At 45.5% G+C, this 568,521-nt stretch overlaps 2 protein-coding genes across 12 annotated transcripts; both read right to left on the bottom strand.

The window, feature by feature from the left end:
• Window positions 1-5,101: 5,101 nt before the first annotated feature.
• Window positions 5,102-42,828, bottom strand: THUMPD2 (THUMP domain 2 tRNA and snRNA guanosine methyltransferase). 4 transcript variants are annotated; one of them, XM_090052769.1, is made up of 9 exons: window positions 37,323-42,828; window positions 27,170-27,566; window positions 21,062-21,139; window positions 17,644-17,696; window positions 17,166-17,253; window positions 16,030-16,101; window positions 14,322-14,436; window positions 10,946-11,063; window positions 5,107-6,783 (listed from the first exon to the last, which is right to left on the bottom strand). In XM_090052769.1, exons 1-9 carry the CDS (start codon window positions 37,874-37,876, stop codon window positions 6,432-6,434), a joined length of 1,827 nt encoding a protein of 608 aa, XP_089908895.1. In that variant the 5' UTR covers window positions 37,877-42,828; the 3' UTR covers window positions 5,107-6,431. The 4 variants fall into 4 exon arrangements, with proteins under 4 accessions (XP_089908912.1, XP_089908895.1, XP_089908903.1 ...); XM_090052777.1 differs by having other exon boundaries at window positions 27,170-27,570; window positions 37,323-37,674; XM_090052794.1 differs by lacking the exon at window positions 37,323-42,828 and adding an exon at window positions 37,076-37,247 and having other exon boundaries at window positions 27,170-27,570.
• Window positions 42,829-96,630: 53,802 nt separating this feature from the next.
• On the bottom strand, window positions 96,631-438,816 carry SLC8A1 (solute carrier family 8 member A1). 8 transcript variants are annotated; one of them, XM_090052634.1, is made up of 11 exons: window positions 438,718-438,816; window positions 384,992-386,825; window positions 155,555-155,661; window positions 150,968-150,988; window positions 148,670-148,687; window positions 148,524-148,538; window positions 144,785-144,853; window positions 137,332-137,462; window positions 133,837-133,936; window positions 112,035-112,310; window positions 96,631-100,502 (listed from the first exon to the last, which is right to left on the bottom strand). In XM_090052634.1, exons 2-11 carry the CDS (start codon window positions 386,785-386,787, stop codon window positions 100,126-100,128), a joined length of 2,910 nt encoding a protein of 969 aa, XP_089908760.1. In that variant the 5' UTR covers window positions 386,788-386,825; window positions 438,718-438,816; the 3' UTR covers window positions 96,631-100,125. The 8 variants fall into 8 exon arrangements, with proteins under 8 accessions (XP_089908760.1, XP_089908753.1, XP_089908769.1 ...); XM_090052627.1 differs by lacking the exon at window positions 438,718-438,816 and adding an exon at window positions 405,511-406,665; XM_090052643.1 differs by lacking the exons at window positions 148,524-148,538; window positions 438,718-438,816 and adding an exon at window positions 405,511-406,665.
• Between the last annotated feature and the right edge of the window lie 129,705 nt (window positions 438,817-568,521).

Raw genomic sequence — 568,521 nt, 5'->3', positions numbered from 1 at the left:
TCTTTCCTTCATGCTGCCTTTTAAAAGCAGGAGGTGCATTATATTCAGGGATGCAATATATGCAGGTATATAGGGTATTACATAAGTTCTGTCCAATCAGTCTTCACCACCTACCAGCAAAATAACTATGGCTGCTTGGCAATATTCAAATTTTTCACACACTTACACATGCTTGGTGCTTTGACATAAAGACATGGAGTGTTTATACACATCAGGGGGTGGGGGGAAAAGAGGTGGGCGTGGGCTTGAATGTGCTTTAGATAAAGCACCCCCACTGCCATTTTGATGCATATGGACATTGATGCACAAAGCATGGGAGGCTGCAAAGCCATAGTAATTGCCACACTCTAGCAGACTGAATTAATAGAGTCTGCTGCGACACAATCAAATTATTGTGCATTGGAGCAGCCTCTTTCCTTGTGTGTATAGGCACCCATGGTGACTTCAAAAGTACATCATGTTTTACTGTCAACTAGCCACAGCTTTTCCTATGTGCCTATGTGAATGTTCTTTGTCACAACAACGGTTCTGCTCGGTTCTATTTCTTACTTGAATTTAAGCTCATAGTTTCTAATTTTTTCATTGTTAATATAGATCAGAGATCCACTGTCACATAGGTATGAGATCATGAAATACCGAGGGCCTGTAACAGATGAGAGGAGGGGATTGGAATATGAAGTGCAATGGGGAGAAACAAACATTTCAGTCACTACAGGAACAAGTTTTCCAGTGAAATATCTATTGCCTTATTCAGTTAACACAAGTGAAGAAAGCAAAGCACAAAAGTCTTTGCTGCCCTGGGTCTAGTAGTAGTGTTTTTACACAATCTTATCCCCAGGTTCTACCCCAACCCTGGGCAGAGTGGCCAAGGAGAGGGTTTGGGAGAAGTAAGCAACTGATCTTACAACCCCTAGAAAGAGGGAGAGGTAGCTATAGAGGGAGATAGGCTTGTTAGAAATAGAGTACACATTGATGGAGGAAGAGTGAGGAATAAAAGCAACACAGTAATTAGATTAGATAGTATGAGATGAATGGGTACAGAGGGATGATTATGGAAAGCAGGTGGAGAACGTACATACTGGACGCAGACTGTGTGGGATGACTGGGAAACAGATGGTGGAGGAGAAGCAAAAAGAAGATAGATTTTACAAGAATAACAGCTTGGGGAAAGGGGAAAATGAAGAGAAACATAATGGAGCAGAGGATAGGAATAGTGAGCACCATGGGGAGTCTGCTTAGTGCAGTAAAGCAAAAAAAAATTAAGTCACAGATTAAGCAGATAAGCAGAACTGCAGATTGAGTAGGCAGAGCAGGAAATACTTGGCAGCCAGGCACAGTAGTAGTTCACAGGTAAAGATATGGCACAACAGCAAGCTGAGGCAAAATGCCTTTAGTAGCAGAGCAAGATTATACCTATCACTGCCTCCCCCACCCAATTCTTTTTTTCCTAACACAGGACCAATAAGAGACAATAGTGCTCCCCAATAGTCTTTTCAAGTACTGCTAGCATCTGTAATGATTGCCCTTTCAATTATGACTCCTTATTTGGTCTCCTATACACATGCAGTTACAAATAGCTAATTGTTGTAATGTTTGGATTCCCAGGGCAGCCACGACACTCCCGATGGCCATGCAACCCTTACCCTGCTCTAGCTCTGGGGTGCCTGCCCTCCCTTTCAGTTGCCATGCCTTGATGCATTTGATCAAAAGGAAGGCTGTTTAAGGTTCCTAGAGCAAGTCCCAGTTCTACTGGCTCCTCCCAGGCCTTGCTGTACTCCATTCTACCCCTCTCAGGCCAAGTGGGCCTTCCTGACCTGTCTGTGGTCCCCAGGACATCTATAGCCCTAAGGGCTATTTACAGCCTCTGACCTCCCATACAACCATGCCATGCCTTGCAGGTGTTACTGTACAATCACTCCCTTGTCCCTTTTCTCCAGTTAGGTATTTTAGTCCAGGCCCATTGTGCTAGACATGCTTTCTGGGCACCAGTTCCTATCTCAATTTACTTCAGTCCTAGGCCCCTGGCCTCAGCCCTGCTTTAGGTACTGGACTCCTTGGCCCAATCTGGCTTGAATTGCACTCAGCTATAGTCCTTCCATAGGCTACCACCCTATACAGCTCAAGCCCTGTCTATGTCTCAAGCCCCAGCAGGGCTGAAGACACTCTTGGGACCTCTGATAGTCCCAAACCCAAACTGCTGTAAAGAAATAAGCCCTCCAGCTATAATAAACTAAACCAGGTCCAAACATTAACAGGAACCTACTGTAGAAGCAGTGAGACTTGTCCTTGCCCTGGGTTATATCCCCCCCAGTAGCAGCCTCCAGTGCCTTACTTGCATCCTGAAGGCAGCCTGAGTCAGCAGAGCCCCTTCCTGCACATGCAGCCAGGAGCTCTTCCCATTGCAGCTTGCTTGGCCAGACTGTTTGACCTGGCCCAGGCCCAGGCCCTAGGCTTATATGCTGCCTCAGCCCTGCCCCTTTTGGTCAGGTGGTCCTGCAGCCCCACAGGGGTTTATCATTAGGGCCCCAAGGCTGGTTGCCATGGGAGCTGGTGATGGCTGTCCCAGAAGCCTCCCTGCTCAATGAGCTATAGGCTCTGCCCTAGTGGCCTGTTTCCTTAGCTGCCTAGCCCCTTGCAAGCCAACTCTCTCCAGGCAGAGTTCTCACCAGCTGCAGGTACACCCTTTTATGCTAAGGGGCAGTTCTCTACCTAGGCAGCCAGTGCCGTAGCAATGAAGTTAGGCACCCAGGGGAAAGCCTGCAGCAGCAGCCTGCCCCCTTCCCCCCCTACCAAATCTACGGGGGACATATGCCCCCATGTTTGCCCGGAAGTGCACACAGTGGCAGAAGCCGCCCTTCCTCCATCCCCACACCTGCCAAAACAAGCTGCTCGTGGTCCATCCTGTGCCTTGCCCTGGCTGGAAGTGCCTGTTGGCACCTGGGGTGCTTGCCCTACTCCCCGCCCCACCTTGCTATGGCACTGTAGGCAGCAGTGTTTCTTTGCTGCCTGCTTCCTTGTGACTAGCCCCTGCTCTGCTGTCAGCTCTGTCTGCTGCCATTTCTCTCCTTAAAAGAACCCAAGTCTCCATGCCACACCAGTGGAACAACTTTATTCAGGCACTTCCTATGATCATGTCTTATCGCTAATTATGACAACTTCCTCTTATGGTTTCTCGAGACCCACCTGTCACAAGTACTGTAAGAACCCAAATTAATGAACTATGACTGGTTTAACAGGATATACCTCTTGCCCTCAAGCCTGTTGTTTTCTCTGGTCTTGCATGAGAAGCTCTTTGGGGCAGAAAAATAGCCTACATCTGGGTTTGCATAGCACAAGATTTCAATCCTCACTAAAACTGCCGGACACTAGAACAACAGATATTTGATATAGTAATCTTTAATCCAGCATTTCGTACAGACAAGATATTGTGAAAAAAACCAGAATTCTTTGCAGCACCTCCAGGACTGTGTTGCAGATAGAAAGACCTTGAAACAAAGCAAGCAAGCAATCCATAAAGCCAAGCTCTCTCTTAAGTAATCTTAATTAAATGTAATTTAGCCAGAAAAAATCCAGGGCCACAGTATCTTTCAAGATCAGGAAAATGATAGGCCAAATGTATGATTGTAAATCCCTGGCCCCCAGCACATGGCATGCTCAGCCATACTGCAGAAAATTCAGTCCCAAGCTAACAAAGTTGCCAAGTGTTCATTAGAAATGTCATTCAGTCAGAACCAATGTGCAATAATTCACATATGAACACTTTTGAAAGTGCAGCAAAAGCCTGTTACCAATGATTTTGTCTATGTAAACTCAGTTTGCACCATTTCTTAACTTCATAGAACAATTTTTACATTACATATTTATAGACTAGAGCATTAGTTCTCACTCTTTAGACTCCAGGCACTCCTCTGTAACATTAGGAATTTAGTAGCAACTTGTTAAAAAAAATAATTTATTACAGTGCTCACCTCCTTGCACATGATTCTGGAAGGAACAAGCTTGTCTCCTTGCCCCTTATGACAACCTTAAGAGGATCTCATAACATCCTGGTTGAGAATCACAAGGCTGGAGTGACCTTTCTTCCACTTTTCATCCATTTTGAAGAATCTATATTATTTACGTTAGTGAAATAACCAATGTAAACAAGTGTTGTTTTCAACTGAGATGCTACTCTTCAAATTCGTAATAAAAAAAACACTTATTGAACACTTAAAAACAAAAAAAAATGCAAAGATTGCAAAGAACTAATGCAAACAGAGTTTATTCTCCAGTCTGAAGACTAAAATACTGCAATTCCAAACTCCCCAGTAAACTGCTATTTACAGGAGTGGCATTAAAATGTAGGCTGAAAATAATGTAAACAGCACTGAATGGGTCTCATAATAGAACTATATTTGTTTAGACATTTAAAAAAATCTCCTTACATAAAATCCATTAACATTTAATAATTTAAATTTTTTTCTTATGCCTTTGCTACATAAACTACTTAGAGCCACTTTAAAAGATTTCTGATCCATTTCAGTTTACTTTTTTTCTACTCAAATTTGGAAACATTTAAGAAAGTAAAAAAAATTAGCCTATCAAAATGTCTCCCTTTTCAACAGCAAATTCAATTGTACAGATTATTTCTTCAACAAGTAGGGACTAAATTAGGAGACCTTTATCTTGGAGTTTTTACTCTAGCTCTGGCCCATTATGCCACATCTCACCCACGAAGCTTCCCATTGGTCCAGAAATTTGGGGCAAGGAAGGAGTGTAGCCAAATTTCAAGACAGAGAGAGCCCTGGGCCCTACATGCTGTATCAGATGCCGAGTCCCAGCATGCGGTAGGCAGGAGGGGTGCCCCTGGGATGATGCCTGATCCAGCTCACAGACAGGCTCCACGCCACTCACCTGGCCTACAGGGCCGGAAGATTGAGCACCACTGCCCTAACAACTTTCGTTAAAAAATTGTGGAAAGGCCCCTTGCCACCCAGGCCCCAGGACAGCCACACACCCGCCAGCTGTGCCAGGTCCCAGGCAACAGCTGCAAGAGGCTCTGGCTGCCCCCATCCCCCTGCACTCCCCACTCCTGCCCTGCCGCCCACACCCCCCCAACCCCATGATCACCCCCAGCACCACTCCAGGACACACACAAAGGTCAAACAGTACAAACTTTATTAATACAACAAAACACCCCATCCCTCTTCCCTCAGTGAACACAACCCCCTCCCACAGAGTGCCCCTCCACCACCCTCCCCACAGACACTAAAAACCCTGTTCCCCAAATTTCACAGACCCTTGACATACCTGACCCTGTCCCTGAGTCCATCTGTAAGGGGCTGACGGGTGGGGCCACCCAGGGCGGAGAGCCCAACAGCAGGCAGCCAGTACCCCAGCTGTAGAGAGTTTCCCTATGGGTCCAGGGGCTGTGGCAAAAACTGGGGATGCCTGTGGCCTGCAGGCAATGCAGGACCTGCTTTAGGATGCTGCCAGGGGCCTGCTGCGGGGCAGTGGGCAGGACCCACAGGTCCTGTGGGGCCAGAGTGGGGGGCCAAACAGAGTGAGGCATGGGCACAGCCTCTGCTGGGCAGCCAGCTGCTGCTTCAGAAGCTCCACGTGCTGCTGCTCCAGGGCTGCCAGCTCAGCCCAGTGAGCTTGGCATGCCCACAGCTGCACCTCCTCTTGGGCAGCCTCCCAGACGAAGTCCTCTGCCCACCATGCACACTGGTCTGCCACCCAGCTCTCCACTGCGACCACCAGCTACCGGAGCAGGTGGGTCCCATCCTGGCTGTGCCACTGGTGCAGCCGGCACCTCCAGGCAGCTCTACTGGGGGCATACAGGGCCTGCTGGTGTGTTGCAGCCACAGGCAGCTCCTGCCAGCTCCCTTGAGTGCATGCCCCAAGGCACAAAATGGCTGCAGGCTTTTATACCCTGCAGCTAGAGGCTGCCAGAGAGCAGCCAAGCCCAGCAGCAGACAGGGCTAGGCAGGAGTCCTGGAGCTGGGCTTCAGCTGACCCCAGTGGCTGGGCAGCCCCAGTTGGGAAGCTCCTGCATTACTGCGCAGTAAGGCATCTACATGTGTTACTGTGCAGTAACTAATCGGGCATAAATTTGCTACATGGATCATGCAGGTATCAAATTTATGCACAAGTCAATGTAAGCCGCCATAGTTACTACGCAGTACGGGCATGCACATGTAGATATGTGCCCATACTGTGCAGTATTTTTTGGTTACTGCTCAATAAATGTGCATATGTAGACACACCCACTGTGTCCAAATGTAGGATTATTTAGCAAGTAAAGCAGCAGAGGGAAAAGGAATGATTTAACACTTAAAGCAATATCTGCTTATAATAAACATACAGTTTGCCAAAATTAAGAATAACAGGGTTCATAAGTTTCAGTACAATTATACTTTCAAATGTATCAAACCAAATTCCTTCAAGCATTATTTAAGAATGCTGTTGACCTCAGATGTAGGCATTTTCTTATATTTACATATGAAAGCATTTGTTTTTCCAAGACTAACTCCATGGGAGTCTACAAGTACCAAAGACCCAAAACACTTCATTTTATTGTCATGGGGTTCCCTTTCCATGTTTTTATTTGAAGAAATGCTCTGTGGGCTCCCATTTTCCTCCCTGGGATTTGAGTCAGTTGCTGTAACAGTTTTATTTGTGCCATCAGAAGTGATATTAACTGATGCATCATTTTCAACATAATTAGCAATAGGTCCATCGACGTACTTGTGAGGGTCCTGGCTAAGCAACAAGACCACAGTCCCTCCAACATGAAGCACTCTGTCAGTAACAAGACACATGGTTAATCATACATCCTTGCCAAATTCCTCGTTTTATCTAAACTTCTCAAATGGATCAAAGACTACAAAAAATCTGACATTTTATATGGCAAGGCCTTAAGTGTTTAATTGAATTAATATAATTTAACTGCAAATGTTAAATCCAACTATTTGTAAAAGTTTTCCTAAGTGGAAAAGCTGGACCCTTATTACCTCATCAGTATTTCTGACCTCAGCCAATGAAAAGGATTAATAAAATAATAATAGTAATAATAACACATTAACTTAATTTTTAAAACTGTCCAATACACCAGTGAGAATACCATCTTCCTCAAACAATTTTTCTAGGTCTGACTAATGGAGGCAGAGGCTTTGAGTTGTTTTCTTTTTCCCTAGAAGCTCTAAACTACACCACAAATGAAACACTACCTTCTGCAGAATGGCATACAGCTTTGCAGGGACATCAGGCAGTTTTTAGTTGACTGTTGCCTTAGGACAAGTCAAGAATCATTTTAGAATTCATCATTGATTCTTACAGATGTTTCATCAAAGGCAGAGGTTGTCAGCCAGGAGTAAGCACACCCCTAGAAGTATTTGGGAAGGCCCCAGGGGATACGTGGCAGTGGTGTGGAGAAGCACTTCTTGCATGTCCTCCCCACCTTGTCCATCAGCCGCCAGGGGACCCCCCCCCCCCCCAACTCCTGCTCATTGACTGGCTGGAGGACTCCCTCCTTCTTAACCGGCCACTGGGAGTACATCAGACAAAAAAGGTTGAAAATCCCTGATCTAAAGAAAGGAGTCATGTTCAGTGTTTTCCAACCCATGAGTCACAACACAAAAGTGGGTCACAAGAATATATGAAAGGGTCACAAACAATCGTGGAAAAATGTGGAAAATAATGGATTGTCTCCTTTACAGGAGAAAAACCATGTGAAACCATGGGTTTCCACTTGTAGGCTGGCAGAGTGCCATGGGGTTGCAGCCTGGCCAACCAGCATAGGCAAGAGCCACCTCTGGGACCCAGAGCAGAGCACTGAGACCCGCTGCTGCTATTGCTGCCAGGACCCCAGCACCAGCCACACCAGCAGCAGCCTGAGGAGTAACAGCTGGGGGCAGGGTGGGGACAAATGCCTCTATTGCCCTCACCTCCTCCCACCGCCACTGCTCCTCTCAGGCCACGCCTCTACCCTGGAGGGGAGGTGAAGTGGTGGGTAGCACTGGCAGCCTGAGGGGACCAGTGGCAGCCAGACCATGGCAGCAAGGTAGAGCTGCAGCCTGGCACACAAGCAGCTAACAACAGGAGGAGGGGAGGGCAGCACAGCTGCCCCCCCCCGTGCTTTACTCCTCTTGCTGCTGGTGGTGTGGCTGGTGCAGGGGCCCTGGTGACATTGTTAGCTACAGCAGCAAAACATTTTGATGCCCTGCTTTGGGTCCCATCGGCCGGGCCACAGTGACAGCTTCTCCCCATGCTGGTCTGGGCAGGCTGCAGCCCTGTGCTCACTGCAGGCACACCCCCCTCCCCTGCCGCACACTCCCACCCCACACAGTGGGGGGGCTAGGGCCTGGGTATAGGGAGGCACCCAGTCAGGAGCAAGGGACATCAGCAGGGCTGAGGGGGGTGTGGGGGTGTGGAGGACTCTGGGTTGGGACTGAAGGGCACTGGCTTGGCCAGGGGGCTGTGAGTCAGGATTGAGGGGCATCAGCACTTTGCATTGTGCAAAATGAACAATGATGAATGTCACCTGGGAGTAATGGAGGACCACATGCTGATATTGCTGTTACTGTTTTCCTATAGATGTTGACTTCTGTCTTTAAAATTAAGGCTGTTGAGCTGCTTTAAACTTGTGTCCAATACAAGTATTTTGAGCCCAAAAATACTTGTGTAATTTCTACTTAAACTATTTACTGGTCAGGACTGCCCATGGATGTTTACAAATGGGTCCTGATTAGAGCTGTCAATTAATTGTGGTTAACACATGATTAATGTGTTAATTGTTGTTCATATTAATTTTTGTAATGTGTTAATAGTGCACATGGTTTTGGAGCCCATGCCTGGGCTCCGCTCTGCCATCATCACCACCACCTCTGGGCTGCCCTGTGGGGCAGTGGTGGCAGCACAGAGGACTGCAGGGCAGCCCAGATGCAGACTCCAGATGGCTGCAGTGTGTGTGTAGGGGGGTCCATAGACGCACAGCCTGTAGGCGGCCAGGAACGCAGCCCTGCGGCATGTGGAGCAGTGCCCAGCAGGCAAGCGTGTGAAGGGGAAGGGGTGTGGGGGGAGGGAAGTGGCATGCGGGGGGCAGGTTGAGGCCCCTATGGTGACGGAGCAAGTGAGACAGAGGCAGAACCAGGGGTAGGGGCTGGAGTGAATGGGGCTCTGGGGCCAGGGAAGGTCATGGGATAGAGCCATGAGCACGGGGGACTCCCGCTTCTGCACACACCCTGGGACAGGTATTTGGGGGGCATGCCCTCTGGATTTGTACACAGGATAGAGACAGGCTGCCACTGCAGCCTGGGGCTCTGTGCCTCACTGCCTTTGCTCCAGGAGCCATGCACTTGCTGCAGTATGTCCCCTGCCTGCCCAGTGGTGGGAAGCACAGCATAGCATTGTGTGGCTCCCAGGGCAATGGCAGCATGGTGCAGAGACCAGCACACAGTGGCAGCCCTCCCAGGGTACGTGTAGCAGCAAGGGCCATGCCCCCCCTCCCCGCGCCCACTGACAGTTCCTTCCACTTTGCTCACCCCTGCAGCCCCGGGAGCAGCCGATACCACCTGCTTGTGCCCCTCTACCCACCCCTCCCCTAGCCCCAGCCTCGCTCCCTCCCTCACCACTGTGGGAATGTATCCCTATTTTTTAACTTATAAATTGGGTTCCCTTTTTGCGAATTCGAGTTATGCACAGTTTTCTGGGAGTGCATGTACCACATAAAATGAGGGAAACAGGTACAAAAAGGATAAGAACCACTGACCTACTTAGCCTTAGTATCAATTCACTTCTAAGAAGCCAGTGAAGCAAGAACCACTCTAAGTCTGAACCTAAGTGTGGGAGGAATGGGGGGAAGCCACACAAAACCTCCATCCAAAGCCACTATCTTTACTCTGCTCACAGTGAACAAGTAAAACAGAAGGGAACAGCTAACTAGTACTAGTGGGTCTTCTCAGGCAGCTACTACTTTCTTGTTCACAAGAAAATCCCTTGCTCAGAAGGATCCACGAAGAAAGGGAAAACAAAACCCCAAAGAATTTCAAACAAAGCCAAGGCCAAGTACTGAATAAGTATAAGTTGTTACTCTACTGGTCTAACAAAAGTAAAGTCTAATAAAATGGCTCAACCTTTTCCTCCCTCCTTCCTAAACCATAAAGAAAGGGAGGATGCCAATAGCTTGAAATTTGTTCTGTTTGTAAAACCCATGCTAAGAACCTGTGATTTAATGAAAGAGACCTGGATTAAAAAACAAACAACCGCCCCCAAACCTTACAAGTTTATCCCATGGTCTAAATCTACTTTCAAATGCATCCACACTTGAAAAAACGAGTCCCCCCTTTTCCACCAAAATAATACCATCAAAATAGAACTGGAATACAGTTACTGCTGCTCTTATTCAAAATATTTTAAGTCTTTTCCAGTATCACTGGGCATGAGCATCAAATATGGATATCTCACTTAGAGAGCCATAAGCTTCTTGGACTCCACCACAGAAATCCCAGCCAGCAGCACAAAAGGTCAAGACAAAAATTTGTCTGAAAAGACAAAATACCAGTAAGCTATACCCACATATGAAGAGAGAGAAACAGACCTATACTCGTTAAGAGCAGGAAGAGGGGGAAGTTCTGTCACCACAGACTAGGAAGAAAAGACTCTCAGTTCATGAACATCTATCAAGCATGCATACCAGGGATGTTCCCTGACAGCTCTCATGGTTGTCAGAGCGTCCATGGTTTGCCAGGGGAGATATGCAGCCCCTTCAGTGACAGTCTGCAGAAGCAGTTTTATGAGAAGTAAAATAAGCAACATGGACAGGATTTCTGTGAATACGTTTTTAGGTCCAGACCACAGGATACAGATCATTGAGAATAAATAAAACTCTCCCTCTTTCTATTTATTTTCTTTTTAATGATCAAGATCATATGACCTTCAAAAGTGTTTCAAATATTACACATACCTTTCCATTTCTTGAAGAATGTCTGGTACAAGTTTTATGTCTTTTGTTATCGTGAACTTTTTCCCAAAAGGAACATCCGAAATGACAACATCAATGCTTTCTGAAGGGAATGGCAATGCTGCAGAATAAAAAGTCAAATTCTTATGTTTACTTAGAAAAGAAGGCAATTAACTAGTAGCTGTAGTTCAAGTACATTGAAAATAAAGATCCTCTCTCAGATAGCATTTAATTCTTCAATATTATGAGTCTGGTGGGCCAGCACATACACTTCTTTGCACAAAATGAACTATTCCAACCAGATCTATCTTACAACACCTTCAGCTCTCCTGTGAAATATGGAAATTCATTTCCACATAGGAGAAATATTATAATCTTTGCATTTTCCTATGCCTGAAGGGTGAATGCACCCAAAAGCTTGCAAATAAAGACATTTTTAAAAAAAATATCTAGTTGGTCTAATAAAAGATATCACCTCTGCCATGAGTTTGGGTTTCTTTTGTCTGTAGACTAATGTAACCTGTATACCTTTCACAGACTGAACACTTAGACCTGATCACAAAAGGAGTCTTGAACCCTGCTCTAACCCAAATGTCTTTCATCTCAAAGAGAATGTGCACCACAGACTGAAAAGGTGTCAATGACAGAGAGAAGTATTATGATTATGAAGTCAATCTCCATATGGACCTATAGAAAATCACAGAATCACAGAAAATTAAGGTTGGAAGAGACCTCAGGTGATCTAGTCCAACACCCTGCTGAAAGCAGGACCATCCCGAACTAAATCATCCCAGCCAAGTCTTTGTCTAGGTGGGTCTTGAAAACCTACAGGGATGGATATTCTAAAACCTCTCTGGGTAGCCTGTTCCTGTGTTTTACCACTCTTCTCATAAGAAAGTTTTTCCTAATGTCTAAACTTCTTTTGCTGCAACTTGAGACCACTGGTCCTTGTTCTCTCGTCTGCCACCACTGAGAAGTGTGGCCCCATCCTCTTTGGAACCAGCCTTCAGGTAGTTGAAGGTTGCTATTAAATCTCTCAGTCTTTGATACCTCTATGGTGAGGGAGGGACTGGGGCAGTGGCAGGATCTGCCCAGCTGGGGTGGGGCATAGGCCGGAGCTATAGCTGGCTCAGTGGGGGTGGGGGTGGGGGCGGCTCCTGCTGCTGTGTGCACTCCTGGGGAAGGCATAGGGGGCATATGCCCCCCAGATTTATGCGTGTGGGGTGAACCGGAGGCTACGCTGGCCTCTTCCCAGCATGGGGGGAGGGGGGCTGGGGCAGGGCTGCGCTCGGGGCAGGCAGCAGTGCTAGAAGGCGGGGGCTACAGGGTGGCCTACAACCACCCTAAAATTCGCTGTAGCCTCCGCTTCCCAGAGCTGCCCCCACCCGCCCACAGCGCAGCCCCGGGACAGCCCCCACCCCCAGGAAGAGGCCAGCACAGCCCCTGGCCCTAAGCATGCAGTAGGCAGCCCACACTTGCCCCACACACAAATGAGAGTGTGGGGGGGGGGCACATGCCCCCCATGCCTTCTCAGGTGCACGCAGTGGCTGAGATCCATCCCCACCCCTACCCTCCCATGCCCTCCAGATAAGCCGCCTGTGGCTCCATCCTGCACCCTGCCCTGGCTGGGCAGTGCCTGCCCCAACGCCATTCCTTCCCTCACCGTGGGGGCCTCTATCTGCACCCCATGCCTCTTCCCCCAGACTTACTGGCTGGACGATACTCTCCAAGCTGCTGGGTTGCATTCCTGGCCATGTGCATGCTGCATCTGTACACATGCACATAGTATTTAATCAGTGACATTATTGGCCAAAAAGGCTGATTGCCGATAATAGCAATTTTACTTTCTTGGTGCCAATATGATATGAACCAATATATTGGCGCACCTCTATTCATAACGTTTGCAAAATTGTGTGGTATCCAATTTGAAAAATGAGAGTATGTATTATAGTGCTTTCCTCCTAGCAAAGGGGCTGGGCAGTGGGGTAGGGGATTGGCCAGGCAGGGGATGTGAGCTTGCACTTATATCCTCATGACATTCTTTGGAAGATCTAACAGCACCCCAGGGTTGAGAATCTGCATTAAACATCCAAGTCAACCATCCAGCAGCAGGTCATCAGAATGTGTTCCTAACACCTTCAAACACTTTTCACAGCTGCAAGACGCATCTAAAACAGCTATTCACAGGCAATAAAATGGTATGGTGTCTGTTGATAGATCCAGATACAAACTCCAAACCCTAGCATGGACACATTCTCTTTCATTAGAAAGAAACTGATGCAAACATGTTAATGGAAAGTGACATGTTAAATTTTTAATAAAATCTGGTTGCAGGTAGGCCTGGCTATTGCCAATTCATTATTTGGGCTGCTGTGTTTGAATTTTCCCCAACTGCTTGAGTTTTCTATGCCAGCTCTGTGAATTACTATTTTTCCATGCACCTGAGCTATCTGAGAAGGTCAATCTCTTGCGAATGGCTTTAGCTGTTTCCCAGAATGTCCTTGGGTCCAGAGTTAAAGTAAACCACTTCACTGCAACTGAAATAGACAGCTATGCAATCTTTCTCAAAAAAGCATAGTATTTACATATCATGACCAATGACTAAAGATATAAAACACAAGGCATTGACTACTTGCTCAACAGAGGGATGTTTGAGATCAGACTACTTCTATACACCACGCCAAGTTAAGAGCTCTAAAGCCAATCAGGTATGAAATAGGTTTTACAAGTAAAGAATAAATATCTATCCTCCATCTTCAATGTACAAAAAGCTGAAGGTATCAGACAAAGGGGGGAAGGATTATGCTATCTGCTGTAATATGGGGATAGTCTTTCAGAAGGATAGTTCAGGGCCAGGTTTGGAGGGTTTGTCCAGATTGTCAAAGCAATTACCTTCTCTTGAAATAAGCCCATAAACTGAAAACAAACTGACACCATCTTCCAGAAAAAAAACTAAGGCCATTAAAAATATATTAACTGCCAAAGAGAATAATTCACCATGTAATTTAACAAGTTATTATGGCAGTTTCTTTGCTAAAAGCTCTGTTACAAGCTGCATTCATAGCACCTTTTTCTGCTGTTATGATAGTGTCTAGAACTTTTACCTAATGCACCAATATCTTTTTTAAATTTGAAATATCACATTAAGGTACAGAATTAATGTTTACATTGCCCTATATTCAGCTAGTTTATTTTTACCACAGCACAAAGGGGAGAGAACAGAAAAAGATAGCATGTCACAACCATTAAGGGAAGTCCCCAGTTACAAATGGAAAATCTTGGTTTTACTGTACTGTAATTCTCAGCATTAACTATAATTTCTGGAACTGCTACAATCCTTAATATCTGCTTTATGATTTCCAGTATTTCCAAACATTACCTATCACAGAAGCTTTAAGTAACTCAATTTTATCCATCAAGTCTGCAGCCTTAACGTTCTCACATGCACCTTGGAGCTGTGAATCACATACATCAGTACCCAAGTAATGTACATTCTGTAGAAAGAGATAAGACAGATAAGGTGGAGAGGATAAACAAAACATTTACTCCATTGAAACAAACCCCCTCCTTCTCCAAAGAAAACCAAACCCAAGCAAACATATTCCTTTTTACACATTATTAATTACCTATTAATTTTACACATTTAATGGCACAGGTTCAAAATTAGGGCTTTAGGCAAGATTCAGTCATGCAGCTCTTAGAACCACATGTAACTTAAAATCCCAGAGACGTATGTGGGGAGAGGGAGGAGATTCGTAGATTGTAAGGGGCTGGAAGGGACCTCGCAAGATCATCAGGTCCAGCCCCCCTGCACTAGGCAGGAAAGACAACGGGGTCCAGATGACCCCAGCAAGGTGACTGTCCAGTCTCCTCTTGAAGATTTCCAGGGTAGGTGACTGCACCACCTCTGGAGGGAGTTTATTCCACAGTCTGGACAGCTTAACTGTCAAAAAGTTTCTCCTAGTGTTAAGCCTGAAATGGTCTTCCAGGAGCTTGTGGCCATTACACTTGGTTTTCCCCAAGGGTGAGCCCTTGATGTATTCCCCTGGCATAGCGGTAAGCTACTACCAAGTCCCCTCTCAGCTTTCTCTTTTTTAGGCTGAAGAGGCCCAAGTCCCTCAGCCTTTCCTTGTATGGCTTGCCTTGCAAGTCTCTGATCATATGGGTGGCTCTTCTCTGGACTCTCTCAAGCTTTTCCACATCCTTGCTGAAGTGCAGTGTCCAAAACTGGACACAGTACTTCAGCTGCAGTCTCACCAATGCTAAGTAAAGTGGAAGAATCACTTCCTTGGTTTTGCTTGAGATGCATCGGTTGATGCATGCCCAAGTATGGTTTGCCTAGCTGGTTACAGCACTGCACTCACAGCTCATGTTCATACGTTGTTCTATTATTACCCCTAGGTTCCCTTCAGTCATGGTCCTAGTCTGTTTGGCACCACCAAGCCTGGAAGTATGTTGAGGATTGTTCGTCCCCGGATGGAGCACTTTACACTTTTGTGCCATAGTTGTGCCCTTCCAGTTCTGGGTTGGTCCGGCCACTGGAAGGGGGGCGGAAATTCTGACTTACAAGAGCACATTCCTAGTTACTTATGGAACTAAACTGCTTATGGTTCTTGTAATACACTGTGCTGTGGCACTATCCCAGAAGTAACCTCTACTCTGGCAAGCATAAGCATCTTTTGAATACAGCCTGCAGCTGTATGTCTCTGCTCCTGCACTGAGGGAATTCTCCCCTATTTAGGTACAAGTCTTTAAGAGTCTTATCACCCTGCTAAGACCCCTTCACCTGGATAAAAACACTAGAGCAGGTGAAAGAATCTCAATGTAAACTAAGATTCTCCAATAGCTTGCAATGGCTGTGGGGACAGTATATAGGACTGAGCTCTTTATATATTTTGGAAATATTTTTGAACTAAAAAAACTTACCTATAAAACCCCAAAGAAACCTGCAAGTTTTTGTAAATAAACCTGGCTCCAATTTTCCAGCAAGAACACACACTTAAATTACAAGTCACATTCTTAAAATAAACATACACTAGAACTGCACTGCCATCTTATTAACATCTTATTAGGACCTTAGAACTTACAGGCCATTCTTTTGCAGCTTCCAAGAGTATTGTTCCCAACCCACACATGGGGTCTAACACAAATGCACCAGCCTGGAAACAAAAATAAGAAGGATATTATACACAAAGCAAGACAACATCAGTTTGTCTTCTGATTCAACAAGCCCACTCTGATGATGGGCTGAATACCCAGAAATTCCCATTGGGAAAAAAAAAAAAGGTTGACAATAAACAGCAAAATTACAAGATCAAATTCAGTATAACACAACATAATGAAAAGAATCAGTAAAGACAGTATCACATGAAACATGGCACATGTTTCCACACAGTCTTTGAGGTAAAGTTTATTTTTAGATATTAATGGAATGTATCCACTATATAAATTTATGTGGGAAAAGCTCAAAATATTTAGCTTTTCTGAAACAACGAATACCATATTTATTCAAATCTAAGACAAGGTCCCCTCCCCCCCGATCAGCATGGGGGGGGGCTCATCTACAATTTATGTACAATGGGGGGGGGCAGGTGGCTGCTATGGATCCTGGTTCAGGGCCAGAGTCAGACCCACAGCAGCCATTCCCTCCCCCTTCCACTTGCCTTTTGCAGCTTCTAGCCCTCTCTTGCTTCCTTCCCCTGACCTTACTTTCACATGCAGCTCAGCTCTGGCTTGGGCTCGGGCTAGATTCCCTCCCTGGCATGAAGCACATGGAAACTCCGTCTCCTGTTCCACCACTGCTGCATGGCCTGGCAAGGGCTACACTTCCACATGCTGTGCTCCATGATCCAGGAAGGAACAGAGCCTGAGCAGTCTGATAGTAACAGGATAGGGAGAAAGAGACTGTGGGGAGTTGAGGGGGGAGGGAGAGAGAGAAAGAGAGAGACTGTGAGGAACTTCAGGTCGGGGGGTCCAGGTTGCTTTCATCAGACCATCTCTGAGACCTTCAAATGTTTTCTGAAATCCAGATTTAATACTGCTGTGCTGCCTAGAGGGCCAGTGGTGGAAAACTATATCCAATTTTTCCTAACAGATTTCCATCAGATTACCACTATTCCCACTAGCTGAGCCACAAAATCCTCAGCACTCAGACAAACACCACTCTTTTTATGCAGGACCCTATATTGCTAGTTAGTGCTAATCTGTATTAATGTTTGCTTACACTGATTTCAGCAAGAGATGCCATAGCCCAAGCTATAGTAGAGCGCAGTCCTGCAGTTTTGATGTACTCTCTATTTGACAGTGGAAGTCTGCAAACAATAACCAAGGTGAGATACCAAGCTGAGATAGTCCACATAAAAAGGAAATCCTAAAGAAATTATCTTCTTAGGCCTGTGTCTTGTCATACATAAATTCCTTAATGTAGTCATATTCATTGAAACTCAAACAAAAGGAAAAGTCAGTGGATACTGTACTTTTGAAAAAAAGACCACTGGATTTAACTGCCTATTTAAGGCTGTTATTTCAGAAAACTTTGGCTGAGATATTCACATGAACACTAGATAAATTATATGATCTAAATTTATGATAGTCCAAGTGATACTAATTAAGTAAAAATAAATTACAGCAGCCAACTTGATCCTCTCATTTATTAAAAAATGAAATGTCCAATGTACATGCTATGGGACAAGAATATCTACCTGAAGACAGGAATCCCCACCACAGAATACTCATCATTTAAATGGACAAAAATCTGAAACAATAATAAAAACAAAAGTTACAAAATAAAGATTTCATTTTAAAAGTTAATATGGTAGCCATTTTAGACCATTTAAACAAGACAAAATGCCATTTCTTTAACCTTCAAAAAAGCCTAAACCTATTAAAGACACCACACTATTAGAAATTAGGTAGGAACAGTAGGTTACCCAAATTTAAATAGTTTTAAAATAGTAAGTTAAGCAAGTCCTATAGACATTATATGTCAAGTAGGAGTTTATCACTAGACATACATGTCTTTGAGACTTCCATCTCAAGTAATCAAGTAATGCACCCTTTTTTTCCTTTTTTACTCTCTGTAGCAGTAAACAACATACTGAATATACCTTTCAGAATATAAAGATCCCTTGCATATTCTCTTAATATTAAGCAAGTTTTACAAAGGCCCATAAGAAGTATTTGGGAGAGAAAATTGGGCCAGGGATGGAATCTTTCCAAAACTCTGACCAAAAAAAAGATACCCCAAAAGGAAACGGTTCAAGGGAACAAGAGAGTATGGGCGACTCAACAGGTTTTGCAGGGCTAGAATTACTCCAAAGCCACCAAAATCCAAGTCACTTATGTGCACTGGAAAAAGACACACAAAACCCCCCCAAATCAAAATCCAAGGAAATTCATGCTCCTAAGTCATTCACACAATTTGAAAAAGCCCATTCCCAGAGTGCCTGTGATGAAGAACACAACTGCCTTTCCCACGTACACATCAGCGGCTCAAGCAAGCATTCCTAAAGTCAGTAATAGAAGCTCTTCTGCCCCAGCGAGCATAAGCTGTGACATGATCCAAGAGCTGGCCAGCCATAAATAGCAATAAGAGATGGAACCTAACCGCTATTTGGGCAATGTCTACACCAGGGGCGGGCAATTATTTTGGGTGGAAGGCCGCTTACTGAGTTTTGGCAAGCCATTGAGGGCCACATGACAGGCAGCCAAGGGCAGATTAATATTAATTTTCTAAATTTTTTAGGGGCCCTGCAGGCTGGATAAAATGGCCTGGCAGGCTGCATTTTGCCCACCCCTGGTCTACACAGTCTCCCTGCCCACTCACTCAGTGCAAGCCAAAACCCACAGATTAGGCAGTGGTCCCAATTTAAGCACAGTTGTAAGCACTTGCCAAGATGCACACTCAAGATGTCCTTACGTATTTTCACAGCTGTGCTAAAACAGGCACGCTGCTTATTTTCCAGACTTTGGTGCATTCTGAACAAAGGTGAAAGGGCTTGTTAGCAGTAGTTCATGGTTCAGCAGAGGCTGTACACACAAGGCCTTAGATGCTGTTGAACTGGTGATCAAAAGAGGGTGGACTGAAGTCTTTAGTCAGGAGGGATATGGACAACATGGAGAGGGTCCAGAGGAGGGCCACTCGCATGATGGGGGAAAGCAGGGCAGGTCCTACGGGGAGAGGCTATGGGACCTGAACCTGTTCAGCCTCCACAAGAGAAGGCTGAGGAGGGATCTAGTGGCCATTTACGAACTAGTCAGAGGGGACCAGCAGGCACTGGGGGAGTCCCTGTTCCCCCAAGCACTATCAGGAGTGACAAGAAATAACCGTCACAAGCTGGCAGAGGGTAGATTCAGACCAGACGTTAGGAGGCACTACTTCACTGTCAGGGCAGCTAGGATCTGGAACCAACTTCCAAGTGAAGTGGTGCTGGCTCCTACCCTGGGGGTCTTTAAGAGGAGGCTGAATAAACACCTCGCCAGGGTCATTTGATCCCAGTACTCTTTCCTGCCACGGCAGGGGGTCGGACTTGACGATCTGTTCAGGTCCCTTCCGACCCTACAAACTATGAAAAGAGAAGCTTAAGGATATTTTGATATAATGCTTATAGAAGACAACTCTACCAAGTAGGGCTCATGAATATGAAAAGAAGATGAACAGAGCCAAAGGCAGAGAGAGTCTTGGGTAAGCCAACAGCAGTAGTTTGTAAACATCTAGTGAAATTGGATAATATGCAAGGACCTGAAGCTCAAGCATTCCACCTGAAACTGAGCTCATAAATGTCTCAAAAAAGTTTTCAGGACAAAGCTAGCTCCTCTTTATAGTAACTTCTGGAAGACGCATGGGGAATGCAATAGAAATAAAAGTGCATCTAGACCAGGGTGGACAAAATGGCAAATCCAGCCGGCAGCCAAACACCATTTCCTAGTAGTCCGTGCCCACGTTCCTGCAGCCAGTTTCCACAGAGGCCCCAGCAGCCATGGGGCTGTGACAGCCCTCGGGCCAGGGCATCTATGGAGCACTGGCAGGGCCCGTGGCTGGGTGGCGAGCTGCTCCAGGGCTGGAGTTGGGATCTTGCAACAGAGTGGTCTACTCCCTGCATATCCCAGGGCCGGATGTCACCACCACAAGATCTCAGCCCTGGTCCCAGAGCAGCTCCCTGCCCGGCCATGCACACCCTGCCAGTGCTGCTGGAGCCAGTTTCCTTGGAAACCCTGGCCCTGCACTGTCACAGCCCCGCCACTGCTGGGGTCTCCATGGAAACCAGTCACAGCAACACGGGCTGGGGCTGCTGGGAAACAGAGCCTGCTCCAGCTCACAGGCCAGACTTTGCCCATCCCCAATCAAGACCTACCTGACCCTAGTGACTAAAGGTGCGGACAATGGTCTGCACTTCCAGTCATTCCTGGCAGGCTGAAAGAGTTGCTGGACATGACATTCTGAGTTAAAGACCTCGGCAAAGCAGAGTCCAACTGCTTGTGTGTAGCACTCAGAAGGGTCTGAGTGGGTTCGTTTCCAATACACTGTAGCCCCAGAATGTACAGAATGATTGCCCCACTGTATGCCAGAATGATTATGTATACCTACATGGTATACCTACGTGGAGACAAAACGCTTGCCAAACTTAATCCTGACAGAAGCCAAGGCAGCAAGAACTTGGACTTTGATACAGGAAGGCGCCCTGATTTTGAGTGACCACTGAACAGACTTTTAATTTGATAAGGCTGCTCACTACTGATGCGGAGCAAGGCTGAAAACCCACCATTCAGTCCAACCTAAGGCTATGAGTGAAAGCAAACCTTTGGTCACTTCTATGCTGGATTATAGCACCATGATTTCTAATTGTGGAGGTTAAGGTATAGCAGTGGCTCCTTCTCCAGCTCTTAGTGATAACTTTTTTCTGCAAGAAAACCAGCACTTCCTTATTCAGGTCAGTAGTGGAGTAGGGAGAGAGGTCCAGTTGTAGGACAAAGTAGCAGGCCTGTGCTGGTATATTTCACAGATAAAAGCATTCCATCCTCCGAAACCAAAAAACAAGTAATGAAAGGAGAGAAAAAACCTATGCGGACAATGTCATTTTAAAACCATTAAGAAATAATTCAGTAAACAAGCTTATTTACCTCTAGATCAGGGTTTCTCAGATCAGCTTTCCAGCCAAATTGTTTTAGAAGAGTGACACCAATCATTCTTCCAACCTCCTAGAGAAAAAAAAAAAAATATTGAGAGCCACTAAGAAGAAAAGAAACCTGAAATTTATAGGTGGCACAGATACAGAGAGGATATATAGTGCAGTATGATAATAGTGATGCCATACAAGATTACAGATGTTCAGGTATGGTCTGACAAGAAACAGGTTTCATTTGAAAAATGGCATTTTGTTGAAACCAAAACTTTTGGTGGGAACATACACAACACTTCAACCAGGAAAAGGAGTTCTCAGCTTCAGGCTCTGTGATGGCATTCTTGGTCAAAACCAAGAGAAGATCCATATGGCCCAAAAGACCCTATTGCCCTAACAACCATTGGAGGTTCTCTTGCGATTGGGAAACCAAATTTAAAAATCCCTGATCTGCCTGCCTAAGCAAGAGACTCATCTCCCACATTCTGGGTGCATGTCCCCACATCTCCCTCTCACTCTCTGTGGACCAATAAATAATTTATGCAATGGGCAAGAGGTACAAGGGTGGGAAGCTGAAGTTCAAATCCTGCCCAATTCAGACCTGAAACTCCAATTTCAGTCTCCTACTTTCCAAGCAAACCTTCCAACCGTCTTCCATTCCTGGATTATCCCCAGCTGTAGCTGTTCCTTCATGCCCTCAGTGCCCTGTCTGGCATGCTGGACTTTTCACAGTGTTGGAGAAGTCCATTTTGACCAAGAATGACATCACAGAGCCTAAAGCTGAGAACTCCTTGTCCTGGTTGAAGTGTTGTGTAGGTACCTACCAAAAGTTCTGGTTTCAACAAAATGCCGTTTTTCAAATGAAACCTGTGTCAGACCATTCCTAAACATCTGTAATCTTATATGGCATTGCTATCATCATACTGCACTATATATTCTTGCTGTATCTGTGCCACAGTTCAGTGTAATTATCCAAGTGCACTGAGGACAACATTTTCCCCAAACCTTCAGCCTGTTAACATCTGTACTATGAAACAAATTAAATTATTGTTCTTATCACTCACCTAAAAGAAATTCTGTGGGAAAAATAAGATCCCAAGCAAGGATGCTAAAAAGTCATTCTTTTGTTTTAGAAATGTTACATGTTTCAGAGACATTTCTTTCATCTAAAATACGGAATGCCAGTTGAACTTAAATGAAATGTGCTCACTGCAGTGTTTGTACAAACTCCCAGTGCTTTCAGCAGCCCATACAACTGCACATTATCAATACATTTGTTCTATAAATGATATTCAGTTCCACGGAGGAATAAAATCCATCTCTCTCTTATGTTAGCAGTGCAAAACTCATTTCTGTTAATGAAGAAAGAGGTCTTAAATTCCACAGGTAGAACATAGCTATCAAAATGAACGCTTTCATTACCCATCCATGAAGCATCAAAGCACTCACTACATGTTCCCAATATGGTCTGTGCCAGAGATAAGAACATTTAAGCTTTTACTAGTCTGTAGTTCTTTAAGCAAGGAAAAGCCTCCATGCTTAGAACACATTAATTCAGCTAGTCACTACTATCAGCATTACTACTGTGGGTAGCTTAAAAGAAAATTATGCATGATAGACAGATTGTGAGACATGACTACAACATGTTCCCCATGCATTCTAGGAAGATATCTGTCAGTAGCAGCCATGTAACATGTACCTCAGCTACACAAGTTTGCCTTTTTACAGGAGCAAAGCCACTAACTTCATCCTGCCCAACTGGCTGCTCTCTAGGAGGGTCGAATAAGTGTGTCACAAGGCCAAGAACTCCAACCCCAATTGGGGGTGGGAGGAAAAGGTAGGCTTGTCTTCAAAAGTTAGCCTGAGGTAGAAAATACCTGCACCCCCAAAACCTCAAGAGGATGGGAAAGGCCAAGGGTTTCTTTGTTTGGTTGTTTTTAAAAATATAAATAACATTTTTTTAAAATGGTCTTGGGTATGATCGTAAACTGCATCCTACTAGGGGGCCTGGTGGCAACATGGTAGGGCTACTCATGGCAGGGTAGCTTCTAAAAAAACCACAATGTTGCAGCCTCCAGAGCAAAGGTGAGCATAGGGCACCTCAAAACCCTAGCCACCATTGCCTTGTGGGTACACTTTGCTTAGAGAAAAGCTAAGGAACATTGCCCTGACAAAAACCTGCCTTTGCTGAGGTGTTAGGCAACCAGCAACAGTTCTTATCTGTTGCTGGCTGGCAGAAGCTACAACCATCGAGGGACTGAACATCTGGACTCAGTCTAGCCTTTGGATTCAGTCTCAGTGGTCTAAAGGGGAGATGGTAAGTCTTTAGCAGCCTCCATACTCTTGCCTAGGTGCACACCTCAAAGTTCTTGGTGTGATGGGCACAGGACTCCATACAAGTGGATTCATCAAGCACCTGACTAGACCTCTTACATGTACACCATAATCCAGAGGATTGATGGTTGCCAACTGGATACATATTTAATAGTATATGTAATATAATTGCCTGTAAAAACTATAATACAGGGTAAGAATGAAGGTCCATCTGGCCCAGTATCCTCTCTCTGACAATAGCAAGTAGTGGATACTTAAGACGATAAGAAACAGGTAGATGCAGTTGAGGGCACATTACTACTGTTGAAACTCCTACAGAAAGATCATCTGACCCAAGAAACCCTGAGGATTGCAATTATTTTTTCCTTACAATATTACTCTGAAGTGCAGCCAAGATCTACAGATTTCTGGGTATTTTATCCCTGGAAAAGCTGCGAAATGCTTTTGACGCAGAGAGCCTGAAGGTGCATAGTTTCATAGTTTCATAGTAGCTAGAGTCAGAAGGGACCTAGGTAGATCATCTAGTCCGACCCCCTGCCTTGGCAGGAAAGAGCACCAGGGTCAGATGACCCCGGCAAGGTGCTCATCTAACTTCCTTTTAAAAATCCCCAGGCTAGGAGTCTGCACCACTTCCCCTGGAAGCTGGTTCCAGGCCCTAGCCGCCCTGACTGTGAAGTAGCGCCTCCTAATATCTAATCTAAACTTACCCTCCGCCAGCTCGTGACCGTTATTCCTGGTCACTCCTGGCAGCGCACGGGGGAACAGGGACTCCCCCAATACCTGCTGATCCCCCCTGACCAGTTTGTAGCAGGCCACAAGGTCCCCCCTTAACCTTCTCTTGTGGAGGCTAAACAGGTTCAGGTCCCGTAGCCTCTCCTCATAAGGCCTGCCCTGCTGACCCCTGATCATACGAGTGGCCCTCCTCTGAACTCTTTCCATATCGTCCACATCCCTCTTGAAGTGTGGCGCCCAGAACTGGAAGCAGTACTCCAGCTGCGGCCTGACCAGTGCCGCATAGAGGGGGAGGATCACCTCCCTGGACCTGCTCGAGATGCATCTGTGGATGCATGACAGGGTACGGTTGGCCTTCTTGACTGCCTCCCCACACTGCCGGCCCATGTTCATCGTGGAGTCAATGACGACTCCAAGATCCTTTTCCGTCTCCGTGCTGGCAAGAGGGGAGTTCCCCAACCTGTAAGTGTGGTGCCGGTTCTTCCTCCCCATGTGCAACACCTTGCACTTATCAGTGTTAAACCCCATCCTATTCTCATCCGCCCACCGTTGCAACCTGTCAAGGTCAGCTTGTAGCCTATTGCACCCTTCTAGTGCACCCACATCCCCCCACATCTTAGTGTCATCAGCAAACTTGGAACAGGGTGCTTTCTACCCCCTCATCCAAGTCACTGATGAAGATGTTGAACAGTGCGGGCCCGAGGACCGAGCCCTGCGGAACCCCACTGCCCACATCCTTCCAGGTCGAGAAGAACCCATCCACTACCACCCTCTGGGTGCGGCCCTCCAACCAGTTGGCGACCCATTTGACCGTGTGGGCATCGACACCACAGTCTCCCAGCTTTTTGATGAGGACAGGGTGAGAGACAGTGTCGAAAGCCTTCCGGAAGTCCAAAAAGACTACATCCACAGCAACCCCTGCGTCTAATGATTTGGTGACCTGATCGTAAAAGGCCACCAGGTTGGTCTGACAAGACCTGCCACTGATGAACCCGTGTTGGTTGCCCCTGAGCATGCATTCCCCAGCAAGGCCCTCCTGGATGTGTGCCAGGATAATTTTTTCAAAGAGCTTACCCGGGATTGAGGTAAGACTAACTGGCCTGTAATTTCCCGGGTCCTCTTTTTTTCCCTTTTTGAAGATAGGGACCACATTGGCCCTCTTCCAGTCCTCCGGCACCTCACCAGAGCACCACGAGTGCTCATAGAGCCGTGCCAGGGGTCCCGCAATGACCTCGGCCAGTTCCTGTAGAACCCTAGGGTGAAGATCGTCTGGACCAGCGGACTTGAACACGTCCAGCCTCTCCAGAAGTACCCTAACTCCTCGCTAACCCCTGGCCCAGGCGTGTCTCTCCCGGGGCCCGAGGGGGGCCCAGCAGGGAGGTGGCTGAACTGGTCCCTACTTAGGAAGACAGAGGCAAAGAAATCGTTAAATATGTTAGCTTTGTCATCTGGCGTGATGACTAAGTTGCCCATCGTGTCCTGCAGGGGCCCCACATTACCCGGGACCCTCTTTTTACCCCCTATGTATTTGAAGAAGGACTTCTTATTGTCCTTAATCTGGGAAGCTAGTCCTATCTCCATCTCTGCCTTGGCCCTCCTGACTGCCCCCCTACATCCTCGGGTGACTGTAACATAGTCCTTCTTGGTGATGACCCCATCTCTCCATTGGGTGTATGCCTCCCTTTTAGCAAGGAGACATTCCCGGATGCTCTTAGTGAGCCATGGGGGTTTATGTGCCCTCCTGCTCCCTTTGACCCTTGTTGGGATTACCTCCCTTTGGGCATGGAGGATCGTCTCCTTAAGGAGCAACCACTCACCTTGGACATCTGGCTCCCTTCCCCTCTGGGTCCTCAGCGCTTCCCCAACGATCCTCCTTAGCTTGTTGAAGTCAGCCCTCCTAAAGTCTAGGGCTGTTGCCTTGCTGCAGCCCTTTGCCACCTTATGCTGGATGGTGAATTCCAGCAAGCGATGATCACTGTCTCCCAGGTGGCCCATCACCCGCAGCCCCCTCACCAGGTCATCACCCGTGGCCAGCACCAGGTCCAACATGGCATCTCCCCTGGTGGGGCTGTGCACCTCCTGGGTTAGATGGAGGTCCTGCACTCTGGCTAAGAACCGACATGAGCGATCAGACTTGGCTGACTGCTCCTCCCAGCAGATGTCTGGGAAGTTCAGGTCCCCCATGATGACCACATCCTTAGCCCTCACTGCCTCTGTGAGCTGACCTAAGAATTCCTGGTCGAGTTCTTCTCCCTGGTTGGGAGGTCTATAGTAGACTCCCACCGTTAAGTCTCTCTCCCCTGGACTGCCTTTTACTCTAACCCAGAGCACCTCAGAGTGCCCCCCCTCTGCCCCCTTGCTAATTAACAAGGAAGTATATTCCTCCTTGATGTAGAGTGCTACTCCTCCACCTTTCCTTCCTATCCTGTCCCTCCTGTATAGCCTATAGCCCTTGACACTCACCGCCCAGTCATGCGATGAGTCCCACCACGTTTCTGTGATCCCTACTATGTCAGGGCTGGTGACAGCTAGGAGGAGGGCGAGTTCCTCCTGCTTCTTCCCCATACTTCGAGCATTCGTGTAGAGGCATTTGAGGCCTCCAACGGTTGTGCCCACTGAAGTTAATGGTCACTGACTTCACTGGAAAATTTCAAAAAGCTAACTTTTGCCAATCTTCAAATAAAATTAACAGAACTTGAATTGCAGTTCTGATGATCTTTTTGCATACCTGATGTCAAAACTTACTGCTACCTCATAAATACAGTATACCCTCAACAGGAGCTACTCATTTGAAAAATATTTAGGGTAAAATGATGCTCTGAAACAAAACAACAACACTTGTATTTCTGCTCCAGCACACATTTAACAGTGAAAGGAACAGATATATTCTTTTAAAAAAAATCAGAAATAGATAGATCTGTTTGTTAGCCTAGTACATGCAATTTAATTTTATGGTATTGTTAATTATTAGACACTTCAATTTAACATTATAAGCTACAATTCATTATATCATTATAGTCAGCAATTTTGCTTTTCAGTATACCTGTGACGTAAATACTTTTGAAACTGCTCCACTACAGCGACAAGAAACTCTGAAAGTGAAGCTGTGATTACTACTTTCAACTGATTTATCTTTACTAGTTTCAGGTGCATCTTCTAGGAAAATCTTTCTTCCAGTCAGAGAGTCCTCATCATTGTTTCCCTCTGGCACCACACATTTCGTTTGCTCTTCCATTTGATATTCCTCAGAATCTGCCTCTATCAATTTTTCTCTCTTCTGTTTTTTAGCTGTAATATTTATCTCCTCTTCTGATCTTCTCTTTTGAGGTACAAGGTTTTCTTTTTTTATCTCATTGCCATGAAGATTTTTCCAACTAGAAACTGTTTCCAGCCATGAACTAGGTTCCTCAATTACAAGTTGTTGAATTTCATGGACCATTCTTCCTAAAAGCAACAAGAACAACTTACACACACATACGCTGTTAAGTCACTTAGCATTAATAAATTATATATAATAAAATATTTACAGTAGTTAACAATCAGAGTGAATGTCTAAGAATATTACAACACACAGTCTAGAACTTTATAAAAATGTTTACTATATTAAAAAGACCATGTCATATATTCATTTTATTTTTTCCCCCCAAAACTATGAATGTATGTCAAAAAAAAAAATCAATATAGGTAGGAACAGAATCACTAATTCCATCTTAATTTTCTGTAACAAAGTTTCAAAATATTTTGGACAGAAGGCATTCCAGGTGAAAGGGGTTAAAAAAGAACATAATTAGATTCTATGAATTTCTGAATGCACGAGGCACCTGTGAGAAACAAGCTAAGCACCTCTCCTTGTCCAAGTGAACTGCTCAGGCCAGCATGTTAATTTATCTGATTAATAGTTCCATGGTACTATGGACATGTTTATAAGGCAAATTCAGCACCCACAAACTTACTGTGCTACTCTGGATGCGATGCTTCATAGATCAGAATTAATATCCATATCGTGCTATGGACCAGCTAAGTACCAGTGGGGTAGGCTGTCATTTTCATTCAGTGGTGCCAATTAGCCTGACTGAAGTTCTATATATACACCATATTTACTTGAATAGAAATTGACCCTGATTTTAAGATGACCCCTGCCCCCAGTAATAAAATTCTATATATGGAAAATTCATAAATTTGATATAGTTTTCCAGCTACAGAATTCAATTCTTGGAGGTTTGTCTTGAACTTGTCAACCCCACACTGCTACAGCAGGAAAAATATATTTGGGGGCGGGGGGGGGCAGGTAGCCCTTCTGCGCCCCTCCCCAACAACATCTTCTCGTTGAAGCCATTTCCTCACTTTTTACTATCCAACCCTCCTCTCCTTGGGCATAAGCAAGGGACATATTTGAAAAAAAAACATCCTTGAAAGAAACACAACTACAGCAATTTGCATATAGTATCCACAGACATTGTTCACCCAGAAATGATGCATTTTTCTTTTTTTGGAACTGCTGCAAGTTTTAAGTAGTCCATAAAAAACATTTTTCAGTAGCAGTTTAGCACCTATTTAGAAAAAGTACAAACTATGCCTGTTATTAGTCCAAAGCCAGCAGGCTGGTGATTTACCATATACTTCCACAGAATTATAGTTTCACAGTTGGTGGGGTCAGAAGGGACCTGAGCAGATCATCAAGTCCGACCCCCTGCCATGGCAGGAAAGAGTATTGGGGTCAAACAACCCCAGCAAGGTGATTGTCAAGCCTTGTCTTAAAGACCCCCAGGGTAGAAGCCAGCACCACTTCTCTTGGAAGCTGGTTCCAGATCCTAGCCGCCCTGACCGTGAAGTAGCGCCTCCTGATGTCTAGTCTGAATTTACCCTCTGCCAGCTTGTGACCGTTATTCCTTGTCACTCCTGGCAGTGCTCGGGGGAACAGGGACTCCCCAATGCCTGCTGGTCCCTCTGACTAGTTTGTAGCAGGCCGCTAGATCCCCCCTCAGCCTTCTCTTTTGGAGGCTGAACAGGTTCAGGTCCCGTAGCCTCTCCTCATAGGACCTGCCCGGCTGCCCCCTGATCATGCGAGTGGCCCTTCTCTGGACCCTCTCCATGCTGTCCACATCCCTCTTGAAGTGCGGCACCCAGAACTGGACACAGTACTCCAGCTGCGGCCTGACCAGTGCCGCATAGAGGGGGAGGATCACCTCCTTGGATCTGCCTGAGATGCATCTGCGGCTGCATGACAAGGTACGACTGGCCTTCCCCACACTGCCGGCCCATGTTCATCTTGGCATCAATGATGACTCCAAGACCTTTTTCTGCCTCTGTACGGACGAGAAGGGAGTTCCCCAGCCTGTAGGTATGGTGCTGGTTCTTCCTCCCCAGGTGCATCACCTTGCACTTGTCAGTGTTGAATCCTATCCTGTTCTCATCCGGCCACCTCGTAACCTGTCTAGGTCCGATTGTAGCCTATTCCTCCTGTCTAGAGTGCCCACATCCCCCCACATCTTTGTGTCATCAGAAAATTTGAACAGGATGCTTTTTACACCCTCGTCCAAGTCACTGATGAAGATGTTGAACAGCGCAGGCCCGAGGACCGAGCCCTGGGGGACCCCACTGCCCACATCCCTCCATGTTGAAAATAACCCATCCACCACCACTCTCTGGGTGCAGCCCTCCAGCTAGCTGGTGACCCATCTGACTGTGTGGGTGTCGACACCACGGTCCCCCAGTTTCTTAATGAGAACGGGGTGAGAGACAGCGTCAAAAGCCTTCCTAAAGTCCAGAAAGACTACGTCCACTGCTACCCCTGCATCTAAGGATTTGGTGACCTGGTCGTAGAAGGCCACCAGGTTAGTCTGACAGGACCTGCCTCTAATGAACCCGTGTTGGTTGCCCCTAAGCCTAACTTCCCCTGCTGGCTCCTTGTGGACATGCGCCAGAATAATTCTCTCAAAAAATCTTGCCCAGGATTGAGGTACGACTAACTGGCCTATAGTTCCCCAGGTCCTCCTTCCTCCCCTTTCTGAAGACGGGAACCACATTGGTCCTCTTCCAGTCCTCTGGCACCACACCAGAGCACCACGAGTCCACGTAAAGCTGTGCCGGGGTCCTGCAATGACCTCAGCTAATTCCCTCAACACTCTGGGGCGAGATCATCCAGACCAGCTGACCTGAATACATCCAGTCCCTCCAGAAGTTCCCCAACTAGATCCTCCTTGACCATTGGCCTAGGTGCACCTCCCCTGGGGCCTGAGGGGGGGCCCGGTGGAGGGGCTGATCCGGTCCCTGCTCAGGAAAATGGAGGCAAAGAAGTTGTTAAATAGGCTAGCTTTGTCATCTGGTGTGACAACCAGATTTTCTAGCGTGTCTCGCAGGGGTCCCACATTACCCGTATCCTTCTTTTTGCCCCCTATGTATTTAAAAAAGGACTTCTTGTTGTCCTTGATCCAGGTAGCTAGTCTCAGTTCCAGCTCCGCTTTGGCCTTTCTGATCGCCCCCCTGCAGCCCTGAGCAACCGCAGTATAGTCCTCCCTGGTGATGGCCCCTCCCTTCCATTGGGTGTGCGCCTCCTTTTTAGCCATTCCCTCATCTCTTCCTTTAACAGCATTTCAAGCCATGACCACAGCTCAGCACTGCTCAGTATGTGTATGTACTCCAGACAGAGCTGTCCCTAGTGGGGAGGGCAAATCGGGGCAACTGCCCCAGGCCCTGAGCTTTGGGGGGCCCTGTGGACAGTGCTGTACAGGCCTTGCCGTGGCTGCCATGCACTGCCAGCTCCCCTGTGGCTGCCACATGCTGCCAGCTCCACACTTTTGCTAATCACCCCCCCACACACCCCCACCCGTGCTCTTGCCACTCGCCACTCCCCCATGCCAATATGCCCCAGGCCCCGCACACCCCTAGGGATGGCTCTGACTCTACATACCACCCTTCCTTCCACCCCGAAAGGATCCATGTGCTAAATTAGGCCCCCACTCATGACTGGAACGGGGGGGTTCTTGTCATGAGTCCTGGGATCCTAAAAACTTATATGCAGATGAAGCACAGGGCAGCTTGGTCTGGCTTTACCTAATCATATCTGGGACCACACTAGTTATATGCAACAAGCTGAGAGAGGGAATGACAGAGAGATTCTGGGTGAATTGTTTGGGACCCCATTTGGTGATATTTGCCAGATAGTTAAGGCTGGTGAAGAAACAGGAATAATTGGAAAAGGGGAAGAAATACATGTCAGCTGTGGGAGTGAAGAGGAAGGTGAAATGCAAGCAATGCTGTAGCTCACAATGACTTTAAAAAGAATTGGCATTGAGGGAGACTGTACTCAATGGCCATTACCATATATCTTACTGAAATGTGTTGTACTAACCTATCCTTGTGATAGGGTCCCATCAGCATGTTTGCCCTGTATGGGCCAGGTATTTTAGAGTCATGCTCAGTGTTGGCTCCATTTAATCAACTTCATAGTTTTCCATTACTGAGCAGTCATCCAAAGATAGGCAATACATTTAATGCAGCTTCCTTGTATGCACATGTATGATGAGAGGCTTCCACCTCCACCCCCCCATACTGACTGGGAAAAAACTTCAAACTATAGTCAAGTAAATATAATACTATTTCCAATTTAGAAGACAGCACTGGAAGCAAAAGGCCCTTCTTCCATTCCCTCATCTCTTTTTTTTTTTGTACCTTATGAAAACCATAGGAAATTAAATGAAAAATTAATAAGATGTTATGGGCATGCAGTTCATCCCATTAAGTCATTATTAAGTTTGAATAAAGAACTTTAATGTGAAATAGTTTTACATATTAAATATAAACATATACCAGTTTTCAAATACAATACTAGAATAGCCTTAATTATGCCATCATGGTCCTAAGAAACAAGCTCCTAAGATTGTAGAGAATATGCTATATTTTATTTGAAAAATTCTGTACCATGATCACAATTAAGTCTGCCAGAACAGACCTATGTCAGGATGATGAGGAGAAACGAAATGCTACTCCATAATCATAGTTCTGCATGTAAACTCAGCTTTATAACTGAATAGCTCTTAACACTGGGTTGTCATACTCCAAGACCTGGACCCAAATACTAAGAGAGCAGATCTTTCCACTACCTTCCAGAAAAGAGGCAAGGAGAAAGTCACCTACCTCTGTGACAAAATCCCCATATTCCTGTCACTGTGGGAGAGCAATGGGCAGGGCCAAGGACAAAATTCGACCAGAATTACCATTACAAACACATTAATGGATAGCACAGTCCAATTATATCAGAGGCAGGAAAAATACAGCCATTTTATCTGGCCCACGGGGCACCTAAAAATTTAGAAAATTAATATTTATCTACCCCTGGCTGCCTCCTGCTCCATAGAGCTCCTGGCAACCTGGACTCCACGCTGCTGCTGCCCCACTCTGAGCCCTGCCAGTGCTGGCCCCGGTGCACCAGCATGTGCCCTGTGCTCCCGCCCAGCTGTTGCTGCACTCCGTGTGCCTGCTCGCTGACCCTTCCCCCCACCTACTGCCCCCCACCTACTGCAGCCATTTCCCTGCTCCACCCCAGCTGGCCAGCAGCTCTGGCACCATGTGGGTCCCAGCTGTAGTGCTGGGACCACAGGAGCAGCTAGGATGTGGTGCCAGAGTGGTGAGCAGGGGACGAGGGACAGGGAAGCATTGAGAAGGGCAGCAGTGGCAGATGGGAGGGGAGGGGATGTGGTAGCAAGCAGGAGCACAGGGCCCAGGTCAGTGCCCTGGAGCCAGGAGCATGGACCCTGGGCTTACAAAAGCACTGGTGGGGGCTCTGCCTGCCACGTGGGGGCAGGGCCTGGCTGTGGGCAAACCTCTACCTCCACACAAGCCAAAACCCTTCCCAGCCACCTCCCCCACCCACAGTCACAGTTCCCCACAAAACACATACCCACTCACACTACACACACCCCTATTCACCCCCCCCACAAATCACACACACACCCTCCACCACACCCCACATACCCACAAACCTATACCCACTCAAGCATACCCTCCCACAATATAAAAGAATAAGACTTCATTTTAAGCTATTATACTATCACCTCGATGCACACTACACAAACACAAGTAAATCAGGACAAAAATATTTTTAAATGAAATTAATGAATGTTGTAGATGTTTGATTTTTAGAATATCATTTGGTATTTTTCTGGTTTGTAGATGGCAAACTGCCTTCCTGAAAGGAGTACTTCCAGGGGGCAAAGGAACTGACTTCTGGTGGCAAAGGTCAGGGGTTAGGGGGTGGGACTTCTGGTCCCAAGATGGCAACCAGGGGACAAGGCGCCTGTCAAGGGGCCTGGTTACCCACGCCACCCTTGATGGCTTGCCAAAACTCAGTAAGCCACCTGCTGCTCTGCCCAAAATTATTGCCCACCCCTGACTTGTACAGCATTTAAGATTGCTCCCAAAGTTGGCATATTTTTTTTCCAGAGTGGTTTATTACTTGCAGTACGAGTGCTGCAAGGTGACTTGGATCCTTACTTTCTATGCTACCAATACCAGTTTTATGTCTCAAGTAAATTCACTTAAAATCTTTGCAACTTATGCCCCTGGCAGATATTACATTTGTTGCACATTACATGCAAGTATCACATGACAAGCTGTAACGTGTTACACATTAAACCAGTTCATCCACAGCCAAAAGTTGCAGATCAGTCACAAAGAAGCTGCTCACTGAAACAGCAACTTCCTTGTAGCATGGAAGCATCCCACAATAATTTTAACAAGGAACCCAGTACTGGCATGTTACTATTTCTCATGAGATACTCATTTAGCATCAGCCACAGGGGCCTATAGTTGATCCTAACTAACAGAAGAGCAAGATAATGCATAATTAGCTCAGTATGGCACTTTGAAATGCTTGCCTCTAAAAAATCAATTTCTAAAAGTCACATCCATTGGCAAATCTAGAAATTTGAAAGGGGGGAGGGGGAAGATGGTGAGGTACTTTATCACATATAAAATGACACATATTTATCTCCAGTTAAAAATAGAGTAGAAGCTTTACTAATAAGCTAGGGGCCTGGGACTGTATTATTCAGTTTAGATTGTTTTTAACTCATTCTGGTGAAGTAATGTTTGTTTTTACTGCAATTCCAGGGCAGTGAAGTAGAAGCCTCATTATCAGGAAACAGCTAACAGAGCAGAATTGCAGAACGGAGGGTAGCTTGACTGGTGGAATATCAAGACCATTAGAAAGAAGAGAGGGTTGTTAAGAGCTGTGGATGGAAGAGTTTAGAAGGGATCAGGTAGACAATGAGCCATGAAGTAAACTGACTCCCCCATCACTGTCAGATAAGAAATACTGCTGCCACTGCCAGGCATTTGGTTTTACTCTTTGGTGTTGGAGCAGAAATCAGAGGAGGACTGCAAGTGCACTCCTCCCAGATCCATGCCTGATAAAATGAGTCCTGTATGGAGTCAGATAAATTGGTACCTGCTAACATTCATTCATTTGTTTTTTGAAGAAAAATTTTACTCTTACAGATGTGCTGGCTCTGCACCACCAGCAGAAGAGGAAACTGGAACCTCTTTATGCTTGTGTGTATCAACAGAACTGTTGATTTAAGTTCCAAAAGCAAGGCCAAATTATGACCATAGTGAAATTAAGGTAAAAGAATTTCCAGAGGTGTTGGAGGGCAGAATTTGGCCTGCAAAACCTTTAATGCTAGATGCTGAGTGAAAGAAAGAAAAAAAGAACCTTTTTCTTAGATCTCAGAGAAACTAAAAGGCTGCTAAAAACAACAAAAAAATTTTTTTAAACAGAACAAATTCAGTCTGGAATTAGAGAGCAAGAGCTTCTGCTATGACAGAAGACATCTGAACATTCAAAACTGTAACTCCTTTAAGTAGAAGCCAAAATGATTCCCTTTTATAAGAACAGAAGAAAATGTAGTTATGTTATTAGCCAAGTTCCCTCAATTCTGGAAAGGCTTTATTTTAGGGACATGAATAGTCCTTTTGACTTCCCTGGACAAAAAACAAATTGAAAAATTGAACCTTAAAGGACAAAATGAAGGTAGATATTACCTTGGTTTTTATTGGTTTATGCATGAAAATAGCTTTAGTTATTTCTATTTATTTCATTTTTTAAACTTCAGGTTCACTGATAATTTGATCCTACAAAATAATTAGCAGTTTCAAGACCCCAATAAAAGTCTAGAAACAGTACTTTTAACTCATTCTAATCTCCACAATTCAGAGTCTCATCCTAACACTGAAACCTCGTGATCACAAGTGAACTGCCCCAAATTTAGCAGATATCTGAAAGAAAGATGCACAGTATAGTTTACAATTTCCTATTTTTAAAAGGACATCTGAATTCACTTAGATCTGAATGATGATTAGATTAGAATAATCTCATTCAGCATGATGCACCAAAACAGAATTTAACAGAAATTCAAGAAGTCTGTCTAATGTATTAATACACATGAATAATTGGACACAGTGCAGCTAGTCTGAGTAACAAATGAGACAGGGACCTAGGAGAAAAATCAATCACATAACCATACAATGGAAGATTACTACAAGCCACCTGCAAGGGGACTGAGTTCAATTAGTTGAGTATGTTGCATTAATAAAGACTGTGAAATGGCTTTTTCAGAGCACTAGCAGATTCCGACCTCAACTGGACAGGAGAGGAGTGACATGCATGTTCTAGTGGCAAGGAAATAGCAAGATAGATTAGTTTTAGCAAATAAACAATTCTGAAAATGTCAGTACACACAAGCAAGCTTTATCTTTCTTTAAAAAAATGCTTATAAATCTGCTAAGTCAAAATTGATTTCCTCCAGGCCACTTACAGGAACATCTCCGAGTCAGGGACCATCCCAAGTCACAAGGCTTTTACAGCTATTTAAACAAGAGCCAGCCCAATGGTTTGTATGCATTAATGCACATGTCTGTAGAGTTTAGATGATGGTTTGCATGGGATGGTTTGGACAGGGATGATCCTGCCTCAGGCAAGTGGTTGTACTAGATGACCTCTGGAGGTCCCTTCCAGCCCTACTGATCTCTGGTTCAATGCCCTGCCCACTTGGTAATGCAATATCAGCACTGCTTTTCCAGAGGTTCAACTGAAGCAGGAGAAACCCCAAGATAGGGGTGGGCAATTGTTTAGTAGGGGGTGCAGACTTTTTTGGCCAATACTGATGGCCAATTATTAACCAGCCATATTAGCTGATACCAATCTGATAGCCGACATGCAGGCCAGTCACCACTACTTTAAAGCTTCTCCCACTTCAGCAGAACCCCTGCCCAGCCCCGAGCCTGCAGCAGGCAGCCTGCCCTCACCCTGCGCACAAATCCAGCAGGCACATACCACTCCACTCCTGGTACAGTCACATTTGCCACCCTGGCTGGGCAGCGCCTGCTCCTGCCCCAGTCCCTCCCTCACCACAGGGGCCTCTCTGTATTCCCTTTTTCCCCACCCCCGACAGCGTGCCATGGCTTAGTTTGTTAGAGCACCAGTCTCCTAAACAGGAGGTCTAGTTTTTCATCTTCAAGACGAGGCTGGACAGATACTTGGTTGGGGTGTTATGACCCCGGCACCTGTTCCTGCCTGAGGCAGGGGGTCGGACCTGATGATCTGTTTAGGTCCCTTCCAACCCTAAGCACTATGACACTATGAGTTACTGGCTGGACGCTGCTCTTCAAGCTGCCCAACTGCACTCCTAGCTGTGTGCACACACATAGCATTTACTGGCAACAGTATTGGCTACACCCACCCCAAAAAAAGCCGATTGCTGATAATATTCATTTTCCTGTTATCGGTGCCAATCTGATATGCCACTGATTTATCGGTGCAGTGCTACTATTCAGGCCACTTTCAGAGTTTTTCCAAGTTGCTGCAGGCCGGATCGACATCGCCCTTCCACTACTGCCTCCAACAGCTCACCCAACCTCCCCGAGCGGCGCTTCAACCCAAGCAAATGCCCACCTGCTGGCCAGGGGGCCTGCTCTTCTCCCCCACCCGCTCAGGCCGCGAGGAGCCAGCTGTGCCACCGGGCCACGTGCCCGTCACTCGGGCGGCGGCAGGGGGAGGGGCGCACACGCATAACTAGCGGCGTTTAGCTCCCTCCCCCCCGATCCCGGTGCTACCGCGCACCCGTCTGCCACTCCGGGCCACGTGGACGACACCTGCCCGGCCCAGCCGTATGGCAGGGACCCGGGCGGGGCGTGGATACCTGTGGACCGCGGGGCCGGCAGCGGCGGGCGTCTGCGCAGCAGCAGGAAGAGGCGCTCGGCGGCCCGCAGCGCGCGCAGGTCCCGGAGGCGCGCGCGGGCGGTGAAGAAGACCTTGCCTCGCGCCTGCTCCACCTGCGCCGCGCCCAGCCGGGCCCGCGCCTCCCGCGCCACGAAGGGCTCCAGGCCGCGGCCCGCCGTGCAGAAGTAGCGGGCGGGCCGCCCTGGCGCCGCCATGCCGCCCCGCCCGGCCCGGCCCTGGAGGCGGGACTCGCGCCCGGCGCTGCCCGGCCCGCCCCGCCCCGGGAGCCGGAGGGCCTGTCACTGCCCCGCCAGGCGACGGGCAGGCCTGGCTCTTCGGGCAGACGTGACCTCTGTCCTCGGCAAAGTCGCTCTTTGCAAGCCTGCGGGCACACAGGCATCGGGAGAGCCTGCTGCGCTGATCTGCTCTCTGAGGTAGAAAAGAAGCGAAAGTAACAAGAGACCTGCGAAATGTTTGGGAGACAACGAGTAGAGACAGGAGGGGAGAGGCAGGCTTCTGGTTGCACTTTAGCATCTCTTCCACCCTGGCGAACACAACAGCAACATGGTCACCCGCTGCCTGAAGAAGGGTGTTTGTGCCGAAAGCTTGCAAAGAACTTTCCCCAACCGTTCAGTTGGTCTCATACAAGATACTGGATGTACCCAGAGAACCTGAGGCCCCTTCCAAGCCTAACATCTATGAACCTTGCCTGCCTGTGTCCTCAGAGCAGCAGTTCCCAACCCCGGGTCGCCACCCAAATGAGGGTCACAGGGCAGTGCTGGCGGTACTGCACAGAAAAGAGGAGCCGTGCCACGTGCCAGGAGCTCCACCACCAGTGCAGCGGGGTGCAGGAAAAAAAGGTTGGGAATCGCTGCCTTAGATCAACACGGCTACAACCATGACTCCTCGGTGACAGTCTCCTGCCAGCTCGCCCCCCACCCCGGCTTCGCTCCCCTCACCTGAGCACTCCCACACTGGACTGTCTCCTTACCTGTTCTCCAGTCCCCAGCTCCATGATTTTCCCAGCAGCGTCTTTTCTGAGTAAGGGACACTGATGATCTTGCAGGTCCCTTCCCGTCCTTCAGTTCTACGACTGCACAGCAGAAACTCCTTTGTCAGCACAGTCCCAACCTGCTTGAGACTCAGGCCTCCCCTGGGATCTCAGCCCTGTGCTGCTTCCCGAGATGAGGTCCTATCTGCACCATATTCATTTGAAATCCCTGACTCCAGCATTGCAACTTAACTGGAAAATTTCTCCTTGCACAGCCATCCTGTGTCTGAGACCCCTCCCACATAATCTCCCTTGTATAGCTTTCCACACTATTCCCACAACCAAACACCCTCCTGCCTGGAAGCCTTTAACCCAAAACTACCACCTCCCTTTTGAGGGTCCTCACCAGAGGCCACCAACCCCAGAGTTACCCACAGGACCATATTACCTTCCACTGCACATTCTCCTGCATGGAAGGACTCCTGACAATGCTGCTAATCTTCTCAGCCAGGCACAGCACCTTAGGTGACACCTATTTTCTTGTTCTGGCAGATCAGATGGTTGTGTGCTCAAACTACAACCATTTTCTCTCCTATTACTTTTTTGGTGTGGTTGAATATATATATCTATATATATATGCGCTCAGACATCTGGGACCAGGAAAGAAGGAATCCTATTTGGGGATTTAGTTTAGTATGATATTTTGTCAAATTGCTCCATTTAGCCAAAAGAGGAAGGTTTTCTTACTTTCTTACTCACTTGCTTTATGCTTAAAAAAACCAGCTATTTATTTAGGAAGTTTTAACAGGTTTACAAATCATCATTCTGTAAAGATCAGAAACAAATGATAATCTTTACAACAGCTTTATTCCTTGCTTGTTTAGTATAACATCATGCAGTAATATCATCAAATCTCAGTTTAACAGGGTGTTAGAGTATTACTGAGTGAGCCTTTTAACACTGTCAAGAATCTGTTGTGCCTGAAAACTTCATTAAGTGGTGTAAAACTGCATATTGTACTTATATGCATCAAAGCAAACAGTACCAAACCTCAAATATTCAAAAGCAGGTATGTTTTTATTGAGACAAAAACACTTTGAGTACTGATAGGTAATCAACTTTCTATTTTCTGTAACAGTCATTCCCCACACCCCTTTTTTTAGGTGATACCTTTTATTTTGGAAAATTTTTCCCCTATAAGAGACCATCAGTTGTCAATTGGGTACTACTATATGTGATATTATTATATTAATCCTTCTTTCTTGTGACATGACAGTTTCCACAAAGCAGCCCAGGAAGCCCAAAGGGTCATTTTCTAAAAAAGACCCAGTAGTTTGTAATATTTGTATTTCACATGAGCTTCATTCCAATATTTTCTTACAGGTGGACGTACCATATATGCATGCAATTTACTCCATCCCTGATGTCTCCCAAGATTTATTCCTATAATAGCTATCTAATTTGATTGGTGCATTGAAACAATATCTTCAAAGAAAATGTCTTTTTTCATGCTACAGGTGAAAGCTGTAAAGCTAAAAGGGAAGCGTACACCCAGTGGAAGGCAGGGGCATCACCAAAGAGGATTACATCCCCATTGCTCGAGATTGTAGTGGGGCTGTTAGGAAGGCCAAGGCGGACACAGAACTGGGACTAGCGACTCAGATCAAAGACAACAAGAAGCTTTTTAAATACATAGGGAGTAAAAAGAAGGCCCCGGGTAACATGGGGCCCCTGAAGGACACGCTTGGCAATCTGGTGGTTGCACCAGATGATAAAGCTGACCTCTTTAACAAATTCTTTGCCTCCATATTTCTGAGCAGGGACCGGGACATCCTCCCCACCCCCCACCGGAATCCCAGATGAACTCAGGAGGGGCACAGGTGGGCCCAGGGTCAGAGAGGACCTGGTCAGGGAACTTCTGGTGCAACTGGACATCTTCAAATCGGCAGGTCCAGGTGATCTCCACCCAAGAGTTCTGAGGGAATTGGCAGAGGACATTGCGGGACCCCTGGCTCAGCTCTACGAGCACTCATGGTGCTCTGGTCAGGTGCCAGAGGATTGGAAAAGGGCCAACATGGTTCCCATCTTCAGAAAAAAGGAGGAAGGAGGACCCAGGAAACTATAGGCCAGTTAGTCTTACCTCGGTCCTGGGGAAGCTCTTTGAGATAATTATCCAGGAGCACATCTGTGAGCATGTCTGTGAGGGGCCAGCGGGGGACAACCAACATGGGTTCATTAGAGGCAGGTCCTGTCAGACCAACTTAGTGGCCTTCTACAACCAGGTCCCAAAATCCTTGACACAGGTGTCGCGGTGAATGTAGTCTTTCTGGACTTTAGAAAGGCCTTTGACACCGTCTCTCACAACAGCCTCAACAAAAAATTAGGTGACTGTGGAGTTGATGCCTGCACATTCAGATGAGTTGCTAATTGGCTGGAGGGCCGCACCCAGAGAGTGGTGGTGGACGGATTGTTTTCGACCTGGAGGGACATGGGCAGTGGGGTTCCCCAGGGCTCGGTCCTTGGGCCCGCACTGTTCAACATCTTCATCAGCGACTTGGATGAGGGGGTGAAAAGCACCCTGTTCAAGTTCGTGGATGACACTAAGATGTGGGGAAAAGTGGGCGTGCTAGAAGGGAGGGACCGGCTACAACTAGATCTGGACAGGTTACAGTGGTGGGTGGATGAGAATAGAATGGGTTTCAACACTGAAAAGTGCAGGGTGATGCACCTGGAGAGGAAGACCCAGCAGCATACCTACAGGATGGGGAACTCCCTTTTTGTCAGCACACAAACAGAAAAGGATCTTGGAGTCATCATTGATTCCAAGATGAACATGGGCCAAGCAGGTCCAAGGAGGTGATCCTCCCCCTCTATGCGACACTGGTCAGGCCGCAGCTGGAGTACTGCGTCCAGTTCTGGGTGCCGCACTTCAGGAGGGATGTGGATAGCATTGAGAGGGTTCAGAGGAGGGCCACCTGCATGGTCAGGAGGCAGCAGGGCAGGCCCTATGAGGAGAGGCTACGGGACCTGAACCTGTTCAGCCTCCACAAGAGAAGTCTGAGAGGAGATCTGGTGGCCATCTATAAACTTACCAAGGGGGACCAGTGGGGAATGGGAGAGACCCTGTTCCCCTGAGCGCTACCAGTAGTAACTAGGAATAATGGCCATAAGTTGACTGAGAGTAGATTCAGGCTAGACATACAGGAAGCACTACTTCACAGTCAGGGCGGCTAAGATCTGGAACCAGCTTCCAAGGGAAGTGATGTTTGCTCCTACCCTGGGGGTCTTCAAAAGGAGGCTGGATAATCACCTAGCCGGGGTCATTTGACCCCAGTACTCTTTCCTGCCATGGCAGGGGGTTGGACTTGATGATCTGCTGAGGTCCCTTCTGACCCTACCAACTATGAAACTATAGACTAAGGTTCTTTTAGTCTTCTTTCCCTGATCAAAGCATCTCCTTTGGGAGAATTCATCCATCCATCCAAATCCTTTTCTCAGTATGTTGTATATGGATCTTTCTTTGTCAGAGAAGTTATTTGAAAAGATTAATATAACTTATAACCAGAAGCCATTGCTTTTATTAAAAGTAGACTTCTGTATTGAACAACTTTTCTTGAAACCTGATAATACTTGTTAGAACTATTATTTAACATATGCATGTATAAATCACCTAGTCTGGATGAAAAGTATTGTGCCCTTTGATAGCACAGTTGGGGTGCAATCATCTGAAGAGTACATAAATAGGTATGTACAGCCCTTGGTTCAACTGAACTGGGAAGGAGTAATTTCTTCTGTGTATTCTAATGAGAAAAACATGACAACTTGTAAACCCTTGGTAGAACATGATAGCAAGTATTCAAAACAGCACATACTAAGGAGGAGACTAAGAAAGGACTGATATACTGAAAGCACTAATGTAATGTACAGTCAGCATTAATAATTTCAGCCTCAAGAAATTGATTTTGCCTAACAACCACTGGTTTCAAGAAGGGAGAGTTAAACACCGGACTGGGACACTAGCGATCAGAATTCAGTTCTTGTTTGACAGTGATTTTCTATTCTTATTCTGTGGTTGGTCAGCACCCAGCAAAATGGGGCCCTGACTCAAAATGGAGCCTGTAGGTGCTACCATAAAGCAAAATAAAAGGCCCAACAATGCATTCTACCATAGATCAGCAAGGCTAGGATTTTCAGAGGTGTTCAGCATTCAGCTAACTCCACTTCCATTGAAATTAATAGTAAAATCAACTTCAGTTTCAGAAGTCAGATCAGTGCTGAACAGCTTTGAAAAGGCCACCGTAGCAACTACTGAAATCTCACGTGCATGTATGTCTATACACGTGCGCACACATGCACGTGCGCATGCACACACAAGCCTGGAATACTCATTATTGAAGCATTGGTAAAGTATTACTTTTTAATGGAGAGAAAACCAGAACCTTCTCTGGTCCTGTCAAGACTGTTGCCTGGCATGAATTCCTGAGAAAGAAGATTGTCATGAGAACTCTCAAATTTAATTAAAATGAATTATGATTATGAATTATTTGTATTGTTGTAGTGCCTCTAGTCCTACCTACAGAATACTGATAAACAGGACAGATGCAACCTCTGTCAGACCCTCCACATGTAAGCACTTTGACATAATGAAGCCCCAGCTTACCATCTGTAGCTTGCAAACAGTCAGGAGAGTACATGCAACTCTTATGTCTTTTGCAGGTCACTTGGTAATTTGCCATTACTCCCAGTTATTCCCAGAGGAACAGATTCATCAGCTTCATGGTCCTTTATGCCACTGGGGAGGTGTAATGGGGTTCCATCACAAGGGAGGATTAAACACTACATTAGCCTTGTACCCAAAAAAAAGTCCCGGGAGCCCCTCAGAATCTTGTATCTGAAGAGGCCTCTCACAAAATACTGTAGGGTCTGGGTAAGAGAACAATGTGTGTATGCGTGTGCATGCATGCGTGTTTGACAATTTTGTAGTGAATTTTGGAAAATCTGATGAGGCCAGGAAGGCCCTGTGGTATCTAAGTTATTTTCCCCAGGAAGAGAGTGATTGGTATGAGGAAAGCTGGGGAGTCAGGCCCTGGAGTGGGAACAGAATTCACCTTTTATTCTTCTGCTAAGTGGTGTCTGCCACCCTTAGGAATTTCTCACACCCTCCCTTCCACTACTGTTCTTTACTATGCTGTGCCTGGCATGCTCTAATCAGACCTAAGGAAGAATGTCTTGCATTAAAAAACCTGTCTAGCTCTATTCCAAATACATAGTTGGTCCAAGAAAAAATATCACCCTAAGAAATCCTTGCCTCACATTTGCTTGGAAAACAAATTTCCCTTTGCCGTTCCTAAGTAGTATCATTCATTATTTTTCCCTGTGATGGTAGTCCTGTGAGGTTACTTACACCACTATTTTAAGGGCAGATTCAAAAAGGGACTCAGGGAGGATGGTGCTAAGTATTCCTTGCTCCTGGAATGGGATTCACAAATCCAAGTGAAGTGCCTCTGTTCCCTGTAATGGTGCATGAGGAGTCACAGTGCTCGACACTCTGAAGGGGGATACATAAGGCAGCCAATAGGACATGCTGATGAAAAGAGGGTGTCTGAAGCCCTACCTCTCTTCTTGACAGACACCCTACCTGGAGCTCTGACTCAGACACCTATAGAAGACTGGGGTCCAACACCTGAAAACCATGCCTATACTTAGGTGGCCAAGTCATTTCTTTGTATAAGTGATTGGCTTAGTTTTTTCTTTTCAGATCACAATGACAGTGGTGACTTTTTGACTACAAGCTAACAATGTTTATTCATTTTATCCAAAGGCTGCTTAATGAAAAATGCATAGTCAGCCTCTGGAGAAGGGGAAAGAACCCAGCAGTCTCAGGATAGTAGCTTCATCAGTGCTGCAGGTAAGCTCTGTTTTGCTTGCTTTCCTTCATGCCTTGAATATTGTGTACCTTTCTACACTCTCTCTCTCCCTCTGTGTGTGTGTGTGTGTGTGTGTGTGTGTGTGTGTCCTGACCCCAGCCTAGCTACAGGACACTGTCCTGAGAAGTGGAATACTTTGGAACCCTCTTGGGCTAAAGAGGAAAGAGAACCCAAGTCTCTTCCTTTGTGGGTGAGTGCTCTGAAGAGCAAGCTACTGTTCGAAACACCATCAGCTGAAGTCCATTCAAATGAAAGCAGCCTTGGGTACTGCATTCTTTGTGTGATAATTGTGTTTGGAGTATGTCCACTGAATTGGGACCATTCCTGGATCCGTGCATACAGACACCTAATTTATAAATCCCAAATAGTCTTTAGGGGGAGACAGGTACCTAAATGCTCAGTTCAACCAGGATGGTGGCAGTTCTGGTCATATTCAGTAGCAGAATTGTGAGGGAGTGGGGCCTAGGAGTGGCCGTGAACTCCCTAGTGCCCCCTACCGTCACTCAAGGCTGTAGTCAGCACCCTCGGATTCTCGCCCGCCACGACTTTGATGATAAATAATTTTAGATGGGAGGCTGCCTTTATCCCCCCAGTGAACCGTACGTATGTTCCTGCCCCTACTCCGTATGGGACACCTCTGTGCACCCCTGCCTTAAGGGCTATGCGTGCCTCCAAACCTCCCCTTAGCACGCCCCAAGCCTTGCAGCTGTTTGTGGACGATATCGGGTCCTTGTGTTCCTATGCCCTGTCTCCCCACCAGCGCCCCTAGCCTGGCGCCCCTGGGCTTGCCTCGCCCCCTCAGGGCCTTTCACCCACCTCTGGGCTTTCTCGCCCCTCTCGGGGTCTCTGCCGCACCTCTAGCGCCTCTCGCCCGTCTCGGGGTGTTTTGCCACGCCTCTAGCGCCTCTCGGGGTCCTTTGCCGCACTCACCGCGCTTGTTGCCCACTCTGGGGCCTCTCTCGCCCCTCTCAGGGTCTTTGGCCGTGCTCACTGCGCTTGCTGCCCCTCTCGGGGTCTTTGGCCACACTCACCACGCCTGCCGCCCACTCTGGGGCCTCGCCCACTCTGGGGACTATACAGCGCCTCTCGCGCTTCGCCCCCTCTGGGGCCTCGCCCACTCTGGGGCCTATACCGCGCCTCTCGCGCCACGCATTTCCCGCTCTTGGGGCTCAGGTGGCCGTAGCCGTAGCTGTGTCTGGCCCCTTGACCCTTTCTTGGGTCGTTTGCCCCACTGGGCAAACTGCCGCCCTCATGGGCTGGGGTCCAAACCCCCGTACACCGCGCCGCTCCGGTGCAAACAGTTGTGCCCCACTGGCACTGTGCCCCTACTGGGCACCGGGAACCCCCAAGTTACTGGGGAGCCCCCGTGAGGCCTCCTCACACCCCTACAGCCTCACCCAGTCCTCTGGTTTAACCATAACACCAGCCGAGCCCAAGCGGCTGTAACGAAACCAACAAAGAGCCTTCTCGCTCGTAATGTAAACTCCGAGCCCCTCTAGGGCTCCCAACCATACCTCCCTTTAGGGTGCTCTCATCCCCAGCATCATCGCAGCCGGTCAGCAAGGTAAGGCTGCAACCACCAACTCAGGCCGCTCAGCTCAGCCACAGAGGTCTTGCTCCTGCAGCTGCCAAAAGGGAACTGCTTTCTGGCACAGGCCTGGGCAGTTTATAAGGCCCGGCCCTGCCCCCTTCTGGTCACCTGACCTATCTGGTTGCTGCAGCAACCAGCACCTGAGCTGCCTCTGGTGATTGGCAGCTCCTTAACCCTCCATTAGTCACAGGACATCTCCTTGATCCTGTGACAAGAATGTTAAGTGCTAAACACTGATAAGGGGATCAACACTGTGCAGTGTTGCTAAACACTGTTAAGGGATCAACACTGTGCAGTGGCTCCTTTAATCTTGCCCTTTTCACCATGTGCTTCCCCCTGCCCTTCCACTGCTGATTGGCCAAGGGACTCCAGCAGATCCACCACTTGCCACCTGCTCCTGATTGGCCCAGAGGCAAAAATGGGGGTTTTAAATATGCTGCAGTTTTTGCCTCCTGGCTGATTAGCAGCAAATGGCGTGGTCATCAGGGTCCCTCCAATCAGTGGCAAGAGGCAAAAACCACAGCATATTTAAAATCATGGCTTTTAACTCACAGCCAATCAGGAGCTAGTGGCAATCGATGGAGCTGCCAGGGCCCCTCTTCCAATCAGCGACAAGGGGGTACAAAGTGAAAAGAGCAAGATTAAAGGAGATGCTGCACAGCACGCTTCCTGTGTGATTTAGGTAGATCCTTAGCTATAGGTTCCTATGGGCTCTCAGACGAGGTACAGAAGTTGCACTTATCACGTGGCAGGCATGCGAGAGCGCTCTACAGACTTAACCAAGCAGAATGTTAGGGCATATAGAGCACTGTAAAAATGACGCATCCTAGTCTAAGATAACCCTGGATGGATGAGGTTTCAGACTTCAGCGGTGTAGGTTTTAGTGCCATAATGAACATTTGTACCAGTTCCCATCATGACTCACATTAAGTTGCATTCTGCCAGCAACCCATGGGGCTTTGTGGCATGCTGCTCACCCGCCACTCCCAGGGCAGCACTCTAGCCTCAGTCAGAGCTCGTGTTGTCTGCCCAAGCACTGGGCCAGCCCCACCCCTGGGTTCTCAGTGACCCTAGGCAGTGAAGCCCCTGTTTCCAACTCCTCTGCCCCTTGTTCTCTCCAGCCAGTTATGAGCAACTCTCTGGTATTATCAGTTACTGTGCAGATTTCATTTTCCCTGTCTGGACATTTGTGATGATTGCAGCTTCGATTAAGTGCTGTGCTGTTTGTTGGAGACTGCATTCACAAGGGGGGGGGTGTCCAAGATGTTCATCTTGTACAGTGTCGTTCTGAAACTTCCATATCCAGATCTCAGTCCATTCAGCTTGACCCACACTTCTCTGTCAAAGTCGTGCGAAAACTTTTGCACCATACAGGAGCGCTGTTACCTGCTGGGGCGTATACTATTATAAGTGTGGTGGTTCTGAGCACTTAATAATTGGCACCCCATCTCATGATGGTTAAACATCTTAAGGCAGCTACTCATGCAGAGACTTTACTGCTGACCTTCTCAATGTGATGTTTATAGATGAGGGAACAGTCTAATGTGACTCCTTGGTAGCTTGGGTTATGCTCATAGGGAAGGATATAGTTGCCTACTCTGATATGCAGCACGCTCTTTGCTTGGTAACTGTCCACATAGAAGAGTGATGATACTGATTTACTGATGCTCCCCACTGACCTTGTGCCTTTCAGACACTCCCAACCAACATGCCACTGGCCTGGAATGAAGTGGAGGCACCAGGCCTGGTACCCCCTACAGCTGTTGAGGGATTATCAGTCTGTGTTATACTGAGTGGGACCTTAAATCTGGATAATTGTGAACAGACCACCCCATCCATCAAGATCATGTTGCTTTCCTGAGACAGGCCAGTATGCTTACACAGATCCACCTAACACAAACCCATACCCAAACACACCCCAAAAGACACTGAAACTTTTTTCAAGCCCCACAGCCAAGGTTTTACAACAATTGCAATTTGGGGTTTCATTGGCGTGCCTCTGGCCACTGTTCAGCAGAGCACCTATTTATGAGCACTGCTGCAAGTAAGGTACAGTGGAAAATGTGAATTCTCCCTAAGAAGCGCCCCTACTCCCTGCCCTGCCCCTACTCCCTCCCGCTCCTCCCAGAGGACCAGAGAAGGCTCACCGCTGTTGCCCTGGATGCTTGGTTTCCCAGGTCTCCTGGATCCCATGGCAGGGAGATGGAACCCAGGCATCTGGGTTTTCACAGCTGGGAGGTAGAACGCAGGCATTTCACTGTGTGGTCAGTGACAGGTTGCAACCAGCTATGGGACTTCCGGCCCAGGGTGAGGGAAAGCATCTGAACAGAGGACTCACCATAGGTCCCCTGGTATCTCCTTTGTCTGCAGACTCTGCATTTGTGTGCGAGAGGCTCAGTCGTGGAGACTGAGATGCTGGATCCAGGATGGTCACCCAGACACCTGCAGAGTACTAGATGTGTATGGATGGTGCCAGGGACTTGAAGACCAAATGGGACCTTTGATGTGGTGGGTGGGAATGAAGAGGTTGGACACTACTTGTACATGCGCTGCCCCAGCACTTGAATGAGCTACCCAGGCCCAGGAACATGCTGTGAAGGTCCAATAACAAGGTCTGTGGACGGCGACCTGCTGTCTGAGGGAGGCTGCATGCACTTCTATGGAGCTGAGAGAATTGCAGCACCAGGATAACAAGATTATATGCAGGGTCAAAGACCTCCTGGGATCCAGCTATGACATCCCTGAATGGTGGCAGTGCTGCCTCCCACTGGGAGACTGTTGACCTCCTGGGCAGAAGTGGTGCAGCAGGCTGCCACCTACCCCTACCCAGCATGGAAAGCCCCACTCCAGGGACTCTTCCGTGGGGCGACATGCCTGAGAGTCCCATTCAGGGGTGCAGCCCTGGATGAGAGTGGTAGGGAAATGTTCCACACTGTGCATTGACTGGGAAATCCTGGGGTGCAGGGGACCTCCAGAACAGGAAATCTAGCATGTGGGAGTCCCTGGTCCGTGGTCCAAGGAGCCAGGAATGCATCTGGTGGGGTCTGCTCCAAGGAACAGACTGGTGGAGGGGAGGGGGACCAGGCTTTCCAAGACCCACTGCCAGGGCCAGCATTAACTCAGCCCACTTTCCAGGGTCAACTCACTACCCTGACCACTGGTGATCACCATGTAGGCACAGAGCCCCAAAGAGGTTCCAGACCAGTCTCGGAAAGGTGCAGAAGTGTTCAGAATGGGGGTGGGGAAGGAGAGAGCACACAGCCCACCAACTCACCAGGCCAGGCCACACTGAGCCCTGGTCCCAATGCAGGGGAGGAGCACAGCCCCTGTGAGGATAGACAGTCCCCTGGGCTTGGGTCTAAGTTCCAGAGTGGACAACATTCCACAGGTTTTCTTTATCAGGCACCTGCAAAGTTTGGCAGCTGCAACATTTAATTAAACTGAGAAGCAGCAGTTTTGTGTATGGCATTCCCTCTGCTGCCCCAAGGTTTTGTGTTCGTTAAGCTGAGCTCCCATGGCTGCCCACCCCCTCTTCCCCTCAATGTCATGCCTGGCCAGTGCAGCCAGGGTCTTTCCCCACTCTCAAAATGTTAATGGAGAAGAGGGTTCCAAGTTCCTGAGCAGGCAACGATCCATAGGTTTTGTTTAATAAATAGACTAACAGTTTGGCAGCTTCAGCATTTGATTAAAATGAGGCATGTCTCTTCCTCAAGATGCATTTCCCTGCAGGAGGGGTTGGGACGGAGAGGGGAGGGCAGACAGTACTTGGGCAAGGGGAATGCGGACGGTACCTGGGCAGCCTGGGTTGTAAGCAGTAGTGCCTGGGACACAGGGCCAAAGGAGCCTGAGGCTGGAGATCCATGACCTTGCAAAAGCCCTCCGGCCCTACTCAGTCAGGGCAGGCTCCCAGACCATGTGGGTCGGGAGCTACTTGGCCAGGGCTTTGTAGATCCAGGCAGCCTGCTGCTGCACAGGGCTGGGGCCACCAGCATCAGTGTGGGGAGTGAAGGATTATAGGCACCCAGGACACACACATACGCATGCAGACAAACACATACACAGGACCCAAGCATCTTGGACACACATAGGCAGTAGAAGGCCAGGGCTAATGGGACTTAGCCCCCCCAAACTGGGCCAGCAGCAGTGGCTCAAGTGCCACTGTTGCTGCAGCACTGCACCCAGTGCCCCCGCTATGCACTCCTCCACTGCCGTGTGCACAGCACCAACCAGTGCATGCTGGCTCAGGAACAGCCCTGAGGGAGGGAGGAGTGGGGTCAGGCAGGCATGCTCTGCACACCCAGCCCCCACAGAAATTTTTTTCTAGTGCTGTTTATGGGGACACACCATGCATACATCAAGCCCAGGCATCTGGGACACATACACACACACACATACACACACGCGCGCAACTCAGTCATCCTGGGCACATATACATGCACACACATATGCACACAGGCATAGAACCCAGCTGCCTGAGGCATGCATATACACGTGCATATGCATTGCGCATGCGCATGCGCTTGCGCGCACACACACACACACACACACACACACACACACACACACACACGGCAGATGTAGGGTGCAGTGGATGGGTATGAATGAAACGGCTCACTGGTGGTTTGTGGCCAGGAGGGTGCATGCCATGATGAGCGGCTGTGATGTCCCTGCCAGCCAATCGGGTGGCTCAGCTATTCCATTCTGCTTGTGAGTCTTTGGCAGCCTTGGGAACTTGTGGGGCATGCTGGGGGGCATGCGAGAGCCCCCCTACTTGCTGGGTTCAGTCAGTGCAGGTAGATTATGAGCCCCACCCCCAGAGTCTAATGTATGGTCTTCTTGCTCCCAATGTAACTTTGGGTGATTAGAATAAAGCTCAAAAGTTAGAGTGCTTCTGCCTCGGGCTTCTTGAAGTCCTGTACTTAGCCTTAAGTGCCAAAGAGATTTGGCAGGGATTTTGTGGATTGCTATATTGGATTTAAGTGCCTAAACTCCTCCTAAGTTGTTCCTTAGGCAATTATTTGAAATCTGGCCCTAGTCCACCAGTACATTTTGCCTTCTGTCTCCTGAAAACAGCCTGGAGTTCTAGTCCCAGCTTGGTCACAGACACTGTCACGGATTTGAGCCAAGTCCTTGTAGCAGGGACCTGGCTCAGTCCCACATTCACTAGGGTGATGATTGCTGGGATGCTTCATAGCTCATGGGATCCCAAGCCATCCCAGTGTTAGGTGATAATCCCATGAGTAGACTGTGCACTCTCCCCTCCCCCCCGCATGCTTCCCCCTGGAAGTGGTAGGTGATGCAGTTTCCATGTGCCTGTCTCCCGGGCAGAGCTGGGAGAAGGAAGCTGGGTTCCATATGGCCCCGGAGCCCAGCTGAGATCAGGAGCAAGTGGCCAGCATGCTTGGCACCATCTAGAGCCAGGAGGCTGTAGCTGCAGCCAATGAAGAGCCCTGCCTGCAGGGGCTCTCAGCACCTGGCAGCAGCTGGAGAGGACATGGGGGAGCCAAGGGTACGGGTTGGCTCAGATCAGCCTGGAACATCCCCAAAGAGCAGGGCCAGCCCCAGGGTAAGGTATAGGCACCAGCTCACGCTGTTATCCCACCACAGAAGTGAAGGATGCCTTGTCCAAAACCAGCCGGGAACTGGCTCCCACAGCAGGAGGACAACTCTGTGGACACTGAACTATAGTACCTGCAAAGGCCTTATGGAGGTTTATAGTGCCCCTGGCCCCAGACTAGCTGCAGGGGTTGGTCTGATACAGGTGCACTCTGTGAACCAGGTTCATGACTGGGAGGTGAACTCTGAAGAGCCTAGCTGCCCAAGGAGAAGGCAGACATAAACTGTAAGGCTGAAGCTCAGCTCATAAAAAGACAGTGGACACCCTTATTTATGTTGTATTCCTCTATTAATGTTGATGCAATATGGATATCACTAGCAGTAGACACTCACCAAAGTAAGAGGGCTTGGTCAGCCCATGTCTGTCTCAGACCCTTCTGTTTTTCTTTCTGAGCTGGACCTTTTCTTCCATTACACGAAGGCAGGTGCCTAGGGGAGCAGATGCTTATCCTGATCACAGCACAGAAACACCCGTGTGGAAAGGAGTGGGGTGTAGGGGAGGCAGAGCCCCACAGAAGACATTCATACACCAAGACCTGTAACCTTCTCAATGATCCCTACTACAGCTAGGTATCACCTCCTTATATCCTTTTCATTTAACATCAAGTTGTGGCAGGAAGTTATATAAAAACAAGGGGCCAAAAACACCTGTTGAGAATATGGCACCTGGGCCCTAGTCTGGTGCAGCTCTTTAGCCCAGGTCCCACACATCCCTTCATTCAGTTAAATCCTTTGGTAGAAGGACAAGATTATTCACTCAGATCACAATAAATAAAGCTTCTGTTACTTGGCAATGTTATTGCATTAATTTGTGCGTAGCATGATTAAAATTTCCAAACACAACTTTGGTAGTCAAGGATCTGTCTCATTGAATCTATTACCTATAGGAAAGTTATATTTGAGGAGATAATACATATGTAAGCGTAACAATGATCTAACCACTAGATGGCAGTGTCAGCATTAGAATGATAGATTAAGATCTAGTTATTTTAGAATGAAAAGCTCTGCCTAAGCAAGCTTGAAAGAAAAAAAATATGTATTATTACAATATCATTAGGCTCATCAATTCCATATCAGAACTTGTGATTATATTTATTAGACTCAATCATGACTATTAGCACTGCACCATAAAATGGTTCTGGGGTGTTCTGGGTTCCTAATTCTTCTGAATTATCATTGCATTTGCTGCTTGCTGAAAGAAATAATGAGGAAAGCTGCATGTGTGTTTTAGCATTTCAGGTCATGCTTTCAGCTCAGTTAGCCAGTACAATGTGTTTATATCCCTTCTGACCTTTTAATATTAATGAACCCTCAGCTTCCTTTTTTTACATTTGCCTGACATTGAATTGCTAATATTTCAGAGGTCCCCAGTGTGTAGTAAGAATCTTCCTTTACTTGGAAACTGAAACTAATCTGAACCTCCAACAGAGGCTAATTGCAAGAAATGACAGCTTCCATACTACAAAGCCCTGAATATATGGGCAAAGTAGAGTGAGACTGTTTCAGGTAAGATTTTGAAAGTAATTTGAATAGCCTGATTTTCAGAAATGATGAGCATTCATAATTTCCACCAAAGTCAATGGGAAATTATGCTGCTGAGTACCCTGTACTAATATATCCTGAAATATCAACATGATACTGCATGTTGGTGTCAGGATATGGCCCCCCCAGGGATGGCCGTGGTGTCCCTAGAGGACTGTGACCATGCCAGCTCCACCCTATGGGCGCCTACTAATCTTGTCTGCTACATCTTGCTGATATAAATGATGAATTGGGAGGCTGCCCTCAAGCTGCTGCTTGGTCACAGTCCTGACAGACTCCTCTAAACCCTGTGGGTTGTTGGACCTCTTTATTGGATCCCACACTCAGGAGGTGCCTTACAATACCCCCAAGCCTTATGGGTTAGACGCGTGACTCCAAAACCACCCCTTTATCATGCCCTATGCCTTGCAGATGGTACATAGATGTTGTCTTCTTGTGTTGAGGCCTCAGTTTAGTCCAGCCTCAGTCACTGCACCCTCTGGCCCTGGGGTCTGCTCACCCCCTGTCACCGCACCCTCTCTGGAGCTGGGCTCTTTGCAGCCTGTGCCTGTCACTGCGCCTTCTGGTGCTGGGGTCTGCTCACCCTCCCTGTCTCCACGCCCTCTCTGGCTCTGGAGTGTCTACACTGTAGTGTACCCCAACGAGGCCTCCTCCTCCCCAGTAGCCTCAGCCTGGTCCACTGGTTTAAATAACAACAGAAAGCACAAGCCCCTGGGCTACAACACAACAATAACATAGGGTCCACACTCTATCCCTTTGCAAGAAGGCAAGCTTCTCTCTCAGTTTAATGGGCCTCCTCCCCACCAGCAATTATGAGGTTCGATAGCCTCTTAATCCTACCAGAAGCAGAACAGGCAGTCAAGCATCTCCAAGTAGCTTCCTTTATAAGCTCCTTCCTCCTTGTCTGCTGCCAGAGAACTAGCCCTCTAGTCCCAACCCTGGGGTTTATATATGCCCAGGGCCCTGCCTTCTTCTGGTCAGCTGACCAGGAACAGGTGAAGGCTAATTCCCTCATTAGCCTGCTGCCACAGTACCCTGCACCTGTGGAGTTTATTCCTGGCTACTATGGCCCTTCCTCTAGGCAGTTTTTGCCCTTAAAGGAACTGGCACCTTAGTGCCCTGCAACAGGCGGTATATAGGGACCACATTCTGATCACCATATATACTGCAGTTTACTGTTTAAGTCACCGGAGCCAAACAGGGCAGGGTGGGCTTCACTGCAGCTGCAGGCCGGGGCCAGGAGCCATGCCAGGCTATCCTGGGGAAGGGGGCTGTGGCGTGCTGTGCTCAGGGTGGGTGGTGGTGGCAATGGGAGGGGGTTATGCGGGGGCTATGGCAAAATTTGGGGTGACTGCAGCCCCCGCCCTGTAGCCCTCTTCCCAGTGCACACAGGGGCATTTATCAACCAAATTATCGGCCACATCAGGCCTATTTCCAATATAGTCAATTTTCTTTATATTGGTGCCAATCTGATATCAGACCAATGTATTGGTGCACCTCTACTTACAGTATATGGCATGGCTTTATGTGGACAAAGTAAAGAATGCCCTAACCTTTTGACTATGACCTTCTGATCATAAACATGTTTTCATTTCTCCAGTGAGATTTTTCTCAGTTTGACTTCTGTATTTTCTGATAATCTTTCCCTCACTGGTCAGAAAAAATCATGGGTGCACAAGGAAGCACATGAGGTGCAGTATACATACATAAATGTCAAGGAATGTTAAGCGGTCTGGGGGAATTCCCTATTCTCCTGACCATATTAGTCAGCTACTTAAAAATTTGTATGGGCAGTATATCTTACTGTGCTGTACTCAGTAACTGAAAGGAAAGAAATCTATTTTACAGAAATGACTGAAGTTCCAGATCCCTCTGAATACATCTTCCCCCCACCCCCATTATGGATTTATATTGTCAACTATAACCTCCATTTTTAATCTATGGCAATCAACCGTTACCAAAATACACATGAGCAGCACTTATCAACCATCTTATCAAATAAGAATCAGCAGCACAAAAGCAATAGTTACAATGCACATGTAAGCAAGCTTAACAACATCCATCTGTATTTTGAGTGCTAGGGGGTCTAGCAGACCTGATGGAATAGTTTGTGTTACTCAGTTTGCACTTGCAAATTAAGCTGAGCTGATTCTGAAAGCTGCAAATCTGTCATAGGAACACAGTAATTTCTAGTTCATGTTCCATCTCCTCCAGTATGCTGTTACTGCCAGCAGCCTGTGCCAGATGCTCCAGAGAACAGGATAATAAATTACACAGTGGGAAACCTGTGCAAAGGGGACATTGTGCCCTAAGTCCCTGTCAATTTATAATCAGCATAACTTGCTGCCCCAGAAATACAGGAGTTTATACCCCTTTAGCCTTTATTCTATTTAACTTAATAGAACATGTGCTCATTATCCTTGTGAGTATCTAATCATTCCTTGAATCCCACCTTTCTGGTATTAGTAGCTGGTAAATGATGCATTTTTCAGATAAATATTTCTTCTGATCAATTTTATGTTCAATTTTTTTTATTTAATTAAATATCTTTTTATCCTTATTCTGTAGTATCATGAAGGTCACAAAAGGTTCCCCTAGCCTAGTGGTGCCCACCCCTTGGCTCCACAAGTGTGGGATCAATCTACGGGCTGGATCCCATGCAGTGTTAGTATGTAAGAGTCGTCTGTTGGTCACATGCTGGTGCAATTCTATACCAGCCAGATCCACCTATGTGCCATCACAATCTGGCTGTGCACTGATCCAACCCTGTGCTGGCCAGAACTGGTCACGTGCTGGCATGATCTGGCTGCAGGGCCACATTATCCAGCCTGCAGAGCTCCTCATGGCTAGGGACAGACATTCAAAAAGCCTGAGCCTGACTTGATTCAATCTTTGCAGGTTAATCTAATCTGCAAAGCTTGAACCAACTTGGAGGTGGATAGATATTCCCTTTTCATTCCAGAAATGCAGGCACATTCCTGCAGTGTCTCAGGCTAGAACCCAGGGGGTGCTAGAACAGCCCTCCCTTCCCTTTCACAGTACTGAGCTGAGGGGGGCAAGGGGTATGGCCAGGCCCTGTCAGGGTGCTCTGATTAGGGAGGGGTGTAAACCCCCCACCCTGCCTGCACCTTCTTAGGCTTTTCCCTGATGGCTGTTTAAGGAGTGGGAGTGTTGCCAGACCCCAGCTCCGGGCTAGCATTCTGAGTGGCAGGGTGCAGTGCATACATTTGTCAGTGATACTGAGCTTTTCAATCTCTCTCTCCATGTCTTCAAACCTGTCTGCAAACCTGACAGGGCTGCAGATCAGCCAGGGGGCTGACAAAACCACAGTATTATCAGCCATCAGCAAAACAAACCTCTCTCATTAGTTCAAGCTCTTCTTAAACAACTTTTTCCAAGGAAGGAATGGAGGGACATTACCTGCTGACCTGTTGATTAGCTCCAGAAAGCCCTACACTGATCCTGTTCTGTCTGCCTGCCCCAGTGAAATTGGAGAGACACATATACAGACACCTCTCGGCATTAACTAGCTGTGATCTCTAGGGCCTTACGTGCTGCACGTCTGTCTGGTGAGTAGCCCTGTCCCTCAACTTTCCTGCCACGACTTTGATCTTAAACTGTCAAGAGAGGGGGGTTCAGTGGAGATCTTCCTGGGAGGGCCTCCTGACAAATGGCAGTACTCACAATTATTTGGCGTGATGTTCCATGGGGCTCTGCCTTCCCTACACCCCGTCCACTCACCAACCGGATGGATGTTCGTAGAGTAGAGATTTTGGCCCTGCGGGGTTGCCCGCAGCTTGCTTCAGGTGGGGTCCCATGTTGAAGTGAACACAGATGGCTCTCCTCCCTCTGGCCTCGAAGCACGGCCCACCTTCTCTAGGCTCCTTGATTTCCCCTTTTTCTTTTTTTGGGTTCTCCTTTTTTTTTTTTTAGAAGAAATACTTCCCTGAGGAGGAGAGGGCTGTGGAGCTGCTTCCTTGACCCCAGCCTCCTTCAGGGGACTCAAATGCTTCCTCTGCCCTGCTCCCTACAGGGAGCTTAAATGCTTCCCTTAGGTTGCCTTCAGCAGGGAGCTGGAGGGCTTCCCCTGCTCTGCCTCCTGCAGGGGGCTCAGAAGTTTCCCCTGCATGGCCTGCGGAAGCTGTGCAGGCTGTGCCACTCCTTCTCCATGGTGGAGCCTCAGAGCATCTAACGTGCTGCCCACCAGCGCTCTCTCTCCCTGGCTCACCTCTCGCCCTGGTTCCGGCAGGGCTTTTCAACAGCTGCCGCAATTGGTCCAGCTGTTCCCCACGCAGGAAACAGCTGATTAAACAGCCGGCATAACGCTGGCTCATGCAGCTGCGTCCGCGGTCCCAGCTCCTGTTCTGGCTTCCCAGCAGGAGGTAAGTCATCCCTGCCAGGGGTCTCTTTCTGGGGTCTGGGGCCTGTGGAGATTACCCTCTCCCCTTTGGGAGCCTGTGGTGGTGCGTCACTGCCACACTAGCATACCACATGCCAAAGGTCCGTGGGGCTGGGGTCCATGCTGTGCGAGATGGCAGGGAGGGAGGGAGTGGGGAATCCCTGCTTGAGCAGCGAGCAGTGCAGGAAGGCAGGCAGACCCTGCTGTGCCTTCAGTCTCTGCCAGAGCTCAGGCTAGGGAGGAGAAGGGTGGGGCCAGCCTGTTTTCTGGATCAGAGAGCACAGCCTAGCCAAGCCCAGCCCTGCCCAGCCCAGCCAAGGATCTGGGATGCTGGGGACTCTGGTTTAACTTAACCCAGGAAGGGGTATGGGACAGACATTGCATAAACCAGTTTGAGCCAAATCAGTTAAGTCTGATACTACATTCAACCAGATTTATCTTAAACCAGTTTCAGCCATTTTGAGACTGGTTTATGTGCACTGAATCTATGTTCTGTTACAGGTTTGAACCAATTTCTGATCACTTAAACTGGTTTATGTGTAATGTCTGTCCCTAGCCCCTGGGTCTGGAAATTTGACAGCAGGGGAATGGCAATTAAACACTACCACTGATCCCTTGCCTCTGGGTTCCTGACTGAGCAGTATTTAGCCAGCAGGTTCATTCCAATATCTTGTATTCTGCTTACAGCACTCCAGCAAGCATAGCCAGACATCTCCAGACATCACAAGCAGAGCTGCTAGCTACTGTATGTTCAGGTTACTCATCGATTCTGTCCCCTTACCCCAGTTTAAATGCTGTTAATATTTGGATAATATATTTTAAATATTTAGCTGAAATGAATAACTGGATAAACATGGGGTTTTTGTGGTGATTATTCAAATGAAGGATACTGGAAGATTTAATTACTAGTTTTTCAGTCAAAGAGTGCGCAAACTGTTTCTTTTGCCTCTCCCAGCCCCAAAAGAGAAAACTTACCTTTACATAGGGAACAAAAGGAAAAATCAGGGCTTAAAGAATATAATGGATCCTGTAATATTAGTTTATCTGCAGAATGTTACTGTAATCTCCAGTATGCTACAAAGGCAACACTGTTGTTAATAGGTATATCGCTAGCATGCTGTCTGAACCTAGGGGAGTTTTCACAATAAAATCGTGATCACATCCTCTTACTCCTCTGGGCCATATTGGTATTCCTGAGAGAGGCTGCCTGACTGGAAATAATATGGCAGTACCCCACAAAACTTTTGCTTTTTTACAGGACACGGCAGACATGGTGCTAACTGGAACAAACTTACCCTGCTTTAGCTCATGTGTGGGACGTGGTGTATGAACCCGAATTATGCATGCAAAGAAATGAAAAAGCTGTTGGCGCCTTTCCTTCAGTGTCTTCTAATAAGGTAGCTTTCTGACTGTGCATGTTTGGAGCAAATACTTTCAGCAATAAAAGCAGGAGAGCCTGAATTTATACCAGACATTGAGAAATTTGGGATTAAAAATGAGGGAGTTTGAGAGAGGAGTAAAGCAGATGTGCACTGAGACAAGCAAGCAGGGGAAATACAGCTTGCAAAACAAACCTATAGCAGTCAAGGACCACAACCAGTACTCTGCACCCAACAACTTTACAGAGGTTTGTCACATAGGAGATCCATTGTTCTTTGCTTTTTAAAAGCAACTCCAAAAGCATTAAAAAGTCATGACAGGCCCCAGGATATCAAGAAATGCACATAATAACCACAGACTTGTTCTTTTATTTTTTTTTAAGAAAGAGGGGAATTTTTTTTCTTCTATTTTTTCTTAAATGTTGGTATACATTTTTCAAACTTCTCTCCATAATCACAAGGGCTAGAAACTTACAAATGAAAGCTAAAGTCCAGAAGTCTTGGAACTGTGGTATTAAGAAGACCAAATCAAATCATAAAACTTAGCAACAATGAGTGTACTAGGTCTTTGTAATGGAACAATGCTCTAATTTTCCATGCAAAAGTTATTCATACAGGCAACTATTTTTATATGGGTGACATTAAGCTTCCTCATATTGTTCTTGATCATCAAGGGTCATAGTAACAATCTTCACCCTTCTCCATGCTGGACTGGCCTTATGATTTCTTGTCTTTACCACTACATTTAATACATAACAAGGTGCATCACAGTTGCCATTCTTTCTCCAGTCAGTGAATCTATTTCCTTTCCACAGGGGTCTCCCATTGCTCTGGAGAAATCATCAACTACAAACACATCTTTATCATGGAGTAGGAAGAGCACATATTACTTTACAGCTGGCTGTTGCAACTGTACTAGCATTCTTGGCAACCTGATCAATCCTCCAGCTGTTGGCACGTCTTACAGAGATTCAGGAGGTGTGACATAGCTATTCCCTCTGCCAATCACATACAAAGGAAGTGTTTTTGCCTGTGAATCCCAGTGAACATGGGCATGTCTACACTGTCACTGGCCTGCGCTCAAGAGAACTAAAGGAAAGTACAATACATTTGCAACATGTCCACTCTGAACCTGGAAAGAACAGAGTCATCTTAGAGCAGAGTTGGGTGATGCCAGAAAACACACCAAGGAGCTCCCTGGAGGATGGTCAGTGCCATATTGATTCAATCAAACCACGATTGGGTGGTTTAATTGAATCTATTTTGGAGTTGTGCTCCTGTGGAGCAGATGTACCAGGCTACTGCAGCCTCAGATGCCCCTCTCTGCATAGTTCCATTCAGCAGCACAGAGGGCATTAGATGTGCAGCCATACGCTAAACCCTCACTTCCTCTTCTCCCTGTATCATTGCTGATAAGCAGGGATCCTGGTTTTCTCTGGAAATCCCCAATTTTCAGATTTAAAGAAGTAACCCAAAATCCACATTTTTCCATGATTAAAATGAAATGCCACTAATATATATTATATTGCATTTCCACTTCTGCCACTAATTTCTGACATGACCTTTGCTAAGCTGATTGATCTCTCTCTGCTGCTCTTCCCTCTGTAAAATGGAAAAAAGTAATATTTTCCTTCTCCCATCCTCTTCTTTCTTAGCTATATGGATGTGTGGCATTTAGTACAACGTAACCCGGATCTCAGGTTGACGATCTAGATACTACTGTAATGCAAATAACAAAAAGTGCAGTGATATCAGTTTTACTGGTAATGTACTAAACCAAATACCTGCTCTTACCTTCCAGATCAGTAAACCTTGTTTGCACAAACTGGCATTTGAACTATGACTAACTTTTTGCATCATGGTTTATGAAGTCAGTGCATCACCTATGTACTTTACCTTTGCACAGCATGTTGTCTTTATTAAATACAACATTTACTTCTCTTGTGCTCTGCTTGACCTCTCCAAGGATGCTGTCATGCTTGGCGTTATCAGCTGTAGCAATAATCATGTCACTTGCAATGACATATGTTCCCAGAATACCCCCAAATCTCTCATTATTCCTCTGTAATATTTCTCTGGCACATTTAATCCTTAGTAGTAATCTCCAAAATCAGAACCGTCTCTGTGGCTATTAAATGGACATGACAGGGAAGTCTCCTCACATGATTTACAACGTCCATACTCATCCTTCTGGTCTGCTATTGTAAAACTCTGTGGTTGGTTGTGCACATCCTTTGGGGTGACTCTTAAGTAATGGTGCTAGCAGTGACAGCTGCTTTTACCACCCTGGGGATCTACAGTTAACTGACATCAAAGTGCCCAAAGGAGCAACATTGCATTAAATGGGAATTTGACATATGCATACACTTAAAGATTAATTTTTTGTTATAACCAAACTGCTGACTCGGGGTTTAGGGATACTTATTTTTCTAATAATTCCTGTCTTTGTAAATTAAGAATGCTTTATGTTTCCAAGGTGCTGTGTGTTTCTACCTTCACATACATAGAGTACAATTGTATCTATATAAATATGTAGTGTTTTCTGGGTTCAGGCCAATTTTTTTAGGCACATCACAATAACTTGCTATTTTTTCCTTTTAATTACTCTATTGATTCAACAGTGCTGGAGATAGCTCATCAATGGTTGCCAAAAAGCTCTCTATTAATTCATCAGTGACTGCCTTTTTCTCCTGAAGTCATTTATCTTTCTTGTCACTCAAGGTACTCTGGTACATTTCCCAAACAGGGTAGTAGGAGCTCATGGATTGGAACAGAATGAGACTGCATGTCCTCTGGCTGGTGCTTCACACTTCCTTATCTACTTTGTCCCAGCTATGCAACCATCCAAGTCAGCCCTCATACTTCAGTGACTGAACCAGGAATACTTCCTCTGAAAAGTGATGTTCTTCCTTGTATTCAGATGTTCCCCAAACATCTTCCGTAGAATTTCTAAGGTGGGATCTTCATTTTCTTCAGAGAAAATTTATTACAAACTCCTCTTCTGCTCCTTTGGCCAGAATGGAAGCTGACTTTGCAAAGGTTTACAGGGATGCAGGATATACAAAGGCATGCAGGATATACAAAGGACAAATTGTAACTGAGCGTGTCTACACATGTATTTACTGTGCAGTAAGTTACTGTGCAGTAAGTGTTTTTTAGACTGGTGTCTATATGTGTAGGGGTTACAGCACGGTAACACTGTGTGTGCAACAACTTGGGAGTAAAGTTACTCCCAGGTCAGTCTACACAGGGTTACTACACAGTAAAGCATCTACACATGCTGTACTGAGCAGTAACTACTCAGGAGTAAGTACTCAGGGGCATCATGCAGGTAGCAAATTTACTCCTAAGTCAGTGTAAGTCACCATAGTTACTGCACCATATGGGCACGCACATGTAGACGCATGCCAGTATTGCTCAGTAATTTTTAGTTACTGCACATTAACCAAAGTTACTGCTCAGTAACAGTGCATGTGTACACATGCCCACTGTGTCCCTGAGAGCTGGGACTGCTTGGCTTTTGGTTCTTGGAGGGAGTCAGTCACCTGAAAGGGAGTGGGGTCGCAGCCCTGCTCCTCACTGCTCCAGTAGCATGCAGATCCAGGCTAGTAATTTCACTGTTCTTACAGGACAACCTCTCCCAAGATTCCACCAGTCTCCCCTGGCATATCATACAGTTCAGGCCACCATTTACAGGGTGGTGGCTAATTGCACATCTCTGGTCAGTCTGGGCATGTCCTTTAGGTATGGAGTCTATGTACCATCACCAGCAGTGTGTTTTCCCCCCCACAACTCATTCTGTTACCAGTTACTTTCACTCTTCTTCACCCTCTGGTCAGGATTCATTTCTGACACCTTCTGGTTTGAGTGAGTAAACTTAGAGTCAATACACCTTGACTTGTACAAAAGACACAGGACAGCTGAGAAAACTAACTAGAATTTTATTGAGAAGCACAAGGGAAGCCTGAAGCCTGCCAGCACCAGCAAGAAGTTTTCTGTGACCAGGACTCCTAAAGAAAGATCTCTAACCCAGTTTCTGCACCTCAGCTTGCTCTAGGAATTTGCTTTCCAGTACATTAGTTTCCACGGTTACAAAGAAAAAAGAAAAAAAAGAAAAACCCCTCACCATCATTTTACATTACACAGAAAGGCTGTGACAGAATTGTCAAATCCAGCTGATCAGAAAAAATAGATATAGGATCTTTTTCTACCATGATATGGTTTGTATTCTTGAAACATTTATGTTGCCTGTATTGCAGGATGATGTGACATTTGTACAGTGAATCAGTGATTATGGCTGATTATTACAAGAAGCTGATTTTTTTAATGCATCCATGCTGAATAACCATATTTTAACTGGCACGTTTGGAATGGGGGGAGGGGGTATGTGCTGTTACCTATACAGCAGTAACCTGGTGTGCTTTAAATGGGAAAAATAAAAATAAAATTCACCAATATTGAAATATTTAAGCACTTGTTTTTCCACATATTATATGTTATTTATGTAAGCACAATTAAAAAATAAATCTGGTTTTTAGTGGAAAAAGAGACAACATTTTACAACACATTTTTGATGTTTATGTAGCAAAGACATGAATTAAAAAAAGGGTCTTAATAATTGTGGGTGTCCAATTTGTAATGTTTTAAAGAAGTTCATTTTTCAGAAAATAGGTACTGGGGACTGTCTGAAAAACAGACTCCTTTGTGGTATCTCAGGTCAGTCACCTGACAGATCCACCTGCTTTTGGAAATGTAAACCAAGGAGCCTATTAAGTCTGGCCCAGACTTCTAACAGACACTGCAGCCAAGTATTTTCAAAAGTGACCTCCATAACACATGCTTGTCTAGTTTTAATACACATCATCTTGGTTTAATGGAGGGTTTGATTTGTGAGCGGGTTCTGATGTATGGCCATTTGGCAGTTTGTCCTAATGAAATGTCATGGGGGAGTTGAGCAGGCACTGATATACTTTATTAAAAGAGGATAATACTTAGCTAATATCCCCTCTATGCATTTGCATAAAACCAAAGGTGAGGAGGTGCTGGTATGCTGTTCCCAGTGTGAGATGTAGAAGTCTGTCTGAGTGCTGTGCTGCATTTATCTGGGGCAGCTCTGGACGTGATCTGTGCCGGGCCCCTTGACATGCCTAGAGCACCTCTCAATGCTGCTCAGCATTTGAAATGCTTGAAACTGGCATGAGCTGTCAGAGGCTGTGGCCATGAGAAGCACCTAAGGTAGAATGGGGAGTACCTCCAAGAGACAGGAACACTTTATAAATGTATGGAAGAGGTACGATCTGTGCAGCCGGGTAGAAACCTGGGGTCCCAAGTTCAGCTGAAAAAAACTGTAATTCAGGTTTCAGAACTACTTCCAGAATGAAAGCCTATCCCATGGCAATCAATGTGATTTTGTTATTGACTTCAGTGGGTCTGAGCTTTGATCCATTGCATATGTTGGTGTAACCGATATTAAAACAAACTGTCTTACAACATCTCTGGTAACTTTTCTTTGGGGCAACTACCAAACAAACCAATGACAAAATATTCTCCCAAGGTACTTCTTGGTTCATATTCCTTTTGTAAAAGAACTTAAATCATAAATATTCTGAAAGAGAAGAGGTGATTTGATCATGGTTTATAGCAGTGGTTTTCAACCTTTTTTTGTACCAGGACCCATTTGTAAACATCAATGGCAAGTCTCTGCCCAGTGCCCCTCACTCCTGGCCCACTATCCCCTGCCCCCAAGCCCCAGCCCTGCAGTGTGTGGGGCAGGAGGGCTCCAAGCAGCTCCTCACAGGCTGGAACTCTGCCAGCCTGCAAGGGAAAAGCCACTGTTTTCCACATGTTCCTCCTTTAAAGGAGAATCCAGTTTTAAAGCTTATTGATCCATTTTTTAAGTTTGTTCATAGCCCTTTCATATATTCTTGTGACCCACTTTTGGGTCGTGATCCATGTGTTGAGAAACGCTGATCTATAGGTACATATCTGGGGAGCAGACAGCTGACAGAAGGCATTTGACTCTGGCAAATATAGATGATCCAGCAGCTAGAAGTTAAAGCTAGAAAAATTAAAACTAGAAATGCAATGCAGTGTTTAACCATGAGGGCTCTTTGCCACTGGAACAATTTCTGTAGGGATGTGGTGGATTCCCCATCATCTGAAGCCTTTGGTCAAGATATGATGTCTTTCTGAAAGATGTCTTTCTGAAAGAAAGTGGCTGGTTTAACAACCTTCCACTCAGTTTAATGAAGAACTGCACGATAACCATAGGCAATCAAGCAATGATCAGAATAGTCTCTTCTGGTCCTAAAACCTCTGCATCTTAAATCTTTCATCTCCACATGTGGAAAAAGAGAACATTGTCTACTGTTAACACACATGATCTGAGAATATTCATGCTGTACAACACAATACCATATGGCAAACACCAGAGCTTACTCTAAGCAGGCTGGAGCAACAGGCATAGATCAGCTGTGTCAGTGCAGTCATCCATTTAAGCTAATTTACCTGCCTCTCCTAATGTAGCTATACTCCTACTGTCACTTGAGCTAGTTCAAGTAGCTCTGCTCAGGTATTTATTTGGCACTGCATTGTGCTGTGTAGCCATACCCTGAGAATCAAAGCACTGTGTTTTCTTCTTGTCTTTCATGGTAGCTTGCTGTGTGACATTAGACACATAACTTTCAACCATAGTTTCCCAAAATATAAAATAGGGATAACATGTCCCAGGGTTGCCTTAGATGAACAGTACTATAGAAATGAAACATATGTTTTATTACTAAGTGTTATTGCTATTGTTTATTCTGTTTGCTGGAGATAATATTGCAGTTGATCTGAAAATAGCAGCAATCAGATTCTTTCCTAATTCCAACTGTGTTGGCTGAAACTTGGTCCATCAGATCTGTGAAGGAACAAAAATGCAATTTAGCTCAAATTGAAAATTGCATGGAAGGCTGCCTCCCTCTCTATTCCTTTGAGGGAATAAAAATCTTCATTTGTAATACATAAAAGGAGACAAAATGAATGAAGAATTTACAAACATCTATATTTTAGTGTTAGGAAATGTGGTAAGATTAGGAAAACAACTGAAGACACTGATTTATACAACTCTGACTGTATCAGGCAATGAGAGATTTACATATTACAGTTTAACAAGATAAAAGATCTCTCACAAGGTACACATATGACAGACAACTCATCTGAATTTGATGTAACACAGCATCAAATACACATGTAATGTGATGGAACAATGTCAGGTCATTTCCCAGTTATGTAACATACAACCTTTTTGCACAAGGCAATTCAAATATAACTCTTAGTTTCAAATCACAAGATACCTCAGGCAGCATGCAGGGAAAAGTCATTTATTTTGTACATTTGAATGACACACCTTGCAACAAGTTTCTGTTTTATGTAATCAGATCAAGATGATATAAACCAGTCAAATAATATATATTTTTAAATAAGCAGTTGTATTTGCTGGAATAAGGATCATAAGTTTTGGTAAAAATAAACTTTGAATTCACTCATTAACAAAATGCACAGTGATCATAAATCCAATTCTTCTTACAACCATCTTTCACCATTATTTTTCATTTCTCTGTGATACAGCAGCTGTGCAATTCTGGTTTCAGAGAGCTGATTGTACATAGTACTAGGAATTCATTTTCATGTAGTTCCCATGGCTACAAAAGTTGCTAATTATTTTAAATCACATAGTATAACAACAAAGCTATACAAACATCACATTCAACAGATGTCCAGCTTCGTAACTGAAGACAGTATTATTTTAGTGTACTAATACTGAGCCAATTTTGTATGGACTGGCTCAGGCCGCTCAAACATACAGACCTTAGAATTTAGAAAATGCATTTTATATATTAGTTACCTAGCCCATGGCCCAATAAAGCACTTAAACATGTGCTTAGCCTTCCATTTGTTTAAACTTAAGCACACACTTAAGTGATTAATTGAATCGGAGCCCTATTTTACTGCTGATTATTTTTCATGGTGTTGTTTTATAGCTTAAACCACTAAGAAACTATAAATTTATTCAGAAAGAAACCAGAAGTAACGATGTGTTGTTTTGAATGGAAATGGCAGAGAGTATGATTTCAAGGAAACAAATCTAAAAATCACAAAAGATAAGCTAAGCTAAATTCTTTCAAGTATTATAAAATTCTTCAGCCAAAAGTAACAGGGGAATCAGATTTTCTCTACATAATAACTGATGTGTTGCTTCTTGACAGAGTATTTCAGCCAGAATCTCTCTGATAAAAGGTTACCCTGGTCCATTCCAATTGCTTACACTTGTTCATAAAGTGACTAACCTGTTTCATAGGTAGACAAGGTTCTTTGGGAATATATGGTATCCTTTTATTAGTCTAAATAAATGATATCAGACTAATAAAAGAGATCAGATTTACCAAAAGAACCTTGTCTGCTTATGTCCATAGACCAACACAGCTACAACCTAAACTTCTTCATAGCACATGATGTTACATTCGGGGTCAAATCCTTCTCACCTTTTCCCCAGTGTAGTCAATGAGAAGGATTCAATTGGCATCAGTGAAACAGCTTTTGACTTAAGGGAGAAGTCTGTGGATCGAGTGCTTACACCAGGGCTGTCCAACTGGTAGTGTCCCAGCATGGACCTAAACTGTGGTCCCCAGGCTCCTGCCTGGCCACCGCTTTCTCCATTGCTCTGGCTGCAATAGGAGCCAAAGGCTCAGGCTTCCCCTCCCTCCTCCAACTGCTGCTTCCTGCCTCACCCCTAGGAGACAAGGCAGCATGACAGTGCAGGAAGCTGAGGGTGAGGCTGGGACACGCAGTGGCAGGGCACCCATGCAGGTATGGTGAGAAGGATTTGATGGCCTGTACCAAAGCCCATCCATCCAAGTTATAGGGAAGATTCCCATTTACTACTACAGTGAACTTTGCACCAGGCCATTGCTTCCTCATGTTCCAGTTCAACAGAACATTTAATTATGGACTTACCTTCAAACACACTGATGTGTCTGGCTGTACCGAGGCCTAACTCTTTACTCAAGCTGACTTAAATTCTTGAAAAAGCATAGTGCTTTTAATATTTTTTTGAAAGTGCCAATTGTGTTTCCTCAATGTCTGTGAACTTCAGTGGGAACACTTAGAGCCCACCAAGAAGTGATCAGAACTTTGCAAAACTGGCACAACACGGATAAAAGAGAAAAATGCTGAGCACCTCCACTTTAGCCAAAGGCATGGCTGTAATGGCCTTGGTCTTGCAAGTGGTCAGTGAGATTACTCATTTAAGTAAACACACACCATGGCGTACGTATTCACAGGATCAGGGTCAAAGCTGATGCCTTTAATTCTGTAGAATAATTCCAGGTTTTAAACTATAATCTGCTGGTATTACAAGAGAATCTAGCAGATTAAAAATATTCACCATGATTTCATGTTCCATTTTATTATAAAAAAAAATGTAAAAAAAATGTACCTCAGGTCTCCCAACCATTTTGATTACTGCTTCTGTAAAATAAAATTGCTGGCATGGATATTTGCCCTGAAGTATACAAAATAGTGAACTCCAAAAGGTAGTGAGAGAAAGGATAGCTGTGCCTTCACAATAACATTCATAGCAAAAGAGAAACTACACATTACAGATCTTTAGAGAATGATCTTTGGCAGAATATTTTGAATAAATTATTATTACAAATATCTTCTGCTTTTGTATATTTTGAATATTTCACTCTTTTATTTCAGCTATATTGTTACTTGTTCACTACTCTATATTAATAGGAAAACACCACAAATATAAAAATATATGAGCTTAGCACACTTTTTTCAGATAACACAACTGTCTTCAATGATTTCAAAATTTGTAGGTTAATACCACAGCAAATATTAAATAGGTGTTTCTAACAGTTTCGAAGATCACAGGTTTTACAATGTATTCAGAAAGACTGTACTTGGTCTTTTTCACAGAATTAGCACTGAAACAAGTTGAATGAGTTAAATATTTGGATTTATTATCTACCATTGCTGTACATAATATTTTTAATCAGGTGATAATTTAATCTTTCCTCATAACTGTAAGGCTTATAGATTTTGCATTCAGTGGCATACCCAGGTTTTCTGTTCAAGGGAAGGTAAGAAAGGGGTTAAATGCAAGGCTTGGTGTACTAATTGCTTCTAAAGACAAAGACAGTATATTTTATTTTGGGGAAAACTGACTCTCTCTCCCATTAAGTTCTTTGCTTCCCTTCTCTGCTGGATGCTCAGAAGTCAAACCATTTGCTAAGGATACCATTGTATCACATAGTGTACATGGAATAGGCTTTTGTCCATCTTTTTTTCTATGTGATTTTATTTTATTTTTTCCAAGCCCCATTCTGAGCTTTTTTCAACCAATCAACTCTGGGAAGATTTTGTGTGCAACCTTCATGCATTGTCACAAGTCCTTGAAAACTACTTATTACTGTTCCACTGGCTTGTGATGAGATTGACAAAATATATGCAGTTTCACAATGACTGACCAAGTAAGTGTTTTACTATCAATGGGGGTTCCATTTCGAAAAGGCAAGACTCAATCTTATGCTTTAGGAAATGGGGATTACCCCCATTTCAAGCAAACAAACCCCTCTGATCTTCTCTTCAGCATACACCACTGAGTACATTAAACATTTAAAGGGTTTCTTTTTATACAGCATGTACAGAATATACAGCATTACATAATTATTTCCCAGTAAACTATAAGTGTCTCTCAAGTGTGACCTCTTTTATCAACAAATATATATATATAGTTGAAACATGGGAGATTTCCCATTAGAATAATAGTTTTACCAACAAATATTATGGCTTTTCCAATAGTGTAGTTGCATTGTGCCATTGAACTTATAAAATAATCATGAAAGACATTAGGAAGGTTGAATTGGCTAAAAGGAAAAATGTCATCTTTAAAAACCAACAAAACACTGGGAGGTTACTTACTTCTGTTCATCTTGTAGCTCTATGTACAAAGCTAAACCAAACAGGAAGGGGAAATAAGCTCAATTCAAGTGTTTGAGACCCACTCAATGATTTCAATCCACATGAATTAAGTCTTTTCTTCAATATCTCTAATTGTGGCAGCCTTTAATTGGAAGAATCTGTATGAAACACCATTTTTTGTAGCCTAGTTTACTATGGTAGTGTAACAGGTGCAGGGATTTGACTTTTACAGGACACGAACAGAAAAAACGAAAACCGCACACATGGGAGCACAGATTAATGAATTACCATGTCTAACGGAGACAGCAAATGGAACACTTGATGGACTGGGTTGTTTAGATGAATTCTCAACACCCTTCACCAGACTCTCCTCATTTTCTTAACTGGGGTATGAAATTGCTCCTTTAACCATCCTGAGCAGAGGAAGAGTGGCAGCTGCAGTGGGCAGATGAAGCAGGGAATCAGGAGAATACAACCTTATCCTTCTTCCCTTGGCGATTCACAAACAAAATGTTGAAACTATTCAAAATGACCCTTCAAAAGCAGATGGTTCGTTTGCCAGGCACTTTACCGATGGAGATGTATTACAGAATGTCACAGGGCAGAGGGTAATATTGACTTCATAGCACTAGGACTATTCGTGTTTGTTTCCCAAGCAAATTGACAAGTCACTATACTGCTCCTGCACCTTCTCTCTTATCTTTGCTGCCTCCTATGCCCACGAAGTACTGTAAAATCCTGTCCTCCAAAATCTTGTCTACAATTTCACACAGCTAAGGACAACTATCACCACACTTAATGGTTTAAGATTTGTATGCCTGCTTTCTTTCTGGCTCAAAGGTATGGAAGGGGTTATCTCATAGTTGGCAAGGGGTCTTACACTGAGAAAAGTTGTCAACAGCTGCAGTAACTTCAAACATCACCTTTCTGTCAGCCCATATCCTGCTCCTTTCTTGACACCTTCTATGAAATTATGATTTGTAACAATACTTTTTATCCCTCCTCTAGCGCCTGAATCTGGTCCCTTCTGAGTCAGTGGGGGAATTAAAATAACTGATTTTAATGCTGCAGTTTATACCTCACCCAATGTGCATACCTGTTTGCTTCCTCCATTAGCTATGACGTTTAGAGCAATAGATCCTGAAAACTTCTTGCTACCAAAATGAAAGAAATGAAATGAATAAGAAAATTACAGTAGCCTAGGGCAGTGGGCAGGACACTGGTCAGCATTTTTATTCCAGTGCAAACTTTGCAACTGTACTGCAATGTGAATTTATGCAAATTCTTTCACCTTCTTCTTCAGCCTTTGTTTTCCCTTCCCAGCTGCTGTCCAAGACTAAGCACTTTGGGGCAGGGACTGACTTGTTTTACCAGCACTTTGTACAATGCCTGGCATAATGGGGCCTTCAGAGTAGTCCTACCTACCAGAGCACTGTAGCAATATAAACAAAAATAATAAGAATAACAGTAACATTTAATTAATTCACCCTCCAAGGTAAATGCCAATAGTAGTGTATTATCCTGTAGAGAATAATTATCAGGTGTTTTTTAGAGTAGGGAGGTATCATAGAGTCATAGAGAAGTAGGGTTGAAAGGGACCTCTGGAGGTCATCCAGTCCAATCCGCTTCCTGAAGCAGGATGATCCCTATCCAAATCAGGCCAAGCAAATCCTTGTCAAACCTGTTACTAAAACTACGCAATCAACTCTGTCACACACCTACAAGTCATAGCACACTAACTTGCCACAGGTAAAGCAGGGGGATAAAAGCTGTCAGTGTCCTGTGGCGACAAGGGACACTTTAGAGAGATCCAATGAAGAAACCTACCACCCTAGTAAAGAGGAAGCAAAAAACTTGCACAGCCCATACTTACCTTAACATGGGGTAAAGTTCCTTCCTGACCCCAAACATGGCAATTGGTCTGACCCTGAGTGGAGGGGTCAGAGCCTTTAGCCAGGAACCTCCAGGTTTTAGTCTCAGCAGGAGCTTTGGAATACCTCGGTCAGCATTTTTACCCTTGGCTGCAGCCGCCACCTTTCTGCTTTTGAGGAAGGCAGAAAAAAGTACCAACAGGTGGGGAAAAAATTCCTTCCCACCCCATGTGGCAAGCAGCTAAGCAGAGAAGCATCCTTAACCAATGCTTTTCCAATTTCTTCTTGAACACCTCCATTGATAAAGATTTCACAGCTTCCCTAGGCAGCCCGTGCCACTGACTCACTGTCCTAACAGCAAAGACATTTTTTCTGATATCCAACTGAAACCTGCTTTGCTGGAACTTCAAGCCATTGGTCTCTGTCTTGCTCTCTGCAGTAAGAAAGAAAAGGTGTTCCTCTTTTTCTTTATGGCAGACATTTAGGTACTTAAAGCCTGCTATTATGTCCTTTTTAAAGTACCTTTTCCTCAAGCTGTACATGCCTAGCTCCTTCAGCCTCTCCTGGTATGGCTTGCCTTCCAAGTCCTTTATCGTTTTTATCATTTCTGGACCCTCTCTAACTTCTCCACATCCTTTTTAAAATGTGAAGCCCAAACTGCACACAATAGTCTAGGTGAAACCTAACCAGTGCCAAGTAAAGAGACACTGTTAATGTCTACATGAGAAGCTGACAGCACGGTTGTCACTGAGCAGTCATTTAGTATTTGTATAAACACTAGTACTAAATGACTGCACAGTGACCAAAGTTACTGCACAGTCATGTCAAGGAAAGGCTTCTTTGTGATGATAACTGTGCAGTATCTCATGACTACTGTGCAGCAGCATTGCATCACGCTTCCTGTCACGTGACGCTACTGTGCAGTAGTCATGGGCTACTGCATAGTCGGTGTCTTGTGTAAATGCGGCTGCTATTACCTCCTGTGTCTTGCATTTAATGTTCCTACTGATGCAGCCCAAAATCACATCTGCCGTTTGAGCAGCTGAATCACACCGCAGACTCATACTGAATCTGTGATCCACCAAAGCTTCCACATCCTTTTCCATGGAGCTGCCATCCAGCCAGTTGTCTTCCATTTTGTATTTGTGTTTTTGATTATTCTTCCCAAGGTGTAGCACATTGCATCTGTCAGCACTGAGTTTCATCCTGTTAGCTCCAGCTCAATTTTCCAATCTGTCAAGATCCTTCAGAGTTGCACTTCTGTCTTCCAGTGTATTCACAATCATTCTCAGTTTCATGACATCTGCAGATTTGCTCAAGCAGCTCTCTATTCCAGAATCCATATCATTAATAAGCACACTGAACAGCAGCTAGCCCAGGACAGACCCCTGTGGGACTCCATTTGAAACCTCCTGACATTCTGACATGGAGGCATTTAGAATTACCCTTTGCTTGTGGCTATTGAGCCTGTGTTTATCCACCTTGCTGTACTTCTGTCTAGTGAACATTTTTCTAATTTCTTAATGAAAAGATCTTGTGGAACACTGGGAAAAGAGCTTACCCAGGCTATTTAACAGTGGACCCACAGCGTCTTTCTTTTCTGGCTGACTTATTTATAGAAGTTCTTATTGTTGGCTTTAATTTCTCTCACCAGGTGACGCTCATTTTTCACCTTTGCCTTCCTGATTTTGTCCCTGGAAGTTCTTGCTATTTTCTGATATGCTTGTTGGTGACCTATCCATCTTTCCATTGCCTGTATGCTTTCCTTTTGCATTTGAGGCATCCTAGAAACTCCTTACTGGTGTGGTCACATTGGTCTGGTGCCATTCCTCTTGTGCTTCCATTGTGTTGGAATGCCTCTTGTTCCAATATTATGCCCTCTAAAAGCTTATGGCTCTCCTGGGCAATTTTATACTTCAGTTTGTCTTCCCATGGCACCCTGCCTACAACCCCTTTTGTTGAAATCCACCTTTTTGAAATCTGGCGTCCTAGCTTTGCTGACATAATGCTTTCCTCATCTCAGGATTGTGAATTCGATCATATTGTTGCAATCATTTCCTCTCAAGTTGCCTGTCCCCCTTCACATCCTCCACCAGTTTTTCCCTATTGGTTAGGACAAGATTCAAGACAGATAATCCCCTAATTTAATTCTCAACTTTCTGAAACAGAAAGTTGTACTCCATACAAGTTAGGGATTTGCTCAACATTTTATGTGTGGTTATATTATTCTTCTAACAGATGTCCAGAAAATTGTGCTGGTGGGTAATCTGAAAAATGGCAAATTAAACGATAGAGAATTCTCCTATCACAAATTAACCAGTGTTCCTTTTGGTATTGTGAATCTAGCAGTCTAAGGACTATTGTGCAGTCTCAGTATGGCCCTGGCAGTGGGCAACATGTACTATGCTAATTCAGGGCTGGGCCTGGAACCCGAGATAGCTTCAGGACAGTGAAGATACAGAAGATTTCAAGAAGGAACAATGATTGCCAAAGCTAATGTATTTAAGGACATTCTTGCCCATAGGTTGGATCCTGCACAATCCTGAGCATTCTCAAGTCCTGTTCATTTCAGCAAGAGTTGAAGGGGTTCAGCACTTGGTGACATCAGACTCCAAGAAAGGAAATAAGTTCCCTGCCCTTTTTAAAGACCCATTGGACAGATCCTTAACTGGTGGTATCCCTAGCTCCCATGGAACTGTGAGAATTTACACTGCCCAGGAAACATGAAAGAGATGGTGAACTGAAACCAGGATGAAGCTTGAGTGAAAGCTTTGCAGATCAGGGACAATGGATTATTTCTTTGTTTGCACAGAACTACATTTGTGTTATGAAAACCTCACCTGGAGTACTAAATTCACTTTTGGGCCCCACACTTCAAGAAGGACATGGACAGTTTGGAAAGAGTCCAGAGCAGAGCAACAAAAATCATTAGGGACCTGGGCAGGAGACAAGATCTATGAAGAAAGTCTGAAAGACCTAGGGTTATTTAGCCTGAAGAAGAGAAGACTGAGTGGAGATTTGATAACAGTTTTCAAATACCTGAAAGGTGATTATAGAGAGAATGGAAATGCTTTTCTCTGTAGCTATAGGGGACAGGGCTAGAAGCAATGGACACAAGCTGCAGCAGGGAAATTTAGATTAGAGATTAGGAGGAACTTTCTGATTATGAAGGTGGTCAGGCTTTGGAACAGGCTACCTACAGAAGCTGTGGAATCTCCATCCTTGAAAACTTTCAATAGCAGGTTAGACAGACACTTGGCTGGGATGGTTTGGTTGGGGATGATCCTTCCTTGAGCAGGGGTTGGACTAGATGACCTTCTGGCCCTTCTTTCCTATGATCTTATGCTTAAGAAATAACAGTTAGTAAGTCAGCTCTACCTGATGCACTGTCCCAAACTTTCAGGCTCCAAACCACATGTTGGGGGGAGCAGTTTCTTTTTGTATGTTTGAAAAGGCACCCGAAAGTTCAGTAGCCTCTCTCAAAAGTAGGTAGGTTCTTTAACAATTTGCCATTCAGCAGTAGTGCAAATACTTGAGGAATGTTATCAGTTTATTAGAAGCAAAACTGCGAAGTGCAGGAGAAGTAACTCAAGCCTCATGATTAGCTAAAGCATTTGTTTGAGGAATTTTTAAGTTTCAACAATTAACAAAACTATTAACCAATTTGATTTTCAATGCAAATCTCTGCTTTGTGACTGATTCATCAGAAATCTTGTTTTCCCCCTTGACTTTGTTTCTCCCCTGTAGAATATTATGGTCAGACTAGGCAGCCCTTACTTAGATAAATATGTCCACTGGAGTCATCGATCCTGTTCATGTGAACAGAGGCTGCAAGTTCTGCCCCTTAGTGTGACCCTAGCCTGGCAGATCTCTGACCAGATCTCCTAGGTTCTGGAGCAATACAAATAAATGAGAACAACAATTAGAAAACCTATATCAAACAGCTTGTTGCACTTTATGCATCATAGCCATTGTGGAGAGGTCTCATAATTTGGATGAAAATGTTTAGATCCTACATAACAACAGAGATATTACTGACTTCTTTCAGTGATTATCAACATTTTTGTGGTAAATACCAGATTAAGGAAAGCATAGCAAAGTTCAGTATTATTCCTCAGTCAAAAACCCATGGCATTCACCTCTACAGTTTTCAATTTCTATTCAACAATTTTCCTTTTAAATCAAGGTTTTAAGTTCTCTGGTTCTTACTTTATGGGATCTCCCTTTTGCAAAACTAAGTGAAGTGCAGATGGGAATATCAACTAGAATCTTGAATTTTGTGAAATTTTATTAATTAATATCAATACTTAAGGCTTGTGTAAGCAGAAAAAAAATGAATTTAAGATGCTTACTTTTCATTCAGGAAAGCAGTTAAACTCATAAACTTAATGTTCCTCTCCAACCACAAATAAATGGTGAATCAACCTCTTATTGCATTAGTCCCCCAAAGGATGATTCTGACAGCTTCTATGTTTATTTTCAGGGCTTAATCTTCTACTTAATTGTCAAATGCTATAATTATTAAGAACCCTCCAAGTGTTTTCTGAAGTTAAACTGTCGTCAGGGAAAAATAAATAGAGCTTTCCTTCTTGCTAACGTAACCAGTGTCATGTACATGGTATTATTGCATCTTTTGTTCTTTTGAGCTTCTAAAATTAGCGCACGCTTCCTGATTAAGACCAAGACAAGCAGTTCTCCTACATAGTCCCGTCTTGTGTGTTTCTTCTCTTGCAAGTTTAACACACACAGAATCAACATGAAGAAAACAGATGGAACAATGATGCTCAATTAATTTTAGTCTTTTCCTGGAAGATTAAATTGTAGGGATTTTCCATGACATTTAATTACATCTCCATGTCTCTTTGATTGATAGTCTGGTGTGGGTCAATGAACCAGGCATGATTTGGGAGGAAAGGCTAAAGGAGCAAGCTATGTGTTATAATAAGAAGGAGGAAAGGCTAAGCTAAATTATGCGTACCATGCTTTAAATAAGTAAGGACTTGTCAGTCCCAGAGGAAACAATACTGCACTTGGCAGCAGAAAAATATTAGTTATGCTAGGTTTTCGAAAGTTTACTTGTTGGTTTTGCCTTTCTTTAAGCAAAATAAGGATGGAGGCAGAAAGCTTTCTTCAATCAAATTCAATAAGATCATCAGATCCTCCCACTGTCAAATCTATGGATACTTCATTTACAAAAAAAATCATATGCAGCAAAATTGGCTGACGCAGGAAAAAAGCTAAAGCAATTCTGTACAATGGGGACGAGAATTTTCTGCCATTCCCTCAAAGTTTACTACACTTAGTTTATAATTTGCAGTTCTCATGAAAAAACTAGGTTCCTACATATCAGCAATAATAAATATATATACATATACTTTGCACATTTGAATCCCCCCACCTTGTTTAACCATCAGGTACTTACACTCTTCCTTGCTTTACAGAATCCTTAGCAGGATCTTGATACCTGCTTGTCTCAGAGAATTAAAAATTCTCCACTCTAGAGGCCAGTTTCACTCTATTACCTCTTGGTGCCTCTGGAGAGGCTCCAGGTCCAGTGAAATACTGTGGTCAAAATTTTCAAGTGTGGGTGCCTCATTTTAGGCTTCAAACCCCCAGTGTTGGCATTATTGTATTTTTCTTGTGTGCCACATGCCCCCAAGATAAAACACGCACCTTGTTTTGGGAAGGCAGAACGAAGAAAAAAGCTTGTTCCAGAGTCAGGACTAGATTCTGACCACATGCGTAATCCTGACCATTGCTACTAAGGCAAAAGCTACAGTTTTAATCTGCTCACAGCAACTGCCTCCTTGGCAGTAACTTTTGGCTGCTCAGCCCAAAATTACTGTCAATATGAAGTGGCTAGAAGAGAGTTTAACCTATTTGTGATGCTAAATTGTGCAGTCCATCCCCCTCTCCCTGGGTGGGAAAGGACAGCCCTGACAACTATTTCTGTGTCACTCTGCTTCAATTCTGGAAAAGAAACTGGCCTTCCCATTTGAGGCACACAACCCAACTTTGGAGGGCTGGTTTCAGGGGGGAAAAGCTGAAGGTGGTATGTATGTGAGTAATAGGCTGTTATGCAATTTTCAGAAGTGTTGAGCACTTAGCCTCCCCCCTAAAAGTCACTGATAACAGCTGGGAACTTCTTGGGAAAAACCAAGCCACTTTGGATGGCTAAATCTAGACCTACTATCTCTGTAGGCATATCTATACATGCATTAATGTGCTTTTCCTAATGCTCATTAAATTTAGTACCTCTAATGTGAGGGACTAAATAAATGAGCATTAGGCTGCCCTAATGCGCGGTACTGAAAACACACATTTTTAAAGTGATACTTAATGCACAGTAGACTGCACATTAGAGTAATTGCATGTTTTTGTACCTGGCGCTTTAATGTGCAGTAAAATAGGTTATTGCACATTTAAGCGCACATGTAGAGATGTCCTGTGTCTACTAAGTCATTCCAGATGAAGCTAACCAGAATAATCACTGAAATCTCTTTCTTCCTTCCTTTCCATTCTAGAGGAGCCTGGAGGTTCCGCTGTGGAGGGTGTTTGTGCCAGTCCACAAGCAAGGGCAGGGCATCCTTCCTTCCCCACTTAAAAGCCAAAGATCCAGTTCTTGCTTGGTGGCAGAACTGGACACTCGTCATGGCTTGACACAGGACAGTGTTGTGCTGAGAGGGCAGGGACAGTCTGAAAGGGTCTCCTTCCCTTTGTGCAGTGCTTTGGAAGTGCCCTTAGATCTAGTCTCAGGCTGCAGGAGTAGGTACAGACTGCCTTCTTTCCTAACAAGTGGCTAGGCTGAAGATAGACCATTGCTCCACCCTCATTGCCCCTGCAGTACTTTCCAGCAATCTTATAAGCTGTTGGGCATGGACAAATTGGAGTTTGGGTGACCTTATTTTAGTCCTGGGCAACAGCTGGCCAATTTCTCCTCAGCAAATGCACAAGGACAGCTAGTGGTGGGGTGCATGCCACGTTAACAGTCTTTATGCATTTTAATTCAGTTCATAACCTTCGTAACCTACATCAAAAAGCAACTGGAACCATTGGAAAATGCAGGCTTTAGAGAGGCAGAGTAATGTTGGGGTTCCTCTGACTGACTTCAGCTGGCTTAGCACTGAGGATAATATCAGTCCTTTTGAGCTCCCTTCTCCTCTGCTTGTTGCTCTTCTGCTTCAAAATAGAGGGAGGAAAATCATTCCAGTCTATATGGGTCAAAATGGTAGAGAGAACAAGTGAAGTAGAAAGACTTGTTTTGGCTTTGACCATTGTGCAAAGCTCTGATGTTTCATGTGCTTCAACTGCGGATAAAAGAAAGATTTTTCCAATCTAAAGGGCTTAATAAAGGAATGACATTTTCTCCTGCCCCCCAGTCCCATGTCTGCTACACTTCCTCTTGTCAGCATAAAGCAGAAGTACTTGGCTCCTTCCAATCTGTACCATCTTAGAAAACCATTGCAGATAGGTAAATACATTGTAGAATATTTGAAAGGGTTTTAGCATATAGAACTCACAATGCATTGTGAGAAAGGAGTTGAGATTGGCTTCAAAGTAGTTAACTTGCTGCATAGACAGAGAGCCCAGGACACAGACAAGTTAACGAGATCAAGTGTGGAGCCTGTTAATTGGGGAAATGGAGCAAAAATGTTTGACTCTGAAAAACCAAATTCATAATGAATTAGATGCCTGCAATTAAAGGGTTTTATAAGAATCCCTCTGGAAGCAGCACTAAGTTGCTTGAACTAGCACAGTGTGCGAAACCCATGTTCTGTTCATGTACTGTGATAGCTGCAAGGTCATTTCTTCATTTCTACAGTCATGAGAGAACTCTTGGTCTGACTGAGCAAGATAGCTAATTTCTGCAAGATACAGGCAGAATCAACGAGCCAGGAATCATTGATTACCCGACCCGCCAAAGAATGGAGAGTGGTCTGTAATAGAAGCACTGTTCAGCTCTGGAAATGTATGACATATTGAAACAGGCTAATGAATGTCAACTTCATGATGCAAGAAGAAATCTGGCCTCTAGCTGTAAGGGAATACCATTCAGAAAGACTCACCCTCTCTAAGGTTTGAGAAAGGGCTCATTGAAGAAGACCATACTAAGCTGACAATGGCTAAGTATCATTGTGGAAATATAGGCTTTGCAGTCAAATCATTTACCATACAGTCCGCTAGCAAGTACTGCTTGGCATTGAGCCCCACAAGGAAACAGGGAAAAGTAATGTGCTGATGGGATTATTAAAATGAAGAAATGGTAGCTCAAAAGCAAACCCTTAGAAGGAGGGCCTTGAGATAAGTGCTAACTCCTTGGATAACTTTGCATTTATATTGTTGGCAAAGCAGAAACCATTTCTCAAGAAAGAAACAGCAGGAGGACGAACGTAATTTTGAATGGAATAATTAGCTTTAATTTCCTTTAATACTTACATTAAAGACAAATGTTCAGAATTCTGATCTTCTGTTTGTCAGTTTTCCTTTTCGTTACCATTTCCAGCTGGATTTGCATTCAAACCGAAGCATTGTTCTAGCAGTGTGGATTCATTTAGGATCACGGTATGAACACTAATCACTTCCAAAGGGAAGTTATCTTAGCTTCAGACTGGAGAGAAAGTAATTGTTTTAAATAAATTATTGTCAGCTATATTGTGTCTCTTTCTGGATAATTTTTCCCAGTGCTAACAATCTGCATTTCAGTGTGACAGAATACATTGAACTGAATCACTTTGTTAACTGTAGTCAAACAAAACAATATCTTTGGCACTAAGATTTTAGACCTTCCTAAGAAGGGAATCTCAAAGAATGAGAGATTTTGGCACTTGCAGTCAGCCATGGGAACAGTTTATAGCTACCAGTGATATAAACTCTCTCATTTTCTCCCAGTTCAGGCTGGAGCAACATTAGAGGAGAATGTTAAGAGATGGGGATGAAGTTTTCACGCAGTCTAGTGCATTTGAGAAATTCTTTCTTTGTTCACTCACTTCCTTTAGCCAGCTGCCGATATATCTAATGTGCCAAGTGGCCTTTGGATCAGGCCCTTGCCACTGTCCTTTGAAGCACATGCACCATAGGATGCATAATGGTGGAACTCTGCCTGGCATTTAAGATCCGATCAGGCCCTGGAGAGAAAAAACAGCTAATAGGTTGAGAATAAATAGCTGTGTCTCATGAGCAATACCTTGAATGGAAATGTCCTGGTGCCAGTTAAAACTGCTCCTTGGGTTTGTAATGTTCTAGGCACTTTGCTTGCAAAACAGGTCAACTTGCTGCTTTGAATCAAATAGATAAAAATTCTGAATGATGCTTGGTCCTTTGCCCAGAGGCACCCAAAAAGCAGCTCCCTGTAGCTAGTTCTTTATGCAGGCTATCTGTGTCTTTATTAGTGCTACACAGTCATGACACTGGCAAGTTAGAGCAGCAATTAATATGGTATATATTGTGAACATGTCTACCTGGTCTTACCTGCTTATCGGTCATTTGTTGAAATTTTTACTCAGGAATAGGTGACATGTGAATGATCTTTATTAAGTTTGGAATTTGCTCTTGAAGAGTGGCGATGAGCCAGAAGGGGGAACTGGCATCTCATCAGTTGTATGCTTAAAACAGTGTTTCTCATGGTTCTGGCTACTGGGTATCCAGAAGCAGCAAGGAGTTCAGCAGGGCACTGACTCTGGACTGTTTCACAGGTCTGAGGGCAGGCTGTCTCAGGCCAGGATGATATGACAGAAGTAGTGATTTCTTCCAAGTGATTCCTTCTTTCTAAGCTTCTGCTTCTGGGGCATTTGCTGATCTCAGTCAAAACCTGGAAAACTGAACTTGTGCTTTGTGTACCGGATATGAAAGTGCTATGGACCTGAGGGTACCCTGCGTACTGCTGGCATTTTAGACCATTATGCATTATTGTTATCCTCTCATTAGGGTATGCCTACACTGCAACCAGGGATATGAGTGTAGCTTTAATCTTGGTAGCCAGTGAAGCCACAGCCTCACTTCTCAAGACTTGACAGACTTGACTCCAAAGCAGATACTCAAGGACCCAACAGGTTGCTGCATCTTCACTGCCATTGGTACTCAGGCCGTCTAGATACTAGCTAGCCAGTATATGTATACACACACGTGTGTGCGCGCGCGCGCACATGTGTGTGTATGTGTGGGCCTTGAATATGGTGGCCATCATAGAGGACAGTCCAGCAGTCCAGTTATCCTCTGTCCTCTATTGATACAAAACTGGATGCCTTTATGTCCCCTCTTTTTCTCTTGAAGGGGACATAAAGGCATTGGGTTTTGTAACAATAGAGGACAGAGTAGCAGAAAACCAGAATGTCCTCTATGATGGCCACCCCAGCCTTGAAGAGCCCATAAATGTCTCCATGCATGCTCAACAACCTTTGGGGCATCTCTGGAACAGATGGGCACAGTTCCATGGTGGCCCTGAGAGGAGCTACCCAGCTGACTGATTTAGTAATAGGAGATTTGCATGATACAGCAAATCCTGAGGGTATTATGATTTCTCCTGTTCTAAAAGGAAGAAGCAGTTTTCTCTGCTAAAATGGGTAATCCCGCTTTTCTGCATCCTTCTTTACTGCTCAGAAATGTGCTTTAATATACTGGTGCCTGCAACATCAAAGGGAAAGGGACAAGTCCTCAGGAGCTTTGAAGTCCTGTTTATATTTATCGTAGTGTCAGCAGCATTTTGCGAGTATACAGTTGACCACTAGCACTTCCCTGTGGAAGTAAATTTTACCAGGGTAAAACAACTTTTCTGCAAGTTAATGACACATTGTCACACAACACCTAGTCAGAGAAGACAGAGTCATGATTTTATTTTTAAGTTCTGTCACCAAATCTGTTGTGTCTTGAGAATTTCTCTTCTTGGCATAATTCTTCCTAGCACTCAGTTTGCCTTCCCCTCCCTCCCTCCCTCCCCCGCTTCTCCCTCTGAAACTTTGGAGGCAGGATCACACCTGTCTCTTGTGGTTGTACCTCAGCTCTGCCCCTTCTGGAAAATGCTGAGACCTTTCTTTTTAGGTACTTACATGGACCCCTCACTGCTGTATCTGTGTGCCACCCAAGCATTTAAAAATAGACATAACAATAACACGCACACTGCCTCTGTTTCCTCCCAGCCTGTAGCAGAAATAGATAGATTCATTTAGATAGTATTTCCAGCACTGTAACCTACTCAAGAAATGTTCCCAATTTAATGTTTCAAAGACTATTTTTAAAAAAGGAAATGAAAAAATCTCTAAAGAGATAAAAGTGGAAACAAAAAAGAAAGAATGGGGAAAAAAACCTCTCGGCAATCTCCCACCCACCTGAAGCAGAAGCAAGTTGCTAAGACTGAAATACTTAGCCAGGGGGCTGGAAGGTTGGATAGCAAACCTGGTTATAAGTTCTTATCCAAAGGGCAAATGTTTCCTTCTCTGCCACAAATAACATGCAAGCTGGAGAAGTCAGGGGACGCTGGGAGGCACTAGATGAGTGTGTCTGGATTGTGGGGTACATGGTTATAGTTTTGCCTTTTGAGAGCCTTGCATTGTTATATTTTGATTGTCAGTGCATCTAAAGAACTTAAGTGCATTTAGAGAAATTACAGGAATTTAAACATAACCTGCAGGGGAGGAACTATGACCTGAACTAATAACACAAAGCATTCACTGAATCCCTGGGCAGGTATCAATTTACTGAGGCCAGAAAGCAGGCCATACTTTTGGGGTGAGGGGTATCAGTCAAACACTGATGTTTCACTATCCTGTACCTAGTGTGAAATGAGGGTTGTCTGCAGTCCCTTGATGAGAAGATGACAGTCTTCCAGTAAACAGGCAAGTAATTGGTGAATCTGTAGATGACCGATGAGGCCAATCCAAGTTCTACACGTTCAACTGCAAACACAGTAAACAGATCAGGGACAAAGGAGTAGGTCCTGGTGATGTTGGGTTACAGCTTTTCCCCTTTGTTTCTCTCAGATATCTGCCTCCCTAATGAAGTAAGTTTGCTTGAAGTGATCAATGCTTTGTTGTATGCCATGGCTTCATTAGGGATGATTCAGGACTTGAGTCTCCCAGGTATTGATGTTGATATTGGGTGTTTTCAGATTGGCCTTCCAGGTGTCCTTGAATGTTTTCTTTTGCCCACCTCTAGGGCAGTGACCATCAGTAAGTTGGGAGTATAGGCGCTGTTTTTGGAGCCAGTTCTCAGGTATTCTTATAATGTGTCTTGTACAAAAGAGCTGGTACTGTATAAGCACAGCTTCAATATTGGTGGTGTTTGCTTGAGGCACAAGGCTGGCACTTGTTCTTCTGTCCTTTCAATTGATATAGAGGATTTTCCAAAGACATTTCTGATAATGTTCCAAAGCTTCAGGTGTTTCTGATATGTCGTCCAAGTTCCACACTGATACAACAAGGTAGGGATGACAACAGCTTGACATGCAAGAAGTTTGTTTTGGGTCCGGATGTCATGATCGTTGAAGACATGATTTTGGAGATGTCCAAAGGAAACACTAGCAGATTTCATCCAATGCTGAGTATCATTGTCTGTGCTTACTTTCTGAGAAATGTGACTACTAAGGTATGGGAAATGCTCAGCATTCTCCAAGGATTGACCTCTAACTGTAATATGTGAAGGAACAACTTGTTGGTTTGGGGTAGGTTGTAAAGTATCTTGGTTTTTGTAAAATTGAGAGTAAGTTCAAGTATTTTATACAATTCATAGAAGCAGTCAAGAGTAACCTGAAGCTCTTTAATTGAAAGGGTGCACACAAAACAATTTTCAGATTATTAAAGATCAGTTATGGAAGCATTGGTTATGTTGATTTTGGAACATAACCAGTTTATGTCAGAGAGATATAGGATACTGTGATATTGGATCCTGACTCCAGATGGAAGTCTGTCAGTAATGAGATGTGGAATAACTGCAATATAGATTAAAAAAAGCATTGGGACAGCAACACATCCTTGGTTGGCTCCAATTCTAATAGTGAAGGGTCCATATCTGAGCCATTTATTAGGACTGTTACTGTCATGTCATCATGAAGAAGTCAGATAATGGTAACAAATTTTAGTAGGCATCTAAATCTCATCAGGATCTTCCACAGGGCCTTGGCCAGAATGTTGCCAAGGGGAGTGAGTCCTTTCACCAGTCATAGCTCTGGTGATACGGATGTCATGATAGTCCCAGGCATGTACTATGATATAGTCAACTAGGTGCCAGTATTTTGAGTTGGGGTGCATCCATGATGCTTTCTATTTGTTACGATGGTGAAATAAATCGTTCATGATGATGATATTCTGAACGCTTCCTCAGGAGAAGAGTTCCATTTGAATTGGCTTTCTGCATCCCTTCCTTTCCAAGCGTTCCTTTCCATAACTCAGAGTCCCTACCCACTCTAGTATTGAAACTGCCTAAAAGAATTATCTTCTTTGGAGGCAAATAGTAGAATTTGATTGAGTTTAGAATATAATGCCTCTTTTGTTTCATCATCTGCATCAAGGGTCAGGGCATATGTATTGATAACCGTTGGATGTTGTCTGTTGACCAGCTGAAAATAAAGGATCATGAGACACTCATTGATGCCAACCAGACATTCTAGCATATGGGTAATAATCTTAGTCTTGATAGCAAAACCAGTGCTGTGGATGTGTCTTTTTTTTGGCTTTACCTTCTCAAAAAAAGGTATAGCCACCACAATCCCTTCTGCCTCTCCTGCACATCTGCTCTCTTTCTGTATCATGCAAGTCCTCTGGCTCCCAGTACTGTTCTTCTTTCTGGTTGGTCATTGTTCGGGTAGGCCATCAGGGTACAGGTGTTCCAAGCTGCAAACTTCATTACTTGATTTGAACTGCAAATTGAATGATCCCGCTCGGTGAAGTAAAAGTAAAACACTACTTAAAGGGAAAGGCAGCATTTACACTCTTTTGGGCAGCTGTAAAGAGAATTCAGCCCCAACTCTGCAGTGTTTCTAGCAGCATGGATGGTTGTTCATTATATCCCTTAACTCTTTTGCTTGTAGAAGGTGAAGGATTTCTCAGCCCAAGACCTGCACACATCAGCAACAACAAGGCCTTTGCTTTGATAGATTCAGTGAAGTCCTGCTCCAGACAGCTGGCAACAGATGGTCCTTTCTCCATACTGCTTCATGATGGAAGGTTGAGAGGGAGAAGTCTCAAAAGACTTGCTCTACTGATGCAAAAGCATGTAGTTCATCAGCTAATGCTGTTCTTTCCCCACATAAAGTACATTAGGAAGGGTAACTTCCTGTCAGGGTGCTGTGTTCAAAATAAAGTGGAGGCTGAATCCACTCTAAGGACAACCTCCCAGACACAGAATCTGCTTTATTATGACTGGAAGAACGAAGTGCCCAGCTTCCTTACTGGGATGTTGATGGCTAGAAAGGATAATGGGAGTGGGGGTATCAAATGGAGGCTTCATAAAGCCTTCAGTGATCAGTCTGAACTCCCAGGACAAACAAACCTGGTGTACTTTCTGGGTGGGGTTTGTGGGTGATATTTTTTCAGGGATCCAGCAAGAGGAAACTGAAGCCCTTATCGCACTAATAAGGCAAACTGTTTCAAAGAAGATGGAATATATGGGAGATTTTGCCTGGGTTGGTTGTGATATTCTAGACTTCATTCCAGGTCTTGAACTTCAGCCACATTCTGAAATATTCTCCCTCTCTCTAGAGCTTTTTGGTGAGGCGAGGATGATGGAGTCCATTTAGCCTCAAATACAAGATGATGACTTGTGGCAGTAGTTCTGGCATGAGGATGAAAGAAGAGTACCCCACTAACTTGAGAACTCCGAGAACTGTGAAGGCCTCTGCCAAGAGAGATACGCCAGAGGGAGGGAGTCCTCTTAATCTCCAGGATGGTTAAACATAAGAGACTGGGTGAAAGTACAGGCGGGAGAGAAGTCCATTGATTAGAAGTAGGCAAATGCCTCCAGAGCGGGATGTTGATGTATGAAGGGTGTTCTGCTAGTCTGAGAGCTCTGGGAAGGGAACCAGGAGCTGGATGGAGAGGGGAGGATCCCACTATCGTAGAGTGAATGAATGTTCAGCATTTTTTCCCTTCATTGCGGAGGCTGCATGTGGAAGTGAGGAGTTTCTTTGATATTTTGGGTCCGAAATGAGTGAAAGAGAGCATCCTCCTTTTGTGTCTCACATAAGGTGTGGCCATGAATGATACATATAAAATACCATCCTCTCAATTGACTTGACATGAGCTATAAAACCCCCTTCCCTCCCCATGGACAAAGTAATTCTCCTGTTGTGCCAGATGATGCTCCTGAGGCTTTCTTGAGGGATCATGGAGTTTGATGCCATATAGCTCATGCAAAAAGTTTCTCATCTCAAAATTGGCAGCATGGAATCACTGTTCTCCCCCTTTCTGAGCTGGAATGTCCAGGGATTAGAGGCTACTGGAAGAGAAAGGAAAGGTCTGTGCAATGCATGAAGGCCACAGGACAGAAGAGGCTGAGGTAGGAGACAGATTCCCTTGGCAGGTGCTAAGCACTCTTGGAGGGGAAAGCAGATTGTTGACTGGGCACAACCTTTCAGCACTGTGGGTTGTTCTTTTTTTGTCTGTGGATTGCTTGCCAACATGACTTGGCAATGTGCTTCTTCTTGGTAACTGCTAAATGGATGATGCAAAGCTCTAAATAAGGGACAGGGTGGACCTGTCTTGCCCCTGGAAGACTAGGCAGGCTACTCCTTCTCAGCCTTTTGCTGCACTAGGTCTATTCTATAGCTTTTGTACCTCATGTGCTCTGGGTGAATGTGCAGCAGCTGGAATGGAGGCAGCAGGGAGCACACAAGGACAATCCTCTACCTTCTGTAGAGCTACAAAAGGATCAGTCATATTACAACCTTTCATACAAGGAAAGGCCATCAGCTGGGTTGGATGTAACCTGTCTTTTCCTGTTGCATCTTCTTGCCCATGTCATGTGACTGCCTGACTGTCTAAATAATTATTATGACCAAATCAAGTTACTGAGCTCAAGATTCTCTTGAGGAAAGATAGGAGGAGGTTGGGATATTGGGAAGTGTTAGATCTATGGCACCAAGTAATTTTTAGCTTTTTCCCCAGACACCAGAGTCCAGCCTTGGTTGTGCCATCACTACTGGAAGAAGTGAGGCTTGTCTAATGGTGAGACCAGGCTCAGATTTCAACCATCCTATCAGCACATTTACACAGAAGAATTACCTCAGCCTTACTGGGGTCCCTTGACCCCAGTTGTCTTTTCCTGCCTGGTGCAGGGGCACTGGACTGGATGATCTACAAGGTCCCTTCCAGCCCCTAACAATCAATGAATCTATTTATATGTTATGTGGGCGTCCCATTCCAGTCCATGTCTGGCTTATTTCATTACCCTAGGGCCAGGAGCTTTGTTCATTCTTCTTAGTTACACCTAGTGCAGCCCCGTGCTCTTATTTGTGTTATTTAGTAGGTATGTCTACACTGCAGTGGCTGCTGTTTGGGTAAGCATTCCCAAGTGTGCCTGGAGCTCAGCATGGGTTGGGCAGTCAGCCTGCACCAGCAGCATAACTAGGGGAGTGTGAGTGGGGCACCTGCCCTGGCATGTCAACTAGGGATGCCCCTGCTGGAAGTTTTTGCTGTGACAATGGCAGCCCTGCGCTGCCCAGTCATAGGAGCTGGGCAGGGCAGTATCGCACCCAGCAGTACACCTGGGGACCAGGAGAACAAGTGGAGCAAGAGGACTGATGCTTACCTGCCCCACCCCCACCTCACCCCAGGGATTCTTTGCAAGAGAAGGCACAGCCCTGCACCTTACATGTATGTATGGGGGGTGGGAGGGAGGGAGGGAACGGGTCTCTAGCTGGGTTGCTCAGTGAGTTTGCTACACCTCTGGCTTGCATTGAGGGCCACACTGCTGCAGCTGCAGTTACAGCAGTGAATACAGAGGCCCAAAACCACAAAAGCATCCTGGGAGAGGAACTATAGACCCTGGGAGGTCTGTAGGGATAAGAATGCCCACAGGGGAGGTATTCTGGGAAAGGTGTTGCTTTTGAGGTGCCTCCTCTCCCATACAACTTCCTATGTGGATTTGCTGTTCTCCTGGTTTCTACTACCCCTCCCCATTTACCAGTCCTCTTTCCAACCAGTTAGCCTGGGGCAAGGGTTATGGATTTATTATATATACATGCAGCCCCAAGCATGGATAGGATCCCCAGCCCTGCTTGGCATCTCTACATGCTACTGAACTGCTATGATTGATACTCATCATGGTGTGGAGAGGCTTGTGTTACGTGAAGTGGGGAGTGTGAAGTCAGCTCTCTGAGCACTGGCCTGGGGAACATGTTTATGGGTCCTGCCCCTCTGTGTTAATCAGTCATTATTCTATTTGTAACTGCCTTCACTCCATGGACAAGCCAGACACTGATGAAATGAGCAAGGGGCTTGCTGAAGTGATGTTTGGCTTCTCCTGGGAAATGGAGGAAGGGAAACAGAAGACCTTCCTTCAAGCAATGAGGTCGGGGAACACCCTTTCCACCTGAGTACTGGATACAAGGTGGAACTTGAAAAGGGCCAGGAGATGCACAGCATGGATAAGAGGGGACTGGACTCGAAGACATGGGAGGCCCTTTTTGGTCCTAAAATTTCCCATGAACAGTAAGGAGCATATTTTTGTTGGTTCTTGTATTTGATGTCAATGGGCTGGTGTATGACGGAGTCATGGACAGAACAAAAGCCTGGCATTGAGCCTGAGCGCAGTAAGCTTAACACCTGTCAGCAATGGCAAACAGACTCAGTGGTGCTGTCAATGATGTGTGTTACGGAGATTTTCCTCTGATATTTTTTTTCCCTTTTTGTTACAGACCAGCTGTTACTTTGCATTCATAGGATGGGTACAAATAGCAGCACTGATTGCCTCCCAATGAATCAATTTTCTTAGTAACCCAGGTTCATTTTAAGTATGCACTTTTCAGCAAAAGTGACCTGTAGGATGGGGACAGCCGTGCACAGCTTGCCATGGAAAAGATGGCCCATTTAACTGACAGAATTAGGAACAGGATCATTTTGACTGCACCTAATAAAAAGTGGACTGAGATGCCCTGAACTTCTTATGACTAATCTCTTCCTCCTGTTGTTCCTCCTTTCCTGTAGTGCTATCACTTAATTTATAGCCCTTAAACAGTCAGTAAGCTACTTTGATTGTAGGCAGTTTTTAAGCAGGGAGAGTTTTTTTGTTCTGTCTTAACACCGTCCCCAGCACTGAGGTGTCCTGTTCCACGTCTAAGGCTCTGTGGTGCTAGTGCCATAGGCCTAATACTTCTTTCCATCCAAATTCCCTGTAATATGAAGTGACTGTTGGAGGGGGTGGGATTTGAAATTAATTTTGTTTGTGTGTTCTTATGAGCAGAAATTCCTTTCCTGGGCAAGCACAAAAAGGGAACATGTTGCCACTGCCAGGGCTAACTGACATGTGCTTCTTATTTTGCCTGGTGCTTGTGAATGGTGTTTCCCATTCATGTATAGGGCTGTGCTGTGGGGGGCTGGAGGATGCCCATGTGCTGCACAGCAAGGGTGGTGCATTGTACACTGGGTTTTCCAAAGGTGCTCAGCATTGGGTCAAACTCCCATTGACGCGGAAGGGAATTACACTACTGCCTTCAATGAAGACAGCTGGGACAACAGTGAACACCTTATAACATGTCACTCCTGGTGCTTTCTTGTATCGCATCTTTTTGGGGAATGGTTTGTGATAGTGGGGCTGGGATGCTTTTCTGCTGTTGATGAGGAATCCTGTGTCCCCCGTCCCTGGGTCAGTGCCCTGCAGTGTTTGACAGAGTGCCCACCAGAAGCTCATTGTGAGGACTGGGCGGCACATAATTTCCTCATTGCCAGAGAGCAGCTGGCCCCTGAGTTTGGAGCCCAGCTTCAATCTAAGCATAAAATACGAGTGGGTCCTGATCAAGAAGACTGTCTGGGCTCAGAACCACTGCCAGGAAAATCAAGTCCTAAAACATCTTTCTGAAAGGGAGAGTCTAATACTGAAATACCTCAGGCTACAGGTACTATGCAGGAGTCTCCAGGCCTCTTCCCACAGCTGAGATGTAAGCAATCTGTGGTGTCCCTACAGTCAAGTGTGTGATACCCTTGTTCAGGACTGCAGACCTAGGATCGCATGGCTTCTACCTGTCTTGTCAGGACCACAGATAAAGCTGAGGTCAAAGCAATGCCAGATTAGAGCCAAGGCAGGAGTGAAGCCAGTCTTCCTTCTCAAAAGGATGCAGAGAAGTCTAAAGGTCACAAACAGGGCCACACCAGAAGAGGGGAGGAGATGGATAGCAGAGAAGCATGAATTGTGAATTCTTACCCTCCTACTAGCTCTGGGGATGGCACAAAGTCCTCCTACAGCTGTGTGATGGCTTGAACAAGGGGGGATGGCTCCAGAAGGGCACTACTGCTGCCCAGTACTGACAACGGAGCTGCAGCTTCTGGGTAAGGGGTGGTTGGTGCAGTCCAAGCCAGAGCGTGAAGGAGTCTTACAGGGTGTGGGATGGCCTAGCTGGAGATGTGCTGCTGGAAGGCTGCTTGGTACAGGGCTGAAGTTGTCAGGAAACAGCTGTGCTGGATGGCACATTCCCCTCTCCCAGCAGAGGAAGAGATGCTAGGGGAGGAAAACATAATGCATCACGTAAGACCATGCCCTGTCACCAGCCAGGGCAACACAGCGTGGAAAACAGTTAGTGTTTCAAGGGCAGGGAATCTGGCCAGCACCCATGGGGAAAAGGGTCTCTTTGCCTCTTTAGTGCTCCCCACAGCCTCCACAGAGCTTCCGGGCTATGCCCCTACGCATTATCTGGTCATCACCTGGCCTTTCCTTGCAGGTGCTAGAGCCATCCTATGGCTGGATGAAAGCTGCTTTATTTAGATCAGGGGAGTAGCAGGCTTTTCAGTACAATTGCTGCTCTGGATATTTCTGCACTGGGGCACGGGGACCAAAGAGTGCTAGAAATTGGGGTCAGAATAACTTATTGCTAATGGGCACATACTGTGCATTTAGCACCAGGCAATCCCAGGGCTTTGCTGGGGCAGAGGAGGAAATCTAGGAATGTGTGAAAGTAGTGAGAATGGTTCTGCCTTCCATGTCCCCCCCACACACTTATGGGCTGGTCAAGGAGGCTGCAGGCATGTGCACTGCAGGCCAAAACCTGACTGATCTGCTACTTCTCTAGCTTATGCCTACATCTACTTGGACAGCTTCACAATGTGGTGCCTGCCTGTGGCTCACTTTTAAAGTGATACAGCTCATTCGTGACCTTCAGGCATTTTGTTTAATGGTCCCCAAAATATCAAAGGGCCGTTTTTATTAACGGTGGCAAAGATTATGCAGATGCACCTGCAAAGCATCATTTTAAGATGGAACTGCAAGAGTATGAGACCAGCTTCTACAAATCTTCTGGAGGCTGGGAATACTTTTCAGACTGGAAACTGGTGAGGTGCACCCTCCAGTCAAAATAACTAGCACTACTGTAAAGACTGTCAGCTATTTTTTTTGATTCACTAGACAATCCATTTGCCAGGCAGCATTTCAAACTTTTAATAGGCTTAGGGAAGTGGCTACTAAATAAATCGTTAGCAAAGGGATAAGGATCTTTGTTGTTATATTTCTCAGGTGTATGTCACACTACGAAAGCATCATTCCATAATTCCCTCTTGGTTGATCTTTGAACAGAGCTGTTATTTACTGCTTGTTTAATTGAGATGATAGGTAAGTCCCCTCTGATTTGTTAATAACTTTGGCTAAACAACAATTCATTCTAAAGCAGCAAATAATGATGATATTGAAATAACAACATCACCTTTTGAAAAATGTAATTACCAAGTCATTAAGCTGCATTGCTTTCAGGATTCATTGCCTGGAAAAACCCAGAACTTACTGTCTGCTTTTTCAGATGGCCTAATAAATTCTGGAAAATAACCCTGAGCAATCTGGCAAGGGAGGAAGCGTCTTGTCCTGATGGGTACTGAGTACCTGCTGCCAACTGCAGACTTTTGGAGGACTGGGTGGGATTAGAGCAGCTGATCAAAAGCTCTTGGCACCTTGCAGGATTGAGCCCTAAGAGAGAAGTCCGTTTTCTTTCAGAACAGATTGGCAAACACATCAAAACATGCGAGTGCAGCATTGCATTTGTTATCCGTTTTGTCACACGTAATGCTGGGGAATTCAGCCATCAGGGCTGTAGGGAGAAGTCATGCTCGCTCACTGGGCATCTTAATGCATCTATGTTACTGCAGACAAATGTTGGGTAGCAGAAAAATCCAGTTGCATTCTTATACTTTCTATCCTTTTCAGTCCGGCATTTTAATCCCCTTCAGAGTGAACGCTGGCCTCTGATGGGGATACCTGCCTACTTTATTACATATTTCAAGATGCTGATTCTGCAAACATACAGGTAAGTGACTTTGTACAAGGGAGTGATCCTACTGGGACTAACAATGACCAGGATACAATTTACACACCTAAGTGTTTGCATGAAAGTAGAAGACCTGGAGGTAAGAACTCTTGTCTTCTGAGGGGGTCTCTACCTGACTGGGACCAGCAGTATCAACAGTGGCTTAAGCATGGGCTGAGATTTCCTAGACTAGGGATGAGCAAACAAGCTGAGGCAGGAATCTTGTTTGTATATGCTGTGTCATAATGACCCCCTCATTTCCCCCCAGGTACACTGCCTATGCTGGAAGAGATCTATCTGGAGGCACCTGAAGACTCATGGAAGGTGACCGTAGGAAGGGCAGCACTGGGCTAAATCTGGTTAAGTGAGAGAGTGTCAAAGGTACAGCTGGGAGTTAGGCACTCAGTGGCTCTAAATGGGCCATTTATGCCTTTTAAAATTGCCCAGGGGGCTGCCTAAATCAGCTTCCCACAGGCTGGGTTTACAACAGCATGGGACTTGCTGTCATTTAGGAATGGAGGAATGGCTGGATCAGAGCTGAAGTCCCTCTGGTCCAGGGTCCTGTCTCTGACAATGTCCAGCACGCATTTTCACACTGAAATCTACGGAGTTCAAGGCTGGTTGAGGCCCTGTCATGTGAAAATCATTAACCCCTCTGTGATGTTTGTTGCCATTAATGACTCCTGAAGTTCTTGCCACATGCTGGCTGATCGGAAAAAATAGAGCATATTGTTGAATACATTATATTAAAAAATACATTTAAATTTTTTTCAGGTTTTCCCCACAAACTCTTTTAGCCTATTCTAATCATAGGGGGACAGATTCTGATCTTACTTATCAATGCAAATTCAGAGTAATTCACTGGCTTCAGTGGAGCTGCTTTGGATTTACACCAGAGTGAGAGGCAAGCTCTAGACCAAGGCACCAAAAGGCCTCTCTTGTAGCTTACAGATGATTAGCTTATTTGGATTCTTGGTCTTTTCTTGATCACTGAGGTATATCACTGGAATGCCAATAGGACTAATGAGTGTTGCCTTTGAGGAAAGGTAACATTCATGTCAACCCACTCTGGTGAGGTTAAATATTCTTTACATATATCTTTCTAATTTCATTTGGAACTAGACATGTGCACATACACGCACACACACATGCACACACAAAATGGACTCTCACTGGAGTTTGAGAAACAAAGATAAAGGTTGCCCCTTTTGCAAAATGCTGCACAAAGGGCTTCTGAGCTGAGTTATTCTGAGAAGTGCTTGTTCATATGAAGGAGTCTCAGAAGGGTTTAAATCTACACTAATGTGGAGCATCCCATTAAAAAGAAGCATTTGAGCAGATTACCTATGAGAGTAATTAACACCATCTAAGTGCTAATTTAGGCCTTTGCAGTAATGGATGCAATGGAACACTTGAGTGAAGCAAGCTAGATGAGGCCTAGGGTGAGCCAAGCTGTAGTTCTGCTTAGAAGAAAGGCAGAAATTTTCAGTGGCAGCTTAATGCACAGAGGAATTACAGATCAGCCAGAACTGAAGGGTAGGAGCTAAGTGCATGTTTTACCTGTGACTTGCATGGTCACATTAGAAACTAAATTTCTTGCTGCTGGGGTGCTACCAGAAAACATGAATCTTCATATGGTGTGAGTGAATATCCATCAGGAAGTGTTTTATGTTTTGGGGAAGGAAGAAAAATCCCAGCTATTGAGAAGGAAGCTTTCCTGGTCCTGATCTTGGAACCTTACATTTGGACTGAACTGTCCATTCCAAACCTTTGGCTAAATGGTGGAGCAAAAATGAATCTGTAGGGTAGTATGGGCCAGACGTCTTTGGCAAGTGTGCCACAAATTAGCCCAGCACCCTCTGTATCTGTCACACTGATTCTCTCTCCCTGCCTGATCTGTTGTTCTGCTTCTTGCCTTGCTGCTGGGTTGTCTGTCCCCTCCTTGATCTGCTATTTGCCACCTGCACTGGATACCTGTGCTACTTGTGGCATCCATGCCACAGGCTGGCCACTCCTGCCATAAGATATGAAATAGGCTTTTGCAAGTGGATGACATTCTGCCTTTGCTATTCTTTTAGGGCCAGATCCAGGTTCAGCACAATTAATGGGGATCTATTGGATGTGTCCACTGGCAAACAACTCAGGTAAGCTTAATGCCTTCTCCCTCCTTTATTTTTTTGCTTATAACTTACAGGCAGTTCTGCTATTCATACACATTGCTACCAAATGAAACACTTGCTCTCACCTGTGTGCTACTGCCAAACATATTAGAAACTTTGGGCTGTTTAATGATGACACTGGAAGATAAATGCCTGTAAGGAGCCAGTGCTTTTAGTATAGTCAGTGAATGACAAAACCTCTCTAGGATATCAGAGGGCTTCAGAGAGGGCTTTTTTGCTGGAGAATGATGCCCAAGAGGGAATTGTGGCTTCAGTGGCAGCCCTGAAAGCATTCCCTGTGGACTGAGTGCACCCCCACTGATTGACCTGCCATATGGTGTACGTTCAGGACAGTGCTCACAGAAGTCATGGGAGGACAGGGTGCTGGATCAGACTGGAATGCTCATAAGGTCTTTGGTTCCAGCCCTCTAATGAAACAACATTGTGAAGTGAAGTGCAGGGCCAGTTTCATGAGCTCCCAAGGACAGAGCAGTGTCTACCTTGATGATTCAGGTTGCTCAAACCCTTTGCTCCTCAAGAGTACATACCTTTACAAGCAATTCAGATTGCTAAAGCAACAGCTAGGACCTACATGCTGGACTGGGCCACATCAGGTAGTTGTCACAAGCCTGCAGCTGCCTGCCAACATGCATGTGGCAGGTCATGCGCACGTTTGTGGGTGAATTCTATTGTGGGTGCATATGTAGAAATGAAGACCAGAGCAGCAGATGTGGTCCCACATTAGTAAAATTCACTATTATATTGCCAATTGTGAGCTACTGTCCTAATCTTATGCCTCACTCAGATCAACACAGGACTTCAAATGAGAACAGAAGCCCTAAATAAGTAACAGGTGTCAAGACTCAGGGCCATATAATGCCTCTGAGGCACAAAGAAATAACTGGCAGTGTTGGGAGAGTTGATGCAGATCAAAGACCAGTTATGCCACAAAAGGTCTAGTCATTTCTCTCTTCTTAGGATGTCTCCATGTGTCAGTTTGACTAGTGCTATCTCCTTGCATATCCGAGAGAAAAGATGTTTCCAAGTGAGCATGAATCAGGGCACAGAGCTGGAAGTGTGATGAAGCAATGAGGATGGAATATGGAGAGCTAAAGGGATGAGCTAGGGGCAGAAAATGGAAAAGTACCGCAGTAGAAGTGATACAATGTGAGGTTCAGCATGGGGGGAAGCCTGGCACATAAAGGGGTTCTGTCCTGCAGTGTTAAAATGGGAGAGTTTATGTCTCTGTGCCTGACATTTGCAACTCAGTCTTTCAAGATGCCCCTTGTTTCTGCCTGGTCAATTAATGATCCATAATGTAGGCAAATCAATGAATCACAAAGAATGAGAAGAGACAATGGAGAGAGAGATGAGACGGTCCACAGAGGATATGGAACAGAACTACGGTATGAATCAGGAATCAATAGAAACTTTATTTTTCGGTGTGGCTGTGTACCATAGATATGGATCATCACAATTAGTGTACTCACTGACTATGGTTGTGGACAATACACACAAATAAAAATCAATGAAGGCAAACAAATGAAAATGAAATCATTGTACACAAATGCAATAATAACCCTGAACACCCTGAATCAGTCTTTTCATTTTTACCCAAGAAAGAACAATAAAAGGAACAAAAACCCTTTAAAGTGAAAATCATGTCTACAAGAACAAAAAAAGTTCATTATATTCTTAAATGAAAACTTACAACAGGATAATTAAAGTCTTCCACAGATTGTTCAAAACAAGTGCAAAATACCCCAGCCAATTGTTACAGAAATGTCAGACACAACCTCCAGCTAGATCAGAAGAAACTACCAAGTGATGTGCTGGGTGTGATTTAGGCTAGCTTGGGTTACAAGCAAGGCCAAGAAAAGAATGCAAATGAAAGAGACATCTAGGAGGACAGATGCATAATTTTATCCTTGAAGTTTCTCTGGTGAATATTTCTTTTGCAATATTTAGGGCCAGATTTTCAATGGGTTTACAAACTGGCATCTCTCTCTGTTGAAGTTGACTGAGTGATGCTGATGAATGTCAGTTGAGGATATAGCTTTATAATATATATATGTGTGTACACATATATGTGCATATACTTTTTATACACACACACACACATATGTATATACGTATACATGCACACACAGACACATACAGACAAACACACATGAGCCTCTGATTGGTACTCAGATTTTCCATGGACTTTAAATGTGAAATTCTCTTTACTGCGTTGATTTTAGGGGAGTCACAAGGGAGGCAGAAGAGATGCTAGGAACCACTGTGTTGTGACCCTGAAGCCTGTCTTCTCATTTACTTTGGCAAGGATGATCCATTAGGGTCCAGTTCTACCACCCCTCAAGGCTCCTTGAGAGATAATGGGATGACTCACAGCAAGTGACCCCCAATCGTAAGTGGCAGGATTGGGCCCTAATCTTCCCTTAAACTGCCATCTGATTTGTGCAAGGTGTTCGTGCTGGCCCTCAAATGCAGCATGTGTGTGCACCTGGTTATAGGAGCTGGGACTGTGTCTGCCTGTACATCTGCATGCCTATAGCTGTCCATCAGACAGATAACAGTTGGAAAGCGGGGGTAGGGGGGTGGGCAGGGAGGTGTGGTCCAAGTAGATGGGCTTGGCAGCCCCCTGTGAAGCTAATGCATTTGGTGGGTGCAGGAATCCTGACCACTTTACAACTGCTTTAAGGCTCTTGAGCCCTGGTTTAGCTCAGGAATCCCACTTCCTTCTCTAGAGCTGCAGCCTTGATTCCCTACTCTAATTTTTTTTCCTAAAGGTCATTCTGTGTTGCTCTGCACATGTGGAACCCCAGGCCAAACCTTCTCCTGGTTCAAATCCCTCCTCCTGAGCTACTGCTTTATAAAGAACACGCACAAAAAAAGCAAATAGCTAGGGGGAGCTCTTTCCTTTTCACTGGTTGATGTCTGTTATCTAGAAAACAAGCTCTCCAGAGCAGGGATTATCTTGACATCTGTGCACTATATAGTATCGAGCGAGCGCATTGTTGGTGTGCAGTGAATAATAAATAATAATCCCCAGTGATAAATGCATTCGCTGCTGGACAATGCACAATCTGCGCTTCTCTGTTAAGAACATTGCAATGGCAGAACCAAGAGCACCGGAGAGCTTGGAAACAATGATATTCCTCTAAACCTGACACTGAACTGTTCAGTCTTCAAGTGACCCTTGAAGAGATACAGTTTTAAAGACCCACCAATTGCTCATGGCTTAATGTTTGCTCACAGGGCTGTAGCTGAACGTCAGTGACGGGTGCACATGACACTAGGAATGGAAAGCAGGGATTCTACAACCACTGTTCACTAATAATGATATCTGCTATTGGTGGTAGACAGAGAAGATGTACATGTGTTCTGGGAAAAAAACGGTGCGGTGAAGCCCAGGCATGTTTTGCTTATAGAGGGAGGCCGATGCTGCCACTCTTCATCAGGCTGAGTAGGACTTTGCCCCATTGATTTCTAAAGGACCAATTGTAGAACCAAGTTCTATGACCCAAGAGCAAAGGAGGCAGGATGCAGCCCTAAAGACAGTATGCCAGTCTTTGTGGGCCTGTGCTAAAACTTCCTGAAGTCAGTGACATGCTGCACGTGGACTTCAGTGAGTTGTGGACCAGACTACCTTGGTGGAAACCCTGGCACCACTGAAGGCAATGGGAGTTTCACAACTGCTTTCAGTGGATCCACTGTTTCACTCTGGAAGCCTTTTATGGTGTTTTTTGCACAGATTCTTCCCCTTCACATCCACAGTCACATAGTTCTTCATTATTGCTTCTTAGAAACCCATGCACAGAGCAACGAAGGATAAACTGTTTCCCTCCCATTATCCCACCAAAACTAAAGGAAAAAAACGAATAAAACTGGGTGAAAAGAAAACTCACTCATGTCTTCAACGTTCAGTCCACATTGCTGGGTGGACTATCACTATTCGATGCTATATACATATATGGTTTGCTTCATTCATGCAAAGTGTTACAAGTACCGCAACAGCATTCCCAAACAGGAGCATGAGACAGGAGCAATGCACTGCACCGGGCAGGGAGCAGATGGCTGATGAAAGAAAAGCCCACAAGATTCTTTTGGAACTGAAACTGAGACTTGGACGAAGGATTTGGACACACGTCTACAGAGCACAGACAGGAGGAAAGGGAGAGCTTGCTGATTTTGTGGGTGGGTCTTTGGAGGGTCATATGCTGATCATAAGACAGCCCAAAATAAATAAGGAAAAAGATCGCCCTGTTTTTTCAAACCCCAGTGTTCTAATGACTGGCTAATCAACGGGGCATCAAAACAAGAATGGCAGCAGGCTTTACGGTATATTCTTAGAAAGCTCTCACACTCCTGACCTTCCTTGTTCAGTCCAGACTCTTGCTTTTCTCCAATGGGGACAGATATGCATGGTCTCAAGTCACGAAGGCAAATAGATTTTTGTAAGAAAGTCATGAGCTACCTTATTTCTCTCTTTCCCTGGTTCACCACTCAGTTTCTTAATGGCTAGTCTGGCCTCTACCTTATCAAAAAAAAAAGCCCACATTGCATTCAGGCCAATCCTCCCAGGGGAGGGAAAAAAATAACAAAGGACTCAGTCGTTACCGTACACTCTTGCAGGCAGCGTTGCAAAGATGGCCTTGTATCCATGCCTCCTTTAATAGGATGTTGCCCCTGGTTAAGAATCTTGCTGAATTCCTACTTAGGAACTCCTATTTAGTACAAAGAATGCTCCAAAGCTGCATTCCATCAGCAGGTAAGTGAACATGGCAAAGGCCTTTTCTTCTTTCTCTGTTCTTTAGACATGTTATATCTATATCTATATCTATATATTTCTCTATATAGATACATATAGATATATATAGATATATTTACTATCTCTGATTGTTCCTTTAGAAGCCCTTTATGTGGCAGTAGGCTTCCAGAGATGAGAAGAATATGTACAAGAGCCAAAGGAGCACAAAGAGGCTGGATGTCAGAAGCTTGGCAGTCCGCGGCCCACCCAGCTCACCTCCAATTTCAGGTCTCCGGCGGTAGAGCAGCACACCCACACTGATAAAAGCAAAAATGGTGAAGAGGGTGACGGAGAAAGCCAAGTTGCCAGGGGAGACACGGAATGTTTCCCCGTGGGCTGCATGGTAGATGGCAGCGATGGACCAGGCCACCCCAATCCCCAGGAAGACATTCACAGCATTGCTCCCCGTGACGTTCCCGATTGAGGCGTCTGCATATTGATCCTGTGTAGCAGCCACTTTGCTGGCGAACGTGTCTGCAAGGGAAAATGGGAAATGTCCAATCAGTCAGTGATGCACCAATACATGTGTAGTTCCTAAACTACGAATACCCCTTGGGTTTATACTTCCCCCTAACTTCTAGCCACATTCCCCATACGGTGCTGCTTCACAGGCTGCCCCCTGAATGAGATGTGGTCCTGCCCAGTGATGCAAGCACCCATAAGGCAGCAGAGTCATAATTCCGCCTGCAAGTTTCACATTATAATTTCCTGATGTTTGAGGGCTGCAGTTTTCAACCTTAACTTTAATTTAAGGAAAGTTTTGCGGTTTGAGTTTAAAAGACACTGCCTGGTTTCTCTTTACTCCTATCCCTTTTGTTTTCATATTTCTTTTCATTGTTTTTATATTTCTTTTCATGAAATACTGAAATGTTTGGCTGGCAATGTTGACAATTTCACATAGAGAAACTTGTCCCATTTTTTTGGCCTGCTCTGCTTGCTTTTGCTAAAGCCACTCCTTTGCCTTGCTTTCTTCTAAAGATTCAAGCACATGCCACTGTGGTACAGTCTCTTCCCCTATCACTAGCCACCAATATAACTGGGATTTCAAAATGCCTGATGGGAAAGGCTTTAGCACAGGGGTGGGCAATTATTTTGGCTCGAGGGCTGCTTAACAAATTTTGGTGAGCTGTTGAGGGCTACAAGGGTAACTCCACTCCTTGACAGGTGCCTTGCTCCCTGGTCACCATCTTGGGACCGGAAGTCCTGCCCCCCTAACCTTTGCCACTGGATGTCCCTCCCCTTGCCTAGGAAGTACTCCTTTTGGGGAGGGGGTTTGCCAACTTGGAACCAGAAAAAAAAAAAAAAAATTGTATACTAAAAATCAAACATCCACAATAACATATTTTAATTTTATTTTAAAAAGATATTTTTGTCCTGATTTGTGCGTGTTTGCTTTGTGTAAATAAAGGCAACTGCATAGTAGTTCAAAATGAAGTCTTACTCTTGCATATTGTGGGGAGTGTGGGAGGGTATGAGTGGGTGGTTATGGGGTTTGTGGGGTGTGTGGAGGGGGAGGGGGAGTTGGGATGTGTGTGTGTGTGTGTGTGTGTGGTGGGATGTATATGGTCAGCAGTGAGCAGGGCTCCTCCCAGAGGCCCATGGGTGTGTGGGGGGAGGTGCATATGGGGGGGGCAGTGGTTGTGGGGTGTGTGATTGTGTGTGGGGGCGGGTGTGATTGTGGCGTGTGCAGGGGAGAGTTTGTGGATATAGTGGGGTGTGCATGGGAACCTCTGTGCATGCTCCCAAGCCAGTCAGCCCTCGCCCCTGCCCTGCAACAGCCCAGAGCCCACATGCTCTGCAGTGCCTCCCCACCGCTGCCAGCAGCGTGCAGCCCCTGTGCCACGAGCCTGCCCCAGACTCACCCCTGCTGGAGCAGGTCAGACAGACTATGCGTACAGCCCTGACCTGGCCCCTGAGCCTGCTCAGTACCACCCACCCGGGGCATGTCCCGATGCCCCCTGGGCACACAGTGGGGCTGTAGTGGCTCCTTGCTGGACTGCCTTTCTAGACAGCCTCTGGTCCCAGCCCCACAATAATGGCGAGGACCCATCGGCAATCCCAACCTGACCCACCCCATGCCTCGTGCAGACTCGTCTGCTCATGCTGAACAGCTGCAGCAATAGCAGTGTCAGTGGGGCAGAAGTGTGCTCAGTGTGGGGGGAAAAGTAGCCCCTCCTCCTCACCATTGGCCTGCACTTCCTACAGCAGTTTGGCACAGCCCATGCTGGTCTGCCCTGTGGCTTTACCAGTGTCACTGCCATCTCTGCGCTGCCCAGTGGGGCAGCGGTGGCAGCACAGAGCATTCATAGATTGTATGGCTGGAAGGGACCTTGGAAGATCATTGGGTCCAGCCCCCTGCACCAAGCAGGAAAGGTAACTGGGGTCAGGTGACCCCAGGAAGGTGACTGTCTAGTCTTCTCTTGAAGATTTCCAGAGTAGGTGATTGCACCACCTCTGAAGGGAACTTATTCCACAGTCTGGACACCCTGACTGTGAAGAAGCTTTTCTTAATGTTGAGCCTGAATCGGTCTTCTAGGAGTTTGTGGCCATTACTCCTAGTTTTCCTCTAGGGTGTCCTGGTGAACAGTTGCTCACTGAGCCCTTGATGTACTCCCCTAGTATAGCAGCAAGCTGCTACCAGGTCCCGTCTCAGCCTTCTTTTCTTCAAGCTGAAGAGTCCCAGATCCCTCAGCCTTTCCTCATAAGGCTCACCGTGTGAGGCTCTGATCATATGGGTGGCCCTTCTTCGGACTCTCTCAAGTTTGTCCACGTCCTAGTTAAAGTGTGGTGCCCAGAACTGGATGCAGTACTCCAGCTGCGGTCTCACCAGTGCTGAGTAGAGCAGAAGAATCACCTCCTTGGTCTTGCTGGAGATGCATTGATTGATGCATGCCAGAATATTATTTGCATGGGCACAGGAGATGCAGGGCAGCCCAGCATGAGCTCTGCATGGCTGCTGTAGGCAGCACAGGCAGCAGTGAGGGGGAGGGGATGCTTTTCCCCTGCGCTGAGCACACTTCTGCCCTGCTGGCACTGCTGTTGCTGCAGCTGTTCAGCATGAGCTGGTGAGTGCACAGCAGACACAGGGTTGGTCAGGGCTGCACATGGGTCCCTGCCATTATTGTGGGGCTGGGGCCAGGGCAGTGGTAGCCGGATGCAGCTGCCACTGCCTAGGCTGCCTAGAAAGGCAGTCCAGCTGCAGAGTTGCCTCAGCCCTACTGCCTGCCCAGGGGGGCGGCAGGACGCGCCATGGCTGATGGTGCCTGGACTAGGCAGGACCAAGGGGCCCACTGTAGGTTAAACAAAGCCCCTCTGTGGGCCAGATCTGGCCTGTGGGCCATATTTTGCCCACCCCTGCTTTAACATATCAAAAAGATGAAGAATGGAGTTTACTACAGAGGGTAAGTACCTTCAGGAGGACAGAAGTTTGGATAATTACAGGCTCTTTAAATGAATTGGGAAACACCTGAAATAAATGGCGATACCCAGTGGCTGAAAGCTGAAGCCAGACAAGTTCAAATTAGAAATCAGGTAGAGCATTTTAACAATGAGGGGTATGTAACTTTGGGGGAAAAAATGCCAGAAGAAGTGACGGATTCTACCAGTTTTGGCACTTTCAGCTCAAGTATGGACACCTCATAGGAAGATGAGCTTTTTTCAAACAGAATTTTCACTGAAGGCCAATGCAAGACAGGAAAAGCTGGAGAAAACTAAAATACCTGTCACATTCAGGGGGTCAGCCCATATGATCTAACAGTCCCTTTTCTCCTCAAGTTCTATGCCTCTACTTAGCTTGCCTATTAGGCTTGAGGGAGGGGATTTATGAGATGCTGGTCTGAAAATCCAAATTAATGATATTATGTCCATTTTACCCTTTTGACACTTTTGCTGACTTCCTCAAAAAAGTCTAATGGGTAGGAGAGGCTTTATAAAAGCCATGGTAGATTGCGCCTGTCATGTCATGTTTCTTTCAGCTTTTCATACTTACAGCTTTAATTATATTTTCAATTAATTTGCCTCATTAATTATTCATATGTTTTGTTCAGGCTGGGAAGCTTCAGTAATAAACAAACACTCATATTTCATACCTATTATGGTGAAAATAGTTTCAGTGAAAGACTGTCCCCAATATATAATTGGATCTATTGTGTATTAAAGCTTATAGGCAAATTAGGGACTTTTTATTTCATGTGAACACCACCAATGAAAGACAATGCCAGGAACTGTTCAGGAATATGACTACTTAATGCATTTCTTTGCTCTCAGGTCACCTTGTGTAAAATAAGGTGCAGGACAGCTTGGAAAAAGTGATTATTTATAATTTCATTTTTTATTTTTACTCGCTGAGAGTTTCTCCTGAGCATGCTCTCTCCATGGGGTTTGAAGTTGGAATTATGAAGTTACATCTGGCAGGAAGCATCGCTTTCCATGTAAATGGAAACCCAAGTTCCAATAAATATAATACAAAGTTTAATTTACAGTAAAAATCAAAAGATTACTTTACTCCTCAAAGCACCAAGGTGGAAATTTATATAATTTCTGCTCTTTCCCCACCCCCCCAGCAATATTCCTGCATTATCATTGGAGCGTCTCAAATTAATAATTATAGTTTATAAGTGATGTAAAAATTATTCTAAGCTTCTCCATGCCTAGCTGTGCTGCAGTCACATGAGTGCCTGTTTGATGCTCCATTACAATCATTCTGCATGAAGGGGGAATGGTATAAAACATGCTCAGGCTGCCTGATTGATTAGAAGTATGAGGAAAAGGAGATGGCTCAAACCTTCAGAGGATAGCTGTTTTCCTTTGTCCTTAGAATCTGGTGTGTACATTGCATTATTGCAGCACAGACCAAGGAATCCCTCAGGTTGTGAAGTAGTGGGGTCTGCACTTTGTAACAACGCTATACTGAAATCAGTGGGCATCAGGTTATCATGTACTTTCACACTCTCTATGTACTCTCTATGTGTCGGTCTACATCCTTAGGTATCCAAGTACCTTCCAAAATCTATTCAGGACTTTCAGGCTGTCTGTATCTGAGCCAAGATTTCAACCTAAGTAGGTCTCCTTGGCCCCAGCCCAACCCACCTGAAGCCTACTGCTTATGAAAGTTTATGCAATGCATCTCTGATTTAGACAGCCTAGAAAGGTGCAAATCTATTCTGCCTTCTGGCTAACCTTAGACTAACACAGCTAACTACCTCTCTCTCCACAGCCCAAAGCCATAATCCCAGGACCAGGCTTCCTCTTCATTACCTCTGTTTTCCTCCTAAAATTTAGGAATTAAATTTTGGGTAGGAAATGCTATGTCACATCTTGGTTGCAGAACCATGGTTTTGGCTTACATAACCATGTTTTTGGCTTCTGGTTAGACGGTCAGTGTGGCAGTGCTGAGGCTTATTCTCCCCTCTCCCTTGAAGTTGTTTGGTACATGATACCAGTAGCTCCCGATCAAGCTGTCCTTACAGGGGAGGCATGTTGATGCAGAAGTCCTCAGCCAGCTGCACTGCTTGGGAGTGCTATTCTGGGTGACTCCCCAGCAAAGGAGCAGGCAGTGAGTAAGTATCCAATCCAATGGTGCAGGCAAACCCCTGCTTACCTTTCAGAACATGAATAATTTACTCATTATTAAATTCCAGGAAGGAGGTGAAAAGCCCTGGCTGGATCTGAGCCTACAGGTTTAGCATTACCTTGTTTTCCCAGGATGTTGCAGGGGAGCATCCCCTCATCCTTGTCAGTTCCTCCCCAAAAAAGATGGGCATGGGAGAATGCCATACACTGTAAGTGTCAAAGATATAGCCTGCAGAACCATATCGCTTAGCCTCTGGGTCTTGGAGTTGCCCCACAAGCAGCATACCAGGCATGCCACAGGGCCACATGCACCGTCACAGTGCCTGGTCCAGTTTGTGTCCCAGAGCGATGGAGCAGCCGCCATGTGCAGCACAGCCTTGGAGTGATCAAAGCAGAACTGAACTGCTTGTGGCACCTACTCCAAGACACATGTTGGATCCAAGATATAGGGTTGGTCCAGGGGTCCAATCTGCAGGGTGGATGAGTTTGACATCCCTGCCATACACAGATGTGTGCCATCTCTTCACAGTAGAAAATGTTTAGAGTTCACACGATGCTGTTGTGAAGCAGGCTGCAGCTACCAAGAGTCCTGTGTTCTCTTCCCCCTTCCAAAGTACCTAAACTAGAAGACACCGGAGTCTTGCAATAGCTTGGTCTCTCTATGTGCGGTTTCAAAGTGATGGGTAATCTGTGTTACATCAGGTGATCCTTTCAAGTATGGAGGGAAGTGACCATCTCCAAAATGCCTAATTTGAAATGGCATGACAAGGGACAAGCACTATCTTTTTTAGTTACTCCTTCTGCATGTTTAGCTGGGAATTAACAAGTGACTGGGGGCCCAATAGAATGAGATCACGGAACTGGATTTAGCACCTTTGGCCAACACCATTCTCAAAGGCGGCCATATGCTTGCAATTAGGAATTAACATAATTGTGCATTCTTGTAGATATTCCATTGTTGTTTTTAATAGATGGAACATAATTAGCCCAGATATTATATACTTCAGTTTTTGCCTCTTGGTAAGGGAAGATGGTTAAAAAAAAAAGGCTTAAGTTTTCATTGTACGGGCTCTGAATCAGACAGAACTCTTCAGCTGAACTCCTCCCCTCGTGTAATTTATGCGCCGGATTACTTTTTCCAGTGCCAAGTTGAATAGGATCAGAGACAGGCAATCTCACTGTATAAATCTGATTCTAACTGGGAAGGGGGTCTGATTTTCTTCCATAAGTACAAATTCTGTTTTTTGATTCATGCATGAAAACTTTAATGAGTTCAGTTAGTTTGTTGAGAATTCCTAATTCAGCTAATATGGCCCAAAGGCTTTGTCTGTGTATGCTATCAGAGGCTTTCTGGAAGTCTGTGAATAGAACATGTACACTTTGATTATATTTCCATTTTTTCCTCAACTATTTGTCTTACTGAAAAGATATGGTCTGTTATCAACCTAATCTTCTGGAATCCACATTGGTTTTCTCTCAGAATTGTTCTTCCCATATCTCTGGTCATCTTACTGAAAAAAACTGTTTTTCTTGAAGGGCCATCTCCTGGAGTCAGGTGATTGTGGACTATTTTTATTTAAAATAGACAGGAGGTATGCCATTAAAGAAAAATCAAAACATTTAACACCTAAAGCTTCTAAAACCAGGAGGCACCTACAGAAAATGCCCTGATTTAATATTTTGTTTAGTTTCATGAGATTTAAGGCAACCACAAGACTTTTTGGGGCCTGATGCTTGATATGTCACTGCTCAGAGTTGGCACTATTGTACACAATCCACGTGAAGCTTGGTTGGGCTGCCTCTGATCACGTTCTTCTGGGACATTACTATGCTTCGTGCACAAGCACTCTACTATATCCCATCCTGTGAAGGACAGTGAAAAGCTTTGAAGTATGGAAGAGCAGGGGTATTTGTGTCACCCCTTGAACTTACTGCAAAACAAGGGATTAGCAATAGAAAGCACAGGCTCCTTTTGTGCCTCCCCTCAACCTCCTTTTCAGTCTCCACTAATCAACACAGCTTTTGAGGCTATCTAGTAATTCAGCCAGGGACATGTCTCCAAACAACTGGTATCAGAAAACATTTTAGCTGTCCCACTGGAAGCAATTCCAGCAGCTACTCAAAGTCTGCAAACTCATTTTGACATGTATGGATCAAAGTCAAAGCCAGTCTCATCAAAGGGGTGGAACAAGAGAACCATAAGTGTACAAAAATGTGTAAGAGATCTAAGAGATAAGATTAAAGAAGCAGAAGTTCAGAAAGAAAACAAGGGCTTCAAGCCAGGCAGTGATTTTATTATTACATGGAAAAACTCCAAAATCTACAGCAATATTAAGTATTCTGAAACTTTTGGGAGAGAGAAAGGGTACCTGAAATCATTTTTAGGTACCAAATTCCAATTATCCACACCTTAGATATTTTTTAAATATTTTGTACGTCTTTTAAACCTACTTTTGTTTAATCGATGTCTGCTTTATCTGCCAACAATGTTGGCTGCATTGGCTCTAGCACTGCCATGTGGCTGATATGTGTATTCTGACTCCAGCATGGAGGGGGGGAAAATGTACTACTTATAGATAAAATAATATTAGTTTTTTCCCAGTGCCAGAAGAAGCACAGTGTGAAAGAACCTTTTGTCTCTAGAGTTCCATGTTTTTCTTATGGTTTCCAGCAAAATTCAAGTTTCCTCAAGATTCTTAAAAGATTTTTTTTTTTAAATAAAATGAGTAAGATGCAATTTTTTTTAACCAACACAATTAAGTCAAGAAGACACTGACTGAAATGGAAATTCTCCCCCATGAGGATGTGGAAGATAATTCTTTGCTATCTGATTGCAAGAGGCTGCTGGATTTTAACTCTCTCCTTTTCTTTCCCAATTTTTATTTACATGTTGGCTATCAAACTGGTGAAGTATCTGGCTGTTACTTTCTAGGCCTAGTTGTCACAGGCCCAGTTCAGATCACCTTGGGGAATGGACAAATAAACAAGTTGTAGCAAATTAAAACTGTGCCTACTTTTACCCCCTGGTGGCTTAGCCATATTTTGCTGAGGGGGTAATTTCCTTAGTTCATTCAGCATTCACTTACCCTGGGCCAGAGCAGGCATATGGATTGTTATTGGACACTAGTACACATGACAAAAATTGCCCATTTTTGTATTTTAATTGCTTCACACTTTACACATATGAGTTTTTTTTTGCAAATTAAATGGGTTTGTTACATTGCAAACTAAACCACATCCCCATGTAGTTTAGTTTGCAATGTAGCTACTTGTTATGTTGCAGCCTTTAATCTGACAGGTCACCTCCTGGCTACCAGACAGCCAGGCTGAAGGGAGAAGTGGCAAGGGGCCTGATCCTTTTTTATTCCCCACCCCCCCGCACAAAGCCTGCCCACCTCTCCTGCAGCTGGGGGGCAAGCTGCCAGTGGGCTGAATGGTCCCTGAGCTGCAGGGGGCCCCGGTTCTTCCCTCTGTGGTGGTGGCACCCCCCTGGGGCTGCCTGGGTGGGCTGCTAGCAGGCCAGATGCTGCCCCAGCTTGGAGGCAGCACCCACCAGATCCAACTGTTCCTTGAGCCTGCCAGGGCTTCCAGAGCACTGTGTACTGTCCTCACTGCCTTCCCACTGCCTGGGACCACCTGGGAATGGGCTGACTTGCCCCTGGGGCAGCAGGAGGAAGTGGCAGGAGGGTGGCTGGGTGTGATGGTGGCTGAAGAAGGTGGTAAGGATGATGCACAGGTGCTGAAAGCCCCAGTGGGCTCAGGGAGGTTTGGGCTTGGTCGGCATTCAGCGCGCTGTGCATCGTCCCCACCGCCTTCTCTGGCCACCAGCACACTCAGCCACCCTCCTGTTGCTTTCCCGCGCTGCCTTAGGGATAGGCTCCATTGGGGAAAAAAAAAAGTATCGAGAAGCCTGATTCCGCCCCCTCTGGAGCCTGCTTGTGGCCATGAGGTGAGCTGCCAGGGGCCCTAGTCCTTCCCTCCACAGTGGTGGCACCCCCTGGGGCCATCTGTGCAAGCTGCTAGCAGGCTGGGGGCTGCCCCTGCTCAGGGAGCATTTGGATGGGGCTGACCCACTGGCATCTTGGCCCCCAGCTGCCAGCAGTCTTTGTGAAAAAAGGATCAGGCCCTTCGCTGTAACAGCGATGGAAGCCCCTAAATTGAAATGGTAGGCTTTTAATCATCACAATTAAAAACCTACCATTTCAATTTAGGGGACTAAACCCCTGTCATGTGTACAAGCGCCCATCATGTCCTGATTGCTATATAGCAAAACTAAAATCCTATATGCAGCATTTTACCAGAGACAGGGCCTGACCTCAACCTTAGAGATGAGACTCTCGATACTCTTGGTTTAGAAAAATTTAAACCCAGCTATGTTTTTGCAAAACCATCCCTTACCCCAAACTCTTTTTGATGCTGAAAGAAAAACTTTATCCAACCTGCATGTTCCTCCACTTGAGGACCAACGCTTTTTGATGCTGAAAGAAAAACTTTATCCAACCCGCATGTTCCTCCACTTGAGGATTTTGAAAAATACATACTTCAGGTCTGATCCAGGCCTGCTTGCAGTATAGGAAACACAAAATCTGAACAGGGAGGTTTGGCAAAAAACACAGGGTCCTTGGTCCATTTTTAATTAGCACAAAGCATAATTTGCAGAAACTCAGACCTGCCTCTGCCTGCCATTTACTCCCTTTGACAAAGAATGCCAGCACTGCCCATTTTCGGCCATCGGGAGGCAGGGAACATGGTGTATGATTCTCAGACATCCTAGGATTGGGAGTAGGAGGTGTTCCTTGAGGAGACTGATGGCTCACTGAGCCCTGGGACTGGGTGATACCATGATCTGATCTGCAGTAAGCCTGCACACCTCTTTACTTCACTGAGTGTGACCTGGAGTTTTGAGGGGAACCCATGAGCTCAGGGATGGCTTTTCCCTGATAACCTACTGTGACAATGGAACTGCCTTCCCCCAAATCTTAAACAACAGCTGGTACCAGGCACTCCCCTCCTTCTCTCTGCTCCCTGGAGGACATATCAAGATGACAAGGCAGCAGGTGACCCATAGCTGGAGTGGGAGGCGTCTCAACTCTTCTCCTCAGCAAACCAACAGCAGCCACTCTCCTTCAGGATACAACCTGAGAATGGGAGCAGCAGGGCAGGGAGTCCAAGACAGTTGCGACAAAGAGACATGCCTGGTCTGGAGAAGCTGAGAGCGCAGGGGCTCCTGCTATCCTTTTTCTGCAGTATTAATGGTTCTGCTTCCCTCTGTCCGGTACCCCCCTCATCTGTCTTGTCTCCAAGCCCCTTCTACCCTGCTCAGTGGGAAGATGAGCAGCAAGACAGATGAAGGCACACTGCTGATTTGCACAATAGTGTGACACGGACGTTGGGTTTTACTTTCTAGCCCATCCTTTATAACTTTCAGCTTTCTTTTTTTTAACTGCAACAGATGTTTAGCGATGGCTACAGACCATGAAAAAGGACCCGCAAAAGGAACCTGATACTGCAAGCTTTCTATCCCTGGATTCTAGCTGCTGTAGAAGAGACGGGGGTGAAGTATCTGGTGACACCCTGCATTTTTTTGATGGACATCTGGCTGCCAGCTAAGTAGCAGGAATGTGGCAGAAGAATAGGAATTGCTGTCCAATGCAAATCCAGATCTATCCATTCTTAATGTATAGTAGGAGAGTGGAGAACATGGCTTGGATCTATCATCAGTAGCAGCAAGGAGTGAAAATGATACTAAGAACAACAAGACCCAAAAGTCCCTTCTTCCAATTCCACTGATTTTCTATTTATTCATATACCAGTATTAACTGGACAAAGAGAATCCTCTGGGAAAAGGAAAAATGGGATAAAAATGTGAAAGTCTTGCCAAGCAAAGGGACTACACCCGGAATGAATTAAGGACATTCTCCGTTTTAAGGGGACTTAAAAAAACCCTCCCAAGACACTCTAAGTGCAGTTAATTTCATACCTCTTTCAGGTGTGGAAAATATATACTGGTATATATAGACAGAGGAGAAAGGAAAAGCAGCGATCCATCCTCCTTCAGCACTATATGCAGCACATGAACTTTCCTCTCTCAGGAAGAAAATGTGGATTGGCTGCTGTTTCCACTGCTACTATCAGTTACTCATGGTAAAAAAGCCTTTAGGAAAATACTGTTTTCAAAATATGCCAAGCATGGAAGGCCGGGGAATCCCAAGGTGAAGCTATATTTTAGGTAACCCACTGTCAATAAACACTGTAAAGGACAGAAGCACACTGCTATGATTTCCCATATGGTGGTCATGTTACAAGCTCAGTTGCTCTTCATGGAGACCAGGGCAGTTACCCATCCCCTGCTAGTGCTGCACCCCCCTCCCAAGACGCAGCACAGGGGAAGGACAGGAAAGGTCCTGGCAGGGAATTAATTATTTTTTTTTTTACCTGGTACTGAAGTTCCAAGTGCAACAAACACAACTGCAGTCACAGAATCCTTCAGGCCGATGGTGCAGCCAAAATGGGATGCCAGGTCCCCAATGAAAGCCGTCAGGAGGCCAATCATCAAGATGGAGACGACAAAGCAGGCCCAACCATTCCAGTAGTCTGTGGGGGGCACAAAGGCAAAAAGGACCTTCCAGAAGACGGTCAAAAAGTGCATCACATAATCGAAACAGGAGGGCAGCTTCTCTTCCCCACATTCATCATCATCGTCATCTTCTCCTGGAAAAACAAACACCATAGTCCAATCAAGTCCAGTACTTTAACAATATGATCATGCTTCTTTCCCACTGCTAACATGAGGATGGCTAGGACCACCACACCTTAATAAAATATAACAGTTAATATTGTTTCTTGGACTAAGTACTGATTAAGTACTTGACATCCACTGCTGCCAGGGGAAAAGCTTTCTGGTTTGAACTGATATAGCCCTGTGAGAGAAAGGTGGTAGTAGGACACCAGGCATCTGTTGGGACCTGAGGCATGCAGGTATTGCTGTTGTACTATCGCCACATTTTCTCTGTAGTTCACAAATTCACTGTATCAGCAGGTGCCAAATGAGACTCTGCTTTGTGTCAATCACGATTGGGCGAACCCAATAAACAGATATGTCTCTCATAAAGATAAACACGACCAAATGCTTTTCATAGATCAGGATTATTATTTACTAGTCTTTGACTGAATTCAGGGCTGGTCATTGGATTCAGGGAGTGAAGAGGCTGCCAGGGGCACTGATTTACTACCATGTTTACCCAAATATAAAATTACCCTGAATTTAAGACAACCTCCCAATAATTAGGTTCTGTACATGGAAAATTTATAAATTTCTTACAACTTTCCATGTATGAGATCTAATCATTGGAGGATCATCTTAAATTTGCAGGCAGGGGGTGAGGGGAGAGGTAATGGGGGGCAGTAATGAGACAGGAGATGGCAAGTAGAGAGACACTGGGAAAATCAGTAAGGGGTACATGGTAGGGCAGATGTTGGGGGGGCAGTAATGGGGCAGGCAGTGGGGGTGGTAGGGAACAGGCAGTAGGGGGGCAAGTGGTAAGGTAGTTGGTAGGGTCCTCTCCTGAAGCCTCAGGCTGCCCCAATTCTCCTTCCCCTGTGCCCCCCTTCCCCTTTCCCCCTTCATACTGCTTCTGCCCCCTGCAGGCTCAGGTCCCCATCCCGCCCTTCCGCCTGCCTTCCCCCCGCTCCAGAGTCTCTCCCCCCTGCCTGTCCCTCCATCCCCACCCCACTTACCTTTGCTCCATGCCAGCAGGCTGTCCCTGCTGTAGCCTGGGACACAGAGCATGGCTCCAGCCCAGCCCCACAGCAGTGGCACAGAGCTGGCACTGCAATTACAGGGCTTGGCAGGAGCATTTGCTCCGTGCTCCAGGTTTCAGCGAGGACAGAGTCTGCTGGAGTGGAGCAAAGGTAAGGAGGAATATGGGAGAGGAGGAGAGAGGGGGGAGAAGTGCCAAAGGGGAGGACTGGAGACTACAGGGGAGAAGTGGCTGGGAGTGCAAAGGCAGTGTGGGGTAGGTAGCAGCTGTGGTTCTGGCTCCAGCTTTAACCCCTACTCCTTGATGCCTTGTGCTCAATTGTAAGGCAAGAGGCTTTTTCCCCCAGATTAAATAGGTAGTAAACTTCATCTTCTAATTGAGTAAATATGGTACATCTAGCCTTTCACTAGCTCAGAATATATAACTGCAAGTATCTGAGTGCCCATGAAATGCTGCAGTGCTTAATAATTGGTGTCTTAATTAGGTTGGAGGCTGCCCATTCCCTGCCCCGATGACAGAGGGCACTATCTGTGGCTCTGAAAACCTCCCCTACACCACAGCCCATGCCTTGCAGATGGCATCCACATGATATAATCATAACCTACCCCATGACTGGTGCTCCAGGGTCTCACAGGGACTCTCCCTCCCTCCCTGGAGCAGCAGGTCATTGTGCTTAACCTCTGGGTCTTTCTTTTGACTCACTCAGCCGCCTTGTGATGGAGGACTTACTGGGGTCAGGACTCACCCCTAACTCTCTGACTGAGGCCCTGCACTTGTCCTCTGGCCCAACTACAGCCTCAGGCATCCATGAACATGCGTTGGCCTATTCCCCACTCCTGGGGTTCCTACTATGCTCACTCTGCAGCCTCTATACCATGCCCCACCCTGAGATCTTCTCAGCATCTTCACAATCAGCTACTCACAGAGCTGGCCCTGGCACTGTCCTTCAGGCTTACTCCCAATTTGGTCCTACTCAACACACCCCTGGGACTACCTTTTAGGCCTAGTCCCTGTTCAGCCCTACTCAGCCCCCATCATGCACAGCCCTTCAGGCCTACTCCCCTTCAACCTTACTCTGTGTGGGGTCCCCTCCATCCCTGCCCTCTCAGGGTGTTCACAACGGGTCTCTTCCCTAGGGCCTCACTACACTGCCTTGTCTCAGGGCATTGGGGTCAACCACCCCGCGTAGGCTCAGGTGGCTCTCCACTTGCCATGCCTGGCCCACCACATTCACTCCCTAGGGTCTTGCACCCCCTCACAGGCTCAGGTGGCCACAACCATGCCTGGCCCCACTACTGCCTCCAAAGCCCACCCAAAGATGGAGGCTGGGGTTAAGGTGCCCCTTCTTGCCTTTCACTGGGGAACTAACTGGCATGGCATTTCCTGGGGGCTCCCATATCACCAGGAGCCCCACCAGGACACCCTTCCTCAGTAGGGCGCAGTTTTAGGTTATGGCCCAGGACCAAGAGCCTCCTGCTCTTACTTTCTAGACTGCAGCTCAGTGAGGAAATGTTTCTGCCTGCACTGGCAGCAGCAAACTGCAGCCTCTTTATACCTGGTTCCCCAAAATGACTGCCACCATCAGGCACCTGGTAGTTGCCTGACTCTGCCCTTAAGGTGCCCTGCCACACTAAAGGACCAGGACCTCTTCAGCCTCTGCAAGAGAAGACTGAGAGGTGATCTTGTGACTGCCTACAAATTCATTGGGGGGGAGGGGGAGGGGCAGCAAGGAATAGGAGATGTTGTTTACCAGGACACCCCTTGGAATAACCAGAAACAATGGCCACAAACTGACAGAGAGCAGATTTAGGTTACACATCAGGAAGAATGTCTTCACGGTAAGGGTACCAGAATCTGGAATGGGCTTCCAAGGGAGGTGGTGCTCTCCCCTACCTTGGGGGGTCTTTTAAGAGGAGACTGGACAAGCACCTAGCTGGGGTCATCTGACCCCAGTGCTCTTTCCTGCCCAGAGAAAGGGGTTGGACTCAATGATCTACTGAGATCCCTTCTGACCCTAACAACTATGAAACTATAAGACAATTGTAAGGAACTCCTAAGCTTCTTTATAGAAGCAGGTAATGGAAACAGCAGAAGCAGCACTCAGAACACTGGCATAAGATGAGGCTGGAGTAGAAATGGTGTAGTGTGGGTTACGGGCTTCCCTTGGGACAGATATAGCAAATTTAGAGCCTGGGGCACTGGTTGAACTGGGACTGCACTCGTGCCAAATGTTAGTGGGAAAAACAGCAGAAAGACAAGAGAAGTAGAGAGAGAAGGCAGCAGAGTCAGACTAGGTGCTTGTCCAGTCTTCTCTTAAAAGATCCCCAAGGTAGGGAAGAACACCACCTCCCTTGGAAGCCCGTTCTAGTCAGACAGCCCAATTTTATGGAAAACTGAAAAGCATGTGGTTATATCAGGGTCACTCCTCACTACAGAGTAATTACCTTACAGAGGCAGGAATTGTACACTGGTAAACACCACAGTAGATTCCATCATTCGTTTGCTTGCCTCCTTAAACCTTTGCTTAAAGAAAGATGCATTTGGTGTAATTTCTTTAACAGTACATATCAGTACTAGTATGATTTCATGGGCAGGTGACCGGAATATGTTACAGGTTCTCAAAACACCTTTTTGGGTCTAAGAGTGAAGTGAGCCATCAATTTTAAATCCAGAAAAAAGTGTGTCCCATGCATCAAAAGATAGGAAACACTAGCTTAGAAGGTTATAAGCTTCCCTTATGTTATTCTCATTTCTCCTCTCTGCAGCTTCTCTAGTTCTGTGGTATTAGTTTTGAGCTTGGGCAACCAGTCCTGTACACCATTTCCAGATGAGACATCATCCCTAATTTGTATAAAGCAGGGGCGTCAAAGATCTGCCCTGGATCTAGAGTTGACCCACATGCTGCATGCATACACTGACTTCCAGATCCCTCTCTTGGGTTGATACAGTAAATTCAGAACCCTGAGACGGTTTTTACCCATCCAATGTGCACTGCATATATTCATCAATACCAAACTTCCTTCACCATCGCACAGCTCATATCCCCAGTGCATGCCTCCTGGTGAACCTAGATAACTCTACCTCATCTGCAAAGGTTGCTACTTAACTGCTCCTGCTCCTTTCAAAATCATTTGTAAATACACTCACCACTGCTTAGAGTGGCAGGTTAGACCCCTGCCCCAGCCCTGGCACAATCTGTGGGCAAGGCAAGAGCCCCCAAGGGGACACTTGCCTGCCTGTACACTAATGCCAGGAGCCTGGGCAACAAGCAGGAGGAGCTCATCCTCCTGCTCAGTGCAAAGAATTATGACGTCATTGGGATAACGGAGACCTGGTGGGACTCCACCCATGACTGGACCACGGGTATAGAGGGCTATACCCTGTACAGGAGGGATCGTGTTGACAAAAGGGGCGGGGTTGTAGCTCTCTATGTGAAGGAAAGCTACATGTCCCTGCAAGCTGATGTTGGCGACCGGCATGGACAGCTAGAGACCCTCTGGGTAAAAATTCTTGGGGCATATGGCACAGGGGACACAATGGTGGGAGTCTACTACCGACCTCCCACTCAAAGTCCTGAGCTTGACCAGGAGTTTGCCCAGGAACTGACTGAGGCCGCTTGCTCCAGGACCTTGGTTGTCATGGGTGACTTCAATTACCCAGACATCTCGTGGGAAGATCACTCAGCAAAATCCGAGCGGTTGCAAAGCTTTCTCTCGTGCGTGGATGACCTCTACCTGACTCAAGAAGTCTATGGGCCAACGAGAGGCAAAGCGCTGCTCGACCTGGTACTGGCTACGGGGGACAACCTAATCGGTGACCTAGCGATCGATGGGAAGCTGGGTGACAGCAACCATGAGCTGTCACCTTCACCATCCGCCATAAAGCTGGCAAGTCAGTCAGCAACACAGAAGTCCTTGACTTCAGAAAAGCCGACTTTGACAAGCTCAAGAGGCTTGTCCATCAGGCCCTCAGGGACCATGACCCCAGGGAGATGGGAGCTGAAGAAGAGTGGTTGCTTCTCAAGGAAGTGATCCTCAATGCACAAGATTCCAACACAGAGGAAAGGCAGCAAGAAGGCAAAGCAGCCCCCCTGGCTCTCCAGGGACCTAGCAGACCTCCTGCGGCTAAAAAGGAAAGCCTACAAAGGATGGAGGATGGGATTCACCTCCAAGGAGGATTATTCTGCACTGGTCCGGTCCTGCAGGGAGCAAACCAGGAAACCCAAGGCTGCAACTGAACTCCAACTAGCTTCCAGAATCAAGGACAACAAAAAGTCCTTTTTCAGATACGTGGGGAGCCGGAGGAAAAGCAAGGGCAACGTTGGACCCCTGCTAAACCAGATGGGTCAACTGGCAACTGACGCCCAGGAAAAAGCCAACCTATTAAATAGGTACTTTGCGTCAGTCTTTCATCAGTCCCATGGGACGCCCATGCCTGCTACGGGACAGGGAGATCCGGGTGATGGGGATCCCCTACCCTCCATAAATGCTGACCTCGTGAAGGAACACCTTGAGAAGCTGGATACCTTCAAGTCAGCTGGCCCTGACAATCTGCACCCCAGGGTACTCAAGGAGCTGGCGAGTGTCATAGCCCAGCCCCTGGCACGGATCTTTGAAAACTCCTGGCACTCTGGTGTAGTGCCCGAAGACCGGAAGAAGGCCAATGTGGTGCCGATCTTCAAGAAAGGGAGGAGAGTGGATCCGGCTAACTACAGGCCCATTAGCCTGACTTCTATCCTGGGGAAGATCTTAGAAAAGTTTATTAAGGAGGCCATCCTTGAGGGACTGGCCCAGGCTAACATCCTAAGGGACAGCCAGCACGGGTTTGTTGCGGGTAGGTCTTGTTTGACCAATCTCATTTCCTTCTATGACCAGGTGACCTATCACCTGGACAAGGGAGAAGAGATTGATGTCATATATCTTGACTTCAAAAAAGCTTTTGATCTGGTATCCCATGATCACCTCTTGGCCAGACTGCCCAGTTGTGGCCTTGGCTCCTCCACGATCCGCTGGCTGGGAAATTGGCTTCGTGGTCGGACCCAGAGGGTTGTGATTGATGGCAGTCACTCATCGTGGTGCCCTGTGACCAGTGGGGTCCCTCAAGGCTCTGTCCTGGGACCCATCCTGTTCAACATCTTCATTAACGATGTGGACACTGGAGTCAGGAGTGGACTGGCCAAGTTCGCTGATGACACCAAACTTTGGGGCAAAGCATCCATGCCAGAAGATAGGCGGGCGATCCAGGCTGACCTGGACAAGCTCAGCAAATGGGCAGATGAGAACCTCATGGTGTTTAACACCGAAAAATGCAAAGTTCTCCACCTTGGGAGGAAAAACCTGCAGCATCCTTATAGGCTCGGCAGTGCTACGTTGGATAGCACTACAGAAGAAAGAGACTTGGGGATCATCACTGACCACAAGATGAACATGAGCCTGCAATGCTATGCTGTGGCTAATAAAGCGACCAAAATGCTGGCTTGCATCCATAGATGCTTCTCGAGCAAATCCCGGGACGTCATTCTCCCCTTGTACTCGGCCTTGTTGAGGCCGCAGCTGGAGTACTGCGTCCAGTTTTGGACTCCACAATTCAAAAAGGATGTGGAGAAGCTTGAGAGAGTCCAGAGGAGAGCCACGCGCATGATCAGAGGTCAGGAAAACAGATCTTACGACGATAGGCTGAGAGACATGGGACTCTTTAGCCTGGAAAAGTGTAGGCTCAGGGGTGATCTGATGGCCACCTATAAGTTTATCAGGGGTGACCACCAGGATCTGGGGGAACATCTGTTCACCAGAGCGCCTCAAGGGATGACGAGGTCGAACGGTCACAAACTCCTGCAAGACCGTTTCAGGCTGGACATAAGGAAGAATTTCTTTACTGTCTGAGCCCCCAAGGTCTGGAACAGTCTGCCAGCGGAGGTGGTTCAAGCACCTACATTGAACACCTTCAAGCGTAAATTGGATGCTTATCTTGCTGGGATCCTATGACCTCAGCTGACTTCCTGCCCTTTGGGCAGGGGGCTGGACTTGATGATCTCCCGAGGTCCCTTCCAGCCCTGATGCCTATGTCTATGTCTATTTGCCTGCTGCATGAGGCAGAGAGTAGTACATTTCAAATATTAGCTGGACATTCAGCTTGCCCCAAATCACCACTAAGCAAAGTAATACATTAATATATAAAAAAATTAAACAGATGAATAAAATGTAACTTGTAACATTCCAAGTGCTGTTTGTAACTGCTCTTGCTTGTTTCCAGCAATGAACATTTGCACTGCCTTTTTCTGGCAGTCTTGTTTAAAGAGCTACTGAAATTGTTCCCTAAGAGGTGCAAGCAAATGGCTGATAGAATCTGCTGGGGTGTTTACCAGTGTACAACCCCTGCCTCTGTAAGGTAATTACTCTGTAGTGAGGAGTGAACCTGATATAACCACATGTGTTGCAGTTTTCCATAAAATAGGGCTGTCTGACTTCCAAGCAGCTGGGGGCCAAGAGCCCTGTGGGTTGCACCAGCAGGGGCTGCACAACTGCAGACAACACTAGGACTAGCCATGTGCTGCATGCACACACTCCTGCTGCACCACACATCAGCAGCCCCCCATGTTCCCCCTCTATCACCACTACATTGCATACCTGTGCAGCCCCAGACTCACCCTCAGCTCCCCTGGCCACACTGTGCTGCGCTGTCCCATGCCACGGGGTGGGGGCAGGAAGCAAAAGCCAGAGGACGAAGGGGAAACCTGGAGATTCTGGCTCCAAGAGCAGCTGAAGTGATAGGACAAGCAGTGGCCAGGCAGGAGACTGAGGGTTACAGCTTGACCCTTTGTGGGCTATATGTGTCCTGTGGGCCACTAGTTGGATAGCCCCAGTATAAAAGATGCTTTTGTCACTGAAATCTATGGGGTGGCAAATGGCTAACATGATAGAAATAGGTGCCTGCATGGGCTGTGGTAAGGACTGTATATTAAACAATTTCTAATTTCTAATATGGAATCTGGAGAAACCCTGGGTCACATCTTATTCTGCCTATTAGGTGTACTTGGGTACCTAAGGCCATTTTTTTTCCATCCTGTTCATGTCCTTGCAACCCCATAATGCATTTAATGTAAAACATGATCACTGGACGCTTAAAACTGAAACAAGGGTTTGCCGGGTGATATCGTTTACTGGTCCAGCTGTATGGCTGAGAAAGTTATTAGACAAGCTTTCAGGTAGAAAGTGCCCTTCCTCAGGCCTGGGAAAGCACTGTATAATCTGCATTCTTTTTTCTTTATGTTGTGGGATTTCCACTGTTACATGATGACTTTCAGTATCATGCCATAGTAGGACTGTAGTGCTGTTGTAACCACAATGATTTAGGAAATATGCAAGAAACAAGGGCTTTTTGCTGGTATCTTTTACTGGACCGATTGTGTACTTTCTTTTTGCACATTTCCTGGACCATCATCACATCTACAACACTCCAACCTAAAGACTGAATCACAAAAAAGCAGAGAGGAGGACCACTTCCCCATCTTTTGCATTTACAGTTTTTCATGCCTTCGAGTTGGGTGGATTAAAATTGCACTGAGGTGCCTGAGTCCACTTATGTACCTAATGGGTGCAACAGATACTGGCCTTTACTGTAAAGCTTTTTTCAAGAGGAGACTGTTCCACCCTCATCTTTGCTATCTATCTCCAAGCCAGGTCTATGACCAAACTTAACCTCTCTCTGCCTTGCTCAGAGACTGCTGGGAAATCACTTCCTCTTTGCCAGCCTCTAGTCCCATGCCTGTTTTTCTCCTGTTTTGATTGTAGACTCCCCTGGAGGGGCCTGCCTCTTGCTTGCATGTGTGTATGACATCTTGTGTAATTAACTCTGGCCTCAGCGGGGACCACTAAATGCTATTGTAATACAAAGACTAATGTAATATAATTTTGGTCAGCTCCCTTATCCTCTATGGGGTGTGCCCTTTGAAACCTCTTAATTAGCTGCCACTGAATTATCATGTGTCTACTGCTGAGGTGAAAAGGTGTAGCAATTGTGTCAGTACTGTTTTTTCAATTATTCTGATTTGTTGGTGTGCCTCTCCTGATAACAGAATGACTTGCCTCCTGCCTCCCTTGCAGGAACTTGTAAGGGTGATGAACCTCCTCATGGTGGAGACAACCCGCTGCTGCTTACAAAGCAAGTTTGGGGGATGGGTTTTGCAGAACAGTAGTACATATGCTCCTTCCTCCTGACTACATGCGAAGAGACAGAATGCAGATAAAATGCAAAAATAATCCTTCCCCATTCCCCCTGCTCAGCAACTAGAGTCTACTGCACACTTAATTTCCCTTTGATTTGTCCAAAGCACTAGTTTAATGGAATCTGAGACAACACTTAAACCACTAAATTAAGCTGGGCAGGCCCGTTGAAATTCAGGCCCACTCTACATCCTAGTGCTAGAGACTTCAGCTTCAAGTGTGTCACTCAAAATAGTCACTTGACATCCTGTCTCCATGGACTCCCTGACAGTGTGCTGACATCTTTGATGAAGGCTTTGACATACTGATTCACTCAATGTGGCTCCAACAGGATGTCTTGTCTGCCCCACAGCCAGAAACTTTCCTCAATATCGAATCTGCATTTCCACTGCAGTAAAAAAACTTGCAGGCATTGGAGCTGAGCTAGCTCTTCTAAGGTGTCACTGCATAAGCACTGTATGCTGAAGGACCATCTTGTGGTTATGGCACTGGTCTGAGATACTGGAGACCCGGATTTAAGCCCCAACTTGTTATAGATTTCCTGCATGACCTTGCTCATGACACTTAATGACTCTGTTCCCTAGCTGTAAAGTGATGATAATATTGTTTCCTTTGTCTTCCATGTCTAGACTGCAAGGTCTTTGGGGCAGAATTTTTCATATTCTCTGGAGACACACAGAGCATAGCACACTGATGCTGTGGCTTTGCTTGGGGTCTCTTGTTCCCCCTAGCATGCTAGGTGCTACATTTGTGCTTACAAGTCAAAGCTTCCTCTGAGGTAGTAACCTAGATTTCCAGGAGTGACTACTGATTTGTGGGCCCTTGTGTTTTGGGTGCCTAACCTGTACCTGGTGCCTGTTCTGGCCAGGCTGGAACCCCCACTGCACATATGCACACACACTGTGGCCAGTCCAGAACACATTTTGCATGTGATATTCCTCCTCCCTGGAGGCTCCAAGGCGGGCACTGCATGCAGTGTGGGTCGTGGACTGCGTGGAGTGGGAGCTGCATGTGGGGCACATACCAAACCAATTCTGCATGGGCACTGCATGTGGGGGTGGTCCCGGAGCAAGCGCTGCATTTGGTAGATCCTGGCACGTGGAGCACAGGACATGCTTGTGGGCCTGAAACAGCCCACATGGTCAGTTATGTGCTATTCATTCAGCCCATCAACAGGCCTTGCACCACTATTCTAGTTAGCAGGCCCAGATGCTTTTGCCACCCCTGCCTTAGAGCTTCTTGGAGAAAATGGTGATACACATACTGGAGACAGAGGTGCACCACATGGAGCACCACAGAGGTGGGGTAGCAATGCCTTCAGGCTCCCCAGAAGGACAGTTCCAGACTGTGTAAGAGAGCAGGAAGCTCATTTCACTCTTGGGGTAGAAAGAAGATTTTGAAAGGCTGAGTGCTGCCTTTTGTAGCAGAGGATGCAGCCAGAGCAGCAGATGCCTTAGGAATAAGTCTTTATAAGGCATTAGAAAGCAGAGCTGACTTCTGCCTAGTCTTGTGGCCTTTTAAACCAATGACCACCCTCCGGCTACCTCCTCTGGATGGATGCTCTTGTCCTAACAGATCACATACAACTAATTTAAAAGAATAATCTGCCCTAGCCCCTAGTTTTCAAAAAGCTCTTTCATTTGGAGAGCTGGGATAATTGCCTTTTTGTTGTTGGGAAGGTTACAATCGCCATATTAACTGCATGCAATTTTCTTAAGCTTTGCTGCTGGCCTGCATGAGCTTTTTCCTTTCCACATCTCTTTATGCAGTGATGACACTTTTTAGTTTAATTGAAAAGAAAAATGTTTAAAGTCTCCAGCAGGGAGAACAAAATAATCTCACTGTACATTGTGTATCAATGTAAGTGCCAACCTACACTGCATTCAAACAATGGTTGTACAACATAACAAAAGACTAATGAGGAGTCACGTCTGGCTGATTACTTGCTCTGCTGCCATTCATTATGACTGCAGCCTCCCTGCCCTGCTTGCTTGTGCTGGTCTGAAGGGTTGTTTGACTATTGCAGTAGGTCTTTCACAACATTTGGAGGAAAAAAACTTACACCATAAATGACAAATGCACTCCAAGACAGACCCCTGTACTCTCCAGTGTCATACACATTCTCTTTTTCAGCCTGTCTGGTAGCTGCCATGTATTGCAAGTTCTTTTTTATGGATTACTCTCCTTAACCATATTACTTCCCTGAGAATCTCTAAATACAGCAATAGCCAGCAGGCTAGAGACATTCCTCCCTTGCTAGTTTCACTTCCAGCCAGCTTTCTCCAAACTTTGTGGGTCCAAACGTGTCTTGCAATTCCCTTAAATTTGACCCTTTATGGTTTTGCTATTTTGCACCAAAGCTGTGGCAGACATTGCCTGGCAACGTTAGTGGTGAACAGAATAGTAAAGAGGGCAAGTTATACACTGGCAACACTACACTTAGGTGAACGTGGCACCCACATATATAAGGTGTGGAGCAATATTCCATTCAACATGCATCTTATAGTGCTACATTTAATATGGCAGGTATTGTAGATAATGGTAGAAAAATCAAAACAGAAACCTTTTATATGTTGGAGACTCCTCAGAGAATATATTTAAATCTGAGACCTGAACTGCTCTCAGCTTACTCCACAAAGACCAGGGTGACTAGACACATCTCTGCTGACACATCTCTGTTTTAAAAATCAACAGAGCTGTGTGGCAGGGGTTGGCTGGGACCACAAAATCTTTAGGGAGATGATTAGAAAGTGAATGTGAGTACAACTGTCCTGATACTCCGCTAAATCTGTGTGGATGACGAGCTGCTCCTAGCAGGAATGAGCCCCATCTGGAGGTGAGGCTACACTAGGATCACCTCTCTTCAAACTCTTGGGAAGTATACAGAGGAGGGGAAAGCAGCAGGATCCAGACTGTTGCAGAGAAGCCTTGGGAAACAGTGAAAAGGAGTTCTTACGGATCATGGGGAAAGGGCAGAGCCACATGCCCTGGCTGCAGAGCAGGGATGGAAAAGGAGGCAGCTCAGCTTCTATCACATGCTACCTATAGGGGCCAGGGAACCACAGTGATGCTGGTGTGGGGCCAGGCTGGGATATAGACAAGCATGGAACTAGCACCAAGAAAGGTGGCAGGAGGGCTGTCAGAGGGACTGGTTCTTGCATTCCTCCCTTTTGTTGAAAGAGACTTGTCTTTGGCCCCTTAACTGATAAGCCCCGAGAATGGTGCCAGATCCTCCTCTCCAGTCCTGTATAGCTCTTTTTTAAATTGAGCCTGTGCTCTGTTCAATCAACAGTACTGTAACTGAAGGGGTGTGACTGGGGCAGCAGCCCCAGGTGCCACCTCTGGGAAGGGTGAGAGGGGCACAGAAAATAGCTGCTGCCACAGTGGCAGCTGATGGTGCCCTTGCAATAGCATGATGGCAGCTCCAGGCATCTGTGGCTGACTTGGGTGCTGAGTGCTGGCCTGTTACACTTCTATCAATCAATAACTCATTTAGCTTGCACTAGCTGCTTTCTGGGGTTTGTATACTGACTATGAAGTGGCAATTTAGACTTTGCTCTCTCAGTCTACATAGTTCACTCTGCGGAGAAACCTTACCCGTTTCAAATGCCTTTCTGTGAGCTGCAAGGGAAACTATGACTATTGACAACAGCCTCTGATGCATCTTAATTCCCATGATGTGAAACTACCAAGAACTATTTCAGCTCTAGGCAGCTCATCCTGGGATATCAAAGTCATAACCCCCATCATTAACATCCATCATCTTTTTTTAAACATCCATCAATCACCTTCCTTGAGCAAATGATGAACATTTATTCAAGTAGTTAATACAGATTAGTTCTCTATCTACAGGTGTACATTCACATTCCATACCTTGTTTGTCACAGTAATAAAGCCTGCACACTTGTGGCTGTCCTAGCTATGACACAGGATGTGATGAAGCCACTGTTTCTGGCATGGATAATTCTGACTGTAAACTCTGGGGTAGGGACTGTGTTCTTTCCATTTCTATGCTGCATACAGCAGCACCGGCCCTGATTTCAACTGGAGTTTCCAAGAGCTACTCAACTATACATAATAAAAACTAAGGAGTTTGATGAGAAGGAATCCTTTAAAGAGAGTCATATTTTGCAGATTCTAACCTCAGAGGCAAATGACAGACAATACAGCTTCTCATTTTGATTACATTATAAAGGAAAGTTAATTTGCACATTTTGTATATGGAGTGATCAAGTTCTCTGTTTAATCTGCAGGTAAAGGTGCACCTGCCATCATGGTACCAATAAAACAGACCATTTCTAAAAGAAAGGGAGATTCACAGAGAGGGGAGGGGGGACTGTCAAATAATACCTGTCATTTCTTGCTAGGAAGCTGAGCCATAGCCTAGCAGACAATTTGACCATTATGGTTGTTGCAGTCTGAACTGTTAATAAATATCTTTAAAGTTCCCACTTACTTGAAGCATGGAAAAAAATGTGCTCATGACTTGTTTGTGGTTAACTTCATAATGAAATGCAAACCAGATAGCTCTGCTTAGGACAGAGGCAAATAACCTTGTTACAACAGCTCACAGACATCTCTGTATTTATTCGTACACTGCATGTCCCTGAATAAGATATGCACCTCATTTTGGCAAGGCAGAAGAAAGAAAAGATTTTTCCAGGGTCTCACCCACCACTGCATAGTCTCACTATGGCTGAACACTGGCTGCATGCAGCAGGGGTAGGTCTGCTCATCAGCACCACTTCCCTTCCCCTTTCTGCTTAGCCAAAACCTAGCAGCACAATCCTCTCACAGCCACTGCTGAATTGGAAGCAGTTTTTTGGCTGAGTTGGGAGTGGCTGTGAATGCTGCTTTTGGCTAGAAGGGGGAATGACAATGATGAGTGAATTCTGCTCCTGCTCAATGCACAGCACCTGGCAGCCATTCCAGCATCCCTATGCCTCCATTCCAATGCAGAAATCCCCAATTTTGGAAGGCTAATTGTCAAGAAAAAGGTGTGTGTGACATGCAAATCAATGCAGTATATTTTGAACTCAGAAGTAAGAACTGTTTGAATTCTCTTCCATGTATAAAACAAAATGAGAGACTTTACCAAGCTTTCAGTAATATTTCATGAAAGCTCAGATAAAGGGCAAATTAAATTCTAGCTAAGGGCATCACTGCTCATGGTGAGCTTATTACTATGAACTAGAAACCTGATGGGTGGGATTGGGGCAGACCCACTAATTTTCAAATTAATCTGTGTTCTGAAAATATCAGTTGACAAATTTGTAATTGTTAGTGGTAGCTGAAGGACAGAACAAGGATGGCATCTTCTCTGGGCTTCCTAACAGCTCCAACAAAGCCACCGGCATGAATCACTTTTTAAAGGTCTAACTATTAATATTATCTGTGGATCCCAAAATCCTATGCTTATTCCAAAGATCCATTTCTATAACACTAACAGATCATCCTTACACCACTTCCTGCAAAACAAAATGGGCACGTGTACATGAGATGCTAACTGTGCAGCAGCCTTAATATTGCACAGCAGCAAATCACAGCAGAAACAGTGCTAATACCCTACTGTGCAGTACTATTAGGTTACTGGGCAGTAGTGTCACTAAAAAGGTGTGTGTGCAGTAGTGCTGGTTACTGTGTGTTAATTTAGTACTTGATTATACAAGAACTAAATTTAATGCATGGTAACCATTGCACATTAATGAATGTGTAGATGCACCCACTATTTTATTTGCTGCACCACTCAGTCACACAGAGAAACTGGCAAGATTTACAGAAACTTAGATACACGTAGTAGAGACCAAATAGTGACTCTCATAACTGTCCAACCTTTTCAGTTCTGTTCTGAACAAGAGACTCTCTGTCAACAGATCATGAGATGAGGAAATGCATGGGACTGATAAATGTCTACTGACACTTAGTCCCTTACAACTTTTTGCCTCATCATTAACAACTAATGTATTCATTTTTCAGCAGAGAAGCAGCAGTCTATTTCTGTTACAGAACCAAGTAAGGGAAAATATTTCCCTAGGGGTGGGCACCCCAGGGATGGTAGGGTTTAGGGACTGATTATGGCTTAGAAGGCAGCTAGTTGGATGCACTCTGATCTCTCTACCATACAGTGCTTAGTACTCTGACATCCTGATCCAGGACTGGCACTTCCAGCTGTTGATATCTTAGCTACCACCACTTCCCTTCTCACTGAACTCAGTGTCTAGAATTACTGTTAATCAGTCTCATAAGTTATGTCCTGAGCCTGGCTGGGTCCTACTGATTAAGGTCTTGTACACACCCCAAGCAAGGGGCATTTTGGGGATGAAACTATGGAGACAAAGGTCAGGAAAGAAAACAATTAAAGCAGTTCATGTAGAAGTACAGGAAGTGAACTCACCTCACATCTCCCAGCTCAAGGCCTGGATGTGGGAGTCACTCTGCCACCTTACCAGCACTCATCTCTGTGGGGTTGCCTTATCCCAGCAATGTTGCCAGGCCCTGCCTTCCTATCTGTGAGCTTGGTTGGGTTGTTACAGATGCATTCTCCATTTGGACATAGCTTTTTGCAGAGCCCAGCTACCAGCCAGCCTGACCCCTCTGCATTGCTTTTGTGGCTCTGGGCTTTCTTTTGACTGCAACACTGGTGTCCAAAAAGTAGCCATGAAGTCAAACAATGGGTGCTCTCACTTTGCTTGGAATCTAGTTAGCATTACAATACCTAGCAGCTCCTGACAGCGAGGAGATTGTTCAGCATGGCTCTACCCCTTCCCAGGAGCACAGTTGTATTGGCATCTCTCTTGAGAGATGGAGACTTGCAGCAGACTCGGCTTTCCCTCGCCAGACAAGCACTAAGATTTCTGCACAATGGTTGATCTCCTTGCAGTGAAGCAACACTGACAGAGCAAGTGCCTTGGTCATTGCCTCTCCATGGCAGCATTCTCCCTAGCAGCCACCCTGCTGCTCCAGCCACCACAGATTCCTATTGAGTTGGGAGGCCCTCTGGGGGACCCGCAGTCCAGCAGGGATCAACCTTTTTTGATCACAAATTCGCCCTGCACCCTCCCTGAATGCCACTCCAATGCTGCTCTGCTTTCTCCTCCCTGCACCATATGCCACTGTGCTGTCTAGTCTGTCCTTTCACTAATCTGTTGCATGCCACACACAGGTTGCCTGTGCCATTTATAATGCCTGTGCTGTAGTTTGGCCACCCCGATGTAGTCTAACCCTCTGCTGCAGGACCTGCCCTGCCTAAACCATTCTAGCCCTGTGTTTATCTAGTCTGCAGTAAAGGTTTCCCAGGGTAGGGACAGATATTACACATACACTGGTTTAAGTGATCAGACACTGGTTTAAACTTGTAACATAACAGTCATTCAGTGCACAGAAACTAGTTTAAAAATGGCTGAAACAGGTTTGAGATAAATCAGGTTGAATGTAGCATCAGACTTCACTGATTTGGCTCAAACTGTTTTATGCAATGTCTGTCCCAGACATCTTGCTGGTTTAACTTAAACCAGAGTCCCCCAGCATCCCAGATGCTTTGCAGCTCTGGGCTGGGCTCTAAGCTCCACAGCAGGGGTGGCCCGACCCCTCTGCTTCCTGGCTGGAGCTCCCGCAGAGACTTGCGGGCACAGCAGGGTCTGCCTGGCTTCCCCCTTCCCCATCCCCTGCTTCTCACCACTTGCTGCTCAAGCAGGGATCCTCCCTCCCTCCCCTCTCCCACAGCACAGACTGTAGCCAGTATGTGGTATGCTAGCTAATGCTGAGAGGTGTCTTTGTAAGGCAGACAAAACAAAGACAGAGCAATGTTGGTTTAGGGTTTTTTGAAGCTAATCAATAGGTAACTGGTAATGTCCCTTCATTCCTTCCTTGGAAAAAGTTGTTTAAGAAGAGCTTGAACTAATGAAAGAGGCTTTTGTTTTGCTGATGTGCTGATAAATGCTGTGTAACTCCCTGCTGTACAAGTAAATGCTGTGTAACTCCCTGCTGGCTCTCTCACTGGTCAGGAGCAGCTATGTGGGGGGAACCCCTCCCTAATCAGACCCGCCTGTTGGGGCCTGGCCATGCCTCCCCCCTGCCAGCTCAGCACTTTCAGAGGGAAGCGAGGGCTGCTCTAGTGCCCCCTGGCTTCTAGCCTGAGCCACTGCATGCATGTACCTACATTTTTTTCAGTCCAGAGGCGATGTCTGTTCGGTTACAAACCAGTCCAGCCTATCCAGGTTAAACTAACCTGCAAAGATTGAATCAATTCAGGCTCATCCTTTTTGAATGTCTGTCCCTAGCCCCAGTGACAGACTTTGCAGCTTCTCTAAGTAATCTATTCCAGTGCTTAACTACCTTCAGAATTAGAAAGTTCTTCCTAATTCCTAGCCTAAATCTCACTTATTGCCATTTAAGACTATTTTTCCTTATCCTTTTTCCTGGGGGAACAAAGAGCAATTGAACACTATCCCATTTCTGTATTTGAAGACTCTTATCAAATACCCTCTTTGCTTTCTCTTCTCCAGAAGAAATAATTCTGCATCTTCCAACCTTTCCTCATGTTTTCTAGACCCTAATACTTTTTGTTGATCTCCTCTGGACTCTGTCCAATTTGTCTGCATCTTTCTTAAGCTGCAATACCTGAAACTTGACCCAAGAGTCCTAGTGAAGCCTCAGTGCCTAAGACATTCCTGCTAATACACAGAATGCTAGTTGCCTTTTTGCAACAATGCTGCCCTGTTACTCATGCTTGCTATATAATCTACTATAACCTGTAGATTCTTTCCTGCAGTAGTATAGCCCATCCAGTCATCCCTGCTACTGCATTTAAATAGTCCTCCCTGAGTATTATTCTTTGCCCTTGTTCTTAGTGAATTTCACCCTATTCATTCTAGACCACTTTTCCAATCTATCTAGGTCATTTGCAATCCTAATCCTGCACAGTCCTTCCCAGCCACTGAACAGAGAACTCTATAACAGAGCTGTAAATGCACAGAGCTCAACTCTTAGCCCAGTCCCATAGCCAGGTTTTCTTCAAAGGACTTGCTATTTCCTAATGTGAGGGCCTTGATCCTTCCACAGAGCTGTCAACAAGCAGCTTCTGTGCTTCACTTGGAAATTCATGGCAGCTCTCAGCCTGCCACTGCAGGGCCCCGGAGTGAAATTCTAACTAGTTGCTATTCCTGGCAGCTCCAAAGGTCTACTTGGGGCAAGAAGGATGGAGCAATGGTTAGAACACTGGCATGGGATGTGGGAGAGTTATGTTCACTTCCCTTCCCTGGCACAGACCTCTGAATAATCTTGGGTAAATCCTTTAACTCTTATGTGCTTCATTACCCCATCTTTACACAGGGGATAAAAGCATGGCTAGGCACTCAGATACTATTGCAAAAAGGAGCCAGATGAAGTGCTAAAATAATCCTAACTCTGCATATGGATCATGTCTTGTTATCTGGCTTTTGCTTCCCTCCTCGAGCCACCCTCCCATACTGAGCATGGCAGAAAAATCAAGTGTGGGTGATGGCACTTCTCCAGCCTGCTGATGGGAAAGCTCTCTGAGCTTCTGGATAGATTTTCCCTTTGGTGCCCAGCACATCCCATGTCAATATGTCACTCAAGGCATGTCTGTGCTGGAGCAGCCTCAGCCACAATCTCTATACCAGTGTAGCTGTGCCAGCAGAGAGCCCCATAACAGAAACAGCACATGCTGTCAGAAGGGTTTTTTTTCTGACAGGATGGCTGCACCACCTCCATGAATAGCTAATAAGCTAGTGGCATAGCTGCAAGCTGACAACAGAGGCTTTGAGGGTGCATTTTCTTCTACATTCCTAGTCTATCAAGCTCTTCTGGTAATACTCCCTAGAGCAAACCTGGCCTTGGATCATCTGGAGTGAAGCCTGGTGGATAGCCAGTGCACAATACAGCAAGCTGCCATTCCTGTGACATGAGGAGAGATTCAAGTGCAATGGAAATAATTAGGGTTCCAGATAAGAAAGACTAAACTTGAAATAACTTTCTATATCAGGCACCTGAATATAGAAATGATGCAACAGAGTGCTCTACTTATAGTGATCTCTTCCCCATACTCTGCAGAAGTATTTTTCAACCCTCTCCCCCATTCTTCCAAACTAGTGTTTTTCAACCTATGGTCCATGGACCCCTGGGAGTCTGCAGACTGTCTCAGGGGTCTGTGAAAGAAGACTATGGTTAATCAAAAGTATGTGAATACCCACACTTACAATTCAAAGGGGGCTGCACCTCCATTTAAAACTTTTTCAGGGTTCACAAATTAAAAAAGGTTGAAAGCCGCTGTTCTACACACTCCCCTTTTTGAGTCCCTCTTCAAGGAAAAATCTACTTCTGACACAAAAGCATCTCAACTCAAGCACTCTCCACTGATTGCCCTGCCTCTCCATTATATACCCTATTGGCACCTAGGCTTGGCCCCTGATTGGCTGCCTAAAATGCCTGGATTGCTTCTGGTCCCTAAGATGCCTTGGGTTTTTGTTGTCTTTGTCACATGGGGCCTGCAAACCCTGTCATGTGCCCATTACCCTCCTGCCTGAGAATCTCAACATCGCCAATATATTTACCTTCACAGCAGACTGGGTAGGCAGAGATGTGCATTTGTTCTCATTTTACTGAGGGTCTAAGGGCAAGATTACCAAGGTAGAAATGGCCTTTAGGTCCCAAATTCTGCTGAATTTTGGTGGGGAGATGAACCCGTTGCTGCCCCTGTGCCTTTGAAAATCCCCCTAAAGTGACTTGTCAAGGAACACCAGAGGAGTGTGTGGCACAGTGGTGAACTGACTTTACTTGTGTCAAATCCCTCCTGACTACCCTGGCCATTGAAATGCCCTTTCTCCCTGAATTCCCTTTCTTTATTCCCTATTTTCCAAGGAGAAGCAGCATTCTGTGCACATAGCTTTAGAAACATGGCGGCAAAATAAAATAAAATGCAAAATAAAATAAGGAGCTTCTTGAGAAAATCACTTGCATCCTTTGTTGGGCTGGACAATGAAACTTTCTACACATACACAGGGGGTAACCAACAGCAGGTTCCAGAGATGGAAATCCCTCCACTTTGAAGGGGGATTCTGCTGCCCTCAACTGAATTGTGTTTTTTCCAGCTTCATTGCCATGGGTTCTGCAGTTTCCCCAGATGGAACCTGGATGAAAGACTCAGAGCAGCTCCCTTCAGAGTAGCCCTGAGCAGAATGAAATTCTCCAGCCCCCAAGGCAGATGCTTCTAGCTGGGACAGTGGTTTTGACTGATGCCCAACACCTGCCTGGGGAAGTTTCTAACCCTTGCTTGATTTGTGCACTTGGTTGCTCTTGGAACAAATGTTGCAGAGCGGTAGAAGATTAAGCCCTGTGCTTGGATTTTATCTCTCCCTTATATCTAGGGTCATCTGATCTTGAAGCTATTCTTTTATCTAGTTGCATCTAGCCTTGCAAGAATTTAAACATGTTTAAAGGGGTCTCCAGCACAGGGTATGAGGATACAAGGATAGAGAGCACCTACCTTGTGCCTGTAGCAGGATCACTTTGCCCCACTCTGCAGCTACTACAGATGAGGAAAGATCTACCGTCTATGGCCCCCTGGCCATTATGCAGTGCTAGCCTGTGGCTTGAAGCAAGTTCCTTTATAAAGCAGTAAGGCAGAATATGAGACCCCCCCACATCCCTTACATCCTTGTTGGCTGGATCCAGACACGCAGGCACGTGTGGTTTGTAGTACTGCAAATCTCTTTCCAGCGCCACAAACTGCACAAGTTGCACAATAACTTTCCGACTGGTTCTGTTCTTTGGGTCAGGTGACTGATACAGAAGCCTTTGCTACAGGTGAGGCCAGAAGGGACTACCCAGTCTAAATGGGGCAGAGATTATGGAGAATGAGCCTGGGACACTACCTGTGTACACATCTGGGAATATGGCCTCCATCACTCTGACTTTGACACCAAATAAACAACTTGCAAAGAATTTCCTAATGGCTGAACTAGCCTTTCTCTACCACATTTTATAAAAATCAGGATTTTTTTTCTACTAGACTGTACAGATATGCTTATTATAGGAGATTTCCTGTATATCAGATGAGGTGATCTCATTAAACATTCTAATCAAATGATTTATGTAGATGCTTTGAATAACTTTCTTATCTGTTTTGCCTCAGCTGTAATCTCCTGCCATGCTATTGTGGAAGTGTTATTGATATAGCAAAACTAAGACAGGAGAGCAGCTTATCATAATTCACTACATGAAGAGATAGGAACTTACCAGCACTGACAGTGATAGCTTCAATAAACTGTTCTCTCCAGCTGTTTGTTCCAACCACAAGGGCTAAGTTTGTCTTCTTAATGAGTTTGTCCACAGTATTCTGCAGGGGTAGACAAAGGAGACAGAGCTAAGCAAGATGACATGGGCAGAAATCAAAAAATTTGTGTATTCAGAATGACCGAATTTTATCAAAGGCAGCAGATGTCAAGCTCAGAACAACAGTGCTAGTAGCACAAGCAGCTGTAAATATGCACACATATTCACAAAATCCTATTTTGTATGAAAAGGGCCCCCCATTTTGAATTACATGTACAACAGAAGATTGCTAATATCAGTGTTACCTAGCCTGAATAAAAAATTAGCAGTTTCTCCAAAATCTCAATAGAGATTAAATAGCAGCCAAGGACTTGTGTTGCTACTAGTTTTTCTTTGTTAAATGGTATGTATTGGTGAATTTTTATCAGTATATTCTGAAGCACTATAAATAATTCAAACTAAACAAGCGACATATTTTTGGAGCTAGGCTTCCTGCGTTTTTACTACGTCATAAATTTCAGTCCCAAGTTCAAAGTTTTCATTGAAGGTCTGATGTAAATAACCGGAAATTCTCATGGGCAGTTAATCCCAGATCTCTTCGTAATATAATGAAGCTCAGGAAATGATGGGCATCAGGGAACATGGAGGGGAAACACTTCCATTTCCATAGAAATGGGGGGGTATTATATTTAACTGATTTTTTTTTTCAAAGAGGCAAAGAAATTGTAAGGCTTAGGCCCTGATCTTTCAAATACTGAGGTCCATGTTTCACTCCACAAGTGCAAATCAAGACAAGAAGACCATTTGCATTTGTGAAATTAAGCCTATGCAGAACTGTTTGCAGCATCAGAACTTGTAGATGAGTGTCTGCAGGATCAGGGTCTTAGCTTCTCTCAAAGCTTAATGTTAACTGAGACATTTTGCAACCAGCTGAAGATAGGGCTCATGACACTTTTCTGCTCTGCAATATATATCTACAGTATGTAATCATTAGAAAAATGATGTAATTGCCTTCATTTTTTCCTATGCAGCTGCTGTCAATAGCAATGGGAGAACATCTTGTGCATTGTGATGAACGAATGGTTACTGTTGTACTGTAATTTTTTAAATGCCAGTTTCCATTAGCACATGCACTCCAGTGTCTCATCGCCAACGCATTTCCATCTATTTTACAGCTAATGGGTTTCCTGCCCCTTGGGTTGCAAGATGCTTTCAAACATTTGGTTCCCTACAATTAACATTCTGGTTTTCTAAATAACAGTTAACGTTACAGCAGCAGCAGTGATAGCTGAGTGGTCACAAGTGGGCTGAATAGCAGAGGCATAGCAGGTGCTGCTGTGTATCACCACAAGTCCTGAGCTGGTAGTTATTTCCTCTGGTGACTGCTAGTGAGTAGCAAGTGTCAAGACTGTGAAAGGGACACAGTCAGTTGACTTAAGCTCCAAGTTCAGCCTTCGTGAAAATATTAACAAATCCAAGGCAACTGTGCCAAGGCCAAGGAGGTCTCGTAGTTCCTGTGACATATGAGCTTGCTTCTGGGAGAAGCAAGTATATAGCATCACCTCATCCCCTTTTCAGACACCCTGTGCTTCTTGAGGTAGTCTGGGGACTAATTTCTCTCTCCCTCAGAAACTATGTGGATACCTCAAGATACTTTGCTCTTACGAGGTCTCTCATGTAGCACATGTGTGTGTATGTGTGTGGTGTGTGTAGAGGGGGTGTAGAGCTTAATAGTATAACCACCACCTCTTGTAACCTCCACTGTGGCCCTGCGGGCCCTACACTGGAATTCAGAAAAGCTGGGCTCATCTTGGGTCTGCCACGAATTTGCTGTATGACTTTAGTAAAGTGTCTTCTCCGCTTTGTGCCTGAGTTGGCCCATCTCTAAAATGGGGATAATAACAATGACCTCCCTTGAGATCTGCTGATGCACAGAGCCAGGCATAGTTGTTAATATAAACCATTCACTGTGCTAGGAGGTTTTGCATAACTGCTAGCCACATTCGGAGTTTTAAAGTCATTATTACTTGAGTTGGTGACTGACTTTGTTGAAAGAATGCTAACCTTGAGGAATGGATATTTAGGGTGGCTCCTGGTGACTCCCCTTGCAGCTATTTTCCTACATATTCCACATTTTGGGTCTAATTTCTATCTCAGAGGGATCGTCCTTTTTTATGTCATGAGCTCATGCCATCCCAAGGAGTCTGAGATTTTTGTCTCATTCTTTTTCGCCATCAGAACATCACACTTTTTAGCTTTAGGGACAGCTCTGATGCTGGTTTTATAATATTGCCTAAGTGCAAACACACCCTGAAAGATAATGGGCTAGATTGTCTACTGGTGTAACGAGATGTCTGTTCACTGACCGCAGCAGTGCGGTCAGTTCCAGGCATGACAGGTATGCCTGGAATAATAAGCATGACTCTGTTTACACCAGCAGAGAAGCTGGCCCACTGTTTCTACATAAAAACCAACGTCTGGCCTCCTGGGGATGTCTGGGTTTTGTGGTCTGGTTCATTCAGGAAGACAGGTGGGAAACCTTGCTCTTCCCACAAAACAGGTTTGGATGCACTATCCACAGCGGTTCTTGTAGCATGAATTGACAGAGCCCTGTTTCATTTGTGTTTGGCATACAGCTAGGTTTCACAGACAGCATATAATCCATGCTGGATCATGGGCTCAGCTGCTGAAATACTATATCCTGTTTGAGGGGGTGGGCAGGGAATGTGGGATGGACACAATAGATAGCCCAATAGCCTATTGGGGTTGATTTGGATGTACAAAAGCTGTATGTTCCACAAGAGTATGACCATGCTCTACCTTTGGTGAATATTTTAATACCACTGTTTCTGCTTGTCTCTGTAGCACAGGAGACCCAGCCTCTCAACCCTACTTAATTCCAATTGTCCTGAATGACAACAGTCACTCATTCCTCTACTGATTCAGGCAGTTTTGCCCCATCCAGCCAAGCATTTAGGTACATACCTGAATTTCACTGGAATCAATGAAACATAAGGTCAAGAGTTCTCCTGAGCCTCAGAGCCCATTGGATTAACACAGTTCAGCCCCTCTGGTTCCTGCAGTCATCAGCACTCAAAGAAGTGAGGTGACCAGCATCATGTCTAGCTGCTTCTACCTCCCCAGCCTGAATGCCCAGGTGCCCATTTACAGCTGAGCCACCATTGAGTGGCCTTTGGTATGTGTTCATGTCCCTTGCTGAACAGGGGTGTACTGAAGCACGTGTTTATAGATTTACATGCCGTTGTTGAATGAGGGTCCAAAGCATTATATACACTTGCCTTGCAAATGTGACTTTAACAAATGTGCATATGTGCATATCCAGGTATTGAGAAGCGATAAGCCCCTACTCAGAGCATCCCAGTAAAGGAGAGCTGTGAATATGAATGGATACCAGGGAAGGCATACTCTGTGGTAATTTGGGTTAGACAAGTACCATACCTTGAACTCATAGGACTCTTCAATAATGATTTCTAACTTAGTATGCTCTCCCAGGACTGGACGCCCAAGCTCTGCAATGCGCCGCTCTTCCTCCTCTTTGCTTGTCAGCGGCTGCTTCTCTTCATTCTCATCTGAAAATAAAAGGGCCAATTCTTGAGCCAAGTGCAATCTTTCTGCCACTGGCTTCTGTCAAAAGAAGCCTTGAACTACTCTTTAATCTGAAATCTCTGGAGCTAAGGCATAAGTGACAGACAGCAGTTAAGAGAAAGGCAGAGGCCATTCAGCAATAGACAAGTGCCTGTCCTGAAAGACTGCCTTAAAGCAATAGCAAACAAGGTCACTGGCTTGAAACTCCTCTGAATTTCAAATGCCTTCTAAACCCACCAGGTCCTCTTAAATATATCCAGTGTCACTGGGAAACATTTGCAGTCTCATTCCCAGTCAGCTCTATATTCTCTTCTGTAGCTGCCAGGAGGAACTGTAGGTGAGGCTGGGTGAGAAGTGGTTTTGACATCCTGCAAAGTTTTGAAATTTCAAAAATGTTTCTCTTTTGCACTGGGATGAAATCAAGCAAAGTATTAAAAGGAACCCCCCCCCAAAAGCCCCATCAAAGTAGTATCCCAAAACAATGAAAAGTTCTGAGAGCTCATCCGAGAGCAAACAGGGTTATACTCTTTGCTCTCCCTGATCCAGGTCAGACTGTGGCCCTGGTTCTGGCATATCCCAGATGAACATCCTAGCCACCATGCTGTTCTGTGGTGGCTCACATTCAGGCTCTTGTTGGAGCTGTTTTGTTCTGTGTAAATAATTACTGTTTTATTGGAGCAAGGACTTGAACCCAATCCTTTGCATCCCCAGGTGAGTTCTGGCTCCATGAGTCTGGGCAGGCAGCACTGCCCTACCTTACCTCATGCTCTCTGGAAGTTTTGTGGAAACTGATCTGTTCCCAAGAGTGTCAGTATTAGCACTTACAGGAGAAAAAAAACATTTAGGCAAGAAACTCCTGGCCAGTTCTACTTTTAGGGAAATAAATGCAGTGAGGGATTTTTCAAGGCACACAACATTGACCTATATCTGCTCCCAAAGCACCAACAGGGAAACTGTTTTTTTGACTTCAGTGTAGACCAACTGAGGCCTGGACTGTGAGCTCTTGAAGATACATCCTGTATACCCAAGCAAAACTAGGTGGTGCATGTGGAAGGATTCAAGCTCCTCACTGCTCTACCTGTGTGTGACTAAAAATGAGGCACAGGCCTGGGAAATGGGCACTAGATGAGACAGGGATTCTGGGGGTAAATGGTCTGAAATCCTATCATTAAAGAACAGATTATATGGTTGTATGAACACTGGGGGGATTTTGGCAGAATTTCTGAGCTTGCAATGTCATCAATAAAACAAAGAAAAATCGCATAGGCCGTAGTAGGTGCATGTACATGAGATGCTGACTGTGCAGTAGCTTGATACTAATGCACAGTAGCGTTGCATGGCAAAATAGTGTAATTTAAAAGGTGTTTGCTGGCGCTACTGTACAGTAACTCTGATTAGTGTGCATTTATTTATTACCTGCTTATACAAGTACTAAATAAATGTGCACTAGTAGCCACTGCCCAATAGTGTCTCATGTAGACATGCCCACTGTGATCGGTTAGCTGCACCAGTGTAAATCAGGGGTACATCTGGGATAGTCCCACTGTAGCCAGGTTTGGACTCTGACACCCTCTGAATTGTGGTGCTCTTAAGCATTTAGTGTCAGATTCTCTTCCATCTATTAGGCATGTAAGCAGACATGATGTGTAAGCGTGATTCTATTCTACCTTTTTGGGTCCTGGAAAAACAGTTAATGTAAAAGGTGAGTGAGTCCTCTTCCTTCTCACTGCTTTTTTGTGACTCAATCTTAAGTGTCAGATGACTGTGCGTCACAAAAGTAGCTGCAGTAATGGCTTCTCAGGACTCAGAACAGCCACCTCCCTGCTGGGCCCCCCTCGGGCCCCAGGGAAGGCACACCTGGGCCAAAGGTTAGCGTGGAACTAGTTAGGGGGCTTCTGGAGGGGCTGGACGTGTTTAAGTCAGCTGGCCTGGACGATCTCCACCCTAGAGTCCTTAAGAAATTGGCCGAGGTCATTGCAGGACCCCTGGCACGGCTCTATGAGCACTCATGGTGCTCTGGTGTGGTGCCAGAGGACTGGAAGAGGGCCAACGTGGTTCCCATCTTCAAAAAGGGGAGGAAGGAGGACCCAGGAAACTATAGGCCAGTCAGTCTTACCTCGATCCTGGGCAAGCTGTTTGAGAGAATTATGCTGGCACACATCCATGAGGGGCCAGCAGGGGACTGCATGCTTAGGGGCAACCAACACGGGTTCATCAGTGGCAGGTCCTGTCAGACCAACCTGGTGGCCTTCTACGATCAGGTTACTCGATCATTAGATGCAGGGGTAGCAGTGGACATAGTCTTCCTGGACTTCCGGAAGGCTTTTGACACTGTCTCTCACCCTGTTGTCATTAAGAAACTGGGGGACTGTGCTGTTGATGCCCACACAGTCAATTGGGTCGCCAACTGGCTGGAGGGCCGCACCCAGAGGGTGGTGGTGGATGGGTCCTTCTCAACCTGGAAGGATGTGGGCAGTGGGGTCCCCCAGGGCTCGGTCCTTGGGCCTGCACTGTTCAACATCTTCATCAGCAACTTGGACAAGGAGGTAAAAAGCACCCTGTTCAAATTTGCTGGTGACACTAAGATGTGGGGGGACGTGGGCACACTGGAAGGAAGCAACAGGCTACAATCAGACCTAGACAGGTTACAAGGGTGGGCGGATGAGAATAGGATGGGATTCAACACAGACAAGTGCAAGGTGATGCACTTGGGGAGGAAAAACCGGCACCATATCTACAGGTTGGGGAACTCCCCTCTTGTCAGCACGGAGGCAGAAAAGGATCTTGGAGTCATCACTGACTCCAAGATGAACACGGGCCGGCAGTGTGGGGAGGCAGTCAGGAAGGCCAACCGCACCTTGTCATACATCCACAGATGCATCTCGAGCAGGTCCAAGGAGGTGATCCTCCCCCTCTATGCAACACTGGTCAGGCTGCAGCTGGAGTACTGCATCCAGTTCTGGGCGCTGCACTTCAGGAGGGATGTGGACAGCATCGAGAGGGTCCAGAGGAGGGCCACTCACATGATCAGAGGACAACAGGGCAGGCCCTATGAGGAGAGGCTATGGGACCTGAACCTGTTCAGCCTCCACAAGAGAAGGCTGAGGGGGGATCTAGTGGCATGTTATAAACTAGTCAGGGGTACCAGAAGGCATTGGGGGAGTTACTGTTCCCCCAAGCACCACCAGGAGTGACCAGGAATAATGGTCACAAGCTGGCAGGGGGGAGGTTTAGGCTAGGTATCAGGAAGCGCTACTTCACGGTCAGGGGGCTAGGATCTGGAACCAACTTCCAAGAGAGGTGGTCCTGGTTCCTACCCTGGGGGTTTTTAAGAGGAGGTTAGATGAACATCTTGCTGGGGTTGTTTGACCCCAGTACTCTTTCCTGCCATGGCAGGGGGTCGGACTTCATGATCTGTTCAGGTCCCTTCCGACCCTAGAAACTATGAAACTATGACTTGAGCAGGGTGGAAGGGAACCATGTTTAGGTGTCTAAGACCACTTTGATGCCCAGTACGTGGAATGGAAACTGGCCCTTAATTTTCTAAAAAATTCTTGTTTACCATGCAACTATGACAGAACGCTTGTGACAACCAGCAGCACGTGTCACAGGCATTCGGAACTAAGAACCAGGTAGAAGGGAGGTTGTGCTTTGAGTGTGTTGCTCCTGGTATGGCTCAGAGAAGAGAAATGAGCTGTAGGCCAAGGCTCTTGTATTCTGGGTGCTTTGTGGTCGCTGTTTGGGCAGCAAATCAGGACACTAACAAGGCAGATTTTAGTGAAGATGAAATAGCAGAGCAGGCAGACTTCATGCCTGTTTTGTGACATGGGATCATGGTAACTTTCCTAAAGTGCAAGTAACAGGTAAGTTCATTGCCAGGAGTTTTACTGGGTTAAACTCCAAAATTCATATCTGACCCTCAGCCAGAGAGCTGAATCCCTTTAGGCATGTGTCCTTTGCATATGAACCTCACCTTCCCAATCTCTCACACAATGGTTGCTCCTCCCATTGGGCACTGGATACTGTCTGCATTTGGGACTTCCCCTGCTACTCATGCCCTAGGCAGCCCAACACTACAGAAACACCTGATGGAGGGATGGCCATCAGCCTGTGGCTCCCTTTATTTCCTTGTTTCTCCCTCTCAATCTCTTGAATTTCTCTTTTCTCCTCTTAATTCCCTTTATCCTTTGTTCAGGAGTTGCAAGGGCTATTGACAGGTGTGAAAATACAACCAAAAAAGTTGCTAATGTGTCTGATACCAAAGGAAAAGGAAAAGGAAAAGGAAAAGGAAGAAGAACAATTCTAATTCCACAGAAACTCTCCATCTTTTTGCAAATAGAAGGTTTTCTGCAGTAATGCATCTTAGCTGGTATTGGTCATAACCTGCTTGAAAAGCACTGGCAAGTCAAATAAAGCTCTTGCATGCTGTATCATCGTGTCATAATGATGTGACATTATGATATCACATTGTTTTCTTATTCTGTTTCTGCACTGCATATCAGATGAGTCCATGCCACGTTATTACCATGCCAACACGAGCAATATCCTGACAACACATATTCTCCCTGAACAGGAAGATGTAGCAACATATTGTATTCACTTGCATACCAGACATACTTTCCCCCAAAAAATTTGCCCTCCAAAATTGGGGTGAGTTTTTTAAGCCAGGAAGCTGATTCCTGCACTGGAATGGAGGCATGGGAATGCTCAAATGGTTGCCAGGGCCTGTGCTGGGTTCTATGCTCCATGGTGGAAAGGTGGAGCCCACTCATTGAAGTCATTTAGCTTCCAGCTGTAACTCAAAAAGCTTCAAGTTTAACCCCATCACAAGCCCTGTTGAATTGGCAGTAGTTTTTGGCTGCTCCGTCAGAAGCTGCTGCCAATTCAGCAATGGCTATGACCTGAAGCTTTTCATGCTGCAGCTGGTGAGTGACATTAAGTCAGGAGTGTTCAGCCATGTGAGTCTGTGCTGTGGCACTTAATATCCCGGAACAATCTTTTTTTCTTTCTTTTCATTCTGCCTTCCCAAAACAAGGTGCATGCCTTATTTGGGGGATATGTGGGATGCAGGTAAAGATGGCCCATTTTTTAAAGTAACCACTAAAGGAAGGCGAGTTGCCTCCTTTCTTCACTTACTCTGTCTCTTGGGACATAATGTGGAAGTCAATAGGGATGCTGGATGTGTGAATTTGTCTCTGTGTGACAGACTCGCACAGCGTGAGAATGCAACACATATGAGGAGAGAATCTGCTAGTCTGCCCACACAGTCAGCTGGCAAAGCAATAAAACTCCAGGGATTCCTTGAGGAAGGCAGGAGCACTTGACACCTCATCAGAAGTTCAGAAGCAGAATATGATTAACGCATGCAGTGCCTGTAACTTAATTATCTACACAGTCCAAAAAACTACATATTTCAGAGCACTGTCAGCACTGGAAAACACAAGCTTTGCAAGTGTCTAAGACAGGTCTGTCAGCATTGCTGCACAGCAGGTGGGAGTTTCCATTGTTTGCATCACATTTGCTTGGAGCAAGGCTTCCCCTTGGGGCCACTCTACATCCAGTGCAGTGGAAGTGTGGACAGAAAGCAACTGGCTGTGCCATGGATTTCACCCTGCCACAAAGGCTGGTGGCAGTAGAGTTGCTCTATTGCAATTGCCTTCTGTGGCATGGTTCCTTAGCAGCTTCTCTTGCTGCAAAAAAACAGAGTGCTTTCATGCAATACCCATTTTGTATCATGTGGACAAAACATACCCAATTTCAAACACCAAAAAACCCACAGCTTTCTGCAGATTATACACAGAAAAGAGAAAAGCCCAGCATTTACAGAATGGGTTGCTATTCTCAATTATCTCTACAGCAGAAACCCCTGGTAGGTCTGCAGAGAGGAGGTACCTGCTATATGCTAGTGCTTCAGTGACTGAATGTGTTGCAAGGGCAAACATTTACCCAGCTGTCTGGTGTGGTCATGTTGCCCAGTTACAAGAGAGCTGTCGCCATAAACAACTGCAATGCATGGAGGCACAGCTGTCCGTGGCAGACAGCAATTCAAATTTTACCAGTGCCGGGGAGGTAACATATGGTTCAACTGTAAGGTGCTCTCCAGAGTGTACCCGGTATCAACCAAGTACTGGGAGGACTCTTGGGAGGGAAACAGCTTGGTTAAACTCAGTGGAAACTGAGGAGTGCACCAAGCAGGTGGCATGTCAGAATCAAGAGGGGTCTATCAACCAAAGCACAGGGCACAAGTCACCATGAAGAATATAGGCATATACGAATCCACTCAGAAATAAGAACCCAGTTTGTGGAGGGCTTTGCTAGGAATGGGCATGGACAGGAGTGGGCCTGTGCAAGAGAGGCAAAACAAATCTCACAGCACCTGACAGGCAGGGCATGTTTACCCTGCCCAGTGCTGCAGAGAAAGATGAGCTGGCTTGTGCACTGAAACCAGTACAGCCATGTTCCCATGGCATGTGGTACAGGCTTATTTGTCCTCAGAACATTTCCTGCAGTTACACTGCTGCTGCCTTAATGGATGCAAAGGTTGGTGGGAAACCAGATGCAATGCAAGAAGGTCTGTCTGGAAGGAGGGAAAACCTGCTCAAGGCATGAGGGATCTGGGATTAGGTGGGCAAGGAAGGAGCACTGTAAGGATACAGGAGGATGTGTAAAAAGGAATAAGGTCCATTCTTGCACTGCCTGCAAAATCCTTCAGTCTCTGATCAGTAAAAGCTAAAGGAAATTCACAGGCAAACAACAATGTTGGCTTGGTGCTGGAGCTGAAAGGATCTCTTACTTGCTTGAGTCAAAAACTATTGAGAGAGCAGAGGTAACTCCATCGGGAAAGTAGGTGAGTAACCACAGAGCAAAAAAACAAGGGACAAGGTGGGGAATTCATCTTTTGAAATCTTCATATCAAGACCAGATGCCTTCTTGGAAGAACTGCCAGAGTCAAACACAGGTAATCAGCCCTAATACGTAAGTAACAGGATGGACTTCTCTGGCCTCTGTTATACAGGTCAAATGAGATGACCTGACTTTAAAGTCTATTAATCTATGATCCTTGCTTAGTGTATTAGTGAAATGAAGATTCTGAAGTCACTTTGGTCTTGATCCTGCAAGGAACTTCACACAAATCAGGGCTGTACCTCAGCAGAAAACTCTGTTGGCTTTAATATGGAAGATAAGATCATATAAAAGAGATGTGAGTTAAAGCCTATAGATCTTATGTCAGTACACAAACACTTCAAAGCCGTTAAGTTTGCATTAATTAAACTGTTGTCCTGGATAATCATCAACAAGTGAATACCTTGAATGCTGATTACAGTTGAAGGAAATGGATGTTCTCTGGCTTGGACTTTCCTGAAGACGGGTTTGCCTAGTGAACCAATCAGCAAATAATGAGTGGAATGTATCATACTGACTTGGTGAGAAACCACCCCCGCAGTGTTAGTAAATTCTATTTCTATGTCACACATGGTTATTTTTTTCCCGAGGCCCCAAGTGCAGACTCTCTTAATGTCAGCTCCCCTTCATTTATGGGATCAAGTGGAGCTACGGATGAAGTCCTTGTCATGTGAGTGTTCCAAGCAATCAGCTTCAGAGCCCACATGGCAACCTATGGAAATCAATTTCCAGTACAATCATCCAATTTTGGACTCAGTGAAGTTGGAATAAGATTAACTGGCTGGAGATAAAATTGAACAGTCTATGTCATCTTTTAATTTAATTTAACTGCCCCAATTTTCCATTGGCTCCTCAGAGGAATGGTATGAGTCTGATTGTGCTTTGCAGACAACATGCTGGAGTGATAAGTGGTACGTGAAGTACCTTACCAGTTTAAAAAATAGTCTCCACAGCTCAGAGTTTAAGCTCAACAGGCAGTGCTCCAGTCAATTCTCCCTTAACACTCATTGCTGTTAAGAGGGAGATTGTACTAGTAGATCAGTTTTCCCTCAGCAGCATTCTGAGAGTGTGTACTAAGCAGCCAAAAACAACCAAAGCGCAACCATAATGATTAGGGGCACAGAACAAGCTGCCATAGCAGGCAAAATTAAAAAGGCTAGGACTTCAGTCTGGAAAGAAGGCTGAGGGGGATATAATAGAGGTCTATAAAATCATGAAGGGTATGGACAAAGTGAACAGGGAACTTGCTCATCAAGTCCCAGAACTAGACAGCACCCGCTGAAATCAGTAGGTGATAGGCTTAAAATTAAAAAGAGAAAGTACTTTTTTATACAACACATAACTAGTGGAATTCATTGCCACAGGAGGTGTTGGAGGCAGACAGCATATCCAGGTTCAAAAAAGAACCAGATACATTTGCAGATGATAGATTATTAATGGCTAATGAACAGAATGGTTGGAGATGTTTCCCCTGGTATTGCTTAAACAATAATGGTGTATGCCAGGGAAAGTACTGAATAAGGGATAGATCACTTTAGAGCAGGGGTTGGACAAAATTTGGCCTGTAGGCTGGATCCAGCCCACCAAGGGATTTTATTCAGGCTGTGGCAGTACCCTCAGCCCTGAGTAGTCCAGTGTGGCTAGGGTGACAAGGTGGCTGGACTCAGCTCCCTGGCAGCCCCATCTCCTTCCAGCTGCCACTGCTGGACCCAGTCCCACTACCTGGGCACCCTGGCTTGTCTGCCCCACACCCTCCACCAGGGGTGCTAGATGGAGCAAGTGGGTGGGGTCTTCATGGAGACCAGCCCAGGACCCCTGCAGGCAGGGTGTATTTGGCTGGGTGGATGGGATGGGACCAAGGGTGGGCAGGGAATGGCATCCAGGAGCAGGACGGGTGGGTGGGGCCAGGATCATGGGGTGGTGACAGTGCAGAGCCGTGTGGGGAAAGGATCGTGGTTCTGCCCTTGGCCCACACTGTCACCACCTTGCAATCCTGGGTCTGGCCTCAGCTGCTCATCCTGCTCCCAGCCACCACTCCCTGCCCACCCATGGCCCTATTCCATCTGTCCGGTTGAGTGTGCCCTGCCTGTGGGGGTCTCTGCCTGGTCTCCATGTAGACCCGGGTCACCTGCTTTGTCTGGTACCCCTGGACCAGTCTAGTAATCTGTCACTTAGGGAGCTTTGGTGAACTGTTGCAGGCTGGGGGAAGGGAGGGGAGGAGGAGTGCTGAACTGGCCCATAACAGCTCACCAAAACTCCCTAAGTGGCCATCCAGCCCAAATAATTACCCAGCCCTGCTGTAGAGATATCTGGTTCAATTATCTCCCTCCATAGCATTTGTTTCTGTCCCACTGGAGAGAGGATATTGGGCAGTACCTTGGACAGCTCAGAATACAGAGGGGGTGGATGGCAAAGGTGGCATGAATCAGCAAAGAATGTATCTGAAAATGCTCTCATACTTGGATGATGTCTCCAATGGGATAACAATCACCCAGACAATCTGCACAATGAGAAATTTAAAAAGTCTATAACCTACTCCCTTCTCTGTCTCCTCCCTACTGTAACATGCAGCAGCTCTGGCTGTGCCCAGCAATGACCCAGGAGGAATCCTTTCTTCTCTTTTATAGCCAGTCTCTGAAGAGAGAGCCAGTATCCATAACATTAGATAAAGGGCTGATTTCTCAGGCAACCTTGCTGGACAGTATTCTGCAGTTAGCTCTACTCTTCAGGGATATGTTCTTGGCTGCATATCACTCTGTAGCTGTATTTCTCAGTCAGCTGTCTCCCCCCCATCATTGACTGCTGAAAGATTTGACATCAGTAATTACAAGAGATGATTCGCAGTTTCTCACTAATCTCTATCTAATAATAAAGAAGAAAACCATGCTAACTATTCTTGCTGATGAAAAAAAGCAGTGACAACACTGTTTCCCAGCATATGGGGACACAGATCAAAACACTTGTCTTCTGTAGAGCCTGGACAGGTCTGGGCAGGAACTGGCTTTGCTGGTGACTCTGGTGTGCCACTCACCATGTCTCCACTTAGGAGCAGCAATGCCAGAAAATTTATTTTCTCCAACAATAACAATTGATGAATGGAGTGGCAGTGGGGGCCAGGGGTGCAGGGGCTCTAAATGAGGAGAGATCCTCCCTGCTTCATATAAGGGAAAGATAGGGTTCCCAGGGTTGACTTTCCAAATGATATGGGAGTCTACCACCAGGATTCCCACAGGCTTCCAGGATCATCAAGAGGCCACAGCAACTAGAACACAGGCCCTATGCCTCCTATTACTGCTGCTTTCCCAGCACAGCCCCTCTTCCTGGGCAGCACTGCAGCTCCAGGGAAACTGTGGTGTTCCAAGGTAGTTCCTTTGAGAGGGTTCCCCAGTGTGGGCAAGGACTGCAAATGTGTAACACAGCTGAAGACCTGAATCTGGGGAAAAATCCTGCTTGGGAAGGGCAGACACCACTCTGGGGGAGACCACAGCATGGAGAAGATACAATCAGGTTCCATATATCTGGGGATGACCCTAGCTCAAACACCTCCTGCCCCCAAGCCTTAATCCAGACTGATTTTATACTCACCCTCCCTACAGTCCATAAGGTCATTAGTAGGTGGGATTTCTAACCTTCCCTGTGCCTGCTAGAAACCCCAGGTGCTGGTGTGCTCAAGCACAGGAGCTGTAAAACTTTCTAGCAGATTGGGAGAGTGTTTTCCTATGGTAGGTATTACCAAACAACATCCCTCCAATAGCCAGTCCTGTGTAGGTCCCCAGAAGCTGGCCTGAGGGCCCACAGTACACAGAGTGATAGCACTTGGCATCTGCTGCACCCAGAAGCCATGTGGGACAGGCTGTACTAAGACCTAATCAATGCAGTGGTGGTCCCACTTTTGGCTGCCTCCCTCAGGGCAGGGGAGAATCGAGCTGTCCTTCCACAAGGTGCAGCATTCCCCACACACGTGATGTCATTCCACCCACTCTGCCAGTGCTACAAGCTCCACACACCCGTGAAGTTACATGTGTGAGAAGGACACAGCACTCTCTGTTAGACAAGGTGATGTTAGCACGAGCTGCTCAGTGAGTGATGTAGATGTCAACAATCTGGGTAGGTTGCCAGGGAATCTGGCAGCCCTTTCTTACCATTCAAAAGTTTCCCTCCATTAAATACCAATCAAACATACAGATAAATAGGAAATAAAGAGAAAAGAAAGGAGTGAGCACACAGCTGATAACCCTCTCAGAGAGGAGCAGGGGGAAGGGGGAGGGGGGGAATTAGAAATCCATACCTGTTATTGTGAAGCCACCTGAATGAATCACAAAACAAAAAGAGAGAGAAAGAGAGAAAGAGCAGATTAGCATCCTTTCCGCATTGCAGTGACCTGTACATCACAGTCACCTCCCTCCCCAGGGGGACCCGGTGCTCCCATAATGGGGTGATCAGAAGGGGTAGCTAACCACTACTGTACCAGTCTCCTGTGGCTGGCTGGGACTACTCCCTGTGTGGAGGGGCCCTCACGGTGGAGTGTCTGTAACACCGCTGTTCTTTCCACCCATGCTGCCACGCCTTGTGTTTTTTGGGCTCAGATGTCTGTTTTCTCTGAAAAGGGAGGCTGGACAGTCCTGGCCCTGAAATCAGCAAGCCCTCAGGGTGTGTGCATGTTAGACCCTGCAGCAGAAAAAACAGTGCTTCCTGGCACTATATTCTCTTTGCTGTCAAGCCAGCATTTTGGGGTGCACCAAGGCCAGAGGACTCTCCCTCCCTCCACACCTGGCTCTATGGCTCACTCCCTGCCCAAAAAGCTCCAGGATCAGTCTCTGAGTGCTCCGAAGGAGGCCAAAGCCACCAGGGCATATATCTAATCTGCAGGTGCTCAGACTCTAGAAATCTCTGGTATTCATGGGAGCTAGGTTACTAGGCCTAGCTAGAGCTGCCCCTGTTGGGATGAAGCATGATAGCTCTCCTGAATGAAAACAGAGGCTCTACTGAAAAGGTAACACAGTTCTGGCCATCTCTTAACAGAGCCGAGTGTGCATTATGAGGAGCACACACGTATGTATGAGTGTATATGTGTTCTCCCTCCCCATCCCTGTATCAAACACATGTAGCCAGACTTCCCCACTCCTAGCACAGGTCATGGTCTAGTGAAGTGCCTTTGGCAACATCCAGGTGGACAGCAGGGTTAGGGTTGTGGAGATGGCTTGCCCTACTCATGCCCGTGGAAGGCCCTCTCTGAGCATAGACTGGGGTGGTGATAGGACACTCCTAACCCTGGTTACTTTCCCACTTGGTACTGTCTGACTAGTTCTACTGGGGCAAGGACTACCTGTCGTGCAGTTTGGAAAATGTCAAGGATGTTAAGAGTCAGTGCAGAAACTGAGCTGTGAAAAGTATTCACGGTCCTACCAGTCAAGTAGAAGAGGGATGGTGTTTCTTTGGGAGGCAGTGGGCATAGCTAGAATTACACTGATCAAGCTCTTAGCTTGCTTAGGCCCAGGGTGTGCCGCAGACCCACAGGGAATGTGCCTGGAAACTACTGGCACTGGGAATGATGGAGCTTCCTCTTTTTAGTCTCAGATCTTCTCCCTAGGACCTCACTTGTTTTAATCTTTGCCCAGTATGAGAAATTTCCAAAAATAAGAATGGCAGGGGAGTGAGATGAACCGCAAAATCTATGCCAAGTGTGGGGAATTTGGGGACTAAAGGGAGGGAATAATTTTGGGGAGGGTTGGCTGGAGAAGATGGTTTTCTCTACCTCCTTTACCTCAAAGCCTAGGCATGCTTAGACAGCCATGGGAACATGGCTGCTTTACCCACAGCAACATGCAGAGATTTACCAGCATTGTTACCACTGCCCTGAGTAACATTTTCTACAATCACCTGGAACTTCGGCCAGTGTCCACTGAAGTCCGCAAGGGCCAGATTCTATTTCTATATCTCTGATTACAATGGATATTTTATTTCTTATGATTATATCATGGGACATGGATTAATTTGAACAGCTCAGTAACAGTGTAAATCTTGGAGACTCCAAGTACACTTTACTATGAATGGGAGCACCTTCCTCATTGAAAACTTTCAGAATGTCAGCTGGAAATCAAATAAATCAACTGTACTGAATATGGCCAGACAGCTAGGTTCTGACACCTCACTCAGGCTTAGGGCTGCCCAGTTCCCCAGCTAGTCCCAATGTTCTCAGTGGTGTTACTTGCCAAGTAAGGTAATACTTGCTGCAAGTAAGGGTGACAGAATCAGACTCCATATGTGTGTGCTGGTTGACTCGAATTTCCCCAGGAAGCATGCTCCCAAATTTCCCTAAAATTCCTTGCTGTTAAGTAATGCCATTTTGAGAGACATTTTCAGCCCTGAGAACTACCATTCCTTTAACACAAGTGTTTGTTTCTGTAATGGTCTTTGGAGCATATACTCAACATAAGAATGCAATATGAATTACCTGAGCTTATTAACAACTGTAAAAGAGAATATTATGAGCAAAAAGAAAAGTCAAACAAAATAATCACTGTCTGACAATACAAAGATGAACTGCAAAAAAATGGAAAAGAAATACAAGAAATGCAGCGCTTACCAAGCTCATTCAACAACAGGGCTGTGAAGACAGACAGAGACAAACACAGAAGAAGAAAAGTAAATGAATAATGAAATTAAAAGCAACATCCACAGAAAGACTCCAGATCCCATGGCAGATAATTCATATCTGTAAAGTTGCAGGACAACATTAGTACCAAGAAACAGTGCCAAAAAATAAAGAACAGAAACATTTCATGGGTATAGATTGTGAGTTAAAAAAAACCCCAACATGGTGATATGGCATAAAAAACACACTTAAAAATTCATTCTCCCCTTTGGGCCACAAACCCATGGAACTTCCATGGACATCAATGATAGTTCTGCCACAGATTGAGGAAAGAATATGACCCAAGAGATGTATGCAAGGGTACTCTGCTATATTCTGTGACTTCCTTTAGCAGTCTAAATGTAAAACAACAACTGCTAAGATGGCCTGATTTTTATGGGAAGTGGAGAATGAAAGAAGTACAGTTTGTGCTGGGGCTTCACTCAAATAAAGTACAGCATTTTTTCTGTCACTTAAAAAAATGACAGTTGACGATCTGTTAAAAAAATAACTCTGTTAGCACTCATGTAGCTTTTTGGATCCTTCAAGCACTCAACACATTTTAGCTAATTGATTCTCACAACACTCCGTTTGTTAGAGGCTGGGAGCTATTTATTAGAGTGGTTTTAAAGAGAGGAGGACTGAAGTAGAAAGGGGAGCAGATTGCTATTTTCAAAAATGATTTTAGGCTCTTCCATTTTGAGGACACTGAGGCTTGATTCCAGAAGTGCTAAGCCTACAGTGGTGCCAACTCCAAGTGTTTAATGAGCATAAAAACAATGGCATCTGAAAAATACACATACAGGAGGTTTTAATTCCTTTTTCTTTGTCTCTGATAGCAAAATCTTGAAGGTTACACATTTGTGAATGGGTTAGTCTCTAAGATGACACCCTGACCAGACTTCTTTCCATTTTCAAGATTTTCTTGGTAACTGCAAGAGCTAAATACATTGTTTTTAATGGGAAGTTAATAGTCTCTTATTACTGCCTGACTCCAGCAGCTGGAACTTTAAGATAAACATGCCAGATACTGCAAGATTCATGAGAAATTCAAAAGACTTGGTAACACTCAACCTATGCAGCTCCCCAGGCAGCCAATGGACACAGTATCAATAACCACCAGTGTCCATGGCTCATTTTGTCTTGGCATCACTGTACTATTCCCATAGGACATGTCCCATTTGCTGGTATGGCAGTGCTTTCCACTACTGTGTCAGACTGAGGTGACTCTTCCACTAGCTCAACCTAGGCAATCACATAAGATACCTGCAAACTTTATGTACAGGAGAGTTAAAACACTCTCACCAGGGAAATGCAGCATTGCTGAAGTGTCCTTTTGGTGCTTCACAAAATTGGCTGTTTTGTGTGTTAGGGTGGAAAGGGCTGGTCCTAGACAAGAGGCAACCCTGGTCCCTGAGTGAAAGGGGAATGTACAGGAGGCAAGAAGCTTGCTGGGATGGTCAGCAGAACTGGATTTCACCACCACATTTCTCTGGGAGGACTGGAAATGTAGCCATTGTTTACACAAAGTATGCCAGGAGGTAGGCACACCTTTTCCAAAGGCTGCTTGTGAGCCAAGTCTGTGCTCTCCTCTGTCCTGGTCTGTTTATGCCTAGCTGGCACGAAGTGGTGGCAAGGTCATTGGGAAATACTGCCCAGAAGGTATAAAGGTGGCCAAGCTAACTATCTCTCACTCCACTGGTTTAACCAGGGAAGCTCAGCGCAGTCACTCCTGGGCCCTATCTCTTCTATGGAGAGCTCAGTGCCAGGGTGCATCCCTTTCTTCCTTAGCATTCAGGCCCTGTACCTTCTGGCACTTGGCAGTGCAAATGTAACTAGCTAGTTAAGAATATTTGTCTTAGGCAGGGCAGAATTGTTTGGGATCATCTTTGTGCTCTAAAGTTGCTTGCTGAATGTTTTTTTTTCTCCCGAAGACAGAACTGTTTGTAGCCAAAAAAAAGGTGTGTTTTACTTGCCACTCTGGAGAGGATGCCTTGTCTGAGTCAGGTATTAAACCAGGCTATATTATCTTCCTCTTTGATTCTTTGTTCATTGGTGCAATTAATTATTGCTTTATAATATGGTAGCTACAAATGAAGAAACATTTCTTAGGCATTTGGATTTTTTCCCCGGTAATAGGCTATTTTTTACATACTAGGGAAAAAAGAACTAAAAAAATTGCATTATGCTTCAGCCTCTGTACATCAACACTGCATAGACATAAAGTGAGTTTTAGCTCCATTGCCCTCCAGTAATCAACATGCTGCAAATTTGAGCATGCAAGCAGCCCTAGGGAATGGAATTATTCATGTGCTTGAAGTGATACACAGGGCCCTGATTCAGGCCAGTATGTCAACATGTGCTTGAGTCCATTCTGGTTCAGGACAGCACTTAAATGCAGACTTTAAGCAGATGCCCTAGGGTTGTTGTAAATAGGGTTGTTTTCCTGGACTGGTCACAGGTGGGAGGAATGTCCAGTATTTTTAAGTTAATTTCTCAGAGTAAAACCAGTTTAGAAAAGTAAGTATCCCTTTTCTTTCCAAGAATGCGCTTCCAGTTGCTTTAGAGACGTGGTTCTGTTCTGTGGGACGAAAGTGGAAATTGATTTAATTTCCCTTTTGAAGAGATATATAGAGCAGGATTCTGTAGTCTGTGCCTCATGGGCCAGATCCTGCCCATGAAGAGACTGGATCTGGCCCTTGGCTGAATGTTCCAGCCACGGGAAAGGAGAAGGTGCCACCAGGGTCCTAATTGCCTGCTCTTTCCTATCTATTCCCTTTGCAAGTGACTGTGGCCCACAGTGGGGACCGGGTCACAAGCAGCGGCCCATTGTGTCAAAAGGTGAGCAACCCCTGGTTTAGAAATATGTCTCTTTAACTGGACCTTCCATGCAGGTTACTTCTTTGCCTCCAGGTACTTTGACTACAATTTTGACCACAGAAGCCCTACTGGAATAATTTGTAGGGGCTATGATTTTGAGCTACTTTGAGTTCTTTATACCTGTGTCAAATAGGTTAAAAGTATAACTTTCAGAATGTGATTTTATTTGAATTTGCTAATCTCCCAATCAAAAGTGAGCAACATCATTTTTTTCACTGGGAAAGGCTGGATTTTGTTAGATTAAACCCAAGTGCACATATCCAATTATACTGCAGCATTTTGAAATGTCTTCAGCTTTTGATATGGTTTTAATGTCAATATCCTGTGTTCTTCAACATGGCTATGTGCTGCACTGCGTCCTATTGGGTGGAAAGTGAGATGTAGGACACTTCTAGTGGCTAGATGCTGATAGATAGCCTTTGTCAAAAGCATCCCAGCAATATGGATGAAAGAGTTGATCTTCTCTGTCCATTGCAGGTTTTAGCAGGTGTGAACCATAATGATTTATTCTTAGGAGTGCTTTAATTCATTGCCTCATGAGTGTGAGCTTTTCACAGCTGATTGCTCAACAGCTTACCACAAGATGAGTATTTATTTAATGCCAACCTTGATTGAGTGGGGTCTAATCAGTGGGAATATCATTATAAAAAAGGAACAAATAAATAAATAAACAACAACAAAAAAAGGAAAGTTGCTAAGCTTTAGAGGAGATATGGCAAAATACTTGGAAGCCAAAGTGCGAGGAGAGAGCAAGTGTGAGAGTAGGGAGACACAGAGAAAGCAGACTACAATTTCTCGAGGTTTGGTCTGGTTTTACTCTCACACCTTTCATTCCTCTTCGTAGCCATATTGGTTCCTCAAGCACAAGGAAGAAACTGCACTCTTTCTCATATTCCTCACGGTCAAGTATTTTAAGGGTAATGAATTTCCTGTGGGAACACAAGACAAAGGCAAAACAAATGGTTGGCTTCACACACTCATGCGTTAAATTCAACCAGGCGAGACAGTTATTGAGATGATGTGAAGGGAGAAGGCAGCAACACATCCTGCCTCAGTGATGTATGTAAAGGAGCAAAAAGCCTGTCACTGAGCTTTGGTGACTTTGTGATGAAAATGAGCCTCTCAACAGACTGAACTCTAAAATGATGTAACTTGGTTTACATTGCTCTAAGTAATAGTTCACACAATACATAGTACTGCACGGAAAAAGAAATTAGGCCATCAGAGTGGGGGCTGGTTGGGTATCTCAGCCAATTTGCTTCTGGATTATATTCTTCAATAACAAATAGCTTAATAATAAATATCTTTGATGCAGCAGGAAGTGGGTTGCACAGCACCATTTCAGTACCACATACTAAGGACAGCTTCTCAGCTGACATCAACAGGTGCAGTGCCACTGAAGTCAGAGTTAGGGAGATCTATGCCAGGAAACAATCTGGCTCATATTTTCAGTATTCAACTACAGGACCTCACATCCACATTCAAAGTGTAATGGCATGGTTTTGTTCAGCTCAAGGCCCTGGTGACTTGGCTCCTGCCCTTTTACATAGACAGAGGAATGTGTGCATCAGAGTCTACGTATTGCCAAGTGTCAGGCATCCATGAGTGATGAGGACAGGCACACGCAGGCTGGGCTCAGCCTCAGAGCAGATCCCCCACCTTTCTTCTCACTCATCTCCACCAGACGTGGCTCCCCAATCTCAAGGTAGAAGGTCTTGTTTTTCTCATACTCCTCATCATCAATTATTTTGACTGATATTGTTTTGCTGAAACAGAGAAGAAGAACAGAAATTGAAGAGTAAGGGGGGAAAAGGAAAATAAAGGAGAAGGAGAAACAGGAAAGAGGACAGAAATGTCAAAAGGTTAATTTGGGAGGAGAACCATCTAGCAATTATCTCAGGGGGTCAGTTAATTTTCATGCACCCACAGCATTCTGCAGTACGGTTCATGTATAATAGCTATGTGCATGTTAGAAAGGGAGGCCTCGCTTTCGACTGGGATAAGCATAAGCCACTCTGCTGTGAATTATGCATCTAGCCCCTCTGGCCCCACAGCTGCCTTTGGCCTGTATTTTTCATAGGCTGTGCCTCTGGGCCTTCTTTACATTATGCAACTTATGTATGGCCTCCATGGAGGGGGCCTGAGGGAAGGTGAAATGGACCCCTCTGTTGAGTCCCTGGGGCCTTCCTGTCAAGGAGATATAGAGAACATGGAAGAGAACTGGCCTTCTGGCAAGGTAGCCTGTCCCAGACCAAAGAGGGGATAGAGGAAAACCAGCAGCAGGCTCATCAGTGCTAGAGAGGGAAAAGCAGAGGTGCTGGGAAAAGAAGAGTAAAACAGATATTTTCTAAGAAATCCATGATCTGGGCTCTACTGTATAGAATGTAAGTGTGTGTGTGCATGCATGTATGTGTGTGTGTAAACACATATGTATACACACACAGAACTTGCACACGTGGTACTAAAGTTCCAGCCATGTCACCGTGTCTGCATAGTCAAGGAATCAAAACAAAGGCCAGGCCTGATACCTGCCTGAAGCTCCAGCCCTTCTTTCTTGCACAGGCCATGGCAAAAGCAGACAGGTTCTGTTCGTCTTATACTCTGGACACCTGAGGGCCCAGCTCCACGATGTGCCTTGTCATCTTTACACTTTGTACCAGACAGAGGTGTCTCTCCAAACACTGATACATGCCCCATTCTCATGTGACCAGTGGAGCCTGCCCAATTAGATCCTTCTTTTGACACTACAGGCTGGCTAGGGTCACAGAGAGTGCTGGTAGGTCCTCTGGTATCTGCTGTTGCCAGGTCATGCTGATCACCACTGGGCCACGTGAAATCCTTAAGCTCCTCTCAAACAATGGAAGTTTTGCCTGTGTATGGACTGAGGAGAAACTGAAGATCCCATTTTACCCACATTGTTGGCCCCATCATCCCCAGCTGATCCTTTGAGGGGACGAGTTCTACCTCTGCAGCATACTCAATATGCCCCTCAAGCCTGGACATACTCAGTTATAGCGGAGGGCTGTGAACCAGCTGGATTCCTACTTCTGGGGAACATACTGAAAGGCTGCATTAAGCTTATGAAAGTATTGTGTTGTAGTCCCTGAAACATAGCTTATTATCAGGGTCTGGAGGAGTCAAAACCCCCTGCCAACCTCAGGCCCATAGGGACTCAAGCATACCCTTCACAAAATACAGCAAAGCAGGGCTAGAAAACATCTCAGGAGGTCATCTAGTCTACGCCTGCTCAAGGCAGGATTATCCTGAGTAAACCATCCTAGACAAGTTGTCTAACCTTTTCATAAGAAAAACGTCATGAACAACCCTCACACACAACTACCAGGCAGAATGCCTGAAACATCAAAAACACCCTAACTTGTCACAGGTAAAGCACGGGGATGAGGGTGTCAATATCCTGCCACTGCAAGAACAGGAAGCTGGTATTAAAATATGCTCAATAGAGCCAAGGAAGAGGAACATACCCCTGCTACAAAGGAAGGCAAAAACTTCCACAGGTCATGCCAGTCTGACCGTGGGGTAAAATTTTCCTGAACTCAAATGTTCCTAAGCGGAGGAGTAAGAGTAAGACCCTCCAGCGAGAAACCTTTGTTTTGTTTTGTTTTTTAATCCTAGCAAGAGCATCAGCACACCTTAGTCAAAGTCCCCAGCCTTGGCTGCAGCCAACACCCAATGCTTCTGAGGAAGGCTAAATAAAACCCGGAGGGGATTTGTACAGTAGGGGAGTGAAGTGAAGAGGACTGGAAAAGGGCCAATGTGGTTTCCATTTTCAAAAAAGGGAGGAAGGAGGACCCAGGAAACTATAGGCCAGTTAGTCTTACTTTGATCCTGGGCAAGCTTTTTGAGAGAATTATCCTGGTGCATGTCCACGAGGAGCCAGCAGGGGAAGTTAGGCTTAGGGGCAACCAACACGGGTTCCTGTCAGACCAACCTGGTGGCCTTCTATGACCAGGTCACCAAATCCGTAGATGCAGGGGTAGCAGTGGACATAGTCTTCCTGGACTTTCGGAAGGCCTTTGACACTGTCTCTCACCCCGTTCTCATTAAGAAACTCGGGGACTGTGGTGTTGACACCTACACAGGCAGATGGGTCACCAACTAGCTGGAGGGTCGCACCCAGACAGTGGTGGTGGATGGGTCATTTTCGACTTGGAGAGATGTGGGCACTGGGGCCCCCAGGGCTTGGTCCTCGGGCCCGCACTGTTCAACATCTTCATCAGCAACTTGGACAAGGGGGTAAAAAGCACACTGTTCAAATTCACAGATGACACTAAAATGTCGGGAGACGTGGGCAAGCTAGAAGGGAGGAATAGGCTGCAATCGGACCTAGACAGGTTACAAGGGTGGGCAGATGAGAATAGGATGGGATTCAACACTGACAAGTGCAAAGTGATGCACCTGGGGAGGAAGAACCAGCACCATACCTATAGGCTGGGGAACTCCCTTCTCGTCAGCGCAGAGGCAGAAAAGGGTCTTGGAGTCATTGATGCCAAGATGAACATGGGTCGGCGGTGTGAGGACACGGTCAGGAAGGCCAACCGCACCTTGTCATGCATCCACAGATGCATCTCGAGCAGGTCCAAGGAGGTGATCCACCCCTCTATGTGGCACTGGTCAGGCCACAGCTGGAGTACTGCGTCCACTTCTGGGTGCCGCACTTCAAGAGGGATGTGGACAACATGGGGAGGGTCCAGAGGAGGGCCACTCACATGATCAGGGGGCAGCAGGGCAGGCCCTATGAGGAGAGGCTACGGGACCTGAACCTGTTCAGCCTCCACAAGAGAAGGCTGAGGGGGGATCTAGTGGCCATTTACAAACTAGTTAGGAGGGATCAGCAGGCACTGGGGGAGTCCCTGTTCCCCTGAGCACTGGGGGAACAAGGAATAACGGTCACAAGCTGGCAGAGGGTAAATTCAGATTAGATATCAGGAGGCGCTACTTCACTGTCAGGGCGGCTAGGATCTGGAACCAACTTCCAAGAGAAGTGGTGCTGGCTCCTACCCTGGGGGTCTTTAAGGGAGGCTGGATGAACACCTTGCTGGGGCTGTTTGACCCCAGTACTCTTCCTGCTATGGCAGTGAGTTGCACTTGATGATCTGCTCAGGCCCCTTCTGACCCTACCAACTATGAAACCATGAAGCACTCGAAAGCAAACCTTATCCTTTGCTAGACATATTTGGAAAAAAGTTCCTCACCAGCTGAGGTTCATCAAGTTTCATCTCCTTTAGGCAGAGGAGAGGGCAGCAGGGTGGATTTGATTTAAATCAAATTGATTTAAAACATGATTTAAATTATGATTTAAACTACTGGTCAGGAAGCCTCAATTTAATCATTGTTTTCTACAAAAAGTACATTCTTGTTGTTTGGTATCCTTTATTCATTTAACTTCTTGAAACTTTGTATTTTTAGAGAGAGGTAAGGGCTTGACTGTCTACACAAACTTGCAGAGACAAGAGAGCTGATGCACAGGTAATCAGATCTGTTATCTCTCATCTCCATATACTGCTGTTAATAAGGATATTATCTCTGGAGACACACATCTACAGTTTGAGAACTGAAACTAAGCATCACAGAGATGCTTAACGGGGTCTTCAAGACCAGTGGTTCTCAACGTTTTTTGTATCAGGACCCTTTTATAAACATCAGTGGCCAGTCCCAACTCAGTGCCCCTCATTCCCAACCTGCTGTCCTCCACCCCCAGGTCCCAGTCCCCCAGTGTGTGGGGCACGGGGTGGGTGTCTGGGGCAGGGCAGACCCAAGCAGCCCCTTGCAGGCTGGAAGTCTGCCAGCTTGCCAGGGAAAAGCCACAGCTCTGCTGTTTTTCTCCTTTAAAGGAGTATCCATTTTTAAAGTTTGTTTTTGACTCTTTCATCTAGTCTTGCAACCCACTTTTGGGTTGTGACCAATGGGTTGAGAAATGCTGTTCTAGACTGGCTACTGAGTCCCATTGGGTAGAGTGATTTTCTTTAATCTTTATTCATCTAGACAGGAGCCTCTGGGAACCCCATAAGATTGGACCCCTAATATAATCCATGGCCTGTTGTGACCTATTTATAAAACTTTTATAAAAAGGTTACATGAATATGTTTTCTCAAATCGTATATAATTAGAAGTTATAATCCCTATTCCATGATGATATCTTTGAGCTGTGACATATCTTAAATTAAAACTATCTTTATATAGGTTTATTTTTTTTTAAACCATCTTAATAAAAAAATCCGATTAAATTAAAAAAAACATTGATTTAAATAAAAAAATCTGATTAAAATTTTTTTGTGCTGATTTTTATCCACCCTGGAGGGCAGAACTGTAAGTGAAGACTGCGATTTGGCCCAGTGTATATGACCTAGTGTGAAACATGGACCATTATTTCTCTAGCTTCTTCTCTATCTCTTTAAATACGGCTCTTGGGAAGGGTTTGTCACTCTGTCACGATAAGAGGCCATGACAGTCACACCAAATTCACTCCAAACAACTCTTCCTAGGAATGGCTGAGGATCTGGGTGCAACATCGTTCACAGATGCCTAAAACCACTGTCAGCAGCAGGCAAGTACCTAGAAAGGTACAAAAATTACCTGCAAAACATACCCTCAGTTCCTCAACACCCTTTGGTGCTGCCTAATGCCTGGTGACCTCTCAGGTTGGCACTGGTTAGCATAAGTTATTACTTATTAGAGCCTTTGCTAGCACAAAGATTCTTGGCATCTGTTCACCCATTATATTTTTCTGTGGCTTCCATATTTCATTGACATTTTAAAATGGAGAGCTTAGATCTGCTTCTGGCCTCTTAGTAGTGATAGAAGCTAGATAAAATCCACAGGTTCTGGGTGACACTCCAATATTTGAAAAAAATAAATAAACCAAGCTCCTGAAGCTAAAGTTTAAAGCTAAAGTGTGATGTTTAACCTAAGCAATGAAACAGGCAGGTTCTGACAAATCCATATATGAGATGATGGTCAGTCCCTTAGTTCAGATTTTGAAGTTATCAGTTTTATAAGCCCACATGTAATGCTACACTTACAACTTTTAGGGTTGCACCAATTTATCAGTTGGCTATCGGATTGGCACCAATAAAAGGAGAAAGGATGTTATTGGCTAGCGTTATTTTTTGGTCGTTGTATGCATTTCCTTGAGCAAAAGTGGTCATAAATAGCATGTGGGAATTTCCCTCTGTATCCCTTTCTTTGCCTGGTTACCACGACGTAATTGTGCCTCAAGAACTGACTTTCATTGGTGATTAAGACAGAGATTAAACTCCTTCACTGCTTGCAACAGCAACCTAAAGACATCAAAATTATTAAACTGCACATTGCCCACATACTGAGAAAAAGTGCTATCTGGCGGTTCCTGCTATAAAAGTGTTAATGAGTCCTTTCCCTATCCATTTTTTCCTAATTTGCACCGTATTACAAATTTCTCCTCTAAGAAGTGGCCAAGGCCACATGTTTTTGCCAGTTCATGGTTTTTATTTTTATTCTTGTGCCCTTTGCATGTTCTAAGCCTTCAGACTCCTTAAAGCAGTAATATTAGACAAGCTGTCTTAAGTGGCAAGTCTAGATAAGAAGGTAGAAGTATAGGTCAAGTTTCCACAGTAGTACTCTTCAGATAGCTGAAAAATAATATTACTTATATTACTGCTTTCAAAAAATATCCTGTAGTCATTGCTACTTTTCTCCACTTCACTCCACTTAATCTTCAGAAAGAATCCATCTCCTTTAAATTCCCAGAGCATGCAAAGTTGTTAGGGGTGCACCAATAAAGATTTTTTTGGTTGATACCGATAGCCGATGATTAACCAACCATATCAGCTGATGCCGAACAGATAACTGATATTTAATAATAGCAAGGCATTTTAAACTACTGAGATAAATAAACCTTTTTTCTTTGTTTTGCATTTATAACACACACTTCTCCCCCCCTGCCCATGGCTCCTATCCACAGCCCATGCCAGATAGGCAGGGTGGACCCTCGTGCAGACAGCAGTGCCAGGCAAATTTGGAGCTCCAGAGCATGCCGCTGCCTCAGCACCGGTGGGCCCCACACAGGTGAGCTTCTGCGGCCGCAGGGAAGAAGCTGCTTTTGTAAAGGTGCTCAGTGCCTGATGGAGTGGAATGTCCCTCTCGTGGCACCTTACCCCGCCTGCATGCAGCCCAAAGTCTCTGTGGCAGTCCCAGTGCTCAGGCGCCTGCTGCATGTATAGCATTGCCATGGAAGCAGCAACAGCAGCAGGAACAGGAGCTGGTAACTGTCCCTTTATTGCTGAGCGTGGTGCCTTGTGACCGCTTCCTGGTGCCCCCTCTGGCCAGCCCAGCCCTGCCCCACCTCCAGCCCCCCCAAACTGGAAGCCTCTGTCTGTCCCAGCTTTCACTGCTTCCCTGCACACCTCTCCAGCACCACATGGCGCTGAGCTGCATCACCAGACCGTGGGACCACAGGGCTGCTGGTACCTTGGGGCCAGGAATGGGGGTGTTTGTGTGTGTGCACATGTGTCTGCCCACATGCGCATGCAGTGACAGAGGGGGAGAAAGACAGAAAGCAATGAGGGAAGGAGTGAAAGAGAGAGAGAAAGAGTGTGTGTCTGTGTGTGTGTATGCAATGAGGGAGGGAGGGATAGTGTGTGTGTTCATAAGGCGAGTCCCACAAGCACCTCACCCATACACATGCACCCACCCCCCCACACTGCCATACATGCAGACCCCCACACCCACACCCTCTCATACACCCCAGCCACCCTCTCCCCCACAAACCTCATACCCACCCACACCTCACATATCCACATACACCCAAATCCTCCCTCCACACACCTATCCACCCCCACAAACCACCCACACACACCCACAGCCCCCCACAAATCTATACCCACCCTCCATACTCCCCATGCCCCTACAGTTTACAAGAGTAAGACTTCATTTTAAGCTATTGTGTGATTACCTCTATGTACACTACACAAATGCATGTAAATCAGGACAAAAATATTTTTTGAAATGAAATTAATGAGTGTTGTAGATGTTTGATTCTTAGAATATGATCTATTTTTTTTCTGGTTCTGAGATGGCAAAACACCTTGCTGAAAGGAGTATTTCCAGGAGCAAAGGGAGGAGCTTCTTGTGGCAAAGGTCAGGGGTTAGAGGGAGGGATTTCATGGCAACCAGGGGTAAGGCACCTGTCAAGGGGCGGGGTTACCCATGCGGCCCTCGACAGCTTGCCAAAACTCAGTAAGCGGCCCTCCGCCTGAAATAACTGCCCTCCCCTGGCATAGATATAGTGTAAATAAATCAGTTACAGTAAAAGAAAAATCCAGACTCCATGACATTGATTTATCTTCCAATTTAAAATGGATCTAAAAGCCCTGTTATTTGGTACCACTCAGAAAAGGGGTGGCTCTATAAGATTTTAGAAAGCACTAACAGGTTGATTTCGCAAACACCACCCTAAAAATAAAAGACTAATTTTGTATTACAGGGAGATATTCATTCTCAAGATGTTCCCAGCCTCCTCTGCTCCCCAGTTGAAACCCAGCTTTTGTCCCTAGCCAGGAAAGTATGGCATTTTGTTTCGAGCAATAATTCTATAATCTAAAATTTAAACTGCCAATCATGTCTTTAACTTAACAATGGTTCAAAATGGATTACAATAAAATGATCTGAAAATTAAACCAACACAAAATAATAATGTTATGCAGCCAGAGATTCCCTGTTTACTACCTACTCCAGAATTATATAATTTTTAATCTACCACAGGCAGTTGCCATGGATTGATGAGCTCCTTTTGGACTTTGGTGGCTAACCTGGCATTTCAGATGCTCATCATGTGTTTTTTCCTTCCTTTGAAAAAATATCTATTTCCATTCTTCACCTCTCCATAAGCAGCCAAGTACAGGTTGGCTAAAGCAACTCTCAGGCTGCTCTTAAGGGTGAAGTTACAAGTTACACTTAGAGCATACAAAGAGTGCTGAAAACATGGGCACCCACACATTAAAGCTTGTTAACTCATGTTAAGTGCCCTTGGAGAGTCTCAAAATTATGCCACTTCAGGTGAGGGTTAACTGTGGGCTGTGATATGTAGCTTATGTTAGAGTAACTTCAGTTTGCTCTATGGGATAAAACAAGCAATCTGCAGTCCTCCAGCATCCAAAAATGCATTGCTCCCAGCCCTTCACCCTCCACCCAGAGCAGGGACAGAACCTGGTTTCTAGCCAAGTCCCTGGCCTGCCAGCCCTCTAGTGGCAAGTCAGAGCTATGAATGCAAGAAATGGCATTAACCCTTAACATGTGATCACCCACATCATGTTCAAATTTTGACACCACTTAACATTCCCAGATTCCATATGGTCTAAATGTAACATGTAACTTCACCCATTCAGCAGGTCCCAGAATTGAAGTACTATAAACATGGCATAAACTGCATCTCAGATCCATGGCTGGTTACGGAAATTAGGGCCACACCTGCAATCAGTCATGGAGTAGTACTTTCTTCCCCAGTTTTAAATTTCTGAATTGCTATCTAAATCCTCTTTGTTAAACTGACTAGATTAAATTTGCTTTTGCAATTTAGAGTAAACACCAAGAAGCACTAAGCAGAACAACAGATATGATTTTTGTGGTGTTTCATATGAATCAAATATCTACAAAGGCTGTCCATGCATAAAATGGAATAATGTACACTGAGTGAATGATGGCTGTGAAAAAGTATAATAATGCAACATGGCTTCACAATAATTGTATTTTAATGAATATCCATGATAACTTGTTCTAATTATTTCTGCAATAGTCTTCTAATGGTTACCAACTAGACCTCTTGGCATTGCTGGGGTAAGTGAACTTGTTTTAGAATCTGATGGAAAGTATGAGAATGCTCTCTGCAAAACCTTAAGAAAAGAAAAGAAAAGAAAAACATAACTGTGATGGAATTAACATGACAGCACACTTGCAAAAATCATTAGGAATGAAATTAATAATTTCCCTGACAACACCCATTAAAATGTAAAGAGTCCTCTCTGTCTGCGTAAAATGCTACTATTTGGGTGCATCTAAACATGTAATTAATGTTATGCAATAAACTCTGGAGGAGTTTGAGCAGGATTAAACTGCTCCTGAGTGCATCATCTACATGTGCGCTCAGGACAGCAGCAGTTTGACCCAGGGTGGAGCAGCCCCAGGCTGGCAGCAGGCCTGGGGGGTCAGCCGTGGGCTCTGAGTGACAGCATTGGGCAGCAGAGGGGCTAGCTGGGGGATGAGAGTGCTGAAACTGCAGAGCTGTATAGTTGACCCTTCCCCCCCACCCTGAGCCTGCAGCCAGTCTGGGCTGCCCCACCCCAGCTCAAAGTGCTGCTGTCCCAGTCACTGTCCACATGTGCACTGCAGTGCAGTAAATGACTGCTATAAGTTAGTAGACAGTACTATCTTATGGTGGAGTTAATTTACTGTGCCCTGATACCAGTGTATGTGTAGATGGTGACACTATACTGGGAAGCTAACTACTCTACTCCACCAGTAAAGCACATGTGTAGATTCACCCTTTGGAAACTTAATTAAAAGGCTTCAATCAATTTCAGGTGTAGCACACAAGCCAGCACAGGAAACCCCAACCTGTACACACACATCACAGAAGAAGAAAAAACTCAGAGGTTTTGAGGCCCAGAGTTTGGAAGGACTTGCAGTATTGACTGATTTCAACACTCCTGAAAATCAGACCCAACCAATGTGAAAATGCAAATTCTTACTCACAAAGGCATTTCTTGTGACTTATTTATACAGCATGATTTTGCACAAATTCAAAGTGCCAATGTAAGATGGAGCAGACCCTTGCATTAATCTGCCTGGTAAATCAGCTGGCTACTAGCAGTGAGTCTGTTACCAGTTTATACATCAGGGTCTTTACAATGATGCACATCTTAGACTAGAAATAGATGTTGCCAGATGAAGAGGATCAGCTGTGCCGCAATGTGGTGTGGCACAGCTGATCGACTTTACTGGGTGAAACAAATTGCCCCCTGTCGTGTAGACCCTTGATGGTATGGGACAAGGGAAAGCTCTCCATTTTCCCTGCTCAGCCAGACTCAGAACAGAAAAAACCTGACAGAGAAAATAGATGCCTGCTGCAATAAAGGGCAGAGTTTATTACCACCTTAAGCTGTGCCACTAATTTTCATGTCATGTTTGACATTATTGTGTCAAAGGATATTGACATCCTCAGCATTTGTACCACCATAAGAAATTTTATGGTGGGACAAATGAGACATCAGGTGATAACTGTTTGCACCCTGAAGTAAATCCTTTAATTTATAGGACCTAATGTCTCTTTTTAAAAGTATGCATTGTGGAGATATTATTTTCATGGCCACAAACAGCTCATGAACAAACTATGATTTAATGGCTGGAATCAGATTCTGAGAGTCATGAGGAATGGATCAGGCCTTGAGAATGACTTGATTTGTGATGCTAAGCAGGTCACTAAACCTTTTGTTTCCTCTGTCTCTCTACCTATAGAAAGAACACATTAGGATAAAGTGCTTTTAGATCCTTAGATAATATATGCTCCCCAAGATAAAAGCACTAATATTACAACCAGGCAGTGTGATTTCCAGAGTGGATGATTAGTTAAGTTTACTCATTTAAACCAGACACTGACAGCTCTGAGATTTCTTCAGCATATTGTGCAACATCCCTTATTTAAAGTGAAAGGGAAACTGACAATGTGTAATGCTCATATATCACATGGATACTGCAGCCAGGAGAGAAAAGGTATCTATAAGAAAGCATAGAACACCAAACACTTCCCTATCAGCAGAATTACAGAGACACAGTGCTGAAGTAGGTTTCTAGGCAACTGTTGACTGTTAATTAGAAACCCAGTGAGGAAGCTCCTGGTAGTATTTCTATAGCTCTTTCTGATTTTTTGGAAGCATATATTTATTAATATGTGTTAAGAGGGAATAAACCTCAATCTTCCTAAGCATTAAAATATCCTTTCAGGTAAAAAAAGATAGGAAAAATTAACTACAGTATATGAAAATATTCAGCATACAAACTGTCTTTAATATCTCACCACTTACCTTCCTTCAATACTTGGTGATACTTCACACTACACACTCCAGGTGATAATGACCCTCCTCCCTTTTGATAGGTCTTGATCTCCTAGTCATCCAACTTCTTTTCTTCTGCTAATTGTTTGTTTGCTACCCCTGGGAATTTCTCCCTTCTCCAGGCTACCCACTGTTCTTAATCATCCTGAGTGTACTTCTCTCCTCAGACCTGATGGAAAATGCCTTGCATTTGAAACTTTGTCTAACTTTATCTCAACCATGCAGTTGGTCCAATAGAAGATATCACCTTGTCACTCATCAGTGCTAATCATAATCAGCCTGTCCACAGTACCATGCAGATGTGACTACATGGCTTCTAGTTTAGGAGGAAGCACATGCAGAGCAGCACAGTGTAGGCCCCATTGTTCAGTGCACTAAGTTATTTGCCTAGATATGGCCTGGGTTCCACACTGGTTTTACTGAAAAACACTGCTTGCTAGGAATCTTTGTGCTCTGAGCAGAGATGTGCATCAGCTATGGGTTACATACTACATAATAATGCTAAAGTAGTCAATAAAGAAGGCAGGTTTTATTTCACAGGGGCCATTTTTTACTTAAGTCCTGCTGCCTCTCAGCTGCCTAAGATGAAAGTACCACCTAGGGGCCCAGCCCCAGAGAAATAACAAGTGGGCAACATCTCCCAGAGAAATGAAGTTACTGGGGACACACACGCACACACACAGAGATGGACAGATATGATAAGAAAAAAGCCACAAGGCAAACACAGCTGGCTTAATGTGTTTCAGGGTACATCTTCTATTCCCATTTGCTCTTAAGTTCAAGCTCTCAAACTGGTGCAGATACAATTTGCTGCCCCAAAAATGTAGGTAAAACCCTAGGAAAATGTACTAGCACTTCCTCTCATCCTGCTCCAGGAAGATGCTGCAAACATAAATGATCAAAAGCTTTCTTCTGATCACCCAGACAAAATGATTACACAACAAAGATATAAACTTTACAAATCTGAGTGTTAAAAAATCATTAACTGGGCTACAAAATGATGAGTATATAACAACCACTACAACTACAGTAGCCCCTGTGATCTTTTTCTTTGCCTTCTGGTTTTTGAGCCCTTGGGCTACACTCGAATCTTATTTTCATACTTCCCTCCTAAATCAGAAGTGGTAGAAACCCACTTTACTTTTTAAATGGAAGCTGTCAAGATTCTCCCCCCAGTTGTGTGCCTCCAGGAGCTGGGGCTTTGAGCATGATGCCAAATATTGTGAGGGCCAACAACATTGAGACCCTGCACCCCTCAGGAATGAACATGTTGCTGATAGTCTCTTAGATGAAGGTGGTTTGCTAATTTTGGTCAAGCACCACATGTAAGAGAGACCTAACACTTCACTCCACTTTAAATCCCAAACACTGCACTGTTTTGATGGGTTCTGGGGCAGGTGACTTGGTGTATTTGTATGCGCCTGCCACAAGAACCAGACTGTGTGAGGCCCCAGGTGACTGCAATACCAATCTGCTCTCAGATCCCTCTCACACTTTATTATATTAAGGTTCATTGCCCTGGCAATCCATGCAATGCAAGGTGTACATGCTAATGAAGCAGTATAGGCTACATATATTGCAGGACTTGCGAGTCATTTTTTTCCTATTAGGCATTTTTTGGCTCTGATATGTGGTTGGGGTCAGAAGGGATGTTCTTGTGCTCCCTTCTGGACAGATGTTTATGGCAGGGGTGCCTGTGTTGTATGAAGACTGGACTCAATGGTTAGGAGGTCTCTTCAAGGCTTGGAGCCTGCGGAGGGGTTTTCTCAGGCACTCTTGTGCTTGGGGTGAATCTGAGGTTGGGACCCACCATGCCTGTCTGCTTCCTAGTTCTCTGGGTGGCTCTCAAGACTAGCTGACCCTTTGGCTAAGGCCCTGGTAATGAGCAGGTGTGTGGTGCAGGGAGCTAAGCACCCTTTGGGAGGCTCCTCTGAGCCTTCCTCTTGGGTTGCCACATCCCAGGTCCTCTGAGGACATATTTTGAGTTGGGGGCTGAGCTAGAAGGTGACCCCAGGGAAAGCAGCTGGCAGAGTAGTTCAGTCTATGATGTGCTTGTGTATACATACATGCATGTCCACTGAAAAGTTTTCTTCAGCCCCTGTGCTAGGTTACCTCTCAGATGATCCGTAAACATATATGACTAAAACAGACTATTCTAGCTGCAAATCAGCACCTCCACACCCAGGACACCTTGGAATAGGGGGCACGGGATGTCTCCTCAGCCAGCACACCATGTTATGATACTAACTGGCAGGAAAACAACAATGAAGGCATCCTGCAAGTGACACTGCCAGAGTGGGAGGATGTGAACCAATGCAGGCCTGAACTATACTCCAGAGATGGCGACAGGCATTGGCTAAGTGCTGACTTTACATGCAGGGCGCAGATCTGTAAAGCCCGCATCTGACAGGCAGGCAGCGTGCAATCCCTATTTACTGGCTGCTTGGCATGTGATGAATTTCACCCACGGATCTAGTTTTGCTTTTGAACTAACAGTAAAAAAAAATAATTTGTGGAGCAGATGGCAGCGTTCAGCGCTCCACTTCTAGCAGACCAGGAGGAAGCGCTCTTCCAGCAAGAGGCTGCTTCACAAAACTCCGTCTAATCGCTTAGAAAACATTTGCACTGGCCCAGCTGTTAAGTGCAGTCCCAACGGTCATCTGCTCCACTTGCCCCTGAATCCAGTTCAGCATGTCCTCATTTCACTCCAGTAAATGTTGACTTTACCCTCCCATCTGCTGTCCTGCTGCTACTGCCCAGAAGAGCAAAAATCAAAGCAGTTTGCACCCTGTCAGCACAAGGAAGTTTTTTAATGTGGATACAATATTCTTTGCATTGCAGCCATGTAAGTTGAATGTCTTCCATTGGTTTTACAACAACAGTAGACCCAGAGCTTTTATCTCATGATCTAAGAGCAGTGCTAAGTAATTATTTTAAGTGACTCAGCAAGGCAAAGTTACTGTATAACTGTATAGGTTTATTAGATCTTCCTTCACAGAAGCCTGGATGTAGTTTAAAAGTGTGCTGTTAAAAATAAGTAGGAAGGCCACACAATGGCACTAAGAAGAAAAAGTTCCTGGACACACTTGAAGGACAGCATGGAAATCTTTTAGCTCTGAGGTCTCCAATGAAGTTCCAAACCGTATTTTGCTGATGCCAAGAAAAAACAGATAAACAGCAGCAATCAATAAACAAAAAGGGCTTAAAGCTATGCTCCTTGATGCAAAGGGAGGAAGAAAGTGTGTGCAAATTAACAAAATAGCTTATGCTGCCCCAAATCCAGTGAATTCAAAGGGTTTATAGGAAACAAACTACCAGGATGACCATTTGGAAGAGACATGTCGTACTCTAGACCTATCCCATCTTGGAGAGCCCCTCCTCCCCCCAACCCCCACTTGGTAGTCAACTATCAGTTTAGTTTACTTATTGCTTTAAGACCTGTTCCTTTGCAATGCTTTTGTCCTCAGTATCAGATGCTTGGTCACTGAGGGTGCTGACAGACATGTAACTCCCTGCTTTAACTCATGGCACTTCATAGAAAGTATCACAAATTAGAGCAGAGGTTCCCAACCCCCGGGTCGTGGCCTGGTACTGGGCTTTGAAGGGTTGGCTGCTGGTTTGCAGGACAGCTGGCTGCTGGACCAGAAATTCAGAAGTGACCAGCATACTGCGGAGTGGCAGTCAACCCTTTTTTATGCTAAGTATAAAAAAGGATTGGCTGCCATTCTGCTGGTCACTTCCGGACTGCAGTTTGCCGGTCTGCAGTTTGCCGGTCCGCGGCCCAGTCTGCGGTCACTTTCGGTCTGTGGTTTGCTGTGTGCTTCTGTCAAGGCATGGCTGTAGAGCTTTTTCAGGGGGCCAACTGCACAACCAGTGTCACTTCCATCAGCACAATGAATGTCATCAGTGTAGCTCTTAGAGGGTCCTGAATAGCAGCTACTGAACCTGAGTCAGGCTTGCTGAGGTAATCATGGCTAGAGGCTGGAGACTGCAGCCTGAGACCTGCAGAGTAATTCCATCCCAAAAGAGCTGCTGGCCAGAGATAGGAGAAGGGCCTGTGCTTGAAGAGAAGGGTCAGAACACAGGCACTGTGACCGCTCTCCTTTTTAAAGGCTGGGCTAAGTTTGTGCAGGCAGATTTTCTGATGAGGCAGAGGTCCAACTTCTATTGCAATGAAGTGGGAAAAAAACTGATTACAGCCATGGTTCTCAACCTTTTTGGAACTGAAGTACCCTGCGTTGGACTCAAGGCACCCCTGGGAAAATGCCAGCTCTTATTTTTCACTAATTTTTTGGAAGAGAGAAATTCTCCTTTTGCAAAGAACTCAGAAAGACCACTACAGGGCAGAATGATTTAACAGGATTTATTATTTGAAATCTTTGGGTTTATTTAATAGACTTTGTACGGTTACCATATGTCTGGATTTTCCCGAACATGTCCTCTTTTTTGGACCCCTGTGCTGTGTCCAGGTGGGTTTTTAAAATAAGAGTAAATGTCTGGGTTTTCTGCTATCCCAGGCTGGCTGCTTGGGGCTGGGAGCAGTGGGCAAGGTGATTGGCTGTAGGGGGTCAGGTGCTCCCCACATGGGCTTCAGCAAACCAATTAAACATGAGAGATAGAGAGAGAGAGAGAGTGCGCGTGGGAGTGCGTGCAATGTAGGAGCTGCTCGCATAATGGCTGGGGGGGCAGGAGTCTATAGGTTGGGAGTGAGGAGCACTAGCAGGGCTGGAGGCCAGAGGCTGTGGGTCCAGAGTGCAGGACACTGGCAGCACTGGGGGGTAGGGGTTGTGGGTAGGGAGTGAGGGGTACCACCAGGGCTGGGAGGGGCCCAGGGAGCTGCAGATCAGGAGTGAGGGCACAGAGGATGGGACAGGTGACTATGGGTTGGGTGTGCAGAGCAGTGGCAACACCACGGGGCTGTGGCTTGAGAGTGAGGGGTGCCAGCAAGGGGTGGAGGGCATGGTACTGCTGTTTGGGAGTGAGGGGCACTGGCAGGATTGGGGTCAGTGGGTCTGGAGTGAGATGCAGCAAAAGGGCTGGGGAGCGTGTCTTGTCAGTGACATCAACAGAATGGGCAGGGGCAGGGCATAAGCATGTCACTGCCCCCCCCACCATTATATTCCCTCTGCCCCCTCTCCCCGCAACTCCCCACAGGTGTCCTCTTTTTTTGTACCTGGAAATATGGTAACCCTAGGCTGGAAGGGACCTCGTAAGATCATCGGGTCCAGGCCCTGCCCAAAGGGCAGGAAGTCAGTTGGGGTCAGATGACCCCAGCAAGATAATTATCCAAACGCTTTGTGAATGTATCCAGAGTAGGTGCTTACACCATTTCTGGGGGGAGTCTATTCCAGACTCTGGAGACTCTGACAGTAAAAAGGTTTTTCCTTATGTCCAGTTTAAAATGGTCTTCCAGCAGTTTGTGACTACTGGACCTTGTCTTCCCTTGGGGTTTCATAGTTAGTAGGGTCAGAAGGGACCTGAGCAGATCATGAAGTCCAACCCCCTGCCATGGCAGGAAAGAGTACTGGGGTCAAACGATCCCAGCAAGGTGTTCATCTAGCCTCCTCTTAAAGACCCCCAGGGTAGGAGCCTGCACCACTTCGCTTGGAAGTCGGTTCCAGATCCTAGCCGCCCTGACCATGAAGTAGCGCCTCCTGATGTCTAATCTGAATTTACCCTCTGCCAGCTTGTGACCATTATTTCTAGTCACTCCTGGGAGTGCTCGGGGGAACAGGGACTCCCCCAATGCCTGCTGGTCTCTTTGACTGTGTAGGTGTCGATACCACAGTCCCAGAGCTTTTTAATGAGAATGGGGTGAGAGACAGTGTCAAAGGCCTTCCTAAAGACCAGAAAGACTACGTCCACTGCAACCCCTGCATCTAAGGATTTGGTGACCTGGTCGTAGAAGGCCACCAGGTTGGTCTGACAGGACCCACCTCTAATGAACCCGTGGGACCTCAGTGCCTCCTTGACTATTCTGTTCACCAGGGGAGCCCTGGTGAACAGACATTGTCCCAGATCCTGATGCACACCCCTGATACAGGATGCCACCAAGTCTCCCCTGAGCCTACGCTTTTTGCAAACTGAAGAGTCCCATGCCTCTCCTCATAAGGCCTGCTCTCTTGACCTCTGATCATGGACGTGGCTCTCCTCTGGACTCTTTAGACTTTATCTTGTGAATCATGTTTGTACATCTAACTGTGGTACTCCATGGCACCCTTGTAAGGCTTTCAAGACACCCCAGGGTGCTGTGGTACCTTGGCTTAGAATTCCTGGATTAGAACTCTTCAAATAGCCATGGGCTCTTGTACAGGACCATGGAGTCCTGCACAGACAGTCCCTGCTTTCACACCCATTCAAAGTCTTACTGCCTATGAAGATACAGCAGACATGCAAAAAATGACAACACATGGTACAGAGGGGAGAGAGAGGGGAGATTTTCAAGGGCAGGCTGGGTGTCTGCTTGTCATTGGCTTTCAGTGCAATTTGAGCACCTAACTGCCCATTTGTGTCTTTGGAACTTCCCCCTGTATCGTACAAACAGAGCAGATATGTAATCCAATGCAAACTGTCATATAAATCAATCTAGTTAGGAGAATTATTGTTCTAAGCCAGTGATATCATCCACAGGCAAGGATCAACCCTCAAAATCAAGAACCTTCCCACATAACCTGTACCTAAGCTTTTTCATAAGACTTCCTATAGTTACAGCAAAGCAAACCCTGTAAATAGGTTTTGCAATCTTCCTTACAAGCCATCAGAATTGGGAGTCTGTCTAACTGTGACAGTAAACAGATTCCAGAGCCTCAATGTAAGTCAGCAAGTTTGAAAAGCTAAGCTGATCTCAGCCTTCTGACAGAGAGACGAAGATGGAGGTAGAATCCCAGTTACACAGGGATCAACTTTTCTTTGCACTGATGGCTCAAACAGCAATATGATCTACACACTCCCAGCAGTGTCAGCCAAACAGGCAAGCATGGCTCCAAAGCTTATTTGGAGTCTTGGGACTCAAACGTTGAAGCCCTTTCCCTTGGCACCACCATTTAACTGAGGGTGGTTAGAAGTGGTGTCTGGGGAGGAAAAGCCTGCCCTTGATTACTTATCCTTAAATTGCTGTCTCATTTCAGGAACTGATATGGGAAGAAAGCAAACCCAAGCAAAGCCCCTTGAAGAACAGCGGTGGCACAGAGCATGGGACAGCCCTGCATTTTGAGCTCCCTGTTACAAATCCAAGTATGGGCAGGGGTCGGTCTCCCTCTGGGTACACTGTGGTTCTCCTGTTTGGTTTGCACTCCCAAGGAGCTTTTGCACATCACCTTCTGTTCGTCTTTTTAACACAAAACAGTCCTGCAGAGACTCTGCTGAGTGGTTGCAGCATGGCAGTAGGTTCCAAGGGCAGGGGCCAGCACAGCTGCTGGAACACCTGGACTTGAATGGCAACACACAGGCATTTTTAAAGAAGATTATTACACCACTCACCATCTAATTCTTGGAGGGCAGAGCACCAACATCCTAATGGCTCCACCTGAGCTCTCCAAAGCCAGTTACTGTCCAGAGCAGCTCTCAGTGGGACCTGACAGAAGAGCTGCAGGCCATGGGCCCCACTGCAGCAACAAATAGCAGAGCAATGCAATTAAAGCGAAAGGAAGCATTCTGACATGCTTCTGCCCAGAGTTTTACTGCAGGGGAGCCCCCCTTGGAGACTGTACCCTGAGATGGAGGAGAACAAAGGAGACTCCTCTGTGTGCTGGTGTCCACTGGAATCTGGCCCGGATGGCTGGTGCTGAAAAGCTGATGACACTCTCTCCCCTTGCATGAGGCCTAAGGATGGGGAGAGGGTGTGGTCAGAGGAGAAAGGGGCATCCATAAACCATTTAGACAACTCTTGAATTAGGAATCACAATCTTGAATGGGGTCATGAGCCCCAGAGATATTTTATTACCCTGGGTGGGCTTGGCCCAGAAGTAGGGTTGCATGCAGTTGTGAGTTGACAGGAAGTGGAGGTTGGAGCCCTGGAAAAGCATTGCTGCCCCAAGAATATGAGGGCTATTGATTAGGCCATACCAAATCTGAACAAGGGTGTCAGGCTTTCAGCTGAGCACCTGGTCCCCCTGACCTCAGGGTAGCTGTGCTGATACATCCCAACTAGGAATCTAGCCATAGTAAGTAATTTATGTGTTGTAAATGTTTCTTTTTCTTTTAACGTTCAGTTAGAAAGGATTTATTTGCTAATCTAGATGAAGTAAAAGATTTTGTAGCTGAGATCCCAGAAAATTCCAAATTATGGCAAAACTACCAGTTAAACTGCTCTCACCTCACGGAATGATACCATACTGCGTTTTTTTAACCTTTAAACCAAGCATATTTCAAGGGAAAAAGGGATCCTTAATTTCTGATTTCCTGGCTTTTGCATGTTTGTCTTGGATCCTTAACATTATATGTAAGAGAGAGAGAGAGAGAGAGAGAGAGTGAGCGTGCATGTTGAGTGTAAATTTAAGGTTCCTGGGACAAAGCAGTAACATGTTGTTTGTAGGTCAGCCTCTCAGCTGGTGTGAATTAACAGCTCTGCAGAAGTCAACAGAGGTATGCTGATTTATGCTAATCTAACCCCATATATTTACACACACAAACACACACACACACACACACACAAGCACACCTCCTATATATTACAAATCTGATCCTTCTGGAGCTGTTTTTGACATAGAGTTCCATACCTACCAAAGCCTCAAAAGTCATGGGGGCCCTTTTTCTGTATTGGATAAATAAAGCTATTTCAATGCTACTTAGCTGTTGTATAGCATCTTTCTTCAGTTTTCAAGTGTTTGCAATTCTTCCCTTCTAGTGAGCAGGGCAGTGCAGGTGACAGAACAACTGACAGACCCTGTGACTGTGGTAGGGAATAAACCACAGGTCCCCATGTATTAAATGGGATCCAAAGGACTCATGTTCAGCCACCGCAGCATCTTCAGCGTCTGTTTGAGAAAGGATGCAGGCTAATGTGAAGCACCTATCATGGTCATTGCCACAGAGACAGCAAGTCTATCATAAGCCAAATGTTTTTCAGAAGACACTAATAGGGGGCCATGTGCTGAATATCAGTGGGACCTGTGCACAAACACCAAGGTCAGCCTTTACCTGAGGTGGTGCAGGGTCACTTGGAAGAACTGGATGCCTTTAAGTCGGCAGGCCCGGATGAGCTCCATCCGAGGGTACTGAAGGCACTGGCCGACATCATTGCAGAGCCACTGGCGGGAATATTTGAACGCTCGTGGCGCACGGGTCAAGGACTGGAAAAGGGCCAATGTGGTTCCCATTTTCAAGAAGGGGAGGAAGGAGGACCCGGGCAACTATAGGCCAGTTAGTCTCACCTCCATCCTTGGCAAAGTCTTTGAAAAAATTATCAAGGCTCACATTTGTGAGAGCCCGGCAGGGCAAGTTATGCTGAGGGGAAACCAGCATGGGTTCGTGGCAGGCAGATCGTGCCTGACCAATCTAGTCTCTTTTTATGACCAGGTTACAAAATGCCTCAACGCAGGAGGAGGGGTGGATGTCGTATACTTGGACTTCAGGAAGGCCTTTGATATGGTATCCCACCCCATACTGGTGAACAAGTTAAGGGGCTGTGACTTGGATGACTGCACAGTCCGGTGGGTGGAGAATTGGCTGGAGGGTCGCACCCAGAGAGTCGTGGTGGATGGGTCGGTTTCGACCTGGAAGGGTGTGGGCAGTGGGGTCCCGCAGGGCTCGGTCCTTGGACCGATACTCTTTAATGTCTTCATCAGCGACTTGGATGAGGGAGTGAAATGTACTCTGTCCAAGTTTGCAGATGACACTAAGCTATGGGGCGAAGTGGACACGCCGGAGGGCAGGGAGCAGCTGCAAGCAGACCTGGACAGGTTAGACAAGTGGGCAGAAAACAACAGAATGCAGTTCAACAAGGAGAAACGCAAAGTGCTGCATCTAGGGAGGAAAAATGTCCAGCACACCTACAGCCTAGGAAATGACCTGCTGGGTGGCACGGAAGTGGAAAGGGATCTTGGAGTCCTAGTGGACTCCAAGATGAACATGAGTCGGCAGTGTGACGAAACCATCAGAAAAGCCAATGGCACTTTATCGTGCATCAGCAGATGCATGACAAATAGGTCCAAGGAGGTGATACTTCCCCTCTATCGGGCGCTGGTCAGACCGCAGCTGGAGTACTGCGTGCAATTCTGGGCGCCGCACTTCACGAAGGATGCGGATAATCTGGAGAGGGTCCAGAGAAGGGCCACTCGTATGGTTAAGGGCGTGCAGGCCAAGCCCTACAAGGAGAGACTAGAGAAACTGGACCTTTTCAGCCTCCGCAAGAGAAGGTTGAGAGGCGACCTGGTGGCTGCCTATAAGTTCATCAGGGGGGCACAGAAGGGAATTGGTGAGTATTTATTCACCAAGGCCCCCCCGGGGGTTACAAGAAATAATGGCCACAAGCTAGAAGAGAGCAGATTTAGATTGGATATTAGGAGGAACTTCTTCACAGTTCGAGTGGCCAAGGTCTGGAACGGGCTCCCAAGGGAGGTGGTGCTCTCCCCTACCCTGGGGGTCTTCAAGCGAAGACTAGATGTGTATCTAGCTGGGGTAATGTAGGCCCAGCACTCTTTCCTGCTTATGCAGGGGGTCGGACTCGATGATCTATTGAGGTCCCTTCCGACCCTAGCATCTATGAATCTATGGATTACCTGGAAACAGATTCTGCTCTTCATGCAGAGCCCAGGGCAGTAAAATGAGAGGAGGGTGCCTGTAGGACCCAATGGTCCCAATCCTGCAAATGCCCTCTATCCTACACAGCTAGGCTGCTACAAGGAGTCCTCCTGCATCAGATTCTGGCTGTCACTCATGTTGAGTAGGAGGTCATCCTGCAAGGAACCCTCTGTGGGCTAGACTAGACCTTTACAGCATGGTCCAGAGCAAAGCACTGCCAGAAATTTTCCCCAATCAGCCTAGTGTACAGCAGAGGAGAGCCCATGCTGTCACAGCCCTCTGCAAGGTGGAGCTTGCCACCAGGGCTGAATCCATCCTGCCCTGGGCTCACATGGAGTAGGCAGGGATACTTCTTCCCTGCCCTTGGGGAGCTCCACTGTAGACAGGGGCTACAATTCAGCTTGGCTTTTACACCGTTCATTCCACAAAGTTACAGAAAACGTGGCTTGTGCCTTTTTTCCAGCCCGCTGCCCATTTCTTTGGGGAACTTGTGCAACAGAGCTGGGCAAAGTGTGGTCAATGGAAACCAGAGGAGCTATTTGGGAAGGAAAGTAGTATTTGGCAGGAGGAAAAGCAGCAGTGCTTGGCTCACTGTTTGCAAGATCCAGCCCCCTGTTTCTCATCCTGAACTATAGTACAGTGTTATGCCCTCGATTCAAATGTCCCAGGACGTGTTAAGGCAGCCAGTGTTCATTCAACATCACAGAAAGCTACTAGCAGGCACATATGTTTTTAAATACAGCAATGGTGTTTCTTAAGAGGTGGGTAGAAATTAACTCCTCGTGAACCTGGAAGGCTTCTACTACATCCAATCATTTTCCTTCTCTCTGATTAAATCTGAGTACTGTCACAGAGAACATATACACAGACCCTGAGCAGATCTCAGAACCATGGCAACCTCCCTGAGTACCATAAAACACTAAGCACTGTTCTTGCTTTGATGAAATCCATCCTGCCAGAAGCCTCCCTACTGGGCAGATGTTTGTTGCTGCAAAAGCCTCACCAATTAATCATATGCCATAACGAAATCGGTGTTAAGACCATGCAGAAGCAATATTCCTTCTATTTAGGTGTAGTGACAGCTGCAGGCCCACAGTAACTTGCATGTACTCTAGCTCTTAAATGTATCAGAAGGTCCCTTTGTTGGTGGAAGTGGTCAGAGCTCCATGCCAATTAATGAATGAAGCTGCCCACTGACATTAGTGGAGGGACAACAGTTTACACTAACTGAAGATCAAGATCACCATTGTTCATTATGTGCCCCATCCAGTGGGATTTTTTCCACTGACTTCAGGGCACATCCTGCCATATCTGAGAGCTGTGCAAGTAGCTGCTGTTATGGCTGATTTCCCTTCCTGAACCATACCCACAGATAAACAAGAGGAGATGGATGAGCTGGAACTGCATTTCTGCATCTTTTATTTTTTCATGACAAATTGAATGGAAATGAAATGAAGTTGTTTAGATTAAACTCTAAGGGCACCTATACATGCGCTTGATGTCTGCTCCAGATGGAGCAGACTTGACTGAGTCTGCAGGTGTGTGCTAATTGGCATGCTCCACCAGCCAACATGTCATATGTATTCAGGGTCCCCACGCTTCAAAATGGTGGCAGGGATACTTTAACTAAAGCTTGTTGAATGAGCTTTAGTTAAAGTACCCATGTTGCCACTCTGAAGTGCGGGGTGCTGAATATATGTGACACTGTGGGCACTTTAATTAGAGCAGCTCTTGGAGCTGCTCTAATTAAAGCACCTTTCCCCACTCCCATGTCCACCCTGGAGCACATGTATAGATGCCCTAAGTGCTTTTCCTGAGCCCATTTCCTAACTGCAGGCTTAATAAAGAACAATTTAGGGTAGAGAAATGCAGAGTAAAATATAGGTGGTCCAGATTCACCTGGAGTTACTCCAGTTCCAGGCTGATGTATGGTTATTGAAATCAGAAGCTAGGCAGCAGGGCATCAGACCTGGTAACCATGGAAGAAAAGACACCAGCTGCAGTAAAAAAATATGGGATTTTCATGAACATGGAATCCAATTATCCACCACAATTTCAAATCGTATGTCTCCTGTTACGATTCACTCCATATGTGGCTTTACGAAAAAATGATATTCCAATTGATACATAAGGGTTTTTAAAGTGGAAGAATGCAAATGGACAGCTAAGATTAACAAATTCAATAGAAAGCTCCTTTCACATTACATCACCTCTCTGCATTGCACTGGACAATCATCATACTGGAGAAAGTGATTTGACCGAGAACCAGAGAAGACAAATGCTGGCTTGAGTGGAAGGGGACAGCCATCACTCTCAGGATGCTATGCTTCTCTAGGAGCGATTATAGCTTTCCTTGGACCTCCCTCCTTCACCAGGTTCCAGGGAAACTTATCTAAAAGAAAGCTATGGGTTGGGGGCTTCCTCTGCCCACAGCTTCACACCAAGGCTGGTACTATGCACCAGGGCATGAGTGGTCTGGCCCAGTGGTTAGACACCTGAAACATAAGTGTAGTCCAGATCCATTCTCAGAGAGCTGGAGGCCCAGACAGATCTGATGTCAGAACTGTATTAGGAATTTGGGGCTGAAGTCAGGATAGGCTGGGGTCAGAAGTCAAAGCCAGAGACAAAGGTCAAGCCAGAATCAAGAGGAAAGAATCTGAGTCAGGGGATGCCAAGAATCTTGTCAGGATCAGAAGCTGAAGTAGGAGATGGATGTCAAAACCAGGAAACAAGCAAGGAAGCACACAGAGAGTCAGGACCAAGAGTTTTCACCTTTGTCTAGACAAGGAGACTGCAGGCTGGGCCTGGCTTTTACGGGCTGGAGCAGACAGAGGGCCTGTTGCTTCAGGGGTTTAGCTGCCCTGATTTCCTCACTCAATTTAGATGGGACCAGGATGCAGCACTGGGTTTGCTGCAGATGGTGCTTGTTCAGGACAGCCCAATCCTGATTGGGATGGGCTGGGTCCAGGATTCTGGCCTGGTCTTATTATGGTCTGAACCTGTGACCCCCTCATCTTTGGCGGCCCAGAGCCTCATTCTTCTCTCTTGTGTTCCTGGGGCATCAGCTCACACTGTTTCTGCTGTTCTCTTTATCTAGTTTACCTCTTCCACCCCACTCCCTTTCTTCTGTCCTTCCTCTTTACCTCCATATGCTCCCCTCCCTACCTGCTCTCCTGCCTTCCACTTCTTGCTGTCCTTCCCACAACCTCCACAATGCATTTTCCCAGAAAGTCTGGGAGATGAAGATAGATCTGGCATCATATTTGGTGTCAACAGGCCATCTGCCTGTTTGTGAGAAGCTGGCACCTTGCCCTCCGATAAGGATGTATCAACAATCTTTTGGTAATAATAGACTATGACTCCCATCCTTCCAGCAGTGTAGGGCACAGGTCCAACATTCAGGCTGAAGCTCCCTGTGGCTTTGAAAATGTTAGCAAACGAGGCTGGTGGAACATAGCCAGAAGAGTGACTTACAGGGATCACCCTGGGTGAAACAAATTTTGCCATCTTCCCCCTAACATTCATATAACTGGTCACAATGCCTGATCACAAGCTGCTGCTCACTTACCAGCTCTAGAAATGCCACCGGCCATTTTTTCTGACCTGGGTTGTCTCTGAGACAGGCCAGCCCCAGGATCTTGCCCCTGCCTGATGGAGAACTTATGATTCAGTTTATGCTTCCTTTTTTTAATAAATTTTTTTTTTTTGCATTATCAGTGGATGTAGGATCACCAGTCCTGGATCAGGACTGTGTGGTGTCAGGTGCTGTGCCTGCAGAGAATAAAAAGACTCTCCCTACCCTAGAGAGCTTCCAATCTAAGTATCAGGCAAGAAGCAGGAGGTGGGTGCAGACTGGAGGAGCACAAGGAAACAACCCTGGTCAGCAGGAAGGGAGTTGACCCAAACATCCACAGCTTTGCTGATGACAAATTTTCTGTAGGCATCACAGAAAGTAAGAGTTTCAAGGAAGATTTTGAAAAAGGATAAGGAGTTAAGCTTCATACATGTTTACAAGGACATAGGAAGCAGGCTGGGAGAAAGCATGGACATGCTTCCTTGTAACAAAACAAGCAGACAAGCATGGCTGGCATCCTGGGCTGATGGGATGTAAAAGGCAATGCCTTGATCCTGAATGAGAGATGCTGAGGGAGATAGGAAGAGGCCATGAGTGGGTTGAGAAGTAAAGGCAAGCTGCTGATGTTGGCTGGTAGGGAGCTGGGGAGAGATGAAAAGAGAAGGGAGAAGTGCTCAGAGACACAGGATGGGAGGGTGACTTTTGAAGAAACCTTTTGCAGGGAGAAATGTGGAGCGTGACTGCCTTTGTCTCAGCCAGAGGAAAGGATGCTGCAGTGATACAGTTCCAGCTGTGTGGGTGGATGGTTTTCTTGTTATCAATCAAAATTATATTAAGAGATAACTGTTGCATGCCCCACAAATCAAATCTTAGTGAATTTTAAAAGTGAACTGGAAAGTAATCCGTGATAAGACAGACATTCAGTCAAATTTTGTGATGGATGCCAAACTCAGGAGATGAGACTCAGGAGAGAGAGTGCATGATGTATACCATGTTTAACATCTAACTTCTTTGTTTAAACATGGTATACATCACACTCTGTCTTTCTTTGCAAGCTAAGTTCTGCTCTCTTCTCTTGCCTGATTGTTATAGTTAAATATTAAGGAGATGTCTGTCTTCAGCTGTAAATGAAAATAATATCAAGCATGATGGCTTAGTAGAAAAGAGGAGAAAGCAAGTAAGAAAAGCTAATATGTTCTGCAGTAACTACCAACAGAAGATGGCACCTCTATGAGATACATCATGCATGAGTAGGAAAATATGTATGTGAGGAACTGCAGAAATTTGGCACACTGGAGCAGGAGAGAGGGAAAAGCGGAAACATGTTTCGTTGCCAATATTAATTTGAAGTCACAAGGACATTTTGCAAATCTGTCTTTCTCTGGCACTTACCACCAAGCTCCTCAAACACATTAATGAATCAATCAGCTTTTTCTAGAAGTACAGAAATCACTATCCCCATTTTACAGGTGGGAAACTCAAGTACAGATCTTATCCAATGAACTGACCAGAGTCATAAAGGAAGTCTGTCACAGAGTTGCTGCTCTTCTAGGAGAAACCACTAGTGTACAGATGTTCAGGCTTTTTCTCACAGGGTAAAACTGGCTGATCTAGGAGAAAAATAACCTGGGAACATCCAGGGTTAAATCATTCCCAGGAGAATTTTTCCTGGGAAAGTGAACGTCTGTACATGCTGTGGTTTCTCACAGAAGAGAACATAGTCATCCAGCATCCCCCCCCACAAGGATACAGTCTTACTCGCTGGATTATGATGCTCCAGAAGGAAGCAGAACATGCCCCCTTCAAAATTCCCACCTTGTGCTTCAGAGGAACACAGGCTGGGTAGTCTGAGTCAGCCAATGAGGGCTGCCCTATGCACTGCTGCCATTTGTCACCAGGAAGAATAAGGAAGTCTGCAGAGCATGCGGAGATGTGTGTACAGACACTCCCCGCAACTGCACACTGTCAGCACTGCAAGCTCTCCATTCTTCAGGGTTTCAGCATTCAAATATCTGTACATGCTCTGGGTAAGTTTCTCTACCAGGGAAACAAACCTGGGAGAATTCTTCCAGATTATTTGAATGTGTGTACGCAGCCTTAGACAAGTGTTTGTCTAACCCAGTGGTTTTCAACCTTTTCAGACTTAAGGTACCCTCATCAGGCTCCAGCACCCCTCTATAACATTTTTGAATTGAGCAGCTATGCATTAAAAAAACTTATTCATTACAGGGCTTGTCTCTTTGCAGAGGGGACAGACAGTGAGGGAAGGGGAGGAGCAGCTAGGTAGGAAAACCCTCAGCTTGCCCTTACCTGCTTATCTCTTCACACTTGAAACCCGAGCCTGCCTTTATCTGCTTCTCCTCATACTTCCTGCATCACCCTTCAAAGGATCTTGTGGTACCACACAGTGCCCAGGCACCCTGGCTGAAAATCACTGGTCTAACCTGTTCCTAAAAACTCAGCAAACAAACCTATCATACAACTACCAGGCACAATGCCTTAAGTATAAAAAATACCCTTTAACTTTCCACAGGTAAAGCAGAGGAAGAAGAGCACTGACAATGTCTTCTGGGACAGTAAGCAGCTATTAAATATGTTCAAGAGATGCAAGAAAAAAGACAGGCCCCACTCCTCCTCCCCCCTGCTCCTCCCACTACAGGGGAATACAACCCCCCTCACCCTGCAACTGATCATGCCAGTCTGATCACAGGATTCCTTTCTGATTCCACAGGTACAATACCATGTGCCGTAGGTAACTAACCAGCCTAGCATGCAACATACATGATTGCTATTTCCAGTTTACCAGCATCTGCTAACACAAGCTTATACCCTGAAGAAATCTAGGAATAATCTGAGGCAAGAAATTCTGGTCAGTCCCTCTGCAAAAATTGCCATGTGCCTGACTCATTGTGTACTGTTTGCTCAGCTCTAATTTGGAGAACATGGCGATTTTTACAGCTGTGCAATGCTCAGATTTCTGTCACCAGGTAACTCTGTGACCTCTGTGAACCTGCTCTGGGGATCATTGCTCACAACAGAAAACAAGCAATCTTTACTAAAGGGCTGAATCCACTGCCCACTGAAGTCAACAGTGGTTGACTTCAATGGAGATAGACTGGACCTTCACAGTTGGTGTTTCTGCATACACACACAGTCTCTGTGCACTTGGTGAATCTTTTGCTGTCAGGCACAACTGCAGTCATGGGGTACCCAGAGAGCCTGGCTGCTACTTGTGGGGCAGAAGGGGCAATAAGAAGTATGCTGCATAGCTTGCTCTGCTACCAAGAATGGGGATTAGCAGTTTATTTCCTTTGTGTGCTAAAGGTGGACTTCCTTCCAAAACACCTCCCAAGGGGCATGTGTTAGTGCTGTGCTTCCCCCATAGCAGGTGCTGGAGTTGGGGCTGTGGTGCAACACAGCTTCCACATTAACATCCTGCCTTTCCAAACTCTGCTTTCAGCCCCATGAGTATAAAATGCCAGGCTGGTTAGAAGGCTGACTGAGAAGCCACTTATTCACCCACTCTGCACAATCCCAAGGTCAAATATCTTAGGAACTATGTGTTAAAATGGATAAAGGCATGATGCAACCAGTAGCAAACAAAAAGAAGTGCTCTAGCTACTCTGGCAACAGACTAGAAGGCTAATAAGGAGCTAGCTCCCAGATCCTATATGCCCGATGGGATCATGGCTTTCTTCTGCTGCACAGACAGACATTTATCCCAAAATCACTGGAATCAATGCTATGTTTATACAGAATGTCAACAATTCAGCTCCCATCCATTTCCCAAGAGAGCTGCAGGAATAGCTTGGAGGAGTTTCAACTAACGATTCATAATTATAGCATCTGGAGTAAACAAATGGGACTAGAACCCAATCTTATTAACCTCTTCTGTGCCTGCACCCAGCATTTCCTTGGGCTGGAGGGTTAAAGTGAGAGCAACTAGTAAACAAGTGAATGATGTGTGTCTTTTAGATGACATTTTTAAAAACATTTGTTGACACTCCTCTTTCTAGCACATTCTCATACTCCTGTGGAAACAGCTGAATTGATTTTTCATACATCTGGTAGTCTGCAAGCCTGCTAATGAGCTATTGCTAGATCTTCACGTGGGTGTCTGGTGTCTGCACATAAGGCAGAAGCTTCATGCTTCGCATGGTCTGTGGTAGAGCTGGGCAGTACTCAACACCTACACTGAGAGAAGAACCAGGTTGGCTCCTAACTGCTTCTTCAGGGGGACAGGAGCTGTCCCCAGTGGGAGTGAGGAGGTGTAGTGAATAGGCAGAACCCTGGCTGAGGCAAGTGTTTGCTGCAGGAAAGGGAATAGTTGTATGCAAGCTACCCCTGTACCAGACTTTGGTCTGTCTTATCCAGTGTCCCCGTTCTCATGACTGCAGGAAGAGATGTGGAAAGGAAGAATGGAGAGCAGCAGAGTGAGGTCCCTGGACTTCAAAAAGCAGACTTCGACTCACTCAGGGAACTCATGGGCATGATCCTCTGGGAAGGCAGACTGAGGGGGAGAGGAGTCCAGGAGAGCTGGCTGTACTTAAAGAAATCATACTGAGAGTTCAGGAACAAACCATCCCAATGTCTACGTGTATGGTAGAGACATAAAGGCATCCAGTTTTGTATCAATAGAGGACAAAGGACAACCGGGCTGTCCTCTGTGATGGCCACCCTACTGCAGAGCCACTGGCCATCATCTTTGAAAACGCATGGTGACTGGGAGAGGTCCTGGATGATTGGAAAAGGGCAAATATAGTGCCCCTATTTAAGAAAAGGAAGACTGAAGATCCAGGGGACTATAGACCAGTCAGCCTCACCTTAGTCCCTGGAAAAAGCATGAAGCAGATCCTACAGGAATCCATTTCTAAGCACTTGAAGGACACAAAGGTAATTAGGAACAGTCAGCATGGATTCACCAGGGGCAAGTCATGCCTGACCAACCTGATTGCCCTCTATGACAAGGCGACTGGCTCTATGATACCGTCTCCCACAGCATTCTCGCAGGCAAGCTTAAGAAGTATGGGCTGGATGAATGGATTGTAAGGTGGATAGAAAACTGGCTGGAGCATTGGGCTTAGAGAGTAGTAATCAATGGCTTGATGTCTAGTTGGCAGCTGGTATCAAGTGGAGTGTCCTGGGGGTTGGTCCTGAGGCCAGTTTTGTTCCATGTCTTCACTAATGACCTAAAAGATGGCATAGAGTGCACCCTCAGCAAGTCTGCAGATGACACCAAGCTGAGGGGAGTAGTATGTATGCTGGAGGGTAGGGCTAGGATTCAGAGTGACCTAGACAAATTGGAGGATTGGGCCAAAAGGAATCTCATGAGGTTCAACAAGGACAAGGGCAAAGTCCTGCACTTAGGACAGAACAATCCCATGCACTGGTACAGGCTGGGGGCTGACTGGCGGTGCAGAAAAGGACCTGGGGGTTATAGTAGACAATAAGCTAAATATGAGCCAGCAGTGTACCTTTGTTGTCAAGAAGGCTAATGGGATATTGGGCTGCATTTATAGGTTTGTTGCCAGTAGGGCATGGGAAATGATTCTTTCTCTCTATTCAGCACTGGTGAGGACACATCTGGAGTAATAGTCAGTTTTGGGCCCTGTACTACAGAAAAGATGTGGACAAATTGGAAAGTCCAGTGGAGGGTAACAAAAATGGCGAGGGGGCTGGAGAACATGACTTATGAAGAAAGGCAGGGAACTGGGCTTATTTAGTGCAGAGAAGAGGAAACTGAGAGGGGATTTAATAGCAGCCTTCAACTACCTGAAGGAGGGTTTGAAAGAGGATAGAGCTAGACTGTTCTCAGTGGCGGCAGATGACAGAAGAAGGAGCAACGGTCTCAAGTTTCAGCAAGGGAAGTTTAGGTTAGATATTAGGAAGAATTTTCTCACTAGGAGGGTAGTAAAACACTGAAGCAGGTTACCCAGAAAGGTGGTGGAATCTACATCCTTGGAGGTTTTCAAAACCCAGATAGACAAAGCTTTGGCTGGGATGATCTAGTTGGGCATGGTCCTGCTTTGAGCAGGGGGTTGGACTAGATAATCTCCTGAGGTCCCTTCCAACCTTAACTTTCTTTGATTCTATGATTATATGAGCTCAGGACAAGTTTCCCGGACTCCCAGTAACTAGTTGCTAACAGGAGGCCTGCTGCAGGAATGTTAGTCTCCCTTGTACATCCTTCTAATGCCATGGTAGCTCTGGATGTTCCTGTTACCCACAGACATGCCTGAACCTTGGGGAATCCTGCTCACTCTTGACTACAGTGCAGCCTTGTAGCCATGAATCCTACCTGCCAGCTGTGCACTGTGGAAAAAATGCTTCCCTTTAGTATTCTGTGACCTTTCCATTTCTCAGTGTCACTAAATGCTCCCTGGTTCCTGTGAAGGAAGGCAAGTTAATAGAAATTACTACTATACCTTCTCCAGGGTTTCATACACCCTACCTGTGGCCACTCTGGCCTATCATTTCTCTGAGGTTAGCAGTTTGTGAGACTAGAGCACATGTACACATGCTTTTCTCAGTCCAAGCTTCTGCCTTGGGCAGGATAATTATGGTCTTCCTAAAAGAACAAAGAAGATTTAAGTGAAAAGCTGGGTCACTGCCACACCACAATGGAGTCTGGGGACAGAGCATTGTTGGCTTCTTGCTCTGGAGGCACAAATTCAAGTCCTACTCTGGTTCTGTATGAAGGGCTCCCTCCAGCTGTGATCAATCAAGCTGAGAAGTCAAGGGTGACTGGATATGATGCTACCCCTTTGCTCCCTGGTGTGCTGTTGGCAATAAAAACTGGTGTACCAAAACCAAGTCTGGGCTGCCTTTGACCACCATTCTTACTCGTATCCTTGTCTTTATCATCCTTATTCTAAGTTACCTGAGGAGAAAGGTACAACAGAGGCAGAGCTGATTAGCTGTACTGATGGTCCTTGGGCACGTCTACATGTTCTATTAAGGTGAAGCAATAAACTCCAGTGCTTATTGTATCAGAGTTTATTGCTCCTGGGTGCTGTGTTTACATGTGCATCTGGGCCCGCAGCATGTTGAGCTGGATTGGAGCAGCCTGGCTGGCAGGAGGCTGTGGGCCCAGCTTGCCAGTATGGGGCTGCTCCGACCTAGCTCAATGAGCTGCAGAGGGACTGGCTGGAGCACGAGGGTACTCCATTGCAGGACTAGTCAGCAGGCAGCCTCCACAGGGAAGTATTCTTATGCCCCAGCCAGCTCTATTAGTGTCTACACATGCAGTGCTGTGGAGTAAAAAACTCCACAGCAAGATAATATTTGTATTTACAAGTACTAACTTGCAGCAGAGTTAGTTTCATGTGGCCTAATAGGGCTGCATGTGTAGCTGCAAGATGTTTACTGCAGAGCTAATTAGTCTACGCTGCAGTAAACATGCTCTGTAGATGTGCCCCTTAAGCAGAATTCTAAGATCACAGGCATCACAGGAGGAAAAGATCTACTAAATCATTCCATTACTCTAAAAGCACTGTGATCTTAGCTTTGGCATATCCTAGAGGACAAGAACTACTTTCTTAAGGATAAACACAATGGCATATAAAATATTCAAAACACTAGGTATGCTAAATAAATCTAGCTGGGAATATTTCAACCAAAAGGCTTTTTGTAAAATATTGATTTTGTCCAAATTGAAAATACTCACTGGAAAGGATGAGCTTCCTCTTTCAAAAAAACATGGATAAAAACTGTTTCAAACTGTCAAAATATTCCATTTAAAAATGTTTAAGTCCTGAGAAGCATAACAGGGCAGTAGAAGACATTTCCACCCCCAGATCTCTCCCCACCATCAGAGAGAGACATAAAGAGAAGAGCGTACCAAGCATACATGACCGCCATCCTGGACATTTGCAGGCAGCTTTGTGAGAACACATTCAGAACCCATTAAACTTGTTGCTTACTGTTAAATCTTCACTCAGCCTTGAAAATCTTATTTCAATTAATGTATTACTTAGTTTATTTTGTTTAATTTTAAATTCCATTTATTTTTTATTTTATTTTTTATTTAATCTTGATTACTTCATCTTAAATATTTTCTTCTTTACCTTAGAACTCTCTTGTCTCTTTGATATATACAGGTAATGGCAACGTTTTTGGCTTATCTGTGGCCAATTGCAGATAATCTGGTAATAAAAGATGCACTGAAAAATTCCTATTGTTTGTAAAGGAACCAACTGAACCAACAGAATGCCAACTGAGCAATAGCACTCCATATTTTGTGTTCTCATGAAAACACAAATCTTCTTGGGGACTTACATAGTACAGCTCTTCTTTTAAAATGTATGGCCCAAGAGCCTGATCCAAAGTTTACTTCCCCTGAAGCAAGTCTCACTGACTTCAACACAAGTTTTGCCTGAATAAAGACTTCAAAACAATAAATAAATAATATAAATAAACTGTGTCCATGCTAACTGTAGCTGTAGAGACAGATCTGCAGATGTGAGTGGTGCAGATAACATGTTTGCATAGAAACGAGTCACTGGACTCATGCGCATGGATTCATAGCTTCACACTTGGGCATCTTCAGAGAATAAGAATTTGCCCTTAATGCAGAGGCCATATTTATTTTCCTTAGGAAAGGAAAACTAGAATACTACTTGGAAGGTATTCTGCTCTTCCCCACTGATTTGCAACATATCTCTCTGTGCCACAGAATCTATCTGTTGAGTTTATGTGACTTATATAATACAAACGAACTACCTAGGATGGCAGTCCCAATCTTCAGTTGTTAAAGGAGACACTGTTACTAGTTTAGGGCACAAGAATAAACAGATCTTTCTACAGACCCTGAACATTTATGCAGTCAGTGGCTATAGAAAACAGGATGCAGCAATGCATATGTTGGTATTTAAAGTATCTTGCAGATCAAAAGTTGGTTAGTACCTTAGGGTGCCTGTACATGAGTGCAGAGGCTGTTCTGATGTGCTGCAATTGCTACACTCCAGCAGCCTCCCATGTCTCATGTATCAGCATCTTGGTGCATCAAAATGCTGACACAGGCACTTGAACTAAAGCATGTCAAACAAGCTTTATTTAGTTCAAGCGCCCCTGCTTTCATTTTGAAGTGTGGGGATGTTGATTCATGAGATCCTGCGGCGCTTTAATAACAGTGGCTCTCAGAGCCACTAATAAAAGCGCCACCTTACCCCAGCACCAGAGCATGTGTAAAAATGCTCTTAGACCCTACCTACATTATTAGATGTGCCATACAGGGCAAGAGTTTGCTGTGGCCAAAACAAAAGAAAAGAGAAAAAAAGCATGGTTACTTATTTGAATTTCTCTACAGCACAAAACTTTCAAATCCTGGCACTAGGAATTGCTTTTCTGCACTTAGTGGCTTAATTTTTCAAATTTCTGACAGCTACTAAAGGAGGGGAAGTCATTTTTGCTGGGAAGGAAAATGAACAGACTGGCTTTCTCCTAACCAGCTGACAACCAAATCATACCTGATCGTAGTGAACTGACAGCCTAATGTGAAAATATAAGCCCAGGTCTGTAATGTAACTGTTAGTCATTGCTGTGGGTGACACATGCGTGGTTTGTGACATTCAAAGAGAGGAATAAAATAGTCCATTAAGCCATTTTACAGGCACACTTTCCAGTGAGATAAAAGTGGCAGGGAAATGGAACATGATGTACAAATGAGCTGGGTCAGACACCTTTAATGTCACCTAACGAGCCTTTGAAAATCAAGAGGGTTCTGTAGGCTTTACATGTCTTCCAAGAAGGTTTACTGCTGATTGAAGCCTTCCATGGTGTCCTTGGGGGCAGTGGAATATTCCACACCTTGCGTGAAATTCTGGCCTACCTGAAGCTCATGAGAAAATAAATACACATTTCAGTGGCTACAGGGCTTCACCTCCTGATCCTCATCTTTCCAAACCTCTCCAGCCACTCTTCAAGTTGCTATTTAAACGTGCCAGTAAGTCATTCTTATTTGGGCTAGAGACAGAAGTTACACACAAATTGGTTTAAGTGATCAGAAACTGGTTTAAACCTGTAACAGAACAGGTCAGTGCACATAAACCAGTTTCAAAATGGCCGAAACTGGTTTAAGATAAACCTGGTTGAATGTAGTATCAGTCTTAACTGACTCAGGGGGGTGATGTGACACCGCTTCCTGTGAGGTCTTTGAATATGGTTCGCTGGCCCACTGGGTGATAAAAAGTTCATGATCTAGCCCCACATTCAAAAAGGTTGGACACCCCTGGTTTATCTAATACTACCCATGGATTAATAGGAGTGGGCCTTTCAGCTCAAGTAGAAGCTTGTGCTTTCAGGTCCAAAGGTCTCAGGTTCAGTCTCTGCAAACTACCCGGCAGAGGACACTACATAGGAATTATTTAGGCACTAGGTTGTTTCAGTTGAAAGACAAACCAGGGGCAGCCTGGGAGCTTTGAAAGAACCTGCACTCCCAGTGTTGCTGTGTCTTCTGGGGGCCCTGGTAGGTTCAGCTGACCAGGGGCTGGTTTTGAGCAGGCAGGGCAAAGTTCTGTCTCATCAGCTGGTCCCTGCTTCCCTAGAGCAGGCTACCTCCTTTTATTTTCCTCCCTCCAGCCCGCACCCTGGTTGCAGATACAGCAGAGCTAGCTTAGAGGCTGTCTTTAAGGCCTTCTTTATCACCCTGCTCTATCATAGACTGTATAGGAGTGAAGTGCCTGAACCTCATTGAGTTTCCATGGGTGTCAGGTGTCTTATCTCCTGTTGGCACCTCTGAAAATCCCAGTGCTGGTGAAAGGTGCAGGAATTTTTGCCCCATGATACCAGCATGGCAGGGGCAGTATTGGTGCCAGATCTGCCTGAGGTCAGGGTAACCGTCACATAGCCTCTCTCCTACTTCTGACAAAGTTGGAGCTGGAAGACACTTGCAGAGATGTGCTGTGCTGCTAGATTCTGCCTTGCAGCTCTACAGCAGGTCAGCAGCAGCAAGATTTCTAGTTTAGCACAGGGAGTGTATGAGGTCTGAGGGGCCCAGACCCTGGATGGGCAACAGAACATACGTCTGATCTGTTTCTCCCTTTATGGCCTTATTTATTTTCTTGTCAGCATTCATCAATAACTCCTTCAAGCCTACCCTCCTCTGCTTAGCAGAGCTTGAGGAGCCAGGACACACTCACACCCACCCATGGTGTGGGCAGCTGCCACACCTGGGCAACAGAGCTACTCATTCCCTGTGGGCCTCTCAGTCCTTCTGCTGAGACTGCTTGTCAGGGTGCCAATTACTGCCAATTGCTGTGATAGGTTTTGTAATGGAGACACTTGTGCACTGGAAGCTGCACTGTGACTGCTCACTCGTCACAAACAGGCCAGGGGAAACTCATTTCTTTGACATCTGTCTGAATATGATTGCTTGAAAACCAAAAAGGCAGAGCCAAGTCTCCACATCCCAACATCACTGTCCTGAGTCATTTGGTCCCTGCTAACAGTTTGTTTTAACAAGAGACTGGCAGAAGCATTCTGTCACTGTTTGCCGGGTTCCTGTTATCCTAATTACAGCATGTATTTTTTTATTCACTAGGGCATAGCCTTATTGTCAAGAACGAGGCTCCGATGTCTGGAAAACAGGCTGAAGTCCTCGAACTTAGTTCCAGGAATGCCTCCAAAGCAGCAGGAAAAAAAAAAAGGGAAATCAGAGTATGCTTTGTTTTAATAAAACATCTGGTTTCATGGGGCATAAATTGGAAGAACTATACTTAAAGCAAACACCCCTGGAATGTTCATGACCTACAAATTACTTTGATTGTAAGGTCTTTGGCACAAAGACCACCTTTTCACCATGTGTGTAAAGTGTTAGCAAAAATGGTGTTGAGGTTTTGTATGGAAAGCAACTGACTTGCTCTTTTAGCAGGACCTCATTGTACCTGGTGCTATATGTACACATACTAAGAGACAGACAGATCTTTAAACATGCAATCTAAACAGCTGAGCCTGGCAATACAGAAACTAAAGTGACTTGCCAATGGTCACATAGCACATCAGTAGCAGAGCTGGGAACAGAACCCAGATCTTCTGTTTTCTACTTGAACACCCTGATTACTGAGCTATGTTTAACCACCTGAGCTAGATTTACCAGTCATAGACAGGCTAGGTACCACAACTTCACTAGATGCTTAGGAGATGGGTGCAAAGAGAAAAAAAGCACCCCTTACTCCTTCCCGGATTTCCTGTTGCCATATCCTTGTTCATGCACCAACTTTGCTGGACTGGACATTGTGTGAATATGTCTGACTCTCAACTCACAAAACACGTGCTCTACTCTCGTCTAAGTAAGGACCTGAGATCTTGCAGTGGCTAGTGGAAATGTTACAAGGGCCCACTGAAGAAATACCTCAAAAAAATGGATGCTGACATCAAGAGCTCGGAGGAGTTGGCTACCAATTGACCCCAATGGCACGGCAACCTCAACCAAGCAGCAGCCTATTCTGAGGTAAAGCATCTTGCTCTCAAAGCAGAGGAGAGAGAGCAGAGGAAGGAAAAGAAGAGGAATCCTAGCCTGCAGCCTGTTCTCCCCTGCTGAAAGACCAGCAACTTCTGTGGACATATCTGTGGCTCAAGGACTGGACTCTTAAGTCATCCCAAGACCCATCAATGAGTTGTGGTAGAGTTGTGATCATAGTTGAATCGAGGGATTGCCAATGATGATGACGACAATATTTGTTTGTCTGAGAAATCCTAGTCCAATAATTAGTTGCTGTAATGCCAGCACATGGTCTGAGTAACAGGATTTCTTTTAACTGCATCTTGGAACGTTTATATTTCTGTGGCATTGCTTTCTTTTAATGAACAAAAAAACTGAGGTCTGAACATCAGAATATATTGAGTTCAAATTCCAGAACACAGCTTGAGTCCTTATTTGGGCCTCAGTATGACAGTGTATTGTCCAGTGACACCCTGGGATGATGCACACTTTGGGGTTCTCATCTCTCAGCTTTTCCTCTTGGGAGAATAGTTGGTTCAACTTTGGTTTACTGATGTATAGTTTCCTAACCTCAAGTAAGGGAACTCTTGAAATGGCCAACTCAATCATATAAAGCAAAAGCAATAGATGCATAGTTTATCTTTGATAAGAAAAGAAAAAAATGACAGAAACACAGGAGTCACACAGATATTCTTCTTTTTCTTCTACATCAGCACAATTCCACAAGATTCCTGATGGGCCTGAGGCAAAACCAGTATGGGTTTTTCTACTGACTTCACTGAGCTTTGAACCAGAACCCATTACATGCAGAGACTAGCTGTCACACTTGGAGACTTATGTTAGACTATCATAGAATCATAGAAAATTAGAGTTGGAAGGACCTCAGGAGGCCACATCTAGTCCCACCCCCTGCTCAAAACAGGACCATCTCTGATTATAATATCCCAGCCAAGGCCTTGCCTAGCCAGGTCTTAAAAACTTCCAAGGATGGAGACTCCACAATCTCTCTGGGTAACCTGTTCCAGTGCTCTACTACCCTCCTCATTAGGAAGTTTTTCCTAATTTCTAACCTAAACTTCCCTTACTCACATCTGGAACCTGATTCAGCACCTGTGGTACCCATTTGGGTATATAAATGCCACTGGAGAACTTTTGTGTGGAGTCAGGTTTTCTAACTTCAAAACTGCACTGGAAATGTTGGCTGTGTCAAAAAGTCCTTTTGCAGTTTGCCACTCTGTCCTTCCAAGCAGCAGCAAGAGCATATTCACGTGACCATGCACACCAAGTGATCAGTGAATGCCAACCACTTGGTGTTCACTTCTCAGCCCCCCTCTATCTGAACTGTTCCCAGTTCAGCCCCCAACCTATCTTCTTACTGACCTGAATGACCTGAACAATGGACGTGTCAATCTGTAACAAATCCTTGGATTGTGTGATTCTCACCAAACCTCTAGAGGAGGGTACTGCTCTTGGTACTAGCCTACCAGCTCTCTTTTCCCTGCAGATAGAGGGAAAGGAGCTTAGAGCCACAGGAAACCAAAGCTATGATCTGTTGGGTGTCACTAAGCCTCCTTCCCCACTTCCCCTGTCACATCCACAGTGAAGTCCTTGTGGATTATAAGCATGGCCAGCCTTGGATTTTCTATCTCTTCATCAACTGAGCCAGATCCTCAACTAGTGTAAACTGAAGTAATTCCACTGGCTTCACTGGAGATTGTCTAAGCAAATGTACTGCCATATTCCAGCCATCTTTGTTGGCCATGATCAGAGACTACCATTCCAGCGCTGTCCTCCAGCACCATGCTATGGCAGTCAGGCACAGCTCTCTTCAAATCCCTGCTTCTTTGCAATATCCAAGCTTGGTGAGCCTCTTCAGGTTTGAGGTATAGCTCCACCTTCCTGACCCTTTTGATTAATGGCTGAGGACAGGATAGAGATTGGCCATGGAGGGGATGAATATTTTTGACTTAAACCTTTGTCTAAGAATGTCTTGCCACCTTATAACTCTGCATTGATGTTACCACGCACAAGGACTTGTTGTCTGTTTTCTGGATAGCCACGCATTGAAATACAATCTCCACCTCTACAATAAATTCCACCTCTCACCTTAACCCACCACAATAAATGAAGCAGCATTTAGGAGCTCTAATAAAGCAAGTATTGTACTGAGACTTCTTTGGGTTTTATTACAAGCCTTCAGTTAACCTCCTCCTTTTCACCCCATTGCAAACCACTGTGTGGGAAAAAAAAGTAAATCCAGCATCGTTCACAAACCCTGCAGTTGTCTGCACTGACCTGCCCGGAGAGATGGCTCTAAACATATTAGTAGGCTTATTGCTATGCCACAGACTTTGCTGCTGTCAGACGGTGAATCAATCTTAAGAACTCAGAATCTAATAACTTTATAATAATCTAATAATTTTAAACCTCCAGTTGAAATCAATGGAACTACTTGTTTGCTTAAAGTTAAGCACGACTTAAATACTTTGTTGAATCATGACCTAGAGTTGTCATTACATTATTAAATTGCACTGAGAAGTCTAGACTTAAAGTCGTGGGATTTGCTGTTCTTTGGTGGGCCCATCAAGGGTGATAGCATTGCTGAACTGAAACTAGAGTGTGTGCTACTATGGTTCCATATCGGAATGGTATCTTTGTGTAGATATATGGTCACTCTTCATAGTTTCATAGTAGCTAGGGTCAGCAAAACCTGAATAGATCATCTAGCCTGACCCCCTGCCACAGGCAGGAATGAATGCTGGGTTCACAAGACCCCAGACAAGTGATCATCTAACCTCCTCCTGAATTTGCCCAAGGCAGGGGCAAGGACCACTTCCTTGGGAAGTTGGTTCCAGATTTTGGCCACCCTAACTGTAAAATATTGCCTCCTGATCTCTAACTTAAACCTATTCTCCATCAGCTTATTACCATTGTTCCTCATCACCCCAGGTGGTGCTGGGGAGAAAAGGGCTCTACCTATTTGCTGTTGATCTCCCCTGATGAGTTTGTAGGCAGCCACCAGGTCCCCCCTCAGCCTCCTCTTGCTGAGGCTGAACAGGTTCAGGTCCCTCAGTCTCTCCTCATAGGGCCTGTCCTGCTGCCCTCTCACCAAGTGGGTGGCCCTCCTCTGAATCCTCTCCAGGTTGGCCACATCCTTTTAAAAGTGCGGCGCCCATTACTGTACGCAGTAGTCCAACTGCAATCTGACCAAAGTCGCATAGAGCGGGAGTATCACCTCTCTGGACCGGCCTGAGATGCATCTTTGGATGCATAACAAGGTCTGGCTGGCCTTGCTGCCTGCGGTCTGGCATTGGCGGCTTATATTCATCTTGGACTCAATAATGACTCCAAGATCTCATTCTGCCTCTGTGCTTTCAAGGAGGGAACTCCTCAGCCTGTACGTATGCTGTGGATTCCTTCTCCCAAGGTACAGCAACCTGCATTTGTCTATGTTGAACCCCATCCTATTCTCATTTGCCCACTTCTGTAGTCTGTCTAAATCTAGTTGCAGCCTCTCTCTCCCCTTCAAGTGTGTCCACCTCACCCCACATCTTAGTGTCATCAGCAAATTTGGACAGCGTGCTTTCCACCCCCTTGTCCATGTTGCTGATGAAGATGTTAAACAGTGCGGGCCCAAGGACTGAGCCCTGGGGTACCCCACTGCTCACATCTTGCCAGGTTGAGTACAACCTGTCCATCACTACTCTCTGGGTGTGCCCTGTCAGCCAATTTTTTTACCCATCAACTGTGTAGGCATCAATGTCAGAGTTGCTTAATTTACTGACGAGGATGGGGTGAGAGACAGTGTCAAAGGCCTTCTTAAAATCTAGAAAGACTATGTCCACAGTGACACCATCATCCAAGCATTTAGTTACTTGGTCATAAAAGGCAATCAGGTTGGTCAGGCAGGACCTGCCTTTGATGAGCCCATGCTGGTTGCTCCTGAGCATGATCTCCCCTGCAGGCCCCCCACAGATGTGCTCCTTGATGATTCTCTCCAAGATCTTCCCGAGCACTGAGGTGAGGCTTACACGCCTATAGTTACCTGGGTCCTTCCTCCTCCCTTTCTTGAAAATTGGGACCACATTAGCCCGTTTCCAGTCCCCTGGCACCTGGCCAGATGACCACGAATGCTCATATAGTCGGGCAAGGGCTCTGCGATCACCCCTGCCAGCTCCCTCAACACCCTTGGGTGGAGGGCATCTGGACCTGCAGATTTAAATACGTCCAGCCCTTCTAGAAAATCCCTAACAACATCTGCACTGACTGAAGGCCTGACAGAGCTATCCCTGAGATTGTCCCTACCTCTGGTAGGTGGGATGTCCCGGTCCCTGTTCAAGAAAACAGAGGCAAAGAAACTGTTAAAAATATCAGCTTTCTTGTCTGGTGGAGCCACAAGATTACCATTTGTGTCTTGCAGGGGCCCTACATTGCCTGGTGCCCTCTTCTTGCTCCCAACGTACTTGAAAAAGAACTTTTTGTTTTCCTTAATCCTGGATGCTAGCCTGAGCTCCATCTCTGCCTCGGCCTTCTTAATAGCCCTCCTACACTCACGGGCTGAGGAGGAGTACTCCTCCTTGGTGATAGCTCTTCCCTTCCACTGGTTGTACGCCCCTCTTTTAGTCCTCCGGCATTGCTGTCTTCCTACAGTGATCCTCTCTAGTGATGAATTTATCCTCTGTATGGCAAGGTAGGTCTATTATCTTCATAGTACAGATGGGTAACTGAGGCAGAGAAGTGAAATGACATGAGGAAACTGACAGAGCAGAACACTGACACTGAACATTAAGCAAGCGTCCTAATCACTGGGCCTCCTTCCTCTATGAAAGCTATTTTCAAGAAACGCTTGGATGTTTATCTTGCTGGGATCCTTTGACTCTAGCTGACTTCCTGCCTCTTGGGAGTAGGGGGCTGGACCCAATGATCTTATGAGGTCCCTTCTAGCTTTAATGTCTATGAAATCTCTTTAGGTAGCCAGACAGTGCTCAGCAACCAGTTGAAAAAATTCTATCAAGAGTCTTCCTTTGGACAAAAAATGGCAATTTCAAGAAAATGGTATTAATCTAGCCCTTTTTAAAGAGAAAATAATCAGCCAACATCAGGTGCTGAGCACTTGGACTGGGAGGAAATAATTCCAGGAGTTTAGTGTGTCCAAGTGTAATGGAGTTTGTGTGTGCATGCATGCTCCCTGCAAGAGATGTCCCTAAAGGAACAGCTGGCTTTTTCAGACTGCAGGACGACACGGTTGGACAAAATTTTGCTCTGATCCTTACTTATCCAACCATCTTTCCACCACCACTCCTGTCAGCCTGCTGATTGACTCCTTTCCCCGTTAGGGTGCTAAAATGGTGTTTATATTTAGCTGAGCAGGCCATCTTGCCAGGCCTATCACTGCATCAAAACACTTTTTAGAAACAATAATTTCCCTATAAAATGTTTTAAAGTGCTAAATAGTATGTTTCTTGATTTCTTTTTTATTAAGGCCAGATCGGCTGGGACTTGTCATATCAAAAAGGGACTTCAACAGTTTTAGCTCTAACCAGTGCTTTTCTGCACTTTATTACTTCATTACCCCTCTGGAGTCACGTTATTTAAGGACTGAGCAGGAAGATGCAGGAGCAGAGATGCATGAGAATTTTTTCCCGTGTAACCTTATTTTATTTGATCTAGGGGAAACATTTTTGAAGTGCCAAAGGGTCTTAGGAGCTCAAAATCCATTATCTAAAGTGATTGAGAAGCCTCAGGCCCAACTAGGGGATTAGAGTGCTCATACCTAAAAATGTGCTGTTTTAAACTAGACTGGTATAATTAAGGTAGCAAATTCAACCACCACCATTAATGTGGGTGCAGGGAATCCAGTAGAGAAGTGCTTTTAGCAGGATAGCTTTTTCTGGGACCGAAACCAAAACAAGTTACGCCAGTACATAGCACCTTTACATTAGTGCGTATGCATCTATATCAGGACTTTTCCTTGTACAACTATGTTGGCAAACAGACTTCACTTAATTGGCAGATTTCCAACAGTAAGGGCAGTGATAGACATGGGAAAAAAAAGCGCTTTACCAGAAGAAGCAGTGTGTGTGTTTGACCTGGCTCTGTAGCACCTGTATAGACTGGACACTTCAGCACGGCTTTTTCGCACTTTTATCTAAAGCTGATACAATCAGCTATTAGGTGAAAGAACCAAAAAAGCCCCACTAAAGTGCCTGAGCTAAACACATGTTAGCGAGCTGGGTCCAACTAATGCACTGCCTCTTCTGGGCATTCACTTGGCTCAGCGTGGAGGCATGCAAAGTTTAAAGTAAAGTGCCTTTTGGCAGGTTTTTTTAATGTCTGTAAGTGTTCTAAATTTTTAAATGTAGATCAGGAAGACATTATTTTTGGAAATGTGAACTACATGCTTCTGGAACATCCAAAACATCTGCTGATCCATATTTTACCTCTTTTTACAGGTGGCCTGTTTCTCGTTGGTATTAAATACAACTGCTTTTCTAGAATGCTGCTTTAAGTCACATTTGTAAGATACCTCCTGTATCCTGCGCCCTTTACAGCATATGAGCTGTAGTATTTCAGTATTAATTATTCAAAGAAAACACTGCCGTGACTAGATCCCACACACAGCATTTCACTTGCATTCTGCCTCATAGGATTTTTCTGACTTGCTTGGCATTTTGCTAACTTGCTTAGTCAGCTTTCTTTGATTATTTAGAAGGTAATGAAGAAAACCATTTTTTATTTAAAAATATTATTTTTTAATGCTCTCTTCAAGATTTTGCCCCAGTTTTCATTAAGCTGCACAGGCTTGCAGACAGTAGACTCACGTGGTGACTTGAAAATGGAGAGACTGAGTGTACATTAAGATCCCCTTTGCTCAATACTCAGAAAAAAATATCCTTAACACTACACACTGAGGGAATTAGGAATTACGCATCTATTGAATAACATCAGGAGCTGTGTTATGGGCAATTTCTTTTTATTTTGTGCCAAAGAGTATGTGGACTGGCTGTGGAACATAGATCACGACAACCTGTAATCACAGGGCCCTGGTAAGATCAGTTATATTGTCCCTGATGTAGGCAAGAGTACCATTAGTATGACATTTCAGAGGTATCATTCTAAAATGAGTGAGTATTTCCTACAGGGCCTGCAAGAAAGCCCTCAGGAGGGGGCTGGTACGGTAGAAACTGTGGTGAGAGGGCCTGAGATTCACCCTGTCCAGGTCCAGGATTTGTTACTGGGCAGTCTTTGCAGTCCCTGCTCACAGGCAAGGTTGTCCTGGGGGCATAATGGGAAAGTTTATAGGAGAGCATATGTTCATGGGGGAATGGTGTAATAGGCATGAACTGTCCCTTAGGGCTTTGGTCTCAGCTGTACTCTGTTCTAGACATGGACAGGAATTGGTTCCCCCATCTTGTGAACATTTAACATTTCAGAATCAGGAAAAAAAAGAGAGATCAAGAGAGAGACCAGGCTCACTGACAGCCCAGGGCTGGGCACTTCCCTAGAAAGCTGGAAACCAATTCCAGGTTCCCCAGGTGAGTACCTAGGCTACTGCTCACTCTGCTCATCTGGTGTCCTGTGCTATCTCACGGTTCCTTCTTGGAACTGCAGAAAGCTTTAGTTCTGATGAACCTGTGTATTCATATGAAAAGCAGTTTTGCTGAAAAATTCCTAAGCAGCTGTAGTCTGCTCCAGCATTTCTTGGGTGCTGGGCATACAAATGGTAGAATGAAGCACTAGCACCTGGAGGCTGCCTTAAAGCAGTTCCACATAACCACAAACAGATAATGCAGCTGCATTTGCAGAATATCCTTTTCTGCTACAATTAATTCTAGTCTGAACACCAGTTTATAAAATAAATCTATTTTGTAACCTAATAGTTAGCATTTATTTTGTGTAAATATTTCCCTCCAGGAAAGGCTCACACCCATCCATGAGTGGTACTAAAACTCATACGTTTGAGCCCTGTTTTAAGCATTTCTTTGCAAACATTTGGCTTAGATAATCAATGCATTTTTAGTGGAAATCCTGATTACACAACTCAAGAAACTAGGGTTTTAAGAGAAACACCAATTATTCTGTGTCATGGAAAAAATCATGAATTGGCAACACTGAATGTTATCTTTTTTATTTTGTTTTGTTTTCGTTTCTGGACACTCAGTCTGCACCCATCCTAAGCTGCACTGAGGACTAGGTACTATCTAAAGTGCTTTATTTATTTGTGGTAACATACAGTGGACTGTAGTCATTCTCCTCCTTAATACTCTGCATTGGGTTGGCAGGATACAATGCACCATTTTGACCTAAATGGCCAGGTTCCTTGAGGGGATCGACGGGAGCCACTTCCATGTAGTGATTCCTGGTAATGTTGCCAAGAGCTCCCGAATCAACAAAAATGCCAAAGCACACAAAGATAAAGATACGGACACCATTTCTGTCATATGAAAGAAGAAGGGCTTGCCATGACTTCTTTGTTCACTTGCAATACATTATTCAGGCAACAGATGTCTCTGAAGACTCTATTGTTTTCCAGGCTGATTGAGGTTCCTGGTAAACAGGAAAAACAGGACTGGGACTTGATTTCTGAGGAAGTATGAGCATTGCCAGTGTCTTGTAGTTGTATTTTTTTAATAACTGTCCTGTTTAAGATGGGTTGTGATTCCGTGCAGCACATCAGGTGATGTCTTCAGAGGTGCAGCTGGCAACAGTTGGCTAGATAGCCCTTGTGTTTCATATGTGACAAGATGACAATTCTGTATTCACCATAGAAACTTGTTAGGTGTATTTGGACTAGGGAACAGCCCTGGTCCTCCCTCCCACCCACCTTTTCCTCTTCAAATTATTCTTATAAACATCTTTCAGGGAAAAAAACATAACTCACACAATTGCTTCTTCACTTCTGTGCAACTAAATACGCATTCTGCTTTTATTTGTAACTAGATTTACCTTTACAATAATAATTGCTGTAACCTTTCAAATAAATATGAGTTTACCCTATCCACATGCACCTGTCATGGTTGTCATGACAACACTTCTCAAATATGAAATATCATTCTATTATTGAAATGGTTTTGTCACTCCCAAAATTAATTTTAATGAACGAGTGCCAAACAAGGAGAAATTTATGGAGGCTTGTAAATTATTTAGCAAAGTTTGCCAAGTTAAAGCTGAATAAACTGCACAGCAAGAACCTACATCTGAAAAATAACATTATCATTAAATGTCAAGAATCTGGAGTGTAGGGAAGTCTAAAACACATTTGTTCTTGAATGGTGGCAGTTGATCCAATGTTAAAGCTGCAACTGAGTTTCCATTATAACACTGATTTTACTTCCCCCTCCAAAAAGGCAGAAGTCCTCTCAAAAGTCACTGCAAGCTCTTAAGGCTGCTAGATTTTAGGTGGGTCCAGGAAAGAATTTTTCTATCAGTGCTGGAAGGGACTGGCCAAGTAAGTCTTGCATGACCGCAGCCTAAATCCAACTGTTCAGACTTCAGAACCCTTTCATTGGGAAGTGAGAATGGCTCATCACTCTATAAGAGCTGCCCCTAACTGAGAGCACAATATAATGTTCATTTAGATTGTAATTCCCTTCCCCTACTTGGGAGTCAGCAGTGGAAATGGAACCAGAGGTCCCACCTCATCCTACATTTCTATGATTTCTGAGACATCAATTTCAGAGTCTTAAGGCCCAACCCTTGTCTGGTACATCTCCCCTGAAGTCAGTAAAATTATGTCCATGGAGAATGTAATCCTTTATTTTAAAACAATTACAGGCTAAAAGCTGATTGTATATATAAACAGAGGCCAAACCACCAATTAGCACAACTGTTTTGCATCTTCAAGACCCAGTTTGCTCCCTGGCTCCCTGGGGTGCAGTCTGATTCCCATGCCATTTATTAGGTAAATGAGCTATGAAAAGCAAGGTAGTTTTTCCTACAGCCAAAGTACTTTACACTGCAAATGTGCAAACCAGGCAGGGTCCATGGGTCCATGGGATGGAGGATAGCAGTGATGGGGTGCAGCCACGATGGTATACATGCAGTGAAGAATGCTCATGTGCATGTGCCACACAGCCAAAGGGGATGTAACTGCAGCCCCACATTGTGATCCTGGATGCCAGTGAGTAGAGCTTTTTTGCCTCTGGAGTCTGCTGCTATTCATCCTTCCTCTCCCTCCCCCTCCTTTCACAGCAGTAGGGAAAGGAGGGGAAAAGAGGTGGCACACATCCCATGGGCTCCATGAAAGTAGAGACGGAGCCTCTGTTGCTGCCACTTGTCTCCTCCATTCTCCTGCTGCTGACTTGGGTGGGAGGGCGGAAGGGAAAAGCAAACAGCAGCAGGCTGCTGAGCTGCTTGAAAGCAGAAACTCTAGTCTAGGCATACCTTGTATGGACTTGTCAAGCTCCCAGCACATGTGGAGCTCCCAGCAGGAGCTCTGCTGATATGCTGGTGAGCTCTGAGGGGTCCATCCACCTGCTCTGGATCTGCCCCTTCCATGGGTCCAATGTGATCATAATGGCACCCCTACATGTTCACACTGCCTCCATGAAACAAAAGCACCTGTTACTTTTTGTGTATTCACTGTACCTCCCACTGGAATGAAGCCTGCAGCTAGTTCCACTGTGCAAAGTGGCTTAACATATGAATAGAAAAGTGCCAGGAGGACACAGGTGAGTGTATTATGAAAGCACAATGGACTGTTCAAAATCAGCATGTCATCTAGAGAGAAACATCAATATTGCATGTGGAGAATCCATCTCAGTGGTTATACTTTTCTGGTTTTATTCTGCCATGTGTCCATGTGGGCATATATCTGTACTCATTCCCTTTATTCATGTATCAGCAGTGAGAAGCCCTCTCCCTCCTCCTGAATAAGAACTGCCCTTCTGCTCTATAAGTGAGGAACACATGTATTTTCTCACAATAAAAATCTTTCCTTTCATAGATAACAGAACTTTGTCACTCATTACTGTTTTACATAAAGTGGTTCACTCACTTTCCATCAGCAACAACAATACTTACAAAAGCTTCCAGCTGGAGACTGTGGCTGTTTCTCTCCCTCTAATGGCTGGTCCAGACTAGACATTAGTGAGTCTACTACAGAAGTTAATGCTTTAGGCTCAAGCACTAAGCCCAAGTTGATGATAACACCCAGTTGTGGCCCTTGCTGCTGCTAGGTGGGCAGAGAGTGTTTTGCCAGGGCAGCGGGGGCTTGCAGCAGCAAGGAGTTTCCCCACCCGGCCCCACTCTATGCTGCTGTGCCAGGTCCTGCCTGCTGGTCCATGGAGCCCAGAGGGAGGGTAGCAGGGCAGGAAGACCCAAGCCTTCAATGGGCAGCTCGCCCCTGCCCCCACCCTGCCCCATAGCTCTGCTCTGGCTGTGCTGCTCCTGAGAGAGAGGGAGCTGGGCTTTGCACTCTGCTCCACCGCAGCAGCTGCCACTGCCTCCCATAGGCAGCAGCTCAGGCTCGGGCACTACTGGTGGTGTGGGCAGGGTGCTGCAGACCCTTGGCCCCGTAGCTTTAGCAGCTGGGGGGCCCCTCCAGCAGGGCTGGGGGGATGTGGTGGAGAGTGAGGAGCACCAGCAGGGCTGGTGGGGGTGGGGAACTCTATGGCTTGGGGGTGAGAGTTCTGGACCTGCACCCTGGTGAGCAAAGGGGGCAGGGAGAGCTCTGATTTTCCATGATAAAAAACCCCCAAAAATCAAACACCAAAATGTATAGCTATTTAGAATTTATTTTATTATAGTGATTGAGGCACTGGTAGGCTTCCAAACTGTTTTAAAATTGTAAATATATCAATAAAACATCATGTTCATTTGATACCTATATATAGAGTGGCATTTCATTTTAATTGCAGATTTTGGGGTTTTTATCAGAGAATTTGCAATTTTTAAACAGAGAAAACCAGGATTCCAATCAGTTTTGAATAAATTATTGTATCTAAGTGCAAACAACTGACTTTACCATTTGCAAGGTTTCAGTGGTCCAACATGGTATGCTATGTTTTCCTCATACAAAATAACAGCATGCCTTTTGTGTCTACAATATTTTTATCCCAGTTTAAGCAAAACACTAGTTTCCAAGCGAGATCACCCACACAGACACTGGGCATGTCTACATGTGCATTAATGCATCATGGTTACATTGAATTACGTTAAGTACCTGTAATAACAGGTACAGTACTAATGAAATGTGCAGTAACCAGTGCTACTGTGCAATAGCACCAGTGCATGCTTTTAAAATTATGCCAATGCACAGTAAACTAATTCTACTGCGCATTAGCACCTTAGCATGGCTTTTGTAGTGACGCGCCCACTAACATTCTGCACTTGGACTGATGTGCACAATAGCAGATGCTTCTGTAGGAACTGGGGTTGGGAGGGGCGAAAGGGGGATGCCTCTGGTTTGTATTTGAAAATTCAGTACACAGATTCCAGAATGACATCTCTTTTCAGTAGAAGGCAGGGTAGATTTGCACTTTACAGACTAACTAAATTAGAGATATATACAGCAGAGATCAGTGTATATAATAGAGAGAGTGATTTGAATACAAAAGCAAAAAGGGAGAGGGAGGTGGTCAATGCTAGAAGAGTTAACAAGTGAAGAAACTATAAGAACAAAGTTATCTTAAAAAGCAATCCAGGAAATTTGAGCACTGCCCACTTTCCTAATCCCTTTATATTCAAATCACCCTCTCAATTTTATACATTGGCCTGTGCATGTCCTTTCACAGCATCTATGAAGTAAGCTCCAGCTCAGGAAAGCTTGTGTGCACGCGCTCTCTCTCTCTCTCTCTCTATATATATATATATATAACTTAATCTATAAGGTACAAATCTGCCCTGCCTTCTGCTTGACTTCAGACTACCATGACTAACTACCTCTCTATTTTCAGTACCATAGTTCCCTATGGGGTGTACTCCTGGGGAGCTTGTTGATGTTAATGGACTCCACAGCTATGTCACAGTTCTTTGATCTTTTACAAGCTTGCCATCATTTATCAGACTGAGCTTATATTATGAGAAGTTGTAAGTAAACTGTTGTCAAGGCAGTTTCAAATATAATAATCCCACAGACTGAATTTAAATATAGTTTCATAGTTTCATAGTTTGTAGGGTCGGAAGGGACCTGAGCAGATCATCTAGTCCGACCCCCTGCCATGGCAGGAAAGAGTACTGGGGTCAAATGACCCCAGCAAGATGTTCATCTAACCTCCTCTTAAACACCCCCAGGGTAGGAGCCTGCACCACTTCTCCTGGAAGCTGGTTCCAGACCCTAGCCGCCCTGACCGTGAAGTAGCGCCTCCTGATATCTAACCTAAATCCACCCTCTGCCAGCTTGTGACCGTTATTCCTGGTCACTCCTGGCGGTGCTCGGGGAAACAGTGACTTCCCCAATGCCTGCTGATCCCCCCTGACTAGTTTATAACAGGCCACAAGATCCCCCCTTACTGGCTACAGAGTTCACTTCTGGTCCAAATTCACTTCAAATCCTAGAAACCAACTCCCCAAATTGTCTGTGCCAGAGTCCTGTCTTCCTTTATGCAAGTCATGAAAACTTAGAGGCAACAAGTTCTTTTAGAAGACTGAAACATCAAGGACACTCATTTCAGAGGACCGTAGATCCTCCAGGCCACCGGAGAGTAAAGCTCTGAATACCAGTTCTGCTGTCTGAAAATTACATGTTGCCTCCCCAGAGAGCAGGCTGAACTGCCCAGCATACCCAATGCACCCACCCAGGAAATGAGCATGCTTTTCACTTTGAAGATTTGAGGCATTGCTGAGTCATTTTACATAATGTCAAAAGTACCAGAAATAGTATTTAATACATGATGTGAAATTTGGCTCATTGTTTATCAATTTTAGCACATGGAACTGCTCATCAATACATGGGGATAAGATCATATCAGCATAAAAATGCTGGTGATGGGTATACAGTGGCACTTCCTAGCATCATTAGAGCACCAGCAAAGCAGCCACAGCTGATTTTCAACAAATTAGCTCAGTGGATACCAGCCTTTGGCCACTGTGTAGAAGCAAAAACAGGCGTAGGCACCAGGAGCAGAGGCTTAAACCAGACATATGGATGTGAACACAGCGGAGCACTGGGGAAATTCAGCCTGGGATTGAATGTTGTGTCTTGAGGTTACCCAGAGCTTTCAGTAAGAGAAAGCAGATCTTCAGTTCTCAGGAGTCCTGAGACTCCCTTATGTTTTAGGATGTTTTTTCTTTCTTTTTTTTTTTTTTTTTTTTGCTTTAAAAGAGTGGGGAATGCCAGCAAGAAAACAGAAGTGCCAGCTGCACTGTTCATTACATGTACATGGGGGATTTTGAGCATTTTCAAACACCTCCGGTCTTCTGCGAGCTGCCACTGGACCCTGCCAGCCTGCTGCTGGGGAAGTCACATTTCTCTTTTAAGAAAGGGTTTGCCAACCTTGGCCTTGACCCAGCTGTTCAGTGTATGCAGATCATCTCTGCTGAAGGGCGGGAACCAGGGCCTCTCTAGCCACCAGCCAAGAATTAGGTTCAGTGGTGACAGTGAAACTGGTAAGCCAAAATCCAGTGGAGTCCTTACATGGGGAAAACATCTGGCCCTAACATGTGTGCGGGCCCTTGTAGAGATTCACTGGATATAGGGATCAGCCAGAGGCTACCCTTGCTCTCTTGGCCCTCACAAAACGGGGCTAGGGCACTGTGTGTGTGTGTGTGTGTGTGTGTGTGTGTGTGTGTGTGTGTGCGTGCATGCATGTGCAGGGGGGCACTCTATTGCACTGTGCCCTTTGCAGTGCGCAGACAGCCAGCTAATGCTCGGGGCTATTTTGGGCAAGCAGAAGATTACTGAGGTGCTACTTTGTGCTTCCCCTTGGGCAGAGCAGCTCTTTGTCTTATTTTACCCACAGAGGCCCTTGGATGCCTGGGAGTAAGGCCACTAGGTGCTAATGGAAGCTGTGTGAGAGAGCTCCTTCCCCCTCCTAACTTTTGGGAACTATCTACTGTTTTAAGTCACCCCAGCACTGTAAAACACGGGCTTCAAACAGAAAGGGATGTCAGGGACAAACTCTCTTCTCTGTTTACAGGCTTCATCACTAAAAATGCACTGGATAGTGTTCTATAAAGAACAAAACATACACAATTTTTATTTCAGGTTATTTAGTACAGTGTCAGGCACAAAAGCAGCCAGACTGCCAAATACCATGTATTAGCCTAACAGATAGGAGGCATCATAGCATCTCCTGAAAAACCTTTTCCACTGATGTTACAAATGTATCCAAGCAACCTCTTCTCTTCGCCTTCTACGTCCTTTATGAGGTATTTCATATCTGTTTGTCTTAGAGCTGAAGAGCAGCAGTGTGTACAAGGAGCTAACAGGTTGATATGACACGTTTTTTTGCTGTTATATAGATATGAGGTCAAAGTAACAGCATGCAGGGTATTACAAAAGCTACTGTTAAAGAAATATGAATGGCTTATTGTATATTTACCATAAAATGAAGTAAACAACTAAAAATGAATACTGTCAATCTAAATTCTAAATAAAATCCTTTCTTTTAAAAAGACATCACTGATTAATTAATCCCTCTATGAAAACCCTAACATGATTTTCAAATATGTATGAAAAGTGGAAAGCAAACTAATATTTGTTTATCAGTGAATTGTAGACTAAAGGCTCTTCTTTGTACTGTGGATGCTGATTTTGAGATAAGGAGGAAATCAAACCTGCTAGCCAAATGGCAGGAAAAAAAAAGCCCACTTCTTCCTTTTGTTACCAAGGAGACTCTTTAAACAGAGCTAAACAAAAAGGAACAGACTGGATGAAAATAATGTGAATATGAAAAACCAGTTGAGTACTTTGTTCAAGAGAGGAGCTGAGGGAGGGATCCTTTTTAACTATATCACCTTGGCCACTGCAAGATGAGACTAAACTTTGCCACTCATGTAGTAGACTGGAGAGATCCAAAGAAACCCCCCCAAGGAAACTGGAAGAGGTTAAAGGGAGATGGGCTCCTCAGTATTTTGGGCAGGTAGAACATCCTATCCTGAATTTCCCAGTGCTCCTCTGATAGTTTGGTATGTACTGGAAAGACCTCAAGGGATAGGGACTCTCAGGAAAGAAGAGATGTTTGCAAGAGCTAGGTACTTTGAATCCCATCTGCCTAGCAGCCTACAGGAATAATGACAGTCTTTTGTGAGGACAGGGTGGGGACTGGGTCCCAAAACTCACAAAGAAAGCATGGAAAACATGGATGTGAGCTCAGCAGTGAATAAGGTGGGTATAACAGTAGGGCAGCCACCATTCACAGGTTGCATTGGGTTGTGATAGTAAGTAATAGGGTATGCACAATACAGCAGTGTTGAGGCATGCACTAATACCAGAACATTTACAACAGACAGAGGCCTAGTAAAGAACCCAGAGCCAGAGGGTGTGTTACCTTTGTGAGGATCCACAAACAACCCGTGTGCCTCAACTGTCACAATGAGCTTTGGAAGGAAGCTAGGTGCACCACCTTACCCTATGGGCCTGGTGCATACATGTGAGCTGCCTCACAACATCCTGCCTGGCACTCACCACCCTCTTGAGTGCATGGGGTTGGGAGGGAAAAACAAAGATAAAGACTGTGGGCAACACAGGGGTACCATGATGCTGAGTGCTGTAATGCAAGCATGTGTTACTACATCATCATCCTTTCCATAGCAATGCCCAGGCACATTTTGTGTGTGCAACACAGGCCTAAGACTGGTCTCCCTTGGCTTTTGAGATGGAGGTAGATTGAGGACTGGGTACATGAGTTAAGGAAAGATGGCTTATTCTTACTTTGGAGGGATAGTAATTTGCTCATATTTTTTGTCATATGTGCACTTAGAGCCGGGGAAAGCAATTATTTTGGGTGGAGGGCTGCTTAATTAGTTTTGGTGAGCTGTTGAGGGCCACAAGGGTAGTCCCATCCCTTGATAGGTGCCCTGCTCCCTGGTCACTTTCTTGGGACCAGAAGTCCTGGGCCCTAACCCCTGACCTTTGCCACCAGAAGTCCCTCCCTTTGCCCCCAAAAGTACTCCTGTTGTGAAGGGGGTCTGCCATCTTTGAACTGAACCCCCACCCAAATTATATATTAAAATCAAACATTGACAATAACATATTTTAATTTTATTAAAAAAATATTTTGTCCTGATTTGTGTGTGATTGTGTGGTGTATATAGAAGTGGTTGCATAATAGCGCAAAATGAAGTCTTACTCTTGTATATTGTAAGGGAGTGTGGAGGGCTGTGTATGGGGTTTGTGGGGGGCTCTGTGTGTGTGTGTGTGTGTGTGTGTGTGTATGTATGTGTATGTGGAGCATGGGGGAGGGTGTGGGGTATGTGTGGATGTGGGTGTGTGGGTACGGGTAGCAAATTAGCTTAGGGGTCATGCCCAGAAAGTGGTGGTGGACGGGTCGGTATTAACCTGGACAAATGTGGGCAGTGGGGTCCCAAAAGCCTCAGTCCTTGAACCAGTGCTGTTCAATATCTTCATCAGTGACTTGGATGAGGGTATGGAGAGCACTCTGTCCAAATTCCCAGACGATACCAAATTGTGGGGTAAAATTAAAACACTAGAGGGTAGGGAAGAAATTCAGGAGGATCTAGACAGGTAGGAAAAGTGGGCAGAACAGAACAGGATGCAGTTCGACAAAGACAAGTGCAAAGTGCTGCACGTAGGGAGAAGGGAGGCTGGGGGAGGTCCTTTTCAGCAGCAAAGCAGTGGAAAGGGATCTCAGAGTCATAGCTGACCCCAAGATGAACATGAGACATCAGTGTGATGAAGTGACCAGTAAAGCTAACAGCACTTTATCATGCATTACCAGGTGCATGACAAATAGGTCCAGGGAGGTGATACTTCCCCTCTATGCAGCACTGGTCAGGCTGCAGTTGGAGTACTGTGTCTAGTTTTGGATGCCGTACTGTAAGAGGGATGTGGACAACCTCGACAGGGTTCAGAAGAGGGCCACCCATATGGTTAGGGGCCTGCAGGCAAAGACCTATGAGGAGAGATTGAGGGACCTGAATCTCTGCAAGAGAAGGCTGAGAGGGGATCTTATGGCCATCTACATATTCATTAGTGGAGCGAGGGGCCGATAGCAAGGAATAGGAGATGCTCTGTTTACCAGGGTGCCTTTTGGAGTAACTAGGAACAATGCCCACAAACCAATGGGGAACAGATTTAAGTCAGACATCAGGAAAAACTTCTTTACAGTAAGGGTTGCCAGAATCTGCAACAGGCTTCCAAGGGAGGTGGTGTGCTCCCCTACCTTGGGGATCTTTAAGAGGAGGCTAGACATGCACCTGGCTGGGGTCATGTTCCCCAGTGCTCTTTCCTGCCCAGGGCAGGGGGTTGGGCTTGATGATCTACTGAGATCCCTTCCAACCCAAACATCTATGTGGAGGTATCCCAGCTGGAACCTAGGCACAGCACTGCCTAGGCCCTCCCCACACCTGCTTTGTACCACCCTTCCATGGCACATCTTGCCATGCCCTGGGCATGCAGCAGGGCTGGGGCAGCTCCGCAGCTGGACTGCCTTTCTAGGCAGCCTTGGTGGCAGCTGCTCCTTCTGGCTGCTGCCACCACTGGCGCCAGCCCTGTGGTACCCGCAGTGACCTGTGCTGCACAGCCCAACCCCGCACTCCCTAAACCTCCTCCAGGCTTGTCCACCCAGGCTCAGCAGCAGCAGCAGCAGCAGCAGCAGCAGCAGCAGCAGCAGCAGCAGCAGTGCAGTAGTGCGGGACAGAAGCTGTTGCTCAGCCCAGGGCAAAAGCAGCTCCTCCCCCTCCCGCTGCTGACTGTCCCTGCTGCAGCTGCCTGGAGCCTGCGCTGCACTGCCCTTCCTCTATGCCGGCATCACTGCCACCTCCAGGTTGCCCAGCAGGGCAGTGGTGGCAGCATAGAGGAGCTGCAAGGCAGCCCAGCATGGGCTCTAGGTGGCTGCAGCAGGGAACAGCCAGCAGTAGGAGGGGGAGAAGCTGCTTTTCCCACCTGCTGAGCAACAGCTTCTGTCCTATGCTGCCTCTGCTCAGAACGGGCAGCCAAGGCTGGAGCAGGCGCAGGGTACATGGGGTTGGAGCTGTGCAGCATGGAACCCCACTGGTACCATGGGGCTGGGGCTAGCAGCAGGGGGAGCTGGAAGGAGCAGCTGCCACCTGGGATGCCTAGAAAGGCAGTCCAGCTATGGACCAACCCCAGCCCCCTGTATGCCCAGGGGGTGGGAGGACGCGCTGTAGGAGTGCGGTGCCTGGGCCAGATGGGACCAAGAGACCTGACTGGGGCAGACAAAGACTGCCATTGGGCTGGATTCAGCTTGCGGGCTGTATTTTGCCTAACCCTAACCTACAGAAACAGGACAGGAATACTTTAAAAAGCCACTTGTATAAATGCATCCTGCCAGCAAAGTGCTTGTCCTAGTTTAAGATCCATATAAGGCAAGCACTGCAGTAAAGGCCATCATTTGGTGCCCTGACTGTAAGTTATCTGTATTTGTAAAGGTCATCAGAGAAGACTTCTTTACATATATAAGTACATGCTAAATCTAGTTAGCTCCGCTGCTAAAAATTATTTTCATTTGTGGTCAGCTCAGTGAATTTAGCCTGCATCTCTGAGCTCTGAGAACCCAATGATGTCTAAAACCATAGCTCCAAAATCATATTCGGTCCTGTGGTGACTCAAAAATAGGACAACCCCTGACAGTTTTGGTTCAGGAACAAAGTCTATGGTACTCTAATGCTGAGAGAAAGCTTCATGGATTTATCATTTAATGTCCTGCTTAGATGGGCATGCTCCTTGCCTGGGCCTTATACCATAACTTACAGGTTATTACCATATTCAACTCAGACTCTGCAGCCTACATTTTCCAAAAGAACTTATGATTTGAGTTCTTATTTCTGTACATGCTTCTAGACTGCTTTTGTTTCAAACTGTTCCTCCTTTCCATAAAAAAGAAGACCCTGGCTCAGTAATATCTTGAAGGCTTTTAATTATTAGTAGTGTCTATATTGATAACTATGATTATGGTTTTGAAAAGCTTTCTATCATAAGACCTTGTTTTCAGTTATAACTTTGCCAAACTTTCCAGGAGTTTTTCCATGCTGGCTGTCTGCCCCAGGCTGAATTTTTCAAAAAGTTCTAGCTAAGTGGTTCAACCATGGGAAGAACAAGATAAGTAAAATAGGCTGTTTTTGTCCATGTTAAAAACACTCTTTCAAGCACAAAGAAGAGGCCTGGAATCCCCAGGCTTTGCAGCTCAGACTGAAACTTAGCAGGTTTGCTCCATTGCCTGAGATATTCTTTACAACATTCCTATGTAACCACGCTAAAAGTGGATCAACTTATGAGCCTCTGGTAGCATGTACTTCTATAGCATTGCAATGTCTCCAGTGATTGTACCTGCTTGGGGTATGCTCTGCTCACCACTCTTGGCAGTGACAAAACTGTGTACGTGCTACCTTCACAGGGTGTCAGGGGCTGAGCTGGATTTTCCCTGTAATGACTCAGTTCTGGGCACCAGAAGACAAAACATGGTGCCTGTCTTTTCAGGGCTCTCTGTGCTTCCTCTGCTGACACCTAGACAGCATGGATGGGTGGGAAGAATATGCCTGACTCTAGTGCAGAAGAGTGAGAGACAGGGTGAAGGGAAAAAAGGGAGGAAAGGTATCTGTAGGGAATCCCTTCCAGCACCCTTTCCCTACATAGCCTTAAAAACACTATTAAGTTTTCAAAGTCAAGTCCTTAAGAAGTTAGGAAAGCCCTGACTGAGACTGTCCATTCACCTTTCTTTGGATACATGTCACTAATAGGGCTGCCTCAAGGGAGGCAGCTGCAGTGATGTTCTCCTCAGGAGTCTGGGGGAGACATGGGGGATAGGAAGAGCTCTTCCAAGACAAGCTAAGCTATTTGCGACCAGGGAGGCCCTGGCACACTCCCTGTTGACTGAGGAAGCTGGAAGTCCCTCAGAGATGAGGAAACTTTGGTATGGATGGGGAGATTTTTGAGGACTTCCAGGGCCAGTCTCAGGGGCTTCTCCAAAGTCATTGAAGGCCTAAGAAACACTCCAGCTGGACTTCAGATCAGCTCCCGCCTTGTCCTAGTGCAGGTCACATAGTTGTCTGATGGCCAGGATCTTACCTTCTTGGCAGCCCTTTGATTTGTCACAGGTGAGGGGAGGAAACAAGGACAAAGTCCACTCCCACCATCTCTCTCCAGGCAGTCTTTCCTCCCCCACCATCACAGGGTGGGAGGGTGACTTCTTGGCTGTAGGGAGGCAAAGAAGGGGGCTGGGGCAGGATAATGAATGAACCCTGCTAGTAATATGTTCAAGGGAAATGATAGATGAAAAAGTGACCCTCCTATTGGAATAAATCATACCACCCCATTTATGGCTCTTCATTCCTGTCAATCTCTCTGCTGTAAACTTCTGTTGGCCTATGGAATTGCTCTGAGAATGACAGGCTTTTTTACTAAAATACATCATTCCTCATCACTCACATTGATTATGTGTGTGCTAATGAAAGGATGGGGTGAGAATATTTGAGGACTGTACTCCAGTGTATCACATGCACATGTTTAGACATACCAAAGCAATAAACTGAGAGAACAATGGAACCAGTAATGTCCTTGTGACCATTCAGGTCTCCACCACTGAGTTAGAAGTGCTTTTTTTGGAAGAATTGGTCCTGATGACAGCACCCTTGGGAAGGTGGTTGTTAGCAGGTCATGAATTTACACTCTCTGGTCCTAAAATCTTCGTTAGGTGACAGGCTCAATAGCCCAGTCCAATTCTAAGAGGAGACAGAGGTGCCAAGCTGGATCAGAACTAATTAAATATCCCTCACTGACTCTGCTAACTGGCGGCTCTGACCACAAATCCCCGTCTTCTTGGCCAGCCCAAGTTGTATGCACCAGCAGCTTGTGCTAGTTTTACAGTCGCAGGCTTGGTGCGGATGGCAGGCAAAGCTCCCAGTGGCACAACGGCAGTAAGTAGGTAGGGCCTATACAGGTACCAGGGACTCCCTGTGAACTGTATTCACAGAACTGGGGCCAAACCAGAAACTGGCATCAGGTGTCCAAACCTACATCAACACTGGGAGCCTTAGAGCTAGCATATTGCTTCAGTTCATTCCCATGTTCTCATCCAGACTACATGCTAGAGCAGTGATTCTCAATAGGATGTTGCAGCACTCTAGGCTGTTTTAAGTTCTTTTCAGGGTGTTTTGGGGTGCCACACAATGTTAGGTGCAAACATGATTCACAAGATAAACTCAGAGATTTTAAACAGGAATCCATAGTGTTAAAATATCCTGACCTACTGTGGTCTTTCTGAGTTCTTTGCAACAGAAATACTGTTCTATTATTTTCCTGTAGTCAAAAAAATGAGTGAAAATTAAGAGATGGCATTTTCTGAGGGGTGCCTTGAGTCTAACCTCAAGCCTAAAAAAGATTGCAAACCACTGTCCTAGTGTCAGAGGTTGATAGGGCAGCTATACACATGCTCTGGGGTCGGAGGCGTTTTAATTAGAGCAGCTTTAAAACACACGTATCTCATGTATTCAGTGTCTTGCATTTCAAAATGGTGGGGGTGCTTTAACTACATAAAGCTTCTTCAACAAGCTTTACTTAAAGTGCCCTGCATGGGAGACTGAATACACGAGATGCTGCAGCACTTTGGAGCACTCTGATTAGAATGCTTCCAGCAAATGGGATTCATTGAGTCTGCTCCAACCCGTACTAATCAGAACACATTGGAGCACATGTAGAAGTGCCCACAGTTTGGGGCAGGAACCTTTGGCACTCAAATTGAAACATTTGGGAAGGTGGACTGAGATGCTAACCCCCTGGCACCCCTCCAACTCCATAGGGGGTGGACTATATCAGCTTTTCCCAGTGTCGTGGCAGACTGGTGTGCCACCGGGCATGTCCAGGTATGCCACAGAATCTTGGGGCAACAAGCAGGATGTGCTCAAGAAATGTGTTCCTGAACTAGAACTCCATACACGTACATTGATTTCTCAAGCTACGAACTCTGGAAGTTGTTGCATTCTTCCCTACCTTACTTTCTCAAGCTGCCTGGTTTTATATGTTTGAATACCAAGGGTTCTATTAAACTAACCATTCTCTGGCATTCCTACTGCACACTCCAGAGTTCACATTAACTCATCATTACAGAGACACCAATCTAAAATTAAAAGAATGATTGAAAAGTATAGCAGCTGCTTATCTAGGTAAGCAATTTTTGTGTTTTTCTTCTTTTAATTCCCTTCCCCTTTTGCTGAGTGAAGGAGCCACATGAACAGAACTGGAAACTGACTATTTAAATGACTGCACAGGAGAAGTAATGAAAATGATTATGCAGAAATTCCCCTGCAATTCACAAAATGGGGGAAGGGAGGAAGCGAAACAAAACTTTTTAAATTGCTTTCAGGTCTAGTAATATAAGGTGTTAATGGTAACTATCGTGCTCAGAAAGAAATGAGATTTTTAGTAAGATGCCAAACATTATTGTCTATTCATGAAAACAAAATGTCCAAAGCAACTAATCAGGAAACAAATGCTTCCTTTTGTATTCTGCTGCTATCCATTTTCAAGACTCATTAGCTTTCCCTGGAGCATTGGCACATGCTGCTGTGGGAATAAAGGAATCTTCCAGAAGAGAGTAAAATCTCCTCAGGCCACTCTGTCCAGAGTCACAGCTTAGTCTCTACTAAGACATGCTTAGATACAATTTACAAACTTCCCCAGCCACAACCAGAGATCAAATGCAAATGAAAGCAATTATGTCCAGCTTACTACTAATGCCTATTATAAGATTAAATATCACTACTTAAAAAGGTAAAATTATTTTCTGCACATATACTTACTATAATAATCTAATCTTCCTTTAATAAATACGAACAGCTGCTGTTTTATCTTCCTGGTAAGAGAGTGCTTCTGTTAATGAATTCAGGAACATAAGACACACTGACAAATCATATTATTATTACCACTACTACTAATAATAATAATTACAACTACAACAATAATAATAATTATATAAATATAAAATAACCTCCAAACATACAGATTCACTCCCTGTCCCAAATCCGATAACATGGGAACTATCACAGAAGGAAGGTTACCAAACCATGGTCACACATTGCATAAACACTTACAAAGGCAACTTAACTAAGGCAACTTAACTAAGTTAATTTCAGTTAAACCATTCCGGAGCATACACATGTACAGCTCCTTGACATGGTGGCAGCCAACTTGTGAGTGAAATTGACTTAACTAATGCAACTCAAGTAATACACCTTGGAGGTGTATTATTTTGCATTGCATTTAAATCAACTCTGCTCCACATATGTGTGCATGCATTGACAGTTAAGTTGACTTAAAAAAGTTAAGCTGGCTTAACTGTCAGAAAGTTAGTACATGGTTATGTATTCACATTTATTTGGTTGATACACATATGCAACAACACAGTCCTCAGCCTGTCTCACCTCTCTCAGCCCAGTGAAGGAAGCGTCTTTTCAGATGAAAGGGTCCCCCAGGTACAACTTCCCTACCCCCATGACCCAACCCTCCCTCCCACCTGCCCCACACTGTAATTCCCTTTATCCACTATCTGACCTCCCCACGCACCACCTAACGATCTTTCTCTGCTTTATCCCGTTCCTTCAACAGCTAGGCCCTCTCCATTCTTTCTGGACATAGTACTCCCAGGCAGGCTTCCCTGCAGATACCCCACACCCCGCCAGGTGGTTCACCATCCCTACTTTACTCCTGACTCCCAGGGCTGTGAAAGCTCCTTCTGTTCCCTGCCCTTGCTCCTTCACTCAGACAAGCTATCTGATGGAAGGTCAGTATGAGATCTGCATTTTCTGGTACTCCAGCCCTTCTGGCTATGGCTGGTGCAGTTTCTGGTTCTTAAGGACAAGGCCTGCATATGTGAGATGGAGAAAGGTGGCTGGCTGGTGCAGAGCCTTGGAGGAGGCACTTACCATTGTGTCCAGGACCCAGGTTGGGGTACAGGCAAGGCAGAGGGGCTCGTCTTAACTGAGCTATTCTCCCCTTCCCACCTATTAGTGCACCAGATCTAGCATATGCTTCCCCTGCTCTTGGATTTTTTTACCCTGGCAGAGTGCTGTCTCAGGCCCTTGGCATCCCCCCATGCTGCTCCCTGTCAGACACGCCTATAGAAGCTGTGCTGTGGCAGCTATTATAAAGACCTGGAGGACGCAGCCATCAGCCAGTGAGCCCCCCCATTGCTTAGAGCAGCTGCTTGCTGTGTCAGAGTACAAAAATTTGTTAGCTCTAGTCAGGAAGGAGCTGCTTTTTGGTTTTCAGCCCTTTCTTCTGTAGGGTTATTGACCTTGCCAGTCACTTGAGTTGACACAGTAATCTCATGAGGCCTGTGAGGCTAACTCTAACCTCAGAAAGGGAACTGTGTCTTCAGACAGCAACATATGGGTCTTTGTGGCTGCCTTTATTCTGACATGGACTATGAATAATGTTACCTCAGTACAAATCTGAAGACCCTTATGCTGACAGAACTACCTATGTCCAGCCACCCTCCTACTAAACTTAATGAAAAGGCTCCTATTGACTTCCCTGGGCTTAATGTTAGGCATCCATCATGGTGTTCATAACTCTTGTGACCTTATTGTGAATCTCAACATATTTGGGGGTTTTCCTGAAGCCTTAGCATCTGGAATTAGAAACTCATGTTCTATTAAAAACATTAAGTTAGTTCCTAGCTTTGTTGGTTGTGGAAAAAAAGCCAGAAAACCTGATCCCCTAATGACTTACAACCCAGAAGGCAAATACATAAAACAAATGCAATGTTTATTATGTGTAAAGTCTTCGGATTCTTTAGGGCAATACTGCCACCAAAGTGATGAGTTAACATCAGTTAAGGATACCGGGGTGGGTTCTGGGTAGCACCTTCAGGGCAGAAACAATGTTGGCTGTCTGAGGGATTCTTGACACTGTCTTCCCTTCATCCTTCTTCACAGTATAAATAACACAGCACTACTGCATTTGCAATCCTGTCTACATTTTCTCTGCAGTTAACATTTCTGAATCAAAACTGCAGTGTAGCTCAGAGACTCTAGGAAAACAGCCAGAACAACCTGCCATTGCTTGGGACCAGACTCCATATACCAGCTGCTAGCCCCACCACTCCTAAAGCCAACAGTCAACCATCAATCAATCAATCAATCAATCAAGCTGACCAAACTTGATTGTCTCTTGTTTATTCCTGGACTCCTTGCTTCTATTATTTTGTTGCTGTTGTTGTTTTTAGTCAATTATGATTGGAAGTATTTCACCCATACCTGTTCTTTAGAGACAGAGAGAAATGACCATAGGTGGAAAGATTTCCTGAGATGCCATGGAAAATCCTTCCTTTGAAGAGTACAAGAGAGATAGCTGCATCACATATTTAAGAGGACATCAGCCACGAGAAGATATAACTTGGATGTGGAGAGAATTGATTGCTCACTCATCCCTATGGGATTTTCTTTCAGAAACCTGATCCACCAGTATTCAGCAAACAACCCAAGGCATGGCCATTTTTCATCTCCTTTCTAATGCTCTTCTCATTCCCCTTATTGTTACCACCAGGCAATTCCTTGCCTTTGGGAACAATGCATGGGAACAGGCCTTTTCCATCCCTGTGACTGATCCCCACTGGGTGCCTTCCTCTGCCTTTGTACCTTTCATCAGAGCTCAGAAGTTTGCTTTCCTTGTTGGCAGCTGATATGGTTCCTCCAAAAATGGACTCATTCCAAAAGTGTCTTTAATGAAGTGATGTATATTGGACAGTCATTGTAAACTTCCCTTGCTGTAACTTGAGACTGTTGCTCCTTGTTGTGTCATCTGCCACCACTGAGAACAGTCTAGCTCCATCCTCTTTTGAACCCCATTTCAGGTAGCTGAAGGTTGCTATTAAATCCATCTCTCAGTCTTCTCTTCTCTGGACTAAATAAGCTCAGTTCCCTCAGTCTTTCCTCATTAGTCACACCCCCCAGCTCACTCCCCATTTTTGTTGCCTTCCACTGGACCCTCTCCAATTTGTCCACATCCTTTCTGTAGTGGAGGGCCCCAAACTGAACACAGTACTCCACATGTGGCCTCACCAGTGCTGAATAGAGGGGAATAATCACTTCCTTTGACTTACTGGCAACACACCTACCAATGCAGCCCAGTATTCCATTAGCCTTCTTAGCAACAAGGGTACAACTGCTGGCTCATATTCAGCCTACTTTCCAATGTAACCTCCAGGTCCTTTTCTGCAGAGCTGCTGCCCAGCCAGCCAGCCCGTAGCCTGTCCTGGTACATGGGATTCTTCCGTCCTAAGTGCAGGACTTTGCACTTGTCCTTATTCAACTTCATGAGATTTCTTTTGGCCGAATCCTCCAATTTGTCTAGGTCACTCTGAATCCTAGCCCTACCCTCCAGCATATCTAGTACTCTGCCCAGCTTGGTGTCATCTGCAGACTTGCCGAGGGTGCACTCTATGCCATCTTCAAGGTTATTGATGAAGACATTGAACAGAACTGGCCCCAGGACCGACACCTGGGGCACTCCACTTGATACTGGCTGCCAGCTAGACATTGAGCCATTGATTACTACCCTCTGAGCCCAATGCTCCAGCCAATTTTCTATCCACCTTATAGTCCATTCATCCAGCCCATAATTTCTTAGCTTGCCTGCGAGAATGCTGTGGGAGACAGTATCAAAAGCCTTGCTAAAATCAAGGTACTTCACATCCACTGATCTCCCCACATTCAGAGCCAGTCACCAACATCATAGAAGGCAATCAGGTTGGTCCTGGTGAATCCAAGCTGATTATTCCTAATCACCTTTTTTCCCCCTCAAGTGCTTAGAAATGGATTCCTTGAGGATCTGTTCCATGATTTTTCCAGGGACTGAGGTGAGCCTGACTGGTCTGTAAGTCTGAAGTCCTTTTAGGCCAGCAACAAAATACCATGAGAGCAGTCTTCAGTGCAGTATCCAGTGCCTTCACTCTTGAAAAAGACTCCAGCACTTCAGAAGTGCATAAAATTGAAAGGGGCATCCTCGCTTTGGATCTGCATTGAGCTTTAGGTGGAGGTTTGGTGGGGTTATTTCATACAAATGAGATTTTCCAGCTGCTCTTTCTATCACATTTTAATTGATTTCAAGAGCTTCATATGAGAACAGGCCTCAGCCATCAGGTCAAGGCAAAGTAAGCTGGAGCTCTGTGGCAAAGATGGAACAAGGGTGGATCATAAGAGAAGGATAAAATGAATGGAGAGCAGTGCCTCCTTTCCTATGCAGAAGCAGGATGTTCTGATGTTTGAAAACACTTGCTGCATGAACTGGGACCTTTCCATGGAGATGAATTTTTATTTATTGTTGAGCCTTTCCCCTCAGGAGTCTTCCAAAAGTGCATTAAAAAGAAGCATATTAGCATTGCCAATGGCACCTCAGTGAACTTGTCAAGCCAGATAAAAAAGGAAAAATGTTTCCTAATATTTAGTGTTGTTCTGCATGCATAACTAAAAGAAAATTTTAATTTGCTTATGCTTTTTAACAAAGCTACATGATGCATTCAAGGTTTTATATAGAAAAGCCTGTAGCACTGGATGTTACCGTTACTAATTCAGAGCTACCCATGAGCCCAGAGCAGTATTTTGCATAGAATTTTAAATGATGCAGCATGTTACTCAGTGGATGCCTTGCTTCTTCTACTGACTGTTGAAGGAAAACTCTAGAGTGATTTGTGAATAAAGAATCTCAGTGCTTCTGCTGTGCATAAGCCATTTCATGTTTAACACCTAGCACATGGGCACTTTAAGATTTCTACATACAAACAGAGATGTCCCAGGTACAATTAAAGCACATGGTGATTTGCTTGTGAAACCCCCTGTAAAACAGAGAATAAGAACTAGATCAAATTTAAGAGCAGAAGTGGATTTAGAGCCATAACATTTCTGCATGTAACACATTATGTTCTGACTTAGCAAAATTAAACTAGCTGCCTTCAGTTGTTTCAATGCCTCTAAGCATGTAATTACGTGGTCAGCCTAAGGTCACATAAGGGGCAGAGCTGAGAACTGAACATAAGACTTGTGAGTCCCAATTCTGGGCTTCATCAAGAACATCCTTCTTCACTGACATACTGACGTGCATGCTCACCCAAGGTAGGACTTTTGTGACTGCAAAGTGTGCTTTCACCTGATAAAGAACATCAGACCCCAGTACAAAGTGGGACCAAGCAAGTTCCTCAGTTTTTGTACAACCTCTTAGACAGAAGGTGTCAAGCAAGCATCTGGTAATTAATTTGTCTGTCATCATTTCAGAGTTCATCCTGATTGCTGGAGGTTTTGACAGGAGAAAGTACACTATCACTGATGACCAATAATGCACAAATCACATGGTTTAATCAGCAGTCTTTCCAACAAGCTATCAAGGCACTTAGTCGACCTCCTGTTTCTGGCTTCTTGCAGGCTCTAACAACGGGGAATGTGAATTTTTTTTGACCATTCTTTTGCTGATGGTTAAATCCCAATCCAGTTAGGGTCAGCTGTTGGGCACTTAGTTAATCTTATTGCATTTTTGGCTCTTGGCCTTCTTGTGACATACAATGCAGATTTTGTTCAATGCCTTACTGGAGGGACTGATAACTGTAAAGCGCCTTCTCGACCATGGAAAAAGAAATGCCTTTTGAGGCACAGTACTGTATGCAGGCAGAGTGAAGTGAAGGGGCTGCATACACAGCAAATATAAGGTGGCTAGTGTCGCTGACTTCATGGGAATGCAGGAAGAGTCAGACTGGATCAGAACCAGGGGCTATCCAGGAGGGAGGAAGAATTCTGCAGCAGGCAGGTGTAGAGTTTTGAGCCACCCCCACTGCTTCTCATCCTGATTTCTAACAGAGACTGGCATTAAACCTCAAAGCACAAGGTTTAACTTCCCTTCCCAATATTTATCATTAATCACAACTCGGGACAGTTTGTTACTTGTATAAATGCCCAGACTCACCTAGAATCTGGCCGAGTTCTCAGTTTCAGTGACTGTCCATGCCAGCATATTCCCCAGCCTAGCATGAAAAAGTATTTCCTTGCGTCAGTTTTCAATTTATCTCCTTTTAGGCTCCTCAAATGCCCACTTGTTCTTGAGGTATCAGACAGGGTAAACAGATGCTCCTGATCTGAGGGGAGGCATATTCCTAACCCTGGAGTGCTGGACAGCTTTGATCAAGGCTTTTAAAGACCTTATTTCTGTGTTGTTTCACAGCCCAGTTCTGTGGCTGTTCTCAAGGGAAGCTTGTGCTTGTCCTCTGCTCAGAGTACACACACAGAATGTCTCTGATGAGTGAAGTCATGGATCTCTGAGCATTTGTTTCAATTTGTGTGTGGCAAGACTTTGTCTCAGGATTGTGTGTTGTGTCAGTTCCTGAAGGACTCTGTTTTAACTCTAAGGCTGTATAAGTAGAGACTGTCTGCCCCTTACTCTCCTCTCCAGAGCTGAGGACCTTGATTTCTCTGTACAGAAGAAATGTGGTTCATGCCCATATGTTTTCAGTTCATCTGACAACATCTTTCCATCCTTCCTAAGTATTTCAGGAGCACCCAAAGGCCCCAACCAAGGATTGAGACCCATGGTTCACATACATGGGAAGGTTAAATGACTTCCTCAAGATCACACAGGGAACCTGTGGCAGGGTTATGCATAAAACCCCTAATCCCCTTTTATGTCAGTGTGCAGGTAGCAGGAAGTTTCAGATATATCAACACTTTCTGTTGCTGAATCTAGGCAAGGCAGAGTCCTCTTTCACAGGCTCTAGCAGACAGATCTTCATAACCTTGTTTATACTGAGCTTTTACTTAAATTCTCCCACAACCACTCTCCCACTGGAGGGAGCAACTAAGGTAAAGCAAGTGTAAATGAGAACCACAGTGTGCAGTGCTGGACACCCATCTCCAGAACTAACATGGTGCAGAGACAGACAGGAATGAAAAGATGCTCAGACAAAGATGCTCAGACAAAGGGAAATTGAAAGGATGGGGAGACCTCACGTAAGAGACAAGCTGAGAAAGAAGGGACATGATCCACTTGTCTAAAATAATGATCCCAGGATGCCTCTTGGGGTGTAAGCCTGTCAGGGGCCTGAGGAGAAGGCATTAGATTTTTCAGGCTCTAAACAGTCAAAATGTGGGCACTGTATGATCTGTTCTCACACCAGTGTTGTAATCACACTTCAAGCTTGCATAGGCTATCATAAAAAGCTTTCAGTCAGGACTCTGAACAGGAATCATCACTGCTGTTTTGAGAAGCACTCCTGCTTTGAGCACTTCTGGAGAGGCAGGTTTTACGCACTGATGATCCCTGTGACAGAAAGCCCTGCTGTCAGAAACACAGTGGGAAAATAAAGGGTGTGTGCAAAAAAGGTCACCGCTGGGTCAGCTGTTTGCTGGCAACTGCTCTCAAGGCAGGGTGTGCTCAGAGCCCTTGGAGCATCTATCAGTAAGCAACTAATGCATTTCTAGTGACTGGACAGAGGCTTCAGAACGAAGGGAAAAAAAGCCTATTTCCCCCCTCTTCTTTGGGAAACCTGGTGGCAGTAACCAAATCCTGCACACCTGATACAAACGTCAGGATACATAATTTGAATAGTATTAGCATAGGAAATCGTCAGCACTAGCCCTTTTAGCAGAGAGGGAACTCCTGATTTCTCACAGACATGAGAGATGGTGCATACACATGTAACAGGGCCTCGACCCCGGCCCCATTACTGAAGAAGAGAGGGAGTCCAAGATTAGCTGCCTGGCCCCAGCCCCTGGAACAGTCTTGCAATGGCACAGGGGCCTTAAATAAAACGGCTGCCTGCCTCAGGTGCAGACAGTAACTGACAGGCCTGGGGTGAAAGTACAGGGTCAGGTGACCCAAAGAGAGAATCAAGCCCCAGGCTTGGGCTGCTCATGGGAGAAGGATTCTGTGCCACAAGAAGTGGGAAGAATCCCTGTACCTCAAGCAGCAACAGGTAAGTGCCTCAAGTCTTTGTGGTAGTGCTACTATTTGGCAAGATTGGAGCAAATGCTCATGCTTTTGTGATTTGCGTTCACACTGGAGGACCGGGTGTGGCTGTAAGAGAACTGCAAGCCACTGGTGTATTCCAGGGGCACCCAGCACAGAGCTCTTCCAAGGATGGAAGCCTGATGGGTTGCACGGAGGAAAAACCCATGCACTTCTGAAGGTGTACTTTTGCCTGTTGGAAGACTGAGTATCTGGCAGCAGAGATTGAGGGGGCATAACCCCAGAGCTCTTGAGGGGTGAGAACCAGGGGGCTGAGGGGCCCAGAGCCCACGAGGGGCAAGCTGGGGCCTGGGAGCCTGGGATTTTGATGCAGTAGACCTTGGGCAGAAAAAACCAGCTAAAGTGGGCCAAGGCCAGAGGGATGCCTCAACCCAGACAACGGTCTACCCCAAAATCCACTTCTGCTTCCTAGGGGCAGCCTCTCTGTGAAACTATAACATCAAGGTGTGGCAAGTCTGATAACAGTGAAGACAAACCCTGAGAGGCCAGAGCAGGTAACAAGATAGGGTTTAGGTGGAGGTCAGGGGAAGAGACCCTGTCGCTCCAATGCCAGTAGCATTACAACACATTTACTTGATATGGCCAAGGGGAAAAACTCCTTCCTCTCTCTCATTAGGAATGGCAAGATTCTGCCTTTAAGAGGGAAGAAAGACATAGTGCGCATGCCTACACATGCACATTTAATGCTCAGTAACCAAAATTACTGTGCAGAACGGGCATGTATCTACACTTGTATGTCTGTACTACACAGTAAATATGGCAATTTATGCCAATTTGAGCATAAATTTGATACCTGTATCATGCAAGTATCAAATTTACACCTGATTAATTACTACACAGTAACTCACATATAGACACTTTACTGCACAGTAACACTGTATATGTCGGCTGACTTGGGACTAACTTTAGTCCCAAGTCAATCCACACATAGAGTTAAATGCACTTTAAAGCCTGCACATGTAGATGCTGACCTATTCCCACTTACTGTGCAGTAACTTTAAGCAGGTGTAAATGCACGTGTAGACATGCCCAGTCAGTACTAACATGTCAACTCAGATACTCCCTTAGTATAGATACACACAGCGTCCCACACCCACATATGCGCATGCACACATACAGTGATGCAACTGTGGCAGCCTCACGGCATTCAGATACAATATAAAACTACCATGTTTACAACCACTTACAACCTTGAGACTGATTATATTAGGTTACATTGTCTTTCATAACAGAAAACCAGAACTGATCGTATTTCTCTCCCATTACATCTGATCCTGATTATCAACCAGCCATACTTGGGGCTTTATTCTGCACTTGCTACATACATGAAATGCCCAGGAACATAAGGAGGCTCATGCTGTCTACAGCTATCAGACACTCCACTAAACACAAACTACTACCGTGATAAACAAAACTGGTCAATCTAAGAGATGCGAGTATGTTATTCACTTTGAGTTTTGACCTTGACTAGGCCAGCAAAACATTCATGATCCCATTTTGATTTGCTTGCTCATTATACAAATCTGCTGATTAGCTTGGATGAATAATTATCAGGTGATTGGTTTTCAGGAACCATTCACTTTGACTCAGTGTTATTTGTCTTCTGCAGCCAGTTTCCAAAGTTATGCAGTATTGTTTCTATCCCTTGCCTAGATAGCTGAAATATTTTGAATACGCAAATGGCAAATGAAGAGTGGCATATGCACATGTGTGCACACATGCAGACACATGGTGTATATGAGATACCAAGTGTAACAATTTTAATTGAGTATCTGCATTAAATACCATATTTCTCTTCCCTCAAAGGGAACAACTTACTATTAGGAAAAGAAAAGGCTTTGATGCTTGGAGAGCCTTTTCTCTAATGCATTTTACTTAATTTCCCTTGAGAAAAATCTCACTTTATTCTAAAAAAACAAAGTGACAATTGTTTTTCAGTTAATTCCATCATTAACTTAACCCCACCTGCCAGCATTAATCTTCTCATTCTGTAGTGTTTCCTTTCACCCACTGACCATGTGTTTGAACCAACCCAATGGGTTTCTCTTTCTTTCCATCACAGGCCTCTACTGGAGAAACAACAATTGCTCATGGTACAGGACACTCTGGCTTAAAGTGCCCCCAAGCATCTAGCTCTGCTTTTCTTTTTTCAAAAGCCTGGATTTAATACCTACATTCCAAGCCAATGCAGATTGACATCAAATGAAAAAAAAGCCTCCTGCTACCATTTTCTTCCGAAGAAAATCCAAAAATATAGTCCAGCAGATATTCTGTGGGTTTAGCCTTCAGAGAAGAAGGGGGGAGGTGGCTGCCAGCTACCTTCCTGTTTCCCCAGTATTGGGTCAATGCCCATAGGGCAGCCCTCAACATTGGAGGGTGGGGAGAACAGCAGAGTCCTCCCCACCCTTCAACTACATCCTCCCCTCCCATCAAAAGAGTCCTTACTTGATATTCTGGGGCTACCCTATATGCTGCCTCCAGAGCTGGGGCTGAGGACTTATCTCTTCTCTTCCAAGAGCTTTCTTTCCCAACTGCTCTTCAGACTCCCTGAGCCCTGGCTGGGAGCAGCCACGGTTTTCCCCTCTTCATGACTCTTCCTGTCTCAGTGTTGTTATTCAGATCAGAAGCCTGCAGTTTACCCAGAGTTTACACTAAAAAAATCTGATCCCAATCTGTGCTACCCACCCAGGTATTTATCCCAGATGCATACACTGCATGTTATGTGACACAGGAAGGACATCTCGGAGCATAGGTACTCTGGGTGCTATTCAGGTCCCACTGATGCCAGTTTCAGAACTCCCATTCACTAGGGTTCTGCAGTCAGCAATAAAACATTAGACAGATCCAGTCAACTCAAGATCAGGTGTGATGTCATTGGATTTGGATAGGAAAAATCTGACCAGCCTCCAGGGCTTTCTTTTTCCAACATGTTGATGGCTACAGGAAACTAACACTTTTTAAAGTTTTCACAACTGGTTTTTGGAAGGACTCATCATCCTTATTAAATATAATATTTCACTGTGCAAGCCTTTATTTATTTATTTATCTTGGCTTCACTCTTTCTACCAGGCTGTTCAAAAGCAATAAAATGTGCTCCATAGAACATCTGACTTGAGTAACACTATAGCTTTGTGGCCCAGTGTGAAAACTATGTCATTATTCATGATGATTTTCTTTAACTACTGCTGTAATCAAAATGTGGAAAAACTTTGTGAAAATCGCTTTATGTTATAGACTACATCTGTGTGCATGAGTGTTTAGTCATGTTATTTTTACTTCCAAAAGTCAGCCAACACAGGTCCCTAAGTGTCAAATGTTGTTCCAGGTGGACAGTGGTCACTGGTAAACAAGAGAAACAAGGCTGGAACTCAAGTTAAGTGGAAGCGTATTTACGTCAGTGTAATTTGTTTATCTCGTAAAGATCTCCCATATATGACTGACTACTATTACCACTAAAATAGATCCAGCTCTGTTACTATCTTCTGGTGGTTGTAAGTTCCCACAGATAACATCTATGATGCTCCTAGCTTTCATACTGAAACACTTACATGCTGCACAAAAAACAAAATCAGCATAGATCTGAGTTGCCTCTGCAAACCAGTGATTTACATTGATTTACATATGATTTGCGTTTCATCAGTAACCACTACATAAATGTGTGGAAAACAACATTTTAATCAGCTAAATGTGTGTAAACAATGCAATTTCTCAGTCTGAAACTGATGTTGATTTGGATTACAACCTCAAGTGGTCTAAATACACTCAAAAATACCCAGGCCTTTTCCAAGGCAGTCCAGGCTGCCAAATTGGGTTCCAAGGCCATCTATACATGTGCTCCAGGGTGTGTGTGTGTGTGGGGGGGAGGGGCACTTTAATTACAGCAACTATCACAGTTGCTCTAATTTCAAGTGTCTGTAATATCATGTATATTCAGTATCTAGGGTTGTCATCATACAGGACAGTCTGGTTGTCCTCTATTGATACATAACCCAATGCCTTTATGCCCTCTATTTTTCTCTTGAATAGAAAAATAGAGGGCATAAAGGCATCGGATTTCATATCAATAGAGGACAGAGTAGCAGAAAACCAGAATGTCCTCTATGATGACCACCCTATCAGTGTACGGTGCTTGAAAATGGCAGCAGGGGTGCTTTAACTAAAGCTCATTTATTTGAGCTTTAGTTAAATCACCCTTGCTGCCATTTTGAAATGCAGGGATGCTGAATACATGTGATGTGGAGGTTGCTGAAGTGTGCGATTAATCAAGTCTGTTCTGACTTGATTAGCATATTTTGGAGCAGAGCTCCATCTTGTATATGGGTGTCCCAAGATTCATACATAGTGTCACTCACTAAGACGTCTGCTACCCCAGGTTACCCAATTAAAAACCCATTTCAGGGTATTTTGGACCTTCCATAAGCCAGTCAAAGCCCAAGAGGCAGGAGAGCCTGCAAACACATGGTGGAGACGTAGGATGGGGAAACAGTCAAAATATTTGATTTGGGTGTGGTGTAAATGGATCCTTCTTATATTAAGACACATGCAGAGGGAGAGGCAAGCCATGGAAGAGGGGAGCTCTACATTGGTGAACAATCTATGTTGCCTATACCCCCCCAACCATCACAAGCAGTTTCTTGTCAAGTTTCTCCCAAGTGTAGTTTGACCCTCCTAGCCTTGGTGGAAGGATGGGTAGGAAATGCCTTAAATTCCCTCTTTGCTCTCACTTTTGTGACCAGCTCCTGTCAAGGGAAGGCTAGGATTCTTCATTCTTACTGTTCTTATTATGACTGTTTCTATTACAGCAGCAGCTGTAAGTCCACACTGTGAATCTATACCACATTTCCAGGAAAAAGACAGTTCCTGCTCTGAGGAATTTAAAATATAAACAGAAAAGACCAGAAAAAGCACCGCTGATCCTGCTTTACAGAGGGTGAATGGAGGTAGGGAGAGGTGAAGTGACCTCCCCAAGGTCACCCAGGAAACTGGGGGTCACCAAAGGGAAGTGAACCCCAGTCTCCTGAATTCGGTTCTAATGTTTTCAACATGAGATCATCTATTAATTCATCTCCCAAATAAGGCTGAACATAACAATAGCTAGCACAGCCTGAGACAAGTAGCACTTTATCATCTGATCAGATTTAGATAAATTACCTAGGCCTGGAAATCATAGTGTAAAAATGCTGCACCTGCAGAATACTGCAGGTGGGTCAGATGCAGCTGTCTTGGTGTCAATCCAGAGCAACTCCATTTACATCAGCCATGCCCCTCTGGATTTATGATGGCATGCCCTGGCTGTGCCAGTCACAATGGCAGCTTTGGCTTTTCTGCACCCCACTGTGCAGGCTGGTGCTAAGGTGACCTGACCCCACTTCACCAGTGTCACATTTCTGGACCCCCAGCAGGTTGGTGGGTGGTCACAAAAACAAGCAGTTCCTGTACTCCTAGGAGACCCCAGGCTCTTGTGCAAGGTGGGAGGGGAGCTTTGAGGTTTCATGTAGCCGAGCAGGGGTCACCTATGATACAGGTCACAGGGTGAATTTTTTCCCCCCCCCCCCTCCCTAGGATAGCAAAGGTGGCTGTAAAAATGGCTTCCCTGTGCCACCCCATTCCAACATAGTACGTTCTCTGAAGTCTGCAACTTATCATTTGATGCAGGTATTTTACAGGAACATTAAAAGCATGAGTACTGACCCTTCAGGGACCCCACTTAATACTTGTCTCTAATTTTACACAGCTGTTCTTTCAAGTACTTGCTCTTCTCTCTCCAACCTGTTATTTTTCCATATACAAGCATTTCCCTGGCTCCCTGCTTTTTGCAATTTGGATGGCATTATGAAGGATGACATCATAAAGCCTGGAGAGCTTGTAAGGAGTGCTGCCATTTTACAGGATGAAAAAGGAAGAGACCCTTTAATAAAAAGCTATAATCAGAAAGCTCAAGAGAAGATAAAGAACCACACTAATCAGCTAGGGGACAGGGGGAGGGCTATGATTTCAAAAGCAATAGCTGGGTCTGCGTGTCTCACTGCAGAGTCTATTAATATGATGCATGTGCCCACTATAAAACCAGTCACCTCTCAGACCTACCCAGGTCCTAATCCATGACTCCAACTGTTAATCCACTGCTGGACCCCTCTCTTTAGCACCAACTCGGGGACTGGAATTTTTAAGGGGACTGAGCACTCAACTCTGAATGTCACTGACATCACAAACACCGATCATGTAGGGACTACCACTCTCCCTTGAGTGAACAAATGTCAGAATCCCAAAAGCCCAGAAGGGAGAGCTTGAGCACTACACCCCTGAAACGTACTGATCCTTCTCTTTATAATCATTGCATGCACAGCTTTTCCACACATAACTGTTATCACTTAAAATATCCCTTTAATATTCCTTTAAAAATACACCTGGGAAATACTTGAAGAAAATCTATATGACCAAGGGTTTCTGAATATAATTGTATATCACTGTGTTTCATAAAAAATAGGTAAAATAGGCAAGTTTACTGAGCATTGAGTTGGGAACTGACATATTCTAATCAATAATTTTGATTCATATTATGACTTCCTGTGTGAGGTCTCTGGAAAGCTAGTCAGGCCAGCATGTTCAGGTCTGAGTAACTGAAGGTAGGCACTTTAATGCATATTTAGGTACCTCCAGTAAAAATTAATGTTGAGTTTTCCCCAGCACTAATAGTTGCTGCTGTGTGTGCTCAGCTCCTATGAAAACATGGCCATTTTCAGTCCTTTAAGTTTACGCATCCATGTATGAAAATCTGACTAAAACTTCAAAAAAATTCTAGGTTGAGTCCACTTGGATGTTAACTGACAGCTGCTTCTGGCATTCTTAGCTGGCGCAATGTTATTCCACTAGCTTAAGAATGCCATACTGATCTGAATGGGGAATCCTCCTTAAATACATGTGGCACAATATGACACAATACCATCTCAGATCTGTAACGACTTTCTAATGTTCCCCTTACAGCTCTTTACACATCCACTGACTGGCCGTGTCTACATGAGATGCAACTGCACAGTTGTTACTGCGCATTCATTTAATACTTGTGAATGCACAGTAACCTGAGTGACTGCACAGTAGCCTTTTCTGTGATGCTACTGCACAGTCACCTAATACTACTGTGTGGCAGTCACAGTTTTTGCCATGTGACGTTACTGTGCAGTAGTATCAAGCTAGTGCGCAGTCAGCATCCCATGTGCACACAAAACTAGTCCTCTTCTACTGCAGGTGGTCCTAATATATGATCCTTTGAAAAAATGTATCAAGCTCCATCTGTAACTTGGATATTTTGCCCCTGTACTCTGCTTGGAAGGATGTCCTAGAATGTCATTGTTCTGAGGCTGTCTTCTCATTTCCAGCCTAAACTTATCCCTAACTATTTTTCCTTGTGTCCACACTATCCTTCCAGAGCTCTTCTCTCTGAGTGGTGCACATCCCCCCAGTGGGTGGCTAAAGAGCAGTCATGTCTTCTCCTAGTTTCCATTTTGTGAGGCTAAATAAGTCAAGCTGTTTGAGTCTCTTCTCATATGACAGGCTTAGTGTATTCTTGATCACACATACCACTGCAGCCCTTTTCTGCACCAGGTCCAGTTTAAAGCCATCTTTCTTGAATACTAGCAACTTGACTTATACATAGGACCAGTCACACACCAGTGGCTTCCCTATCAGTACTGAGGTATCTGCCTTATCACAGATGCATCACATTAGTGCCTCAATTAATACATACTGGTCTTTCTCCTCTTCAGTTGTTCCCAGCTCCCAGCTGAGTTCTTGTTATTAGTCTATAATTATATGACCTTCCACTATGTTCTCTAGACTTTAATTTCATTTCTAGAACTCCAGTTCTCAAGGCTGCCTAGTTTTTCTGTATGTAATCCTGATTCTCCCCTATTTTGATGAAGCCTCTTGACTTTGTGTCATCAGCAAATTTCACTGATGGGCTTCTACTTTCTGCATCAAAGTCATTCATGAAAATATTAATGAGATCAGTCCCAAGACTAATTTTTAAAGAGCTCCACTAGTAGCTGAACACTGAAGTTCAGTTTAGTGTTAGCAATACAATTCACAGACTCTGTGACCAGGCAGGACCATTATGATCACCATCATCTAGTCTGACCTCCAAAAGGGGTCACTCATCATGAAGTACAATGCAGAAGGAAGGGCCAGAAAAATCTGTCTGAAAAGGGAGAGGTGGTATAGGAATCCTGGATGATTCCAGATGGGCTCACAGTGACCAGAGCTTCAGGTGACGGTTCAGGATGAGCCCAGGTGCCCAGGGGCTGCCTCAGGCTCCTATATGAAGCTGCAGGCAGCAAAGGAGGCTGAGTCACTGGGAGACCCTACCCAGAGTGGGAGAGATAAGAATGCTGGGACTGACCCTTGTTTGGCACAGGATGCTCTGCTGCCTCTGGGAACACCCATGAAGCACGGCTCCCTAGGAGGGGCAGGGGTTTGGACAAAGCAAGCCAGTCTACAGCAGACAGGGAGGCCAGCAGTTGTTACTTGGTGATGCCCTAGCATTAACCATGGCTCTGTGCTGGTTAGTGCAGTTCCTTCTCAAAGCTACCCTAACTCAATTCCCATTGTGTCCCAGCAGGATTGCAAGGCTTTTCATGTTGCAGTTCCCTACCTACAAGCTTTGAGCTAGAGGACCGCCTATAGTACCGCCAGTGCTTCCTGCAAGCAGGTGACATAGAGAGCCTACAATATGCACCACAATCTCACAGAGCTTTTAACTGTTTCAGCTAAATAGAAAACTGCTCCTTCTTATAAAAAGTAATGTTAAAGTTGTGCAACTAAAGAACAGCAAAGGGATAGAGAAGAAATGCTTTGCTGGGAAGCCTCCTTTTTGTTGTTCTTTTCTAAAAAGCTGCAATAAACCACAGGGAAATCATTTGTTCCATTGTTGTGTTTGCTGGCTTGTGGAGAGTAGAATAACATTGTAGTTCACCTGGGCACGGTTATGCATCTTGGTAACAAGACTGTCGTTCTTGCTAGCACTCGGGGGAAGAGGATGGTAAACTTAGCCATTACAGGCTGAGGAATACCTCTGCTAGGGGGTTCCTATTCAGAAAAGGTTCCTTGGGGAATTTGTTTGGAAAGCAAATATCTCTTCTGAGAACTGTCAGGGCCTAACTCTTCTGATATTAGCACCTTTCCAAAAATATTCTTTGCACTGAAAAAATATATTAGAATGAATGTCAATGTCTTTGCTCTGTTATTCTTCAGTCTCACGGCGTCTATTTTTTCAGCCTATTCAACATTGTAAAAAAATAAGAGTAACTTTACACAGCTAAATAACAGCTCCTTTTCATGCAGTATTGGAAAAAGTGCCTGAGTTTTGTCCAACTTCAAAGAATTAAGTACCAGGAGGCTACAAAATCCTCCCTCAGTAGTAGCAGATACAGTCTGGTGAGCTTCTGTTATGAATTCAGCTTTGACCTCCACTTGGCTGCACCAGCTGTACAGGGGGACCTGGCCATTAGATTGGGAGCCAAAGGTACCCCTTGGACCTGTAAGCTCAGGTGAACTCCTGGCCTTAACCCTACAGGCTATTTCTGTTTTATATCCTCTCACTCCCACCCAATTGCTCAGATTTCAACTGAACATTTAAGATGCTGACAGATCTGAGTTAATGTTACCCGACCACCTTCTTTCACTGACAGAGAAGGCACATGTGTGACACGGGCATGGGCACTGCTGTGTCCCATAACCCCCCATTGGGGCAGGGTTGCGTAGTGTACCCTCAGGCCTGAGTTCTCCTTTGGACAGCATGCATTTCTCCCCAGAAAAGACTGGAGCATCAATCATGCTTCAGAGTGCCTACCTAGCCATTTCCTTGATTAAAGCATTCTATTATTCATTCTGTTATTGACGTACTGCACAATGCCATTCGTCAGGTGTAATTAAATCAAAAAAGCCTGATGGGACAGGGAAACCTCCATTATCTAAATTAAAAGTCTACCTATCCCGAACACATGCATCTTTACCCTTGTGAGATCCTCAGCAGCATTTCAGTGAGAGCCCCTGGAAGGCAGTAGAATTAAATACTGGAAATTTAGCACTGGAATAAGGCACTGTTCACATGAACCATGCAGAGATCTGGGGTGCTTTAAGAGACTCTTTGTGTACTGCAGGTGAAGTAATTTGCTCAATGGCACAGTTCCCAGGGGTGCAAAGGACATCATATACCCATCAGTCCTGCTCCTGTTCTCACTGTATTAGTGATAGTCCCACTGGCGTTTGGGAAAAGATGCTCAGACCAATGACACCCCATTGATGTGAAGCTGAGAAAAGTGTTACTTGGAAGTCTGCTGTGGGAAGTTATCTTGGGCAGGGATTCTGTGGAGGGCAGCAGCAAGCTGCTGAGGGACTGGAATGGAAAGAAAGGGTCAGGACTTGGAGTGGAGTGACATGTCTTTCTTTGTATAATCCCCCCACTATGGAGGGGGAATGTAATTTGTGGATGCTGGATTTTATTTGGTAATGGATCAAGACAAGAGCCCCTCACAATGTTTTCCTCTCATTGCCATAAAATAACAGAGGGTGACTGAAGCCAAGTTGGATTTACAGGTGACCAACAGGCTTGTAACACCCCTTATCGTCTGAAAGGCAGTGAGAGAGAAAGAAAGAGAGAAAATGTTTGTGTGTGTGTGTGCCTGTGTGTACAGGGATGAGAGAGAGGACACATGATGAAATAGCATCAAGGTTTTTACTGGCACAAGCTCAGTGCATTCCCCAGCAGGCAAGCCATGGCTGAGTCACTGAGCCATGCCAGCCACTCCAAGGAGCAGTAGTAAAATCTTTATGGCTCTAACATGTTCTGGAAGTGCCGTGCACACTCGCAGAGCAGGCTCGAGGATTGTTTCACATTCTGAAAAGGTTTTATTGAGCCTGTTTTGCCAAATTCTCCACTTGTAAAGCTGAGTGACTGCAGTTCACATAAATCCAACTTAACAGCCATCAATGGAAAAATAAAACCCAGTTACAACAAATACGCTTTAGAAACCTCAGAAAAAAAATCTAGGGGATCTCCCACAAGAGAGGAGAGCCAGAGGAAAGTATAGCAGAAGACAAATGACCTCACTAGCCTAGTGCTCAAGGGAAATCTACCTAACGCATTTAAAAGGTGAGCTTAGGAACAAAAATTCATACGATGGCTGGATTCCAAGAATTTAGGACTAAACATTGATATTAGGGTTATGGAACATTATATTTTACTCAATTGCTGAATTATTTCCACACAAGAAAGATCCTTCTCATTTTGATAGGCCTTGATCTTCCAGTCATCAGTTTTTTTTTTCTTCTGCTAACTGTAGGTGCAGACAGAAGTGACAATTTTCACTCTATCTGGCCCCTGAACGCACTCCATAGCTATGACCAAACACAAGTTCATGGCTGCAGGGCACTTTAAAAGAGTGCAATCTGAACCCTCATTGCATGAGGGTTCAGATGAAGATGCTACAAAATAGAGCGCCTTCATTAATCTCTGTCTGTGTGCACCAAAATCAGGGCTGGGCTGACAGCTTAGCCCTGCTCCTGGCTCTGTCTTCAGAATGGGAACAGGGAAAGGGAACGGAGGGAGTTCAGTCTGGGGGGGTTTTCAGCCAGTGCTGGAGGGTGAGGTGGGTGGATTTCCCCCAATCCCTGGAGGTGGGGTGGGGGGCTCCAATCCACTCTCCCCCTCCCTGTTCTCTTCTCATTCTTAAGATAGCCAGGACTGGGAGGGGTGGGGCTAGGGGAGAGTGCTGCAGACTTGCAGCTGCTCCAAATTTCGGCTGAATCCTCGAAACCCTGGGACCCAACAGTGAATGTCTGTTGGATCCGGGGGATTGGTGTAACTCATGGTGCACTGGGAAGCTGCATTTCTGTCTTTTCACTAAGCTGTGCCTGGATTCCTATGATCACAGACCTGACTGAAGAATGTCTTGCATTTGAAAGCTTGTCTAACTTTATCCCAAGTACATAGTTGGGCTGTTAAAAGACATCACCCTAAGAAATCCTTGCCTTTCACAGAAGACAAAAGCATACACTGGCCAAAAGGAAGAGAGACTCTGCAGGCAGCACCCACTTGCAAAATTACCACTTCAGGGCTGCAGGGGTATAGCCCTGGCAGATTTAAAGAGCATACCTTGCTGTGAAAAGGGCTCCTGGTAAGTAAGAAATGAGAAAGTCACCATGGAACTGGCAAAGGATCTGCTTCTGTGCTACAGTTATTAAATCTATCTGGGTGGGGAGTTTTAGTTCTCTAATTTAAAAAATGGTCAGTGTCTGTCCATTGCTATCAGTGTCAGCATTTCTTTGGCCCTTACTCATCTTGTATCTTAGCAGCTAGAACTTCCTTCTTATCCCCAAGTCTCTGTCCCTACCCACAGAGCAGTCAGTGGCAGAGCTGAGAACTGGACCCAAGAGTCCTAACTCCTTGTCCAAACTTCTTGCCACTAGAAGACCCTGCCTCCTGGAATACCAGCCTGCACTGAGGCATGCCAGTATAGAAAGGGCCACTGCTCATTCTAGTTCGGGGAGTTGAATTGCTTATTCTGCTAGAAGTTAGGTCTTAGCTCTCAATACAGTGAGGTACAGAGGCAACTTTTAATTACTAGATGGATATTGGATTATGCTGGAATCAGCACAACAGCATTCTCTCTCAGATCATTGCTAATTCTGATGCACTGAAGCAAACCAAACCAGGACAAAAAGCATGTGGCAAAGTTCCCAGGTGCTACTTTCACTTAAGTGAATATTCTTTGAGAGTATGTTGGTGGAAACAGAATTAGAAGACCATTTTTTCCTTTTAAAGTCCAGTTACTTTAGCTGCCACAGATTGCCAAAGACAGTATTATGATCTGTAATTATTAGCTGGCAGCATTCCCAGCATTAAAAAAAATACTGTGTGATTTGATGAAGCTGCCAATACAACTGTAGTACAGGGTTCTAACTAAGCCCAGAGATGCCGTGAGTCGAAACCTCCTGCAAAAAGTACTTTGTTCAGGACAGCTGACACTAAGGGCAGTGGCATTCAAGAGAGATGAAGATATGTTGTTCCAGGTGATGAAACTGTAGCTGAGGGCTCCCAGTGCTCTGGGGTCCTGTGGCTGAATCTAAAAGTGCCCTTTAATTTTGCCTCTGCTTTTGGAAAAAACACATGTAATCAAATACAAAATGGGGAACACCTGGCTGGGCAACAATACTGCAGGACAGGAAGTTATAGTAGATCACAGACTGAATAGGAGTCCACAGTGGGATGCTTTTGCAAAGAAGGCAAATGTCATTCTAGTACAGAAGAGGATGGGAAGGGGGGTGTACTATTTTTCAAACACAGGAGGTTATTAGTTCATTTTCGTCAGCACTAGGAGCATGGGTGGCAGAGCAGTGATAGTTTTTTGCTATGGCCCCAGTGGCATGAATTCAAACTTTGCTCCTCACTCGTGATGAGGGCTGATCCAGCTATAAGCAGGCACGTGGTCATTTGGGCTGGGGAATAACAAGGCAGTCAGAGCTAATATACCACTCTCTTTTGTGCTACAGGCAACAGAAACTAGTGAGCTTTAACCATGCTTGCCTTGAGGTGCTAGTACGCTCATGTGGACTTAGACTGGGTGCTGCTGGTGCAAAGTCATCTAAGGTACAGCACTCAGCTTGGGGCACCACATTTCAAGAAGGATGTATATTAATTGGAGAGAGTGCACAAGACAGGCACAAGAAATTTAGAAAACATAACTGACAGCGGGCATGACTACAGTCTTCAATGTACAAGTTCTTATAAAGAAAATGGTGATCAATTGTTTTCTGTGTCACTGGTAGTGGGACAAGAGATAAATGTCTCAGTTTGTAGCAAGAGAGACTTAAGTTAGACAGCTGGACAAACCTGCTGGCTGCAAGATTCAGCACTCCCACCCAAACTTCCTATGATTTCTATGCATATTTGGAGATAGGCAAAACTAGGAAGACAAACATAAGTGTGAATGAGTCTTAGCTAGAATTTTAGCCAACTGAGGACAACCTAGAGTTATTGCCCATTTCTCTAAACTTACATTTCTCCCAGCAAGTGGACTTCCCAGTGAAGTGTATAACATCTCAACTTCAGAGAAATTCTCCCCTTTAGCATAAGTACAACTTGATCTACAAATAGATTCTCGCCACAACATTTCAAAGGCAAGTCACTGTGAAAATGCACTGGGTCCCCTTTTATACAGAATACCAGCAGTTACAAGTGCTAACATTTGTTGCAGCAGGAAGACTGCTCATGATATGGGTAACAGGAACTGTATTCATACCCCTTTAAGCACTGCACTTTCTGAGTGAGCTCCAGGAGAGAGCACTTGTGCTTTTCCTAATGCTGCTTTGAAATTCTACAGTGATAGTTCATTTGTTTTGCCTTATTTAAAATACCAGGGGGACATCTGCCCTTTGGTGGCAACAGAGAATGAATGATCTTCAAGCAAATCCTACACTGACAGCTACCTTATGCCTCACCAGGGAAATAAGTGAAGCCATATGGGTCATAAATCAGTGCAGAGTTTGGCCATGACACTGAAAAAGCCCTTCAGATCTGGGCAGTGAGAGTGAAAGCACATTTCAGGGCATGCCTACAAAATAGGAGAGTTTTTCCTCATTAAAAATAGCATACCATGGAACCTAGGGCCAGATGCTGGATGGACTTGTCAGCACCTCCACTTGGGCCTTGAAGTACCTCAGACATGGGCAAGTGCCCTTCCCCAGGAATCAATGGAGGGAAGGACCTGGACTCCCTGAAAAGCCAGTGAAGAGATGTGCCTCTGAAGGGTGACCCAGAGCACCTAGGTCAGTGATTTTCAACCAGGGTAATGCAGCACTCCAGGGTGTCTTGAGATCCTTTCAAGATTGTTACAAGGTACCATGTAATGTTAGCACTGTTAGGTGCAAGCCTGATTCACGAGATAAACCCAGAGATTCTGACCTATTGTTATCTTTCAGAGTTCTTTGGAACAGAAGAATTAGTTTTTCTCTATAGTCAAAAAGCAAGTGAAAAGCAAGAGATGGCATTTACTGAAGGGTGCCTTGAGTCTATTGAGGGGTGCCTTGTCTTTAAAAAACCCCTGAAAAACAATGGCAGAAGCTCTCAGCAGGGAGGTGCCTTGGACTCAGCCAATAGGGAACAGGAAGCAGAGGTATGTCTAGACTTCTATCCCTTTCCAGAACTTAAGCATCTGATTCAAGCCAGATGTAAGTGCTTCTGTAAGGCTCCCAGGTGATTAGCGGAGGCAGCAGTGCTATCTACTGTGCAGCCTTGTGGTTGGTGCACTCACCCTGGAGTAAGGAGAGCTATGTTTTAGGTCTTTCTCAGACTGTGAGGATTCGAACCCACATCTCCCAGGCTGTAGGAGAACTGGGTGGTGACACGCTCCTCTCCTCTTGTTGGAGAAACTGGGCCAAGGAGGCAGTACAAAATGCATGAGTCTTGGGTCCAGGACAAGAACATGGCAGAGGGAGCCTAACTGGTTCACTAATAAGGGCATTCAGGTCCTTCTGGCCAAGTACCTGAAAAAGCATGACTGTGCACCACACTGCACTGAAAGAAATCCTACGGGTGTGCTTTGTGGCTGCCTAACAGACTGGGAGATTAGGCTGACACCAGGTGCCTCCTTGGCTCTGATCTGGATTGCACCAAAGTTAGGCAAGCATTAGATACCTCACTGGTCACACTAGATTACCTCTGAGCAAGTTGAGGAGCCTAAGTCTAGGCATCTGTCCAAGTGCCTAAGGATCTTCTGAGGCACAAAATGGAGGCACTGAAGGAACTCAGGAGCCTACATGGCTTTGGTGGAGTCAGTCTGAATTGCTTTTTGTGGCTCAGGCACCAAATTTGAACTAAAGCTTGTTAAGAGGCCTTGTTAATGGTTTGAATTAGGCTACTGCTGACTAGCTTAGCTCAAGGACTATTTAGTCCAGCCAGAGGCATCTATTTTGGTGCCCTAGGCAGAGCCAGAGGGGTGAGGGGGGTCTGTGCCCAAGGGGGTGAGGGCATAGGAGTGCAGGCAGAGTCTTACCCGCTATGGCATAGGCTCACAGAACTCTGCCTGTTGTTGCAACAGTGGCTCAGCCTGCAGTTGCAGCATGGGCTCTTCGTAGGCCAGCTGCAGCAGGCCCTGCAGCGTGGGCTCCTATGAACAATTATGGCACTTCCTTTAAATTGGCACCCAGAGCTGGTGCTATGCTCACCCACCCCCAGTTATACTACTGGATCAAGTAACTCATATAGCTGACTTGTTTGTAATAATAAAGGAAAACTGTTTTTACAGCTTTGCTTTGCTTTACTTTTTTGTTGGTTGCAAATTCATGCCCCCCAGTAAAACAGCTCTTGCTATGAATGTGGCCTCAGAGTGAACTTGAGGAACAGTTAACATGTAAAGTCACAGATAATCATGCCTTTGAAAATGGATTTTTGCCTTTCCCTACCCACTTCATGGCAGATCTGTATCCACGTGCTTAGTGCTGATTACTTGGGAACAACAACAAAAGGGAGTGGTTACATGTGGGTACATGTGGTAAGAAGCATGTAGCTATTTTCATGACATTTCCCCCCAAAATACCATGTCACCAGACCACCATTCATAAAAGAGATGCAAATAAAAGAGCTCCAATTGTTTCTTGAATCTTTATTTTTTATAAAAGGATTTTACATTTATTTTCCTGTTTATTTCTGTAGTGGAGGCTCATTTGCTCTGTAATGAACTTATATATTCAGTAAGGAACAACAACAACAACAAAAAGTTATGCCCAAGGAAATCTGGCTTTGAGATAGGACCTCTTTTTTTCAGTTTCATGTTTTTGACAGAATGAACAACCCCCTAAAGCCTTCCTAATTTATTATTACCCTGTCCCCATGGCTGGTTGAAATTAGTGTATTACTTAATGGTACAGCCACATAAATTTACAATGGAAAAGTTTCTCTTCCATGAAATATCAAAAGGAAATTTACAAAGGTGACAGTGCAAAACTAAGAAAAGCTACAGCCTCAGTGGAGGGGTTCATTCATGTGAGACATCACTATTGTCAGAAAATTCTTATGCAAGGTTACAGCAGTTAGGAACTTTTGATAGCTTTGATACACTAATCTGCAGCCTTAGAAGTCACCACCGGAAAAACCCTTTATTAAACAATAGCAAGTTCTCTTATTCTAAACCTGAAAGTGGAGAGTTAGTTTTATTTGGCTCTTGCTAGGGGAAAGCAAGAGGATATACAGCGATATTATAGGACTGTTTTAACAGAGGGAATTCACCAGTAGTAGTAAGATGTAAGCTAAAGTTGCCATTTAAATTTTCTTTAGCAAAACTCCATTGCTCTTTACCCATTGCAATTTTAGCCTTTTTTAATCAAGGTCTCTGTTAGGCACTTATTATGACTAGAAATATAACACACAGTGAAATCAGGTCTTTGAGAAACTTCATTTCCTCTCCCTTAGAAATAAGAAAAAAGAAGACAGGCAGCAAATGGCAGAATCTTATCTTACGGGGTGTAGGTTGTAGTCGTGTTGGTCTCAGGACATAGTCAAACAAGGTTCTTTGGGTGAATCTGGTATCTTTTCATAGTTTCATAGTAGCTAGAGTCGGAAGGGACCTAGGTAGATCATCTAGTCCGACCCCCTGCCTTGGCAGGAAAGAGCACCGGGGTCAGATGACCCCGGCAAGGTGCTCATCTAACTTCCTTTTAAAAATCCCCAGGCTAGGAGCCTGCACCACTTCCCCTGGAAGCTGGTTCCAGGCCCTAGCCACCCTGACTGTGAAGTAGCGCCTCCTAATATCTAATCTAAACTTACCCTCCGCCAGCTTGTGACCGTTATTCCTGGTCACTCCTGGCAGCGCACGGGGGAACAGGGACTCCCCCAATACCTGCTGATCCCCCCTGACCAGTTTGTAGCAGGCCACAAGGTCCCCCCTTAGCCTTCTCTTGTGGAGGCTAAACAGGTTCAGGTCCCGTAGCCTCTCCTCATAAGGCCTGCCCTGCTGACCCTTGATCATACGAGTGGCCCTCCTCTGAACTCTTTCCATATCGTCCACGTCCCTCTTGAAGTGTGGCGCCCAGAACTGGACGCAGTACTCCAGCTGCGGCCTGACCAGTGCTGCATAGAGGGGGAGGATCACCTCCCTGGACCTGCTCGAGATGCATCTGTGGATGCATGACAGGGTACGGTTGGCCTTCTTGACTGCCTCCCCACACTGCCGGCCCATGTTCATCGTGGAGTCAATGACGACTCCAAGATCCTTTTCCGTCTCCGTGCTGGCAAGAGGGGAGTTCCCCAACCTGTAAGTGTGGTGACGGTTCTTCCTCCCCATGTGCAACACCTTGCACTTACCAGTGTTAAACCCCATCCTATTCTCATCCGCCCACTGTTGCAACCTGTCAAGGTCAGCTTGTAGCCTATTGCACCCTTCTAGTGCACCCACATCCCCCCACATCTTAGTGTCATCAGCAAACTTGAACAGGGTGCTTTCTACCCCCTCATCCAAGTCACTGATGAAGATGTTGAACAGTGCGGGCCCGAGGACCGAGCCCTGCGGAACCCCACTGCCCACGTCCTTCCAGGTCGAGAAGAACCCATCCACTACCACCCTCTGGGTGCGGCCCTCCAACCAGTTGGCGACCCATTTGACCGTGTGGGCATCGACACCACAGTCTCCCAGCTTTTTGATGAGGACAGGGTGAGAGACAGTGTCGAAAGCCTTCCGGAAGTCCAGAAAGACTACATCCACAGCAACCCCTGCGTCTAATGATTTGGTGACCTGATCGTAAAAGGCCACCAGGTTGGTCTGACAAGACCTGCCACTGATGAACCCGTGTTGGTTGCCCCTGAGCATGCATTCCCCAGCAAGGCCCTCCTGGATGTGTGCCAGGATAATTTTTTCAAAGAGCTTACCCGGGATTGAGGTAAGACTAACTGGCCTGTAATTTCCCGGGTCCTCTTTTTTTCCCTTTTTGAAGATAGGGACCACATTGGCCCTCTTCCAGTCCTCCGGCACCTCGCCAGAGCACCACGAGTGCGCCTGTTTTATATCAGCTGCACCTCCAGAAATGTAATATAGCTCATCCAATACACCAAATGCTCTGATGTAAAATATGTAGGAGAGACCAAGCAACAACTGCGCACCAGAATGAATGCACACCGGAAATCTATCAAAGACAGATACTCAATTAGCTGTGGGGGCACATTGCTCACAAGAAAACCATTCTCTCCCCAGTCTCTCAGTCCTGATCCTCAAAGGAAACTTACAAAACACTTCCCAGAGATAAGCCTATGAACTCCACTTCATCAACCTCCTGGATGCTAAAAATCATGGACTAAATACAGACATTGGATTTATGACACATTATAACCTGCCTGACAGCTGACTCCCCAGGTACTTCTCCACTATTCATCCCCCTTCTCCCCCCCCAGCCTGTCTTTTACCCATTGACTCTTCAATCTACGTTTCCACTGATTGCCAGTCTTGTATGTACACCAACCCAGCCTCTGGCTTCTTTACTTTTCAGTCCATCCAGGAAGGGAACATACCAACTGCTGAAACTTCCTTAGCCTGACGAAGGGTTTTTGAATCCAAAAACTTGCTTAGAAATTGTTCTCTAACTATTTAAGTTGGTCTAATAAAAGATATCAGATTCACCCAAAGAACCCTTATCTTGTAACCTTCATATTTTTAAATGCAACTGTGCTGAAGCAAGTGACCCAGAATTTTGACAGGGGCAGGGAGGCCCATAGATTTATCCTGGAAGGGCCCGTTCTCAGTCCCTGCAGATAGTTCAATTGTGCACCCACCACTGGTTCTAATTCCGAGCTTGGGTCCAGACCAGTTTGATCAGGCCTACTGTTTCCTCTTACAAATAACAATAAAAATGCAGATTCAGGGCCATTAGTGCAGAGCATAGTTCAAAATGTGGCTTGACGAGGTCTGGAAAAGAGAAGGAGTTTCCCTTTTTTGGCCACTTTCTCCATTGCAACATAAGGAATCAGGCAAGATCCTTGTTTTGACACTACTGGGGAACAAAAGGAAACATTTAAACACTTTGCCATGTTTGTGCTCCTTGAAACTCACAAAATAGCTGTCTATGTTGACTATGTAATGTGAGGTCCATTGAGGAACTACACACCAGGATAGTGGTGCTCAACCTATGAGCCCTGTGGGCCACATGAGTGGCACATGGCTGGTCCATGGGTCAGATCCCATGGGCAGGGTTGGTTTGTGGGCCAGATCCAGTGTGGGGTCAGTGTGTGGGGCTGGTGCGTTGATGTGATCCAGCATGGTAGCCCAGCCCCCTGCAATAGATTCAGCTGTGGAGAGACCCCGTGTGCTGGATATGGCTGTGGCCCTAACCCATATGCTGGCCTGACCCTGCTGTCAGTTCTAGAAGCAGAGCAACCCGACATGCTGGTGGACAGAGCTGTGTCATCGAGACCACAGGGCTTTCCATGTGTCTAGAAATTTGGCAGCAGGGCAGTGGGGGCAGTGTTAATTGCTGCGGCTACCAGAGCTGCTTTCAGAGCCACAGTAATTAATGCTGATACCACTCTCCTGCTGCCAAAGGTCCAGACCCATGGGGACCGCCATGGGCCAGATGACAAAGGCCCCTCAGGCTAGACTCAGCCTGCGGGACACAGTGAGTGAGCCAGGACACGGGTGTGGAGAAAACAGCCTCTCTCTGCTCCAGGGATGTTTCTTACCCTTCCAGTTACAAACCAAAGTCCTGACATAGCCAGGAGCTGGGGTGGGGAGGCCCAATGTTTGGGATGCGCTAGCTCTTGTCAGCTGTCTGAATGCAGTGTCTCACTTCAGTGATACTTTGTTACTGACTGACTTCTTGGAATCATTAATAAGCAAGAACCAAAGAAAATCAAAGCCAAAAACTAATAAAAGAACAGATAGAAAGGAAAATAATGTTTTAATTTAACCACTTCCTTTCCTTTAGGGGGCTGCATGTGGCTCATGAGCTGTGGTCTGGCCATCCCTGTTCTATTACATATTGCTGATTATCAAGTGGCCTAGGTAATAATAGGATCTGGCTGCCTAAAGCAGCAGTTCTCAACTGTTTTAAAGTCAAGTTACCCCTTCCTGTATTTAGGACACCCATCTATAACATCTGTGAATTAAGTGGCACCCAATCTGAAAAATTAATTTACATATTAGTGTTTGCTAATTTACACTGGGCCAACAGTGTGGGGATGCAGTCAGGAAGGCCAACCGCACTTTGTCATGCATCCACAGATGCATCTCGAGCAGGTCCAAGGAGGTGATCCTCCCCTCTATGTGGCACTGGTCAGGCCGCAGTTGGAGTACTGCGTCCAGTTCTGGGCGCCGCACTTCAAGAGGGATGTGGACAACATGGAGAGGATCCAGAGGAGGGCCACTCGCATGATCAGGGGGCAGCAGGGCAGGCCCTGTGAGGAGAGACTACGGGACCTGAACCTGTTCAGCCTCCGCAAAAGAAGGCTGAGGGGGGAATCTAATGACTGTTTAGAAACTAGTCAGGGGGGACCAGCAGGCATGGGGGGAGTCCCTAGTCCCCTAAGCACTACCAGGAGTGACAAGAAATAATGGTCACAAGCTGGCAGAGGGTAAATTCAGATTAGACATCAGGAGGTGCTACTTCACTGTCAGGGCAGCTAGGATCGGGAACCAGCTTCCAAGAGAAGTGGTGCTGGCTCCTACCCTAGGGTTCTTTAAGAGGAGGCTAGATGTACACCTTGCTGGGGTCGTTTGACCCCAGTACTCTTTCCTGCCATGGCAGGGGGTCGGACTTGATGATCTGCTCAGGTCCTTCTGACCCTACCAACTATGAAACCATATTACAGTGCTTACCTTCTTGCAGAGGGGCTAGCCAATGGGTGCAGGGGGTTGTTCAGGCAGGGACAAACCTGAGCCTGCATTTATCTACTTAGTTTATCTGCTTATTTCCTCACCCCTCAGGACGCCCTTCTAAGCATCTGGTGCTGGGTGCCTCCCCATCACCCTGGTTGAGAATCACTGGCTTAAAAGTTAGTTGAGAATCACGGGCCTAAAATTGTGGGCTTGTCCATATACATTGCTTTGATTCAGAGTCAGCAAAGAATGTCAGCATGGGTGGTATCAAGTTTTCCCTATATAGTAAAGAGCTCAAGCATATGGTTCACTTCTTAGGACGAGCTTGTGTGCTTCAATGAATCTTTATCATTTAAGTCAGGACCCAAGGGCCACTCGTGACCCTTAATTTTGCAAAAGCATTTTCTATTAGCAGCCACATATTTCAAGCAATGAAACCCTAGTGGAATACCAGTGCCACCCCTCTCCCTCCCCTGCCAATGGAAGACAACTTGACTGTGGACTGTATGCCAATAATACACCTGTGCTATACATGTACCACACTAAAGAATATTTAGCAACGTGTTACAGCAGACTGGAATGGCAAGAGGGTTTGCAATACTCTTTCCACATAGAGGCATCAGTTTACCTTGTCAAAAGTGACTCATTCATCACTTAGGGTGTCTCAGATATTGACGGCAAAACAGAAAACACTCTAAGTCTAAATGGACCTAATTTCCTGAGGAAGGGTGCTCAGCACTTTCTGCATTTCAGGCCCCTTTGAAGGCTTCCAAATAATTAGCTGCTTTTTCCTGTGCTATCTGCTGCTCAAGATGATGAATGCCAAGGGAATAGACCGGTGGGTTATCAACATTCTGCAGGCGGGACACAGAGGCCCAGACCCACAAAGGTGTTTAGGCACCTAACTTCCACTGAGTCAAGTTAAACAACAGGTATTTAAACCCCTTTGAACATATGGGCCAGAGAGATTAGTCTAACATTTGCAGAAGTTCATTAACATATGGTGCTCAACTTCACCACAGTAGGGCCTGATTTTTCTCAGCACTTAGTATTTTTGTAGTATTCAAAGGATTCAGAGCACAACCATACCTACTGGATGGTACATTGTCATCACTGTCTTTCAAGTGGTGAATCTGAGGCAAAAAGGCTTAGGATGGCATTCTACTGCCTTCTTTGTCATCTAAGGGCATGTCCAGATGAACACGCATGTCCAGATGAGCATGCATATGTGGGCTGTGGTGCTGCAGACCCGTCTGTGGCACTGCAAACTACACACGCCACATATGCAGGTGCTTGCTGCACTGCTAATTTGCAGCATGGAGGTTTTTTTTGACACTGGGAGATCCTGGTGTCAAAAAAACCTGCAGCAAAAAAAAACAAACAACAGGGCAGCATGTGGCAAAGTGTGCCGCCCAAAACTGGAGCCTGGCTGTGTAGGGCCACATTCTGGCTGCCAGCTAGGCTCTGTGCACCTGGATCGCTGCTGCTGGAACCCCAGCAGCACGGGGCCATGAGGACCCCAGGTAAGGCTGCTAGGACCAACGCAGGTGTTGGCCCTAGCCTCCCCTACCCTACCCAGGGTCAACTTGACACATGCCAGAGTGCACGTGCATGTGTGTTCCCCAGGAACTAGTAGCAGTGGCACAATTATGTGCGGCTGCTATTTGCTCCCAGGGAAACGCATGTCTGCTCTTGTCTGGATGCCCTAAGTGTTCTGATTTAGAGATCTACATAGCACTTTTGGTTGTCTAAGGGTGGCACTCTATTCTTTCCTGATTGTCTGTGGCCAGATTTGGTCATCTACAAGGTTGCCTAAGGCTGCTTACAGACATTAAAAAAACAGACAAACTGCTCTTTACTTTAAACTTCATGTGCTCTTGTGCCAAGCCCAGCAGATGCCCAGAAGAGGCAGCACATTAGTTGGACCTGGCTCACCCAACATCTGTATAGATTGGGCACTTTAGTGGAGCTTTTTGGCACTTTTATCTAGTAGCTGATTGAATCAGCTTTAGATAAAAGCGCCACAAAGCCATGCTGAACCACCTAATCTATACAGATACTGTGGAGCTGGGTCAAAGTAACATGTTGCTTCTTTTGATAAAGCACGGTTTTGGGTTGTTTTTTTTTAATGTCTGCAAGCAGCCACAGTGCCCAAAGTTCCTCTTGCACATAAGTTGGAATTCTTCTCCTTGCTGTGTAGCCCTGTGCAACTGGGCATATGCACTAGCAACAAAACCAGAGACAGATTTCTCATGTTTTCCTTCCAATAGTTCAGAGGCTTAGGTGCTCACCTGGGAAGCCAAAGGACTGTGGTTCCAGGCCCTTTTCAGCCACAAGAGGGTCGACCCTGAATGACTGACTTTCTACCACAGTACTCTAACCACCACACCACAGGTCAGGTAGTACCCCTTACCCTTTCCAGTGCTCTTTTTGAAGTTGAACCCCTGCACAGAAATGAGCAGGAAATACATGGAACTGGAAGTATACTAGTATCTCAGCTTCAAAAGGAACATCTGGGTTCTAGGTCACCCTTGTCCAAAGTGGGTTTCAACCTACATAATCCTGGCTTTTTAGCACAGCACTCCAATCACTGTGTCACAGGTCAGCCCCAAGCTACTTTGGTGCTTCTTTTAAAGTACTTCCAATTCTGAGCCAAGTCATGGTGCCAAGTGCTGTGAAGAGAATTGGGACAGTCCCTGCTCCCAGGGGCATAGTTGTCTGGGATCATTCTCAGGGGTATTCTCCAACTGTTTTCGTCCCTTCTGCAGAAACATTTTAAATAAACACTCTGTACCAGAAGACCTTAACAAACCTTTACAAGCACAAGACTGTTCCATCTATTAGGTCTTGTGTTACTGCCAAGAGGCTGTGGTAGCCTCAAGCCTCTTGTGATCAGGACTGTGTCCACATGTAACAGAATATGGATGGTCGACCCGGCAGGCAGCAAAGAACCCCAGGGAATCATGAGGGTCATGAATTTTACTTCACTTATACACTGTGCACTCAAGTAAGCTACACAGAACCGCTGTTGGCAAAAATCCCTGCAAACATAAGTATTTGGATTTTATTTCTTTATTTTCTGCCTTCTCATCATTAGAGCTGCAACTGGTTCATTTTTCAACATGCAGATACCCCTTGCACCACATCAAACTTCTGGCTGAATATCCAAGTGCGGGCTCCTTCACCCTCAAAATCACTGGCTCCACTTCTACCCCATGCAGTAAGGATTGCATTCCCAAAGTCAAGGCATTGCTTCCTCCAGGACTCAACTGTTATTTGTAGCACAGAAGGTTCCTTCAGACCCCAAAAGCAACATGAATTAGTGTCACCAATGCAATGGGGTGCCAGGGTGTTAGAAGCTGTACAAACATAAAGCAGGAAACAGAAGAAATATATTGGTGAGCTGCACTAATGGCTGGTAAATTTATGGCTGCAATATCCTGTGCTTGGTTTCTATTTTTAAAGTCTAGGTGTATCTGGGTAGTTCTGTACCTTGGGCAGCAGTAGCATGCATAGCTGCTGGTATACTGCACTCCCTGCAAGTCAGCACCCAGGGCAGGGACCCCAGTTGACCCTCACCCCTTAGTTATATTACTACTTTCCTGGTGTTACAGAGGTAGGACATTGGCAGTGCCCTTGTCTCCCAATCTCTTACGGCACATTACAGGGCATTTTTGGTGTTTCAGGGATTGTGCCTTGCAGCAGCAGGTGAGGGACTGAGATGGCAATTTGGGGGATTCCTTGCTGCCCATATTTGCAAAGGATTGCACTCGATGGCCCAGGAGGCTCCCCATCCTATGTCCCTATAAAGTACACAGCTGACAAACTAGTTAACACAAATGGACTCCAGATACTGCTATGACTGTTACTTTACAAACATGCTACTCTAGCTTTACTTATATAGTGAGCAGCTCTGCACCTCTGGGCACCCTCCCATGTCTGCTCATAGAGTCTGCTGCAGAACTGAGCCTCCAGCTCTAAACAGCCCTGCAGGAGACACAGCAGAAGTCTGCAAGCAAGGAATTATTCCTAAGAGCGGGTTTCACATGAAGGCAATAAGCAGAAAACAATGCACACAATGTGGGGCTGATCAGAGGCTTTCATTACTGCAACACGGCTGCCAAGCTTTGTGGTGCAGCGTGTGACTATTTATGCAGATCATATAATATGCTAATTTGCATAGCAGTGACTAATTTGCATAAAACAGCAACCCAGAGCTAGGAAAAGATTACGGATTCAAAATTCGTGCAGCTCCAGTGAAGGAAGCCCTGTTTATCAAAAGGCTAGCACTAGGGCAAGCTTCCTCCTTGTGCTGACTAGCCAGCAGGCCTTAACCATGGCTTGATCTCTAGAGGCATCTATAAACATGTTCTGGGATGAGGGGGGTGGGGAAATACTTCAATTAGAGCAGTTCTCAGAGCTGCTCTAATTAAAGCGCCCACAGCATCACATGTATTCAGGGTCTTGTGCTTCAAAACGGTGGTGGGGGCACTTTAACTAAAGCTCTTCGATGAGCTTTAAAGTGCCCCCACTGAATACACATGGTGTGGAGGTTGCTGGAGCACACTAATTAGCACAGTCCATCAGACTTGCAGTATACTCAATTAATCAAGTCTGCTCTGATGCGTGTTAATTAGTACAAGTCAGAACACAGCTCCATCACATGTATACGTGTTCTAGGGGCTAAAGCCCTTGACTTATTCAGCCCCCAAGACCCAAGGAGTTTTTGGTGCTCCCTTACACTCCTCCCCACCCATCCCTGACCCCACTGAGCCTGCTAACTAGTGCAAAATGCCCATCATCATTGGCAGTCCCTTGCAGTTGAGGATGATTGTCTTCCACGATTACCTTATCCGTGGGTCTGAAGATGGCTGATGAGGCCAATTTGGGATCAACAAACTATGTTACAGCTCATGCATGTGTTTTAGTGCAGGATGGTTTGCTCCAGGTTCTTGTTTTGGTCCACAACACACTGTTTTTGCCACTCCCGCTTTTCCATCTCCTGTTGTCATTGTAAGGTTTCAAAATACTGAGATTCTTGCAGCAGACTCTTCCTCCATTTGGGGTGGTCCCGAGCAATAGTCTCACACAAGTTGATATCAACATTGCATTTGTTTAAGCTGGACTTCAGAACATCCTTGAAGCACTTTCTCTGCCCTCCTCTTGAACATATGCTTCGACTGAGATGGGAAAATAAAACTTGCTTCAGGAGTCTGGAGTTGGACATTTAGATGACATGGTTGGCCCAGTGAAGTTGATGTTGGATGACCACTGCCTCAATGCTTGTGGTATTTGCTTGCAAAAGGACACTAGTGTTGGTCTTCCCACTGGATTTGAAGGATCTTCTGCAGGCAGCGTTGATGGTACTTCTCCACTGACTTGTGGTGTCTCCTGTATGTTGTCCATATCTCAGTTCTGTACAGTAAGGTGGGAATCACAACTGCTTGATAAACCATGAGCTTGGTTTTGAAGCTGATGTCATGATCTTTGAACACCCATTTCTTCAGGCACCTGGAGTCTGAACTTGACATTTGTGGTGATGTTTGATTTCTTTGTTGATGTCAGCCTTCTGCAAGAGATGGCTTCTGAGGTATGGGAAAGACTCAACATTCTCTCAGATTCACACCATTAACCTGAATTACCAGAACTGGGGATTGATCATTAAAAGCTTGTTGATGGAGGACCTTAGTCTTCTGAATGTTAATCTTCAGTTCCATTTTCTTGTATGCCTCGCTAATGACATCAACGAAGGTCTGTTTCCAAGTAAGCACATACTATAGCAGGGGTGGGCAAAATGCGGCCTGGGCTGGATGCGGCCTGCCAGGCCATTCTATCCGGCCCGTGGGGCCCCTTAAAACTTTAGAAAATTAATATTTATCTGCTCCTGGCTGCCTGTCATGCGGCCCTCGATGGCTTGCCAAAACTCAGTAAGTGGCCCTCCGCCCGAAATAGTTGCCTGCCCCTGTGCTACAGCATTATCAGCGTATTGGAGCTCAGTGATTGAGGCCGGGGTGGTCTTGGTTTTGCCTCAGTCAACTGAGATTAAACAGCTTACCATCCATTTGGTAGTTTAGCTGTACTCTGTCTAGAAGCTTGTTGGTGGTCAGATGTAGTATCATGGTAAGAGTTATTGAGAAGAGTGTTGGAGTGATGACAGTCTTGCTTAACTCCCATCTTAACCTCAAAGGGATCTGTGATAGATCCATTACTGAGACCCACTGCTCATATACCGTCATGGAGCAGACAAAGATGGTGACAAATTTCAGTGGGCATCCATCTTTCAGAAGGTCCTCCACAGTGCTTCTTAGTTAAAAGTCAAAGGCTTTTGTGAGGTCAAAGAAGGCCATGTATAGAGGTTTATGTTGTTCCTGGCATTTTCCCCATAGCTAGCAAACTGTGAAGACCAAGTCAGTTGTGCCTCTTGACATCCTAAACCCACACTGAGATTCAGGGAGGAGCTTTTCAATAAGTGGAAGGAGATGGAGGAAGAAACTGAAAACTGTTGGACTGATCATCAACTCATCCACTAGGTTATGTCACTCAAACTGGCTCCCAAACAATGGCTGCAGCAAAAGCAATGCCAACAAGATCAATGGTGAAATACTCAAGGACCGAATCAAGTGAGGCCTCTTCCATCAGTGCCTCAATGAAAAACTGACAAATTCCAATCAACAAAGAGGGGAGAATGGCAGAAGTGCTTGGAGTGCTTTAAATCTACTATCATCAGCACCTGCACAGAGACACTTGGATTCTCTACCAGGAAACATCAAGACAGGTTTGAGGAGAATGACCTGGAGATCCAAGAACTGACTGACCACAAGCACAAGGCCTTTTGTGCTTGGCAGAATGAAACCAACTCTAAGCAAAATAAATTGACTCACCAATAAGCTAAGGCAGAGGTCCAAAGAGGACCCACAATATGAAAACCAGATGGTGGGAAGACAAGACTAAGGAGATTTAACATCTCACTGACATCCACAACATCCACATTTTTTTCAGTGCCAGCAAAGCAACTTATGGTCCAAGCACTCAGGGATCAGCCCCCTTGCAACCTTAAGGATGGAAGATACTTGATCAAGGAAAAGGGAGCCATTAACACCCATTGGAAGGAGCATTATGAAGACCTTTTCAGTCTAGACTTTTGTTGATGAAGAGTTTTCTCAACTCCATCCAGCAACGCCCAGCTGGAGACAATCTTGGAATCCCTCCAAGCCTTGATGAAGTGAGGAAAGCCATCCAGCAGATGAAGAATGACAAGGCATCTGGAGCTGATGGAATCCCCACCAAAATCTTCAAATGGGGGGGGTGGGGGGGGTGGGGAGGAAGGAACTCACATTATTACTCCATACCCTCATCTTAAGAATTTGGAATGATGAGGAAATCCCAGATGACCTCAGGGATGCCATCATCTTGACAATCTTCAAGACAGGAGACAGGTCTGGTTTTCAACTGGTGCTAAGTTGGATTTGTACCAATTGGCGCAAGGCACCGAGAGGCTTGTTAACAATGCCACAAAGCATCCAATCTCATGGAGGTTTTCACGCAAGACCCAGGAGCAAGATGTTTGTCTTCTGGAAATACAAGTTTGTAAAATCCCACTTGCAGACACAGGGTTCCCCACACCTTACCCATGCACTGCTCTTGATCTCCTTCAACCATGTCCAGCAATTAGTGCTCTGCCCACCGCTATTATCAATGCATAAACATTAAACATTCAATCATAAAGTGTTTTAACAGACCCTCCAATTTCACCTCTAAATATCATGTTTTTCAATACAAAATACTTGGAACAATTATTGCAGGGCTTCACAATAGCTTGTATCTATCCCCACCTCCCTTGCCCCTAGAGAAATCAGTCAAACCTGAACCAACAGCACCAGATGCTTTGATGTCATTTCCTGTATTGCAGTGGTGTCAAACATAAGGCTGCAGGTGCAACCCAGTCCTTGGAACTCTATGATCCGCCTATACCTTGGAGCCTGACTAGCATGTGAAGTTGGTTTGGTGCACAGGCTGGAACGACTGGTGCAGGTACTACACATGGCTCGGGGGGGCGGCAAAGACCATGCGCTGCATGCTACACCCTGCCAGACCAGCCCCAGAGCACTGGCTCCAGAGCCAGTGAGCAGGGCCAGTCTGGCAGGCAGCTATGTGCAATATATGTCCCATGTCAAGCTGTGCTACAGGCAGCATACACAGCCCATTCAGCCCTGCAGGATGCCGGCAGCACATGCCAGCCCTACTCCAGGGCTCGCACTGCAGGTAGCACATGGGGTCACCACAGGACCAAGCTGTATGCTGTGCTCCACCAGACCAGTTTTGTGTGCTGGCTCTGGCATGGGCTGACCTGGACCAACCCCAGAGCCAGGGCTCTAGGGCTGGTCTGGCGGGGCATAGAATGCATCCCTGTGCTGGCACCTGGGGCCACATGCAGTGCCCATGCCACTGGTTTTATCCCATATGCCACTTGCAGTACAAGCCCCGAAGTGGGGCCAACAGGCGCTGCAAGTAGCACTGGGGCTGCCACGGGGAGCGTGCTACACTGCCCTCCACTGGAAGGTCCTCCATGCTGCCTCTGGCAAGGCTGATTAGGCCCACAGATTGAGCGATGCTCATGCCTGCTCTATAGAGAAGCAAGGCTTAACAGAAATTTCAGCTGCCTTATTTAAGTTGCCTCATAGACTAAAATGGGAACGCAGCTTGTAGTAAGCCCTGCTGTATCAAGACTGAAGCATAACCTTTGGCAAACTTGAGTTTTGATAAGTAAAATAAAAAGGCATATGTAAAAAGCGGCACCAACCTTTGCCTTTAAATGTGATACTTTTATCTGCCTGACATCTGTACTGTAGACAGTTTTAGCTCATGGCTTCCAGAAAGGCAATTTTTTTATCTAGGGAATAAGCCATGAAATTTTGGCTCTGATGAGCATTTGCCTTAACTCCTAATTATTCACACTGCTTTCCTTTCATGAGGGATGTTTCTTTGCAACTCAGGCATAGTTATGTATCTTTACTAACTGACTTCACAGTTAATCCAACTGGCTTTCTGATTTATCCACGCCATGTTCCTTTGAAACAGAAAAAGGTGATTTTTGTGGGTCAAAATCTCTAATATGGTTATTTCCCACTACTTATTCTGCAGTTTAGTGTATATTTTTACAACTGACATACCCCAACTCTCAGCCAAAGCAGGCACTTCATTGTTATGGAGCAGACTGTGAAACAAAATGTCCACATTTCCAGCTGCTCTAACTGCAGGGACTGGCTACATGCAAAAAGTGCATCTCATTGTAGAACAGATTTTTCCAGGTGGATACATCAGTTTCAGTGTGTGTTCAGTTTACAAAGGACTGGGCTCATCAGTCCTCAGTAGGAAAATTCAGAATATTCTGAAATTGTAAATTAGGCAAGAACCAGCAGGACTGGCAGTCTGTGCGCCACATAGTAGAATGAAAGTTTCCTAGTCAGATATTATACATGTGCATCTGATTCATAGGTACTTAAACATCTGTATGTTATGATGGTCTCAGAGGCACCATTCTTATGGTTAAGGTCAATGATAGCTTTTTTTGTTGGGTTTGGTCTTTTATTGGGTTTTATTGGGTTTATTTGGTTTGGTCTTGGACCCACTGAAGTTAAAGGCAACCTGTCCTCATGGCCTTTGGTGGCAGAGGATCAAGACCCATAAGCCTGATTTTTTAACCTTACCCCCTTCCTTCCCCATCTTTGTCTAAAAGACAAATTCCCCTTAAACACTTGTAAAGTTGTTTGGGAAAAAAACATAACAGGAGACTTAAAGTGACAGTTTAGAAATTCCTTTTTGGATCATTATACCAACAAAATAGTTCTAAAGGGTAAGGTGAGGACTGTCCTGCTAGGCTTATAAATAAAGTGGAGAGCCAGTGAATTTGGAAGGACTGCAAAGGCCACTAGGTCCCAGCTGTTAGGCTTCTCCTGAAAGGCGAAAGTACCATGTGCTTTGTTCCAGAACCAGGATCTCATCCTCATAGTCAACGCCCTCAAGCCTGACTACCCTCAGGGGTCTCTTTGGTGGTGCCCCTGCCAGAGTTGCAGATGCTTCCACTTCCCAAGATCAGAAGTCCAAGATTCTCTAAGGCTATAGGACAAGGTATAGCTACTAGAGAGAGGTCAGAACAAAAAACCAACAAGTCATCTCTTTCTGTACCATTTTCTCTCCTCCTTGAGCATGCAGCTAAGATTGGGAGTGCATGGCAACCTGCCTTGATCCCAGGCAGCAAAAGAAAAAGATGAGATTGCAACAAAGAAGGGTTCAGGTAAGATATAAGAAAGAATGTACTAATCCCTGAGGGTGCTTCAGCATAGGAACAGATCTGCTAGAGAGGCTGTGAAATTTTTGTCACTGGAAGTATACAAGCATATGACTTGGATGATCATGACTTGAGCAGGCCATTAGATTACAGGACCTCATAAAGTCCCTTCCAGTTCTACTTTTATATGATTACTTGTTATCTATGACTTAAGACACCCATCCATAACTTTTGTGAATTAAGTGGCACCCAATTTGAAAAATGAATTCATATATTTATATAAATCATATTTTAATTATATTGTAGATAGATAATAGGGTGATTGGCTCTTATGGACCCGACCCAAAACTACCTGAAATCCCTGAAACAGCCCCCCCTGGACTTTAACAGGTTCTGGATCCTACCGAGAGGGCACATCTACACCAAGCATTTACTGTGCAGTTGCCTAATTAGCTCTGCAGTAAACATCTCAGTGTCTATACATGTAGTGCTATTAGGCCAGAGGAAACTAATTAACTCAGCAGCAATGCACGTGTAGACACTGATGGAGCTGGCTGGGGCACAAGGGTGCTTCAGTGCAGCAGCTGCAGGGGTTGCCTGCCAGCTAGCCCTCCAATAAAGCACCCTCATGCCCCAGCCAGCCCCCCCCACAGCACGTTGAGCCGAGTCAGTGCACCCTCCTGGGGCCACCTGCCAGCCAGGGCTGCTCTAACCCAGCTCAATGTGCTGTGATCCCAGGAACATATGTAAACATGGCACCTGCGAGCAATAAACTCCAGCATGATATGCACCGGAGTGTATTGCTACACATTAATATGAATGTTTAGATGCACCCAGAGAGTGGTTTATTATGTCAGGGCAGGGTAGTAAAAGATGTGACACCTGTAAGGACAGTATCTGGGTAGGGATCCCGGTCGTATCACATGTTCTTACTCATTCCATCCAGTTAGGAGCTCTCACTGAACCAAATCACTAGCCTAGAGCTTCTTAAATACAAGGTTCAGAACAATGAAGCCAAGTGGCCTCTTCAAGCAAGAACAAAAATGACCAATAATCTCCAAGAGAATTGACTCGTTTGTAAGAAAATGCTATGATTCTTTTTTCACTTGCCTGGTTATAAGTCAAGCAGAAATTCAGAAGTAAGAGTTACATCTTTTATTTCTGTACCCTTGATTTACAAAGGGTGAGCACTAGACTGCTCTAAGAAAGGTCATGGTACTTGAGAAGAATAAGGGATTGAGAATGCAAGTTAGCTGTAGGGTGAAGATAAGATTCATATTATGTATCAAAGGCCACTGACAGACCTTCAAATAAAGGCATGTTGGGGCTCTTATCTTCAGTCCCAACAATCATGCCTCCTGCCATGCCACACATGAATCAGATCCCAATTGTGACCTATTGCTGGTACAAGGGGAGCCCAGAATCATGATCCTGGATTCCTGCTGCACTGGCAAGTAGCAAGCCGGGTGCCTGTTGTGCCCATGGCTCAGTGTCAGTCAGTTGATTGATACTGCTAGCCTCAAGGGCAGCCTTAGTGCATGATGGGAACCTGCCACAAAGTTATTATACCAAGTTATTTTGTGTAATAATTTGTGTCTTATTCCTTGTTTTATCATGCCACTAATTGCCTGAATATATGGCCAGGTTCCTATTTAATGTAGGGCACTTGTGGACTTTAGGCTGTCACTTTCCTGCTGGAAGGAATACTCTTCCCGCAACCAATCTTCCGTTTAAGTACCAGACAGAATTATAAGCCCAATCCTGCCACCACAGAAAAGAGCTTTATTGGGCTAGATAAAGTCAGCAGAACCGCACAGATACACAACAGTCTGGTATCCCAGGGATCACACTGGGTGTTTTGTATAAAGAAAGCCTGAGTGATCAAACCTTGCTGCTCTATGCAGCTATTTCATGCACTGAACCCTGAGCACTTACAAAGTGACTTCCAGATATCTCTTAAGCACAAAGAATAACAAGGCCCTCAGGCTTGTCAGAAGTTTCATAGGGAAGAAGTAAAAAGTGATGCTGGGAAAAGGAGAGGTTCACACAAAGATCTTTCAATTAACTGACCTTAACTAGGAAAGCAAAAGTGGCGTTTAAAAAAAAGTGAACAGCATGTTGTTGCACTTGTATTTGCTGAATAGATAGTCCATGTGATGAGTCTCTTCCTGGCTGTGCCTTAAGCTGTCCTTGAAAAATACTTTTCTGCCTTCAAGTGCTTTAAGAGTTGTTTGTACACTGACTTCTAAATTAGTCAGAATTACTGGACTGCATCAAATTTCCTGTATTTAAGATGTGATTTTTCACAACTGCACAATTAAAAGATCCTTACAAAAAATGTTGCTGGCCCACTAAATGACAAATTAAATTTGCAATTTGTCTTTCCAAATGAAAATGTGCACTGGAGAAAAGTAGAGCTTTCAGTGACTAACGTGTACTTAAACCCAGTATTATTTTCCTTTGCAAACAACAGTAAACCACAAATCTTAATCATAAATTATTTCATTGTGAAATGGGCAGAGGACTCAGTGCTGCAGAAACGTAGCTGCTGCTCAGGGGGAAATTCAAATTCTACAGTTTGAAAATGCAAGCCCCGAAGGAGTCTCTCCAGAGTTTTGGTTAGAAAAAAGCATGTATTCAGCTCTCAGACAGTAGGAAAGTGTTATCTTTAATTTGCTGGCAAATTCCCAGTGTGAAGAGTTTATTATTATTTATATTTCAGTAGACCACAGAGATCTCAAGCAGCACCAGGGATCCACTGTGCCAGGGCTGATGTAAACATAAAGAGATGTGGGATAAAACTGGTTAAAACCTCCAAGTGATTTACAAGCCTAAGTCCTATTGGCGAGTTACACAGCCACGTTAATAGCCTGGGTCATATTAAAGTCAAAGGGACTTAGGATCTGAAGAACCCATCTCATTTGAAAAATCAGACCAAGGCTCCTAAGTCACTAAGGTGCTTTCTGCAAATTTTTCCCATTGTCCAAACCCACATATGTAATCCCTTGTGCCTAGTCCTTCAAGACTGGTTTGCAAGAGTCATGTTTCTCATGTGGAAAATCCCATCAGACTATTCAACAGAAAAGCATATGCCTTGGCTCAGCCCAGCCTTGAGAATGTCTACATTCACACTTCACTCCTTCCTGGAATCTCTGGGGGTACTTTCTAAGCTTGATGTGCCAGGCGACAGCATGTGGTCAGCCTACTCTGGAGAAGAGCAACTGGGACGGGTATAACAGGATGAACCAGGGTTGCAAGATGGGGCCAAGACAGAAGGAGGAGGAGAGAGACAAAGGTCAAGTCTCAACAGCAAAACTACCCTGTGTCATAGCAGCCCCCTCAAGAGCACTGATCCACCTATGCACCCTCCTAATCCAGGAGTGGTTGGGCTCATTAGCACAGAGGTGGGCTAACTGAACCTGTCACTCTGAAGTCTGTTTGTCCTGCCTGGATTCACAGCTTCTGATGTAGGAGAAAGCTCTCCCAGAGCAAGACAGCATGTCTGAGGGCACCCCTTCCACATGAGAACTCGCGAGAACCAGGGAAGGGTGGGAATGAGAAGGGACAGAGTCAGAGGATCTAGGACAGCTGAACCCTGACCCATCACTCTGAGCCACCACATTTGGTTCCAGATGAAAGAACTTACCCCTTGGGCCTGAGATACTCTAGAGCTGCCTGATATGGACCAGGGACCTTCCTTTCTTACAGGTTGATGATCCCCCACCCCAGCCATTTTTCTTCTTTTACTGTTGCTCACCTCAAGAAGCAAGAGCCAGCATCTCTCTGAGTGGCTCTGTACACCTGATTCCCTTGGGCTTGTTTTGCCTGAATCACTGACAATCTCCCCAGAGTAAATGAAAATGCTGCTGCACCCAGGCAAAGGTGCTGGAGCTCTCACTGCAGTAAGAAAGACAACTCTGTTTTGATTGCTGTTAAATAACCCTGGCTCTCTGGCTGGAACACAGAGGCTGTTTGAAGAGTGGCTCGTGACTGTATGGCACTTCATTTAGGAGAAGCATATAAGTTGTGGGAGGTAGGCATGAGCTTCAAAAGGAAATAAATAGCAGGGCAGCCCCCTCTGGACAAAGCTGTTGCCAAGGGGGAAAGAACAACTTTGGGATGATCAAGACATCTGTGGCATGGAAGCGGTGTCTTCTTGACTGCTTACTGGATGTTAGTGGATCCTGTGTATTACCAGAGGGATAACATGAGTGTCAGCCATGGTTGCTAAAATACTCTCCCTCAAACAGTGACTGCCTTCCAACCTCCTTTCCTCATATCCACTCCTACCTTCAGCACCAAGTTAATATTTTAACTCAAAGGAAACACTGCCTTGAATTCCTCAATTCCTGTTTCATGTGCCTGGTTAAGAGATCAGCCTCTGGGAACTGACTGCATCCTTGCTGAGTGATCACAGATATGTCTGAAAAGGAGCATGCACAAGGCTGTCCAAAGCCATTGCTTCCCTTGCCATTACCAACCAGGAAAAAGCCTCATTTCTCCTGATTCAGTACAACATTTCCTTGCGAGCACTACCTCCCAGTGTGCTTCCATACTAGTGTCACTCTGCCCTTTTGAGTGTAAACAATTCGCCAGTTTCTAAATGCTGCTATCCTGCCTTAAGATTAAAGCCTTTATAATTTCACACTGCCCTTCCTGCAGCCTGACAGCAGCATCAAGGATCCAGAAAAAGTGAAAATTCACACTGCACATTCAAATATCCCTAGGCAAAATTAAAGCTGTCCATGTAGCCTCACCTCCCTTTGTAAATATACTTTTCAATATACAAGTTTTTAATCAAATTGTTTGTGCGCTATCCCAAACAATATAACATGCTATATAAAATACAAACTGTTCAGATCATCCAGCTAACATTTTTTGTATGTTGTGAAAATGGTAAAGACCCTGAAAGGAATTTGTGTGCAATGTCATATACCATAAAAGACTTTTATTGCACACTGTTATTATAAGTAATGGTCTGAGTCCTATAGCACAGAAAGGACATCACAAAGATCAAGAGCCACTCTATAAGACAGCATTAAAATGTATCTTACAAGAAATCTCTGCCTTGGAAAGCTTCAAATAGTTAAGACAGATGGATGGTGGAAGGAAGGAAATATTGGACCCATTTTACAGATAGGGAATAGCAAAGATGACCTTTGCAGGGCCCAAGGCAAATTAACCTGTGTGGGGCCCTCCCCTGGACACAAAGAAGCCAGTGGCAGATTCGGCAGCAGGGTGAGCAGGGAACCAAGCAGCCAGACGTGAAGCTGGCAGCATCTGCCCTGCTCCGCGGGGCCCCCTAAAGCACAGGGCCTGGGGCGGTCACCCCTATTTGCCCCATCCCTAGGGACAGCCCTGGGAAACAGAACCATTAGCCCTCTCCCTGTTACAGAGGGTGTCCATGGCAGAAGGAGAAATTAATTTCCGTCCTCCTGAGTCAAGTACAAGGCTGTAACAGCCCAGCCACCTTCCTCAAATAGTGCACAAGAGGACGGAAGTAAAGGGAAAGTCTTCAGGCATCAATTGCCCACTTACACAGATGGGAGGAAGCAGAGGGCAGCTGTGGCCTGAAATGGAAGTTGCCTGCTGCTGGGTGAGATCAGCTGTCTCAGGGCTAATCACAGCATTTAGTAGAGGGACAGTCTAGTCCAAGGGCAGGCAACTATTTTGGGCAGAGGGCTGCTTACTGAGTTTCAGCAAGCCACCAAGGGCTGCATGACAGACAGCTCAGGGTGGATTAATATTAATTTTCTAAATTTTTCAGGGGCCCTGCGGGCCGGATATAATGGCCTGGTGGGCTGCACCTGGCCCTTGGGCCACATTTTGCCCACCCCTGGTCTAGGCTTCCCCAACTTGGGCTGCTGACCTCAGGCCCTAGAAAACAGCGAGCTTTGCTCCCTCTCACAAGAGAGCACAATGCTACCCCTGGCCGCTCCCCTCCCTTCTTCCTAGGTATAAGCCAGCATCAAATCAGCCAGCTTGGCTTCCTTCCCTCCCTCCCAGACAGACAGCAGAAGTCATAATCAGGCAAGAGCCCAAATGCTCAGTTTCTGGACCCTTGCAGATCAGTATTCCACCAGGCCAGTCCCCCATCTTCTCCCCTGCTGCCCTGTGCTTTCTGGGTAATGCAGGCAACCCAGAGCAGGCTGAGAATCAATCTGGCCCATGTATGACATGCAGGTCCTACATTCACGTTGCTTCCCCCAGTCACTGGAACTGGGTTTCCTACAGTGCAATGACAAGTGTTGCTGTTATTCTGTCTAGGCAAATGCCACAGATGTAAGCCCACCTATATGGAAACCTTCCTGGGGGAGCAGTTATGGCCCCCGAGCCAGGCTGATATTTCTGTAGCTCTTTGTTACAATTTGTTTCTGCACTGTCTGCCGTTGGGGCATTATGAAAGATGTCCAGATGCATTACGAATGAACAAAGCTGATTCTTGCTTGGGTGATGGGTCTGCTTTCAAATGAACCAGAACGCTCTTCTTTTTCTTCTTTTAGGACTTTCTAGTCCCAAAAATGCACCTTCAGCATTCTGCCCTCCTTGCCTATCAGCAAGGGACTGATAAGCACAGCCACCTCTATTGGAGTTCTGTGACCCAGGAACACTCTGCATCAAGCAGAGCTCAAGCATTTGCTAATTTGCTCTTAAATAAAACATGACATCAGGGCAGAGCAGGGAAAGAGCTTAGAAACGGCAGTCCTGCTGCACTCAGCCATCGGATTCACTGTCTGTACATCAGGGAGCAGTGGGTGAAATCCTGGGCCATACAATTCCACAATGACTGCAACAGGTTAGGGTGCTAAACAATTAAACAAGTTTGGTTGGTACTCCATTTAGTCAATGAGTAGGCAGCCACCTCCCATGAGGAATGACAGACTAACTCCATCCTGTGAAGGAGCTGCTCTCCTCTGAGCCAGAACAGGCTGGTCCAAAGGTCAGGGCAAAGCTGGGAACAAAACCTGGCATCATATTCCTGCTGTACCCGCCTGGATCAGGCAGCAGCAGAGACGTACGGATAGTGTGACCCCAGGCATCCTGGCCCTTAGCTTGGGAGATGGCAAAGAGCAGCTGCCTTGCAGAATGCAGTAACTACTGACACCTAAGCCAGTAGTTCCCAATTTGTGCTATGTGTACCACCAGTGTTACGGAGACAACCTGTCAGTGGTACATGTTAACAGATTTATTATAATTATTTTATATGACAAAAATTTGCTGGTGGTACTTACAGCTGTATCATTTTAAATTGGTGGTACACAATCTGTCAAAATTCAGGAACCACAGACCTAGGCCATTTGTAGACGTGCTTGGCCTTTTATAAACCGTGTTAACTGATTCGCATCACACAGTTCAAATCAAATTTTAGTTCGAATTAAGGATTAATAGACAATCATTGACCATCAAGGCAGGGGGACCCCTTAACAGCAGTTGGAAGTAATTTGGAGGTGATAATAAGCCTGCTTAAATTCTGCTACATTGTTGCAGTTATCTACAAAGTGCTATTCCAGAAGCCCTAATTGACCAGATACTTAGTAATGGTGAGGTGTTGTTGGCACATTTGATTTTGCAAAGGTGTTACTTTGTGTCTCTGTCCTATTGCAAAAACCCAACTGAGCTTCTTTTACCAGGATTTATATTTGCAATGTTTATCTGCCTTCCTAGGGGCAACTTTTTCTAAAAGTAACACCTTGTGTACATGTTAATTAATACAGTTTAAATTGCCTAATTTGGATTGCCCTAGGCTGCATTAAATTTAATCATCAGTCAATGAGGAATAGGTAATTTGGACTGGAGCCAATTTTAATTCAGACTACAGACATCCATGTATATATAGTGACAGCTATAGTCTGGATTAAACCTTGAAAAATTTAATGTCTGTAAATGGCTGTAGGGTCCACACATTAAGATTTTCATTATTTTTATAGTCAGGTAGAAAACAGTCACTCTTGATACTGCATCCAACCAAGGCAACTACGTGATCAAAATGTGGCAATGTTCCCCTGCCACAGTTTGAAACTCTGCCAGCAGCTAGAGATGTCACAGGCACATCACATGAAAGGGACTACATTTTAAGTGGGTTACAGTTCCCTCCCCGCCTCTGAATGCCTAGCAACATTCCAAAAGTTGGATGTGAAGGCTGGCTTAGCAACTTGCCCCACAGTCTGGGGCAACATCATACAAAATATCATCAGTACTCCTGACCCTTCTACCATACCTTCTCTACAGATGTGGGTCAACTGTGTGCCTGTGCAAGCAGGTGGGTAAATGCCAGATAGCAAGCTGTTGGAAAAGTCCTGCTAGTCAGCTGAAGCGGGGACTTTGGAAAATGCTTCTGTAGGTGTGAGAAGCAGCAGCCATTGGAGAATGCAGTTTGGTGCTGCAGAGATTAATTTGCAGTTTCTTCCTGTACCTAAGTGCTGGCTCAGCCACCAAGGTCTCCTCTTGCTCCAGCAGCTCTCCCCTGTCGAGGCATGGCAGAGCTGATATATATCACAGGTAGAATTAAATACCTAAAAATGGAGGAGTTGCATCTGAGCCTCTGGAGACAGATTTCCCTCTGTGCTGGCCAGGATCTATCTGTGTTCTCATGTATGCCCCATTTAGTGAAGCAGATGGAATGGAGAAGACATTTAGTAGCATTGATCCCAAAAGCCTATTAACAAAAAGTTTTTAAAGCAATATCACTTTTAATAGACACCTGAGAACTGCAGAGGAAACAGCATAAAGCAGATACAGCAATGTGTTGAAGTCCTTTGCTCTCTCCTGCCAGCAGTCATGACACTGGCTCTAATACTGGCCACCAGCAATTCCTAGCCCAGCTCTGGAAAGGCTGCATTCTGCAATACTTCCAGCTGTGAAAAAAATATCCCCCATGAGATGACCCTTGAATTTTTTGCCCTGGCTGTCTGGAAGCTGAATGCCTGTACCCTGGGGTTACCTGTCATGGGACATGAGGCCAGGAAAAAGCTGTAAATGCCATTACAGGAATTCAGGGAACAGGTGAACCTGTCCAAGCCATAGCTGTCTTTCACCTGTGGGGCTGTCACAGTACTGGCAGGTACAGAGTTGCCCTTGCCTCCACTTGTCATCTTTTGGCTGTTGTCATCCAGACTAGCTTGTCTTGCTTTTATTCACATGCTAACAATACTGCACCACAGTCTGTGTCCCAGCCCTGTGGCCTTGCAATATCTCACCCCACCCCCCAAATAACATGTACTCTTTGCAGCCTACCCTGCATGGGGCCCTCAGCTGCAACTGCCTTAAGAAAAGTGCAGGACACTCCACTGCATAAGGCATGCAATATCTTGAAGGATCCCGCCTCTTACCCCTAACTGGAAGAAGCAGGAAGGTTTGGAAAGGAAGAGGGGCTCTAAACCTTGCCAGTGTCCCTTTGGGGACTGACAGGCAGGAGAAGGAAAATGCTGCCTCCCTAGGTAAAGTTCATAAATACACAATGCCCTGATTAACACCAAGTGTACATGAGTCCATTATCTCTTTAGCATTTTGATGAGGGATAGAGTCAAAACAGACTGCCCACCTGCCAGCTCCCAAGCTGATATTTGCTTTGTGCAAAGGGCATCAGGAGCCAATAAATGCAGGTGTCACATGTCCTAATGCCATAAAATAATTCAAGGGACCCGGTCCCTTTTACTTCCACCACAGGCATAAGCCATATGTCACTGAACATCTGTGGATCAAGTGTAAGGATGGCGGCTTGTCAATGTAGTGACCTCTCCTCCTTTCTGAGCCCTGCATTTGAGGTAATGCTTTTTAAAGGAAAATGGTGACAGGAAGAAGCAGCCAGCAATGCCTCCCAGCAATGCACAAGCAGCAGTCTCTTCCTCCATGGGATTTTTCCCTTCATGTTATTTTCCCTGGCATCATGATCGGATAAAGTAAGAGAGAGTAACAGAACAGCAATATTTGCCTCTAGCTCCCACCTCACCCTCCCTCCATTTCCCTGTTAGGAAAGGAATAAATTTTGCTGAATTGCTATGACTTGGACATAACGTAGGATGGAAAGGCTCTCAGGGAGACAGGACCTAGTATGTGGGTTGAGGAGCTGTTAGGGAGGAGCCTCAGGAGAAGGCTTGAGTCTTGGCACCTAGTAACTGCCAGTTTCTTTGCTAACAAGGGCCAGTTTTAAGTCCCCTGCTCAGCTATGCACAAACTGGCATCTTTACTCAGCCCAGCAGAAATGCTAAGCAGTGAATCCCAACTGGGAGGTGAGCAAGGCCTAGGGATAAAAAGCAGTCATGACAGCATCACTGCCACAGGCCTGCTGAATCACCTTTGGTGAGAACCCACACCCTCCATCCATGTGTCAGTGAAAGAAAGCCACTAGGGACCCGATATCACTATGGAACAGGAAAATCCCACAAGGTCATGGGCTTCTGGACTGAGAGGAAGTGCTGAGAATGGGACTACTCCCAGTGCAGCAAATCACTGGTTCTCAGCCCTTGCTGACAACACCCTGCCATCATAAAACAGGGGCTAACAACCTTGGGGGCATAGTACTCCACTGTCCTACAGCATACATAGACATTCAAACCTGGATCACATGAGTGTACAATGCTACTCTAAAAGGATGGTGAGCTATAAGGCTATGGAGTTATTAGGCCCCAGGCATCCTGTTACAACCACAGAAAGAAGGTGCTACTAAAACAGCCCACTAACATTTTACAGTTGCAAAGGGTAGACCCAGGCTGGGAAGCAACAGAGGAACAGTCCCCAAGGAAAGACCTTGCCATCTGAGGTTATGAAAAGGCTTCCAGGTCTCTCTTGAAGAAACAGGAATTTCATGTTTGGCTTTGCCTTAGTTCTTTAACCTGAATCAAGCTGTGCCTTACCTCCTGCCCTGTGCTGTATGTTGGTAAGCAGGTTTCATTCAGAGGTGCATGTTTTCAGGTGTATTTGTGTATTTGGAGTGAGCTTACAGACAGGACTGGAAGGCACGTAGTGCTCTTCCTTCTATGCAAAGTGGCTCCAACACCCAGCTGACTGATTCATAGGGCTTCCGAGGGAGGAAGGAAGGGAAACACAAGGGACCCTCTGGCACGGGAGCCATGGAGCTGACAGACCATCTGCTGAATATTGGGACACTAGTTGTGTTGCTGCCGTGGTACATGGTGAGGCATGAATTTACCACAACACTTTGTGAATGGAAAGCACCAGAGATCCAGCAAGTCAATATTATATATTTCCTTAAGAGGCTACATTCAATAGCAATGCTGGCCAAGTGCCTGCACACCAGTATAAATACACAAGGTCAAACCCAGGGTCAAGGAGTTTACCTGTGGCACCATTTAAAAATTTGTTATTCTTCTAAATTTAGGAAGTATGTGACTGCTAAACATCTTTTCATCTCCTCTCTCTCTCAGTGCCAACACTTTGGATTTCATTGCAAGATTTTGGCAAATGCTGACTCTCTGTGCTCCTCAGAAACAGCCCATGCTTAAAGACAGAACACTGACCTGGGAATCAGGTCCCTTGGGTTTTACTTACACTGACCAGCTAAGAGGCCTCCTGTGTTTCACTTAACCTCTGTATTATCATCTGTACAATGCGGATGATACCCATACAATTCTGAAAAGTACTTTGAGATCTAAGAATAAAAATAGGCAAACTGATGCAGTGCTGAACTACACTCATAGTGAGAAATGTCTTCCTGATATCCAACCTGAAACTCCCTTGCTGCAGTTGAAGACCATTACTTCTTGTTGTTTTCCCTGTGGCCACCGCAAATGATCTATCACCATCCTCTTTATAACTTCCCTTCAGGTATTTAAAGACTGTTATCAAATCACTCTTCAGTCTATTCTTCTCCAGACTAAAGAATACCAGCTCTTCCAACCTTTCCTCATTAAGTCATGTTTTCCAGACTTCTAATCATGTTTGTTGCTCTCCAAGAGACTCTCTAATTTGTCCACATCTTTCTTAAAATGCAGGGCCCAAAACTGTATATACTGCTACAGCTGAGGCCTCACTGTGGTGCTGAACAGAGTGGAAGAATTATTTCCCTTGACTTGCATGCAGTACTCCTATTAATACAGTCCAACTTTTGGCCAGTTTCTAAGGTTCTGAAAATCTCAGTTCTCACAAGATTACAAAAGACTTTGGAGTTTGGCAACTACAGTATCCAAAGGAGTGTATACACAAGATGCTTTACTGAGCAGTAGACTAATATACTGTGCAGTAAAATGTTACTATGTACCTGTATGTAGATATACAGGTAGTGGATTTATTGTACAGTAGCTACACTGCAGAAGTACATGTATAAACAGCTGACCAGGAGTAAATTGCTCCCAGTCATCCCAGGCAGCAGGGGGCCAGGGAACTGCTTCCTAGCCCTTGTTCTGACAGTCCTCTACCCTCACTCTGATCTGCCAATTGGCGCACTAGGCTGGGAGGAAGGCAGCTGTTTGGGACAAGGGACTGTTTCCCAGTCCCTGCCCCTTCTGATCAGGGTGCGAGGCTGGAAGGTAGCTGCCCTGGCGGTGGGGCAGCTTCCCCCTGCTCCCCTGCACCCAGGCCTGACCCCAGTGCTCTCTGCTATCTCTGGGCTGGCACCTGGGGGATCCTGGAGCTCCCCCTGGCTCCTGTAGGGAGGCAGAGCCAGGACAGGAATAGCCCTGCTCTGACCTGCTCCCATTGAGAGCAAATTTGCTCCTGTTGGGGGCATGTGTAGGTACCTTATTTTACTGTACAGTAAGCTTAAAACACATTAATAGTAGTACATGTAGATGCACCCCAAAGGGACTATTGGCACTGAACAAGTGCTCTTCCCATACGGTAACTGAGTAGACTCCATCTGAGGGCTGTAGAAGTTGAGGAAGACTTCCTTGCAATTGTTGCTCTTAGCTGACCGGGGCCCCTGGAATGAGGGGCAACTGCACCAAGTGTGGCAAATGGCTGTGTCCTTAGTTCTTCCTCTGCTGGCAACTGAAACAAGGAGCCAACACCCTGATACACACACAGTGCGAGTGAGTTACTCAAGGGGAAGGGGCTATTGCCTCATATTCCCATTGGCCACACATGCTAATTGCCAATCTATTAAGTTAAATCAAGTTAAGAGACACACATTAGCTATGACTAAGCATATGAATGGAAGACACTCCTGCTGATTTCTATACTGCAAAATAATGTAAAAATGTTTATTTTCCCTTTTTATTTAAAAAAAATAAGAGAAATATGAAGTACCTAGAAAGTCTGAATAATATTGACATACTTAATGTTGCTGCTGCCCCTTGTTTAAGGCAGTGATAAAAGAAGCCAGTTTGGGATTTTTATAAATCAGAGATCATTCCATTAAGTGGTGAAGTCAAAATTTGCTTAGAAGGAAAAGTGGACTGCTTAACACTAGACCTGACTGGACATTTTCACCATTTTTTTTCTTTTTTTTTTGACCAAAAAATGCTGTCTTGTAGAAATTAATAAGCTTTCAGAGCACGTCTATTTTAGCTAAAGCTTCTGCAAAGGTTTTGAACTTAAACTATTTTAACAGCACTGTAGTGTTTTGTTTCAGAAAGCTAAACTTTGTTTTGAATTTAATTTTATGAGCTTGTCCATTTTCCCATCATTTTAGGATATTTCTTTTTGTATGATGCATTACTTCTGATGTGTCATCCAACAATGTAAAAATAATAAAGACAAAATAAGTATAAATAAACATCTGAAACAAATTTTTGCCATTCTGAAAGGAAAATCTAATGAAATTATTGTTTTTAAGTTGTAGCCATTTTTCAGGGGAATTCAAAGACATTTTGTTTCATTACAAATAGGAACACTTGTAAATTCCAAAATGTCAAGATTTCCCATCAAGCAGAAATTTTTAGTTGTGACCTGCTCTGCGAACTATTTATCCAACTGGATACATGGGGCATGGGATCAAATTTCAGCAGAACCAGTTCAAATCCCTGCAAAATGCAGCTTAGAACAACCACAAGTTCTTTCCTTGTTAAAAACAAAATTGTTCCAGAGTACAGTATCTGAGCCGCTCTTGTGTGAACCCCTCACCCCCAGCTGCGTGTACTCACCAGTGTAAAAGGCCAGGCTCACATGCAAGGACAAAGAGGGGCAATGTGTGCTGTAAAAGTCCTATCAGCTTTGGTACCTGCTGACTGGTGATAGTGTTTTGGCAGCAGTTGGAGCTAATTAAAGTCTGTAGCTAATCAAGTATAGAGGGAACAGGCAGCTTGGGATGGTTCAGAGTAAGACAACTTGCCCAGCAAATGAGTAGAAAATAGATTGTGCTTATTAGAGATTAATTTTATAATGAACACTGCAGCTGTCCCGTTAACATTTCCAACATGGGTCTCAGCTTTCAGCCATTTCCACGTGTGGCACTGCTGTTTCCTTGTTCGTGCATGTGTTAGCCTGCAAAGGTTCAGCAGCACCAGATGTTGCTGGGTTTGTTTGCAATAGGAAGCATGCATGTTCTATGTCAGCAACATGGGCTGATGCAATCTCAGAGACATGATTTAACAAGCTGCCCTTCAGTGGAAATGAATGGTCTCCCTGAGCTGCTTGTTGGAAACCTTGAATAAAATATAAAAGGGAGTCTGTGTGACATGTCAGCAAAGACAATGGGATGCTGTGTATGGAAAATGGTGTGGCTATCAGGATCTCAGAAGGCTGGGCTCTGCAGTCCTTGCTAACACCTTGCCTTCTGCAGCCAGTATACTCTGTATTGTGAGACAAGCAGAGAATACTGGCCACGCATGAGGTATTTTGGTCATGTTCAGTGCTGGGGGGGGGGGCAGGGCTCTTGTTTCTTTGCTGGGAATCTGATCAGGTCCACAGTGGTGCAGCGGTAGTTTTAGTGCAATGTTTCTGTTGTTCTTTTAGGTCATCTCTGCCTCCACGGAACAAGGCAGAGATCTTGTGAATTTTTAGGGCTGGGGACTGAAGCTTTAATGTGGAGTAAGCACCAGCTGGGCAAGCTTTCCTTATACCAAAATGCCACTGAGTCTCAACACCAGTTTCCAGAAATAATTTCTCCTGGTGAAGGCATGGTTCAGCCTCTGCACCTATCTGATACTTGGGCACTAAGTTCATATAAATTTGGGCTGGGAGGCAGCTTCAGTACCTGTGTCTTAGCCCCCCTCTTCTGCATTTCTGAGTCATTTCTCAAGACTGCAAACTCTGCTGGTACGGGACACAGGCAAGTCCCAAACCCAGCTCTATGTGAACAACTGCATTGATACTAGGGGGGTCATTTTAGATTAATACCAGTATAACAAAAATCTACATCTGTCTGATTGCCTTCAGTGTCACTAGTAATGCACCCTGTACCTCACCAACCATGAACAATAGGAAGGCCCTGACCTCAACTGGAGCAGAGTTCCAAAATTAAAGGTCTTGTACTTTGTTACTGTTCCTTAGAGACCTCCTCTGCCTACAGCAGCAGTGGCAGGTGATGCAGTTTTGGCACGTTGGTCTTCCTGGCTGGGCCTCATGCTCAGGAGCATCACATCAATCCTTGGACAAGCATCAGATAAGTCCTGAACGTGGCTGGGTAAACCACTTGGAAAGCAAAACCTGAGGTCCTCTGCACATTCTGCACGTGCATCCTCCCATAGTGACGGAGGTGAAGGCAACCACTAACATCCAGCATCCTCATTTAGACAAGCTCTGGATTGCTTCCTACAGCATGCATCCTTGCCCATTAACTTCATCTGTACCATTCCTCCTGTCCTTTTCTAATGGCTTGTATTGGGTTTCATAAATTATGTTTAAGCCAACTTGCAAGCATTAGCTTCAGTCCCAATGGGTCCTTATTTTTTATAGCAGTCCAACACTGCAAGTGTTACATTTTTCAGCAATGATAAAATATTTGGAAGCTGGTCTCCTACGCATGATATGGAACAAGAATGCCTAAAGTTCTCAAAGGCTCTCTCCTCACAGGCCCCTGGCTAAGGTCTATTCCAGAAACAAGTCATGTTGGTAAAAATTATTTTCTTCAAGGATTTTAAGTCAAACAAAAATGGCTATTCTACAAGTTCACTTCACAGAAACATTTTGGCTCTGTATAGATTGGTCTGTTTTTTCAACAAATTCTAGGCAACTTTTAGAACTGCTCTCTGATTTTTCCATTTTTAACTGAAAAACAGGAAAATTTTAATTTAAAAACATTTAATTTCATTTGAGATTTTCTCAGGCAACTATATTTTTCCAGCCAATTCTCAAAAGAAGTACCAGTATGCTTGGCTAGAATACCTTTATAAAGATCAAACTAAAGTCCTCTAAAGTAGAAGCATTCTAGCAGCATGTGCAACTTCAGTGGGGAAACAGAAAACAGTGACAAATATAACAATGGTAAACACCAGTGGATTAAGGCAGCAAGAAGTCTCACAAGAACTAACTTCTCTGTCCTTCATATAACTGATTTTCTTAAAGCAGTGTGATTTCTTCATTGCATGTTTCCTAGTCCTAACTCCATGTGCCCTCAGTCTGCAGCTTCCATATGGGAGGGGGAAGAGGGTGGAACTATATTGAGTAATTGGCAATGGACACAGCATTTATTCTGGACAAGATACACTGGGCCAAGTCATCATCTCTTTAAACTGAAATCCTGTGCAAGAGTTATTCAAGTATATCTGCATTCATTTATCAGAGAAATGGTTCTGTCCTGGAAGAAGACTGCAAATATATGCTCCACAGATTCACAGGTACATTGTGGGGGTGCAGGAATTGCTTTCATAGCCACTCAGAGCATGTCAGGTGCCTTAAAGCACATCTACAGACATGTTTTCCAACCTGAATAGGCTTCATTTTAACAAAAGAAGTGACCCAGTAAGCCAGAGCCAGAAAGAATAGCGCCAAATACTCTCTACAGACCTTATTCCTGAGTCCAGGCTCTCTGTACCATCACTTCCATTGTTGGGATCCTGAAGAGTCTTCTTGCTGGGGTGGGAGAACTAAGCCTGCAATAGGAGGCTTAAGGGAGGAGAATACTGTCCCTCTTCAATGCCACCCCTAGCCAGACTACATGGAATAGGTCCTCGGGTAGCTAGTCATTGGAGTCACGTTGCCAGGGAATTACAAAGGGGGACACCCCAGAGGGCCAGGCCCTGTGAACAGACTGCTTTGAGTCCCAGAAACATTCTTTCAAAGCATACCCATCTCAAAGTTGTCTGCTGGACTAAGGAGGCTATGGAAAGTGAGTGGTCCCTAATGCAGCCCTGCTGAGACACTCCCTCTGCCCCTCTTCCCACCCAGCTCCTGAGATGGGACCCTCCAGGTTTCTCTCCTCTCCTGGAAAGGAGGAGAACTGTGCCTGTTGGGAGGAAGCATACCTCTTCCCCTGGACTATAGCCCACCTGGCGACAGCCGTGATGGATCTAGGCCTGGAGAAACTTGTCCGTACACTTTGTTCCCAAGTTTTGTTATTAATTTGGCTAAATGGTTGCAATTGGCATCAAGTCTGTATGCAGTCTGCGTTGAGTAAGAAACTCTGAGCCACAGGACACATTGATCATCAGCCTCAGCACCCGCCTCCTCCTATAACTGCTCCCCTCTCCTGCAGAGTTTCCCACTGTGCTGTGCCCCCTGCCCCTGGGCTTAACGGAGGGGAGAGTTGAAAGGGGGCAGAAATCTTGGAGTGTACAAGGATTAAACCCAGGTTGAGTTGTGCCATTTGTTACAGCCCTGAGCAAGGTGCCAAGATCATCAGCACTACACCTGGAGAAACATGGTAGTGATCTGCAACATCCTTCAGTTTGCCTACCTTTTTCACTGTGGCTGGAAGGCAGCCATTGAACAATGGCCTGTCACAGCAAATTACAACACTCCCTCATCCCAAAGACAACTCCATTTCACTGGCTGGCAATTAGAGGACTGGAAATAAAGAACCAGACATCCCCCTCAATTCCTTGCTCTGAGTAGGGATGTGGTGACTGCTTGCTTACTTCTGCACAACCTAAGAAGCACACACAGGAGCATACTGTTCAGACTCCCAGTCACAATCCAGACACTGAGGCAGAAGACAACACAGTTGATTTGTCTATAAGAACTTTGCAGGCTTATGATAATACATGAATAATAGTAAATGAGCCATAAATTCCACTGGGGTAAAATGGCAAAGCCTCACTGGCTTCACTGGGGAAGCACTGACTGACACCAGCTGAGGTTCTGGCCCCAAATATTTATCAAGAGATTTTTGTTTTCTTTTAGGAGAAAAAAATACACAGCTGTATCTTGATGTACATGGATCCATCATTGCTGCCACAGGAGAAGCACCCTCCTGCTGGCTGACACCAGCCCGGACATAGTGGGGATTACGGAAACGTGGTGGGATGAAACGCATGATTGGGCAGTCAATGTCAAGGGCAATGTATAGGAGGGACAGGATAGGAAAGAGGGTGGGGGAGTGGCGCTCTATATTAAGGAGGAATACACATCCTCGTTAATAAGCAAGGAGCCAGGGGAGGGGCACTCTGAAGTGCTTTGGGTTAGAGTACAAGGCAGTCGACGTGAAAGGGACTTAATGGTGGGAGTCTACTACAGACCTCCCAACCAGGGAGAACAGCTTGACCAGGAATTCTTGGGTCAGCTCACAGAGGCAGTGAAGGCTAAGGATGTGGTAGTCATGGGGGACCTGAACTTCCCGGACATCTGCTGGGAAGAGCAGTCAGCCAGGTCTGAACGCTCACGTAGGTTCTTGGCCAGAGTGCAGGACCTCCATCTAACCCAGAAGGTGCACAGCCCCACCAGGGGGGATGCCTTGTTGGACCTAGTGCTGGCCACGGGTGATGACCGGGTGAGGGGGCTGCGGGTGCTCGACCACCTGGGCGACAGCGATCATCGCCTGCTGGAATTCACCATCCAGCGCAAGGTGGCAAAGGCATGCAGTAAGACAGCGGCCCTGGATTTTAGGAGGGCAGACTTCAATGAGCTAAGGAGGATAGTTGGAGAAGCGCTGAGGTCCCGGGGGGGGTGGGGAGCCAGGTGTCCAAGGAGAGTGGTCGCTCCTTAAGGAGACGATCCGCCAAGCCCAAAAGAAGGTAATCCCAACAAGGATCAAAGGGAGCAGGAGAGCACACAAGCCTCTGTGGCTCACCAAAAGCATCCGGGAATGTCTCCTTGCTAAAAAGGAGGCTTATACCCAGTGGAAAGAAGGGGTCATCACCAGGGAGGGCTATTTTGTAGTTGCTTGGGGATGTAGGGGGGCAGTTAGGAAGGCCAAGGCAGAGATGGAACTGGGACTGGCTTCCCAGATTAAGGACAATAAGAAGTCTTTTTTTAAATACGTAGGGGGTAAAAAGAAGGTCCTAGGTAATGTGGGGCCCTTGCAGGATGACATGGGTAACGTGGTCGTCACACCAGATGGCAAAGCTAACATGTTTAACGATTTCTTTGCCTCCGTCTTCCTAAGTAGGGACCAAAACAGCCACCTCCCTGCTGGGCCCCCCTCGGGCCCCGGGGGAGGCACACCTGGGCCATGGGTTAGCGAGGATTTAGTTAGGGAGCTTCTGGAGGGATTGGATGTATTCAAGTCAGCCGGCCCGGATGATCTCCACCCTAGAGTTCTAAAGGAACTGGACGAGGTCATTGCAAGACCCCTGGCATGGCTTTACGAGCACTTGTGGTGCTCTGGTGAAGTACCGGAGGACTGGAAGAGGGCCAACGTGGTCCCCATCTTCAAAAAAGGCAGGAAGGAAGACCCGGGAAACTATAGGCCAGTTAGTCTTACCTCGATCCTAGGCAAGCTGTTCGAAAAAATTATGCTGGCACACATCCAGGAGGGGCCAGCAGGAGACTGCATGCTTAGGGGCAACCAACACGGGTTCATCAGTGGCAGGTCCTGTCAGACCAACCTGGTGGCTTTTTACAATCAGATCACCAGATGCAGGGGTAGCAGTGGATATAGTCTTCCTGGACTTCCGGAAGGCTTTTGACACTGTCTCTCACCCCGTTCTCATTAAGAAACTGGGGGGCTGTGGTGTAGACACCCACACAGTCAAATGGGTCGCCAACTGGCTGGAGGGCAGCACCCAGAGGGTGGTGGTGGATGGGTCCTTCTCAACCTGGAAGGACGTGGGCAGTGGGGTTCCGCAGGGCTCGGTCCTCGGGCCTGCGCTGTTCAACATTTTCAACAGCTATTTGGATGAGGGGGTAAAAAGCACCCTGTTCAAATATGCTGATGACACTAAGATGTGGGGGGACGTGGGAACATTGGAAGGATGTAACAGGCTACAATCTGACCTAGACAGGTTACAAGGGTGGGCGGACGAGACTAGGATGGGTTTCAACACAGACAAGTGCAAGGTGATGCACCTCGGGAGGAACAATCGGCACCATACCTACAGGTTGGGGAACTCCCCTCTTGTCAGCACGGAGGCGGAAAGGGATCTGGGAGTGATCATTGACTCCAAGATGAACATGGGCCGGCAGTGTGGAGAGGCAGTAAGGAAGGCCAACCGCACCTTGGCATGCATCCACAGATGCATCTCGAGCAGGTCCAAGGAGGTGATCCTCCCCCTCTATGTGGCATTGGTCAGGCCACAGCTGGAGTACTGCGTCCAGTTCTAGGCGCCTCACTTCAAGAGGGATGTCGACGGCATGGAGAGGGTCCAGAGGAGGGCCACTCGTATGATCAGGGGACAACAGGGCAGGCCCTATGAGGAGAGGCTATGGGACTTGAACCTGTTCAGCCTCCAAAAGAGAAGACTGAGGGGGGATCTTGTGGCCTGTTATAAACTAGTCAGGGGGGATCAGCAGGCATTGGGGAAGTCACTGTTTCCCCGAGCACTGTCAGGAGTGACCAGGAATAATGGTCACAAGCTGGCAGAGGGTAGGTTTAGGTTAGATATCAGAAGGCGCTACTTCACGGTCAGGGCGGCTAGGGTCTGGAACCAGCTTCCAAGAGAAGTGGTGCAGGCTCCTACCCTGGGGGTGTTTAAGAGGAGGTTAGATGAACATCTAGCTGGGGTCATTTGACCCCAGTACTCTTTCCTGCCATGGCAGGGGGTCGGACTAGATGATCTGCTCAGGTCCCTTCCGACCCTACAAACTATGAAACTACCATTTGGAATAGGAATGAAGAGTAAGCAAACTGTATAACTGCAATCTATCTGTGCCTTGCACAGGCTGTGGGCAGGAAGTAAAATCTGTTTGGGTTTGAGGATGCTGGTTGGGAGTCTCATGAAAAAGATTAGTGGAGGAAAGGCATGTTATATCTTTAAGTGAAGTTTCTTCCCACAAAATAAATCATTGGGTTAATTTATACACAACTGTTTCTCAAGGCCATAGTGATTATCACCTCGCTGAGAGATTTTCCAGCTGCAATTCCCAGAGGTCTGGATGGATCAGAACTACACCTTGGTGCTGTGCAGCCTCTGGTATATGTTTACATTGCATCCAGAAATGGAAAAAAGTACTAGAAAGTTTCTTGCAATGAGAACATTTGTCACTTAAATGTTTCATGGAATAAACTCTGGGCACACAACCAAGATAAGTAATTGGACTGGCCACAGTCCATGTTTAAGATACTTAGGCTTAGGCATTCTAAATGTGAAAAGAACATCAGAGTTTTCTTCCAGAGAGACTGAGAAGGAGAAAGGTTGGTGGTGTTTCTTTTGTTTACCCTGTTCTTTATCCTCACACATTATGTAGCTGTTGAATGCACAGTGGTGGAAGGAGACCTTGTAGATTAGCAGGCAGGTCTATGAGAGTAAGAGAAGGGATAAAAGTCACTCGCACAATGTTAAAGAGTTTCTCACTCCTCCTCAAACACCAGAGCATGGGTTTCCACACCTGAGGAGACCAATTTCATTGGAGGCCAAGGAGGTTCCCATGTCTGTAGCCAGGAGCTGGGCATCTCACATGTGGGTATTCACTTCATGAGCATATAAAATGTTTGGTTCCAGTAGTGCAGAGAGGAAGGAGTAGACTTCAGAAGTTAGGTAAATGAACTCTCCCTTCTAATGCACGTTAGATGAGGCTGGAGCCAGTACCTGCCTCCTCCAGAGACAGGTCCAACTATGTCGGTGCCATGAATTCCAGCGTTTTGTTACATCAGAGCAGAGGGCCTGTCTTTCACTGATGTTGGCTGAAATCAAACACCATTTCATGAAAGCGAACAGGGCAATGGTGGTATAAGCTAGATACCAGCCTAGAAGCAGCGAAGCCCTCCCTTGGCAAGAACACTCTGAGAAAGCAGGGTGGAGCTGAGATCACTACGCTGCTTAGTACCCATACCGAATCCACTAGTCATGCCCTCCAGTGGTGTTACTACAGTGCTTCTGGCCATGCATGTCATGCAACAAAGAGTCCTGACACCACAGCTATCTGCAAAGAGCTCATTCAAATGCTGTGGTTTTTTCCACAGGCACATGCACTGGGAGGATGGAGCTGATGTATCATCCATTACTGTCTGGTGTTTTCCTGACATCCCTCTCAGAGTAAGTGGCTAAATACAGGCAGTCCTTGGACTTACAACACAATTGGTTCCTGAAAACTGCTTCTTAAGTTAAAACGTTGTGACCAATTTTCTCATAAGAAACAATGTTATAAATAGGGGATTGGTTCCTGAACCAAGGCCTGATACCCTATTTTCACCAAAAATACCCCAGAATTTTGTACTTGAGCAATTACATGAGTGACCTGTACATGTATTCCCTTTGCCATCATCAACCTTCTCAGTTGGGATATTCTGGCAGTAATTCAGTAAAGGTTGCTTTGGATGATATCTTGCCCCAGGAGCAGCTACAGGAAGCAACATACCTCAAACAGCACCCTGAACAGAACTTCTCTGCTCCTCATTGCAGGGTCAGGGATTTACCATTGCCCTGTTTCAGTAGGCAGTGATGGCACCTCTCATACTGGCCAGACTCCACTCACTTCCCGCTCACTTGCACCAGCAAAGCTCATACAGGGATGTTAACTAAAGTTCATGCTCCCTGCTTGCTCCACCAAGCGGGTTCATATTCCATGCCACAACCTAACCTTTTCCTAGCCTCTTGCTCTGTTCCTCCTGTTACTGAAGAACAGTCCCCTCTCATTATCCCAACCCATAGAGAAATCACACACCTGGCTTTATGACATCACAGTCAGCTGCTATGGAAGTGATGTGATGTCACATGCCCTGCACTGCATGACTTTATAACAGGTTCATTAAAGCTGGAAGCTGAGCTCTTTAAACTTAAAAAAAAATTTATAGCTAGCAAAAGAGGAAAGAGAAGCTATGGAGGAAATTTAATCCATGGGAAGCAGGCTGTAATATATTGGAGAGCTTTTCTTGGCGTTTAATCCTCCCTTAAAGAGATGATTCAGAGAAATCTGAACAATTTGAAAGATGCAGATGAATCATTTTATTGTAGGTGCCAAATTTTGGTCCTGCAATTAATTCAAACCAGCTCTGGTTATTTAACAAATCATGTTGCTGATGGCTCAGAGATAAGCCCAGAGATAGATGAATCAATTAAAAATGTGCTGAATGAGGCAAACATCATCCATAATAAGGGAGTGGAAGGCAGCCAAATAATGCTGTCTGTTAGATTTGAATATCTCCTTTGCCTGACACTTGTGCTGGTTGGTCTCTCTCTAGTGTCTTTCCTCACTCATTCTGCCAGGGGGTGGTGCTCTCTCACTCACACAGAACTGGAGCTAAGAAAAAAGGGTCTGCCAGCCATCAGCACTGTATTTGCAAGACCTGACAGGATCAGTCTGGTCCTTCGCTAGAGAGCAGAGGGAAAAGCAGTAGGAACATCTAGTGCAGCATTTTTCAAAGTGTTTTGTGGTACCCGGTGTTTCTGTGATAGCTTCTCAGGGGTTCTGCAAAGAGATTGCTGGTAATGGTGAAGCAAGCTGGGAAGCAGTGTACTGGCATTGGTGGGCTGTGTGGCGTGAGTCTGCATCAGGTCACATGGCCCACAGAACCAGGAGTAGGGATTTTGCATCCGAAGAATAAATATGAAAGGGAGCCATGATTTGAAGAAGTTTTAAAACCACTGAACTAGTTCTGCCCTGAAACCCTCAGTCCTCCTGCCCTGGGCACATTGGACAATAACTGCTGGCCTTGCCCCTTTCTAGTCAAGGGGCTGGGAGGATGAAGAACTGGTGCCAGGCTCCCCTAGGGTGAAGATCTTGGAGGTGGGTGGCACTGGGCAAAAGATGGAGTTGGGGGTATGACGGTGACCAGCTACTTTTTGTTTCCAAGGTATGATGGGGTCTCTGGACAGACAGTGGGCCTATGCCTTGTCGTTGATGCTCTGTTAGCTTTGATGGAGTGCCTTCAGCACAGCATTTGGCCATCATCTCTGCCTGAATATCAGCCCATTCACACGTCAGTGGCTGAATATGCAACCAAACTTAGCAATGATTTCATCTGGCAGAAACACGAATCAGTTACACGCACCCCCAAACATCAGTTTGGCACTTTTTCCTTAAAACACAGGCGCTTCTATTCCACTTGGGACCTGCACAGTTCTGAGTTAAAGGAAGGGCCAGGATGATTATGTTCACAGGGTCCCCTCCCCACTTCTTTTCTTAATACAATGGCTTCCCCATTTCACTTGTTCTACATGACAGATGATTTTAAGGAACCATCTTAGAAGTATAGCCTGTCCTGAAGAACAGTTCTCTCTCATTACCCCAACAAGAAGCTTGTGCTAAATCTTCCTCCCTGTGTTCTACAGACAGTCCCAAATCCAAGAAACATTCATCTCAGCCGGGAGTTCCAAAAATCAAGAAATATGACCTATGCAGTACATCTAGCCAATTATTGTGAGGAACTAACAACCAAACAGTTGGTTTTTGAAATGCAGAAGCTACATTTTATTTAAACCTAGAAAGCTCTGCAAAGCAATGAGTTGTAGGAATAGCAGTGAAAGAGTTGGTAGAAACACAAAACATGCAGGTGCTGTATGCAGGCGCTGTATGCTATGGATAATTAAGCTATTCCTTAATCACATAGACCGCTGACAAATGTAAGGGGAAAAAAGCGGTGCTTTACCAGAAAACGACCCACATCAGTTCAACCTAGCTCACCCAATATGTGTATTGAATCAGCTATCAGATAAAAGCACCAAAAAACCCCACTGAAGAGTGAGCTATACAGACACCAGGCAAGCCATGTCAATTTGATGTTGCTCCTCTTCTGCACATGCGCTGCACTGTTGCTTCTCTTCTGGGCATGTGCTGCACTTGGTGTGGAAGCGCACTGAGTGCTAATAAAACACCGTCGTCCCCCACATCTATCAGTGGCCATAGTGATCAGGTTTCCAGAGACGAACCTGCACTCCTGGCAGTGGCCTAATCCCTGAGCTGCACAGTAAGTGCTGGAGGAAATTTCAAGCCATCTTTGCATCCACTGAATCCTGAGGGTACCCACCTCTTGGTTTATGCCTTAGCATGAACTTGAGCAGCCCCAGGGCTCCTCTAATGCATATGTCCTGCAGTCAGGGGTGACTGGGGTATGGAGACACCCCAGCCATGTATGTTTTTGCTCTTGGCAGTGTTCCCAGCTGGGAAAGGGGAGAAACAAGGACATGCGGATATACCAGATAGGATTGCGGTCTGAGCTACTATGTTGCATCAGGAGAAGGAAGCTGACAATGGAGGCCGAAGGAATTCTTAATGATGAGCCAATTAGTCTGTACCAACTTGGTGCAGACCTGCAGCATGGCACCCAGGGCAAAGCCAGCACAACAGATTCTGCTCTCTTTGCTCCGTGCCTCAGACACAATGTTGTCTTCTTCCTATCTGGCATTCACTGCAAATCCTGCGGCCCCTCAAGCTGTGCATCAACCCCTGTGACTTCAGGAATTAGCCATGTGAGTTGCATAGAAAGTGAAGGATGACTCAGAAAGAGAAGAGGAAGAGGAAGAGGGGAAACAGAGCAGCTTTTCAGCCTCTGTGACTTTTTATACAGCGTAAAGGTTAGAGACCAGAGGGCAGCTGAGTCAAGATCCTCCGAGCAGTGGAGGGAGAGCCATGCATTGGTGTTGAGACCCTCCCTCACCCTGACTGCTCCATACACTGGCTGGTGATTAGGTAGTGATGGTAACCCTGAGCAGCATTTAGTATACGAGTGACCAGCGCCTCATATTGTCTGCTCTGTGATGGAAGACCTACACATATGAAGGCCATTCCAAAGCAACCCCATCATATGAACATCCTAGGGGCTATCCTTCTCAATTCCATGCATGTTTCAACCACATCAGAAGGATTTGTACTGAGTTCCAGTGTGTGTCACATCCCTTTACATTTTGTCACGTGAGAAAAATGCAAGTGACTGGTCACAGAGGTACCCAGGCTTCGCTCACATTCCAAGCTGCTGATTGTGGTTTCTCTGGGTCTAGATGGCAGCTCCCAAGCCACAGGATCCAACCAAAAAACACCCTCCCAGCTGCTGAACTGCCCTCAGTGAACTGGGAGTCTCCTTTCTGTGCTTCTGTGGGATTTGAGCTCCATTGTTCTCATTCCCAGATACTATGCAATTTCACAGAGAGACAGGTGGCTTCTCATGTAGTTGTGACCTGTAGTATGGCTTGGCATTTTTCAAATACCGTTACTCTGAAAACCGTGTCCTAGCCAAGGATGAAGGAGACTTGGGTTGTCTGCCACAGACTTCCTAGGCAACCCTGGATGAGACTCAGCCTCTCCATGACTCAGCTCCCATCTGTAACATGGGCAACAACTGATGGTAGGAGTTGTGAGTATGCAAGATGCCCAGGTGCTATAGTGATGCATCCAGGGAAATATCTAAAATAGGCAGATTTATACTATAACTCTGTGGATGTCTTGCCAGTATACTGGGAAGAATTGTCATAAATATTTAAAACAATACAACTCTTATCTGTATAAATGAAAAAGGCCTTTCATTCTGTTTTGGTTTTAATTTGTGTGTTTATTCACTTGCTGCTACAGCATTGTACACCTCCGTTAAATCAATAAATAATACATAATTTACAAAACTGGGTAATCTGTGTTGGTTCTCAAAGTTATTAGGAAGCTCAGATGCCAGTTACCAAGACCTGAGTAATGCCTAAGATGGACAGAAAGATTGTTTTGGATGGGGCATGCTGCATAAATATATTAATGACAATCATGTCACGGTTTCCCAGCCATTTTGTATAGAGGCACTTTGCATCCTCTCTGTCCTCCTAGAATTGTGACTTGCTCAGGGGCAAATGTCCCCCATCATGCTTAACCCTGTGTCACTGCAATCAGATTTCTACCTTGAAGCTAAAAGGCTAATTAATATCTTGATAAAATATCTTTACACTCAAGAAGGTGATGGTGAAATCCCAGCCTCAGCAAAGTCAATGCCACAACTCCCACTGACTTCAGTTTTTACCCAGGGAGATCACTTTCATGCCCATGGCAGGGGAAGGCTGTACACACAGGATGGTTAGAAATCCTGTAACTTCCCCACAAGAGCAGTCCCTGATATTGACTTCTAATACAGTACTTCTGGAAAGGGACGTGCCTGCTTTCCAGGCCTTGCTGACTGGCAGGCATCATAAAGCAGCCCACTTCTGAGGTTGTACTCCCCAACCAGACACGGTCAGAGTGAAAGAGGTAAAGGACAGACACAGTGTTCATTCACAGGGAGTTTATTCACAGGATGTCACTGCCCTGGAGCTACAGGGGAAAGAACCAGGGTTTCACCAGATACAAAGCAGAGAGGCAACTAATGTTGAGCAGGTACAATTTTTGTAATGGGTACGTGGATGCAAGGTTTTTGTTACGGGTGTAAGGTTTTGAAAATGGGTTAAGGATTTTAAAGAATCGTATGCTAGATGGGGCATATCCATCTATCTATCTTTTTATATATAAAAACATATATTTTTACCTAAATAAATAAATAAAATTAAAAAATCCGTATTGTTACCACAGGGGAAGAGATCAGGCTGGGCTCTGACAAATGTATAAGCAGAGTGATTACCATCTAATGATAAGGAATCTGTCAGGTGTATCATTTATGGGACGTTACAAATGATAACAGGAGTGAGCTTATATAGACTGCTGAACTGCAGCTCAGCCTGTACTGCTTGCAGGGGGCTTGACCAGTTAGCAGTGTGGGTTTTGTCAGAATTCTGCCCTCATTCATGCCATTTTCTCCAGCATCACAACCTTCTTCCACTTGGCACCAATTTCCTCACAACCTGTCAGCTTTAAACTTGGCTTCACTTAATGCATTTATTTCTACCCCCTGTTGCATGTCCCAGCTCTGTCCTGACTTCTTAGTATCCCATCATCCTGCAAGGCACTGACTAGCTGGTGATTTAAAGAAACAGAGCCTTTTGTTTGGCTCCTTTAGCCAGTGATATTGTTATCCACTAGCATGATCATTGATGATAAATTGAATCTGCACAATCCAGACCTTGGGGGTTTTTTTTGCTCCTGACTCTAGAACAAAGAAAACTCTCTTTGAGAAGTTTTATATAACTAAATGCAGAGATCATTGCACAGGGCATTTACATGCAAACAGTCTCTCAAAAACACATGTAGGAGTAACTCATGTCAGCCTTTTAAGTCTCCTGTGGCTTTTCATCACCAAAGATATGAACTAAGGACCACTGCAGCAGCTGAAAGTAACCCTTACCTTTTGTTTAGAACAATAATACTGAAGTCTGTGCCTGCATATAACTGAAATAAAACAAGAAACTGCTGGCAAAAATTAAAGACAGTGGGATTTCTCCCCATTGTAGATTAATAAAGAATAGAACAAGCACACGCAGAGTAATTTTAACTTCCTTTGAACTCTTAAAGCCTCTATTCCACGCTGAAATAAATTTGCTCTAAAAACAAGGAGAGTTTTTTATGTTATGTGGATAACGGCCAGGTATGCTGAAACATAACTTACCCTGCAGAGATTAAGCATTTTAAGAAACAATTTTCTCTGTTGGGTTTTTTGTTACTGCTGCTAAAGTAGATGCTTATGGGACTGTACAGTGGTTCCCCCATACTACAGTTTGTTGTAACATCTTCTCTAAAGCAGAAACTGAAAACAAGTCTGTTTCAAAAGAATAGGAGCATCTCAATTATTTCCTGTAGCCAAGACAACTAACAGAAGATCCATGATTTACACAACCTTAGTTAAGTTTGCATAATTTCCCATGGGGGGAGACAGGGGAGCTCTGCATGACACTGACATCATAAGGAAGTAGAAGAAATAATTGTACTTTTTATTGCTGCAAAGCAGCGTAAAAATGCCTTCTTGTAAACAAGAATCTAGGCTGAAGGCCTTTGCACTCACATTGCTGCTGCCATTGAGGGTTGAAAACAAGGGTGCAGACAAGCAACAATTTTTGCCTGATCTGGCCACAGAAAGCACTCTGTAGCCATGACCACACATAAGTGCACAGTTGCAGACAACTTAAAAATGGCTGACTGGGCAAAAAATTTGAACCTCCATTGCATGAAGGGTGAGATGAAGACTTTTCAAAACAGAGTGTCTTTTGTAACTTCTCTCTGTGCTGCCTGCCCTCTTGTTGCTGTATGCAGAATGGGAGGGGGGAAAGGGAGTGGAGGGAGTTCAGTCTGGGGTGTTTTCAGCCCTTGCCGGAGGGTGGGGCAGGTGAATTGGAGCCCCCTTCCCCAAGGTGAGGGGCTCCAATTCACCCGCCCCACCCTGCAGCACTGAAGGATCTCTCTCTGCTCCCTTTCCCCTCCTTCCATTCTGAAAGCTTTGTAGCCTTGCAGGGAGGAGGGGCCATTGCTAGGGGAAACCACAAGTGGGCTGGCAGCCAGCTGCTGGAGTCCCCTCCTCCCTGGAACTAACAGTGAACTTCTGTTTGGTTCAGGAGATAGCCGTAACTCAGAACGCTTCCTGCAAAGCATTCTCAATTATAGTGGGGAGCTGCACTTCTGTCTGTGCCCCAAGATACTCTGTTTTCCTTTCGTGAAAAAGAGCTGGACTGGTAACCAACTAACTTCTCAAGAATAGCAGGGAGGAAGCCAGAATGGCTGTAGGCAGGCATACAGTTCTGTAGAGAAATTCCTGCTCAATGCTTCATAAGAATAAACTACCTGGAGATGCAGTGAGCTGGATGGGGTCAAACTAGTGACCAGCATCTCTTATAGTGATGGCTGGGTTCAATAAAACACAGGCATACATGAGTGAGAAGAACTAACTAACAAACTTTAATTGTGGAGCAGTAGACAACCTCTGCAGATACTTTGTCACTGCCTACTTAACTTAGCTGAGGGACCAGCTCTCAATTCCCAAATTCTATAGTCTTCTAAGTAAGAAAGTATTTCTAAATTATAGTGATAGAAGCACTATTCACTAAACTCTTGCAGAGGGTAAGAACACTGCTGTGCAACTGTCCTATTTCTCAGTTAAGGATAGATCATCCTGAAACGTCAACAAGTTTGGATCCAACTCTGTTTAAATGGCTAAGAATCACACTCTTAACTCACACTGGCAACTCCAATGCACACAGAGACTGATTTGGGGCATTCCAGTTGAGGAAACTTTGGGCCTAATTTTTGCAAGAGCTGAGCACATTCAAACCTCACTGAAGTCTACAGGAATCACTGGGGATTGACACCTCTGACAACGAAGCCCTGACACGTCCCAAATTGGGCACCCAAAATTACAGGCATCCCAAATTAAGGGCCTCTCTGGAAAAACAAAACAAAACAAAACAAGCAAATAACCTCCTCCCCCAAAAAACAAACAGTGTGCCCTGCATCATGCTTCACCATGAATTAACTCATACCCTGCCCTGGACACAATCAGAGATCTCTGAAACAGCTAGCTTTCTGCCAAGCACTTTATAATTGATCCTAAGAACTACTACTCCAAGAACTACTGTGATGAGAGGCCTCCTTATTTGGCAAAATCCAACTACATCTCTCATTTGGCAGGAATACTCATGTGAGCTGAAAGTTACAACCCAGGTCAGAAGCTGAAATGCCAGGGTATGACAGGCATACACTATGCTAATCTGCTCTCCCTGACTGCTATCCATCCCTGACAATCCTGATTCTTCAACACATCCCCACAATCATTGGTAAACAAGGACAACTGCTTGACCCTTTTGGCGTGGTATTTCAAGTATACGCAGCTTTCATTATAAAGTAAGCATCATTACTGTCTATTGTAGTGTCTAGAAATTGTTATGGGCCAGGACTTCTCTGTGCTGCTATAAAGCCAAAAATGCTCCTTCCCTATGAAGCTGACCATCTAAATGAAGCATTGCAACCCTGGTAACTCTTGGTCAGCTGGAAACACACCCAGACTCAGGGTTCATGTTGGGGACAGAAGAGAGAAAGAAAGAGAGACAGGACATCCCAAGGATTTTTGGGAAGGTAGGAAAAGCGATAAGCAATACTACATCCACACTGTAAAGGGAGCCAGCATCACTTTTTCTTTCAAGGAGCAGCTGTGAATATAAGAGACATACGGCATAATTCTCATAGCCTCCTAGGTAGAGGCTTCCCAAATGCTTCTCTAATTCAAGGCCAGGCTGTTCCTGCAGAACACCCTGACAGCCTCAGCATGGCTCCAGCAGAAACTGTGTTTGGGAGACGCTCAGTTCTTGTTAGAGCAGCAGGAAGCAAGGTGCCACTTAAAGCTTAGCAGCTGAATTCTGAAAATCTGGATTCCAAGCAGTGGAGAGGTTACAGTGTGTGGTCACTCTACAATGCTGAACTGCTTTAATAAACCCATGATTATACCTCACTTGTATTGGCAGTGTTGTTATTTGGCTTGGGGCCATTGATACATAAAATCCATGTATTGTGGTTCTGTGCCTGAGAATCATCACAAAAGTTGCAGAAGACAAAGCAGCATTATGGATACATACAGAAATGTTCCTGGCTTGTACAAAGGGTTCTTCTCCTTCTCCTTCCATCCCAACCTTACAAAATTTTGTGCTTAAATAGCATCAGAGATTTCCAGGCAGTTCCTAAATAGATTTGCCCAAGATTGTAAATATCACCTCCCTCTCTCCCTCACTGGGTGCTTCAAGGAAAGCACCTGGTTTGTGTTTGCATGGGTGAGATTCATTTTAGTATTTTACCAGGGAATACATATTTCATTTCTAATGTGGTTACCAGACAGCCTGGGAGTCACAGTCTTTATTTTGAAAAGCTTCTTTTGTAACGAAGGCAAAAGGAATGGACCATATAAAAATCCCACAGCAATCAACTGTGATGGAAACCACTGAGGCTTCCCTGAGATGTAACTAAAAATGTTCAGGGCAAGAGCCAGAAAGAACAAACTGAGAGTTTTTATGGGGGATATACAGAGAGCAAGAACTGTGAAAGAGGAGTGAATGAATGCAACAGTTCCCAACCTTTAATCTCTATCCAGACATGTAAGGGGCTTTGCAAGACCAAAAGGATAAGTGACCTCTAAATGTGCTGGCAAACAAATCTAAACAAGGAACCCCAAACCCACAAAAATCAAGGGGATTTTCTACCAGACTGAAGCTCAGCATTGTAAAATAGGGTTGGTTTACAGTGAAGCCTATGCTTTTAAATGGGGCTTTCCACAACTTTCAGGTGTCTAGTATTCATTCCAAAGTAATGCACCTGGAAGCCAAGCGCTGAGCATGGAAGGTGTCTGCAACAATTGGTTGTCTCTTTTGCAATGTTAGCAACTGCTGCCACTTGCCATTTCTATTTCTGTCTCTACCAGGGTTAAACAATCACTATAGCTTTACTCATCAAGTTACCAGGTTCCTCTTATCATCTCAAAAGCAGTTATTTCAAATCGCTTCACTTTTAACCTGTTTTCCTAATCTGGATGTTGATGGGGGAAATGTCGGGCACAGATTTTTGAGTGCTCAAGGAATTCAGTTTGCAGATGCCAGACTTGGGGCTTTCCAATTCACTACTCATGTGTTCAGCCTTGACAACTCATCTTTTGCAGAATTCTATCCTGCTGGGTGCAGAATACTTCCTGCATAGGGCTGAGCACACACTACTCTCACAGCTTTCAGCTACAGCTGAGGCTACTCACCACCCTGCAACATTGGCTCCTAAGTAAATGCTTCCCTGGAGAAGCAACAAGTCAAAGGTTTTGGTGGGACTCAGTACTTGAAATCAATCACCCTTGTTGAAGATCCAGGGAGTTACTACTGGCTCTGTTCATGGCAGGTCTGTAACTACAAAAATTTAACATGGGTTTCTTACTTGTGAAACTTGTTCCAGGGATCAGAATCCACCATGCTTCTCATCTCTCTCCTCTGCAACACTTCAGCAGTACCTTCTGCCAGCTAATCTCCTGGGCCTGTAGGCTGCAAAGCCACAAGATATCTAACTACAACAACATACTTGGCCTTCAGCAAAACAGCCAGTTTTAAGTCTGGGTTGCAGCACTCCGAAGAGCAAAACTGCTTTTATGTCACTTTGATTAAAGAAAGCAAATCCTAAGTAACATTATCTCTCACTCACTCACTCACTCACTTTTGAGGCATGATGCCCATTTCTGGGCTGACCTGTGCTCTTTATTCTGGCAACCTGAATTCAGAGCAATGGTGCTCTTCCAGATTTATGCCAATGTGGCTCTAGACACAATTTGGCCCTTCTGCCTTGGTCTTTTTTGACCTTACTTCCTTCTGCCTTAATCTCTCTAAAGGCAGAAGGAAGTAATGATGGGAGAATGGTTTTATGTTAATTACTTGGGGGCAGCAATTCCAAAAACTGAAAATTGTGGGTGCACTTTCATATATGTAAAAATCCCCATGGAGTTACTATGAATGTACAGGTTTCCCTCGCTTTATGCAGGCTCTGTATGTGCAAATTTGCTCTTATCCTATGACAATTTTTATACCAAAAATTTGTTATATGTGAGGTAAATTCACTTTTATGTGATTGGTGTGATGGAAGCCTGCAGTTAGCTGCTTTGTGCAATGCATTCTGGGAGTGACACGCACCAAAATATAGTCTCCTGTGTGGATCTGTGCTCCTTGCTCGTTGCCTGTGACACATGTTTCTACAGTTGCCATCCCTGTTATGGTAACATTCACCACCACTCTGTGCTTGTGTGTACTGTCTGCTCTTGGTGAGTACCAAAATTGTCTTGTAAAAGTAGTAGAAATGGGTCTGGGGGTCAGTACAGTTGCGGTCTTGGAACACATTCCTACTTGTTACATAGTAAAGTGGGTTCCCTTTATGTAAATTTGAATTATGCGCCGTTTTCCAGGAATGCATATACAGCATAAAGCGAGGGAAACCTGTATGCAAATATTGCACAAGCATAGCTGCAAGCTTGCCTAGTTCAACCAGGCCAAGACTGTCAAAGGGAAGGGACATGCATCTCCTCTTAGTCATTATATTTGAGCATGCACATACCATGCTGCACTTCTACCTGGAATAAAGTGTTAACATCCAGTAGGAATGCCATTGCCTGTCCTTTGGGACATTTATGCATTTCATTCCCCAATATACAGTTTCCTATAAATGGCAAGGTCAAAAGTCCTCCCAAGCTTAGCAGCGCAATATGCATGTTACTTCCTACAGCCAATGATATGCATGGGGGCAATGTAAGAAGCATCACATCCTGATGCTTTGCTGCCCAAGGGAAGACTTGGTGCCTATTTATAACAGGGTCAAGTGGGGCTGTCTCTGGCACAAGACAATAGGGTGAGACCAACACATACTTCTTTGGCTCTGTAGGGAAAGGCCTCCTTCACTGGATACCCCACCCCTTACAAACTGGCAAGGAGCACACTCTACCCATAGTGCAGAAGCAGCTGAAAAATAAGCTGGGAAAGTGATATGAGGTAAATGATGTGACTTAATAATTCATAAGTTGAAATAGAGTTCTACTGTATCATCTACAGCTGATTTGACTTCCCATCTGTTAGGTGCAAAGTGGAGCAAGAGAATGAGCCCAATCAAAACCTTCTTAGTTAATACACAGTACAGACAGGCATAATACTGGCTGTGCATGTAGGATGCCCTTCACAGGACAATGGTTAAACCAAAGTGGTGACAGTATATCAGGGTGTCTCCTGAGTCCTAGGCAAGGCAATGTACGCAGGAAGGAAAAACGCAGCCCATACAGTGCACCCTCGTTGGGGGAGAGAAGGAAGTGGCATCAGGACAATTGCCTAGGGATGACATTCCCTTTCCACAAATTGGGAAAAACAGGTGGGAAATCCCACTCAGACAGGGTGGATCCTGGATGACACAAACAGGCTTCCACAAGCTGATGACCAGGGATCTTGGTTTTCTCTGATTTAAAAAAAAATCCGCAATTTTCAGGTAAAAAAAGTAACCCCAAATCATTTTAATCATTTTTCATGAATAAACTGAAACCATACATATATTATTGGTGTTTCATTTACATCACAGAAAAAGGTGAATTTGCAATTACTTTTTTTTTTTTAACTGAAAATTGGGAATTTTTTTTAAATCAGAGAAAACCAGGATCCCTGCTGATGACTGGTTAGACTGCCCTTCACTGGAAGCAGGGGCAGTCACAGGTACAACAGAGGCAGGGTAGAAAAGCTAATTGGGCAGTCACAAACTTCTTAGTCTCGGGAACAAAGCCATGTCCTTAACAAACAGGGTTACCTCCAACCCATACAGTAAAGGACAGGGAAACCCAGGTCTTGCACAATCACGTCTGACTGTAGGCAACACCCTCATCTTCCTCCAGCAACCAGAACATTCTTTTTTTTCCATATTAACTGTGGATTAAAAAATGGGTTTCACACCCATGGAAGAGTAAGGCTACTAGAGATGACTAGTGCAAATTCAATGCATGAAGGAGCTTGAGTTTGTGCAGTTCTGCCAATTCATTTAAAAATGTAACAACCTCAGGACCTCATTTTCCAGTTGTAATGGATTGTACCAGTCTAGGACTGGGGAGAAGGCCTGACATGGTCAGAACTCCTGCTGTAAGTGACCCAAATCAGCCTGGCATAACCATCCTATCATTGCTGGCAGATCTGACCCCCCTGCAGTCTTGAATGTATATACTGGGGTCAGCAACTCCCAGCACGTGTGCTGAGCACGGCACATGAGGCCATTTTGCTTGGCACACCACTGTCAGTCTGGGCTCTAGGCAGCTGCTGCCAGCCATGAAGCCTGGACTGCTCCCAGCAGGTGGCTGGGAACCTGCAAGCCCTGCTGCAAGCAAACCAGACTCCATAGTTGGCAGCACCTACCCTGAGCCTGGGCCAGTTGCAGCCAGGGCTCCAGCATCAGTTCCATACCAGCAGATGCGCGTGCGCCTTGGAGTGGATGGTATTGGAGGGGCCTGAGGCAGCACAACCCCGGCCTCTTCCCTGCTGCTGGTAGTGAGCTTTGGAGCCCGATGCAGCTGTTTGTAGCCAGCCTGGGGCATCTGCAGCAGGCAGGTGGCAAACAGCTGCACTGAACTCCACAGCCCTGGCATTGGCTCCATGCTGGTGGTGACTACACATGCACCTCAGAGCGGACAGTGGGAGGGCTGTGTTGCCTCAGGGCCTATCCCCATTGTCCGCTCCGAGGAGCACGTGCATCTGCAGGTATGGAACTGATGCCGGAGCCTGGAGCAGCTGGTTGCAGCCTCCCGGCTGCTGCCAGCCCAGGCTCTGGTAGCTGCTGCCAACCATGGAGCCCGGGCTGCTTGCAGCAGGGCTTGCAGCTGAGCCCACCTGACTCCTACTTGTTTCGAGCCCAGCCCTCACCCAGCCCCCCACCAGGATGATGCAGGTGCTACCCCTTGCCATGAGTACTGCACCTTTTGCAGGCTTAGCTGTGCAGGGTGGGTGGGTGGACTGATGGGCAGGCTCCGGGCTAGGGCCTTGGCCAGCTACACTGCAGCCTAGGGGCTGGCTCCTCAGCGAAGCACAGGGGCTCTGGTGGGACCAGGGCATTGTTGGGTAAGACTTTGTCCAGTTGCCTAGGAGCCCAGTTCCATGCGCCTGCACATCTGGCTCTGTCTGTCTGTGTGTGCACACATGTCTGATTCCGGATGTGTGTGTGCATGTGTCTGAGTGTGTTCTGGTTCTCTGTGTTTGTGAATGTGGTTGTCTGTGTACATGTGTCTGGTTCTCTCGCTGCTCTCCTTTTTTTTTTCTCCCCTCTTTCTCCCTATCTCTCCTCTTTCTCTTGTTTGTCTCTTTTCTCTCCCATTACAACATGCTAAACAAAAAAGGAATATACAACAAAAGCAACATTTATGATTATTAAATATTATAATATGCAGCATGTCCTGCCATGTACCCCCCCTTCCCCTGCCCTCATTTTGCTTTTCTGGCATGCCGGCACTCCGGCACCTTCCAAGGTAAACATTATGGGTTTTTGGCACTGGCCAAAAAATGTTGCCTAACCTGGTATATACCCTCCAGCAGCCTAAGGCAGGGCAGTACTAATATCTCCAGGTTACACATGGAAAAACAAGGTACAGACATACCTAAAGCCACACAGGAAGTCTGTGGCAGAGTGGTGGATAAGAAACTGCATCTCCTAATCCACAAACCAATGTCTCCACCTCTGGGTCATCTTTTCCTTTCTGCAGAAGTCAAAATATCATCTTGAAGTCCTACCTCAGAGACCAGATATGACACCAGTTTTTAAGTGTGAAAGGAAGGAAAGAGCAGAGCACTGATATTCTCTCGTCCTCAGATGGAAATTCCAAAGGCCAGAATGGGTAACCTGTTGGGAAGGCGCAAGCCCTGGAGTGGACCTCACTGTTGGAAGGAAAGCCTTGTTGTTTGTACCAAAAACAGGGCTAAATACAGTGAAGTTCTCAAGCACGTGTTTTATGCCTACCTTGCTGGGCCCTATTGCCTGTGAAGGTGGGGCTCCTCACTGTTCCACCCTAGCTAAAGATCCCACAGGTCTGTCTCCTCATTCCCTTCCTCACAAACTCACTTTTTCAATAATTGCCTCTCACCAACAGCTCACACCAGCTTCTGAGTGTTATCAGTCTTTCCCTATCCAGTCATGCCCCTTGGCTGCTTCTCTGACATCTCCTTTTGGATGTCTTGCCAGTGGATTATAAAGGCCAACAGTGACCTCCTAGACCCACTTGGTCTCCCCTCTCCTTAGTCACTCTGGTGCAGCAATCCTTGCAAAACTCAGGTACTCAAAAACAGCTGTTTATATTTAAATGTCATCACTTTAAAATGGTATTATATCAATGTCAGCTGCAGGTGCTCAACACCTCTGAAAATAAAGTGACAGGCAAAAAGAAAGAGACTTACGTGTCTATTTCAAAAATGTCCTCACAACACAAAATGGCACACAGTTCCTTGCTCTTATCAAGTCACTGGGAACTTTTTAACTGACTCAGATGGGACAAAGATCAGGGACCCTTTTGTGTACTGCTGTTTGACGTTCTCCTTAATTAATATTAGGCAATCAAATCTTTACCAGTGGCGATACAGAATGAGATCGCAACAAATTTCACAATGAAAACAAATATAAAATCTGAGATAACTAGCAAGTGATAAATCTACAGATAAAACACAAACTGAGAGGGGTTTCACACCAAATGGGGGAAGGAACATGTGACGTACAGAGATTTTATCCGTCGGACATCTGCCTGGAGTACTTGTCTGCATGAGTCATGTTGCCACAGCATCTCTGCCCTTCCCTTCCTTAACATGTTTATCCTCACAGCCCTGGGAGACAGGGCAGTTCACTCAGATACCATATGTATTATTGTGGTTAAGGCACAAGTGACTCCCACCCACTGCCTTGTCTACTTTGATTGTGAGCTCTATAAGATAAGGTCTGTCTGTTTTTTGTAGGGTGATGCTAGTGGGGTTGGGGTCATCCTATAAGACTGAATAATCAATGAGGCATATTATGAGAAGAAAGAATTAATGGGTTGTTTAGATTGTTTTAACTCATTCTTGCTAATGGCTTTAAAGCTCTCAAGTCAAGCAGCCCTGCTTGTCTGCCAATAAAAGTGATGCAATGTAGAAAAGAAAAAAGAAGGAAGTATGACATATGCCCTTGAGTTACATAATTACAGTGTCTGGGTTCACAGTAGTTCGGGCTTCTGGCCAAAAGGTGAGACAGCATTTTTACCCTATGCATTACTACACCTGGAGTTTCTCCTGGCTCCCATCAGTCAGTTTGAGAATGACTAGCAAAGGCACCAGAGCCACGTCAGCCCTATTAGTATGCAGAGACAATTGATCTTTCCCTGTAAGGAATGCTGAGACAACACTTCTGATGAAGTGTGCTCCTCCTCAGCAGACTGGAAGCCACACTGCTGACCTCCTTTTAATGGGATTCTCTTTTCATACCTGCCTCTGGGCTGCAGCCAGCCCGCCCCAGAGGAAATGTAGTTCTACAGCACTGATAACTAAAGCCCTCGTGACTCGCATAGTAATGACGCTGGTCTGCATTCCAAGCATCCTTCATCTTTAACCAGGGCTCTGCTTGCTAATCTTTGCGTTCAGTGCGTTATAAAGAACACACTGCTTTATCTGCTAAGCTACAGCACAGGCTAAATAAAAGAAGATTGAGAGAAAGCTTCTCCCCTCACTGCTAGGTTAACATGAATCTTATTTTCAGTAGAACATAGCACATGGCATCAGATCACAGCTGTTTAGACAGCCACATGTTTTGGACAGCTGCCAGTTCATAACCCTAAGGATGAAATGGAATTGCTCTTACAAAGAGATGTAACCTTCCATTTCAGTGGCACAAGGGGAGGTTTTCAGCATAGCATATGCACCAAAGCAGAGCTTTTGACCAACCATTTTGTTGATGTATTTGCCTGAGGTTTAACTCATGTCAAATGGCATAAACAATCAACCAACCTTATTAATTGTCATTGCTACTTTTAGCTTAGGATTTGGGGGATGGGAGTGGGGTTGTACTTTAAATATCTTACAAAGCCTCCAGTCACTAATAAGAGCAACTGGATTGCAACATCCTGTCCATTCTGTCTTCTTTCCTGCTGCATTTCCAGATGCATCAGGCGCAAGGGACTCTTGCGAGCTACCTTCTCTATTGCTGCAAGTCAGCAAAGCTCCATGAAAATCAACAGGCTCAGGTCCTCAGCTGAGCAGCTCTAGGGACATCACATAGCCTACATCGACTTACACCACGGGAGACCTTGGTCCTGTTATATCACAGGTGGTTTCTCTAGCTAAAAAGCAAGTTCATGCAAACATTCATTTGACTTCATTATTCTTAATGATTAGCTCCTGCAGACTGGTTTGACCAAGCAGGATAGTAGATACCAGAATGTGCATTGTAAGTTTAAGCATGTGCTGTTCACTAGTGCAGGAAGAATGTTTCCCAACAGCTGTTCAGCAACCTCCAAACCTACCAGCATGCCAACTGCTCAGCCACGCCCCATTTCTGCAACAGCTCTGCAGCTTGTAGTGATGTGACTCAGAGGTTGCCCTGGCACAGCTGCCAGAAGTCAACGCTCTTCCCCTCCTCAACCTGCTTAGGCCAGCTGTGGGAACTGTACTCACCCACCCCACTTGCCTTTGAGTGGAACAGGAAGCACAACACTAATATCTCTCTGCTGCACTACAGGCCCACCCACATCCATGCTGCGGCTGACTCAGAAGCACATCTCCTCAGCCAGTGTAGCAGAATGTTACCACCCAGAAAAGGCCGTCTTAGCAGGCTGGGAATGGAGTAGCAGAAGCATGAGAATTTGGACTTGATGGGAGCAGGGTGCTGAAGGGAGAGGAAGAAAAAGGTCGAGGGAAAGAAGGAGAAAACAGGAGAATGGGCTGGAAACAGGATGCATTATTTGATATTCCCCCCTTCTTTTTCCTCTGCTATTCCAAGCATTTAACTCCTGTAGTTCTTTCTTTCTGTCTAGCTCCCCCAGGCTCTCCTTCTCTGTCTTTCACCCTGGAGAGGAGAACATGGCATAAGAGGTAGGCTTCTCCCCTGTGACTCAAGCAGCACAACCAAGCTGGTTAACAAATAATGAATCACCATCAGGTATGGAACTATGCACTGCCAGAGAAGTGCTGGCAATGTCAAAAGAATACCCACAAACAGGAGCTGTGCTGCAACCTCTCCTTTCCAGGACACATCCAACAGTTGTACCTAGGCCTCACGTTGCCAGTCTGCAATTTAAAGAAAGGCTTGCAACCTCTGAGTTTCTTTGGAACTGGAACCTAGGGCTGCCTCTGCTCATCTGGTGGGAAGCAGGCCTGGGTCCCACCCAGGTCTAGGATCTGCCTCTGAGCATCAGGTAGGGGAGAGCCCCAGGTCCCAGTGGAAACATGTATATGAGAAGTGGGGAGCTTTTCAGTGCCCAGCTGCATGCACCCCAGCCCAGTGCTAGGCTGTGTGCAGCTGGCATCAGGGAGTCCAAGTCCCCAGGTGCACTGCTTCAGACCCAGCATCAGGCTCCACAGCTTGGCTTTAAATAGCTCTGCACAGGGAGTACTCATAAGCACTCCATGTAGGGACACTTAAAGACAACGATGCATTCCACAATTCAAATCAGTGTTATACAAACAAGCCACAAAGATGTTCTATATCTTTGGAACGTCTTTCTGGTTTGTTTGCCACTTTATTGTGCAATAAGACGCCACATGTATGACGTTGCAATTTACAGCACAATTAACATGTCAGTAACACCATAAATGTAACATTGGCCAGGGTCCAAAGAAAAGTAGCCATCTGGGTCCTTGGAGAAAGCTTGAAAACTTGACCAGGGCATAGTGTAAAGGCTCATAAAGGCTGAGAACAAACAAACAAACTCAATGTAAATTGTTATGTTTGTCTTAATTTCTAAACCTTATGAATATGGGGCATAACCCTAATGTTTGAATGGTGGAGGCTGGCAAGCCTAGGGTCCAATAATCCTTCCTATAAGTCTCTGAATTTTCTATTGTCTCTTGTCTCAGCTGATGTGCTGTTTACAAGTGAAGAGCATGGTCAAGAGTTTCTCTGATATTCCACTACCCAACTATAAGGGGCTTTTTAGTTACAGGCAGCCAGAGTTGCTTCATCCTCTTTTTTTTCTCTGCTTTGTGGGTTGACTTCTAGGCCCTGGAGGCCTCTCAATGCAGCATAAAGGAGACAAGGTAGGCAGCACAGATGCTCCTGTCCTTCAGCAATTCCAATGGTGGTGTGAGGGAGACAAGGAGGGGCAAGTGGAGAGTTCTGGGACAGAGGAGAGTGAGGGGGAAGTGAGGAGGGAGAGACCCGCTCACTTTGAGAAGGTGAAGTGATATAACCTATCACCTGGACAAGGGAGATGAGATTGATATCATATATCTTGACTTCAAAAAAGCCTTCGATCTGGTATCCTATGATCACCTCTTGGCAAAACTGGCCAGTTGTGACCTTGGGTCCACCACGATCCGCTGGCTGGAAAATTGGCTCCGTGGTTGGACCTAGAGGGTTGTAATTGATGGCAGTCACTCATCATGGTGTCCTGTGACGAGGGATGACGAGGTCGAACGGTCATAAACTACTGCGAGACCGTTTCAGGCTGGACCTAAGGAAGAATTTTTTTACTGTCCGAGCCCCCAAGGTCTGGAACAGCCTGCCATCAGAAGTGGTTCAAGCACCTACATTGAACACCTTCAAGAGCAAATTGGATGCTTATCTTGCTGGGATCCTATGATCCTAGCTGACTTCCTGCCCTTTGGGCAGGGGGCTGGACTCGATGATCTTCCAAGGTCCCTTCCAGCCCTAATGTCTATGAAATCTATGAAACAGAGAGAGAATCATGAAGAAACAGAAATGGGAGAGACTGCATCCCAGGGAAGGAAATGAAAGAAAGGAAATGCTGTGGTGGAAGAAGGGGCTTGTGGCTAGTGCAGACAACTGGGCTCACCAGAACCAGGGTTCTATCTTCTGCTGTTATGCACACACCCAGTTTTATCCCAGGAAAGCCATGCCATCCCTTCATAACTCAATTTTTCTACCTGTAAAATAGGAACAATAATACTGACCTATTCTCTCCATAAGATGGAAGCACCCTTATGTGTGAAAAGAAGCAACACTGCTAGCATGGAATTCTTATGTAAGGATCTGATTATTCAACAGCTAGAGAATGAGTCTGTGAAGGTGTAATGGACAGGAGTCTCCTTATCATCCTTGCCTATTTGCTTGTATTTGCCAAAGCATCTTGAAGGACAAAACCTTTGCGTCTCTGCACCATTTAAGCTACCAACTATTATTAATATATAGTGAAGAAGTCTTCAGTGCACTGAACATACATCAGACAGCTTTCACTACTTCTCAGTGCTGATTTATAGTCTGTTGTAGAGCTGCCAGAAGAGCCCTTTATACCAGATAGCTTTTATCTCAAAATAAGCCCTGGAAAAATACCACAGGCTTTATTTGTCATTTTCCCTGGGAAAGTTTTGAGCTAATAAATAAACCTAAGTTATTTTAAAGGGCAGTAGTTTTCCGAAACTTAAACTGAGGCTGTGGATAGAAACAGCAGCATGTCTACTGCCACACCTAGGTATCTGTAACCTGTCAGTGCCTCCTAAATTAAGTTTCCCAGGATCTGAGAATGAAAACGTATAAACGTGATTGCTTCCTACCAATGTAATTCGCAGTTTTCTTCCTAGTAGAAAATTAACCCACCTAAAAATATTTAAACTAATCACACCAAAAGTTTACCTTAAACTTACTTTCACTTGCTCGCTCGCTCACTCACTCACACAAAGCAAATTCAGAATCATGGCGAATATCTTTTCTAATCCTTCATTTGTCCTTCTGCTCTGTGCAATTCACATCATTCTATCTCATAATCTGTAAGAGAATCTTCTGTTCTGATTTTTAATGTCAATGCTGGCAACTCAGCAGGATGGTACTCTGTGGATTTTAAAAGAAAAGTCAAATATAGGTCAAGGGAAAAGCTGTTTTCCCTTATATGGTCAGGCCTGAACTCCCAATGGGCATTTTAAAACAGCTGTAATGCAGTTTTATAGATTTGTTTATGGTAGCTTGTGGTAGAGGGTGAATAAAACAAACATGATGGACATCCTGGGCTTTGGTGCACCCCAGAATTAACAGCCAAAGTGTTTGCAGAGTTCTGTATTCAAGTCTTCATACTACATACATGTATGAAATTGTAATGGTTTACTATTCATTAGCACAAATTGAACCATGTATAGATACTGTAATAAAAAAATAATTTAAAAACTTTTAACTCTTAAACTGTTTAGCTCTAAGCTCAGTAAGAAGATATGAAGCTCCATGCCCTGAGCTGGTATAAACTGGTATATCTCCATGGATCTCAGTAAAGCAACCCAGATTTACACTGGTGGAAGCTCTGAATTTTATTTAAAATTCTTATTCTTTCCTTTTTGGGCAAAATTCCCAAGCCTTGAGACCTGAGTGGGATTTCTGCTTGTAGAATTCAGAATTGAGCCCATCAGGTCTTTAACCAACTAGATAAAAAGTAACTTGCACTTTCTGTTACCTGCCGAGACCTGTGCTTTGTGTTTGGGTCCTAGTTGCCATAAAACTCACTACTACCTAAGACAGTGGTTTTCAATTTGTGGTCCACAGACCCCTGGGGGGGGGTCCCCAAACTATGTTTAAGTGGTCTTCAAAAAATGGCTATGATCAATCGAAAGAATTTGAATACCGATACTGACAATTCAAAGGGATCTGCGCCTTCATTCAAATATTCCAAAGGGGTCCACACCTCCATTCAAATTTTTTTAGGGATCCACAGATGAAAAAAGATTGAAAACCAGTGACCTAAGACATGCAAGCCATGCAAGATCCTGGGGGCAGTACTGGTGCAAACTGCACATGCAGTTAGAACCCAGGCAAGTTTTCACAGATTTCATAGATTTCATAGACATTAGGGCTGGAAGGGACCTCGGAAGATCATCGAGTCCAGCCCCCTGCCCAAAGGGCAGGAAGTCAGCTGGGGTCATAGGATCCCAGCAAGATAAGTTTTGATCTATAGAAGGTTTTTTGGTTCATCGTCAACTCCTTAGGAATGACAATCAATGGCATCACCCACTCTGAATAACTGCTGTAGTAAACAAAGCTGTAGGTTGGCAGTTCTCAGCTCTTTGCTTAGCTACACACCACAGTATTGGTCCTCCTCCTACATGTACAATGGCAATGCCAGGGGGAGACAAGCTTGACTTGTTTAGGATTCTGCTTGCCTATCAGCCTCTGGGGTAAATGGCTTATAAGGCTTTCCCTGAGTATAAGCCATCTACGTTGTGCCTTCAAAAAGAGATGGCCAAAACTCAGGATTCCTGGTTTGTAGTGACATTGAATGCTGATACTTGTTTTTCTTTTGGAATTCTGAATTCATTTCTGAATATGAATATAGTATTTTAGGCTTCCAGAATTTCACATCAAAGTTTGTTTTATGATATCTTTTTTCTAGTTATTTTTACATTATTTCATGACAGATCATTAATAGTAGAAGTAGCGCCTATTATATGTTGCATCTACTAACATGCCACAGTATGATCTAGTGTAATGGCTGAACCATTCTGTTCTATTTTCTCTGAAATCCAGTATCAGTTGCTGCTTTGCACAGATTGGATTAACTGTCCTGTTTGTTACGGTAATGAAAATGCTTTACACAAAATAACAAATGTAAAAATAATATAGCAATGAAAAACCCATAGTGTAAAGTAAAAATTTGAAGCAAATTTTAAGTATTCTGAGGCAAAATTCTAGGATTTTCTGAAATTAATTTTTCCAAAATTTTGTTGGTCGGTCTTTTTTTTTTTTCATTTTAAAACCGTCTGGGTCTTTCAGGAAGACACTGGCTTTCAATGGATTTCAAGGGCTGTGCCTAGACTGTAGTAACACTCTAGAGTGTTGGGGTGCTCCCAGAGTTCATAAGGTTACAGGTCTACTCTACTGAATGGCTATGCCAGCTTATTAATTTGCCTAGAAATCACAATTTACCACAAGCACTTTGGTAAAGTAATAGAGAAACAAAAGTTTATTACAAGGAAGGCCAGATAGTATAAAAAAAGAAAAAGTATTCAAAAGCTTTGACAACAGACCACGGTAAAACAAAACTAACAAAATCCTTACCATACATTCAGACTAGCACCTAGCCCTCATAAAAACTTCTGTGAAAATCTCCTGTGGTCAAGCTCCCTCAGTCAGCTAGCTCCCTCAGCCGGAGACCTCCGTTTCCCCTCTGCTCACAGGAGCCCCCTCTCCTGAGCCATCCCCTAATGGCCAATGCCTCCAAGACATTCAAGGCCTCCCCATCTCACCTACCTTCATGGGGGCCAGAGAAGCCTTTAAAACATGGGTGTCAAACATACAGCCCATGGGCCAGATTCGGGCCACACAGCTAGGTCATCCAGCCCAAAGCCTTGATGGGGAACCTTCCTGCAGCAGCAGCCAAGCACCTGGGCGAGACCCGGGACACTGGAGACCTGGCAGCACTGTAGGAAGAAGCCTCGCATTGCAGTTTGTTCACGCTGCTGAAGCCAAGTGCTCGTAATGCCAGGCTTTTTCCTGCTGGGTCCCAGACCAGCCCAAGCAGGTGCTGGCTGGATTCAGTGGTGAGGAAGGCAGTGTTCTGTGGGCTAGCCCATGGGGCTGGCTTTGTGCCACCCATCTGGCCCATGGATCTGCTCTGCTATTTTGGCTTGTGGGACCAGACAAGTTTGACAGCTCTGTATTAGAACGTTTCTGCCAGTGCATCCATGACACTGACAATTTTTGGGCTATGGATCCAAAGCAACGTTAGGCACGTGAGACGTCTTCTGTCTCTCTACGCATTTTAAGGGTAGAGTTAAGGAAGTATGTGGCCTTGAGGGAAACAAAGGGGTTAACAACTGAAGACCACCTGCTGGGGTTTTAAGCTTCCAGGTGAGCCCTCCTTATACCATATCTAATTTAGCCCATGTTCACAGGCACCAGGTTGACCAGACCAGTGCACATGGTGAAAGGGGTGTGTTGGGACGCAAGATCAGCACCTGATGATTAACAGCTGGTCACCAGCATCTTGGCATGGTCTCTGACAGAAGCATCTGCAGTGTGAATCTGTATGCTTGCCTTTCCAGGATGCTTTCCTCTGCAGCTTGTTAAATCTAAATTTCTTTGGACATGTTAGCTTCTGGGGACTGCAAACCTACGGAGAAGTGTGTTGGACTCAGTCTGTGAATGGCACCAAGAGAAGTGGGAGTTTCTATGCAGGGTGGAGCAGGACAGGCAAATGCTTTGGTTTGATTTGCACACTTTGGGCTGACCAGTTTGTGGGCTGCTCTGTCTCACAGTTACCTGGGGTTGGGAAGCCATTCACACCATTTCTTTTTTTATTCCATGACTATTTATTCCAAATCTTCGCCAGGCTTTCAGGACTGCCTGCATAGTAGCATGTCATGTCTAGTCACATTGCAGGCAATCCTAGGAGTGTACATAATTAGGAGAGTTGGGGAGCTTCCATCCATCTTACCACAAGACAAATGCAACTAGCAAGCGTGCTCTACCCAGAGTGCATAATGAACTGGCTTCTGTTGATTTATCTTCCTTATTGCTTCCCAAATGCCCTCATCTTTCTCTATGGTTGGATGCTGTTTGGATATGTGGTGGCAGTATCATTTAATGGGCCATCTGGAAGGGCAAGAAGCATTAAACCAATAAATTATTGAAGCCAGTTTCCTGGCTCAGTGGAACTCCATGGATTTCAGTCAAGCTCCCCCAAATTAGATGAGCTGAGGATGTGGCCATTTTGTTTCCTCTTAGGTTATTGGAATGGGATTTTACACATGTAGACACTGACGTTTGTTTGTTTGTTTAAAGAATGTGGCTGAAGATACATCCTCAGGGCTAAGATTTTCTCCATATGTGGTAGCATTTATTTAATGGAACAGATGACTGAAAGAAGTGTAGCCTGCCTCGCACACTCTCCTGCTCGGCTTGGAGCCTTGGAACAGTACAACTTCATTAGCTTACTGGCAGAACAAGGGAAAGATTTAAAAAATTCAGTTTTAGTTCATGCTCCACCCCCAGTCCTAAAAAATGATTTTCAAGCATGGTGGCTTTAGGGAGCAGTGGGCTCAACTTCTGAGAAATGCCACTGCCATCAGTCTGAGGTTTCTCATACTGCAATTTGAGAGGGAGCATTTATGAAGAGCAAATGGGGTTGTGCAATACTATCTAATATCTACCTCAAACTTCCAGAGCCTAACAGTCCCTCATCAAAAGATATTTTAAAAACTAATACTGAATATGCAGTAGCACTGGGATGGATGGGTGAGAGACATAAGTCCTGGGCACTGCCTAAAGGTGGTGGGAGGGGGCACTAGAATGGAGCAGGGGGTACCTCACCCTTCCGTCCCTGCATCTTCTTTCTCTGTAACCATCTGGCTTCAGCCTGGGCAGGAGAGCAGTGGCAGTGGCATAGGAGGATGTGTGAATGAGTGATGCAAAAATTTAGCATTCTGTGAAACATATTGTCAAGCAGCAGTGGGCAGCAGCACAGGAGCAGCAGCTGGAGTTTGCTGCTGCTGAGGGGAGAGGTCACCCCATTTTTTTCTGCTGAAAAAAACCCTGAATTGTCTTAAAATAACTGCTGGGCCACAGAGGGGACTCCCACTCAGAGCTGGTCCAGCTTGGCTGCAGCTCCGCAGCCTGCTGTGGGTGCAGAAATCTCAGGGGGCACATTTATTGTGAACTCATCCACTGATACTGTGACCCCATTTGGGGTTGTGACCTGCAGTTTGGGAACCGCTGGCCTAGATCATCCTGACCAGTGGCTGTCCAAACTCTTCTTGAACACCTCCAGCGATGAAGAGTCCACAACTTCCCTAGGCAGTCTATTCCACTTATTCCACTGTCTCACTATACTCACAGTGAAGAAGTTTTTCTGGATGTCCAATCTGAATGTATTTTGCTGCAACTTCAAGCCACTAGTTGGCATCTTCCTTTCTGCAGCAAGAGAGAAAAGGTGCTTTCCCTCTTCTTTATGGCAGCCCTTCAAGTATTTGAAGACTGCCATCATGTCCCCTCTTAAGTGCCTTTTCCACAAGCTGAACTTGCCTACCTCCTTCAGCCTCACCTTATATGACTTGCTTTCCAAGCCCCTCATTATCTTTCTAGCTGGTTTCTGGACTCTTTCTGACTTCTCCTAGTCCTTTTTACAATCTGGAGTATACAGTACTCCTGATGAGGCCTAACCCAGTGCCAAGTAGAGAAGTACTATCACCTCCTGTGTCTTGTACTTAATGCTTCTAATGCAGCCCAAAACTGCAGTTGCTTTTTGTACAGCTGCATCACACTCCTAACTCGTATTGAGTCTGTGGTCTACCAAGCCTCCCAAGTCCTTTTCCAGAGAGCTGCCATCCATTCAGGTGTTCCCAATTTTGTATTTGTTTTTGGTTATTTCTCCCGAGGTGTAGCACCTTGCATTTATCTGTGTTGAACTTCATCCTGCACCTTGCATTTATCTGTGTTGAATTTCATCCTGTCAGTTCTAGCCCAACTTTCCAATCTGTCGAGATCCTTCTGAATTGCAGATGTTCAGCAATGGGTGGCAAAAATGATGGAAAGGACAGAAAGTTCTCCATTTGGAGAGAGATCAGAAAGAATGGAACTGCCATTGTATAGAGAAAAGGTGTGTACAAGACACTTACCTTCACTTCATACAAAGGGTGACTAAGGGGATGTTCAGTGGAATTAAAATGCAGCAAATATAAAAGCCATAAAATAAAATAATTTATTTTACACAGTGTACCACTGAACAGTGGAACTAACTGACAAACTATCAGCGAGGCCAAGAGATCAGTAGGATTAAAAAAAGAATTAAAATGAGAGTGCCTGCAGTTACTTTAAATATGATTAAAAATATAAGGCATGTAAACTCCTATAGTTTTAGGAGAATATATATACTACATGCCTTTTAATCCGATCAAATACAAGGTCACTCATCTAGGAACAGAGAACAGGGCCAAATTTTCAGGATGGAGGATTGCATCCTCTAAAAGAGAGAGACTCGGGTACCATAGTGAAGACCACTCTACACTAACTCTGTGTGTGATGCTTGGGGCTAAGTGGACTAAGCATAAACATAGCAAGGAGCAAGGAAGGGACATTACCTCTGCATACATCATTAAGGAAACCCTTACTGAAATACAGTATCTAAGTCTGGTGTCTATAAGATTGTTAGAGGTTCTGTAAAGAACTCCACAGATTGATTTGAGGGCTGTAAAACCTGCCTTACAGAGACAGGCTTCAGAATAATAAAAATCTATTTAGCTTACTGAAGGAATAGGTTAGGGATGATTTGATCTTAATATGTACTAGGAAGAATCTACACAGTCCAGAAAAGAGCTCAAATATTCATGTAAAACTATTCAAGTTATAGAATACATTTTGAAAAAAATCAGAATCTTGGCTGCAGGCAGAAAAAAGGTCTAAATTTGTAGAATAAACTATCTGTAATAAAGAATTCAACTGGCTTTATTTTCGACACAGGAAGGCACAATCTAACTCACTCATCACCTCTCTCCTACCAGGGGGGATATTCTCCCTTCACTTCCTTGCCAGCTTGAGTCCTCTTTAACCTCACGCTTCATAAGTTATGCATTTATGTCGGAAGAGATCAGCAAATCAAAAATGGTTTGGAAATGTAATTATTTGCAAGCTGCAGAGGGCAAGCAGACAGCGCGGGTTGCAGTCCAAGAGGTCAAATCTTTTTAAGGTTTCCTATGGGAAAGTAGTATCTAAACCTGGTGAGATGTTTCAGAAGTGAATTCAGAATCCCAGGCTAGCCACCCAGCTCTGTATTTCTGATATTTTCTCCAGACAAATTATCCTGGAAGGAATGCTCTTTTGCAGGGAACTAAGGAGACTTTTTTTCCCACTTCTGTTTCATGGTGGCATTGCTGAGAGTCAAAAAGGGACTCCCCAGGGGATACTGGAGGATTCTGAGAAAGAAGGGAAGGGAGAAAGCCTGCTGGTGTTGGCTGTTCTGACCTCTATGATGCTGGGAAGCAGTAGAAGAAGCTAAGGAAACATTTACACGTGCTCTGGGGCTTTAAATAGAACGGCTCTGCTTCACAATGGTCATGGGGCGCTTGAACTAAAGACTGTTCAATGAGTTTTAGTTAAAGTGCCCCTGCCACCATTTTGAAGCATGGGCACACTGATACACAGGACATGGGAGACTGCCAGAGTGCAGTCATTACCACACTCCAGCAGACTTGATTGACTCTGCCGAAGTGCTGTAATTACAGCATGTCGGTACAGCCTCTGCAGTCACATAGAGGCACCCTAAGCCGCTGCCCTTCCCTTTCTTGATCCTTTACTTTTTAAAATTTTAAATGTTTAAAATCTTAGTTCTCATGAAAGACAAAGACTAAACAGCACCAGGGCTGGAGCCTCCATGACCCCAGGTGCAGGATTCAGATTTAAGCTGTTCTCTGCATGGAAAAAGGGCTAGTGGCAGTGGGCTTATTTCCTCTCTCCAAAGTCCCCAAGTTGATTCTAAATATGACATAGGAGTCAGTGAGTCCTGGGTCTGCACCCACACAGTCTATGCTCATGCAAATTGCCAAGGATTCAACTGCGGCTCACTTAATCAAAAGTACATAAAAGGCACTGGTTGCTGTCCTTAGTCAAGTTGGTATAACTCCAGAGAAATTATACTGAAGTCACTCTGGGTTTGCCCTGGCCTATGTGAGAACAGAAACTAGCCCCGCTATATTTAGATGTAGCTGTCCATGACTGAGAAATTATGGCTTGGCCTAGAAACATTCTTAGATCAAATCTGTAAATAAAAAAGTGAAACATTATTCTGTCCCCTACACTTTACTAAAGGTACTGGTATGAAATATCTTGATATACAAATCTCCACCCTTTGACAAATTCATTCCTTTTTTAAGAACCCAATTCAAGCATCTTCACTCATAGCGAGTGTTCCTTATTTGCATTATAGGAACATTTAGGAGGCCGAACTGAGATCAAAATCAGGTAGGTGCTGAGCTCCTTGGGACAAAGACTATCTTTTCATTTTTAATTTGTATAGTGCCTAGCACAATGGGTTTTCGGTCTGTGACTCCAGTTCTGAAGTGTTACAATATAAATTATTTGTCAGCCAGACCAAGAGCTGGCAATCCAAATAGTCAGAAAAAGGGCAGGGTGGGGAAAAAGAAAGATGCTTCTAATAAATCAGTGACAGAGCTGGGAATAGAATACAGATTTCCTGATTCCCAGTCCAGTGCTCAGACTGCACTGCCTCTTTACTCAATAGGTAGCCTCACTGAAATCAGCAGGCCTCCTTGCTGAGTATGATACGGTCCAACATTGCAAAACATATAACCAAACAACAGCCTCAGTCCATCCTTTAAATGCCTGCACATTGGTATGGTAGCAGTCTGGAAGGAAGGATTAGCATTCTAATGTTTCCTGCCCACTTTGCACTGAGGAAACCCATCCCCTTGGGAGTGTTGTTCCAGTAGGAGGCACAGGAATGGCTCCTGTAGTTCACCAAGAGTTCTAGAAAGTTAAAAATAGTGAGCCTTTCAGCCACAGACAGGGATAGAGAGAAACTTACAGAAGCTCAAGCACCACTCGCCAACTTTTCCTTCCATTTATCAAATTGCTTCCAACCCCCCTTTAAAAATCAATGAAATAATAATAAACACTGAGCAAAAAATTTAGCCAGAACCTTTTCATTAAACAAGGGAAGCTAAAAGAATGAATGCAGCCGCCTCACTGATCCCAGCCTGCTCTTGCTGGGTAGAGAGAGAGAGCACCCCTGGCAAACTACGCGCTGGGCTCACTCTTGGCTACACTCCAGTGCTCTGGTGCAGTGAATAAGCTCCCCTGCTATGGACAGGGGGCAAGGTTGTGCCACGTCAGCACAGATTTGCAGTGATGGGGATGCAGAGCTCCACCATCTCAAGGGATGGCATGCCCCCTGTACTTGCAGGCAACAGGAGTACCCCTATCCTACATCACATCCCTTCACAAGCTGTGCCTCTCCTACTACTCCTTTACCCATTTTACCATGAGGCAAAGGGACTGCATTTGAGCCTGGCCTCCACTTAGACTCTGCCAGGGGACTCCTAGCACTAAGCCAACAACTGCTTGTCTGTGTCAAGGAGCCCCCCTGGACAGGGCCAGAATAAGAGTCTTAGGATCTGTCCCCCCCATTTTTTCCATTTTATTTTCTACCTTTTTAATGGAAGGACCCTGCTCATAAGTGCTCAATAGTTACATGGCGTCATACAGACAAGAGCCCTGACTTGTTCCAAGATGCACAAATCATGGCAAACATCTACCACAAGGTTCATCATTAGTCTGTCTATATGTAGGGTGACCATAAGGGAATCTGCCCCTCTACCCCCACCCTCCCAAGTCAGCAGCACTGTTGCAGGCAGTGGCAGAGGCTGGTGGGCAGGGTTGTGGGAGCTGTCTGGCAGGGAGGTGGAGCTCTCTGGCACACTATGCTGCTCTGCCTCTCTGCCAGACTGCATCTCATGCCTGGAACTCTCGTTTTAATTTTCCTCAACCGGCTGGGATCAGCCTGCGAAATCTGGGACTGTTTGGTACAAACCAGGACATGTGGTAACCTTATCTATATGTGATGGAGAGAGGTCTTCTTCAGAGGGTTTCAGTTTGGAAGCCATTGTTTTTAGGAGAGCATCTAAAATAGCAGTTTGTGGGGGTTGGATGGCAGGATAGATCTGGTGAAGAGTTTTTTTGGTCCCTTCCAAGAGTTTATAATGGTCTTGTCAGCAAAGAGCAGTAAGCAGGCCTGAAAGCATTGTTACCAAACACCCTTTCCTCTCTCCTTCACAGTGTGGTTGCCAAATGGTTCGCTCAGAAACAGAAGCAGTAGAACAGGCTTGTCCAACACAGGGCCCATGGCCCACCAAGCCATTTTCTGAGGCCCACGGTGCTGTAATGGGAAACAAAAGTCAACAGTTTACTTTCGTTCCTACCCCTTGTCCCTCCCCCAACACCTCAGCAGCTTCCTACTGGCTGCTGAAGGGCTGGGGGAGGGACAAGGTTCTCACACGCACTGCGTCAGCTTGACGTTGCCAACACGGTGCATGTGGAAAGAGGAGTACTTGTGTGCCACTCAGGACAGGATGAGCCCAGCCAGAGCAGCAGGGGCTCAGCTGTACTTTCCCCTACCTGCGCTGGTCAGTCCTGAGCGGCACATGGCTCCACCGCCGCTTCTGCTGGCTGGTGCTGACCCGGGCTGGTCTGTCCCATCCAGAGCAGCACGCAGCTGAAGCTGGATTCCCACGTGCTGCTGGGGATGGGAGGAGCCCAGCCATGTCGGCACTGGCCAGCAGAAGCAGTGGTGGAGCCATGTGCTGCTCAGAACTGACCGGTGCAGACAGGAGGAAAATGCAGGTCAGCCCCTGTCACGCCAGCCAGGCTTGTCCCATCCCAAGAGGCACACGGCTCTGCCGCCGCTTCTGCTGGCAGGTGCAGACCTGGCCAGGCTCCTCCCATCCCCAGTAGCATGCGGGAAGCCAGCTTCAGCTGCATGCCGCTTTTCCTGGCCAGTGCTGACCCAGCTGAGTCTATCCCATCCAGAGGTTCTTTTAATGTTTGTAAAATGCTTGGAGAACCCCACATAGATGCACTACATAGAAATGCAAAATATATTTTGATTTATTTGGTTGGCACCTTGGGCTGAGATTTCAAAGCTGAGTCAAAAGGCCAACTTCTATTAAAATGAATGGGATTTAGAGGGCTCCAAATATTTTATGACAACTTTGTAACATGCCTATCTACTCCTTTTTGCAAATCTCAGCCATAGTTTGGAAGCTCAGCCAAAGAACATAAGAGCTTCTGAACATAAGAGCATAAAAAGTGCCATGCTTGGTCAGCCCCATGGTCCATCTAGCTCAGTATCCTGTCCCAAACAGTGGCAGAGGTGGATGCTATAGAGGGAGAGTTTGAACTGGCTCATCTGTTAGACCCATTTCATTGTCACTTCTTGCAACTTCATTGGTGTCAAAAGTCATGTGACATCACTTCCTGATGTGATACCACTTCCTGTGAGGTCTTTGAATATGACTTGCTGGTCCACTGGGTGATAAAAAGTTCATGATCTGGCCCCACATTCAGAAAGGTTGGACACCCCTGCAACAGGAGAAAGTGTCACCGCCAGGACTCAACTAGTTGTTCTCAAGCTGCCCTCGCACGGGTGATTGATGTTACACACCTCTTGTGTTCACGCCTTTGCCTGAGCTGGTAGTTTCTGCCTGACTCCCTGATCCCATTCTCGCCTGCCACGACTTGATGACCTCAGTGTCTAGGGTCGTTCATCGTGCGCCCTCATTGGCCCTGAGGTTCCTCCCGGCAGTCATTCTTGGGGCTCTGCCACCCCTACACCCCGGCCTCACATCTCCTGTATAGCGGTGTTGAGCTGGTTGTCGTTTCATACCCTGGACTCTCGACCGGGTCCCACTCAGGCCCTTCCCTAACACTGTCTAGGCCTACAGTGCGGGTCTACGGCCCTCAGGTGTTCCCTGGAGCTTGGGGAGAAACAAACCCCAAAAAAACCAAAAGGAAGCTCCAACACAAAAATTGGGTGTACTGCCCCTTTAACTGCTCCCCCGCACTTTACTGGGGCACTGGCTGCCTTATGCCTAGGCACTCAGTCCCCTGCCTATTCCCAGGCACCTCTTAGTCCAACGACGATGCTTTTCTCGGCTGCACCTCTCTCTGGGATCCCATGCAGCCTCTCACTCCCGGGACTGATCTTCTCAGGGATTCCCTCTGCAGTCCTTACAGGGCGATCCTGGCGTCCCTCCGCAGCCCCATCTGCAGCGTTGTCTGAACGGCCGCCTTCTCTCCACACACTAGTCCCGGGCGTTCCTCCCCTTCTGGACCAATGTACCTGCTTGCCTTAGCTGCAGGGACCTCGAGTGCTGTCTCCTCTCCCTCTCTCTAGGCTCTGCAGCGTGCGCCGCCATTTTTATTCGTGCCGGCTGGCACTCCGCGCTGACGTCACCGGCTGGCTGCAGCTGTATAAACAGGTGGCTGATGAGCCGCGTGGATTTTGCCTCCTGTTCACCACGTGTGGTTTCCTGAGCTGCCGGTGAGTATTCTTGCATCCCTCGCGTCCCAGGGCAGAAAGGTTCAAGCTTAACCCAGCTCTTCTAACCTCTACACGCCTTCCTTGAATTTGCAAACAAATCCCCAAATCACCCATCTTGCACCCCCCAAAAAAACACTGCATCAGTCCCAACAAGATCAACATATAACAAGGGATAAAACTTAGGGGGTTGGATTTCATAGATTAGGGCTGGAAGGGACCTTGGAAGATCATCGAGTCCAGCCCCCGCCCAAAAGGAAGGAAGTCAACTGGGGTCATAGGTTCCCAGCAAGATAAGCATCCAATTTGCTTTTGAAGGTGTTCAATGTAAGTGCTTGAACCACCTCCGATGGAAGGCTGTTCCAGAACTTGGGGGCTCAAACAGTAAAGAAATTCTTCCTTATGTCCAGCCTGAAACGGTCTTGCAGTAGTTTATAACCGTTCGACTTCATCATCCCTTGGGGTGTTCTGGTGAACAAACAGGTTGTTAGGTTGCTTGCATCAGGCTTACTGCCCTCAAATGAGAGATGTTTGGTCTGACTGTCAACTGGAAAAATGGCTTTGTGGTTTAAGGCCCTATGCTGGGACTTGGGGAGCAAGGGACTAGCCCAGGTTCTGCTAAGATTTTCCTTGAGCCACTGAGGAAAATTATAGCCTCTTTCTGCCCCAGTTCCCTCATTTCTCAAAGTGAGGGAACTCCTCCCCCTTCCTTCTCCTACCTTCTATTTTTGTTTGCAAGGGAGGAACTGCCTTTTGCTGTAGGTCTGCATTGTGCCTAGCATCAAGGAGCCCCCAACCCCAGTTGCTAGGAGCAACTATAATATAGACCAGTCCCAACCTCCCTAGTGAAGGATGAAAATCTAGTGAAGGTGAGTGAATAGTTGTCTCTGATGAGTGAACGGGGGGAGAATTCTATGAGCACATCTGTCCTAGCTGATTGCAACCTGCCACCATATTGCAACTGCTGCCACAGCATCCCAGGACCTTGCAGAGTCTTCTGAGGCCTTCAGGTTTTGTCACTGAGAAGAAAGGTCCATGAGCTGACCCAAGAGGGATGGTTTGGACATCAGTGCTTCCTGCAAATGACATGTAGGAAAGCCAATGCAGTCTATGGCTGCATGGTTTCTCTTCAGAGCCCTTCCCACACCAAGAAACTAGTTCAGTGTGCATGGGTGGGAAGCAGCATCAGATGTAGGAGGATGAGTTTCTGACTGTGGTGGGGCCAAGGTTCCAAGGATCTGGAAGGCATATGGCTTGAGATCTCTGCAGAAATACCTCACCTCTGCCTAACTGTTCCTGGGCCTTCAGCACTCCTGTATACAAAGCCAAGGGGATCTGAAGGATTTGAGAGCAAAGCTCTCTACAAAGGAACAGGAGGATTCTGGAGAAAATGCAGCAGGGAAATGCAGAATGCCCAATTAACCAGTCAGCCACATTTCTTGGAGCTTTGTTTGGCACAAACTTTTAAATTTATAAATATTAAAGCAGTAAATTAACATCTTATCTCTGTTCCCTGGGTTCTTACAATTGCAAATTCTTCTGATGCATGCGCACATGCTGAAACTAGGAATATATCTGGTCCACAGCTCTGATTAATTCTGCATTGTAGTGATGAGTTGAATCTCTGGTGAAGCCATAAACATAACAGAAAATGTAACTGGCCTAATAGACCTAATTTTCTTTAGAGTATGATTAATTTTCATGTTTCTCTCTCCCTCACCAAAGAAAGAGCTGAGATTAATCTAAAAGAAGTCTTCTTAGGAAAGCTGGCGGGAAGCAGAAATAGCGCTGTGTTGGTTATTTTCCACATTCCCTTGGGGCCCATGCAGGAACAGACATTTAGTATTAACTATATTACTTGGCTAACAAGACTTAGAAGCAGTTTGAGATAATGCAATCACTTCTAAAATGAAGGGAAGGGCTTCTGAAAAAAAGGGAACATATATGGCATGTTTGTTTTTTTGTTACTTTTGCACTATGAAGGCTGGATTACAGATCTTCCATGTGTACCTGCAGTTAGGTTGTATCTGTAATATTATTTTTTAATCTTCATAAATTCTTTTTTGTAGCATTTCCTGCTTCTCATGTATTACACTAAGCCAAAAAAAATCTAATCATACTGCCCATACTTAGCTTTTAATTGGTGTATATAACACTACCTAGGACTACAACAACCACTTGTTAGTAACCAAACAATGGCAGAGCATGTATCAATATAAACACAAATGTTCAGCTAATGTAATAACGCTGCCACAAATTCATGCCTGGTTTCAGTGTGTCAGTTCCCCAGTGAGCACACTGTTCTCCTTATTTACCTGGAATTGCTGAGTAATGCAATTAGCCCTCCAAAGATGGATGATTACTGAATCACAGAAATCAGAGATGCAGAAACTTATTACATCATTTTGCCTACATCTCCCTTCCTTCCCCTTCTTGCCAGTACAGAACTTGTCCCCAGGGCTTTGGACAGTCTAGTTTTAAATTACTGTAGTGATGGGGTTTCTACCACTTCCCTAGAGAGTCTGTTAACCAGCCAGATTTCATTCACTGCTGGGATATTTTCCTGATTTCCCATTACTTTTTGTCCTTACACTCTCTTACTTCTATCAGCTCAGGGCACCCCAAATGTTCCTTCTCCTTTGGCATCTATACCTTCACACCCTCCAAGAGAGTAACTGTGCTCCCACTCCAAGTCTGTTTAGCCAAGAGATGCATGTTTAATATTTTACATATTCCCTCATAAATGAATCCTTCTCTGTATTTGTCCAATTAACCAACATCTTTCTGGGCTTGTGCCCTGAATAAGACAGACATTGTGGGGAAGAAGGAGAGGGTCAAGGGAGCAGAAAAGGAAAAAAGACAAGCTAGAACTAGGGGAGGAGACCCACGCTTGGCAGATGGGGAGAAATCAGGAATGGTGATCTGAAGGGCTAAGATACAGGGCACTAGATGGAGCCAAACACAAGATGGGAGGAGCACAGGGTTGGGACAGAACATTTCGCAGGGGCAGCTGAGATTGCTTGGGGCCTTAGAAGGGCACAAAGAAAGGGGATAGTTGGGGGGAGGTGTAAGGGGAACAGGGGGCTAGGGAAAGGACAGATGAGGCACTCTTGAGAGGTGGGGAAAATCCCCAGAAAAGTCTGTGAGACAGAGGAACTAAGCCTAGACAATGGAAAAGACAGGACAAATGGGAACATATCTTAGGAGGGGAGGAACTTAGAAGGGGGCACTGGAGCCAGGAGGCATGCAAGGAGCCCAGAGTTGGGAAAAGGAGGGGAGAAAGAATAAAATGTTTTGAGGAGAGAGGGAATGACTCAGGAAATATGGGTAGAGGGAGACAGAATGCTTGGCTAGATGGACCATTTGTCTGACTCAGTATAGCCCTTATGTCCCTAAGAGCAAGAATGTAGGGCTGCTGGGAGAGCAGAGCTCAGGGATGTGGATGCAAGGAGCAATGTATCAGGGAACCCTTGCCCTGTTACTAGAAGAAGGCTGTGGGGTAAACAGAACTGAAACAGGCCCTTTAAGAGCAGGGTTTTTATGGTTTGGAAGGATGAGGGCTCAAGAAAGAAATACAGCTGTAAGGGCAGACAAAAATGCCTCTACAGAGAACCCCTAAGTGGTAAACTGCAAAAGGGAGAAAAGACAAGGTACCTGCAACCTCCAAACAGCTAGCAGGGCTGAAGGAACTAATGAGAAACGCCTGTGCTCAGGCCTGATGATTGGTCCGGCTTATCAGGAGAGGAGCACGCTAGAGTAAGAGGTTTGCCTTCAGGCTACAAAAGGCACTCTAGCCATGGCTGGGAAGGATGAAGAGCTCTCAGGCAGAATTCTCTGGTACCTGGAGACTTAGTAAGGAAAGCCCCAGGCTAGGGACAGAAATCACACACAAATCAGTATAACTGCTAAGAAACCAGTTCAAATCAGTAACATAATAGAAGTTCAGTGCACATAAACTACTTTCGAAATGGCCCAAGCCAATTTAAGATAAATCTGGATGGATCTAGTATCAGACTTAACTGATTTAGGTCAAATCTGTTTCTTGAACTGCCTTCCGAGATCGTCTCCAGATTCAAGTTAACTCTCACTCTCCCAGCATCCCAGGATGCTTTGCACCTCCCCCATAATAGACAAATACCATTGCTTTAATCAATGCATAGAGAAATACACCAGGGAAGAAAATACGAAAATTGGTAAGAAAGACCCACCAAGATGCACAGTGAAAAGAAGGGAAGGGAAAAATAAAGAATTAAAAATAAATAAAACAAAAACAGCAAGTTTAAAATGTTACATTCAAAATGTTGCTCTTAACACACTTCCTTTGTTGCTTTCTATATACCTAAGGCTTTGTAACAAAAAGTCCAGGATGTTTAATATTAATCATATTATCTATTATTCATGTAGCAAAAAGTATGAGCAAGGAATTACATTGACACAGATGCAGTAGGTTTGGCACTGGAAACCCTCACTCATCTCAGTCAGGTCTGAGAGAAGCAAGCTCTTTAATTGCATTTGACTGTATCTGCTAGAAGTGTGGGCGTATATGGGTCACCCTGCTGCTGTGGAGTCCTAGGAGTTAGGAGGTGCTTGGCTATCCTATTTTTGAGCCAAAATTCCTTCCTTGCTACTTTGCTAATGCCTCTTCCCTAAATCAGTATCCCTTTTGACTTCTTTTCCCTATTGCATTTTTCCAGGGCGAGTTGCATTTTTCTTTTTATTCCCACCTGTTAGTCACACAGTGTCACATATTTCTTCATGCAGCACCCTTTACCAGTTTCAATGGGGCACAACACTTAAATGCTGTGCTGTATTACTGGACTTCTTATATTAATGCTTTATTCTGTGTGTTTCCAAAGCTGCCTGTTTTGTCTAGTGAATTTTGGTTGGGTTCTCTTGGCAACTACAGTAAAGAGTCATAGTTAGCCGTGTGTGTACTATATATATACAATCGCTTTATCTCTCTCTATATATATTTTACACAAGCTTTTGTGAGCTGAGGTTTATGGTGCAAATCTACCCTACCTTCCACTACAGTAAAACCTGGTTAGCTTCACTATAGGAGTCAACAGTGCTCTTGTGGCAAAAAAGCCAGCAGGTATTAAGAAGAGTTTCTCTTTTGCAAATCAAGGGAAGTGATTCTTCCACTCTGTTCAGCCCTACTGAAGCCTATCCTGGAGCAGTATGTAGAGTTCTAGGCCCCACTCTTCAAGAAAGATGTAGACAGATTGGAAAGAGTCCAGTGGAGAGAGACAAAAATTATTAGTGTCCTGGGAAACATGATTTACGAGGGAAGACCAAAAGAATTAGGACTGTTTAGCCTGGGGAAGAGAAGACTGCAGGGGGGATTTCATAACAGGCTTCAAATACCTGAAGGGCAATTATGGAGAGAGAGTTTTCTCTGTGGCTATAAGGGATCAATGGCCTCAAACTTCAGCAGAGGAAATTTAAGTAAGGGATAAGGAAGAGCTTTCTGACTATAAGGGTGGTTAAGCACAGGAACAAGCTACCCAGAGAAGCTGTGAAATCTCCACCCCTGGAAATTTTCAAGAGCAGGTTGGACAGACACTTTGCTGGGATGGTTTAGTCAGGGATGATCCTGCCTTGAGGAGAGGGCTGGGCTAGGTGACCTCATGTGGTCCCTTCCAGCCCTACTTTCTATGATTTACCATTATGGTTTAATTTGCTTTTGTTCTGGCTTCCCACCAGTGCTTATTCCCCATTAACGTTTCCCTATAATTGGTCACTAATGACCATTATTTGCCTTCCAAACTGTCAAATTAGCCAGAGTTTATTGTATTCCAGCACGTTATAGGTTGTATAATAGAAACATGCCCAGATCTGTGCATACTCCTAAACTCCAGCAGAGGGATTTCCAGGAGAAAGATAAAGGATGAAAGAAAGAAACATGGATGTGACCCTGAAGCACAGGGGGTTAAGTGACTTGCGAACACAAAGAAAGACTGACAGAGCTGGGAAATGTACCCAGGTCTCTGGAGTCCCTGTCCAGTGCTTAATACTGAAAAACAAAGCTAAGAAAAATAACTCTCTAACTCCTTACTGACCTCTGCCTTCTCATTCAATACCACCTAGTTGTAACTGAAGCTCCAGCCACAGCCGACTCAAAAGAAAAAGGACACAAAACAGAAAAAAGTAAATAGGTGAAAGGTGTTTGAAATAAAACTGCAGCAAAAAGCTACAGAAAATACCCTGGAACATGGGTAAGCAAACAGTAGCACACATGCCAGAGCATGGCACATGAGGCCATCTTGCTTGGCATGCCACAGCTGGGCTGGGCTCTGGACAGTTGCTGGCAACCACGGAGCCCCAGCTGCTTGCAGCAGGCAGCCAGGAGTCTACAAGCCCTGCTGTGAGCAGCCCAGGCTCCATGGCAGGCAAACAGCTACACCGGTGTCCAGAGCCCTGGCCCAACTCTGTGACAGTGGAGGCTGCACATGCACCCTGGGGCACACAGCAGGGACAGGGCCTGGGCCAGTGCACCCCTGGCCCCTCCCCAGCTGCCCACCTAGAGGCAAGCGTGCAGCTGCCGCCAACAACAAGGTGGGCTGAGTCTCTGCTGACCTCAATGCAGCTGTTTGCAGCCTCCCCACCACCTACACTGAGGATCAGGCCCCTTGTGGCTCCCTCGCCATCTGCTTTAGCACACCAAGTCGAGGCATGGGTTGAGGTCAGGGTGTTTTTGGCAAAAACGTTGCTGACCCCTACCCTAGAGACAGAATCCAGAAGATGGCCACTTGAACCACATGAATCGGAAAAAACCAGAAGTGATACAAGCTGACCAAGGGAAAGGGGAGGAGGGAGGCTGGAAAAAAGATAAACCATTTAGAAACTGAAAATGATCCACACTGGGTATGTCTACATGAGATGCTTTACTGCGCAGTAGACTAACCTACTGCAATGTAAGGTGTTACCAGGTAACTATGCGCAGCAGCTACTAAGTAATAAATTAGGCTAATACACAGTTTTCTACTTACATGTACTAGATTAACTGTGCATTACTATGCAGTAGTGTACATGCAGACAGCTAACCAAAAGCAAATTGCTCCCAGTCAGCTCAGGCAGCAGGGGGTACAGGAACTGTCCCCTTCTTGGGCAGCTGCCTCCCAGCCCTGCACCTTGATTGGGGCATGGGGCTGGGAAACTGTCCCTTCCTCTAAGTACCTGTTTCCCAGTCCTGCACCTCTGATTCAGTAGCTCTGCACTGAATTGCTCCTGTCGGTGCAAATTTAGACATGCTCCTGGGGAGCTACTGACAAATTTAAACACATATAGACATGCTCCTGGGGAAAGCTTACTGAGCACTATTTTACTGCACAGTGAGCTTACAGAGCACTAACAGTATGTGTAGACACACCCACTGACAAAAAGGAAAGAACAAGTCTAAATTAACAGTGCCATCATGTAAAGATGCAGCACATGGTCATAAGCAGTGCATAGCTGTTGTCTCCCCAGACTTATATGAAGTTGGGGCCATGGAAGTAACATTACTGTACTTGTGCAATTTGCTCCTATTTTCTGAACCTATGTAAGGTGCACCCTCCCCTGAGCAGGGTTGGGGGTATGCACACTGCAGGATGACTGGGACTGTGGTGTTTAGCTTTTATAATTTGTCTTTGAAGACACTGAAATGTTTCTATCTCAGACGTAACTTTCTAATTTCTCTGATTTTAGGAAACCTCTTTTAAATGAGAGAAAAGTTTCAAAAGCCATGGTGTTTAATATATTTGACTGGTAGATTGTTAAAGGCTAAACTCCAGGCACGTAACATGTGGTGGTAGTAATTTGATATAAATTATATCATGATATATAAATTATATCATGATGACTTTAAATAAGAATATTAATAGCAATTAGGCTGCATATTAGCATTCTCACCGCATCATGCAACCTGCCTCCAAGACACAAGAGCTAGCCATAAGATACTACTTTTCAAAGGCAGCAACAGAAGCAGTTAAAAGATTTGGTAATTTCCCTTGTCCAGAGCCATTTCTGACAAACTCAAAGCAGAAAGATTAGCAAGGTTAAGCACAAAATCTAATAAACTTTCAATTCATGCCCTAAGTATCAGCCTAGGCTGTTCAATCAGAAATTTAAATCTGATTGTTCCATATCTACTCTTTCACAAAGGTAATCAAGGATCTCCCCCAGCACTTCAGTGCTTTTAATTCTTATGGACAGTTACAATGTTGTTTACACTGGACTGGGAACCACCACTTCACAAGGCATACACAACCTCCTATATCACTACAACGCTGTGAAGGCGCCGTCTGATCAGATGACAGTTGGTGTTTAATTTTTTAAAAATTGAGCCATATCTGAGAGCTGCTGTTCCATCACACTGTGTCTCATGATCACCATGCAAAATCAGCCACCCAAAAAACCTACCTAATAAAGATGCCAAAAACATGGCCAGTGGTAATCTGTATTAGATGCTGTACATGTTTCCCTGGCAATACAGAATTCCTGCCTCTTGTGACTGAAGTACAGTAATGAGTAAGATGTCTGAGACACTTACACACACTCCAATGCAGTCACTATGACTAGAAAAGGCCCTCTGCCTTTATGATTACCAAATCAACACATATATCTGAATACAGACAGAATGATATGGAGTATGGTGGTAGCCAGCAGAATATCCTTTCTGCTAATTCCCTCCTAGCTGAAAACCCCTGGATATATTTGATGGCAAAAAACTACACTTAACTACTTGGTATAAAATCCTTTGCACACCTCACCCCAATGCAGAGCACTCTCTACGCTCGGAGATAAAGCTTGAAGAGTCTGAAGGCTGTAATTAAGATCTACATTTTATTGTCTAGCTTTCTGCAGTTGTTTGCTACTTTTTTAACTGATGCTCCCTGAAATGTTTCTATTAATGAGAAGTCAGAAAATGGGTAAAATTCAGATGAATCCTATATGAAAGCCAGAAACTCAGCTCAGTTATGATGACACAGGCTCTATTTTTTTTTAAAGAATGCAGTAAATGGTTAAGTAAAAGACTAAAGTAAATGGTTGCTTTCACTGTTATTAAGCATATATTAGACATATACTTATCAGGCAGTATAAGGAATTTGTGAGTATTATCCTGCTGGTGCTATTGCCTGCACAGTGATTATACAGCTCATAATGCCCCTAGATTTATTTGAGTAAATTCCATACCTGCCTTTGAACAAACAGGCTGATATTCAAGGGTACAGTGGAGAAGCAATTAAGATGCCTCACTGGTGGCCCCTGCAGTGCGAACTTAAACCTTGCTCTTTGTTTGCATCAAATACTATCCCCAGAAGATCCAAATGAAAGGTGACGATATGTCTTGGATTGGCTGGGACAGTCCTGGATTTTATAAACTGTCTCAGCATCCCTGCTGTTGGAGAAAATTTAAGCAAACATCCCAGATTGGCAGGAACCTGGGAACCACGGGTCAAAGCTCTGTGTACGTGTGTGCATGTCTGTGTGTGTGGCAGCAGGGAGGGCCAGAGCACCTGTCTGGATGAGCTTGGGAGCACGGTAACTTTGTCACTGGAGCCAGGACTGCAGGTTGTGGGCTGGAGTGCCATACTGCAGCCTTCAAGCAGAAAGCCCAACCATGCCTTAACCGGGGAGGGAGTGAGAGGCCAAGGCTGGCTGCGCCTGCCCTGGGGTGCATGACTACAATGCAGCTGAAGGATGTGGCGCAAGCCATGAGTCAGTGCTGGTCAGACAGAGCCAGCACAGTGCCCCTAGGCTGGCTGGTATCTTGGCCCTGGCCCCAGCTCTGGTGACAAAGGCACCATGCTCCCCAGTGTGTCCTAACAGCTGGTCCTGCTCACTGTGACACACTGGCCCAGGGTGCATGTGCACATGCGTGCATGTGTGTATCCTGCCTGCTGCCACACAGTGCCTCGGTACATGTGTATAAGTGTCTATGTGCACGGGTGCACTCCCTGGTAGTCTTTCCCCACCCCTGCATTTCCCTAAAATAATTATCACCGTACCCAGATGGTGTTTGTTGAAGCTGGGGATTCAAAGGTAGCCAGATTGCTCCCTTGTGTGCCATTGGCTGCAGAAACCAAAGCACCTTGAACACACTGAGCTAATGGGTTGCTAGGCTCAGGTGGACCTTTGACCTTTTTATTCTATAGCACTATTGACAAGTTGAGACTATTGAAGGCAGTATGGAGAGAAGAAAGAGTGAAGAGGCAATAGGAGAAAAACAGGTGCACTGATGTACCTGTTTATTACACTACATACAGCATAACAATAAATAACTAAGAGCAGCAATTTACTGAGTGGATTTTTAAAGGGCTTGAATGACTCTAACACAGCTTAGTTTCTGGTTCCTGCACAATAGCATTTTTTTTCTGAAGTCACTTAGTTTCTGTCTTTAGCCCATCACTGGCATCCAGGGACACCCTTAATGCTAACATCTCAGAGGCTTCAGATAAAAGGTAGAAAATAACTGAAATGCTAGCCAATGAAAGGCAACTTTTCAACTTACTCATGAATGGAAATAGTGATTCTATATGTGTGATCTCTAAAACCTGAGAGTGCTTTACAAGGAGGTGCATAATAAAGTACAAGTAAATGATGGCTGAAAGCCTGAGTCTCAAATTCTGTTCCATGTCAATACACATACACTATGACCACTGGGTTCAAAAAGAGAAGCTAAGAGCAGAATTTGGCCCTTCACTCTTACCCAGAGCTATATTTTTACTGACTCATACCTTCTCTGACCCCACTTAAATGAAGTAGATTACATGTAGGCAAATCAGGACAGAACCTAGACCTGGCATCAGATTTTTAAATGAACGGATGAGTGAGAATTCTACTGGGGGCAGAGGGCACTATCTCCTCCTGTTCTTATCTGGGTATGTCATCCCGGCATCAATCAAACTCCCTCAGCTGTGCATGCAGCAGTCTGTTTTCCTTGCATCCCATATGCTGGACCAGTGTTTTTTAAGCTTCCAAGTGTCCCACGGCTACAGCCACTATCTTTAGTGCCACCCTACATGACGTACTTCCTAGGTGCTGATGGTCTATCTGCTACCTTTTACTCAGGCCTAGCCACCTAGGCTCCCCAGGACCAGTGCTTCCAAGATACCTAGCTGCTTAGGCATTGAAATCCACCTTGGAAATCGTTTGCATTACCACTGTCCTTTCAGCAACACAGGATAGCTGAAACTAACACAGGCCTTGCAAAAGAATTGCCCCAAAAAATCATATTATACTTTACACAGAAACCCTGCCCCTCAAAAACACCTCTGCTTTCTCAGCATTCTGCAGTGTTCTTTCAGATTTGGGTCAACGTCTTTTAAGGAACCCAGAATTCTTTTTCTCTTTATTTGTTGTAGACAGTTTCTCCTCCAAAATAGGAAGTCACTTCTAATACATGCAAATGGATTTGTCCTGCTTGTCTGACCCATTTTGTCTTCTGTTACTCTGCCTCAAATGGTTGGTGAGGCACTCCTGCTTTTATATCTTCTGTCTCCCTTTTGCCAGGTAGCTCCAAAGTGACTCACCAGGTAATCTACTGTTTGGTTATGTCCTTCATGGAGTTTTGTCTTGAAACCTTTGTTTGTTCTGGGCAGCAGCTACCTTTCTGCCCGAGGGTTCTCCCATTTGAATAGAAGATTCTCAAGGTTTAGGGCCATTCTATTTTTAGCCATGTGTCAGTCCAAAATGGAGGTAAAAGGAAAATGGCAGACAAACTGCAAACATAAAAATGGAGTTTACAGTCAGATATAATAGTAGAGGGCGCCCTGTGGCAGAAGGCTTGGTGCTCCTGCCACTTTGGGAATCAGGCAGACTACAGCTGAGAGAGCCTGCGAGTGTGGCCAGCATTGATTATGGAGGAAAGCTTGGTTTATGGAGGATATAAGCCCAGGCCCTGAGATGGGCCAATAGTAACAGCCTGGAGCCTGCTGAAAAAATACCACCTTAGCAGGATGGCTGTAGCTTTAGAAGGAACATGGAGGGTAACACCTAATGCAGTCTGGAAGTTTGGGGAGGAACAAAGGGGAGGAAGAGGTTCCTAGAGAACCAGGGAGGGGTCCACAGCCCAGACTGCTGAGCTGAGAGTGTGGGAGCACTAAGGGTCCAGGAGCCCCACAGGAGGGGCTAAGTGGGAGAGACCATCAGTGAGGATGCCCTCTGAGAGGCATGGGGCATGGTGTAGGGAAAGAATGAAGCCATGTAATTAGCTATAAGGCAGGGACCATGGGCACCTGGTGGTCCTCTAAGACAGCAATTTATGAAGCTCTGGGGCAGCTCCCCTCATACAAAGGTAAGAAAGTAAGGTATGGTGGGTGACTGCCTACAAAGTAAGGGCTAAAGGGACTCCAGGGGCTTCACAGACATCCCTGGAAGGACACCCTGTCACATTCCCAATATCAAACCAGAATTCATAAGCTGGGTATGGAGAGATTCCTTAAACCATCGCACAAGGAGCTTATTAAAAATGTACGGAAAAGCACACAACAGCACAGAATTCATTAGGGAACACTAGTGTGTCCAACCCACACCCTGCCAGTGACCTGCGGCCACATATTCTGGCCCTGGGCCTCAAACCCGGTGCACCACCTGGGCTGGGCAGCAGCCCCAGCCCCAGCCCTTTCCAACTCCCTCCCTCCCTCCCTTCCTCTGTCCCTCCCTATGGGGGCCTCAATCCCCCCTCTCTCTTCCCCAATTTACCTGTGGGAGCTGCTCTCCAGGCTGCCTAGCGAGAAGTGCATGTGCAAGCATACATGTGCACATGGTGCCCCCTACCTGACCACCCTTCTCCTGCTCCCCCCAGCCCCTTTCAGGCTGAAATTCTACCAGCCTGCAAAGAGCTCTTTGCAGAAGTGGAAAATACGCATGTTTCTCTGTTGAAATTAAAATCTGCATTTTTCTCAGTTAAAAAGGAAAATCTGCATTTTTTTCCATTTTCCCATGGAAGATGGAAAACCTGGATCCCTGCTCATCACAAATGTAAACACTTTAAGCTCTAGTTTGCATCAGCCAGTCACGAAATGCTGTCACAATTCTTAACATGCACAAAAAACCTTGAGTACTGACAGTAAAGTTCATAAAGTCACATAGAAAAACAGGGCTGGAAGGGACTTCAGGAGGTCATCAAAATCCAGTCTCTCATTTAAGGCAAGATTATTTACTTAACAAGATCATAACACTACAGCTCATGTTCATCACCAGGAGGTAGTAGGTTAGATGCAAGAATTCCTGAGTGAAGTTTCTGGCTTGTGTTATGGAGGTTAGATTGGTGGGTCTCAACCTTTTCAGACTCAAGCATGCCTTGTTAAGGCTCCAGGTACCCTCAGAAACTGTCAACTCTTAGCTTTTACTCATTTTTTGACTACAGAAAAATACAGAGTAATTCTTTTATTGCAAAGAAACTAGCAAGACCACAACACTATAGATTCCTAGTTGAAAGCACTGGATTTCTCTTGTGAATTATGTATAGGTGTTTGCACATTTAACAGTGCTAATATTGCACAGCAGCCTTAAAAGACTCTCACAGCAACTTTGTAAACTGCAACACCTTGGCTGAGGATTACTGGGTTAGATTATTGGTCTTTTCTGGCCTCAGAATTATATCTGAAAGTCTGAAGCCTCAACAACCTTGACTTTTGCACGTGAAATCTTGTTCAAGGCCTGAGGTCTCTTTCCTCCTATCTGCTTTAAATAGAAAAGTAGCAGGAAGTCATTCCAAAGAAGCCTCATTCCAGCATCCAATTTAACCTTGGAACAAGAGTGTTTCTAATGCAGCGGAGAGCTCATTTCAATGCCTGCTGAGAAGTTTGTCTCTGTCTATGTGTTAAACAGGAACTTACTTCTGGGTCTTTACTAATTTAAATGGGTTTCTTAGTATAGAAAAGTATAAGGGATAAATTCCTTATTCTTTGGTGTGTTACCTAGCTGATATATCAAGAGAATAATGATTACACTAGAACCCCACCCATCCCATCCTGCCCGCCCCCCCACCACACAGCTGCCTTGAGAAAGTCTACAGTCTAGTTATAGCTACTGTGATTTCCTACAGCAGTTTAGCCATCAGAGGGAAATATATCAGACCTCCTGGAGGACACCATCACACCTGTAAATTTGATCACCTATTATACTGTCCTTAAGGCTAGGGACAGATATTACATATACAGCAGTATAAGTGATCAGAAACCGGTTCAAATCTGTAACGCAAAAGAAGTTCAGTATACACATAAACCGCTTTCAAAATGACCAAAACTTGTTTAAGCTAAACCTGGATGGATGTAGTATCAGACTTAGCTGATTTAGGTTAAATTGATTTATTGAACTTCTGTTCCAGATCCTCTGCAGATTCAAGTTAACTCTCAGTCCCCCAGCATCCCAGGATGCTCTGCACCTCCCCCACAACTCCCACTTCACAGAGTGGGTGGGCTAGCCTTAGCCCAAACTGTCTGCTCCAGCCAAGCAGAGAAGCATGCTCTAGTGCCCCCCAGCTTTAAACCTGGGTCACTGCAGGTATATGGCTGCATTTCCAGAATCAAAAGTGAATATCTGTTCATTTGATTACTGGTTCAATCTACACAGTTTAGACTAACCTGCAAAAATTGAATCAATTCAGCCTTGGGTTTTTTGACTGCCTGTACTTAGCCTAGCCTAAATCCTTGGTACTCTGCAAGCAACCTTGACCCAAATTCTGTAACAGAGAGCCTGCACCCTATGCCAGTAAAAGGTAAGTAGAGATTAAGATATATTTCAAAACTGGAGTTTATTATGAAGTTACATATGAGTGTAATTCAATCACTGCAGTATCCTTTTTATTACTTAGTTTAATAGTAAAATATAACAGGTTTTAGCCTGCCCAGTTAATGTTCAATGTATTACAAAAAAAAAAACACATAACTGCACCATAAAATTGTTAGGCTATGGGAAGTGCTGGATATGGGGAATGGGACAGTTGGGATTTGGTTCCCATACTGTGAGGGGAGGAAATTTGGGACTGCAGGATAAAAACTTTAACTGGGTGTTTTTACCAAAACCAGCAGCAAACAGTTAACAGTGTTGATGTTTAAATTGGTATCATCAGCTATCAAAGTTAATGTCTCCCTTACTTGCTGTTGTTTCAGGCTGTTGGCAGACAAAGGTAGGCACCACTGTATCAATCTGACACTCTATCTACCCTGGGAAGGTTCTTTTTTTCCTTAGCAGATTTTAATTACTTTAAAGTTTGGAGTGCAATTCTGCACATGGGGTTGCTGGGCTAAGAAGTTAGGTGTGCTGGAGGCAATCAGGGCATTAACTGGCTTTTGAAAGCTTTATGCTATAGAATGGCATAGCAGTCATAGTCTGTCTGCTTTCAGCTGACCTGACACTTGAGCCTCATTCTTCCAGTGCATCTGCACTAAGACACAAAACAAAATTCTACAGCATGTGGATGGAGAAGTGTAAACCTCACATGGTTTGTGTTCAATGCTGATTAGTTGGAACCTATAGAAAATTCAAATTTGGCCTAGTAAATGCCTGACAACAGCTTTCCATCACCTGGAGCTTTCTGACAAGCTTTAGTGGAGCCTAATGGCTGGATCATTTCTGAACCAGAAAAGAGGACTCATTCAAATCTCTCTCCTCAAAATGGACAATCAGTGGATGCATTTCTCATTCCAAGTTCTAACTCAAGCTGTTTCCCCAGATTTCCTTGGCATGAAAGAGGAGGGTGGTGGAAGGAGACTCTCTCCTGTATGCTGCACTTGGAAAGCAAAACCAGCCAGCATAAGATTATAATGCAAAATCAATAATAAAAGACTGAGGGGCGTTTTGGTCTAGACCAGAGGGTTGTGTGCCTGCTACAGCTCATGGGTTTGGCTTGAATGAGTAATTCTTGACAGCCAGAGATCAAAGGTCTGGCTATGAAAGTCCCCCCCTTCCCCAATCTACAACTGCAAAGCTAAGAACATCATTCATTTTTTCTACAATAACTCCTCTTAAAGACACGGAAAGGGCCTGAGCCCATCCTGACAAACACCAGCTGGATAACAAACCAGGGTAATGAATCTCAGCAGTGCTCCATTCTGGAAAGCCTAAAGGTATGGCTGCTGCAGCCCATTACAAAAAAAGCCCATGGAGTCGATGCTGATTTATTTTCAATCTTCATTTATTAAAAATGCTAGGGGTTTAGGTAACATTCATCTGCCCAGTGTTTATAATTGCTTCACCTGTCTAGAGACAGATGCACAAGCACCTTGGTAAGTCAGCTAAAAGGCTAGCTAATTTCACTATTGTTTCCTGTTATTTGGTGGAAATGCTTATAGCAGCAGTAGCACCCAGTAAGTCCATAGGTCTCTTTACAACACACTTCTGATGCATGACTGCTGTTCTGTTCTCCAAGTATATATGCACTGACAATAACAGGTCTTGCCTAGAAAGATCAGTGCGAAGTTCCCTGGATGAGTGGATGAGCGTGTGGTTGAGTTATTTTCTGTGCGTTTCAGAACTGAAACCTCCAAGGAGACACGAACTTGAGGCTTAAGCACAAGGAGATGGGAAGTACATATTTTTTGTGCACAGGACCTGTCTTGTGACTTGGTTCATATCTTCACTCTCTCTGTGCCTTTGCTGCCGCTCAGATAAAAGAGGATACCTCCTTGCCTCACCAGAATGCTATGACACCAAATGGGGTACGCTTGTCTTTTGACAAGTGTCCAAATAGTCTTAGAGTCTGCAGAATATCACTCTAACCCTAGCACTCCTTGCAAGTTACCAGATCCAGGAAACAGACTCCCAGGGGTCTGCCTAACCCTAGCATGTTTGGGTTGTACTGAAGTAAGGGGAAAAAGCAAAAGGCAGCTATGAGAATGGCTAGCTCCCACCATCCCTAGAGAGAAGGAATAGCAGTTGCATCTACATGTACTATGAAAACAACAAAATAAACAGTTTGCGCTGGAGTCAGCTGCTCCTTGGTGCAGTGTCTACATTTGCGCCCAGGACAGCAGCACTTTGAGCTGCATCAGAGCAGTTTCAGGCTGGCAGGGGAGCCAGGGGGTCAGTCCTGGACTCAGTGGCAGCGTCAGGAAGCAGAGGGGTTGGTTGGGGCATGAGGATGCTAAAGTGCAGGACTGGGTGGCAGGCAGTCAGATGCAATGCATCTAAGGGTGCTGAGGGAGTTGGTTGATGTTACTGTAGAGCCTTGGCCATTATCTTTGAAAATGTATGGCACTTGGGAGAGGTCCTGGATAACTGGAAAAGGGCAAAAATAGTGCCCATCTGTAAGAAAGGGAAGAAGGATGATTCAGGGAACTAGAGACCAGTCAGCTTCACATCAGTCCCTGGAAAAATATTTGAGTAAGTCCTCAAGGAATCCACTTCTAAGCACTCAAAGGAGAAGAAAATTATCATGCACAGTGATCATGGATTCACCAAGGGCAAGTCATGGATGACCAACCTGAATGCCTTCTATGATGACATAACTGCCTCTGTGGATGCCTGGAAAGCAGTGGACATAATATAAGTTGACTTTAGCAAGGCCTTTGATACAGTCTGCCACAGCATTCTTGCAAGTAAGCTAAGGAAGTATAGGTTGGATGAATGGACTGTATGGTGGATAGAAAGCTGGCTGGATCGTTGGGGTCAATGGGCAGTGATCAATATCTTGAGGTCCAATTGGCAGTTGGTAGCAAGTGGGGTGCCCCAGGGGTCAGTCCCTGGGCCCAAGTTTGTACAATATCTACACGGATGACCTTGAAAATGTGATGGATTGCACCCTAAGCAAGTTCGTGGATGACACCAAACTGGAGGGTGTAGTAGATATGCTGAAGGGTAGAGCTAGGACTCAGAGTGACTTAGATAAATTGGAGGATCAGGCCAAAAGAAATCTCATGAACATCAACAAGGACAAGTGCAAAGTCCTGCACTTAGGGTGGAACAATCCTATGTACTACTAAAGCTTGGGACTGACTGGATAAGCAGCAGCTCTGCAGAAAAGGACCTGGGGGTTACAGTGGAATAAGCTGGATATGAGTTAACAGTGTGTTCTTGTTGTCAAGAAGGCTAAAAACATAGGATTGCCAGCAGATCAAGGGAAATAATTATTGTGCTTTATTCTGCACTGGTGAGGCCATATCTGGAGTACTGTGTCCTGTTTTGGGCCCCCCACTACAGAAAGGATGTGGACAAAGTGAAGAGAATCCAGAAGAGGGCAATGCAAAAGGTTTGGGGGTTGGGGCACGTGACTTTTGAGGAAATGGTGAGGAAACTAGGCTTATTTAGTCTAAAGAAGAAAAGACTGCGGGGGGATTTGATAGCAGCTTTTAAGTACCTGAAGGGTGGTGCCAAAGAGCATGGAGCTAGACTGTTCTCAGTGGTGATAAATGACAGAACAAAGAGGAATGGTCTCAGGTTACGGTAAAGGAGGTTTAGATTGGATATTAGGAAAAGCTTTGTCACTAGGAGTGTGGTGAAGCACTGGAACAGGTTGCTTAGAGACGTGGTGGAATCTCCATCCTCAAGACAAAGCCCTGGCTGGAATGATCTAGTTGGGGGTGGTCCTGCTTTGAGCAGGGGGTTGGACTAGATGACCTCCTGAGGTCCCTTCCAACCCTAATTTTCTATAATTCTATGATACTATCCTACAGCAGAGTTAATTAATTTAGTTAAGAAAAGACTAGAAGGGACACAGGAAAACAAAGATGTGGAGGTGAGGTCATAATATCTAAGGTCCTGCCCAGAGCAAATCTTCTCCTGCATACCTGCCCCTCAAGGGTGACTCAAGAGACCCATTCTTAATACAGCTCAGTCTAGCTGGCACAATACAGACAATGCTGCCGTGCTAAAGACTTTCATCTGTGTTCATTTCTGGTGCTGACTCCAATAGGGCCAATGCTCACTGTGGACACTGAATTTTCCCAAGACAACAACTCTAGTTCAGTGGCTAGAGTTGTTAGTGCCTTTATGTGAACAGAAGGATTATGCCTTGTAGCTTTCTTATGCTGCCTTGGATCCAATCTTCAGATTTTGTTCCAATCTCCAGATTTTGTTCCTATGGCAAGAGCATACTTTTACTGCAGGCCATCAGCACCAATAAGTTCATGCTCACTGGGATAACAAAGAACCCTTCAGGATACACTTGCTGTTAGGCTCCTGGGCAATGACAACTTTGTGGAACATGCAAATATCACCAATGTTATCAAGGTCCCTAGAGGCCTTTTTGCACTGCAACGTCTGCAGTGGCCACCATAGTTTACTGCTTATCAGCCTTATAAGTTGGTGAGTTGGGAGGGGAGGACACTTAAAATTCTGGCTTGTGATGTCAAACATGTGCCCAAGCCAAACAGCTCCATCAGTGGTTCCTAGCCATGGTCAGGTAAGTGTCTGCAGATTTCAGACTCCTCCCTGCTTTCCAATGACAAGTTTAATGATGAGGTTATGTGGCAATTCATAAGAGTGGTCCATTGGTCCAAAAAGTCTGGGAACCACTAGAGTGCATCAAAAGGAGGTTTCTCCCAAGGCAATGTGGAGAGCCAAGAAGTACACTAGAAAAAGCAGCAGTTTGTGTTGTGAATAGTAGGCCACCAGGACTACCTGGGCTGTTTTCACCAGGTTTCAGCATAGCTTATTCTCCACCCATGAAGCATTTCCAAGCTTTGCAGGAGGCAGTTAAGTGTATGATTCTCTGGGGTTCTGAGAACAGTATCAAAGCATTCAAGAGCCAACACACAACCTTCTTGCAGCCAGGGTCAACCTGTTTCACAAGAAGAGGTTTTGAATGCTTTGGGAATTGAATGCAATTGTGAGGTGGCCATATATTCTTCAAGGTTGCTGAAAGCCTGCAGGGAATGTCTCCCTTTATTGATGGACACTGTTAACACCTCCCTTAAGGTTGATCTGCAGTCAGATTTGGGCGTACAAGGGTAGGCTGGCATGTTGCTGGATCCAGGCACCTGGAGTCAGATCAGCACACAGCCAGATCCAGGCACATGGGATTGGACCATCACATGATGGAATCAGGCTGGTACACAGGGTCAGGTTGGTGCATGGCTGGATCTAGGCATGGGGGGTTGGGCCAGAGAGCAGCTACATCTGCTAGTCATGGGGGGTTGGGCACATTTGACCAGGAAGTTGGATACCAGTGCTTTAAACAACAAAATCTATAGTCTATGCTCCCGAAAACTCAAGTCTAGATGTCTGCTGTGTGCACTACCTGGCAATTCCCAGCAGAAGCCCTCAGTCACTTCCACTAGCGCAGACTTTGGATGTCCCCTATCTAGCAGACCAGGTCAGTGAGTATGGACCATTGCTCCATCCTGTACGTCCACTCCTGTCTGATGAAATGTCAGGGTCTTGATGACCTGAAACATCTGAGGCACTAGCTGTCTCAAACACCACATCCCTGCTGTATTCTCAACTAAGCTCTGGAACTTCCTCTTGCTGGATACTGCAGCAGGCCTGTACCTGCTCCTAGTTACAAAATGTTCCCCTCTGTTCTGGTCTTCCTCTGCTGGAAGGGGGTGTACTTTCCCTTGGCAACTGGTTTTCTGGCTGATGTTTTTCAGTTTAAGTACACAGTATGGCTAAGAGCCACAAGGAATGTAGAGATGTCTCCTGTTTCAGGGAATGTGTCATTTTTTGTTTAATTTGCAATGGCCCCAGCTGGAAGAGTGATGTGTGTCTTATTGAGGTACAGACTAATAATGTCTTTAAAGTGCTTGGACGCCCTCAGATGCATAGAGCTATGCAAATAAACAGTATTATTTTGCATCTAAAATTATGGTTTGATAATAAACTGCTGGAGAAAAAAAGTAAGTTACAACTTAAGTTAAAGTCTGCCAAGTTTCTAATAAAATTCAAAACAGCAATATTTAAGAGTGCACATGAAGCCAGCATTTGTCTGTGTTTCAGTCTGCCTTGAAATCTCCTGAGTAATCAACCCACGTGGAAGTAACTTAAGGAATGGAAAAATCAGTCATTTCTATTTTGCATGTCTCTTTTAGTCTGCAAAGTACAGTATGCAGTGGGAAACCTAGCTCCAAACTGCTTACTCAGCAGTGAAAGTCATTTTGGCTGTTCTGAACTTGGGGAAACACATGATTTATCTTTCTAAAGGCTTCCATGACAGAAGTCTTTGGATGTTTGTTCAAGCACGCTAGCATCCAGGTGAATATGAATGACAAAGCGCCAAACAGCTTCCTTTTCTCTCCAAGGAAAAAGACTGTATCTAAAGAGTGTATCTGTTTGCTAGCTGGCTGGAAACACCCAATATTGTAACACCTTATAGGTACCTATGATGCAGCAATTAAATTTCTAATGAGCCTGATTAGCAATAAGAAATGGTGATTTTGGCTCCCTTTGTGTTACATTTTTTGCATGAATTACTAGATGCTCATCTTCAGGCCCCTAAGCATTTTTGTTTCTTGTAAAAAAAAAAAAATTATAATAATTTTCATATATATCTGCCAGGAGAGCAGCCTGACATTTTGGCCTCATCAAAGCCCAGTGAAGTCAACAGAAGAGATTCACTGATTTTAAATGATCTTGGGTAAAGGCCTTTATTGAACAAGCAGCATGTAATGCACAATCTTTAATACACACTTTTCTGGACCTCCTAGCTCATGAACTCTGAAGCCTGTCCATACCCAAGATCTCATGGTTTTGTTGCTGTACAGCCGTCAATGAAGATACCAGGAAGTGTGGTGTGCTGCAATGTAGTATAATAAATGAAATTGGACAAGGAGAGTTTTGACAGCCAGTCACCTACTAAATCCAAAAAAAGACCCAGGGCACTTAGGATAGGGCTATGAAAGGCAGAGTCTTTCCTTTTTGCAATACAGTGCAAAGCATGTGAGGGCTACTGTGTACACCTTTCTGCCTCCTTCCTAGCAGAAAGGTACCAACATCTCCTGGGGGTTAGTCAGATGTGTCAGACAAAGCAGGCTGTGTCTACATGAGATGCTAACTGCGCAGTAGCCTGAAAGCGTGCCATGACACTACTGTACAGTAGTCTCAGGCTACTGTGTAGTTAATGTCACAAAAAAGCCATTCCTCGGTGTGACTGCGCAGTAACTCTGATTACTGTGCAGTCATTTAGTACTTGTAGATGAGTACTAAATGACTGCGCAGTCAGCTTCTTGTGTAGATGCAGCTGCAGAACAGTAGAACACTCCAAAAAGACAGTCCTGCAGGCTACCTCTGTCCATCTCTCTGGCCATGTAGGGAAATACTATTCAATTAACAGGACTCCAAAATGCCTGCAGATGGATGAAGAACACATTCCTGAATTTAACACCATTTAAACTGATTCCCTTCAGGGATGAGTTCATAAGCAGGTCAGGAAGATATGGAAAGCTCTCAAAAGACTCTGAGTGTCACATTTGGGCCTTGCATACTGGTACACAGGCATAACTGAATTGATTTATTTATGGACTGAAGCTGCACCAAGAAGGCACACAGAGATGAAGCATCACTGTATACTAGAACACAGAGATCTGGACAGTGTTCCAAAAGGAAAGTGGAGAGCTGAAGGGAGAAAGAAAAGCTGTGATCACTGTGGTATGCCTGGAGTGGTTCCATGGTTGTTATAGCCACCTACAGCCATGCTGAGGTATGTCAAGATATCACTGGCTCATCTGGCCTTGATTTTCATAAGATTTTTATATTTCACAGAATTAATCCAGTCACTTTGTAACGTTCAGTGCTTTTCCCTCTCAACAGGCATATATATCTTCTGTTACGTTTTCCATCAACTTCCTTTTTCTTCTTCCTGAGGAGAATGGCATCTTCTCAAATGACTACTAACCAGTCAAATCAAAGTGCAAGGCCCATCCATTGAGCTAGTGCAGTTAACACACAGCAGTTTCTATAGTCAACACCATGCACAGTGATGTGGCTGCCGCACTAACATCCTTTGTACACGCCACAAAATTGGCCTTTAAAGCAGCTTAAATGCCCTTTTGCACCCCTTTAATGGCATTGCTATTTACAGTCAGCAGCATATTGTACTTTAATGGTGCTGCTGTTTATGCTGTCAGTGACGCATTGTGCTTTGAGGTGTTTTAGTTTGCTACCTAAGAAAGTGCAACAACTGCAGAGGGAAGCACTGGGCCCCGTGCAGCTCAGGGGCTGTGTAGGCAGCTTGTGCAAGCAGCCCAGCAGCAACCCATGCAGGCAGGCTCCACTGAAGGAAAAAAAAAAGTGGTGAGGCTGATCTTTTTTTTTTTCTTTCTCTCCCCAGAGCCTGCCTGCCTACCTGAACTGTGTGGGGGCCCTGTGTTTCCCTCCATGGTTGCAGGGAGCAGAGGGGGTGATGCTTTCCTCTGTGGCTGCGGTGCCCCCTGCGACCTCCTGGGCCAGATGCCTGTGAGAGGGTGCCACCTGGGGGGTACTGCCACTGCAGAGGGAAGCACTGGCCCCCCTGCAGCTCTGGGACTGCTTGGCCCACCAGCAGCTCCCACCCTCTCCTCTCCCCACCACCAGAGGCAGGTAAGGATTGGGCCTGTCCACAGGGGTTTACTTCAGTCTAATTCCCCCTAAATACTCTGCTTCAATTTAGGGAGAATTAAACTGAAGTAAGCCCCCATGGTGTGTACAAGTTGCCTAAATGACCAGGCATTCATCTACACACTTCTAGAACCAGAGCAAGATACTTCAAACACTCAGCTACTGCATGACAGCAGTGTTGAGTAGAGCTGGTCAAAATTTTCATTCCAACCTCTTTTTTTTCTTTTGACAACAAAGGGCTCATTTTGAAACAAAAAGTTTTCTATTTTCATCTAATTGCAGCTTTCCCTTTTCTCTTCCTTTTTCTCCTTATTTGCCACTGCTACCAAATGCAACAGAATACATATTTTCTCCGCACTTTTTCCTTCTTTCTTTCTTCCCACTTTTCCTTCTTTTCACCATTCTAATTTCTCATTTTTTTCTCAACTTCGGAAAACTGATGTAAATGGCAAAAGGGGATTCTTGTTAGTTTGGCACAATGGACTTTTTGAAAGCCATGCAGCTACAGTTCCTTTTTTCTTTTGCCATGCTGTACCTTTTGCCAAACTGAAGATTTAAAAAAAAAAATGGTAAGGCAAAAAGAAAAATTGAGAGGAGGGAAAAAAAAAAGGAGAATACCACAAAATCCTGGACATTCTTCATTTCATTGTGCTCAATGGCAAAAAGTTAAAAATAAAAAAGGGATAAAATGAAAATTCAAAATGTTAATCTTTTTTTAAAAAATTGTGAAAAATGTTTAAACAGGATAAATTGTTGCATTTTTATTTAAATATTTGATTTCATGTATTCTCACATTTGTGTATTTTTTCTGTGAAATTGCTTGTCCTTTTTTTTTTATCAACTCTATTATTTAGTTTGTACTCAGACTTTATGTATCTGATCTGTTCAGTCACTGAATTTCACATTCATTCAAAAAAGGGCTGAAAGTTGGTTGTTACTAGAACTGGAAATAATTAACTCAGCCAAAAAAAAGTCTGCATCATACTTCTTCATCCACAGATGTGGCACTAATGCTGCAGTCATCACATTCAAATATAGTGTAGCAAATTAAACCTTAAAATACCAGAGGGGGGAAATAAGGAATCAGCATTCTTTGAACTGATATTTATGTTACTCTCAGTTCAGTATAATCCCTGAAGCCCCCATGCTGGCAAGTCTTATATAGTACCTTCAGTTTCGAAGGAGAAGATGTATCCAGGGAGTTTAAGCAGTAGATAGTTTCCTACTTATTATGTACTTGCCTTCTGCCTTAAGAGTCCATTTACCACTACTGCGATACTGAGGATGAAAGCTCTGTAGCATTGCTGGACTAAGCCAACACAGTCTATTATTATTATTTCTGCAGTGGATAGGGCTCAGAGGCCCCAATCAAGATTAGTGCTGCATAAATGTGTGGTTACTGCCATGAAGAGTTTATAACTGCGGCCATTCCAATGTGCATTTAGCTGGGGGATTCACTGAAGTTTAGATAAACAGAAGAAAGATCATCAGCTATTAAAGTAGCACAAAATCTACAGGGATAGAAAAAGTCAAAGCAACAGTAACAGAGATTGACTAGATTTCTTACTGACATTTCCTTAAGGATTTTCTTATTTACACAAAAATGTGCCATCTATCTTTGCAGCATCATTTCCAAGTGCTACTGTGAATTTGTTAGACCATGAGAGAAAAGACCAGGTAAGATATTGTGTCTGCCTAGAGAGAGAACCTGCTGCATAAACTGTGTCAATTAAACCTGCATAAAGTGGCTGCTGTGGGACTAGCCAGGTGGTGAGAGATGCAACATGCTGCTCTGTGGAGCAGAAAGACAACAACTGGGAACCTAGGACTGATGCCTTCTTGGCAGGAGCTGAATGAGGTGCAAAGATGACTAATTCAGTCTCCAGAACACAATTTGAAGAAATTGGCTGCCCCAAAATGTGAAATTCCTGGCTATTTTCAGAACTTGACTGAATGAGTTTGTCTGCTTTTACTTCTAAAGCATAATATTTACAGTCATATAGCTATCTAAATTTAAAACAAATAGAAAGGAAAGCTTGGAACAAAAACAAGGAAAATAAGAATGGTTCTCATAGACCTTTTTAGATGCCTCTGAGAATGGCCCCAATCTTAGCAAAAGATACGTTTTAAGATCTTCAAATGTCCTATTTCCACATATTTTATAAGCAAAGTAGACCAGACTTTGACAGGAGACACCAGGAAGTTAAATCATCTTGGCCACTTTAGTCCAGACTGCTAACTGCCCCATTGTCATAGACACTCCACCTCCCACAATTTGCATTCATGGCTGAGACATTCTTTGTTCCAGCACACCAGGTCAATTGCCGGCGTTTTAGAACTTGTACAGCCTGGGCTTCACAAAAGCATTCTAGCTCTCTGTAGATAAATCTGCCCTAGGTTTCCATTTAAATACATTGTAGAAGATAAATTACTGTTACAATACATATGCCAAGAGGAGACACTTTCTCCAAAGGAAAACAAGCAAATAAACAATACATTTCAATTGACAGATGCCAAAGTAACACCTACTGTTACCCCAGATGTTAAATGCAGTTGATAGCTTAATTCAATAAGATGAGCCATACCAGGTAATGCAGATCAGAAATTCTATCAGTGCCTGCCAGCTCCCCTTTAGAAATATTCAGCAATTATACGTCAGAAAAGCAAGGGCTCTGTTGATGCCAGGTCACAGTTCTTTACCTTCTCAATGAGCAGATGACCAGCACCACTTTGATGTCTTTAAAGTAAAGCTAACTGATTCCTTCTTTAATATCTGAGACATAGGCAAATTTTCCTGCTTAGGACACTGTTAGAGAGGCATCATACTGCTACTAACTTAATCATTATTGCTAAGTAGATAATAAGTGATAGTGCTTGGACAAACCCACTGAGTATGTCCACCATGAATGAACTGTTTCCAAAAGCTGGAGAACACTGGGTTTCCAATACTTCAATGTTATAAAACCGTAGAGTCTCTCTCTCTTACCAGCCTAATACAAAATATTAAATGTTGATGAAATACAGAAGTGAGAAAAGCACAGACAGGCAAGGTCTTAATCTCCAGCTGGGCCTCTGGAAGGAATATTTAAAATGTGCAGGCAAGTTTATTGGTCTCTTTACGAGCATGAAGTAGCAGTGCATATTATGATATGGGGTATTTTCACCAGGATTTGATCAGTCTTACACTAGGAAGCTATGCTTATCATGTGCCGTGGTGTTGGCTCAAAGGCAAAGTTCTCTTAAGCAAAGGATGGTACTGTAGTTCAGGTGTACCAGGCTGTGGCTGTGGCAGAGGAGAGCTGGGTTCAGTTCTTAATTTTGCCACAAACTCCCAGTGAGACCTTAGGCACCTCATTTAATCTTTCTGTACCTGGGTTCTCTATCTGTAAAATGGGGCTAGTAATATTTTTTTCTCCATCTGATGTATTTAGATTGTAAACTCTTCTAATTAAGACTATCTTTCACTATGTGCTGTATTTATCCATATCAGTATCTATGGGCTCTTTATACATAACAATCTCTGGTCCTGGCTATAGGAACATAAAAGAATGAGGAAAAGACAAACTTAACTGGAGGAAGTGAAACATGAGAGAAGAGGCATACAGGAAGGAAAACTTGGGGAAGGGTTATGGTAAAAACAGGCAGATCCAGGGGAGGTACAGTGGTACAACTGCACCCCACTTTGATTCCTGCTGCACGCAAACTTTAAAAACAACTGCCTGGTGGGGAGTAGCAGCATTTCTGTTCAAGTAATGCTGACGGTAGTCCCTTGACTTCAGGCCTCATTATTATCTGCCTGACCCCTGCTAACTCTCGCCACTCCACAAGTGTTATGACCCTGTCTCCTTTTTAATGGTCTTGATGTTCTACTATTCCAACTATCTTTTTTTTCCTGCAGTTTTACTGCTAGCCATTCCTGGTAATGTCCCTATTCTATTTCACAGCCCTGCAGGCTGTTTTTTTTAGCTCTAGCTAAAAACCTTAACTCAGGTGTAGTGATATTAACTCAGGTGTAGAAATTACTGACAGTGAAGTATTGGAGGCACTGTCAAGAGGTTTAAGATGAAATTTTGTTTTACAAATCTGAATTAGAAATATACATTTAACTGCAGTGACTACAGGATTAATAAAACCATATCTTTTGATTATATTGACTATTTTTTGCCTAGTTTGTTGTGTTTTTTTAAACAATATATAATCTAGCAAATTGGTGTACATTCCAATAGTGATATCGGTTTTCGCTTTCATCATGAACTGAATAATATGGTGCTAGGTAAAGTTTCTAGCTTCTCTTTAACTGGAAAAAATGCGTGTTGTATTATAGATGATGTACCACATCACCTGCATCCCCTTTTCAAAATCTTGTATCAGCCCATAGGTAAGAACAGGTGTACCATATACAGATTCTGGGAGAAAGAGATACAGAGGCAGGGTACAAAAAAAGGAGAGTTAAACCAAATAGGAAAAGAGAAAGTTCTCTGATGACAAAAGACTGAAAAGAAAAAGAACGAACAATGAGAAAGGAGAAGGATGAAACAGAACAATGCAAAGCCATAAACAAATGTGTTGGGGTTAGCAGATTTTCATTTGAGCTATTTCCTACATTTAATTACATTTCCTTGGCAGACAAAAGGACAGGGAAAGAAAGCCAAGGTCTAATACTTGTCCCAAGGGTTGAGGAATTTTCTACAAGGTCACAGGAAGGCCAGACATGTCAAACAGTAAGTACAAAACCCATGAAGCAATGCACAGGTGCATATTTATGGGAGGAAGGAGTGAAAACACTAGCATTCCTTTTACAAACTCTTTGGGTGAACCAGGATTTACTTGGGAAGGAGATCTGACAGCATGGGGGGGCAGGCAGGGACAGAGGCCTGTGTTCCTTCCCCCACCACCTTGGACTGGGGCTGGGGCTGCTTCCTGCCTCTTCGAGCTGGGGCCGGGGCTGAGGCATGGGCTGTCCCCACCTGCCGCTTCAGACCAGGGCCAGGGATGGGCTGCTCCTCACCTCCCCCCCGCTGTTTCGGGCAGAGACCATTTCCATCCTTTCCCCCAACTCCTGCTGCTTTGGACCGGGGCTGGGGCCTGAGCTGCTCCCTGTCTCCCCTGACCCCACAGAATTTTGATCCAAATCCTGAAACAGTTTTTACATCTCTCTCTCCGCCCATTTTCTTAACTCAGCAACAGTCAGTCCTGCATGGCTCAGAAGCCACATGAGCGAAGAAGCACCCTCACTTATCCCACAGTGCATGGTGGCAAACATGCTCCAGTGCAAAAGAAAAAAAAGTCTAGTCCATTGCATATGGATATGCAGCAAATTTTCAACATAGTGACACTGGTCTGTAGCCTTACAGATATCACTTATTCATTGCAATCCATCTTGTTAAAAACACCAATAGTCTGGGTAACATTTTCAGCAAAAAGCAGCAGGTCAATTGAAGAACAATTTGAAGCTTGCGATGTACAATCTGGGTCTGCCTCAGATGGAGTGGTTCCTTTTTAATATTGCTTCACAAAGGACTCCAAAGGGGTAGTGCCCTAATAGCTTCACTTAAGATCCATAGTAAATGCTGCTTGCTTCCCTCCTGCCACTGAACAGAGGTAAGAAAAAGGAAAACTGCTTTTCACTTGGGTGAGGCTCAGCCTGCCTGATGACAGTTACACATGGTGGAAGTTGTTGCTGTGACTGCACCAGGGGATGGTTGCTTTCTTAGCAAGTGTTTGAGACCATTCAACTTCCTTTTGGCATATGCTAGACAGAATATTCTATGTCTCTAGCTACTGTGTCTATCAGTGTGCTAACACACCATGGCAATAGGTTCATTAGAAACATCTAGACAGACAGACAACAAAATTGCAACCCAGGCTCCATTTTTACATGACTGTATGTTTCCTTTCATTAACATTCACAGTTATTTGCTCCAAAAAGAAGCTCCAAGTTAGAAGAAAGCATCTCGTTAATTAAGAGCCTGGATGGAACACCATTTTCATCTGAGGATATTCCTCTCCTCCTCTACTAGCAGTAGCACAGGCTGAAAAGAACATACCTTTGGTGCCTCTTATACCTGCCTAGGAACCAGAAATTGAACTATGCTAGGAAGTTACAAGCCCTGGTGAATTTACATTTCTGTTCTTTACCCTCTGTCCCACACAGGAAGGATACAGCCTTGTCAAGCCTAACCATTAAAAGCTACATCAGCATTCACCCCTGCATGAGCATCCCCATGCCCAAATCAAGGGGTTGGCTTAAAAACCAAGAGATCTAAAACTGGCAAATGCTGGAACTGCCTTCAGGTTTTTGAGACTTCAAGGGTCATGTTTTCCATCTGAGTCTCCAGAAAGGGCCAAAAACATGCTCTGGCCCAAAAACAGTGCTTCTCGACCAGAGTACCACAGCACCCTGGGATGCCATCAGATCTTTTTTAAGGGTGTCATATAATATCAGCACTATTAGCTGTGCAAACACCTGCACATGATTCACAAGAAAAATCTGGAGATTTCAAATAGGAGCCCATGGTGCAAAAAACATGTTGATTTCTTGTGGTCCTTCTGAGTTCTTTGTAACAGAAGAACTGCTCTATTATTTTTCCATAGTCAAGGAATGACTGAGCCCCAAAAGCTAGTATTTTCTGAGGGGTGCCTTGACTCTAAAAAGTTTGAAAGCCACTGTTCTAAACACAAGGCAAGATTCTCATGTAATCACACAAGTCCAGGAGCTGGAGCTCTAAGAAACAACACCAAATCACAAGTGGCATGCAGTAAGGGCATGTGCGGACAAAATGGGGGTTTACTTCACCCTAAATTGAAGTGGTGGATTTTTAAAAACACTGCTTCAATCTAGGGCAAAGTAAACCCCTGTGTCGTGTACACCCTTGTCTTACCTGCCTTTCTAGCAGTGGAGGGGGGAGGGTGTGCTCCTGGTGGGCAGAGCGGTTCCTGGGCTGCAGGGAGTGGCTGGTGCTTCCCTCTGTGGCAGCAGCGCTCCCCCACCCTGCAGCATCTGCCCATAAGCACCTGGCTCTGGCAGTCCTGGGGGGCGCTGCAGCCATGGAGGGAAGAACCGGATCCCCATATGCAAACACGAATGCCACGAAAACAGTGCAAAAGCATTTAACCTGCATTAAAGTGTTGTGCACATATGCCCCTCATTTTGTCCACACATGCTCTAAGACAATAAGAGTGGGCAGCAGACAGCTGTTTCAAGTCAATGGCATCACAACTTCTACCATGTTTACAGACCTGGGACTGTCTACCCAGAAGTACCTTCTGATTTCTCTGGGGCAGGGCAAACTTGGGGCACCTTAAAAAAACTTGCCTTGCCAAAACAATTAAGCATTAACCCTTGGACTGTCAGGCCCCTAGAAAGTGTCTCTAACTGGGCACTCAGCGGGGCAAAACAAACTACTTATCACTTCTGAGATTTAGGCCAGGATCTTCCTCCAACAAGGAGAAAGGGACTGATCAGGAAAGAACTTCTCCCTCAGTAGGAAGCAGGATGTGGCTTCTCTTCTCCCACCAGGGAGCCAACTCCACAGTTGCTCTTCCTGGGTTTGGGGTCTTTCAAGCTCTCACCTAGGAAAGAGCTCCCCATTCTGTTTCCTGCCCCTTTCTAGCGTGAAAGAGATCTAGGTCCCTTCCACACTGCCATGTACTAGAGGACTCTGGGCCTATTCCCTCCCTGGTTTAGCCACCCATCCTGGGCCAGCTGTAACTCAGCTCCCATGGCTCTGAGACATAAAAAGTGAAATAAACAAGAGAGAGAAAAGAAAGGGGAAAGGAAAAGGGAGGAAAATGTGAGAGAAAGGAGGGGGAAAATGCACCAAATAATGTGATGAGACAATTTGACTACACAATGATACCATTCACATTCATGCGCCTAAACACACCCGCCCCATCACTACTGGAAAACAGAGCCAGCTGCAAAGGAAGCACTGGTACCAAGCTTTCCCAATGTCCTGTTCTATAGCCATGCTGGACAACAGAAACCCCTTCTTCTCTGATGTTTTAAAGAGTGATCACTGATCTTCAACACTTTCCCAGAACTGTATGTACATAATTCTAGTTGCTAGTACCAGACTGTGTGAGTTGACAACAGATTCCAGGGCATAAAGCCTTCTCCAGGCAGCAGCAACCATATGTGCTAATTCACGTACTGAATTTGGATACACCCTAAAAAATGGGTAAAGTAATCTGTCACCAGTTGCAACCCAGACTCCTGTATATTCTTGGCTGCTGTAAGATACTTAGGACCCCAGATGATACTCCCTGTCAACACAACTTCGAAGTTGGACACCTAAAAGTCATGCTATAGCACAGGTGTTCAACCCTTAGCTCATGGGCCAAATCTGGCCCACAGAACCATAGCATCCAGCCCATGGCACTCCCCATGAGCTGGGAAAGTTGGCAGCAGGGAAGCAGAGGCAATTAATACTGCACCCCTCCCCAGTGCCAAATTCCCAAGCCCTATGCAGCCATATCAGGGCTGGGCCAAACCCCCTTCCCCCTACACAGCTAGATGGGTGTCAGGCCACGCCCCCTTCCCCCTGTGCTGCTGGATCAGGGCCAGGCTGCCCCTCAACCCTGCTCTGCACAGCTGGATTATAGTTTCATAGTTTCTAGGGTCAGAAGGGACCTGAGCAGATCATCTAGTCCGACCCCCTGCCATGGCAGGAAAGAATACTGGGGTCAAACGACCCCAGGAAGATGTTCATCTAACCTCCTCTTAAACACCCCCAGGGTAGGAGCCAGCACCACTTCTCTTGGAAGTTGGTTCCAGACCCTAGCCGCTCTGACCGTGAAGTAGCACCTCCTGATATCTAACCTAAACCTACCCTCTGCCAGCTTGTGACCGTTATTCCTGGTCACTCCTGGCGGTGCTTGGGGGAACAGTGACTCCCCCAATGCCCGCTGATCCCCCCTGACTAGTTTATAACAGGCCACAAGATCCCCCCTCAGTCTTCTCTTTTGGAGGCTGAACAGGTTCAGGTCCCGTAGCCTCTCCTCATAGGGCCTGCCCTGTTGTCCCCTGATCATACGAGTGGCCCTCCTCTGGACCCTCTCCATGCTGTCAACACCCCTCTTGAAGTGTGGCACCCAGAACTGGACGCAGTACTCCAACTGCGGCCTGACCAGTGCCACATAGAGGAGGATCACCTCTTTGGCCCTGCTGCCCCCTACCCCACGCACCAGATCTGGCCCACAGGCTGGATCTGGCCTGCAGATGGAATAGGCACTGCCCATCTGGCCCACAGGGCAAAAATGGTGGGCACCACTGTGCTATGGCTACTCTTCAGGAAACATCTCTGATAATTGCAGACCTTGCAAATTCTCTACCCAGTGTTAACTCAAGTATATGTGACCAAAATGACTAACAGTGTGGACAAACAAACAAATTATAGTGAGTCAAAACAGCTACAGGCTGAATTGCTGCACTTCAGCTACTCTGTAGTAACAGTCTTATTCTAAAGAAAGTCAAAACAGAACACCAGCATGCACCCGCCTGGCTTCGTGTAGACACTCTCTTGCCGCATTGGAGCATGCACCCGGTGCTGGCTGCAGGGTGTGTTCCTGTGACCTAGATGTCGGGTTGCATTCACTCCGAGGGAGGCCCCGATACTTGCCTGCCATGACTTGATCTTTCTCTTCAGTGGTGGGGCTCCTTCTTGCAGCTTTTCATGGACCAGGTGCTGCCCTTAGTGGGCGTTCTTGGGGCTCCACCTCCCCTACACCCCAGCCATGCACCAGCCCTCAGGACGGCCAGGTGACGGATCACCAGCTCACCCTTTGATGTCTTCGCCTGTCCTTTTTTCCCCCTGCTTGTCTCCCAGCGCTCTTCTAGACAGGATGGTCATAGGAAGTCGGGCTGTTCCTGATAAAGTGCTGGGTCTCTCCTCGAAGCGTAGCTGTCTGCTGTGCTGTACCAGCTTCCCCTGATCTAAAGGGGTCACTTGTGTCTCCTCTCCCTGCTTTGGGGCCTTACAAAACTCAAAACAATTTAAGAAAAAAAAAAGGAAAGTTGGGGAATAGGGCCTCAACCTGTCCCACTCACAGGTCTGGCGTCTGTGGCTCCAAGGTCCCTTGACACCATCCTCCTTGGCCTGGCTGCCCTGCTGAGACGGCTTGATGCCTCCTTCAATAGGTCCCGGACCCCTCTGTTAGGTCCCTGTCTGGATCTTCCCTGAGCCGCTGACACAGCCTGTGTGCAGCCCAGGGAGCAGCCTTGCTGTCTAACTCTGTCGGTGCTACTCCCTTGGCCATTTCCCTGCCACCAGCTTTTAAATCAGCCAGGCAGCGGTTTTTGATGATATCATCCGCCCGCACTGTTCCCAGCCACCAATAGAAGTGGCTGACAAACTGTACGCGTGGTCCGTTTCGTTGTGGGTCGTCCAGCTCTGCTTTTCCTAAAAAAGGTAAGTATGCCCTGCCTTCAGGGCTTTTCTCTTCCTTCTCAGGGTGGGTCAGCCCTGCCTCGGGTCCCGCCATGGGAGGGGGCTCCGGGGCTTCTGCTTGTGTTCCCCTGGGACACAGCAATTTAGCAGTTGTTTCATACTGAAGTATACTGCCTCAGTTGGTGTTTCTACTTACTGTGGCATGGAGTTGACACATGAAATGATTACAGCGGATCAGCTGATACAGGGCAAATCATTCTTCTCCATTTTTAACTTGGTATAATTTGTTTGCCTACTGGCACCCCAAGTCAAGCAGAAGCTAATGTCTTGGCTGTGCCTTTCCTTATCAAACAAAGGCCCTGCCATATTGGTCTCTGTGTTAGCAATCTCTAGTGCAAGCAGATGTGAGCACTGCAGTAATTAAAAAAGGTTCACAGTTATTATCAGCAGTAAACAACTGCCCATAACCCGTCACTTCTTTCCTAAGCTAACTTCATGGGATCCTTCTGTGTCCGGAGTCAAATGAAAACTCTCAGAGAAGACCCTGGATAGACATGAGCCAAGGTCCTTCTTTGAAACAACAAACTCCCTTAACAACTCCTTTCCTCATGAACTGTGAAGCTGTCAGGCTCTGGAGTGAATCTTGCAAAAACAACAAAAGGCTTTCAAAGCCAAGGCTTAGAGACTCCTCTCTGGAGGAGAAAAGGGTGATACCCACGTTTTTATGCCCTTAGATTGCAGGTAAGCTTCCCCCACAAGTTGAAACTAAAAGCACTGAAGTACTGTAGAGAGAAAGAATAAAGCCAAGGCAAAAAGGAAAGGAAAAGAGTGATTAACTGAAAGAAAAGTAAAAGAGAGAAAACAGAAAAAAATTAAGTTGACCAAGTAGCCTTGACTGTTTTGAGAGAAGTGGAAAGGAAAATAAGGCTATTGCCCTACTGGAACGACCACTCAGACATCATCGCTCTGGATTCCACCAGAAAAACTTAGAGTGGAAACCGAAGTCACTCGATGTCTCATTTGGTGACACTGGAGCAAGGGACAGGTTTTTGGGGTTTTTTTGCTGAAGCCCTTTATGTCCTTCGAAAGCCTGAGGCCTCTAAGCAGTGTCTCTTCATGTCCAGGTACACCCAAGCCAGTGCATATAGAGAACAGTGCCATGACAAGAGAATAATTTCTGAAGTAATATAAGCTAAGGCTCTGCTGCTCCTTTCACTGCAGCTGCAGGAAGGAAAACGCAGAGAAGAGACAGCAATGCTGCACTGATACCACTGAACTGGACAAGAGGCAGGAAGGCTTTGGGGCAAGGAATGTTTTTCCTTCTTTTGTGTTTGCCCAGAGGCTCAAGACATTGTTGATGGTCTTTGAACATGCTTTTTTTGGCTTGTAAATGCTGCTGAAGTGCCTGACATCATAAATTCCTCTGTTGCCCTAGCAGCAGTCCCACAGCAAAGCAACAGAGAGTTACAACATGGCTAGGGAAGGTTAGCAACACTGGACTGGAAAGCAGAAGCACACTTGTGTTCAGGCTTGGGCTTAAGCCTGTTTGCTTTCTGAATATGCAGCACAAACTGACTCTGCTGCTCTGGGATGGGTGAAGGATAAGGTGCGTCTCTACTATGGTCCCAGCAAGATGAGGATCTTTTGGTTGCTCTCATTACAAAAAGTTAATGATGGCAAATTCCTCCAAGAGGACTGAAGTCAAGCTGCTACCAGGTATCACGAAATATTTATAACAATTGCTTCCAATTGCAGGCTTTCATCTAAAATCTAAACAGAAAACTGAAATCCCCTGGACTGTAAGTTGCTGCCTTGGCTATATATGGTCAAAGAACTCCTACACGAGAGAAAAAAAGATAGTGTGCCTCTTGCACATTTGTATATAAACTGCACCAAGAGATTTGTTAACCTCAGTGAAATTCACAAGTCTATAACATCAATCAGTCTTAAACGACTACTGTAGCATTTTCCATGTTAAGAACTCCCCTTCTCCAGAGATATCTCATTGCTTGCCACACTCAAGGCCTTTCTTTTATACTGAACAACAGACCTAGATTATGTGGCAAAGTCTCCCCCTCCCCCTCCTCTGAGATTCCTTTGACAGCTGTCCTGAATTACAAAACACTATTAACTAATATAACATCATTCAGAAACCCTCAGTTTTACTGAAGGAATGCACCACAGAGGGAAGCATATGCATACCTAGTGGAGAATTACAAGAAGGTATTTTCTGGTATGTGAACAACTGCAGACCTTACAAAAAATAGCTGCAAAGATTTTTTTGCTCCTGTTATGTCTGCATGAAAATTGATCCAGAAAATTTAGCTGTTCCTGGAGTTGAGCCCAACGTAACTTTTAGTGCTCACTGAAATGAGTTGAAAGGGGTTCTCCCCTCCCCATAAAATGTCTTTGAAAACTAGGAAATCCTTGCTTTTATTAAAAACTTCCATAAAAAAAACACTCTTCCAGCTGAAAACAGAATGTTTCAATTGGGAAATGCCACAGTGGCACCTTGTGGGAATTGTAGCTCAGGTATCTCATACCCTCATTCTCTGCTATGGGCCCTGCCCCTCAGTCTAGCTGCATAATGCGCCAGTCTTCCCCCTTATTAAGCCATGTTGGTGCATCCATGGCATCCCATCATTGCCATGCTGCATAGTCTGGCTGGCAAAGCCAGCTCACGTAGGACAGCAGGGACATAAGGCAGTCAGATTTCAAGTCCCATGAGGTGCTATGATGGCAATTCCAAATTTAAGCTTTCACTCTTCTGTAGAAAACAGGCACTTACTGCATAGAAAACTTCACGGACAGGACTTCCTGTAGGTTCCCGTGGGTTCCCTGAGGAAGCCCAGACACCATCTTGGCTGCCCAAATGTGGGGAAAAGGACCTAACCAGCCTGAAGGTCTTGCAAAACAGGCAGGCCTCCCTGGGCAGGTACCACCAGAGAATGCTGCTGAAGGACTACATTTAAGGACTCCCTTTAGTGTTGCCCTTTGGTGGTGACCCAGGTGGGGACAGAGGGTCTTTTATGTTTCTGTAAATGTTTTTCTGAGTTTAATCTTGTGTGTGTTTTTGGGTAAGGGGGTAGCCACAGCCCCTCTAACTATATCCTAACTATGCAGGAGAGGGTACCTGGGCGTGGAAAAGATACTGAGGGAGGGTGGAAGGCTCTCCCCCTGGGAATGAACAAAGGGAGTATGAATGACTGGGCAGGGAGTGGAGGAGATGGGAAGAGGCTTTTTATATTTGGTTGTAAATGGCAATGGGGAAGCATAGTTGGGATTGGCAAGAGGGTTTGCTTGTTGGGGGTTTAGGCAGGTAAGTGGTCATTTCGGGGAGAGGGGAGTTGGAGTTCTCGTGCTGGGATGCAGCTGAGTGACTCTTGTGTGTGGGTTGTGTGTTTAGTGTAAGCCACTCAGAGCCTTTTGGACAGGGCAGGATATAAATCTAATAAATAAATAAGACCCCAATTTCCTGCTGGAAAGCCACTTTGGCAGGTTTTTTCAAACAGAACTAGCACTCATACTTAGTTTCAAAGAACAGCGAGGGAGGTGGCCCTGGGTGGGGGGTTGATGAGTGCACACTTGCTGCTAGTGTTGTCTGAAGTCTGTATTGTGCTGGGCACACCTAGGACAGCAGTGACACAGAGCACAAGAAGCTCCTTACTACCAGTTGCCTCATCCCTGTATATTCTATGTTCTCTTCCCCTACTGGCTGTGATTCACTCCCATTATCCCCCCACCAGTCACAGCTTGTCACTTGTGCCCTGCAGGAGGCTGTGCAGCCACTGGTCTGATTGAGTTGTCTCCCCCACTTAAAGCCACACAGGAATTCCCAAGCAGCACAGCTCTGCTCCCATTCTCACTCCTACCTGCTTTGCCTGTCAACTCTAGCAGTACAGAAGATGGGACAGGAAACTCTATAGACTCTCCTTTGTGGGAAAAACACAGAGGAAAGAGCCAGGTTGGGAGGAAGGAGCCAGGGAAGCAAAACTGGCAGCAGGGGAAAAGCAAAGATGGAGCCAGCCCTAGTATATTCCAAACAGGGATTTTAAACCAAGGCAGGGGATCTTCCTTAAAGAGATGCTCGGGCAACTGGGCTTGATGGTGGACTAACCAGTCAGATTCTCTGGCTGGTGGCTATTGCAGGGGTCAGGTAGTCCCCATAACCCCTGGCTCCATTAAGACAGTCCAGCTTGGTCCTGTGCTCTAAGGCTAGAAATAGACATCACCAAATGAAGCGGATCAGCTATGCCTTGATGTTGTGGCACAGCTGATCTGCTTTACTAGGCAAAACACATCCTGTGTCCTGCCCTTGATGGTGTGGGACAAGGGGTGATGTGATCTCCCCACTTTCCCCACTCAGCCAGACCTGGGGAAAGCATCACAGAGGTAACAGGCACCTACCACATTAAAGTGGCAGAGTCTATTGCCACCTTTTGTCACACCACTGATTTTCCTTTCATGTGGCATGACAGAAGGTGGCAATGTCTATTTGCTCAACATTTCTGCAGCCATAAAAAATGTTATAGTGACAAAATAAGACATTGGGCAATGTCTGTTTCTACCCTAAGAAACCAAAGGTAGAGGCAATGCCCTTCCGCCTCACCAGTGTGTAGGACTATGTTAAAAAATCCAGTGGGGGAGGGTAGAAGACCTGGTGATAGCCACTTAAAAAGAACATTGCTGAAAGCAAAAGAACGTCAGCCACACGTGCTCTCACTGAGCCTGGCCTCCAGTGCCAGCGTGACAACACAGAATGCAGACAGAAGTGACAATTTTGTGTGATATGGCCCCAGAAAACAGTCTACAGTCATGACCAAACAGAAGTCTATGGCTGAAGACCGCTTTAAAAGGGCACAATCCCATGAAAATCTGAACCCTTCTTGCATGATAATTTGGATTAAAACACTCCAAAAAAGCACATTTTGTTACTTGTATCTGTGGAGCTCTTAGCCTGTCGCTGTTTTCAGAATGGGAGAGGGGAAAAGGGGGAGGAGGGTATTTGGTCTGGGGGTTTTTCAGCCAGTGCTGGAGGGTGGGGCAGATATACTGGAGGTTCTCCCACCCCCGAGGTTGTGGGAAGGGAGCTCCAATCCACTAACTTTACCCTCCAGCAACAGCTGGAGAACTCCAAGAACAAGCTCCCTCTGCAATCTTTCCCCACTTCCATTCTGAAAACAGCATGGCAGCTGGGAGGGAGGAGTGGCATTGCTACAGAGACCTAAGACCTGGCTGCAGGCTCTCAGCAAGTAGCTGGAATCCCCAACTCCTGGATCCAACAGCAAACTTATTTTGTCTAGGGGATCAATACAACTCATAGCATTTCCTGAAAAGCACTATGAGTTGCATCAGGAAGCTGCTATTCTGTCTGTGCCCACAGACTCCTCAGTAAACTGATTCTAGATTGTATGGTGGGGGCTAGCTGGGTCTCCAGCCTGTTTTCTCAGGATCTCCTAGTTTTAAGTACTGCCAGTCGACATCTTTCAAACCTAAGGCTGCACCTGTCACCTTCCCCCACACTCCCTTCCCTCCTTACCCAATAAACTGTTGCTTACATGATGGCTTTCAGTATCAATGGCCTCTCATGTGTAATGCTAGAAGAGTCATTACCTCCTGCTTTGCTTCTACTGTTGGAATGGATGGTGAAATGCCTCTGTAGGTAAAGCACAGACAAGGGAAGCATACTCAGGGAGAAATGGAGGGTGAGAGAAAGAAGCTTCATGTACAGGGTCATTCCGCAGCCAGCTTAGCTGCAAAGGTGGACTCTGAAATGGGAAATGAGGGGTTGAAAACTAACTCCTTGGCTTACTGAGCCAGTAAAAGAATCAAAACACAAAAGGTGTCTTGCAGTTTCTGGTGTTTTTTTAATCCCCTCTGAGACATGCTAGGATGCTACAAAGGTAGGATGGTCTTGTGGGAACCATAAGACTTCCATTCTTCTCAGTACAGCAATGCTCCCCCGGATCAGCTCAATGTCCTTGAGGTTCTTACAATTAAACAGAGCAGGATTTAGTCCCAAATGCCACTGTGGCTGTGTCTACACAAGACACTGACTGCTCAGTAGCTCAAGACTACTGTGCAGTAGCATCCTATGGCAGAAACTGTGATGCAACATTACTGCACAGTAATCTTGGGCTACTGAGCTGTCAGCATCTCAAAAAAGCCATTTGCCTGCACTACTGCACAGTAATGTGGGTTACTGAGCAGTCATTTAGTACTTGTAACAACTGTGCAGTTGGTGTCTCACATAGACATGGACCATATGTCCAGAACACCACAGTCCTATAAATTCATTCCCTTCTGTGGCTTAAACTGTATCCCCATTCCAGATATCTATGCTGTTCTGACTGACCACAGTGTGACAAACACTATGCTCTGTACACGTGTGCAGCATTTCAAAGGTCACCAGTAACATTAATTACAAACCAGTTGAGAGGAAAATTGAGAGGGTATACAAAGCTTGAATAATTGACTCCAAAGTCTGATGCAGATCTCTGGTTCTCAGGAAGAAGTCTACCCTATCTCTAAAGAGAATGTCCAAGAAGGCAGACTAACAGGGCTCCTTTACAGGACAATCTACTGCTTTTGCTGTAAAGGAGCTAAAGGTCCCCTTCCCCATGTCAGAGTCACAAAACATGAGGGAAAATTGGAATAGAAAAAGAATAAACATAAAATCAAACTCATGTTGCGTAGTGAAATCAGCAAATGTTATCTTAACTTGCTTATGGTTACTTGGCATACAGCAACAAAATCAATTTTCATTTCCTTGCACTACATAATTATAAAACTGTGAGTATTTCTTAATACAAAGTGGCTTTTGTTTTTTTTTTCTTGGAATTCTAGCTGTATCTCAGCAGAGGGTATTCACAAAATTGCCAGCAGAATTTCTTTCCTCTGATCACTCCCTGAGGAGTAGCAACGTCAAATGAATATATCCAAGCTAATTCTTTTCCCCCTCCAGATACTAAGCATACTGGTTGGAAATGATGAGATGCTCAAACAACTGGCTTGCCTTTTTTCAACAATAGCCAGGAATATCATGCTAACTTGTGAGCTATAATTTAAAAAAAATCCCAGCAGTACTCAGTGGGTTGCATTATGGTACATTTTAGGCCTCTTGAGATAATGTGTTAGACTTCAATGAAAAGCTGATGCATCATACAAACTAATTTAATATATTGTCTGATCCTTTTCAAAGTGAGAGTGAATTTTGTGAAGTGGATTGAACTGACAACCAACCACACAGAATGACACTGAGTGTTTGCGATGCTAATACCTGACCTATGGAGCAGCTGTATTGACCCTGAGAGATTGTTGAAAACAGCTAGTCTTACACCCTGCATATCCTAGGCCATAGAACTTCACTGATGTTTCCTGACAATTAGCTCAGCATCTCCTGGACAAAGTAGAGTAGACCTTCTTCTAAATCTGATCTCGATCTGAAGTCCCCAACAAATAGAAAACCGATCTCTGATTAAGAAAAATGTTTTCAACGGTCATTTACCTTCATTGTTAAAAAACTACATTATACTAGTTTGAACAGATCTTGTTTCTTGTTATGCCTTTGCATTCTGCAACAAAGAAGCATCTGCTCTCAGTTCCCTTCTTTCCCTGTAGGAATTGAGACACCATGACCAATTCATCTCTGAAACCGCTTTTCTATAAACAAAACAGACTGAGCTCTTCTAATCTCTCACTATGATGCAAGGTTTCTAGACCCTAGGCTACTTTTGTAGCTCTTCTCTCTTCAGTTTGCTACCTGCAAATTATATAGCCGCGCACTGTACATGCAACACACTGCACTGGTTCAGTGGACCCATGCTAGGGGATTGCCCTGATGCCACTCTGTTGACTTATATATGCTGTTGTCAATGCCCGTAGCAGGTGTGAGAGGAGACCTGTCACTTTTGAGTTGGGCTGTATGAGTTTTGCACTCTGCTATCTCCACAAAGCTGCTACAAACTAGGTTGTATGAAATGCCTGTCACATTATCAGATAATATTGTCCCTATCCACAGTGCCACAGTGCTGTTCCTCACTCTGCAGCTGACACTCGGCCCCAGAGACTAACTTGTCCTTCTGGACAATGCACATTTGTTTAACACTATCGGCAGTCACAGTCAGGTCTTGAAGACATTTTGGTTTGAATCCAGGTAAACGCAGCTCATTTATCATTCCCTGGCACCCACGCACCCAGCCCGCATGAGGATGTCAATTCACATTTAACAGGCATCTCATTTGCCAGTGAGACAGAGAAGGGAGTGCCCTTATATTTATTCAGCTTTCTCTTAGAGCTGCAGTGCCCTATTTTAAGTCTGTGCACACCAGACACCCTGCCACTCGAGTTCTACTAAGCAGTGGCTTTTTGCTGAGCAACAAGGCTGGTGTCTATTTGTTGTTCGTTTAAGATGGGATTTTCCAAAGGTCTCAAGGTTGAAGATAGTAAGGAATCTGCTACTGACTCCAATGGCAGCAATGTTAGAACCAATGCTAAAAGCTTTAGGACCTACCTATCTTCCTAGTAAGACACAGGTCAAGACAGAGGTCTATTATTAGCATTTCCCACTGTCCACAATGTGTTACTTAGGGATGATGGAGTAGGGGGGTAGAGAAGGGAAACTACCTCTGGGAACAGCAATGGGGAGACTGTTTTTGGGATGCTGTGTGCACTTCTGGTGTTGCAAGCCAAGCACCCTATTGGGTTCCATAATTCACCTTCATCCTGACTATATCGCTTATAGCTGTGGAAGAACCCAGACTAACTTGGCTAAACTTTATGGCATGATTTATGCAGGAGGTCAGGCTACAAGTACAGAGAAGTCCCTTCTGGTTTTATAACCTATGCATCTGAGATTCTCCTAAAGCAGAGAAAGTCAATCATGCTAGCTAAAAAACATACTGTGATTTTATCTATGTGAATGTTGGATAATAAGGATGTATCTACATGTGCATTTAAGCACAACTAAATTTAACGCATTAAGTGATTTTTGGCAGCTGTTTACTAGTGCCAAGTCCCTGCACATATGTCCCTGCAGCCCTGCCAAGTGCCCCAAGTTAGTGCTTGGTCACATCTACACATGCATTAATGTGTTTTAACTAATTATGCCTACATTTGATACCTGCATTTGCAGGTATCAAATTTAGGTGTGATTAGCCTAATTCTGCCATTTTTAATATGCATTAAAGGTGTGCATGTGCAGATGCATGCTTGTAATGTGCATTAAATTATATTAATATGCATTAACGTGTCTCATGTAGACATACACTAAGGTACACTTTTCACGCAGAACACCAGATGCTAGTGGATGGAACTATAACTGCTCCTTCCCACTTTTGGGAAAAAGTTATATTTTTTAATAAAGTTTCTACTGAAAGTTTTTTTGCTTTTTTTTTTTTTAAGGTATGAAGAAAAACCAAACTCTAAAGAAACATCCCTTCCTGTTATGCAGGAGGTCACAGGACATGAATGTTGTAATCACTTCTAGCTTAACCTCTTTGAATATCCCCAAAATGCTAAATATAAGTTATTTACCTCCACATGAGAAAGGATAATCAGAAAAGAAAGAACAGGCCTAAAAAGGAACAGACAAATGCTATGGATAAAAAACCATGTTGGAGTGATTAGCTCATCAGACCCATCCATGAAATCAGAAGGTAGTTTTTAGTAACAAAGCCAACTGAAGAAAAAAATAAATCCAACAATATTTAAATGCAAATCAATGCAGTCATAACTCAGCCAATTATCTTCCCTAGTAAACATAGAAGACTCAGAAGCATTCTTTTACATGCCCAGACATTGTCCTTAGTAAGAATCTGATGCTCACAAACACATGCTGTTTTCTTTTGCAGTAATCACAGCAAACAACCCAGAGGCTCATCTACTTGATTTCATTTAAAAGAAGGAAGCTAGACAGAGAGAATCTGTTTTCTATTGCTCTCTCTCTAAACTATATATGAAGACTGACTATCTATCTATCTATCTATCTTTGCCTGCAGGAAGCTGGAATATCTTTGTGATTTTAAATTAACACCTCCATGGGAAAACGGTTGTTGACTACTACAAAAGTGATAAAAACTTAATGACTTGCCCCACTGCTTCAAGAAATGTTCATCATGACTGCCAGATTTTAAACTGGTTTCTTTTGTGAATCTTCCAGGTTACAGCAGCCCTTGAAACTATTCTGGTGGAAAAGGGAACTCTCTGTTCACCTGGCCATAACTGCACCAGATGTACATGTTTCTCTATCTGCATGGTAAACACAAAATGATCTTTAAATTTCATACCAACACATTATTTTTCCCTCAGTTTGCAGAACCAATGGAAAGAAAGAGTCTATTGGTGAGATAATGAGGAGGAAATAGTACAAATCTGAAAGAAAATCTCTAATGGGAGCATTTCAGAAGGCAGCTACTTCCAAAAGGTACGGAGCTATTCACCACCTCATCAATTATCTACAGAGCTGAGACAAGTTGGTTGGCAGTGAGAGATAGGATAATAAAGGCTCCTATTTAACTCATTGAAGTAGCTGTGGTAGCTTTTAACTGTGTCCATTAGCAGTGTGGAAGCTTATTTACACCAGTCCTGTGATCACACTTGGGCAGCAATTCTTCTGGTTATTAAACAGAGCAGTCTGAAGTGGTAGAGGGAAGAGAATGAAATGAAGGGAAGAGTTGCACTGAGTTATGTCACTTAAAACAGGAAAGCCCTATTCAGAATCAGGGAAGGGGCTCTGCACTGCATTGGCCCTAAGCTACATAATTTCTCTGGCACACCATGGTGAACATGTTCTCCTGGAGTTGTAACCTGAAGGAAAATCTGCATGTTACATTAACAGAGGGACTTCTTTCCATTAGCAAGCATGAGCCTAATTCTGCTTTCTCTTATGCTGGCGTAAATTTGGAGAGGTGGCACTAAGGCCAGTGGAGCAATGTGCATCAGCATCTGTGAAGGCAGAATCTGGCCTAGAATGTATGGCCCAGAGGTGAAGAATGCTGCAGTGGAGATGTCCCCTGTCTTCTGCAATGGGGATTATAATGCAGGAACAAGGATATCATCCAACAGGGACTGTAACAAACCAGGGGAGCTGTGACTGTCCAGGAGAGGAACCAAACCCTGAAAAAGCCTCTTAGCACTCTCACTCTGCATTGCTTGGTAACTTACAAAAAATCAGCTCTGTGAGTTTCACTGTATCCTAACTCTGAATGCTGCTGGTCACCATATCCCAGCAGCCACAAAGCAATAGAAGACCCTTCCAAAAGATATGTTCACTGTAATTAAGGATATTAAAATGAACAACAACATTGCAGTAAAAATGGGATCAAGTCCCCTTACAGAATTTGCTCATTTATTTTGTCACAGAAATTTACTACAGGATTTAGCAGTAATTATAATGAACAACTGCACTATGATAGCACTCAGGCAGCCAGATCCTTTGCCAGTATCAATCCACATAGCTACATTGATATCAGTGGGATGCTTTAGACTCAATGCAACTGGATGTGGATCTGTAAAATACTTCATACATATTAACTAATCCCCAATCCTGCTGAGAAGTGAGTAGACATAATGAAGCTCAAAAGGTGGGAGGATATCAGAACTGTTAAGAGATGTGCCTAAAGCCATAGAAGAAGGTAGGTTTAGAGGCTTGCAGAAAGGTCCTGACATCACACATTTTAACTGAGACTTTAGAACAAGTTCAAGGTGACTAGTGTTGCTACCTCTTACAAGATTATTCTTTTTCTTATTCTTTTTAAAGCCCCAGCTCCTGGAAGTGTGCTGCATCAGACATCAGGTTTCATTAAAAAGTTAGTATATTTCTCATTTTCTGGTTATGTGGAAAGGCTTGAAAGTGTGACTTCTGCAATCTCAGAAGCAAATAGAAAGAGGTCTACCTCTACCAAAGTCCTTGTACTCGAGAGAAACCTACACAATACCTCCCAAGATGGGCCTGAGAACAAAAATGAATAACTTTACTGGGCACTAAAAACCCATGGACTAAACATAGACAATGGCTGCATGGCTCATTAAAATTTATCTACTCCCTCTGCCAGCATCTCTGTATGCCACATATAGTAACAACACTTTTCCCTTTTCAGTGGTCTTATTCTTTTAGATAATTAGGTTATGTGTTTCCATTGCCCTTTATTGGTTTGATATCTTCTCTTGGTTCCATAGTTTACTGCCCACTTTTCCTTAAGTGACTCTTTTAATTTACATAATGGAATTAAACAAAAGCAATTGTTTTATCTGGCATTTAGCTGAGGCTGTTTCTGCTTCTTTCCCAGACATGAAGAAGGCCATTTTATGTTGCAAAGCTTGTTTAACATTCTCCCAACTAGCTGGCCCAAAAAAAGATACTACCAAACAACCCAATGATCTATAAAGTCCCTTCTAGCCCCTGCCATCTATGAAACTATGAAAACTTGCTCTATGGAAATTCATTAATTTATTGAAAATCTTCGGGGGTTTTTCAAACCAATCTCAGAACTTGGATGACAATGGGGCACCTGGCAAGACTGAACTTGACCACTTCAAAATAGTACAGGATAATGTGGTTCAATTTATACCGTTCTCCTGCCACTGCAGTATAGATGTGCTGCTCTACTCAACACACCACCCAGTTCTATGTTTGTTTACGTTCATCATCCTAGACCCCGCCCTGGCGAAAATAAAAGTTGGGGCCTATGGGTCAGATAGAGACTGCAGGGTCTGCCGTAATGAACAAAGACATGCCCTGAACCAGTGACTGGAAGACAGATGTAATGGTCTTGCCTCCTAATGTTGTAGTGTTGTGGTACCCCAGATGCTCCAGGGAATATGCAAGAAGCAACATGTGTTTTGTTATTACTGTTAAGTCTAGCTTCTTATGCGTTCATGCTATGCATTTCCCATACTAAGACATTACCAAACAAATCTTGCTTCCAGCTCCTAAGTGAAACTTACCCAAGCAGCATGCAAGCATAACTCCTGGATAAAACATATAGCACTGGGTCACCTGAGAGCTGCAATGTGAGACAGACAGCCCTAACATAGATCCCACACACAGACAGCAGCCATACTGAACCCTGTTCTGCTTGGGAGTGCAGTCCATGCTGCCTGGTAGAAGGAATAAAGGGTTTTAGGTGGCTGTAGGATTCAGAGAACCTGAATCCTGTGTTCTGCCTTGCGAGAATTCAGCCACTGCTGACGGACGCCAACAGTTTCTATTTGGTCCCTATTTTTACTGAGGAAGATTTTCAAAAAGGCTTACAGGAAACAGACACACCACTGTCCACTAAGAATGGCTGGGGTCTGGACACCTGACAGCATTAGGGCCATGTCAGACAGGACATTTAATACATGTTAAATTTGTGTGTAGAACATGTTCTGAGCAGTTACACAATAATGTTTACTACGATTTAGAACATGCCCAGCCCCAGCACTGCACCAGAGACTTGAACCAGCTTTGGCACAACACAGAGGCTGGGACTGGCAATCAGCTGATCAGCTACTAGATATAAGCACTAAAAAGCCCTGGTGAAGCATGCAATCTATACAGACGTTGGGAGAGCGTGGTCAAACTGACATGGTTCCTCTTCCAGTACAGCACTGGTATTTTCCCCCCCACATCTGTCAGTGCCCTTTGTAACCTATTCTTGTTGGTGGATTTTAAACAGAAGTGCTAGGTGGAAGAGGGATTACAGAAGCTACTCTTGGACTGTCACGTTTCCAGGCTGGCATTACCTTATCTGTGATACTTTCACTATTTCAGTCTGGACCCATTTGCCATGGAGCCAGTGTGGGACTAAGAGTAAGATCTCCAGTTCCTGACTTGCTATCCTTTCCACTTGCAACCTGACTGAATTTTATGCACGTGTCTCCCTTCCTCCGATCATGTCATTCACCCTCTTCTCCCTCTAGAGAGGGGAAAAATGTTTTCAGGCAGCCACCGCCCACTGATACAGTCTAGCCTCTTCATGCTAATGATGTTCTGCTCCCTTGACATTATTATTCATTAGCTTGATCTGTGTGGGGGAAGTAATTGCTACCAGATTAAAGCCACTCCTGATAACCACTGGTGCAGTAAGTGTCATTTTACTTTACACTTAATGTCCCAAACACAAGCCTACAGCTAACCATATTTACATTTGTTAGCAGAAGGTTCAATTCTACACAAATTGTAACCAGGCCTGTATTTCTTTATAAAACAGAGGGCGATGCCTGAAGTCAAACAGCTTTTTACCTCAGTACAGACTGGAGACCAACTTCTGTCCTTTCCAATCAGGCTCCAAGTCCTCAGAGTTGGTGTAAGGGATCTGCAGTGTGGAAAGGGAAACCTGTCTCCCCTGTTCTGGTGGGAGAGGTGGCTCTGAATCTATATACAACGTGCTATATACAAATGCTGTAGATGCACAGAAACAGTCTAGCCCCTCCTGTTCTCAAAACCAGCCAATGTTCACCAGCAATGGGTGAGAAAGGCAGCGGAAGCAGAACCTGCCCTCCCCTCCTCCCCTTTAGCAACTCAAAACTGGACTTGCCTTCTGTGCACAGGGAAGGCACCCCACCCTGTTCTGCAGTTACCAAATTCCTTGTGGGATTTTCTGTTCTACACAAAGAGAGCTGTGGCATAAAACTTCTGATAGCAATGTTTGCATTAAATATGTTATGCAGAAGCATATCATGTAGAAACTTAAATTGTCATCTTTAGATTAATACTTTTAAAATCAGCTGACTTCCAGGATACAAACAGAAACAGTAACCTAGAAAATATTAAATGACTGGTTTTACTAAAGTTGTTAAAAATTAACCTTATCTAGTTTTTTTTAGATCAGCATCTACCTTAAGTTGCAAGCATCAAAATAAAGCCATTGTTATAGGTGTCTTTAAACAAAGTTAGATAACCTGTTGTTTAAAAAGGAATGATTTAAATTTCTTCAAACTCCTGAATGTATTTATATTTAGTTCAAACAACTGAATGTATTTACTTGTCACTTCCCAGAAAATTAAATCTTTATCGCAGGAATACAGAGGGAATTTTTTGAAGATCAAGTTAAAAAAGATCAACATATTTTTCCCCATGCTCAAAGAAATTTTAAACCATTTCTGCTAAAAATCTCAACATAACCTCTAGCATGGAGCCCTAATACTTCCATCTCTTTTCATCCCTCTCCCAATCTCACACACATACACACACATACATGCATACAGCACATTATATTTTTTCTTTCTTCAGCTGCTTAGTAACCAAAATGATATTTAATCATAGGAAAATCAAATAACTTCTGATCTCCCTTTCCCATAAACCAACTGTAATGTAATAAGCCTTGCCAAAAAAAATTACCTTCAATGCTAAAAGAATTTCCCTTTCCCTAGTACTTATACCTTTCTTGTCAAAGGCCAGGCCAATCCTTTCAACTGTAAGAAAACTACTGTTGAAACTTTTCCAATATCAGCCAGATGAATTTAAGACTGGGATGCCAAACTCATTTTGCAGCAAGAGCCAAATGACACATTCAATTAGGCTGTGCAAACCCAAACCATCATCCATCCTCACGCCACATTTGGAACTCACAATTATGTCAAGAGGGACGGGGCATTTAAACACACCATGCTAGTGTATGTACAGTGTGAACATGGTTCACCACTCAGGGGGATACTGATATAAATCAGCAAGATTCAGACAGTTACAGACTTAGCCCTGAACTTGTTTTCTCTTTATGCTCTTCTTTCTCCTTTCTCGTTTTCCCTCTTCTCAGTCTCCTCTCTTGCACTCTTCTGCAGTCCAACATGCTTGTGCTCTATCTCCCTGAAGTCCTCCTTGCTTTCGGGTTTCTTCCCCTCTTCCCATTTTGTGCCTTATCTGATTTGGTTTCAGTCTCTGTAGGGGCAGCAGTGACATTTGACAAGGGACACAAAGGGAACCTGGTGAATGATTTCTCTCTGCAGCCACTTCCATCTATCATGTCTAAAGCACCAAATAACTTTGTGTTTCAGGAGACTGATGAAGAGCTGTCACTTTCCTTCACCAGCAACCAAGAAACTGATCCCAATGTAGCAAGGCCCACCATATTGGAGGAGGAACCTGTGAGGTTAAACATGCAGCCAGACCTTGAGATGGATCTGGCCTATAGTTAAGTTTTTTATCTGTTTTGGAGAAGTTCAGCAGAAGTGCTACATTGACTACAGCTGTGAATTCACTCCCTTGCATAGGATAAAGAATAACAGTGAAGGGGTCCCAGCTTCACAGAAGCGACTAGAGCTGCCTCTTCTCAGCCTTGCAGACTTTCAGGAACCCAGCTCTCTCCCATTTCGTGCAGAAGACCACGCAGGGAGGGCTCTGTCTGTACATGAGTTGCCTTTGACCTCTCCAAGATCAGGCAATTCAACTCCTCCCTTGAGTGGTGCTGAGCACAAGCTGGAAACCAAGCACATGTGTATTCTTGCAGGAGATGAATGTTAAGGATGGATGCTGTACCAGGACACAGGGCACATGGTGCTGAGCTTCCTGCCCGTGTTCCTCTTCACACACAAAGAACTTAGCAGCAGAGGTGCCCATCTGCCACTACAGCCTAGGAAATCTGACTCTGCTGCTGGAGACCTGGGGGTTCAAGAGTGAGGAACTGAGGCTCCCTTTCTTTTCACTCTTTCTTGATGAGCTCTGCAGACCCCATGTGTGCATGCGCTTGTCTGTACGTGCATGTCATTTCCACTGCAGTCCAGATCTGTCTGTCCTCTCTGCTTGTGAGATTCCCCACAACTGCAAAGCACCCAATGCAAAACATGGGCAGAGATGTAATATGCAGCTCTGTGCCCTGGGCAGCAGCAGTGGCATTGCTAGCCACCAGCCGCATCAATGCCACCTGGGACTGCTGCCCTGGGCTCCCTTTCTTTCAGTATTACTACTGAGCCTGGGTCTCCAGCTCTTGTAACTCCACCTCCTCCTAAATATACCCACCCATACGCACACATGCTCTCCTGGGTAACGGGTGGAAATTGCTCCTAGAGGGGCTCCTCTATGCAGAAGGCACCAGGGTGTCTCTTTCACTGTCAAAGCCAAAAGCTAAGGACATATCGGGTTCTCAGTTAAAAACACCCTGTTTTAGCAATGTAATGAATTCCCCAGACTGCTTCCCTCATCTACTCACCATGAATCACTGAAGGGACAAATCTCTTTCACTTCATTACCAGGTGCTTCAATGGGATCCTTTGCACATTTACAAGCGCCCAATGTGTTCATGTCTTGTAAGCCTAGAATGCCCCGAATTTAAGAGTGATGTGGAGATATTCCCTTGAAAATGATTGCGGGGAGCATGACTCCCCATAAGAGGCAAAGCTCTTCTGCAGAAGCTGCTGCAGCTATCCTGCCACAGGCTGCCTGCCCTCCTGGTCAGGCATAGCAATCCACAATGAGCCTCTCACTGTTTGGTGCTTCTCTTAAAGCCCCAGTTCCTGGAATCATGGGACTGCAATTCAGCAGTCGTTAAAAAGAATAACAAGTTTCAGGCCTTTGAGATCCTGGTGAAAAGATTAAAAGTGTCACCGCAAAAGGCTGCAACACCAGAAAGCAAGTGGAATGGCTTCACATTTTTGCTATTTTTAAATTTCATGTTTTTCTGGACACAAGGCATCTGGGGTGGGGGAGGGGCTGACTCAAGACTTTGGGTAATGCTACCAGGGCAGCCCATGTGTCCACACAGATAGGCAGCACAGACTGAAGGAAATGTCAGGGAAAGGAGAATGAGGCCCAGCAGGATGAAGCAGGGGAATGGAAGGGTCAAGGGAAGGCCCTTAGTTGCGAGTTCCTGAATCCATGTTCAAAGCCATTGCCTCAGGGAGGTAAAGGCCTTCCAGCATGTTATACCTGCAGATGAAAAAAGAAGAGACCTCTTTTAATTAATGCCTGAGGCTTTGCTACAAACTGTTCCTTAAGGACACACAGGTGGCTGTGTAGCAGCAGTCCTGGGCAGCCTCTGCAGAGCTGTCTGTAGATCATCATCATCTGCGTTACACCAACATCTAGAGGGAACATGGAGCTACAAGGGTGCTGTTGTGCAAGCACTGGGCAGTTTCTTCTCCATAGAGCTTGCTGGCAGACCCAGGGCATGGTACAGCAGACAGCATGTGAAAGCAACGGCCACTGTAATGAGGGGGGTACATGAGGTGAGCAAGAGGAGGCTCCCACATTGACCTCTCTCCATCACTAGGAACCAGCTTGCCTTTCAGGGGAAAATGTCAAAGTAGGGCTGGAAAGACTGGTCATTAGAGTGTGTTAAAGTCTGAACCCCCAAAAGGCTCGTGCAAGTCAAGATGAAAGGAAAAATCCTGCTGTACTCCAACACCGCCTCACTGACACTTTGTGAGTAACAACCAGTGCAGATAAGAGCAGGTATTTAACATCCCCCATTTTTCTGCCCATCCCATAAATCAGGAGAACAGAGCATCTCAGACTGAATGCATTTTACTGGCAAACAGCCTACTCAACCCTCCCAGGCTGCCCTCATTTGAGCTTGTTCATATTCTAGGACCAGCATGGGCCACCTGCTGCCTCTTCCTCTGAGAGGATTTCACCTGTGAGACCTGCCCACCCAGGCCACCTCCTTCCCTAGGACCCTGTCCCTGAACATCCCTGGCTGCAATCTGGAGCTGTGAAAGGAAGAAGGAAGTGGAAGCTGCCCTGTGCTGAGCAACAGACTGATGATCTAAAGGGATTTCTTTATCTGAAGCTTTTTCCCCCTTCTCATTATTAGATTTGTTTTCTAGATCAAGTTTAATGAGTTTGCTCCACAGCTGCCATGCCTTGGAGCATCCAGAGTTCATTAGTAACTTTCAGTCTGTCTGAGGCTGCTCCATGCCTGCCATTTCTCAGGGGCCTAAGATATAATGTTTTAATTGTATATAATTAAATACTGCTCCTTTATCTAGATTCAAGGTTCTCTGTCATGACTCCAGCTCTAACATTTTTTCCTCTCTAATTAGCTGCCTTAATCTTTGTTGTCTGGCCTTTTCCCCATGGGGATGGGGCTCTGCTGGAGGGAAGTTTGGATTGTATCTACTTACTGGCAGAAGAAGCCTGGGTTTCAGTCTTACTGTGTCCCAGATATTTGAGGTACAGGAAGGTGCTGGATAGGGACCATGTTGAGCAGGTTACAGGCATCTCAGTAAGCAAATGAACAAGCCCATGTGGTTAAGCTGTGAGATTGACCTGGTCCATCTTTACACAGCAGTCCCTGATGCTATCAGGGCCCACAGCTGCATTGCCCAGTAACATCCCTGAAGGTCTGGAGGTTTCTGTCTGGTACAGGTATTGTGAACTTTAAGCCTTGGGAGCACTTTTGCCTGGTTATATTACCTCACTGTTCCAGAGGAGCTTTTACCTTATCATCTGAGGTCTTGCCTGCATGAGACAGCTCTACCAATTTACCCCACAACGTGAATGTAAATCTCTTTAGTTAAACCAAAGCATACCCCTACGCAGACACACATGCTTACTTCAGCCCAACCTAGGCCTACTTCCAGTCAGCTTGAGTCAAATCAAAATGAATCCTGATTAAACCAAAACAATAGCTTTGCACCAGTTTAAGCTCATCCCCTAAAACCAAAGCCACACAACTGTCCCTTGTAGATGAAGTTTTCCTCATCCTTCTGCTTTCCTAGACCCCCTATAAAACATATTTTCCTACTGTGACAGCACTGCATTTTTGGCAAAAAGCAGTGCACTATCATGACAAAAAAGCTAGGACTCAAAATGCAAGATCTTGTTGTAAATGGAGTTTCTGGCTATGGTTAAGGGTCATCACAGTATCTCAGGGAAGGATGTCTGTAACAGTTCAGACACTAATGCTCTATGCCCTATTTAAAGAGATGCCAGAGTAAATCCTCAATCAAAGAGAGAAAGCTAATGCTGCCCTGATTAGCCCTCAGGTCCAGGGAAGTAAAAGTGAGTGCTGTACAGGCAGCCCACAGAGGTTATTTTAACCCAAATGTGAGAAAAATCTTGAACAGTAGGCAACACACAAAGAATGATGGTGCCACAGAAAAATAAGGTGGATTTATTTGCATTACAAAGTTGGATGGAAATATCCACGCAGGTCACTGAACTCCCATAATATTCCAGGGCTGATGAGCACGTTAGTAGATTGATTTATTTCTACACAAGCCTGTTAGCAAGAGCTGAGCACAAAAGCATTTTTTTTTGCTGCAGAAAGTACTTTTACTTAGTAGCTAGAACAAAGCTCCTTAGGATAGAAGTACAGTGCTGATTCTATCCACCTCCAGATCCTGAGGTGTTAAAAAAAGGATTCTCCCTGCGAGAGAGGCTGTGGAGATGGGAATTGTCTCTGCAAGTTCTGTGGCCCAAAAAGAAACATTGCCACTGCTTCTCTGGATGTATGTCCCACATGAAACCCTGACTGCTCGCTGAGGAATGGATCTACCCTAGAATGAGCACAGTCCATAAGTAATGGGACTATGTTAAGTTTAACTAAACACAGTTAAGTTTAATGATGTCTTGCTGTAGAAGGCAAATTAGCTGGCCTGTACCTGATACTCTCTCACTTATCAACATACAGGTCAGTTCAAAATGTAACAGAGAAAAGTCACCCACTGTGAATATTCAACATGGTGCAGAGATTGAGGAAGGGGAGGGAAAATTATAGGGGCACAATGAGGAGCAGAAGAAAATTTACAGTGAATTTCCTGGCAGCAGGGCTGTCAAATGGGAGCAAGGCAAATCCCAGCACTGGAGGCCACTGAACCTGAGCCAGGTGGGACCTGATGAATGTACTACCGGAAGCAGTGGTGAACTGAGAACAGTATGTACAAGGTGGCCAAATATGTCTCTTCCAACTGTGATTTCAATGATTCCACATTCAAAATATTTTTCTTTGTCAGGGGCTGGGATGATTTTTGTGGAGGCTTTAGACACATGGTACTGATTCCATTTATTTCCTTTCATGTTTGCTCTCTAGAGGGCTGGGGTGGGTCCTAAAGTTGCTAGTCAATAGGTTATAAATTACCAGTCATCTCTCACTGTTAGTAACAGTGGGAGACAATTTGTGTAGAAAGGCCTCCAAATATGCTGGAGATGGAGATGACACATAGACCTGCCCAAGGAGGCAGACTTCCACTGGTCATTCACCTCACTAGCACAGCAGTGGGAATATTATTTTTTCCTCTTACTGTAACATTTTAAAAAATAGAGGATGTTGCTTTTTATTTGTTCCCTAAGGTCTGAGCATTGGCCATTCTCAACAAAAAAACAGGTTGCCTCCATTTTAACATCCAGTCCATCATTACTGTATTTCAGATCTCTCCTGAGATTTGCTCAGTCTAATCTTTGTTTATGACTTGGAGAACTCAGGCCTTGGTTACAGCCCAATGCTCCAATGCTGTAAAAGGATGAAATATCCACTTGGATCACTATGGCTAGGCTATGCCAGAGACAAGATGATTTATTATGAATACAATTACCTTCTTTGCAAGAAGCACCGCAGGATCTGACTTAACAAAATCCTGTTATAACTATGCCTAGTCAACTCAGCTCAGAACCCCAGGTTATAACAGGAAAAGATTTCAGGGTCCCTGTCCCCATACGAAGAAAACAACAGTGGCTATGGCTGGGTGGAAAGACCGAAGTTCAAAACAACAGACTCTAGCAACGTCCCAAAGTTTGGGAACCAGAATAGCACACTGGGCTGTTCAGAAACAGAGAACAGAAAGAAGAGAAGCAGTAAGGATGTGCTGGGAACATAAGAGACACTTTTTGCTATCACAGGGCCCCTGAGCAACAGGACTCCAAGGCCATGCAAGTTGAACATCCTCAGAAAGACAAAAGTTCAGAATGGAAGCCCCGATCCTGCAGTCAGGGATGCGTGTGCAGGTCCTTCAGATGGTCCCATTTGCTTCTCAGAGACCCAGCCTGGCCCTGTCACTGTTAAAAGCACACCACTGATGTTCCCCTGCAGCTACTCCCTGCTCTGGGACTGAAATTGTAGCTCCATGAGAGGTCATGGATTCCTAGAAAGAGAAAACACATTGGAATGAAGCTTGTGCTCCAAAAGAAGTGTTCTGTAAGAATAAGCTTTTGAGTGAGATGATTTGAAGGATGAGTTAGTCTGAGACCACTTTTAAATCTGGATTCAAGGTCAAGAGACCAGTATCAAGGTTCAGGACTGTTCTGTTAGGATGGTGGTATGCTAACACCAAAGGCCACCACATTCTGGACAAAGTAGGGGACAGGAATGACACTTACATTCAGGGGAAAGAGATAAGCACTGAGTAGATGGCCCTAAAGCAGTGTGAATTCTTTTAGCAAATCATTTATTCACCAAAAAATCCAATTTCAAGGCAGCTGAATCTGCTCATGAATTCAGGTCAATTCAGCAAACAGTTTGAGCTGAAACAAAAAAAGAGAATTTTCATGTCCCCAAGGAAGCACGGAGTTCTCATGCCAGATGCACAAGATGCCTCGGGTGTCAGCTGTAATCACAAGAAAGAGGTGAGAATACTTTCTCTCCCCCCAGACTCTACACATCAGTGGCCAGGGAAGCCTACTGCTAAGACAAGGGAGCCTTGGTTGAAACCCTTTCTCTGCCAAACTGGAAGCAGAGACTTAAGTCCAGGTTGCCAGCAGACTGCCTTAACCACTGGACTATGGGTTGTACTATAGTGGCTTGGTTCTTGAACCTGTTTCAGTTTATACAAATGAACATTCTCTGGACCTTGAGCATTTCCTGCTCCTTCCAGAAGAAATGCCCCAAACACCAGAAAACTGGGTCATTCCCTCTTGCCCAGTGAATATTGCATCATTCGTGCAAAGTGGAGCTGTACAAACCACAGACTCTGGGGCATTCCCACCTCACTTTACAGTCCTGCTTGTAGTGCAATCCCTTCTTCCCAAATAGGCAGAAAGGGACTTTAATTAAATCTCTTGCATTCCAGGCAAGTGCTCTCAGGACTGGGCTAAAGGTGGTGAAGTGGGCAGCACCCCACCCCTACCCCTAAACAGAAAAGCAAACTTGTCACAGCTCAAGAATGAGAATGCCCTGTACCCAGGCCAGGCACTCTGGAGGCTAAAAGGGCAGCTATTCCTACTACAAGCACCTCCCTTGAACCAAGCCTACCTCCTTAAGAGCCATAGGCAAAATGGAGAAGCAGAGCCAGATGAAGGGAAGGTAGGGGCAGAAAGATAAAGGTTGGTCTTATTATAGTTCTGACGATGCTGCAGGTATTTCATGCTCTTGGCCACATAGGTGCCACAAATGCCACTTGCCCCTCTCCAGCAAGTCTGGGCCCGTATCCTTGGAGCATCCAGACTATGAGGTGGATGCCTGTTCCCTTTGCCTGCCTGCCTGTGAAGGATGTAGCAATCTCCTTGTATTGTTTGAGGCACACAGCTCCAGAATAGCTCCTCCCTCTCTCGGGGAGCATGTGGGAACCTCCTGGCTGGGACTAGTCTCCAGGGAAGGTCTAGATCTGTCTCATCCAGCTGGCTGTTGCATTCCTTTTTTGCTCTCTGTGCGGCTCGTGATAACGGCAGATGTTTCTCTGCCCATCTGAACAGATTCTCTGATCAGCTGACTGCCTTTCACTTCATCTTGCTTGTTTCAATGCACAAGATGAGCCAATGCCATAGCTGCGATATTGTACCCAACAGAGTCAGGCTAATGGCACTGGGAACAACTTCTAGGCAAGGGCAGAGGCCTATTCCTGAGTCAAACACATTGCTATACTATTTTAATTAAAACTTACCCCAGACCCCAACCATCTTGGATATGGTGCTGAGCCTGCTACCAACTTCCTGTAGTAAAGAAAAGGGCTCATACTGCCATGCTGGTCACTGACCAGCACATCATTTTCCCTTGTCCTGCTACAGCTGGGCACTTTTCATTGAACTGCACCTCAAGGCCTCAGATCTCCTGAGCCCTACTGTCCCGAGAGACTGCCTGATATAAGGCACAAGACTGCAAGGGGTTGGGAGTGGGGAAATGGTTTCTCTTTGAGGATGAATTAGGATCAGGATTCCTCACTGGTATCAGCAGACCTCTTGGCAACTTTCTTCAGTACCAGACGTGTAGTCCCAGTGACTCACCTTTGAGCTGAGACTAAAGAGGGTAGGGCTGCTCCACAGTGGCTCAGTTCTCTCCTGGCTGGCTATTCCCTGAGGATGAAGTGAAGAGGTTGTTCCTCTTCCCTAATGGGCACACAGGGCTGCAGCCTGCCTCTCTCCTGGGCAACTTGTACCTGGGGCTGCTAGGAGGACTATCAAGGATGGGTTTGATTGCAGGGCTTTCAGGGAGCTGATAAAACCAGGTTTGTATCCACTGCACCTAAGGAAAGAACCTGGGGCACAGCTGACAGAAAACTGGCTGATATTAACAACCAGATGATACAGCACTCATGCTCCCAAGTCTGGGGGATGTGTTGGGTTCCCCTGGGGACCATAAGTGAACCATTAGCAATGTGATGGAGGGAGACTCATGCAGCTCTGGTGATACATATAGTACAGAGAAGTGCCATTTAATCTACAGATTGTGCATCCTGTGCTGACTTCTGCATCTGATATAGTTTAGCCCAGGTAGGGCCCACTGCAGCCAGTGGACTGGAGCATGGCAGCATCAATCCTGCATCCAAAAGAAATTAGGCACCCTCTCCAAGTCAAGCCTAGCTGGATGCTGTGGCCACAATGGAAAAGTGACTGCCCAAGGTCACATACAAAGCATGTGGCAGACCCACGGTGTAGGCTTAGAAATGATGAGTCCCGTTCCAGCACACAAACATTGAGGCTGTTCACTGTTGGACAGCCTGATACCTCAGGGGAGCCACGGTAGCATGCTGGAAGGTGGGACTGCCCTGCTTCTGCCTCTAGTGTCTGTGCTCTACCAAAGAAAGGAAGGCTTCAGTACTCAGAAGGGCCAGTAAGGTCCTATCATTTTCCAACCCATCCAGGGGCTACCTCCAATGTAGTATAATGGGCAAAGAGGAAATGGGAACACTGACCCTGACTGCCCAGGCCTGAGCTCTGGATACCATGGGGAAAACCTGCACCCTGCAAAGGGCCGGTTGTCTTCTCCTGGGGAGCCTTGGTGCTATGGGGCTGCAGAGGCAGGTGCTGCCATCCTGTAGACTGACAAGTAGCAAAAGAGGCAAGGCATACAACACCCCTGAGAGTTAGCTGCGCTACCGCTTTAATTTTTAAAACAACACTGGATCCTGTGTTTTGTAAATTACTACAAAGCATTTAATGGGTAGCCTTTTCATAAGGGACCGCAGCGGATGTGTACACACACCCTGATGAGGCTAATAACGGGTTCTCACATGGCTTTCAGAGAGTTATTACATATCTGAGATCCAAGCTCCCTTAATCAACCACAGAGATGCAGCTGGCAGTGGTAAAATTGCCAACAACAGCTCATTACAAATAAGGAAACACTGGTTTTTCAAGGACAAAAACTGTGACACTTCTTAATAGGGAATCAACTGGAACTAACCACTTTTCCTTCTTCCCATTTTCAGCATACACACACACACACACACACACACACACACACACAGAGAGAGCACTCAAGTCTTGTCTTATCTGTTGACACAACTTATTTTACCCACCAAAATCACCTTGCATCCAACAATCCACTGTGTGGAATATGACATCTCTGTAACTCTCACGCCTGTCCATGATGGTTCATGCATCATTTGGGTAAATAGCCTAAATTCAGCCCATGACTTTCAGTGTGCAGGAAGGGAAGTACCACTCAGGCCCTAACTGCTCTATAACCCTTAGCCACACAAAAGTACAGCCACCAGGATTTTTTGGGTGAATGGGGGAAGGATGTCAGATCAGCATTCCATAAGGGTACACTGGCGGGATAGCCCACCAGATCACTGGGGGCATTCAGTGCTGGGATTCCAGAGCGTGACACAGGGTAACCAAACAGCAGGCTGACAGAGCAGTTAAGGCCTCTTGCTACAGCTTTAAGCTGGAGCCCTGCTCTGGACTCCTGCCAAAGACTGTCCTCAGGTATCATAGGGACCTGGTCATTCAGGCTGAGGTGGCTGGACAGAGCTGGACATGGTGCTGGTCACAATGTGTGCCCTTTGTCTGCCCAAATCATGACAGTTCATGAGGCTGCCAGTCACCTGACATGGGCATGTGCCATCAGATGCTCAAATCAGCAAGGATAATTACCACACCAACAGGTCAATGCCTGTGCAAATCAGGCACATACACAAGTAACTGGCCAGCAACATGCTTTGCTCGCTCTGTGAATCTGAACCCTCCCACAGGATATGCCCACCAGAGGTAGAATTTTATTTCCCTTTGCTCATCTACAGAACAGTTTTCTAGATGTCTACCAGTCATTTTTGGGCCCCACAAGCCTGTACATGTAAGTTCTTGTATAAAAAGAGAGAGAGAGAAGGAACATAGTTTCATAGTCTGTAGGGCTGGAAGGGACCTGAGCAGATCATCAAGTCCGACCCCCTGCCTTGGCAGGAAAAAGTACTGGGGTCAAACAACCCCAGTAGGGTGTTCGTCTAGCCTTGTCTTAAAGACCCCCAGGGTAGGAGCCAGCACCACTTCTCCTGGAAGTTGGTTCCAGATCCTAGCTGCTCTGACAGTGAAGTAGCACCTCCTGATGTCTAATCTGAATCTACCCTCTGACAGCTTGTGAACATTATTTCTAGTCACTCCTGGTAGTGCTCGGGGGAACAGGGACTCCCCCAATGCCTGCTCGTCGCCTCTGACTAGTTTGTAAAAGGCCACTAGATCCCCCCACAGCCTTCTCCTGTCCAGGCTGAACAGGTTCAAGTCCTGTAGCCTCTCCTCGTAGGGCCTGCCCTGCTGCCCCCTGATCATGCGAGTGGCCCTCCTCTGGACCCTCTCCATGTTGTCTACATCCATCTTCAAATGCAGCACCCAGAACTGGATGCAGTACTCCAGCTGCGGCCTGACCAGTGCTGCACAGAGGGGGAGGATCACCTCCTTGGACCTGCTTGAGATGCATCTGTGGATGCATGACAAGGTGCGGTTGGCCTTCCTGACTGCATCCCCACACTGTCGGCCCATGTTCATCTTGGCATCAATGATGACTCCAAGATCCTTTTCTGCCTCTGCGCTGACGAGAAGGGAGTTCCCCAGCCTGTAGGTATGGTGCTGGTTCTTCCCCCGCAGGTGCATCACCTTGCACTTGTCTGTGTTGAATCCCATCCTGTTCTTGTCCACCCACCCCTGTAACCTGTCTAGGTCCAATTACAGCCTATTCTTCCTGTCTAGCATGCCCACATCCCCCCACATCTTAGTGTCATCAGCAAATTTGAACAGGGTGCTTTTTACCCCCTCGTCCAAGTCACTGATGAAAATGTTGAACAGTGCGGGCCCAAGGACTGAGCCCTGATGAACCCCACTGCCCACATCCCTCCAGGTCGAAAATGACCCATCCACCACCACTCTCTGGGTGCGGCCCTCCAGCCAGTTAGCAACCCATTTGACTGCGCAGGTGTCAACACCACAGTCCCCCAGTTTTTTAATGACAATGGGGTGAGAGACAGTGTCGAAGGCCTACCTAAAGTGTCAAAGGCCTTCCGAAAGTCCAGGAAGACTACGTCCTCTGCTACCCCTGCATCTAAGGATTTGGTGACCTGGTCATAGAAGGCCACCAGGTTGGTCTGACAGGACGTGCCTCTAATGAACCCATGTTAGTTGCCCCTAAGCCAAACCTCCCCCACTGGCCCCTTTTGGACATGTGCCAGGATAATTCTCTCAAAAAGCTCATCCAGGATCAAAGTAAGACCAACTGGCCTATAGTTTCCTGGGTCCTCCTTCCTCTCCTTTTTGAAGATGGGAACCACGTTCGCCCTCTTTCAGTCCTCTGGCACCACACCAGAGCACCACAAGTGCTTGTAAAGCTGTCCCAAGGGTCCTGCAATGACCTCAGCTAATTCCCTCAGCACTTGGGGGTGGAGATCGTCTGGACCAGCTGATTTGAATACATCCAGTCCCTCCAGAAGTTCCCTGACTAGATCCTCCCTGACCCATGGCCTAGGTGTGCCTCCCCTGGGGCCTGAGGGGGTCCTGGTGTGGGGTCTGATCTGGTCCCTACTCAGGAAAACGGAGGCAAAGAAGTTGTTAAATATGTTAGCTTTGTCATCTGGTGTGATGACCAGATTTCCTTGCGAGTCTTGCAGGGGCCTACATTACCCAGTACCTTCTTTTTGCCCCCTATGTATTTAAGGGCTTCTTGTTGTCCTTGATCTAGGTAGCTAGTCCCAGTTCCAGCTCCGCCTTGGCCTTCCTGACTGCCCCCCTGCAGCCCCAAGCAACCCAAGTATAGTCCTCCTTGGTGATGGCCTCCCTTCCATTGGGTGTGCGCCTCCCTTTTAGCTAGGAGACGCTCCCATATGCTTTTGGTGAGTCATGGGGGCTTTTGCGCCCTCCTGCCCCCTTTGATCTGTGTTGGGATTACCTCCCTTTGGGCTTGGAGGATCATCTCCTTAAGGAGTGACCATTCTTCTTGGACACCCAACTCCCCTCCCCTCTGGGACCTCAGTGCCTCCCCGACTATTCTCCTTAGCTCATTGAAGTCCGCCCTCCTGGAATCTAGGTCTGCTGCCTTGCTGCAGGCCTTTGCCACCTTGCGCTGGATGGTGAATTCCAGCAGGCGATGATCACTGTCACCCAGGTAGTCGAGCACCAGCAGCCCCCTCACCAGGTCGTCACCGGTAGCCAGCACCAGGTCCAACAGGGCGTCTCCCCTGGTGGAGCTGTGCACCTCCTGGGTTAGATGTAGGTCCTGCATTTGGGCTAGGAACCTACATGAGCAGTCAGACCTGGCTGACTGCTCTTCCTAGCAGATGTCTGGAAAGTTCAGGTCACCCATGATGACCACGTCTTTTGACCTAACTACCTCCATGAGCTGACTTAAGAATTCCCGGTTGAGCTCTTCCCCTTGGTTGGGTGGTCTGTAGTAGACCCCCACTGTTAAGTCTCTTTCCTCTCAACTGCCTTATTTTCTAACCCAGAGCACTTCCGTGTGCCCCTCCTCTGACTCTGGGCTACTTGATGAGGATGTGTATTCCTCCTTAATGTAGAGCACCACACCTCCACCTTTCCTCCCTGTCCTGTCCCTCCTGTACAGCCTGTAGCCCTTGATATTCACTGCCCAGTTGTGCGTTGGGTCTCACCATGTTTCTGTGAGCCCCACTATGTCTGGGTTGGTATCAGCTAGCAGGAGAGTAAGTTTCTCCTGCTTGTTTCCCATATTATGAGTGTTTGTGTAGTGGCATTTGAGGCCTCCTGAAGATGTGTGCACCGGCCCCCTAATCTCAGCATTGCCCTGGCCCCTGTTAAATGAGCTCCCTTTGTTTAAGCCTCAACAGATGAGTGGCTTGGATTGGACACTCACCTGGGTAAGCCAGAGACCTGGGCTCTAGACCTACAGTCACCCAGAGGGAGTTTGTGGGGGGAGTCTCTTTGACTGCTCACCACAGCACTCCAAGGTCAGGTGCAATCCAGTGCCCCTTTAGAACCCGAGCCCCTGCTCTGCATTTACTAGCCACTGGATAAAATGGATGGAGAGCAGTGCAATACGATAGTTTCTGCAGTACTAGAAGCAAGTCCCCAGGCTAGAACTAGGGCCCCCATGCTTTCAAGACAGCAACCATTCCCTTTAGCTTACTTTTTTTTTCCTACCCCACATACCTCCCTCTATTGACTCTGGTGCTTCAAAAGAAGCACTAGAGGCAGTATTAGAGAATGCCTGACCTGTGGCATAGGAGTCAACTGTGTTGTACTGGGAAATCAAAAGAGATACAGGCTCAAGCCCCTCTAAGTGACAGGGTCTAGAATCTGAGTCTCCGGCTCCCCAGGCAAGTGCCCCAACTACTCAGTTATGGGAAATAACACATAAAAGGGTCCTCCTTAGTTCAACACCTACTACTCATGGGTTTCTGGCTGCTTACAGTTTCATTTCTTAGACACTGGTAAGTCTCCAGAATCAGTGAGTGTATGTAGCCATGTCCATGCCTGGCCAGCTCATAACCTCCTGCGTTTACTTGATCTATGTATGAACCTCTTGCATCCACACTACCAGGGAAACATCACTGTAACCTGTGTGCAAGTCAAACTTTCAGCATTTACACAGCTAAGAACTCACCATTTAGATGTGCAAAAGGGAACAGAATTCCACTCCAGGTGCACAGTTTCAAGCACTAGAAATCAAGCTCCCATTGGTTTGATGCAGGTTCAATCCATCACCCCAAAGCTGATGCTGAAACAACATCTATAGCTCTTCAGCACATCTCCCATAGTTCCTTAGGTCACTTGAACTACATAAAAGCTTAGTGACAGTCTTACCCCTCACTCTCAGGCCATGTGCCCAGCACAGATACCCATTTTGCAAGACAGAGAAGAAGAGAAGAGATGCCCCAAACGGAGATATTCCACTCACAGCTCCAGGAAAGATTTCTTAACAGAGGTTCCTTCCAGGTCTCAGAAGAATTTGACCCTTTATGAACACAGTCCAGAGAATAACCTGCTCTGATTCCAAAGCCCTCTAGAAATGTCTTTGCTATCAGTTCCAGATAGTATAAAATAGAGCTCCATCCGTATGAAATAGTTCTTTATAACTTAATATATCAGAGGGAGATCTGAAATGCCACACACTGAAAAACACAAATATACCCAGCTGGATTGCCTTTGGTGACAATTTTTCCTTTAATTGTAAAACAGGTAGGCTGTTTTCTTTTTTTCCCCTGGCTCGATCTGTCTTGAAAGAATCTGATTTTATGTATCAAGAAAACCAGAATTTGAAAGCAAACCTTTTGCAGAAATATCTGGGGTTTATCTTATTTAATCTTAGTTTTATTGAAGCATCAATCCAAGCTGCCACAAAGCAGCAGCTAACACACAGTGCAGCTCACCAGCCAATAGGATTCATCATCCATCAATGCAAGCGGCCTCCCTTAGGAACTCTGGTTCTGCTTAAAAAAAGGGAGAGGGCCATAATATACCAAATGGTAAAAAGGATGCTGATCACATTGTCCCATTTCCCTTTTCTCATAACACAAGAATAGGGGTCACCCAAAGAACTGAATAGGAGACAAAATTAGAGCTGGTAAGAGGAAGTTATCTCCACATGATACTGAACTAAACTGTTTCAGAAGGGTTCAGGAGTAGATTAGACATTTTACATGTATAATAATATCACCCACACCTAAGACAAAAATGCATAAGAGAGACTCCATCTTGTGCTTCTGGGCATAACCTGAACATCAGCTGCCTGGGCGCAAAAAGCTACAACCACACGGATGCCACATGGGATTGGCAAGGCTTTCAGAGGAAATACCCAAGGTTGTAACAGGATGGAAGTCCCGCTCCTCTTGCATACAAGGCATATTTAGGTCCAGCATCAATCAAGCAGCAGTTGTATTTGATGACCACTGTTTCAGGTTACCTTGTCAATTATATAAAGGGATCAGCAGTTGCTCAAAGGGAGGGCTCTGCTTGAAGAAATTCTACCAAGAAACTAAGACCACATTCCAGCACCAGAAAGCAGTACCTTCCTCCCCCAAGCAGTCCTGTCCAACTACAGAAGACTATGAGCACCAGAATGAAATGTTTCAGAACCAAAGACAGCACAGCACACTCTGGCCTCAGTGTTATGATTTTCCTTGGGATGTTGAGTTGGTTACTGTTGTTACCCTGGCGTTTCAACCTCCCTCCCTCCCCCCACCCCACCCTTCCCTTTCCCCAAACTAGGGATTCCACCATGTGCATGTCCAAGAGAGAAGATTGTCTTCTCTGCTAAGCACCAACCATAAAACATCCATAGGGGATGTTTGTTGTGTCATCTTTGACTCAGTTTAACAAAATGTTTGTTTTCCATCAGGAAACACCTCCTACTGTCTTCTCTATACCGCACTATTGCAAAACCAGCTCTGCTGGGGGCTTTGTTTTTTCTTTGAAGCTGCAGGCCCTGGCTACTCCCAGACACAACTCTAAGCTAGATGGAGAAGTGATCTGAGCCAATATAGTTTTGTTTTTACTTCCTTAGAAACAGGTCTCCCGAGTTTTTTAGAAAATTTAAATCATGCAGTGCTATTTGGCCCAAAGTTGCCATATTCACTGACCTTCAAGACACACTATAAAGCATATATTTATTTTCAGTGGAGTCTTTGGAGAGAGATGGTTTGTGGACACACGAGCATTTTCACTTAAACACTGTTAGTGTTTGGCTGGCATTTGATCTCTAAGGGCATTTGGCTGCTAAGTTTATATCTGCTATGATGTGTATTTTAAAGAAGTGCCAAAACCAACTCGGGTGAGCTGACTTCAGTGGGGCCATAATTTCACCCCTGAGACTGCAACAGATACTTTTTATAGGGGTATTATAAATCTAACTAAACAAAACTACCCAACATCATCTGAGCTGGTCTGGCCTGACAGTAAGTATGAAATTTCAGTATGTGCAATTCTGCATCTTCGAGCAGCATCTCCCTTTCTCTTTGATAAAACATGATAGTCTGGATGATTGATATTGTATTGACCACAAAACAATAATTCCATATCCTTTTTCCTATTAAAGATGTTGGGGTGAAGAAGGCAGACTAAAACTGGTAACAAAAAGGTTTTAACCTGATCTCTGGAAAAACCACTTACCATATCAGAACTGCTGCTTTTCCAAGCAAATTTACAGACAAACTCAAGCAGCAGTGTCATTTCTCATGCCCCCAGGACACAAACTGATCTCATCAGCTGTGGCCCACAGGATATCGACCACATGAAGAAGAGCACTGAACAATTATACTGGACTACATTTGAATCATCTGGTTTTGCTTTCCATGAACAAAATCCACTAAAACAGTGGAGGCCAAACTTTTTGGCAGGTGGGTTGCAAGGTAAGTCCCACACTCTCCCCTCATACCACTCTGATCCCCTTCCCCTGGATTTGTTTCCCTGCTTTGTGCCCTACCTACCACTGGGTGCATCTACACAATGACTAATTCTAATGTGTGCTCATGCTACTGCGCAGTAGTGCTGGTTAGTTAGTGCATTGAGTTAGTCCTGCTATTACAGGTACTAAAGTTAATGTGCAGTAACAAAGACACATTAATAAACGTATAGACATGCCTACTGAGTTCCCTGATCCCTCCTCAGTCTGCTGAAAGGCACACAGAGGCTGCTTGTGCTAACGGTTTTGCTCAAGCCACTCCTGCACTAAACAAAATGCTGACCTGTTCCATTAAGGCAATTCTTATGGGCAGAGAGGTAGATAGTTCTAGGCCCTGATGGCATAACTTATTAAGAAAGCTTTACTCCTATACAGGGATATACAATAAGGCTGGAGTCAGCCTCTTGAAGAAAACCCCTATAGTACTTCCATTCCTTGCTTTGTATAAAATGGCCGTGGGAGGGAGGGGCAGGGAGAGGAGAAGGGATAAGGGGAAAGAACATTTTGCTGCTTCAACCTCCTATACATTAACATCTGTAAAGTAAGCCTTTGCTGTTACAGTATTTACCCTCTAAAACATTAATGACCTATTGTGACTGGAATTATGTGGCACAGAAATATTCAAATAACAAATTCCTTGTAATACATATTTAGATGCTGCTTTCCCCTTATTGCTAACTTATACCTCTAAAATCAATCCAGGGTCCCTGTCAAGCCTGCCCATCAGTGCTATGTTAGGAGAAATAACAAAAGCAATGCTGTGGTAGGTATATGCTGTAGAAGAACGGCATCGCTGATTCAAGGGCACACCTAGGTAGTGTGGAGTTTGCTTTGCCAGCACAAGAGTGAAAGCCAGGTCTAATGCCCACAAGAATAACAGTTTCTACAGCTATTTCCTGCCCTTTGGGGGACGGGGAATACCAGTGCATTTCAAAACAGGGAAGTCTCGCTGGATACCATAAACAAACAATGCTTTATGTAACTGAGCCTTTTGGGAGCATTCTGGCTGTTCAATACCGAGGGCCTAGTTTTCAAAAGAACTAAACCCCCTTGGCTATTCCCAATTTCTGAGGGACTTGTGGGCTAGAGCCAGAGCTCTAATATTAGACATTTCAGTACAGTTTTATTATATCTTTGTTCTCTCCAGGCCTGCCCCATCTTAGCAGTCAGTATCACATAGATATATTTATCTTAGCCAGCTTTGCTCATCTTGACTTTATCATAAACTAATCAATAAAATCTAGAGCATCACAGTTGGAAGAGCATCCCTGACTATTAGCAAGACCAATAAAGCCTCATAAGGACAGACCTACTAGCCAACAGTGGGCAAGTGAATCCTGAAATCTTAGACTCTGATTGGGTTGAGCAAGTCATGCCATTACATTATTCAATGTAGTCTTAATTAGCTATGCCAGAATTCTAACAAATAGGCTGACATTGTAAACAGGCTTCCAGTCCCTGATTGGCAAGGATTCCCAGTTTTCTCTGATTGAAAATAATCCCCAATTTTCAGTTTAAAAGAAAGTAACACAAAATCCACATTGTTCCATGATTAAAATGACACACCACTAATATATAGATAGTTTTCTAATATATAGATACATATTAGTGGTGTGTCATTTTAATTATGGAACAATGTGGATTTTGGGTTACTTTTTCTGAACTGAAAACTGGGGATTATTTTTTTTTTAAATCAGACTAACCAGGATCCCTGGTCATCAGAGTATTCAGCTGGAAATAAGGATTTATTCAAAGTAGGCCTCAATTTTCAAAGAGGGAAGCCTGAACTGAGGCACTCAGTGTGGTGGCGTTACATTTGCAGAAGCAGATCAGAGCTGCCAGGTGCGCAGTAATTCTGCAAATCCAGCCTCCCTCCCTTGTTTGTGTGTCAGAGGTTGAATGTTGGAAACTGACTTCTAGCCCCCTGCCCCATGTTTGAAAAAACTGTGCCCTAATTCTCAGCCAGATTGGCTGGTTATTCTGCATATCCCTGTTCTGAGTCATCATTTTCCCTCTAAAGATGAAAAACGACAACAGTCAACCACAGGTGATCAGCCACCTCTCGGTAAAATAGCCTACTGCTCAGTATAGCAGCCTGTGATGGGATAGTGACTCACACAACATCCTCTTAGGGGCCATCTCCCTGGTAATATTTGGCATCCCAAAAGATCTGGGACAGAGTGATATTTCTGTGCAGCAGGCCCTGTGCAGTCTGTCCTTCCCAAGAAACAGGCTCTGATGTGGTGAAGCTGGTGGCAGCCTGATGAAACTGTTCCATAGCTGCTGAATAGCCCCTGGCTGTGTTTCTTAAAAAGAGGTGATCTCTCCTTGCAGACAGGGTGTGTGCAGTTGACTAGTAATGACAGTTACTATACATACTGAACTGGTCTTACTTAATGCCAAGGAGAAACAGGAGCACAGCAATTTCCCCTCAGGAAGATCACTGAAGTAATCAAACCACATCCTTTCAACTCTTCTCTATGGCAAACCCCTTAGCTATTTTGTTTGTGACAAACCTTAAGAATAGCTACAGGAGACCAAAAACTGTAAATCATACATCTGTAAAATGTAAAATACAGAGGATAGGAAAAGGGACTGTACCCACCCCAGTATCCCAAGGACCAAATCAGAAACCAAGCACTCACATAGTTAACAAGAGAAAAATGATGCAACTGTACCCTTCATGAAGGAGGCAGCAGAAAGCCTGTGGCCACAGTGGTGGCATACAGCCAATTAAGAAAGCCAGGGGAGGATTTGTCAGTCTTTAAGCTTCGGATTGCATAGTTGCACACCACACAATTATTTTGTGTAAATGTGTCAAAAGGAAATTAATTCTAAATCCAATCCCAGCCTAAGATGTTGCTGCAGTAGCCTGATTTTGCTACCACTCATTTTGATACTAAAATGACCTGATTAAAAATGTTCCCAAAGTTCTTTAATTCCACTATGCTAACATATCCTGTCTTCATAGACACTGACTCCTTCCTGGCAAAAGAATCTACAGTCCACTAATTTGACCCAGAATCCCTCTACTCTCTATTATAGCTATGCCCTGTTCATGACCACTCAAGAACAGCAAATACACAAACACAACTTAGACCATCCACAACACAGCTGCGGTGAAGTCTTCACACAGTTACAAACAGGTGGGGGGAAGACATCCTGATTTCATTCCCCTGAGCTCTGTCTGACACTTTGTATATGTATTAAAATAACATTATTGAAAAAAAATGTTAATCCTTGCTCTTTTTTTCTTTTTTTTAATACTTTTTTCCCTGTACCTTCAGAATAGAGATAATGTAGGAAACATAATACATACTCCATCTGCTCCTGCTGGAAATGTCTAGTCTCTTAAAAACAAGGAAAAAAAGATAATATTTAGCACTGGGTTCAATCCAAACCCTGGCTTTCTTTTGAGTATGTCCCACACTCTGCCAGGAACTGCTCCACATTCTGTGGTGGTTGAGGGGGTGGAGAAAGGTTGTGCAATGGAGACTACTGTTCATGGGTGCCCCACCTGAGGACACAGCAGTACTCAAGCTGACCAGGTTTTGTGGTCTTTCCATCCTCTACCCCTTCCAGAGATAGACCAGGGCAGAGAGTTCTCTCTCTGGGGGCTATTGAGGATAAGTTTTCCACTGTAGCCTTTTTGGCTATTGCCCTTCTCCACAAAGTGATAAATACGCTGAGGCAGTAAAGTTTCCACTGGTCACCAGGAAATGCTTATCAGAATCATTTCCTTCTAAATCCTTTTCCACTGTCAGCTCAAATGTGGTTGCTCTTATCCTTCTCCTCACTCCCACCTCACATGGTCATGTTTCTTCACAACAGCCTGCAGGCTTTACAAATGTACAAGCACTTTTAAAGAGGTGCTGCAAATGATATCTTTCAGAGTAAATGCCAAGGAGCCACCCTGAGAAACACGGCAAACAGAAGGCTGAGCCTGATTCTGTATGTACTCACACCCCACAAGCACAAGGGACAGATTACACAGCTCCTGTACTTGTGCCTTGGAAACCCAGTCCCATTTGCTAGTAGGTGAGTATTAGTGATACCAGTCCTTCTGTTGTGGGGACAAGATCACATGGATCTGCTGTCTGAGGACCAAGTGGCTATGTGTCCCTCCATGAATCCATGAGCCCTTTCCTCCACATAGGGTACACAGAATGTAACATACACAAGTACTCTATCATCTGACACGCTAGTGCAATAACAACATAGCATTTCTGGTATACTGGGGGCTCCCATAGGCACTCAAGGCCATTCAGGACTTGCAACAATGCAAGTAGAGCATGATGGTACATGCCTCCTGAACACCATATGATCAACTGTGTTTAATTTTATATAAGCAAACCAGATTTTAAAAAGTTACTTACACAATCTCATCATTCTGGAATTCAAGCTCTCCACAAGTATCCTCAAAGTCCTCTCCTCCACCTTTGGCTGAGCCTTCAATGGTTTTGTAGGGCACGATAACATTTCCTCGGGCTCCAGATGTTCTTAGCACTTTCACTTCCATGGTTCCAACACTCTCACTGATGTGAGTGACAGGCTCCTCAAAGGTAAAGATGCCAGCATGATCATCATCAAAGATGGTCACTGTGGCAGTAGAGGGGGATCCCAGGCAGGCCAACGTTGCTACGTGGTTGGCTTCCAGAATGCCCTCATCCAAGGCTTCAGAGCTTACCCTCACATTGCTGAGGTGAACAAGAAAGTTCTCATCCTCCTCAAAGATATCATCATCAATTATGCCAACTCGGATTTCTTTCTGCGTCTCCCCTGGTTTGAAAACCACAGTCCCTTCAGTAAACTCATAGTCAGATCCAGCATTGGCTGTGCCATCTTCTGTTCGGAAGTCAACATACACTGTGTTAGTCAGATCGCCACCCCGCCGAACGAGGGTCAGTGCAACCGTGCCACAGTTCTCTAGACACTGGTAGGTGCCCTGCTCAAAGCAAATCTTACTGATGGGGTCATTTTCCGCCACCTCACTATTGACCTCATGCATACTGACTGCTTTCCGAGCTTGGTCAGCAGCATGCCTCTTCAGGATGTTGCCCGCTCCAGTCATTAGTCGCGTGGCCTGAATACGATAAAAGGCTCGACTCTTCTGCTGTTGACTCAGGACTTGATAGTTGGCTAGCTCAATTAGTTGTTCTATTTCTTTGTCAGGGTGTTTCTGCTTCAGCTCCTTCAGGATCCGAGCCATTTCCCTCCTGGCTTCCTCATCATCTTGGTCCTTCTCATCAACTTCTAGAACCAGAGTACCATCCAAGAAGTTCTCTACATGGGAATTAATCACTTTTCCATCCATTTCAATGTCAGCTTTGGATGATGGCCTATCACCTTCATGTTCAATGATCATGCCTCTCTGCTTGCCTGCCCTATACCTCTTGTAGACATACTTGTAAAATAAAAGCCTTCTGTCTGCCACCCATGCAAACACCACACAGATGGGAAAGAAGAAAAAAGTAAGCAAGCCTTCCCAGACATCCACAATCCCAGGAGATGAGACAGATAAAATAATGTAAAGCCAAGTATAGGCAAAGATGCTCCAAGCTGCTGTAACAAAAAACACTCGTAGGTGCTTAATCTTCCTTATCTCACCATCAGGGACCACGTAGACACAAATTGCTATGATGATGAACATGTTAAAAGCAGCACTTCCCACAATGGTGCTGGGCCCAAGATCCCCTGCTGTGAAACCATGACCACACACTTCTATAACAGAAAGAAGAATCTCAGGTGCTGAAGAGCCCAGAGCCATCAATGTTAAGTTGGAAACAGTCTCATTCCAAATCCTCACTGTGGTTTTGCTCGTCTCACCGTTGGGCTTCTTGATTGTTATCTCCCTCTCCTGAGATGTAATGACTTCTATAGAGGACATGAAGCGGTCAGCAATGATGGATACCCCTAGGAACATATAGACCATAGCTACAAAATACACTGTAGCTCTCGCAATTTTATCACCAAATGAAGGGTCTTGGGGCTCCCATATTGGTAAAATGATGCCCTTCTTGCAAATATATGAACCAGTACATTCTGATTTATTGGCAGGCTCTTCACTTGGGTTTTCTGCCAGCACTTTGTCCACATGGAACAACAGAAGTGCCACAATACTGAAAAGATGAAAGCCTGAAGGGAAGGTGGAGGAGTTACTTAATTTCAACATGGTAGCTTTCTCTGGCCAGCTTCCACGTGTTTTCCAACCTGCAGATAGAATGGGAAGAAGTGTTATCCAAATCAAACTTCTTTACCAAAAAACAACTGTAAACACTTTGACCTGTTATACATGTTCTGTGAGCTGCATATCACTTATCCTTCAGGAGAATCATAACAACACTGGAACTAGGCTATCCACATTTACCCAAACTCAAGACTACTTTGAATACCCAATAATTAGATTCTAGACATGGAAAATATATACATTTGTTATATTTGCCATGTCTTAGACTGTAATTATTAGAAGGTTGGTTTCAATTCATCCCCCTACCTCCGCAGCAGGGAAAGCAGCATAGGGGGGCAGGAAGTGGAGTCAAGAGTCATGACTGAGGACAAGCAATGGGGAAGGAGGAGAGGGGAAGGCAGGAGAAAGAGGTAGCACAGGGGGCAGAGGCAACAGAGGTGAAGGCAGGGAGAGGCAGTGTGGGGTTAGAGGCAGAGGCCACAGCTCCAACTCTGACACTGAGTGTGGGTTGGGGCCAGAACCACAGCAGCTGCCTGCCCTCCAACTCTGTACCTGAATCCAAGACGATGGGCTTCCATCACTGAATGTAGGTGGGGGGACCTTGTCTTGTATTTTAATAAATATGGAAAATTCTAAATGAATGCACATGTGTGTCACTGTTAATGTCAGTTTCTGAAGTAACACTCTCCTTGTTCAATTTTTTATTAACATACCATCATGTAGTACAGCTGGTAGAATTGTTTCCAAATTCAAAGTTTCAGTTAAATAAATCTTGAAATTTAATGTAAAATTCTCCAATAAATGTAACCGTCTCATATTTTTGCCAATTTTTATTACTACAAAATGAATTCAGAAATCTTTTTAGACTTCACGTATATTCATAATCCTTGCACAAGTCTGTTTCAGGGCCTGCAGTGCCACATCAACCGACATGCGGGGCTTCCCCCAGGTCCAGAAATTGGGGGTGGGGGAGTGATGGCACCACTCCCTGGCTGCCAAGTTTCAAAACCTATGGAGTGCCCTGGGCCATATGCAGTGGATTGGAGTCCTGATCTCACTGTGCAGGGCTGGCAGGGACAGTTCCAGGCCCCAGTACCCAATCCTAGAATGCAGGGGGTGAGAGGGGGTGGTGCTGGATGCCAAGAGGCCAATCCTGATGCAAAAGGGGGTGGTGCCAGGCATCCAGGGTCTAACTCCAGCACACAGTGGTGGGAGGGGACCAGGTCAGGCCCTGGGGTTCAATCTGGCCCACAAACTAGCCTTGCACCATTTTGGCCTGCAGGGCCAAAAGGTTTGGCACCATTGGTCTATTCCATACCGAATGTGTACATTAAGTAAATAAAGTCATACAATTGACAGCTGTACAGGTGCTCAGATAGGAACTGAAGGTATATATGTATTCTTACCTCTGGCCCTCAAGAATATGCAATATGAGAGTCTTAATATCAGAGCAATAGCATGTGATCATGTAATTAAATATATCAAAAAGGTTTGGACTTTCTTTAGCTAAAAAGCACCTACTATGTACCTATGAATAATTTATTTTTGTATACCTTAGGAGGGAGCCCATCTCTCGCTCACTTTCCTTCCAGAGCTGGGCTCCCTCCCACCCATCTGGAGCCTTGGCCACTCCACTTACACTTTACACAAACACTGAGGCACTAAGGACAGGTCCTAGTTCTGCCTGGGGACTTCAGCAGAGGACGGGCCAGATTCTAGTCTACCTTTTAGGTGTGTAAGGGGAGTTTGGTTCCTAGAGTGCAAATCTATTTCACCTGATGGAAGTCCCTGAAAACAGTCAATGTAAAAAGTGAATAAATCCTTCTCCTCCACTCTTTTTCCCAGCTGCATTTTTGTGACTCAGTCTTAAGGGTCAAAAGGTGGTACAGTACATTATAGAAATAGATATATTAATGGATTCACAGGATGTAAAGAGGATAGAACTCCACTTAGATGGTGGAAGTCCACTTAGATGCCCACCAGGTGAAACAATCTGACCCTTAGTGACAAGCTGGCTGACTGAAAAGCCCTCTTAGCTGTGCATAAATTTGAAGAGCAGTCGCCCATAGGTATATAACAACACTCAGTGAAAAAACATGAGCATGGTCATTTTATCATTTTCAAATGAAAACTAGTTCTTTATTTTATCAAAGATATGTTCTCCCTCCATGAGGGCTATTCCCATGTTATTTTCCTCTAGTTTCCCATTCCAAACTGTCTTTGCTGTAGGGATGGTTAAAGTTTCTGATTGTATATTTTCAATGCTAATGCTTATGTATTTCATTAAAGTATGAATAAAAAGGCACAAAATGAGCATGGAAAGTTTCAAAGCAAGTCACACAAGGCTGAAAAGAGAGGGTTGCAATGAAGACTGTTATAGTGCTTAGATCATATACAATGCTTTTCTTCGCTAGATTTCAGCATGCTTTACATAAAGTGAATATCATTACAGTATTCCCATTTCAAAGATAGGGAAACTGAGGCACTAGGAGGTGAAATAACTTGCCCAGGTTACCCAGAAGGTCAGTAACAAAGTTGGAAATAGAACCCAAGGCTCTGGGAAGCCAATCCACTACACTATACACCAGCTCTTTTAACTTCTACCAGGTCACAATGAGAACAGCAAACACCATACTGGAGCTGATCACTATCTCAGCTGCCCTAAGTATACTGCACACCATCCCACATAAAAGTACAGGCTGCTCAAATTTCACTGAAAACTGGATGGATCATGACAGGATGACCAAGATAAAAATCATGTCCACCAATTGTTTCCAAGGACTCTGCTTGCATGTCCTGTAACAGTAAATGTACTTTGAAATCCTGTTTAGAACACAGCATCTTTTTCTTAATGAAAGTTTCCTTCTTCCTGTTTCTTGCTATATTAGAGACCTGGTATACCACAAAAGCCTAACAGATGGCACAAGCAGCAGTGCCGAACATAATGTTTACTAGTCAGATGCCAACTCCTGAGAACGATTCACCTTGGTCATTCCAAAAGAAGAATACATAGTGGCCTTGGGGACTCAAATACCTGATTGTCTCAAGCTACGATTACATTCAAATGACCATATGTCATGCTAAACTGAAATGGTTTCTGCCCATCAGAATGCAGGCTAGGCTGCCTGGGAAAGAGAACAAAAGCAAAGAATTAGGAAAAAATAGCAAACGTGGCAAAATTATTTAGATGACTCAAGATTAGCAACGATTCTGAAAATCCTGTCAAAGAAAAGCTAGAAGACCAAGGTAGCTCAATGGCAGATGAAAATCAGGGATGATAACTGTGAGCTATCCTAAAAGTTATTGGCAGACTTTGAACATTATATGCACTTTACTGGGTCCTAAAGTAACTCCATCTGCTCAGCAAAACGACTTGGGTGTTGCCGAGGACACATCTGAAAAATCCTCTGCTTAGTTTGCAGCAACCAATAACACAATGAACAGGCAATTGCATGAAACATAATTCTGAAAAATATTCTAATGCTACTGTATAGGTTACATGAGTTACATTATCTGCGATATCATGGTTCTTTCCAGTTATTCTGAAAGGGGTGATAGCAAAAAAGCAAGGATTACTTGACACAGCATTCCTTGTGCATGGAGAGACTGAAAGAGACTGAGGCTTTTTAGGTTACAGAAGACAATGGTGCTACAATAAGTTCCCACTTGTACAGAGGCAGATATGGTTCCTTAGAACTGCAAGTGTGCTGTGCTGAGGGAAAGCCTGCTTTAAGACTAATAGAGGCTGGTTTTACCACTCTTATCATTCAGGCTGTTAGAAAATTAGAAAAAGAGGCATTATTAAAGTGAATACAGGAGTCATTTCATCGCATACCACTAGATACAGCCATGATAACCCTTTAGAAGAGAATTTTACTAGGCATGCAGCCAGACTAAAGTGAATTTATGCTCATTGTGCATCTTTAACCAGAACATAACTTAGTCAATGCCTAACTATATTGCTTGGGTGTTATGTTGTTTCAAACCACGACATAGATAAAATGAGATGTGCTAAATCTGATAAGATAACAGAAATTGACATGGCATCCATTTTCTTATTATAAGTACATCTGGAATGTTCTAATTTCTTTTTACAATTTGAATTCAAGGAGAAATTTTGTAATGTATAAACATACAAATAAATACTACACTGTTTTTCTAAGTCATGAATACTTATTGCAGGGAGTAGTTGTTTTAATTCAAAGAACAAAAATATCCTCCCGCCCTTATTCAATAGATTTCCTCTTTGGGGCCAGTCAGATAGTCTTGCAAGTCTAAAATTATTCAAAGCAACCAGCACTGTGAAATCCCCTTGGCAAGAGAAGAAAACAGATGGTCCTAGAGAAAATCTTATACTTCGGGTCACTGAGTTAGGTTATATAGAATAGCAGTTCCATCACACTTTGGATCAACTCCATAATCTTAAAAGGATGGATGCATTGACAACTTTAGTCAATAAAATTTATCTATGGGGATTAATAAATCACTTGAACTTTATTTAAAGGGTTATTCTCTCATTTCAGCATAGGGTCCTTTTGTAACTTGTATTTCAATAGACAATGACAATGAAGTGGAAAATATTTCCACTTGAGCCATTGTTCTGGACCTGTATTTAGTACTCTGTGTATCAAAGGGAAATTCCATTTTTCTGGATATCGTGTGAAAGGAAAAATCTGGAGCTTCTCTAGAGAATCAAATTATACAAAGAATTGGCAGAAGCTTTGAAAGACGAAATATAATCAAAACTAATCTTGTGTGTCAAGACCTTTTTCTTCCACCCTGGAGCAAGCAGCTTGCAAATGGTGAATATCACATTTGCGAGATGAGTAAAATCAAGACCTACAACATGTAAGCAAAAATGCCTGGCATAGTCCCTACTTAGGGCCTCAGGTACTACCACAGTTCAAATAATAAATCATAAAAGGCTGTGTGCAATTGCAATGAATGGGGTTTGTGTACATGGGTACTGCAAGCCAGGAGTTCTCTTGGTCTAAATCCAAGCCAGACCCTAGTTTTTGGTTCAGTGTCAAATCAACAGTAGCCACATCTGCAATCAGGTATGGGCAGCAAATCCCCAACCCTTCCTTACTGTAAGCACAGGCTACTAGAAACAGAGAAGTGGCTTAACTTCTTCAGTTTGTTTTCCTTTTCATTTACAAACCTCTCCATGCATGGGGTGAAAAGCACCTAGGGCAGGCTCCCAGGTAACTGACCTACCTCACAGAACCACAGTTACTATGAAGTAGTCAGCACATCATCAGGTTCATTCTCTCTCTCATTACTCCCAGATTCCACAGACAGCACCTCAGCTGCTGAGGCTATCTTAGTTGTACAGCCCCTACCACAGGAGAGTCTGATCCCAAATGGGGGCTCTCAGGCATTATCAAGGTACAAATAAGAAAGAGGAAAAGGATTCTGAAATTAAAAGGTTCACTCTTAAGCTGGGGTAAGGTTACTGGTATGCATCAAGAACACTTTAATGGTAATGGGTACGTGTCGTTCGAGTGCTTTTCCCATCAGTGTCATCAAGGAAAGCGCTGGTTAAACCAAGTTATATTCTAGATCAACCTCAATCCTTAACAACCTCTCTAGCGTGTGCACATGCATGTCTATCACAGGGAACTCCCTTGTACTTCCAGTACATAAACAGTCCTGCAAAACACACTTTTTGGTTCCTCACAGTCACACTCAGGCTTTCACAGTGAATGGTGTGTACTGCAGCAGCTGTAAGGGGCCATAATCATGGACAGGGCGCCATCATGCTGGGAGCTGTGTGCACACAGGTAATGAAGAGACTACAGGTGCACCAACAGATGTTTTTTGGGCTGATGCCAATGGCCAATTTTTAAGGAACTATATCGGCCAATACTGGTCCTTTTCCAATACGCAGCTGGAGACCAGCATCAGGTTGGTAAGTCTGGTGTGGGAAAAGAGCGGGGGGAGAGAAGGAGGGGCAGCGGTGAGTGAGTGGGGCAGGGGCAGGGCACAAGATGGAGCTGTGAACAGTTCATCAGCAGGGGGTGCAGGAGGGAGGCATGAGGGGCAAGAGCAGTTCCTGCCTGGCACAGACCCTGGGAGGGCATGTGCCCCTGTACCTCCTTAAGCGGGGAGGGCTGGGGCTGGGGCTGGGGCTGAGGCTGGGGCTGCGCTGGGCTCTTCCTGGTGGGGGCTGAGCCGGGCTGCACTGTGTTTGGGACAAGCAGTTGCAGTGCTAGGAATGGGGCATTTATCAGCCACATTATCAGCGGCATCAGGCAAAAAAAGTCGATTTCCAATATGTTTAATTTTCTTTATATTGCTGCTGATCCAATATGGGACTGATGTATCAGTGCACCTGAAGAAGGGATAGCTCTTGCCCAACAGAGCCTACAGTCTAAGCAAGCTTTCACCTCGCCTGTACTACATGCAGCCCCACAGACCTGGATGTAGTAGTGTTATCCACAATGTGTTGCTTGCACAATGAGAAAAAGCATGGCACTGGCTATGAGGTCCCATGACACCCAGACACCACCCGAAGGGATATGATGAGACACTGTGGCACACAATCTTCTGCTCACACTCCTCAATTTGGCCAGGATTGTTCCAGGTTTTGGAAATTCACCTGGATAACTGCCTATGCCTAGCACTCCTGATAGCTACACACATCTCCCCCCACCCCATCCCCTTCTACTCTCAGGAATAAAGCAGAGCTGCTTCTCAGTTCCTCCTCCCTGGGGGTACTGATCATCTGGGAGTTTCCTCACCAAGCTGGAACCAACCACCCACTCCCATTCAGACAGAGCCAATACCCATATTACATATGCTCTTGTCCATCTCAGACCCCTGTGAAGAATGTGCTGTGGAGAAGGCCTGGGTAGGAAGGGAAGGAGAAGCACAGGTGAGCCCCAGGTACATGTGGTCTCTACACACCCCTGCACCCTGGGATGAAGTGAACATGATGCTTTGTACCATCCCCAGTGTGGACTGACCAGGGCCTAGCAGGCAGTCTGAAGATGTGTCACTGCAGTATTTGGGCAATGGGGCCTGAAGGGAGGCAAGAATACTGCAGTGTCTAGCCCTCCACTGAGACCTAGGGCAGCTTCCATGCTATTGCATTTGCTTACTGTATTTGGTGGGCTGAAGCTTTCAAACCCAACCAGATCCCCAAGCTAAGCTCCCAAGGCTGTTTTCCTCATATACATCAGGTAAGATTGTTGCCTTTCAGACACCCCTCAAGTTCTGACTTTTTAATTAGCTTATTTCTATGCATCTAGGCTTGTAACCACCCTCTCCACCCTCCCCATGTATGATTCATGCCATTCAGGCTCTTTGTTTGCTGTTACTAGAACAGATTTCAGTCCCTCTCTTTTTTTTCCATAGAGTGCTACTTCTCTCTTCCAGCCGCTGTCTTCTCTTCTTGGGAGATGTCTTGTGTTTGGATATCTTGCCTTGCTGTGTCAGGTTCCAAACCCCTTTGTTCTTTTAAAAACCATTTGTGACTGGGCTTATAACTCATTTGCAACGTGTTGACAGCAGCATTTGTATTCAGACTGCTGAAAACGATTATCAGGCTGGGTGCTTTTATGACAGCCCAAAAAGTGGGTAATGCAGAGATTGTCTGGTACTAGTTTCCCAAGAAATGAGTAATGTGAGAGAGACAAAAAGGGATGCTTTCCATAAGGAATTATTTTTCAAGCATTCAACAGAAAATGCACTTTAGCACAGAGCAGCTGTAACACAGCAATATTTCCATTGTTACAGGCACAGCTGGAGGTGTCCAACCTTGCCTAACCTGCTATAACATTAGCCCCATAATAAGCATACATTTAATTCTGGTTACACTGGGGATGGATATCCTCTCATCCATATCACTGGTTCAGAAGAGACAGGTATAAAAGACCAACAGGGCTGGAAGTATCCTGTCCAATATAAGGATGTCCAGAGAGGCTGTGAACTTTCCGGTGTGGTCTAGTGCTGAACCATCCACATAATGAAAATGTTCTTCTTAACATCCATCCTAAGTTTCCCTTGTTGCAATGCAAGTCTTAACTCTTTGTAATGTCCCCTGAGGTCACAAAATGTAGTCTATTTCTATCCTCTTCATAAGCAGTACATCAGTACAGGTCAACCCCAGGCCAGCCCCATTTGTTCTGTCAGCTGCTGAGGGCTAACTTTTAGGGCTGTGTGAAACAGCACCATTGCATTTTGACTTCTGTTTTGCCATTTTGAAGGGATAGTGTTTTGTTTTGTCGTTTTGTTTCGAAGCACTGTTCTGTTCATTTTGTCAAAACTGTTTCACTGTTTCACCAGTAGGGGAATCATGAAAATGCCTATAATGTTGTCATTTATTGCCTGATTCAGATGAAACTTACAGGGATGGTAGTCCCTTGTGAGGGCATGAAGCCTGTCATGTTTCAAGGAGATAGGTGCAGCAGTTTCTAGGAAACTGCACCTCAAACTGCTAAAAGCAAAACTCATGCTACTTGCTAGCAGTGGCAGCCTTCTGCCACAATGAGCGCAGAACTGGGGGCCCGCACCCCCAGGAGGAGCCCAGTACTGGGAGGGCAGGCTGAGCTCCATGGGGCTGGCAGAGTCACTTGGAGCACAGCCCTGGCTCCAAGCGCAGCGTTGGCAAGCACAGCCTGGTGGCTGGAGGCTCTGCAGCCCCACGGAGCTGAGCCTGGTGGCGGGAGGCACCAGAGAGCCAATGGTGGGACCACCTGGAATGCAGCCCTGGCTCAGAGCACAGACCTGGCCAGTGGATCTCCCTACCCTCCCACCACCAGGTTCAGCTCTGTGGGGCTAGCGGAGCCACTTAGAGTACAGCCTGCTGGTAGGAGGCAGGGAGAGCCAGGGCTGTGCTCTGAGTGGCTCCGCTAGCCCCATGGAGCTCAGCTCAGTGACAGGAGTGCCGGTGGCACAGTCCTGGCCAGTGGCTCTCCCCTGCCTCCCACTACCAGGCTCAACTCTGTGGGGCTGTGAAGCCTGCAGGCACTGGGCTGTGCTCACCAGGACTGCACTTGGAGTCAGGGCTGTGCTCTGAGCAGCTCCGCCAGCCCCATGGAGCTCAGCCCAGCAGCAGGAAAGCCAGTGGTGGAGCCGCTTGGAGCACTGCCCTGGTGAGCACAGCCCAGCAGTAGGAAGCTCCGTAGCCTTATGGAGCTGAGCCTGGCAGTGGAAGGCAGAGAAGAGCCACTGGCCAGGGCTGTGCTTGGAGAAGCTCCACCACTGGCTCTCCCGCCACTGGGCTGAGTGCCATGGGGATGGCAGAGCCACTTGGAGCACAGCCCTGGCTCTCCCCTGCTTCCCGCCACCAGGCTGCTTCAAAACTCAAAACGTTTTGAGTGCCCTCATTTTGTTTCAAAGCTGCTTTGAAGCCTTTTGTTTCATTTTGATTTCGCTGTTTTGAGCTCCAAATGCATCATAACAGCTTTGAAACAAAACACCTGTTGAAATTTTGTACAGCCCTACTAACCTTACATGATTCCTCCACTAGGGTGAAATATTAACCAATTCCAGCCCAGCTTCTGGGGCTGCATGGGTATTAGGATCAATCATGAAGGTGATCTCTCACAATGCAGACACTTGTTCTGATACCTAGAAGACGTATCATAGGCTGGTTTCACACAAGCCATCACCATGTTACTAGCAGGCAGCTATTAACATTCCATTGCCCCACAACTGGGTGGGATGCAGCCCTACAGCACATTTTAGAGAGGCCCAGGTAACTGCTGTGCCAGATAGTATACCGGCAGTCCAGAGGTTTTCAGCATCCATGAAAATGTGTTTTCAGTTATTCCTTCCACAGACCCTTCACATCCCCAGGCTCACAGTCTGGGACAGATAGCAATGTTCCACGAACAGGGAAGCACAGGAGGAGTATCCCCTGCTGGAAGCAATTTCATTTAAAGGATGAGGAAAACTCAGTTCATGTAATACAACTATCTCTCTCTTTCCTAAGTCCATCTCAGCAGACTGCAGCATCACAAGCATTGCCTGGGGAGAAGTGGAATCTTCCAAGTGGCTCGGCTGCAAGCCATATAAGGTGTTAAACAAAAACCAGGCACTAACAGAAAGCCACTGCAGAGTTTGGTGCATGGCACCACCTGATGACAGTAAGACACAGCCTTTAGCAGCCAGGCTATTCACCCCTGTGTGCCTGCTTTCATTTCCAAGTGGGTTAATCTATCTATCTATACATGACCCACTGTGAAAGGAGACTCACACTTTCATCAATGGACATGGCATCATATGCCTATGCCCTCAGCTGGTACCCTAGGCCTGACAGTGTGTGCTTCTCCCATGGTTCAGGCCTATAGCCAGTTAACATGTAACCTCCCCTCCTTTTCCAGGGATCCACTGGGTAGTTTTCCGGTACCACATCTGGTCTCCTCTTCAATCATAAGACAGTGGGTTTACCCCGAAGTCCCCAAAAAGCAGTCACCCTCAAGCTACATCTCTGCCCACCCCATGCTTCAGTGTCTAATTCTACCTGAACTCACACTCTGTGCACTTTTCTAGCAGCAGATGCCAGAGATTCTCAACAAGGGTACTGCATCACTTTACGGAGCCTTAAGATCCTTTCAAGGCTGCTACTCCACAGAGTTAGCAGCTATTCCTTCCTATTAGGTGTGCAAACATGTTTCACAAGATAAATCTAAAGATTTCAAATAGGAATTCATAGTGTTAGAAGCATTCTAACCTGTTGTGGTCTTTCTGAGTTCTTTGCAAAAGAACTGCCCTATTATTTTTCTGTAGTTAAAAGACAAGTATAAGAGCTGACATTTTCTGAGGCATGCCTTGAGCCTAAAAAGGTGGAGAACCACTGGTCTAGGGACTCACAGGGGAAAAGAGGGACAGGAGAGAGGGTCTCGAGTCACTCCTGCTACTTGATCATGTAAAAATGGGATCTAATATCCAGATTCCAAAGCTACCAAAGGGGGCAGGCAGAACTTCTTCATCTTTGTGGTTACCATTTCTAGACAAGTAGTGTCATGTCCATCATTTGGATTAAGCTAGTCCAGATTTCTAGCAGACAAAGGGAAGGAGTTTTGCTGCTCCTGTCAATTCATGTAAAAAGAAGAGACACAGTCAGATACCCACAGAGCACTGAAGCCAGTGCTTCCTAAAGTGTTTATTTCCTGCAGTACCTCAGATATCACAGCAGAGTAACTTCAACAAATGCTGGCATTTTACAGGCAAGCAGTGTTTACGGACGGGGAAAACGTCGGAAGGCAGAAATAGGTTCAGCAACCTGCCTGGAAGGCTGTGCCATCTGCCAGATTTGGGATGGAGTCTGTTCCAATCCAGACCCTGATTTAGAGCGTAGCAGATCAGTTCTCCTAACCGTGATTTTCCTTTCTATGAAAGAACGCTTGCCTCTCTTCCAAGCAAGATGTGTGCTAAGTCTGGACTTAGAGATGCCTGGAGGAAAGTCCGTGTATCAAAATAAGGTGCCATCTCTTTGTCCATGCAGGGTGACAGAACCCTAACTCACAGCTTTGTCTCCTGGGTTCCCAGCTTCCAAAGAAGACTGCCATTCTGGAACTCACAAGGTCTCTTGGAATAGCCTACTGTGACCCCCACCCCGCAAGTCACAGCAATTTCTAGCACAGCACAACCTAGACTGCATCAGTATAAATAGCCACTCAAACCTTTCCAAATATAGTCAAAGGCACCAGTCCTCAATGAAGCCAACTAAGTAAAAACAAATATCAGGCCCCTGTTTTCTAAATATGACATTTGAAAGTTAGAACAATTATCAAGCCATGACTGATTTTTCCAAATATCCTATCTTCCAGACACAGTGTTTAATTCCCTCCCACAATTTCCTCAGCAACATTCCAAAATAAACAAGTAAATAAAGAAAATAAATCTTCCCCCATATAAAATTTCAGGCAAAAAGGGTTGAGTTTGGGTGAAGCTGGTGAGGGCTGCCTCAGAATGCTATTGACAGAGGTTTCAATCACTACTTCTTAGCAAGCAAACCCAATAGCTTTCTCCCTCAGAAACAGCTGTTTTACCCAAAATGGGGTGATGCCTGTGAGGGAAATGAAGTGAAACTAGGAGTTAAAAAACAACTTATTCCTTTCTCCAGTCCACCCCCTCCTCCCAGCTCCAGTGTCATCACATCTCCCCTCCTTTCCAGTCCTGTTTCCAAAACATGTCTTTCTTGCACCCTTTTACCATTATTCTTTTACCTTTTCTTTGCTTGAACAAGCATCCCAACCAGCCACAGGTAATGCAGGGGAACCATGGCAGCCAACGTCCTACTTCTATAAAATGTTTTCAATACATGCTCAAGAGGTCCCGGAGAAAGAGCCACACTCCCTGCTACAGAAGAAGGCAAAAACCCCAAGACCTGTACCATGGTGGAAGGTGACTGGTCTAATGGCTAAGTCATCAGACTGGCACTTTGGAGAGCCAGATTCAACCCCTGGCTGTCCTACAGACTCCAAGCTCAGGCCTGGATCAGCTTTCACATAGCCTGTGCCTCCATTCTCCTTTCATAACATGGTGTCACTCACACTGGCACTGGGAAGGTACAACTTAGATGAAAGCGGTGTCACAGGTGTTGAAGACAGTGAGGGACAGCAAGAAAGAGACATAAAACAGAGCACCCAGGAAAGAGTAGAGGGGGAAGGGAGCAGAAATTGAGTTTTGTGGGAGCTCAGAAGCTCACAAAAGGATGGAGTGAAATTTACCCCTGCAGAGAGGGGCTACATGACACCTATGCATCAGTGTTGATAGCCAGGCCTTCCATCAGCCCTCTGCTAGAAGGTGAGTGTCAAGAGAGGAGAATCTGAGGTGAAAGAGCACAGGAAGAGAAGTAGGGGGTCAGCAGCTGGGAACGCCTCGGGCACAAAAATGGCCAAAGTAGTGAGCAAAGGAGCAGCTAAAAGGGTGGGATGAGGAAGAATGCAAAAAGGTGGCTTGACACAGCTTCCACCTGTAGGCAAAAACTACCCAGAATATGATTAGGAGTGGAAGGAGACAGCCAGAAAGATGAAGGGTTTGTGTGAGAGCAGGTGGGTGGAGGGAGCAGAAGATAAAGCAACCTTAAATATAAAGAGGCGAGTTTCAGAGGCTGAGCAGGTGGTCTGGAAGGAGCAGGCAGGTCAGCATGGGACCAATATACCAAATGAAAAGAAGCTTGAGATGCTAGACAGCTTGTTAGCAATACATATGTTATTAAAGTGGGGTGCCTCTAGAGACCTGAATGGCCTGTCCATCAGTAACTGATACAACAAGAGGATGTTTCCAGAGCCCTCCACTTACCGTCATGAACAGATTTCTTACGCATACAACCATGCTAGGGTAAGGAAGTCTCTCCCAAAAGGGGTCTTCAAAACCAGCTTCTATTTTAATGTTGGCTCTTCAGCAAAGTTCACTGGTGAGGCCAGACATTTCAGTAATAGCTCCCTGCAGCTCCCTCCCCTCCCCAAAATGCCCAGAACAGATGGCAGAGAAATTCTGAAGGCTCCTGGAAAGTGGGTGCTTTCCAGCCCCAGCAAGTAGTTGTGAAGCAGGCATTTCTTTCCCTGGCAGAGTAACTCGCTTCCTGTTAGGTATGCAGGAATGTTTAGTCTGAGAACTTCATATGTAGCCAGCAATTTTAGCTGCATCCATTTCTGATGCCCAACATTGCTCACCCAGAAGTGATTGGAGTATCTGAGGGCCAGTGCCAAGCACTTGCTGAATGTTGCCTTTAAAGTGTTCCACTCTGGACACTCCAAACCAAAACAGTTTCTAGTCATTTTCAGAGAAATTTGGCTGCTGTTTCCTCTGACAGTGCCTCTGAGTCATGTGGTGCATTTTCTGCTCCTTGACTGAATTTTTTTAAAAACAGACAATTGTCAAATGACAAGCAGCAAACAGAACACTTCTAGTGCAAATACCAGAAGATCTTTTTGTATTTGTGAGGGAAGTTGGTCCTATGGGTGTGTCACATGGCTGGGACTCAGGAGATCACTTGTTTGGTTACTGCCACCATCACAGACACCTCCATGGCCCGGGCTGAGTCACTTGGGCTCAGATTCTTCAAGATATCCAGGCACCTAATTCCTATTCAAAACACAGATCCAAGTGAATTTGAGGATCTGGGTCTTTTATCTTTGTGCCTAAGCCCCTTTCTATAAAACAGGGCTCAAAACCCTGTGCATTTGTCTGTCTTTGTCACGTCTCTACAAGCTGGAAGCTCTTTAGGGATAGGGGCTGCCTCTTACATTTTTCATACAGCGCCTAACACAATGAAGGTGCAGATCTCAGTCATGATCTCTACATGTTACTGTAATACACATAAGAAAATTCCTTTTCAAGCTCTGCCAGCACTGCAGTGACTACCAGCATTTTTTACAATTCTTGATCAACAATACCTCTTAAAGCCCACAAACAACAGCAAGTCCTATTCCCACTATGGGTTATGTTGCTTTTGGTTGATATATTTGTGAAACTGTTTCTCCAAATTTATGCATATGGACTGGGTAATAGCTTGGTGGACGGAATGCTAACCTGCCAAGGCTGAATCCTTGGGTTCTAGATATGCACCTGGGTAAAAAATGCAGGACCTGGTGAAGAGAAAGAACTGATTACTGTGACATATGTTGAGAGGATACCACAGAAGTGCAAAGGCAGTCCCAGCATGTTTTTCGAGTGTGTTGGAGAATTTTGGTACAGATCATGGAAAAGCCAGTTTGTGGGGGAAGCTTTTCTTAAGTTGCTGCTCATAAACAGAGAGGAATTGTTTGAGAACATGAAGATAGAAGGTAACTTGGGTGACAGTGACCAAAAAATGATACAGCTCAAGATCCTAAGGAAAGGAAGGTAGGAAAGCACCAGAATAAAGATACACATCATCCCTGACCAGTCCTATTTCCTTCCATGACAAAATGACAGGCTTTGTGGATGAGATGAGAACAGTGGATGAAATATTCTTCAACTTCAGCAAGGCTTTTAACACAATCTAGACTAAAGCATGGTAGATGCAGAACTAGTTGGCTCATCAAATTCGAAGAGTAGTCATCAAGGGCTTGATTTCTAATTGGGAGGAGGATCAAACAAGGTTCCCCAGAGACGAGTCTTGAGTTTAGTTCAACATTGTTTAATATCTTCACAAATGATTTGGAGGATGGGATTGAGTGCTTACTTACTATATGTGCAGATGACATTGTGATGGGTGAAGTTGCCAACATTTTGGATGATAAAATTAGGATTCAGAATGACCTTGATAAACTAGAAAAAAATGTTCCTAAATTAATCAAATGAAATTAACGAAGACAAGTGCAAAGTCCTGCACTTAAAATGGAACAATCACATGTGTAAACACAGATTAGGAAATGACTGACTAGGCTGCAGAAGAGGACCTGGGGATTATTATCATGAACCACAAGCTGAATAAAAGACAACGATGAGCTCTTGTTCTCTTGTTGGGGAAAAAAAAAAAAGCCAAAGCATGCAGGGTTGTTTTAACAGAAATGGCACTTTCATAGTCATGGGAAGTGATTACAACTAAGAAAGTCTCATCTGGAGTGCTGCATCCAGTTTCGTGCACTGCAGTTCAAGAAAGATACAAACAAATTATAAAGAGTCCAGCAGAGAGCAACACAAAGTATTAGAGGTCTGGGAAATACATGGAGATAGACCATTCTCTGTGGCCACAGGGGACAGGACAAGTAGTAATTAATGAACTTACTTTGCAAGAAGGGAAATTTAAGTTGGATATTAGGAAGAACTTTCTAACAATGAATGTGGTTAAGCACTGGAACAGGTTACCTGTACAGATTGTAGAAGAATCTCATTCTTTGGAAACTTTAAAGGACAGGTTAGATAAACACTTGGCTGGAATAGTTTATTTGGAGATGATCCAACAAAGAGCACTGGGCTGGCCAAAATAACCTCCTAAGGTCCCACCCAGCCCTACTTTTCTAAGATTCTCTACCCAGAGTACAAATCTTGCCCTCCCCCCCAGAATTAAATAAAATAAAATAAAATAAAATAAAAAAAAACTACATGAAACCAAGTTCAGTCTTGGTAGTGACAGCCCTGAGGCTTGGAGCAGAGCAGATTACTGCTTAGTACACTGCAGGGATAGACAAAGAAACAGGAGCCTTTGAGGACCACTCACTGTCTTGTGCAGCCACCAACAACATGATGTGAGCATAAAATGGCTCTATTCTAATCCCATACAATTCTATACTGCTGTCAGAAGCATAGTGAAACAGACCCCTTAAACACAAAAAGCCTGAAATAGCACATGCTGCAGAAAGATGCCAAGTGCCAGGATCTAGGGAGAGAATTACAGCCAGAAATTTTGAAAGAAAGTGGTTTTGTTGGTGCGTAAACTTTTATCAGCTCCAAACTGTGACAGGCAAAGCATTGAGGAAGACTAGGCTTGTAGACCTTATCTGAGTTTTGTTATATTTAAATCCAAGATGGTGCAACAAGACTTACTGCAGGAATGAACAACATCAAGCAGGGCAGCTTCCAAAGCATTTTTTATAGCTGTAAACAAGAGACGCTTGTAAGATACAAGAGGCAGAGTGGGGTTATTTGGTTGGAAGCAGTTATGAGTAGAGATGGTACAGAAGCTCTAGCAAGTTTAGGCTCCAGAAATGCAAGACATTTTACCACTCTTGAGCCCAGGGAACTTGTTACTCGTCTAGCCTCAGAAGGATGTAACAGTTGGAAACAGGATAAAAAACCCTGTGGAAAAACACTCTGTTAAAAAAGAGAGAAAGAGAGAGATTTGTTAAGCACACCTGAATGCATGCAGGCCTGCTATCTGAGAGTTGCCAGTTCTTGCCATTTTATCATGAGTCTTACAATAATTGAATTTTTTCTCTGTTGCAGGAATCCTGCCTATATGGAAGAATCTTAGCTTTCAATAGAAAAAGAGTAAGTTTCACAGCCTTCTGGCTGTGGAGAACAGCATGAAAATGTAACCCAAGTGGATCCAAAAGGCAAATAAAAAGAACAAGATTAAAAAAAAAAACAACAAAAAAAGACCTGATTTTTAAGTCACACGATTGCATGGTCTGACTCATGATTTTTCAACATCTGAGGCTGGCAGTCTCACCTTCTGCAACGTGCAAGTGAAAAGAGTAATACACACAAATGTACACACACAAGTGTGACCTGGTGCTTTTACTACAGCTTTCATTTTTAGACTTCTGATCTTCCCTCATGTCTGCTCCCTTTCTGCAATGTTTTGGCAGTCAGCTTTCACTCTCAAGACATTGTGGACTGTGAGGCTGTTCAGCACAGCTTGGCCAGGAAGGAAGAGACACGGCTACTTTTAAAGAATTAAACTAAAATGACTGGTGAGACCTAACCATGCTTCCACTTAGACAAAGCCTATAGGAGGAGTGCTGTTTAACACAGTTCCCCTTAGTGCTGATTCCACATTGCTGCTGGGAAAGAGAAGACGAGTTTAATCAGGTCCACAGGTATCTCTGATTTTATTTTACCTCTGAAACAGTTTAAATGTCTAAGTGGAAGGAACCAGGGGGTTTGTTCTGCAAAGCAAATGTAAAAAACCCCACAAAACCTCAACAAAACCCCAAACCCCATACAAAATCCAGGGCTTGGCAGCAACGTTTGTTAAACCCAGCAAATTAATTAAGCCAGAGACCCATTTTGCAAATGTGTTGCTTTCCTTTCTCTTGCGAAACTGAGCCACCTTTACGAAGAAATTAAGCAGCTTACTGTGAGCCATGACAGAGGTGCTCATCCCTTCGGAGGTTAATTCTGGTTTAGCTCTGGGTTTTATTTACCCCGCTGGGAGATGAGGGTTTTGGCTTATTGGCCTGGCATACACGGGACGGGTTGGTCTCTGACACAGCACCCTGGTGTCCGGGGCAGACCATCTGTCTGCCACACACACACCTGGAGAGCGCGTGCCCCCTGCTTGGCCCTCACCCTGGGCTTTACCTTCCGCAGTGCCATCCTCTCAACAGCTTCCTCTGCACCAGGCAGAAGGGGTTGGCGACCGCATCCCTGGGGCAGGTGAGCCAAGCCCCGGCTTTGCCCACAACCTGCTGCTGGGGGACCACCCCCTCCTGCCAGGCCCTTGGGGACAGCCAGCCCGGGAAGGAAAGACCAGTCCTACACAAGGCGGGTGGAGCCGGGAGCGCCAACTGCGGCATCCCCGCGCTGCAGCGGTGCCGGCTCTGCCCGGGCCCCGTCGCCGGCCGCTCTGTCAGCCCCAGCCCTGCGCCTGCCCCGCCGCTTTTGTCTCGCCACAAGCTCCCGCGGCGGCGGCGGGCTGCAGCCCCTAGTGCCTCCCCGCCCGGGGCTCGCAGAGCAGCGCCGCGCCGGGAGGGCAGGACAGGGAGGGCAGGGGACCGGCGCGCTGCCCCCCGGCGGGAGAGGGAAATACAAATCTCCAGCGCGGCACGAGCCATTCATCATCCCGGCTCGGCCCGGCAGCGCCCCCACTGCACGGCGCCCGGGGCCAGGCTGGGGCAGACTCCTGCGGCTGCGGCGGGCAGGTGCCTCCGCGCGGGTGTGTGTGCGTGCGTGCGCGGGCGTCTGCTCGGGAATCGCACACACACGCACACACACGGAGGCGCGGCCCCCGCGCTGGGGACACACAGGTGTGCGCGGCCCCGCGCTGGCAGGGATGCGGCGGGGAGTCGCCCCGCGGTCCTCTTCCGCCACCCCAAGCCCAGCCGGCCGTGGTCCCCCCGCCCCGCGGTACCTGGCGGCGGCGCCTCCGCGCCGCGCTCCTACCTGGCGGCTTCTCACAGCGGCACCGGGGCCAGCATCGCTCGGCGGCGGGAGCAGGAGCAGGGGCGGGCGAGCGGCGCGCGCCGCTTCTCTCACTCACACACACGCACACACACACGCGCGCGCGGGCACGGCCACGCGCCTCTGTGCGGCGCGTGAGGCGGGGCGAGGGGGTGGCGATGGCGCGGCGGCGGCTCCCGGCTGCCTCCCCCCGCGCTGGGAGCCGCGGCGGCGGCGCAGCGCCAGCCCCTTATCGCCGCCGGCCGCCACGGCCCTCCCACCCGCGCGCCGCACCGCCCCCCGCACAGGGCAGCGGGGGCAGGGGGCGGCCCCGGGGATGCTGCCGCCGGGAACGGCCCCGACCCGCCCCGCGTGGCGGGGGCCCCTGAGGCGCGGCCGGGCGCCGCAAGCTCGTTTGAAGGCGTGAGGAGAGAAGCACGTAGCAGCCGAGCGCATACGCCAGGCCCTGCCGCTCAGCCCGTGTGAAAGGGGCTGCGCGCTGCCCTGGCACCCCCTGACAGCCGTGGAGGGGCTGCCCCGGCCCAGTGAGAGGTGCCTGCCGCCCTGAGGGGTTGGAGAACCGCTGCCGCAGAGGCCGGAGCAGCAAAGCCTCCATGGAGGGATGGAGTGACCTGCCTCGGGTCCTCACTGGCAACAGAGGGGCCTGCGAATGCCCCAGAAAGGCCTTCCCTGCGACTCCAAGACACCCGCCCTGCGGAGGCACAGGGCCCCACTTGGCCCAAGAGGGTCAACCATCCCAGCCAATGCAGCTGTAGGATGGGGCTAGGAAGCTCCAGGCTTGCCCCACTGCTCTCAGATTATATAGTTTGAATCTGAGTGTGAGCACATGAGCTGGCACAGGGAGACTTGTTGCTCCTTAGTTTTCTGATGTGACCTGCCTGGAGACATCTCTGTCGAGGAGGGCTGCAGGTGAATGCTTCCCTCAACCTCTGCCAGCTCCAGCAAAAACCAGCCATCTCTACTGTGCCAGCCTGTCCTGCCCTGCAGGCAGGACTCCATGCCACGCGCAAGAGCTTAGGATCACATTTAATAGCTCGCACTTCAAGGTGGAACTGTGTTTTTAAAAAGTCATTGAGTGATCCTCTACAGTTAAGTCCTCAGGTGTAACAAGAATTGCTAATATGTACAACCACTATTCCAGCTTCTGCATGCTATTAAATTCGACCATCGCATCCCACTGGCAGTGCCTTTATTTTCTGTTACCACTGGCAACACTGTAAAAGCCATCGGTACATTTGTTGCATAGCTCTAGAATCGGGACAATGAGCCAGTCATTTTCAGTAGATTTTATTAACTCTCCTTTTATGGATGGGCTTCCCCCTTCCCTTGCATTGGGGTGCAGAATGATGCCAAACTCCTGCTCTCCATTTAGGATCAAGTGCCCTGAAAGGGAAAAGGCAGAGTTGTCAGGCTACTAGCATGAGGACATTCCCCATCCCACAACAGGCCCCACTAGCATTGCTTACCCTTGCTGGGGCCTTGAGAAAAAAAGTTGATCTGAGGAGGTAGGTCTCTGTGCCTCTTCTCTACAGGCAGAAGAGCTTGACTCCATGGATCTGCTAGCAGATTTGGAGCCTTTATTAGCAATTTTAAGTCCCTGAGCACAAAACATGTGCATGGATAACTTTCCTCTGGTGAATACAGTTCTACCAATAGTTACCTGCTTAAAGGCCAACTACTTCCATTTTACTCTGCATATTTATTTTTGATGTCCAAGTCTCCCCAGTGCCTCCTACTGGTTAATTTGCAGATCAGTTTTGGTCAAACATTTCATTACAGCACCCTTGGGTGCCTTGAGATCCTTTCAAGTGTTCCCCTGGGATGCCACACAGTGTTAACACTGTTCAGTGTACAAACCTGATTCACAAGACAAACCTAGAGATTTCAAATAGGAATCCAGAGTGTTAAAACATTCTGACCTGTTGTGGTCTTTCTGAATTCTCTGTGACAAACTGTCATTCCATTGTTTTTCCATAGTCAAAATATGAGTGAAAAATAAGAGCTGGCATTTTCTGAGCAATGCGTTGAGTCTAATGAGGGGTGCCTCAACTCTAAAAAAGTTAAAACTACTGCATTTGAAGGAGTGGTTCAGGAGAAAATATGTGAACCCTCACCATCATGACAATTAGAAACAATATTAACAAAAATATTTGCTAACATTACATTGCTGCCTAAAGGTTCCAACCAAGATCGTTTTGCTTGTAGCTGCACATCGAAAGAGAAAGAGCATGTCCCTGCCTCAAACAGCAAGGTGCAGTTGTCCGCAGCCCCAGGCTTATGGTTAATGCCACTCATGCTGCAGAAGACTTTACTTCCCACAGACACGTAAGTTGACAGGAGAGCAAAGGCTGATGCTGTCCTTGGGGCGTTACTTGTTTAGTGTTGTTGCCATGGGCCAGCAAAGCTGGTTGACCATTGGTATATAGTCCAAGGTCCTGATTCTGCAACTCACCATGAGCAAGTACAGTTGAAGTTAGAGAAGGGCCTTGCCCAACTACATTGCTTTCCAGGATCCAGCTCCAGTCAGGAAAGATGAAAAAAGTCTAGGAGAACAGAAGTACTGTTATCCTCAGTTTAGGGAAAGGGAACTGAAGCACAGAGAATTTAAGGAATTTGACAAAAGTCACACAGGAAGTCTATGGCAGAGCTGAGAATGGAACGTATCAGATTGTGAGCTCCTCAGACCAGGGGCAGTCTTTTACCAGGTGTTGTGCAATGCCTTGCTCAATAGACCCCAATCTCAACAATTTTCCTTCCAGCCTCTGTTGGAAAACAAACCCCCACTAAACATCTAGGGGGAGATATTAGGAGCTAGATGGAGATGTGCTGGAAGACTGCTAGACAAAACACTTGGTCATAATGTTGGGTGAATGGAAAAAGGGGAAATTTATCAAAAATGAGAAAGGGCAGTGAGACTTTTTTTTCCACTGGAAGTGTCAGTGTAATTCAATGACAAGAGTATCTACCTGAGAGCCCCACAGCACTTAAGGAAGAGGCATAACTAGCCAATAGTGTGCACTGGGAATGGGGATATAGGGGCACCTCACCAACCCATCTCCCCTTCAGTCCCTTACTCATCCTGCACCTTCCCTGCTCCAGGTCTGGCTCTGGAGCAGCGGCAGGGGCACCCATGCAAAAGCATGGACCAGAGGTTTCCGGCTGTTGGGGGAGATACCATCCCCCAACATGTGTGCTGAACAGTCAAAAAACACTGGTTTTCCGTGGCAAAAAGGTGACACCTTCCCCAGCAGCAGGAACCCCTGAGCACTGCTCCTCTGCCACACCGCTTCTCTGTCCTTTTTGCTTGCCAGTCAGAGCAAGGAAGATGCAACACGTGTGGGGGTGGGGGGAGGCAGTAAAAGGGGTGGGAAGCTGAGGTACCCACCCAGCTCCATTCCAATGCTGCCCCCTTAGGCAATGCCCAAGGCTTGCCCACCCATCATTGCACTACTGACTGGAGGTGCTGTGCCTTTTCTGCAATGCCCCCCCACTTCCCATTAACAGCTGTTTGTCTATAGCTACAAGGTTGGGAGGGCTGGGGCATGAGGAGTAACTAGTTTTCTTCCATGGGTCCCCACAAACATCTCTTCCAAGCTCGCTGGCCCATCCACTGTGCCTGAACACACTCAGCATGTCTGAAAAAGTCTAGGATGCTACAGCTAATTTTTTACCTTTGAGATATTTGAAGCAGAAGTGAGCCAAAGAAAAAAGCAACCAAGGCATGGGGAAAGAAGTCAGGGCAGCGCTAGTTAAGGAATGGCAGGTGGGGGGGGGCAGGAGTGGAGAAGAAAGGATGCTGTATGGGGGTACATCACTGAAGAGTCTATAGTGTGCTATAGATACACGCCTGCAGGCTGTAAGCGAGCCAGCTTGGGTTCCAGTAGCAGGGTAGCTGTGGCAGCAGAGTGTTCAGTGCAGCTGCAAAACCTGCCCAAGGAGCTGAGTAAAAGCTTGTTTAAAGCTAGTGTGGGTGTGTCTCCACGTGCTGCAGAGACTGCAGCACAGGCAGGCCCTGGGATGTGTCAGTGGCAACATAACGCAGTTTCCTCCTCTCCATGCCAAGGCTCCCCTCCTTATCTCTGTGTCTCTGCTTCTCTTCACCCCACTCAGGATATTAACACCACACTGCAAACATACTTGGAGACACTAATCACAAATCCAGAAACCATGGAGACTGATGCTGAGCTTAACAAACTGCTCCTTCATTCATTAATGTACACCCACAGACTGCATGCTGCTTTCTTCACAGCAATCAAACAGCCTTCACCTTCCTGCTCCAGTGAATGCTGCTGCTGTGGGATGTTTCCCAGTCATTGTCTACACATGCAGAGCGATCCCTTATCCTCTTTCTCTCTCTCTCTCCCCCTCTCAAAAAATGTCCTAGTATAAAGATCAAAAGAACATAATGGGCTCCCAGAATCTAGAGGGTAGATGGTATCATGTGGTCTAATTTCCTGACCAATACCTTGGGAAAGAAGGGAGCCAAATTTTGCAACTGACAAGGTAGTGCTTCCTTTAATTCATCCTTGCTTGAAAAAATTCCTGCTTCACAAACCCCTGTAAAAGAAGTGAAATGGAAAGGAGTCAGGTTCAGAGGAGGCTCCTGTTCCCAATGTAAAACACAGTTTTGTACTAACCTTTGAACAGAGCATGGTGTCTTTGTCCATGCAGGAAAGGGCATCCTAAGCCTGGTTTCAGAAGGGCCAGTTAGCATCTTGTGTCAAGTGTGGAGTCTGAGGTTTCTGGACTACTGCAGCATCACAGCAGAATCTTCAGTAGCTGTCACCTCCACATAATCCTCCCTACCTCTGTTCATATTATTGCCTGTCTTTTCAGGAGCAGTTGAGCAGGTTCTATATCAGAGGAGTGAGACACTTTATGGGCACAGCAATATGTCACCCTACGGTGAAAAAGCAATGCACTACGTCGCTGTACGGCATGCTATGGTGATGTAGCGATCTTGTGGGTCCACACATGATTGCCAGCTATATTGCTGTAGTGGTGCACTCTCCTGTTATAGCACACTCCTACAGTGATGTAGCAGCAAAATCTAACTGCATCGTGAGCAGGGCACAGTAACCACCCAGACTGCACCGTGCTTTACTACTTTCAAAAGGAAGTACTAAAGCACGGCGCCATAACAACATCTCTGTATGGTGACATGTAGACGTGCCCTATGCCATCAGTCTCTGCCATTATTGCTGACTACAGTGCTCTCTTTTGCATGGAGAAATGTTATAACTAACATAGGTAGATGGAAAGAAATGCAATGCTACTTTTCATTGTTGCAATTTTTTTTAGCTCTCTTACGGATTTCCTCACAAATGCAAAATCACATTGTATTTTTTCAGCTTCCCCAATGAAGCCCTGTCTGTTCTAGGTTTTTTTGCAGTGTTGTTCTTACATCACATAGGCAGAGATGCATTGCGCCATTCCTCATACTGTTCCCAGTACCATTTATCAGCATTGACACTGGTATCACTACATGAATGCAGTTACACCTGAACAAATTTTCATCTTTTTAGGCAAGGCCTGAACCTATCCTGCCCAGGAAGGTCAAAAGAAGTTATGATAACTATCTGTAAAGCTTCAAAGATGGTGAAAACATCAAAGACAGATCAAAATTATTTAGAGTGGAACATAAGGTGTCAGATAATGGAAAAAGTAACAGGACTTTTAAAAGGGATAGGACTTAACACTTGAAGATCAACTTTGGAACTAGCCCTACAGGATGTGGTCTGGAAGGTTCTAACTGGTGATCTCTGTCTCTGAAGAATCTCTTGCTTCTGCGGTTCACTCTTTTTAAATAGGTGTAAAGCTTAGGGACCAAAAGGAATGTCCCTTAAAATGGTCTTTCCTAGGCTGATTAGACAGCTGTATTACATGTTGCCAGAACCCCTGTATTTTGAAAATCTTCAGCCTTGGAATTTGTCATGGAATCCCTTATATCCACAAGACAGTGCTCTGGTATCTAAGCTTTCATCTCAAATAAACTACTTCCCATTCATCTCTGTTGTGAAAAAACCTTCAAAATCTGAAGGGAATATCACCACAGCCGTTTGTCTGCTTGGGCCTGCAGAAAGCCTGAAACAAGAGGACAGAAGGATGTGAACTCTTTTCTTGGTTCTTCTCAAAGGATCTTATTTCTGTAACTGTAGGAAGACTCTTGGAATGGCAGGTTTGTTAATTGTCTCACTTCTGGTTATTTTAGCATAAACATCTAACTGATGTTCCTATTCTGCAGTCCTAAACTGACTTCCAAATTGCTTTCCTGGATGCTGGAGCCAGCTGTCCCCAACTGAGTTGCCAAATCCTGCAGCCTCTTCCCAGCTTTATACAGTTTCTACAATGTTGTTTTGTGTTGTTAGTATAAAATTCCACAGAATACTGGAGGCTAAAAAAATGGATATCCAGTATCCAAAACATTGCATTTTATGTAGAATGCCTTCGCATAGGGAACATTCTTCTCAGGATACCATCAATTTCTATACTCAATTCCACATGAAACTCTCTGTTTAAATGAATCTGAATCTGCAGCAAAGTTTTCTGTCTACCACACCCAAATGCTATAGAAGCCATGAGACCCTTCTATGAAATTTAGGTCAAGCTCATTTCTATCCACAGGGAGTGGGGAGGCTTTAGCCATGACTGATGTACCCACTGAGAAATGTAATAGAAATGACACGCAGGAGTATAGCAGTAGCTGCACTGGTGGGAATCAGGGGCCCCTGGTAGTAGGATACATCAAAGTGACTTTCTATAATTAGTTTTGATTGTCATCATTGTGACAATGTTTGAGAAGGAAGGGATTGGACAGGACCTAATTAGGACTGGAAATGCTTGTGGAATGGTGCAACTGTGAGCTCAGAAATCTTGTAGATATTCTGTAGAAGTAAAGAAGGACTTTGGGAAAAACTTGTTAAAACTTGAACCTGTCTAGGGGCTTGTCTACACACAGGCACTGTGTCACTTTAACAGTATCTTATTTAGTTAGTCTATAAAAGCGCATATCAACCCTGCCGTCTGACTAACTGCAGACTAACACAGCTACCTAAGTCACTTTACAAATATGCATACACCTATTCTGCTTAGCAGCGTGCTGTCTACTGATAGAACTTTTTCAGTGCAAGCCCTACGGGGGTCGCAGTTATACAGGTTACACTAATACAGCTTATTTCTGTATTAGAGTTTACATACAGATTCGCATTATAGTGTTCACACTAGGGTAGGGCAAGGCTGTTGGATATGAAATGTCTATACATGTAGGGCAAGATTAGGGCAAGAGAGAGTGGGCAGTGCTCAATCCTGTACCAGATGCATGGGGCATTCTCCAGCATAAAATGATTTCAGAATCTCTTATTTTTACTGGCTGTGGCCATAGAAAGCCAGGAGGAACTGGATAAGATGAGCCCTGGTCAGTACCCCAGCTTGTTGCCACTCTTCTCTCATATCCAGGAAGAGGGGGACATGGGGGGTGGGGCTTAGAGAACACTGAATTAGAAAGCAAGTACCAGGAGTAAAATGATAACGGGGCACAAAGCAGAGCCAGGAAAGGGGAGCCTACTCGGAAAATTAAAGAAGAGGAAATGATAAGAATGAAAGTGGGAACTTGGTGAGGGGAGGAAGAAACAGTTGATGTCTTAGAGCAGTGATCACCAACGAGTGGATCTCGATCCACTGGTACATTTCAGAGCCTCTTGCAGTAGATCTTGGAGCCTCTTGGAGTCAGTCCGAAGCTGGGGTGGAGGGCTGAGTGCTCATGTGCATGCACTCCACCCCAGCAGGTCAGTCCATGGGGGAGAGAAGGGGTGTGGGCTAGATTGAGGCCCCCACGGTGAGGGACAGTGTGGCAGAAGCAGGAGCAGGGGTAAGTTGAGTGGGACCCTGGCTGGGTAGGACTTACCCTCCCCCCAGCTCCTGCTCCCCCACCGCACCCTGAGGCTGTCCTGATCCAGGGAGAGAAGAGCCAACTACTGAAAAATTGGAAGCTAAAAACTACTCATCATATTCTTTCAAAGTCCACATTTTCTAGCTTTCTTGGACATACACATTTTTGTCTGAAGTAAATGCTGAGCTATAGCTACAAGCACATGACTCCAGGAGCTGGGACATTAAGAAAAACACCGAAAGCCATGATAAAATGGTGAGAGCTAGCTGGAAAGAGTGCCACAAGACTGAGGGTGGTACAATCTTCTCCTGATATTTTGTGTGCAACATGAGGTTGTATTCTATTCCTAACCCTTATGCAGGGTTCCACTTGGCATCAGCAGTAGGCCCTGTTGGATTAAAGATAGTGAGTGATACTTACTCATCAGCCTTGACCACAGTGCCCCATTGCAAAGGTAACCCGACCCTCTTTCACCATGTTTGATGTACCCAAGCTAAAATTAGCTGTCTACAGAAAGTAGGCCCCTTCCTTAAAAATGAGAAGTTAATGTACTGAACATCCAGATGTGCAGAATCCCCCTGTTTCTATTCCCTCAACCGGCAGATTGCACTGTGAAAACTGGTCTTAACTAACAGTAAGTGAAACAGCTTCCCTTGAACTGCTTCTTCAGGAATGCTTGATAGAATTCCAGTGCCAACAAGAGTCAATAGCCCACTCCTTTGATTAATGACCATTCTTTATCTTCATCTTCCCTGGCACCCACAATGCCCTTCTCATGTTCATACAAAACTGAGCTGATGAGATCACCTGGTCTGCACATTATTCAACCCATCTCAGTCTTTAGCTCCAACCTGTGTTGTACCTTTGTTACATCAAGGTTCATGCTTTTTGCCCTCACCTTCAAAATCTATTGAAGACTTTTCCCTACCCTCTATGCCTGCTGTTGCATCACCTTCCATCCACCTGTTCTGCCCAGCCTCATCTATTCAACGTAAACTTCTGTGTGTCCTTCTCCACATTGCCTTTTGTGTCTGGAATACCTTCCCTGAACCAGTCTGTAATATTATCCTCTTTTCACTCTACAAGACCATCAGGATTCACCTCTGCCACTTGCTTATAAGGAATAAGACTTGGCCAGGAACTGACTTTTCAGTGGTCCAAAACCAGAAACAAATAATTTGGGGTCAACTCCAAATGAAAAGGTAGTGGGCCAAGGGTAGCTCAAGAACAGCCAATCCAAGAGACTCTGCCACTGTGCAATAGACAAGCCTTCAGGCTTGATCCAGCATCCTGGATCAAGATGCTTGGCTGGGGTGCATGTGTGCATTTACACGGTCCAGTGGGTGGCAAATTGGCTTAGTGGTCGCACCCAGAGAATGGTAGTAGATGGGTCGGTATCGACCCGGAAGGATGTGGGTAGTGGGGTCCCGCATGGTTCGGTCCTTGGACCCGTACTCTTCAATGTCTTCATCAGTGACTTGGATGTAGGTGTGAAGTGTACTCTGTCCAAGTTTGCAGATGATACTATATTGTTGGGTGAAGTGCACACTCCAGAGGGTAGGGAATGATTGCAGGCAGACCTGGACAGGTTAGAAAAGTGGGCAATACATAATAGGATGCAGTACAACAAGGACAAGTGCAGAGTGCTGCACCTAGGGTGCAAAAGTTTCCAGCACACCTACTGGCTGGGAAGTGACCCTCTCAGCAGCACAGAAGCAGGAAGGCATCTCGGAGTCATAGTGGACTCCAAGATGAACAGGAGTCGTCAATGTGATGAAATCATCAGCAAAGCTAACTGCACTTCATCATGCATCAGGAGATGCATGACAAATAGATCCAAGGAGGTGATACTGCCCCTCTATGCGGCATTGGTCAGACTGCAGTTGGTGTACTGTGTCCAGTTTTGGGTGCCGTACCTCAAGAAGGATGTTGATAGACTCGAGATGGTCCAGAGGAGGGCCACTCATATGGTTAGGGGCTTACAGGACAAGACCTATGAGGAGAGACTGAGGGACCTGAACCCCTTCAGCCTCCACAAGAGAAGGCTGAGAGGTGATCTTGTGCCCTCCTATAAATTCATTAGGGGGACGCAGCAAGGAATCGGAAATGCTCTGTTCACCAGGGCGCCTCTTGGGGTAACAAGGAACAATGGCCACAAACTGACAGAAAGCAGATTTAGGCTAGATATCAGGAAAAAATTCCTCACAGTAAGGGTGGCCAAAATTTGGAATGGGCTTCCAAGGGGGGTGATGCTCTCCCCTACCTTGGGGGTCTTTAAGAGAAGGCTGGATAGGCATCTGGCTGTGGTCATCTGACACCAGCACGCTTTCGTGCCTAGGTAGGGGGTCGGACACATGATCTGTTGAGATCCCTTCTGACGTTAGCATCTATGAATTTATGAATCTATGAATCCTCTGTAGACAGTGGTGAAGCTTCCACTGACCCCAGTGGAACAGGATTCCTAATCTCCATGGCCCAGTTTCCCATCTGCTAAATTGGGATAAAAATACCCTGTTTCTCCTGCTTCTTGTCAGCTTTGACTATTTGGACCATGAGCTCTTATGGGCACAGACTGTCTCTTACCAGGTGTGTATGCAGTGCCTTGTACTCTGAGATATTTTAAATCTTTAAATATTTATGAACACTAATATTTCTCCTCTTTGTTGTGCAATAAAATGGGTAAGTCGTGTGTACAAAGCAGAGCAAAGCAGTTAGTAATAGGACAATGAATGCTGCTGATGCTCTGTGCATGAACAGAATTTTTAAAAAAGGGAAATGGAGAAAACAGGCTGAAGCCCAGGATGAACAACATATGTTGAATGCTTTCTGAGAAATGAAACCACATTGTCTACAAGACTGAATTCTAGTTTCAAGTTCCATTTTCTTTCATGCGCCTGTGAATTCTGATTCCTGAGTTTTGAATGGTCTCCTGGAGCAAAGAGTGGGTGCCTTTGTGGAATTTTGGTTTGTATATTTCAATATTTTGTATACAGTCAGAGATATTTGTGTTTTACTTTCCTTATGGTAAAAAAATACCCAAGTCATATATGAAAATCTGCTTTTTTGGGGCACATCCCTAGTATATGACAAAACTACCCATCACTGTGGTTGCTACCGATGCAAATGATATGAGACTACATATCAGAGCTACAGGCAGAATCAACTCTGGACCTCTGGCAGGACATGGGAAAAGAGTGTTACAGAAAACCCTCTTGTTCATGGATTTATGACTGCATTGTGACATGCCCCTGGGTGGGTCATTTGCAGTGAGGATGGAAACTTGGACTTCTGGTTCAACAAACACGAGCCTGTGCTGCACCAAATAAGAGAGACAGCTCTATTACCCAAGGCTGCAGCAATCTCACCAAGTTCTGTAGGTGGTCCAGCCACCACTAGAGAGAGACAGAGCATCACAGTGGGTGAGCATGAGTAACTACTGCCTCCAGGAGAGCCCACCCAGCATTCGGAAGTAGTTCATTCAGCCCCTGCAATCCACAAAATTAATTAAAAAATCATGAAGTTGGGTTTTTTTTAAGTTTTGGTGACTGATTACTTTCCAGCTTCTAAACCTGTAGGCATCACATTTCCAAGTTTCTCCCCTCTCAAGAGAGAAAAAATAACCTTACTATTAGAACATAAATGGAAGTTCTGACTCCAGACTCAATCACCTAACTGCAGAAGCTGGGGCTTTGGGAACAACTGCAGGTGCCATGAGAAACAGGATGAAGATGTGATAAATAATGACATTCTGCAGCCAGCTCTCTGCTGTGTTCTGTGTGCGCAAGCCACTGGACAGCCACTTCCTACTGTGGCTTGTGCAAGCGTCAGCTTCACAGCACTGAGTTTCTGCTTCCCCAAATGATTTCTTGTGGCATTCTGATTGTTTCCATCTCCTCAAGGTGCAGAGCAGTTTTATGCTATTGTCTCTGGGTAAGAGTTCACCCATGGTTTACGCTTGTTCAGACTGGAGAGTAGGGACAAGAATATGGGGCTTGAACCCTCCACCTCCTTTTGTTGCCTCCATGCTCCACTGCAGGCCAGCATCCCTTTGCACATACAAGGTATGTCTCCAGCATATTCCTCCAAGTTTGTATGGTCAAATGGAATGCTTAGAAAGAGAGACCTTCACTGGGTGGCCTGTGAGCAGGCCTTGGGAGACAGAGCAGTGTGTGTCACAGCCATGTCCCTTGCAAGAGATAGGTCATGAGTCACAGTCTAGAGTCAGGGCATCAAGAACAGATACCAAGTCATAGTCCTGCCTCAGGGATAGGTGACAGAGCAGAACGCTGCTGCTCCCCTGAAAGCCTCATACATAGCTGAGCTGCTTCCTGTATGTTGTGGACACATGTGAATCATGGATAGGAGAGCGAGGAGGAGTCATCCTCCTATAGGTGCAAATGGGTCATGATAGCATGGGATGAGGAGCTGGGGCTTCTACAAGGAGTGACAGGGGAGGAGTAGAGTTTTGGGCAATAGGCTCTTCGGCTAGTGTCTGAGGGATGTCATATGGCTAAGCAGGGAAGCAAGGGGTTAAACAGGGTGAGGGGTAGAGACTCTCCTCCCACAGACATTTTTCTCCTAACTTTCCCTATCATCCCCCAAAGCCCTCACACAGCATATGTGAGCTAGCCAGCAGCTGCAAGCTGGTTAACAACAGTGGCAACTGATCTGGGCATCCATAGCTTTTGTGCACCTGCACTGATATGAGAAGGGGCAGTGCCCTCCCCTCTACAGTATGTCTGAGGGCAGCTGCAAGCACAAACACTAGAGTGGGTATAGTGTAAGCCTTGGTTTCAGAGTGCCACACAGCAGTAAGGGTGAAAATATTAGATGTCATTCATTGCATTGAAAAAGGATGTGGATGTGTAAAAGGATGCATTACATTGTACAAGTTGTGACTGGTGGTGTAATTAAAAGCAAATGTCTTAATAACTCTGCCTCTGCCTTGGGTCTCAGCTAAGGATGGAGCTCAGAGCAGTGGGCAGGGGGGAAGGTCAAAGGAGGTCAGAAGATACCTACATGTTCCATAAAGGACGGACACAGGAACCCAGCTGAGAACATCAAGAGTGGAGCTGATCAGGGGCAGGTTTAGGAAAGCTAGGGAGTTGCTGAGGCAATAATTATCTCCTGTGTTTAACACTTCATAGTCCTGGTGCTGGAAACTTTAGCTGAAACACTATTTTTTTTTGCATTTAGTACTACACAAGAGGTATATGAAGTCACCTGGCCCCAGGGCAATATGAAGCAGGGGTCACAGCAGGGTCACAGCACAGGGTGGCACAGGTCACTCTCTTGCCCAAGGTGCTCCCCAATTACCCTTGCCCAGTTCCACGGCCTCCAATCCTTTTCCCCACACCCTATCCTCCAAGGTGGTCATGTGGCCAGGAATATTTTGTAGATAGGTGGGAGATCAAGGACTCTCTATTTTGGAACTCTCAGAGGAGAGTGGGATTAATGCATTGCAGCAAAATATTTGTCTGCATGTTTCCATTCCTTTGTAAATACAAGTTGCCTGAAAGTGGACTGCAAAATTGCCTCCTTTTTAGGTGATTTGAAATGACTGGTGAATTTCTTCAGTGAATGATTCTTCAGCCTGGGGCACCAGCACTCTTTTATTTGGGAGCTCTGACACTTTTGATAGCTCTGCTCATCAACATTCATTCTGGGTTCACAGTCAATGGACTCTCTCTGCAACCCTTTTCTTTCTATTTTTCCATGGACATCCTCAGTAGTGTCTTTGAGTTCACAAGAATGTGGGTGGAAAGCAAATATCACATGAAAGCTTGTGTGAATTTGTGCTGGCAGAAAGTTTTGTGTCAGAAATGTTTTCTGCCTCTTATTGATATATTTCATATTCCACACTTTGTCCAGTTAGAGAACAATAAGAACATCATGATTTAGGTCAGGAAGGGCCAACCTTTTGGCACGTGTCACAAGTTAGCCCTATGCCCTCCCTGAGTGCCACTCTGATACTCCTTCTCTGCTTGACCTGCTACTCTGCTTTCTGCTTCATGCCCTGTCTATTGCTGTGCTATTCCCTCCCTGATCTTGTCATTTGCCACACACGGCCGTGCTGCTTCTGGCATGTATACTGCAAGTTGACCACCCCGATTTAGGCAACCTGATGCACAATGTATGGCTCAGAGTGACCCATCAAAGGTATATTCAGAGATCCCAATTCTATTACAAGTTATACAAGTGCTTAATTTTATTTGAAGCCTGTGGGATTACTCACGTGTATAAAGTTAACCTCATGGATAAGTCTTCACAGAACTGGGCCAAAATAAGCATTTTGTGAGCAATCTGAAGGCTGAAATTTATGCAAGTAAGGAAGCAATTAATAGTAATCTAAGTTTGCAGCTAAGTTGCAGGCAGGAAAAAAGGCAAAATATGTCAAATAAAAGTCATGGCAAAGATCACTTATGAAGGTATAAAACAAAAATAACCATGGGAGCTTGAACTTGAAAACCCCTATAATTATTAAGGTTACAATTTTCAACTCTGTCTTGTTTTGTAAGATTCTTCTAGGTCCAAGTATCCAGGCATGTGTCAGGATAACCAACCTATCTGTTTTTAAGAAAGCAATATTTCATTTAGGTACCTTCCTATTAGTGTGGATAGAGTTTACCAGGAAACCTGCATGGTAGTAGATTTTCAAACTTTTCCAAACCTGTCCTGTTTGGTACCATTCCTCCAAGTTTAGGCATCAAAGCATATTTAAAAATAATCAATCTGGCTATTTTTAAGTTAGGAAGGTCTAAATCATGCATGTTCTTATCAACAGGAACAAAAAATATAGACTACTTGCATAGTGGTATACCTTCAAACATTTTCACATAACAAGGCATATGCCACACACTGGATGTAGCTACACATGCGCTTTACTGCAGAGTTGACTAATTAGCTCCACAGTAAAGAGTCACCATCTACACGTCTGGCACTATTAGGTAGCCTTAAATTAATGCCTTTGTAAGATAGTACTGCCTGACACAAGTACTATTGTATGGTAGAGTTTAGTGCACTGCAACATACATGCAGATGCTGACATGGGCTAGCTGGGGCACAAAGGTGCTACAGTGCAGGGGGTGCCTCCCAGCTAGCCCTGCACTGTAGCAATTTTATGCCCTAGCTAGACCCTCCGTTGCATGTTGAGCCAGGGTAGAGCAGCTCTGGGCTAGTAGGTTGACCCCCTGGGTCCCCTGCCAGCCAGGGCTGAACTGCCCTGGCTCAACACGCTGCAGTCCCAGGCCCACATGTAAATGCTACACCGAGGAGCAATAAACTCTGGAGAGAAATATGTTGGAGTTGAGTCAGGCTCATGTAGATGTGCCCACAGAGGACTGAGGTATTTAAAGCTTTGTCCAAAGCCTATTAAACCCAATACAAAGACATTTCCCCTAGAAGCCACATTTAATTGATTTCATGGGATTAGGGATCATTTCCTCAAGGCTAGGAACAGACATTCAAAAATTCTTAGCCTGAATTGCTTCTATCTTTGCAGGTTAGTCTAACCTGACTAGGCTGAGCTGGTTTGAAACTGGACAGACATTCTCTCTGGACTAAGGAAATTCAGGCACATGCCTCCAGTGGCTCAGTCTAGAAGCTGGGGGTGCTAGAGCAGCCCTCCCATCCCTTCTGCAGCAAGCTGAGCTGAGTGGGGTGTGGCCAGGCCTCGGCAGTACTCTCTCATTAGGGATGTCTGCCTGCTTTTCAATCTCCCTTCCTGCTTCCTCATATTGTCTGCAGCAAACAGATGAGTGAACAAGGTGGTGGTGGGGCGCTGATAACAGTTTTTATCACCCAATTAGCAAAACAATGGCTTCTCTCCATTACTTCAGACTTCTTAAACAGCTTACCGGCTGACCTGTTGATTAGCTCCAAAAGCCCTAAGCCAGCACTGTTTAGTCTGCCTGTCCCAGTTAAATTGGAGAGAAAGACACACACAGACACCTCGTAGCATTAGCTAGCATACCACATGCTGGCAATGGCCTGTGCTGTGGCAGATAGGAGGAAGGGATCTCTGCTTAAGTAGCGAGTGGTGAGGAGGGGAGAGAGGGGAGCATGGGGAAGCCATCAGACCCTGCTGTGCGTGCAAGTCTGTGCCGAGCTCCAGCCGGGGAGCAGAGGGGAGGGGCCAACCCTGCTATGGAGCAGAGAGCCCTGCTCAACCCAGAGAGCATGCCGGGATGCTGGGGGACTCTGATTTAACTCAAATTAGCACAGAGTCTGGGACAGACATTGCATAAACTGGGTTGAGCCAAATCAGTTAAGTCTGATACTACATTCAACCAGGTTTATCTAGAACCGGTTTCAGTCATTTTCAAACTGGTTTATATGTACTGAACTTCTGTTCTGTTACAGGTTTAAACCAGTTTCTGATCACTTAAGCTGGTTTATGTGTAATGTCTGTCCCTAGCCTAACGGTTTGTGGGGAGATCTCTAAAGGGCTGAACAGTTCTCAAGGAAATCCAGTATTTAAATTTCTGTCTGTTCTAATAAAAAGAATTCCATAAAGGATCAGCCATTTTTGTACCAGTTGAGAAATGTAAATGTCACAAAAAAAAGTTTTCCTGCAAAGAGTAAATAGCCTTTCTTTACCCTTATCACTCAAAAATAGATACGTAGTTTTCACTCAGAGGTCTGAAAAATATTGACCTTAAGATAAAGACCAGCTGTGTGAACATTCCACTCAGAAGGTGATTATTTTGGAAAGGGAAGAATATCTGAATTGGGGTAATGTTATAAAGACCATTTTGCATTTTTACCCAGGGCTAGGATGTTGCATGCCTGTTATATTTCTAGCATTCATGCACTGGAAGTAGAATGTTAGTTGGTAGCTACTGATGGCAAGAATAAGGATGCTCTTTTAATTTCTCTGTGATTTGAGAAGGCAGTCATATCACCTTTTCCACTATACTATATAATAGGCATTGGATAGGTGCTGAGTTTGCCTCCTTTTTACATATCTAAATATAAATCCCTCATGTCCAGTGACATGGTTGTAGGATTATTTATTGGGAATTACAGTAAATTTTAAGATAATATTTTTAAATTTATGTTTTTGTTACAGAGGTTCTTAGCTGAAATGATTTTAGAATGAGGCAACATATATGTAGATTATTTCTCTATTTATTTAACTGACCTTTCCATTTGAAATTCCACATAGCATTGGTCTCTATGTCTTCTGATTTTATGGGATTTATTCCTTTTCATAAATGTTTAATAGGAAGCCTGTAAATATGGGCTGGGTCTGGAAACTGTTAATGACATAGACATTGCTTGATCAAGAGGAATATTTTTAAAAAATGCATATTTTCCTCCCTAATTTGTAAATGTGAAATCTTAAGTAGAAGTGGTGCAACAGAATTATTTATCTTTAATAAATTAGAATTCAGTCATTATTTTTTATAATTTAAATCAATAAAGCAATTAGCAGCCAATCACTGTCAAATGCAATTTCTCTTGTACACACATTTCAGAAATCTAAAAATACCAATATTCCAATATTCCATTGTGATCTGAGACCTCGCCAATACAGGGCAATATATGGACTCCTTGCATCATGGGTAATAGGCAGATACACTTCTCTAGAGAGCACATCACACTAGATCCATCTATAATACTACATTCTAGATTAAAACAAACACAAAACTAAAAAGACAGAGTTTCAGAAGGAATGGTGGATGGGTAGGCTTGATACCCTGCGCTCTTAAGAGCATAGAAATACCCAGTTATGAGAGCTCTTTTCACCTTTACCTAATGCTTATATGGAATATTTCAAGTGTCAGGGACAGGCTGGACTTCTACAAGGAACTTTCTTCTTTTCTCTGATAAGGAAGCTTGCTGTATACCACCGTTACTCTCCCTCATCCTATACTATAGATCCTGGAACATAACTCAGTGGCATCAGCAAATATACAAGATCAAGTTATTTGCACAGATTCTGAGCATGCTGCACTATGTGTTTATTAGTGAGGAAGTGTAAGGTTATAATCCAGGTTGTGCATTATACTTGGAGGGTGCTGTTTATTTCTGAACTTGTAAAATAATTTCAACCCAGCCATAGCCTGCGGAACTGGGTAGGCCACCCGGGCCATGGCTTGACCAACTTTTAGCACATTCATTTAGCTAGCTATGCAGTTAAAAAAATAGCTATACAGTTTTAACCAAAATAACAATTGCACATTTGTGGGTTATATAAATTAATGTGCTAAAAGGTGGTCAGGCCATGGACTGGGTGGTCCACCCCATTTTGGAGCCTATGATCCAAGCTGGCCAGACTCAGACACAGACCACTTCAACTAGGTAAGTTAGAATTAGATTTTCTCCAGTGGATTAATTTTTTTCAAACTATTTTGACTAAAATATTTCTGACTGAAATAAATTACTTAAGAATTCACTTCCTGGAAGATACCATCTATAAGCCCCCATGTGGGTTAGGACAGATGCAAGGCATATCAGGCTAGAATCTATTGTGGTGTCTGTCTCACTTTGCTGAACCTAGATGGTAGCAAAAAAGAATAAATAGAGTAAAATTGGGATTCCTGCTGCAAGGCACTTAACAAGGCACTCTTAGTCATTTTCATTTCCTATGGGCTTCATTAAAAGTGGGTATGACAGTTCTTACTGTAGGAAAAATGCGGGTGAAATTGTTAGCTGTAGAGAAAAGTTATGAAAAATAATTAAAGTCAATTACATCAGTTTTCTTTTTCTGTTAGCATTTTAAAAAGACTATAACTGTCTCTTCAAAGTCTTTTGCCTAGTAATTACGAAGTAGTTCTGGTCCTCACTCTGCTGTCTACTGATATTGATATAAAAATGGAATGGGCACTTATGTTAAGGTTTCCACAGTGACCAGACTTTGCTACATCATGGGAAAGGTACATGCTGGAAGTTAAAATTTTTCAGTGGGGACTTGGATTTTCCCCTATGCCAGAACCTTCAAGCTATACATGGCTCTTGTCTGAAAACTCTCAGAAACAGCAGCAGAGCTGTAGCAAACATCACTATTCTGAAAAACTGAAGGCAAGCAAAACTCTTCTCATTCAGTGTTAGATGGGGCAAGCTGGAGTTTCCTTCCTGCTTGTGAACTGTGCAGAAATGCTGGATAACTAAGTGCTTTCAGAACCTTGTTTCAATTAGCTTGCCTTCAGAAAACAGGCTAAATTGAGGAGGTCATTGTGAAGAAATAATAGGCAGACCTAAAGGGTTTAACATTCAACACGATTTAAAGGACCATATGGAACAAGTTACTGACCAGAGTTAAACAAACAATTGTCTCTCACATCCAGTGTTATTGTTAGCAGTTAATTAGATTGTGTCTCTTTTTCAGCAGTGAGAATGTTTTGCTAAATAAGAGGATAACACCAAGGATCGCCAACATCTTGTGGTCTGTGGCTATGGGAAAGGTTTTACCTTTAATTTGTGCACGTTAGCATTCTCACCATACTAACAGCAAGTCCTGATGTTTATTACTGAATCTAGTGTGGAAAAACAAGATCTTTGCTTTAAGCCAAAAAATAACACAGAACACTCTTAAGGTCACTCTTGCCAAACCAAGACAAAAGCAGTAAGATTAGAGATGGCCTCTGGAGGATGAGTTTGGGCTGTTAGTTTGTTCTTTGCTCAGCTGTAAGTGTAAATGCGTGTCTATGAGTATTGCTGGAAAGCCAGGCTGCAACTGTCCTACTTGCAGTATTCAGAACTGAGGGCTGGATGCTAGGAGGACCTCAGAGCCCAGGACCCCCAAAGTATTGGGTGCCTACCTCCCACTGCTAAGGCTAAACAGGATTCAGAACAGGACTAAACTTTATCTACAGCCCATACAGAGTTAGGCAGCTACTTGCCATGGGGCATCTGGGCCCAGGCTCCTAAGTTTGTATTTAGGCACCTAAATAAAATGGTCTGAATGTCAAGGGGCACATCTAGACAAAACGGAGACTGTACAGTAGCCCAAAAAATACTAAGCAGTAGAGCATCACAGCATGGACAATGCTAATATGTTACTGGGCAGTATTATTAGGCTACTGTGAAGTAGCATCACCTAAAAGACATTAGCTGGTGCTACTGCACAGTAACTCTAGTTTCTGCTTTTTCATTTAGTACTTGCTAATACTAGTATTAACTAAATGCTGAGTAACAATTGTGCAGTAGCATCTTGTGTAGACATGCCCAGGCATTGGTAAGCTATCAGCTATCAATGGTCCATTGATCTTGACTGGAGCTGTGTATGATCAGCCCCCCTGAAAAACAAGGACCTTTGTATTAGGAGCCTTAGCATGTGTCTAAAAGACTCAGGCTCTCTGGTTCAAAAACTTTGACCCAAGTGTGGGGATAGGCAGGAGATTGCTAATTGCTTTGCTTCTCAGCACTGAGGTTTGTGCTTTCAGCTTTATACTCCTGCAAGCAAAAATTGATGACCCAGAGAAAGAAGAGACCAGAAGGTCAGAAGATTTACCTTGTTGGGCAGAGCATCATGTAGCACAGGGGTGGGCAAAATACAGCCCACGGGCTGGATACGGCCTGCCAGGCCATTCTATCCAATTCACGGGGCCCCGCAAAAATTTAGAAAATATGTATCTGCTGCTGGCTGCCTGTCAAAGATCACAACCACAGGCACATCCACACCCTCCTCCTCCCCGATGCCCCACATACCCACACAGCCACAGCCTCCCACAAACCTGTATCCCATCCTCCATATGTAAGAGTAAGACTTCATTATAAGCTATTATATACAATCACCTCTGTGCACACTACACAGACACGTGTAAACCAGGACAAAAATATTTTTTTGAAATCAAATGAATGAATGTTTTAGATATTAACTTTTTTAAATATAATTTGGTATTTTTGTTTCCGAGATGGCAAAACCCCTTGCTGAAAGGAGTACTTCTGGGGGCTCAGGAAGGAACTTCTGGTGGCAAAGGTCGGGGGTTAGAAGGCAGGACTTCCAGTCCCAAGATGGCGACCAGGGGGCTGAGGACCTGTCAAGGGGCAGAGTTACCCATGCGGCCCTCGACCACTTGCCAAAACTCAGTATGTGGCCCTCGGCCTAAAATAACTGCCTGCCCCTGATTTACCACAATCTGAGCTAGCACACCCATAGGCCTGGGCCCCAGGGAACAACACTGGAGCTGTGGGGAGAAATCACAATCCTCCCTTGCGAAGAGCCAGCTTCCTGTTTCACAACATTTCTGTTGTCTACCCAGCAGACACTGCTGCTTCTTTTGGTCCTGCTTGCTGCTTCTGTCCAGGTATTGCATACAGGGCTCAAATTACACTTTGACTGGGGGCGGGGGGTCAGAGGTGGTGGCAGTGGTGGCGGCAGACAGGAGCCACAGGGCAGCCTGAGCGTGGGCTCTGGGAGGCTGAAGCAAAACATGTGGCGAGCGGGGACAACGGTGATGTCGGCAGTGAAGCTGGGCTGAGCAGGGACTGCCCGCAGGCGGCTGCAGCAGTGGTGGCAGGGGTGGCAAGTAGCAAGCAGCGACTGCCCACAGATGCTGCTGGCAGCAGCAGCAGCAGTCAATCTCAGGGGGGGCATGACCAAGCTCAGTGGGTGCACGTGCACCTGTGTGCACTCCCTATGCATTGCCAATCGTCTAAGACAGAGATGAAGATTCCACTATACATGAACACTGCAAACATCACACAGAGGGATAATAGACCAAATAAGCCAATGTCAGACTCAGTGGCGCAATTCTACTTATTCTGGAGGGAAAGGCCTCAGAAGCAGCTGAACTGACAGTAGACACCAACAAAACAAAACAGGATAAAACCTGAATGAAAGGCAGCAGCAGGGCTCTACTAACAAGCAACTCTAGAGATGGGACAGTCTCTGCTTCACATACATAGAACTGTGCTCTGGACAGTGCTGCCAAGTCCTTGGTGCAATCTAGTCTGATAAAGCCCATGCTTTGGATCTTCCACCAATAACATTAGGAAATTTCTTTACAGATAACATGATCTTGACATCAGGGTAATTATTACCATATTTTCTCGCATACAACATGTATCCCACCTCCCCTACCCCCAAATCAACATCCCAAATTGGGGGATGTGCATTAAGCAGTGAAGCTGATTTCTGCCCAGGATAGAAGTATCTTGCTTTGATTCCTTTTTCAATTGTTGCATTACTATTCAGGCAATTGAAGGAGTCAATTGACTTAATGGTTCATTGTTCTTCACTCCACAGGTGTTAATGATCATCTCTCCTTGTTATTGATGCTAAAGCTAACCTTAGGGCCACAACTTCTTAGGTTCTCCTGGTCTCTCTTCTCCTATTTCAATGCTTGGAGACTCTTAAACTTCTTTCAAAATCATAGATCTACCCATGCAGACCAGTATTCAGCAACAGTTAGGGTTTCAGCTTTATACAGAAAAGGAAAGGTGTTTCAGCTGAAGATTAGGCTCTTTCCCAGATTGATGTACCCATATGTCTGCTAAAATCTTTTTTCTTGATTCCGCCCTTCAAAAGCAAAATGTGTATTATATTCCAGGGCATTTTTTATGCAAAAAAATATGGTATTATTATTCGTATTCTGATAGCAACTGAGAAGCCCAGTCCACAGTCAAAGCTCCGCTGTGCTAGGTGTTATAGAAAGAAGTAAAAAGGGCACCCATATTTCAAAGATCTGATAGAGTAGGTGTCAGACATACAGGATGGGCAGACTAGACAGACATTTCAACTGACCATTTACCTCATCAGTGCCAGTAAAGAATAATCTGTAGGCAGATGGAATTTTTAAGGAGAAAATTAAAGAAACACAATGTGGTGATTTTATGCATGCTGACCATGATATTCCTGAGATCAGAATATGTTTTTCTCTTTTCCATTTCATCCAATTTTGCCTTTCAGTAATTATATCTTCATTTATCACCCACATGTGCACATTCACATTCACACAGTCACAGGCAATGTACACACATGCACAAACATATTAATATTCACTTATGCACATATCCCTTCACCCTGTCCACACCCACATACAAAAAACTGCAAGGATAGGTAGATGACATTTTCATATTACTCTAAGTTGTGGCTTAGGGATGCCTCCCAAGGGGCAATTAATTATTATCATATAAAATAATGGCCAGTTTTTTTCCCCATCTTGTGTGGGTTTGTGAGGTGCCAATCAATTCTTCCTCAAGGGCATCACCAGCCCAGCAGCTGGTCCCAGTGCTGTATGTTGCAGGGGCTCGGTTTTGATTCCTGATCCTGGCCTCTCAATCTTTGTGCTGGAAGTGCTCTAGTGTTAATATGTCAGCTCCATTTAGTAGGGAGGAAGGAAAAGGTTCTTTCCATGGTGACCCCTCTAGCTGTTACAGAGCAGACTGACAGCCTCTTTAGGGAGTGCTGTCGAATTCTGTTCCAGGAGAGGGATGTCAGATAAGATGTGAGGCCTGGGGGTAGGGAGATAGTGTGAGGGGAAAGTTCTATGCACAGAGAGGGCTTAGAAAGTAACTCAAAGGACCCCGGAGGAAGGGGATAAAAAGTTTGCAGTAATTTTGCTGGCAACATTCCTGCATCTTCCAAGCAGTTATTTTTCCACTTTTATGTGTTTCTCTAAGTCACTGGTTTTGCTTATGCAAGATGAAAGAAAAACAAGCCATATAAATGTCCCGATGAAAGCACTGACAACTTTCTTAGAAGAGCAGGAAATGGTATACACTGATGAGACTGGTGGCTAATCTGTTAACTTCTGAAAAAACTTTTTAATATAGAGTGTATACAACCAGGCAAACATCATACAGGAGGAATCCCAGCTGTTTCCCAGAAAAGAATTAATATAAAACTAAAGGGCACTTAAACCGAATGATATGCCCAGAGGACAAATGATATGAAACACCAAAAAGCTTTTGAGATGGATAGGATCTATTATATCATCTTTTTGTATGCCTACCATTGTCTTTGAAAAAATTATCAAGGGCCACATCTGTGAGAGCCCTGAGGGGTAACCAACACGGGTTCGTGCCAGGCCGATCCTGCCTGACTAACCTGATCTTTTTCTATGACCAGGTAACAAAGAGCTTAGATGTGAAGGAGGAAGTCAATGTCATTCTTCTTGGACTTCCAGAAGGCCTTTGACACAGTATCCCACCCAATTCTGGTGGGCAAGCTGAGGGACTGCGGCATTGATGAATGCACGGTCACATGGGTTGCAAACTGGCTCCAGGGGTGCACCCAGAGGGTGGTGGTGGATGGGTCGAAGTCGACCTGGGAGGCAGTGGGCAGTGGAGTCCCCCAGGGCTCGTTCCTTGGGCTGTGCTGTTCAACATCTTCATTAGCAACCTGGACGAGGGTGTGGAGAGCACCCTGTTCAAGTTCACCGTTGACAGCAAGCTGTGGGGTAAAGTGAATACACCGGCAGGTAGGGACTGCATCCAGGCAGACCTGGATAGGTTAGAGGAGTGGGCGGATCTGAACAGGATGTGGTTCAACAAGGACAAGTGCAGGATGCTGCACCTGGGGAGAGGGAACCAGCATTATGGTTATAGGTTAGGGGCTGACCGTCTCAGCAGCACAGAGGCAGAGAGGGATCTTGGAGTCAGGATTGACTCCAGGATGAATGTGAGTCGCCAATGCGACAAAGCAATAGGCAGAGCCAACCGCACCCTGTCATGCATCGCATCACTAACAGGTCCAGAGAGGTCTTGCTCCCCCTCTATGCGGCACTGGTCAGGCCGCAGCTGGAGTGCTGTGTCCAGTTCCGGGCGCCGCACTGCAAGAGGGACATGGAGAACCTGGAGAGGGTCCAGAGGAGGCCACTCGTATGGTTGAGGGCCTCTATGGCCAGCCCTATGAGGAGAGGCTGAGGGACCTGAATCTCTTTAGTCTCCACAAGAGGAGACTAAGGGGGGATCTTGTGGCTGCCTACAACCTTATCAGGGGCCACCAGCAGGGACTCGGAGAAAGTCTGTTCACCAGGGCCCCCCTTGGTGTCACCAGGAACAATGGCCACAAGCTGAGGGAGGATAGGTTTAGGTTAGATATTAGGAAGAACTACTTCACTGTAAGGGTGGCCAGAGCCTGGAATAGGCTTCCCAGAGAGGTGGTGCTCTCACCTTCCCTGGAGATCTTCAAGAGGAGACTGGATAGGCACCTGGCTGTGGTCTTATGACCCCTGCCACCCCCAGTGCTCATTCCTGCCCCTGGCGGGGGGTCAGACTTGATGATCTGTCTAGGTCCCTTCCCACTCATTGATTCTATGATTCTATTCTATGATTCTATGATTATATGATTGTTCTCTACAGTGCATTGGCAGGACATTAAGCTCCCTTAGGAGGCTATTGCAGTCTAACGTATGTTGCAACTAGAAGAATCCTTCTGGCTTAGCCTGTTTCTTCCCACAATAATGTTTATAGAACTAGATAAACAAAATGACTTTTGTAGATATATTAGATTTTTTTTGCCATTTTTGTATGGTGTGGGAGTAATGTCAATTTATAAGTCAACCAATTTAGTTGTAAATTTTCAGTAGATACATTCTCTTCCAGTGCTTATGCTGCAACTCTGAGGATGTACTGTAGTCTTCATATGTAATCAAATGGCTGCGATCCTGCTGTCAGTGCAAATCTCGTCCTTAAGTATTGAACAGCAGCCATCCCATCCATAATGTAACAAGAAACAAATTATAAAAGCAACTGAATACTTCTGAGAGGGCCAACTTTTTCAGCAACCACGCCACAAATTAAACCATGTTGCATTTTTTCTGAGTGCCACTCCAAACCACTTCCTTTGCCTGATCTACTCTTGTTTTCTGCTGCCTGCCCTGTACTCCCTGAATAACTTGCTGTGGGGCTTTCTGCTCCTTGCCTTGTGCTCTGTGCCCAAACTAATCCTCTGCTTTCTGCTCCCTTCCCTGTGCTCTGCTTTTTGTTCCTTGCCCTCTCTGCTTCTGTGCTGCTCGTTCCCTCCCCAATCTGCTGTGTGCCACATGCAGATGCTACCCATGCCACTTGTGGCACACACGGTACAGGTTTGCTACTCTGGCATACTTCATGGGATAGTATCCACTTGTATGACACATTAGTGATAGGATCTGTCCTGTTCCTTATGTCTTGTAAAAGTTCTATGGCATCTGGTCCAACCTATTAGGGCTGTGCAAAGCTTCAGTCCCTAATTCAATTAGGTGGAGATTCGGCCCAATTTGGTGGCTGAATCTCCCAATCCAAATCAAATTAGAGGACCCTTTAATCTCTCTGAATCAAATCGGAGCCCTCTGAATCAGTTCGGAGAGATCCACAAAGATTCGGCGATTCGGACACAGTTTTAAATGTTTTTTCTACGTACCTCTAGGTGGCAGGGGCTTGTGAATGCTGCAATGCAGGGGTGCATGGAGCATCCCAGAGGAGTGCAGGGGGCTCCCCAGCACGCTTGGCAGCAGACCTGGAAGTGCCTCCCCGGCTTGGGAAGTACTTCTAGTCCACTTCTGGGTTCGTCGCCAAGCACGTGGAAGGCCCCCACAACTCCTGTGGGGCGCTCCATGCACTCCAGCATCACAACAATCACAAGCCATGCTGGCACCTTGAGGTATGTAGAAAAAACATTTAAAGCTGTGTCTATGGCCGAATTTCTGATTCTCCAAATCAGCATTGAATCTTCAGATTTGTATTCAGCCAAATCGAATCAGGGACAGTGATCCGAATCAACGAATTGAATCACTGTTCTTGATTCAGGCTGAATCTGAATCTGCTTTGCACAACCCCTACAACCTATTCACTTATCCATCTTTAGCACTATTTGGAGTGTTAAACAGCAACGTTTTTAAACAAAGTTAAACAACAGAATATAAAATTGCTGTGTATTATTCCCATCACTCCAGGGTGTGGTATCACTGTGCTTCGCAGATTTGCCTAAAGTTCATGCTTTGAACAGTTTTATCTTCACACATATTAACAGATTGTATTTTAGAATGGAGTGTTTTGTGTATCTCTGGGTTGCTCATTGGCAGCAGCCCTATTTCCTCTGATGTGAGGGTACTGGAAATGACTAGCACATGCTCTCTTGCACATATTGTTTTTTGATGAACATTTTAACAAAATTAACCTCTCTTCAAAAGAGGCAAATGTTGGCATGTGTACCACTGGCTTCAATAGGCTGGGTCCAGACCACAATTTACATTAATTCTCTTTCCCTTCGAACACAGGAAATAGAATCAATAGCAAACTCAATAGTACATAACAAGGGTAAGACTGTTAATGTTACATCCTGCACTCTATATAAAGCACAGAAATTCCTCAAGAAAAGCAAGGGAATGGGCAGGTGCTTTCAGTACAAGCAGGATCTAAGAAGAGCCCACTGAAGTCTATGGAAAGACTCCCATTGGCCTCAGCCAGCTTTGGATCCAGTCCTCGTCTAGGTCAAGGACTAGCCATGGGTAGTCTCTCTGTCAAGGGCTAGGCATGGGTGGTCTCTCTGTGAATAGCACTCTCTGTCTTCTGTGATCTGTGTTACTTGTTACTAAACCTTGTAGAGCAGCAGGGTGACTACTTACTTCCAGCCCCATTTTTTTGTGATTCTGTCTATATATGCACATTTACTGCACAGTAACCGAAATTACTCCATAATACAGTTGTGCATCTACATGTGCATACCCATACTGAGCAGTAAATATGGCAACTTATGCCGGCTTGAGTGCAAATTTGATACCTGCATCATGCAGGTATCAAATTTATACCTGATTAGTTACTGCACAGTAATGCATGTGTAGATGCCTTACTGCACAGTAACACTGTGTGTGGAATGACTTGGGACTAACTTTAGTCCCAAGTCAGTACATACATAGCATTAATGTGCTTTAATACTTGCACGTGCAGCTGCAACCTATTCTTGCTTACTGTGCAGTAAATTTAAGCTGGTGTAAATACACATGTAGACACACCCTGTGACTACATAACTAAACCTTATCTGTTGTATGTATTTTGCTGGCAGTTATTTGGAGCCCACTGTACCTCTATACAGCTCTCAGAGGGCATAAGCACTATCTAGTCCAACAGTTCTCAATCTTTTGAGAACTCAAGGCACCTCTTGATAAATTCATAGTTGCATAGTTTCATAGTTGGTAGGGTCAGAAGGGACCTGAGCAGATCATCAAGTCCAACCCCCTGCCAGGGCAAGAAAGAGTACTGGGGTCAAACGACCCCAGCCAGGTGTTCGTCTAGCCTCCTCTTAAAGACCCCCAGGGTAGGAGCCAGCACCACTTCTCCTGGAAGTTGGTTCCAGATCCTAGCTGCCCTGACAGTGAACTAGCGCCTCCTGATGTCTATCCTCTGCCAGCTTGTGACCGTTATTTTTAAGGAATGCCTGGCTAGATAGTCCTGGAAAATATTAGAAGAACAATTCTTCCATTGCAAAGAACTCAGATAGACCACAGTAGGTCAGCATGTATTTAACACTGTTGACTCTTATTTGAAATCTCTGGGTTTGTCGTGAGAATCATGTTTGCGCACCTAACTGTGTTAGTATTTTGCTGTACCCCTGAAAGGCTCTTAAGACACCCTAGGATGCTGGAACACTCTCACTGAGAATCACTGATCTAGTCAACCATGCAAAGAGCTTTAGGTTTCTTTCCATGCTGTGGTACATTGCATGAGGTGGGCAGAGAGTGTAGGCCCCCTGACCAATGATGCCCCAAATAGCTTAGCTTTGAAAGGCACTGTGGGGTGGATCATTTGCTCACATATGTCTCTATAGCTCTACCAGAGGCAATGAAGCTCCACCAATGGAGAATCTGGCAGGGATAACTCCAGGGGTGCATGTTACACTTTGCTTCTGAAGTTCTACTTTTATTTAAAAAGAGCCAGCAATGACAGCCACGCATATATAGAACATGCTAGAAATACACTTGTTACTAAGCAAAACAGAAGGCAAATAGCAAATACTGACATAAATGCATTTAATTTGTTCTGGAATACCAAGTGCATCATTTACATATAGATTTTGCAAATGGCAGATCTGAACGTTCTTATTGCACATTCCCTCCTGGAAAGTTGGCTCTGTTTAATTAAATAGTTTCAAATCCCAGTTTTCTAGGCCTGTTCCACTTTAGCTGAAGTTATGACAGCTTGTTGCTGTTAGTTTGAAAAGAGCTGCTTACCTCATCATTCTCAGGGGCTGGTCCAAAACTATGGAATGAAATCTCAGAACTAAGGATCATCATAAGCCTGCCCACCTTTTGCTGCTTCCAGCCTGCTTTCTCTGTTATAAACACGGAGCAGTGTGTTTATAATTCCCCCACACAAAACAAAACATTGCACTGCATATATAATTCTCGATGCTGGAAGAAGATGAGAAAAAGAAGGAACCACATGGACAGCGGTTAGTCTTGTTACTTAATTCACAGCTGGAATGTGCTAAAACACTGCAGTAAGGAGAGTGCATTAAAATGTATGCTGAAGGGAGAGAAGCTCCCTTTGGATTTTGTTTGGAAGTATAGAAAGAATCTTTAAAGATGATGTAAAAAAAGATCTCTCAGCAGAGGAATGGAATTGTCTATAGATGCTTTACCAGGAACTCTACAAAGCTTGTATCTGGCTTTTCAAAGGAAAAGCTGAGACATTTTAAGAGTTTTCATCCTCCAGGATCTGGGATGTAAATATTATCCATCTGAAGGGGAAGGGCATGCCCAGGAGTTGCTATTAGCTGGCTTCAGTTTGCAAAATTTTCTTCAGTGTGATCGCATGGTGTAGCCCTGCTCTGTGTTATTTATTTAAAGGATGCTATCTTCTTCGGTGTCATGGTATAACCTGTGGCCATGCGATTCTGTCTTCCACAACAGACTGTGCAGCTTGCAGGAACTGAGGGACCAGCTCTATGTAGCTAATGTAAACAGACCTTGTGTTTTTTTATAGTGCATAAGTGGTTTAGGAGCCCAAGCTCTGCAAAGAGTGCTTCTTTACCACATAGGCATATTTGAAAATACAACAAAGCTCATTTGATATGTCTTGGAGACGCAGGCCAAACGTTTCAAAAGCAATTCGTGATTTCACATGCAAGTCACAGCTGTGTAGCAAGGACAAACCTAGAATGCCTTTAATGTAGCTATCTCAGGAAATACTAGCTGTACAGCCACAGGTGTACAGAGGTTGGTATGGGCTGATTCATCTAGCTTCTGGCTCGATTTTGTACCCTGTGCTGAGCTCCAGGCTTCTGTGGGAAAACCCTTTCGTGTCCTCAAAGTAGCTAGCCACTGTGTGGCTAACCTGAGACAGCTGAAATGTTTTCCAGGAAGCAATGTACCACCTCACACACCCACCTTATAATAACCAGGCCCCTGTAAGTTTCCCCAGGTTTGCACACAAGCCCTGAGCCACTCCAGATCAATAGGCACTTGAAAATCTTGGCCATTGTGCATTTGCTGCTTTATTTTTTATTGTTGCTATTTATGTTATGTCAGAGCTTGGGGTCCCCTCCTGGCATCTTGGCAGCTTTGTGGTGGGCACTGTGTGAACACATTGGTAAGAAGCAGTCCCTGTCCCAGACAGCAGACAAGACATAAACATGGGAGGGGCAACCCAGCACAGAATAGAAGAGGGACTTGCTCAAGCTTACTTAGCAGGTCAGTCTCAGAGCTAGAAACGAACTGAACCCTTGTGATTCTGGGGCTGTGCCTCCATACCTCACAGGGTATTTTGTTAATACTTGATGGCAAAGGCAGCCTTTCACTGAGACTGAACATCGCCTTCCATTTTCTGCCATGGGCTGGCATGGGGAAAAGACTGAGATGGCACTTGGTTGTTCTCTCACCAGAGACATAATACAGTACAGGGCAGAGCTCACTGACTTCCCTCTGAAATTGATGGCAGGCAAGGAAGGTCAGCGCTCTATAGCACTGGGCCTGGCCATGTGTGCTCAGAAAAGGTCCAACAATAAATTCCCAGGGCCTAAAATGTTTTGCCACAAACTCTGCAGGTTTCATTTCAATTCCAGTCCAAATCAAGTGGAATTTTTCTTGGCTTTGCATCTCTGTTAAAGCCTTTAAAGACATTTATTCATGGGAACTTCAGTAAACTTTGGTTAATTTGTTAATGCCAAGGGAACGCAAATTATGGGAAATTATCCAGTACTGACCAATTAGCAGGCATTGGGGGAAAGGAGGGGAATCAGACCAATGGCAAATTAAAACTGTGGTCAATAATCCTGTAGGCAAATTAACTGGAGTTTACTGTAGCTGGATCACAGAAAAGTCTTCATTTTCAAATATCTATCTCTATAGCTATGCTGTATACCTTTTACTATACTCACAGGCTATAACTTTAAGCTTTCAGTATGAAAGAGTTAAGATTGCTCCACACGTAACTCACCAAAAACAAAACAAGAAAATGAAGAATTAAGCTACCTAACAAAATATACTTCTTTTGGACCTTACCATTTTATGCATATTTTCCCCCCTGCACAGGATTCCCTTCTAGTGTTATTAGTTGTAGATGTTTAGTGTAGTTCTTGGTTGCATTACAACTGGGCAGTTTGTTAAAGTAATGGTGTAATGGAAACTATCGATCGCAATGGGATCAGGGTTAATGTTAGGACATAGCTAGCAAATGTCAGGTATCTCCGTCAGTTGCTGCCCATAAAACTTCCTGTGCCAGCAGCTGCACACAACACTTTCTTGAGTATAAGATAAAATCTGACCGAAAATGCAGGATGGATTTACATTGTTTCATGTGCAGTGGAGCATACATGCTCATTTTTTGATAAATAAATAGTTTAAAATAAGCCTAGGTTTGCATATGTTGATTTTAAGACTACCATTGATTTTAAGACTACCCTGTATTTCCTCAAAGTTCATCTGTCTGCTGACTTCTCCACAGAAAGAATGTTTTCTAAAAGATATTAATTGACAAAGAACATTTGACTGCCAGAGTCAGAATTCTAGCCAGAGCTCAATTTCAAATAGTTTTATTAAACATGAATGAAAGGAAATCAAACAAAAATTTTCAGAGAAAATGTAGAGGGTCTGAAAACCAACACTTCGTGGAACTTGTCATTAACATGCCAAGTAAATGAAAAGAGGAACAGGAATTAATGCCCCATTTTAATCCCTGTTTAGCAGGCAGGCTTTAGAATCAGAATCATAGCATTCCTATTGTGTTCCAAACATATTATTATTATAACAGTTCAAGGGAAAAATTATTCTGATTATGAATAAAAATGTCCGTGACATTTGTGGTTTAGTAATTTGCCTTTATGAAATGACCACCGCTTAGTGTAACCTTGGAAATGCTCTTTGATTTTAGTAATTTTCATTATATAATTTTCAGTCCTTTCCATTTAATTTTACTTAAGCTGATCTCTGTGTTTCCAGTCTATTAACCATGTGAAAAATGAGAAAGCTTCTTTACTTAATTCTTTGTAGCAGGAGTTTGAATACCTCATTATAACACTTGAAAACCCCTGAACTGATCCAGAAATCCTGTTGTGCAGCCCTCTGAAAATAGCATGTATTTAACCATAGAATACAAAAAGAAGAAGCTTTTAGCCCATTACCATTCCAGTTTAATAAACTACTTTTCCTGTTGGACACAATGTATGATGTGGGTAAATACCTGCTTTTGACAATATACAAACAACAGTTAATATAATTGAATATTAAATGGATATTGGTTTGAAGGAAAGCTATCTTTATGGGTCTTAATACTCCAGAAATATTAATTATGAAAGAAGGGTAGTGTCATGACAATATGTACAGTTGTTTACAGAGGCTTTGGTTTTCAGAATACTACCATGTCAGTTAAAACCATGTAAAAACCCTCACACAGGATGTAATCAACCTCAAATCTTCAGAGAAACATTGAGAAATAGCCTTCAAGTGCCAAGAAAAACAACAGTCGTTTACAATAAGCTCTTCCTAATGTCCATTCAGTCAATCCACAATGTTAAATGAGACACATTTTTCAAAATGAAAGTAGGACAAACGAAAGCACAAAAAATCCCAACTATCTAATGTCTTTGTTATATAGACACAGATTCTAGAAAATAACATCTCAAAGTGTCTTGGTTTTCTCCCTGATTAAGGGGCAAGATGAGCCAACTCATAAACTCCAACAGATTTCTAAATAGCTGATGATAAAAAGGTGAATTTTGCAACACTTCTCTTTTTAGCTCTTTTGGTCTGAAACTTTCTCCATCTCTATAGCAGCAATTCTGTTCAATGTAGTGTCCCGCACTCTGTGATCTTATGCCAAATCTATCTCTTTGGAATTATAGCACAGCCCAGATATACAGTTCTTCTCACAACGTAAGTGAAACCCAGCATCTAAAATGTACATTTACAGAAAATACTTGAATGCTTTTCACTTACCTCTGTCAAGTCTCAGCAGTTGTGTGTACAGATGAATGGAAAAAAAGATCTCATATGATAGCTTCTCTAAATTTACCAGAAAGAAAGGAGTTGGGATGCTTGTCCTTTAAGTGTCTCTAAACATGGTTTGCATAGCTGGATCTCAGCTTATCTGTGCTTTTCTGCTTTTGCTTCCATACATGGATCTGTTCCCAACAGTAACTCCAAGCTGTCGAAAAGAAGCTATCTGGCAGCTTTCAGCTTCATCCAAACACATAAATGATAAAAAAAACCCTTTCTGTCTGATACTTTTTACACCCCCAAACCCCTGCCACAATGTCTTGTTCAAATTAACTTGAAGATTACATATTTCCTTTTCAGTGCATGCTGAACAAATAATGTCAGGCTAGTACATGCAACCATAAAAAATGATGCTTAGGCTAATACTGCACTTAAAATGGCTTCAGCCTCATGCAAATCTTGACTGTTTGCCCACTGCTTATTAAAACACTTGTATAAGTAACCGCTAGAATGGAGTAAATATAAATTATGAAGACAGAGAGTATTTTGCTTTTTTGTTCTTAAGTTCATGTAATTTTATTACCAAGAATACTTCCTGCTTTCCTTACAGGTCAGGGTTTTGTATGCTTGTTACTCAGAAGTATTTCAACACAGCATACAGCAGATCTGTAGTGCAGGAAGGTTAAGATTCACTTTTTTGAGGAGAGAGAGACTACATTAAAAAACTGTAGCAAGCAGTCTCACATTTGTACCAGTAGCAGTAGTTCCTTTTCCACTGAATACTACAGCAGCTGCATAGTATAAATGTCTGGGACTTTGTAAAAAGGAAACCATGGCTTGGGAAAGTCTCTGCACATTCATTTATCAATAAGCGATAGGACGGAAGTGGGAATTCTCTCTCACAGGTCCCTTCCCCCCAGTTTCATAGATTTCCCTTTGAGAGGGGGTGGTAGTTTGAATCCCCCTCTACATGAGGGGGGACCTAAAAGTTCACTCTTCTACTTCCTGGGTAAGCACCCTCCCCAACAAGCTGTGGGGTTAAAACATGGGAGGTACTTTTCCTTCCTTCCCTCCCCCTAGCTAATTATGGGGTTTTGCCAGCTACAGTTTCAGACTCAAGCACATGCAGTTGCATGTGTATAGTGCTATGTGCCCACCTGGCCCAAGCACAGGCTACTGCATATGTTCAGTAGCTGTGTGCATGCTTGCAGATCCACCCTGCAGATGGAATAGCATTTCTGACCATGTATGAGTGCCAAAAAAATGGCCATTACATGGCTGGATAAGTGCCATATGGGTGCATAAGGGATTCAGCCCCCAATGCCTGGAAATTAGAAAAATTAGATTGTCTATACCCTTAACTCTGCCCCTTTGCATATATACATCCTCTCAAGCATTTTACTGGTACCCATATTATCTCTCCTTCTCACCACCCACCCAGGTCAGCAGTCCACTTTCTAGCTGCTCCTGCTGCCTACATATATTCCTGTCCTGCCAGGATCACTGTCTACATTAGGGCTCAGTCTTGGAATGTGTTGAGCACCCCAGTATCATCCAGCACCTGATTAAATTTATGCATGTGTTGATTTAATTGATTTCAGTACAGCACACATTTAACTGTATTGTAGATTCAGGCCAGAATGTCCTGTTTCTTATAGAGCCTGTAGAGCAAAGGGCATGAGGGGGGCCCCCAGCATGCTTCCTGGCAGACCTGGAAGTGCTTCTGGTTCACTTCCGGGTTTACTGCTGATCATGCTGGCAAGCACCCCATGACTCTGTGGGTATGGAAAAGACGTACCTCCATCTGCTGAGGAGGGGAGCCGGCAGGATGCTGTGCCAGAAGTGGAGCATGGTGAAAATGAAACTGTGGTGGTCCCATCCACCACAGCAAAGAAAGAAGGAAAAAAACAAACTACTGATCAGGATCAGCTCCCATGTCAGCATGGGCACACTTTATAACAGCGTGCCAGGACCAATTCACCTCCCAGAACCCCAAAGCCAGGATAAAAAGCCCAGCAGGGAATCAGTGGGGAGGACCAGAAGCGAGGTCCTCAGTCAGCCCAGAGGGGCCAGATACTGAAAGCAGTCCCAGCTCAGGGATCTGGTGGCTACCCCAGGAGGGCAACTTCATTACAGTCAGAACCAGAGATGGCACCACAATTTATCAGAGACTATGCTGTGGACATAGGAGGTCCACAGCACAGATTGGATGTTGGCAAGATCAGATAAAGCAGGGACCAGCGGACAACCAACCCATGGCAGGTACAAAACTCAAATTGAGGGTGGGATGCCAGGGGACATGACAGACTGGGACTGACAAGATGCATAAATAAGGCAAGGTGCAGCAGAGACTAATCAGGTCCAATAAACATCCTGAATACCAGCGTAATAAATCTGAAGGGCCAAGACATCAAAAAGGATGCAAAAGTAATCCTGGTGGCCCAGGTAATACCATCTGTAGTTGGCATTAGGCAGGGTGTAGGGGAGGCGGAGCCCCAAGCAAGGAACGACAACCAGAACACAGGAAAGAAGGTACCAGGAAGGACAGGGTAGAGCATCTTCCTCCCATTAAAAGTTCTTTTTCCAGCAAAGACATGGCAGACAAGACCCCCTGGGGTACCAACCTGTGGCCATCTGGCTTCGAACGCCCACTCATGTGCTGCCTTAGTCTGTGCTTAAGGGGTCCACATTCATGAAATCCCTGAGGTGGGTGTCGGTTGCCTCAAGGACCACCTGCAAACTCACCTGCCATGACTTTGAATATTACACCAGGTTGAGGGCTAACCAGCATGGGTTCATGCAAGGCTGATCCTGCCTGACTAACCTGGTCTCTTTCTATGACCAGGTAACAAAGAGCTTAGATGTGAAGGAGGAAGTCCATGTCATCTTCTTGGAGTTCCAGAAGGCCTTCGACACAGTGTCCCACCCAATTCTGGTGGGCAAGCTGAGGGACTGTGGCATTGATGAATGCATGGTCACATGGGTGGCAAACTGGCTCCAGGGGCACACCCAGAGAGTGGTGGTGGACGGGTCGAAGTTGACCTGGGAGGGCATGGGCAGTGGAGTCCCCCAGGGCTCGGTCCTTGGGCCGGTGCTGCTCAACATCTTCATTAGTGACCTGGATGAGGGTGTGGAGAGCACCCTGTTCAAGTTCACTGATGACACCAAGTTGTGGGGGGGGATAGGTTAGAGAAGTGGGTGGATCTGAACAGGATGTGGTTCAACAAGGACAAGTGCAGGGTGCTGCACCTGGGGAGAGGGAACCAGCATTATGGTTATAGGTTAGGGACTGACCCTCTCAGCAGCACAGAGGTGTGGCAGAAAGCCACTTTGGTTTCTCCCCAAAATCTCTGCTCTGTGACAATGTAATTAGATTTTTTCTTCATAGATTTTCATAGACATCAGGGCTGGAAGGGACCTCGGGAGATCATTGAGTCCAGCCCCCTGCCCAAAGGGCAGGAAGTCAGCTGGGGTCATAGGATCCCAGCAAGATAAGCATCCAATTTGCTCTTGAAGGTGTTCAATGTAGGTGCTTGAACCACCTCCGCTGGCAGACTGTTCCAGACCTTGGGGGCTCGGACAGCAAAGAAATTCTTCCTTATGTCCAGCCTGAAACGGTCTTGCAGGAATTTGTGACTGTTCGTCCTCGTCATCCCTTGGTGCGCTCTGGTGAACAGACGTTTCCCCAGATCCTGGTGGTCACCCCTGATAAACTTATAGGTGGCCATCAGATCACCCCTGAGCCTGCGCTTTTCCAGGCTAAAGAGTCCCATGGCTCTCAGCCTGTCATCATAAGATCTGTGTTCCTGACCTCTGATCATGCGCGTGGCTCTCCTCTGGACTCTCTCAAGCTTCTCCACATCCTTTTTGAATTGTGGAGCCCAAAACTGGACGCAGTACTCCAGCTGCGGCCTCACCAAGGCCGAGTACAAGGGGAGAATGACATCCCGGGATTTGCTCGAGAAGTATCTATGGATGCACGCCAGCATTTTGGTCGCTTTACTAGCCGCAGCATCGCATTGCAGGCTCATGTTCATCTTGTGGTCAATGATGACCCCCAAGTCTTTTTCTTCTGTAGTGTTAACCAATGTAGCACTGCCGAGCCTATAAGGATGCTGCAGGTTTTTCCTCCCAAGGTGGAGAACTTTGCATTTTTTGGTGTTAAACACCATGAGGTTCTCATCTGCCCATTTGCTGAGCTTGTCCAGGTCAGCCTGGATCACCCGCCTATCTTCTGGCATGGATGCTTTGCCCCAAAGTTTGGTGTCATCAGCGAACTTGGCCAGTCCACTCCTGACTCCAATGTCCACATCGTTAATGAAGATGTTGAACAGTATGGGTCCCAGGACAGAGCCTTGAGGGACCCCACTGGTCACAGGGCAGCACGATGAGTGACTGCCATCAATCACAACCCTCTGGGTCCGACCACGAAGCCAATTTCCCAGCCAGCGGATCGTGGTGGAGCCAAGGCCACAACTGGGCAGTTTGGCCAAGAGGTGATCATGGGATACCAGATCAAAAGGTTTTTTTGAAGTCAAGATATATGACATCAATCTCTTCTCCCTGGTCCAGGTGATAGGTACCTGGTCATAGAAGGAAATGAGATTGGTCAAACAAGACCTACCCGCAACAAACCCGTGCTGGCTATCCCTTAGAACATTAGACTGGGCCAGTCCATCAAGGATGGCCTCCTCTAATAAACTTTTCTAGGATCTTCCCCAGGATAGAAGTCAGGCTAATGGGCCTGTAGTTAGCCAGATCCACTCTCCTCCCTTTCTTGAAGATTGACACCACATTGGCCTTCTTCCAGTCTTCGGGCACTACACCAGAGCACCGGGAGTTTTCAAAGATCCGTGCCAGGGGCTGGGCTATGACGCTCGCCAGCTCCTTGAGTACCCTGGGGTGCAGATTATCAGGGCCAGCTGACTTGAAGGTATCCAGCTTCTCAAGGTGTTCCTTCACAAGGTTGGCATTGATGGAGGGTAGGGGATTCCCCTCACCCAGATTTTCCTGTCCCATAGCAGGCATGGGCATCCCGTGTGACTGATGAAAGACTGACGCAAAGTACCTATTTAATAGGTTGGCTTTTTCCTGGGCATCAGTTGTCAGTTGCCCCATCTGGTTTAGCAGGGGTCCAACATTGCCCTTGCTTTTCCTCCAGCTCCCCACATATCTGAAAAAGGACTTTTTGTTGTCCTTGATGCCTGAAGCTAGTTGGAGTTCAGTTGCAGTCTTGGCTTTCCTGGTTTGGTCCCTGCAGGACCGGACCAGCGCGGAGTAATCCTCCTTGGAGGTGAATCCCATCCTCCATCCTTTGTAGGCTTTCCTTTTTAGCCACAGTAGGTCCGCTAGGTCTCTGGAGAGCCAGGGGGGCTGCTTTGCCTTCTTGCTGCCTTTCCTCCGTGTTGGAATAGATTTAGCTTGTGCATTGAGGATCGCTTCCTTGAGAAGCAACCACTCTTCTTGAACTCCCATCTCCCTGGGGTCATGGTCCCTGAGGGCCTGACTGACTAGCCTCTTGAGCTTATCAAAGTCGGCTTTTCTGAAGTCAAGGACTTCTGTGCTGCTGACTGACTTGCCAGCTTTACGGCGGATGGTGAAGGTGATCAGCTCGTGGTCGCTATCACCCAACTTCCCATCAATCACTAGGTCGCCGATTAGGTCGTCCCCCGTAGCCAGTACCAGGTCAAGCAGCGCTTTGCCTCTTGTTGGCCCATAGACTTCTTGAGTCAGGTAGAGGTCATCCACGCACGAGAGAAAGCTTTGCGCCTGCTCAGATTTAGCTGAGTGATCTTCCCACGAGATGTCCGGGTAATTGAAGTCACCCATGACAACCAAGGTCCTGGAGCAAGCGGCCTCAGTCAGTTCCTGGGCAAACTCCTGGTCAAGCTCGGGACTTTGAGTGGGAGGTCTGTAGTAGACTCCCACTGTTGTGTCCCCTGTGCCAAATTCCTGCGCGAATTTTTACCCAGAGGGTCTCTAGCTGTCCATGCCGGTTGCCAACATCAGCTTGCAGGGAGATGTAGCTTTCCTTCACATAGAGAGCTACACCCCCGCCCCTTTTGTCAACATGATCCCTCCTGTATAGGGTATAGCCCTCTATACCCGTGGTCCAGTCATGGGTGGAGTCCCACCAGGTCTCCGTTATCCCAATGACATCATATTTCTTTGCACTGAGCAGGAGGACGAGCTTGTCCTGCTTGTTGCCCAGGCTCCTGGCATTAGTGTACAGGCAGGCAAGTGTGCCCTTGGGGGCTCTTGCCTTGCCCACAGATTGTGCCAGGGCTGGGGCAGGGGTGGGCTCCCTTAAGTGCCCCCTTAAGTGCCTTGGTCTGCTGGCTTTGCAAGGGCCGTTCAGTGGGTCAGCAGGGGCAGTAGTCCCCCCATCCCCCAGCGGGCTTAGTTTAAAGCCCGGTGGAGCAGGTCAGCCAGCCTGGCTGAGAAGAGCCTCCTCCCCAGGGGAGAGAGGTGGAGGCCATCTCTTCCCAGCAGCTCGCTGCCTCTCTCTCCAAAGAGCGGGCTGTGGTCATGGAAGCCAAAGCCTTCCCGATAACACCAGCGCCGCAGTCTTTGGTTCACCGCATGGATCCTCCTCTCCCTCCTCAGCCCATAGCCCGAGACTGGGAGGATCGACGAAAACACCACCTGAGCTCCCAGACCCCTAAGCCCCACTCCCAACTCCCTGTAGCGCCTCATGACCTGGCTGGGGGTGCTCTGAGCTGTGTCATTGGTGCCCACATGAATAAGGAGCATGGGGTAGTGGTCTGTGGGCCGGAGGAGCTGCGGGATCCTCTCTGCAATGTCTCGGATGCGGGCCCCCAGGAAGCAGCGGACTTCCCGGGCTAAGGGGTCGGGGCGGCAGATTTCCCCCTCAGTGCCCCACAGGATGGAGTCTCCCACAACAAACACCTTACGCTTTGTCTTGGGGAGAGCGGGGCCAGCACAGAGGATTCACACCTCAGCCTGTCTCTTTAGGTAACCTGAGCTGGCTGCATTCCTGAGGGAGCGGGGAAACCTGCTCCCTCTGCCTACATGACTGGCATCAGGTACCTGGGTGAGGGGCATCTACCTGGTGGGCTCGAATCTGCCTCGTAACTGGTGATGTATTTCAAATTGGTTAGTGGACAGCCAACCGGAGCTGGCCTCCACTGGACCAGGTGAATGAGGTCACAGGGGCTATATAAGTTAGGACGGGCTAGGAGATGGTCTCTTCTGCCATGAGGTGGGGCAGAAGCCATGAGGGGAACACAGAGGAGCATGACCATCTAAAATTGGCTCTCTCCCCCAGAACTCATGAGCAAGGAACTGCCTGCCTCCAGAGGGTAAACTTCACCTGCCTCTGGAAGATGTTTGTGAGTAAGCTACTCGAGATCTGATTAGATATCTAGCTGACAGTAACTCAGATGCGTGATCAAAAGGCCACCTCAGCCAGACTGTTTGCTCTTTAGGATTTCTAGGATATTGCTCAATCTTTTACCCTATTTTCACCCTACCCCTGTAACCAATAAAGTCTTCCTTTGTGACTGGTGTGGGAGACTTATTGAGGGGTGGGTCTAAATTATGCCTAAAAGACCCCTTAAGTCTGCGGACTAAGGGAGACTTTACTTTTGCCCCCTGACTTGGGGAAGTGCCCCAAGTGCCTGTACTGGGTCGAGTACCTGTAGGACATTAGGCCTGTGTTGCCCCAAGGACACAGGGCTGAGAGTGAGTCCATTCTTGGGGTGGTGGCAGCTACGTTACCCCCAGGCTAGCGAGTGTGCTCTGGGAAGGGGGTCAGCCAGACATAAGGCGCCCCCAGGGAGGCATTCGAAGCCTGGAAGGTGGTCAGGCACAGGGAGGTGGGCGGCTCAACGCAGGAGCACCCCCTACTGGCCCGCCACAAGAGGCAGAGAGGGATCTTGGAGTCAGGATTGACTCCAGGATGAATATGAGTTGCCAATGTGACAAAGCAATAGGCAGAGCCAGCTGCATCCTGTCCTGCATCAACAGGGGCATCACTAACAGGTCCAGAGAGGTCTTGCTCCCCCTCTATGCGGCGCTGGTCAGGCCGCAGCTGGAGTACTGTGTCCAGTTCTGGGCGCCGCACTTCAAGAGGGATGTGGAGAACCTGGAGAGGGTCCAGAGGAGGGCCACTGGTATGGTTGAGGGCCTCCATGGCCAGCCCTATAAGGAGAGGCTGTGTGACCTGAATCTCATCAGTCTCCACAAGAGGAGACTGAGGAGGGATCTTGTGGCTGCCTACAACCTTATCAGGGGCCACCAGCAGGGACTCGGGGAGAGTCTGTTCACCAGGGCCCCCCTTGGAGTCACCAGGAACAATGGCCACACGCTGAGGGAGGATAGGTTTAGGTTAGATATTAGGAAGAACTACTTCACTGTAAGGGTGGCCAGAGCCTGGAATAGGCTTCCCAGAGAGGTGGTGCTCTCACCTTCCCTGGAGATCTTCAGCAGGAGACTGGATAGGCACCTGGCTGTGGTCTTATGACCCCTGCCACCCGCAGTGCTCCTTCCTGCTAATGGCAGGGGGTCAGACTAGATGATCTGTCTAGGTCCCTTCCGACTCATTGATTCTATGATTCTATGATTCTATGACCGGTGGAGAGAGTAGCCTCCGGAGGATCCTCAGGAGTGATCACATCGCTAGCTGGATGTTTATGGCTCTCCACCTCCCCTACAGCCCAAACCTCGCGCCAACATCTGACGGGACACCGAGTCTTAAGGCGGCCATTCCTCCAGCATGGGTTTCCCAAGCTTTGTCGCCTCTTCGAGGCTCTAGGCTATTGTCCCCTCACTTCCTGTGAATGGGATGGCGAATTAGCTTGGCCTCTGTGTCCAGAGTCCTCTGCTACTGGCAGGGTCTGTTCCTGAGACCTATTCGGGCACCCTTGCACTAATGAAAGAAAACAAAAGGGAAAAAGAAAAAAAGACCCGCAATTCCAGGGTCATAGGAGTCGATCTGCTCAGCTCTCCTGCCTGTACCCAGCGAGGTTCTTCCTGACTTCGCACCCCGATGTTTCCCTTCCTTCTTTATCCCCAGCCCGTCTTCACAGCCCAATACCTGGGAGCAACCGGGAAGATGAGCTTCCATATCCCCAGGGTCAGTTGCAGCCTCTCTCCCTGGGTCTCTGTCCTTGTCTCTCCCCCGACCAGAGCTTCCAACACCATGTTCCCTCGATGATGTTTGGAGCTTGTTGCCCCGAGCTCTCTCCCCCGTCCAGAGTTCGATTTTATTTCTACCGGTGCAGGGAGCTCCCGCAGCCTCTGCTGCCACTCCCTGCCTGGGTTGCCTTTGATTGTGCCGGCACAGCATGCTACCAGCGTAAGGAGCCTCTGCCACCTCTCTTGCTCCCCCAGCTTCTTTGCCGGTATCTGCCTTTATTCCCACCAGCTGGTGATTCCCTCTGACGTCACCCGCTGGCCTTAATTGAATAAAGGCACAGCTCATGAACCGCACGGGCTCTCTCCTCCACCCCTCCAGTGTTATATCCCCTACAGGTAAGTAACCATTTTTATTTTTCCTTTTGTATCTGTCCTTGCTGGGTCCCGCAAGCGCGGTTCCTGGATTGTTTTGCTTGTTGTTCCTGGGACACATGTCCATTCCATTAACAAGTTTGTTCCTTCCTTAAAGCAATGGCAAAGCCAGAAAAATCCACCCAGACTCAACATACAGGTGAAAGGCACAGGAAATTACAGTGGGACACTCTCTGCGCCCCACCATGGTAGCATTCATGAGCCCCTGCTACCTAGAGGTATGTAGAAAAAACATTTAAAGCTGCATCTATGTCTGAATCTCTGAATCTTTCTGAATCTATACAAATCAATTCAAAGGGTTCCAGTTCAATTCAGAGAGATTAAAGAGTCTCCTGATTCAGTTCAGAGATTTGGCCACCAAATCGGGCTGAATCTCTGCCGAATCGAATCAGGGACCATAGCTTTGCACAGCCCTAAGAGGTATGATCTCCAGGGCAATCCTAAGACTATCGCCAAGAAGCATGCCCCACCCACTTGCTCCTACTCCACCATGTGCTAAAAAAATGCCATGGGTTCATTACTAGACTAGTGCCAGGTATACTCAGCACAGCCCTCAGGAGCCAGCCCCAGACTCATGTCCAGAGAGCAAGCCTGATGATGAATTTTAGACAGCTTCCTGGCTGGGGAGATGTGCTTGACACCTTGTGGAAGGACCATCTCATGGTTGTACTCTGAAGAAATTACTTTGCCTCTTAATTGTGGGTCCACTCCACAAAACAATGGTACTTCTGTTGAGGGGTCATCTACATTATGGCAACAGTACGTCTCAGCCAGGGTTCCCTTAGTGTGTCACAAGGGTTTGGAATATGTCTGCAGAGAAGGTGGTTATGGTATTTTTGAGCCTCTACTGCTATGTAAATAAGCCCTGAAGGGACAGAATAGGAGGTGGGGCAAAGAGCAGGAGTTGTGTTCTGTTACTCACAGGAGTGTGAGCAAGCAGCAGAGAAGCCTGCAAGTGGCTGCACTCCCAATCAGGCACAACTGCCTGATTGGAAATAGGGCCCAGCTGTTTGTAATAAAAGCAGGCCCTGAGCCACGGAGCCAGCAGTTTGCTGCTAGTAGCCAAGGGGAGAACATCACCAAGCTTGAGCTGCTGCTCATGTAACATCTTGGAGGTACAGGGCAGGAACTATGGGGATGGCAGGAGGTTCCTGGTCCTAGGGCATGACCTAAAACTACACCCTGATGGGGCTGGATGGTGTGGTGGGACTGGTGATGGTGGGGCAGTGTCCAGAAAATGCCACACCCATGCATCCCCAGTGAACGGTGAGTATGGAGCACCAAAAAGCCTCAGCTCCCACTGCCTTGTGGGGAAAGACTAGGGGAACACACCCTGAGAACAAAGCAAGGGCCCAGATTACTGTATAGAACCTGAGGCAAGGTCCTGGTCATGTGAAGGGGCCAGAGACAGCCAAGGTCCACACTGAGGTCTGAGGCACACTAAGGGATCCAGGTGTGAGGCTCCAGAGGGGTAGGATTTTGAGTTCCAAGAAGGAGCTGGATGTGAGGCTACAGGGGCATAGGGGATTGAGACCCACTGTTGGGCAGGGGGTGAGGCCGCAATGTGGGGTCATGAGGGGACAAAGAGGGGCCCAAGCCAGGTAAGAAGCCCAAGGAAAAGACAGGGGCTGGGAGTCCCGAGTGGGAATGAAATTGAGAGCCCAGTGTGAGGACACAGGGATTGAGAGTCCCAACATGAGGGCACAGAGATTATGAGCTCCAGTGTGATGGAGTGAAAGTCCTGACCTGAGGCAATGATGTGAGAGCATGGGAATGAGAACCCTAGTGTGGGGCACTGGATCATAGGCCAGATGTTAGGTCATGGATTCTATCTGCAAGGCATGGGACATGGTATAAGGGGAGGTTTGGAGCTGTGTATCAGGGAAAGTAAATGGGCAGCCTCCTGCCTTGTTATCAACTTTCAATTGTTGCATCAAAAGCATGGTAGGAGAGGTAGGCAGGTGGTTAGCCCAGAGACAACTGGGCAGGCCAACAAATTGACCAGCCCTGGGACACTCACTTGTTACACTGTGCTGTGGAGGGCCTGGATGGGGCACAGAGGTGTTCCAGTGTGGGGCTAGTCAGCAAGCAGCCTCCATGTGGAAGCATCCTTGTGTCCCACCCATCCAGGTCAGCATCTACACGTGCACTGCTGTGGAGTAAAAAGCAAGACAGGAAGCAGCTTGAGTGTCCCAGATTCAGAAACAGTGATTAGACTCTAACAAAGCACACTTTTCTTAGCAGCCCATGGAACCCAGTGAGGGTCCACATGCAACAGACTCCTGACAATGGCAAGAGAGAGACATGGGCTAGATTGTAACATACTGGCCCTAGCAACATTATTATAGTACATCCCCGAGGATGAAGAGATCTAATTGCAGGGGGAAAATATCTTCTGGGAAGGGTAATAAATGCAGATAGTTCACCCTTTCAATAGGAGCAAGGAAGATTTAAAAAAGCAATGGGGAAATGTGGTAAATTTATGGATTATATTCTATGCAATAGCAGCTGACTGGGTTTAATGACCCAGAAGGTATCTTCCAGTCCTATGTTCATATATAATAAGGCCCTGATCCAGCAAAGCACTTAAGAACCTATTTAAATTTAAGCACATGAAGAATTATTTTGACTGTCTTGGACTATTCAAGTGCTTTCAAGGTCATTGTTAGCGTACAAAGCACTATACAACTTCAAGGTTGCGATCCTTGCAATGACCTTGAGAGAGATGCTGTCTGGAGTTCTATACTCCTGGAAGGGTCACCCATGATGGCAAGGTCAAGAGTGAGGTTTCCAGACAAACAGTGATTCACAAACAGAAATGAAAGTCGTCAGAAGTGGAGCAGGCAGATGAAGAAGGAATACTTCACAATGGCTGCAAAAGCAGATGAAGGTTGTAGCAAAACAGAAACCTCCCATTGTCTAGGTTTTCCTTGTCATCTGATTACATTTTCTTTCCCACGAAGGATTGTGTGGTTGCTGGTGCACAATGTCATATTCGTATTTAAAAAAGCCAAAGGCAGGTGTGATGTGCTAGCTGGCAGTGACTTAGCCCAGGGGTTTTGAAAGGGCAAAAGATGATTGGAGGACTTGGGATTGCCTTTCCTCACCAATCTGGTAATGATTTGGCCCAGGGGTTTTGAAGGGGTAAAAGATGATTGGAGGACTTGGGATTCCCTTTCCTCACCAATCAGGCCCCAGAGACTCACCCTTCATGTCCCCTGATTGGCCCCTTTAGTCACCTGGAGGGGAATAAAAGGGGCAGCGTGGGCTGACTCAGGAAAGACCAGTGAGGGACCACAAGGAAGGAGATTCAAAGAGCTGGCAAGAGCTGAGCCAGTGGAGCGGGAGCAGTTGCCCCAGAAGCACCTGAAGGAGTGGGACCTGCAGGCAGCAGTGGGACCCTCAGCAGCACGGTGTGTGACCGGCAGAAGAGGCTCCCCACTGGGCTCCGGGATCCCTTATGAGAGGCTGTGGCCAGCAGGAGAGGCTCCCCCTGCTCCAGCAAGGAACTGAGCAGTGCCCTGAGAGGTTCCCAGCTCTGCTTCCAGCTCCTCCCATAAGAGGCCAGGCAACTTGACATGAGGCTGGGGCTCCAGGAAGGTGAAGACCCCTAGCATTGGTGGCTGTGTGGTAGCGTTCCTGCCTACCATGTGGGAGATCTGAGTACAGGTCCCAGGTGGGGTGAGTAAAGTAACAGGGAAAAGTTCTTGTTGCAGTGGAAAGGGGTCATTGTGTTTCCTTTCTCCCCCCCACCCCACCCCTGAGTACCTCATAGAATCAATGAGTGGGAAGGGACCTAGACAGATCATCTAGTTTGACCCCCTGCCATGGGCAGGAAGGAGCACTGGGGGTGGGAAGGGTCATAAGACCCCAGCCAGGTGCCCATCCAGTCTCTTCTTGAAGATCTCCAGGGAAGGTGAGAGCACCACCTCTCTGGGAAGCCTATTCCAGGCTCTGGCCACCCTTACAGTGAAGTAGTTCTTCCTAATATCTAACCTAAACCTATCCTCCCTCAGCTTGTGGCCATTGTTCCTGGTGACCCCAAGGGGGGCCCTGGTGAACAGACTTTCACTCACTGCTACCTGTAGGTCCCACTCCTTTAGGTCGCATTACCTAGGCCCTATATTCCTTGTTGTTTGACATTTTGCGCCTTTTATATTTCACCAACCAGTATTGTTTGTTTTGCTGTTTGTGTTTTATATTTTGTTAACCCTGTCTTTTGTCAATGATTTTAAGTGTCTAACCTTTGTTGAATCCTGCCCCCTCGGGGCTTTGTAGTGTCACCTATACCCCCTGGTTTATGCCTGTTATGTTCCCAGTATTGTTCTCTCATTAAAAAGTATATGGTTAAGGCCCCATTGGTGGTCTGGCTCTGCTCTATTGGGGGAGGAGAGTCCCTACACCTCCCACAGCGCTTGTGCACCTGCTCTGAGCTGTTCAATTGGAGAGGGGGTACCTCTTGGAGTACCACCCGGGTTACACAGGCATCTTCCATCAATAGCAAGTCCTATAACAATGGGCAAGTGGTGATAGGGGCAGATGCCAGAAGCCCCTAGTTACCAACTACATGGAGAGCATTTGTATGAATGTCCTTTTGTACTTGGAATTGAGACAGGTGTGCAATTCAGCAGCTGCAATCATGACTGACCAGGTCTATTTAGGAGCTACTCTGCTCACCCTAATGGGATGCGGGCTAGAAAAGGTGCCCTAAACGTAGTCTGTCTCACTTTACCTGATTTTCCAGTGGTCTGAGACATTCACACCCTGATGGACAATCCTAACAGTGATTGACTGAACTGAAAAACAGCACTAGTGGCCAGAGAACTTGCAAAAGTTAATATTGACATTGCTGCAGTTAGTGAGACCACTAAACATGGTGGTAACTATACCTTCTTTTGGAAAGGAAAAACTGAAAAAGACAGACACATCCATGGCATTGGTTTTGCTATCAAGGCAAAGGTTACTCAGCTGCTGGAATATCTGGTTGGTACCCATGAGCATCTCGTGAGCCTTTATCTTCAATGGAGCAACAGACAACATGCAGTAGTTATCCATGTGTATGTCCTGACCCTTGATGCAGATGATGAAACAGAAGTATTCTATTCTAAATAAACTCAGTCAAGTGCTGTCATCTGTCTCCAAAGAAAATAAAATAATTATTTCAGGTGATTTAAATGCTACAGTGGGCAGGGACCCTTACCTATGGAAAGGAACACTTGGAAAAGAAGGGGTGGGAAAAGCCAATCCAAATGGAATTCTTTTTATGAGCAAGTGTTTGGAATGGCGTCTCATCATCATAAGCTCTTTATCCTGCCAAAGCAACAAAAGGAAGACATCTTCATTTCCCACTCAAAACACCTGATTGACTCTATCATAGTGCATGTCTGGGACCATCACAACATCCATATCATCAGAGCTATGACCAGCACAAAGGACTACTGGATGAATCATCATTTGATGTATTCCATCATGAAAAGAAGCAACCAAGAAAGAGGTTCAATACTGAGTACTTGAAAACTCCTGCTAAAAGTGATCATCACCAGAAGTGCCTCAGTGAAAAACTCTCCAACCTCCTTGATGATCTTGACATCACTGATCACTGGGAGAGCTGCAAGAAAGGCATCCCTGAAATATGCAAAGAATCTCTAGGTTTCTCCACAATGAAACATCAGAATTGGTTCCATGAGAATGATAGGAGAAATCATTAACAGAAAAAGTGAAGCTTTCAAAGTCTGGAAGAATATCAACTTCAAACAGAAGCAAAACACTTACTGCCTCATTAAAACCAAGGCCCAGAGGAAAATTTGAGAGCAGAAGAATAAGTAGTGGAGGACAAAGCAAGAGATCCAAAAACTTGCTGACAGCCACAGTATGCATAGTTTATTCAGTACAACTAAAGCTATCTATGGGCCAAGGACACAAGGAGCCATCCCTTTGAAATCTGGTGATGGAACAACAGTCTTGAAGGACAGCTCTCCCATCAATGCACGGTGGAAGGAACACTTTCAATAGCTTCTGGACCAAGATTCTAATGCTGAAAATGATACTACCAGAGCCATTCATTCCACAATACTCCATTAAGATTCATGTGGTTTGGGTGGAATACTAGCTGAAATGTATATTCATGGCAGACAAAAGCTCTCTCACCAACTACATGCCATTGTTCTGAGAATCTGGAAACATTAACAGATTCTCAGTCACTTGAGAGATGCCAGAATCATCACCATATTCAAGAAAGGAGATAGATTAGATTGCAGCAATTACCATGACATTGCACTGCTGTCTGTATGTGGAAAGATCCTTGCCCTCATTTTCCTCAATAGATTCACTCCCCTGGCTCACATTCTATTTGAATCCCAAAGTGGTTTTATACCATTCAGAGGTACAACAGACGTGATCTTTTTTGCTAGACAGCTGCAGGAGAAGTGCTACAAGCAATACTGAAGATATTACATGGCCTTCATTGACCTCACTAAGGCTTTTGTTTCAATCAACAGAGAGATGGAAGATGCTGATGAGATTTGGAAGCCCACCAAAATTTGTTACCATTACTAGACTTCTTCATGATGACATAACAGCAACTGTCTTAAGCAATGACTCAGAAATGGACCCCTTCACCATTAGAACTGTAGTCAAGCAAGGATGCATAATTCCTCCAACACATTTTTCCATCTATATCATATTTTGCATCTCATTGCTGATAGACTTCCATCTGGAGTCAGCCTTCAGGATCACATGGATGGGAATCTCTTTAATGTCAACTGGTTTTGTTCCAAATCTAAGATAAAGAACACCTCCATAACTGATTTTCAGTGTGCAGATGTTTGTTGCATGTGCCAGCTCAGTTGAAGAGCTCCAGATCACTCTTGACTGCTTCTGTGGAGTGTATGAAATGCTTGGACTCACTGTCAACTTCATGAAAACCAACATACTTTGCAAACCTCTTCCAATTATACCGGAATTATACCGGCTTTTCCTTTACATATTACAAATGGAGGGCAATCCTTGGAGAATGTTGAGCATTTCCCCTACCTGTATAGTCATCCATCCCAAAAAGTAAACACAAATGATGATGTTCAATGCTGAATAAAATCTGCCAGACTACCGTTGGATGTTTCTGATTGTGACAGAGCACCTTTGGTACCTGCCTCTTTAAGGGCTTAGACCTAGCAGCAGAACAGTCTGCAGGTGGCTGCACTCCCCAGTCAGGTATCACAGGGCTGGCAGGGGACTGCCTGATTAGGAAGGAGGGCTCAGTTGCTGGCAATAAGAGCAGGCCTGAGCAGGGAAGACAGCAGTTTGCTGCTAGCAGCCAAGGGGAGAACATCACCTGGCTGGAGCTGCGGCTCACATAAAACCTTGGAGGTATAGAGAAGGAATTATTTGGATGGCAGGAGTTTCCTGGTGCTGGGGCATAACTTAACCCTGCTAGGGTTGGATAGTATGGTGGGGCTGCCTGTGGTGGGGTAGTCCCCAGTAAATGCCATACCAATTGCCTCCCTAGTGAAAGGTGAGTATGGGGCACCTTATAGCCTTAGCCCCTGGTGGGTAACTCAGTTGTAGGGACAGGTATGTAGGGCCAGGCATGCCTAAGTTGTAGAGCCAGGCAAACTTAGGAAGAGGCACCTGAGCCCCATGAGGTGCAAGACTCTAGTGGTCCCAGTGAGAGGGGGCAGGAGAGTGTGCAGAGGACTACACAGAGTAGGGTGTGCAGTGGTGGCCTGAAAGGCTGTGTATGAGGGGTGTAGAGTAGGGTCTGCTAAGACGGGCCTGAAGGGCTGCACTGGAGGCGTGCAGAGTAGGGTTGCAGGGGTGACCTGAAGGGCTGCGCATGAGTTGGCCCCACAGATGTGAACTTACACAGGAGGCCGCAGTGAGATGGCGTAAGTGGAAGGCCCTAGTATGAGGGCGCAAGTTGAAACTTCAGGGAGGGAACAGAATGGCCAAGGTAAGTCTACGGATGCTTGAGGCCGCAGTTGTGCCAGAGGCCAAGTGGTACAGCTCAGCAAGGGAGCCAGGGGTAGTGAACAATGGGTAGTTTGGGCCAGTGGAGCCTAGTATTTTGTATGTCATCTGCACGTCATGGGAGATCGTATAGGGAACGTCAGAGCCATGTATAATGCCCTAAGCATCAGGGCACTAAATGGGCAGCCTCATGCGTTCAACATCTAGTTTAATACAAGAAGTCATGACAGACGAGGCAGGGCAGACTGCCCTAGAAAGGTAGGCAGGCTGATGTTGAGATCCGGCCCTGAGCTGGCCCTCTGTCACACTGATATTGTTTCTTTGACAAACATGGTATTAGGACTCAAACCAAACTTCTCATCTACTAGGGTGTTGTCATCCCTATCCCTGTCGTATAAGTGTGAAACCTGATCAACATACTGAAAACACTTTAAAGCCTTGGACTGTTACCATCAGCAGTGTCTTCAGAATATCAGTTGGAAGGAAACAAGAATGAAAGCCAGCATTCTGGCTCAAGGAAACTCCATCAGCATTGAAGCCATGTTTATACAGCACCAGCTCCATTGTACAAGACATGTCATAAACATGTCTGACAACCAGCTCTGAAACCATGTCCTATACTCCCAACTAGTCAATGATCACCATTCTAGGAGGGGATAAGAGAAGAGTTTCAAGGACACATTGAAAGCCAATGTGAAGAAACACAATATTAACATCAATGCCTTGGAGACTTGAAAACTGAATTATCCCCAATGGCTTTGTGAAGTACCACAAGGCATCAACCATTCTGAGCAAATTCACTTCACTATGGAGCTGAACAGGCAAGAGAGACAAAGGTAAAGAGATGTGACACATCACCAGGAACCACTTCTTTCTTCTGGAACTCTATGGTGTATCTTGAATAAAATATGTAGATCTTGGATTGGTCTCTTCAGTCATCTGTAGACTCACCAGTGAATTCCCTATGTACCAGAAGACTCTCATCTTCATATTGAGGGACTGCCACTACTGCCACTGATTCATGTGTTTATAGTTATGTGCTCTGCCAGATTGTCTGAGCTATTATTAAGCTAGTGTGAGTATAAAAGAATGAACAAGATATGGTGCTAGATATGCAGATCTACAACTGAGGAAAAAATTGTTGTACTATTTTGCAATTAGTATGATTGTATCATCAGCAGGGATCCGGGTTTTCATTTGCTGTGGAAAAATGAGGATTTTCTCTTTAAAGAAGAAAAACGTGAAACTATGGGTTTTCCTTTGCAGGCTGGCATAGTTCCAGCCTGAAAAGGGCTGCTTGGGACTGGGGGGAGCAGGAGGAGGGTTATCACAGGCAGGGACCCATGTGCATGTGTGTGCAGCACACACACATGCATGTGGTAGCGAGGCAGCGCGGTGGAGAGCAGCTCCTTGCAGGTAACTCTATGGGGGTGGGCCATAGGTAAGGCATTGGGGGGTGGGGGGAGCTTAGGAAAAACATCGGAAGCGGTATGGGGCGCATGTGCCCCCCCCCGCCAGATTTGCGTATCCATAATAGGCATGGGGCTGCAGCCTGGCTGGACTGGCATAGGCAGGAGCTGCCTCCATAGCATGGGGCTGCAGCCACCAGCTGCTTGTGTGCTGGGCTGCAGCTCTACCCCACTGCCATGGCTGGGCCACTGCCACTGCCCCCCTCAGGCCACATGTGCTGCCCCCCACCCCACCTCACCTCGCCTCTCCACCAGGGTAGAGCTGCAGCCTGAGGGGAGTGGTGGCAGGGCCATAGTGGCAGGGTAGAGCTTCTGCCTGGTGTGTGAGTGGTTGGTGGTGGAACGTGGTGAGGGCAGTGTGGCTACCCCATCCTGGTCCATTACTCCTTGCACTACTGACAGCTCAGCTGGCACAGGGGTCCCAGTGGCGGCCACCATGGCAATGAGTCTCGCCACCCCGCTCAGCCCTCCTGTGCTAGGTCCTGCCTGCTGGGCTGCAGAGGCAGCTCCTACCCATGCTGGTCCAGCCTGGTTGCAGCGGCTCCTGCCCATGCTGGTCCAGCCTGGTTGCAGCCCTGTGCCCACTCTGGGTGCAGAAATATGTGGGGACATATGCTCAATGGCCCCAATGCATCGTCTATGCTGAGGCATTCCCTTGCCCCACACACCCCTGCCCTGCTCCTCACACCTGCCCTGCCCCACAATCCTACACCCTTCTCCACACATTGTGGGGCTGGGGCCTGGTGGCAGGGAGCAGTGGGTCAGGAGTGAGGGGCACCAGTGGAGGTGGGGGCACTGTGGGTTGGAAATAAGGGGCAATGGCAGGGGGGGATATAGGTCAGGAGTGAGGGGCACCAGTGAGGATGGGGGGCTGCAGGTCAGAAGTGAAGGACACCAGCAGGTCCAGAGGGCTGTGGTTTGAGAGTGAGGGGCACTGGCATATCAGGGCTTCTCAGCACCACATAGCAGCAAGGGGGAGTCACAGCTGGACCTATGTCTGGATGAGCTAAGGGGGCAGAGGGAGCTCTGATTTTCTGTGTTAAAAAAACCTAAAATTAAATGCCAAAATACATAGGTATTTAGAATTTATTTTATTATAATGCCTGAGGCACTGGTAGGCTTTTGAATTGCTTTAAAATTGTAAATATATCAATGAAACATTTTATTCAACTGATACCTATATATATTAGGGGTGTGCAAAGCAGGCCATATTCAATTTGGATTCAGCCTGCTTCACAGTGGGCACAGTGATTTGATTAGCTGATTTGAATCACTGTCCCAATTCAATTCTGCTGAATCTGAAGATTCGATGCTGATTCAGAGAATCAGCGATTTGGCCATAGACACACTTTAAATGTTTTTTCTACATACCTCAAGGTACCAGGCACAGCTCATGAACACTGTGGTGCTGGGGCAGATGGAGCATCCCACAAAGGGGTGGGGTGGGGGTTGCTGCATGCTCAGCAGCAGACTCGGAAGTGGACCAGTTGTATTTCTGGTCCACTTCGGGGTCCACCACCAACCACGCAGGGGACCCCCCCACGCCCCGTGGCTCAGCAATCAGCTACATGGGGACCTCAGGTGCACCCCCAGACTCAGGAGGCACCAGTCACCAAGCTGGGGGGCGGGTCCCCTGCACGCTCCGTGGTGGACCCGGAAGTGGACCAGAGGTGCTTCTGATCCACTTCTAGGTCCATCGCTGAGCGAGCTGGGGACGTGTGTCTGTGGGACACTCCATCAGCCCCACCATCTCAGCCTTTACAAGCCACCTGGTACCTTGAGGTATGTAGAAAAAACATTTAAAGCTATATCTTATGTCTGAATGATCGAATTTATCCAAATCTCTCTGAGTTGATTCGGAGGGTTCTGATTCTGATACAGAAAGATTAAAGGGTCTTTTGATTTGATTTGGATTCAGAGATTTGGCCACCAAATTGAGCCAAATCTCCGCCGAATCGAATCAGCAACTGAAGCTTTGCACAGCCCTAATATATATAGTGGTATTTCATTTTAATCATGGAAAAACATAGATTTTAGGGTTTTTAATCAGAGATCTGGGATTCTTAATCAGAAAATTTGTGATTTTTATTTTTAAGCAGAATAAACCAGGATCCCTGGTAATTAGAAACTGTATCACTAAGTATCTGTGCTGGGGCAAAATTAAGGTTAGGCACACAACACTAAATTTGTCATCTTCAAACTTCTTATATTCTCTTAACTTAGGCTTTGTACAGCATGTTTAAAAACTTTGTCATATTTTCCACTGATTGTTCTTGCATTTGTCACATCCAAGAAATTTGCTGTGAGAAGTAAAGTTCAAGTCAAGACTTATAGATGATAAGGTATAAGAAGTTTTCCTCGGGAAACTGAAAAATTATTAATAAAATATGTTACCCAAGGACCCAGCAAGTTTTAGCTTAAAAAAAAGGGGGGGGAGGGTAGAGAGAGACACACAATCCAGGTGATACAGGAAGGAGAAAAGAAGGAAAATGGCATTTATCTTTGTAGTCTTCTTTCTCCAGATTTCTATTACCTCTTAAATTTAGTGGCAAAATAAAGGTCAAAATCAGTCATACTCTAAACTGTTTCTGCCACCACCAATTTTTCAGGATGACCTGAATAAAAACCTATTTTGGGCATGCTGTCGGGGAGGGGCATGTGGCATTACTCAAGGAGAAGTACTAGTTGTGGGGCACAAGGCAAGACCTGTTCCTAGCTAATGTTAACAATGATTATCAGTAATAAATAGTTATAATAGTACAGAGTCTAGTTTTGCTTCCCTTGCCTGATCTGAGTCCTTGGTAGTAAAATCAGGGAGTGAGTGAGGTTCTAGTGACTTTGAGTAACCGCAGCAGTCAGCACCATACTAATTACTGTTAATAACTACAAGAATTAATTGAAAGCAATAGAACAGGCGTAGCAATGCTGTTCTCCAAGGGCACTTAGTAAACCGGACACCTAGGATCACTCATTCACCATATGCTGACTGATTCTATTCTCAGCTGTAGTTTTTTTGGCCTAAAGTATTCTGGAACAGATCTAATATCAGAGCAGATCAAATCCAAATCAGAACAGAACTAAACTCATTTATAACCAGCTCAGGGGTTTGCCCTGTATTTGTTATAAGTATTTTTAATATATTCTGCCTTGTTTGTTTGCCATTTTCCCCTTTCTCTGACTCCCTTAATATCTTATAGGTCTTGGTGATGGCGCTATAAACCTTGGTACAACAGAGAAGTGTAACACTTGGTCCTCCAATCAAAACAGTGCCTCCCAGTGCTTGCTATACAGATGCTGGCAGCGACGTGGTACCACAAGAAGCTGCCGTGAATTGCATAAGGGCCCCTGCTGCCAAGAACAGGCATACGGCCTCTTTGGCTCTGCCAGTGATGAAATTCTCAGCTGTCAGCTGCTGCAATTCACAGGTACAGATCTCAACCAGTTACAAAGCAGGACCTCACTGGCTTTGGCCCTATTCCCAGGCCTTTCTCCACAGCATAAGGAACAATGAAAATATCAAAGCAGTGAAGTAATGGGCAGAGGTAACACATCAGCTCAGTCAAGGCTGACATCACCACCTCTGTCTGCATTTGTTCTTCAAATGGAAAGACAGTTACAATGGGTCAGGTGCCTAGTGGCTGTAAATCAGCATTCAGTTCTGCTGAAGTGGCCTACACCAGCTGAGGATCTAACCCTTAATCCCTATATGCAAGAAGATTTTAGTTCCTTATGAGTGGCCTTAGCCATTGTATCTCATCACTGATAATAACATTAAGGAAATCCTTTGGTAAGAAGTGAACTACCTCTTTTGCCACCAGCTGCTGAGGGAGATTTGGGCAATTGCCTGCAGATATGACAAGCCTTATAAGTACGGGAGGGACCTTTTTGCTAAGACTTACTCTATCTTAACCAGAAAAATGCAATTAACAATGCCAGCCCCACTCCTACAAACTTTCCTGTCAACACCCTCCACCTACGACTCGTGTGACAGATGCCACTCTACCTCTGAGAGTAAGTACTTTGATAATAAACCGTGCCTGGGTTTCCAGGAGCTCTTTCCCACTCACTGGCTGATTTCTTCCTTCCTTTAAGTAAATTTTCACTTTTGAGGAGGGTGTTAATGTAGCTCACTCTCTATGTTATGAATATCAAGCAATGCACGTTTCACAAACTCTGTTTAAATATAGACTTTTACTTTATCAAGAGACCCCATAGTTGCATTCTACTCACAGCAAAAGCTATGCCATATGCCCAGTATTCATGGCTGCTTCCAAAGACTATTTTGTAGTCATTGTTTTGCATTTATTTGAATACTTTAATTCAGCTACAAAATTAATGTCTTCCAGAGATAAAAGGTGGTGGGCCATATCCTCAGCTGTTAGCATGTGTACGTGGATTTCAGTGCTGCTATCCTTTACAGCAGTTGAGAATCTAGCCATCTATGAGAAGTTGAATTCCTGGCTATTTTGTATCCATGTTTGATTTCTCCTAGAGCCATGAGCCATTTGAATTTCAAGGATGCTGGATTAAGAGTCCAGAAATACTGTGTTTTATTCCTAGTTATGCTGTGTGACTTTTTGGGGAGCACATTGCTTCCATCCATCTCTCCTACAATCCTCTTTAGGTTGTAAACTCTTTGGGGGGTAGGAGTTATTTTTTCCTCTGAACAATGTGCTTGGGTGCCTACTCTGATGCATGTTTTCCCTTTTTTAAACTAAAAGATTAAAATGAAATTGTGCCGGTGCCCAGCAAGGTTCAATTAAATGCCATAGTTGTTCTTTCCTCAGGTTAAGTACTAAATTATTAAGCCTTTTTCTGCTTATAGTTAGCTAATATATGTCACACCTAAATAATGTCCAATTCACGGAAGGGAGTGAAGCAAGATTAAGTGCAGTTTCTTCCCTGTGATATGTAAGTAACTATTCGTTGCACTCGAGCATGAGTTACTGCACCTTCAGGGGAAAGGTAATGGAAAAAAGAGTGCTAATTAAAGCTGGTCAGAAATTTTCCAGTGGAACATTTTTCTGCCAGAAAATGCTGAGTCACTGAAATTGAAGCATTGCACGGGAACATGTTGATTTTGACTAAGTTTCCATATGAACGCAGGTAGGGTTCTCATCAAAAAACAACTTGGTTTCCTGACAACTCACCTGCATGGCAGACTGACTGAAGTGTCTGCTGCTGGGCCTGCTGTACTGGAATAACCCACTATGGGAACTCCCCCAGGTTCCTGAATAGGGAGGGAAGACTCTGAAAGTCCTAGGGGCTGTCTTGTTCCTTGCCACAGAGCTGAAGCCTAGAAGTCACAGCAGCTCAGGCTGCCATGTGGAATTGTGCTTCAAAATGAAATGTTTCAGTTACATTAAAACTAAATTATTTGGAGTCTTCCTGCCACTGGAAATTTTTAACTTTGTACTTTTTGTTTGGAAGTGGAAAAATTTCTTTTCAGCGCTCCAGTGGAAGGGGAATGCTGATTTTGACCAGCTTAGGTGCTGACCAGATTTGTTGTAACTACAGTCCTGCATGCTTAGCTTTCTTATGGCCTTCCATCATCAAGCAGGGTATCTCAGTTACAGAAGAGAACAGGTTCTTTCAAAATGACGCACACACATATTCGGCCTCCTGTGCTAGAATTTAAGTCACAATAAATCTGTGTTTTCAGCTCAGAGGTTCTCTTCAAGCTTTATAAACAAGTGTCCCTTTAATTGCATTTGAAATGCAACTGTCTCTGGGATGACTGTAGCAAGGTGATCTGAATGGCCTACAGAACTATCAAACGAAGTTCTGGATCCCATCTTTGGGGCTGTACACAACTTTGTGACTCAGGCTCCAGCTGCAAAGCTGTGATCATTGTATACACTAGGGATGTAAATACTGTTTAAATAATTACCCATTTAAACTCCTCTAGGCTAAGTACAGATGGTCAAAAAGCCCAAGGCTGAATTGACTCAGTCTTTGCAGGTTAGTCTAAACCGCACAGATTAAATTGAAACAAAAATGAACAGACATTTACCTTTCATTCAGGAAATGCAGCCACATACCCACAGTGCCTCAAGCCAGAAGCTGGGTGGTGGTACTAGAGCATGGATCTCTGGCTGTGCTTACTTCCTCTTCTTTCTGCCCCAGAGATTTCTGGGATTTGCAGCAGCAGGGCTCTTCAGGGTTGCTCATCATTTCTTTTTCTTGCTTCCAGGTGCCTCTGGGATTTGTAGTCCACAGTTACAGCCAGCAGTAAGTTGATCACCTTCACCATCCGCCGTAAAGCTGGCAAGTCAGTCAGCAACACAGAAGTCCCTGACTTCAGAAAAGCCGACTTTGACAAGCTCAAGAGGCTTGTCGGTCAGGCCCTCAGGGACCGTGACCCCAGGGAGATGGGAGTTCAAGAAGAGTGGTTGCTTCTTAAGGAAGCGATCCTCAATGCACAAGCTAAATCTATTCCAACACGGAGGAAAGGCAGCAAGAAGGCACAGCAGCCCTCCTGGCTCTCCAGGGACCTAGCAGACCTCCTGCGGCTAAAAAGGAAAGCCTACAAAGGATGGAGGACGGGACTCACCTCCAAGGAGGATTATTCTGCGCTGGTCCGGTCCTGCAGGGAGCAAACCAGGAAAGCCAAGGCTGCAACTGAACTCCAACTAGCTTCAAGCATCAAGGACAACAAAAAGTCCTTTTTCAAATATGTGGGGAGCCGGAGGAAAAGCAAGGGCAATGTTGGACCCCTGCTAAACCAGATGGGGCAACTGACAACTGACGCCCAGGAAAAAGTCAATCTATTAAATAGGTACTTTGCGTCAGTCTTTCATCAGTCCTATGGGACGCCCATGCCTGCTATAGGACAGGGAGATCCGGGTGATGGGGATCCCCTACCCTCCATAAATGCTGACCTCGTGAAGGAACACCTTGAGAAGCTGGATACCTTCAAGTCAGCTGGCCCTGACAATCTGCACCCCAGGGTACTCAAGGAGCTGGTGAGCGTCATAGCCCAGCCCCTGGCATGGAGCAGTCTTCGGGCGCTCTGGTGTAGTGCCCGAAGACTGGAAGAAGGACAATGTGGTGTCGATCTTCAAGAAAGGGAGGAGAGTGGATCTGGCTAACTACAGGTCCATTAGCCTGACTTCTATCCTGGGGAAGATCTTAGAAAAGTTTATTAAGGAGGGCATCCTTGATGGACTGGCCCAGTCTAACTTTCTAAGGGATAGCCAGCACAGGTTTGTTGTGGATAGGTCTTGTTTGACCAATCTCATTTCCTTCTATGACCAGGTGACCTATCACCTGGACAAGGGAGAAGAGATTGATGTCATATATCTTGACTTCAAAAAAGCTTTTGATCTGGTATCCCATGATCACCTCTTGGCCAAACTGCCCAGTTGTGGCCTTGGCTCCACCACGATCCGCTGGCTGGGAAACTGGCTCCGTAGTCGGACCCAGAGGGTTGTAATTGATGGCAATCACTCATCGTGGTGCCCTGTGACCAGTGGGGTCCCTCAAGGCTCTGTCCTGGGACCCATACGGTTCAACATCTTCATTAATGATGTGGACACTGGAGTCAGGAGTGGACTGGCCAAGTTCGCCGATGACACCAAACTTTGGGGCAAAGCATCCACGCCAGAAGATAGGCGGGTGATCCAGGCTGACCTGGACAAGCTCAGCAAATGGGCAGACGAGAACCTCATGGTGTTTAACACCGAAAAATGCAAAGTTCTCCACCTTGGGAGGAAAAACCTGCAGCTTCCTTATAGGCTCGGCAGTGCTACATTGGATAGCACTACAGAAGAAAGAGATTTGGGGGTCATCATTGACCACAAGATGAACATGAGCCTGCAATGCGATGCTGCGGCTAGTAAAGCGACCAAAACGCTGGCTTGCATCCATAGATGCTTCTCGAGCAAATCCCGGGACGTCATTCTCCCCTTGTACTCGGCCTTGGTGAGGCTGCAGCTGGAGTACTGCGTCCAGTTTTGGGCTCTGCAATTCAAAAAGGATGTGGAGAAGCTTGAGAGAGTCCAGAGGAGAGCCACGCGCATGATCAGAGGTCAGGAAAACAGATCTTACGATGACAGGCTGAGAGCCACGGGACTCTTTAGCCTGGAAAAGCGCAGGCTCAGGGGTGATCTGATGGCCACCTATAAGTTTATCGGGGTGACCACCAGGATCTGGGGGAACGTTTGTTCACCAGAGCGCCCCAAGGGATGATGAGGTCAAACGGTCACAAACTCCTGCAAGACCTTTTCAGGCTGGACATAAGGAAGAATTTCTTTACTGTCCGAGCCCCCAAGGTCTGGAACAGTCTGCCAGCGGAGGTGGTTCAAGCACCTACATTGAACACCTTCAAGAGTAAATTGGATGCTTATCTTGCTGGGATCCTATGACCCCAGCTGACTTCCTGCCCTTTGGGCAGGGGGCTGGACTTGATGATCTCCCGAGGTCCCTTCCAGCCCTAATGTCTATGAAATCTATGAAATCTATGAAAGTTTGAGCAGAAGAAGGGGTGTTCAACCTCCCTCCCTGGCCCCAGACCCCAGCTGTGGTTTACCTAGGGGGAGCAGTCCCCCCCCCGCAGACTGGGCTGTATCCAGAGCTGGGCTTTCCCTGCTGCCTTTGTCAACCAGCCCTCACTGCTCCAGCTAGGGGGCAGAGGGGTGGGGCCAACCCTTCTCTGCTGGAGTGGACAACACAGCACAACCCAGCCCAGGGCTGGAAAGCATGGTGGAGAACTGTGATTTAACTTGAACCAGGAAAGGGTCTGAGACAGAAGTTTCATAAACTGATTTGACCCAAATCAATTAAGTCTGATACTACATTCAACCAGGTTTTTCTCTGTGGCGAAGTGGGCTCCTCACCTAGCCACAGTGCTAGGTTCTCCACTTGCCTGTGGGCATGCCACCCACCTGACTTGTCTGCCATGCCTTGTTGGTAATTAATATGATGATAATTAAGGCGGGAGGCTGCCTATTTTATTCCCCCATGCCAGGGGGCGCTATCTGCGGCTCCGTACCTTCCCTACACTGCAGCCCATGCCTTGCAGATGGCATCCAGATGACAGTATGCTCCCAGCCTCCAGCCAGAACAAGCTTAGGCCTCGTTGTCAGGCCTCAGACACACACACACAGTCATACTGCCCTCCTCTTACTAGGGCCTCACAGACTCCACCCACTCTCACAGGGTCTTTTTCGCATCAACAACTTATACTGCCTTGCTCCCTCTTGGAGTGGGCCCCTTAGGCAAGAGGCTTTACCTAATTCGTACCTTGGGTGGCAGATGTACCGTCTTTCGGGCCTCTCCCACGACCTTCACCGGGGTAGTGGCCAGCCAATTACCTGACTGGGTCTAAGCTTGCTCTAGCCCCTTCCAGGGGCAACTCTGTATACATAAACATACTGGGCACTCAGCCCTCCGGTTTTCCTTCCCCTCCAACTTTGGGGCTCTTCATTTCCACCCCTTTCTGGGGCCACCCCTCACCAGGGCATTCTTATCCCCTTCACTTGGGGCTCCACACCACCCCCTTCACTCAGGGCTCTCATCTCTGCCCCCCTCATTTGGGGCTCCATACCGCTCCCTCACTTAGGGCTCCACTTCACTCAGGGCCATGGGGCTTCCCTCCCTGGTGGGTTCAGGTGGCCGTAGCTATGCCTGGCCCCAACTACTTTTCAGCAGGGTCTTGCACCCCACAGGGCTCAGGTGGCTTCAGCCGTGCCTGGCCCCCACTCTCCCTCCTCAGGGTCTCTTGGGGTCTTGCACCCCACACAGGGCTCAGGTGGCCAGAGCTGTACCTGGCCTCCAACTACCTCCAGTGTTACTTAACCCACCCAAAGGTGAGGGCTAGGGTTAAGGCGCCCCTACCCACCTTTCACCGGGGTAATAACTGGCCTGGAATTCCCTGGGGGCTCCTGCACCACTGAGAGCCCCACCAGGCCACCCACTCCCAGTAAGGTGCAGTTTTAGGTCATGCTCAGGACCAGGAGCCTCTCAACCATCCCCTACAGCTCCTCCCTTACCTCCAGGACGATACACAAAGCCTCACAGCCAGGTGATGTTACTGCTTTCCCTTCTGGGCTCTGCCCCAGCCTACTGCAGCCCCTTCCACATGGCAAGCACCCCAAAGTTGCTCTGCCACAATCTTAAACCAGTTTCAGCCATTTTGAAACTGGTTTATATGCACTGAGCTTCTGTTTTTTTTTACAGGTTTAAACCAGTTTCTGATCACTTAAATTGGTTTATGTGTAAGTTATATCCCTAGCCCTGATGACATCAGTTAAATGGTTAACCAATAACACATACCCAACCGGTACTAGTCCTCCCTCCCTCCTCCCATCCTTCTCCCTCTCTCCCTCCCATGTCACCTGGGTGCTGTAAGGGAGAGGGAGGTAGAGGTAGAGGCATAGCCATGGGCTGCATCAGGCAGTTGGGGCAGCTGTGGTGTCTGCTTGGCTGCCTTCCTGGGACATCATGCTGCTTCCCTTTCCTAGTGGACTGCATCCTTTGCTAAACTTTAACGCATTACTGGTATAAATGTACTTACTGTTTAGCGGTTTAACCTTTCACATCCTTAATATACAAATACCCATGCTTATGTCACCAGCATTTCCTTGGAACATGTCTTCATTTTTGTGAAAAGAGTTAAAGACTCCTTTTCTATAGTGGGCATGATCAGCAGCGTGCCCAGTTGTGAACACTGCATATGCATTTGCTTCCTGACACAGAGTTCAGACATATTGGTAGACCCTCTCATACTGCTACATGACACACTAAGCAGCACTTTGGGAAACTGGTATACAATCTGCAAGTAAAAACAGGATTCTGTGATTAATGCAGTCTACACCCAACCAATCTCTGCAAATGGACTCAGCTATTAGACTGGACAAGGCACCCTATGTCTAAAGCAAGTAGGGTGCAAAACATAATGCAGGGCATAGCATTGCAACAGGAGTTCTGTCTGCAGTCTTCACCAGCTCTGCCCCCTCCAACTGTAGATTTGATACACTTTCCCCTTGTCTTTCTCTCTTTCCCTGGGTATCCACATTCCTTCCCACCCTCACCCTGCAAGGCATCCACCCTCCCCTAGGCCCCTACACTTACTTGAGCACTATGTGACCCAGGTTAATAAAGTGGGTTTCGAAATGCATCCTACAAGAATTCAGCTTTGAGCTCAAAGGCTGATGAAGAAGTCTATATGTAGATGGGACTAGAAAGAGTCCTGTCTTGCCAGGCATTAATATTTGATGCATTTCAATATTTAAAGAGTGTGATAAGATAATTTAAAGAAACCCTGTAGCTTTTTTAAATATTTGTGTAGAATTTATAATGGAGCAAATCTATTTGGAGTGAATAATTATTGTGGCTTCTTAACGTATTCAAAACATTTTAGAGATTATGGATCTGAAATCCACAGCAAGAAACTCATTTCATTCTTTCATTAGGCCAGATCCTTAGCTGGTATAAACAAGTAGAGCTCCTTTTGGCTTCAACACATTTTTAGACCTGGCTGCAATTTTTTAAAGGGAATGTTTTCTCATTGAAAAACACAATTTCTTTGGAAATGCTGCTTATTCAAAGAAAGTTTTGTTTCCTGGGTCATCATAAAAAATTCTGATAATGGCAACTGAAAACTATTTGGGGGAGGAGGGAAGGGGACTTTTTGGAGCACAAATCTTTTTTTTTTTTAATGGAAAATAAAATTCTTTCCAGGATAGCTTGAGAAGCTACGTCATTTTACAGCAACTGAGGATCTGGTACGGTATTTATAATACACAACTATTTGTTTCCTCACAGGCAGTTCATTAGTACATTACTGTTTCTATTAGTAATGAATCACTCCGCAGCAGTAGCATTAGAATTGTGTGTGGTAGGGATAAAGTTCAACCTGTACATCACTTTTAAAAAAAATGAGAGATAATAAACAAGCAACACACTACATTTTATAAGAGCTGGCAGAGAGTCTAAAAGACTCAAAAATGGACAAAGTGATGAGGAAAAAAGAAAGTGAAAACCTGTATGAAGATTTTTCAAGGTAAAGGTAGCACACGGGCACTTGTGTGTGTGTGTATGTGTATGTGTTCTTTTGCTTCTGTGTTTTGTTGAAAAAAATGTTTTCCACAGACTGGATTATCCAAAAGTGTTTTTGCATTAGTAGAACATAGTGTACATGAAAATAGTCTGGTAAAAAGTGCATACAATTAATACGCTGCTGGCAGCTACAACCTGTACATCCTCACTGCAAAAATCATTACAGAGATGTAGATGGTAAGAACTTTGAGGGGTTTTTTCAGTAACAAACTAAATAGACTGAAGTGGACATGGTGGATATGTTTCCATGAGGAGGAATGTGTTTCCCTGGGCACAAATAGCAGCAGTACGTAATTGTGTCACTGCTACTTGTCCCCCTGGCATGCACACGCTCTGGTGTGTGGCAGATTGCCCTGGGTGGGGTAGCAGATGCTGGGGCCAGCACCTGGGGTCCTGGGTGCCTCCCAGGGCTGCAGCAGCAGTGATCTGGGTGCACAGAATGTGGCCAGCAGCTGGAGTGTGGCTCTGGCCATCCAGGCTCTGGTTTCGGGTGGCACATGCTGCAGCCACATATACCACTTTTTTTTGCTGCGTTTTTTTTTTTAGATACAGGGAGTAGACATAAACACATATCAGTTGTATTTTGCTAATCAGTCTTATGTCAGACAGTATTTCCTGAGCCTGTAATCAATGCTGAAAATTGCACATTATTGTAAGTATCAAATATTATTAATTAAAAAAATAATCTTTGCTACACTTTTTCTGATTCATCTGCCTGAAGGAGACATGAGTCCTGTGAGTGGTGCGCTTACCAATTCAGCCCGGCTCAAATGGGCTCAGAGACTCTTCATTTTGATTGGTGGAACCTGTCCACCAATCAGGTATGGGCTGGGGGGGGTGACCCTGCCTCTTGCACAGAGGGGCAGAGGGAGGGAGCAAAGAGCATCCCAGACCTGATTGTGGCCTGTGCTCTGCAGGTTCAACAAGACTTCAAGGGCAGAGCCTCCCATGCGGATAAAAGGAGCTGCGTGCCCAGCATGCAGGATAGACACATTGGAGGGATGGAGAAGAAGATTTTCTTCTTCTTTGTTTTCTTGTGCAGGGACCGGGACTTCCCCGCTGTGATGCCAGACGGACTCGAGGGGAATACCTCCAGACCTCAGGTTGGGGAAGACTGGGTTAGATAGCTTCTGGAGGGGCTGGACGTGTTCAAATCAGTGGGTCCAGATGCTCTCCACCCCAGGGTGTTGAGGGAGCTAGCTGGGGTTATTGCAGGGCCCTGGGCGTGGCTTTACGAGTGCTTGTGGTGCTCAGGCCAGGTGCCAGATGACTGGAAGATAGCTAATGTGTTCCCCATCTTCAAAAAAGGGAAGAGAGAGGACCCAGGCAACTGTAGGCCCATCAGTCTTACCTCTATCCTTGGGAAACTCTTTGAGAAGATCCTCAAGGAGTACATCTGTGATGGTCCGGCTTCAGGGGTGATGCTCAAGGACAACCAACATGGTTTCATTAGGGGCAGGTCATGTCAAACTAACCTGATTGCCTTTTATGGTCAGGTCACAAAGGCAATTGATGCAGGTGTTGCTGTGGACATAGTCTTTCTAGACTTCAGCAAGGCCTTTGACACTGTCTCCCACCCCGTCCTCTTTAAAAAAACTAGGTGACTGTGGCATTGATGCCTACACAGTCAGATGGATTGCAGATTGGCTCAAGGCTCGTACTCAGAGGATGGTGGTGGACGGGTCATATTCAGCCTGGAGGGGAGTGGGCAGCGGAGTCCCCCAGGGCTTGGTCCTTGGGCCTGCGCTGTTCAATTTCTTCAGCAGCGATTTGGACGATGGGGTGAAAAGCAACCTGTTTAAATTCGCTGATGATACCAAAATTTGGGGTGAGGTGAGCACGCTAGTAGGGAGGGAAGGATTGCAGCATGATCTGGATAGGCTACAGGAGTGGGCTAACATAAACAGGATGCGTTTCAGTACTGACAAGTGCAGGGTGCTGCACTTAGGCAGTAGAAACCAGCAGCACACTTATAGACTGGGAAACCCCCTTCTTGAGAGCACGGAGGCAAACAGGGATCTTGGAGTCATTATTGACTCCAAGATGGACATGGGCCGACAATGCAAGGTCACGGTTGGCAGGGCTAACCGGACCTTGTTGTGCATCCACAAGTGCATCTCAAGTAGAGCCTGATCACTATCCTTTGTTCTGGGTTGTTCTATTGTTCATTTGAATTTTTGAATAATAATTGACTGCCTATATATAACACCTCGGGACAGCTGGTAACCGACATTCAGGAAAAAACTGAACTCCTGAATGCTCACTTTGCTTTGGTATTTCACCAGACCAAGGGGAAAGACAAGTGAGATAAGGCTTATAGGGGGCATGCTGGGAATGACAGCCTCCCCACTGTGGATGCTGAGCGGGAGCAATACCAACTAGAGAAGCTAGACATTTGTGAGTCAGCAGGACTGGATAGACTCCATCCAAGAGTGCTGAGGTTGCTGTCATCACGGAACCCCTGGCAAGGCCCTTTCAGAATTCGTGGCGCACAAGGGAGATCCCTGAGGATTAGAAGAGGGCCAACATTGTGCCCATCTTCAAGAAGTGGAAAAGGGAGGACCCGGGCAACTATAGACTAATCAGTCCCAGGGAAAATCCTGGAAAAGCTCATTAAAGAAGGCTTGTGGAAGGTAAGATTCTGAACGACAGTCAGCATGGCTTTGTTGTGGGTGGGTTTTGTCTTATTAATCTCATCTTCTACAACCAGGTCTCTTGCCACCTGGACATGGGAGACAAGGTAGATGTTATATACCTAAACTTCCAAAGGCTTTTGATCTAGTATCCCGCAATATTCTTGTCGGAAAACTGGAAGATAGTGGGCTCAGCTGCTCGATGGTTCAGTGGGTGGGAAACTGGCTACAGGGTAGGACTCAGAGAGTTCTCATGAACAGATCTGTGTTGTCCTGGCAGGAAGTGGCCAGTGGTGTCTCTCAGGGGTCTGTGCTTGGACCGGTGCTTTTCAACCTCTTTATCATTGATTTGGATGGGGCAATGAAAAGCTTGCTGGCCAAGTTTGTGAACGAAACTAAATTACGGGGCAGTGTGGTCACGCCAGAAGATAGGTTGCAGATACAGGTGGATCCAGTTCTGGGCACCGTGCTTCAGTGAGGACGTAGAAAAACTTGAGAGGGTCCAGAGAAGAGCCACCTGTATGATCAGAGACTTGCATGGCAAGCCACATGAAGAAAGGCTGAGGGACCTGGGCCTTTTTAGCCTAAAGAAGAGAAGGTTGTGAGGGGACATGATAGCAGCTTACTGCTATATCAGAAGAGTGCATCAGGAGCTTGGTGAACAACTGTTCCCTAGGACACACCCGGAGAAGACCAGGACCAATGGATACAAACTCCTGGAAGGCCGCTTCAGGCTTAATACCAGGAAAAACTCCTTCACAGTCAGGGAGTCCAGACTGTAGAATAAATTCCCTCCAGAGGTGGTGCAGTCACCTACCCTGGATGTTTTCAAGAGGAGACTGGACAGTCACCTCGCTGGGGTGACCTGACTCCAATTGTCTTCCTGCCTAGAGTTGGGGGGCTGGACCCAATGATCTGCAAGGTCTCTTCCAGCATCTGTCTGTCTGTCTGTCTACTTACCCTTTAATGGTTTTGTTGTAATAAGAAACTTATAAATATAAGTAATTGATTGCATGGGTCTGACTCTATAGAGGACGGAGGCAGCCGCTGGGCTGCTGTGTCCCTCCATAGCACACTGCCCTGCCAATAACTCCCTCAATTAGAGAGGGGAGTACAAACCCGTGTACACCCAGTCTACACCTGTTTCTCTTGTCACTTAGACTGAGGCAAATCAGGAATGACTCCAGTGAAGTTATCACTGTAAAAGTGGTATAAATGATAGGAGAAATGGACTCAGAGAGTAGCTGCTGAGGGCATAAATATATATATTTTTAACTTTCCAGCAATTAGAGGACAGATTTCTAAATGCTAAATAACTTCCTTTAGTAGAAGATCTGAGGGACTCAGCACATGGCATGGGTTTGGGAAAGGCAACGAAATGATTTTTGACAATCTTTCTCCAAAACGTTTTCTTTTCTGTTTTTCGGCTTGTTGGCCTGCTAACATTAATCAGCACTTCCGTGGAAACAGTGCTTTTAGAGATGAACATTGTAATCAGGATGAAGAGAAGCTGATGAGTATTTCTAAAATTAAGGAGCCTAAATATGGCAAAATTGCTTTCATGAGGAAAATGTATTTTTAGTCTTAGCCACTGTTACCCACGAGCTTGGTGATATCTTGACAAGGCAGAACTTCTTACAGCACAGCCCGCCAAAGGTACTTATCACAGGACAGATTCCTTGGCCTGTCATGTTAGCAGCTCATAAAATAATTATGTTTTGTTCTCTAATGGAAGGCCTTCAAGCACATATCTACATATGGCAGCAAGGGTTGATCCTGTAGGGCAGGAGTAGCTAATCTGTAGCATAGATACTACAGGTGGCACAGGCACCATCTTTATTGGCATACAGCAGACTGGGGAGAGGAGAAATCAGCACAGTTGCAAATAGGGCAGCAAGTGGTAAGCAGAGCAGGGAGTGCAGGACAGGGAGCAAAAAGCAGAACAGAAGATAAGGTAAGAGAAAGGGACAGGAGTGGCACATGAGGAGGGTATGGGGCTAATTTGTGCCACACCTGCCAAAAAAAAGGTTTGCCTCACTCCTGTAGGGTGTACTTTTTTCTCTGGTTCATTCCTGAGCCAGTTACCCAGTTTGGTGTTTGGAGTCATAGTGCTTCCACGTGTGCTGCTGCCTGCCTTTTATGGTCAGTTAATGTATCATGTTTCTTCATGGAAGACTCCTTTGCCTGAGAGAGAGAATGGAGCTGTTGAGAAATGGCAGCAGAGTGTCTTCAGAATAAGGCAGGTTGTGAGGGTCAGCTCTGTAGCCCTTGCAAAGCTGAGAGCTTGTGAACCAATTAGAGGTTATATACAGCCCTAGCAAACAGCTGTGCAGGACCATTGATGTGCTCCAGTTGACTGGAGGAATGGTGCCCTTTAAATAAAGTGACCATATTACTTCTAAGGAAACCCAGGACACTTCCCTCTTCCCTGCCCCCCAGTCAGTCATGCCTGCCTGGCTGCCTGCCCACGGCACCATGTTGCTCCATCTCCCCACAGACTGTGCCCCTGCACCCCTGCAATTCAGGGACTTCTGATTTAATTTTCACAAATCGGCTGGGGCACTCCTTACCCGCTCCTTACCCACCAGGGAGCACAGGGACAAAGGTGGCACTTACCCTACCATATCCATGGTGGTGGCATTGCCTGTCTAGGCTGTCAGGCACTGGCTAACAGCAGCAGCCTCATGGCCACTCCTCTTGCCAAGCTGACTGTAATGGAGCACCCCCTCCTGCTGCAGCTGCTTCCTGGTCTGGACCCACACCATGTATGCTGGAAACAGAGGTAAAGCAGGGCAGTTCCACGGTAGCAGGGTGGCACACTTAAGAAGATCTCAGGGCATCACATTTGACTTGTCCAAGTTTAAATAATAGAGTAGTGGCAAAGGTAGAAATAATACCCAGCTCTCCTCAGTCCCAGTCCCATGGTAACCAACAGAAAACTCCTCAGACTTTTCTACACATTGTTAATGAAACATCTAAGGAATGCTTATAAATACCACCTTCAACGCCCAGTTCCTGACTGCCATATTTTCTAGGTTTCATTTTCCATCTCTTAGTCTCATTCCCCACTTTTGCTTCTTAACATAAAATCACAAACTCTTCAGGGAAGGGCCTATAATTTTTGCATAAATGCTTTCCCAGTGCCTAGACCAAAAGGAACCTGGCTCGAGTCTGTACCTGCTACAGTAATAAGAGGAAGAAAAGGATCTTAGTTTACTCAGAGTTTAGAAAACCACAAAGCAAAGTGTGCATCCTGAAACATTTGTTTGCTAATATTTTTTTTCCCTTAGTCCTTCTCCTGCCTCCTTCAGTGTAAGCTGCCTTTAGTTGTACAACATATGACCCCTAGGTAACTTGTAACGCAAGCCACATGGCCCATAATTGCATTTATTATAGAACAGATGAAAACACGCTACAAGTGTCATTAGCATGGCCTAGTGAATAGAACCAGTGTCTGGGACTCAGACATGAGCTCCATCCCTGCTGCTGGTATTAGCCTGCAGGGGAACTTCATTCAAGCTTGTAACTCTTCTGCCAGGTGGTGCTGGCAGTGAAAAGAGACAGTTCCAGTTACCTAGGGGCTTTTTTTTAATGAAGAAACTTCACTGCTACCTGGTCGAGTCCCTATCTAAGAAACTAGGTTACCTAACCTAGAGGTCCTTGAAAAACAATATGTACCATCTGGCTTCAAGTAGTTGTTCCTGAATGGCTTATCCCATCTCTGTTCTCCCTCAGGCACTCTCGCTGATCATACATCACCTGCCCAGGGAAACCCCTACTTGCCCGCCACATTTAGATGTTCTGTTCAAGAGTGGGAGGTTCCCTCAAAGCTGGGACTTGCTCAGAGGTATCATCAATGGATGTTCCTGGGACCCCACCTCCCCTATACCCCTTCCATGCACCAACCAGCTGGATATGGCCAGGTGTTAGTCAGCCTGAACACTTCAGGTACTGGGCCTAGTGGCAAGACCCCGATCTGGGCCCAGAGTGTGATGGCCTGAGCATGGTGCCTGATTTGCAAGCTGCTTACTGGATGAGGTTCCCTTGTTTCTGGGTCTGTCAACAAGGGCCTGTGTTATGCCTGTCAGTCACGTCCTTGACTTGGCACCGTGAGGGCACCTAATCAGGTTTCAGAGTATTTGTCTGGAGTCCCTGAGGGCCCTGGTCCCTTGGCCCCAGGAGTGAAGTGTGCGGCCATTCTCTGGCCTCAGGGGCAATGAAAATGTAGAAGAAAGAAAGAAATCAAAGTGTCAGGGAGGTATTGATCCATCTCCCTACTCATGTGCCCCAAGTGTGATGCTGCAGTCCATCCTTCAGCATCGTTCCCAGTTCTGGTGCTGACCTGAGCACCGCTTTGCTGTGGGGCAGACCCCTCTTTGGGACTTCATCCTGGGTCCCACCATGGAGATGACTCCAGTTGCAGCCGCCTCCCCACTGTTGCTTTGTGGCATTCTCTCTGCGTCCAGCTTTTATTGGAGCTGGGGGTGCATTTTGATGATGTCACCGCCTCGTGCCAGCTCCAGCTGCACAGACAAGCAGCACAGGCGGTTTGCTCAGCTGTGGCCAGCTCCCAGTTGCTGCGCCAGCTGTGGGTAAGTATTTCCCCATTATGGGGCTTTTGGAGGTGTTCACCTGGGACTGTGGGGTTTCCCCACTGTGATTCCAGCCCTGGAGAAGGGGTCTGCACCCCTTTTCTTTCACCGCCCTAAGACACAATACTTGCCCCAGTGCAAGTGAGGGTTTAACACACAGAAGACTTTATCTGGGACAAAAAAGAGCAGGGAATAAAGTTGGGAAAGCCAGAAATTAGTATGGCAACACCGTTGTGTAAAATTTCCTGCGTTGCCACTGGTGTGCCATGGTAATAGCTTTCACCCTCGCTCTTCTCTCCCAGGCACAGGTGGAGAAGGATGTAATTATGTTTTACTCCAACTTTGTTGTCTAGAGTTAGGAGAGTAAAAAATTCAGCCAGGCATGTCTCCAATTTCTTATTCTTGAGGATCATTGTAAATAATATTACTGCAGAGAACTGGGTAGAATATTTTTCCAATCAGTTTACTTCTTCCATGGAGCAAATAAATAGTAATCAAGAGAGTAATATACCCATTATTGATACAACTAAGTATCAGGTAATAAGATCAAATAGAATATCTCCTCAAAGTACAATGGAAGAATACAGGCAGTCCTCAGGCTTATGATGCAATTGGTTCCTGAAAACTGTGTCTTAAGTGAAACATCATAACTCAGAACCAATTTTCCCATAGGAACAATGTTATAAAACAGGGTTTGGTTCCTTTATGATGCTCAAAACAGCTGCCTCCAGCTGGTAAGTCTGTTGTGGTGGTGGGGAAGGGGGGAAGAAAGAGGCGTGGAGGGGAGAGCAAAGCCTCTGCAGTGAGGGAGGGATTGGGGCTCGGGCTGAGACAGTGGCTTGGGCAAAAGTTGCCCAGCCAGGGTGTGGGGGCGGGCACAGGGAGGAGGTGGGGTGGCTCCCGCCACTCTGCACTACTGGCCCAGGAGTGGCTCGTTCAGTGGTTCTCACTGCTGCTCCTGCCACCGGTCCAGGAGGGCAGGGGGTGTATGTGTGCCCCAAGATCTGTGTGGGGCAGGCAGGGCTGCACTGGGCTGTGTTCTGGGTGGACAGTGGAAGGCGCTGGGAGTGGGCGCTATGCCCTCCTGCCATTTGCCCAGCAGGGAGCCCAGGGTGGAGCTGCTGCACTGCCTCTGGACAAGCAAAACACAGCAGCAGGAGCCACCCCAGCCTCCCTGCATCTCCTGGATGAGCAGCAGCTTTGTCCCATGCCCGCCCACCCCACCCCAGCTTGGCGAGTGGCAGGAGGGTATGAGGGGGTAGGTGCCCTGGATTAGGGCAGGGCAGGGTGGATGGCAGAGTTGCAGCCACCCTAAAATTCACTGTAGCCCCAATAGCCCCTGCTGCCCACCCAGAGAGCAGCCTGGTGCAGCCCTGGCCCCACTCACCCTGCACCAATCTGGGGGCACATGCCCCCCCATGCCCTCCCCCCTCCCACCACTTGCCCACCCAGGGTGGGTTGCGGGGCACGGGACAAATCTGCTGCTCTTCTGGGAAGCACAGGCAGGCTGGGGTGGCTCCCACTGCTGTGCGCCACTTGCCTGGAGGCAGCGCAACGGCACCGCCCCGCCCTGGCTAGGCAAGCAGCCAGAGGGCATAGCCCCTGCTCCCAGCACCTTCCACTATCCATCTGGAGCACACCCAGTACAGCCCTGGCTTCACCCAACCCACTCATACACTGCCCCCCCTCCAAGCCCTCTTGGACTGGCAGCAGGTGCAGTGGTGAGAACCACCAGATGAAGCACTCCTAGACAGGTGGCACACAGTGGCAGGAGCCACTCCATCCCAGCCCCTTGCTGCTTCCTCCCCCTTCAGCAGGGGAGCTTTTGCCCCAACCCCAGCTGCAATCCATCCCTCACTGCGGGGGCATTGATCAGCACCCCCATGCCCCTTCCCTTCCCCCCCGCTAGGGATGTACCAGACCGAGGCACCTGTGTCAAGCACTGTAAAATCGAAACTGGCATTGGAACCTCGAAACAGGGTGTAACTTTATAAAGGTCATAAGTGCTGTTTGACAGAATTCAAAACATCATAATTCGAGGACTGCCTGTAAATCCCCAGGCCCAGATGGAATACTGGTGGAAGTGTATATTGATAATATCAAATGGTGGACTCCGGTCTTAGAAAATTGGTTTTACTCTATAGTTGAGCTGGGCCAAATCCCAGATTCCTGTACAGGGAGTACCATTGTACCTATTTTCAAGAAACATCTGAAAGATAAGACAGAATCGTATTGCCCCATACGTTTAATAGACACCTCAGCTATAATCTTTGGGTGCCACTTGTTACACCATCTCATAGCAAGAGTAAAAGGAGAAAACATATGAACATCAGACTGGATTTAGGGATGGATATTCCACTATTGATGACATATGTAGCCTTCAGTTTTTGAGACATAAATATACACAAATGCACAAAATAGCACTGTATGCTGCATTTCTTGATCTGTCAGCGTTTAACAGTATAGATAGAAGTAAACTTTGGGAGAAATGGTTACATTATGGGATTGACCCTTCTCTTTTGCATCTGCTGATAGAATAACATAAAGATACATGGGCCCAAGTTAGGTGGGACCTGAGGGGCAAAATTACACAGAAATTTCAGACACAAAAAGAGGTTAGACAAGATATATTTGGTCCCCCTTGGTATTTAACTTTTATATGAATGACAATATTGGAAACATGTAGGATGTTCATCTTCATCTCCCAAAATTAGAAGCAACCCTGATCCCTATTTTAATGTACGTAGATGATGGATGACAGAGAGCAATTACCACTTTTGATCATCTTTGTGGACAAAATAATTTCTAGATAAATTAAGATAAATCCAAAATAATGTTTTGGGGAAGCTGTTTGATCAAATATCCATGGAACATGGTGGGAATCAAACTCAAAGTTGTTAAAACTTATAGGTACTTGGGTGTGATGTTAACAGCTTTTCCATCATGGAAACACCACATTCAGTCAGTTAAAACTAAGGCAGCCCAACTGGCAGTGACTATCAAGAAATTTTATAAAACCACAGCAGGATGATTAGTCCAAACTCCCATATTAGCAGATAAAGCCAAAGTTGTGTGTCACATCCTGTATGGCGCTGAAGTATGGGGCTATGCCACCTGTAATGATGTAGATAGACATACCTCAGAATAAGTTTCTCAGGGCTCTTCCAGGTCTTCCTCCTTCAACACTTTCTTGAGATTAGAGACGGGATTTAACTAATATTATTAGAATGGCTGGATTCTGGTTTAAAATCCTGCTTCTTCTACCATCTCGCTTGCTCAAATTGTGCTATATAGAAGACATAAATAATCCCCCTTCTCTTCAATGTCCCTGGCTAACTTTTTGTTTTTGCACTTTTGCATTTTCTGGGATGGGATATTATGACAAAGACAATGGACTCTTTTCCCCCATTGAAAAGGTCTGGGTTTTCCAGAGATTCAAGATATTGCTAGGCAGAATGATTTTGCAGTGGCCGGGGCTACTTGAATCATCCTTCTATATATTCTTTGGAAATTTGATTGAGGGGGAGAAAGGTATGTACAGCTGGATCTCAACAATAAATGGTGAACCTCTGACTAGACTCAGGACTGAACAGATGCCCACAGCTGTTTTGGCTGTATTTGCATTTCAAAAGCTAAAAGATGTTGCCCAGCCTGTCTAGGAGTTTTGTAAGACACTTCATTATATCTTAGAATATCCTCTATATAATGACATAAGGAGAAAGTATTTATCACCATTCTGGCAGAAATTGACATACTTTTCAAATATAGAGAAATTAATATGGTTTCTCCAGCCAACAGAACCATATTTAGTAAAATGCCTTGCAATTTTCTGCTTACAAGGCTGAAGCGATCAGAGCCAAACATCCTTTACTGTTGATATGACCGATAAACTTTATCATTATGTTTGTTTTTTACTGTCTTAATTGTGGACCCATGCACAACATTTTTATGCATTCATGATCTGATTTATCACTATATTTGTACTTGGTTATGTTAATTCTAGGAGTAGGAATAATGCTTTTATAATGGGCTATTTTATTACTATATTTGCATTTCTGTTATTTTTGTTTAAATTTATATTATGGTTGTTATGTTGTTTTTGGGAGCATGGCTTTTTCAGTCAGAATCCTTAATAAATTGAAATTGAAATTGAAATTGAGGGTCAGCCTGCTCCAGGGACTTGTAAACCTCTCCCAATTCAATTGATTACAGTCGTAGAGCAGATGAGGACATCTTCCCTCAGCCAAGCTATGACAGTGCATTCAGCTCATCCAACCTCAGCTCTGCTGGTACCTCAAAGCAATGTTAACCTGCTTTGAAGCCTCAGAGATGCCTCTGTCTGTCACCGATAGAAATCCTAGAATTTGTCAGAGTCCTCCACACAGCGGAGCCAAGCCTGAGAAAAAGCCCAGGCTTCCCTTCTCATCTGCCTCAGTCTGCAGTCCTGTCAGGGCAAATTCCTTGCTCTGGGTACATCTGGTCAAGTTTCCTTGCTCTTCATCCTCCAGCAGTGCAATGGGTTGATTACACCCTTCCACCCTCCAAATTCAAAGCTGTATTTTAGCCAAAATGCACCCAGCACTGGCATGCAAATGAGGCCTGGCCCGCTCCGTTATGGTGGCAGGTGGCTCCCTCTCTTTTGGAGGCTCTCCTCATCCCCAGTCATCCAGCATCACTAGGCTGTTCTCCTCACAGCTGTCAGTAGTGAGCAACTTGTTTTTAGGGCCTCGGGCCACAGGGCTTATGCTATTGTGGATGGGAATAATGAATCTGACCCCATTTGTAAAGTTCTTTGAGAGATCCTGGTGGGAAAGGGCTATACAAAACCCAGGTGTGTATTTATGGGTAATAAATTATATTTTCCACTGACAGTAGTCTTTTCTTCACCTTCTTAATCCTTTCTAAATGGCTACCTATACAGGCAACTCTACTAGTGACCAATGACAATTCCCCTTTTTCCTCACTGGGGATCAGGGAGCAGATGTTTTCATGGCTCCAGGCTTGCATGCTTACAGCTTTATGGTTCCATCATTTTGAGTAATGGATGTCTAATGCCTTTCACTGGGCAGCTGGGTGTTTATGCTTTGTATTTCAATTTTATAGGCTACAAGATAATTCTCAAATGCTTCTTCCTTGACAGCTTTATGGCCAAATATTTGTCCCCCTCTAATGTTTCAGTAAAATCTGTATTCAGATAACCTGATACTGAACATATTCACACAAGTGCTAAGTTGCTGTCTCACTATACATTTACACTAGCATCTGAGAGATCAGTTAAGCCCAGAGGCTGTAAAGTGCTAAATTCCTTTTGCACTGTAGGACTCCACCTCTTTGTTGCAAACAGTAGCCCATTCCGAATTCACGGGCCAAAATTTCAGAAGTGCACAGGTGTATTATGCACAAGGAAAGGAAAATTAGGCTCCCTGTATCTAAAATTAAAGCAACAACCTTGCATTCAGATGCAGGTGAAAATAAAAGAATTCAGATTTCTGGCTACCTTAATTCATGGGCTCTTTGTTTTCCTCACTTACACAGGGCCCAAGGGACAGTGGTCCTTTAATTTGGCTGTTCACCATCCTCCTCATTCCATCTATATATAGCCTGCTAGCAAATTGTCAGTTCTGCTTCCTAGCCAATTTATAAAGAATAAAACTAAAAGCTGCAGCTGCCCCTCACTCCAAGAGTGGGAAAAGAAGACACCCTTCCCCCATGCCCTCAAGAGATGTGGAGGGAGAGCAGCTGAAGCCACTAGTAAGGCTTGCAGATGGGCAGGGGAAGCCAGTCTCCTGACCTCTGGAGCCACCAGAATGGAGATGAAAGCCCTGCCTTAACCTGCCAACACTTCCCTCCTACAAGTGGGAAGGCAACTGCCAGGAAGGAGTCCATGAGGCTGTCCCATTCCTGCATGTCCTCTGCAATACCGATCTCATCAGCTTGACTTTCCTCCACCCCAATGGAGCTGGCTCCTCATTTTGTGCAGCACAGTCAGAAAAACCTGTCAGCCAAGGCACCAACATGGAGGACAAGGGTGGGCAGAGAAGAAAGTTTGATGGGAAAACACCAGTATGATAAAAGGCCTTCGAAGATGGACCCCAGAAAAGTATTTCCGAAGATAGCAAACCTCTTATAGCCCACCCACAGGGAAACGAGAGCCACTATAAGAAGACAAGGTAAGATCAATAAGCCCTCATTAAGGACCATCATTTCCTCCTAGCAACAGAAATAAAAAGAAGAGGTAGTAGAATACACAAGCTAGCCCAGCCTTTCAGTTTTGGCTGCCCACAAAGGCAGGAGGGGTGCCAAGCATTTAATCTGGGGATAAAACTCTAGTATCACAACGCTGAGCCTTATATCAGAAGAAGACATCAAAACTGTGAGTGACGGTACTTCAGGCAAGAGCGCTTGTGCAAACAGATGCTTGGAGCCCTGCAGCCTTCTGAGACACACATCTATGCTAAGCAAAGAGTGACCTTCATAGTTTCATACCTGTCTGTACCCAGCCAGTAGCGTCCAGTTTATTGAGCCTATTAGAAGTGAGCTGCAGTAGAAGAACCTGAAAAACCTTAGCTAGAAGAAAGGATAACAGCCGAGTAGGGTAGCTAGATTTCCTCCTTTTTTCTTTATTACACCAAGTCATGGCAGGCAAGAGTGGGTGAATAAACTATAGTAAAAAGAACCCTACCATAACTTCAGCTGTAATACCCTAAATAAGTAAGCTCCAGAGGTCCCTAAACCACCCATCATGTGATTAGAGAGCCACGTCAAGTAGGGACCCCTCCCACAGTAGGCCGTGTCTGACTAACCTCATCTCCTTCTACGACCAAGTTACTTACAACCTGGATAAAGGAGATGAGGTCGAGGTCATTTACTTGGACTTTAGGAAGGCCTTTGACTTGGTGTCCCATGAGGCTCTCAAGATAAAACTAGGGGACTCTGGGCTCAACAATTCAATGGTCAGATGGGTGGGAAACTGGCTGCAATATCAGACCCAGAGAGTAGTAATACATGGATCTGTGTCAACCTGGTGGAAGGTAGCCATGGTTCATGTGACCAGACTCTGGAATAGAGTCCCAGGGTGGGTGGTGCAGGCACCTACCTTGGACTACCCTGGATCTTCAAAAGGAGACTGGACGCACACCTTTCTGGGGTTATTTGACCCCCAGCAGTCTTTCCTGCCCAGAGCAGGGGTGAGGCTGGACCCGATGATCTCACAAGGTCCCTTCCAGCCCTAAACGTCTGTGAATCTGTGGATACTATGTTCTGTCCTCCTTGTTAATATTCAGAATCCAAAAGCAGCTGAGACAAGGATTGATCACCCAGTGCTTTAGCAGCAATTATTCTGAGTTTAGTCATTTAACTGTGATTTGGAATTTATTTTTATTTCATTCAGAAGTTGCCTGTGGATAGTTTAATAACCTTATTTCCAGTGACTGCAAAAATAAACACCTGACAGTTCTACTTTAGTAATGTGTCATCTGTATAAATGTTTTATGATGTATAATAAAACATATATGCTTGTCATAAAAATATAATCTACAAGCCATCCTTTTCTAAGGGATTTTATAAATGAGTGTAAGTCATGTAAAAAGAATTGCTGTTAACCTAGGACAGATAATTGCTGCAGTGGGCTCTTTGGAGTGATCTCTGTAGTTGAGGTCAAAACAGTTTCCATTCAATCCTTTTGTTTTCATTTGCCCATAACTTTTTTTGAGATGTTCACCTTTGGGAATGCAATTTTCCATGCAAAGTTTCTGCCTGAAGGTGAATTATTGTGGAAAATTTGAACAAATATGATGCGGTTATATTTTGAGTGAGAGGACAGTGAGAAAAAGCATACTTTCCTCATTCTGTAACAGTGACAGAGGCATGAGATTTGCAAAGTGGCATGAAAATAACCGCTCTGAAGAGCAGTGGATGACACTGGACTGGTTTTGGTCTGACAGGCTTGTGAGCATTTGAAAAATGTGTATCCAGCATGAACTCTAACTGTTTTTGCTAAGTTTAGTAAGGGCCAGGTTCTGATACACTTATTCACATTCCATAGTCTTTTACTTGACAAGTAGTCCCATGCAAATCCATGGACCAGATTTTTGGCTGGTGCAAACTCTCTTGACTCTATAGACTGGCTGAGAATCAGCCCCCAGGCATTTACTTGGGAACTGATGTGCTACCAAACCAGAATACAAGCATATTAGAAGCTGGTTGTAACAGCATCACTGAGAGCTCACTGACATCAGTAGCAATTTTGTCATTGACTTTTTGGTCAGCTTTGAGTCAGGACCTCTGGTGGCAACCATCAATCCTCCTGGATCATAGTGTATGCATGAGGACCACATGCCTGGGCAGGAATTTTGGTGTATGCATGTCAATGCATATGCCTGCGCAGGAATTTTTTGGAGGAGTGGAGGCTGCCCAGACCTTCCATCCTCCTTTTAGGCCACTGAGACAGAATCCAGAGACCAGACTGAGTCCAGACGTTTGGTGCCTCCATGACTGTAGTTGTATAAGTGTCTGGGAATCTCCTGGGGTCTCCTGTATGGTAGACAACGATTCTGCCACTGAACCACAGGGAACTCCTGTGTCAGGACCTCTGAGCACACCTAAAGGAATGAAGATTTTTTTAGCTAAGTTAAATGAATTCTAAATTCCTTTGTCCTTGGCCACAAAACCTTTCCAAAGACTACAGTAAATCTAAGGATTTGATGAGAGGGAAGGGGAGGAGGAGGTAGTTTGGGGAGCGGGAAGCCTAATAGCTGTGCTTCATTGGGGTGAGTAGTGTGGGATGTATTATCTATTTTTTCCTGACCTTGAGAAATGCCGCCTGGTTTTCTGACAGTGCATTTTGGGGGACAAGGTCTGGACCAACAGTTTTTATTTTTTTTAAGAAACCAATAGTAGCAAATCTGTGTCTGAAGGGCCAATTTGCCATCTTAGCTAGATGATTTATTAAAAGAACATCTAGGAAAGTTTGAAATTTAAAAATCTCCTGTGTACCTCATGATCACTAACCAAGCCAGTCTAGTCTTTAGTCATGTTATAGCCCACCTTATATTCTATTGTCAAGGACAACCACTTCCTACAGTTAGCAAGGTAACTCTTTCCTCTAGAAGAAACACCAGGATTTTTTAGCATATGTAGGATGACCATATGTCCCAGTTGGCTGGTACAGTCCTAGATTTTGGAGGCTGGTCCTGGCTGGCAGGTGAAAATGAAAACGAGCATCCCAGGCACAGTCCAGCATGGTGGCAGAGTGCCACAACCTGTGAAATAGGAAGCCCTAGCAGACAGCAAAATTGACCTAAAATAGGTTAGCTTAATTAGTGGAATGATCATTAAAAAGGGGAACCTGTGAAGTAAAGAATAATGGATCATCAATGGGCCATTGACATCTTCAGTTGCCTGAACAGTAACACCAGAGGTGCACCACACTGCCTCACCCTGCCCCACCCCGCACCTCTGCCTGCAGCAGCGCCACTTACTTGGGATGAGGGGGGTCTAGTGTCCCAGTTTTCACATTGTCACATATGGAAACTTGCCTTGCCACCTTCAGCTTCCATGGGGACTTGGATCTTTCAGCAGTAAAGGGTGATCACAGTGATAATATGTGACAGGTCACATAGAAACCTGCTGTATTTGGTCAAGATGGCAGCTAAAGATGGGTCACTGCTCCCTAAAGTATGAACACTTTCAAGAAAAAAATACTGAGCTGCACATTTATAGTATAAACTCAAGTGAGAGGGAGTGATTCATTCCTACTGGAACAATGAAGTGTAAATTGCCCAGCAGGAGAGGCTTCTGTGTCCTAGGGTATATTCACTGGATGTTAAGGAAGGCAGCTCTCACTTGTACTCACGGGAGTCTAACTGGTAGAGTCTTCTGAAGGGCAGCATTGAAACAGTTTAGCTTCTCAGTGTTGCCATGTTCTGGGCCAGCAGAGTCCACCTTAAAATGTGTACCCACTCCTGGTGCTGACTTTTTAACCCTCGGGCGTCCTATGCTTTGTCAGCAATAAGCATTTTTTTCCCTTCCTAGACAACCATTTGTGGAAATCTGATGTAATTCCACTTCTGCTATATGCCAAATAATGTGCATGTCTGAGCATTCCTACTGGGGTACTCTTGTTGGGGACTGCTGTGAATGACTGTTCTGAATGGGGGCAATGGGAGCTAATCATTTACCTCCTCCCAGCCCATCCCGAGTTTGCAGGGTGACAAAGCATCCTTGAAGCTATGTGGGGAAGCTTATGCTGCCACTGACAACTGTGCTTGTTCCGCCCACTAGCGAGGAATGTCACTTTTCAAGGTTAAGCTGGAATGTTTCAAAATCACTATAGTTTGACAGAACTTTTATACTGTAAATATTTTGTATCCAAACAAGCGCTGACACTCAGGGTATGATGTAAGGATAATAAGAAAAAATAACTAAAGCCGACAGGCAGCTTCCAAAGCTGGTAGGAGTCAGGATAATGCTACCACATGAATTACTAGGTGCATAGGTATTACTGCTGTGCAACTGTTGCAGAAGATAGGGCATAGTGGCACTTTAGCGACTAACTGTTTCAGGGTATATGAAATTTTCAACTCTGAAATAGCTATGCAGTGTGCATGAGGATAAAACAGGAGAGTTTAATGGAGAGACAGTGCCATTGCTGGAGATAATGTTTCTTATGGCTTCTAATCCAGTCTCATGAGGGATGTTGGTGTACATCCCTGATGCCTAAATATGGTGTTTGCTAGAAGATTGTTTTTCAATGGACTAGTTTCCTGAGGAAATCTGTGGTGTCTTTCAAACAGCTGGCAGCTCTGGTAGCACATGGAAACAGGCATTTAGAATTTGTATTCCAGTAACACCTATGTGTCCCAGTCATGGGCCAGGACCCTATTGGGTTAGCCATTGTATAAACCTAAAACAGAAAGATAGTCTCTACCTTAAATAGCTTACAGTCTAAGAACAGAGCTAAATACTGACAGTGATCTGTCTCAGAACTGGGTAACATCTCCTGGCCCAGTCTTCCATCTTGAGACTTTGTTGACACAAAATGAGTTCTGTGTTTTTAGCTTCATCGCCAACATTTTTATCACTTGCATCTTTCTGAAGAATTACCATCCTCTTCTATTTGTGTATATTTTAGCAGAGTTTTTCATTTAATGTGTTTGTTCTCAAGAGTTTTGGGCAACTTGCCAAAGTCTACTTAGCCTGACTGAAGCTGGTTAAGATGAATAGTAGAAGTCCTTATTAATATCATTGTGTGATGCAATTTCACTTACTGAGAATGTTAAAAAATATCATCTTATCATCAGTTGAGTCAATCAAAAAGTCATTTTCTGTGGCGTTTTCGGTATGTGATATGTAATGGTATGTGTTCACGGTGGTACAAACCACAGCCATAACACCTGAGTGAAATTTAGATCAAGCGACATGGTAAACTGGCCAGTTCACCAAGTTAGCACAGCATTTGCAGGGGATTCTGATGAATTAAATTAATATTCCTTCTATGAAATTATGTTGGATGCATTCTTGAATGGCAACAATCTGTGTGACAAGTGCTGGGGCTGTTTGGGGAATCTAGAAAATCACTAAACTTTATTGGAAAACCTTTATTGAATCCTTTTGGATAAAATATTACAGAAAGAAAGATGTTATTGAGTTTGTTGAGTCACCTTTAATATCTTGGCTATTTTAAAACAGCCCATTGAATCATGAGAGGCTAATTTGTTTCATTGATAGGATCATTCTTTACTTATATATCATGAATAGCTGCATTCTGTATTGCAGCATTTAAAAAGCATTGAATCAGCGTTTCAAATACAGTGTAATTCCTGTAATGAGCAGACACAAGCACATGTTTATATATGTTATCCCCCATCAGGTCTTTTATGTATCATAACTGCTGCATTTATGTCTACATTTTCAAAGGTATTTAGGTGTCTAAATATGCAAAATAGATGCCTTATTAGATTTTCAAAAATGCCTAATGGCAGTCAAAGAGAGTTATGTCCCTTAGCTTTTTGAAAATTCCACTAGGCACATGTTTGCGTTTTTAAGCACCTAAATGCCTTTGAGTATCTGGCACTTACATCTTACGATTCAATTTAAGTTAAGCAGCCAACCCAGCTTCTTAACTCTTGCACCAAACTGGGCATGTCAACATGAGCCATTTACTGCTGACTAATTAGCTCCAGAGTAAATGTCTCAATGTCTACATACGCATTCCTATTATGGCACAGGAAACTAATAAAGTACTACCCTGCTGTGGAGTTTTTTTTATGCACAGCAGTGCACTTGTACATGCTGACCTGGCTAGTTGAGGCATGAGGGTGCTTTAGTGTAGGGGCTGCCTGCCAGTTAGCCCAGCAGTGCAGCATCCTTGTGCCTCAGGCGACCCCTCTACAGCACACTGAGCTCAGCTGGAGCAGCCCCGGGCTGGTGGGCTGGCAGGCTGGCAGGCTGACCCCTAGGGCCCCTTGCCAGGCAGGGCTACTCCAACTGGGCTCCATGTGCTACTCATGAATAAACTCCAGGACTGATTGCTCCAGAGTTAATTGCTCCCAGGAGAACATTCAAACAGTGCACCCAGGAGCAAAATATTCCAGAGTAATAAGCTCTGCAGTCTATTCATATGCACTAATTACATGTGTAGATGCGCTGGACGCATCTATACGAGATGTTTACTGTGCAGTTGACTAATTAACTGTGCAGTAAACATTTCAGTGTCTATATGTGTGCCCCTACTAGGGTGCATGAAACTAATACACTCCACAGCAGGTTAGAACTTGTAAATACAAGTCCTAACCTGCTGCAGAGTTCTTATGTGAACAGTAGTGCATTGTAGACACTGCCCTGGCTGGCTGGGGCACAGGGTGCTTCAGTGCAGGGCTAGCCGGCAGGCAGTTCCTGTGCTGAAGCACCCTAGTGCCCCAGCCAGCTGCTTTGAAGTATGTGAAGCCCTACTGGAGCAATGCTGGGCTGTCAGGCTGACTCCTCTGGGTCCCCTGCCAGCCCAGGCTGTTTTGACTCAGTTCCGTGTACTGTGCACAAATAAACTTTGAAGCAATAAGTTCTTGAGTTTATTAGTGCACATTAATTGCATATGTAGACATGCCCACTGTGCCCTAAATAGGCCCTGTCCATTTCAGCATGCTACGGAAGTCCCAGCATGGTGGCAGGAGAGAGGCAGAGGGGAGGGACTCTGCTTTTCAAGCAGAGATCAGAACTTGTATCCTTTTCTATGGCTTGCTTGCAGGTGGAGGGGTTTGGAATTGAGGTCCAGAAAAGTGAAACAGCTGGCTCAGGATTGCCACGAAATCTGAGGCACAGCTCTGATTTCTTGACTTCCAGTATAACTGCAGTCTTCCCACTATGCCAAGAGTAGACATACGTTTATAAGGTTTGCCTCTGTCTCTAGAGTAGTGGATTTTTGTTGGGTGTAGGGCTGTACATTAGGCAGGAAGAAGTCTGGGGCTATGCTAGGCAGTATGGGCCCCAGGACTACCCAGTCCTTTGGAAGGCTTTTTGTGTCTGGTTGCATGTGTACTTTAATCTGAAAACTCTGGAAATTTGGGGAGGTGAGAGAAGAAGAAGAGTAGGGCACTTGGAAGATTTGGGTATGGGAAGTGTGTCTCAACTGCATGTTCTCTGGGTTCATCTACACCTTGCTAATAAGAACAAAAATTATAATGATGCTAATTAATAAAAGTTCCTAGTAAAAGAAAGGAAACAAGCAATTAAACACTGGCTATACAGGTGACATGCAATTTTTGGCTCATGGGCCTCAAGGCCCTTGAACATCTAATTCTGATACATTTATTTTTGTCAAAATTCCTCTCCTTTTTTTTCCCCAGTGAATTTTCACTTTAAAAATAGTACCACTAACCCCCTTCCTCATGGCAAAACCTGACTGACAGAGATGTTAGCTCTCCTCTTCTGGCTCTGCTGTTTGCGCATTAAGCAGAATCATTGAGCATTCCCCTCTCTCTTCCAGTCCACTCTCTGTAGCAATAAGCTTACTATCTTGTCATGGCTACAAGGGCTACAACATTTAGTCAAAGCTATTACCTTGCTACTGCCCAGTATAGGATGTGAGAGGATAAAAAATTTTCAGACTAGAAGGTGCTCAGATTACAGCTGGATGATTAACAAGTCCCTGGGGTGTGAGATATCACTATCTCATAGGGAATTATGTCACATGAGCTGCTGAGAGGAGAGGCGTATGTCCAAGAATTAAAATCAAGGAGGAATAAAGGAAGAATTAATTCTTAAAAATTATGAAGTTTTAAAGTGCGTGTATGCATGCTTACATGCACGTGTGCACGCATGCACACACACACAAGGGTTATCTGGAGTCTCAGTATTAGTCCTTGCCTGTTAAAGGATGATCATTATACCAACAGCTCTGCTTTGTGTGCTATTAAGAGAGACAAGTCCAACTAGCCCATCAGTGTCTACATTTTGGAACACTTTGCAAGATATTATGCTGTCTTCCATTGCGGCTAATGTCAAATTCTTTCAAAAAGCAAAATAATTAACATTATTAAGAGATTCCTTGAAGTCTATAGAGTTATATCAAATATTAGCAGTTGAAGGAAAAAGGCAAGTCTGGTTCTTACAAAATGTTCTTAGTAGCAAATATAAGTATAACTTATGGCTGACATTACATTAATCAATTTTAAGAACCCATGTCAATGCTGAGATCAGGTGTTCAGCTGTATTTATGTACCAGATAAGTTGAGGTGATTTTTCTAGGTCTGTGCTTTGAGTCTTATTTTTTTGCTAATGACAACATGGTACAGGAGAAGATATTATTGCAAAAGATTTTACTGGCATTCAGGGTGGACCCATATTATCTGATTTACATACCTAAAACCCAAATCACCAATTTTCTTGAGGATTGCAACTTGTGTTGGTCAGCATTAAACCAGGTAGCCCTGGTATACAGGTAGCCCTGGATATCTGGAATTTATTAAAGGCAATAATAGATTTCATAGACATCAGGGCTAGAAGGGACCTCGGGAGATCATCGAGTCCAGCCCCCTGCCCAAAGGGCAGGAAGTCAGCTGGGATCATAGGATCCCAGCAAGATAAGCATCCAATTTACTCTTGAAGGTGTTCAATGTAGGTGCTTGAACCATCTCCGCTGGCAGACTGTTCCAGACCTTGGGGGCTCAGACAGTAAAGAAATTCTTCCTCATGTCCAGCCTGAAACGGTCTTGCAGGAGTTTGTGACCGTTCGACCTCATCATCCCTTGGGGCGCTTGAACAAACATTCCCCCAGATCCTGGTGTTCACCCCTGATAAACTTATAGGTGGCCATCAGATCACCCCTGAGCCTGCGCTTTTCCAGGCTAAAGAGTCCCATAGCAATGAAACTAAAGTTGAAGTGGAAGACAAATTGCACAGTGAGTTAGCAAGCTGGCTTTTTTGCCTCTAAGAATGGCTTAAATTCCGCTACAAGTCATGAATGAAAATGAATGAAATGCTCTTATCCTTGTCTCTGCTTGTTGTTGTTGTTTTTATATCACATAAGCCCTCACAATTTAGCATGCCAAGTAGGTTCTGCTCATTTTGTGTTCCGTTTATTGACTGTTCATTAGGGCTGTGCAAAATTTCACTGGCAGTTTTGTTCAAAGCTGTTTCGACTTGTTTCAAGCTTGAAACAGCAAAATCGAAATGAAACAGAGAGCTTCAAAAGAGCCTCGAAACGAAACAAGGCAAGTCAAAACATTTTGAACTTTTTGAAACGTTTTGAGTTTCAAAGCTCAAGCTGGGCTTGCCTGCAGGGAAACAGAAACTAAAGTAAGGAGAGGGAGGTAGAAGAGGGGGGAAGCTGCGGAGGAAGCAGTGCTCTCATTATTCACTGTGTAGCTGGCCATTGACTGTCATCGTTTCCTGAGGTCTCTTCCAGTCTCAGTGCTCTGAGGAAGGGGTGAAAAAACTGCAAAGAAGGCAGCATTGTTTGAACTGTCCTGCTTTCTGCCTTGATGTCAGTTGAGTGAGGGCGAACCTTAACACACGCACAGTGTCACCCACCCATGTCATGAGTTTTGCCTGTCAGCAGCCAGAGGTGCAGGGCCCCAGAACCCAGAAGCCCTGCACCTATATCCTTGACAGGTGGCAGGCTTCATGGCCTCAGCAGGTGCTAGCATGCCTGTAGTTTTCACCCTACTGCACCTTAACACACACACAGTGTCACCCATGTCACCCATGAGTTTTGCTTGTCCACAGCTTGAGATGCAGTTTCCCCCAAATCCCTGCACTGATCTCCTTGACAGCTGGCAGGCTTCATTGTCTCATCAGGGGCAAGCAGGCCTGCAGCTTTCACCCTGCTGTGGCTTAACACATACACATGACATGAGTTTTTTGCTTTCTAGACTTTGAGGTGCAGTTCACTGAAACCCCTGCACCTATCTCCTTGAAACTTGGCAGACTTCATGCCCTCAGGAGGGGCTACCATTCCTGCAATTTTCATCCAAATCAGGCTAGAAATGACAAAGTTATAGGCTGTTTTGAGCTTCCCCATTATAGCCTATGGGTGAAACACCTGTTCATGTCCCTAGAGCTTTGCATTTTCTCATGGCTTCACCCAGAAACTATAATTACGCCATGAAAACTTATAACATTATGCCATTTTTCCTACTTCAGAAGTGAAAACTTACTGAAAAACAAACCTGGAAAAAGGACCTGTTTGAAGTCTTAGAGAAATGACACTGGTCACAAAAATGATCACTTCTGTTGTGTTTCTACTTCTTCTGTGACTTTTTTTCACTGCTTTATCCAGGACTAGAATAACAAGGCAGATTATGGGTCAGAACTGAGGTGTGAAAGCAAATGCTAAGTCAGCAGTCTGCAATGTGAACTGAATACAAATTCTACTGGTCAGTAGAAGAACTTCTATGAACGTGAAGAGCCTCTGGATCAGACCACCCTTGGTGTGCTCGGATTAGCTGTACTCACCTGACCCTGAAATTTCAACCCCCCAGTATATTTTCCTGCAGATATGTAGATTTAGAATTCTTTGAAATATGCTAAGAGTGAAGATGTCTGAAACCAGATGGCTTGTGACATTTGATGGTTGTAATTTCATTGTAGGGATGTTGAATGAATATTAGAAAAAAATGATATGTATAGTTACAGATACATGTTCTGTGAGTCTAGTGTATTGTGTGTAATCTGTGCAGGGGTTTATGCATAAATCAGTAATGAAAATCACTTTCACATGAATGTTGCACAATAGCCAGTTCTTGTGGCAGACCAGCTAGTCAACTGGCATACAGATTTTCTTTTGACTTACTCATTTACTCACATAAAGGACAACCTAAATAATTAGAACCTAACCCCACAATCATTAGATTCTATATATGGAAAATTAATACATTTGTTACAATTTTCAAGTTATAGAATCTAATTATTGGAGGTTTGCCTTGAATTTGTCCCCCACCTACTGCTACAGCAAGTCTGGAAGAGTCAGGTGGCCCCCTTGCTCTCTGCCTCCCCAACTTTCTCCCCTTGTAGCCCCTTCTTCCCTCTTAATGATCAGACCCTGCTCTGCCTGAGCACATGAAAGTGAGGGGAAAATTTGAAAACACTGACTTTGAAATCAACATACCTGTAGTAATTTGCATGTAGACAAATTACTATGGGTACCCATAGATTTAGTTCATCCAGAATTGATGCATTTTACATTTTTGGAAACTGCATCACACATTCCATAAACACATTTTTAAGCAGCACTTCTATACTTCATAGAATCAAAGAAAAGATATATTTACTTATATATAGTACAATTTTGCATGATATTACTCCAAAGCCAAATACTCATGATTTACCATATAGTTCATTGGGCTAGGCTCCAGCAGAGTCAACAGCGTTTCAAGCCATGGTGACCCCATAGCTCAGCACTGCTCAATATGTGTGCATACTCCAGTTACCCTTGATAAAGGATCCATGTGCTAATTAGCCCTTCACTCATGACTGGAACTGAATTTTCTTGTCCTGGGATCCTCCAAAAATTGATATGTAGATGAGGCACAGGGCAACCTGGTCCAGCTTCATGTCATGGAGGGTGAGGTCACACTAATCATATGCACCAGGCTAAGAGAGGGGGTTACAGAAGAATTCTGGATGAACTGCTTGGGGCCTGTTTAGTGATATTTGGCAGGCATTTAAGGCTGGTGAAGAAACAAGAATCATTAGAAAGGGAAAGAAAGAAAGATGCAGTTCAGCTATGGGAGGGAAGAGGAAGTCAAATCTATATTTAGTGTAGTGGCTTGTTCATCGTGACTTGAAAAAGAGTTGGCACTGAGGGAGACTGAGTGCAGTGGGTACTACCATGCATTTTATTTGCATGAGCTACAGTACTTATCTGGCAGGGGGAATATTGTGACCATCAGGGCAGTGTCCTAGTTATATCTAGAGATAGCTATTTTCCTGGCATGGTGTAGTACTTGCAGAGGTAATGTAGTTTTATGCCCACTTTATAGAAATGAGAGACTCTTCCCTAGCTTGCTCCTGCAGCCATATATATGGCTGAGAGCAAGCAAAACTTCCGGTCATCTGAACCCCAAGCCTCTGGGCTTGGGTTTACACATAGGATGCCTGCCAAAGGATTTGGAAACAGCTGATGCCCCAAGTGGGGTGGAAAATATTTGCCGGTTGTAGGGCCACTTATGGTTCTTGACTGATTCATGGATTCAGAATGCTCTGGCAGATTTGGCTTAAAACATGAAAAATTTCTACAGAAAAAAAAAATCTTAGGGAAAGGTTATGTGTCTTTGTGATGGGCAAGGGTGGTCACACAGGCATGTGGATATGTGAGTACCCAGTGCAGATATGTGACAGCAATGTATATGATGTAATGGCTGTGATGTGTTTTGGATTGTCAGATGAGCAGAAGTGGCTACAGGGCAGTTTTGGTAGAAGTACTGTGATATTGATATTGAGATACACATATACACATATATATATGTTTGCAAATAAAAAAAAGTTTGCCCAATATGGGACATATGTTTTAAAGTCATGCTCAGTTTGCACATCTACACATGCTATTAATACAACTGAATAAACTCCAGTGCAGTTCGTGCCAGAGTTTATTGTTCTTGGGCACCATGTTTACATGAGTGCCCAGGACTGCAGCACTTTGAGCCCGGTCAGAGCAGCCCTGGCCGGCAGGGGCCCTGAGGGGTCAACCTGCCAGCCCTGGGCTGCTCCAACCTGACTCAGTGTGATGTGGAGGGACTGGGTGGGGTACAAGTGTGCTCCAGTATAGGGCTAGTGGGCAGGTAGCCCCCACACTGAAGCACCCTCATGCCCTAGCCAGCTGGGGCAGTGTCTACACATGCACTGCTGTGCATGAAAAAACTCTGCAGCAGGATAGTACTTGTATTTACAAGTCATACCCTGCTGTGGAGTTTATTAGTTTAATGTGGCCTAATAGAGCTGCATGTGTAGATGCCAAGACATTTACCATGGAGCTAATTAAGCAATTCCACATTAAGCATCTAATGTAGACACACCCAGTGTTAGCTGCACTTAATCAACTTCATGGCTGAGTTCCATTACTGAGCACATACTGCTGTTGCCAGCAGTTTAGTGATAGGTAGTGTATTTAATGAGGTTTTCTTGTATATGAATGTACTGTATTTGCAGGCAGTCCATGATCACCACTGGCCACTGCTGACGCTGCTGGCAGCATCTGCGGGTGGTTGCCAACTACCAGTCGGCACTCGCCACTCCCCTGCCCCACCGCTGACAGTGCCTGAGGGAGCTCCCTGCTTACTGCTGCCATACTCCCACCATTGACACCGCTGCTGCCACCTGTCAGAAGTCGCCATGCCCCCCACACCGTCTGGGGGGCATGCAGCATTTATGATTGTTCCCTTGTTCCTTAGAGCTCTAAGTGCACTGTAAAGTTCTTTGACTTTGCCTTCTCTAACAAACACATCTAGCAGCATACATGTATTTCATGTGTTGTAATAGCTCTGCTGTGGTGGTGTAACAGGGCAACTGGGGCAAATGCTGTGGGCATTGACTGGGGTGGGGAGGGTGGGTACAGAAAAACCTGGCTGCTGCAGCAGCCTCACTATTGCACCTATGGATCAACAGCATCAACTTCCTCATACCCTGGCCTCATCCCTACGCCATTGCTCTGCTGCACAGTGGTTCTGATTCTCATTTCCTTCTGTCCTTCACCTTCAGACAAGAGAAGAGTGGTGTGGACAGTTTAAGTTAGTTTTATGCCCCGTGGCCAAACACTCAGCTGGTACAAACTATAACTCTATTGTCTCCAGCTGAGGTATGACAGCATGCTGAGGGTCTGGTTTCCTCCATTCTGGAGTTGTGCAGCAATTGGATGAATTCCAGCTGTAATTTATTTTTTCATAGGAGCGGACACCAGCTTTCACAAGTGATAATTGGACCCAATGCCCTTGCTGAAGGTATCTGGCACCCAAATGTGAGTTAAAAATATTAGTTAAACCAGTGAAACCAACCATAAAGGCTATTCTGGAAGATATATACCATCTCTTGGTACAAACACGTAGTTACATGTGGGAAGAATATGTAAAACGTTTCTCATTGGATAGCTGCTCTTTTCATTCTCACCAAGCCACAGTTCCACCCTGTCAGCAAGCATCCCACACGCACACCACGAACTCTTTCCTTCCCTATCACTAATGTGGGCCCCGTAGCCTAGAGAGAGTGACTGGCTCTTTCTGGCTCAGTAGCCTCCCTCCTAGGTTTCTTTCCAGTAGACACTTCTGTGAATTGTAGCCTAAATGGTATTATTTTACCCTAAGTGGTATGGTAATCTACAGAGTATCCCTTTGTAGCAGTAAATATTCAAGTATCTGGTCATAGAATATCACATAATTTCCTCTGGAGACTTTCCAATTCAATGCTACATATACATAAGCAGTTTTGGGAAAGAGGATCAGGGGAGTCCCTTGATATGAAACCGCTGGTAAGTGTTTCTTCTGGCACAGGAGATCTATATTTCCATTAATTAAATGCCAATCTTGGTCAAGGTGTGTTTATAACCATGCTTAGGTCCATCTGGAAAAAAATCTATTAAAACAATCACTTGGCAGATTTCTTCTGCAGCTTTATTACAAGCATTTTCCAGTACTGGGTGAGAAGAAAGATGCATGACAGGTTTAGCACAACAGGTCTAGCTGGAAAATAATCTATGGTAATATAAAAAAATCAATAGCCTTTATGAATGGACTCATGCTTTATGTAGGCATTAGCATTAGCTTAAAGTGCAGAGGAAGTTTTGTATTAGGCTCATCTGTTCAATCCTATTTGATTACTTGCAGCAGTACAAATTCTTAACATTGCCAAAAACAAAGTTTCTGGCCAAAAGCAGCCAAAGGGTCTTACGTCTGTATTCCCACTGTATCCAAGGAACAGCCACAGATTCTTAATAATTTCAGTGCCATTTGCAGAGATAAATAATTGTAGTAAACTCTCTGTTAGAGCTTCTTCTCTGTCTGGAACTGATACATCTGGTGCTGTGACTAGTATGGGATCAGCTGGAGAGCTATTGGCACCAGCTGGAAAATCTCTTTGGAATGAACATATGTTCTACAGTGCAGCCACTTCCCACGTGTTATTCCCTTGTTAATGTTACTGTGTGACTTTTTTAAACTTAAGATCTTTGACCTTTTCATAAGATTAACATTTTTAAATGCACTCTTTTCTATATGCAATAAAGGACAGATGCTAGGAGACAGGAATTTTCACTGATGAAATAATGAGGTTTTTATACCCCTGTCTAAGCAAATAAATAGGAATCAAGACAGGCCTATGAACTGGAACCCATTCTGGCTAATGTCTGTGAGAATGAGAATGGGTGGATTCTAAGCTACTATGGTGGAGCCAGCAGGTGTGAAAACAGAGAGATAAAGGTCAGATGACATTATATTAGGCTGGTAGGCAAATGGTCTAAGTCTCTAGAGAAGTTGGTTTAATTTTTAACAGCTCTAAGCTTCCTATATGACCTTAGGCAATCATTTAGGATGTATTTACACTACACTTAAATGTTTTGTTCTGAACATAGGTTAAGTAGCCTTATTGTAAATCTTCTTGCAGTTGGTGACAAACATTTGTCTTTTCCTATGTTTAACAATAGATTTATTTCATAGCTTTCATACACATTAGAGGCTTCAAGGGACCTTGCAAGATTATTAAGTCCAGCCCCCCTGCCAGAGGCAGGAAGTCTGCTGGGACCAGATGATCGTAGCAAGATAAACATCCAAATGCCTTTTGAATGAGTCCAGAGTAGGTGCTTGCACCACCTCTGTGGGGAGTCTGATCCAGACCTTGGACACTCGGACTGTAAAGAAGTTTTTCCTTATATCAAGTCTGAATCCTTCTAGAAGCCTTCTAGAAGTCTGTGGCCATTAGACCTTGTTATCCCTTGGGAACCCTGGTGAACAACTGTTCTTCCAGATCCTGATGCACCCCCCTAATATACTTACAGGCAGCCACCAAGTTGGTGGCTTTAGTTGGTCCATGACACGCTGTTTCTGCTGCTCTTACTTTTTTCCAAGTCTGGATATCCTTTGGAATGAAAAGCACTTTGCACATGTAAGTTATTAAAGCTGTGATTGATTTTCAAAAGTGTGAAAAATTCTTTTTATTTCCTTTGGTCTGTAATCCTGTTTGGTTTGGTTTGGTTTGTGCAGCTGCTGCTAAGAACTGTCTCCATAGTAAGGATCATTTCAGTGTAAAGTCCTACTATTACTAAAATGCTTTGATCTCTTTTGTGAAATGTTTCACGCATAAAGCAAACATGGTGCATGTTCGCTCTTTGCTGAATTGGCAAAAGAAGTGTTTGTGTGATGTTTATCCTTTGCCCTGATATAGACATTTTTTGCACTTCTCACACATTTCTTAGTTCTATCCCCAGAATTTTCAAAATTCTTTTGATTTTTTAGCACAAAGTGACTTGTATGGTACAGCAGCAGAAGAAGCTGCTACAGACAGTAAATTGTGCCTATAGTGAAGTAAAACTCTACACCAGTGCTTGCTGAGAGGTGAGGGCTGAAGGGTTGTTTCATAGTGTTGGAGGGCTAGTTGTTTGTTTGGTTTTGTATTGTTACTTAAAACATAGGGGAAACAAACTGGACTGGATAAGCAGATGCATGCTAAAAAAGGGACAAAGGACCTGCCATACTGCATCTTGGCTTCCTACAGACTTTAACAGTGATCAGGATGAGTTGTTTCAAAGAGGTGACCATGCTATTCCAGTCAGTGGACAATTATGGAATAACCTGCCTTCCAGGAAGGTTCCATCCTAACCCCTATCAGTGTGATTGTTTGTGCCCTGGAGCATTATGGACATAGGCAGCCTTTTACATTTTGAAAGTCTTCTCCTTTCACACCCTCCCAGGCTATCTTCCAATTAACTGGGGTACAGGCTCATATTTCCTTTTGCTTACTTTCCTTCTGGACCTATGACTCTTCCCTTCTTCGTTGCCCAGAGGCCCAGCTTCAACGGTAGGGATGGAGAGTATTTGTTGCCCTGCCTTTCCAATGTCTAGTGATTAGGGCACTTTCCTGGAAAGAGGTCTAAAATATTAGTCTCCTATTTTCTGGGCAAGTGCTTTAACCAGTAAGCTGTTGGGATAAAATGAGCAGACTCTACACTTGTCAAATAATTGCTAGATGTGTTTTTATAGCAGTTAAAATTTTGGGGATTAATGCAGAATTTATATGCTTCTTAGGCAGATCAGGACACTTGAGAGCTCTGTAAATACTTCTCAGAGTTGGCCTAGGATATGGCCTTAGATTCAAGCAGCTAAAATCTCTATAGTTTCTGCACTTATTCCCTTTTGCTATTGCTCCATGTGACTAGATTGCAGAGGCACCACCCTACAGAGCAAATGAATGTCCTTCACTTGGGTCTGCAGGGGTGAAGTCAGAATTTCCCAGAATTCAAAGCATCCCCTCTTTTATGATATCTTTGCATCAGAATATCTGTCAATTCCCTTGGCTGTCATTGGAAACAAATCTTGTAAGACTTAGTTTGTGCCAGATTAGACACAGAAACTCAAGAGCAAAATGAAGATATCCTAACTGCTGCCTGAGTCAATTTATCTGGTGCTCCCCTAGGAGCATGCTGAAATATAGTTTCTCTAACCTTTTGCTTTTGGAAGGGCCACTACTACTATCTATTGACCAGATAACATTGACCTCAAATGTACAAGGCAGGACTGAAGCCTGATGCTGTGTTATAAATGGGGAAACCTTGGTTTCAAAGTTATAACTAGGGTAGTTTTCCTTCATTCAGCTTTTCTTCAGCGAGAGTGAAAAACATCTAGTGAACATCTGCAATTCCTCCTAAATGCATTGCATTTAGATACCAGTGACACTTATTTCATACTCTTTGTTTTGGGGGTTGCAAATATGATGAAATCTACATACTTGAGAAATCAGTACCAAATAGTGTAACGTATTTTCTTGGCATTGATCCTTAAAAAACAAGAATGTTGATGTGATTTATATATGTAATCTTGAAAGAACAATATCAAGGAAATAGGGGTCAATACTTAAGGAAAATACATTTTCAAAGCATTGGTCAAAGAATAATATCAAGAAAAATGTATGTTTGTGTGTGTCTACATCCTACTTTCCTCCAACTCATGGTCACATATATAGGCAGAATAATTTTCCCAAAATGCAGTTTTTCTTGACAGTCAGATGTATCACCCTATTGATGCAAAAAAAGGTGTTTGAAGTTGTGGTATGTATTGCATTTTTGTATCTGATGAAGATTGAAGTAAAAGCCTTATAGGGAACTGTAGTCAAATGACAACATAGAAATGAAATGCATAAGTCTTTCCCATCAACAGCTTTATATTTCAATTTTTTATTTCAAAGCTTTTTTAGGCATTTTGGCTAATGGAGTTGTATTCTGATTCAGTGTTAACCTAGCACTGCCTATAATTTTGTGTGAATGAAATAACTGGAATCCACTCATTTGTGTCCAAATAAAAATTTCTACTGAATATTCATATGAACACAAATTAGTTAACCAAATGTTTGGAGAAAAAAATGAATGAACATAGACTGAACTGTGAGTCAACTGAGCATTCATTTGGTTCTATGCATATCCAGTTTAGAAAAAAATAGCAGTAATAGCCCTTTATACATCTTTGCAAATAAGGAGTAGGTCTATTTGTGTGTCTGTTCTCTCATTTGTTACTGGTTTCCTTCCAAACTTCATTAGGTCTTAAAAAACTGCTAAATATAACTTAAGCCTGTATTTATCCAGTGCCTGTGTTACATGAAGAAGAATGCAATATTTTCCTTATATTTACACAAGATGAAATAATCTTTACAAGCTGGGGAAATGTTAAATTATTTCATACTACTACTGTAATGTTCTGTCTATGACCAGATACGTAGACTTTACTCCCCTCTGCTGGATAGAAAGTCAGGTTTGGTCAAGCGTATGTGACTTGTAGTTAACCCAGAGATGGTAAAAGCCACACTATTGCTACAGGTAGTGGAGATTTTCCTTCATTTTATTTGGTAGAAAGCTCTGCTCATGATGGGCTTTTTCCTTGATAATGAATGTAATTTAGCGAGTGACCATACCATACCATACTGTTGGTCCTGAGTAAGACTGTAAACTGCATCCAGCTGGAGGGTGTAATGGCAATATGGTGGGGCTACTTGCAATGGGGTAGCTTCTCTAAAATACTACAATGTTGCAACCTCCAGAGTAAGGCAAGTATAGGGTGCTTCAAAACCATAGCCCCCATTGCTTTTTGGGTACTCCTTGGTTGGGGAAAGCTAAGGGACATCACCTGGACAGAAACACATACCTGCTGGGGTATTAGGTAGTCAGCAGCAGTTCTTATTTGCTGCTCTGGCAGAAGCTACAGCCAGCAAGATACTGAATGTTTGGACTCTGCCTGGGCTTTGCATTCTGTCTCACTGGCCTAAAGAAGGGATGGTAGGTCTTGGGCAGCCTCTACCCCTCCATACTCTTGCTTAGGTATATGCATTGAAGGTCTTGGTGTGAAGGTCTCAGCATTCCTCCATACAAGTGGATTCGTCAGGCACCTGACTAGCTCTCTTATGCATACACGATGATCCAGAGTGTTGATGGGTGCCTACTATACCATGCTATTTGCTGATATACATTAGTTATGCCATAATGTCACATTAATATTTAATCTCTCACTCAAGCACTCTATCCAACCTGCTACTTTGTAAAACTGCTTTCTCATGTTTTCTTTTTATGCTATACAGATGTCTTCACTAAGCTAGCTATTTGTAACACTGCCTAGATCTATTTCCTTAATACCTCAACAAGATCCGTGCCCTTCAGTGGACTTAACCAGAGATAAAGTCCGTGCCCACCAGTGGACTTAATGGTGACCTAACCAGAGATTCATGCATCATTTGGCGTGGGAACTTTTTGGAGATATAATATTTCAAGTATTTGGAAAAATCTTCAGCTCTCAGAACAGGGGTGGGAAATTATTTCAGCTGGAGGGCCACTTAATGAGTTTTGGTGAGCTTTCAAGGGCTGCACACACAAAATCTTTTAGAAGATATGATTTTAGCAAATGATAGATTAAAAAAATCATATAGTAAAAATCAAATATCTACTATAACATATTTTATTTAAAAATAATGCTTGTCTTGATTTTTTTGAGTAGTGTACATAGAAGCGATAGCATAATAAAGTCTTACTTGTGTTTTTTGAGTATAGGGTCTGGGTATGTGCATGAGGGTGTGTATGGGGGTGCATGGGTGTGAGGTGTGGATGTGGGGGGGTGTGCATATGTGTGTGTGGGGGGCTGCCCATACACTAGGTCCAAGGAGCTGGCTGGGGGGGGAAGTGGGAAGTGAAACAAGAGATGTGTGCAGCAGAGTTCACTCAGGCAGTACAGGTGAAGGTGTGGTCCACTCTCTATTTAGCTTGTGGCTGCTCCATGGTGCTCCGCATGGGGCCAAGCCCCACCCACTCCTGCCTGGGGCCATCCACATTGCACTTCTGCCTGTACCTGTCCCTGGCCCAGCCTTGGCCCCAGCCAGCATGCACAGCTTCCTGCTGGGGCTGTTCCTAGTTCAGCTGCAGCCACCCAACTCCCACCACCTCCCATGGCTTAGCTCCTACTACCCCCTATGGGTTTTCCTCCTCCTGCAGTGGTCTGGGCAGCAGGTAGTATAGTGAAGTGGCAGTGGCTGTGGGGACACATGCTGGGCACCACATGCCTAGCCTGGTGGGGTGGGGAAGCTGCTGCCAGGTGGCTCTTGTCGTAGTGCAAGGGGGCTTCAACTCCCAGCTGCCTTCCACGCATTTGGCTGGTAGCTGGAGACCTGCATCCTGGGCCAGGAGCTGCCTGGCTGCAGCTTCCCTGTTGCCTGACCGGGTGTCTGGTGCCTGTCATGTGTCCCCCTGGCTGCTGCCACTTACCCACTCTACTTGCTGCCTGGAGCAGCACAGCAGGTGCAGAAGGAGGAGAATGGGCTGCCCTGGGTAGGAGTGGGTGGGGCTTGGCTCCAGGCAGAGCACCATGGGGCATCTCTGGCCCAGAAGTAATCAACTGATGAGTGCCCACCTACAGGCCAGATCCAAATGAGTTGGCTGGCAGGATCCAGCCTGCCAGCTGCATCTTTCCTACCCCTGCCCTAAAATAATTTTGACCAGGATATATATTAAGGGATTTCTTGTACAATCATTATGTTGCTGTCTTTGCTTGGGTCCATTTCTCCCTATTATTGAATTATGCTGGAACCTTGCCATTTTCTTGAGTAGAAACTGGATTGGACTTTTATTCTAAAAACTGTTTTTCCCCCTGAACATTTAATTTGTTAAATTTATTAAACAAGTTTAAGAAATGAAAATTTATTGGAAACCAAATTTTAATTACAAATGAATCAGCATTTTTAATAAGGCCAATAACACAGTACAATGAATTACAAGAGGCTTAATTTAACTGCCAGTTCTGCTTTTTGAAGTATATTAATAAGGAATCATTCAAAGCATTTCTGGATTCAAATGAAACACAAAAGGATGAGGAAGGTGAAGGGAGAAAAACACAGGGCCTGGAACTTCCCTAAATTAACTCCTGTTTGAACTGTCTTCATCAGCTACTTCAGACTGGGAGCACAGCTGCAGTGCTACCCAGCACATTCACAGGTAGTTGATAGAGGAATGGCCTTCAGGGAAGGTTATATACAAAATAAACAGGGATAACACTGATGAATAAGCAGTCATGGACCAAGCAGGAGCAGCACTTCCAGGATGGGGTGAGAACAGCATATGGCAATGTTTTCCCTCCTGAAAAGCCATACATATCTTTTCACAGTGCTGTGACATGGTGAGTGCAAGGTGTCACTATAATAAGCCTGCCCAGACACCAGTGATGGGAATTCAAGGCCTTATTTGCAGAGCAAGTGGAAGAAGATATCAGAATCTCAATGGCTGTGAAGGATAACAAAGGCTGAAGCAGAACAAGATCTCCAGTTGTCTTGGCCTCCATGCCATTGGATTAAGGTCCCATTCTGTCAAGAACCATGAGGAAGCTGATGTGCAGCAGTTTCTCCATTATAAAAGAAATCATGCACAGACGTCTTCCATGAAAATGGTTTTTCCAGCACATTTTCTAAGCTCCTTGGAGACCAGCTAATGACAATGGGAGCAAGATTCTGAGATCTCTCCTAATCATGAAGTGGCATGAAGGCGGCAGTTACAAGAAGATTGCCTAGCACAGGGGCAGGCAATTATTTCAGGCAGAGGGCTGCTTACTGCTTTTTGTCAAGCCATCGAGGGCTGCATGACAGGCAGCCATGGGCAGATAAATATTAATTTTATAAATATTTTAGGGGCCCCATGGGCTGGATAGAATGGCCTGGTGGGCCGCATCTGGCGCACGGCCTGCATTTTGCCCACCCATCGCCTAGCACTTGCATGGGGCACAAGTGTGATTCAGCAACTGTAACTGCAACTGAACAACCCTCTTCAGGATCTGTTCTGCTCATCCCACATAGGGAGGGGCCTAGAAAAGGTGCCCTAAACAGTCTGTCTACCTTCTTTCTGATTGGATAATCACATCCAGTGAGATCACTTTTACTGTGGTTGAAATCAGTGAAACACAAACAGTTTTAGGATCTGGAACATCAGGACCCTCATGGACAATCCTAAATAGTGAACACCCAGAGCACTGGACCACAATCATAGCTCAAGAACTTAGGTGACACAACATTAACATCACTCTACTGAGCAAGACCTGGCAAGCAGGAGATGGGCAACTCAAAGAAAATGTAGGTGACTATATCTTTTTCTGGAAGGATAAACAGGAAAGAGAATACTGGCTTTACCAATTTGTTTATGCCACCAAGAATGAACTCAAACCAACTCAGTGAGTTCCCTATTGGAATTAATAAGCACCTCATAACTCTCCAACTTAAACTGGTGGAGAGCCAATATGCCATTGTCACCATGTGTATGCCCTGACCCTTGATGCCTCTGATGAAACCAAGGAGGAATTCTATGCCAACCTTGACCAAGTATTTTCTGACATTTCAGAGGGAGACAGACTTATTCTTCTCAACAGTTTCAATGCCAGAGTCAGAAGGGACTTGAACCTCTGAAACATAACCATCAGTAAGGAAGGAGTAAGAAAGGTCAACTCCAATGGCATCTTTCTCTTGACCAAATGTGGACTCACCATCATTAACTTCCTATTCCATCAGACAAAGAGGCACAAGTCATCATGACAACAACTGTGATCTAAACATTGACATCTGATTGTTTGTGCCCAGGATTGCAAAGATATCTGCATTTCCTGAGCTCTGCTAGGAGCTGACGATTGCTGGCCAATCACTGACTCATCTTCTTGTTTATGTCACTTGAACTAGCTCCCAAATAATCACAGAATCATAGAAAATTAGGGTTGCAAGGGGTTCAAGAGGTCATGCTGTCCAACTCCCTGCTCAAAGCAGGACCATCTCCAACTAGATCATTCCAGCTAGGGCTTTGTCAAGCCGGGTCTTAAAAACCTCCAAAGATGGAGATTCCACCATCTCTTTAGGTAATCTGTTCCAGTGCTTTACCACACTCCTGGTGAGAGAGCGTTTCCTACTCTCCAACCTAAACCTCACTTGCTACAACTTGAGATCATTGCTCCTTGTTCTGTCATCTGCCACCACTGGGAACAGTCTAGTTCCATCCTCTTTGGAACCAGCCTTCAGGTAGTTAAAGGCTGCTTTCAAATTCTCCCTGAGTCTTCTCTTCTGCACATCCTTTCTATAGTAGTAGGGGGCCCAAAACTGGATGCAGTACTCCAGATGTGGCCTCACCGGTATAGAATCAATCTACTGGCAGTGCTCCTACTAATGCAGCCCAGTATGCTGTTAGCTTTCTTGGCAACAATGGCACACTGCTGACTCATATCCATCTTATTGTCCGCTGTAACCCCCAGGTCCTTTTCTGCAGACCTGCTGCCAGAGACGGCTGTAGCAGGGTGCAGGGCCCAGGTTAAACCAGCCTGTTTTGGACCCAGACGTGGCAGTGGTGGGAGGGGGCATGCGGCCAGATGCAAAGCCAGCCCGGCTCCGTGGGGCCCCCCAAAGCATGGCACCCAGGACTGTCACCCCAATTTGCCATCCTAGGGACAGCCCTGCTTGCTACTTAGCCAGTCAGTCCCCAGGCTGTAGCAGTGTATGGGATTCTTTTATCCTAAATGCAGGACTTTGCACTTCTCCTTGTTGAACCTCATGAGATTTCTTTTGGTTCAACCCTCCAATTTGTCTAGGTAACTCTGAGACCTAGCCATACCTTCTGGCATATCTACTACACCCCCCAGCTTGGTGTCATCCGTGAACTTGCTTAGGGTACAATTCACCCCATCTTCCAAATTGTTACTGAAAATATAAAACAAAATGGGCCCCAGAACCAAGCCCTGGAGCACTCTACTTGATATCAGCTACAAACTAGACCTTGACTCATTGATTGTTACCCATTGAGCCCGACGATCCAGCCAGCTTTCTATCGACCTTTCAGTCCATTCATCCAACCCATACTTCCTCAGATTCCTTGCAGGAATGCTGTGGGAGACCATATCAAAAACCATCCTAAAGTCAAGGTATATCACATCCACTGCTTTCCTCACATCCAGAGCCAGTTATCTCATCATAAAAGGCAGTCAGATTGGTCAGGCATGACTTGCTCTTGGTGAATCCATGCTCACTGTTCCTGATGACTTTCTTCTCCGAGTGCTTAGAAATGGATTCTTTGACATGATCCATGATTTTTTGGGTACTGAGGTATGGCTGACTAGTCTGTAGTTTCCTTTCTTAAAGATGGGCACAATATTTGCCCTTTTTCAATCATCTGGGACTTCCCCCAATCATCATGATTTTTCAAAGATAAAGGTCCCACCTAACTTTCTCATTGACAAATTGGAGAAATGTGGGCTGGACAAAACTACTATAAGATGGGTGGACAACTGGCTTAATAGCCAGAATCAAGGGGTAATTATACATGAGCCATATCAGAATAGCAGGAAATTTTGAGTGGAGTCTGTCCTGCACCCAGTGCTGTTCACCATGTTTGTTATTGATTTGCATGCTGGTATAGAAAGCTTCTTGAGCAAGTATGCAGACAACACGAAACTGGGAAGGATTGTGAACACATTGGAGGATGGGAGTGGAATCCAGAAGGATCTCAATAGACTGGAAACCTGGGAAGAAGCTCACAGTATGAAGTTCAATGCAGACAAATGTAAGGTGCTGCACCTTGGGAAGAATAATTATAGAATCATAGGGATGGAAGGGACCTGCAGATGTCACCTAGTCAAACTTCCTGCCTGAGGCAGGATCATCCCTAGCCAAACCATCCCATGCAAACCATAATCTAAACACTACGTAAGCCTACCATCAACCCTGACACAACAGAGATCTAACACTGTAACCTGCCACAGGTAAAGCAGGGGAATCACAGCAGCCACATCCTGCTTCTCTGAAATGTTGTCAATATATGTGCAAGAGATCCCGGGTAAAGGGCCATGCCTCCTGCTACAGAGGAAGGCAAAACCCCCCACAGTCCATACCAATTTGACCATGAAGTAAAATGCCATTTTGACTTCAAATATGGCTATTGGTCTGACCTTGAATGGAGAAGCAAGACCCTCTAGCCAAAAACCTCCAGATTGAAGTCCTGGCAGAAGCACTGGCACATCCCAGTCAAATTCCCCAGCCTTGGCTTCAGCCAACACCCACGGCTTCTAAAGAGGGCTTAAAGAAAATCCTAACACATGTAGCAGCAGAGGTGTGGGAGAGAGGAATACCCTCCTAGCTTCATACAGCAACCAGCAAAGCCCAGAAGCATGGGAAATACCCATGGTAGAACATAGGCATAGCTATGCCTGGATCATCCCTGACCAATGGCTGTCTGAGTTCTTTGACACCTCCAGTGATGGAAAGTCTATAACTTCCCTAGGTAGTCAATATGAGTCTGCAGTGTGACGCAGCCAATCCAAAGTCAAATTTGATTTTGGAGCTGCATCAATAGAAGCATTAGGTGCAAATGGGAGGTCATAGTGCCTCTCTATGATGGATGGTCATAGAGCACACTGTTGATTCATATTCAGCTTATTGTCCACTGTAACCCCCAGGTCCTTTTTTGCAGAGCTGCTGCTTAGGTAGGGCTGTGTGAAATTTTGACGAATGTTTCATTTCAAAGCTGTTTCGAGCAAAGCTGTTTCAATGCATTTCAAGCTCAAAACAGTAAAATCAAAATGAAACAAAAGGCTTTGAAACAGTTTTGAAATGAAATAAGGGCACTTGAAATGTTACAAAAGTTTTGAAATGTTTCAAGTTTCGAAGCTGGGCTTGCTGGTAGCTAAACAGAAACTAAGAAGAGGGAGGAAAGACTGCTCTGAGATTGACATCTAGCTCCCATTTCAATTCCCCAGTTCTCTGATAATCCCCAGCTCTTACTGGGAGGCATGGGCCCCCAAGATGCATGCGGGGTTTCAGCAGGCAGTATATTTATCCAACCCATGCTTCCTCAGCTTGCTTTCAAGAATGCTGTGGGAGATGGTATCAAAAGCCTTGCTAATGACAATGTATAGTATGTCCACTACTTTCCCTGCATTCACAAGGTTATCTTATCCTAGAAGGCAGTCAGGTTGGTCAAGCGTGACTTGCTCTTGGTGAATCCATGCTGATTGTTCCTAATTACCTTCTTCTCCTCCAAGTGCTTAGAGATGGATTATTTGAGGACCTGCTCCATATTTCTTCTTGGAACAGATGTTATATTTAGTGGTTTGTAGTTCCATGGATCTTCCTTCTTCCCTTTCTTAAAGACAGGCACTATATTTGCCCTTTTCCAATTGTCTGGGACCTTCCCTGATTGCCATGAGTTTTCAAAGATAAGGACCAGTTGCTCTGCAATCACATCAGCCAGATCCCTTAGGACCCCAGATGCATTGCATTCAGCTCCATGGGCTTGTATACATCCAACTTTTCTAAATAGTCCCTAAGCTGTTCTTTTGCCATTGAGGGCAACTCACCTCCTCCCCAAACTGTGTGGCCCGATGCAGTAGTCTGGGAGCTGACCTTGCCTGTGAAGACCAAGGTAAAAAAGGCATTGAGTACTTAAGCCTTTTCCTCATCATCTGTCACTAGGTTGCCTCCCTGATTCAGTAAGGGACCCACACTTTTCCCTGACAGTTGTCTTGTTGTTTATGTATTTGTAGAAACCCTTCTTGTTATGCTTCACAGCCCTTGCTAGTCGCAACTCCAATTTTGCTTTGGCCTACATGTCCAAGCAATGTTCTTATACTCCTCCCAAGTCGTTTGTCCAAGTTTCCACTTCTTGTAAGCTTCCTTTTTGTGTTTAAGCTCACCAAAGATTTCTCTAAGTCAAGCTGGTCACTTGCCACATTTGCTATTCTTCCTGAGCATCAGAACAGTTTGTTCTTGTGCCCTCAGTAAGGTTTTTAAAAAAGGCAACCAGCTCTCCTTTCCCCCTCACACTGGCCTTCCAGGGGATCCTGCCATCAGTTCCCTGGGGAGTCAAAGTCTGCTTTCCTTAAGTCCAGAGTCCATACTCTGCTACCCTCCTTTCTTCCTTTTGTCAGGATCCTGAACTCAGTCATCTCATAGTCACTGATGCACAAGTTACCATCCACTTCTACATCCTCCACCAGTTCTTGCCTGTTTGTGAGAAGTAGGTCAAGAAGAGCACGGCCTCTAGTTGGTCTCTCTAGCACTTACATCAGGAAGTTGTCTCCAACACTCTCCAAAGACTTCCTGTATTGCCTGTGCACTGCTGTATTGCCCTCCCAGCAGATGTACTGGTGATTGAAGTTCCCCATGAGAACCAGGGTCTGTCTGAAGAAAATGGAATGGCTGTAGCAGCAAACGATGGCTGTAGCAGAAGCAATGTTGATGGAAGATCAATGTTGAAGGACTTAAGGACCCAAGCAAGCGAGATCTTGTTCTCCAGTGCCTCAACAAAAACACTGGTGAATTCCAGTCAACAACTAGGGAAGAATGTTGGCAGCTCTTGGGTTGCCTTGAAGTTCACCAACATCATCAGTGCCTGTAAAGAGACACTTGGATTCTCTACCAGGAAACATCAAGACTGGTTTGATGAGAATGACTAGGAAATCCAAGAGCTGACTGACCACAAGCTCAAGGCCTTCAGTGTGTGGCAGAACAACATCAACTCCAAGCAAAAGAAATTGAATCTCCAGCAAGCCAAGGCAGAGGTACAAAGGAGGACCCATGATATGAAAAACAGATGGCGGGAAGTCTAGGTGAAACAGATTCAACATCTTGGTGACATCCATGATATGTACATTTTTTTCAGTGCCACCAAAGCCATCTATGCTCTGATCACTCATGGATCAACCCTCTTGAGACCTAAGGATGGAGGAGACCTGATTAAGGACAGGGGGGGCATCAATGTCTGTTAGAATAGGCATTTGGAAGACCTCTCAGTCTAGACTGTTGTTGATGAGAGTGTTCACAACTGCATTCCACAACGCCCAGTTAGATATAATCTGGGAGTCTCCCCAACCCTTGATGAGGTGAGGAAAGCCTTCAAGAAGATGAAGAATGACAAGGTATCTGGAGCTGATGGAATATTTACTGAAATCTTCAAACGGGGGGAGAGGAGCTCATATTACAGCTCCATGCCCTCATCTTAAGGAAATGGAATGAGGAGGAAATCTCAGATGACCTCAAGGATGATTATGACAATCTTCAAGAAAGGAAACAAGGATGACTGTGGAGACTATGAGAAATTACCTTGCTGTCCAACACATGAAAGATCATTGTGAGAACCCTCCTCAACCATCTCCTTCCACTTGTTGAAGAGCTCCTCCCAATTTTTTAGTGTCGGTTTAGGACATGAAGAGGCACAACTGACATGATCCTCACAGTTAGCTAGTTACAGGAGAAATGCTAGGAAAAACATAAGCCTCTCTACATGGCCTTCTTTGAGCTCACAAAAGCCTTTGACTCTGTTAACTATGAAGCACTGTGGAGAATCCTTCTGAAATATGGATGACCACCGAAATTCACCACCATTCTTTGCCTACTTGATGATGGTATGAGAGCAGTGGTTCTCAGTAACAGATATATCAGAAATCCCTTCAAGGTTAAGATGGGAGTTAAGCAAGATTGTGTCATAACATCAACTTTCTTCTCCATATTCCTTACCTCACGCTACATCTGACCACCAGCAACCTTTCAGCTGGAGTGGAGCTAAGCTACCAAATGGATGGTAAGCTGTTTAACCTCACCTGACTATGAGCCAAAACCAAGACCACCCCAACCTCAATCATTAAGCTCCAGTACACTGATGATGCTGTAGTGTGTACTCCCTTAGAAGCAGGCCTTCAGGCAATTGTTGATGTCTTTAGTGAGGCATGCAAGGAAATGGGACTAATGCTTAACATTCAGAAGACTAAGGTCTTCCATTAACAAGCTCTTAATGAACAATCCCCAATTCTGGTAATTCAGATTCTCAGTGAGACTCTGGAGTACACTGATGATTGCTTGTACCTCAGAAGCCATCTCTTGCAGAAGTTTGACATCGATGAAGAAATCCAACATTGCTTCAAACAAAAGTCTAAGTGTAGCCTTCGGACACCTGAGGAAATGGGTGTTCAAAGATTGTGATATCAGATCCGAAGCTCATGGTTTATCAAGCAATTGCTATCCCCACCTTACTGTATGGAGCTGAGACCTGGACAATGTACAGGAGACACCTCAAGGTCCTTGAGAAATACCATCAGTACTGCCAGTGGAAAATCCTTTGAATCCAATGAGAAGACAGTCACACCAACATTAGTGTCCTCTTGCAAGCAAACACCCTGAGCACTGAGGCGATGATCATCCAACTTCAACTTCACGGGGCCAGCCACATCATCCAGATGTCTGGCTCCAGACTCTGTTTCCTAGATTATAGGTAGTCTTCTGAGTAGGCTACTGATAAAAGAGGCAGAAACAGGTCTACAGCTCAACCTTCTATTTGCTTCCACATTAAAACATGAGAACAAACATTTATCCCAAAGTCTATCTGGCTACTCACAACAGCACAACGTAGAATCTCACCTATAACAGCTGAGGAGGCTCGAGAGGTGGGAGGAGGGTGGCATGCAGGTTGGCAGCAGGTCTTCTTGAATTTGCTGAGTTCTCCAAATTTCCCTCCAGTCTATATGCCTGATATTTACAGATGGCTGGTAGGCCTATGTGAATAGGGAACTATTTGATTTGGGTTTGGATTTGGCCAATTTGGATGCCAGCTATTCAATTCAGAGCTCTGAATCGTTTTTCTACTTTGATTTGGCCAAATTGGCTCTGAAGCTTCAGAGTCGATTCGGCGCTTCGGCTGTAGGGTATAACAGGGAATCAATGAAATATCTATAAATTTGAATTTTTTTTGTCTGCTTCTGGAGAAACTTTCATGGTGAGAGCATGAAGCCTACCAAGTTTCAAGGAGATAGATATAGGGGGTCAGGGGAAACTACACCCCAAATTCTTGAAAGCAAAACTCATGTCACTTGTGTGTGTTAAGCCACAGCAGGGTCAAAACTGCAGGAATGCAAGCCCCTGCAGAGTCCATAAAGCCCACCAAGTTTCAAGGACGGGGTGGAGCAGTTTGGGACAAACTGTACCTCAAGCTGCGGACAAACAAAACTCATGACATGGGTGACAGTGTGTGTTAAAGTGCAGGAGGGTGAAAGCTGCAGGCCTGCTAGCCACTGCTGAGGCCACAAAGTCTGCCAGCTGTCAAGGATATAGGTGCAGGGCCTCTGGGTTCTAGAGCCCTACACCTCTAGCTGCTGACAGGCAAAACTCGTGACATGGGTGCTTGTGCAACTGACTGTCTTGGGGCAGTTGATTGTATTGATTCTTTCCTCTCCTTAGTCTGTGGTTTTGTAGAAGTTAATCCTTACTCTTTAACTCATTATCTAGTAGCTAGCTACTGTGTATTGAGGTGGTCCTGGAGTGAATTATGATTATAATTGATTGCTAGCACAGTAACTTAGCAGGCAGGCCTGCAGTTTCATAGTTTCATAGTTTCTAGAGTCAGAAGGGACCTGAGCAGATCATCGAGTCCGACCCCCTGCCAAGGCAGGAAAGAGTACTGGGGTCAAATGACCCCAGCAAGGTGTACATCTAGCCTCCTCTTAAAGACCCCCAGGGTAGGAGCCAGCACCACTTCTTTTGGAAGTAGCTTCCATATCCTAGCTGCCCTGACCGTGAAGTAGCACCTCCTGATATCTAACCTAAATCTGCCCTCTGCCAGCTTGTGACTGTTATTGCTAGTCACTCCCAGTAATGCTCAGGGGAACAGGGACTCCCCCAATGCTTGCTGGTCCCCTCTCACTAGTTTGTAACAGGCCACTAGATCCCCCCTCAGCCTTCTCTTATGGAGGCTGAACAGGTTCAGGTCCTGTAGCCTTTCCCCGTCAGGCCTGCCCTGCTGCCTCTGATCATGCGAGTGTCCCTCCTCTGGGCCTTCTGCATGTTGTCCACATCCTTCTTGAAGTGCAACGCCCGAACTGGACACAGTACTCCAGCTGCGGCCTGACCAGTGCCACATAGAGGGGGAGGATCACCTCCTTGGACCTGCTCGAGATGCATCTGTGGATGCATGACAAGGTGCGGTTGGCCTTCCTGACCTTATCCCCACACTGCCGGCCCATGTTCATCTTGGCATCATTGATGACTCCAAGATCCTTTCCTGCCTCTGTAGTGACAAGAAGGGAGTTCCCCAGCCTGTAGGTATGGTGCTGGTTGTTCCACCCCAGGTGCATCACCTTGCATTGTTGGTGTTGAATCCCATCCTGTTCTCATCTTCCCACCCCTGTAACCTGTCTAGGTCTGATTGCAGCCTATTCCTCCCTTCTAGCATGCCCACATCCCCCCACATCTTAGTGTCATCATCAAATTTGAACAGGGTGCTATTTACTCCCTCATCTAAGTTACTGATGAAGATGTTGAACAGTGCGGGCCCAAGGACTGAGCCCTGAGGAACCCCACTGCCCACATCCCTCCAAGCTGAAAATGACCCATCCACCACCATTGTCTGGGTGCGGCCCTCCAGCCAGTTGGCAACCCATCTGACTGTGTAGGTGTCGACACCACAGTCCCCCAGTTTCTTAATGAGAACGGGGTGAGAGACTGTGTTGAAGGCCTTCCGAAAGTCCAGAAAGACTACGTCCACTGCTACCCCTGCATCTAAGGATTTGGTGATCTGGTCATAGAAGGCCACCAGGTTGGTCTGACAGGACCTGCCTCTAATAAACCTGTGTTGGTTGCCCCTAAGCATAATCTCCCCTGCTGGCCCCTCGTGGATATACACCAGAATAATTTTCTCAAAAAGACTAACTGGCCTATAGTTTCCTGGGTCCTCCTTCCTCCCCTTTTTGAAGATGGGAGCCACATTGGCCCTCTTCCAGTCCTCTGGCACCACACCAAAGCACCACGAGTACTCGTAAAGCCTTGCCAGGGGTCCCGCAATGACCTCGGCCAATTCCCTCAGTACTCTGGGGTGGAGATCATCTAGACCAGCTGATCTGAATACATCCAGTCCTTCCAGAAGTTGCCTAGCTAGTTCCTCACTAACCCTTGGCCTAGGTGTGCCTCCCCTGGGGTATAAGGGGGGCCTAGAGGGGGGGTGACTGTTCTGGTCCCTAGAAAAAGGAGGCATTGAAATCGTTAAATATGTTGGCTTTGTCGTCTGTTATAACGACCAAATTTCCCAGCGTGTCCTGCAGGGGCCCCACGTTACCTGGTACCTTCTTTTTGCCCCCTATGTATTTAAAATAAGACTTCTTGTTGTCCTTGATCTGGGAAGCTAGTCCCAGTTCCATCTCCGCCTTAGTCTTCCTGACCGCCCCCCTGCAGCCCCGAGCAACCGCAGTATAGTCCTCCCTGCTGATGCCCCCTCCTTTTCATTGGGTGTGCGCCTCCCTTTTAGCTAGAAGACATTCCTGGATGCTTTTGGTGAGCCATGGAGGCTTTTGCGCCCTCCTGCCCCCTTTGATCCATGTTGGGATTACCTCCCTTTGGGCTTGGAGGATCGTCTCCTTAAGGAGCAACCACTCTTCTTGGACACCTGGCTCCCCTCCCCTCCAGGACCTCAGTGGTTTCCTGACTAGTCTCCTTAGCTTATTGAAGTCCACCCTCCTGAAATCTAGGGATGCTGCCTTGCTGTAGGCCTTTTCCACCTTGGACTGGATGGTGAATTCCAGCAGGTGCTGATCCCTGTCACGCAGGTGGTTGAGCACCTGCAGCCCCCTCACCAGGTAGTTGCCTGTGGCCAGCACCGGGTCCAACAAGGCATCTCCCCTGGTGGGGCTGTGCACTTCCTGGGTTAGATGGAGGTCCTGCATTTTGGCTAGGAACCTATGTGAGCAGTCAGACCTGGCTGACTGCTCTTCCCAGCAGATGTCTGGAAAGTTCAGGTCCGCCATGATGACCATATCCTTTGACCTAACTACCTCCGTGAGCTGACTTAAGAATTCCTGGTCTAGCTCCTCCCCTTGGTTGGGTGGTCTGTAGTAAACCCCCACCATTAAGTCTCTTTCCCCGTGACTGCCTTGTATTCTAACCCAGAGTACTTCAGAGTGCCCTTCTCTGATTCTTCACTAATTGACGAGGATGTATATTCCTCCTTAATGTAGAGCGCCACCCCCCCCAACCTTTCCTCCCTGTCCTGTCCCTCCTGTACAGCCTATAGCCCTTGATATTCACCGCCCAGTCATGCGTTGGGCCCCACCACATTTCAGTGATCTCCATTATGTCTGGGTTGGTGTCAGCTAGCAGGAGGGTAAGTTCCTCTTGCTTGTTTCCCATACTACGAGTGTTTGTGTAGAGGCATTTGAGACCTCCTATGGCTGTATGCACTGGCCCCCTGCTTTCAGCATTACCCTGGCCTCTGTCACTTACCTGTGTATATGTTCCAATTGTTGGCCTAGGCTGGGCTGTACTTGTGGGTGTTGCTTGGTTTGGCAGTCCAAGGCTTCTTCCACCTCCAGTAAGAAGCAGTAGTTTCCTCCCCCTCCCCCCCTCCCGCATGTACCCCAAGACAGTCACAGTCACACAAGCACCCATATCTGAGTTTTGCCTGTCAGCAGCTAGAGGTGCAGGGTCGTAGAACCCAGAACCCCTACACCTATCTCCTTGACAGCTGGCAGGCTTTGTGGCCTCAGCAGGGGCCAGCATTCCTGCAGCGTTCACCCTGCTGCGCATTAACACACACAAAGTCACCTATGTCACGAGTTTTGCTTGTCTACAGCTTGAGGTGTAGTTTCCCCCAAACCCCTGCACCAATCTCCTTGAAACTTGGCAGGCTTTGTGGCCTCAGCAGGGGCTAGCATCCCTGCAGTTTTGACCCCACACGTGATGTGAGTTTTGCTTTCAAGAATTTGGGGTGCAGTTTCTCACCCTGAACCTAAGTCCTTGAAACTAAGCAGGCTTTGTGGCCTCAGTAAGACCTAGCACCCCTGCAGGTTTCACCTGCCCTGTAGCTTAACACATACACTTGATACAAGTTTTGGTTTCAGGACTTTGAGGGGTAGGTTCCCCAAAACTGCTATACATAACACCTTGAAATTTGTTACACATCATGAGCTCAGCTGGGGCTACCACCCCTGCAAGTTTCATCTGAATCAGCGAGAAGACAACAAAGTTACAGATATTTAATTGCTTCCCCATTATACCCTGTGGCCTAATTGCCGAATCTTTTCCAAATCAATTTGGAAAGCCTAAAGCTTCCAGTGATTTGATTTGGATTAGCAGATTCAGCCTCCAAATCATCCGAATCATCTCCAAATCCAAATAGTGATCCAAAGCGTTGCACAGCCCTAATGGCTGGTTTTAATATTTAAATATATGATCACTGATTTGTTTTATTTAAATTTCTTTGTTCCACTGAAACTTTTGGAACTGGACTGAACCAGATCTCTTGTGGACTTGGTAGGTTTCAGTTAGCTAGGATTTGTATCCTTGGGAAAGAAGGAGAGTTTCTTATCTCCATTCCTTTCCCATTGTGGGATGCTGTTCCTGTTTCTTCTTTACCTTATTTTATGGTCTTCTCTGATTAGCTGTTTTTGTTTTTACTAATTATCTAAGCATTTTAACAGAAATATACCTATTAGGGCAAAATAACATCTTATACATTTGGTTACATCAATCACCAGTACTACTACTTTAAGATAAAACTATGATATAGCATATATGGATTACTTAATGTATGGTCTTTTCTTATCTCCTTCAGGCCTTGTGGTTTGTTTAATTGTGTTAGATGGTTTCCTTTACTTGCTGACCAAGTAAGTTGTCATATCTGCAAAGGTTCACACTGTGGTTACTCAGAAACAGGCTTTGGGCCTTCTGCTTAGCATCACTGTTGCAGCTTTGCCTAGGTCCCTTGAAAATGGACGAGGCTGGTAACAACTCCTGAACTGAGTTGTATTCTCCCAGCTCAGTCAAGGCGTATGCTCAAGAGGAGGGCAGAGACAGCGCTTCAAGGATGTCCTCAAGGCCAACTTGAAAAAATGCAGCATTGATATCAACTCATGGGAAACTATTGCCCAGGACCATCCCAAATGGAGTAAGTCTGTTGCAGGGATTTCAGTACTTTGAAACTTTACGATGACAACAGCAGATGGAAAAGTGGGAGCAGGACAAAGCATCTTGTGGACCAAATCAAGAATCTGTTGCCATCCACCCCACGCAGAAATACGCTCCCGAGTTGCAGCAGAGTCTGTTGATCCTGAGTCAGCCACGTCAGCCATCTTCAGACCCACAGATAAGACAATCATGGAAGACAATCATCCTCAACTGCAAGTGATTGCCAAACTTCAGAGCAAGTGAACGCACAGCAGTTTATTTGATTAATTGTATACATTTACAGTCAGTAGATCCTATCACTGAGAAAAGGTTTCCCAAGAGAACCTCTGTTACAGATAGTGAAGAAGCATGTAGCAGACATTTCATGAGTATACTTTTAAACTAACAGTAAGGAGGGGCAAACCTTTTTATAGTGCTAACATTCAGCACTTGTCTATGCTTGAAATTTAATTCGGACTAAGCCAGATTAAGCTTCATGAGCTGGCAACCTCTCGGTTATGTATTCGCAGACTTTTAACCAGCACTCCATGTATCATTTGGCAATAGCCTGATTCCAGATGTAGAAGACTGTGTTAGCTATTTTTGGGTTAATCCTGGGATGTTAGAAATGCCTATCCACAATGACTCTATCCTGGTTAACCTCACACATGACCCAGAAGGAGTGTGCAAAGAATGAGGAAACAGGAAACTAATAATTCAGTCAGTGATAATTCTTCCTTCTTTCCAAATCCTGTGGCTCATGTATCTTTCCTTAACTTTATTATCTTCCCTTAAAATCAGCCCTCTCATTTTCTGTCCAAGGTCTCTGCCCAGGGACCTTTCAGGACAACAAATAGAAGTGCTTCAAATGACTAGAAAGAAGATAACAGCAGCCTAATCAGAGTATTTAGTGAACAAACAAAATTGGGTTACAAGCCATGACTGAAGTGTTTGTTTGAAGTATGTTTTACTTTAAAAGAAAAAAAAGAAAAACATGTTTCCAAAATATTCAAGTTGTTTTCATTTCAAAGAATTCAAAACAGACCCATTTTTGACATTTTTAATCAAACATACAATTGAGAAATCATTGGTGGTGGTTATGGAAATGTTTCCTTAACTAAGCAGGCTTTTGATTTTTTACATGCCAGCTTTTAGTTTGCTTGTGCAAATCAACCCTTGCATGCATATTACAATACCTCTCTCATCTCTCTCTCTCTCTCTCTTTCCAGTACGATGAAAGATGCAAGCCAGTGTCAATTCCAGAGTCATAAAATCAGCATTGTAAGAAATTAAGGCTGGAAGGGACCACATGAGGTCTTCTAGTCCAGCTCCCTGCTCAAGGCAGGATCATCCCTGACTACACCATCCCAGTCAAATGTCTGTCCAGTCTGCACTTGAAAATTTCAAGAGGTGGAGATTCCTCAACTTCTCTAGGAAGCCTGTTCCAATGCTTGATCACCATCATAGTCAGAAAGTTCTTCACAATCTCACCTATGGGTGCAGACAGAAGTGCCAACTTTGCTTGATCTGGCCACAGAAAGTTGTCTATAGCCATGACCAAATACAAGTACATGGCTGTAGACCATTTAAACATGGCTGATCAGGCAAAAATCTGAACCCTTATTACATAAGGGTTCACATGAAGACATCTCAAAACATAATGTCTTTTGTAACTTGTGTCTGTGCTGCCTCCCAGCCATTAGGCTTTTTTCAGAATGGGTGGATAGAAAGGGAGTGGAGGGAGTTTGGTCTGAGATGTTTCAGCCCCCACTGGAGGGTGGGGCAGGTGTATTGGAGACCCCTGAGATGGGGCTTTCAAATTTACCCCTCCAGCACTGGTTGGGGAACCCCGTGAATGAGCTCCCTCTGCTCCCTTTCCCCCCTCTCATTCTGAAAACAGTGTAGGCTGGCAGGGAGAAGGGGCTGTTGCTAGGGGAAACTGGCAGCAGGCTAGAAGCCAGAAACTAGATTCCCCTTCCCCCTGGAACCACAGTGAACTTTTGTTTATTTCGGGGGATAGCTGTAACTCAGAATACTTCCCGCAAGCGTTCTCAGTTACAGCGGGGAGCTGCACTTCTGTCTGTGTCCTAAATTTCCTCTGCTGCAGCTTGGGTTCATTGTTCCTAGTCTGGTCCCCTGTACCACAAAGAAAAGCCCATCTCTGTCCTCTCTATAATTGTGCTTCAGCTATCTGAAGGCTGTTACCATAGCATCTAGTCATCACAGCATCAGATTTTTCCCCACCCCTAACTGACAACTTTTCTCATACAGTTCTTATGATTGGCTGATCATTGAAGGATTTCGAGCTCTGTATTCCATTGCAATATCATCCATATCCTCCTATTTGCACATTAAACAGGTAACTAGCATTTTTCCTGAATGTCACCTCCAACTGATCAAAATTTTTTCAAGATTTAATTTTGATGACAATTGGGAAAATATTTATATATTATATTTTAATATATACCAGCCATCTTTACTGTCACCCAAATATCCACAGGTGCAGAAGGGAGGGTCTGAGAAGATCGCAAAACATGCAAGTCATGCAGTTCAGTTCATTCAATATACTTCCCAGAGGGAAGAAAGGATGGGTGCTTGGCTAGGACTCAGGAGATTTGGGTTCAACTCTTTACTCAGCCACAAACTTCCTATGTGATCCTAAGCAGCTCTTTTCCTCCATCCTTGACTTCAAACCAACATTTGTAAAATGGGCATTAAAGTTACCAACCTTACAGGGCTGTTATGAGCTGAACAAAAATGATGGGGAGGTGCCCATTTGGCCCACTGCCTGCAGCCATTTTGGTGGAGATATCTGCTAGCTGTGGCTACCAAGCCTTCTCCTTGCCTTATTTAGGTCCCTAAGTCTGGATGGATCATGGAATAAGTGGATGTTGGTGGAACATGTAGTTGGAGTGTACCTGCCTCTGGTTTCCTTCTGCCCTGCAGTGTATCTTTGGTGCAATATAGATTGGTGGTGCTCAATCTTTTGTCTAGTGGGCCAAATGGACAGTGCCCAGGCCATCCACAGGCTGGATCTGGCTGATGATCCTGGTCGAGCATAGGCAGTTATGGTGGACCCCATCTGGTCTCATGGAGCGGGGCAGGGGGCATCTTGGCTCCAACCTGGCCCTGGTGGGGGGAGGAGGGGCATGGCCCAGCCCTGTGGGAGAAATGGGCATGGCTCAGGCCCAACCCAGCCCTGGGGGGCATGTCTCAGCCCTGCAGGGGGAAAGGGGTATGACTCAACTCAGCCCCATGTGGGGAAGGGGAATGGGCCATCACCCAGTCCCGTGCAGGCTAGGGGAAAGGGGTGTCACCCGGCCTTGTCCAGCCATTGGGATGGGAGGTGGGGAGAGGCGGCATGACCTGACTCAACGTGCTGTACGGAGCTCAAGGTTTGGGACTTTGGCAGCAGGGGAGTGTGGCCATATTTATTGCAGGCTGGATACCTGGTGGAAATGCAGGCTGGATACCTATGGTGCCACTGGCTGCATTTGGCCTCCAGGCTGGAGGTTGAGTACCTCTGATATGGATGATTATTAGGGGCGTGCAAAGTGGGCCCTATTTGATTTGGATTTGGCCCAAATCAGGGACACTGATTCTATTAATTAATTCCAAATCCGAAACTGAAGATTCAATGCTGATTCAGAGAATCAGCTTATTCGGACATAGACACAACTTTAAATGTTTTTTGTACATATCTTGAGGTACCAGTGCGGCTTGTGAATGCTGCTATGTTGGGGTGCATGGAGCATCCCACAGGAGTGCGGGGGGCCCTCCACATGCTCGGTGACAAACCCGGAAGTGGACTGGAATTACTTCCGGTCCACTTCCGGGTCTGCTGGAGAGCGCGCTGGAGGCACCAGTTGCAGAGCTGGGCAGGGCATGGGGGCCAAATCTCCACTGAATCAAATCAGGGACTGAAGCTTTGCACAGCCCTAAAGATTATATGTTTCACATAGGATTTTAATATATACACTGGTGCTTATTTTAATATATACACTGGTCCTTCTCCATCTTCACCACATAAGCCAAAAGAGCCAAAGATGCCTGCCACTGTACTTAGCCACAGCACCAAGGTGGTGTTCAAAGATAGCAGGCAATTTTTCACAAACCAGCATGCACAAAAATATTTGGGATTTCCAAACTTTGGGATTTCCAGGCAGAAAGAAAAGCCTGGAGAATGTGGACAGCATGTAGAATGGGTGATTGGAAAGTATACCTATGACGTTTTGTTTATGAATTGTACATGGTCCTATTCAAAAGTACTTTGGAGAGCTAGAACATCTAGGTATACTTATTTTGGTGGGAAGATCTCCCCAGATGTATTGTCTATACATTCAAGGCTTATTACCTAAGTCTTCTATTTCAAAATTTTACTTTGAAGAACATGGTAAATTGAATCTGTCCTGTAAGAAAACTATGTTTGGATGTTCATTTCATTATTAGAACAGAGACAATATTTAACTTTTCTCCAGCACACAATTAGAAGGAAAAGAATAAATTATTGAATAAACTATCTTCAAATGTTCCCTGAGGCTTCTGTCAACGGGCACCTTGTTAAGTGCTCGGAGCCTGCTGCTTCCAGATAATCCATTTACAAAGGGGTTAAAACATATTCGGGGTGAACTTCATAGATTTATTTTCGTAAATAAAAAAAATGCAATTTTTTTGGTGAAAGCCAAAAAAGAAAAGAAATCTCACTGTTCAAAATACTAATAGTATATTCAAAACTAGGTCCATATATTCCTCTCATTTTCTGAAAGCCCCATTTCTGTTCCCTGGACTTAATATTTCCACATTGTACTTTGACTCAATCAGTTTTAATTTAGTCTGACAAAATGGCCATTCACTTTCAGACACTTGTGTAATTAATAATATGATTAGCCTAAGACATACTGTATTTACCCAAATCCAAGATGACCCTAAATTTAAGATGACCTTCCAATTATTAGATTCCATACATGGACACTTTATACATTTGTTATCATTTTCCATGTCTAGAATGTGATTATTGGAGGGTCATTTAAAATTTGTTCCCCGCACTACTGCACCAGGGAAAGCAAGGCCAAGGGGGCAGGCCATGGGGGAAACAGTAGGAGGGCAGGCAGTAGAGAACAGATGGTGAGAAGGCAGAGGGAAGATGGGGGAGATGATTGGGGGAAGACAGTAGGGGAGGCGGTTGGGAGGGCAGGCAGTGGGGGAAGCAGCTGGCAGTGAGGGGGGAGATAGTAGGTAGGTATCAATCAGCTTGACCCCTGCACCTTGCTTCTGCCACACCTTGCCTCTGCCACCTGTCCACCCCTACCACTTCACCCTCTGTGCCTGCCTGCCCTGCAGCCTCAGGTTCCCTTTGCCCAATTTCTTCCCTGCCCCCTGCTGCTGCCCCTTGTTCTGGATCCAGCTCCCTCAGGCTCCATCCCTGCTCCAGCCCTAGAGCACAGAATGGTGCCGTAGCAGTGGTGGCAGTGTTGGCGCTGGCCCTGGGGTGTGGTCTGAGCTGCTACCATCACTGCTACAGGGCTGGGCTGGGGCTGGAGCAAGCACATGTTCCATACTTCGAGCTGGAGCAGGACTGGAGCCTGACAGAGCCAAAGCAAGGGGAAGCCAGGGTGGAGGGAGCACGTAGGGAAGGCAAAGGCTTCAGGGAAGATGTGTGTGTGTGGGGGGGGGGGGGCAGGTGGGGAAACAGAGGCTGTAGGAGGGCAGAGGCAGGGTTGGGGGCAGGCAACAGCTGCAGCATTGGCCCCTACCCCAGGTCAGGGTTGGAGCCAGAGCCATACCAGCTGCTTGCCCTGCTGCTACCTCATAGTCAAATCCAAGATGAGGGACTTTCCACCCTGTTGCCCCTAGGATTCCTGTTACCAGAGACCCCCAAGGATTGACATGGTCCCTCATCCGATTTGGTATCAAGTGAACTTTAATAGTAATTCCTATGTTTTATTACAAGTTTCCTCCCATAATACAACCTGGCAAACTGTTTCTTTAGATGTTTCAGCAGCAACCTTTTGTGGTACTGGCCTCAGATCCTCTGCTGGGTGTGGGGTTAGTTTCTGGATTCCTTGTTGTTCAAACAAGAATTCCAAGGTTGCTCCTCTCTTCCCAGGGTGGCAACACAAACACACGGTCTCTTTGTTCAGTACTTTTGTAACTTTTTCATTCCAACTTGTCCAATCCCCAGTCTTCAACCTCTGAAACAAAAACAGAAGTTTAACCATGCATCAGAGCCAGCAAATTTCAATGTTTGACAAGGGCCCTTTTTATCAACTTTCAATTCCTCCAGAAATGTTGTAGTGTTACAGACATCGGCTACAGGGGAATGGCAACAGACTTAGGCATAACGCTTATTTATTTACTTCCCCAGAACTAACCCAATCAAGAATTAGCTTTCCCTAGCACCCTAGTGTGGATAGCTAAGAGGGAAATCAGGGCCTATTGGGGAGCTAACACAATTCCCCAACCCCTAGAGATTACTTTTGCTCACTGCCTGTAGTTCCCAATTTGCTACCGTCAATCCATCTCTGGCTCCTGGCTGGCTTGCCAAGCATTTCTTATATGGTGCACCAATCCCCTGGGACTGTGCCAGGCACATTCCTTATAGGGAAACTGTTGTGCTTTGCTCGCCTAGTGCCCAATCCCAGCACTCACATCTCCTGGAGCAACAGAAGGTGCTCTATTCAATTTTGTTGCTTAGTTCCAGGAAGGCCTGGACTATGGCTAAAAAGCCTTAGCATAACTGAGTTTGCTTGCTCTACACCCTATGTTAAATGGGGGGGCTGGGCTTCATCTTGGATTCAAGTAAATATGATAGTTTGAGCATATAGACAACATAGATAAGATCTAGTAACCATCATTAATAATGAATTTAGTGCTAAGAGACTGTGACTGAAATTTGGCAGCTCTGTGCTAGGTGCTGTACAAACACATAATGAGAAGCATTTGTTGCCCCAGAAAATTTACAGCCTGAATAGGCAAGCGAAGGAATATTATTTCCCTTATTTTACAGATGGGGGATGGAGATACAGGGCCGGATCAAGATCAGGGAAGAAATTTGGGCGGAGCCAAGAATAGAACCCAGATCTCCTGAGCATGAAGCACAGGAAAATGCTTCCTGGAAAGAAATATGAAGGAACAGTTAGGGTTAATTTGCTCTTTGCCAGTTCTTAACTGTAAGGGTTTTTGCCTCCTGTGGAGAGTCTCATACAGAACAGCAAAAGAAACAAGGAGCTCAAGGCTGAGTATTGTATTCTTGTCATTGTCTTGTGCTCTATTCAGCTCCTCAGAATCCTTACTTTATAGCTTTCCTCTATAGATCACTGCTACAGCTTGGAAATGATAGCTCAGCTATCTCTTCTCCTTGTTGCTTTGTACATATTTCATAACAACCCTAAAATCAAGTTTTTTGACATTTTAAGAAGCATCAGTTGCTTTCTTTGGATACTTCAGCTGAGTTCATTCAATCTGTTTCATGTATCTCAAATATATAAACAATTGGGCATTCCACATATTCAATATTTAAGTGGACTTGGGTGCCTAAGTGCAATCTTATTCCATCCTGATCAAGTTTAAAACACATAATTCATGAAGACAAGAGTTTTGCAATTAATAAGGGCAGGGGTGCTCAACATCTGGCCCGTGCACAAGATCTGGCTTGTGGAGCTGTGTGACCCCACTTGCAGGGCTCCCTAAGGGTCCAGAATTTTGGCAGAGGAAGGCATGGCCAATTAACACAGCCATTGTTCCCCCACTGCCAAATTTCCAAGACCCACAGGCTGGTGACAGAGCCTTGTATGCACGATTTCACCATTGTATGAGGACTAGCACTAGGGCAGGGACAACAGGGCCTGATCTGGTGCACAGGGGCAAGGCTGGGGTGGCAGGGTCCAATCTGGCACATGCAGGGCTGGGACCAAGATGGTGGGGCCAGATCCAGTGCATGTAGAGCTGGAGCTGGGGCAGTGGGGTGCAATCTGGTGTATACAGGAGGGGTGTGTGAAACGGGCCCTATTCAGTTTGGATTCAGATTTGGCCCAAATCAGGGACAGTGATTCGATGAATTCGGGGGGTTGTGGGCACTCTAGAAGGGAAGAACAGGCTGCAATCGGACCTAGACAGGTTACCAGGGTGGGCGGGTGAGAATAGGATGGGATTCAACACTGCCAAGTGCAAAGTGATGCACCTGGGGAGGAAGAGCCAGCACTATACCTACAGGCTGGGGAACTCCCTTCTTGACAGTGCAGAGGTGGAAAAAGATCTTGGAGTCATCATTGATGCCAAGATGAACATGGGCTGGCAGTGTGGGGATGCAGTCAAGAAAGCCAACCATACCTTGTCACGCATCCACAGATGCATCTCAAGCAGGTGCAAGGAGGTGATCCTCCCCCTCTATGCGGCACTGGTCAGGCTGCAGCTGGAGTACTGTGTCCAGTTCTGGGTGCCGCACTTCAAGAGGGATGTGGACAACATGGAGAGGGTCCAGAGGAGGGCCACTCGCATGATCGGGGGCAGCAGGGCAGGCCTTATGAGGAGAGGCTACGGGACCTGAACCTGTTCAGCCTCCACAAGAGAAGGCTGAGGGGGGATCTAGTGGCCTGTTACAAACTAGTCAGGGGGGGCCAGCAGGAATTGGTGGACTCCCTGTTCCCCCAAGCATTGCCAGGAATAACGGTCACAAGCTGGCAGAGGATAGATTCAGGCTAGACATCAGGAGGCACTACTTCACTGTCAGGGCGGCTAGGGTCTGGAACCAACTTCCAAGAGAAGTGGTGCTGGCTCCTACCCTGGGGGTCATTAAGACAAGGCTAGATGAACACCTTGCTGGGGTTGTTTGACTCCAGTACTCTTTCCTGCCATGGCAGGGGGTTGGACTTGATGATCTACTCAGGTCCCTTCCGACCCTAGAAACTATGAAACTATGAATTGATTCAGATCGGTGTCCCTGATTCAATTCGGCCGAATCCAAATCTGAAGATTCAACACTGATTCGGAGAATCAGTGATTCAGACATAGACACAGCTTTAAAAGTATTTTCTACGTAGCTCAAGGTACCAAGTGTGGCTCGTGATCGCTGTGATGCTGGGGTGCATGGAACATCCTGCAGAAGTGCGGAGGACCCCTTCACGTACTCGGTGGTGCACCTGGAAGTGGACCACAAGTGCTTCCAGTCCACTTCCGGGTCTGCCAGGGAGACTTCTGGGTCTGCTGCTGAGTGTGCTAGGGAGCCCCCCAGCACTCATGTGGGACACTCCATGAGCCCCAGCATTGCAGCACTTACGAGCCCCTCCTGGTACCTCAGGGTATGTAGAAAAACAATTTAAAGCTGTGTGTATGTCTGAATCTCTAAATCTTTCTGAATCTCTCTGAATTGATTCAGGGGGTTCCAATTAAAGGGTCCTCTGTTTTGATTCAGATTCACAGATTTGGCCACCAAATCAGGCCAAATCTCCATCGAATCAAATCAGGGACTGAAGCTTTGCACAGCCCAGTATACAGGGCTGGGGGGCTGATCTGGTGCAGGACCAGATGTGCAGGACTGGGGCCTAGTCTGGCATGTATTGGTTTGGGCCCTGATCCTATGCACACTGTATTGGACACATAGATGAATCCGGCCTGCTGACCTATCCCACGCTAGTCATTCTGCCAGAAGGGCCAAAAGCAGTCACATCTCCCAATAAAATTAATGAGATCTGCTTGCTTAAATTCCCTAGGCAGGGAGTTTTGAGTGTTCAAAACGCAGTCTGGATACTTCCATCAGGCCAAATTTGACATCATTATCAAAATGGTTTGCTGAGGAGGAAATGTGAACAACAATTTAATATAATTTCAAGTAAAAAATTAAAAATGTTGATTAAATTCAACATGAAAATGTGTCTGTTTCAAACCCTGTGGAATTTTGTGGAATATCCATCTTGAAAAAGAATTTAGGGAGCTTATTCCATTTCTTGCCCAGCTATAAGAAGTGCCGTGTACAAGCCAACATTCTTTGAGCAAGGAAATGGCAGGAGGTAGCTCTGCCACATTAAGGTCATTAACAGCAAAATCCTGCTACACCTTATAAGGCACTGCCAGTTTTTGTGGAAGATTTTGCTCTGATTGCTGCATATAGGCTTTTGGAACAGCAGTGACTGAAAGGTGCTGGATACAGAGGTGTTACAGGACAGCAGTTGCAGCTGAGGGTGATTGGGTTTAAGAATGAAGCAAGGTTCAACATAGCCTGTGAACTAGCAACCTGTTGGGGTGATAACAGGATTATTTTGTTACTGTTGCCACTGGCTGAGTGGTAGCAGGTATGTAGGTTAGCAGCCCATTTGAAGTAGAAATTGGCAGTGTGGTCAGGTATTTTCTCAGATAAATGCATTCATTTACAACATGTATTCAAATCTAGTCCTTGAACAGGTGTAGTTATGGGGGCCTCACAGATGACTCAGTCTTGAAAAATTCTCCATTCAGAAGCAGCAGCCTTTTTCCTAGATATATGTGCTTTGACTCCTGTCTCTTTCCTAGGACTCAGATACATCTCTAAGGCCAGGTACAGAAGTTACACTTATTGTGTGGTAGGTGTGCAGAAAGTGCTCTGCAGCTGTAACCAAACAGGTGGTCAGGGCCCATAGAGCAGCATTTCCCAACCTTTTTTTGCCCCATGGCACACTTACCTAAATAAAAAAAGCATAGTGGCACACTGGATGTGGAGTGGGAGGCGGGGGAGGTGGCATGCAGCTAGCCAGACACTGACAGAGAGGGGTGGCGTGCAGCCAGCCGGCTGGCATTTTGGGCTGGAGCCACATACCCTGCCTGGCTGGAGCCATGCTCCCCATCTATCTGTGTCCACAGCAGCAGCGGGTGTGTGTGTGTGGGAGGGGGTGGCTCCAGCCCAAAATGCTGTGGTACACCTGGACGTGCCTGATGGCACACCAGTGTGCTGTGGGACACCAGTTGGGAAATGCTTCCATGGAGCGCTGTAAAAATGGCAGATCCTGCCCTAAGATAACCCTGGATGGATGTAGTACCAGACTTCAGTGCTGTAGGTTAGAGCACTGTAATGAACATCTGTACCACATCCCCTCGTGACTCATGGTATGTCGCATTTCACCGACATCTCATGGAGCATTGCTGCACTCCGCTGACCCTCCCTGCCCCCCTTTCAGGGTAGTGGCCTAGCCAAGGCCAGAGCTTGTCCCTGCCTGAGTGCCAGGCCAGTCCTGCCCCCACACTCTCAGTGACTCGTGATGGCCAAGCCTGTTTTCAGATGCGCCCCACAAGCCTTGTTCTCTCTGGCCAGCTATGAGACACTGTCTGGTATTATCACTCAGTGTATGGATTCCATCTACTCCATTTGGGTATTTGTGAAGTTTGAAGATTTTGATTAAGTGCTGTGCTGTTTGCTGGATACCACATTCACACAGGGGGCTGTCCAAGAGGTTCATCTTGTACAGTGTTGTTTTGAAGTGTTTGTATCTGGATCTCAGTGTGTTCAGCTTGACCCACACTTCTCTGTCAAGGTCGTGCCTAATGGGAATGTCATTTGGTGTTGGTATCAAATGCTGTAGGAATACATTTCAGACAGGGTTACTATAAATCATTCTATAGATCATTTCATCTCCATTCACCCCACCCCTTATCTAAATTTAGTAAAAAACATGAGGCCATAGTACTGGCCTGCCGGCCTCTCCACAGGCCTAGAAACGTGACATCAGGTGAGCGGTTAGGGTCCATTTTCTTGTGTCACTGGGTCTAATGTCCAAGAGTGCAGAGAATACATCTGTGTGTGTCTAAGTTGTGTAGCCTGTTATGAGTCTCTGCACACTGTTAAGTGCAGAGTCCCATGGGGGTGGAGGGGTGGCTGGATGACTGCCGTGGGCAGCGTTTCAAACTGCACATTGATTGGGAGATGCTGGGATACAGGGGGGGCCTAGAACAAGAGATATGGCGTATGGGAGCTGCTGACCCATGGTTCAAGGAGCTAAGAAGGTGTTCGGCGGGGCCCACTCTGGGAAGCAGCACTGAGGAGGGGAGGTGGACTAGGCTGCCTGATACCCAGTGTGAGGGCCGGCATTGACTTAGCCCATCTTCCAGGCTTTTGCAGGCCTGGGGCCTGTTGCAGTGGAGTGACACAGTCTCCGTGAGGATAGACAGCCCCTTGGGCTCTGTCCAAGTTCTGGAGTGGGCAAAATGTCACAGTTTTTCTTTATTATACACATGAAATGTTGGCAGCTGCAACATTTAATTTAACCAAGGGGCAGCAGTTTTATGTGTGGCATTCCCCCTGCCACCCCAAGGTTTCATGTTTGTTAAACTGAGCCCCCACAGCTGCCTACCCCCCTCCCTCCCTCAACATCATAACCGCCCTATGCAGCCAGGGTCTTTACTCATTCTCTCAATGTTAACTGAGAAAAAGGTTCCAAGTTCCAGAGCAGGCAATATTGTACAGTTTTTATTTAATAAACACACTAAAAGTTTGGCAGCTTCAGCATTTGAATAAAATGAGGCACATCTCTTACTTGGCTACATTTCCTTGAACCTCAGTGTGTGTCCCTGGGGGGCACTGGGGACAGAGAAGGGAAGGGGGAGAGTGTGGGTTGTGGGCAACAGTGCTAGGGACACAAGGGCAGAGGAGCCTGTGGCTGAAGACCCATAGCCTGGACACCCTCCAGCCCTATTTATCTGGGGAGGGCTCCAGACGATAGACGATGAGCGGGTAAGCCAGGGGTTTGTGGACTCATGCAGCCTGCCACAGTGCGGGCCTAGGGCCACCAATATCAAGGGAGGGGGAATACAGAGATTTGGGATACACATACACAGTTACACACACCACACAACCCAGGCATCTGGGATGGATACACATGCACACACAGAACCCAGGCATTCAGGACATACATGCACACTTGGTGGGTGCAGGGTGTGGTGGGTGGGCATGTGAAGGACAGCTGGCTGATGGTTTGTGGTTATGATGAGCTGCTGCCACATCAGGTCCAGGTGGGTGGATGTGATGTCCCCACCTGCCAGTTTGGGGTGGCCAGCCATTCAGCCCTGCACAGGAGTCTTTGGCAACCTAGAGGGTCCACAGGGCACACTGGGAGGCATGCAAGAACACCTACTACCTGCTAGACTCGGACTGTACAGGCAGGCTCCAAATCAATCCCTCCACAGCAGGCTTCTTGAGCACCTGTAGTTAACATAAGTGCTGAAATACACTCTGTGTGCTCCTTTGCTTTCCTCAGGGCCTGCGCTTTACATCTGAACCCTCTTACTTGAAGCTTTCTTCAGAATTCATGGTCTGGAAAGGCCAGTAACTGTACAGTTGTGCAGCTGTTGTGAAACATGAGGGGATATCAGAAAGATCCAATGATCAGGGCAAAGAAGAGTGAGTTATCTCCCACACTCTGCCTGCAATTGAATGAGTGTGCTTGCTGCTTGACATCTTTCATTCTATGGAGGTTTTCATCCTGGGTACTCATGTATCAATAACCTTTTCTTTACACCTTTTTTGCTGTATTGTTACTCTGTTTTATTCTTCTGTTTGTTTCTAATAAGTTAAAGCCACCATTGTTAATTGAATCTGTAATTAATGTTTTAGTATTTGGGAAATAACAGTAGAGAATATGGGACAACTTGCAACTGAGAGATGGTCTGCTGTGATCATTGATTTCAATAATCTCAAAAGAGAAGTCAATAAACAATTTGTCTTTCTGTTTTAACACACTATTCATACACAATAGAGACAGCTTCTCTCTTTTTAGGGAAACCACTGTTTAACAACTTCCACCTAAGGAGAAGGAAAGGTATTCTCTTAGCTGAATTCACTTACAATGTATATTCACTTTTAATTCAAATCAGGAATAACCTCATACAAATGTGATGTGGCAGGATCAGGCCTCTTAGGGGCAGCCATGAGTCCCCCTAGTGGCCACTTGACTTCTGCCCCCACTCCAGCTCCTTGGGGTACCCTCTCTTCTTTCTCTTCTGCCACACCTTTATGTACTTTTTCTCTAGTGTTCAAAGGAGGCTGTCCTGGAGTCCCAGAGTGAGCCCAGTCCAGCTCCACCTTGCCCCTTGGACACTCCATTGTGGCCCTCCAGGCTTCAGGGCCCTTATGGACTATCTGTAGTCTCCATCTACTCCTAAGGCCACACCCATACCTCTCAGATATTACCCTAGATCCACAAACCAGCTTAAATAAGCCTCAGCCCTTTGGCTTTAGCCCACTCTTGCTGTAGGCTACTGGCTTAGGCCCACTTCCTCTGATCTGGCTTCTGAGTCTCAGCCCATCTCACCCATGTTTGGCCCTTGGACCTCTCAGCTCAGGTTTGACGCATCTCTTGGGTTTGGCCCTTGGTCCTCTCAGTCCCTGGCCTGTCTCTCAGGTTTGTCTCTTGGTCCTCTCAGCTTGAGCCTGCCCCATCTAATCCTGAGGGTGCAGGATCTGCCATTCTTGGGTTTGGCCTACCTGGATAGGGCTCAGAACCTAGGGCACCTCCCAAACACCCCTGTTTGGCCTCCTATTCTTCCCTGTCATCACTAACTGCTTTCCCGGTAAAACTGAACTAAATAATATGAGCCAAAAGCTTTAAATGAAACACTCAAAGCTCTCCCTGGGTCACCATGCAATCGCAGAAACCTATTTTCCAGTCATTGGCCCTCTCTGAGCTCCTGGGGTACCCAATCTGAGTCTCAGCCCATGGAATTTTACCCATGACTGGACAGTAGACATTGAGGGCTATAGGTTGTATAGACAAGATAGTATAGGGAAAAAAGGGTGGGGGTATAGCACTCTATGTTAAAGAGCAGTACACGTCCTTGATGATCAGGATGGATTCAGAAGAGGGTAAACTGAGGTGCTCTGGGTTAGAATGCAATGGGGTCATGGGGAAAGGGACTTGATAGTGGGCATCTACTACAGATCGCCTCACCAGGGGGATGAGCTGGACCGGGAATTTTCAGGTCAGCTCATGGAAGCTGTAAGGACAAGGGGTGTGGTTGTCATGGGTGACCTAAATTACCCAGACATCTGCTGGGAGGATCAGTCAGCCAGATCTGAATGCTCAGGTAGGTTTTTAGCCTTCATACAGGACCTTCACCTAACCCAGGAGGTACACAATCCCACCAGAGGAAATGCCTTCCTGGATTTGGTCTTTGCCACAGGCGATGACCTGGTGAGGGATCTGCGGGTGCTTGACTACCTAGGCATTAGTGACCATCGTCTACTGGAATTTACTGTCTGGCACAGGGTGGTGAAAGCAAGCAGTAAGGCAAAACTCCTTGATTTCAGGAGGGCCAACTTCAATGAGCTAAGGAGATTAGTAAGAGAGACACTGGGGACTTGGAGACTTAATGAGATGGGAGTCCAGGATGGGTGGTTGTTTCTTAAGGAGATGATCCTCCAAGCTCAGATGGAGTCAGTTCCAACGTGAACCAAAGGGGGCAAGAGTGTTAAAAAGCCCCCTTGGCTCAGTAAAGGCATCCAGGAGGGCCCGACGGCAAAAAAGGTGGCATATAATCAGTGGAAGCAAGGGGCTATCACCAAGGAAGATTATACCTCTGTTGCTCGTGATTGCAGGGAGGCAGTTAGGAAGGCCAAGGCAGAGACAGAGCTAGGGCTCGTGACCAGAATTAAGGATAACAAAAAGTCCTTTTTAAAATACATAGGGAGTAAGAAGAAGGCACCAGGTAACATGGGGCCCCTACAGGACAGGCTTGGCAATCTGGTGATTGCAGCAAAGGAAAAAGCTGATCTCTTCACTGAGTTCTTTGCCTCCATATTTCTAAGCAGGGACCGGGACAACCCTCCCACTAGGATTATGGACAGACTCAGGGGACATGACACCATGCCTAGGGTCAGGGATGATTTAGTTAGGGATCTTTTGGAGGGGCTGAATGTATTTAAATCAGCAGGTCCAGATGCTCTTCATCTGAGGGTACTGAGGGAACTGGCGGAGGTCATGGCAGGGCCCCTGGCATGGCTGTATGAGCGCTCATGGTGTTCTGGCCAGGCCCCAGAGGGCTGGAAAAGGGCCAGTGTGGTCCCCATTTACAAGACGCGGAGAAAGGAGGAACCGGGTAATTATAGGCCAGTTAATCTCACCTCGGTCCTTGGGAAGACCTTTGGAAAAATTATCAAGGAGCACATCTGCGGGGACCCAGCATGGGAGGTATGCTCAAGGGCAACCAACACGGGTTTATTGGGGGCAGATCCTTCCTGACTAACCTTGTTTCCTTTTATTACCAGGTCACCAAGTCCTTGAATGCAGGCATTGAGGTGGATGTCGTCTACCTGGACTTCAGGAAGGCCTTTGACACTGTTTCTTACCCCATTCTCATAAAAAAAATCTAGGTGACTGTGGCATTGATGCCTATACAGTCACATTGGTGGCAAATTGGCTCAATGGTTGCACCCAGAGAGTGGTGGTGGACGGGTCATTTTCAACCTGGAGGGATGTGGGCAGTGGGGTTCCTCAGGGCTCAGTCCTCTGGCCTGTGCTATTCAACATCTTTATCAATGACTTGGAGGTGGGCATGGAAAGCACGCTGTCCAAATTCGTTGATGACAGAAAGATGTGGGGAGAAGTGGGCACACTGGAGGGGAGGGACAGAATCCAGCTAGGTTTAGACAGGTTACAGGGGTGGGCGGATGAGACTACAATGGAATTCAACGCAGACAAATGCAAGGTGCTGCATCGAGGGAGGAGGAACCAGCAACACACCTATAGGCTGGGGAACACCCTTCTCAGCAACCCAGTGGCTGAAAGTGCTTTTGGAGTCGTTGTTGACTCCAGGATGGACATGAGCCGCCAAGGCAAGGAAGCGGTCAGTAATGCTAACCGCACCTTGTCATGCATCTACAGATGCATCACAAGTAGGTCCAGGGAGGTGATCCTTCTCCTCTATGCGGTGCTGGTCAGGCCACAGTTGGAGTACTGTGTCCAGTTCTGGGCGCCGCACTTCAGGAGGGATGTGATTAACCTTGAGAGGGTCCAGAAGAGGGCCACTCACATGGGCAGGGAGCAGCAGGCCAGGCCCTACGAAGACAGAATAAAGGGTCTGAATCTATTCAGCCTCAACAAGAGGAGACTGAGAGAGGATCTGATGGCTGGTATAAACTCACCAAGGGTGAGCAGCAGAAAATAGGTGAGGCTCTGTTCCCCCCTGCACCACCTGGGATAACAAGGAATAATGGCCACAAATTGATTGAGAGCAGGTTCAGGCTTGATATCAGGAGGCATTACTTTATGGTTAGAGCTGCCAGGCTCTGGAATGGGCTCCCAAGGTAGGTGGTGTTCTTCCCTACCTTGGGGATCTTCAGGAGGAGGCTGGATAGATATCTGGCTGCAGTATTATGATCCCACCACTCGTTCCTGCCCAGGGCAGGGGGTCGGACTCGATGTTCTGTTCAGGTCCCTTCTGACCCTCCCATCTATGGAACTATGATCTGGCCTACAGCTTGCGCTCTTCGCCTGCCTGACCTGGTAGGAGCTCTCTTCCATGCAAAGTTCCAGGCTGCATTACCCTTCTGCCTCAGGAACTCGGGCTTATATACCCTAAGCCCCTCTCTTCCTGGTCAGGTGCTCTCCTGACCCACCACAGGTGTGTCCTTCCAGCTTGATGAGGAACTTGCTGCACCTAGGCTGCAGTTGCTCCCCTTTTGCCCTCCCTTCCATAGCTAACCTCTGTTTAGCTGACTGAGGCCGTTTCTCCTGCAGTCTCTCTCTAATAATTATTAGAGGGTCATTTTATATTTGGCTCCCTGTTATATTTGCAGGTATTCCTGAATTTAATTCAAGGTGAATAAGTGGATTTAAGACATTTTAATTTACTGAGTTGAATGACTAAACTACAATGTGCCTAATACATAATTCAAAACATAAATTGAATAACAAATCCTGCTATGTAAAATCTATCTTTTGTTCTCTCTCTCTCTATATTTTCTAGTCTCTCACACCTTTGTTATGGCCCATCAAGTAGGAAAGATAAGCAATATAAATTGATAAGAAGAGTTATTTAGCTTGATTCAGAATGTTGGTCTTCTGTGCACGCTGAGAAATTAATTAGGATAACTGCTCACATTTTAAAGGGAAGTACATTTTCAAATTATTATGTGTGACCATTTCTGATTCCTGTAGGATCCCCAAAATCAGTGTGTAAATCTCCATCTTCTTGATTGTCTGACTGACAGACTGTGGGTTCCTTGTAATATTTCTGGTCTAAATGTATTTATGTCATAATAATGTTGTGTGCCACTCTTTTCTAACTAGCTTGTACACAGGGAAAGGATGAAGTTCATTGTGCTTGGAAAAGCTTGCAGGAGTGCTCTAGTAGCTGGGGATGGGATGGGCCATCAAGAGAATAATGGGCTAAGTTTCATATGAAGATCCAGCGTAGCACCAAGTGGGCTCCAGCTTCAGACCATGAAGAGACTTCTGGCTCTCTCTGATGCCAAGATCAGGCTTGAAAGCATCTTGAAAAACAGAGAGAGAGAGAGATGGAGAGAGAGAAAGATGGGCAAGAGGAGAGGAGCCTAAATCTTGAGAGAACAGTTGGGGCTGTTTTTCCTGACAGAGACTGCTTGGGCTTTGGTGCAGAAGGACTCTGTCTGTTGTATTGCTGTGGACCAATAAAGGTTGTTTTGTCTCAAGAAGGACCAAAGTGCTGGGTCGCAGAGTCATCATTGGCAGTTCCTTGATATGAGGGTGATAGTCTTCCATTAACTAGGGAAGTCATCATGGAGTCTGTAGATGACTGAGGAGACTGATTTGAGATCCACATGTTTGACTCTAGACATGGCAAATAGTTCCAGGAAGGAGGATTAGATTCCGGGGATGCTGGGTGACAGCTCTTTCCCTTGTGTCTCTCATCTATCCACCTCCATAGTGAAATAGAATCATAGACTCATAGAATTGAAGGACGGGAAGGGACCAGGAAGATCTTCAAGTCTGGTCCCCTGCCATGGGCAGGGGGTAAGTGGGCTCAAATGAGTTCAACGAGGCACTTGTCCAACCTCCTCTTGAGCACCTCCAGAGATGGTGACTGCATCACCACTGCTGGGAGCCTGTTCCAGATTCTAGATACCCTTATGGAAAATAAGTTTTTCCTTATGTCTAGCCTAAATTTTTCCTCAACTAGCTTGTGCCCACTGGTCTTCATCCTCGCTAGGGGTGCCTTTTTGAACAGTTGCTCCCCTAGATCTTGGTGTTCACCCCTGACATACTTGTAGGTGGCTATCAAGTCACCTCTCAATCTTCTCTTACTCAGACTGAACAAACCCAGTTCCCAGAGTCTCTCCTTATGGGGCCTATCCTCCAGGCTCCTAATCATACTGGTGGCCTTTTTCTGTACCCGTTCAAGCTTGCCCACATCCTTCTTGAAGTGTGGTGCCCAGAACTCCAGATCTGGCATCACCAATGCCGAATACAAGGGGAGGATCACCTCTCTACATCTACTGGCAATGCATCGGCTGATGCACATCAGAGTTCTATTTGCCCTGCTGGTGACTTCATTGCACTTTTGGTTCATATTCATACTCTGGTTGATTGTCAGTCACAGGTCCCCTTCAGATGCAGTGTCAGCCAGTGAACCACCACCCATCGTATAATTATGGTGAGGGTTCTTCCTACCCAAATGAAGGACCTGGCACTTGTCTCTGTTGAACTTCATCTGATTGCATTCAGTCCATAGGACCAGTTTGTCACAGGTCATCCTGGATCCTTACCCTGTCCTCACATGTGCCCACATTTCCCCACAGCTTGGTGTTATCCACAAACTTAATCATTGTGCTTTCCACTCCTTCATCCAAGTCATTGATAAAAGATGTTAAAGAGTATGGGCCCAAGCACTAATCCCTGGGGGGGGACAGTTGGAGATGGCCCTTCAGGATGAGCGGCAGTGGTGAGCAGTGAGTGGGGACTGCTTGCAGATGGCGGCAGTGGCAGCCACCCTCCGGGGGGGGGGCGTGTGCCCCCACCATGCCTCTCCTATGAGTCACCTATGCCTTCTGACATGTCCTGTCCAATGGAGTTAGTGCCAAGTAGTATCCCATCACTGAAGGAGAGAGGGAGCCAGGGAAAAGCTGGCTGGCTCCAGCCCCTTGGAGGAACTGACAGAAACAGAGTGCCCTTTAATAAAAAGGCTGCCCACCTCAGGTGTGGCCAGCACAGTGCAGCCAGTGATTGACAGGAGGAGGGCAGAAGTAGTGGGTCAGGTGACCCAGAGAGGGGGTTAGAGACCTTATAAAACCAGGACTGTGGCTGATGCCTGGGAGGAGTGGGGCCTGACTGGCCAAGGAGGAAGGATTCCAGACTGTGGAGAGCTGCAAAGAAGCTCCTGTACCACTGGGCAGCAGAAATAAATATTTTGGCCTTGTGTTGTAGCTCGTTGCCACGGTCTGATGATGATCCAAGGTTGGGGGAATCTCTTGTTTGGGAGCAGATGCTTCTATTTTTTGTTTGTGTTGAAGTTGAACTGGAGGACTAGATTGTGATTGTAGGGGAGGAGGAGACCACCAAGAAGCAGGGGCACTGCGTAGGGGGTGCACGTGGGTACACATGCACCCCCTGAGCATGGCAGTGCACCCCCTGCATAAAGGCGCTGCCAACACTGTCGGTGGTGCCTGCAGGTGGTTGCCGCTTGCCACCACACTGCTGACACTGCTGGAAGCATCTGCAGGTGGTCCGCGATTCCTGCAGGCTGCTGCTGATGCGGCCAGCAGCAGCTGTGGGTAGTCGCCACTCTCCCAACAGCGCCGCTGCCATGCTCCCGCTGCTCCTGCAACTAGCATTCATGCCAAGAAGGGTGCCAGGGACACCACTGATCCTAAAACTTTTAAAGGGGGAGAGCACTGATATCAGCTGAAGTACTGTGATAGGAGATAAAAAAGACAAAGGGCACAAGCCCAGAGCCTGCAAAGGGCAAGACTGGAGGCAAGGGTTCCAGAGCCTGTGAAGGGCAATGTTGGAGCGGTGGCCTGGGAACCTAGGTATGTAGGTCCAAGACAGTGGACTTTGGTCAGAGGAGCCCAACAGAGTAAAATGGGCCAAGGCCAGGGAGGGGTCTCAGCCAAGGCAGGTATGTAAAACTTGAAATGAAACTCTTCTGCCCTCTAGGAACAGCGTGTCTGTCCAATTATAACACCAAGGCGTATAGGTGAGACAACGAGGTGGGACCTTGAGAGGCCAGAGGGAGTGAGTAAGGCAGGAGCCAGGCTGTCATTAGGGGGTGACTTTGCTGTCCTAGGGCTGGAGGCATTACACATATAAACATAGCTTCAATCCTGGTGGTGTTTTCCTGAGCCAGAATACTGGTATTTGTTCTTCTTTCCTTCTGGTTGGTATGGAAGATTTTCCAAAGACATTGGTAATGGTAATGTTCCAAAGCTTTCAGGTGGTTCCAATATGTCATCCAAGTTTCACACCTGTACAACAAGGGTAAGTATGACAATACCCTGGTAGATGAGAAGTTTGGTTTGGGTCCTGATGTCGTGATCATAAAAGACATGATTTTGGTGATGTCCAAAGGCAGTACTGCCAGATTTTATCTGGTGTTGAATATCATTGTCTATGTCTTCTTTTTGGAAAAGGTGGCTACTCACAAAGGGGAAATGCTCAACATTCTCCAAGGACAGCCCTGTCATTGTAACAAGGTATAGTTGGTGAAGGGGCTTTTTTCCATGTTGCTTATAAATTTCAGCTGGTATTCTGTCATGGCTTTGGTTGCCTTTATCTGCTTAGTGGTTTTCAAGGCCACCTCATAGATTGGTGGATCTGAAAAGTAGTCTGTAATGGGGTATTTTGGAATGGCTTCAATGGTATTATCTTTAAGATTAGAATTTTGGTTCAGGAGATCTTGATGTGTTGATGATGGAGCCATTTTTAAGAGTGTTGTTCCATCCTTGGACCTCAAAGGGATGGCATCTTGTGTGCTTGGCCCATAGATAGCTTTGGTTGACCGGAAGAAATTACGTATGTCTTGGCTATTAGCAAACTTTTGAAACTCTTTTGCCTTGTCCTCTCACCGTTTGTTTTTTCACTGTCAAATTTTCCTTTGGGTTTTGGCTTACTCTCTCGAGAAGCTATGTCTGGGCTGGCTTCAGGGGATACTCCAAGAAACTGTGAAAGGCTAATGGTCTCAAGGAAGTGCTCCTTTGTGGGACCTGTGACACTGACAAGTCAAGAGAATGACACATTATGGGTAAGTAGCTGCTAGCTGTGTCTGGAAATTATGAAGGGGCAAGGTTGGCAATCTTAGTTAAAGATTAGCTAAGAGACTGATTCAAGACAATAATAAGCAGCAGACAGGACTGCTCGATATCTTCCAAGACATTCCTGCCCTATTCAGAGCAACTGGTAGATGTAGTCAGGACGGCCAAAGGTTTCAGTTAGGCATACTGGAGTATGCCTAACTCATGGAGATGAACAACCTGAAGTTTTCTGAAAATATTGATCTTCTGGATGTCGAGAGTAAGGGGTTGCAGAGCCAGGTCAGTGTTCCCAACAGGACTTATGAATGATTTGTGCTGCATATCAGTGTGGAAAAGACAAAGACAGTCTTCTGCTGAAGTAAAGAAGAGAACCACCCAGACGTTTGGGCTGCTTGCAGATATTGAAAAACCCCCCAACAAAACCTCTGTACTTTACCAGAAGAAGCAGTGCGTTATTTTGACCTGGCTGTGCAGCATCTGTATAGATCAGGTGCTTCAGAGAAGCTTTTTGGCCCTAAAGCTGAGTCAATCAGCTATTAGTTAAAAGTGCCAAAAAGCCCCACTAAAGCATTTAAGGTGGAAAAGAGACTGTCTGTGAATTACTTCAATTACTACAACTGTAGGGTCTCCCTGACTCACCTCTGGCTTTTTTCCCCCTTCCTTCCCTTCCCTTCCCTGTTTTACTTTTTGTTTTTCTATTTTCTACCTATTTATATTCTCACTGACATTCTGTTGGTCTAATAGAAAATATCACCTCTACCAGAGCCATGATTGCTTTGACCTTACCATTTACACTTTTTCTTTTTCCCCCCTTTCTCCCCTACCTTGCTTTTCTACCCTACTCTTTGTCTTCCTACTTTCCAGCTATTTCCTTTTTCACAAACTGCCTCTTTTCTACCTTGGAGAAGTCAGTTCTGGTACAGTCTCCCTTACTTACCTTTGGCACTATTTCACCCCTGTTTCCCCACTCCCTTCCCATTGTTTTCCTAATTTCCACCAATTTACATTCTCACTGACATCCTGTAGCACTTTTAGCTTCTTTCATCTCTTGAAGATCTCAGAACAGCAGAGACTCCCTATGCCTGAAGAAGGGTGCTTGTGCCAGAAAGCTTGCAAAGAACTTTTTTCCAACTACTCAGTTGGTCTAATAAAAGATCTACCCAAAGAAGCTTGCCTGCCTATGTCCTTAGACCAACATGACTATGACCAAAAGCCCTGCATTTTATTACGCTACTATATATGATTCCAAAATGTTCCACAGCAATAATTAAATCAATTGTGTGAGAAAAAATGCTTTTTCCCTTTTTTGGACAGAAATGTATTAGCAATTAGATAGCATATTCCTAATAATTATTACAATAGGTCTAGAGCCAGAGATTACAAAAGAGATGCTTGGATGACTTTATTTTGTCTTTTAATGCTAAAGGAGGGAGGCAAGTGAACACATCAGTACTTACTGAGACTATATTGAATTAACTTTCTAGTTCTTTTTATTTCCCAGAGGCAAGCTCATCCTGAGGTATTGGAAAATTTTGATGCAAGAGAACTCAGCACCTCTAACTTTGTATAAAATAAATTATACACACACGCATGCACACACACATACACACACATACATACACACACATACACACATATATAACTTAAAAATAATATAAACTCATGGGATATTTAGTAGTCTAGCTAATCTCTAAGCAATAACTAAGATTTTAAAATGCTTTCTCAGAAATCCCAAGGCTTTAATTCTTGCAATATAATGTCTACACACTGTCAGTTACCTCTTAGTCAGCAATTATAGAGTGTAATAAATATTTTAGAACTTCTATCACTGGACTACAATGAGGAATAGCAGATACATTTTGAAAACGTGAAAAGCATTCTACCACTTTTCTTCAGAAAGATATTAATCTGACATTTAAGTTGCCATTTTTACTTTAGCACATTTCAGCCCAAACTGCTTAAACTCTCTACAAAATATATTATCATTATTCCCAGTTTGCAGATAAGTGAAAAAGAGAAGTTTTGGAAATTTATCTAAGGTCTCAGAATGAACCAAGGAATCCAGATACCAGGATCCTTACTCTAAACCTTTTATCACACTAAACATTTTTACTACACCTCTGCTTCACAAGAGTGTTTCGTCGAGTGGTATGTTGGTTTAAAATGAAACAGTTAATTAAAATACTTGTATTACTGAATAATATTCCTCTTGAAATAGAGTGGAACCAAGTAGAATCTATGTAATGGAAATTAAGGAAAATGTAGCAGTTCATAGACTTCTAATTTGGAGAACTAAATTAAAGACTTTCACAGAAGATTTAAAATGTATTTTAAATGTGCTCTGAACATTTAAATGTGGAGGATTTTAAATGTGCTCTGAATAATGCTTCATGCCTTTGCTTCTTTATGATAAGTAAAGAAAGTGAAAATTGTTTTGGTTCAAGTCTGGTTTTTTTACATTGTTTTTTTCCAAAGAAGTGGCAGCAATATCAAGTGTGGTCTCCCTTTCCTTTTTGGGTAAACTGCTTGGACAACTTAGGTTGAAGCCCAGACTGGAGCATCTTTTCAGTTTATGTTAACATAGTGCATTCTCTTACTATAAGAAATAATTTAGAGGTGCAGTAAGCCCTTTCAGCCCCTGGGGCAGAGGTGTGTGTGTGGGAAATTATGCTGACCACTAAAAAGCAGGGAGGGGTAGAAGAGTCTTCATCCCAGCTCTCCTCCCTTGGCTGGCAGCTGCTGTTGTTACTGTTGTTTGTCCTTTGAATTCAAAGATGACCAAGACATTATTGGTTGGTTTGGTTTCTGGGAACATGTGAATGGCTGTTCAGGCCAATTTGTGCTTTGAACAGCCTATGGCACACTGACCAAGGGATGCCACTTTGGGTTGCTTGATCAACAGTGTGCTGCTGTTGTGAGATTTACACTGTTTATGCTTCTGCTCTGCCTCAGCAGTTCTTCTCTGCTATCTCCAGCATGGATTCAGCTTTGCCAGGTGGAAAGAACATGAGTACGATCTTCCCAAGACTTTGGGTCAATGTTTCAAGGATGACTTGAGGGAGTCCTTGAAGCATTTCTTCTGGCTTCTTCTTCTTCCCTGAGAGAGCTTTCCTTCCTTTAGCTTACCATAAAAGATCTTTGGGAGTCACTCATCTGACATCCTGGTGACATGACCTGCCCATCTCATCTGTGATTTCATCAACAGAGTATTGATGCTTGGAATGTCTGCCTATGTAAGAACCTCAGTGTCTGGGTCTTGCCATCTTATCCTCATCAGTTTCCTCAGACAGCCCATGTGAAAGTGGTTCAGCTTCATAGCATGATGTCTGTACATTGTCCAGGTTTTGCATGTATCCATCAGGATTAGTAACATAATGGGTTTGTAGACCTTCAGTCTTGTTTGTTGACTGATCCCTCTGTGCTCCCACATGTTTGCATGTAGTCTGTCAAAGGCCATGCTTGCTTTAGCAATTCTGGCATTGGTTTCATCATTGATGTAAACTGCATATGGCAATGTACTGCTGAGATAGGTGAACCTGTCCACTGCCTGGAGGGTTTGGCTGTTCACTGTAAAGGTAGGCTATATGTAAGGCTTTCCTGGTGTAGGCTGGTGCATCACTTCTGTCTTCTTAGTGGTGATAGCGAGAACAAAGTTTTCACAAGCTGAAGAGAAATGGTCCATACTTCATTGCATGTCAGACTCAGATTTAGCATTCATGGAACAGTCATCAGCAAACAGAAGATCATGAACAGTTAAGTTTGCTATAGCAGGCAAGCTTGGTCTTCTGCTGCTGAGGAAGCAGGTAACAGTACAAGCTCCTAGGGACTGCTCCTGGTGCCCTGTTTGCTCTCCCTCCAGGCACAGGGCTGCACCTCCCATGCTAAAACCTCTTGGGTGGGTGCAATTCCATCTCTCTGCCCACCCCCCCATATATCGGTCGTGGGGCTTCTTCCCCTGCTGGCTCCTATGGTTCGATGGTGCAGGGCTGTGACTGCCTTGGCAAAGACTCCTGGTGGGGAGGGACCATACTGAATCCCCCTCTAAGTTGGTGTCCAGGGCTGGTGCTGTGCAAACCCCCTCCAGTTACACTATTGAAGCAATTTGTACTAAATGAGCTCTATACTCATACTGCTCCAGCTGCAACCTAATGATCAAGCTGAGGAACCAGAGTTATAGAAATACAGGGATGAAGGGACCATGAGTCTCACCCCCTGTGGTAAGGTGTTATCTAGTATACCTATACCACCTGTGATCTAAGCTGTCCTTCAAAGCTCCAATGAAGGAGATTCCACCACTTTTTAAGTGGCCTGTTCCAGTGTTTTATGAGGCTAATACTTACAAAAAAATTTCTAACCTTGAATATAAAACTCCATTTTTCATTCTTATAGATCTCCTTTAGAGTCTCTTATGCACCATGAATAAGAAGGCACCAGGCACCATGCTGCTGCAGGATACTCTTGGCAATCTGGTGGTTGCATGGGATGAAAAATCAGACCTTTTTAATAAATTCTTCACCTCCATTTTTCTGAGCAGGGACCGGGACATCTCCCCCACCAGGATTCAGGATGGACTCAGGACAGACTGTGCCAGGGCTAGGGTCAGGGAGGACTGAGTTAGAGAACTTCTGGAGGGGCTGGACGTGTTCAGATCAGCAGGTCCAAACGCTCTCCACTCCAGGGTGCTGAGGGAATTGGCAGAGGTCATTGTGGGGCCCCGGCACAGCTTTACAAGCACTCCTGGTGCTCTGGCATGGTGCCAGAGGACTGGAAGAGGGCCAGCATGGTTCCCATCTTCAAAAAAGGAAGGAGGGAGGACCCAGACAACTATAGGCCCATTAGTCTTACTTTGGTCTTGGGGAAGCTCTTTGAGAAAATTATCCAGGAGCGCATCTGTGAGGGACCAGCAGGGGGGACAATGCTCAAGGGCAACCAGCATGGGTTCATTAGGGGCAGGTCCTGTCAGACCAACCTGATTGCCTTCTATGATCAGGTCACAAAATCATTGGACACAGGTGTCGCGGTGGATGTAGTCTTTCTGGACTTCAGAAAGGCCTTTGACACTGTCTCCCACCCCATTCTCATTAAAAAGCTAGGTGACTATGGCATAGATGCTTACACAAGCAGATGGGTCACAAATTGGCTAGGGGGCCACACCCAGAGAGTGGTGGCGGGATGTGGTCAGTGGAGTCCCCCAGGGTTTGGTCCTCAGGCCTGTACTGTTCATTTTCTTTATCAGCAACTTGGACGAGGGGGTGAAAAGCACCCTGTTCAAATTCACTCATGACACCAAGATTTGGGGTGAGGAGGGCACACTAGAAGGGAGAGACAGGATACAACTGGATCTGGACAGGTTACAAGGGTGGGCAAATGTGAATAGGATGGGATTCAATACTGACAAGTGCAGGGTACTGCACTTTGGCAGTAAGAACCAGCAGCATACCTACAGGCTGAGGAACTCCCTTCTTGAAAGCACAGTGGCAAAAAGAGATCTTGGAGTCATTATCAATTCTAAAATGAACATGGGCTGCCAATGTAAGGATGCGGTCAGTAAAGCTAACTGCACCTTGTCATATATCCACAGAAACATGATGAGCAGGTCTAAGGATGTGATCTGCTCCCTCTATGTGACACTGGTCAAGACACAGTTGTAGTACTGAGTCCAGTTGTGTGCGCTGCACTTCAGGAGGGATGTGGCCAGTATTGAGAGGGTCCAGAGGAGGGCTACTCACATGATCAGGGGGCAGCAGGGCAGGCCCTATGAGGAGAGGCTATGGGACCTGAACCTGTTCAATCTTCACAAGAGAAGGCGGAGGGGGGATCTAGTGGCTGTCTATAAACTTACCAGGGGGGTCCGGAGGGAAATGGGTGAGACCCTGTTCCCCTGAACTCTTTCCAGAATAACAAGGAATAACAGCCACAAGTTGATTGAGAGTAGTTTCAGGCTAGACATCAGGAGACGCTACTTCACAGTCAGGGTGGCCAGGAACTGGAATCAGCTTCCAAGGGAAGTGGTGCTGGCTTCTACCTTAGGGGTCTTTAAAAGAAGGCTTGATAATTACCTAGCTGGGGTCATCTGAGCTTAAACCAGGGGTCATATGAGCCCAATATTTATTCCTGCCCATGGCAAGGGGTCAGACTTGATGATCTGCTCAGGTCTCTTCCAACCCTACATCTATAAACATATGCAGAAGCAGAGTGAACTCATTCAGCACCTGAAGTTGGGGGAGAGAAGGAGAATGGGGACTACAGAGTGGTGTGGGAAAGAGAAGACTTACCTGTATTGCTCAGCTCCTATGACGGGGCAGTGCAGGACTGACCCTACCTGGAAAAGACTCTTGGGGATAGGCATTCTGCCACCGCTTCATAGTTGGTGCTTTGGGGCCAGTGCGCTGCTTATTCCCTCTGGTTATACTACTGCTTTTATATCAACATGTTTCTTTAAGCACAATGACCAGAACTTCCTGTGCTCTATGTGGTTTCCTCCCTTTTTCACAGTTTATTACAGCTGAGCCACTGAACCACAGCTTCTTCCTGCTGAGCCACTGAACCAGACTGTAGGACCCCAGATATGGTGGGGATACTAAGGCTTCCTTTTCCTCACACTTTTTTTCCCCCAACTACTTGGGACTTGATTTTTCATAGTCATGTGTCTGGACTACAGTCTCCATAGGAGCAGGAGTCACAACATGGTGTTTCACGGTTCCTGGGGCAAAGCCAGCAGGGCACAGAGCCCTACCTGACAGTGAACAGCCTGCCTCTTCCCCCGTGCATAAATCCAGGAGGGCACATGCCCCATGCCATCCCCGGGGGTGTATGCAGTGGCAGGGAGATGCGCTCTCACCCCCCACCCCCGCATCCCTGGATGAACCTTACATGGCTCTGTTCTATGACCCATTCACCCCAGCCTCTGCCCCTGCCCCACTCCCTCCCTCACCACTGGGGCTTTGATCTACCCTCCCCTCCACCTTCCCTCTCCTTCTGCTCCTTCCCCTTCACAGACTTACCTGCTGGGTGCTACACATCACCAGGCTTCATTCCAGACCACATGTATGCTGTAGCTGCTCATGCATGTCTGTGTGTGTCTGTGTCCATGTGCCTGCTTGTCTGTGTCTGCATCTCTGTGTCTGTGTGTCTGTGTGCACATGTGCCTGCTCCCCCTTCCTGCTGCAGCAGCCCAGAGCCCATGCCCGGGCTGCACTATGGGCCCCTGCACTGCTGCCACTGGTCCACTGGGTGGCCTGGAGGTGGCGATGATGGCGTCGGAGCAGAGCCCAGGCACAAGCTCCAAAACCACATGTGTGATTAAAACGTTAAAAAAATTAATGCAAGTATTAGCACACATTAACAATAATTAATTGACAGCCCTAAAAAAACAGATTGTATTCCAGCCTACATTTTGAGGGTCTCTCTGATTAAGTGCTTTGCTAGATATTATGATCAGTAAGTTGGGTTGCATCATTCCATTTTTTGCATTGGGGCTCAGTTTCTGGTCCTCAGTTAGACACCCATCAAGAGTTAGCAACCACTGAATAGCTCTTCTCTTCTCTCCCCCCACTTTTGCCACCACAGAGGCTACTAAACTGAGATGTTCCCCGTATAGGAGTAATCCAGTCCTACAGAGGGTGGGAAAATGGACTGCCAGGAACACAAGAATTTAGGAACTAGTTTTAAAAAGACATGATTTGTAGTAAACGAACTGTGAGTACATTGCATCCCACCTCATCTCCATACATGGCAAACTGTTTACCAGGGACTTCTGCAAGCCTCACAGGAAGTTCCATGCAGGTTACTACAGTGAGAACATGGGAGGGAGGTGTTTTCATTTGGGTGTGTGTTGTTCTTCCATGGACGAGTTACTCTTGTGCTTTCTATCAGTAAAGCGTGCATGTTGGAGAAGTTCCTGGGAAAAGCCTACAGATTATTTGCTTTAGGTGGCATGTAGTCCTGAAAGAGTGAAACTATATAGGACAACATGCATAGCTACTGGGGAAACTTTGGAATTTGGTACTGGTCTTGGAGCAGAGGGCAGCTGGGCCACTGGGTCCCACATTCCAGGAAGGGGTAAGCTTAGTATAAATGGAAGCACTCTTGATGGCTGCAAATGTAGGGCCATTTAATACATGCTTTTGGGATATTTTCCTCTAAATTAGGTTATTTTATAAATCCATTCGGTACGAATTCACAGATTTGGTTGTTCAAACGTGATCATATTTAGCTGCAGTTTAGATGCTGAGATGAGCAGGTATCCTTTTATGATGAATAATTTAGTGTACCAGTGGTGAGAGAGGAGCGGGGAAGGAGGAAGGAGTGAAACGCTCTCAAAGGAACTATGCAAAGAACCGCAAAGAGCAATTATAATAGAGCTCACTGTTAAATCAATTCTGTTTGGCTGTTTCTTACTTACAGAAGTAGATCTCAGTTAGTCACTGTCATACAGCTCATGATGGGGTCCAGTGTAAAGCTAGCAACATGAGTGTTCCTAATTAGAAAGCACCTTTGCCTTTACCTCAAAAGTGACAGGCTGTCCTCAGTGCAATTTTGCATGAGGAAGAACTTAGGTATAAAGTGTGCAGTTGAATATCTCTACATTGACTCCATCTCACATGTGAGACATCCATTGAAACAGAAGCCCCACCCATCTCTGCATGATCAAAACCCAGAACTGAGGTGAGGATGCTCTGGGGATGCCTGCCTCCATCACTGCCCAGGGTGAGAATCCCTTCTCCAATATGCTTGAGAGTGGTGGGATGGGTCATGTCAAGAGTATCCTGACTGCTGTATTTCTGGGTTTGGATCATGTGGGGTAGGAGTCACAAGAGTAGCATGAAGCCAATGTAGTTATTCCATAAGCCCACACATCATGTTTAGCTAAACTAGGCAAACTTGTGCATGGTGAAATGGCAATGAGTAATGAAAAGCAGCTTGACTTGAAAAGACTTCTAGGATGGGATGTGGTTACTTTTTTGTGACAAAGTGCTGGGCTGCTTTGTACCTTTGAAGAAGTGTGTTCTTCCTCACTCCCATTTAAAACAGGGCACTGTCACCAAACACAAAATAAAGAGATAGCTACATAAGGAAGAACAAAGAGTAAAAAATAATGTTGCCAAGGCAACCTCTTCATATTTTTCAAGGAATGGGGAAAAAATAAGTCACACCTACTTACTTTTAATCATATTTTTTATCTCAGTTCACAGACTTTTGTTTGCTTCATATGGAAGGGAAAGAAACTCCAACCCCGCTAAACTAACTAAATTGATTTGTAAGCTCTCAGGAATGTCAAAGAAGGCTTCCAATTAAAAGAACAGTCACAAAAAAATGAGAAAATGGACATTTTAGGGAGACAGCTTAGCTGGCAACCTTACAGTTTAATATTTCCACAGGAAGGGTGATTGATAAAATGCACCTCCTACCAGTGACTGCTGTAAAAGTAAAATCTGAGCGTGTGTACAAGGACTAGCACAGCAAGACTTTCATGTTCAGGGCAGGTTCAGGGGTCTGTTGAAATACAGATAAATAATAGTAATAGTGATGCAAACTCTACAAGGTGCAATATTAATGGGTATTTCAGCACCCTCTTTTGAAAATATTTAAGGTGCTTTATCTGAATGACTGTGTAGTTATAGTGTAATTACAGTGCAGTGGCACTATGATTATAAAATGATTCATCTAATCCAATAGTTCATTCATAATTTAGTACAATAACATTATATATGGATGGGGGATTTCCCAGGCTGACTCCTGGGAATGTTTTCAGGTTGAGTGAGACATTTTCATGTTTATTCCTGACACTCTTTGCATCATCATCATCATTGGAAAGAAAATTAACAAAAAAAGGTATGAATCAATCCAAATTAAATTTTGAAATTGTTGAAATGAAATGGGCTTAACTTTTTCCAACTTTATTTTCTTAGAATGAATAGTTTAATGAAACTGATAGAAATGAATGACAAGTTTTGTTCAACATGTTATTGACTGTTTTTTTCTTCTACAGAAAGGTTTCACTCCAAAATTTTACCTAGCTCTAATGGGCTCACCTGTACTGCCTCTGAAGAGCTATATGAGTTTTAGAGGTAATCCCTAGATTTTGTTCCACCTCCCCGAAATGTCCAGTGGAGCCCATGTTTTGCCACTTAGACATACTGCTCTCAGAAAGTCAATGGGCCTGTCTCTTGTCCATGTCTAGCAATCTCCTTTTCCCCATGTGCATGTGGCAGATTTTCAGGGCTTTGTTTCTGGTAGTCCCTGTTGCTCTTGTTAAAGGAGATGTACAATATTGTACAAAGGTGCTACGCAACACAAGCTGTTGATAAAAGGCAATCCAGTGCTGCATTCAGCCCATTACAACTTGAAATTGATTCATGTTCTCTTTGATTTAGTCTTAATGGTATTGTTTCTTTCATGAGTTTAGTGGAACTTTGAACTCTGCTTTGAAAGCTCTCCCAACAATTGGTCAATATGCAGTAGCAGTATATTGCAGTTTGCTGGTTTGCATTATTACCCTGCTGTGCATTAATAGTAATCTATGTTGGTATAGTATAGAGTGTCCCCAGATACCGACCTTTTGGTTCCCAACAGCAGCAACCTGTACCCTAAGGGTACATACAGACATTCGGGGAGGTTAGGGGGAGGCTAGATCAGGTTAAAAATGACCACCTCATGTAAGGTAAGTCAGGATGTGGGGGGTTAGTGGGGGGGCTTAGGGGGACTGGGGGGCTGACAGGGTCTGCAGGGAGACTTGGGGCATTGGAGAAGCTGTCCAATCCCGCTAAAGCCCCCTGCCCCCCCAGTCCCCTCCAGTGCTGGTGGACTGCCCTCAATCCCACACACCACTCCCCAGGGTCAGTTTTACTGGTGTTCACTGGTTCTGGGAGCCTGTTTAAAGTAAGCTGGGATGAAGGGATGGACAGATGGATTGGGGTGAGAGGGGAGCTGGCAGGATTAGAGGGGGAGGCTCTCTGTTTTTAGCCCCCTGACCCCCCAACCCCAGACAAACAACACCCCCCGGTAAATCAACCCCCCACAATTCTGCCCACTCTTCCCCCACCCCAACTTACTTCTATCAGCTTCTGGCACTGGTGAATGCTGGTAAAACTGTCACCAGGAACAGCTTGTGGAATTGGGGGGTTTGGCAGGCTTGGGTGGGGGGTGGCTAGTCTATGGGGAGGTTGTCCATCTGGGGCTGGGGGTGCTAAAAATAGCCTGGTGCCAGGGTGGGGAGGGGCAGAAAAAGCACAGTCTTGTGGCTGGGGCCAGTGGCTGGGTTTTTTCAACCTCTGATTTGTGCTGGGAACTGTACAGAAGTTCAGTTAGATCAGTCTCACCATGCACAATCTAAATTAGACTACCTTCAAGGTACAGTTAACTTAGATTGGGCTGGCTATTTTTAGACCAATCTAACTTCCCCGAATTTCTGTACAGTTTGTCCTTAGATTGATCTAATTAGGGATCTTTAAGTGTAAGGTCCACACCTGCCAACTAAGTTGGATCAGGTGGCTTTTTTAATGTGCTGTAACTTCTTCCTAACTTCCCTGAATGTCCATACTTATTCTTAAAGAAACAGTGAAAACAGAAAAGCTGCATTTGTAAGACAGATCATTACAAACATACCAGACTGCATGGGTGAAAGCACTCCCAGCTGAGAAACATCAGGTTGAATGAAAAGAGAGAGAGAGGCTGCATAAGATTTCTGGATGGTAAGGAATATGCAGGTTGCAGCAGGGTTGCTGTTTAGAGTTGATTTTTGGGCAGGTTACTTGAGAAACTCCTGAGTCTTACTGGGAGGATATGTGGGGAGACTTTCACAGCTGATTTCTAGAGTTTTCATCCAGGCTGAGTCAACTATTTAATTGTGATTTTAAGCATTATTTTACTGTTTAACAACATAATGTGACCAAAAATTAGAATGGAATATCTGAATTGATCAAAAGGTCATTTTGGAAATGTTGAAATGAAATTAAATAGCTCAGCTGTTTAAACAATGCTTCCATTTTTTTCAGAATGAACAATTTAGTGAAACTGAAACTGTGGTGCAAATCTGTGATACAAGATACAAATAGCTTGGTTTTAAAGTGACAGGTTCCAATAGAAAATCACAGTTCAACAAAAAATTCTCCATATTCTGTTTTGCAGAAAATGCCTTTTAAGTTGAAAAAAAAAAAGAATGGAAAATTCCCTATGAGTTCTGCTAGCAGCCATGTTCTGAAATTTATTCATATGTTATTTCCAGATAAGTTTCCGATATGTTCCGGTAAAAACTGTACTATCAGCAAACATATCAAGCTTAGGCCATGTTCCCACAAAGACTTACACTTGTGAGAAATTTACATTCTGTGAAAAGTTCTGGCAATTGGTCAACAACATCACTTATTTTGAACTTGTCATATATTTCAAGCCTTACCGTTCTCAAGCAGTAATACCAAAGGGAGTAATAGAAATGACAACACAACTCGATAGTCTTGTGGGAAATGACAGGCTTTTCTGCTCCAAAACAGTATCACTGATGCATTGTGATCTCACCAAGATGTCATCTGCAAGACTGGTTCCTGGCTGGTTTAGCTCAAAGGATGCTGGTGCATGCAAGGTGTCTGAAATATGCTCTGGTCAGAACCAGGAGTCTCTTTTCAGGTATTAAATAACAAAGAGTAGATGTTTTTGCATTTGTTCACATGGTGAGCTAATGGTTTGTTTATCTGAATTCCATGTTTGCCATGGTAGTCCCTTTTTTGCTACATATAGGCACACATGACAGACTCGAAAACAAGAAGTATACCAGTGAGGCTGCTTCAGGGTCATCTCCAGATGCGACTGTCAAATATGCTATAGGCCAAAGTTTCATGAGCAGTTGTAGAGTTGCAGCCTGTGTTTCTCGGTATGCCTGGAGGTTGGTTGAACGGGATGTGTTTAGGGGTGGCCTGGTTGCAATGCATTCCCACTAAGTGTGTGGACAACATCTTTGACTCCTTCCTTAAGCCTTTCTCACTTTCTGTACCCATTTCTCTTTCTGCTCAGGGATCTTGCTCATTTTTGCCAAGAGATCAGTACCAGAATTTAACATGACCTTCCCTATGCCTCCTTCAACCATCCCCACGTTTATAGCTTCACAATTTATCATTTGCTCTCCTTCTTTAGCCCTCTACCCGGCCCAGGAATTCCATCCAATCCCATCTCCTGGTCAGTTATGATCAGGAAATTCAGTGATTCAGTCAGCTATTAGATAAAAGCACCAAAACCCTGCTGAAACTTATGAACTATACAGACACTGGGAAGCCAGGTCAAAATGATGTGATTCCTCTTCTGATCAGGTGCTATGTTTGGTGGGGGGGGGCATGGTGAACTGAAAGCAGAGTGTTTTGGGGGTTTTTTTGGGGGGGGGGAGGGTCCTCCATGTCTGTAAGCACCCTAGGAGTTGTGACTGGTCAGCACCTTCCAAGAAGCCCCCAGCACCTTGTAGGATTAAACCCAGTCTTGAAACTGGTGAAAATTTTCCAACTGGTTTTCATTAGGAAACTAGGTTTTCACTGAAACATTTATTTTCTAACCAAAGTAAGAAAGATTTGCTTTCCATGGAACATCTCAATCTTTAAAATGAATGCTTGGAAAATGAAATATTTTGATCTGAAACTGCTGCCACCATGCCTCATGGGAGGCACAGTTCAGTTTCCCAATGTTCCCATTCTTCTCATTGAAACTTGTTTGATACATGCTGATAAGGAGGACACTGGTACATTGTAGGAGCCTGGAAGATCAATGTTTTAAGCCTGGATGCATTCCCCTCTTTTGGGTGCCTATCCCCCACTGGCTTTATTGAGAGGCATCTTAATTCATACATATATCTAAGACCTTTTTTTGCAACTATGCTGACTTTATTACAATAGAACAAACTTATTACAGAAATTGCCTGAGGATCACAGAATCATTGAAAATCAGGGCTGGAAAGGACCTCAGGAGGTAATCTAGTCCAACCTCCTGCTCAAGGCAAGGTCACCCAGACCACCCTGCACAAGTCCTTGTCTAACCTATTCCTAAAACTACATAGTCAAACTTGTTGCACAGTAACAAGGCATATTGTCCAAAAAACACCAAGAGCACCCTAATCTGCCACAGGTAAAGCAGGAGAACAAGTGCTGTTAGTGCCCTGCCACTAGAAGAGTTGTTACGAAGTCCTTCTGTGTTACAGTTCTACGAAATGTTAATAGGTCAGATTGACGGCTGACGTAAATCTGTACATGGAAGTCAGTGGACCTATGCTATTTTACATTAACTAAGGATGTGGCTCCGGGTTTTAAGCTAATCTAGGAAAGTCTGCCTCTATCCTGCCAAACAGCCAGCATTTCTTTGTGCACTAAGGTATTCATCAGTCCGTTCAGGAAAAGAGAAAAAAAAAATCACCACACTTTCTACCAGATCTGACACAAGATCAGCCATGAGTTTCAGAGGCAGGGTTATCATTTTAACTTGTACCAAATAGCAAGACTCTTTTCTCTGAATTTTTCCGAGGTGCAGAGTAGCCCTATGTAAACCCTAGGAAACATGCTCTGCCCTTCTCTCTGCAGGAATGATTTAAAAAGGTAGAGAAAAGAAGGGTGTACTTGGTAGCTCTGTTGGTCTGAGACAAGAAGACATGCAAAAAACTAGAATTCTTGGTTCCAAAATTAGACCAACTGGGAAATCACAAGAAAATTGGCCTTTTCTGCAAGCTTTTGGGATCAAAGTCCCTTCCTCAGGCTCTGGGAAAAGTACAGATGGTGCAAGATAGTAAAAAGGCCCCATAGTTAGGAAATAAACTTCATTTTTGCACTGAGGAAGCTAAAGATGGAAGGCTGTCCCTCTCAGTCCATGACAGTGTCTTTGTGAGCTGTGCTGAGTAGTAGTTCTTTGATGTGTAGATCAGGTAGAATTCCTTCCCTGGAGGTGTCAAATGGCATACTTTGTCCATGGATGATGAAGAAACATAAAAGATAAACTGACAGTTTGGAAAGTTTTTGAATGCACAGCATTAAAAACAAGAAAGTCACCACTTCCCTGGTAAGGGGGATACTTAACACTACAGCTAAGCATGAAGATTACCAAATTAAGCAGAAGTGAGGCATTTCCAATATAGAAAGGGATTGATAACGAGAAAGTAGATGGATGGGAGAGGCCCTCTTCCCCCAAGCACTAGGAATAATGGCCACAAGTTGATTGAGAGTAGGTTCAGGCTAGACATCAGGAGGCACTACTTTATACTCAAGGCAGCTAGGATCTGGAACCAGCTTCTAAGGGAAGTGATGCTCGCTCCTACTTTGGGGGGTTTTCAAAAGGAGGCTAGACAAGCACCTTGCCAGGGTCGGTTGACCCCAGTACACTTTCCTGCCCATGGCAGGGTGTCGGACTTGATGATCTGCTCAGGTCCCTTCTGACCCTATTAACTGTGAAACGATGGATAATCTGATATGCTCATGCATCCTATCATCTGTAATCAGAGCACTACCTTGTTACTGCTTGCTGGGAATTATATATGCATTTGACAGCACCTTAACAGCCACGAGCGCAACAATTTGGGCCATATCCCCTGCTTCATTGCAGCCCCTTCCCCTAGCTGGAGAAATGTAGGAGGCCACAAATTGGCTGATATATCCCTTCCCACCCTGAGAAGGGCTCCAGCATAAGAAATTATACCTGGTGGTGTGCAAATAGAGCAACTCATTGTCAGTCCCTGGGGGCTTCTTAGCCTTGGGGATGTAGTAGTCTATAGGGAGGGCACATAGCTGGTGCACTGTATTTTCTGGAGTGGCCCATGCTGGAAGCTGCTGTAAAATAGAACAGTTGTGGGGCTGCCTCAAGTTTGGTAGGTACAAAGATTTAGAACCACAGACAGAATGGGGATTACCCTTTTTACCTGGTAATTTACCACCAGAGGCATATATGTCAATAACTGGCCACATCTACATGAGATACTGACTGAGCAGTTGCTCATTACTACTGTGCAGTAGCGTTGAATGGCATGAAGTGTTACACAATGCTACTGCACAGTAGTAATGAGCTGCCATGCAGTCAGCGTCACCTAAAAGCCATTCGGTGACACTACTGCACAGTCATTTAGTACTTGTGTATGTAAGTAAATGACTGTGCAGTAACAAGTGTGCAGTCAGCATCTCATGTAGATGTGGCCACTGCCAGATAATGGGATTAGTTGCTTCTCCCACAGCTATTTAGGGTAGGGAATCCTAAACTTGTAATTAAGCGTTAGACTTGTGAACAGGAGCACTATCTCAGTATCATCATCAGGGCTGACCCTACAAAGATTTATGTTTATTCCACTCAAAAAAGTCATCCTAGGGAGGTGAGTAGCATGAGCTAGTAGAACAAATATAGGGCCAGGGCTTTGCGGAGCTGGAGGCAAGAACTAGCTCTACTCTGGCATCCTGGGCATGAGTAGAGCTGTGTTTTGAAACTCTGTGCTTCATGTCTTTCTTCATGTGTTTGATCAATGTCTAGCACAACGGAGCTTTGAAACAGAAGGAGAGCTACTGTACTGTTACTATTAAATAACAACAATCTACTGCTCTACACATGTACAGAACCCATATAATGTTCTTTTGCTTCCTTATAGATGTCTGCAGAAGCAAATTTTTCACAGCCTGAGCCAATGTCAAAAGTCAAGGAGAGTCTTCCTTCTGAAGTCAGAGGATTTTAAATCAAGCCTTTGTGGTTTTCTAAAAGTGTGGGTTGCTAATTAAATAAAATGGAACAGCATCCAAAACAGAATGTGTGGCCAAGGTGTGCTGAAAAATATTTACCTTCACTTATGCTGTTTCCAGAGTGCCTACAGTAAATGCTGCCTTTTAAAGAATCACAACAATTTAGAGCATGTCAAAACTTATGACCAGGCCAGGAACTCTCTGCACTATCAGTGCTGTGCTATTTATGTCTCAAAGCCCAGCAAAGGAGGCTGGTAGGGATGCATGATAAAAATAGCTTCAGCATCAATGTGAGCAGTAGCCTGACCTGATTCAGAAAGGTTGAGCACCATTTTGAATTTGTAACACATCCCAAGCCTAACACAGGGGGTGGCACTTAGTCATCAGCTAACCATTCCTCATTTAGAATACTTATGCAAAGTGGTCTTCTAGGAACCTCCTGACCTTCTGTAAGGACATCATAGTCTCTAGAGCCTCTTGAGCTGCTCCCTGAATGCTGGGATGCATTTGTGAATCTCTAAGCATTCTCATTTGCATTTTATGAGACATTTTCGGCAGTAGAATGAGTCAAACAGTAAATATTAACATTTTTCAAAAGCTCAGTGTGATTCATGATTCCCATCATTTGCTGTTCTTGAATATTTGGGAAACTACCACGTATTCATGATTCCTGCTCATTTTGTGGATGTTAGCAAGACAGCAAATCTTCTGCAAGACGTACTTTATTTGAAGATTCTCTTCCTCAAAATGTTCCAACTTTCAATCAGGCAGCAGAAACAATACCATGTGGTTCAGGTGGTAAGCATCACAAATAGCTAATAGTCAAAGGGAGCAGTTTGCTAACAGTCTCCAGTCTGCAATCTTTTAATGCAGATTATTCTGCCAGTAGGTACATTAAAGAGAGAAACATGTAAGGATGGCTTATTGACTAAGACACTAGATTGGAAAAGAGCTACAACTGTAAGGTGTGTTATTCAAGGAGAGTGACTGCTTTCACTTGCATAGAATTGGGTAAAACCATTTATAGAAATGAACGGTCTTTAAAAAAACTTGCTGAACACTTTCATTATTTTTACTAACATAATCCACTGACTACTTTAAAAGCTTAGATTTGTTTGTAAGCATGCTGTGGGTATGAAGGGCACACAGGTGTGTCTCAGAAAAGCGTGCTTTGGCAACAGCAGCTATATCAGGAAAAAAAGCAAGACTTAGTAGGTAATAAGCCCTGGCATGCCTTTTAAATGTATGTTTTACTTTAATCATTGAGATGTTTGTAATATCAAACACAGTATGCTCCCTCCAGAAGGAGAAACATCAGGATTGGAAGGTTGAAAAGTGCCTAAGGGCAGGTCTATACAGCTTCTTAAGTTTGGCTCCAGGCCTGTCCTTTAGCCCCCAGCTCAATCCTGGTGGCAGAGGTGGTGGCAGAAGTTGCAGGGGAGCCTGGACTTGCCCCCAGTGCTGTCATATCTCATGGTCCCATACCAGGTGTGCAGGTACGCCGGGGGCACCATGAGGATCAGCAGCAGGTCAGACTGGGTCTACATAGTGGGTCAGCAGCAGGGTATGTTGGGTCAGGCACCCCTTAGTCTGGCAAACAGCTTATAGCACACTGCTGGGGGGTGCACAGTAGGGGCATGCTCAGGATGCTGCAGCAGTATAGCAGGGTGCTGGCCCTGGGGGCTTCCCCAGAGATGTTCCCAGCAAGGATGGTGGGAGCATGGGCAGATCCTCATCCCAATTGTCTGGGATCTCCATGCCCCCTGAGCCTGGTTGCCATGGGCTGGGAACAGGACAGGGGAGGCAGGCTGCTTGTGGCTATACCTAGCTGCCTGCCAGCCCCAGGGAAATGAGTGGGGATGGAGGATGAGTGGGGATGGAGGGATTGCCTGGTGGCTGCTTGGGGCCAGACCTGCCTGGCCGACTTAGCATGGTCCCTGGGTGCCTGTGCATGACTGACCCCTGATCTGAGACTGGGCAGCACACAGTCCCTGGTACAGAGCATCTTATCTCTGAAATGTTGCAAATTCTCACAAAATGCTTCTGCCTCATGGCTCTGCAGATCCTGCATCTGGACACAGGGGAGAGGCCACACTTGGCAGTGGGGATGCTGGCTCAGAGTCACTGCCATACACTGCTTTGGCCCTGTGGATGCACTAGCTCTGCCTGAGGTGCACAATTGAACACAGCATCCTCTGACAGTGGCTAGCAGTGAAAAGGCGCAAGACTGGTACAAATGGAAGTGGGACTCCTGGCCTTGGAGCATGACCGGCTTTAGGTGCTGTGGAAGCAGAATGCCATCCTGGGCCAGGCAGTGCAGGCCACAGATGATGACTGCCAGGTGATAGACATTGTTCTGGCCCTGGCAGTCACCTTTATGCTGCCCACTGCCTGGCCTCTGACCCTAGCCTTGCACGCCTTCTGGCAGCCACTTTCTGCCCCACAGCAGGCCCCTGCCTGGGCCTGGGAGGAGGTCCTGCAGTGTCTCTAGCTACCAGGAGCCTCTGACCTGGGCCCTGCCCAGGATTCACTACCACCCAACCCCCCTGTCTGGGCCCAGGCCCACCATTCATTCTGGTTCCATGCAGGTGCAGAGCTGGAGCTGCCTGCAGTGGAACCAGGACCACATGCTGGCCCTGCTGGGCCTGGACTCCACCTGCCAGAGGGGGAGCTGCCCACACTAGGGGACCACTGCCTGCCATCATCCCTGGGCAAACCCCCCACCCACTGCACTCTCTCAGGCTCTGTCCCCTAGGCATCTGCACCTCATGGCCCCCCCACTCTGGGACAGCCCACAAAAGACAAGGTACAAAGTTTTCTGGGGAAGAAGTTTTTTTATTGTTGGTGGGTGGTTTGGGTGATGGAGGAGCTTTGTTTACTGAAGGGGAGTGGGGCTCTGTTTGTTGCAGAGGGAGGGAGAAATGGGGCTCTGGTTGATGTGAGGGAAATAAAAAATTCTTCTTGTGAGATGTATGTGCAGTGAGCATGGTGGGCAGGTGGGGTGGGGGTCTTTGGCCAGTGCTGTTGTCTAGCTAAAGTGGGGAGTGCAAGAGGAGGTGGTCAGCCAGGGTCTCCTTCACCTGGTGCATCAGTCCCTGGTGGCAAGTGCATGGCTCTCCTGGGGCCTCGGTTGGGGCAGGGTTGGGTGGAGGGATGCCAGTGCCACTGCTAGCATAGGTGGTTCTCCCACTGCCAGACATCCTTTGCCCACCATTCCTCCTCCACCTAGGCCTCATGGAAGAGATCACTCTGGGCTTTGCAGATGTTATGTAGCACACAGGCTGCGATGATGACCTGGGGGAGGTTCTCTTTGGTGATCTTGAGGCGGGCTGTGAGTGTGTGCAAGTGGTCCTTGAGGAGGCTGAAGGTGCATTCCACCAGGGCGTGGGTCTGGCCCAGGAAGGGGTCCAGGTGGATGGTGTAGGACCACATCAGCCATGGCAGGAACAGTAGGCAGGGTCCGCGATGAGCAGGGGTGGGACCATGATGGCACCCAGCTGCAACTCTGGCACTCCCAGTACGAAGCGTCCATTCTCCTCCAGCCCTGTCAGGCTGGAGTTGCAAAACACACAGGCATTGTGGGCACTGCCCACCCAACTGGCGCTTACATGTGTGAATGCGCTGTGGTAGTCCAGAACTGCAGGACCATGGAGTGAAATCCCCTGAGGCTGTAATAGGGCTCTATGGGGTGGGTAGGTGATGGGGATGTGGGTCCTGTCCAGGGCCCAATACACTGGGGGAATCCCAGTGCATGAAACCCACCCCCCCCCACCACCAGGAAGTCATGAACATGGAGCATGATGTGCCCAACACATCCTAGAGGGCCTTGTACATCTCCAGGATGACCTCCCTGGTGGTGGTCTTGCCCATGCCACTGGCAGCATCAGCTATGGCCAGCAGTGATTGGGGACTGCCTGCAGATTCTGCCAGTGGTGTTGGTGGCAAGGGGAGGAGGTGTGGTGAGTGGTGACTGCCTGCAGGCACTGCTAACAGTGTTGGTGGCCCCTTTTTGCAGGGGGTGCACCGCCAAGCTCAGGGGGTGCATGTGCACCTGCGTGGACTCCCTATGCACTGTCAATGGGGACAGCCAGGTGTCTGTGAGGAGATTCGGGCACATGCTGGTGTCCTGCTGCAGCAGGTGGGGCCAGAGCTGGCGGTGCAGGTCCCAGAAGTCGCTGGGGTCCATTGGAATACATCCAGCTACTGCTCATTATCCCAGGTGTGCTGGATGATGTGCAGCCACCAGTCCTGGCTGGCACAGTGGTCCCAGAGGTGGCAGGCCTGGAGCCCCAGGAGAGTGTTGGCAGTCCCAGTAGTGGCACCCTGGATTCCCTCATTAATGTCCTTGCTGGTGGCAGCTGCACAGTAGGGGCCCTGGGATGGCATGCTGTGGCTAGGAAGGTGGTTGCTCCACATAGGGCAGCTGGTCAGGGCCAGGTGGCCATGGGCCAGGCAGTGGTTGGTGCAGTGGGCCAACAGGGTAAGTGTGGTGGCCAGCAGGAGCATGGGGTCCTGATCGTCACTGTCAGGGGCAGGGGCTAGAGCAGCCATAATGGGAGTAGTCAGAGTGGGCAAGGAGAGAGCTGCTGCATGCTGCCTTTGTGCTGTGCATGCTGCTCCTGGGCAAGGAAGAGACTGGCCAGAGAGCAGCATGTGGGGTTGGCTTTTAAAGAGGGCTGCCAGGTGCTGGCAGCTGCAGCTGGAGCATAGAGCTGCCCCCAGTGGCTGCAGGGGCCAATTGCAGCGCTGCAGGAAACTTGGAGCAAAGAGCAGCAAATCTGCTCCCTAATCTCTGCATGTGTAGACTCCTACCCAAAAGTGCTCACTCCAGAGTCGTTTACACCAGAGTAAATTTAGGATGGTTCAAATGCATATGTAGATACACCCAGTATAAACACTATCATACACTGAGGTCTCAAGATTAATGATGGTCTATCTCAGGGGTGGGCAATTACTTTGGGCTGAGGGACACTTAGTTTTGGCAAGCCATCGAGGGCCACATGACAGGCAGCCATGGGCAGATAAATATTAATTTTCTAAATTTTTTAGGAGCCCTACGGGCTGGATAGAATGACTTGGCAGGCTGCATCCAGCCTCTGGGCCGCATTTTGCCCACCTCTGGTCTATCTACAGTAAAAGTAGTTGCAGAACTATTGCAGCTTCAGTAATGGAAAAGACCCCACTGTACAAACATAGAACAAGATGGTCTGTGCCCCAAAGAGATTAAAAGACTTGACAAAAATAGGTGCATTTAAAATGAGAAGGGTGCAGAAAGAACCAACAAGGCAATATCACTTAGCATAAAAGAAATGTAATGACTGCCAAGTTTTGTATTGCAGCACCCCGAGGTGCTTTGAGATCCTTGAATACCTCAGGGTGTCATGGAATGTAGCACATTTAAGTGTACAAACCTGATTTACAAGATTAACTCAGAGATTTCAAATAGGAATCCATGGTGTTTAAAACATTCTGACCTGTCATAGTCTTTCTGAGTTCTTTGCAATGTGTAGAGAGGGAGTAGGCTATGAAGAGTCTTGAAAGCACAGATAAGCAGTTTGTTTGATATAGTACAGTCAAGAAGGTAGAGCTAGGTGGGTCTAGGAGAAATGGAAGGAGTGGAACTCCATGCTATGATTTTAAACAGTTTGTTCAGTAACCCCAGAAATGGTAGGAAGATGAGCAAGTGGTGTAGAGTCAATGGGGCCAAAGGCACCTGACCACCTTGAGATGTGGTTGGGGAGAAAAGCAGGCACCGGTGCAAGATGGCCGCTTGATCCTGCTTCTTTTGTTATCAAGACAATAAATCCTGTTAAATGCATCCCAGTTGCTGAGTCTTTCAGCAGTGAAAGGCTCAGTGTCTGTATGGTGCTATCAGCAAAACAATCCATGCACAAATTTCCACTAGCATCTCACTGAAGTTAATAGAATGACTCCCATTCACTTAGGTCTTGGATCAGGCCCCATTAAAAGTCTAAGTGACTCTCTTAAGATGGGAGAGACCAAATCACCAGCAGATTTAACAAATGCAAGTCTGTTTCTTTCGATATAGCTCATTACTATTGAAGTTATGATTCAATATGTTAGGTGGCATGTCACTCCAGGATAGTCTGAGGAGGTTAGGAATCCTGTCTCTAGTCCAGTCCTTCACAAAAGCTTACATCAGACCAGTTAATCTGGGTTTAAGTATATCCAGAGCAAACCCATGTATGATTGCTGACAGTGTTTTAAAACAGAATTATTTCAATTTAAGTTATCCCTAGTTCTGCCTGACTCATGATTATCTCAGCTCACTCTTGAACAGGAGTTTGCACATGCAGAGGTTTGCAGTACAATAGACCCATACCTTTACCTATACAGCTCCCAATAGAAATAAATAGAACTTGCTAAGTTCATATCTTGTTATGACTAAGCCATATACAGAACTCAGTGAGTATACTGTAGCCTTGGCTAGCACAGGTAGCTCTGTTGGCATAGGTAATATAGGTGTATGCTTTTTGTGCCTAAATATTTCAGGTTCAAATCCTGCTAACAACTGCAGCATTCCATGGGTAAGGCCCTAACCTCATCCCAGTTCTAGGTAGCCAGACTGTATTTGGGGTCAAGATGTCCCCATTCTTTGATATATTTGAATGACAAGCATCTGTCTAACGGGCGCCATAGTCACCTTTTCTGTTGTTTGTTTCTGCCCCCTGCAGGTCCCAACTTTCACTTAACCATTCTAGACCTTCCATGAATGCCTATATATCTAAGGACATGGCACACACATGGCATTCTGAGAACTTGCCTGTTTGCCTGGGGTACCATGATACATAATTCCCTAACAACAGAAAGATAAGGAAACAAAGGTGACATTCCCATGGCTGTGTGGTCTTCTCCTTCTCCTTAGAACTCCTTTTAAAATGGAGGCAAAACTCAACCCCTATTTTAGATGAAACTACCAAGAAACATTTTTCCTTTTGAGGGAAAATGCTTTTGCTGACTCTTAATTTGTGTTTTGACTCATAAGATTTATTGTACTTGTTCTGTTTGGTGATTTCTAGGTGTAAAACTCCCAAACATTTACTGACTAAATACTAAGCAGGCCCATAGCATTTGTCACATCAGTGTGATATTTTTGCAGATTCCCACACTCAATATATTATTTCTGTTAAGCTAGGGCAACTTCAAGTTGCTCAAATTCATTTTAACGTGCAAAGTCTGAGTTTTAAAAAAGTAACAGTGGATGCCTTATTGTTTGGGTGGGTATCAGGTACGAGATACCTTAAAGAAGCCTGATTTTCAGAGAGCATGAAGTGCCTGGGAGCTAAAGGGAAGGGACTTTATCCTTCTGTGACTTTAATAGAAGTAGCTACCAATCAGTACTGAATCATATTAAGCACATGAGGCTTTTGATATGTTCAAAAGACTGAGAATTGTTATGCATTGTTATGTCTCCTTTTTTTCTCTGGGGGATGGAGGATGAATTAATCTGAAATATGAACAGACAATTAATGATCATGTGTTACTGGTGAAAGAAAGCATTCACATTTTTTTGATTCACTGAAGATGAGGCAATTCAGAAGACATAAATTTGTGGTTTGGAAATCATTACTGGTTATGTTTGGGGCAAAAGCAACAATATTCTTCCTTGATATATTGTGAGACATTATTGGTGGTAATATGCAATTTCTTCCTAGATTACGATGATAATTTTTAGATGCTAGCTCCTTGTCCACAGGTGACAGAAGATGCTGCAAGGTTGGACTTCCTTACAAAAGAATCACATTAGCTTATCAGATGATTTTGGTGCAACTCTCAATAACTGTATTTGTTACAATACTACACTACTTGTGTTTTAGTCAGACCTAGAAGATCACATTGTGCCAGGTCTGTGCACTCATGAAACCATAAAGTGAATTAGCCTTTTACGTTGCATACTTAACCTCTTGCAGCTCTACAAAGAAAGGATAAAACATGGGGTGTATTTTTAGTGGGTTTAAGTACAGAAAGAGGCTTGATGTTAACTGCATCTTCATAACATAACATAACAACACAAAACATAACATAAGTAGAGGTGCACAGATATATTTGTTGCCTATTGGATTGCCAATAAAAGGGAAATGACATTGGCTATCTTCTTTTTTTGGCTGTTGCAGCTGATAATGTTTACCGATAATTATGCCTTCTGCCAGGGTCCTGGGCACCTGGGTTCCCTCCCCCCTGGGTTCCCTTTCCCCTATGGGTCTAGGTTTCCTGCTGTGAGTGGGGATGACCTTAAGCATGGAAGACCCAATCTGGATATAGGGGCCTGAGCCATTTTCCATCCCCACCCCCATCCCCCCACTGGTGGGCTGGGCTGGAGTGGAGTGGAGCAGAGCAGCTGGTGTGGTGTCCTGGGCACTGGCATGGCATGGCATAGATTGCAGGCTAGGGTGCGTTGTGTAAAAGGCAGTGAGTGCTGCAGAGATGTGACTGGGGTGGGTGGAACTGCCTGGTTTGGCCCAGCGTAACTCAGGCCACAATGCCTGGGGGTTTGTGCCCCAGGGGCTGTAGACAGAACCTAGCAGGGGCCAAGGCAGCCACTCCCCCCTGCTGTGTGCAGCAGGGTCCTCCCCTGGCCCTGTAGCTAGGGTGACTACACACTGCCTAATTGGTCCAAGTCCTGGTCCCAGGCTGCATGACTCTGGGATAGCATTTGTCCCAGATTCTCAGCGTCCTTCAGGGATTGGAAATGGTAGGTTTCCCCTTGCAGCTGGGCAGCATTCAAGCATGCAAGGGGCTGCTTGGGGCTGCCAGGAGTGGGACTCAGGGGGCCCACTTCCATGCACGGAGCCACCTGCATGCACATGGCCAGAATACAGCTGGAAAGCATGGAAAGCAACTCCCTGCAGGTAAATCTATGGAGGAGGAGGGGTGGTGGGGGGGAAAGGGGTGTGGGGGGCAGATCAAGGCCCCCATGGTGAAGGAGGGAGTGGAGCAGGGGCAGGAGCAGGGGCTGGGGGTACTGCCCAGCCAGTGTGGTACATGGGACCCGGGTCTGGGGCAGGGGGTGCAGAGTGCATGGGGGAGGGGCATGGCTCCCTTCTTCTGCATGTACCCCCCAAGGGAGGCATGGGGGGCATATGCCCCCCCCGGTTTGTGCGCGGAATGAATGCAGAGTGCTTACTATGGGCCTGGGGCTCTCTGCTCTGTTGCCTTTCCCTTGGGAGCCCCACACTGGCTGCATGCCCCCTGCCTGGCTAACAGTGACAGCACCAGGAGGGAAGGGGCCCTTCCTCCTGCTGGAGTCCTGGGGCCTGTCTGTGAGGAAGGAGAGGCCCAGTTTCTCCAGCCCTGGAATAGTCCCATGGCCCTGTCCTGGGCAGAGGGAGGAGAGGGGGGAGCCTGGCCCTAGGCAGGCAGGAAAGCTCATAACTTCCCCCTCAGCCCTGCTGGGCAGGCTCAGGCAGGTGCCCCTTGGCACTTTTACATGTGCTCCAGGGGTGAGGAGGACAGTGCTTTAATTAGAGTGGCTCTGAGAACTGCTCTAATTAAGTGCCACAGTATCTCATGTATTAGCATCCCTATACTTAAGAATGGTGGCTGTATCACTTTAACTAAAGCTCATTTGATGACCATTAGTTCAAGCACCCCCACCGCCATTTTTAAGTGCCAGGACATAGATATATGTGATGCAGGAGGCTGCTGGAGCATGCCAAAAAATTTTTTTATTTATGTTAGTAGTTTTAAATGCCTTGCATTATTACTAAATATCGGTTATTGGATCTGCATTGACTGATACAGTTGGTTAATAATCAGCTATCGTATTGGCCTAGAAAATCTTTATTAGTGCACCCCTAAACTTAACATATAACATAACATAACATAACATATGTGCTTTTATATATTAACTATAGGTTAGATTACAATATATAAATACCTAAAGATGAAGACAGATTTGTAGAAGACTCTTCAAAAGTATTTAAGTTGGATACCTGGCTCCTATTGATTTCAGTGGGAGATAAGAGACTAACCTGCTCAGATATTTTTGAAAATTCCACTACAAGCCTGTATGCATCCTTACTTACCTAAGTACCTTGAACGTCTGGTTCAATATGCCTATGACTGTTAGGTGTCAGGTGAACTGGTGTACAAGTAAATACCTCCATTGGGGTCAATGGAGCCATGCCAATGTAGATCAGAGATTGCCCTATGAAGTGTAGATAGATTTGTAAAACATTTTTTGATAAATCTTTTTTTGAATTAGGTTACTGCAGCAGTCATATACTATTTCCTGTTCCTGTTTCTAGTTAATCTACAAGCTGGGCCATTTCATCTGCTTATCTCTGTTTTTCTTCAGGGTTGGTTATCTTTTTAAGATTTGATCCTGTGGACATGGCAGGGGCTGCAGCTGGACTAGTGCCTGGGCATTCCAGAAATAGAAGCTTTATTTATAAATTCTATAATCTGTGGTAAAGGGCAGCTTTTCCCTTTTACTGTCTTTTATCTTTTCTTCCTGCCACTGCTTTTATGGCTCTGTAAATTGGTGCCTGTTTGGTTCAGAATAATTTAAATTGCCTGCTCTAGTTTTAACGGCTAACGTTATTACTATAATATCATGGCATTGTAAATGTTGGT

This window comes from Crocodylus siamensis, chromosome 1 (genome assembly GCF_052110815.1).
Source record: "Crocodylus siamensis isolate JL-2025a chromosome 1, ASM5211081v1, whole genome shotgun sequence".
In the NCBI taxonomy this organism is placed as follows: Eukaryota; Metazoa; Chordata; order Crocodylia; family Crocodylidae; genus Crocodylus; species Crocodylus siamensis.
This window is presented reverse-complemented; position numbering and strand designations above follow the sequence as displayed.

Excerpts from the sequence above, each read along its gene's own strand:
- THUMPD2 (XM_090052769.1), bottom strand. The coding sequence starts at position 37,876 with ATGCTAAAGTGCAACCAGAAGCCTGCCTCTCCCCTCCTGTCTCTACTC. Across the intron at positions 14,437-16,029 it reads AAGCTGCAAAAGAATGGCCT|AATGTACATTACTTGGGTAC; the intron begins GTAAGTTCTAAG and ends CTCTTTCTACAG. Across the intron at positions 11,064-14,321 it reads ACTTAAAGCTTCTGTGATAG|CATTGCCATTCCCTTCAGAA; the intron begins GTAATGTTTGGA and ends TTTATTCTGCAG.
- SLC8A1 (XM_090052634.1), bottom strand. The coding sequence starts at position 386,787 with ATGTTGAAATTAAGTAACTCCTCCACCTTCCCTTCAGGCTTTCATCTT. Across the intron at positions 150,989-155,554 it reads GGAGATGAGTGAGAAGAAAG|CCCTGTTGTTGAATGAGCTT; the intron begins GTGGGGGATCTG and ends CTGTCTTCACAG. Across the intron at positions 137,463-144,784 it reads AACTGTAATCAGCATTCAAG|ATGAGAATGAAGAGAAGCAG; the intron begins GTATTCACTTGT and ends TTTTATTTTCAG.